This window comes from Ovis canadensis, chromosome 1 (genome assembly GCF_042477335.2).
Source record: "Ovis canadensis isolate MfBH-ARS-UI-01 breed Bighorn chromosome 1, ARS-UI_OviCan_v2, whole genome shotgun sequence".
NCBI classification, from domain to species: Eukaryota; Metazoa; Chordata; class Mammalia; order Artiodactyla; family Bovidae; genus Ovis; species Ovis canadensis.
Genome location: NC_091245.1, coordinates 159052657 through 159629372, shown reverse-complemented (window position 1 = coordinate 159629372; position 576716 = coordinate 159052657). Strand labels below are relative to the sequence as shown.

The window sequence follows — 576716 nt, the reverse complement described above, 5'->3', positions numbered from 1 at the left end:
AATACCACTTACTGACAACTTTTGTATATTTCCTGGTATTCTGGTGGAAACTTCGTCATTTTATGACATATGGGAATAGATAATATGGTTGAAGATAATGTAGTCTATTTTAAGAATTTAACATCGGTTTACTGAAAGGCTTTTATGATTCAAGAGAAGAAAAGCAAAGACTATTACAATGAAGATATGCATGCTGTTTATTCTGGGTTTTTTTTTTAGCCACATATTGATTTTTCAGAGACTTTTAAATTGTATCAGTTAAAATGAAGAAAAAATATATCTTTATTAAGCATGGATGGGCTACTATATGGGGTATCAAAGATATACCTATATGTGTCCTATTCTTTTAATATTTTTAAATAATGTTATTCAGTGTTGATTCCTAAACAAATTGACCAAGAATTTTAGGACTGATGATAATTTATTAGGATTCCTGAAAATTATTAGATGTGTTATACCATCTATTCCTTACAAATGTGAAAGGTGTATTCTTGGAACTGTTCAAAAGACATAGGCCAGTGTAAGGAGAAGGTTGGAATATTCAACGGCAGACTTGAACAATCCTGGAGAAAATGTTATATGATATCCTGTCAAGTCTTTCCAACAACAACAACAACAAAAGAGACATAATTCTTACCCAGACAAGATCATAAGATATTTGAAGGCTGTTGTACTATGAGGCAGTGGTGGCGGTTGTTTAGTCGCTAAGTCATATCCAAATCTTTTGTGACCTCATGGACTGTAGCCTGCCAGACTCTTCTGTCCACGGGATTTCCCAGACAAGAATGCTGGAGTGGGTTGCCATTTTCTTTTCCAGAAGATCTTCCCAACCCAGGGTTCAAACATGCACCTCCTGTTTGGCAGGTAGATTCTTTAATATTTAGTCACCTGGGAAGCCCCATACTTTGAGGAGAAAATAGTAAACAAGTTTATCTATTAGCCAGCTCAGATAAATAGGAAGCAACTATTTCAAGGAATGTGTTGTAAAGTGTTTTGAAGCCCCTCCCAGATCTTAGCAAGGATATGCAGTTTTCAGCTAGTACTGGCTGCTAGTGGTGGGGTAGAAGAGAATAGTATAAAAATATTTATTGTGCTGCTTGTTGTGAGATAAGGATAACAATAAAATGGTGTCTGTTGTGTGTCTCTTTCACACTTCAGAGCAGCTAGGACATTTAATGATGAAAAGCATTTTTGAATTTTTTTTTATCTCAATACTGAGTACTCCTAAAAATTTATTATAATTAAAATGGAATAAATTCTAAAGGCCCTCTATCACCAAAAGCTTATGATTCTATGATAGCAATATATACTAATGTTATTTTGAGTAAGTAAAAACATTTCTTTCATTTTTAACAATAATATTATATTGTGTAAAATTTTTTATGTTCTCAAATTCTGACTCTGGTTGTTCATATTTCAAAATGGTTTTACAAACATGATTTTTAGCTTCTTAAAAATCCCTAACTCACTAGAACTCTTAAAGAATCTATTAGTTTCTTAGTCATAAACTCTTCTAAAAATTAGAATCCCAAGAATGTTAGTTATACTCCAAAGTGCTAATTATTACTAAAATTTCTTTGGAACTTTGCAAATTCGCTATAAGAACACATGAGTATACCTACAGAGTTTAAGTTTCATTTGTTCTGTTCATAGAAAGAAATTTTACTCCTACCATCTCAGAGGGTTAATAGCCAATATTTCAAATGAAACATTTCAATTATTGCTATAAGTTTGGGAGCATTAATTTAAATGTTGAATTTCTCACTTATAAATGATTAACAATTAATGGTTTAAAATAAAATCAATTTTGTTAGAAATAAGAATATTATGAAAAGAACAGAAAAAAGATATAATCAATTAAAACCTATGCCCTTTATTATTATTTAGAACTTAAAATGATAAGCAAAATTCTAGGGCAAGAGAGAGACTTTGTCATAATTTTAAGGTCAAGAGCTTCTTAGAATTTCAGACAGGGGTATTTCACTCTAACAAAATCTGTATGATAACCCTGCAATTTCTAATTATAGAATGAAAAATTCCTTGATTGCTACTGATTGACTTACAAAAGAATAAGGTTCTCAATGAGTTTTCAGAAGAAATTCAACTCTTTTGCTTGCACACATGGTAGGTGGCAGTCTTTTCTTATTGCAATTTCTAATTAATGCTTAAAGCCATCTGAGCCAGAGGAACCCTATTCTTTGGTCATACTGTGAATATCTAAGCTCTCCAGAATCTATTCAGACAGATTTAAAGTCTTTTACTTGGTCCTTAAGCCCCTTCATGATGTATTTCCTGCATAAGACTTTCTTACTTTCAATACTTGAAGAGAAAGGGGAAGTACCAGTTAAGATATTATTTTCTGTTGATTAAAACAACTGTATCATGTATCAAGTATCATGTATCAAGTATCATGCATTATTTGGAAAATGAATCATATTTCATTTTGTATCATTTTCTAATAAAAACTTTCATTTGAAAGCGTAATATGATTACAAACTGGAAAGGGACATTGATTGGACAGAGGTTGTTAAAGTCTATAAAGTTCCGGGCTTCAAGGCAGTTGTGAACCTTCTGAAAGTGTAAGATTCTTTAAGTTGATGAACATATTTCTAACTAGAGGATTCAGAGAGGAAAGACAAGATGGAACAACGACTTAAGAGTTTGTGGTCCAAACAACAGACAGAGTGGAATATTCCATTGATTGGGAAAGTAGGATTTCAGGTGATTCTGAGGCTTTCAAGTGGAGCTGGGAAGTGTAGATCAAGTGTTTAGTTCTGTGTGGATTAACTTTGAAATGTCTGTTAGATAGGCTGAGTCAGTCGGAACTCACTGGACCCAGGAAGGTGAGAAAAGCAAGCAAACAAACAAAAAAGCAAATGCAGTGTTCAGGTAAGTAACTATGCTAAGAGGAAATGCTACAGAAATCCCGGGACACGGTTCTCCTGAGGGTTTGTCTCCAGTTCTGTGCACAGGCTAATCTAGTCTTTCTCCCAGGAACATTTAAAGGCAAAAATATCAATTTACCTTTGAGAAAGAAACCATTTTATTTCCATATATATTTTTTGTTGTTGCATCAGTGATATATAGCTATTAAAGATGGTTATAAATATTTAAACTATTAATGGTTGAGTTACACATTATAAATAGCTCTATGAGCTCACCAAGCACTGTAAGTGATATACTCTAGCTCCCCAAGGAACCGTGGATAAAGTCACTGCCATGGTGGAAGACATAATGTGCATTCATCAGTGACAGATGAGTGCTGTGTCATAACAGATCCTACACGGAGTTTATTTTAGTCAGTAAAATTGGTGGCAAAGAGCAGATATTATGTAGACTGATATCATCTAACTGACAGTACACTAGGATCAAGAAAAGAGTTTCTCATGAAATTTACACCAGAGTAACAAAATAGTGGGGTTTTCTAAATCCTGTAATTAAAGTAAAATAATGTATCAATGGCATCACTTACTCCAGAACCTTACATTTTGAGTTTCTTTTCTACTCTTACCCATTTCTTTCTTTTTTCATGCCCTCATTTTTCATACCCTCTCTTAGGGGGATTCCTCCTGCTTATATTTAGAATCAGGGCTACAGGGTAAAAGTAATAACTTATCTAGGTAGGCACCTATAGCACAAGGTTCAGAAGGGAAGATGGGCTGACTTGACAAAGGTCCAGCTCTCTGGGCACAAGCTGTGTGGCCTTCCTTGGGCTGGTTACTTGATTTCCATGAGCTTTATGTTACACATATTCATTACTCTCTCCATGTCTCTACTTTCTCATTTGTAAAATATGAGGCATCAAATAAAACACAACCTAAAATCTGTTTTGAAATTAAGTAAATGTAGAGAGTTGTTGGATATAAGATACTACATTATGTAAGATATTATTTTAATATTAGTTCCGTTCAATTCAGTCGCTCAGTCATGTCCGACTCTTTGCAACCCCATGGACTGCAGCACACCAGGCCTCCCTGTCCATCAACAACTCCCAGAGTTTACTTAAACTCATGTCCATCGAGCTGGTGATGCCACCCAACTATCTCATCCTCTGTCGTCCCCTTCTTCTCCTGCCCTCAATCTTTCCCAGCATCAGGGTCTTTTCAAATGAGTCAGCTCTTTGCATCAGGTGGCCAAAGTATTGGAGTTTAGCTTCAGTATCAGTCCTTCCAATGAATAGTCAGGACTGATTTCCTTTAGGATGGACTGGTTGGATCTCCTTACAGTCCAAGAGACTCTCAAGAGTCTTCTATAACACTACAGTTCAAAAGCATCAATTCTTCGGCACTCAGCTTTCTTTATAGTCCAAATTTCATATCCATACCTGACTAGTGGAGAACCCATAGCTTTGACTAGACAGACCTTTGTTGGCAAAGTAATGTCTCTGCTTTTGAATAAGCTGTCTGGATTGGTCATAACTTTTTTTCCAAGGAGTAAGTGTCTTTTAATTTCATGCAGTCACCATTTGCAGTAATTTTGGAGCCCCCCAAAAATAAAGTCTACCACTGTTTCCACTATTTCCCCATCTATTTGCCATGAAGTGATGGGACCAGATGCCATGATCTTAGTTTTCTGAATGTTGAGTTTTAAGCCAACTTTTCCACTCTCCTCTTTCACTTTCATCAAGAGGCTCTTTGTTAATTTATTTTAATATAATTATTATGATAATCAAGAGTTTCTAAAGGAGATAATATGTGTGAAGGAACTGTGTGTGTGCTCACTCAGCTGTGTTTGACTCTGCAACCCTTTGTGGCCTGCCAGGCTCCTCTGTCCAGGGATTCTTCAGGCAAGAATACTGGAGCAGGTTGCCATTTCCTCCTCCAGGGGATGTTCTCAACTCAGGGATCAAACCTATGTCTCTTATATTAGCCAGAAGATTCTTTACTACTGCATCACCTGGGAAGCCTGTAAAGTAAGCTAGTTGCATTATCTGGTCCTCAATTATTGAGCTCCTGACTACATGGTCAGGCTCCTCATTGGGTACTTATGGTACATTATTCATAATCTTCACAGCAACCCTACAGCATCACTTCTCTATTTTATAAGGTACTGAAACAGATACTCAGAGAAGCGACGTTCTCAAAATCACACACAGAAAGTGGCAAAGCCAGATGTTGACTTCAGGCCAAGTCTGCCTGATTCTAAAATCTGTGCCCCCTCACCCACAAAGACAGTGTCCAGGTGGTCAGGGTGAAGGCCCTTGACTGAGTAGTCCTGTGCCGCAGGCAAGTCCGGGGAATATGTTTAAGGTGAGTGTTTTCACCCATAAGATTACAGATTACACTAGATGCTCTTTAGGAACTCAGAATAATTTCCCAGCATTCGTGAAGATTCTGGGATGTGCATGTTTTTCAAAGTGTGGTTTGTTTTTGCAAAGTTGGTTATCTACTTAAATCCTTTACTGTGCTCAGATTAGTCTCACGTAAGTACTGACGTCAACAAAGGAAAGGAATTTCCTTAGGTCCATAAAAGCAAGAGAAAGCTGCCTAGACTACATAATCTTTGTGTTTGCTCTTTCATTTTGTTATATGTGTTAAACCTTCCCCTCAAAAGAATGAGATTATATGCTACAATGACAGTGCAATATATTTTCATGTACTTATGCAGTCTTTTTTAGGTATTAAGAATATTTTATTAACTATTTTTAATAGTAAGGAATTATTTTCATGCTATTTGCTCATTTCTATTTAAATAAGGACAGATAAACTTGATTTAACCCTTCATTCTTACATGAAGAGTATGAATGTCCTCTGTAATTGAAAGAAATGAAAAAGAATTTATGTTTCCTACTTTTACTATTCTGTACATCTAGTCTTAGAGTCAATAAATCTGGTCTATGTTAAGCTTTTTCAGTCACCATTAGACTACCCCCATTAGGTAGAAAAATTACCTAAAAGCCATATTACAAAATTTTTGCCAGTTTTAATAACAGAAAGCCATTTATTAGATTTTATGAAGAAAAAAAGATACATATTCAGAATTGAAGATGGCTAAGAGGACTCCAGCATAGATTATTTATAAGTATTTTAATACAAAAATTTAAGATGGAAAGTTGAGATGAGAAATTTTACTTCTTTTTGATTACAAATGAAAATTAATAATAGGTATAAATAAAACACTAAATAAATAAATCAGCATAATTCTCTGATCTCTGCTGCATCTTTATAATTCATAAAATTTCTGTTGATTTTGTGATACAGTCCTAATTTCATAAGAACTCTCACATTAACTAAATTAGTGTACTTCATTTGAAGTAACACATGAGATTCTATGCAATAAAACATTATGTTGATTGATTGTGATACTTAACAGTGCTTAACACTTATTTAGCACTTTACATCCTCAAAGCACTTTACAAACATTAACTAATTAATCATCATGTCACTGTGATGTCAGAAAGGTGGTAGAATTCCCATTTCTGAGATGAAGGAATTAAATAAAGTGGCTTATGGCAGTGAAAGACTTTAGACAGTCTAAATATTAATACCTCAGGAAAGTTTCAACTCAGTGGCTAGAGCAGGGAATTGACTGTGTTTATGAAATAAAGAAAGCAGTGCAAGTTAATATCATATTACAATCTCAGCCACTTTTCAACGATGGCACTTAGAAGAATAAATGGCCACTGCCAACAACCCGTGTTTCCTTTCTAACCTTTGCTATTCCCAAAGAGCTATTATATAATTGATTTTGCCTAGTATTTTTCACTTTTAAGTCTAATTTTTTCATAATTAAAAACTCCCTGTGAATTTAAAAAGAAAATTGTTCAGGAATTTTCCATTTTATATCATTAATCATGTTTGAGAAAAAACATCAACTACTGGAAATGCTCAAAAAATTATTTTAAAGGAATGATATTAACTAAGAAGTTTAAGTTATTTCCAGTCAGAATAATTGTTTTTCAAATATTAATTCCCCAAAATAATATCAACAACAGCTCTTCAGATTGTTAAAGAAATGCTATTCAGGAAGTGTCACTATTTAAATTTTACTGCTGCTGCTGTTAAGTCGCTTCAGTCGTGTCCAACTCTGTGCGACTCCATAGAGGGCAGCCCACCAGGCTCCTCAGTCCTTGGGATTCTCCAGGCAAGAACACTGGAGTGGGTTGCCATTTCCTTCTCCAAATTTTACAGAATTTTATGGAAGACCTTTATTTGACCTATGATACAGTACCATTTACCTGACCCTGAAATTTATACTCCATAGACTCCAAAAGTATACATATATTTGGTGGAAGTATAACATAGTTACAGAAAGGACAGCAAATCATACAGGCTAACAAATTTTACAAAGCACGACTAGGTAACCACCGAGGGATCAGGAATAGAATTCAGACAACCCTCATGTCCCTTGTTCTGGTCGCTGCTTTCTAAAGGTAATCTCTCCTAGGTAATCTCCACTAACACTTTGCATGTTTTTGAACTTTACGAAAAAGTAATTATGTACTATGTACTACTTTTTATTATTTTGGGACTGTTGTCTCTCAGTAATTTTTACAAAAATCATCCATGGCATCAGAGGCAGCAGTATTTATTCATTTTCATTGCTGTATCAGTTCAGTTCAGTTCAGTTCCTCAGTCGTGTCCAACTATCTTTGCGACCCCATGAATCGCAGCATGCCAGGCCTCCCTGTCCATCACTAACTCCTGGAGATCACTCAGACTCATGTCCATCGAGTTGGTGATGCCATCCAGCCATCTCATCTTTGATCGTCCCCTTCTCCTCCTGCCTCCAATCCCTCCCAGCATCACAGTCTTTTCCAATGAGTCAACGTTTCACATGAGGTGGCCAAAGTATTGGAGTTTCAGCTTCAGCATCATTCCCTCCAAAGAAATCCCAGGGCTGATCTCCTTCAGAATGGACTGGTTGGGTCTCTTTGCAGTCCAAGGGCCTCTCAAGAGTCTTCTCCAACACCACACAATTCAAAAGCATCAATTCTTCGGCGCTCACCTTTCTTCACAGTCCAACTCTCACATCCATATATGACCACTGGAAAAACCATAGCCTGGACTAGATGGACCTTTGCTGGCAAAGTGATGTCTCTGTTTTTGAATATGCTGTCTAGGTTGGTCATAACTTTCCTTCCAAGGAGTAAGCATCTTTTAATTTCATGGCTGCAATCACCATCTGCAGTGATTTTGGAGCCCAGAAAAATAAAGTCTGACACTGTTTCCACTGTCTCCCCATCTATTTCCCACGAAGTGATGGGACCAGATGCCATGATCTTCGTTTTCTGAATGTTGAGCTTTAAGCCAACTTTTTCACTCTCCTCTTTCACTTTCATCAAGAGGCTTTTCAGTTTTTCTTCACTTTCTGCCATAAGGGTGGTGTCATCTGCATATCTGAGGTTATTGATATTTCTCCCAGCAATCTTGATTCCAGCTTCTGCTTCATCCAGCCCAGCATTTCTCATGATGTACTCTGCATATAAGTTAAATAAGCAGGGTGACAATATACAGCCTTAGCATTACCTTAATAATGTTATTATTAATTATGTACATTAATAATGCATCAGTTAATAATGTGTATGTATGTGTGATTGTATGTGTGTTTGACTGTATGTCGATACACATGTTAGCTTGCTTACTTGACTGAGCCCACTATTGACAAACTTTTGTTTCAGTTTAAAACTGTAAAATAAGTGCTACTATGAGCATTTTTGTATGTTTTTGTTCACATGTGTGTACATTTCTATTTAAATCTAGGAGCAGAACTTTTGTTTTACAGATAGTGGCAAACAGTTTTTCAAAATTCTTCTTCCAGTTCAAATTCCCACCAGTAGTGTATGAGAATTCCCTTGCTCCACAGTCTCTTCAAATTTTTGTAAATAAAATTGTACTGGAACACAAGCATATACATTAGTTTAATATTATCCATGGCTTATTGAATGCTACCATCACAGAGATGAATAGTTATGACAGAAATCATATGGCCCATGTATTAGTTTCCTTGAGCTGCCATGACAAACTATCACAAACTTATTGGCTTAGAACAAGAAAATGTATTCTTCCATAGTTCTGGAAGCCAAGGTCTAAAATCAAAGGGTTGACAGAACAGCAATTTCTCTGGAGGCTCTAAGGCGAAGGTGGGGATTTTTCCTTCTCCCTTGTTAGCATTCCTTACCTTCCTTGGCTTGTGTCTATAACACTTCAATTTCTGTCTCAACTTCACATGAACTTCTCCTCTGTGTGTGTATGTGTTCTTTTCAGTGTGTCTCTTATAAGGATATTTATTATGTTTTAGCCCACCTGAATAATCCAGAGTGATCTCATCTTAAGCTCCTTAACTTAGTTACATCTTTAAGACCATTTTCCATATAAGCTAATATTCACAGGTTCCATAAATTTTACATGGATATCTTCTAGGGGGCATTTTTCAGCTTATCATAGCCCACAATATGTACTATCTGGTTGATCCTTTACAGCATAAATAGATCAATCCCTGCATTAAAATATCTTTTATTATGTTTACTGGCCATTTGGATTGTCTCTTTTCTGAAGCACATTTTTCTATACACACACACACAAATATAAGAAAATTTTTCTCTCATTTTGTTGCCCAAAGCTTGCCTTTTTAATCTCTAATTTGGATATTTTGATAAACTGAGGTGCTTGATTTTTATGCATTAATAGTCTGATTTATCAAACCTATATGCAGATCAGGAAGCAACAGTTAGAACTGGACATGGAACAACAGACTGGTTCCAAATAGGAAAAGGAGTACATCAAGGCTATATATGGTCACCCTGCTTTTTTAACTTATATGCAGAGTACATCATGAGAAATGCTGGGCTGGATGAAGCACAAGCTGGAATCAAGATTGCCGGGAGAAATATCAATAATCTCAGATATGCAGATGACACCACCCTTATGGCAGAAAGTGAAGAAAAACTGAAAAGCCTTTTGATGAAAGTGAAAGAGGAGAGGGAAAAGTTGGCTTAAAGCTCAAATTCAGAAAACAAAGATCATGGCATCTGGTCCCATCACTTCATGGGAAATAGATGGGGAAACAGGGGAAACAGTGTCAGAAGTTATTTTCCTGGCCTCCAAAATCACTGCAGATAGTGATTGCAGCCATGAAATTAAAAGACACTTCGTGCTTGGAAAGAAAGTTATGACCAACCTAGATAGCATATTAAAAAGCAGAGACATTTCTTTGTCAACAAAGTTCCATCTAGTCCAGGCTATGGTTTTTCCAGTGGTCATGTATGGATGTGAGAGTTGGACTGTGAAGAAAGCTGGGCGCCAAAGAATTGATGCTTTTGAACTGTGGTGCTGGAGAAGACTCTTGAGAGTCCCTTGGACTGCAAGGAGATCCAACCAGTCCATCCTAAGGGAGATGAGTCCTGGATGTCTGTTGGTGGGACTGATGTTGAAGCTGAAACTCCAATACTTTGGCCACCTCATGAGAAGAGTTGACCCATTGGAAAAGACTCTGATGCTGGGAGGGATTGGGGGCAGGAGGAGAAGGGGACGGCAGAGGATGAGATGGCTGGATGGCATCACTGACTCGATGGACATGAATTTGGGTGAACTCCAGGAGTTGGTGATGGACAGGGAAGCCTAGCGTGCTGTGATTCATGGGGTTGCAATGAGTCAGACATGACTGAGCAACTGAAATGAACTGATCTGATTTTATGTTTTGTGTGTGTGTGTATGTTAGTATTCTGTATGTCCTGTTTGCCTACCTCAAGTCAAGAAGATATTATTTTTTCCTAAAAGCTTTATTGGTTTACCTTTTATATTTAATTATAAAATCAAGAATTAATTTTGTGTGTGTGACATGATTTAAGAATCATGGAGGGGCAAGATGGTGAGTAGGAAGATGCCAGACTTGGCTCTTCCCACAGACACATCAAAACCACATATTAAGCAACATCTCTGAGAAGTACAAGAAAACAAGCAGAAAAGATTTTGCTTAACTAAGGATAAAAAGAAAAAGCCACGTGGAGGTGGGTTAGAAAACCAGAGACACAATCTGGACAGCATCCATACTCCCAGCATGGCAACCCACAGTCAGGAAGAACATCACAGTTACAGAGATCCTCCCTAAAAAATGAGGGCTCCAAACCATGACTTGGGCTCCCAACCCAGGGGACCTGCACCAGGAAGACAATCCCCTATAATGTCTGGCCTTGAAGAATAATAGAGCTTAAATATCAGAAAGCTGGAGGGCTACAGGACACTGAGGCTGTTAAAGAGCATGCACTAACTCACATACTCTAAGTCCCACCACAGAGGCAACAGTTTGAAAAGTGCCTGGGCCATACATGAAGGAGATTAGTTAACTAATTTTAGTGCATGTACCCAAAGGACAGGAATCTGTTGGAACACTGGGTATATGGAGGCTGTCAGGTCCCAGGTTTTTCTTAACTTCTACTAAGTTGCCCTGGCACTGGAAGATGCTATTCTGACTCTCCCCATCTACCTTATTAGCACCGCTTGTCCCACCCCAGGTTCAATACAGACCCACCCCAGCAAATGCTCCTCCATAGTGACATACCAACACTCTGTACTTGGAATTTGCCCTTATCTGGGATTTCCATGTTTTTGCATTCCAGTACCCTTTAATGAAAAAGACATCTATTTTGGGTGGTAATTCTGGAAGGTCTTGTAGGTATTCATAGAACCGTTCAACTACAGCTTCTTCAGTGTTACTGGTCGGGGCATAGACTTGGATTATCATAATATTGAATGGTGAGCCTTGGTAACAAATGGAGATCATTGTGTCGTTTTTGAGACTGCATCCAAGTACTGCATTTCAAACTATTTTGTTGACTATGATGGCTACTACATTACTTCTAAGGGATTCTTGCCCACAGTAGTTATAATGTATAATAGATATAATGGCATATTTACTATATACCATTATATATATACCATTATATATATATCTACTATATACACAACTGGACATGGAACAACAGGTTGGTTCCAAATAGTAAAAGGAGTATGTCAAGGCTGTATATTGTCATCCTGCTTATTTAACTTATATGCAGAGGACATCATGAGAAACGCTGGACTGGAAGAAACACAAGCTGGAATCAAGATTGCCAGGAGAAATATCAATAACCTCAGATATACAGATGACACCACCCTTATGGCAGAAAGTGAAGAGGAACTAAAAAGCCTCTTGATGAAAGTGAAAGAGGACAGTGAAAAAGTTGGCTTAAAGCTCAACATTCAGAAAATGAAGATCATGGAATCCAGTCCCATCACTCCATAGGAAATAGATGGAGAAACAGTGGAAACAGTGTCAGACTTTATTTTGGGGGGCTTCAAAATCACTGCAGATGGTGATTGCAGCCATGAAATTAAAAGATGCTTACTCCTTGGAAGAAAAGTTATGACCAACCTAGATAGCATATTCAAAACCAGAGACATTACTTTGCCAACTAAGGTCCGTCTAGTCAAGGCTATGGTTTTTCCTGTGGTCATGTATGGATGTGAGAGTTGGACTGTGAAGAAAGGTGAGCGCCGAAGAATTGATGCTTTTGAACTGTGGTGTTGGAGAAGACTCTTGAGAGTCCCTTGGATTGCAAGGAGATCCAACCAGTCCATCCTAAAGGAGATCAGTCCTGGGTGTTCTTTGAAAAAAATGATGCTAAAGCTAAAACTCCAGTACTTTGGCCACCTCATGCAAAGAGTTGACTCATTGGAAAAGACTTTGATGCTGGGAGGGATTGGGGGCAGGAGAAGAGGAGGACGACCAAGGATGAGATGGCTGGATGGCATCACTAACTCGATGATGTGAGTCTGAGTGAACTCTGGGAGTTGGTGATGGACCGGGAGGCCTGGCGTGTGGCGATTCATGGGGTCGCAAAGAGTTGCAGAGTCAGAAACGACTGAGTGACTGAACTGAACTGAACTGATAGTAGATATAATGGTCATCTCAGTTAAATTCACCCATTCCAGTCCATTTTAGTTCACTGATTCCTAAAATGTCAATGTTCACTTTTGCCATCTCCTGTTTGATCATTTCCAATTTGCCTTGAGTCATGGACCTAACATTCCAGGTACCTATGCGATATTGCTTTTTACAGCAACAGACTTTGCTTCCATCACCAGTCACATCCACAATTGGGTATTGTTTTTGCTTTGGCTCCATCTCTTCTAACTTTCTTGAGTTATTTCTCCACTGATCTCCAGTAGCATATCGGGCACCTACCAACTTGGGGAGTTCATCTTTCAGTGTCCTATCTTTTTGCCTTTTCATACTGCTCATGGGGTTCTAAAGGCAGTAATACTGAAGTGGTTTTCCATTTCCTTCTCCAGTGGACCACATTTTGTCAGATATCCAAAAAAGATGTCCTTTCATTATAGGGGAATGGATTGCAAAAGTAGGAAGTCAAGAAACACCTGGAGTAACAGGCAAATTTGGCCTTCGAGTACAGAATGAAGCAGGGCAAAGGCTAATAGAGTTCTGCCAAGAGAATGCACTGGTCATAGCAAACAGCCTCTTCCAACAACACAAGAGAGGATTCTACATGTGCACATCACCAGATGGTCAACACCGAAATCAAATTGATTATATTCTTTGCAGCCAAAGATGGAGAAGCTCTCTACAATCAGCAAAAATAAGACCAGGAGCTGACTGTGGCTCAGATGATGAACTCCTTATTGCCAAATTCAAACTTGAAGAAAGTAGGGAAAACCACTAGACCATTTAGGTATGACCTAAATCAAACCCCTAATAATTATGGAGTGGAAGTGAGAAATAGATTTAAGGGACTAGATGTGATAGAGTACCTGATGAACTATGGATGGAGGTTCATGATGTTGTACAGGAGACAGGGATCAAGACCATCCCCATGGAAAAGAAATGCAAAAAAGGAGAAAGACTCTCTGAAGAGGCCTTACAAATAGCTGTGAAAAGAGAGACAAAGAGCAAAGGAGAAAAGGAAAGATATAACCATTTGAATGCAGAGTTCCAAAGAATATCAAGGAGAGATAAGAAACCCTACATCAGTGATCAATGCAAAGAAACAGGGGAAAACAACAGAATGGGAAAGACTACAGATCTCTTCATAAAAATTAGAGATATCAAGGGAATATTTCATGCAAAGAAGAGAGAAGAGGAAGATATTAAGAAGAGGTGCCAAGAATACACAGAACTGTACAAAAAAGATCTTCATGACCCAGATAATCATGATGGTGTGATCACTCACCTAGAGCCAGACATCCTGGAATGTGAAGTCAAGTGGGCCTTAGAAAGCATCACTACAAACAAAGCTAGTGGAACTGATGAAATTCCAGTGGAGCTATTTCAAATCTTGAAATATGATGCTGTGAAAGTGCTGCACTCAATATGCCAGCAAATTTGGAAAACTCAGCAGTGGCCACAGGACTGGAAAAGGTCAGTTTTCATTCCAATCCCAAAGAAAGGCAATGCCAAAGAATGCTCAAACTACCACACAATTGCACTCATCTCTCATGCTAGCAAAGTAATGCTCAAAATTCTCCAAGCCAGGCTTCAGCAAATCATGAACTGTGAACATTCAGATGTTCAAGCTGGTTTTAGAAAAGGCAGAGGAACCAGAGATCAAATTGCCAACATCTACTGGATCATCATAAAAGCAAGAGGGGTCCAGAAAAACATCTAATTCTGCTTTATTGACTATGCCAAAGCCTTGACTGTGTGGATCACAATAAACTGTGGAAAATTCTGAAAGAGATGGGAATACCAGAGCACCTGACCTGCCTCTTGAGAAACCTGTATTCAGGTCAGGAAGCAACAATTAGAACTAGACATGAAACAACAGACTGGTTCCAAATAGGAAAAGGAGTACATCAAGGCTGTATATTGTCACTCTACTTTTTAACTTATATGCAGAGTACATCATGAGAAACACTGGGCAGGATGAAGCACAATCTGGAGCCAAAATTGCCTGGGAGAAATATCAATAACCTCAGATATGCAGATGACACCACCCTTATGGCAGAAAGTGAAGAAAAACTGAAAAGTCTCTTGATGAAAGTGAAAGAAGAGAGTGAAAATGTTGGCTTAAAGCTCAATATTCAGAAAACAAAGATCATGGCAACCATTCCCATCAATTCATGACAAATAGATGGAGTAACAGTGGAAACAGTGTCAGACTTTATTTTGAGGGGCTCTAAAATCACTGTAGATGGTGACTACGGCCATGAAATTAAAAGACACTTACTCCATGGAAGGAAAGTTATGACCAACCTAGACAGCATATTGAAAAGCAGAGACATTACTTTGTCAACAAAGGTCCATCTAGTCAAGGCTATGGTTTTTCCAGTAGTCATGTGTGGATGTGAGAGTTGGACTGTGAAGAAAGCTGAGCACCGAAGAATTGATGCTTTTGACCTGTGGTGTTGGAGAAGACTCTTGAGAGTCCCTTGGACTGCAAGGAGATCCAACTAGGCCATCCTAAGGGGGATCAGTCCTGAGTGTTCTTTGGAAGGACTGATGTTGAAGATGAAACTCCAATACTTTGACCACCTCATGCGAAGAACTGACTCATCTGAAAAGACCCTGATGCTGGGAAAGATTGAATGTGGGAGGAGAAGGGGATGACCAAGGATGAGATGGATGGATGGCATCACCAACTCAATGGCATGAGTTTGATTGAAGTCTGGGAGTCAGTGATGGATAGGGAGGCCTTGTGTGCTTCAACTCATGGGATCACAAAGAGTCGGACATGACTGAGCGACTGAACTGAACTGAACTGGTTTTTCCATCCCCCTGAAGCAGCTCCTGTCCCAAGATCAATGCCACATACCAGAGCACCTGCAACAGTCACAGTCAGGCATTACAGACAACCACAGTTTAAGCTAGCCACACACTAGCATACCCACAGAAATCACAGCCCAGCCACAATATGAGGGCACATGCAGTCCACAAGAAGAGACTCTTGGAGCATCTGGCTCCGGCAACCAAGGGGATCACACTCTGGGTCCCACAGGTCACCTTCTACATATAGTCACTCCTTCAAGACAAAGAGGCATAGCTAGTCTGCCTAATACATAGAAATAAACACAGCAAGTTTGGCAAAATAAGCAGACAAAGGACTATGTTCCAAATGAAAGAACAAGACAAAACATTAAAAAAAAAAAAAACAAGGAAATAACAAAATGGAGATAAGAAACTACCAGACCAAGAGTTCAATGCAGCGGTCATAACCAAGCTCACCAAACTCAGGAGAAGAATGCAGGGGAGAACTTCAACAATGAGATAGGAAATATTAAAAAGAACCAAACAGAGCTTTAGAACACAATAACCAAAATGGAAAATACACTAGAGAGAACTAACAGCAAATTAGAAAATTCAGAAGAACAAATCACCAATTTGAAAGATCGGGTGGTAGAAATCGCCCAATCTGAACAGAGAGAAAATAAAAAGTGAAGCTAGTTTAAGGGAATTCTGAGATAACATCAAGCTTATTAACATTCACATTATAAGGGTCCCAGAAAAAAAAGAGAGAAAGGGGCAGAAAACCCATTTGAAGAAATGATCAATGAAAACTTCCCTAACCTAGGAAAGAAAAGTGAAAGTGAAAGTTGCTCAGTTGTGTCTTGACTCTTTGTAACACCATGGACTATACAGTCCATGGAATTCTCTAGGCCAGAATACTGGAGTGGGTAGCTTTTCCCTTCTCTAGGGGATCTTCCCAACCCACACACTGAACCCAAGTCTCCCGTATTGCAGGCATATTTTTCACCAACTAAGCCACAGGGGACAGATATCCAACTTCAGGGAGCACAGAAAGTCCCAAACAAGATGAGCCCAACAAGACCCACACCATGACATATTACAATTAAAATGTCAAAAATTAAAGATAAAAGATAATCGTAAAAGCAGCAAGAGGAAGACAAACAGTTACATATAGGGGAGCCCCCATAAGACTATCAGCTGACTTTTCAGTAGAAACTTTATAGGATGGAAAAGAGTGGCATGAGATATTCAAAGTACTGAAAGGAAGAAACTTGGAATCATAAATTAATTCTCTATCTAGCAAGATTAGTATTCAGAATTGAAGAAAAGATAAAGAATTTCCCAGACATTCAAAAACTGACCTTACAAGAAAGGTTAAAGGCACTTCTTCCAGAAATACAAAAATTATGACATAGAACACCTCACTGGTAAAGGCAAACATACAGTAGAGGTAGTGGATCAAACAACTTTATAGATAGTATCCAGATGGAAAGGAAAAAGTAGTCAAATCATCTATATTTACAGTAATTACATATGTGATACACAAAATACAAAAGATTAAAAATATAACAGAAACAAAAAATAGTATGTAGAGATTTTTATATAAAATTAAGAAAAATCTTTAAAGATAAGCACCATAATGTTTACTGTAGTTATCTCTGGGTAGTAGAATTTTAAGAACCAGAGTTGGAGGCTCTTTTCTTACTACATTAATTAGTTTTAAGTCAGGACTGTGGGAAACTCTTGTTTGTTTGTTTGTTTTAATTAAATAGAAAAAAGGAAAATAAGCAATCAGATATTTCTGTAATCTACATCATGATCTTTATGTGTGTCATTTGGTCAAAATTTTTCTAAATAATAGCATTGATTAATATTGCCTTTTATAAACAGTAGAGAAAAACAATATGATTATTAATCAAGCAAGTATAATTTGCAAATCTATAGGCTAACTGATACTTAGAAGCACCTAACAGTAAAATTTGCAAAATGATTGAAAAAACAGAGCACTACTAGTATTTTCCTATACTGATCATATTTCAAAGACCTATTTGGTTTTATTTTAATTTCTCTCAGTAATAATTTTCTAATTGAATTTTAGGGGAATGTCAATATGATGATACAGTGCCAGGTTGTCATGCAGCAAATATACCCCAAAGGAGTAACTCTAAAAAGGCAGATAATGTTGACATATTCTGGCTTCTGTGAATTTCATTCCTATGTCAGCCTGAATTGTGCAAAACTGCGCTCTAAATCTAAGAGTTCTGTAAAAACATTTTTCATGGTTTATTTACTTAACAGTCACACTGAAATCTATGTCCCTTTGATTTTTCAAATATCAGATACCTTTTAAAAATCAGGCCCATTTAACTGATATTTTAAATTCCAATATTTAAATATAAGTATTTTAAATATGTATGCTATACATACATTCTTATGCATACTACATATCTAGTAGGGTGAGAGAGAGAGGAATCGCAAGAAGAATAAATTCATTAAAGCACAGTTCATCCCAAAATTTTCAGCTTCTTACTTTGTGCCCTCCATCTTAAAATATCAAATTAAGTTTCAGATTTGAAAATTTTTAACAAAAATAATAATGCATGCTCTAAATTCTGCTCAATCACTATTTTTTATTACTAGGTTCTAAGAGAAATTTTGAAATTTCAATAAATGTGTTAGGATGTACAGATTTCATAACCATAGAAAAATAAATCAATAGCTATTTTGAAAAAGAAAAATGAAAAGGGGAAGATTTTTGTTTCTCATGAAATGTCAGGAGGTTGTGTTTGTGTTAATGAGAAACATTATCTTACCAAAGAATCCTGGTATCCTCATTTCCATTTATATAGGAAATTGATTAATACTTAACTAATTGGCACATGCAAATGGGGATTAACTGAATTCACTTTTCTTCACAACTCAATGACTGTAATTTAGATCCTTACTTAGATTTAAATCTTTTATTATTTTTGAAGGTAATCATCTTCCTGTTGTTAGAAATAAAATATCAAAGCACCATGCTAATTATAGCTTATTTGTGTCTCACAAATTACCTAATTAACATTACTGAAAAGTAAGTGTACAGTGAGCAAAGTTTAAACTCCTGAACTGGAGTCAAGCCCTTTACACAATATAGTGAGGAGATATATACGCTATTGAATGCCATTGGGTCAGATAAGACTTTGGAGCTAATAACCATAGTTAGATATTCAAGTTTTACTTCAAAAGAAAAGCTTATTCTGATGTTTCAATGCAATTGCATCTCTGAACTTTCTCAATTAGCTCTCCTAGATAGGTAAGAGACACGAGGAGGTGGGAAAACAGAAAGATGCACATGGCTGGGAAAGTAAAATTAAGTAAAAATCTCAAAAGGTTTATGGCATGCATGATTTGCTTGGGGAAACTATAAAATCAACGTAGTCATGGCTTTGGAATAGCTGACTAGCGTATTTCAAAGCCTAAGATTCTGGCAATCATAATTCCTTAGGTTCAGGGCAAAAATCTTCTTAAGCAGTTTATTTAGAGGGAAATAGCTAGAAGAGTAACACTTTCTGAAATATCTAAACTCAATTCATTCACAGGCAAATTTAATATATGGCAGGATAGTTATGTAGAATTGTAGGCACATTTTTAGGAGGAGCTCTGAGTTAGCCGTGAGGTAGACTTTTCCAGAAATATTGGGACAAGGACTTCCCTTGGCCATATACATATTAAATATTTATTGAGTAGTTATTATATGTATGAGGGACTACACTACAATCTCTAGGGTTTCCCTGGTGGCTCAGATGGTAAAGAATCTGCCTGCAGTGCACGAGACTGGGGTTCAATCCCAGGGTTGGGTAGGTCCCCTGGAGAATGGCAACTGACTTGAGTATTCTTGCCTTAAGAATTCCATGGACAGAGGAGTATGGTGGGCTACAGTCCATTGGGTCGTGAAGAGTCAAACATGACTGAGCCTCTAACACTTAACACTACAATCTCAATATGTAAGAGTGAAAAAGACTGGTGAGATTGCCTTTACTGAGCAAAGGGCTCACTGCCTGATGCACACGGAAGTCAGTACTATGACTCAGGCTTTTGAGAAAACAAAAAGCTTTATTGCAAGGTCAACCATCAAGGAGACAGGAGGCATAGCTCAAATCTGTCTTCCTGATCCAGGGTTCAGTCAGACATTTATGAGTTGGAGGAGAATGTGGTGATATTCAAAAGCAGCAGAAAATACAGGGCAAAGGATGCAGGAAACCAGAAGTTTAGGAGTATCACGTGGTTCTAGCGTACCCCATCCTGAAGAACAAGGTGCCAAAGTCCTGATGTTTACTCATGTACTATAAGCCAGGCTGTATCCAAAAGGCCCACACTTCAAAGATCCATTCATCTGAAAATTTGAAGGGTATTCCCGATTTTTGATATGGAAATATTACAGTCTTGAATGATTTAGGTTATGCCAACTTTGCATGATATAGCCCTAATGCTATATTTGAACTCTCAGAATCCCTGGAGTAGCTTTCCTATAGAGCAAATGTCTTGATGAGTCACACATGGCCTCACTCTAGCTACATAAACTCCAGACAGATTCTCACTCTAATCAGAGAAAACCTAAACTTTGTTAAGTGAGCAGTTTGTTTTGGGGGTGAGGTCCTCATCTTTTAGCATCCTTCTTTTCTCACATTCAGTCTTTGTTTTCATCAGGCATCTTTTCAGTTGCCTCCAATAAACAGCCTATTTTCCATCATTCACCTAGATAATGCACCAAACACCTGATTTGCCCTTTCTGTCTCCCTTATAAAAAATGCCTTAATCCACTGTCCATCCCTTCCCAGCCTTTCTAAAGAGTCTAATAAACTAACCTGTGTTCAGGCTGATAATGGCTTAATTCAGAGAGAGTACCAGTAGAAGCATTCTGGAGAAACCTGACCTACCAAAAATGTTGAGGGCAAATGCTGGCAACAGCCATTCCCAGAGTAGAAATCAAGCCCTCTACACTCTTAAAATTAGACCAAACGGAAGACTGCTTCACAGTGCTTTATAATACATTTCAGACCTTGAGAGTTGGTTTCCCAAATGATGCAGTGCTTGTTCTAAGAAAGAAGGTTTGCCTCAAATAAAGAGAAGGATTTAAAACCATGATGTGAATACAGAAGGAAAGAAATTACTGGAAAGGGAGCAAAACCTTTCATCTTTGACCCAGTGTCCCACAGAGTGGAAAACATTCACTCTGAGATTCCATACACAGGTCAATGTACCACAGAAGCCAAGAGTGGTTTTTAAAAACAATAACACTAACCATAAGCCACCCAAGAATCACAGACTCTACAGACCAGTTTCTTCCTTCACATGCTCATTTTCAAGGCCACATGGGTTGGGGGAAAATTGTGCATCCTGCTAAACTGGTTTTCAGTGTGTATGTGAATGTGTTTTAGTCTGACATATTTTCCTATTGGCAAGGGTGGAAAGAAAAAAGAGAGAGAGAGAAAGGCAAGGGAAAGAAAATGTTTTAACTACTGCAAATTTCAGTGTATAAAGTTTCCCAGTAGATTCAAAACTGTGGATAGACTTTAAAAACAAGCTTTGTTTTCGCTATTTGCACTTTAAATTCTTTGTTATTCAGTAGTTAAGTCATGTCCAACTCTGTAACCCCATAGAACTAGCAAACCAGGCTCTTCTGTCCTCCACCATCTACCAGAGTTTGGTAAAAATTCATGTCCACAGAGTTGGTCATGCTACCTAACCATCTCATCCTCTGTGACTCCCTTCACCTTTTGCCTTTCCCAGCATTGGTCTTTTCCAATGAGTTAGCTCTTTGCATCAGATGGCCAAGTACTGGAACTTCAGCTTCAGCAACAGTCCTTCCAAGCAAGACTCAGGGTTGATTTTCTTTAGGATTGAATGGTTTGATCTCCTTGCTGTCCAGGGACTCCCAAGAGTTTTCTCTAGCACCACAGTTCGAAAGCATCAATTCTTCAGTGTTCAGCCTTCTTTATGGTCCAGCATGACTACTACAAAAACCATAGCTTTGACAATACGGACCTTTGTTGGCAAAGTGATGTCTCTGCTTTTTAATACACTGTCTAGGTTTGTCATAGCTTTCCTTGCTATTTCCTACTTAAAGAATATTTTGTTCAAAAATTTCATAAAATAGCCTCACTACAAAACATCCCGATATGAAAGATTATGTGTCCTTCCTTTAAGACCAGACTACTTCTTACCCAATGTTCTGGTTAGCCAGAAGTCTTAGGTGAGCCAAAGTCTTTCCATCTTTGACTCCAAGAAGGTGTCCCTGCCCACCACAAGTCATTCTTGTGACACTGCACTGATATCACAGCCTTATTTTCCAGGTGTCAATTCATTACATCTCCCCAAAACAACTTGTCTTCAATCTTTCTCTTGTAGATTTTAATATAGTAATAAGGAAAAAAAATGACTGAATGAACAATGTTTGAGTAAAAAAATGAATATGCAAACCAAGTTCACTTACTTCCATAAATTCAGATAAATAGTTTAGATAAAAACTAAGATCATGGCATCTGGTCCCATCATTTCATGCCAAATAGAAGGGGAAACAGTGGAAACAATACCTGCCTTTATTTTTCTGGGCTCCAAAATCACTGCAGATGGTGACCGTAGCCATGAAATTAAAAGACTCTTCCTCCATGGAAGGAAGGTCATGACCAACCTAGATAACATATTGAAAAGCAGAGATATTACTTTGCCAACAAATGTCCATCTAGTCAAGGCTATGGTTTTACCAGTGGTCATGTACGGATGTGAGAGCTGGACTGTGAAGAAAGCTGAGCACCGAAGAATTGATGCTTTTGAACTGTGGTATTGGAGAAGACTCTAGAGAGTCCCTTGGACTGCAAGGAGATCCAACCAGCCCATTCTAAAGGAGATCAGTCCTGGGTGTTCATTGGAAGGACTGATGCTGAGGCTGAAACTCCAATACTTTGGCCACCTCATGCAAAGAGTTGACTCATTGGAAAAGACCCTGATGCTGGGAGGGATTGGGGGCAGGAGGAGAAGGGGACGACAGAGGATGACATGGCTGGATGGCATCACCAACTCAACAGACATGAGTTTGGATAAACTCTGGGAGTTGGTGATGGACAGGTGCAGGGGGTGCTCCACAGAAAGAGAGGGGCAGTGGAACTTCCCTCAGCAGAGCTGAGGGGTCCCAAGGAAAAGTGAGCCTGCTGTCCACCAACCCAGCCCCTCAGCGAGCGAGAGACAATCAGACGCGCCGGGTTCTGTTTAAGCACTTCCGCTTTATTGTGGTAAGCTCCTGATTTATATAGGCAAGCGGGGAGGGGTGGGGGGTGGGGGGGTGGGGGGGTGTTGCGAGGGACTTTCCATAGTTCTACCAATCAAGTTAAAGGTCAGATTACCACGTGCTTACATCAAGACAGGGGTCTATGGTGATCACGTGTTGTCCACGTGCACGGAAATCAAGAGAGCCAATCAAAAATTTTGACAGACAACTTAAGCCACGCCCTCATCTCTTCCGCCAGGCGCCATCTTAGCTCTAAACCACAAAGCTAGCCCTTCTAAGGTTTCCCATTTAGGGCCCCACAGACAGGGAGGCCTGGCGTGCTGTGATTCATGGGGTCTCAAAGAGTCAGACAGACTGAGTGACTGAACTGAACTGAACTGAACTGAACCTTTAACAACTACCTAATATGAAAATAGAAATAAAACATAAGCAGAGTGAATGACAGAGTCAGTTTTTTGTCAAATGACTGTTTCCTCTTAGTATATATTAGGCCATTTGGAAAGTTTTTTCAGACCAGTAAAGGGCTTCCCAGCCTGCCAATGCAGGAGAAGTAAGAGACACAGATTCAATCCCTGGTTGGGAATATCTCCTGGAGGAGGACACGGCAACCCACACCAGTATTCTTGCCTAGAGAATCCCATGGACAGAGGAGCCTGGTGGGCGAGGGTCCATAGGGTCCATAGGGTCTCAAAGAGTTAGACATGACTGAAGTGACTTAGCACACAGGCACAAAGTATCGTTTGATATATTTAAGCAGTCGTTTACTACATAATACCCTGCTTATGTGAAAAATTCATGGAACTCTCAACTCTTATAGAGAGCACTTAAGGCTCTGGAGGGTTAAAACTGCCTCTTAGAACCATAGCAGTAATCAGCAAGGAATGCTTTTCCAATTTTGTAGATTCAGAAGAGAAAAGGATTATCTTTTGTAAAACTTTTAATAATGCCAAATGAACTTGTATGGTTGGTACACTCAGTGAATTTTCCCTAGCCATTGTAATTTTAATAAAATGCTATTTTAAAACAGATGGTATCAATAATATGCTAATATTTTAAGAACATTAAACTGAACTTAATAAATTTGAGATTATTATTAGTATTATCCTCATCGAAAGCATTATCTTATTTAATTCCCACAATAAATCTAAAATGAAGGTATCATAATTATCCCTAACTTACACATGGGGAAACTAGAGGAAAAGTAATTGACCCAAGCTAATTGAAGTTAGAGCTGAAATTTGAGCCCAATTATGTCCAACTTCTGAGCTCAAACTTTTAATCACTAAAATATAGTCTCCTCCATCATGTATAATCACAAGAACATTAGCTCCAAAAGGCAGATTTACTTATCTGTTTGGTATATCACAATGACTACTGAACTATTAGTCACTGAACTAATGACTAACAGTTCAATGACTATCTTACATAATGGGTACTCAGTTAAGATTTGTTGAACGGAAGAATGATAAATAATGATTATCTTATATCAACACTAGGCCAAGCCTCTCAACTCAGTTCTTGACACCATAAGGTTAGAAAGAAGATATTAACCTGAAAAAAAAAGAGTGGATAAGATGTACAAAGTTAGCAGAATTCCTCACATCACACATTTTGACAGATACCTCATCATGTGCATAAAGTGAAACTTTCTGGAACTGATGGTAGACTGTGTCACTTATGATGTCTCTCCACTATTTATGATAAAATAAAGACTAAGCTCTCTTTATTCCTGTTAAACATATAACTCTTCAGTTAAGTTCAGTCACTCAGTCGTGTCCGACTCTTTTCGACCCCCAAAACCGCAGAATGCCAGGGCTCCCTGTCCGGCACCAGCCCCCAGAATCCACCCAAACCCATGTCCATTGAGTCGGTGATGTCATTCAACCGTTCATCCTGTGTCATCCCCTTCTCCTCCTCCCCTCAATCTTTCCCAGCATCAGGGTCTTTTCAAATGAGTCAGCTTTTCACAACAGCTGGCCAAAGTATTGGAGTTTCAGCTGCAACATCAGTCCTTCCAATAAATACCCAGGACTGACCGCCTTTAGGATGGACTGGTTGGATCTCCTTGCAGTCCAAGGGACTCTCAAGTCTTCTCCAACACCACAGTTCAAAAGCATCAATTCCTCAGTGATCAGCTTTCTTGATACTCCAACACTCACATACATACATGACGAGTGGAAAAACCATAGCCTTGACTAGATGACCTTTGTTGACAAAGTAATGTCTCTGCTTTTCAATATGTTGTCTAGGTTGGCCATGACCTTCCTTCCAAGGAGTAAGCGTCTTTTAATTTCATGGGTGCAATCACCATCTGCAGTGATATTGGAGCCCCAAAAATAAAGTCAGCCACTGTTTCCAATGTTTCCCCATTATTTGCTATGAAGTGATGAAACCAGATGCCATGATCTTAGTTTTCTGAATGTTGAGCCAACTTTTTCACTCTCCTCTTTCACTTTCATCAAGAGCTCTTTAGTTCTCCTTCACTTTCTGCCATAAGAGTGGTGTCATCTGCATATCTGAGGTTATTGATATTTCTCCTGGCAATCTTGATTCCAGCTTGTGCTTCTTCCAGTCCAGCGTTTCTCATGATGTCCTCTGGATATAAGTGAAATAAGCAGGGTGACAATATACAGCCTTGACGTACTCCTTTTCCTATTTGGAACCAGTCTGTTGTTCCATGTCCAGTTCTAACTGTTGCTTTCTGATCTGCATACAGATTTCTCAATTCTCATCTCTTTCAGAATTTTCCACAGTTTATTGTGATCCACACAGTCAAAGGCTTTGGCATAGTTAATAAAGCAGAAATAGATGCTTTTCTGGAACTCTCTTGTTTTTTTGATGATCCAGCGTATGTTGGCAATTTGATCTCTGGTTCCTCTGCCTTTTTTAAAACCAGCTTGTAAGAATTAAAGATTTTAAAATTTAAAAAATAAAAAGTAAAAAAAAATAAAATAAAATAAAAAATAAATAAAATAAATAAAAATAAAAATAAAACCAGCTTGAACATCTGGATGTTCACGGTTCACATATTGCAGAAGCCTGGCTTGGAGAATTTTGAGCATTACTTTACCAACATGTGAGATGAGTGCAACTGTGCGGTAGTTTGAGCAATCTTTGGCATTGCCTTTCCTTGTGATTGGAATGAAAACTGATCTTTTCCAGTCCTGTGGCCACTGCTGAGGTTTCCAAATTTGCTGACATGTTGAGTGCAGAACTTTTACAGCATCATCTTCCAGGATTTGAAATAGCTTAGGGAAGGCTGTGTGTGTGTGTGTGTGTGTGTGTGTGTGTGTGTGTGTGTGTATATAATTAAATAATCTATTAAGCAGAGACAGTAAAATCTGTAAATAATTGCTCAACATAGAAGAAATTTAATACACTGAATCAGAAGATTCATGGACACATTCAGAGTCTTTGAGGCAGAATAATCTGCTTGGTCAGATTGTCCAAATTAGTTTTGGTGCTATATATTAAACTATTCCAGTAGTCATGTATGGATGTGAGAGTTGAACTAGAAATAAAGCTGAGCACCACAGAATTGATGCTTTTGAAGTGCGGTGTTGGAGAAGACTCTTGAGAATCCCTTGGACTGCAAGGAAATCAAACCAGTCAATTCTAAAGGAAATCAAGCCTGAATAGTCATTGGAAGGACTGATGCTGAAGCTGAAACTCCAATACTTTGGCCACCTGATGCAAAGGACTGACTATTTGAAAGACTCTGATGCTGGGAGGGATTGGGGGCAGGAGGAGAAGGGGACGACAGAGGGTGAGATGGCTGGATGGCATCACCAACACATTGGACATGAGTTGGAGTAGGCTCTGGGAGTTAGTGATGAACAGGGAAGCCTGGCATGTTGCCGTCCATGGGGTTGCAAAGAGTTGGACACAACTGAGCGACTGAACTACTACTATTATACTATGCATATTATCTCTGCTCTATTTTGATTATTTTCTAGAACCAAAGCACTCATATGAAGAATGCACTCAGAGAATAAAAGGGCTGTAAGTTACCAACAGGCCAAATGGCTTTTGGTTTTGTACACTATATTCAATCATCTGCTATTGTTGTGCAAACACCTCATTCTTTCTTGTCTTTAGAATTTTTTTCATGCTATTCCCTAACTTAAAATACTTTTATCTTTTCCTCAGGTAGATATCCAATGGAACCTGCACTCAGCTAGCTCAAATCTCAGTTACGGGAAGAATTTACCAAGAAAAATATTGAATTTCAAGTTTCAGTTCAGTTCAGTTCAGTCGCTCAGTCGCGTCCGACTCTTTGCGACCCCAAGAATCACAGCACGCCAGGCCTCCTTGTCCATTACCAACTCCCGGAGTTCACTCAGACTCAGGTCCATCTAGTCAGTGATGCATCCAGCCATGTCATCCTCTGTCGTCCCCTTCTCCTCCTGCCCCCAATCCCTCCCAGCATCAGGGTCTTTTCCAATGAGTCAACTCGTTGCATGAGGTGGCCAAAGTACTGGAGTTCCAGCCTCAGCATCAGTCCTTCCAATGAACACCAAGGACTACTTTGCTTTAGGATGGACTGGTGGGATCTCCTTTCAGTCCAAAGGACTATCAAGAGTTTTCTCCAAAACCACAATTCAAAAGCATCAATTCTTCAGTGCTCAGCCTTCTTCACAGTCCAACTCTCACATCCATACATGACTACTGGTAAAACCATAGCCTTGACTAGACAGACCTTTGTTGGCAAAGTAATGTCTCTGTTTTTTAATATGCTATCTAGGTAGATCATAACATTCCTTCCAAGGAGTAAGTATCTTTTAATTTCATGGCTGCAATCACCATCTGCAGTGATTTTGGAACCCCAAAATATAAAGTCTGACACTGTTTCTACTGTTTCCCCATCTATTTCCCATGAAGTGATGGGACCAGATGCCATGATCTTTGTTTTCTGAATGTTGAGCTTTAAGCCAACTTTTTCACTCTCCTCTTTCACTTTCATCAAGAGGCTTTTTAGTTCCTCTTCACTTTCTGCCGTGAGTGGTGTCATCTGCATATCTGAGGTTATTGATATTTCTCCTGGTAATCTTGATTCCAGCTTGTGCTTCTTCCAGCCCAGCATTTCTCATGATGTCCTCTGCATATTAGTTAAATAAGCAGGGTGACAATATACAGCCTTGACATACTCCTTTTCCTATTTGGAACCAGTCTGTTGTTCCATGTTTAGTTCTAACCGTTGCTTCCTGACTTTCATATAGGTTTCTCAAGAGGAAAGTCAGGTGGCCTGGTTTTCCCATCTGTTTCAGAATTTTCCACAGTTTATTGTGATCCACACAGTCAAAGGCTTTGGCATTGTCAATTAAGCAGAAAGAGATGTTTTTCTGGAACTCTCTTGTTTTTTGGATGATCCAGTGGATGTTGGCAATTTGATCTCTGGTTCCTCTGCCTTTTCTAAAACCAGCTTGAACATCAGGAAGTTCATGGTTCACATATTGCTGAAGCCTAGCTTGGAGAATTTTGAGCATTATTTTACGATCGTGTGAGATGAGTGCAACTGTGTGGTAATTTGAGCATTCTTCGGCATTACCTTTCTTTGGCATTGCCTTCCTTTGGCATTGGAATGAAAACTGACCTTTTCCAGTCCTGTGGCCACAGCTTAGTTTTCCAAATTTGCTGGCATATTGAGTGCAGCACTTTCACAGCATCATCTTTCAGGATTTGAAATAGGTCCACTGGAATTCCATCACCTGCACTAGCTTTGTTCGCGGTAGTGCTCTCTAAGGCTCACTTGACTTCACATTCCAGGATGTCTGGCTCTAGGTGAGTGATCACACAATTGTGATTATTTTGGTCATGAAGATCTTTTTTGTACAGTTCTTCTGTGTATTCTTGCCACCTTTTCTTAATATCTTCTGCATCTGTGAGGTCCATACCATTTCTGTCCTTTATCGAGCCCATCTTTGCATGACATATCCCCTTGGTATCTCTAATTTTCTTGAGGAGATCTCTAGTCTTTCCCATTCTGTTTTCCTCTATTTCTTTTCATTGATCGCTAAAGAAGGCTTTCTTATCTCTCCTTGCTATTCTTTGGAACTCTGCATTCAGATGCTTATATTGTTCCTTTTCTCCCTTGCTTTTCAATTCTCTTCTTTTCACAGCTATTTGTCAGGCCTTCTCAGTCAGCCATTTTGCTTTTTTTTGCATTTCTTTTCCATGCGGTTGGTCTTGATCCCTGTCTCCAGTACAGTGTCACGAACCTCAGTCCACAGTTCATCAGGCACTCTATCTATCAGATCTAATCCCTTAAATCTACTTCTTACTTCCACTGTATAATCATAAGGGATTTGATTTAGGTCATACCTAAATGGTCCAGTGGTTTTCCCTACTTTCTTCAATTTAAGTCTGAATTTGGCAATAAGGAGCTCATGATCTGAGCCACAGTCAGCTCCCGGTCTTGTTTTTGCTGATTGTATAGAGCTTCTCCATCTTTGGCTGCAAAGAATATAATCAGTCTGATTTCAGTGTTAACCATCTGGTGATGCCCATGTGTAGAGCCTTCTCTTGTGTTGTTGAAGAGGGTGTTTGCTATGACCAATGTGTTCTCTTGGCAAAACTCTATTAGCCCTCGCCCTGCTTCATTTTGTACTCCAAGGCCAAATTTGCCTATTACTCCAGCTGTTTCTTGACTTCCTACTTTTGCAATCCAGTCCCTTATAATGAAAAGGACATCTTTTCTGGGTGTTAGTTCTAAAAGGTCTTGTAGTTCTTTTTAGAACCGTTCAACTTCAGCTTCTTCAGCATTACTGTTTGGGACATAGGCTTGGATCACTGTGATATTGAATGGTTTGCCTTGGAAACAAACAGATCATTATGTAGTTTTTGAGACTGAATCCAAGTACTGCATTTCAGGCTCTTTTGTTGACCATGATGTTTACTCCATTTCTTCTAAGGGATTCCTGCCCACAGTAGTAGATATAATGGTCATCTAGATTAAATTCACCCATTCCAGTCCATTTTAGTTCCTTGATTCCTAGAATGTTGACATTCACTCTTGCCATCTCCTATTTGACCACTTCCAATTTGCCTTGATTCATGGACCTAACATTCCAGGTTCCTATGCAATATTTCTCTTTATAGAATTGGACCTTGCTTTTATCACCAGTCACATCCACAACTGGGTGTTGTTTTTGCTTTGTATCTTCTATCTTTCTGGAGTTATTTCTCCACTGATATCCAGTAGCATACTGGGCACCTATCAACCTGGGGAGTTCATCTTTCAGTGTCTTATCTTTTTGCCTTTTCTTACTGCTCATGGGGTTCTAAAGGCAGGAATACTATAGTGGTTTGCCATTCCATTCTCCAGTGGACCACATTTTGTTAGACCTCTCCACCATGACCGTCCGTGTTGGGTGGCCCCACATGTCATGGCTTAGTTTCATTGCGTTAGACAAGGCTGTAGCCCATGTGATCAGATTGGCTAGATTTTGTGATTATGGTTTCAGTGTGTCTGCCCTCTGATGCCTCTCACAACACCTACCGTCTCACTTGGGTTTCTCTTACCTTGGATGTGGGGTATCTCTTCACGGCTGCTCCAGCAAAGCGCAGCCACCACTCCTTAGCTTATCATATATATAGATAAATTACTGACAGATGATAGATAGTCAGACACATACATAGAGATAGACAGATAAATATGTAAATACACAATCACATATACATGATTAAAAGCATTTAAAGTCATGGAGATGCACAAAGAATGTACTTGGTAGAGTTTATCGTGAAACATTCATCCAAAACATCTGGTTCAAAAAGGCCTTGAAGGATATGTGAGATCTGAATGGGCAGAAAGCAGAAAAAAAAGATTTTTTAGATAGGAAAATCATGTGAAAAGATTCAGAAGGGAAGCAGATAATATTGGATAAGAATGGTAGGAGATAGATTACTGACAGCAGATGAAAAAATTGGGGTCATAAAATAAAATTAGAGTCATTGATGAAAGAACTCCAGTGTTAACTAAATAACTTAGGACTTTTTTAGATAAGCTTTGAGACATGGTATGATGAAAGTGATAGTCATTTGTCAGCAGTATTCACTTCTCATCTCTCCTCTCCAATTAGATGATACCTTTTTCCAGTGCAAAAACAACACAACTCAGAGGTTATTTTCTGGGATCATTTTGAAGACAAAAATTTCCAAGAAACCAACTCTTAACTATAAAAATCTGAATTTAATTAAATGAGGAAAAATCAAAACTTGTGTAAAACAAAAATAAATGTTACAACTGGCACACAGTAATATAAAAAAAGCTCACTAATGAAAAAACACATTTTTTTTTCAGGCAATAAAACTTAGCCAATACTTATGTGGTGGGAAATTTCAACCTACATCCACTTTGCCAGTATTAGGGGGTAGTTTTAATTATCAAGACTCCAGAGACTTCTCTCATGTAAGGAAAATATTACTTACAGAATTAGGATATCAACTTTCACCTTATATGTTATAATACATAGAAGTTATTTTCATGGGTTTTCACCATAGCAGAAAATCCTTTAAAACAAATTACTTTCCAGTTTAGAATATTTTTCTGTATACCAGTGGCCAACTTAATAATTCTGAATGCTTTGAGAAGTGAAGCGCAGGAAATTTTTTCATCTTTGAGTTGGCATGTTTCCTTTTCCACACCATAATATTGCACTTAGTATCGGCTGGGCAAGCCGAGCTGGCTGTCCCACTGCCCTCCGCAAACCACAACCATGAGTATATCTTATTTGGGAGACCAAGTTCAAATAAATGATTCTCAGATCCGGGTCAAAGGCATTAGCAGGTCGGCAAAATTGATTGTGGTAAAACAGAAATGCCCTTTGTAAAATAACATAAAAGCAAAAAATGTCCAATTACTTCGTGTTTTGGTTTAAAAATAATTCCCTAAGGGATACCAGTCCCTCACTAAATGCCAATAGCACACTGGAACTAAATTCACCAAATCAAACATTATCTGAATCCTTTGATTGCTTTCCCACATTCTTTTTCCTTACAAAGTCAATAGCCATTGATTTATTAGATAGTCTTAGAATTTAAAAGTTATGTATTTGAAATGTCTTTATGGATCTGAGGATGATTCTTATTATCAACTAATACTGAGATGGAATTATTCCTAGAGAGAATACTTCTGTGCTACCAAGAAATAAAATATTAAAATCTATTTAGAGTTGGCAAAAGAGTCCACACTAGCCTGTACAAATAGAAAATTTGGTAACTGAAGCACCAAAATGGCATTGTTAAAAGACAGTTTTACACTAAATCTTAAGGAACTTCCCCCCTTACCTTGTAGGATACAACTATTTCACAACATGATAAACATAGAATGGACTCAATAAATACTTATTCATAGATATATTGTTTGATAATGTACAAAGAGCACAGAGTCAGGAATCAATCAAATTCAGATCAACATTATTTATTTTCAGGAATACTTATACTTATTTCAGGAATTTGTTGTTATTGTTCAGTTGCTCAGTCATGTCTGATTCTGTGCAATCCCATGGACTGCAACACACCAGGCTTCCCTCTCCTTCACTGTCTCTGAGTCTGCTCAAACTCACGTCCATCGAGTTGGTGATGCCATCCAACCATCTCATCCTCCGTCGTCCCCTTCTCCTCCTACCTTCAATCTTTCCCAGCAGCAGGGTCTTTTCCAATGAGTCAGCTCTTTGCATCAAGTGGCCAAAGTATTGGAGCTTCAGCTTCAGAATTAGTCTTTCCAATGAATATTCAGGATCACTTTCCTTTAGGATTGACTGGTTTGATCTTCTTGCAGTCCAAGGGACTCTCAAGAATCTTCTCCAATACCACAATTCAAAAGCATCTGTTCTTTGGTGCTCAGCTTTCTTGATAGTCCAACTCTCACATCCATACATGACAACTGAAAAAACCATTGCTTTGACTAGACAGACATTTGTCAGCAAAGTAATGTCTCTGTTTTTTAATATGCTGTCTAGGTTCATCATAGCTTTTCTTCCAAGAAGCATATTTCAGGAATATGAATGAAAATAGAAATCTCATTGTTTCTGTGAAATGGATAAGCTATAAGTTCAGGATGTATTAGAAATAAAAATATTACACTCAAATAAACAATTTTAGCCTATGATCATTTGAGCATTTGTTTTTGTTTTTTTTTTTCTGAACCCGGTGGAAATTTATCATTATCAATTAAAGACTGCTGCTGCAAGTCGCTTCAGTCATGTCCGACTCTGTATGACCCCATAAGACCGCAGCCTACCAGGCTCCCCTGTCCCTGGGATTCTTCAGGCAGGAACACTGGAGTGGGTTGCCATTTCCTTCTCCAATGCATGAAAGTGAAGTCACTCAGTTGTGTCCGACTCTTCGTGACCCCATGGACTGCACCCTTCCAGGCTCCTCCGCCCATGGGATTTTCCAGGCAAGAGTACTGGAGTGGGGTGCCATTGCCTTCTCCACAATTAAAGACTACTGTGGAACGTATTCTAAAAATAGATTCCCCAATTCAATGGAAATAGTCAGAAGTCCTCTTCACTTTATTCTGACAAAAGTGATGACACACATATTCTTATTTCACTTTCAATTTAGCTACGCATTTTATTTTAAAGACCAACAAGTCTCTCTGGTGTTCCTTTGGAGAATCATTAAATAAACCTCAGGTGCAGCTGCTAAGTCACCTTGCCCACATTAGAGTTCCCTATCTGAGAAGCATCAGTATCTACCATTCAGAGTATTTGTATTTAGATTTTCCATATGAGGTTCCATTTGATTTCTATGTCTCTGATGTCTCAACCCAAGCATCTACTATGGTCAGTCTCTTGAGATTTTTGTGGTACCTCAGTTTTAGCTGTCCACATTGATTATAAGTACCATTCAAACTTCATAGAAGTATGCACATGAATCTTCCATTACATGCCCTTGGAAAAACCCTGGGAAAATTCTAGCGGAAACCACTGCTTTAGCATCTTCAATCAAAACCATTTGAAATAACAATGTACTGAAAGCTATGAAAGAATATTATTTTTACAAAAGGACTTCTAAACAGAGCAATTATTGGCAAAGGAAACAGAAACATAATTTGTAGTTTTTAAGAACTACCTAATACATTTAAAAAATAAATAGAGGACAAGGTTTTTTAGAGGATGGGAGTTTATAAAATATTTCAACTGACAGGAAAGGTTGAATTAGATAGAGATAAGTGAGGGGAAAGTTAAATTTGCCAAGTAGGGTAGCATTAGCAACTTGAAACAGGGACATTAATAAAGACTTTTAAAAGGTAAAAGTCATCAAGAAATGTTTGGTGATAGGATCAAAAGATCATTGCCCTGCATTCCCCTTGGAACCATCAGATACTCAGTTATTAAAGCCAGATCCTCAGAATTCATCCTAGACTCTTTTTCTTTCTCATCCCCTACATTTATAAATCATCAAATTATTTTAAGGACCTTGATTCTATCTGCCCTATCCCTCATCCTTAAAGAATTCTATCATTGTCTACATCATCAATATTTTTCTCTTACCTCATTTTCCTCACTGTCCCTCCTTATTTCTCTAAACTTATTATTTTTAATATTTTTTAAAAATTTTAAATAAGCTCACGTCACTCTGATGCATAGCATTCTTCAGAAGTCGATATTCTACAAGAGAGGGTCTAATCTCTTTGCACTGGTGTCCAGCACAGGTGGACTGCGCCCTTGCCTAAGTCAATCTCATCCTTCATTGCTTTTTGGAAGGCACTTACTCAACACACTGACTGAGCTTATGATGATTTCCCAAAGACATCATGTTTTCGTGTCTTGGGAAAAAAAATTCTGTCTTTTCCTTCTCATTGCCTAACAAACTCCTACTAACAAAAATGCAGCTCAACAGGCACTTCCTCTTTGAAGCCTCCTGACACTACCTCATGCCAAACTTCTTGCTCTCTCCTCTGTTATAGCACACCTTACCTGACTCTGTAATGACTTGTGATGTGTTCTTCCCCTCAGTAGACTCTGAGTGCCTCAAAGCAGGAATTATTTCTCATGCAACTTTTTATGTGAATATACAATGTCTTCGGGAGACCTGGTGACTCAGATAGTAAAGAATTCACCTGCAATATAGGAGATCAGGGTCTGATCCCTGAGTTGGGAAGATCCCCTGGAGGAGGGCATGGCAACCCACTCCAGTATTCTTGCCTGAAAAATCCCCATGGACAGAGGAGCCTGACAGGCTACAGTCCATGGGGTCGTGATGAGTCAGACACATCACAGCACAGCACAGACACAATGTCTGTAATAGTTGTCTACTAAATAGGATTTTAGATCTGAAGGAGTTAAGTCAATGTTGTCTCAAGTCCAGCTGCCTTGAAGCAGAGCCTGGAATTGGATTTCTACACCAGAGACTGATTAAGAAGCACTTTTAGGAGAAACCCAGGGGGCAGCAAGGAAACAGAACATGACCAAGAAAGAAGCTAAGCAAAGATGTGGTTTTCGTTCAGTCCTCAGTTCAGCCTCTGCCTGGAGGGAGCACCAGAGTGGCCTAGGGGTATGTCCCACTGAACCAAAGGGGCCAGGCTTTTGGACCGCTGTGTTAGTCAATGGGTGCACCCTGCCAAGGGTTAGAAGGCAGTGATGGTGGAAAGTACAAATTACCTCTCCATCTCCAGGTCAACAGCCAATGTCAGCTCAGGGAGGACAATTTCCTATAAAGGGAAATAACTGTGAGCCTGTATTGGCCAATGCTCACTGCAGCTGAATTGTAAGTGCGTGCACTTAGGAGGAATCTGGTAAAATACCACCAGCTTCTACAGACACCACACACATCAGCATATTCTTTCTCAAAAGTAGGTTATCTAGAGAAACTTTTCAATTTCACATTTGAATTCTCTCTTATTCCAGTGAATCCATAGCTCCACAGTTTGAGGGATTGACTTCTTAACTCGACATATTTGGGTGTCTTTTTTTATATGACATATGCGTAACTATTAACTGTGAAAAGCCACAGCAAGGACTTTAGTGAGCCGCAGTACAGTTATATTGCAGTACTGCTGCAGTAGTTCTCCCCAGGGAAATTTCTAAACAAACTGAGCCCAAGTAGAGTCCTGTGAAAAACTGTGCCTCAACATCTAGTGCTAACTACACATTAATATAATTGGCAGGCACATCACGTCTCCAGCAGATACTAAAAAATATTTCTTTGGAACATTTGTTCCTTACACGTGACATAAATTACACTCTTTTTATTGGTGTGGACAACCCTATGTGTTATATCTGACATTGCATCCTCATTAACTTCACCATACATGGGAGTCAATAAATGGTTGCTCATAGAACATGCTAAAGACCTTATAAGGCTAAGTCTGTGTGAGGCTTTATAATCTTTCCTTGACACACGGAACTAAATAAATGGTGTATCATCATATTCTAGGCATTTATCTCAGGACAGAAGCATTTTGAAGGTTTGCAGCCCATGGAAACAGCATTATGAATAAACATTTATTAGTATTCATTCAACATTTATGCGCACCCACCCACACAGAGACAGACAAACAAAACAAATAGAAATAATCTTTCTCCCATATTTCAGTATCTTTTCAGAATTAGTGCATTATAGTAAACAACCACTGGAGAAGAAAATGGCAACCCACTCCAGTATTCTTGCCTGGAGAATCCCAGGGACAGAGAAGCCCAGTAGGCTGCTGTCTATGAGGTCACACAGTTTGTGACACAACTGAAGTGACTTAGCAGCAGCAATAAACAACCACATCAAATTTTTTTTTAATGAGTAATATAGAGTGTCAAGGAACACTGGAGACAAAATTAAGTCCCAAAAGCAAAATTTATCTTCTATGTTTTAAATAGAGAAATTAAAAACAAGATAGTTCCTGCTAATACACATGCCAGTTTCAGTCACCAGCAATGCAAAAATGTGTATAGCAATAAGAAGCTGCCAATCTTTTTAAAATTCAATTTTCCCATTTTCTGTTTATTATATTAGATTCTGACCACACAATCCGATTAAGATCATCACATGTTAATAAGAGAATCCTACTTGCATAAAGCTAATTTGGAGAAGTGTTTGCAAAAGTACAGTGACATCATGTGGCACTTTAGCAATGGGTATAAAAAGGTACACAACAAATGTCAATGGCAGTCATGTGTGACTAAGGGCAGAGAAGAGTGTCTATTAATTCAGGAAAACCTGGCCCCACTCCAAGGATTTTTACAATCCCTAGACTATTTTTAAGACATTCTCAAAATTGAACCACACGTTTAAAATGGAAAAAACAACTAACTGCATCCAATTCAGGTATGAAACTAAAGATAAGGAAATTCAAGCAGCTCTTGGCTGTGTGGTTTGAGTAGATAAAAATGGAAACTGTCCAAACCCTCTGACTGTAGAAAAGTCTCAACATTTGCATTTTGTTTCATTTTATTCTTCAGGCAGTATATTAACACACAGGGGATTACTATTATAATTTTCATTAACACTGAATGCTCTACAATCCAGTTGAACACATAATGTATTATTGAAACCTTGATTTCTAATTTTTAACGGTTGAGAAGGCAAGTGATTATATCCAGTAGAAAAGAAGTAATTTAGTAATAAGAACCAAAATCAGGCCATTTCTACCTAGTTGAAATGAGGAGATGGGTGAAATGTAACAATAAAATTAGCTGGATAATTTAGACAAATAAGTTTTAATTTACTGATATTGAGACAAATACAATAGTGGAGTAGGCAGAGCTTAGAAAAAGGGTTATTTAGATAAATTAAGTTTCAGACTTTCAAATGGTGATTTGAAAGTTCTGGAACTTTCACTTTAATCATTTTATGAACACATTATTAAAACATGTTAAAATAGTCCATATTATCATATTTAAAGAAATGGAACATACTGATTTTCCTTAATGAGTTAGGATTATTTTATGAACATTTGCATATATCAAGAAAATTTTAAAATTTGTCCCTAGACTGATCAAATACCATTGTAGCATTTAAATGTGATAAAGAAACATGCTGAGAATTGTTGAAGTAAATATTAGTTTTCTCTTTTGCTGCATGTCCCCATATTTTTCTGGTCAGCGTTTCTCTCTTTTACACACAGGGAGATTTGTGATCCTTTGATGTTTTTCACAGTACCGATCATTGCTTCTAATTTCACCTTCTCTTGTCAGTTTCTTCCCTTCTTCTATCACATTATTTTTTTTCTTTCTTATTTTCCTTTGTATTACTTAAAAGTTCTCATATGTCTTCACTTTGAATTTTTAAAAACTGATTTTGAAAGCAAGCACCATATATGTGAATGCTGGTCATTTTTTCTCCTGTAACTTTTGCATTGCTAACTATTTGGTAATTTTTGTCAATGTTCATGCTCAGTAGCCTTATTTTCAAATTATTTCTGGTTTTTTTTATTACTTAAGACAGTTAAGGGTGCCAAACACCTGAGGGACTCTGTCTACAGTGACTAATTTCTTATTTTTTATAATACTGTAAATGTGTGCTTTCCTTCAAGGGCTTTAAAGTATGTCCCAACTTTTTCCCTAGATAGTTGTTTCCTCTTTTGTTTTTCTGAAAATATTACCATAATAGTGGTGTTTCATACCAAAATATAAAAATACTTATGGAAAATTCCTTTCCTTTAATTATATTGTTTCTATCAGAAAAAAGTTATTCTTTTCTAAAAGACTAGGGGTGGGGCATAAATAAGTCAGAAATATCTTTACGTTAATACAAATTTATTACATGTCAGTCACATTCTCAAACCTAAACTACATGTAGTTTAAAATCAGGAAGTGATCCAAAGCCATGTGAGAAACTTCAAGAAATGCCAAAATAAGATCGTTACTTAAAGGCAGTTTTTGTTTTAAAGAAATTATGTTTCATTGATTGATGCTAGCTGATTTATTGGTTGAACTTTCAGAATGCCTTTAAAGACAGTCTTTGCCATTAAAAAAACAAATTAGCACTATGTTCATATAACTGAGACCAAAATGGCATTCTTACTTAAGAACTGTTAAGATAAACGGCAGCAGTATCAAACTGAAAGAGGTTAGGCACGATCAGCCAACAGGAGCCTGGGGAAAGACATATAGACAAAGTGCAGAAGTCAAGAAAGGAAATTATTGGATTGGCTATTAGCTTAAAGCCTTGCTGACAGTTTATGATTAGTTGTCCTCAACATTTTGATTTTATAACCTCGGGGCCTTTAGAGGCTTAGATTTTGGTTTGCTTATGTAGGACAATCCAGGGCACTGGAGCCCTCTCAATCTAGTGATCTCCTTGTTTTTTGAGCAACACAAGGTATATTGATGGATTGTGTTACTTTGATAGCTTCTGCCATAAAGTCCAATCCTATTAGCTCATTTAAAAGTCCGTTAGAAGCTAGTTTCTGCCTATCTGTCTGGGCTGACATCTATCTCTATGTCCCAGCCTCACTGAATCACTTAGCAGTATCACCCTGACATATGTACTGTCACTTGACTTCTCTCTCCTAACCCCCATTCTCTTTGCCTAACTTTGGTTTCTTCTTGCGTTAGAAGCTGTTTCTCTAAGAAACCTTCCAAATGCCCCTCCCAAAGTTCAGGCCAAAGTACACAGTATCACCAGCATTAGGACTGCATTACTATCTTGACTTTCTGTGCAGTTTCTCCATTTCATAGCCAACACAGTCAATCAAAATTAAGACCTCTTCTGAAATGTACATTAATGAAAATTCATTTAGAATTAGATTTGGTTTTCTTAAAGAAAAAGCTAGGCTAACATTTATATTACATTTTATCTATGTTATTGTAAAACAATGAAAAAAGAAGTTAAAGATACAATTCTAAGCACAGGGCAGAAGCTAACATTTATCGGTGAAGATCTTGCAAGAAAGGGGAATCAGAAAAAAAGGAGGACAGGGATGTCAAGTGGATAAAGATGAGAAAGATACATGGGAAATATCACTAAAAAGGTAGTTTTTACCACATTCTGAGTAAATGTAGTGGGAATACATTCCATTTGCAACTGAATCATTTATATGCTAATAAGGTATCTACAGCAGTGATGTGGCTACCAATGGAATTAATCATATGTTTTCTATTTAATCCAAAGACACTATGGGATATGCAAATGTTTAAATGTAATATTAATTGAAGCAAAATAGTATGACCCCAGAAAAGTGGTCAACCAGAAATTAATGTTTATATATCCTAAAACTCCATTGTTTGGAAATAAAATAACTATGAGGGAAAAGGCAGAGACTTGATTCTACCACATGTTTATGAATTCAAATCTGAGATTCTCTGAAGAAATACCCTGAAAAATACAATAGTGTCAAAAGTACATAAGAAAGTCAGAGTTTATAAAAAGAAGAGGGAATGTGGACTGCGATTTCCTACTGATGATGTACGGAATATCTAAATGAGGCTGACGTGTATCTTACATCTGACAGAAATAAATAACATGAATGAAGAATGAAAATCTTCAGGGAAAAGGAGCCACTCGTGATTATATAGGCATAATCTGAAAAATGGACAATTAATAGATACATTTATTGATAAATCTCTCCAGTTATTTTTAAGCTTTGGCTTTGGATCAGTAAGGCTATTTAGTGGGATATCTATATATTTGTTTTTGCCTATTTATGTTTGTGAATAGATAGGTGATGATAGAAAATGATAGATATTTAGTATTTTTATATTTCCATACATGCACACATGCATATACTTTCAGGGAATTTCTATTAGATGTTATCTAAATCTCTCAAAACTCAAAGAGATCCAAAATCTACTCATAAAGTCATTATTCAGATAAATGTATGTCTGCACCATGAACTCAATTCCAGAACACCTGTCTCATTTGACGTCCACAACTCACTAGTAGCCATCAGTGTATCTCTAATTCCTTGGTCTATAGGCCTCTTGTCAATGTACTAAAGCAGTAAGAAGCACTATCACTCAAAGCTCATCTATCCACAGTAATCTTCTAGGAGTTGTTTCTAAATCTTTCTTCTAAGTTGTTCATCTACATGAACCACTTATCAGCCCTCTGAAGGCAGAAACAATGATTGAGAGTTTATTGTATGCCTACCAATCTAAGGACAGTTTTGAACTCATAACAAGTGATTCATAAATATTTACTCACAGATGCAGCTTGAAATTCCTCCTTAAGAATCTCTCAGCCATGTCCAACTCTTTGAGACCTCATGGACTATATAGTCCATGGAATTCTTCAGGCCAGAATACTGGAGTGGGTAGCCTTTCCCTTTTCCAGGGGCTCTTCCCAACCCAGGACTTGAACCCAGGTCTCTCGTATTGGAGACGGATTCTTTACCAGCTGAGCCATCAGTGTAGCCCCCAAAAGAATCTAGCCCAGGTAATAAAACACTATTAAGATGATAAAATTCAGCTATGACTTTTAATGATGAAGTTAGTCATATTATTTTCAGAATGTTATGTCAAATATGAAACCAATAAAATCTGAGCATCACGGCAGGAATACTAGGGGTTGGAGGGAAAGGAAGGCAGGGCAGTGTTTGGGGATGGGAAAGAGGAAACTGCATAATAATGCATTTTTTAGAGTCTAAATTGAACTGTATCTTTCTGACAGCTATTTAGGAAATTCCAAGATTTTCATGGTTCCCCTAAGTATGGGGTCTGGCAATAAAAAAATAATCTGGCATTTATCTTGTGGAATTCAGGCAGCTGCTGAAGCCCAAATAAACCTAATTTCTATGATTCTCGTGATTTTAATAGCCATTTGCAGTGTGGAAACTGTGTGTTTGCTATTAAATTAGAACTATAAATATCATATAATCTGTATACTAGAAATATGAATAATTCTGAAATGATCATGTGACTTCAATTGTCACAATTGTGACTTCAATTGTGACAAATAAAATCAAGGCTATGAATTCTCACTGTATTGAAGCATCAATCATTTCAGAGGCTTTAGGTCAAAGACAGCAAAGGCATTTCCATGCACCCTTCTTTCAGAGCTAACTTACATGCCTTTTTAATGTGAGGCAGAAAATATAAGAATGTGACAAAGTGTAACTTTCATTAAAAGCTTTAGGTTAAGCTTCTATCTACATCTAATGTCTTAAATTATTGGAGAGAGACATGGTCATGAAGTGAAAACATAGGGCAAAAATCATAAGATCCTGCTTCATGTAAAATTCCAGAACTTCCTTGATATTCAATAGTATATAAAACTTGCCCACCAAATTCCTTACACATAATGCAAATGCTGAATTTCTATGTCAGCAAGTATCATGCCCAGCGAGGAATCAGTATTTTTTTTATAGGAGTGTTTGTAATATTTTTGAAGGAAAAGCATAGGATGGGCACAGTAAGAACCCCTGCTCCTATCCACAGATGCTGGGACTCATGCAGAATTTTATGTGGTTTAGAAAACCCATATGCAGAAACATGAGTCACTGATGTTGAGGACCATCAAGCAAAGAGAACTTCAGCTCTCCTCATATAAGGAGTTAGATCCCTAGGTCTCTCCTCACCATGTGAGGAGGACACAGCAGTCTGCAGCCTGGAAGAGAGCCTACATCAACCACCAAATCTGTCAGTGTCAGGGCCTCAGGACTTCCAGACCTCAAACTCCGAGAAATAAATTTCTGTTATTTATAAGTTAGCCAGTCTGTGGTATTTTGTTATAGCAGCCTGAACAGACAAGACAGCTTCTGACTACAAATGAGTGGCTTTTCCACACGAAGCAATTCTCCAGTTCTTTTGGGACACCAAATAGATGTCCTAGAGTTTAATTTACTTCTGGCACTATCTGGAGTTAGCACAGACCCCCACAGGTTAAGAGGCTCCATCCACACAACTGCTCCCACTTCAGATGCCAATCACAAGTCCCAAGTGGTGGCCTGAATGTCAAATCTTCTATAAATCAGGGCTTCCCACCACCCCCTCTTTTGTTCAATAATTTGCTAGAATGACTCACAGAAGTCAGGAAAGTGCTTTACTTACTACTTTCATCACCATATTTGAGTCAATTACAGCATCTTTTAAGAAGATGGAGAAGTAAGCTGAAATCCTTGACACATAATAAATCGACTCCAGATCTGCAAAAGTAAACACAGTTGGAATGTAAATGGTTGAAGGCCCATGAGGTGTTTTGACAACAAATGCCTATTTCCTACAATTTTCTAGGATGGCTACTAAAGAAGAAAATGGTCCCCTTCCTCCTTAATTCTGCTCAGGAATTTTATTAATAATAATCATCTCTACACTATGGATTTTTCCAGTAGTCATGTATGGATGTGAGAGTTGGACTGTGAAGAAGGTTGAGTGCCAAAGAATTGATGCTTTTGAACTGTGGTGCTGGAGAAGACTCTTGAGAGTCCCTGGACTGCAAGGAGATCCAACCAGTCCATTCTGAAGAAGATCAGCCCTGGGATTTCTTTGGAAGGAATGATGCTAAAGCTGAAACTCCAGTACTTTGGCCACCTCATGCGAAGAGTGGACTCATTGGAAAAGAAATTGATGCTGGGAGGGATTGGGGGCAGGAGAAGAAGGGGATGACAGAGGATGAGATGGCTGGATGGCATCACTGACTCAATGGACGAGAGTCTGAGTGAACTCCGGGAGTTGGTGATGGACAGGGAGGCCTGGCATGCTGATTCATGGGGTCGCAAAGAGTCGGAGATGACTGAGTGACTGAACTGAACTGAACTACACTATGGATGTTAGAGCTGGACTGTGAAGCAAGCTGAGCACTGAAGAATTGATTCTTTTGAACTGTGGTGTTGGAGAAGACTCTTGAGAGTTCCTTGGACAATGAGGAGATCCAACCAGTCCATCCTAAAGGAAATCCATCTTGAATATTCATTGGAAGGACTGATGCTAAAAGGTGAAACTCCAATATTTTGGCCACCTGATGTAGAGAACTGACTCCTTGGAAAAGACCCTGATGCTGGCAAAAATTGAAGGCAGGGGGAGAAGGGGACAACATAGAATGAGATGGTTGGATGGCATCACCTACTTGATGGACATGAGTTTGAGTAAGCTCTGGGAATTGGTGATAGACAGGGAGGACTGGCATACTGAAGTAAATGGGGTCACAAAGAGTTGGACATGACTGAGTGACTGAACTGAACTACACTCTCAACTTTACTAATCTCAAATTCTTCTAATCCCAAAGAGTTTGATATAGATGGAAGGGTTAGAGTTTTATACTACAAGATACATCCAGTTATGAAATTAAGTTAATAACAACAGTTCTTCGTTATCCTTCTTCTGAACTGAAACAGCACATAGAATTTTTTTTTTTAATCATACCATAAGCTTTTAGCAGAGAAGGCAATGGCACCCCACTCCAGTACTCTTGCCTGGAAAATCCCATGGACGGAGGAGCCTGGTAGGCTGCAGTCCATGAGGTCGCTAAGAGTCAGACACGACTGAGAGACTTCACTTTCACTTTTCACTTTCATGCATTGGAGAAGGAAATGGCAACACACTCCATTGTTCTTGCCTGGAGATTCCCAGGGACAGAGGAGCCTGGTAGGAGGCCATCTATGAGGTCGCATGGAGTCGGACTCAACTGAAGTGACTTAGCAGCAGCAGCATAAGCTTTTAGAGGGAGAGAAAATAAGTAAATCCAACTCAGAAAATGATCAGGGACCCTGACATAATCTAACTTTCAAAATGAAGAAATACAAAAAGATATTAAGTATCATGCCCAAGGTCACAGTGCTAGTTAGTAATATAACAAGATCTAGAAGGCAATCTTCCTGAAATGAAAGCCCCTCTCCCAAAACAAATCATCTAAAGCTATTATATCTACAGTTCAATGATCAATTTCCCAGTTGAAATCCTGCAAAATATACATATGCATAAGAAATTAATCAAATGATTTTCTTACCTTGCCAGTGCACATAAAGCTATGAAGGACAAGGTCAGAGTTCTCTTAACCAAAGGCTAAAGCATAGTAATTTTCTGCCTGCTAATATTTATCTCTCATCTCATAACTCATATAAGAATATATTAAAGCCATGATTCATCCAGTTTTCCAGATTTCCTAAAAATTAGTTTCTGTACAACATTCCATATATCTTTATTTAATTCGCTATCAACTTACTTTACAGTGGTAACTTTGAAAGTAACTTGTCACCTTCTTCGTTCAAACACAGCCAACTGAGCGCATTCAGATTATGAAAAACGACTAGGAGACCACTCCTGCAACAGGCTGTGTTTAGTGAAGTGAGTCTAAAAACTAATACAGGCATGAAACTGAGCAGGACTCTGTGGGGCTCCTGGGCATAGAAGACTTTCAAACAGTAGCTAATCAGGGAAAGGGGGGTGGATACAGAGACAAGGGAGGGGCAGCCATGGGCAGGGTCCTGGCTCCATCTCAAGGGGTAACACGTCACAATACCTTTGAGCTCTTTACAGAACTATGTGCTTAGTCGCTCAGTCCTGTCTGACTCTTTGCAACCCCATGGACTGTAGCCCGCCAGGCTCCTCTGTCCATGGGATTCTCCAAGCAAGAATATCGGAGTGGATTACCATTTCCTTCTCCAGGAGATCTTCCCAACCCAGGGATCGAACCTGTGTCTCTGGCATCTCCTGCATTGGCAGGCAGATTCTTCACTACTGCACCTTCACCCCAAACTCTGTCTCCGAGATTCAGTTTGGCACTGGTGCACAAAGGCTGAGTTTTCAGCATCAGACATTCCTTGGAGATACTGTGGGTTCAGTTCCACACCACTGCAATAAAGCAAGTCACATGAAGCTTTTGCTTTCCCAGCACATAACAAAAGTTGTGTTTATGCTACACTGTAGTCTATTAAGTGTGCAATAGCATTATGTATAAAACAGAATATACCTTAATTTAAAATATTTCATTGCTAAAAATTAGTAACCATCAACTGGGTCTTCAGTGAGTAGTATTAGTAACATCAAAGATCATGGATCACCATAACAAATATAACATTTTAAAAGTTTGAAATATTGTGAGAATTATCAAAATGTGACACAGACAGGAAGGAGACAATGCTGTTGGAAAACTGGCACCAAAAGACTTGCTCAACAAAGAGTCACCACAGACCTTCAGTTTGTTTAAAAAAATAATAAGTGCAGTATCTGAAAAATGCCATAAAGCAAATCACAACCAAATGAGCTATGGCTGTGTATAGATAAGACACACTCATACCCACGTACGTTTGTTTGAATCTTTACCCATATTTAAAGGTCTATTTTAAGTGAGAACTATCTCCTGAACTCTTTCCCAGCAACACAACCACAGTGATTTCTTCCTCCTGGGACATTTTACAGTGCTCAGTTTCAGAACTACATGTTCAGCGTTTAGCACACCCCGCCTTTAGCTCAGGGCAACTCCAGTGCGCACTTATTTCTACCACTTCTTCCCATCTTCACACTGACCCTTTTGTTCTCCATATTTAGGTGGGAAGAAGAGAGAGACGTTTCTCATCACATGTCTTAGTTGAGAGAAACTGGAATTCTCAAAAGGGCTTCTCCTAAAATGCTAAAGGAATTAGCAACATTGAAAAAAACAAGAACAATGACATAGCAACAAGATCACAGAAACCGTCTTATTTATGGCGCACATTTTTTCACCGTCACAGAAATTTGGTCTAACCACAGACGGGTTTGGCTGGCTTAATTATATAGGCCCTTAGTTTTTGTCTTCACCAACTCTGGCCCAGATGCCATAAGTCTAATCTGAAGAATATTCATGCTGCAGCCTTCGTGCTGGTCATTTCTCTGAGTCCTGGGCCATCTCCATGCTTCCTCTGATGTTCAGACTGTTCTTTCATCTAGACAATTACCCCAGGTTAATTACCCCTGGGTTATAAAAAAACAAACAAACAAACAAACCCAGGTTTTGATTTTCTGTGCCTTGTGGAAAAGCCATGCCTCTGGCAACTCCCTCCCCACCTTCTCCCCAAATTTGAAGATACTCACTTAGCAGATTCTAGGAAAACCAAGCCTTTACACAAAGAATATTGCAGGCTCTCTCCAAGTATTCACAGACTCATGAAGCTCATGTTCAGAACCCATGTTTTTGAGTCTAGTGACCTGATGACCTCAGGCAGGGAGCCCCACTTTGCAAAAGCCTCTCTCCTTATGTAATTCTCTGCCAGATTCTCCCCCCAAAACCCCTGTTTTTCACCCAGCACCAACAATGGAAGATTTCTTAGGAAACCCATCCCCATCAGGACTCTAATTGAGTTACTTCCTGGAAAGGATATTCTTAATTTTCTGTTAATTTGTAAGCAGAGAAGATTGGTACCTGGCCCTTCTTAGAAGAGGTTGATAATTCTTCCCACCTTTCTCAGTTCCCCCAAGAAGCTTTGCGAAAGTCTACACATTATATTTAGGCAGTGTTAAAATGCACTTACAAAAAAATACACATTAGGAAGAGAAGATCATCCTACTATGCTTTCTATTATTTTTTAATCATTAATTAAGTTGAGATATTAACTTTTTCCATTGCTATATATCCCTTTTCTCTTTCCTCCATTTAAAGACAGCAGTGGCCTCTGTGATTCACTGCTTCAGGGGAGGCACACCAAGAGGTAGCTTGAAAGCCTTTTTTATTTTGGAAATTTCTAAAGCCAAAACCCAATGTAGAACATAGGGAATTCACAAACATAAACATACTATCTTTGAAGAACATAAAGGGAAGATGATTCACCCCAGACTAAAGATATATCTTATGCAGAGGCAGAGTGACAACACCTGCAATTCTTCAGAGCACACAGGTCCCTGAAGGCATCCAGCAAAACCTCATCCATCCAAAGAGCGTTGCCTGTGAGATGGGTGTCACTGCTGGGCACAGGCAGCCATGAAGAAGCTCCTCACATCCCCAACCATGGCAAGGAAATCACAGACCATCACAGGATCCAAGGATGCCATGCAGAGCGGGCCCTGACCTGAATCCCTCATTTACTTACACGGGCACGGTGGTCCACCAAAACTTAGCATTTACAAGTACCCATCATGTACAAGTATTTCATCTACAAGAACTGTGTGTGGCTGACTCTGGAGAAGGACAGGAAAGCCTCCAAAGTAACTGACATCCAATTTTTCACACTAAATTAAGTTACTTTTTGGATAATGAAAAAAGTTGTCTTATTTTTTGTACAGTTGAGTTTGTGGAGTGGGATTTCTACTTTTTAGTTTATTCCTGCACCCTGTTTTGCCAGTTACTTGTATGACACTTGAAGATAAAGATCAGTCTTAAACTCCTGTATCACTAGAATTTGTCAGAGGGCCTTGGATGACTCAGTGTTAATGAAATCTGTTTGATGATCATTATCCAATTATAAAATCTTTGAACTAGAAGCATTAGACAGTCTTTTATTCCAATCTCTTTATTTCATAGACGAGGAAACTAAAGCTCAGGGGGATACATTTTCCAGGTCACACAGAAGTCTTCACAGTTGTGTTTTCCTTTCAAACTTTATCCTCTAAAAGTTGAGGGTTCTATTGGCAGGTATCCTTTTGAAGACTGGCTCTCAGGAACTGAAACAACAGACACGTAATAGATCATGCACGTTTCGCTTGTTCTCTCAAATCCCATCTTAGTGTTCAAACTCCTTCTGAGAACTCAAAGGACATTGGCCCAGACTGTCTTCTGTACTTTCTGCTCCTATAAGGATGTTCCCTCCCTCTGAACCACTAGCGCATGAGCCATGGTGGGTGACTATCTTTAAGTTTTCTCTGCTATCTTCAGAAGAGTATCAAGCATCATTTCTGTCAGAGAGTATCCCACTCAAAGATGTTCTTACAGGACAGTGAAACTAGAAGACTGAGACAGGTCTTGCACCTTAAGGGAGAAGATGTGGCTTTGCCAGATGGTGCTAAATAAAAGCCTGCCGTGTTACACAGCTCCTTTGAAAGGGATCAAGTGCATGCACTCAGCCTGTTTTTAACCAGCATCACATTGAACTCAGAATGCTTGCTGCTTACTTGCTGCTGTCTTAACGTTTTCTTTTCTTAAGGCTGTGGTGACTTCATTTGAACCTGATTTTATGTATATCTGAACTATCTGAGGAGGTACAAGACTAAAATGCTATGAATCTGGGGCTCTATTTTCCTCTGTTTTCACTTCTCTCTTCTCTTGGGCTTATCCATAATCCATAATATAAGCAATTTCATCCAAATCATCCAGTCTTCAAGAGTTCTTCTTCTCTTTAGGAGAGGGTGGGATGAATTGAGAGAGAAGCAAGGAAACATATACATTACCACATGAAAATAGATAGCTAGTGGGGAGCTGTTATATGATATAGGGAGCTCAAGCCTGGTGCTCGATGACAACCTAGAGGGGTGGGATAGGAGCAATGGATGAGAGGAAGGGTCAAGAGGGAGGGGATATATAGATACTTATGGGTGATTCATGCTGTTGTACAGTAGAATTCAGCACAACATTGTAAAGCAATTATCCTCCAATCAAAGGTGAATATTTAAAGAACTGGAGAAAAATACTCTTCCTTCCCTTTAATATCTCCATATATCAACAAGAGCCTAGCCCAGGGGAAGCGGGCAATAGAGGTGAATAGGCAGAGCACAGAGGGTTTTTAGGGTAGTAAAGATACTGTTTGATATTATAATGTAAATATCTGTCATTACACCATTTTTAAAACTCACAGAATGTACAAACCAAGAGCCAATCTTAAGATCAACTATAAACTTGGGTGATTTTGATATATCAATGTAGGCTCCTCCTTGGTAAAATAAATAAATAGCATTCTGGTGAGTGAGTGATACTGAGAGTGGGGAAGGCTATGCATGTGTAGGGGTAGGGGTTATAGGAGAGATCTCTGTACCTTCCTCTCAATTTTCTATAAACCTAAAATTGCTTAAAAAATAAAGCCTTTTAGAAAATATTTTTTTAATTAAAAAAAAAAAACACATGAGCTCCCATGAGAGCACATTACAATGGGAAATTCAGCATCTCTTTACTATTCCTTAGACTATTGACTCTAGCTCCAAGTCTTTAGGCCGGATTTAGGTCTCAACTTCCTACCCCGCAGTCTTGCTCACTGCAGCTGCTGCCTGTTCTATTTACCCAAATGAAGATAGAGGTTGTCCTGCATTTCCCAGAGCACCACTAACCTAAGGCCAGTGGGTCTATTTTTAGTAAAGATACAGGGGTAATTATGCAAGATAATGGCACAAGACCAAATAAAAAACGACTTTAAAATAAATGTTTAGACATTTTTCTTTCTAAGCTTCACAATTAGCACCACTACTGGGAATTTCTCATTGATCACTTGTCTTTCTTGGTCTTAGTCTAGTAAAATGTCTTGGGTTCCATTATCTTCTTCTGTCCCAATACCTGTCTCCTCTCTGTTACCCACTTCCAGACCCCTACAACCTATCATCCCTTCCAGGTGCCATACTAGACTCCCCAACTTCCTCTTACTTAATCATGAATCATAATCTATCTCACATTTATTTTATTCCCTATTCAAGACAAAGTGCTAAGGTTTATTTTTATATAACAAAAAGTCCTGTAAAAGAAACTTACTAAACAACAAGGAGATGGATTATCACATTGCTGTGTAATGTGGGAGCTGCAGAATTCATTTCCTTTTTTTTAATAACTAGTTTTTCCATATGTGAAAACACTACCCATCTGAGGGTCTCAGAGAAGCAGAGTCATCTAAGGAGGATTTAAAAGTCAAACAACCTTTACTCATGCCTGCTGCTCCAGCTCAGGAGTGATCAAACCTTCCTGAACAATCTCCACAGTGCTCTGGTTACAACTGCCTTTCCTAAATCAAGTTCTGTGTCCATGGGATTTTCCAGGCAATAGTACTGGGGTGGATTGCCATTTCCTTCTCCAGAGGATCTTCCCAAACCAGGGATTGAACCCTGGTCTCCCGCATTGTAGACAGACACTTTACCATCTGAGCCACCAGGGAAGTCCCTTCAAGGTTTTATCAACCATTATTTTGATTGAACAGTTTCTTCCTTTTAAAAGTTTTGAGGTAGCTTATCCAAAGTCTACAATCAGTTCAGTTCAGTCGTTCAGTCGTGTCCAACTCTTTGTGACCCCAAGTACTGCAGCACACAGGCTTCCCTGTCCATCACAATCTCCTAGAGCTTGCTCAAACTCATGTCCATCTAGTTGGTGATGTCATCCGACAATCTCATCCTCTGTTGTCCCCTTCTCCTTCTGCCTTCAATCTTTCTCAGCAGCAGGGTCTTTTCTAATGAGTCAGCTCTTTGCATCAAGTGGCCAAAGTACTGGCCTGCAAAATACCGAAGTCTATGATAGAACCTTTAAGATAAGGTACCAAGAGGGTGGACGGTAATTGGTATGAGCCAGGCAACACTAGCTGGCCCTAGGAAGCAAGCTCCTGACATAAGGGGCATTGCTGGATGGGAGGCAGTCAATCTCTACTAAGAAGTTGCCTTAAAATATAGTTTAGTGTGATCAAACTGATGGTATTATCATATCCAAGGACAACTCCAGGCCATCCTAAATACCTGAAGCAATAATTTAAGAAAATACCCACATCAATGATAGGTAGCCAACTCCCAAGCAACTTTAATGTTATTCTGAGTGATCATAGACAATTGCATTCTGAGTGTTTTCACCACCACCATTCCTTTTGCTGCAAAGGAAATTGTCCTTTCATTCAGATTATCTCTTTTATGAAGTAACTTAGAGCATCCTATGCACCTGGAAACCAATGGTGATGTTCTCATTAATTGACACTTGTATCTGCTTCCTTATCTTTGCCCAGGTTGTTGGAGAGAGTCTGTCTTCTCATCCATCAGTACAATGCCAAGCACAGAGTTAGACTGTGTTCTCATCAAGAGAATGATCTACTAGACTGGATTGTGCTCTTAGCAAAATGATCTGATCACTGAGGAGTGATTTAATTTGAACTAGTTTATAAAGTACATGCTGATTAGTTACATAAATTATTTCAATATTTTTCTTCACAGAAAACTAATTTATAGTTTATCTAATTTTCTAAGAGCCACATTCAACATGAAAGAAAATTTCAATTAAAAAGACTAAGTTAGTGTTTGAAAGCAACTGATGACAATAAATATTTCTTAGAAGGTCTCTTCTAATAGAAAAATAAAAAGTAAAGGAGGAAGAAGAATTTACTTTTTCTTTTCATAAAAGCCAGAAATCAATTTCAGGATCTTTGCCATGATATATTGGGTACCTTTCATTTACTCATTCCACACCTTTGCTATTTATTGAGGTACTGCTACAAAGCATAACAAAGTGATTATGACAACTGGGTAGAACAACTTACTCTTGTAATGATGGTAACAAGACTGCTTCTTCCTGACGTCAAAGGAATGACTCTAATGCCCAAGTATAACTTTGAATTGAAACTGACTCTGGGTTAGTTGTTTCATCAGAGCAGTGGGAAACCAGAGGATGAAGGAAAAATTGTTGCTTGCACTGATCTTATTGATATAAAGTTAATGAAACTTATAAGCATTGAAACAATATCCTAATATTTTCACCTCACCTCTCATTGTGATTCTGAGGGTGAACTTTTTGGTGGTTATTTTTGCCTAGGCAAGTAGAAACAAATATGGTGCAAATTTACAAAGCAACATATTTGTGCAGAAATTCACAAAGCCCAGTGTTTAAAGAACATTAAAGGTCATCAGAAAGGTCCCAAAATTATAGTGACATAAGCTATGTTCTCAAATAAGAGCTTTTCATTGCTTCAGTCTATGAAACAAAATACTAATTTTTAAACATACCAAACATACTTGATATAAACAAACACATGAGCAAAACCACATGGTGTAAAAAACCCACAGCAGTTATAAACTACAACTTATCATGCATGCACTTGCATGAAAACAACTCAGTGTTACTGCTGTAGACTGCTCCACCCTAATCTATAATTGCATTTAGACAAAGATATTTGATATATGCATCAAGGCTAAGTTCTGCTTGAATTAATAGTCAGTACCTCAAGCCTGGATTGTTACAACCTCTGGATTGTCTTCTAGTCTCTCCACTACAATAGACTTCAGACCACTGCCAGATTCATCTAACTAAAAGTTTGAATGGGTCCCCATTGTCTAATACATTAAGAAGTCATCACCCTGGCGTTTGAGGTTCTCCATGAGGAGGCCTTACAAAATAGCTGTGAAAAGAAGAGAAGCGAAAAGCAAAGGAGAAAACGAATGATACAAGCATCTGAATGCAGAGTTCCAAAGAATAGCAAAAAGAGATAAGAAAGCCTTCCTCAGTGATCAATGCAAAGAAATAGAGGAAAACAACAGAATGGGAAAGACTAGAGATCTCTTCAAGAAAATTAGAGATACCAAGGGAACATTTCATGCAAAGATGGGCTCGATAAAGGACAGAAATGGTATGACCTAACAGAAGCAGAAGATTTTAAGAAGAGGTGGCAAGAACACACAGAAGAACTGTACAAAAAAGATCTTCATGACCAAGATAATCACGACAGTGTGATCACTCACCTAGAGCCAGACATCCTAGAATGTGAAGTCAAGTGGGCCTTAGAAAGCATCACTACAAACAAAGCTAGTGGAACTGATGAAATTCCAGTGGAGCTATTTCAAATCATAAAAGATGATGCTGTGAAAGTGCTGCACTCAATATGCCAGCAAATTTGGAAAATTCAGCAGTGGCCACAGGACTGGAAAAGGTCAGTTTTCATTCCAATCCCAAAGAAAGGCAATGCCAAAAAATGCTCAAACTACCACACAATTGCACTCATCTCACATGCTACTAAAGTAATGCTCAAAATTCTCCAAGCCAGGCTTCAGCAATATGTAAATTGTGAACTTCCAGAAGTTCAAGCTGGTTTTAGAAAAGGCAGAGGAACCAGAGATCAAATTGCCAACATCCGCTGGATCATCGAAAAAGCAAGAGAGTTCTGGAAAAACTATTTCTGCTTTATTGACTATGTCAACGCCTTTGACTGTGTGGATCACAAGAAACTGTGGAAAATTCTGAAAGAGATGGGAATACCAGACCACCTGACCTGCCTCTTGAGAAATCTGGATGCAGGTCAGGAAGCAACAGTTAGAACTGGACATGGAACAACAGACTGGTTCCAAATAGGAAAAGGAGTACGTCAAGGCTGTATGTTGTCACCCTGCTTATTTAACTAATATGCAGAGTACATCATGAGAAACGCTGGGCTGAAAGAAGCACAAGCTGGAATCAAGATTACCAGGAGAAATATCACTAACTTCAGATATGCAGATGACACCACCCTCATGGCAGAAAGTGAAGAGGAACTAAAAAGCCTCTTGATGAAAGGGAAAGAGAAGAGTGAAAAAGTTGGCTTAAAGCTCAACATTCAGAAAACGAAGATCATGGCATCTGGTCCCATCACTTCATGGGAAATAGATGGGGAAACAGTGGAAACAGTGTCAGACTTTATTTTGGGGGGCTCCAAAATCGCTGAAGATGGCAATTGCAGCCATGAAATTAAAAGACGCTTACTCCTTGCAAGGGAAGTTATAACCAACCTAGATAGCATATTCAAAAGCAGAGACATTACTTTGCCAACAAAGGTCCATCTAGTCAAGGCTATGGTTTTTCCAGTGGTCAAGTATGGATGTGAGAGTTGGACTGTGAAGAAAGGTTAGCACTGAAGAATTGATGCTTTTGAACTGTGGTGTTGGAGAAGACTCTTGAGAGCCCCTTGGACTGCAAGGAGATCCAACTAGTCCATTCTAAAGGAGATCAGTCCTGGGTGTTCACTGGAAAGACTGATGCTGAAGCTGAAACTCCAGTACTTTGGCCACCTCATGTGAAGAGCTGACTCATTGGAAAAGACCCTGATGCTGGGAGGGATTGGGGGCAGGAGGAAAAGGGTGCAACAGAGGATGAGATGGCTGGATGGCATCACCAACTTGATGGACGTGAGTTTGCGTGAACTCTGGGAGATGGTGATGGACAGGGAGGCCTGGCATGCTGCAGTTCATGGGGTCGCAAAGAGTCGGACACGACTGAGAGACTGAAGTGAACTGAACCGAACAATATGGTACTGATCTAACACCCTATCTGACATGTGAGCCCTCCATTCCAACTGCACGGTGTTGTTCACTCTTTCCCAAATAAACAATGCTGACTCCCTTCTCCACAATCTTGTTTACGCTGTCATTCTCCAGATGTTAGATGTTCACGGAAAAACACAGATCCTTAATGAGACTTTCCTACTCTTTCCTTCCACAGTGATTTTCCTCTGGATCTTGAGCCATTCTTTTCAGCCAGAACACTCTTTGTGCTTCGGTCCTGGTGACTCCTGTGTGGCAGGCTGTCCTGTGCACTGCAGAAGGGTTAGTAGCGTATGTGGCCTCCGTTCTACTGGTGGCTCTACCAGTAAGAGTCACCCGGTCAGCAATGACCAGCAAAAGTGTCTCCAGACATTGTGAAATATCCCTGATGGGGGCAAAAGTTTCCCTAGTTGTCCCAGTTCATTATTGCCTGTATCATTTATGTTGGCATTTAAAAATATTTCATATGTATGTATCTTACTTCTTAAGCTAGGTTGTTTTAGTATAAGTATTGTGTCTTACTTTATTTTGAATTCCTTATAGAGCACTGTAGTTAATACTCAATAAATACTTAAAACTTAAATGAGTGAGTGAAAGTCACTCAGTCGTGTCCAACTCTTTGTGAGCCCATGGACTATACAGTCCACAGAATTCTCCAGGCCAGAATGCTAGAGTGGGTAGCCTTTTCCTTTCCAGGGGATCTTCCCAATCCAGGGACTGAACGCAGGTCTCACGCATTGAATGTGGATTCTTTATCAACTGAGCCACAAGGGAAGCCCCAAACTTAAATGCTTAGTATCTAAAACTTAGAAGGAATGTGAAAGATCATTTGACCCAACCTCATTTTTTTTAACTGTGGAAACTCAAAAACAGGAAGTAAAACTAGTTGCCCAAAATGAATGTGTGTGGGCAGAATAGCTCTCTTTTACCCAATCAGGTAGTATTAATATTGTAGTATATTTCTTCTTATTGAGTTTATTATGAGACTTAGTTAATTTCACATCAGCATGAGCAAACACTAGTCTATAACTTTATTAAAGGCTTCTTCTGTGACTTTGCTTTAATAATGTGCATATGTTTTATTAATACCCTTATATTTTTATATTTTATGAAAAAAGAAAAACCCTGATATAAGAAAGAGCCCTTAACATCATGTTTGAAAGATAAGAGTTTAGCATGTATAGCCATGTAGTCTTCAGGGAGTCACTTAACTTCACTGTGTCTCCAATCTCATCTTTAAAACTCTTATTCTGCTAAAAATAAAATAAACTCCTTTACAGAGGAAAAACTGTTTTGTTGTTGCTACCATATCCCCAGTACCTGGCACAAAGTTTGACATTCACCAAATATTTTCTGAATGACTGACAAACTGGAGCTATATTAGGGGTTTATTTTAACTTATCCTGAAAGTAAAATGAGACCAAAAAAATCCTGGAGAGTGTGAAGTGTTAGACAAATTCAGGATATTTTTATGCTTTAGAAGTCTAAGCAATTCGTACATTTAAAAATAGTAAAGTAAGAAATCAAAATTAAAATTTGTGAGATGTTGCAAAGCAGTGCACTTTGGGGAAAATATCAGCATTAAATGCCTGAATTAGAAAAGAAGAATGTTCCTGTATTAATAAACTCAGCTTCCATCTTAAGAATCCAGAAAAAGAATAAGTAAAATCCAAAGAAAGGAAATAATAATGATCAGAGCATAAATCAATAAAATTTAAAAATGGAAAATCAAGTGAGAAACACTAATAAAATCAAAAGTTGGTTCTTAAAAAGACACTCCACACCATATGTTATCAAAGAAAAACAAATTAAAAGAATTAGCTACCACTAAAGTGCCCCAGTACTTTGGACACCTCATGGGAAGAGCTGACTCATTGGAAAAGACTCTGATGCTGGGAGAGATTAGGGGCAGGAGGAGAAGGGGACGACCCAGGATGAGATGGCTGGATGGCATCACGGACTCAGATGTGAGTCTGAGTGAACTCCGGGAGATGGTGATGGACAGGGAGGCCTGGCATGCTGCGATTCATGGGGTCGCAAAGAGTCGGACACGACTGAGCGACTAAACTGAACTGAAAGCAAGAGAGCTCCAGAAAAACATCTATTTCTGCTTTATTGACTATGCCAAAGCCTTTGACTGTGTGGATCACAAGAAACTGTGGAAAATTCTGAAAGAGATGGGAATACCAGACCACCTGACCTGCCTCTTGAGAAACCTATATGCAAGTCAGGAAGCAACAGTTAGAACTGGACATGGAACAACAGACGTTCCAAATAGGAAAAGGAGTACGTCAAGGCTGTATGTTGTCACCCTGCTTATTTAACTAATATGCAGAGGACATCATGAGAAATGCTGGGCTGGAAGAAGCATAAGCTAGAATCAAGATTACCAGGAGAAATATCAATAACCTCAGATATGCAGATGACACCACCCTCATGGCAGAAAGTGAAGAGGAACTAAAAAGCCTCTTGATGAAAGTGAAAGAGGAGAGTGAAAAAGTTGGCTTAAAGCTCAACATTCAGAAAACAAAGATCATGGCATCTGGTCCCATCACTTCATGGGAAATAGATGGGGAAACAGTGGAAACAGTGTCAGACTTTATTTTTCTGGGCTCCAAAATCACTGCAGATGGCGATTGCAGCCATGAAATTAAAAGACGCTTACTCCTTGGAAGGAAAGTTATGACTAACCCAGATAACATATTGAAAAGCAGAGACAGTACTTTGCCAACAAAGGTCCATCTAGTCAAGGCTATGGTTTTTCCTGTGGTCATGTATGGATGTGAGAGTTGGACTGTGAAGAAGGCTGAGCGCTGAAGAATTGATGCTTTTGAACTGTGGTGTTGGAGAAGACTCTTAAGAGTCCCTTGGACTGCAAGGAGATCCAACCAGTCCATCCTAAAGGAGATCAGTCCTGGGTGTTCATTGAAGGACTGATACTGAAGCTGAAACTCCAATACTTTGGCCACCTCATGCGAAGAGTTGACTCATTGGAAAAGACCCTGATGCTGGGAGGGATTGGGGCAGGAAGAGAAGGGGACAACAGAGGATGAGATGGCTGGATGGCATCACCGACTCAATGGACATGTGTTTGGGCGAACTCTGGGAGTTGGTGATGGACAGCGAGGCCTGGCGTGCTGTGATTCACGGGGTTGCAAAGAGTCGGACACGACTGAGCGACTGAACTGAACTGACACACCAATGGCCAAAATTCAGAAACTGACAACATTAAATGCTGTTGGGGATATGGAACAACAGAAATTCTGATTCAGTGCTGGTGGAAATGAAAAATGGTACAGTCTCTTTGGAAGTTTGACAGTTCTTTACAATACTACATCTACTCTTACCCTAGTTACAGAAATGGTACTTGGTGCATACTCAAAGGAGCTGAGTATTTATGTCCACACAAAAACTGCACCAGGGTATTTATAGCAGCTTTATTCATACTTGCCAAAATTTGGAAGCAATCAAGATGTCCTTCAATAGTTGAATGGATAAATTTTGTTATATCCAGACAATGGAATATCATTCAACACTAAAAAGGAATAAGCTTATCAATCATTAAAAGACATGGAAGAGGAATCTTAATGCATTTTACTAAGTGAAAGCAGGCAATCTGAAAAGGCTGCATACTGTATGAATCCAACTACCTGACATTCCAAAAAAGGCAAAACTACAAGGACAATAAAAGGATCAGCACTTGCCAGAGATTAGGTGGAAGGAGGAACAGATGAAGGACAAAGTATTTTTAAGGCAGTGAAAATACTATCTACTACATAATGATAGATATATGTCATTTACCTTTGTCCAAACCCACAGAATGTGCAACATCAAGATTGAAGTCAACTGTATTTTTGGGTGATTTGTACCTTCATCCTTGGTGAAAAATGAACCATTCTGGTCAGGATGTTGATAATGGGGGAGGCTATGCATGTATGGGGGCAAGAGTATATAATTTTTAAGTGTCTTAATATGAACATATGAATATGCCTTAATATGAAACTACTCTCAAATATAAAGTCAGTCAAAGATTACCTGACATTGGCGAAAAGCCTCTAACAAAAGAAAAAACTGGAGACAAAGCAGAAAACAGAAAATGTAAATAAACTATACTATCTTTGGAGACTGAAGAGATCTTTGAAACTAAAAAAGGAAAAAAAATTCAGTGAAAAAAATTAAATTAAATTTTTTAAAGCTCATTAAAAAATAGGATGAGAAATAAAATATATTTAAAATATGCCTTAAGTTTCAGGACTCTCTCAGGAAATGCAAGGGGAAATGATGGAAATAAGGAAAGGAGATACAAATAAGAGTATCAATACAGAGAATTCAACGAACAGTTAAGAGCTCCAGGAAAAAAAGAAAAAGCTGGAAAAAATGAAACTCAAAAATATGATTCAAAAAAAAATATGATTCAAAAATTTCTCAGAACTCAAGGATTTGAGTTTGAAATTGAAACCAGCACTGTGCTGTGCTTAGTTGCTCAGTTGTGTCTGACTCTTTCCAACCCCATGGGCTGTAGCCCACCAGGCTCCTCTGTCCATGGGGATTCTCCAGGCAACAATACTGAAGTAGGTTGCCATGCTCTCCTCCAGGAAATCTTCTCAACCCAGGTCTCCTGCATTGCAGGCAGATTCTTTACCACCTGAACCACCAGGGAAGCCCAAGAATACTGGAATAGGTAGCCTATCCCTTCTACAGGGGATGTTCCCAACCCAGGAATTGAACCAGGGTCTCCTGCATTGCAGGCAGATTCTTTACCAGCTGAGCTACCAGGGAAGCCTCAAAACCAGCACTAGATCAAATCAAAACCCTTAGCCACCAATGGGTGCAGGAGATGCCGTTCCCAGCACCTCTGAGGTCAGCCTTCACAACTTTTCTAGAGAGTAATCAAACGGGTAGACCTAGATCTCAGTAGGCGAGTGACCCTGGTTTCCCTTTCTAGCTGTACACTGGAGGATTAGTGCAGCCAGACAGAAGGATAACTCTGAAACAGGACCTGATAAAGTCAGAGAAGCTAGAAATGCAAACCAGACCCACAGAATATTTCATACCTGGAGCTAATGTAGACTGTATTCTTATCAAATGTGTCTCTCTTTACAATCCAACTTTTCTTTATATAAAAGAAGAGGGAAAGAGGTAGTGTCTTTATTATTATTATTATCACTATTATAAAGCGTGATAGGAAGACAGTGCTAAAGATTTTGGCAGTGGACCATTTTAATTTTTTAAACATCACTCAGTCAGCTTACAAGGACAGCACATAAAGGGAGCTTGACACTGTTGTACAGCCTTCAGTCATTTCCACAGAGGATCAGGGCTCGCTCCCCCACTTCCCCTTCCTGCCACCACCCCTCACCCCTGCATTATAGACAATACCGTGGGATCTCTCCAGCCTATGGCAAAGCCTGTGGTGTCTTCTTCCTTCCTCAATTCTCTAGATTAAGCTTTTACCCTGAGGCCCTTGTTAAAATGCACGTCTGTCACCTAGGAGATTAACACAAGAGCCCATCTGTTTGGTTCAGAAAGCTGGCCCGTAGCAGCCTGACACCTAGCTCCTGACAAGAGCTCCTGACAAGCTCTGTTCAGGGTATCCTGAACAGAGGCCCTGACTTGGTCATGAACAGAGCTGGGTCCCAGGACCACCTCAGCTACTCATTTGCTGAGGATAAGCCTCAGCTTCCCCAGATTCTTTTTTTTATCAAAGACAAACTCTACCCACAGAACTGTATTCAATATAATTGTGCTCACAGACCTCTAAGATTCTGTCCCACCTTAAAATTCAGTGGCTCTATATTCTAAATAAAATATATACTCTGACACCTCAGTCACCAAGAACAAGATTTGATTTTTTTAAAGAATAAATATTGTATTTTAAATATCCATATAATATATCAGCATATGTAATTTTTTTTAAAAAATGCAAATAATTCCAGCTGGTTAAATTTAGAATGTTTATTTTAAAACCAATTCAACAATACTCTCCAGCACAATTCCCAGAACATTTTCATTTGATTGGGAATTGTTTAACTTCTAATTCATTTTAAGCCCTTCTTTCTCCCAATTATGCTCCTCTTAGAAGGTCGCATTTGAAATATTGACTGCAATTGTACAGACTCTCTTATTAAATCATGGATCTCAGCAGTGATACTGCTACCATGTGGATGTTTTCTGGGTCACATGGAGAATGTGTAGCGGGGTAGAGAAAATACATTAATAGATTATGAATTGTTTTTGCGGATTCCCTTTTCCTTCCAAGAGCGCCTACCAGAGGCTCACTTCTGCCCTATATCAGGATCAATACTAACATGCTCTTACTCATCTGATCTTTCCCTTTCCCTTTTAAAACGTTTAAGATAACAGCAAAACTGTCTTCCCAAACACTTCTGTTAGTATAAACTCTAGAAAAGCACAGAAAACCAAATCAAACTGTGCAGGTTCCATTAAGTCAAACAGGTTCATTTCCTATAAATTCATGATCACACTGCTTTCCCTTTCCTGACTGGTGTTTTTGCTGTACTCTGAAATTTTATTCAGTCTGGATCCCAATTTTCACTGGCCTTGGGAAAAGAAAGTGGAAACAGTGGCAGCAGAGGCTGGGAGAAGGGCTGCAGACAGGGCTCCCAGTGGATAATGAAGCTCTATTTTGGATACAGAGCCTTCCTGCATCTTCATACCTGGCTTTTACCACTCTGTACAACAACCAACTTATACTTTTTCTTAACAACTCTTTCTCTCCTTCTACCCCTTTACTGGCCCAGCCACTGCTAGAAACTGAGATTTACCCTTTTATCTTAAGAGCTACAGCCCTTTATAGCTATTTACCAGGCACTGAGTTAGCCATTTCATATAAATTTTATCACTTAATCCTTAAACAGTCTTACAAGTCAGGAATGGCCTTGATTGTTCTAAAACTAGGGAAATTGAGACTGAAGAGTTTAACTAACTTGCATAATGTCCAAAGACAATACAGAGTTGAGGTGAGATGCGTACTTAGTTCTGTCCCACTGTTTAAAATATGTATTTATGTAAAATGAATAATAGCCAGGAGGTAGTATTAGATGAGCACAAAAGTGATAAAGCCAGTACTATGGCTGGATCAAAAACTACATTAACATAACATCCACATGTCTACAGAAAAAACTTAACTAATGACTTCCATGATCTCATATTCAGTGATTGTAAATGGCATATTGTCAAACTAAGGAAAGCTTTCAGCCATAAGTAACAGCCCAATTTTTACTGGCCAAAACACAGCTTTCTCACACAGAGCGACGTCTAGAGCCTGTAGCCACACTAAAAAAGTAAAATGAAACATGTAAAGTTAACTTTAATAATATATTATATTTCACCCAATATATCTAACATATTATCATTTCAACATGCAATCAACATTAAAAATATAAATGATATAATTTTCTGTATTATTTTTTATGCTGTCTTTGAAATCCAGCATGCATTTTGTGTTAACAGTATATCTCAATTCAGACTAGCCACATTTCAAGTGCTCTTAGCCAGATGTGGTTAGTGATGGCCATACTGGACCAAAGGGTAAGAGAAGTTACTGCTGGAGTCAGATTCCTAGTAGTTCTCAGAGCTTTCTCCTCATATTTAGCACCTCAGATTTACAAAATGGCTACCCAAATACCAGACACTGCATCAGTATCCAAAGCAAGAAAACGGAAGAGGCACCGCTAGTAAAATCCTTCCCAGAATACCTCTATTTACATCTGTGAACTATGTCCCAACATAACCCTTCATCACAAGAGGGGCTGGGAAAGTGGGAAAATTAAATTTTTCTTCTGATTTTCAGTGGAAGTATAAGAATATGGTAAGTCTCCTATATATAAATGAGTTTCATTCAAATAGCACATTCGTAAGTCCAATTTGTTCATAAATCCAAGAAAGTTAACTTAGGTACCCAATTTTTATAGATAACATCAGACGTGTGAACTAACTTAACATGACTGGACATGTGAATGCATGTTTGCATCTTTGAAATTCTGCAACTTGAAGGTTCATATGTAGGGTGTTTACTGTAAAGGGGTTGGAAATAGAAATATATTTACTAACTGGCTAGCTCAGACATAGATATTATTTTTTAAAAAAAACTAAGAAGACTGTATTTTAAATAAAGAGATATTCTAAGACTTACAGAAATATGCTCTGCTTCATTTCTGCAAGATTTATATAATATTTAACTAAATGACAAATGGGTCTTCCTTTCAGAGTAACACCTATATAGCTCACTCACACCATTTTCCAAATGAGAGAGAGATGGAATATCAGGAATGAAGCATCTGGAGAGGAGTGGTTCTCAGAAAATGAGGGTATTGACCTCGTTTTCCCCCACATCTTTCCATGGAGAGCCTTTTATGAATACATGAATGCACATAACTGAACACCAAATGTAACACTATTTGCTCAAATTCCTCTAGAGCTGCTGATGTCAATGTTCATTTTAATATATCACAATGTATGAAAATGAAAGTGAAAGTCATTCAGTTGTGTCCGACTCTTTGCGACCCCAAGGACTATACAGTCCATGGAATTCTCTAGGCCAGAATACTGGAGTGGGTAGCCTTTCCCTTCTCCAGGAGATCTTCCCAACCCAGGTCTCCTGCATTATAAGCGGATTCTTTACCAGCTGAGCCACAAGGGAAGCCCAAGAATCACAATGTATATGCTGCTCTTAATAGTTTATAATTCTTCCCAGTTTTCTCTTTCCAAAACAAAATAGCAATAAATAGGTTTAAAATAATAACATCTTATCAACAAAATTTTGTGGATACATTAATGAAAAAGAAAAGATCTTTAACTTCAGAAAAATGAATAATACATAGCTTTGACATAATTAACACTGGAACTTGAGTAACAGGAAATGGAAGCAAATTAATCTAATATTATATTGTAGATAGTTTGAATTCCTCTGTCTTATTGTACAGATACTAAATATTATGGCAAACCTAACTATTGTCTTCTAAAGTATTTCTGTATGTTCTCTCTTCTCACAAAGATCCTAAAAATATTCTCAGTTATTTTAAACCATGATATGACACAGCATATTCTATTTAATGGTAGAAAACTAATCTATAATAAACTCATTCCATATCATATAAATGAGATACTCTGTTTATTTAGTTTTAAATATGCACATACATGTATATGCAGGCTTTCACATAACTAATCCTCTGAATATTCAAACAGCCCACTAGGTCATCTAATGGGATTGTGTGAAGTAAAGTTGCCATGAACTGGAATATAGGGGGCACTGCATGAGCTGACAATTAACAAGGATAAAATTCCTCAGATGAAAACATGAATGAGTTTAAACCATCAGAGAAATTAGGTCAATAACATAGTCTTTAATTATAATCTCCTGAGATTTGCATTCTGAAAAGGAGTAGAAATCCTTGGATTCTATATGAGAAAGAGTAATCCCATTATAATTTCACTAGACTGTAGCAATTGAGATGAACTCTGTACAGCATATGAAGGACACGTGTTGACCTCACCACAACTAAGCCCCAGTTTTAAGAGATTCCTATGATTGTTGCTTAATACATTAAAAACCAAATAAAAGAACAATTTATGCAACCTAATATTACCACTAATACCATTAATATCACTTGAAATCTTCTGTTCTTGTTAAATGTTTGACAGCATGTCAAATGGTTGCATAACCCCTGTACACATATGGATGTTTGACTCCTATGACACAGGATAATGATAGTACACACTGCAAATCAGTGAGGGACTCCTTAGTGACATAAACTCAGAGCATAAATTGCCAGTGGGTCATACTTTCCCATCATTATGGTACTAAGTAACTATGCACTCAGGGCTATTAACACCACTGTGGGCTTTGACATATGCCACCATGCAGAGGCTGATTACCAGCTACACAAACACTGTGCAGAGATCTATATTACCAAGGCCATACATTCCTTGGAGACCTTAAAATGATGCCTGTGTCACTTGAAAATGACATATGATCACAATGTTCTATTTGAGAACACTTTCTTTTTTTATTTTTTTTATTTTTTTTTTTTTGTGGGAGGGTCATACTTCAAAGTAGTGATTATTTCAGAATTTAAGGGAGAAAAAATGAGAATACTTTCATTCTAATTAATTAAAAGGACTGAGGGAACATATTTAAAATCTAATAATAACATTGACCTCACCTCCAGCATCTCTCCTTGACTTACACATACAAGCAAGACTTTTGGTGCTGTAGACATGGATGAAAGCTTGGAGAAATTTTGAAGAATCAAAAATTTTAAATTCAATGTTAGCTTGATAGGGATTGCATTGAATTTGTAAATTGCTTTGGGTAGTATACTCATTTTCACTATATTGATTCTTCCAATCCATGAACATGGTATATTTCTCCATCTATTAGTGTCCTCTTTGATTTCTTTCATCAGTGTTTTATAGTTTTCTATATATAGGTCTTTAGTTTCTTTAGGTAGATATATTCCTAAGTATTTTATTCTTTTTGTTGCAATGGTGAATGGAATTGTTTCCTTAATTTCTTTTTCTACTTTCTCATTATTCGTGTATAGGAATGCAAGGGATTTCTGAGTGTTGATTTTATATCCTGCAACTTTACTATATTCATTGATGAGCTCTAGTATACGGATGGCTAACAAACACATGAAAAGATGCTCAACATCACTCATTATTAGAGAAATGCAAATCAAAACCACAATGAGGTACCACTTCACACCAGTCAGAATGGCTGCAATCCAAAAATCTGCAAGCAATAAATGCTGGAGAGGGTGTGGAGAAAAGGGAACCCTCCTACACTGTTGGTGGGAATGCAAACTAGTACAGCCACTATGGAGAACAGTGTGGAGATTCCTTAAAAAATTGCAAATAGAACTCCCTTATGACCCAGCAATCCCACTTCTGGGCATACACACGGAGGAAACCAGAATTGAAAGAGACACATGTACCCCAATGTTCATCGCAGCACTGTTTATAATAGCCAGGACATGGAAACAACCTAGATGTCCATCAGCAGATGAATGGATAAGAAAGCTGTGGTACATATACACAATGGAGTATTACTCAGCGGTTAAAAAGAATTCATTTGAATCAGTTCTGATGAGATGGATGAAACTGGAGCCGATTATACAGAGTGAAGTAAGCCAGAAAGAAAAACACCAATACAGTATACTAACACATATATATGGAATTTAGGAAGATGGCAATGATGACCCTGTATGCAAGACAGGGAAAGAGACACAGATGTGTATAACGGACTTTTGGACTCAGAGGGAGAGGGAGAGGGTGGGATGATTTGGGAGAATGACATTCTAACATGTATACTATCATGTGAATTGAATCGCCAGTCTATGTCTGACGCAGGATGCAGCATGCTTGGGGCTGGTGCATGGGGATGACCCAGAAAGATGTTATGGGGAGGGAGGTGGGAGGGGGGTTCATGTTTGGGAATGCAGGTAACAATTAAAGATTTTAAAATTTAAAAAATAAAAAACTAAAAAAAAAAAAAAAAAAAAAGAAAGGGCCATAAAATGTCAGCAGGCCTCAATGGCCAGAAGATGATATAAAACCCATAAGACCTTTGTATAATTTTATATGAAGCACCTGATTGTGACAAGGGTCAGGTCTACTGACCCCCGCGTGACTCTGTATTCATCCCTATGTATAACAAAAGGTATATAAACAAACCTGAAAAATAAAGAAATTGGATCAGTTTCTGGAAAAAAATAAAAAATAAAAAATAAATTCAATGTTAGATCCTTGTACATGTTAGATCCATGTACACCTCTCGTGCACCCTATTATGTGACTCAACCCACCTCTCTAATGTCTGTTTTCCCCTCCCTTTGCTCTTCTCTTTGCCCACCCTTCAGAAAGGGGGGAAAAAAAAAGCCTCCTATCTTTTTACAGAGTATTTCAGCTATAGCCAGCCCCCGTACCCAAACTCAGCAAAGCAACACCTTTTGTATATTCCAAAGTCATGTCAATGAGTCATGCTTATTCTTTCACTTCCTATGAATATTTGCTGAAATAAAGGAAAGGTATAGTGCTATGAGTTGGTGATGGACAGGGAGGCCTGTGTGCTGCAATTCATGGGGTCACCAAGACTCGGACACGACTGAGCGACTGAATTGAACTGAACTGAACTGAACTGATAGTGCTATGACTTATAACACCATACCTTAGCAGATGTTGACAAGTTTATTTTAATCAGATTCTTCTATTATAAATGGTTCAAACATTTAAATAACCTAAAATTTAACTGCTAGTAGTTTACTGTTGTGGTCTAAAATGTAAGCTAACAATTATGTAACTTAAAAAAATAAGGGTTAAAAATAAATAATTTGCAATGTCTGTAACATGATATACAAAAAAATCAAAATTAGGATAAAGCAACTGATTTTTATATATCTAGCTATAGCAAACAATCTACTCAGTTCTTTTCCTATAAATGAGATGTCAAATTGAAATAATTTGTTGTTGTTCAGTTGCTAAGTTGTCTCTGACCCCATGGACTTCAGTATACCAGGCTTCCCTGTCCTTCACTGCCCACCAGAGTTTGCTCATACTCACGTCCATTGAATTGGTGATGCCATCCAACATATAAGGATGGAGATTTATGGAAACTTCAAAACCTAAACTATGTATGACATTTTCTCAGTCTATATTAAGCTTATTATATGGAAGTAGATAATTTTATTACTAGTTTACAAGCCCAAACTCTGATAAAATCAAAACATCATTAGCCACATGAAGGTTTCAATGAATGTTTATCCCTATTGATTTCTAGCTTCCATCTGTAAATGCCTTGAGCTTCTTGATCCAAGACATACCCACAGTTTTCATACTGCTTTACGAGAAAAATGAAAATAAATATTCTGATAGAATTTCACTTTCTCTAATTTCATACTGAGAATTAGACCAGCCATTCAGGAAAAAAGTCATCTTGAGTTAGGTGGTACTTAAGATATCCACCTGCAAATTAGTCACTTTTCTGTAAAGGTAAAGAAAGTATGCATAACATTATTTTATTTAAAATGTTAATATATGTGGCAAACAGGAAAATGTTGCAATCAAAAGAGGATACAAACATATATGAGTTTGATAATCTGCAACAGATAAAATCCATTTAAATATACAATTATTATTTCTAAAAGTGGCTACATCTTAGTTTTGAAATTATAAATGAGTATTACATGCATCAGAAGGTGATAAATTATCTTGGGATTTTGGAGATTATAAGGATCATTATCAACTATTACTTCAACCAGAGCTTAAAGATCTACCTAACCTGGAGATTATTCTAATAATAATATTGACAACTTTTCAAAGACTTTTAGAAATGTCAAAACATTTGATTGCATCAAACTCTAATTTGAACTACATATTTTAAAAGACTAGCAATCAAAAAAACAATTATGCATATAAGCAATTTAATAATCATGAGTTAAATCTTTCAAGTTTCCTTACATTCGATCATCTACATTTGAAACTTGAAAGAATTTTGCATTTAATTTTCTGACTTAAAAGAAGGTAAGCTAAAATGCATCTACCAACTAATGAAACATAATAGAAACAAAAAATCCATGCATTAAGAACAGGCATTAAGCATAATCTCATAAATAATGAATTAAATGTGTTCTTTATTCATTACTAAGTTTTAGTTGATAAATTTAGCAATTACTCCACTATAGGCAGATAAATATAATTTTATTTAATTTTTTTAATAGTCTCATGATAATTATGCTTTTCTCCATGTGGTTATTGAGGCTCAGAAAATGTAGGCAACTTTCCCAGCATTCATGTAGCAAACCACAGCGGGAAGTCAGGAGATTGATTCCAACAATGATATTCTTAGTCACCCTTCTAGAATCTCTCACATAAGATTTTGAGAAACAGAAACTTAAAATAGCTGTTTGAAAGGTAACACTTTCTGAATATATATGTGTGACAACTAGCAGGTCAAGTTCCCAGTAACTTTATATCACCAAAAGAAATGCATAGTATAATTTATGAATTGATAAACTAGATATATGAGATATCCTTGATTCTACAACATATGTTTTTAAGCCCCAGCATTTTCTGTATTTTGTCTTGTGATCAAAGAAACCTCCTGTTTCCAGGCAGGGTATTTCTCTAGCTTTTGAGAACTTACCCAGTATCAGAGGCATCTGATTCTTGTCTTGGGTAGCACAACATGTGGTTACATTTTAACTAAAATTTTCACTACTAATTATGAGGAAATTATCTCAAGAATACTTAATTTTCATTAAAATGCAGCATCGAAATAAAAATCATTTTATTTATAAAAATCCATTTTCCTCATCTATAAAATGCTGAAGGGCAGTTATCATCAAATTGTTATAAAGATTAAGTGTAAAGATTTAGCATGGTGCTGGGCGTGTAATAGGTACTCAATAAATGTGTACTGTTCCATGACAATGCTAATTATGAGACAGAAAAGGAGGATGCAGAAGAGCATGGAAAACAGCTGCAAGATATAAATCTATGAAAGAGAAGAAAGAACATTTCAACAGAGCCATGACCTACTTAATTTTTGGTATGGCAATAACTAAGTGCTTTACGGGACCTAGAAATGGGTAATACTTCCACGGAAATAAAACAGTTTCATATTGTCATTGAAACATATCCAAAAATGCCACCTCAGACTCATGTAGTTTAAACTACAACTCACGTTTTCTTCCCCCAAAGATCTCCCACTTACTCCCTTTTCCCAAAGAGCATGGTACCTACACCATTCCATGTGCTGTTAGCATTTACGGTGAATTGAACAGGCCCCTCTCACCTCTAGATTCATGTTCACTTCAGAGTGTGACCTTTTTGGAAATACGGGATTGCAGATGTAATTAGTTGAGATGAGGCCATGCAGGAGTAGCATGGGCTCCAAATCCAATGACTTGTGTCCTTCAAAAAAGAGAAGAGGACCCACAAATGCACCAGAAAGAAGGCCATGTGAAGACAGAGGCTGAGTGGAATGACCCTGCTATAAGCCAAGAACATCAAAGAGAGCCAGGAGCCACCAGAAGCTGGAAGAGGCAAGGGAATATTCTTCCCCAGGGGCTTCAGAAGGAGTGTTGCCCTGCCCACACCTTAATTTCAGACTTTCAGCCTCCTGATCTGGCAAAGAATAAATTCCAGTTGTTTTAAGCTACCAAGTTTGTGGTATTTTGTTATGGCAGCCCTAGAAAAGGAACACACCACTCCGCACACTCACTCCCATTGGTATCCTGCCTAAACGCTCTCTCCTCTATCCCAGTGTTAAGTGTTAGTTGCTCAGTCCTGTCCAACTCTTTGAGACACCATGGACTGTAGCCCATCAGGCTCCCCCATCCCTGGGATTCTCCAGGCAAGAACACTGGAGTGGGTTGCCATTTCCTTCTCCAGTGCACGAAAGTGAAAAGTGAAAGTGATGTCACTCCGTCGTCTCCGACTCTTAGCGATCCCATGGACTGCAGCCCACCAGGCTCCTCTGTACATGGGATTTTCCAGGCAAGAATACTGGAGTGGGGTGCCATTGCCTTCTCCGAATGCACATGTGAGCTTCATCGAATTCGCTGAGAGGCTGAATAGAACAAAAAGGTGACTGCTGCTGCTGCTGCTGCCAAGTCGCTTCAGTCGTGTCTGACTGTGTGCAAACCCATAGATGGCAGCCCACCAGAGGAAAGCCAAATTTGCTTTCTTTGTTTAAGATGGGATATCTATCTTATCCTGCCCTTGGATATTAGCACTCCTGGTTCTTGGATCTTCAGATGGAGGCCAAGATTTACATAATTGGACCCCTGTTCTCAGGCCTTTGGACTCAGACTGAATTAAACTACTGGTTTTCCTGGTCTTTCAGCTGGCAGAAAGCACAGACAGTAGTGCCTCTTGCCCTCTATAATTGTATGAAACATTTCCTACAACAAATCTCCTCATTCATTCACAGATAGATAGATAAACAGACAGATAGACAGAATATGATAGTTTAGTTGCTAAGTCATGACTGACTCCTGAGACCCCAGGGACTGTAGCCTGTCAGGATCCTCTGTCCATGGGATTTCCCAGGAAAGAAATACTGGAATGGGTTGCTATTTCCTTCTCCAGGGGATCTTCCTGACCCAGGTACTGAACCAGCGTCTCCTAAACTGGCAGGTAGATTCTTTACCACTGAGCCACTGGGAATTTCTGATAGATAGATCCTATTGGTTTCATTTCTCTAGAGAACATGGATTAACACTTTGCCTTCTCAGAAGTATCAGCCAACATTCCAAGTATCCTTGTAGAGTTTAATAGTCCCAGGTCCCCTTGTCTCCACTCAGAAATTGCCCTTGTCTACAATATCTTCTCTTTTTTTCCTAGGCAATCCCACTCCCACTTTGAAGGCCAATCACCCCACTCCAGTACTCTTACCTGGAAAATTCCATGGACAGAGGAGCCTGGTAGGCTGCAGTCCATGGGGTCGCTAAGAGTCGGACACAACTGAGCGACTTCACTTTCACTTTTCACTTTCATGCATTGGAGAAGGAAATGGCAACCCACTCCAGTGTTCTTGCCTGGAGAATCCCAGGGACGGTGGAGCCTGGTGGGCTGCCGTCTATGAGGTCACACAGAGTCGGACACAACTGAAGCAACTTAGCAGCAGCAGCAGCAGTAGCACCTCCTACCTGTGACATAATTACTTTCCCAATTACTCAAGCCCACTTTAATTATTTCTTCCTGTGAAGATTTCTAATACACCATAACACACAATTCAATGCACAGTCAAATACTGATGATTTATCATTTTATGTACATATATTATTTTTCCACTAAACTATAAGTTTAAGAGAAGAGTCAGCAATTTTGCAACAGATTGATTCCAAAGTCCATTCTCTCTTTGTATCTATCTGTTTAAATCTGCATTTCATATAAAGTGGTAAGTGCTTTAATGCAGTAAAAACATTCTAGACATTATAATACTTTTCCTAGGTCACTTAAGTAAACATTAGCTTTTTAAAAATTGGGTATTGGCTGTATTTGGCACAAATAAAAAGTTTCTTTAGTAATATATACAAAGTCATATTTTGCTATTTGATAGTTATGTTTATAGAAAAATAATGAGAAAGAGAAAGTTATAAAAAAATTAAAAGGCCCATAAGGAAAGTTTCAGAGAAATGAAATAATTTAGACTAAAGAAAGGAAGTGAGATGGATGAAATAAATAAGGTGAGTGTTACATTTGATGAAAACTTGAACTTAACTTTCTGCAGAGAAGAGCCAGGTAACGTATAAGAAAAAATGCATAAAGATATAAATTTATAAAACATAAAACCAAGAAAGAGACAAAGATTCTCTTCTTTTAAAACTACTCAAGAGAATAATTATCTGAACAAGAGCGTTTCCTGTTGTGCCTAAAAGCCTGGGGAAGGGTAAGAAGCCTTATTCTGTAAATCCTGAAATCCACTTGAAAGAAAATATATTAAACATGTTTGGTTTTTAAAATAAAACTATCATCTGTAATTTTATTCCTGCTGCTTTTCCTCAGAGAGTGATGATTACAATCAATTCTTTAACCTTTTTAATTACAGGAAAATGGGCAGCTTAATTACACATCATGGGGTAAAGTACAGTGGGAAGCAGCTGCCGTGGTTGGAACTCAGGTGAAAGAGAAATAAAGGCATTGTAAAGAAAAACACTTCTCATCTAGTCAAATAAAAAAGCTATAAGAAAAGGCAATCAGACAAGTAGAAGGGGAAAATCTCCACCTATATTTGTTTAATTTGATATTTTAATTAATGAATGAACTTAGGGAAAGACTCAAAATAACTCAAAACCTATCAAATTTTGAATAGAATAATGCTTCACAGACTTCTTGAGAACAGAGATATTGTCATGTTTCCTTGTCTAGCCTCATTCCACAGCACAACCTTCGGATCCTCTGTTGCAACTAAAGAAAATTCAGGTGTACGGCAGTCACATCCAACCTGAACCCACACAGGAAACATGGACGCATCACTGCAGCCATAAAGAGGCCATAGAAACATCACTCTTAAAGCTCAACCTGTTGCTTAGTGGATAGCCCTTGAATCTCTGTCAACCAAGGAAAGAGTGGCTTTCATCCATTCATATAGAAGTATTTATTGCAAACCCGACACACCAAGCACAGTTTTAAGTACTGAGGACACAAAAGTGCACAAGTGAAAGGGCTGGCCTTAGGCAGGGACACAAAGTATTCATCTGTATCAACAGGAGGGACAGCAGAGTTTATACAGATGCATGAAGGCTGGTTGGTTAGGCATGTAGAGATACAGCTCTTCAGCTTGTCTTTGATTTCTCAGTGAAGAAGAGGGCAGATTTATCAGCTGAAAGAAGGCAGGGGGAGTACTGAAGGTTTAGGAGAGAGGAGAGTGTGAAATAGCTCTCTCTTAGAGAGTGAAAAAGTCAATGACTAGGAAATGAAATCCAACTCCCAGCAGTGCCAAGGACCCACAGAGGCATGAGTTAATCACTTAGCATGACTGGGTTCATTCTTCCAGCTACATTCAGTCATTCAAGAGCAGGCACAGAAAGCCAGAGTCAGATTTAACCAGAATTTTGGTTTGCCAGACAAGTACCACAAATGGAGAAAGGAATAGAGTCCATATATAAGTAAAGTGTCCTTTAAATGGAAAGGAACAGTGCTGATATTTATGTGTAAATTCACTTAATAAACATTAATTAAAATTGATTGTATTTCTAGTATATGTTTATTTATTGGCTTATAGTAACATTATTTTTGGTTGGCATTGGACACCTCTAAGTGTATGAGGGAACTTTGTCTATACCAGAAAAACAAAAAAATTAATACACCATACGAGGAAGAAGGGAAGTACAAGAAGAATTAAAATAGCTTGAAAATAAAACAGGAATTTGGGGACAAAGGAAAAAGCAAAGCTGGACTGAGTGGCAGGAAGTTGGAAAAACTATTGTTTTGTGGAAAAATTAAGAAAAATTATTTAAGTCCTGTGTGATTCAGAAGCACATATGTGAGAGAGCAAGGTGACTTCTCATCACAGTTACTATGGGGAGGAAATTGGAGCCAGAAGTGAATCTGATAATTTACGAAAACCTCAGGCATACCAGTGGTCTTCCTACAAAGAATGAAATGACAGTTATGTTAATTATATGAGCGTCATAACACCCAGGATGACTATTCTTCCCTGGAGCTGCATGGTTAACATTTATGAAACTGTTTTTTTGACCCACAAAGTGAAGGTTATTAAACTAGATATTTAGGCCCACTTTCAGCTCGTACATTCTGAAACTAAGGCTTTCTAGGAAAAAAACAGAGTTAACTAACCCTAAGACACTACACCCAACCTAAAAGTGACAAACTGAATATGACCTAACTTGAGTTCATTGCTACATCCTTAACTGCTCCCTGTTCCCACTGGGATATATGTCTTAATGGACAAAGGGCACTCTCCAGCTGTACCCATCAGCTTGTTTAAAGCGATTATCACTGAGTGAAATGGGAACAGGAGGCCATCACAATCAGGAGGCAGCTCTTCATGAGACAGGGCTCCCATAATCAAGCCACAGAGGTTTGGGGACAGTATGCTCTGGCCTTAACCAGTTATTTCTGCCTTGTACGTATAATCTTCTTGCCTTGAGTGATTAAATGACTATGAACACTGTGTCCTAAAAGGTTAATTGTATGGTCCAGGAGTAAATGTTGTATCACTAGCTCTTTGTTTATCTTAGAAGGCTAACACCACTTCTTGAAAACATAAAGCTGCATATTTTCCATAACTAATTAACAACGAACTTGATTAAAAGTTATGTACTTCATCTACTAGATTCAACATCTGGGTGAAGGATTTAAGAATTAAGATAGTTTCCAGGTGAAATGAAACAGATTCTTTAAAGGAAAGAATCTTATACAGCTACAATATTTACAACGCTTTTATCAAGACATTAAAACAGAAGCAGATGCTTCTCTATAATTCTAAAATATTAGTTACACATGGTATAATGCATTGCAGAAAACATAATAATAATAATGGATGATAGTAAGACAGAGCAGCTTTCTCCTGGAGTTGGATACAGAACAGATACCAAGGATTTTTGAAGTTAAACTTAATACAGATGCGACAATCGTAAATATGCTGCAAAGTAAATATCACACTAGAGAGAGAAGAGAAAGTATCAATTTTTTAAATAAATATCAATGCTGGGGATGATAGTGTAACACATATACTCACTCTTAGTAAGTATGAATTATTAATATTTAAAGCATTAATCATGTAACTATTCTTAAAATATTCTCAATGATGTACTTATATATGACTTAAAAGTCTATTCTAAATCTGTTCTGTGGGTTCATATGACGAAACATGGAGTAGCTATGACTGGATTGAGTAAGAGTGGGCTCCTTATTCTAAGCACTAGATCCCAGTGCTTATTATCCATACAACACAAATTGAAAAAACAGTTCTGTGCCAGCACTGTGCTAAGTAGAAGGTATATAAATACACAATAAACTTTTTTTACTCTGTGCCCTGGGTAACTCAGGAGAGAACATGCCAGAGGGCAAGGAGATCGCTTATCAGATTCAGTACAGGCAGGAAACTGGGCCTTAATGAACTTGAGAATCCACAGAAGTCTTAGGAACACCAATGGTCTTTTCACAAAGAATGAAACGGGAATTTATGGAAATAATTGTCCAGTGGAAAAGCAACTGTAGATAGGAATAAACACACAAAAGCATGATAAGGACACTGTTTCAGGTATGTATTAATATAAGGCAACATAGGGACAAGGACAAAGCAATTAGGTACTACTGGAGCTGGATAAAGCTTTACCAAGAAGGAAGCGACATTCAAAGTGTATTTAAAAGGATGAGGAAGGGGGGACATCCTAGGAAAAGCAGACAGTACCCTAAGTGAAAGCACAGCATGAAAGAGCAGGGTATCGTCTACCTCATAAAACCTTCCAAAGCTATAATTTACCTGTCTAAATCAAAGCAACAAGAGACATGGAAAAAAGACTTGACATGCCCATAACATGTCTAATACATATCAAATACTCTGCAGAATTTACAAAGAATCCAGAAGGTGATTTCATATGGCTCCAGTCTTGAAAAAAAGTGTGCAAAGCTCAGCTTCTGCATGATGAAGTTTTGTTCTAGAAACAAAATTCTTTCTGTTTTCAAAACATAAATATATTTATTTTGATTCAAGAATCAAGAGATGTTTATTGTAAAAGTATTTGCAAAAACACAGGAAAATATAAAGGAGAAAATTAAATCAACCTCTTAGAAACAAACATTACTTACGTATCAGTGTATGATGTTTTAACACTTCCAGTGTATGTGTGGATGTATGTGCATGCCAAAGTGTAGTTCCAAATTTGAACAAAAAAGTACCACTTGGAGTAACCTAATGTTGGAAAAGGCAGTCTCCTTGTGTGCAGACACTGACCCCAATGGGCCACATGAGAATGGACCTTGGATATATATGTATAACTAAATAACTTCTCTGTACACCTGAAACTAACACAACGCTGTAAATCAACTATATTTCAATAATAAAGTGAAATACAATTAAAAAAAAAGAATGGACCTTGGGCATGGAACACTTCTTCACCAAGAAACGATACACCCTTATAGCCTGTACCAGGAAGATTCTCTTAAGTGGAAATAGCTTTCCCTATTGTAAGCTCAATGTATGCTCCTTTGTTCTGCTTAAGCATTACATCTTATTGTACCCACCCAATCCATTACTGTATCTGTCCTCCACAGGGAAGGGACAGGCTCTTGCACTGGAGCTCAGGTAGGTAAACTGCCCTATGTGAACTGCTAGGAGAGAAACTCTTGCCTTGGGGGACCAATCCCCACCACTAAAGCCAACTTTGTTCTGCCTCTTCTCTCTGTAGGTAAAGCATTGCTCCATTCAGTGCTTGACTGTCATAGAGATCAAGAGCATCATTTTTAATAACTGCATAGTATTTTATGATTATTTATTCACCCAATCACTTTTTATAACTGTGTAATTTATTTTTAATCTGTCCTCACTTCAATTAATATCTTGATTGTACAAATACTGAAAATATTCTCCTAGGTTATTTGGGAAGTAGACTAAAGATTTTACTGTATAAATTCCTGTCCTAAAATAGAGTAAGCAGAGGTTGATTCCTCCAAATGAAATTATCTGATCAGTCATTTCTGCACTCTGATTTTAAAATGTACACCTCCCACTTCCTTTTCCCTATATTTAAGAATCCTTATTGGCCCTCAAGGCCAAGCAAACTACCTGTAAAGTTATGACCAGACAACAGGAGTATATACTACCAACATTTCCACTGAAACCCTGGTGGTACATATTTCTACAACTCTTCAATTAATTTTTTTTCTTTGAAAATGTGAAGCCTTAATAGTTGTACAAATATTTAAATATTAACTTAAATTTGTTCAAATGAAATGGAACCTCTTCTATTCAAAATGGTCTTCATAAATGTCAAGCATTATCAATCACTGCTTAATCTAAGCTTGGGTTTTCCAAGGTCTGAGTAGCTTTCTTTCTTTGTTTTTCTTCAAAAATGCAGAATTTTCAGGGCCAACCTTTGCATTTTTTTTTATTAAATGACCTGTTATCAGTCAAGGTTCCCCAGAGAAAAAGAACCAATAGGAGATATACATATATATTCCTATGTATTTAATAATTCTAACTTCTTCAGAGTGGGCTTCCCAGGTAGTGCTACTGGTAAAGAACCCACCAGCCAATGCAGGAGCCAAAAGAGACTCAGGCTCAATCCCTGGGTCTGGAAGACCCCCTGGAAAAGGAAATGGCAACCCACACCAGTATTCTTACCTGGAAAATTCCACAGACAGAGAGCCTGGCAGACTATGGTCCATGGGGTCACAGTCAGACATGACTGAAGTGACTTAGGATGGACAGACGGAACTTCGTCATTATAGATCCCAAATCTACTTCTCCACATTCACTTTTGTTATTTGTTTTAAAGTGTTCAATTTTCACATTCCTTTTTAAACAGAGTGCAAATTTTTGATTAGCCAAAATAATAATAGTTAATAAATACCAAGTGTATATATATTTTTTAATTCCAATACTGAAACTTTAGAGAAAACTGTTTGATAGATTTAATGTGTTTTCCTTTACTCTTCTGAATTTTAATATCAGTTGAATCTGACACAAATATCCTAGCCAGACTCCCAATTCTCTCTGATGTTGAAACATGTCTATTTCATAAAGAGGCTTTGTAGAAAAAACATGGAGTCTGTTTTAAATTGTTGCAATTTTTGTAGACCAAATGTCTCAAAGAAGTTTGCTAAAAAGTTTATACAATTATGATTTTCCTAGTTACCACACCCCAAAACTCAAAAGAAGCACCCCTTTGCCAATTACCCATAATTAGTTCCAGAATCCACAGTAATCTCAAATCCAAAATTGAATCAGTCTCACACCTCCTCATCCTTATTCCTTTCCAGTGTTCCCATTCCTGTGAAATATATCACCTCTTACATTTGACCACAACAGAAGACTGGAAATTGTTGGATACTGCCTCTCCCTTACCACCTTACTAAATCACTCGCCAATAAAGGCTGATAACACGATTTCAAGAGTCTAAATCTGTTCTCTTTCTCTAATCCCAAGGTTACTGTCTTAGTTCATGTCTTAATTGTTTCTTGACTGTATTTTAACATCAACAAGTGGCCTCCTTGCCTCAAATACTTAGGCATTTTCCTCATCCCATCCCCTATCCATTCCCCACCCAAGAGCAAAAGAAAATTTTTCAAAAAATCAAAAATGAAAGGAACAAATAAGCAATGTAGTCAGATCATGCAATTCTATTTAAAATTATTGAACTGTGTTTTCCATTTCACATGGAATCAAGTCCAAGCTCTTCAGCATAGCGAGGACTCTCTCATAACTTTGCCACTACACCATCTTCAGTCTCAATATTCATTTATTATCCATTTGTATTCTTGATCCACCATTATAGAGAAACCTGCAGACAAAGTTCAGGAATGACTCCTTTATCCTTTCAGACTATAAAATAAATTAGTGATCCTATTTATAAGCAAAATTCAAATGTGTTGTTAGTAAAGGTTTGCCAATCGAGCCCTTTATCTTTATTTATTTTGGCTGTGCAGGGTCTTTATTGCTTCATGGGCTTTTCTCTAGTTGCAGCATGCAGGAGCTACTCTCTAGTTGTGGCGTTCAGCCTTCTTGCAGTGGCTTCTTTTGTTGAAGAGTGCAGGGTCTAGGGTGCAAAGGCTCAGTAGTTGCAGTTCCCAGTCTCTAGAGCACAAGCTCAATAGCTGTGGTGCACGGGCTTAGTTGCTCTGCAGCATGTGAGATCTTCGCAGACCAGGGATCAAATTCGTATCTCCTGCATTGGCAGGTGGATTCTTTACCACTAGGCTAGTAGGGAGGCACCAAGTCCTTTATTTTACAAGCAAGAGTTGTTGTTCAGTTACTAAGTCATGTCCGACTCTTTGCAATCCAATGGACTACAGCATGCCAGGCTTTCCTTTCCTTCACCATCTCCTGGAGTTTGCTCAGACTCATGTCCATTGAGTCTGTGATGCCATCTAACCATTTCATCCTCTATCACTCCCTGCTGCTCCTCCTGCCCTCTGTCTTTTCCAGTGTCAAGGTCTTTTCCAATGAGTCGGCTCTTCACATCAGGTGGCCAGAGTACTGAAGCTTCAGCATCAGTACTTCAAATGAACATTCAGAGTTGATTTCCTTTAGGATTGACTGGTTTGATTTCCTTGCAGTCCAAGCGACTCTCAAAGAGTCTTCTCCAATGCCATAATTCAAAACATCAACTCTTCGGCACTCAATCGTCTTTATCGTCCAATGCTCACATTCGGACATGACTACTAGGAAAACCATAGCTTTAACTATTGAGACCTTCATTGGCAAAGTGATGTCTCTACTTTTTAATATGCTGTCTAGGTTTGCCACAGCTCCTTACTGCAAAATTCTGGCATAAAATGAAAAAAGTAGTGAAACCCACTAGGCCATTCAAGTACAACCTAAATCAAATCCCTTATGATTCTACAGTAGAGGTGGCGAATAGATTCAAGGATTAGATCTGGCAGAAAGATTGTCTGAAGAACTGTGGACAGAGGTTCGTAACACTGTACAGGAAGCAGTGATCAAAACCATTCCAAAGAAAAAGAAATGCCAGAAGGCAAAGGTTGTCTTGAGGAGCCTTTACAAATAGCTAAGAAAAGAAGAGAAATGAAAGCAAGGGAGAAAGGGGAAGATACCCATTGATGCAGAGTTCCAGAGAATAGCAAGAAGAGATAAGAAGGCCTTCTTAAGTGAACAATGAAATGAAATAGAGGAAAACAACAGTATGGTAAAGACTAGAAATCTCTTCAAGAAAACTAGAGAAAAGGATCATTTCATGCAAGGATGGGCATGATAAAGGACAGAAACAGTAAGGGCTAACAGAAGCAAAAGAGATTAAGAAGAGGTGGCAAGAATACACAAAAGAACTACACAAAAAAGATCTTAATGACCTGGATAACCACCATGGTGTGGTCACTAGCTTAGAGCCAGACATCCTGGACTGTGTAGTCAAGTAGGCCTTGGGAAGCATTACTATAAATAAAGCTAGTGAAAGTGATGGAATTTCAGCTGAGCTATTTCAAATCCTAAAAAATCATGCTATTAAAGTGCTGTACTCAATACATCAGCAAATTTGGAAAACTCAGCAGTGGCCACCAGACTAGAAAAAGCAAATTTTCATTCCAATCCCAAAGAAAGTCAATGCCAAAGAATGTTCCAACTACCATACAATTGTGCTCATTTCACATGCGAGACAGCCTTAAATAATAGATTTTAAATTATTGGTTTTTCAGCCTCTTTACTTAGTAAATTTTTCCTTAAACTATTTCAAAAGTCAAAAGTGAAGTTATCATTTCCTCTTCAGTTCAGTTCAGTCTCTCAGTCATGTCCAACTCTGCGACCCCATGAATCGCAGCATGCCAGGCCTCCCTGTCCATCACCAACTCCCGGAGTTCACTCAAACTCATGTCCATAGAGTTGGCGATGACATCCAGCCATCTCATCCTCTGTCGTCCCCTTCTCCTCCTGCCCCCAATCCCTCCCAGCATCAGGGTCTTTTCCAATGAGTCAACTCTTCACATAAGGTCGCCAAAGTATTGGAGTTTCGGCTTTAGCACCAGTCCTTCCAATGAACACCCAGGATTGATCTCCTTTAAGATGGATTGGTTGGATCTCCTTGCAGTCCAGGGACTCTCGAGAGTCTTCTCCAACACCATAGTTCAAAAGCATCAATTCTTTGGCACTCAGCTTTCTTCATAGTGTAACCCTCACATCCATACATGACCACTGGAAAAACCATAGCCTTGACTAGATGGACCTTTGTTGTCAAAGTAATGTCTCTGCTTTTCAATATGCTGTCTAGGTTGATCATAACTTTCCTTCCAATGAGTAAGCGTCTTTTAATTTATGGCTGCAGTCACCATCTGCAGTGATTTTGGAGCCCAGAAAAATAAAGTCAGCCACGGTTTCCAATGTTTCCCATCTATTTGCCATGAAGTGATGGGACTGGATGCCATGATCTTAGTTTTCAGAATGGTGAGCTTCAGGCCGACTTTTTCACTCTCCACTTTCACTTTCATCAAGAGGCTCTTTAGTTCCTTTTCACTTTCTGCCATAGGGTGGTGTCATCTGCATATCTGAGGTTATTGATATTTCTCCTGGCAATCTTGATTCCAGCTTGTGCTTCCTCCAGCCCAGCGTTTCTCATGATGTCCTCTGCATACAAGTTAAATAAGTAGGGTGACAATATACAGCCTTGACGTGCTCCTTTTCCTATTTGGAACCAGTCTGTTGTTCCATGTCCAGTTCTAACTGTTGCTTCCTGACCTGCATACAGATTTCTCAAGAGGCAGGTCAGGTGCTCTGGTATTCCCAACTCTTTCAGAATTTTCCACAATTTATTGTGATCCTCACAGTCAAAGGCTTTGGCATAGTCAATAAAGCAGAAATAGATGTTTTCCAGAACTCTCTTGCTTTCTTGATGATCCAGCCGATGTTGGCAATTTGATCTCTGGTTCCTCTGCCTTTTCTAAAACCAGCTTGAACATCTGGAATTTCACAGTTCATGTATTGCTGAAGCCTGGCTTGGAGAATTTTGAGCATTACTTTGCTAGTGTGTGAGATGAGTGCAACTGTGCACTCATAGTTTGAGCATTCTTTGGCATTGCCTTTCTTTTGGATTGGAGTGAAAACTGACCTTTTCCAGTCCTGTGACCACTGCTGAGTTTTCCAAATTTTCTGGCATATTGAGTGCAGCACTTTCACAGCATCATCTTTTAAGACTCGAAAGAGTTCAACTGGAATTCCATCACGTCCACTAGCTTTCTTCATCATGATGCTTCCTAAGGCATATATATATATATATATATATATGGACTGAAACTGTTGACATTTCAACACTGTTATAGCCATTTGAAAGTTTAATATAATTTCTAAGGAAAATTTGTGTTTAAATTTTCTAGTAGTTAATTTGTTTTGTACTTTATAAAAGCATCAGTACAAGACAGAATAAAAAAAAAAAGTCTGTACTTCAGGAAAGATAGTTTGAGAAGCTCTGTTCTAGCATACTTTTAAACTCTGCCAACATGTACCAAACACCTAGAGTTTGACTTTGCATCTACCCAATTACCATTAGCATTTGTTTTGATCTACTACTAAACCTCTCCAGGATGGTCTCTTCCACGTTTGAGTTTCTAACACTGATACTCCCATGTCACCCAGTGCCTACCACAAATACTGTCCAAAAGTCTTATTAGGTGCTATGCATCATGAGTCCAATCCTGGCCTCCACAGACAGCCCACCTCAGAAGGGCTGATCACTGTTGTTCAGGCTGTCCCCCACAGCTGCAGAAGAGCTTACCAAACGTGATAAATCTTGTCAGTTCCCACCAAAGGGAATGGCATTAAATCCCAAGTCTTGCATACTAGTGGCAGGGATAATTTGGTGAAATGAACTTGTAATTCTGCCCTGAAAAGCAACAGTCATCATCACAAGTACTAGTATTAGGCGATCTATTCTTAGAAAGAAAAAGAAAAAATATTTAAGGATTTTTCATTCTAAATGACTGCTGAGTCTTACTATAATTCTCACTTACCCACTCAACTACCTATGTCATACTGCCTGAGTCCTTTTCTGGTCTTCCTCCTCAGAAGTTAAACCTCTCAACTGGATTAAAGAGAATTTTTATTCACATTAAGTCTTTCTAGGGATGTCACCAAGATGACAACATAGGAGCCTCCTGAATTCCCCTCCTTCCATGGATGCACCAAGTATACAACTACACACAAATCAATTTCCTACAGAGAAATCCAGAAATTATTTTAGTGGTTCCTACACATCTGGTAACTGAGAAAATACCTCTGGCACAGTGCCTTACAGTTGGAAAAGAGCTCCCACTCCCAGATTCTCCCTGGGGAGCAGAGTTTGTACCTCATTCTAGTGTTACAACTTTTAAGTCTGCCACCGAAGGACTAGATCCCAAATCACCTAGCTCTGAAAGCCAGCAGAGTTTGCTTCACAAGGCAAATTGACTTCCATCTTCTTGCATTTTTAAAAAGTTTTATTTATACATTTATTTTTGCCTGTACTGGATCTGCCTTGCTTCGTGCGAGCTTTCTCTAGTTGCAGAGAGCGGGGGTTACTCTTGAGTGGTGCATGGGCATCTCATTGCTATGGCTTCTCTTGTTTCAGAGCAAGGGCTCTAGGGAATGTGGGCTTCAGTAGTTGCAGCACATGGCTCAGTAGTTGTGGTTCATGGGCCCAGGTGCCCTGAGGCATGTGGGATCTTCCCAGACCAGGGATTGAACCAGTGTCCCCTGCATTGCAAGGTGGATTCTTAACTATTGGATCAGCAGGGAAGCCCCTTTTTTTGTGTGTTAAAAAGTTGTTTGTTTTTTTTTTTAAGTAAGTTCCAGAATGTCTAGTGTATGTTTTTGGGGGTAACTTCATGATAGGTTGACTAAATATACCAGGATATCTGGCCCACTTATTGGTGAGATGTCACCTGTGTTGTTTTTCTATCCCATAAAACTATGTATCATGGAAGATGGTAATGCAAGAGCTAATACCATTAACTGAATTCCAATAAAACAAATCCAGATATTTATTCTGATCATAGCAACCTAGGTCCCATACCCCCAACTAAACTAGAAAGATGGAATGAATACAATGGTGAATTTAACATCAGTTTTCACCAAACATCATGGTTCTACAAATCAGTACTAAGAATTGAGTGGAGACAACTGGGTGCTGGGGGAAGGGGGCAGGAATCAAATAGTGTCTGCTACCATCAACAATATGAAAGGCAACCCATGGAATGGGAGAAAATATTTGCAAACCACATATCCAATAAGGGACTAATATCCACACTATACAAGGAATTCATACAAAGTAACAGTAAAACACCAAATGATACAATGGGCAAAGTACCATAATAGACATTCTTCCAAAGAAGACATCCAAGTGACCAAGAGGTACATGAAAAGGTGCTCAATATCACTAATTATTGAGGGAAATGCAAACCGAAACCACAATGACATATCACCTCACACATTTCCAGATCACAGTACAGAGCATGTAACACTAGGCCTTCCACAAAGGTCTTACATTATGTAGGTATGCAGGTGTTTATGGATAAATAGATGGATGATGGAATAATGAGGTTAATTATCTCTATCTCTGGTAAAATGCTTTTCAAAAACCTAGGATAAATAGATTTGGTGAATCAAGTTTCATCATTATAATTAATTGACCTTCTCAACTACTAGAGAAAATAGTGAAAATGATATATTTTCCATATGTAAGTTTCAGTTCAGTTCAGTCACTAAATTGTGTCTGACTCTTTGTGACCCCATGAATCACAGCACGCCAGGCCTCCCTGTCCATCACCAACTCCCAGAGTTTACTCAAACACATGTCCATTGAGTCAGTGATGACATCCATCCATCCCTTCTCCTCCTGCCCCTAATCCCTCCCAGGCTCAGAATCTTTTCCAATGAATCAATTCTTCACATGAGGTGGCCAAAGTATTGGAGTTTCAGCTTCAGCATCAGTCCTTCCAATGAACATCCAGGATTGATCTCCTTTCAAAGAATGGAATGGTTGGATCTCCTTGCAATCCAAGGACTCTCAAGAGTCTTCTCCAACACCACAGTTCAAAAGCATCAACTCTTTGGTGCTCAGCCTTAGACATAAGTAAATTCAGAATTAAAGCCCCAACTTGATGGTTCCTATCGGTCAGCATTAGCTGAGGTCATAGTCCATGATCCTAGTTACACCTTACCTCATATTACATTTTTTTACTTTATTATCATCAAACGTCTGATTAAACAAGAGATGTTAGCCATTCCTTAGAACAAACTGTGGTGGATTAAGAGTTTCCTTATGTGAGTACTATCAGTAGAAAATATCCTGCTTTTTTGATCAAGGAAGAGTATCTTAGAAAGACCAATGATGTATTCTGGTTAATCTGAATTAACATAAGATTATGTAATATGGAAATAGGTAATTCCATATTAACTAGAAGATCAGACTTCTGTTCAATAACTAGATATTTGGCAAAACAGATTTCTCTGGGCCACATTCAGGACTCCAGAAATCCTCAAATAACTTCAGAACATTGGGGACCAGAGAAAACGCCTATGTGGTGAACGTAACACTCTTCCCCCCTGAAGTTGTCTTTAAAACTGAGACCCTGGTGAACACTGTGGCAATCTTCATATATAACAAGAGATATGGCAGTAGATTCTCAGATAATTGGTTTAGAAACAAGTTGTCAAGCTATTGGTTTTAATGTCTTATTTAAGATTTCGGAAACTTGCTGAATAGAAACAGTTGTTGAACTAATATAAAATGGACATAGTGAAGTACCTCTCTTTAATCTTATTTTGGATATATCCTTGAAATAGAAGATTTCATATGGAAGAGAGTAAATTATAAGCTTAGTTCTGAGCTCTAACACTATGTTGAAGATCTAGCTCCCAACTGAGGCACCAGTTTGAAAAATTTCTGTGTGGGGCAAAAGTAACAGACGCAGAGATTTGAATGTGGGGGTTTCATATTCCATTAGAAGGCAATGGCACCCCACTCCAGTATTCTTGCCTGGGAAATCCCATGGACGGAGGAGCCTGGTAGGCTACACTCCACAGGAAGAGTCAGACACAACTTCACTTTCACTTTCACGCACTGGAGAAGGAAATGACAACCCACTCTAGTATTCTTGCCTGGGGAATCCCAGGGACAGAGGCGCCTGGTGGGCTGCCGTCTATGGGGTCGCACAGAGTCAGACACAACTGACATGACTTAGCAGTAGCAGCAGCATATTCCATTTAGATGGTTCTGGAACTCGCACTGTGTTAGGAATGTAGATTTATTTTATATAATCAACAGCTAAAGAATTTGTGTGATCCTAAGAATCCTAAGGTAGACAGACAGGTTACAGGGGAGTCCTGCAAGACTCCAAAGACCCTCATCACATGAGCAAACACTTCAAGGCCTCACCTAACGGGGGCACCACCTCCCACTTTCAGAGTTTAAATAGGCTGCCAATTAAATAGTTTACAGTAGGCTTGAAATTATGCTATCTTCCACTGCAAAACATTCCATATTTAAGATTCATCTTCATGAATCATCTGATAAACGCTATTATCTCTGTAGTAATCTACACATGATTAATTTAATTACACATTTAGTCTCAACCCAGGCCCCCTGTGAGGAACAGAAAATAGTTTGGGATTCTGTCTGGGTTTGGAGGCAAGGTTAACTCTCATACTTCTGCTTTGACCTCCAGGAGTAGGGAATATGTTAGCTGAGAATTAGGATTAGAAGCTCCTCCAGTTTCCTGGATCAAAGTCCTTCTGGTCAGACCCCTACCTCATTATAAAATTCAGTGCTAGTGCTGCTGCTGCTGCTGCTAAGTCGCTTCAGTCGTGTCCGACTCTCTGCGACCCCATAGATGGCAGCCCACCAGGCTCTGCTGTCCCTCGGATTCTCCAGGCAAGAACACTGGAGTGGGTTGCCATTTCCTTCTCCAGTGCTAGTGCTACTGACTCCAAAGCTGGAATAATGGCCAGATTTTACTTTTTGTCTTCCTGTTCAGTTGTTTGGTACATCTCCCTTAGTTTCTTGACCTAACTTTGTCCCTCGCATTCACTGTATTGGTGGAAATCAAACAGCCCATTCCAAGAGGAAAAGGGCAAGTGATTGTTATGGTCTTTCAACTATTAGTGCCTTCAATTTCACCATGAGCACAACTTAATATCCATTCCATCCAAGGCAGGCCAGGGGCTAAACACGACTACATGCTAATGAAATAACCTCTAAGTCATTTTTAGCTTTATAGAATTAAGTTATTATTTGTCAATAGTATGCGACACAGTACCTTACGTTTCAGAAAACTAGCATCTTTCTTGCATGTTATCTCGATGATTTCTATTTCTAAGGATAAATGAATGATTTACTTAAATGTCATTTTTAATTCATTTTTATACATGAAAACATTAAATGAGTATGTAATATAAGATTTCTACATTTAGCAGATACATAAAATGTTAAAATCTGTAATACCCATATACAACAAAACAACATCCTGTCCTAAGTTGTTGATATCTAATATTATCCCTCTAGATATTCATGACAAAAATTATTCTTGACTATGAGTCATAGCTATTAAATAGAACAGTAACTCTGTGTATAAGAAAATATATATAATCATTCATTTGGTTGGAAACACCATGAAAATGTTTCCCATGGGTACTTAATCTGAGCCTGAGGAATTATGAAGTTTCCCATTCTTATTAACATAGTTTTTAAATAGTGTGTGTGTATGTAAAAAGAAAGCATGGTCAAGAAAATGAATAAAAAATTCATGAAACCTTGGAGAAAAATCTAAAGAAATTGACCATACCTTAAAAACTGAAATAATAAAACTAACATTTATAAATGAACTGTTATAAAATAATCCCTATGTATCTTTCTTCTGCAATATAACAGAATCAATGTAGCTATGCCAAATTCATTGCTTTTGACTAAAAATAAAACAGACTTTTTAAATGAGTAGGATCAACATCTTGAAGAAGTTCCACAATGATCTGTTGTGTGCCTTAATTTTAATTAAAAAACCAGATGAATAGCATAATGGAAGCAAAGAATCAACATTAATCTTTAAATCAAAAGGATTTACAATGAGATTATAATTAATTACATGCCAAAAATATCTTATTGAATAGGGTGGTGACCTCAGTTACTTTGTTTAATCACTAGAACAATTCAATCTCCAAATAAGAATTTGGATCAATTCCAAATATATCCAATTAAGATTATCAATTCACTAAGAACAGTGACAATAAAACTCAAAAATAAACTCTTTAAAAACTTTTCTTTTTGATTAATGTATCTGCACTATTTTTTTTTTTTTTTTTTAGTACTTAGGTCCTTAAGGAAAACAGTCTTGGCAGTAGGACTCTGCTAGCCCCACAATGCCTGGGAGCAAACATTTCCATAAGTAATCATGTTGATTTTTTGTTCTATTACTGAGCACATCAGTTGCCACTCACTAAACCATTTGCAGCAGACCAAAGTAAAAAACAAACAAAAAAAAAGTGCTGTTCTTTTTATCTTGACTACATTCTGGACAGCGACAGATAAGCAGATTTTATCCTAAGGATTTGGAAAAAGGCTTTAGAATTTTGATATATTTCTATATGTGTGCTTCTGAGACTTTTGTCTCTCAAGTTCTGCAACAATACTATACAGGTTCGCTAGACAAAACCTATATTGTCAAAGGACTATAATTCATTTCTCTGGAAACCTGCAGGATTGTTACATATAGATGACTCAGAAACTGAAAACAAGAACGAATCATTTCTGGCATCTTATAAATGAAAATGTATTTTACTAATGCAAAGCAACTTTCCATTTACCATTGAGTGACCCTGGGAAGGCATTTATGAGAACACATTTCATTTTTTCAAATGTCTATTTTTTTTCCACATGAAATGACAAGTGTGTCAAGTATCCTAATTGCAAAATGTTAAATCAATTACAGAAGTTTCCAAGCAGCACTTTTCAATGAACTTCAGAGGGAAACTAAAACAAGCCTTCTCTAATTAAGACAGGGGTAAGGAAGTCAGTCTGTTTCTCTTAACTTTAGTAGTTGCTGATACAGGTTATGTATCTCTGAGACTCCATACATTCTTTTTAAACATACATACACACAATTTAAAGCTTTGTAAATAATAATTAATATCCTCAACTAGTCAAAATGTGCATATTTCTTGAGTTCCCCTCTATGCACAGCACTCTGTCAATTTCTCCCCAGAATTCTGCCAAAATCGTCTGACTCTAGCTTCAACCTTGGCATTTGGACAGTCTTAAAACTGAAGAACTGTTGGCATTCCTGAAGTCATGTGTAATCAATGACAGGTGTTTGATTAGTTACCAACATATCTAATCAGTGTAACAACGTCAATAATGTAAAGGAGACATGTCCTTCGGATTCATTGTCATTCTCTGAAAATTTACATTCAAGTACAGATGAAAGCATTCTAGATGTACCCCAAATAAAACAATCTTATGTGCTTTATATGCTGAAACTCTGTCACTCAGTTCAATAGTTCATTAATACTGTCAAAATTAATTACAAAAAGAAAAAAAAAGAAAAAATTAATTACAAAAATAATAGTCAATGATAAGAGCTGGAAAATTGGTTTCAGAAGGCTAAAAAGTTTCCTCAACATCCATTTAGGATCAAAACTATCCAAGAGGTCTTAAAAAAACAAAAATAGAGCTACCGTATGATCCAGAAATCCCAATTCTGGACACACATCTGGCTGCTGCTGCTGCTGCTGCTGAGTCGCTTCAGTCGTGTCCGACTCTGTGCGACCCCATAGATGGCAGCCCACCAGGCTCCGCCGTCCCTGGGATTCTCCAGGCAAGAACACTGGAGTGAGTTGCCATTTCCTCCTCCAATGCATGAAAGAGAAAATTGAAAGTGAAGTTGCTCAGTCTGACTCTTAGCAACCCCATGGACTGCAGCCCACCAGGCTCCTCCATCCATGGGATATTCCAGGCAAGAGTACTGGAGTGGGGTGCCATTGCCTTCTCCACACATTTGGAAAAAAAACATAATTTCAAAGATACATGCACCCCCAATGTCCATACAGCATTATTTATAATAGCCAAGACATGGAAGCAACCTAAATGTCCATCTACAGAGGAATGGATAAAGAAGATGTGGTAATATATACAATGGAATATTAGCCTTAAAAAAAGAATGTAACATGGATGTGCAGTAACATGGATGAACCTAGAGACTGTCATACTAAGTAAAGTAAAACAGACAAGCATGATACCACTTATATGTGTAATCTAAAAAAAGAAAAATAATGATACAAATGAACTTACATACAAATCATAGACCCACAGACATAGAAAAATAAACTGATGGTTACCGGAAGTGAAAGTCAAAGTCGCTTAGTCCTGTCCGATTCCTTGCGACCCCATGGACTATACTAGTCCAAGGTATTCTCCAGACCAGAATACTGAAGTGGGTAGCTGCTCCCTTCTCCAGAGGATCTTCCCAACCCAGGGATCGAACCCACGTCTCCTGCATTATTTACTAGCTGAGCCACAGAGACCAGTGGTTACTGGAGGGGAGGGTATGTTAGGAGTCTAGGATCAACATACTAAATGTTCATCAATGTATATAAAATAGATAACCAACAAGGACCTACTGTACAGCATAAGAACTATACACAAAGTTTTATAATAACCTACAAAGGAAAAGTCAAGTCTATGTCAAGGCTATGGTTTTTCCAGTAGTCATGTATGGATGTGAGAGTTGGACTGTGAAGAAAGCTGAGTGCTGAAGAATTGATGCTTTTGAACTGTGGTGTTGGAGAAGACTCTTGAGAGTCTCTTGGAATGCAAGGAGATCCAACCAATCCATTCTAAAGGAGATCAGTCCTGGGTGTTCTTTGGAAGAAATGATGCTAAAGCTGAAACTCCAGTACTTTGGCCAGCTCATGCGAAGAGCTGACTCATTGGAAAAGACTCTGATACTGGGAGGGATTGGGGGCAGGAGGAGAAGGGGACGACAGAGGATGAGATGGCTGGATGGTTTCACCGACTCGATGGACGTGACTTTGAGTAAACTCTGGGAGTTGGTGATGGACAGGGAGGCCTGGCGTGCTGCGATTCATGGGGTCACAAAGAGTTGGACACGACTGAGCGACTGAACTGAACTAATAAAGGAAAAGAAACTGAAACAAAACTATATATATATATATATATATATATATATATATATATAAGTGAATCACTTTGCAGTGCCCCTGAAATTAACACAACATTGTAAATCAACTACACTTCAATTTCTAAATATATATATATATATATATATACATATATATATATATATATAACAAACGAGCAAACCTGTCCACCAGGGACTTCTAGCCTCCCGCGTAAAGGGCGGCCATTTTACCCTCGCTGGGTCTGTTCTCACGAGGTGCCGATTCAGGCCGGGGCGATGAGTCTGAGAAAGCTCCAGTGGAGGGGCCTCTCTCCTTTCCGCGCCACAAAGACAGGACCGAGGCTGGCGACACCACTGGAGGCAACCGGACCAGGCCAGAATACGGACCCCCGTGCCCAGCGCGCAGTGGCTGGCCACGCAGTGGGACCCGCCGCAGGTAAACGCTCCGCCAGACTCCAGAGCCCGCGGTGCCCGGCGCCGCTCACGGGCCTGCAGCGCAGGCCCAGCCTCTGGGGCGGCGGGGCGGCCGTGGGTGGGGCCCTGTTTCTGACAGTGTGACGGCGGCGCGTGGGAAAGGGTTAGGGCGGAGGAGGGCCTGGCGCGTGTAAAGGTTTGGAGGTCAGACCGAGGCAGGAGGACTCAGGACATCTGGGTTCATCATGTGTACAGTCAACAGTGCGGCCGAGCGGCTCAGGATGGGCAGAAAGCGGTTCCTTCTTTCTTTGGCCCTGGAGGCTGGTGGACACGTTATATGTTAGTGTTTGTTAGTCGCTCAGTCGTGTCCAGCTCTTTGTGACCCCATGAACTGTAAGCCTGCCAGGCTTCTCTGTCCATGGCATTCTGGAGGCAAGAATCCTGGAGTGAGTTGCCATGTACTTCTTCAGGGAATCTTCATGTTCCAGGGATTGAACCCGGGTCTCCCACGCCGCAGGCAGTCTTTACTGTCTGAGCCATCAAGCAGTAAAAGATACCCAAATATGTCTGGAGGCAGAAATAGGCTAGAATGTGGGTGCTGGGGACAGTGAGGCACAGAGAGCTAGAATCCTTGTTCAAGAGCAGAGACCTGCTGTGAGGCAGCTCAGACATAAGTTAAGCAGGGGTCACCAGGTCCCAAGTGTGGGTGGGGATACAGGAAATTCCTGCATACCTGGAGCCCAGCCATAGTTACCTTGCTTTTCCAACAGGTTCCATAGGTTTTAAAAGTGCTTAGGGATCCCACACAAGGCAGGAGAGGGTGTCTCCATCCTTCAGTGGTAAGGACACTTCTGTTAAAGTGTCTGGGTGTTGTGGTGCATTGAGACTCTTCCCTTTGTATATTTTCAGTGCTTGGGTGTGGGGGTCCTGAGGATGTCCCCACGCCCTCAGTCCTAGGGGCAGGACAGGGGTAACATAGAGGTATTCCCATTCCTGACAACCAGTGTAAAACTGGTGTGGAAAGTTATCCCAGGAACAGATACCAGCATATACAGATGTTTGGAGATGTGACTAAGGGAACAGGGTTCATACAGCAGGCCTCCATCTTTATGTTAAGAACAAAGACCCAAGGATCAGTAATCAGGCCTGTGATGAGGCTACCTAAGAAGTCTGGCATCATTTCTGGAGGTAATGAGAGGTTTGGATAAAAGGAAGTAGGTGGTGCTAACCAGTTTTTAGTAGGCTCCATCACGCTGGGGAGAAAAGACTTTGGAGTTAAGGAAGGAGGCAAGGAGTCCAGGAGATTACTGCTGTTGTCCAAATGAGTGTTGAAGGACCAGAACTGTGGCCATGGAGATGGGAGACAAATTGGGGTTCTAGGTACATGTTTAATGAAGAGCCAAGTAGATTTTTGGATGTCGTAGGTGAGGGAGAAAAAGGGAAAGGTTAAGGATGACTCCATGGTTTTTGGTTGGATGTGACAATTGTCAGTAGGCTCATCAGAAGTTTTGTTTTGGTGCTGTTAAGGTTCTGAGATGTTTCAGAAAACAGTGAGTGGAGACACCAAATAGGCAGCTAGACACACACATCTGAAATTTGGGGAAAAGCTCAGGATGGAGACTTTGAAAAGTGGTAGTTATGATGAGGACTGAGTAGAGCTGTGGATGATACTTTGAATGTGAAATGTGTGTGTGTGTGTCCCACACAATTGCTTTCGAGTATATTCTAATTTTAAAATAATTCTACCATGCCAAAAAGAAGCCTGCACCCTCCAACAGATATCCCCCCTCTTCTCCCCCACAGACCTAGATAATTACTCATCTATTTTCAATCTCTTTAGTTTAGACTATTCGGCTTATTCATGGAATGGAAGTGTATCATGTGAATTCATCTGTTACTGGCTTCTTTAACTGAGCATAATGTTTTCAGGTCCACCCACACTGTATCGTATATCAGTACTTTATTACTTTATATTGCAAAATAGTATTCCATTTGTTGATAGACCACATTTTATTTATCCATTCATCACTTAACAGACAGTTGGGTCATTTCCACATTTTGACTAATATCAATAATGCTGCTATGTCCATCTGCTATGTGTACAGATTCTTGAGTGAACATAATTTCACTTCTTTTCGGAATATACTGAGGAAGAGAACAGCTAGATCATGTGGTAACTCTATATTTAACCTTTTGAGAGACTGCCAGACTGCCTTACAAAGTGGCTTCATCCCTTTATATATCTACCCCAAGGGTATGAGTGTTCCGGTTTTTCCAAAACTCACAAATTTTTGTTATTATCTGACTTTTAATTCTATCTATCCTCATATGTGTGAAGTGTTATCTTACTGTGATTTTACTTTTCACTTACCTAATCATTAATAATCTTAAGCATAATTTCTTATGCTTCAGTTCAGTTCAGTTAAGTCACTCAGTCGTGTCCGACTCTTTGCGACCCCATGAACTGCAGCACGCAGGCCTCCCTGTCCATCGCCAACTCCTAGAGTTTACCCAAACTCATGTTCATTGAGTTGGTGATGCCATCCAACCATCACATCCTCTGTCGTCCCCTTCTCCTCCTGCCCTCAATATTTCCCAGCATCAGAGTCTTTTCAAATGAATCAGCTCTTCGCATCAGGTGGCCATAGTATTGGAGTTTCAGCTTCAACATCAGTTCTTCCAATGAACAACCAGGACTGATCTCCTTTAGGATGGACTGGCTGGATCTCCTTGCAGTCCAAGGGACTCTCAAGAGTCTTCTCCAACGCCACAGTTCAAAAGCATCAATTCTTCTGTGCTCAGCTTTCTTGGTAGTCCAACTCTCACATTCATGCATGACGGCTGGAAAAACCATAGTCTTGACTAGACGACCTTTGTTGACAAAGTAATGTCTCTGCTTCTTAATATGCTGTCTAGGTTGGTCAAAACTTTCCTTCCAACAAGTAAGTGTCTTTTAATTGCATGGCACACTCACCATCTGCAGTGATTTTGGAGCCCCAAAAAATAAAGTCAGCCACTGTTTCCAGTTTTCCCATTATTTGCCATGAAGTGATGGGTCCAGATGCCATGATCTTAGTTTTCTGAATGTTGAGCTTTAAGCCAACTTTTTCAGTCTCCTCTTTCACTTTCATCAAGAGGCTCTTTAGTTCATCTTCACTTTCTGCCATAAGGGTGGTGTCATCTGCATATCTGAGGTTATTGATATTTCTCCCGGCAATCTTGATTCCAGCTTGTGCTTTATCTAGCCCAGCGTTTCTCATGATATACTCTGCATAGAAGTTAAATAAGCAGGGTGACAATATATAGCCTTGATGTGCTCCTTTTCCTATTTGGAACCAGTCTGTTGTTCCATGTCCTGTTCTAACTGTTGCTTCCTGACTTGCATATAGGTTTCTCAAGAGGCAGGTCGGGTGGTCTGGTATTCCCATCTCTTTCAGAATTTTCCAGTTTATTGTGATCCACACAGTCAAAGGCATTGACATAGTCAATAAAGCAGAAATAGATATTTTTCTGGAACTCTCTTGCTTTTTCCATGATCCAGTGGATGTTGGCAATTTGATCTCTGGTTCCTCTGCCTTTTCTAAAACCAGCTTGAACATCTGGAAGTTCACGGTTCATATATTGGTGAAGCCTGGCTTGGAGAATTTTGAGCATTACTTTACTAGTGTGTGAGATGAGTGCAATTGTGTGGTAGTTTGAGCATTCTTTGTCATTGCCTTTCTTTGGGATTGGAATGAAAACTGATCTTTTGCAGTCCTGTGGCCACTGCTGAGTTTTCCAAATTTGCTGGCATATTGAGTGCAGCACTTTCACAGCATCATCTTTCAGGATTTGAAATAGATCAACTGTAATTTCATCACCTCCGCTAGCTTTGTTTGTAATGATGCTTCCTAAGGCCCACTTGACTTCACATTCCAGGATGTCTGGCTCTAGGTGAGTGATCACACCATCATATTATCTGGGTCATGAAGATTTTTTTTGTACAGTGCTTCTGTGTATTCTTGCCACCTCTTCTTAATATCTTCTGCTTCTGTTAGGTCCATACCATTTCTGTCCTTTATGGAGCCCATCTTTTCATGAAATGTTCCTTTGGGATCTCTAATTTTCTTGAAGAGATCTCGTCTTTCCCACTCTATTGTTTTCCTCTATTTCTTTGCATTGATCACTGAGAAAGCCTTTCTTATCTCTTCTTGCTATTCTTTGGAACTCTGCATTCAGATGCTTATATCTTTCCTTGTCTCCTTTGCTTTTTGCTTCTCTTTTCACAGCTATTTGTAAGGCCTCCTCAGACAGCCATTTTTCTTTTTTGCATTTCTTTTTCTTGGGGATGGTCTTGGTTCCTCTCTCCTGTACAGTCATAAACCTCAGTCCATAGTTCATCAGGCACTCTGTCTATCAGATCTAGTCCCTTAAATCTATTTCTCACTTCCACTGGATAATCATAAGGAATTTGATTTAGGTCATATCTCAATGGTCTAGTAGTTTTCCCCACTTTCTTCAATTTAAGTTTGAATTTGGCAATAAGGAGTTCATGATCTGAGCCACAGTCAGCTCCCAGTCTTATTTTTGCTGACTCTATAGAACTTCTCCATCTTTGGCTGCAAAGAATATAATCAGTCTGATTTTGGTGTCAACCACTGGTGATGTCCATGTGTAGAGTCTTCTCTTGTGTTGTTGGAAGAGGGTGTTTTTTATGATCGGTGTGTTCTCTTGGCAAAACCCTATTAGTCTTTGCCCTGCTTCATTCCACAGTCCAAGGCCAAATTTGCCTGTTACTCCAGGTGTTTCTTGACTTCTTGCTTTTGCATTCCAGTCTCCTATAATGAAAAGGACATCTTTTGGGGATGTTAGTTCTAAAAGGTCTTGTAGGTCTTCATAGAACCAACCGTTCAACTTCAGCTTCTTCAGCATCACTGGTCAAGGCTTAGACTTGGATTACCATGATATTGAAAGGTTTGCCTTGGAAACGAACAGAGTTCATTGTGTCGTTTTTGAGATTGCAACCAAGTACTGCATTTCGGACTCTTTTGTTGACTATGATGGCTACTCCGTTTCTTCTAATGGATTCCTGCCGGCAGTAGTAGATAGAATGGTCATCTGAGTTAAATTCACCCATTCCAGTCTATTTTAGTTCACTGATTCCTATAATGTCGACTTTCAGTCTTGCCATCTCCTGTCTGACCTATTCCAGTCTGCCTTGATTCATGGACCTAACATTCCAGGTTCCTATGCAGCATTACTCTCTATAGCATCAGACCTTGCTTCCACCACCAGTCACCTCCACAACTGGGAATTGTTTTAGCTTTGGCTCCATCCCTTCATTCTTTCTGGAGTTATTTCTCCACTGATCTCCAGTAGCATATTGTGCACCTACTGACCTGGGGAGTTCCTCTTTCCGTGTCCTGTCTTTTTGCCTTTTCATACTGTTCATGGGGTTCTCAAGGCAAGAATACTGAAGTGGTTTGCCATTCCCTTCTCCAGTGGGCCACATTTTGTCCGAACTCTCCACCATGACACATCCATCCTGGGTGGCCATATATAGCATGGCTGATAGTTTTATTGACTTAGACATGGCTGTGGTCCATGTGATCAGACTGGTTAGTTTTCTGTAACCATGGTTTTCAGTCTGTCTGCCCTCTGATAGAGAAGGATAAGGGGCATATGGAAGCTTCCTGATTGGAGAGACTGACTAAGGAATCTTGTTCTGATGGGCATGGCCATGCTCAGTAATTCTTTAATCCAATTTTCTGTTGGTGGGCGGGGCTGTGTTCCCGCCCTGTTGTTTGACCAGAGGCCAAACTATGGTAGGGGTAAGGAAGATAATGGCCACTCCTTCAAAAGGTCCCATGAGGCACTGCTGCCCTCAGTGCCCCCAACCCTGCAGCAGGCCACATGCCTCTGCTGGAGACTCCTGGACACTGACAAGCAAGTGACCTCTTGTGAGGTCACTGCTCCTTTCTCCTGAATCATTGCTCAAAAACCATCAACAGGAGAATGTTGGATCCCACCAAAAAAAGATACTCTCTGTTCAAGGGACGCAAAAACAGAAGGCAAAAGAGAAGCCCCAGAAAAATGGTAGGATGGGCAAAATCACATTTAGAACTCAGCCGTAAAAAAGAATTCATTTGAATCAGTTCTGATGAGATGGATGAAACTGGAGCCGATTATACAGAGTGAAGTAAGCCAGAAAGAAAAACACCAATACAGTATACTAACACATATATATGGAATTTAGGAAGATGGCAATGATGACCCTGTATGCAAGACAGGAAAAAAGACACAGATGTGTATAACGGACTTTTGGACTCAGAGGGAGAGGGAGAGGGTGGGATGATTTGGGAGAATGGCATTCTAACATGTATACTATCATGTAAGAATTAAATCGCCAGTCTATGTCTGACGCAGGATACAGCATGCTTGGGGCTGGTGCATGGGGATGACCCAGAGAGATGTTATGGGGAGGGAGATGGGAGGGGGGTTCATGTTTGGGAACGCGTGTAAGAATTAAAGATTTTAAAATTTAAAAAATAAAAAACTAAAATAAATAAATAAATAAGCAGGGTGAAAAAAGAAAAAGAAAAAGAAAATTACTATTAAAAAAAAAAAGAATCAAACCCCATACCCACCAGAGACTCTTAGAGGGCTCAAACAAACCTTGTGTGCACCAGGACCCAGAGACCTCACAGAGGCTGAGGCAGAACTGTGTTTGAGTGTCTCCTGTGTAGGTATGGATCAGCAGTGGACTGCTGCAGGGGCAGCGGCTCTGGGTGCAGTAGACCTGGGTATGGCATAAGCCCTCTTGGAGGAGGTCACCATTAACCTCACCATACAGCTGCCAGAACTTACGCAAGACTGGGGAAACAGATCCTTGTGTGCACCAGGACCCAGGAGAGAGGAGTGGGGTTAGAGTAAAGCAAGCTATGGATAGACCAAAAGCTGTACCTATTCGAATAGTGTATTATCTTAAGTGAACAAAACTGCCAATGATTGAATCCTATTTACAAGGCCAAAAAAAATTGGGGGAAATTAAAACAATCCAGTGGTCACTGGAAAGGTTATTCTTTTTATATCTTTTTGAAAATAATGCAGAATTTTTAAGGTTTTTTTTTTTCTTTAGAAAAAGAAATCATTCCCTCCATTCCTTCCAAGTGGAATGGCCACTACTGTCTCTATTGTTAATTTAGTAAAGAGTAGACAAAAAGTGAAAAGAGCGTCCATGAGGAGGTCCATTAGAGACTGGGGAGGGCCTGGACTTGCCCAGTGGAGCTTCTCAACTGCAAAGATGCCTGAGCAAATCCAGAGCACCTGGCCCTCAGACTCTCTCAGAACAATGTCCTTCTAAAGTGGAGAGGGAGCATCTCAAAGAAACCCTGCTAAAAAGGACTTAGCTCTGGTCTCCCCAGGCTTCCTGACTTTGTGAGTGAGAAGTAAGTTCCAGGCTGAACCTCAGATTTCACCTCTAGCCACCCTCCTCTAGGGGAAGGGAAGAGGCAGATTTTTTTCTCATGCTCTGGTCCAACAAAGATGCAGTAGATGAGAGATGGACAAGATGGAGGGAAAGAGGTGAAAGATAGGACCCCATGGCAAGGAAGGTAGAAAAGCAGACCTGATGACTAGCCCTCCCACCACAGCTGATATTAGCGGGGGATCCTTGAGGGTCTACCTGTTCCCCAAGGACAAATTTTGCATGGCAGGAGCCTCAGATAACTTCTCCTGGCTGGGATTTACACCCTCTACACCAAGTCCCTGCCCTTGGTTCTACTGTTATTGTAAGGATTTAGGTAGTTAGTTACTTTTACCAAAGTATCCATCACCTGGGGTTACTCAAACACATGCTCCCAAGGAGCTTTCAATTGCTACATTTAAGGAGAAAAATATCTTTCTTTTGTCCTATCAGATTCTTTTGTCCTATTAGATCCAACCATATTGAGGTACCAGTAATGGCACCATCAGTCTGTTCCCCAAGGAGGTGCATAGGGCCAGGGTCAGGGTTGGGGTTTCGGCCCTCATCCTCTAAATACAACTTTATTTGTCAGGCTTCCTCTCCCATGACAGATAAAGAACCCTTGTGAACCCAAAGGAAAACAAGTTTTCAGGTTATGTTCAGCATCAGTATCAGTTCAGTCGCTCAGTCGTGTCCAACTCTTTGCAACCCCATGAATCGCAGCACGCCAGGCCTCCGTGTCCATCACCAACTCCCAGAGTTCACTCAAACTCACGTCCGTCGAGTTAGTGATGCCATCCAGCCATCTCATCCTCTGTTGTCCCCTTCTCCTCCTGCCCCCAATCCCTCCCAGCATCAGAGTCTTTTCCAATGAGTCAGCTCTTCACATGAGGTGGCCAAGTACTGGAGTTTCAGCTTCAGCATCATTCCCTCCAAAGAAATCCCAGGGTTGATCTCCTTCAGAATGGACGGGTTGGATCTCTTTGTAGTCCAAGGGACTCTCAAGAGTCTTCTCCAAGACCACAATTCAAATGCATCAATTCTTCAGTGCTCAGCCTTCTTCGCAGTCCAACTCTCACATCCATACATGACCACAGGAAAAACCATAGCCTTGACTAGATGGACCTTAGTCGGCAAAGTAATGTCTCTGCTTTTGAATATGCTATTTAGGTTGGTCATAACTTTTCTTCCAAGGAGTAAACGTCTTTTAATTTCATGGCTGCAGTCACCATCTGCAGTGATTTTGGAGCCCCCCAAAATAAAGTCTGACACTGTTTCCACTGTTTCCCCATCTATTTCCCATGAAGTGATGGGACCAGATGCCATGATCTTTGTTTTCTGAATGTTGAGCTTTAAGCCAACTTTTTCACTCTCCACTTTCACTTTAATCAAGAGGCTTTTTAGTTCCTCTTCACTTTCTGCCATAAGGGTAGTATCATCTGCATATCTCAGGTTATTGATATTTCTCCTGGTAATCTTGATTCCAGCTTGTGCTTCTTCCAGCCCAGCGTTTCTCATGATGTCTTCTGCATATAAGTTAAATAAGCAGGGTGACAATATACAGCCTTGACATACTCCTTTTCCTATTTGAACCCAGTCTGTTGTTCCATGTCCAGTTCTAACTGTTGCTTCCTGACCTGCATATAGGTTTCTCAAGAGGCAGGTCAGGTGGTATGGTATTCCCAACTCTTTCAGAATGTTCCACAGTTTATTGTGATCGACACAGTCAAAGGCTTTGGCATAGTGAATAAAGCAGAAATAGATGTTTTTCTGGAACTGTTTTGCTTTTTCCATGATCCAGCGGATGTTGGCAATTTGATCTCTGGTTCCTCTGCCTTTTCTAAAACCAGCTTGAACTTCTGGAAGTTCACGGTTCACATATTACTGAAGCCTGCCTTGGAGAATTTTGAGCATTACTTTACTAGTGTGTGAGATGAGTGCAATTGTGTGGTAGTTTGAGCATTCTTTGGCATTGCCTTTCTTTGGGATTGGAATGAAAACTGATCTTTTGCAGTCCTGTGGCCACTGCTGAGTTTTCCAAATTTGCTGGCATATTGAGTGCAGCACTTTCACAGCATCATCTTTCAGGATTTGAAACAGCTCCACTGGAATTCCATCACCTCCACTAGCTTTGTTCATAGTGATGCTTTCTAAGGCCCACTTGACTTCACATTCCAGGATGTCTGGCTCTAGATGAGTGATCACACCATCGAGATTATCTGGGTCATGAAGATCTTTTTTGTACAGTTCTTCTGTGTATTCTTGCCACCTCTTCTTAATATCTTCTGCTTCTGTGAGGTCCATACCATTTCTGTCCTTTATCGAGCCCATCTTTGCATGAAATGTTCCCTTGGTATCTCTAATTTTCTTGAAGAGATCTCTAGTCTTTCCCATTCTGTTGTTTTCCTCTATTTCTTTGCATTGATCGCTGAAGATGGCTTTCTTATCTCTTCTTCCTATTCTTTGGAACTCTGCATTCAGATGCTTATATCTTTCCTTTTCTCCTTTGTTTTTCGCCTCTCCTTTTCACAGCCATTTGTAAGGCCTCCCCAGACAGCGATTTTGCTTTTTTGCATTTCTTTTCCATGAGGATGGTCTTGATCCCTATCTCCTGTACAATGTCATGAACCTCAGTCCATAGTTCATCAGGCACTCTATCAGATCTAGGCTCTTAAATCTATTTCTCACTTCCACTGTATGATCATAAGGGATTTGATTTAGGTCATACTTGAATGGTCTAGTGGTTTTCCCTACTTTCTTCAATTTCAGTCTGAATTTGGTAATAAGGAGTTCATGATCTGAGCCACAGTCAGCTCCTGGTCTTGTTTTTGTTGACTGTATAGAGCTTCTCCATCTTTTGCCTCAGAGGATATAATCAATCTGATTTCGGTGTTGACCATCTGGTGATGTCCATGTGTAGAGTCTTCTCTTGTGTTGTTGAAGAAGGTGTTTGCTATGACTAGTGCATTTTCTTGGCAAAACTCTATTAGTCTTTGCCCTGCTTCATTCCACATTTGGCCAAATTTGCCTGTTACTCCAGGTGTTTCTTGACTTCCTACTTTTGCATTCCAGTCCCCTATAATGAAAAAGACATCTTTTTGGTGTGTTAGTTCTAAAAGGTCTTACAGGTCTTCATAGAACCGTTCAACTTCAGCTTCTTCAGTGTTACTGGTTGGGGCATAGACTTGGATTACTGTGATACTGAATGGTTTGCCTTGGAAATGAACAGAGATCATTCTGTCGTTTTTGAGATTGCATCCAAGTACTGCACTTTGGATTCTTTTGTTGACTATAATGGCTACTCCATTTCTTCTGAGGGATCCCTGCCCGCAGTAGTAGATATAATGGTTGCCTGAGTTAAATTCACCCATTTCGGTCCATTTTAGTTTGCTGATTCCTAGAATGTCGACATTCACTCTTTCCATCTCCTGTTTGACCACTTCCAATTTGCCTTGATTCATGGACCTGACATTCCAGGTTCCTATGAAATATTGCTCTTTACAGCATCGGATCTTGCTTCTATCACCAGTCACATTCCACAGCTGGGTATTGTTTTTGCTTTGGCTCCATCCCTTCATTCTTTCTGGAGTTATTTCTCCACTGATCTCCAGTAGCGTGTTGGGCACCTACTGACCTGAGGAGTTCCTCTTTCAGTATCCTATCAGGTGATGTTACTCTAAGTCTAAATAAAGGGAAATGATCTGCATTTAAATCATCATATATTTGGAAGGGTAATAGTTTTATGATCCCTGGCATTGATGCAGAGTTTTTTGCAATGTACCTTCAATTACTGGGTCAGGTTGTGCTGTTTTGCATCTGTCAGTTGTCTGCAAACATGCAAACAGTTGCATGGTTTCAATGTCAAAGCCGCTAGGATCTCCCCATGAACACATTAGGGGAAAGAAAGAATGAGAAGGGGGAGGAGAGGCTTGACCTGAGGCATAACTTCTTCTATGAATAAGGAAGCTCATGTGAACCATCTGGGGCTCTGTGAGGTCCTACCAAAGTACTGGTGGTTCCCAGTTGGGCACCATTGAAAACTAACTGATGCCTCTCCTCCCTGGACAGGATCAGTTTTACTATCTGACCAGAATCTGCCGGGGAGACTACACATGAAAACCGTTTTCTCAAACAAGCTACTATGGCAGTCTTCAGATTGCCTTTACTGTCCGGTTACCCAAACATGTGTTTGAAATTACTGTTTCATTCCCTGGGGATAGGACAAATTGTTCACTGTAGATTAGATACTTAAAACACATTCGTTTTACCTGAGTCACATCTTTATGGAAACTTTCCCAGGATTGAATTTGCAAGAATCCGTGACTGGCATTTATCATAGTTATTAAGCATAATGAAATCCAAACCAATATGAGTTCATCTACTATATCAGCCTCAAGGGCTCCATTTGGTACTCTGAAGGCCCAGGTTGTGAATACTGCTTGTAATTGCGGCCTGGTTACTATCGGTTAGAGATTCCAATTTGAGAGAAATCCGTTTAGTTTATTTCAAGGCCATTTTAAGTTTGATTGAGTGGTTTCTGCTTCATTTAAAATAAAATCTCCTCAAAACCAGTTAAGTTTAAATCTTTAAAGATCTTATTTTCAAGAAAAGAAAATGGTAATGATATAGTTAATAAAGTTATTGTTATTCTAAAACATATTATTAAAATATAGAAGGGGGAATTGGATGAAGACAGTCAAAAGGTATCAACTTTCAGTTACAAAACATTTACTAGGGATACAATGTACAACGTGATGATTCTAGTTAACACTGCTTGTATGGCATATTTGGAACTTGTTAAGGAAGTAGATTGTGAGTTCTCATCACAAGGAAAAAAATATTTTTTAACTTTTTTTGTATCTATATGAGATGATTCATGTTAACTAAACTTATTCGTGGTAATCATTTCACAGTTTATGTAAATCAAATCATTATACTATACACTTGAACGTACGCAGTGCTGTATGTCAGCTATGTCTCAGTAAAATTAGTGGAAGGGAAGAATTATACTTCACTCCATCAGTTCGATTCCTGGGTTGGGAAGATTCCCTGGAGGACGGCATGGCAACCCATGCCAGCATTCTTGCCTGGAGAATCACATGGGCACTGGAGCCTGGTGGGCTACAGTCCATAGGTCACAAAGAGCCAGAAACGACTGAAGTGACTGAGCACTAAGCACAGTCAGTTCAGTTGCTCATTTGTATCCAACTCTTTGTACCCTCAAGGACTGCAACATGCCAGGCTTCCCTGTCCACCACCAACTCTCAGAGTTTGCTCCAACTCAAGTCCATCAAGTCGGTGATGCCATCAAACCATCTCATCCTCTGTATCCCCTTCTCCTCCTGCCTTCAATCGTTCCCAGCATCAGGGTCTTTTCTAATCAGTCATTTCTTCACATCAGGTGGCCAAAGTATTGGAGCTTCAGCTTCAGCATCAGTCCTTCTAGTGAATATTTAGGACTGATCTCCTTTAGGATTGACTGGTTGGATCTCCTTGCAGTCCAAGGGACTCTCAAGAGTCTTCTTCAGCACCACAGTTCAAAAGCATCAGTTCTTCAGTGCTCAGTGCTCTTTATGGTTCACTTCTCTATTTAGAGTAGCATCCATCACAAAATATACTTCACTATTAAGGAGTGATCCTATAAAGGGTTGGAAACCCTCAAATCTGATCCGGACCAATACTAGATCTGCTTTAAAGCAGGGTTTCCCAACAATAGCAGCGTGGACACCTTTGTTGTGAGGGGCTGTTCTGTGTATCGCAGATGATTAGCAGCATCCCTGGCCTCTTTGCATCAGATCCATGCATGCAAAGTCACTCAGTTGTGTATGACTCTTTGCAGTTCTTTGGACTGTAGCCCACCAGCCTCCTCTGTTCATGGGATTCTCCAGGCATGAATACTGGACTGAGCTGTCATGCCCTCCTCCCAAGAACCTTCCTAACCTAGGGACTGAACCCACATTTCTTCTGTCTCCTGCATTGGCAGGTGGGTTGTTTACCACTAGCACCACCTGGGAAGCCCTGGCCTCTACGCATTCAGTTCAGTTCAGTTCAGTCGCTCAGTCATGTCCGACTCTTTGCAACCCCATGAATCGCAGCACGCCAGGCCTCCCTGTCCATCACCAACTCCCGGAGTTCACTCAGACTCACATCCATCGAGTCCGTGATGCCATCCAGCCATCTCATCCTGGGTCGTCCCCTTCTCCTCCTGCCCCCAATCTCTGCCAGCATCAGAGTCTTTTCCAATGAGTCAACTCTTCGTATGAGCTGGCCAGAGTACTGGAGTTTCAGCTTTAGCATCATTCCTTCCAAAGAAATCCCAGGGTTGATCTCCTTCAGAATGGACTGGTTGGATCTCTTTGCAGTCCAAGGGACCCTCAAGAGTCTTCTCCAACACCACAGTTCAAATGCATCAATTCTTCGGCGCTCAGCCTTCTTCACAGTCCAACTCTCACATCCATACATGACTAATGGAAAAACCATAGCCTTGACTAGGCGGACCTTAGTCAGCAAAGTGATGTCTCTGCTTTTGAATATACTATCTAGGTTGGTCATAACTTTTCTTCCAAGGAGTATGCGTCTTTTAATTTCATGGCTGCAGTCACCATCTGCAGTGATTTTGGAGCCCAAACAAATAAAGTCTGACACTGTTTCCACTGTTTCCCCATCTATTTCCCATGAAGTGATGGGATCAGATGCCATGATCTTCGTTTTCTGAATGTTGAGCTTTAAGCCAACTTTTTCACTCCTCTTTCACTTTCATCAAGAGGCTTTTTAGCTCATCTTCACTTTCTGCCATAAGGGTGGTGTCATCTGCATATCTCAGGTTATTGAATTCTACCAGCAATCTTGTTTCCAGCTTGTGTTTCTTCCAGTCCAGCGTTTCTCTTGATGTACTCTGCATATAAGTTAGATAAGCAGGGTGACAATGTACAGCCTTGACGTACTCCTTTTCCTATTTGGAACCAGTCTGTTGTTCCATGTCCAGTTCTAACTGTTGCTTCCTGACCTGCCTACAGATTTCTCAAGAGGTGGGTTAGGTGGTCTGGTATTCCCATCTCTTTCAGAATTTTCCACAGTTTATTGTGATCCTCTATGCATTAGATTGCCAGTAACATCCCCTGCGCACTGTAACAACTAGAAACACCTCCAGAGATTAGCCAATGTCCCTGAAGGGTTACAGTCACCCTCAGTCAAGAAACCTGTCTAAAGAAAGAGCTAGGAGTATTTCAGGGTAGGAATGGGATCATCTGCATGAACAGTGTCCCTGTCCTTCAGTAATCCTGGAGTAGACACTCGCATTCCCTGTCTAATCTAGATGTTTTCACCCAAGCCCAGCTTCACATACTACTGATTCTACTGGTTTGAACAAACTCTAGGAAGGTGTAGTTTGAGATCCCCTCCTCTAAGGCAAAGTTAGAGAACATTGACACTTATTTCTTCTGACAGAAGCTATTCCCCATATCAGAAATTATTCTTACACTTTGTGTTAATGGGCAGGAGAATGTACATTCATTCTGTGAGCTAAAGCTGAATACTGCATTATGAATCTTTTCATTCATCACACAGAGCAGTTCACAGTCCTTTAGGTAACTTGCACTGTACAGTCGCTAACAACAAACAAACAAAAAACAGAAAAATTGTCAGAAACTGTCCCTACCTTCAAGAAGCCAGTAATCAACTCCTGCACTATTCTGATATGGTTTCCTCTCAGCATCACTCCTGCTAACCTACACTCTCCACTGCCCTTCTCTGATAGATCCTGGCCTCACACAGGGAAACATATACACATATTCCTGTGGTAGTTGTCCATTTATTGTGAAAGACAGAGTTCATTTTTCTGGTATCTCAGTTCTACTTGAATTGACCCTACAGTTCCCTTAATCTCACCGAGCTTTCGTGATAATACACTTATTTCAATTCTTTCCACCACTAAAGAGTGATTCCCCTGCTTTGCACCAGTCTTTTGGTTTATATTTTTGTGAAACCATGAGCACAGAAAGCAAATAAAAATATATAAAAAAGGAAATGTTCATAATAGTCAGAATCCACCCTTATAGCGTAAGTTCACATTCTAAACAGTTAGATGTTAGTAGCTACCTGGAGTACTGTGTTGAAAAGGATTCTCTTGGGAATGAAATGTGGATTCGGTTTCTAGCCTGTAGAGAATGCTACAGAAGAGGGAAGTCCTTATCTCTGCAGGAGATATGCGGGGTGGTCTTTTTAAAAACATGTTTCGCAACTTTCCCATTCTCTGTGTGTTACTGGAGAACATTACAGGCAAAAGGAATTGCATTTGCAAAAAGTTTTAGCAAATTTAAGCAGCAATTCAAGGCATGTGGGTTGGGTTTGTGGGCAGGATGAGAATATTGTGGAAAACAGGGCCAGAAAGTTAGAAATTCAAAAAGAAGAACCCAGATTTTTTGTAAAAGTTTATCACTCTGGAAGCAGTATAAAGAATGAATTGAAGAGATTAATTTTTTTTTTCCTGTAATGACCTTGTTACCTTCTTGAAGAGAGTCCATCTGGAAGGATATTGCAAAGGACTCAGAAGTTGAGCATCAGAATTTCAGCAGCATCCAAATTGATAAAATTTTAAATTTACATATAAAAGAGATAACACAAAACTTGCTCTAATGGTGAGAGCTGTGGGTGAAGATGGTGCTATTTACACACTTGATGAAAGAGTGGTATAACTCTTTATATACACCATTTCTCATCCTAAGCACTTGCCTCTCAGCACTACTAACTCATCTCATCCTCATGGCAAATCACAAATTCTAGCCAGCCTTGACTATATGCTTCTTTGTGGTGTGAATTCCCACTTCTATCAAAGGATAGGGTCTGTCTCTCTACCCCTTTCATTTGGACTTGACTATGTGATTTTCTTTCATCAAAAGGCATTAGCAAATAGAGGCTTGAAAATGGGCTTGTTCTTGTTTGTTGCTCTGAGAGCATCATGTAAAGAAGCCTGGGTTAGCCTGTTGGATGATGAGACACATCTGGACATGTAAATAAAACCACCCCAAGCTAGCCATCTTCAGCTAGGCCTCTCCAGATCAGAAGGCTCTCCTAGCCGATCCTTGGAGTTGTAGAAATAATACACGTTTATTGTATTGAGCCACTAAGTTCTTGATGGTTTGTGACACGGCAGAAGCTTACTAATAAATAATAAACCTCACTGCAATCCTAGGAGATGGGTACTAATATTTTTGACATTGTAAAAAAAAATGGGACATTAAGACTAAGTAACCTATCCAAGGTTATACAGCTAACAAATGATAAAGACCAGAATTTGAACCCATACTCTAGATGGATGTAGATTTTGAAGGAGGTTGATCTGCTTAGCAAGATAAATCTGCTTAGTGTTTTCTCAATTAAAGAAATTAAGATTTTGTTAGTACTTTAAAATGGGAGTGGAGGAGACATACAAGAACAAGAAATTCTGGGATAAAATAACTTACCAGGTTTTCAATTGACGAATGCGTAAGTTAAAGAGAAGAATGATAACTGTATTGCAGCAATTGTCAAAAAGAGTAATTCATAGCCTACCAGTCAGCTACAAGACTCAGTAGCCTGCAGGGTCTTCTAGGTGGACCATTGCCAATCCACAAACCTATTAACATTAATATGTGTGATGTAACAGCGTGGCAAGGATGTATTTATTATGTACCTCCACAAAATGGTATCAAAATGCCTCACAGTTCTTCATATTCATTCTTTCTTTTCTTATTTGGTGATGGCAGGTGAGAGGGATTTATTACCATGCCACAGTCCCTGGACCCTGAGTGTTTGAAACACACCACAACCAAGCGTACAGCCAAGGATCCCTCCCAAATCTAAACCTGCCGGAACAGGAAACAAGAAGTTCCACAATAGTTAAAAAGGTAGCAGCAAGAATGCTGCAAAGCTTAGGCACCACAGTGAATACAGAGTTAGACCATAGAGGGAAAAGAGCAAACTTTGATTTATTGAGCTCTAATTCCACTGAGGGTTTCTGGTGACTCCAGCTTCACACTTGCGGTTATAGTATTCCCAGAACCCCTCCATAGAGTTATTTCCTGAAATGCACAGCTGCCTCTTATTTATTTTATTAACTTTACATAAAAACCATGGGAGCACAGCTTTTACGGTATTTGATTATGATTGGCCTTGTCTTTTCAAGTTTGGGATGGAAGGGGGGAAAAAAGCATAAAATGCAAAGAGAACACCACTTAAAAACTAAGACTCTCAAAGGAGTGATAAGTAGAAAGACTTTCTGCTTGAGGTTATAATTTAGCAGTGAAATTTCCTCAGACTAGTATATGATAATTGATTATATTTCAAAACAGATCAAAATGCAGATTTTTATATCATGCAGGACAGTTGTACAATATACAAACACCTAGTCAGAGAGAAAAATTGCTGAACTTCTTGGTTATAACCTTGTTATTAAGAAGTAAGGTAATGTAATTTGTTATAGAATCTATTGTGATCCATTCAATTTTTTTCCTCTAGAATACATCTAAAAAGATCCTTTGACGTTGTCATCATTATTCCAAAATGTCACTGCAAAGAGTATTACCTTTAAAACATAAACCATTAGAGTCTGGTCCCAGATTCTGGAACTAAAATAGTGTACTAGAACAGAAAAATCAGTTCACTGAGAAGAAAAATTTAAGTTAAAATTATATAGTTATTCATTAAACTAATGATACTTTTATAGTTTTGAGATAAATTTGCGTGTGTTAATAAATCCTAAAGAAGCTCTTTTGGGCAAGATCTCTAACTATTCAATGTCATTATAAAAATTAGTGCTAGTAAACCATGATATAGTGTTAGTGCCAAAGTATTTCGTTGCTTAACCAAACAAGGGTATAATTCGAAATTCTTCAGAAAGTCCAGCATATGGAGTTTATAGCTCTTCAATTATGTCAACATTTATTAGTTAAATAGAAATCACAAATCTTCTGTAAGGAAGTGAGCCCAGATGCCTGCAATTAATATTTCTCAGACCCACCGAAAATACTTTAACTTAATTCCCAGTGTCTTTATTTTCATGGGCTAAAAACTCACCAATTATGTTGTTAGAAAAAGCAATGGCTAACCAGAGCTTTGTTGTCATGTATTTTCATTAGCTGAAGCTAATTGGAGCCAAATGAGTAAAGCAATGTTGTAAGGGCACGAAGAGAAATCTTGGGTCTTTAGGAACTGAAATAAACGAGGGTAATCAGCGGTGTGTGCAGAATATCCTGCGTTCAATTAATATAAATAGGATGGCAGTCAGCTGGGCAGTGCCACGGATCATGATGGCTTGTGGTGGGCAGCTCACGTCTTATTACGCTATATAAACACAAACAACACACCAGACGGAACTAGATCAAGTAACAGGGAGTCAGGGAACCAGGAGCTCAAATGAAGGCTGTTGCAAATTTCTCTGCTACAGTTTTACAGAACACAGTCTGGTCTAGATTGTCAATTTGCATGTTGAGTAGTAGGAGGAAAGTAGGATGCATGGGAAGTCCTCTTTTCAAAGATGAAAAATGTAGCTCAGGTAAGATAAAGCTACTACTGTATTCCAACCATGACAATTATTTTCACCCACATACCTATATAATATTTATATTATATATAATAAGCATGAGAATGATTTTAAGCTTGTATTTGATTTTTACAACAAATTTTGATCTAAAGTATAACTTTCTAGAAGAATTTCTTGATGTACTGGCATTCATTTCTTAGAGGATAAAAATTATAGCTTGAGTTTCATTAGCATAGTATCTTTAGGAAGTGTCTCTTCTTATAATGAACATTTAGTTCCCCTTTAAAAATGAAGTAGCATTAAACTCACAATTTGGAGCTATTTTGTGCACAACATATTTTAGTTTGTCACAAGTACATTGGAGTTAAGATTTTTTCTCCCGTTTTATTTTCTCCCATTTTTTTCTCCCATTCTGATTTAGAGATACCAACCCTGTGGTCATCATTAAGTATGCATGTGTTAGGTATGTGTTTTCCATAAGCCACCGAATTAAACAGTGATATTTCAGGTAAGTTCATATTGTTATTAAAGCAATTCTGCAGTGAGAAGCTTGGATTCATCACCAACTCTGTGACTTTTCAACTGAGTGTCAGCCTCTCTGGGTTTCGGTTTACTCACCTTAAGATGAGAGACTTGGTTTAGATAACCTTACAGGCTTTTCCAGCGCTCAGAGTCTGTAAACTGAGAACCAGTCAAACCATATGAAACCACTGACATTTAAGGCAGAATGGTCTATTTTTATTGTCATCTTTATGGCTGAGACTGTTTCTGAGACTTCTGAAGTTCTAGTCATGACTTATTACAGGAAGTCATGTAGGAATCAGAGAGCAAGCCAAATTATTTATCATTATTACAGAAAAAATTACAAAATACAGCCAAGAAGAAAAAGGAAAATATAAACCAGCTATCATCTTAACTCCAAAATAGTAACATTCTTAAGATTTTAGTGAATACAAGAGTGGAAGAGAACTCAAGTATGGTGGAGATGATGGGAGAAAAAAGAGACAGATGATAAAGGCAATAAAGCTAATAAATGATATAGTTGGTGTAGATATGGATATACATATGGCACATATAGGGGCTTCCCTTTTGGCTCAGACAGTGAAGAGGCTGCCTGCAGTGTGGGATACCCAGGTTTGATCCCTGGGTCGGGAAGATCCCCTGGAGAAGGAAATGGCAACCCACTCCAGTATATGTGCCTGGAAGATTCCCTGGATGGAGGAGCATGGCAGGCGACAGTCCATGGGGTTGCAAAGAGTCCGACATGACTGAGCAACTTCACTTTCTTTTCTATGGCATGTATAGACACAAATGATGTGAGATGACAGAGCATACGATCATCATTTTTAACTTGATTTGACACTTAAAAATATTTTCTTAGGTTATTAAATGGTGTTCAAAAGCAACATGATTAAGGGCTGGTAAACATATATATGCTACACATAGATATATGCTACACATAGATATATTCCATATGTGCATAAGAGTATATACTGTTGTGTTGTACAGTTGCTAAGTCATGTCCGACTTTTTGCAATCCCAGGGACTATAGCCTGCCAGGCTCCTCTGTCCATGGGATTTCCCAGGCTAGAATACTGGACTGGGTTGCCATTTCCTTCTCCAGAGTGTATATACATGTATATATATTGACTTATGTAATTTTATAATAAATATTCTATAACTGAGTTATAATTTACGTTCTTAAATTTAGGTTAAATTCCAAGACATAAAACAATATTAGAGTGATGTGTAAAAATTTTAAAACTTGACAAGTCATAAATCAAGCATTAATGAATACCTTATTAAGGACCTGAGGCACTATTAGGATAGAATAGTTGTACCATCCCTGGCACAAAGATGAGATGATGCCATCCCTGGTGCAAAGGGAAGGGGGGATGTGAGGAAGTCTCCTGTGCTATCTTGATCTGAATGATTTTAAGATTAGAGGTTTGTTTTCCTAAAGAGAGCTTCAGGATAGGTGTGTGAGGTGTAAGAAGTTGAGATCATTTGTGAGATGTCCTGATAGAGGGCAAGAGCCGCCATCCTCGTCTAATTCATCATCCTCAGGTCTGGATGGAAGGGAGGCAGGACAAGTAGAACATGGCAACAGAGACCAGTCTACAAGTTCGTTTTAAGAGTTCATTTCTTCCAAAGACGAGAGCAACAGAGGTAACAGAAGCAAGAATTCCGCAAGAATGTAGACAGGTCTTTCAGTAAATTCACAAAAGGAAGCTACACTCTTGATATTTAATTTCCAGACTCCTTACTCCCATTGTAAAATGAGTAACTTCTCAAATTCAGCCTCAGAGTTTAGTGGAGGTTATTTTTTAGTTGCTGTTTTTGTTCTTAAAGCTGAGCCACGAGGCATGTGGAATCTTAGTTTTCCTGTCCAGGGATCAAACCCATACTCCCTGCAGTGGAAGAGTGGAATCTTAACCACTGGACCATCAGGGAGGTCCCTAGTGTTTCATCTTTGGAGACTTCCATGACTTTCAAAGGGTTACAGTCACCAATTTTTTTTTCTGATTTTTAAAAATCAAATATCAAGACATGTTCTGACCATCAGTTATAGTCATTGGTTACAACATTTGGCAATGCAGTGTTGAAAATGGAAATGGAGAGGATCCCGCTGGCCTGGAGATGGCTGGGTAAGGAGTTCTGATTTCTAGGGCTTATGACCCCATGTTGAGGAGCACCTTCCCCTCACCCCACCTCCCACTAGATATCCAAGGTTTTGCCTTCATTTTCTTAGGCTAACAGGTTTCCTTGAGTACTGGTAGGGGAGGGGCATTGAAAGTGGGTAGTAAAAGGAGGTTCAGTTTTTTCTCCTTCACTTCTGCCCCCAAACTTTATCTAAGTACTTAATCCTATTTCTTTTGGGGTAAACCCAAACAGTTAATTTTCCACATTAAGAGTCTGCATCTTCCTTTCCTGTAAGGTGGTGGCGAATTTTGGTAGCTGCCAAATTGCCTCAGTAGCTCCATGAGAAAGAATGTATGTCATCATTCACTAGAAGATGTTATGCAGGTTGGAAGTATTGATATATTTGTGCAGGTCACCAAATCTGTCTGGGAAATGGTTCAGAAATGCCAGAGCCCAGAATGGATCACTGTAGAGTGCTGTATTTCTTTATTTCTGGGTCTCCCAAAGCCCAGAATGGAAGCAGCACTCTAAAGGAGTGTGGGAGGGAGGAGTCAAAAAGAACCAGAGCATAGAGATCTTAGCATTGAGACAGAAGAGTGAGAATCAGCCATTTTATCTTATTCCTGGGTGGGGTGGAGTGGGTGAATTGTTGCAAGATCTTCGTACTTCCACAGAAAGTGTTATAATCACTGGCTCCAACTGGACAGGACTGATACCTATAGTGCTGTACATGTTTCTGGAGGAAGTTTCAAAGGAGTCACAGTAAGTGAAGGAAATTCCAGCCACCACACATGGAAAATTAAGAGCAAAATAGCCAAGTCAGGGCAGGATAATGAGTAGAACACACTTGCAGAAGCCATGTGGCCAGTTTCTTTCCTGCAGCCCACCCCTCTCTGGGAAGATTTTCTTTTAATCAAGGATAAAATTCGTAAGAACTTGTTATGGGACACAGGTGCTGTGAGACAATAGAATTTAGAGTGCTGTGTTTCTTTTTATTTCTTTTGTGTGTACATATTAATTCTAAATACAGACTTACAATAAATCATTATACCCAGATGTCTTCCTATAAAGAAGTTGGAGTTCTGCTGAAGTGTTGCCTTTCCAGGAGAAGATGATTCTAGATTTCTGAGAAAGAACTGACATTTAAGAGGGGTCTTAGCCTTCCAAAAAATAATAACACAAAGGGCCTTCATGTCATTGGCCCTTTTTTTTTTTGCCATAAAAGTTGATAGAAACAACATAATCAGAAAGGAAAGTTTAAAAAAATTAAATGCCTATATAATTTTGTGATATGAGGGACTTAAATATGTGTAGAAGTGAAAGGAAAGGACCTCACGAGTATAACTGAATTTGTTAAGCACGATGGGTAATACGACCAAATAACTAAAAGGAGTAACAGTCAATGTTATCATTTAGGATTGCCAAGAGACAATGTGACTACTTGAAAAAAAAAAAAAACCTTTAGAATAATGATGACTGTAAACAAGGGAATATTATGTATCTTTATGAACAGTTGGTTCCATAGGAGTAGGAATCTTAACCATAGTAGCTTAAATATGAGGGATTTTTTTGAGGCCACCTCTCATAAAAAGTCTATAGGTTGGTTAACTCAGTAACATGATGATGTCATCAAAAATCCAGGTTCTTACTCTGTGACAAAAATCACAGCAAGATCCTCTATGACCCACCTCCTGAAGTAATGGAAATAAAAACAAAAATAAACAAATGGGACCTAATTAAAGTTAAAAGCTTTTGAACAGCAAAGGAAAGTATAGAAGTGAAAAAACCCTCCGAATGGAGGAAAATAATAGCAAATAAAGCAATTGATAGAGGATTAATTTCCAAAATATACAAGCAGCTCTTGCAACTCAATACCAAAAGGAAAAAAAAAAATCAAAAAGTAGGCAAAAGACCCAGACATTTCTCCAAAGAAGATGTACAGATGTCTAGTAAACACATGAAAAGATGCTCAACATCACTCATTATTAGAGAAATGCAAATCAAAACTATAATGAAATATCACTTCACACAGGTTAGAATGGCCATCATCAAAAAAATCTACAAATAATAAATGCTGGAGAAGGTGTGGAGAAAGGGAACACTCTTGCACTATTGGTGGGAATGTAAATTAATACAGCCACTGTGGAAGATAGTATTGAAGATTGTTTAAAAACTATACATAAAACCCATAAAAACCATATGACCCAGCAATCCCACTACTGGGCATGTACCCTGAGATATAATTTTAAAAGACACATGTACCCCAGTGTTCATTACAGCACTATTTATAATAGCTAGGATGTGAAAGCAACTTAGATGTCCATCAACAGATGAATGGATAGAGAAGCTGAAGCTGTGGTACCTATATACAATGGAATATCACTCAGCCATAAAAAGGAATGCATTTGAATCAGTGCTAATGAGATGGATGAACCTAGAGCCTCTTACACAGAATCGAGTAAGTCAGAAAGAGAAAAACAAATACTGCACATTAATGTAAAGGCTACCAACTCCAGTATTCTGGCCTAGAGAATTCCATGGATAGTATAGTCCATGGGGTCACAAAGAGTCAGACATGACTGAGTGACTTACACTTTCACTTTCAATGTATATATATGGAATCTAGAAAGATAGTACTGATGAACCTATTTGCAGGGGAGCAATGGAGACTCAGGGCTTCCCAGGTGGCACTAGTAGTAAAGAACCCACTTGCCAGTGCAGGAGATGTAAGAGACGTGGGTTTGATCCCTGGGTTGGGAAGATCCCCTGGAGGAGGGTATGGCAACCTACTCCAGTATTCTTGCCTGGAGAATCCCATGAACAGAGGAGCCTGGCAGGCTACAGTCCATAGGGTTGCAAAGAGTTGGACATGATTGAAGTGACTCAGCACACACACAATGGAGATGCAGACATAGAGAACAGACTTATGAACATGGGAAGGGGGGAGGGAAGGAGAGGGTGAACAAATGGAGAGAGTAGCATGGGAACGTAAAAACTGCCGTATGTGAAATAGATAGCCAGTGGGAATCTGCTGTATGACCCAGGGAACTCGAACTGGGGCTCTGAGATAACCTAGACGGGTGGGATGAGGTGGGAGGTGGGAGGGAGTTTCAAGAGGGAGGGGAGATATGTATACCTGTGGCTGATTCATGTTGATATATGGCAGAAGCCAACACAATATTATAAAGCAAGTATCTGTCAACTAAAATAAACTTAAAAAAATAATTTCCAGGTTCTTTCCACTTGTTTTTTCACAGTGGCCAGAAATGAGAGCTGCAGTTCCAAGAGTTACATGTATTAACATTCAGAGACAGAAAAATGAAGCACAGATTAATTCATTGCTTTTTATGAGTAAAGATACAGTGTCTCAGAAACCCCCAGTAGCAGTCAGGGCCTACTCAAAAGAGAAATCATCCAGCAGGTTAAACATGGAAGTTTTATATAAGAATTATTAACTACAATAAAACAGTAACTATAAAATACAAAGAACCTCTCTATGGTATTTGAGACGTAATGGTGAGTCCTGGAGGAACTCCAGCCTCGTCGAAGCAGGTGCTTCAGCCATAGCCGAGCAGGGAACTTGGCCCGTGTGGAGTCTCTGATCACATCACCAGCAGCCATGCCCAGTGCAGGCCCGGGAGCAGGGTCATTTACCCGTGGTACGGGTGTCCAGTGGGAGTCTGGCTTCCTTGTGTGGGGTGGGGAGAGGGAGCTAGAGAAGACCTTTAAAGGGCAGTGCTGGCAGGGAGGGGCTTGCAGAGGGAGCTAGCTTTCTGTATGGATTCTCCCCCTCCGTACGCCAACCCCCCACTTTGGGTCCCAGGTAGCTGCACACAGATCAGCCAGGTTAAGGCCAGGCTGAGACTGCAAGATCACAGAGAGATTGAGTTCTGGGCCCCAGGCTCAGACAGGTCTCACCCAAAGTCCCCACACCCACAGTTCAGGCTGCAAATTGAAGAAGTATGTGCTTCCCAGGTGGCTCAGTGGTAAAGAATCTGCCTGCCAGTTCAGGAGACATGAGTTCAATCCCTGGGTTGGGAAGGTCCTCTGCAGAAGGAAATGGCAACCCACTCCAGTATTCTTGCCTGGAAAACCGCATGGACAGAGGAGCCTGGTGGGCTACAGTTCATAGGACCATTAAAGAGCTGGACACTACTCAAAGACTGAACAACTTCCCCCTACAATGTCTCTCCAGCACCCTCTACTGAAAATTTTCGCATCATGAGAAGTGAAAAAAGTGAAATGTAAAAGGGAAATGCTTACAGGAGTTTCATTATTTATCATAGAGTGTATGTCCAAGGGTGCATTCAGAGCTCAGAGGCAATACATTAAGAGCTGACATAGCCCTGGATGACTTTCTTTCCTATCTCCCTGGCCAGAAGTGCATGATATGCACATGCCTAAACCAATAATGGATGGAATTAATCACTATATTTGGCTTAGACTAATCAAGCTTTTTTTTTTTTCACCCAGTAGTCATGTATGGATGTGAGAGTTGGACTATAAAGAAAGCTGAGTGCTGAAGAATTGATGGTTTTGAAATGTGGTGTTGGAGATGACTCTTGAGAGTCCCGTGGACTACAAGCAGATCCATCCGATCCATCCTAAAGGAAATCAGTCCTGAATATTCATTGGAAGGACTGACGCTGAAGCTGAAACTCCAATACTTTGGCCACCTGATGCAAAGAACTGACTCATTTGAAAAGACCCTGATGCTGGGAAAGATTGAAGGCGGGAGGAGAAGGAGACAACAGAGGATGAGATGATTGGATGGCATCACCGACTCGATGGACATGAGTTTGAGTAAGCTCCGGGAGTTGGTGATGGACAGGAAAGCCTGGTGTGCTGCAGTCCATGGGGTCACAAAGAGTCAGACATGACTGAGCGACTGAATTGAACTGAACTGAATCAAGCTTTACCTTCCTAGGGCTGGAAAGGTGCTTTCTTTCCAGAGCACAAGATCCGCAAGGCCAGTCAGGGCTCTGCCCTCAGGAAGAAGCCTGAGATTGGTCATGGGCAGACAACCCACAGCACATGCTACCCAGGCTTCTGTTTCAGTGGTTTTGGATACCCCAGGTCAGAAAAATGGCAGAAACCTAGAGTCTGTTTTCTCCTAAGAAAAACTTTTTTAAGTCTCTGAAACTTTAGCAAAATGATTGGAAAGCAGATGATACCAGAGAGCAGAATCTTACAATATTTAAGTAGCTGAGTTAGAAGATTCTGTGTGTTTTTCATAATGTGAAAATTATCATTGGGCTGCCGTCTATGGGGTCACACAGAGTCGGACACGACTGAAGTGACTTAGCAGCAGCAGCAGAAACTAAAAGCTTGTTATAAGAAGGGAAAATGTTAATTTTGCTTGCTATGAAAAGAGAATGGGAGAAAACTTCAAGTATCCATCAAAAAAAGTCTCTAATCCTCACTTAGAGAAGTCTCCAGAAACTATTTCACCATTGAACCACTGTCATCCTAGCCCTCTGATGGAACCTGGCTTCTCCTTTTATTACTTGCTGATGTCTCTGCTCTTTTGCACACTCATTTGAATGACCTCATCTTCTTCTTCCTTGCCCTGCTTTTTCCATATGATAAATCTGAATTCACATTTACCACCATACACTTTATTAGCCACACCGTCTGTCTCCATTCAAAGGGAGTTGTACCAAAAGTGTGCTTGATGGTGAAGATGTTGTTGGCCAGTTCAGTTCAGTTGCTCAGTCATGTCCAACTCTTTGCATCCCCATGGACTGCAGCACACCAGGCTTCTCTGTCCATCCCAGAGCTTACTCAAACTCATGTCCATAGAGTCAGTGATGCCATCCAACAATCTCATCCTCTGTCATCCCCTTCTCCTCCTGCCTTCAATCTTTCCCAGCATCAGGGTCTTGGCCACAATGTTGATTACAATATTGGTCACAATGTTACTAATTTAGAAATTACATCTGCTCAGTCTGAAATATTATTTGGTGAATAGTTTTTCTTATCTGCAAAATATAAATATATGGAGGACAGACATTGTAGTCCATACACAATTTCATTTTTTAAAAGATATTTTAAGTTAATATGCCATCACTTTTAATGGGATAAAGTCAACCTTAACATTAAAAAAAAAAATTCAAGTTTTTCCACTAAAGAATTATCTCCTGCCAGCTCAATCAGTAGTCACCTCTAAAACATGATAGGAATCATACATTTTAGGGAGCATTACAAGAATTTACCACTAGGAGTCATATTTTGGGGTGACATGTAACAAAGCTTTGGTAGCAGGCTAGTATGTCATTTACTCACTGATGTGGGATGTTGTCACTGAGACATATTTGAAAGCTGCCAAGACCTTTCTGAAGAACAGAACGGCCTCTTTGTTTTGGTGATTTTGCCTTCTTTGGGAGAAGAGGAATTGTATTTATTCACAAATTTTAAATATTGAGTATATTCAAGACTTCAGAGCTTAATAGTGAAGTTCTATTTGGATGTGTGACTTAATCATTGAACCTCATTTAACACATAGCTAAAATGTATAGTCAACTCTAAGTAAAATTGGGCTTAGAGATTTTATACTGGGACAGCTACAAAGTTTTAAACTCATCCTATAACTAATTCAGGTTCAGCACCTCGATCTCCCAGGTGTAGGAAGAGGTTAAGGTCAGATCTAGGCTGAGATATGAGAGGGGAAGCTTCTTTGGTGCATCCCTCTGAGCAACCACCTTCTTCCTTATAGTCTCTCACTGTTACACCTGCAAAGTGCCCTCAGCTCTTTTCTTTCACTTTCCTCCCATCTTGATAGTTGAGCACTCCAACTACCCTATCCTCATTCAACCAGGGGTTAAGAAGAAAGGACTCAAACATTATGGGTGGGGTGGGGGGGATTGAAGGCAGGAGGAAAGACTGGCCCTGTTTTAAGGTAATCGGGCAGTTTTTGTCTTACAGCTGAGTAGATTCAAATTCATGTAGTTGCCTGGATTCAAATTCCATGTTTGATCCAGTATTTTCTGTACAACCTTGTTGATGTTATTTAATGTCTTTGTGCTTCAGATCGCTCTTCTGCAAAATGCAGAGAAAAATCATACCTACCTGACATGGTTGTTCTTAGATTAAATGATTTGATACAAATATAGTTCCTAAAATAATGCCTGAGACAATGTATATATATCAAGTCAATGCAAAGCATTTTTCAAAATAGAGAATAAAAATGTTACTTGATATACACATGAAGTTTAAATAATTTGAGTGTCAATAATTTATGAATATAAAAGTGTATGAATGTAAAAGTCAATAATTTTGACTAGAAGGCAAACAAGCAATTAAATGATTGAAATGCTGAATTGTATATTTATTATATTAAGAAATTTTTAACAAGTGTAATTGTGGCCAGTTTTTGACATGTGCTTCTGTTAAATTTTAAATACACTGCTTTTGCAAATCATGCTATTCGATTAAATGAGTATTTATTGAACAACTGCTGTTTGTAAAGTTATTCCAATTATTTATTATTATGGGAAAACCTTCCCCAACACTTAGTGACATAAAATTGTAACTAATTTATTATGTTCATTATATTATAGATCAGGAATTTGGGTAAAACATAGTTTCTCTCTGCTGCATGATAACTGAGGTCTCAACTGATGTTGAAGTTGAAACTCCAATACTTTGGCCTTCTGATGCGAAGAGCTGACTCATTTGGAAAGACCTGATGCTAGGAAAGATTGAAGGCAGGAGGAGAAGGGGACGACAGAGGATGAGATGGCTGGATGGCATCACTGACTCAATGGACATGAGTTTGGGTAGACTCCAGGAGTTGGTGATGGACAGGGAGGCCTGGCGTGCTGCAGTCCATGGGTCGCAAAGAGTCGGACACGACTGAGCAACTGAACTGAACTGAAGTGAACAACTGGGTTGAGATGGTTAAACAGCAAAACGGAGGCTGAATGTCTGGAGCCTCATTTCTGGGTGGCTGCTGCATGTCTTGATTCTTCTCCATACCGCATATGCTAAGTCTGGAGTGTTCAAGATGCCTTCTTCCTCAAGTCCAATTACTAGGACTGGGATGGCTAGAACAGACGGGGCAGCCCAGGTATTTCTCTCTCACCTACCCTCTCCACGTAACTAGCTTGGGCTTCCTCAGAGCATGGACTTCTCATCCTTAGACTTCTCATATGATGGTTCATGACTTCAAGAGCAAGTGTTCCAAGAAGCTAGGCCAGAAACTGCAAAGCTTTTAATGACTAATCTCAGAAGCCCCCAGACATCACTTTTGCTACATCCTATTGACCTGTAAGTCACTAAAACTAGCACAAAATCAAGGGGAAGAAAATTAGAAATGGGAAGAAAAGCAAATAATTTGTATTTTTTAATCCATCTCAAGTCAATGTCATCAACTTAATGTATATTTTTTCAAGCTACTGTCCATGACAGTTAACCTTCTCAAAAGAATTGTTTACTTGGTTGTATCTACTCTCTCTTTAATGGCCTCTAATCTTATGTTAACCCTCATTATATCACTTATACTCTTCTCAAAAAAGTTGTTAATGATCTCCATGTTCAGAAATAAACTGGAAAAATTTCAGTATCATTTATTTTGATTTCCAAAGGGTTTTTTTTTAACACAGTTGAACACTTTCTTTAAAGAGTCTCTCCTCTAGGCTTTTTGACACCTTTACTCTCTAATTTTTCTGTTTCTCTGGCTATTTCTTCTTGGCATTTCTACTTCCTCCTTTTTTTCCACCCTCTTCCTTATCACGACCATATATGCCCCCCACACCCCCATCAGTTGTCACCTCTGTTTTAACCAGTACTCAATCCATGCATTTATCTTTATCTCTACTGCTACGAATCCAGTCAAAACCCAAACTCTCTAGCACCTGACTTTTTTTTTCAGTTCCTCAACTACCATGCTCCTAACACCATAGCATCTTTCTCCACACTGATCTCTCCAGATGGAAAATGCCATTCCACATTGTAACATGTATACTATCATGTAAGAATCGAATCGCCAGTCTAGGTCCGACTCAGGATACAGCATGCTTGGGGCTGGTGCACGGTGATGACCCAGAGAGATGTTATGGGGAGGGAGGTGGGAGGGGGGTTCATGTTTGGGAACGCGTGTACACCCGTGGTGGATTCATGTCAATGTATGGCAAAACCAATACAGTATTGTAAAGTAAAATAAAGTAAAAATAAAATTTTTTTAAAAAAAACTAGCAAAAAAAAAAGGGAAAGAAAATGCCATTCCTCCCTAACTGTGTCCTGGCCAGCTCTCACCCTACTCAGAGCTGAGTTAAGTTACTAAGTCATGTCCAACTCTTGCAACCTCACAGACTGTAGCCCACCAGGCTCTTCTGTCCATGGAATCCTCCAGGCAAGAATACTGGAGTGGGTTGCCATTTCCTTATCCAGGGACCCTGCACAGAGTCTCAGCTTAAATACCATCACCTCAGAGACAACCTCATCTATCTACCTAAATTAGGTCTTCCTACAATTCTTTATCATTTCTCTTCATAAAATATATTTCTAATTACAATTGTATATTTGCTTATTTCATTTCTTTAACATTGTCTCTAGTAAGTAGGTTGTAAGTTTGATGAGGGAAGGAATACTATCTTTTAAATCACTTTTGTTGATATAATAGTGATAATTTTTGTCTCTGGAGTTAGATTACCTAATGTATATTCTGAGTACAGGACCAGCTATGACTTTGAGGAAGTTATATAATCTATTATGCTTCAGTCCTCTTATCAAAAAAATGTGGATAATAATTAAATATGTCTAATAGGGTTGTAGCAAGGACTTAATAAATAATATGTATTAGATTAGCAGAAAGTCTAGGACATGGCATTGTATGCTTATTAAATATTTTCCATTGATATTTCTATTATTATTATTTCTGGTGCAGTGCATGGAACATGGTGCTCAATAAACATTTTTTTCTTTTTTAATTTAAATTTGTTTTTAATTGGAGGATAATTATAATATTGTGTTGGCTTCTGCCATACATTAATATCAACATGAATCAGACATAGGTATATGTATGTCCCTTCCCTCTTCAAGCTCCCTCCCACCTCCCACCCCATCTCACCCCTCTAGGTTGTCACAGAGCACCAGGTTTGTGTGCCCAATAAACATTTAATTATTGGATGAATGGTGAAAATTAAACATAGCTTGAGAAAGGTACTTTATGTGATGTAATATGTAATTTTTATATACATTTTATATATTTTAAAAGATACATTTTGAAATATAAGGTAATAGTATATGAAAGAACTAAGGGAAAATTATTCTTATATCAGGCTAAACATTTCCCTTGCCTCAGTGCCTCCTCTGTATTAAACTAAAACATGTCTTAATTATCTCTTTACAGATCATATAAAGGTTAATTCCAATTAGTCCAAGTTGAATATTTACATATTTTGAATTAATGACATTCTGATTAATGAATTTTTCTGTATGTATGGTTTATTCTAAAGTAAAAGTAAATTATACATGCTGATGAATCATTAAATTTGATTCATATAAGCATTTTAATGAAATAATTGAATAAAATTTCTCATGAATAAGCATATGTTTGTGGAATTATTATTAGAAGACAAAAATTGACCTGTGAAATTAAAAGAATAATTACCTATTTAAAATGAAAAGGGAAAGAAAAGGGTTCTTTTCTCTATAACATAATTATAATATAGTTACTAATTTATAATATGGTTTGGCTTTAATATTCTAGGAAAAGATTCATAGGTGATAGTCAGACTAGATTTATAGGGGCCAGTATATAACAATATAAGTTTTGTTCTTTTCCCTTCCCACCAAATTTCCTATGAGAAAATAGAAATGAAAATTCACTCAAATTACAACTCGATATCTTACAAATTTCCAAATCAGTTATTCATCCATTTCTAAGCAGAAAAAAATATTATTTCTATTTATGGTAAAATCCAGAAACAAATTTACTCATATATATTTTAGTCAGGTTTATTCTTTTTTAGTAATTCAGTTTTATATTTTATTTCTGAATTAAATCCACTAATATTTCTGAAGGACATGTTCAGGGGATTCAATTATGTTATACATTTAAATATGTCTAAAATGAAATTTTGTTCAGTTATAATGGTTTATATAATTAACCATAATCTGCTCAAACTTTGTTGCAAAAAAATCCTTCCTATGAGAGTCTTTTAACAGCATTCATAAGAACACAAGGTGTGGGACAGGGAGGTAGGCAAGGAGCATATATTCATTTTGGTAAGGAAATCTTAGAAAAGGCCACTCATTTTATTAGGAAATGTTTTCCTAAGAAAGCAGTATTTGCCAATTCACTCCTTTTCTCTTAAACTATAGAAAATCATGGCAATCCAAGATTTTGTTCTATGCCTTTCCTTGTTTAAGAATGATAAATGATTTTATCTCACTACAGTCCTTTGGCCAACATGTATGGGGTTTATTGCAGCCATGAGAAAGTTGCATAAGATACTGGTGGCTTCTTTGTCTTCAAATTTACTGAAAATGTTTCTATAATCATTTTGTTAAATATCTTCCTATTGACTATGCCAAAGCCTTTGACAGTGTGGATCACAATAAACTGTGGAAAATTCTGAGAGAGATGGGAATAGCAGACCACCTGACCTGCCTCTTGAGAAATCTGTATGCAGGTCAGGAAGCAACAGTTAGAACCGGACATGGAACAACAGACTGGTTCCAAATAGGAAAAGGAGTATGTCAAGGCTGTATATTGTCACCCTGCTTATTTAACTTATATGCAGAGTACATTATGAGAAACGCTGGACTGGAAGAAGCACAAGCTGGAATCAAGATTGCCGGGAGAAATATCAGTAAGCTCAGATATGCAGATGACACCACCCTTATGGCAGAAAGTGAAGAGGAACTAAAAAGCCTCTTGATGAAAGTGAAAGAGGAGAGTGAAAAAGTTGGCTTAAAGCTCAACATTCAGAAAACGAAGATCATGGCATCTGGTCCCATCACTTCATGGGAAATAGATGGGGAAACAGTGGAAACGGTGTCAGACTTTATATTTTTGGGCTCCAAAATCACTGCAGATGGTGACTGCAGCCATGAAATTAAAAGACGCTTACTCCTTGGAAGAAAAGTTATGACCAACCTAGATAGCATATTCAAAAGCAGAGACATTACTTTGCCGACTAAGGTCCGTCTAGTCAAGGTTATGGTTTTTCTAGTAGTCATGTATGGATGTGAGACTTGGACTGTGAAAAAGGCTGAGCACCAAAGAATTGATGCTTTTGAACTGTGGTGTTGGAGAAGACTCTTGAGAGTCCCTTGGTCTGCAAGGAGATCCAGCCAGTCCATTCTGAAGGAGATCAACCCTGGGATTTCTTTGGAAGGAATGGTGCTAAAGCTGAAACTCCAGTACTTTGGCCACCTCATGCGAAGAGTTGACTCATTGGAAAAGACTCTGATGCTGGGAGGGATTGGGGGCAGGAGGAGAAGGGGATGACAGAAGATGAGATGGCTAGATGGCATCACTGACTCGATGGACGTGAGTCTGAGTGAACTCCAGGAGTTGGTGATGGACAGGGAGGCCTGGCGTGCTGTGATTCATGGGGTCACCAAAAATCGGACACGACTGAGCGACTGAACTGAACTGAACTGAAGTAAATTTAATTCTTTGAAAATTACTGATTCCTACATTGTTAACTCTCATTTAATCAGGGCATTCTGGTTTTGCAAACAGAATTTATTTTGTTTTTATGATGCAATTTGGTTTTTTATTTAAATCAATTAAAAGGAGATGAAAGTGTACCTGCAGATCCAATAGGAAGAAAAATCCTATCCTACCTGTCATCCTTACTGGCTTATGTCGTGACCCACCACCTCACTATGCCGTTGCTGCCATCACACAGCAAGCAAAATCTCTAAAATGCATCCGTGCCCACACCCACACCCACACCGCTGCCACAAACACACACAGCGATGTCTCCCATGACCCCAGATGAGATGTGATATGATACCATTCCTGCGCTTATGTTATGCTCTGTGAAGTTGACTTTAAAGCAGGGAGATTATCCAGGTGGGCCTGATCTGATCATGGATCTCTTAAAAGCAGAAAGCTTTCTCCAGCTGATAGCAAAAAGACAAGTCAAAGAGATCTGAAGTGTGAGAAGGACTTGCTGCTATGAGGATGGAAGGAGCCACCCTAAGAAGGATTGCAGATGGTCTTCTAGAGATAAAACCAGAAGCCCACTGATGGCAAACAAGGAAACAGAGGCCTAACATAACTGCAAGGAATTGAATTTTGCCAATAAACAGGGAAGACACCATGCTCCAGTTACTTACAAAGCCTGCAAATACCCTCTGTTCAGCGTTGTAAGACCCTCAGCAGAGAACCAGCCAGGCCATCCCAGATTTCTGATTTACAGAACTGAGTGATAAGTGGGTTTTGTTTTAAACTGCTAAACTGGGGATACTTTGTTATGCAGCAACAGAAAACCAATACAACTAGAAACAATCCTAACATTTACCAAATGACTCACTGAACTTATATGATGATTTGGATCTGTAACAAAGTACTTCAATTTGTCATATGTTGGTATCCTAACCACTGAGCGAGCATACACATGAAGACAACTATAGTTTGCCCTGGTCTTTTAAGTTCCTTTTTCAGCAACAATAAAAATTCTTATCATTATTCTTTAAAAATTGAACAAAATCTATATTCTAACAACTCACAATTTACTAATAATATGACTGAAATTTGAAGAAATATTTATTATAGCTACTTTCTTGAAGGGAGATTCCATTTTCACCCCAGATAGATCCATATTAGGAATCATTTTTAATAGTTTGATAATACTGCTTGTCAGCAGCAATATACATTCTTGTTCTAAAATATACCTCTATCATCCAAAATATTATTCACAATTGCCCACATGTGCCTGCTACACATCTGTTTTCAGCTTTTCTATCCCTATTCCTGGATTGTACTCTAACTCTTCAATGCAGTGATTTCTTAAAATTTCATCAACCGCAAATTAACCACCATTCCCCCCTCTTCCCATTTCCAAATGATTATCCACACCTGAAGACTTTACAACTTAACAGTACTTCTCTGCTTGCCTGGCATTTCTTTTAAGACTATTTTCAATAATACCAGCATCTTAAAACAATTTTAAAAATTGATATGGATGTGAATGACTTATTAGCAGTCCAGTTGAAAGAAATTAACAAGTGATTTAATCTGAATAAAGGGAGAAATAAAAAATAACACAAAAGTTTCAAGTAGATGTCCTAAAGGAAGATGCCAGTAACAGTAACAACAACAACAACAACAACAACAAAATACAGAAGAAGAAGCAAATCTGGAAGGAAACAGTGAGTAGATTTTAGATAATTTAATGTCCATTCAAATACTGAAAGGAGAGGTTTGTACTAAGATTTAAAATTTTATATGAAGATTTACAACTTTATACTAAATCCTAATCTCCTCTCCCAAATTTTGGATTCTTCAACTCTCTATTATTAAGTAAATCTGTACATTTGTTTATACCTAGAAACTTAATTTCATTTGTATGTAATAAACTATACTTAATGTGAGTATAAGCCCATACTCTCATGTAAGAAATCATCTTCTACTATATTTCTCTTGGTAATTCAGGGATTGACAATCTCCTTTAGGAAATATTTTTCCAAACTTTATAGCTAGTTTGCTATTATGACCAAGCAAGGAAATTTCACTTCCAAGTATAACCACAAACCCAGCTACTTTCCTCTGTAAACTATTGTTCCAACATATTTCAGCCTGAAATTTTCCAGCTGTGCTCAAGGGCTTCTCACAACCACATGGAAACTATTTCTTGGGGCTTATTTTTAATTATAGCCTTTACTCTTTTTTGGTTCTTCAGATATTTCTGCTCCCAAGGTTACATGATGCTCTAGAGACATAACATTTGTGACACTACCACTGTATGATATTCTACAATAAGGAATATCACAGGACAGATGGAAGCATTACCACAGAATTTGGATTTGTTTTTGTAGTTTATTCAGAAGGATGTCCATATTACCATTAATGTGTGTGCTTTGAACTCATCAGATGTTATTCATTCGGTTAGATGCCTGTGAATATGCCACACAACTAGGATCCCACAAAATGTCATGCTAAGCAAGATCCATACCCTTAATGACAGAAGTGGTAACATATATTACACACCCTTCCAGTAGGAAAATGTAGTAAAGAACATTGTGTAACATGTCTGATTTGAGAAGCAAGCTCCTATTGATTGATGTATCTTACTGCCAAAGGTTTCAAGCGAACTCTCAAGTTAAGTCCTGTTTATTTCTTATAAATCATCAAAAGTAAACCAGAAAGCTCAATAAGGTAGATATAAATGTTTTCAGTTCAGTCTGGAATAATTATAATGGATATATTCATAGTTCTTCCTCAAATTACTAGAATCTCAAAAGTTCAGGTGAATTCTAAAGTAAATCCAGAATTTGTGTATTCCAAGAAGGGGTAAAAGAGATCCAAGATGTAGTCTAGCCAATAAGAATTCAGGGCCCACCATACTGCTTAAGGACTATTCAAGAATTGGCCAAGAAGATTCAAATGATTTCTTTATGTGGGTGTCTGGAACATAGTATCCTGCAGTGGCTTTTGCCTTAATTTTTAGAGCTTTTTTTAATTAAAAGGATCCATACACTATATTCAGTATAATTTTTTTTTCAGTGAAGTGTGTATGAGGAAAGAGGTGGAGTGAAAGTAGTGTTTATTAACTGAAAATTAGCTAAAGTAAAAGTGTTACTTATACAAGGTAGCTAATCATATAGGGTAATTCCCTTTCTACAGATGACGAATCTGAGATTCAGAGACACAGAATGACTCTCCAGTAAGGGCTGAGGAGGATTTAAACTAGAGTGTCTGTTTTCATTTTGAAATTCCAGTTCCCATGCTTCTTCAACTATATAACACATGGTCCTCTCAAACTTATCACATTATTAATAAAATTTTTGTTTGAAAAATTACTATTGCCAGAGTTAAATAGCAAAAATAACTATGCCACAAGACAGTGGTTTTCAAGGTAGGGTTCCCTAACTAGCAGCAGCTGTATCATCTGGGAAATGGTTAGAAATAGTCTTACACTCTAGTCCTAATGAATCAAAGTCACAGGAAGTGAGCCTGGGCAATCTGTGTCTTAACAAGGTTTCCAGCTGATTCTGGTACACATTCAATTTTGAGCTCTAGAATAGGAATTCTCAACATTTGATGGTGCATCATTATCACCGGTACAACTTTTCAGACTTGGATGCATTCCCTACAGTTATTGCATATGTGTAATTCTCACTTGCAGAAAAGGTTGTGTGACATTGCTACAGACAGTTCATGAGAGCAGCGAAATTCAGTTAAACAAAGAGCTTCATTATTTTCACATTTGGTCAATCTAATGATAACACTAAAGCAGTGGTTTTCAAGAGGGGACAATTTTCCACAATATATTTTATAACATTTTTCAGTATTGTGAGATTGAATTGTATCTGTAAGGATTTTATGTCAGATTTTTAGTTGAATATTTGTTTTGGGACCTGTGAGTGGAAAAACAGATAGATCTTGCCTTCTAGATATATCTAGACTTGCCTTCAAGCTATCTAGACTCTACATGTGGTTATAGAGAGGTGACATCTTTGAAGAATAATATAAACATGTATAGGAAAAAACACTAAGCAGAGTGGAGAAACCTCATTGAATATACTGGTTTCATGGACTGAATTGTGTTCCGCAATATTCATATATTAAAACCTTATCCCCCAATGTGGAGGAAATATAAGTGGAGATAGGAAATATAAGTAAATGATTAATGTTAAATGAGGTCATAAGGGTAGGACCCTACTCGGATAGTACTGGTGTGCTTATGTATAAGAAGAGGAAGAGACACCAAAGAGTTCAATCTCTCTCAGAACATGGACAGAGAAAAAGCGATATGACACCACAGTGAGAAGGTGTCCATCTACAGGACAGGAAGAGAACCCTCACCAGAAACCAACCCTCCTAGCACTTTGATCTTGGACTTCTAGGCGCTAGTTCTGTGAGAAAATAAACCTATGTAGTTTAAGCTACCCAGTCTGTGGTATTCTGCTATCACAGCCCGAGAAGACTACTACACTGGATGCATGGAGTCCCCAGAAAAGACAGCTTTTTATATTGGGAATAAACTAATCCTGGAGAATAGCTACATTTACCCACCCACAAATGACTGAAAAGTACTTATCAGTAACTAATGCAACCGGCCAGAACACAGTATTGAACTTGTTAAAGGAATGCAACAAAGTCTAACACCCAACAACAAGAAATTGACCATGTCTAGCATCCAATCAAAATCTTCTAAATGTGCCAAGAAGTAGGAAAACATGAATCTTAACCAGTTTTAAAAAAAAAAAATGCATTGATATAAACAGGCCAAGAAATGATAAGGATAATTAAAAGGCCTGAAAACAACTACAATAAATATTTTAATATGCTCAGAATTTAAGAGAACATAAATATAATGAGGAAAGAATTGGAAGATGTAGAAAATACTCAAGTGAGACTTCCAGAAATGAAAACTCTATTATCTGTCATGAACATGTTACTGGATGGGTTGTCAGCAAATTAAAAAATTCAAGAGGGAAAAAGAGAAGTAAATGGAAGATACTGCAATAGAAACTATCCCACAAAAAGCACAAAGAAAATTAAAAAACAAATAGAATCTCACTGTCCTGTGGGACAGTATTGAGCAGTCTAACCTGTGTTTATGGTGTCTTGGAGTGGGAGCATGGTATGTGAAAGAAAAGAGTCGAAGAGAAAAAATACTTGAAAAAAAATAACTTTTTCCAAATTTGATAAAAATTGTAAACCCAAAGACTAAAAAAACATACACTTTTTTTTTAAAAAAAGGAAAACTATATTGAGAACATTATAGTTAAATTGTGAAAATAGGTAATAAAAACAAAACCTTAAAGGAGAGGAAAGATTTGTTATGTATAGAGGGCAGTGATTAGAATGATTTCAGACATCTCATTGTCAAAAATAGAAGGAAAACTACATTTTAACATCTTGAAAGAAAACAAAAAGTCAACCTAGAATGTTTTACGCATATAAATATCTTTTAAAACTAAAAGTGAAAGGAACTTTTAAAAAAAGCTGAGAAAAGTCATATTAATAGTTTCCAGTCAGGAATTAGGAAACATGAATAGAACAGGCAGAAGAAAAGTGATACCAGATGAAAATGAATCTGCATGAAGCGGAGAACAGCATCTCCAAAATGGTATGGGGGCAAATAAAAAATACCTTCATCACCAATTTTATTTAAAATGTCATTGTAAAAAGTACATAAATTAATCCCTCCAAACCTTTATATTTTTAAAACAAGTTTCCCATGTATTTATTTCTGTAAATTTTCCATTTTTTTACCCTGAGGGTGGATTGCAAGTAGAGTAAATGGGAAAGAACTCTGTATCTTAATTTCATCCCTATAATGATTGTTCACTCTTTATCATTTTGGTTTCTTTTCACTTTATATTCCAGCTTTGTAGCTAGTAAGTGTGGATGACATTTAACTATTTTAAGACCATTTAGTCAGTTCTGAAGCACCCTCAGTGATTTCAGCATATAACAATTGCTCTTCAGGACACACTGCTGCTGGAATTCTCAGTCTGAAAAAGAATGTAAATGGCTTATATTGAATGACATAACAAATTCTCTCAATAGGAAAGAGCCTAGTCTTTTTCACTGTCTGCCAAAAGATACTCAGCACAGTTTAAAGGATCTACATTCTTGCAAATTATGTACTGAACATAATCGTTGGGATTTTTTTTATTCTTTCTTTCCCCTGAATAATAAATTCAGTGAATATTCCTAAAACACAGTTTAGTAACTGATCCAAATGTTTTTCAAATGAAGTCCTTTCAACTAACAAATTATCAAAATCATGACTGACTGGAGAATTATGTTGCAAAAAAAAATTATGTTCTAGTGAAATATCACCAGAATCAAACATTTTTAATGGATTTCTTACCCAAAAAGCTCTATTCCTTAAATACTAAGCATATCCTGTGCAAGGTATTTTCTGCAAAAATAAATATAAAATTAAAGGAAAAAGAAAACTAATTTAAAAATTCTTAAAAGTTTTTAATGTTTACAGTTGGAATTTCATAGTATAGAAGGAAGCAAAAAACTAATCTTGTACTTTCTTATAAACCCTCCAATGGCTTCCCACAAATTCTGGAATAAAGTCTATAGTCTTTGTCATTTCACTCACCCAGCTCAATGTTACCTTGGGCTGGAAGAAGCACAAGCTGGAAGGAAGATTGCCAGGAGAAATATCAATAACCTCAGATTTGCAGATGACACCACCCTTATGGCAGAAAGTGAAGAGGAACTAAAAAGCCTCATGATGAAAGTGAAAGAGGAGAGTGAAAAACTTGGCTTAAAGCTTAGTTCAGTTAAGTTCAGTCACTCAGTCATGTCCGACTCTTTGCGACGGCATGAATCGCAGCACACCAGGCCTCCCTGTCCATCACCAACTCCCAGAGTTCACTCAGATTCACGTCCACTGAGTCAGTGATGCCATCCAGCCATCTCATCCTCTGTCGACCCCTTCTCCTCCTGCCCCCAATCCCTCCCAGCATCAAAGTCTTTTCCAATGAGTCAACTCTTTGCATGAGGTGGCCAAAGTACTGGAGTTTCAGCTTTAGCATCATTCCTTCCAAAGAAATCCCAGGGCTGATCTCCTTCAGAATGGATTGGTTGGATCTCCTTGCAGTCCAAGGGACTCTCAAGAGTCTTCTTCAACACTACAGCTCAAAAGCATCAATTCTTTGGTGCTCAGCCTTCTTCGCAGTCCAACTCTCACATCCATACATGACTACTGAAAAAACCATAGCCTTGACTAGATGGACCTTAGTTGGCAAAGTAATGTCTCTGCTTTTGAATATGCTATCTAGTTGGTCATAACTTTAAAGCTCAACATTCAGAAAAGATCATGGCATCTGGTCCAATCACTTCATGGCAAATAGATGCAGAAACAGTGGAAATAGTGTCAGACTTCATTTTTGGGGGCTCCAAAATCACCGAAGATGGTGATTGCAGCCATGAAATTAAAAGACGCTTACTTTTCCTTGGAAGGAAAGTTATGACCAACCTAGATAGCATATTAAAAAGCAGAGACATTACTTTGCCAACAAGGTCCATCTAATCAAGGCTATGGTTTTTCCAGTGGTCATGTATGGATGTGAGAGTTGGATTGTGAAAAAAGCTGAGTGCCGAAGAATTGATCCTTTTGAACTGTGGTGCTGGAGAAGACTCTTGAGAGTCCCTTGGACTGCAAGGAGATCCAACCAGTTCATCCTAAAGGAGATCAGCCCTGGGTGTTCATTAGGAGGACTGATGCTAAAGCTGAAACTCCAATACACTGGCCACCTCATGCGAAGAGTTGACTCATTGGAAAAGACCCTGATGCTGGGAGGGATTGGGGGCAGAAGGAGAAGGGGTCGACAGAGGATGAGATGGCTGGATGGCATCACTGACTCAGTGGACATGAATTTGAGTGGACTCCAGGAGTTGGTGATGGACAGGGAAGCCTGGCCTGCTGCGATTCATGGGGTCACAAGGAGTTGGACACGACTGAGCGACTGAACTGAACTGAACTGAACATGACAGAATCAACACCATCCCCAAGAAAAAGAAATGCAAAAATACAAATGGTTGTCTGAGGAGGCCTTACAAATAGCTGAGAAAAGAAGAGAAGCTAAAGGTGAAGGAGAAAAGGAAACATATACCTATCTGAATGCAGAGTTCCAAAGAATAGTAGGGAGAGATAAGAAAGCCTTCCTCAGTGATCAATTCAAAGAAATCGAGGCAAACAACAGAATGGGAAAGACTAGAGATCTCCTCAAGAAAATTAGAGATACCAAGGAAACATTTCATGCAAAGATGTGTACAATAAAGGATAGAAATAGTATGGACCTAACAAAAGCAGAAGATGTTAAGAAGAGGTGGCAAGAATACACAGAAGAACTATACAAAAAAAGAACTTTATGACCCAGATAATCACAATGGTGTGATTACTCACCTAGAGCCAGACATCCTGGAATGCAAAGTCAAGTGGGCCGTAGGAAGCATCACTGTGAAAAAAGCTAGTGGAGGTGATGAATTCCAGTTGAACAATTTCAAATCCTAAAAGATGATGCTGTGAATGTGTTGCACTCAATATGCCAGCAAATTTGGAAAACTCAGTAGTGGCCACAGGGCTGGAAAAGGTCAGTTTTCACTCCAATCCAAAAGAAAGGCAATGCCAAAGAATGCTCAAACTACTGCACAATTGTACTTATCTCACATGCTTGCAAAGTAATCCTTAAAATTCTCTTAGCTGAGCTTCAACAGTACATGAACCGACAACTTCCAGATGTTCAAGGTGGTTTTAGAAAAGGTAGAGGAACCAGAGATCAAATTGCCAACATCTGTTCGATTATCAAAAAAGCAGGAGAGTTCCAGAAAAACATCTATTTCTGCTTTATTGACCACACCAAAGCCTTTGTGTGGATCACAACAAACTGGAAAATTCTGAAAGAGATGGAAATACCATATCACCTGACCTGCCTCTTGAGAAACCTGTATGCAGGTCAAGTAGCAACAGTTAGAATTGGACATGGAAAATAGACTGGTTCCAAATAGGAAAAGGAGTACGTCAAGGCTGTACATTATCATTCTGCTTATTTAACTTATATGCACAGTACATTATGTGAAATGCCAAGACGGATGAAGCACAAGCTGGAATCAAGATTGCTGGGAGAAATATCAATAACCTCAGATACGCAGGTGATACCACTCTTACGGCAGAAAGTGAAGGAGAACTAGAGACTCTTGATGAATGTGAAAGAGGAGAGGATAAAAGCTGGCTTAAAACTCAGCATTCAGTTCTAATGAGGTGGATGAAACTGGAGCCTATTATACAGAGTGAAGGAAGCCAGAAAGAAAAACACCAATAGAGTATGCTGATGCATATATATGGAATATAGAAAGATGGTAACGATAACCCTGTATGTGAGAGAACAAAAGAGACACAGATGTACAGAACAGTCTTTTGGACTCTGTGGGAGAGGGAGAGGGTGGGATGATTTGGGACAATGGCATTGAAACATGTATAATATCATACAAAAACGAATCGCCAGTCCAGGTTCGATGCAGGATACAGGATGCTTGGGGCTGGTGCACTGGGATGACCCAGAGGGATGGTACAGGGAGGGAGGTGGGAGGGGGCTTCAGGATGGGGAACACGTGTACACCCGTGGCAGATTCATGTTGATGTATGGCAAAACCAATACAATATTGTAAAGTTAAAAAAAAAAAAGGAGGAAAGAAACCTTAATTTTAAAAAAAGAAAAGAAAGTGGGAAGAAAAAAAAAAACCCTCAGCATTCAGAAAACTAAGATCATGGCATCCGGTCCCATCACTTCATGGCAAATAGATGCAGAAACAATAGAAACAGTGACAAACTTTATTTTCTTGGGCTCCAAAGTCACCGCAGATGGTGACTGCAGCCATGAAATTAAAAGACGCTTGCTCCTTCAAAGAAAAGTTATGACCAACCTAGACAGCATATTAAAAAGTGGAGATGTTACTTTGCCAAAAAAAGGTCCATCTAGTCAAAGCTATGGTTTTTCCAGTAGTCATGTATGGATATGAGAGTTGGACTATAAAGAAAGCTGAGCACCAAAGAATTGATGCTTATAACTGGGGTCTTGGAGAAGACTCTTGAGAGTCCCTTGGACTGCAAGGAGATCAAACCAATCAATCCTAAAGGAAATCAGTCCTGAATATTCATTGGAAGGATTGATGCTGAAAATGAAACTCCAATACTTTGGCCACCTAATGCCTCATTGGAAAAGTCCCTGATGCTGGGAAAGATTGAAGGCAGGAGAAGAAGGAGACAACAGAGGATGAGATGGTTGGATGGCATCACCAACTTGATGCACGTGAGTCTGAGCAAGCTCTGGGAGTTGGTGATGGACAGGGAAGCCTGGCGTGCTGCAGTCCATGGGGTTGCAAATGGTTGGACATGACTGAGCGACTGAACTGAACTGAACTGAACTGACATGACAGGTCGTCTCCTGCCTTTCTCAGCCCACCGTAAGCAATGTGCTAAACAGTTTCAAGGCCTATTAACCTAGTAACATCATTTCACTCTGTTGACCTTGCCAAACTCCTTCCCCCTGAGGACCTCCCCAAATGCTCTTCCCTCTGCCAGGAATGTGTTCTACCTGTCTACCATCATCTCCCTCCTTCTTCTCTTCTCATCTGTATCAGTTTAAAATATTATGTTCTTTATCTTTTGTTCATTGCATTTATTTCACATAGTAATTGTATCCTTTCATATCTTTGCACTGACACTGTATTCCAGTAGGGAAATATCACATTTATTTGGCCTCTTTCCTCATGTCTAGGAAGTGCCTGGCACAGAGTAGGAACTTCATGTTTGTGGAATGAGTGAACAGCTTGATTTGCACATGAATTTATGAATGCCTTTTACCACAAGTGCCATTTCATTCTTAGATGAAACCCACAAACTGTGGTGGTATTTGCTATTATTTTATATGCTTTAATGGGTCTTTCAAGAACACTGTATACTGAAATTGATTCGTTTGGCATTACACGGATTCCTCCTTGTAATATGGAAGAGCAGTTAAAAGCATCATATGTGAACATTTAGCGGTAACAGATGCATAGAAATTCTAATGTTCCTTCCCAAAAATCCAATGCCATACACATGTATGAACTTGTACTAGAAAATGGAAGCACTTGTTTATGAGAAGATGTTATAAAATGGAAAGGAAAATCAGTGCAGGCATTGGAAATCCCTGCTTCAGTGTGAGAACTCAGCAGGCCACCAGCATGCAAGCTGAATCTGTGCTGCAACATCTCCACACTGTGGCCAAATCTAGAAACATTTGCTTTTCTTTGGGAACACAAGCTTTTCGGGTCTTAAGTAAGGGTAATGCACACAAGCATTCATTTAATATTAAATGCAACTAACTTGAATAATTTCTTGAAAATTAATCTCTCAGAATTTTATTAGTACCCCTTAATCATCATGGCTTAATGTCATGCTGGCACAGTTTACTGTGGTTGATTTTCTAACAGCTCACTCCTCTGTTTTTCATCCTACTCATATCCCAAACCAATCTTTTTAAAAACTCAAATGCATGATACAGAAAAAACGGAAACTATACTGTATCTCTCTTCCTCTATCCTAGCAGCAGTTTGCTTCATTAAGCATTGCTCCTTTCCCCAAAATTTCTCTAATACACAATAACCTGAATTCTAAACTTAAGCTTAAATTTTGCAGTTACTTCAAAATTTTGTGCCATTATATAGAATATTTAAGATCAACTGTTTTCAATATATACTCACTTCAGAGTACCTTTGTGTACACCTTTCTCTTCTAGTATTGAGTGAGAAGTAAACAGAGATTTCCTAAAAGAAGGGAAAAGGCAGAAAAATCTATCTAAATTTCCCAATTCTGCTTGGTCAAGCCTTTGTGATGACAAAAAACTGAGTTGAAGTGAACTCTCAAAGCATTTGGCACTTGATAATGAATCATACTACTTTGCTTCAAAAATATTAATCTATAAAATCTCTTGATTGACTTGTCCGTTAATACTTTTACTATGTAAGAGAAAAGGCATTTTGTTAACCTAAGATCATTCGGCATTCTTACTTCATCCAACAGTGACAACTTTCTATATTAGATTCTATAGATGGTATAGTAAAGATTTTTCCCAAGTAAGTACCTCCTCAGTTCAGTTCAGTTGCTCAGTCGTATCCAACTCGTTGCAACCTCATGAACCGCAGCACACCAGACCTCTGTGTCCATCATCAACTCCCAGAGCCCACCCAAACTCATGTCGATTCAGTTGGTGCTGCCATCCAAGCATCTCATCCTCTGTCGTCCCCTTCTCCTCCCACCCTCAATCTTTCCCATAATCAGGGTCTTTTCAAATGAGTCAGCTCTTCACATCAGGTGGCCAAAGTACTGGAGTTTCAGCTTCAGCATCAGTCCTTCCAATGAACACCCAGGACTGATCTCCTTTAAGATGGACTGGCTGGGTCTCCTTGCAGTCCAAGGGACTCTCAAGAGTCTTCTCCAACACCACAGTTCAAAAGCATCAATTCTTTGGTGCTCAGTTTTCTTGACAGTCCAACTCTCACAGCCATACATGACCACTGGAAAAACCACAGTCTTGACTAGACAAACATTTGTTGGCAAAGTAATGTCTCTGCTTTTTAATATGCTGTCTAGGTTGGTCATAACTTTCCTTCCAAGGAATAAGCTTCTTTTAATTTTATTGCTGCAATCACCATCTGCAGTGATTTTGGAGCCCAGAAAAATAAAGTCTGACATTGTTTCCACTGTTTCCCCATCTATCTGCCATGAAGTGATGAGACCGGATGCCATGATCTTAGTTTTCTGAATGTCAAGATTTAAGCCAACTTTTTCACTCTCCTCTTTCACTTTCATCAAGAGACTTCTTAGTTCCTCTTCACTTTCTGCCATAAGGGTGGTGTCATCTGCATATCTGAGCTTACTGATATTTCTCCCGGCAATCGTGATTCCAGCTTGTGCTTCCTCCAGCCCAGCATTTCTCATGATGTACTCTGCATATAAGTTAAATAAGCAGAGTGACAATATACAGCCTTGACGTACTCCTTTTCCTATTTGGAACCAGTCTGTTGTTCCATGTCCAGTTCTAACTGTTGCTTCCTGACCTGCATATAGGTTTCTCAAGAGGCAGGTCAGGTGGTCTGGTATTCCCATCTCTTTCAGAATTTTCCACAGTTTATTGTGATCTACACAGTCAAGGCTTTGGCATCGTCAATAAAGCAGGAATAGATGCTTTTCTGGAACTCTCTTGCTTTTCCGACGATCCAGCAGATGTCAGCAATTTGATCTCTGGTTCCTCTGCCTTTTCTAAAACCAGCTTGAACATCTGGAAGTTCATGGTTCATGTATTGCTGAAGCCTGGCTTGGAGAATTTTGAGCATTACTTTACTAGCGTGTGAGATGAGTGCAATTGTGCAGTAATTTGAGCATTCTTTGGCATTGCCTTTCTTTGGGATTGGAATGAAAACTGACCTTTTCCAGTCCTGTGGCCACTGCTGAATTTTCCAAATTTACTGACATATTGAGCGCAACACTTTCACAGCCTCAACTGGAATTCTATCACCTCCACTAGCTTTGTTTGTTGTGATGCTTCCTAAGGCCCACTTGACTTCACATTCCAGGATGTCTGCCTCTAGGTGAGTGATCACCCCATTGAGGTTATCTGGGTAATGAAGATCTTTTTTGTATAGTTCTTCTGTGTAGTCTTGTCATGTCTTCTTAATATCTTTAGCTTCTCTCAGGTCCATACCATTTCTGTCCTTTATTGAGCACATGTTTGCGTGAAATGTCCCCTTGGTATCTCTAATTTTCCTGAAGAGATCTCCAGTCTTTCCCATTCTATTGTTCTCCTCTATTTCTTTGCATTGATCGCTGAGGAAGGCTTCTTATCTCTCCTTGCTATTCTTTGGAACTCTGCATTCAAATGGGTATATTTTCCTTTTCTCCTTTGCTTTTTGCTTCTCTTCTTTTCTCAGCTATTTGTAAGGCCTCCTCAGACAGCCATTCTGCGTTATTGCATTTCTTTTTCTTGGGGACGGTCTTGATCCCTGTCTCCTGTACAATTTCATGAACATCCGTCCATAGTTCATCAGGCACTCTGACTATCAGATCTAGTCCCTTAAATCTATTTCTCACTTCCACTGTATAGTCATAAGGGATTTTATTTAGGTCATACCTGAATGATCTAGTGGGTTTCCCCACTTTCTTCAATTCAGTCTGAATTTGGCAATAAGGAGCTCATGATCTGTGCCACTGTCAGCTCCTGGTCTTGTTTATGCTGACTGTATAGAGCTTCTTATAAGAATATAATCAATCTGATTTCGGTGTTGCCCATCTGGTGATCTCCATGTGCAGAGTCTTCTCTTGTGTTTCTGGAAGAGAGTGTTTGCTATGACTAGTGCGTTCTCTTGGCAGAACTCTAATAGCCTTTACCCTACTTCATTCTGTACTCCAAAGCCTAATTTGCCTGTTACTCCAGGTGCTTCTTGACTTCCTACTTTTGCATCCCAGTCCCCTATAATGAAAAGGACATCTTTTGGGGGTGTTAGTTCTAAAAGGTCTTGTAGAACCATAGAACCAGTCAACTTCAGCTTCTTCAACGTTACTGGTCGGGGCATAGACTTGGATTACCATTATATTGAATGGTTTGCCTTGGAAACGAACAGAGATCATTGTGTTGTTTTTGAGATTGCATCCAAGTACTGCATTTTGGACTCTTTTGTTGACTATAATGGCTACTCCATTTCTTCAAAGAGATTCCTGTCCACAGTAGTAGATATAATGGTCATCTGAGTTACCCATTTCCTTCCATTTTAGTTCACTGATTCCTAGAATGTCAACATTCACTCTTGCCATCTCCTGTTTGACCACTTCCAATTTGCCTTGATTCATGGACCTAACATTCCAGGTTCCTATGCAATATTGCTCTTTACAGCATCGGATATTGCTTCTGTCACCAGAGTCATCCACAACTGGGTGTTGTTTTTGCTTTGGCTCCATCCCTTCATTCTTTCTGGAGTTATTTCTCCACTGATCTCCAGTAGCATATTGGGCACCTACCAACCTGGGGAGTTCATCTTTCAGTGTCCTACCTTTTTGCCTTTTCATACTGTTCATGGGGTTCTCAATGCAAGAATACTGAAGTGGTTTGCCATTCCCTTCTCCAGTGGACCACATTCTATACCTCCTAGAGGGAAAGAACAATGTTTTCCCCTCCTTTTGTTTCCACCTAAGCTCCTAACATAATTTGATGTCTATAGGAGAAATCTAATCATATTTAGAATTAGTAAACAAATAATTATTTAATCATTTTATCAAATGTTGGTCTTTGTATAGCTCTGAATCATATATGATCTGCTAATATGCCACGTGATTTTTACCTAGTTTCTTAATTTTTCTGGGATTTTCATTACTTATATGTCAAATGAAGCATGTAATTTTCTCCAAGGTCTTTTCCAGATTTAGGATGCTATGATGATTCTGCAAGTGAAAATAATAATAATTTATTACATTAACAATTACAAGTAGTAACAAATATAAATTTTTATACCACATGCCAAATATTTAGGATTTACTATGAATTTTTCTAGAGAAATACTTGAAGGAAAAATCTACTGAGAGTCTATAAAAATATGAACTAGACCATACAAATGTTATTGAGTACACAGAACACCAAAGTTATATTTGTGTATCTGAGCAACTGGGTATATCATATGCTGACAGATTAGTTAAAAAGAAGAGCAAAACTAGAAGAATGCAAACTAATCCCATTAATCTAATGGATGCAGCTAAAATAGGTAAACATAATAGGTATTATCACTAAACTTGCTGGCACAAAGTCATTTTTAAAATATTAGGACTTTAAAACCTTATCTCTGTCCATGGGAAAAGTGAAGCTAGACTGTTGGACTACACTTCATTTGTCCTGTAACTGTTTCTGGAAACTATTGTTTGGTAAATGCCCTAGAGATGAAAAAATTCCTACAACAATGATAAGTAGTAAGGTAAGAAAAAAAAAAATCAAAGACTTGAATTAAATTACATAATTAATTAAAATAGCATTAGAAATGCATTAAAACTAAGTTATAATCAATCAGAAGTTCATTAGAGCTTTTAAACATTTTTAGCCTGTCTTTTGAAACCTTTCTCGCAGTAGGCACTGGTGACCTATGAATCATTAAATTCAGTTCTATCTCCTTGACCTCGCTTTCAGTTCAGTCAGTCAGTTCAGTCACTCAGTCGTGTCCGACTCTTTGCGACCCCATGAATCGCAGCACGCCAGGCCTTTCTGTCCATCACCAACTCCCAGAGTTCACTCAGACTCACGTCCATCAAGTCGGTGATGCCATCCAGCCATCTCATCCTCTGTCGTCCCCTTCTCCTCCTGCCCCCAATCCCTCCCAGCATCAGAGTCTTTTCCAGTGAGTCAACTCTTTGCGTGAGGTAGCCAGAGTACTGGAGCTTCAGCTTTAGCATCAGTCCTTCCGATGAACACCCAGGACTGATTTCCTTTAGAATGGACTGGTTGGATCTCCTTTCAGTCCAAGGGACTCTCAAGAGTCTTCTCCAACACCACAGTTCAAAAGCATCAATTCTTCTGCGCTCAGCTTTCTTCACAGACCAACTCTCACATCCATACATGACCACTGGAAAAACCATAGCCTTGACTAGAAGGACCTTTGTTGGCAAAGTAATCTCTGCTTTTGAACATGCTATCTAGGTTAGTCATAACTTTCCTTCCAAGGAGTGTCTTAATTTCATGGCTGCAGTCACCATCTGCAGTGATTTTGGAGCCCCAAAAAATAAAGTCTGACACTGTTTCCACTGTTTCTTCATCTATTTCCCATGAAGTGATGGGACCAGATGCCATGATCTTCGTTTTCTGAATGTTGAGCTTTAAGCCACCATTTTCACTCTCCTCTTTCACTTTCCTCAAGAGGCTTTTTAGTTCCTCTTCACTTTCTGCCAGGACACTTCAATTCTAATCAGAAAAAGGAAAAATAACTCTTCTACAAATTTTTCTTTTGATTTTGAGCTTAGCAGGCCACAACTTCCTAGATCTAGGAATATGGTTTTGATTTGAAATATTCTATACAGCACTCAGATTTTGTCCTATTTTTAGTTTCAGAAAATACTACCATAATCTAAAGCACAAATGAAAGTGATTTTCCTCCCAAATATCTGAATCCATGAAATAAAAGTCAAATAGAAATGATATGAGTCCTGCCCTTCAAACTTGTTTGCCTGCATATCCCCTGAAAGAATGCTTGTAATATTCACTCCCTCACAAATTTTGAGTTGACATCTGAAATATTATAGCTGAAAAGAAGTAATTTCTATTTTTAAATAAGTGTTAATTAAAAAAAATGTGTCCAACTTAATTGTTTTTCTACCAACCAGTAACTGTTTAAACATTTACAGACTTTTATACCTAGAAATTTTACTTGCACTCCTTTAATTTGTACTTTATTTCCCCGCTTTCTTTTACTGAACATTGATTTACAATGTTTCAGGTGTCAGCATTCAGCTGTATATAAATATTCTTTTTCAGATTACTTTCCATTATAGGGTATTAAATACTGAATATAGCTCCCTCTGCTATACAGTAGGTCCTTGTTGTTTATCTGCTTTATACATAATAGTCTGTATCTCTTCATCCAGGCCTGGTGTGCTGCAGTCCATGAGTTTCAGAGTCAGGCACAACTGGGCAACTGAACATCTGTTCATTTTGAACATCTGTTCAAAATCCCTCATTTATCCCTACCTCCCTTTCACCTTTTGTAACTATAAATTTGTTTTCTATGTCTATGTCTATTTGTTTTCTATGTCTATGTCTGTTTTGTAAATAAGTTCTTTTGTATCATGTTTTCAGATTCTGCATATAAGTGATCTCACATGTTACTTATGTTTATCTGACTTAATTGACTTAGTATGATAATTTCTAGGTTCATCCATGTTGCTGCAGATGTCATTATTTCATTCTTTTTATGGCTGAGTAATATTTCATTGCATATGTATTAATTTGTATTCCAGTTGTACAGTGGAAACAGTGTCAGACTTCATTTTGGGGGGCTCCAAAATCACTGCAGATGGTGACTGCAGCCATGAAATTAAAAGACGCTTACTCCTGGGAAGAAAAGTTATGACCAACCTAGATAGCATATTCAAAGGCAGAGACATTACTTTGCCAACAAAGGTCCGTCTAGTCAAGGCTATGGTTTTTCCTGTGGTCATGTATGGATGTGAGAGTTGGACTGTGAAGAAAGCTGAGCACCAAAGAATTGATGCTTTTGAACTGTGGTGTTGGAGAAGACTCTTGAGAGTCCCTTGTCCTGCAAGGAGATCCAACCAGTCCATTCTGAAGATCAGCACTGGGCTTTCTTTGGAAGGAATGATGCTGAAGCTGAAACTCCAATACTTTGGCCACCTCATGTGAAGAGTTGACTCATTGGAAAAGACTCTGATGCTGGGAGGGATTGGGGATGGGAGGAGAAGGGGACGACACAGGATGAGATGGCTGGATGGCATCACTGACTCTAAGTGAACTCTGGGAGTTGGTGATGGACAGGGAGGCCTGGCGTGCTGCGATTCATGGGGTCGCAAAGAGTCAGACACGACTGAGAGACTGAATTGAACTGAACTGTCCCAGAGAATTTTATCTTAACATATTTTATTTTTTAAAAACTTCTTAATCACTGTATAACACTTCTATGCAGGGGAAAAAAAATCACAATTTTAAAAAATTTTACTATGTTTAAAGTGTTAAACATGTCTTCTGGTTATTATAATTTTTAGTTTTATATAATTGACCAAAACTCTGTAACTAATTCACACACTTCACTGAAAATCCGTGATTTAATGAAGTAGGTTATTTCTTATATAAATCAGTTTGTCATCAGTTTTGTCTTTTAAATAAGCATGAGAAAGTACGCTTACACTAAGAGAGAGAAATGAAATTATAATAGTTGAGACATTTTCTAAGAGTTGTTCGTTTTAGTGTATATTAACTTTTGATCAAAAGGAAAAAAACAGATGGTGATTTATTGCCAAGGTTCATTTTAATAAATGATCAGATGATAGATCATCATCTGATAATATTTTCTTTAATTTTGTTGAAACCAAATAATTTTAATGAAAGCTTAGCAAGCACCTGACTTGCAAAGCTTTTGTTGAATGATAATTATAGTGATTCCCTTTCCCTACACCAACTAATGAAAAATTTTGATTTTTAAAATTTGAGGTTTTGATACCACAGAATAATGCACTACAGTGAGGTGCAGGAGCGGTAAGAGTAACTGTAAAAGGAAGGTTGGAATAAAGGAAATGGCATAGTGCCTAGACTACAGGCCTGGTCCGGTTAGTATTGGGGGAGGGCAGGTATTGAAGTTAAGGAAACTGATTACCTTAAGACCCTTTATATCAGTTTAAATTTTTGGAGTCTTCAGGTACTCTCAGAAGTACATTTTCCTGTTGGAAGCTCACTAGCACAAAGCCCATTCTATGATAGACATAGAACACGCAGAGAAAAGCCTTGGCCACAAGATGTCACTAAAATTCCATGTTCTACTTTAAGATGTTATTAGAAGCTCCTTTACTTCAAAATAATCAACAGCAACATTTGAGTTTTAAACAAGAGGGGGATAAAGTATTCTTAATGCCTTCTTAGTTTCAAAGAAAAAAATGTGATGGGGAAAGAAAGGATGATGAAGACAAGCAAGACAACAGCAACATTTGAGTTTTAAACAAGAGGGAGTTAAAGTATTCTTGATGCCTTCTTAATTTCAAAGAAAAAAGTGTGATGGGGAAAGAAAGGATGACGAAAACAAGCAAGATAGTTTTTGCACTATTATGCTATCTGAGCCTATACTAATTTGTTTCTAGCAAAATGTAATCCAACAACATTTAAATGGAATTAAAATTTAGTAATTTAAAGTAGGGTACTCTTAAAATGGAACATCTTGTAAAAATAAGCATTTTATTAAAACTCCTAGAAAATTAATACATTTTGTGGATGAAAATAAACCTATCCATTTCATCAGATTTACCTCAGAAAATCTGTTTATTCATCTACATAGCTGCGCAGCCCTTAAAACTTTTTATAATGCAAGTCCACTCAGATTTGAAAACTTAGCGACTGCTTAGTTTCTTAAGAGTGATGTATATTTATAGTACTCACTATATACTTAGGTATTTTGAGAACTTGTTTATTGGCATGCTACATTTATTATCAGTAAAAGGTAAACTAATCACTATGCAAAGTCTAGCAATTAGGAACAGACATATTTTAAAGTTATCTGTGTCCAGTTCTTGGGACTTTCTCTAACATGCAAACCCAAGAGTTTCAGAAGACCCAGCTTTATAAGGACTAACATATAATGAAGAAAGATATCACAACAAGCCATCTGAATGTAGGGATATAAATAACATAAATTTTCCTATTTACTAATTATGATAATGAATGCTTTATTTTGGCTAGGAAATAACAAAGAATATGAAAATCATCTGATGAAAATATCCCCCCATCCATGTATCATGCAAAAACATACCCTTGCTCAACATACATCTAAAAGAATATGTACTGATTAATAACATTCTGAAAATGTTGATAATTGTAATTCATAAATGTGAATGAAAGAAAATAGGATTTTTTTAATGTCATCTCTAATTTTTATTGAAGTATAGTTGATTTACACCATTGTGTTAGTTTCAGTTTTATAGCAAAGTGATTCAGGTTTGGGATTTTTTTTTGCAGGTTATATTTCATTATAGGTATTATAAGGTATTGAGTGTAATGACCTGCGCTATATAGTAAACCCTTGTTGCTTCTCTAGTTTATGTATAGTAATTTGTGTCTGTTAAACTCATACTCCTAATTCCTTCTTTCTCCCCTCCCTTTCCCCTATGGTCACCCAAAATTTGTTTTCTAAGTCTGGAGTCTGTTTCCATTTTGTATATAGATTCATTGCCATTATTTTTTAGATCACACGTATGAGTTATATCATATAGTATTTGTCTTTTCTCCAATTTATTTCACTAAGCATATTCTTTAAGTTCATCCACATTGCTGTAAATGGGAAGAGCTCCTTTTTCTTAGCTGGGTAGTATTCCATCCTGTGTGTATAGAACCACTTCTTCCCAAGTCAGTTGTCTGTTGTGGACATTTAGGTTGTTTCCATGTGTTAGATATTGAAGTAGTGCTGCTATGAATATTAGAGTGAAAGTATCTTTTTGAATTAGAGTTTTCATATTTTCCAGATACATACGCATGAGCAGGATTTCTGGATCGTATGGAAGGTTCTATTTTTAGTTTTAAAGGAATCTCTGACAGTTTTTCACAGTGGCTGCTCCAGTTTAATTCCCACCGTGTTAAAGGGTTTCCCTCTACTCCATACCCTCACCAGCATTTATTATTTGAAGATTTTTGATGATAGTCTTCTGACTGGTGTGAGGTGATAGATACCTCATTGTGGTTTTGAGTTGTATTTCTTCAATAATTAGCAATGTTGAGCATCTCTTCATATGCCTGTTGGCAATCTGTATTTTTTTGGAAGAATGTCTATTTAGGTCTTCTGCATATTTTTGACATGGTTGTTTTTTTGATATTGATTTGTATCAGCTGTTTGTATATTCTAGATTTTAATCCCTTGTTGGTACCATCATTTGCCAATGTTTATACCCATTTCATAGGTTGTCTTTAGTTTTGTTAATGGTTTTCTTTGCTGTGAAAAAGCTTTTAAGTTGGATTAAGTCCCAGTTGTTTATTTTGCTTTTATTTCTTTAGCCTTAAGATCTAAGAAAATATTGCTATGGGTTTACATTAGAGAATGTTTTGCCTATGTTCTGTTTTATGAGTCTTACAGTGTCATGCCTTATAAAGCTCTTTAAGTCATTTTGAGCTTATTTTTGTATATAATGAAGGAGTGTTCTAATTTCATTGATTTATAGGTAGTTGTCCAGCTTTCCCAACATCAACTGCTGAAGAGACTATCTTTCCTCCATTGCCTGTTCTTTGTCACAGCCTCCTTGGTCATAGATTAACTGACCTTAGGTGTGTGGGTTTGTGTCTGAGCTCTCTATTCTGTTAAATTTATCTATATTTGTTTTGGGGTCAATATCACACTATTGTTTTAGAAACATTTTATTTTACATAAAAGTATAGCCAATTAACAATGCAATGATAGTTTCACAGCAAAGGGACTCAGCCATACATACACATGTATCCATTCTTCTCCAAACTCCCCTCCCATCCCAGGCTGCCACCTAACACTGAGCAGAGTTCCTTGTGCTATGCAGTAGGATCTAATTGGTTATCCATTTTAAATAGAGCAGTATGAACATGTGGATCCAAAACTCCCTGTCTTTTCCCCTCCTTCTCTCTCCCCTCCCCATATTTTGTTTTCTTAAGTCTGTGAGTCTGTTTCTGTTTTGTAAATATGTTCATTTTTATCATTTCTTTTTAGATTCTGCATATAAGGGATATCATATGATATTTCTCCTTCTCTGTCTTACTTCACTCAGCATGACAATCTCTAGGTCCACACATGTTGCTGCAAATGGCATTATTTCATTCTCTTTAATGGCTGAATATTAATGGAATACAATATTCCATTATATGTCAGTTCAGTTCAGTCGCTCAGTCGTGCCCGACTCTTTGCGACCCCATGAATTGCAGCATGCCCGGCCTCCCTGTCCATCACCATCTCCTGGAGTTCACTTAGACTCACGGCCATCGAGTCCGTGATGCCATCCAGCCATCTCATCCTCTGTCATCCCCTTCTCCTACTGCCCCCACTCCCTCCCAGCATCAGAGTCTTTTCCAATGAGTCAACTCTTTGCATGAGGTGGCCAAAGTACTGGAGTTTCAGCTTTAGCATCATACCTTCCAAGGAAATCCCAGGGCTGATCTCCTTTAGAATGGACTGGTTGGATCTCCTTGCAGTCCAAGGGACTCTCAAGAGTCTTCTCCAACACAACAGTTCAAAAGCATCGATTCTTCGGCACTCAGCCTTCTTCACAGTCCAACTCTCACATCCATACATGACTACTGGAAAAACCATAGCCTTGACTAGATGGACCTTAGTCGGCAAAATAATGTCTCTGCCTTTGAATATACTGTCTAGGTTGGTCATAACTTTTCTTCCAAGGAGTAAGCGTCTTTTAATTCCATGGCTGCAGTCACCATCTGCAGTGATTTTGGAGCCCAGAAAAATAAAGTCTGACACTGTTTCTACTGTTTCCCCATCTATTTCTCATGAAGTGATGGGACCTGATGCCAAGATCTTCGTTTTCTGACTGTTGAGCTTTAAGCCAACTTTTTCACTCTCCTCTTTCACTTTCATCAAGACGCTTTTTAGCTCCTCTTCACTTTCTGCCATAAGGGTGGTGTCATCTGCATATCTGAGGTTATTGATATTTCTCCCGGCAATCTTGATTCCAGCTTGTGTTTCTTCCAGTCCAGCATTTCTCATGATGTACTCTGCAGGTAAGTTAAATAAGCAGGGTGACAATATACAGCCTTGATGTACTCCTTTTCCTATTTGGAACCAGTCTGTAGTTCCATGTCCAGTTCTAACTGTTGCTTCCTGACCTGTATAGAGATTTCTCAAGAGGCAGGTTAGGTGGTCTGGTATTCCTATCTTTCAGAATTTTCCACAGTTGATTGTGATCCACACAGTCAAAGGCTTTGGCATCGTCAATAAAGCAGAAATAGATGTTTTTCCGGAACTCTCTTGCTTTTTCCATGATCCAGCGGATGTTGGCAATTTGATCTCTGGTTCCTCTGCCTTTTCTAAAACCAGCTTGAACATCGGGTATGACCTAAATCAAATCCCTTATGATTATACAGTGGAAGTGAGAAATAGATTTAAGGGCCTAGATCTGATAGATAGAGTGCCTGATGAACTATGGAATGAGGTTTGTGACATTGTACAGGAGACAGGGACCAAGACCATCCCCATGGAAAAGAAATGCAAAAAAGCAAAATGGCTGTCTGGGGAGGCCTTACAAATAGCTGTGAAAAGAAGAGAGGTGAAAAGGAAAGATATAAGCATCTGAATGCAGAGTTCCAAAGAATAGCAAGAAGAGATAAGAAAGCCTTCTTCAGCGATCAATGCAAAGAAATAGAGAAAAAGAACAGAATGGGAAAGACTAGAGATCTCTTCAAGAAAATTAGAGATACCAAGGGAACATTTCATGCAAAGATGGGCTCCATAAAGGACAGAAATGGTATGGACCTAACAGAAGCAGAAGATATTAAGAAGAGGTGGCAAGAATACATGGAAGAACTGTACAAAAAAGAGCTTCACGACCCAGATAATCGTGATGATGTGATCACTCACCTAGAGCCAGACATCCTGGAATGTGAAGTCAAGTGGGCCTAGAAAGCATCACTACGAACAAAGCTAGTGGAGGTGATGGAATTCCAGTGGAGCTGTTTCAAATCCTGAAAGATGATGCTGTGAAAGTGCTGCACTCAGTATGCCAGCAAATTTAGAAAACTCAGCAGTGGCCACAGGACGGGAAATGGTCACTTTTCATTCCAATTCCAAAGAAAGGCAATGCCAAAGAATGCTCAGACTACCGCACAATTGCACTCATCTCACATGCTAGTAAAGTAATGCTCAAAATTCTTCAAGCCAGGCTTCACCAATATGTGAACCATGAACACCATTATATATATATATACACCACACCTTCTGTATCCACTCCTCTGGGATGACATTTAGACTGCATCCATATCTTGGCTACTGTAAACAGTGCTGCAGTGAACACTGGGGTGCAGGTTTCCTTTTGGATACCTATTTTTCTCTGGGTATATGCCCACGAGTGGCATAGCAGAGTCATATGGTGACACTTATTTTAGCTTTTTAGGAACCTCCACACCATTCTCCATAGGGGCTATATCAATTGACATTTCCACCCACAGTATAGTAGGGTTCCTTTCTCTCCACACCATTTTGCCTGGTGTGAGGTGAAACCTCATTGTAGCTTTGACTTGAAAGTGAAAGTTTCTCAGTAGCGCCCAACTCTTTGTGACCTCATGGGCTATACAGTCGATGGAATTCTCCAGGCCAGAATACTGGAGTGGGTAGCCTTTCCCTTCTCTACGGGATCTTCCCAACCCCAGGACTGAACCCAGGTCTCCCGCATTGCAGGCAGATTCTTTACCAGCAGAGCCACCAGGGCAGCCCTAGAATACTGGAGTGGGTAGCCTGTCCCTTTTCCAGTGGTTCTTTCTGACCCAGGGATCGAACTGGGGTCTCCTGCATTGCAGAGAAGCAGTTTGGACTTGCATTTCCCTAATTCGCAATGTTGACCATCTTTTCATATGCCTTTTGGCCATCTGTATGTCTTCTTTGGAGAAATGTCTATTCAGGTCTTTAGCCCATTTTTCGACTGGATTGTTTTGATGACGTTAAGCCTCATTAGCTGGCTTGATTGTTTTTAATCTGAAGTCTAGAAGGGTTATGCCTCCAGCTTTGTTCCAAGGCCTTGGGATTGCTTTGGCAATTCTGGGTCCTTTGTGGTTCCACATAAATTTAGGATTACTTGTTCCAACTGTGTGAAAAATACCATGAGTGTTTTGATGAGGATTACATTAAATTTGTAGATTGCTTAGGGTAGGATGACCATTTAAACAATATTCTTCCAATCCAAAAGCATAGGATATTTTTCCATTTCTTTGAATCACCTTCAATTTTATCAATGTTTTATAATTTTCAGCATATAGCTCTTTCACATCCTTGTTTATTCCTAGGTTTACTTATTTTTTGATGCCATTTTAAACAGGATAGTTCTTTTAGTTTGTTTCTAAAACTTCATTACTACTATAAAGAAATGCAACAGATTTTTGTATCTTTGTATCCTTCAACCTTGCTAAATTCATTTGTTACTTCTAATAGATTTTGTGTGGAGATTTTAGAGTTCTCTATATATCATATCTGTATATCTCTATATATCACCAGGGCTTCCCTGTGACTCAGCTGGTAAAGAATCTGCCTGCAATGCAGGAGACCTGGGTTTGATCCCTAGGTCAGGAAGATCCCCTGGAGAAGGGCATGGCAACCCACTTGAGTTATTCTTGTCCTGAGAATTCCATACAGAAGAGCCTGATGAGCTACAGTCTGTGGGGCAGCAAAGAGTTGGGACACAACTGAGCAACTCTCTCTCTCTCTCTCTCTCTCTCTACACAACTGAGCAACTCTCTCTCTCTCTCTCTCTCTCTCTCTCTCTCTCTCTCTCTCTCTCGATCACACACACACACACACACACACACACACACACACACACGTCATCTGCAAATAGTAACAGTTTCACCCCTTTTGTTCCAATTTGGATATTTTGTATTTTTCTTATTGGATTTCTGTCACTAAGATTTCTGATACTATGAGAGTAGGCATCATGAGAAGCTATGAGAAGTTATCCTTGTCTTGTTCCTGAATTTAGTGGGAAGGCTCTTTTTTTCAGTTTAGTATTATGCTGACTGTGGGTTTGTCATATATGGCTTTTATTATGTTGAGGTATATTCCCTCTGTATCCACTTGAGTAAGAATTTTTATCAGGGATAGATGTTGAATTTTGTCAAATGCTTTTTTGACATCTTATTGAGATGATCATGTGTTTTTTGTCTTTCCTTAGTTAATATGATGTACCATACTGACTGATTTGTGTATGTTAAACCACCCTGTGACACTGGAATGACTCCAACTTGATCATGTGTATGATATTTTTTATACATTGTTGGATTGTTTGCTAATATTTTGTTGAAGATTTTTACTTCTATAGTTGTTAAAGATATTAGTTTATAATTTTTTGTTTTTATGGCATTTTGGTATCAAGGTAATTGGTGGCCTCACAGAATGAATTTGGGAATACTCCCTCTTCTTCAATTTTCTGGAGTAGTCTTCAGTGAAAACAAACTCAAATAAAATTTTCAGGATCATCACCCAAACAATGAGATCCAAATATCTGAGAACTCACCAGAACACCTGAGGAATACCAAGAAGCCAGAGCAGCACAGTGGGCCCTTACTGGTACTGAGCTCCAGTTCCAGGTAGACTCCAGGTGTCCTCTGGTGAATGTCTCTGATACCCAGGCAGCTGCACCAAGCATATGTCAACAAAAAAATTAGTCAATCTAAGAAAGAAATGGAAAATTTTGAGCCAAAATTGAGGACTATAACCCAGGAAGAATATCTCACAAAGTTCCAAGAACCATTCTACCCTTCAGAAGGCAGTTATACAAGTTTTTTTGAGACAGAAAGCTGTACACTGAATGATAGTTTATTGACAGTTTACACAATCCAGAGCTAAGTGCTCAGTAGCTCCTTACAAGATCAAGAAGGAATGTTACTTTTAAGGAGTTGTCTTGCTCTTTATGGTTAAGCAACTATTTCTGCTGATGGGGGAGGTTTGGTTGATGTATAATGTTGATACATAATGCACAGTAGAGGGGAGAGAGGAAGTCAAAGGACAGAGAAATAAATGTTCAAATCCTTGTCTTTCTATAAAATGAATTTTATTTCATAGCCAGCACTTCCACTTTCCCTGAGTCTACACATCTTGAGCCCTTCTATCTGTCCCAGTAGTTCTCCCCAGCATCCAGGGGGGCTTGTGTGCTCCGTGGAGGGCCCTAACACTGGGCTGCCCAGTCTGTGGCTCAGCCTCCCTGCTCCCGAGGGTGAGGGTCCACCCATGCAGACTGTTTCTTCCTTTCACATTCCTTTCAGGATGGGAGGTCCCAACTTTACGCTGCTTCTTCCATCCCTACCAGTATGTGATTTTTCTTAAAGCTTCCGTTGTGAACAAATTCCACAAGTTTCCAGTTAGTTTTCTATAAGAATTGTTCTGTATGTGGATGTATTTTTGATGTGTTTGTGTTGAATGTGAGCACATCCTCCTACTCCACCATCTTGATCTGAACCCTGAAAATAGGTTCTTTTAAAATTTTTTCACTCTACTACTGAAAATGTTTCAAAGTAGCTTTATTTGAGTGGAAAGTAAAAGGAGATAGTTAAACTGATCTGCCAGAATATGGGTTATAAAAGGACAGAAAATAAGAGCATTGACTAGCTGCTAAAAAATGATGATGATTCCAGTTAAGTGTTAGTGAGAGAAGGTGATTACTGTTTTTTTTAAACAGTATAGTCACGGCTGTGGATTTTCCAGTGGTCATGTATGGATGTGAGTTGGACTATAAAGAAAGCTGAGCACCGAAGAACTGATGCTTTTGAACTGCAGTTTTGGAAAAGATCCGAGACTCCCTTGGACTGCAAGGAGATCCAACCAGTCCATCCTAAAGGAGATCAGTACTGGGTCTGCAAGGAGATCCAACCAGTCCAGTCAGTCATTGGAAGGACTGATGTTGAAGCTGAAACTCCAATACTTTCACCACCTGATGCAAAGAGCTGACTCATTTGAAAAGACCCTGATGTTGGGAAAGACTGAGGGCAGGAGAAGAAGGGGACGACAGAGCATGAGATGGTTGGATGGCATCACTGACTCAATGGACATCGGTTTGGGTGGACGCCAGGAGTTGGTGATGGATAGGGAGGCCTGGCATGCTGCAGTTCATGGGGTTGCAAAGAGTTGGACACGACTGAGTGACTGAACTGAAAATCAGGTCAGCATAAGCTTTTAGTGTACAACTTGTTCTATAATGATATATAAGCAATTTTATCTTATCCCATAAATTTGTTCTGTATTACCATGTTCGTATGAAAGAGGAAGCTTGTCACTGCTTTGGTATTCTAACAGATATTGGAGGCCCCTAACCTCCTATATTTATGAATCCACATACCAAATTTCTTTTTAGTCATATACTTTCTCTCACAATAATCTTGAGTCATCATAAGAAATATCTACCTGTAGATAATGTTAAGTGGGTTTCCAACCTGTCCTTTGCATGCAGCTCAAGAAAGAACTTTTTCATGTTATGTTGCAGTACCCTAATATACCTAATGTTTCTGTATTAAGGCAAGAAAATAAGATGGAGGTTAGGTGGGGATAAAGCTCTACACAACTAAGCCATTTGCAGAAGACTTTTGTATTACAGTTAACATTATGGACCTGGAGGGATGTTTCTTCAAAAAAGTAGGTCAACGGGTTGAGTATGCCACATGAGCAAGGCACCTAAAATCAAGGAAAAGCCATTTACTGACATTAACAGTGTCTGAAAGAAATATTTTTAAACTCTGCTCTGATCTCAAAACCTCATGTGCACACCTTTCCTCTAAAAAAGGAAGTATCCAGGAAAAAGTTTTCACCTCATGCAGTGTTCATATTATAAAAATGGTGCAGACTTAGAAAATAAAACTTGGTGTTTTCTTTCCCTTTCAGCATTGGATCAACATCTAGACAGTTCATAGTTGATAATTAACTGTTCTTTTTTAACAGGATGAGTTGTTTGACTTTTTTGCGTAACACTTTACTTTACCTAGCCACACCTTCATAGCTGCCCTAATAGATGGCATTCCATCATTAAAAGATCATGCTACATACTTTCTGTGTGTCTGCTTAGTTGCTCAATCGTGTCCGACTCTTTTCTGACCCCTCTGGACTGCAGCCTGCCAGACTCCTATGTCCATGGGGATTCTCCATGCAAGAATACTGGAGTGTGTTGCCATGCCTTCCTCCAGGGGATCTTCCCAACCTGGGGATCAAACTCAGGTCTCCTGCATTGCAGGCATTCTTTACCAACTGAGCCACCAGAGAAGCCCACATCCCGTACTGAAAAATAAATTTTGGTGAAGACATCCTTTTTAGTCTTCACCAATATTTATTTTCCAGTATATTATTATTTTCTATATACACAGATTTTCAGGGATGAATTAGGACAAGCTAAGGACTTCTCCCTCAATATATGTAATACACTTATACCCAATAATGGGTCTGAAAATATCCTCTAGAACATATATGAAAGGAATTACTCTTCTGTGTTGTCACTAAATTACAGAAATTTCTGATAGAACTTTTCCAGTACCATTTTTGTCCTGATTATGTTATTAATGTTGAAACTGTTTTTAACAAGCTTTCAACAAGTCTTTTTTTTATATTATTGCTATTACTGTTACAGATTTGACATTTGAACTGAGTCTACAAGTTCAGACCCACATGTAATGGATTGTTTCATCACTGTTGAAAGGCTAGTGTCATTATATAATTTTATACATAAATAAGTTCTGAGGATTACATCTGATGGCAGGAAACACATGACAGATGGATATAATCATTAAGAGATGCTAAAATGTGCCTGAGTGTCCAACAGACTTATCTAAAGTGGGGACCCTCTTAAGGCAGGGACTTAAGTTATTAATCTTAAGTGAGATGTCTTCATACTACGAGGTGCTGAGTGAGCTGTAAGCCAGGTGGCTGGGACAGAAACTGACAACAGTCTCTTACACTTGGCCTTAAGGAATGCAATTCAGGATGATGCTTCTATAATTTTGGACTCTCCTCCATCTTGTATAACATTTTAAACTGAGATATTTTACAATTACTCAGAACAAATAAAATTACCTAACTAAATTCATTTACTAGAGAATCAATGTTTTAAAAGGATCTGAAAACTTCAGCAACATGCAAATATATGTACTACTGACCAACGGTAAATCGATTCAGTCCAAAAACGTTTTTCGGATATTTATTACTGTCCTTCCTTATATGGTTTAGCTGATGTTTTGAAGACATCACACAAAATCTCCTGCACAGAACATACAGATTCTAACTCCATTCACACTGAAGTTCTTTCTACTATTTACGTTATGGAATTTTTTTGAACAGTAGTATTCATTACTATTCAATCATTTTTCAGTTATTTTTGTGAATTGGGAATAAAGAAGTATCAACTGTAAGATGCAAGTCTAATTAATTTACATGAAAACAGAAAGTACCTTAGTGAAGATGAACACCTTGTTGACTCTATGCTGGCTAAAGTAAATTGACCAACAGTCCTTGTATACATATGTATCTAATAACTAGAAAGAACATAGTTAAAAGTGACATTTTGTATGAAAACCATATCTTACATTTAAAATTTGGAAAATATGAATTATGTGCAAAAAATTTTAAAAATACATTTGAAAAAATATTTCATTTTTTTCCTTCTGAACTATGAAACTGTTTACTATGGTCTCCATTCTTTTAGCAGCATTGTTCTAATCTGAAAATTAGGATTTTACCTATAATTCAGATTAACCACTAAGAGATGTCAATGGTTAAAATAGTAAGGGCATCAATGAGAGATCACAGAGAACCACCTTCTAATAGTAATAAAATAAACTATTAACCAGTAATCATTGCTTTATACAAGTTAAAGTGAGAAAAACATTAAGAAACTAGAATAGGCTACTTTATGTACCAACTGTCTTCTGTTAAAATACTTGCTACATAGTAAGAACTCAATAAATGTTCACCAAATTCAAAGAACATTTAAGAGAAAACACCGATGTTATTTAAAATCAACTTTTCCCCTCAGTCCTAAACTCTTGCTCTAGCATAAGGTTGCTCTCAGAATTAAAATAATGGCTTATTCTACGTTTCTGATCATTCCTAGGAGTCCACTGTTCATAAATTTCGATTGTCCTATTATTAGTTCCAGCATTAAACTCCTGACATGCTAAAATGCTCTAATGCTAGTTTCTGCACTCTAAACTCATTTTATCATAAAGCTGTACTTCTCTAATAAGTGCAATCAGTACAGCAAAACCTTCTGTCTGCTCTACAAATGTTTTCATTACACTTCCTGGAATAATTTAAGAGCAGGAGCCAGTACCCATCAGGGGCCATGCTTCCCTCAGCAAAATCCTATCCCAAATCTGCCACTTGTCTCCAATGTCACTCCTACTACTAATCTCTTAGAGTCACAAATACTTGATTATTAACATCTTTATTTTTACTGGGGATTACTGGCAGTCTCTGTGCAGGAAGCGCAGCCAAGAGGAGCTACCCCATGCCCAAGGTCAGGGGCGGCGACCCAGAGCACCAGGTTGCGACGGTGCAGGAGTGGCGGAGAGGAGCTACTCCACGTCCGAGGACAGGGGTGGCGGCTGATAGCTACTCCATGTCCGGGGTCTGGGGCGGCGGCCAAGAGGAGCAACCCCACATCCAAGGAGCGGCGGCTGCACGGGCGCAGGAGGGCTGAGAGGAGCTACTCCGCATTCAAGGTCAGGAGGGGCGACTTGTTCAAGGTAAGGAGCAGTGACTGCGCTTTGCTGGAGCAGCTGTGTAGAGACGCCCCACATCCAAGGTAAGAGAAACCCAAGTAAGATGGTAGGTGTTGCGAGAGGGCATCAGAGGGCAGACACACTGAAACCGTAATCACAGAAAACTAGTCAATCTAATCACACGGACCACACAGCCTTGTCTAACTCAATGAAACTAAGCCATGACTTGTGGGGCCACCCAAGACGACAGGTCATGATGGACAGGTCTGACAGAATGTGGTCCACTGGAGAAGGGAACGGCAAACCACTTCAGTATTCTTGCCTTGAGAACCCCATGAACAGTATGAAAAGGCAAAATGATAGGATACTGAAAGAGGAACTCTCCAGGTCGGTAGGTGCCCAATATGCTACTGGAGATCAGTGGAGAAATAACTCCAGAAAGACTGAAGGGATGGAGCCAAAGCAAAAACAACACCCAGTTGTGGATGTGACTAGTGACAGAAGCAAGGTCTGATGCTGTAAAGAGCAATATTGCATAGGAACCTGAAATGTTAGGTCCATGAATCAAGGTAAATGGAAGTGGTCAAACAGGAGATGGCAAGAGTGATGTTGACATTCTAGGAATCAGTGAACTAAAATGTACTGGAATGGGTGAATTTAACTCAGATGACCATTATATCTACTACTGTGGGCAGGAATCCCTTAGAAGAAATGGGTAGCCATCACGGTCAACAAGAGTCCGAAATGCAGTACTTGGATGTAATCTCAAAAACGACACAATGATCTCTGTTCGTTTCCAAGGCAAACCATTCAATATCACAGTAATCCAAGCCTATGCCCCAACCAGTAACGCTGAAAAAGCTGAAGTTGAACGGTTCTGTGAAGACCTACAAGACCTTTTAGAACTAACACCCAATAAAGATGTCCTTTTCATTATAGGGGACTGGAATGCAAACGTAGTCAAGAAACACCTGGAGTAACAGGCAAATTTAGCCTTGGAGTACAGAATGAATCAAGGCAAAGGCTAATAGTTTTGCCAAGAAAACACACTGGTCATAGCAAACACCCTCTTCCAACAACACAAGAGAAGACTCTACACATGGACATCACCAGATGGTCAACACCAAAATCAGATTGATTATATTCTTTGCAGCCAAAGATGGAGAAGCTCTATACAGTCAGCAAAAACAAGACCGGGAGCTGACTGTGGCTAAGATCATGAGCTCCTTATTGCCAAATTCAGACTTAAATTGAAGAAAGTGGGGAAAACCACTAGACTATTCAGGTATGACCTAAATCAAATCCCTTATGATTATACAGTGGAAGTGAGAAATAGATTTAAGGGACTAGATCTGATAGACAGAGTGCCTGATGAACTATGGACGGAGGTTTGTGACATTGTACAGGAGACAGGGACCAAGACCATCCCCATGGAAAAGAAATGCCAAAATGCAAAATGGCTGTCTGGGGAGGCCATACAAATAGCTGTGAAAAGAAGAGAAGCGAAAAGCAAAGGAGAAAAGGAAAGATAAGCATCTGAATGCAGAGTTCCAAAGAATAGCAAGTAGAGATAAGAAAGCATTCCTCAGTGATCAGTGCAAAGAAATAGAGGAAAACAATAGCGTGGGAAAGACTAGCGATCTCTTCAAGAAAAGTAGAAATACCAAGGGAACATTTCACGTGCTGAAGCGGAAACTTCAGTACGTTGGCCACCTCATGCAAAGAGTTTACTCATTTGAAAAGACCCTGATGCTGGGAAGGATTGGGGGCAGGAGGAGAATGGGACGAGAGGATGAGATGGCTGGATGGCATCACCGACTCGATGGACATGAGTTTGGGTAAACTCCGGGAATTGGTGATGGACAGGGAGGCCTGGTGTGCTGCGATTCATGGGGTCGCAAAGAGTCAGACACGACTGAGACTGAACTGAACTGAACTTGCAATCTATAATTTGGCCTTCTGTCAACCACTTTATACTTTTCTTGACTAAGACCTGGACTTATGATTTTAACCATATGCAACAAAGCAAAACGTTGTGGAGAACACCACATTTTCACATTTAAGCATTTATAGTGATTAGAAAGTAAGAGTATTTTAAAGGCTTCATACCTTTTTCCCTTTTTTATTCTAGATATGATTTGTAATGTTTTTATATATATTTCCTCTGTAAACAGAAGTACATACTGCACACACATCCTCAAAAATGTTTGGAAAAAACAAAGAATGCAAAGTGTTTTTCAATGAGCATGATTTATGAAGAAGCAAAATAATAATTTCCTTAACAATGAACTGCAAATTCACTGAAAATATTTTTAAGTTGCTGAGAAGGTATACAATCACAAAATCATGTATAACTTTAAAAAAAATTGTAGCCAACCTTAGAAATCATCTGGTTCACTTTTACATGTGAAGCAATTGAGTTGAAATTCCTTCAAAATAAGGAAGTAGCAGTAGTCAGACTGGACTTAAAGTGCAAGAAAATAGGCTTTGTAATTTAAAAAGAAAACAAACCAAAAAAATAAAAAGCCAGAGTGAAAAAAAAAAGTCTCTACAACAAAAGTATGTGAACTTTGGCACATTATTTAACTTTTGGAGCCTGTTTCTTCATCTTTACAAAAGCATGGACTTTAATAATTCTGCTGCTGCTGCTAAGTCGCTTCAGTTGTGTCTAACCTTGTGCGACCCCAGAGATGGCAGCCCACCAGGCTCCGCCATCCCTGGGATTCTCCAGGCAAAGAACACTGGAGTGGGTTGCCATTTCCTTCTCCAATGCATGAAAGTGAAAGGTGAAAGAAGTCGCTTAGTTATATCTGACTCTTTGCAACCCCATGGACTGCAGCCTACCAGGCTCCTCCGTCCATGGGATTTTCCAGGCAAGAGTACTGGAATAATTCTGTCGACCAGTTAATTTGAATTCATATTCAGGAAAATAACTTTGGTTTATTCATTAGAAATTTACTGAGTATCCAATATATGTGCTAGGCAATGTCTTTAGCAGATACACGAAGGACTAGGAACCTATAAAATTCTGAATAAAAACTAGCATTTGTTCCCTAACTTATATCTTTAATAAACATTATTGAATACCGTGTGTGCAAAGCAATGGAAATACAATGGAAAAGTAAAACAATCCCTGCTTTCAGCTTAAAATCTTAGTAAGGGAAATTCAACTAACAATAATATCTAAAGTGCTATAACTGAAACAAAGTGCTCTGATAAATACCAATATTATAAAGAGGGTCCACTTGTGAGAAAACATTTAAGGCAAATCCTCAAAGATGAAAAAGCAGCCATACAAAAAGCTGGGGAAAGATTATTTGTGATAAGACAAGGTACACAAAACTCAAGAGAAAATACAGTTTGACTTACGGAGAAATTTTCAGCTTTTAAACTCCATTTCTATTACAGTCCTTTTCTTTCTACAATAAGGCTGTCTGAAGCAACAAAAAAATTAAATTCTACAACTTTGGATACTGTCCAGTAAAAGCAAAGAGCTAAGTAAGCACAGGATAAATACAAAGACTACATAGCTACAGATGTCCGCTGGACCAAACAGCGTGTGCAAATGAATGGAATCAAGCTAGACAGTGATAAAAAAAAGACTGTGATATCCGGATTTTATTTTGTAGGTAATGTAACACCACTGAAATATCTGGAAGATATGATGAAAGCTGTAGTACTTTAAGGAAATTTTAATGTCACAAATATGCAAGAAATATTAAAGCAAAGAAATAAGAAATTACTACATAACAAGGGTTAGGTAACGAGGGTCTAATTTCAGCAGCTAAAACAGAAAACAGTACTATAGATATGCTACATCCAGACATGCCAAGAAACTGCACGTATGACACAAAGACTGTCTCTAAGGCCAAAATCTCAACAGTGTCACAAACAGGAAGGAGAGGGCACTAAAGCTTGTGACACACGGAGTTCAAGAAATCTGATACAAATTGTTACACTTTTAAATTATTTTAATTTCCCAATTATCCAATTTACCCCTTTTTCATAAGTAACACTGTCATACAGTAAGATTCTTTTATCTTTCTTCCAAGTGGTTTTATACCACCTAAAAAAGCAACTTAAGAGGTATAATATAATTACAAGAGGAAACAGTATGCATTAACACTCCCACCTAATCCAGGTGAACAATTCAAAGGCATGTTTGCTTTGGAAATGTGACAGCAAATGACAGTCAAAAAAGATTCACCAAAAACTACTTTAGGGACTTAGCTGGTGGTCCAGTGGTTAAGACCCCATGCTGACACTGCAATGAGCAGAGGTTCAATCCCTGATCGGGAACTATTAATAACATCCCACATGCTTCTCAACACAGCTGAAAACACAAAACCCACAGGCTACTGTAGATACAAGGCACTATGTATAGTAGTTACCACACACTGGCTCTCAAAATCTAAAATTTGGGTTTAACCCTAGGCTCTACCATCAGCTCTGAAAACTCGGGAAATTACTCAACCCTATTTTCCAATAAGTGATAGCTGTCCACAGGATTAATGAATTAAGACACACAATATGCACAGAAAAGTAACTGCCATATAATAAATACCCCAATTTAGCTACTATTTATATTGTGCAAGGCACAGGTGGGAATGATTGTGAAATAAGGAAGAATCATCAATTCCAGGAACTATTTAGGGAGACAAAAGTACCTTTAACAACTTGAGAACAATTAGTATAGTATAAGATCAGAAATAGAAAAGATTAATTCAAGTTTATGAAATTCTTCAAGCAAAAAGGCTTTTAAGTAGTTATGATGCTTTGTTCAGAAAATATCCCATCAGATAAGTAACACAGCTGGCAGTGAACACCAAGAGATTCCTTCAATCCTTAAACTCATTAACTCAAATACTACTAATTTCATACTTGAGATTTAAGTTGTTTTAAAACTTAAGATGAAATCTGCCAACCAAAGAACCCTCACTAAGTGACTCACTGAAAAGGTAAATGAGATTAGGCCAGGGATTCCAGTAACATTTCATGACTATACAGAAGGAATTCTGGAGATTCTGGTTTAATATTGTGGGGCACATTATGATTCACAGTAAATATCACTCAACACTTTACTGAAAGACTATAGGAAAGGTTCAAACTAGGAAAAATAAAGCTGAAAGGATTTAGTGCACTCTTGGACAATGCAGAAATATCTTCCAACTCTAGCAAAGGGCCTAATGCAGTTCTCACCTTAAGACATCTAAAATCAGAGAGTTGAATTCAAAACAAGTTTAGGTAGATCAACCTACTGATGTATTGTTTTCTCTTATGCTTGATTCACTGACTTAGATTGCAGATGTTCAATAAAGACATGCATATAAACCCATATGTAGAAGTCTTGTTTTCCAGCACCACAGCTGTGCTACATGCATTCAAACTGGCTACATACACATTTCATCCCTTTCTCCAAAGCATGGCCATTAAACCTATCTTGTCAAAATAAAATGAATTCTGCATTAATATTTTTGTTTCACTTGATACTATTTTAGTAGGTTTTGTCATAACATCTAACACCTACTGAAAAAGAAAAACTCACAAGTTAACTATCATAAACAACAGACTTTCTAGATTATTCTTAGTAAGATTTAGTCTTTTAGCTTAAGGACTTTGGTAAGAGCACAAAATCTTCTAAAAATAATTTAAGTCTGCAGGAAATAAATTATGATGGCAGGATTTGGATATCAAATATAAGGATCCCTACAGGACTCACAGATGTGCTTTAGGTAAGTCCATGAATTCCCTGAATTATGCAAAAGTTATAATATATGCAGAGGATGAGATAGTTAGATAGTATCACCAATTCCATGAACATGAATTTGAACAAACTCCAGGAGATAGCGGAGGACAGAGGAACCTGTGTGCAACAGTTCATGGGGTTGCAAAGAGTTGGACATGAATTACTGACTGAACAACATATGTAAACATTTTTTATAGAGAGAGAACATAGCTCCCTTTTTTCAAAAGGTCCCCCACAACCCAAATTTAAAAAGGGGCATTTAAATTTGTGAAAATAGATGCTGAGAAATGGTTTTCATTCATTTTTATGACTTTTTAAGCTATAAGAGCCATTTTGCTAAAAGCTGAAATACAATGTTTCTGATTATCTTTTTTATTTAGTTATACCATTATTCTTTAAATCCTTTTCTGGAGTGCTATTACACTGTCTAACTGGGCTTAACTAACTAGTCTTCCTTTGGCATAAAAATGTTGCCTTTCTGATAGCCCAAGAATGTCTTCCTGTGTTTGCCATTTTCAAGTTGATTTAATAAAACTAGAGAGGGCTTTTTCTATTACTTGATATTTTAGCAAGACACATGAAATGTTTTTTGGTATTCTAGATACTAGTAAAACATCCAAATACAACAAATACATTTTCATTTTAACAAAAAAGGATATTGATGTGTCACAGTCAGCTACAGCAAATCAGCCTCCAGTAAACAGACCAGGTATGCCCTGGTTTGACCACTGAATTGCTATGAATTAAGTGCACTTTTGGATGTTCTCAAAGGCCTGGCCAAGCTTTAAGTGTCATGAACAAATTTCAGTTCCTCTAGATCTTTCTCTGAACAGAAATACATACTTCCCCAAAACTGTTTCTAGGCCTCGTGCTGGTGGTGGTGGTTTAGCCTCTAAGTCATGTCCAACTCTCGTGACTCCATGGACTGTAGCTAGACAGGCTCCTCTGCCCATGGGATTCTCCAGGCAAGAATACTGGAGTGGGTTGCCATTTCCTTCTCCAAGGCATCTTAGGGCCCTCCAGTATATCCTACTCTGACCTTTATGTCAGTAAATTTTAATGGGAAGTTAAAATTTTATCCTAATTTGGGGCCTAAAAGTTTGTGCATCCACATATTAAATTCCAACAGATTATATAACCCCAAGACCACCACTAATGACTAGAACCAAAGACAAAACCTAGATGCAAAAAAAGTCTTTTATACAGTAGGTTAAGTGTCTTTTACTCATTCATTCACCCATTCACTTGGACATTAGGTCCCACTGTGTAGCCAGCTGTGGGGATTCAAAGGAAATAAAATATAGCTCTTAATTCTCAATTGTGCTTAGTCACTCAGTTGTGTCCAATTCTGTGTGACTCCATGAACAGTAGCCCACCACGCTCCTCTGTCCATAGGATGCTCCAGGCAAGAATACTAGAGTTGCCATTTCCTTCTCTAGGGGAATTCTCATTTAGTACATCAGAAAGATTTCACATTTTTAAAGGGTGACTGAAGGGACACGCAGATTGCAGCCTAACTTGAACATTACACATTCAAAAATTCAATACTGAACATACCTACAGGTAATTTCTGCCCATCCTGAGCATCTTCCTTTGGTATCATTTCTACAGTATTTGACAGCAATAGAGCAAAGAAAATGTGAATAATTTTAAATTTTATCCTTTACTAAGGATATCTATCAATTACATGTTAAAATGATACTGCAAACTTAAAGAACAACAACAACAACAAAAAACCTAAACAAAGCACTATTCTTACAGCAGACTAAAAGGATTTCCCTTATTAAGTTCTTATTTGGGGATGTATCAATTTGTACTCTTCATAAGAGGCATGGCACTAAAAAAATTTACAAAGATCATTCTTTTCCTCCTGTTTCCAAAATTTTGTAAGTCACCTTAGATGATCATGAGCTGAGTTAAAGTTAAAAAAAAATTAATATGTACAAGCACCTCATCACAACATTTCCCAGCTGAATTTTTTCCAAATGACATTTCCGTAAATTAAAATTATTAAATAAATTCAGATTCAGCAAGCAGCTGCTAGGTGATAAGGAATTTAAACTTTAAAGCAAGTGTGTAATCTGGCAATCTAATCTTGTAACTCAAATCTAGTAAAACAAATTAGAAGTGCAAAAATCCTAATAATTTTAATTTATGATGTGAGAATATATCTCAACATATGTTTAATTTGGGGTATTGGTCACCTAAGATCATTCAAGAGAAAAAAATTCATTTAAATTAGAAACTGGGTATACCTTTTAAAAAATTTCAATAGTATAATAAATGCTCTATAAAACTGTTAGCTGAAAGCTTAAAGAAAAACGTCTGTTTTAAAAAAAGCACTTATTACCCAAAATACTTCAAAAAACATTGCATATTATAAGATATTTTGCTTGGACAATAGATAACTCTGAAAAACATTCATTAAATATTTTAAAAAGCAAATTAAATTTTTCTCCACCAGCTAAATTTCTGTACTTTTTCTACGAGAATGTCATTCAAGTTTCTAAAAAACACCCTGACTTTAAACATCTCTAAAATATGTACTTCTTTTTAAAGCAATACTGTCATTAAGATGTACTTGTAAAATTACTTAGATTTAGACAAAAGTAACTGAAAAACTTAAAGGGGAAGCCTTGAACACTATTAATTTTTCCCCCACATGAAAAGTACAGATAGCAGCAGAATACCCACTAAGTGAAAATATTAACTGATTTCGAAGGCACATTGTCAGTTACAACATCTGAAGTGGGATTTATTTGACGAATTGCATGAAATTTTCAGAATATCTGCTGCGACTCAAGTAGAAAAGAGGGAAGTGTTCACATAATATGTTAGCTTGTAGTCAAGAAAGACATTTCAACTAAAATATGTCAACCCCCCAATATGAAATCACTTAGACATTACTGATGTAGTATTTGGATGAATTTCCGTATAGAAGATTTTTCAGACTGACATTGTACTCAGTGCTTCAAGGGTGAGGTAAAATCAGTTCTCTTTTGTTCAACAGTGCCTAACTTCCACTAGATGAATCTTGGTCTCCAATCCCACTGTCCAGTGCCTGCCTTACATGGAGTTGTACTTCACTGGACCACATAAAGTGTTTATATTATAAAAGGCTTCTAGGTCACTTGGTTCAAATGTAATAGCCGGTTTCATTAATGTTCCAGGAGCAAGGGAACTCTCTCCTATAATCCTCAGGTTGATAAATTTGATTTTCCAAGTATTCTCCACAAAAGGGCAGCGGATGAGTCCAAAAATTTGTTCAAAAATGCCCAAACAAGTGTTTCCTCGGTGGACAGTCCCAGCGACTCCAACCATAACGAGACCATGGGGAGAAGCAGCACATTTTAGTCCATGGGAATCTAGGTTGGGACTGAGAAAAAGATATTCCTCTTTCACTAGTGACAGCAGACGAAGGCTCACAATTTCTGCTCCATGGTAGTCTATCACATTTTGTTCAGATGTGTTGTAATAAAACCTAAGCTTGACATCGTGCCAGAAGTGCTGTGGCCCCCATTCATCTTGAGGTGGTCCCAGAAGAGGATTCTGAGAATTCAGAAGTTCAAAGAACCACTGACAGAATTCTTCACCTAATCGACGAAAATCAACCTTTTCGGCATTTTTTTCTTCTTTCTCCTGCTGATTAATAAAACCAAGGTTAATTCTCGTATCTATTTTCTATCTAGGCTATTTCAGAGTCAAGTTTTAATGTACTAGTTGTAGCAAAAAGGAAATGAACCACCTATGAACTCAATGATAGTACATTCTTTCTCAAAAAGGGAAGGTCATTTAAGAAGTTTAAACTTCTGACACTTCTAAGAAATTAAGATTCAACCAAGTCTCTTAAAATATAAGCATGAATTAAATCAATAATAATGATTTACATAAGCATTTTCTCTTGATTGTGGCAGTGAATCACAGGTATGTTACCTGTCAAAACTTTCAAACTGCTTTAACTGAATACACCTTACTGCAGTATATTTCATATGCAGCAAAGTTGATAATAAAACCAGTCTTTAAAAGACACTTCTAAATTTGATTGAAATAGATTATTTTCTATGATTGGGATTAATTTCATACACAGGAAATGTTTTCCAAAGGAAATATTGTAAAAATACACCTGAGAGACTACCATTCTATTCAACATGTATTCCAGAGCATAGTACTTCACATAAATGTTTAAGATCTTATATTTACTGGGCATATGCCCAGTACATTTACATACTACTAAATGTACTGGGCACTGTGCTTGGCACTTAAGTGCTATTTCCTTCTATCTTCACAAATCTTATGACACAGATTTATTGTTATGCCTGTTTTATAAAGAAAACAAGGCCCCCTAATTTGAAGTCACATCTATATGATTTCAAAGTTAACACTCTTTCCAGTACATTAAGGAAGCCCTAGAATATCCTTTCCTAATGTGAAGGCAAACATCTCTCACTTAATTTAATGTGAGTGTGTAGTTTAAAAACTTCAAGTTATCTAAAGGGTCAATAGGTATTTAAATATTCACACAGTATTTAAAATGCACAGTAGAAATACAAAGAAATACAAACAGCCAATGTCAGTGGAGGAAGTTACTAAAACAGGGACTTTTTTTTAATAGATAACAAAAATTTCTTTCATTTTTGCAATTTAATGCCAAAGAAAGTCTTCATAATAAGAAACGGCTTACAACAGTGTTCTTTTAAAGAAGGGGGAAAAAAAATTAGAGAACCAGAGGCTAAATTAAAATTAAATTGACCCTGCAGTCTATCTTGGAGAGAGGCATGGCAACCCACTCCAGTAGTGTCTGGAGACTCCTTTGGACAGAGGAGCCTGGTGGGCTACAGTCACAGGATCACGACTGAAGAGACTTGGCATGCATGCAGTCTATCTACCGTCTTTAAAACCAAGTCTCCATTTGATAAAGGGTTGCAAAACATTTTTCCCTCACAAATCAACAGAATATCATATATACATTGAAGTGAAGTCACTCAGTTGTGTCTGACACTTTGCGACCCGTGGACTGTAGCCCACCAGGCTCCTCCGTCCATGGGATTCTCCAGGCAAGAATACTGGAGTGGGTTGCCATTTCCTTCTCCAGGGGATCTTCCCGACCCAGGGATTGAACCCAGGTCTCCCACATTGCAGGCAGACGCTTTAACCTCTGTACCACCAGGGAAGCCCTTAAACACAAGAATACAGTCTCTCAGAAAACCTCCTATAGAGACACAGAACTTCAGATCTAAGTACTAACATCAAAGATTTCAAGGGAGGAAAGGAAGCCACATTGAAAGAAGGGGAAGGAGGTGGGCAAAGGGGTGGCCTTATAGACGTCTCCTGCCACCTACAGATACCCATGTGTTATGGGACTTTTCCCTGGGCCTCCAGAGAAGGGAGGACTGGAACTCGGCCCTACCAGAAATCAGACCTGAATATATTAAAAAAAAAAAAGGTTCAAAACGTAGGGGATATATGTATACCTATGGCGGATTCATGTTGAAGTTTGACAGAACACAACAAAATTCTGTAAAGCAATTATCCTTCAATAAAAACAATTAAAAAAAATACTTTGTCTTAGGTGCTTTACTGCTCCTTTAGGATGCAAAAGATATAAAGCTAAAATTATAAAAAATAAACATTAATTAACCATGTCACTCCAGATCTATGGTTATCTAAAGATTTTTACACAAACTATGGTTTAGGATTATCACTATGAAATCTGTTTTACCTGTTCAGAGGGTCTAATGTCCTCTGTCTTAACTGGCTCTGGCGTTTCCTTCAATTTTGGTTGTAACTGCTTTTTCCAGTAATCCTTTGCATGCTGAATAAGATTGTGTTTTTCAGTAGCTGGAGGTATAATAACACCCTGTGTTGCCAAGTACTTAAATATGACTTCTCGGTGGACTTTTCTTCGCCTCAAAAGTTCTTCTACACTTTGACTGTAGACTAATATTGCACGAATGGCATCTAAAAGAAAATTGTAAAGATTAGCAGAAAATCATGAGTCACCTGTAAACTTGTCCAGGGTTAGCAGAAACACTATCAAATGATATTTTATAAATTTTTCTCATGGCATTATTGCTTTTGTATGAGATGGTTATCATTTTTAAAAACCAGGAAGTGGGTTGTCAGGTTTTGGGTTTTAGAAACATTACTTTATAAATTTCCCTACCTAAAATTCCTCCTTCCTTTTACTTCTCATAAAGGATTGTGAATTTAAGCATTTTAAGGAATGGTTGTATTTTAAGAAAAAAACTGAATAAGAGGAAAAAAAAATTTCTTTCCAATAAGGTCAATAGACCTACATTTATTTACAATCTCAAAAAACAGACAAAATTACAATTCTTTTCAGTTCAATCTCCTTACTCTACAAATAATGAAAGTCAGGGATACATAAGGCATCAATAATCATACTTGTAAGAAGTGGCAGAGCCAAGACCGTCTCTTTTTTAAAAGAATTTCTGTTAAACAGACTAAACATTATTTTTATATGTATGAGGTATGAAAGTAGTGAAAGTCACTCAGTTGTGTCCAACTCTTTGTGACCCAATGGATTATACAGTCCATGGAATTCTCCAGGTCAGAATACTGGAGTGGGTAGCCTTTCCCTTCTCCACAGGATCTTCCTGACCCAGGGATGAAACCCAGGTCTCCCGCACTGCAGGCGGACTTTTTACCAGCTGAACCACAAAGGAAGTCCAAGAACACTGGAGTGGGTAGCTTATCCCTTCTCCAGGGGATCTTTCCAACCCAGAAACTGAACCGGGTCTCCTGCATTGCGGGTAGATTCTTTATTAACTGAGTTATCAGGGGAGCCCATATAAAGTATACAGAATGGCAATAAAATGAACTCCTATATACACACGACATAGCTTAAGATATGGGAATAATTAGTATCTTTGAGGTCCTCACTTTACCTTTCTCTAATGCTATTCCCTCTCTCTCTTTACCTCACATGTAGATACTCTCCTAACTGCTATTTATAATTTCCTCGATTTTCGTTCTTTTTGGCTGCCCCTTGGGGCTTGTGGGATCTTTGTTCTTCGACCAGGAATTCCAGGGATAAAACCCAGACCTCCAGCTGGGGAAGCACAGACTCCTAACCACTGAACCACCAGGGAATTCCCTCAATTTTCTTTATAGCAGTACAATGCAACCATGTAGCCCTACAGAATATAGTTTGGTATTTCTTTGAATGGTCTATAAACCTAATCCATCACTATATTACTGTAATTTTAATTTTTACTGTTTCTGAGATAAACAGAGCTGTAGTCAACTGATTTTCAGTACTGCACTAAGATAATTACAGACTATACCACAAGGTATTTACTTTTGTTTTATAGACTTATTATATGTATCCAAGTACTAATACTATTGCTTTGAACATCTCCACACTATTGGTGAATGTGACTAAAACTGTAATAGATTAAAATGCTGAATATAATTGATGGTGGATCTAAAAGCAAACAAGAAATGAAACTACCCAGTACACAAATGTCTCCCAGCCCAGAAGGGCAAGGAGAATGATCATCACCTGGAACCTGTTACAAAGACAGAATTTCTGAGCCTGCTCCAAAACTACTGAATAAAAATCTGCATTTTAATAAAATCCCCAAGAGATTCATGGGCATATTTAAGTTTGAAACACTCAGGTAAGCAATCTTCCATTTTAGGAGATGATATCAAACTTGTTTTCCAAAGTAGTTGTTCCAATTTACACGCCCCAGTAGTTGTCAAAGACTTACTTCACAAGATAAACAATACTTGAAGTTTATATGTTTAGTTTTTGGAAATTTGGTACATATAAAAGAGACCATATATTTTCGGATTTTATTTCACTGCTTTCTAAAGATGTTGACTATCTTTTCTTATGCTCTCCCCGCCCCCTCCACCACCCCAGAAATGATTCTTCACATCACCTAACATTTTTGTACAGGGTAGTTTCATTTCTTGTTTGCTTTTAGATCCACCATCAATTACATTTTAATCTATTCATCAATAGTGTTAGAAGGTGATTACCATGTAAAATATATAAATGCCAAAGAACTACATTAATCCTAAAATTATTTTCAGTCTAACTTCTTAGAAATTCATTTGGTGTTCATGGTTCACTTTCAAATGAATGATCTTAAACGGCAAAAACGTGAAAGGTCTTAAAGGGAAAGGCAGACTTTAAGAGGCAGACTCTGATACTTAAGTCATAAGCTAATACAGGAGTCAGAAATTTTCCCATTTTAAAGTAAATTTCAGCAAATTTAAAATAAAACTAGTCAGGTAATATACAAAATGATAAAGGCTTAATGCTTAAGCTACTCATTACATTACAACCAAACAATATTTGTAACCCATGAAATCTACTCTACCGAAATGTTTATTTGGCTCTGAATGTAGTCCTTGTACACAGAATCATCTCTGAAAAAATTTCGATCCAAAAAGAGACATATATTCAAACTGCTGCTCTTTCATCACAGCAGTTGTTTTAAGCTCATAAAGCAGCAGACTGATAGTGTTTATGGTATCTTCCCCAAGCTCAAGAAAATAAGCAGCAGCTGATAGTTCTCCCCTGATCGAAACTGAAAAAGGAGAACACCCGCCTTCCCGGAATTTCTTTAAAAAAAAAAAAATATTCACGTACATTGAATTTTCGAAACGAAACAAGCAGCATTTGCCCATAACATTTAAAGGATTAAAACCTGGCAAGAAGCACCATTTTCGGCCCACCATTTCCCCCAGTGCTTGGCGAGGCAGGGGTGAGCCATGGATGGCTACGAGGCAACACAGCAGCTATACTGTCCACGATTCCCGGGGTATCCACCGCGAGAGAGACCTACCACGGCCTTCACTCACACGCTCCGGCAAGCTGGGGGCCGAGTGAGGCCTGAGGAGAGAGGGCCACTCTTTGGGGGTTGGGGTCTACCCTTACCTTGGCGGTCCTCAGGCTGCACCAGACGGTTGGTGATAGTGTCGCACAGGGCCATGATCTCATCGTTGTCCAACAGGCTGAGCAGGTTACGACAGCCCTCCATCTCCGTGTAGCTGAGCCCCGTCATCTCGACCCCCAGAATGGGGGGAGAGGACGCCGCCAACAATGTCGCTTCCTTAGGCCCAGCGGGCCGGCGCCTTGGCAACAGATACCGGAAGTGCCTTTCCTGCCGTTCGCCACCAGAGAGCCTCGGGTATTCCAGACCCGTAGGCGGAAGTCGTAGTAAATGAGGGCACTCAGGAAACTCGGTGCTCCGATCGGTGGTTCCGGGCTGCTGGGAACTGAGAGAAGTATCTCGCATCTCACTTTAGGGAAGCTCCACGTTTACACCGGAACGCCGGCATTCCACAAGATAAAACGAAACCCTCAATTCCTCAGGAGTCACGCCTCCAAAAGAGCGCCTGGGAGGCCTGCGCAGTACAGGTGCGTGGAAAGCTGGCAGCGGCCCCCGTGCAAGGCGAGCTCCCGTGATGCAGCGGGGCCGGCCGATGGAGGCGTCTCCTCCCCGCCCGCGGGTCCGGCCCCTCGGCAGCGCTCGAAAGTTGTCTGTGGCTACTTCAGAGTTGGGTGGTACACCTGAAGTTTTATATTCTTAAGTTACATAGTTGTGTGTTGAAACAGTCTGGCGTTGTTTAACATTGTACTTGGAAAAGTTTAGGAAGAAAATCACCTACCCTATGCCAAGCCTGTCCGCCTTTCAGCTTCACTGGCCAACAAGCTGGGGTCCGCTATTGCTTCTCTTCTGATCCTCACCGGCTTGGCTTTAGTAGAGGCAATATCGCGAGTGGTTTAATGTTGGGGACTCTGAAAACCAGATTGCCAGAATTTTATTCCGTCACTTCTTAACTGTGACCTTGAGCAAGCTCTTTGGTCTCCCAGTTTTCTGTCTCAAAATGGATACAGTAGAGATACCTACCTGATGGGGTTGTTGGAGCGGAGGAGGGTGAAGAACCGTAGCGCCTAGAAAGAGCCCAGTATGTATTAGCTCTTGTTATCACTGTTAGTGTCAACATTTACAAGAGCAAAACTTCAGGCTTAAATGCACTGTCATTGGCTTCTGTCTCCTTCCATTGTTTTAGCCAGCGTTTAGATTTATTAACATTAATTAGGTTATTGCCAGTTAGTAGCTGAAATGTGCACACTTGCATATCCAGGTGAGCAAAATTAACCTTTATATAAATATCACAGCTAAATATCAGTCAAAATGTACTGTGAATATAGTCTTAAAGATAAGGCATTCAAAGCATATTTAAACTGACTTGCCATTGGATGTCATTTAGGGTACATTTTAGTTATCAGATACCAATTCTTAATTTTTCATTAAGTGTTGATCGCCTACCATGAGAAATGACACATACCCTTCTCCAAGAAGCTTTTGGGAGTGTTGTAAATAAAGAGATAAGTGCTCACAATACTGGTGTGGAGCCCCATGAAAGACATGCCCAAGTTGTGTATGAGTGAGTGTGTGTGTGTGTGTTTAACATATATACTGAGCACTGCTCGCTCACTTTCACTTGCTAGGCCCTGTTCTTTATGCTGGGAACAATTACAGGTCTTTTCAGTTCAGTTCAGTCACTGAGTCGTGTCTGAATCTTAGCAACCCCATGAACCGCAGCGCGCCAGGCCTCCCTGTCCATCACCAGTTCCCGGAATCCACCCCAACCCATGTCTGTCGAGTGAAAGATGCCAACCAACCATCTCATTCTCTGTTGTCCCCTTCTCCTCCTGCCCCCAATCTTTCCCAGCATAAGCATCTTTTCCAATGAGTCAGCTCTTCACATCAGGTGGCCAAAGTACTGGAGTTTCAGCTTCAATATCAGTCCTTCCAATGAACACCCAGGACTGATCTCCTTTAGGATGGACTGGTTGGATCTCCTTGCAGTCCAAGGGACTCTCAAGAGTCTTCTCCAACAGCACAGTTCAAAAGCATCAATTCTTCTGCGCTCAGCTTTCTTTTTAGTCCAATTCTCACATCCATACATGACTACTGGAAAAACCATAGTCTTGACTAGACAGACCTTTGTTGGCAAAGTAATGTCTCTGCTTTTCAATATGCTGTCTAGGTTGGTCATAACTTTCCTTCCAAGGAGTAAGCGTCTTTTAATTTCATTGCTGCAATCACCATCTGCAGTGATTTTGGAGGCCAGAAAAATAGTGTGACACTGTTTCCCAATCTATTTCCCGTGAAGTGATGGGACCAGATGCCATGATCTTTGTTTTCTGAATGCCGAGCTTTAAGCCAACTTTTTCACTCTCCTCTTTCACTTTCATCAAGAGGCTCCTTAGTTCCTCTTCACTTTCTGCCACAAGGGTGGTGTCATCTGCATATCTGAGGTTCTTAATATTTCTCCTGGCAATCTTGATTCCAGCTTGTGCTTCCTCCAGCCCAGCATTTCTCATTATGTACTCTGCATATAAGTTAAATAAGCAGAGTGACAATATACAGCCTTGACATACTCCTTTTCCTATTTGGAACCAGTCTTTTGTTCCATGTCCAGTTCTGTTGCTTCCTGACCTGCATACAGGTTTCTCAAGAGGCAGGTCAGGTGGTCTGGTATTCCCATCTCTTTCAGAATTTTCCAGTTTATTGTGATCCACACAGTCAAAGCCTTTGGTATAGTCAGAAAAGTAGCAGTAGATGTTTTTCTAGAACTCTCCTGCTTTTTTGATGATCCAGCAGATGTTGGCAATTTGATCTCTGGTTCCTCTGCCTTTTCTAAAACCCACTTGAACATCTGGAATTTCACAGTTCACGTATTGCTGAAGCCTGACTTGGAGAATTTTGAGCATTACGTTACTAGCATGTGAGATAGTGTAATTGTTTGGTAGTTTGATCATTCTTTGGCATTGCCTTTCTTTGGGATTGGAATGAAAACTGACCTTTTCCAGTCCTGTGGCCACTGCTTGGAGCTTGCATTTTAGTAGGAGACAGAAATGTAATAATGCCAGGAAATTCTATGGTGAGAAGTCAGAGGGATGGAGGAGAGGATGTTGCTATTTTATACAGGCTGTGAAGAAAGGCTTCTCTAAGTGACACTGAATGAAAATCTGAAAAAAGTAAGAGACTGAACCACAGAAGTGTTCTAGGAAAAAGCAGCAATAGAGGTTCTCAGGAAAGAACAGAGTGCTTGGCATATAGGAAGGAGGCCAGGAGGCTGGAGCAGCTTGTGCAAGAAGGCAGTAAGAAGTGAGGTTAGAGCTGTAGTCAAGATTGATCTAGAGCAGGGTTTCTCAACAGAGGTATTATTAACATTTTGGGCAGGATAATTCTTTTTTGTGAGTCTGTCCTGTGCATTACAGAATGCCCAACTGCATCCCTGACCTCTACCCATTGGATGCCAGTAGCACCTTCTCCCCTAGTTGGGCTGCCAAAATATCTCCTTCCTCAAATATTTCCTTGGGGTGCAGGGGGAGGGATGTGTGTGCAAAATTCCCTCAGTTGAGAACCACTGATACAGAACCACCTGTCCAAAAGTGCTAAGATGAAACTTTTTTACATCTGTGTTAATATAGTAACTGTCAGCCACCACACATAGCCATTGAGCTCTTGTAAGGCAGCTAGTATAGCTGAGTCAGTGAATTTTAAATTTTATTTGAATTTTAACAGTTACTTGTAGCTAGTGGCTACTGTATCAAATAGTGCAGTCTAGAGTCTTACAGTCCATTGTAAAGACTTCAGCTTTTATCTTTTACCTCAGTCTGCATTTCCTATTCTCAGTCTCTTCAGACTAGTCACAGTGGTTTTCTTGTTTTTTGTGTCTTAAACTTACCATGCAGGTACTTGCCTCAGAGCCTTTGCTCTTACCTGGCAGAGTCTTCATTCCCTCAGATGTCCGAGTGGCTGTCTTTCCCTTACTTCATTATTTCCTCTGCTCGACAGTTACCAGAAGTGCTATCATTTGCACCTCCCCCTCGTCCCCCCCCCCCCCCCACCCGCCCCGGTAGAATGTGAGTTCTGGCATTCAGAGGTTTTTATATATATATTTTTTCTTTTCTGTTGTCTATTAACAGAGGCTGGCACATAGTCAGTATGCAATAAATATTTGTTGAATAAATGAATGAACTGTAAAGCCACTGGAGGATTTTAATCAGACTGGATCATTTTGGCTGCTGCTGTCTAAAACAGACTGCCAGAAAGGCAAGGATAAGGGCAGGGAACTCAACTAGAAGATTAATACAATAGTCCAGGTGAGAGTGGAAAACATGAAAAGTCAGGTATTACTGGAAAGTTTTGGTTTGGGCAACTGGAGTTGCTGTTTACTGAGAGGAGAAAACTGGGAGAAATAGGTTTCAATAGAGACATCCAGAATTATCAAGAGAGATCTGCTTTCTGCAGAGTGTAATGATGTTCAAGAAGATTAAGCAAAGAATGAGTGAAGCAGAAAAAGTAGTACAGGTAGAAGGAGCAGCAGGGAAAAATGCATGGACCAGCATGGCTGTTTTTGGCTGGAACAAGGACAGTACAGGAGCCATAACATGAAAAGAAAGTCAGGTCAATAAAATTCTAACTGGACCGGCTCAGCCCTAGGCCCTTCAGAAACTTAATTCTTAAACTTTGAAGACTGGCTCTCCCCTTTAAACAGACATGGAAGTCTGAACTCTGTGGGATGGGCTTAGTCGCCTTAAAGCTATCATGCTAGAATTTGAATACATTTGATCTCACATCTTTGAGCTTTTCTCATTAAACTACATTCTGGTAGTTTCACTGACTACTTCATGGGGAAAAAAAAAAAGTTTTCTAGACTAGCAGATTTGGGGTATAAGATCTGGTAAAAATATTCATTCATTCAACAGCAGTTGTTTAAAACCTATTAAAGGTGACTTCCTTAAACGCCCTGGAAATTGGGTTTCTAACAGTTTACCTGCTAGGGAAATATGAAGAACCTTGTTGATTCTTTGCAACCCCATAGACTGTAGCCTACCAGGCTCCTCTGTCCATGAGATTTTCCAGGCAATAGTACTGGAGTGGATTGCCATTTCCTTCTCCAGGGGATCTTCCCAACCCAGGGCTCGAACCCAGGTCTCCCACATTGTAGACAGATGCTTTACCATCTGAGCCACCAGGGAAGTCCTTTTCAAACATTCAAAACCACCTAGATGACTTAAAGACACATTGGTCCCTCAGATGATCAAAAATTTAGCATGTCTGTTTTCTTGGGGGCAGGGGCACAACCACATCCTTGTGACTTATGGAATCCTGTGAAAGTACCAAGTCCTAACCACTGCACTGCCAGATAAGTCCCCCAAATTTAGCATTTCTAATAAGTTCTCAGATGTGCTGTTCTGGGGACCACACTTTAAAGAATCACTGCTAGTAGAAAATGAAACAGCAACCAGCCATGTCTCTACCAGACTTCATCCTTTGTCTCTGAAATCACTGATCCTCAGGCAAGTCTAACCCTCTCTGTTTGGATATTATCAGAGCCACTTGTGTCCCACATTTGTAGGGAAAACTGCATGGCAGAATGGAAATCACATGACGTGGTTTTAGGAGGAAACCAGATTTTTCAGTCCCACCTCTGCATTTATTAGCTATGACTAGCCAGGTTACTTAACCTTCCTGAGGCTTTGTCTCTAAAAAGCACTGCTGCTAACCATATTTGGGTTGTTTTAACAATTAGAGGTAACACACATAAAGTAAGCTGGTACACAGTAATTTTTCTCCATTTGCAGCACCCATAAATAAGGCATGGATCTCTCTACCATTTTTAGTTTTTATTCGAAGTAATACTGGATTGCCTCCATTCCAGGTATGGGTGGATATACAGCACAAACTTCTGGCCTCATTATCGGCTGATTCTTAAAATCAGTATGAATTTTATGCTCTGAAAGCAATCTAACTCATTTGTCTTGGAAATGTATTTAATATTCAGTTGCTTCCCAGCATTCCTCAAATTTCAGAAAAGGAAAAAATAGGAAGTCGAGATAACCCCAGTAACTTTATATCTAAATACCTCAATGCATTTATTTAATCATCTAAGATCATATGACCATGAATCATAGATGGTGAATCCTAGATCTCAGCCCTGGAATGCTTTAATAACTTTCTCATAGTGTTTTTCAAAGCATAACATTTGAATATTTGCAAATCACTGTAATAGGATATCTGTTCTTTCATTTGCAGTGCTATCATCGCATCAAAGAGCTTCTCTTTCTACTTCAGCCCTCACTTTTCCAAGTTGAAAATTATAGCAGAAAGTATAGGAGGTTTACCTTTGTTAGTGAGCCAAGAGAGAAGCCCTCATGACCAAGGACCTCACTTTTAGATACAGATTACTAACTGGCTTAAACATGTTCCCACTGAGGTGCTTCTGTAGGAAGCAATTACCATAATGTACATCTCATTTCAAAATGACTTCACAGTCTTTAAGTTCCACCACAGGCTCTTCGTCTCTGAAGAATTACCAATGTAGATCAGTCCATCCACTGTCCTGTAGAGTTCTGACTTTTGTCTTCCATGTACTAAGTCTGCAGAGGCTACTATTTCATACTGAAACTACTTACCTGAAATAACTTTAGTAAACAGTGTTCTATCAACTTATAATTCCTGCATATGGACATAGTTTAAACAATGTCTAAAAATATCTATTTTGTGTAAACTTTTTAGTTTTTGGTTTTCCATGTATTTTTAAATCACTCAATAATCTGAATATGGTAGTATTAACTGAAATACCTAATTCTCTTATGAAAGATAATTATAAATTTCTTATTTAACATCTACCTTAAGCTTAATTCCTTTTGAAGTAATGTGCTACATAAAACTGAACACTTCATTACCAACAAGGACAATGTTTTATTGAACAAATCTATGTACAGTACAAAAAGTTTCTTGAAATGAGACACTATTGTTGATTTATTGCAGTTCAATGGCTCAGTTTTAATTTGTACTCTTATAAAATGCAAAGTAAAATAATTTAATGTTCAACAAGGAAGCACAAATTTCCTTTCTTGCTGAATCTGTAATACCTTTCACATATTAACAATTCCAAAATGCATATGCAGCATTTAGTCATTCTCAAAAGGTGTTTTACAGTACCAAATAAATTAAAAAATAAACACTACCATTCTTTTAGGTTTTTCCACCCATACTACAGTTTGAACCAAATATGAAAGGAGTACGGCTGTACTTTCAAGTGCGATTTGAAGAGAATCACAAGTTTGATGTTATAAGTTATCTTTTCATTATATAATTGGTGGTTTAAAAGGAAAAAAAAAATATGGCTAAAGCCCAAAGTACCAGTGTCCTTGTCCACGAAGGGTCTCCTTTTCTATCTTCTCCATAATATCTGAGCAGCAAAATTTCAGATTTGCTATTCTTTTGACCTTACTGAAACATAGCAGAAAGCTAGTATTTAATATTTCAATGGAAACTTTTATTTGACAATGAAGGATTGAAACCTGGTCCATGTAAGATAAACACATCCTTAAAATAGAAGGAGTAGAGGGAAAAAAAAGAGAAGATTTTGAGGAATAAGAAGAAAGCTTTCTTGTCTTCTAAATCCCACATTAAAACTGTTGGAAGTTTACACACCTCATAAAAGCAAAATGATGTAAGTTTTATAAGGCATACATAAGAAAATGCACATATTCTTTCAATAGCAATTATTTGATAAGAGGTTAGAAACAGAACAATGTGGTCCAATAGAATTTTACAAAACAATCTCTTGATGTATAAACCAATTTGATCTCAGTCTTTCAGAAAGTTTTCCCTTAGCAAAACAAAAGTAGAAATAAAACCTCAAATTAAAGACAAAAAAATAACAAGTGGAATATGTTTAAAATATTTTGGTATGAACTACAGAATGAATGAAAACAATCTGCAGACATGGATTTACGTCAATAGTTACAACTTATAAAAAAACAAAAAGTTAAAAATGTGATAAAATGTTAAGCTGTGATTTTAAACTTCTGGAAAACATACAAAGCAAAAATATTTCAAAATAACTTCACTGCCCATATGAACTAGTCTCCAAACAGGCATTTGTATTACATGACTGAACTGAAATAGAACTCAAGTATTATATTTTAGTATCAGGAAGCATGGAAGATGGTTTTTTCTTTAGTTGACCTTAAAAGACATTAAAATCTGATCAAGCTGTTTATGTTATTTAAATGTAAAATCCATAGCCTAATATAGGCTACGTAACAAAACAAAAACCTGATTTGATTGAAATGGATTGATGACTATCAATTGCATAGTAGTAAATGCCTATGATAAATAAACTAATAAAATTGGGACATTATTTTAGATATCTGATTTATCATGACCTGGAAATCCTAATTTAATAAAGTCTGGATGCTGCCCACTAAGAAAAGTCTCACTTCCTTAGTAGCTTCATTTAAGAAGCTTGAATATCCAAAAATTTATAATGTAGGGTCTGATGAGATTATATACTTTGAACAAGAATGTATCAGTTGAAATAACTGGAATATTTGGTTGACATATTTGTACGTTAATAGCTCTGTCTTTAAAGTATCTACCTTTGCAGCTTTTGTTCATTTTACCCCTGCTATAGATTAATACCCTATTAGGTAAAAGGAAGTCTTTAAGCTTCTTCTTTTAAAGACTATACAAGTGGAACACATCTGAGAGGTTATTTTTAAAAACTTTTTAAACAATTTATGGGCTATTAAGTAAAAATCTTCCTTAGGAAAATTACTGGTCATCAAAGAAAATAAATGCATCAATATATCTTACTGTGTTCTTGCTGTGCAAGTTTTTGTGTAAATATTTCCTTTTATATATAAAAATCACTATTCAGGCCAAATTTATCAGCAATAAATAAGAAAGCATGAGTAATATGGCTTATTTTAGAATAAACTCTCCTAATTGAAAAAAAAACCAATGAATTCTTGACCTGATTCTTAGCTGCGTATTTTTTTTTTACAGCCAGTTATTTTCATAGGACTGTACTTAGATAACTCACATTAATGTCTAAAGGACCTTACTATGAATCATCAAGCAATGTCCTAACACTACTCTATATACAAATAGAAATATCCCAGTGTGCTTATACCATTATTCACATTGAAAAATTTGCAATTCAGTGTTTTCTTTCAACTAAGACATCTAAGACAGCCTTTAATGGTCGTACATTCCTCCCATCTCTCCTCAGAGTTACTGGTAGTATGTTTTCTATTGAGGCTGCTGCTTTACAGCTCATTGGTATTATAAAAATGGAAAGTGGAAGGTTCTGTCAAGAGCTCATTAGCAAAGCACTATTGTTTTGCCTCCTGTTAATTTTCAATGCTGGCATGTCATTCATTGAACTCTGACCTAATCAATCCTCTGGAAACAAGTTACAATCTTTTATGGCTAGGATGGTGATAAGTCAAGTTTTATTCTGTCAGTTTCTAAATAATAATAAACCAAATAGAAATGGTTCCTTAAGCATGTTTGATCCAAAAGAAGGACAAAATCTGATAACGCATGACAAGAATCCTATTTGTAGAATACTTTAAATTGTTTATTGTAAACCACTCCTTCTTTTATATATATATATATATATATAATGGGTTATTTTTCCCTTTCTGTAAGGCCATAGCTGGTTATTCTTTTTGAGTAGTTGCCTCAACGTGTTTCTCACATAAGCGAAACTGAACATGCTGCTATTGATCATCATCAACTTCTTAAAAAAACAAGTTTTTTCTGGATAACTGGTACTTTGGGAGTTTTGTAATAACCCTTTTGGAGTCTAAACCAGCACATCTCCTCTGTGGGTTCATTCTAGAAAATGTGCTTTGTCTTTATCTTTAGTAATCCAAGATCGCTCTAAAATTAAGGCCATCAGGGAAATAGCAAACTGATGATGCATTTTCTTGTAGTGCTTTTTGCACACTACTGCTTGATCGACAGATCTTTCTGAAACATTTTTATCAGGCACCTGTAAAACAGAACACGTCTGTTAATTCATATTTTATAGATGTTCATCTAGTATTCTAAGTTAGATTTCCTGTTTGTTTATACCCTTACTCATTCAAAGAATATTAATACTAGTAGAAAAGCATGTTCTTCTTTAGCTCAGTTTGCTTTTCAATTATTTTGTTTTTATTTTTTGTTTTTTAAAATTTTTGTTTTTGTAATAGAGGCTCAGCTTCACTTGTTTTATATTCTGGCATGCAGATGAAAAACACTTTCATCATAATTAGTTTGTCTTCAGATTTCTTACTACATAAAAACATGGAATGAAGAAAAGCCTCAGATAGTTAAAATGTATGATCCAAAAAGTATGAAAAAATTGTGTTTAAGTTCTGGCTTCCACAAGTTCATAGGCCTAGGCCTATGCAAATTACTTGTGAATGTCAGTTCCTTGATATATAAAACAGGAACAGAACCTTATGGTGGTTGTATGGATTACAGGAAATAATGTATGGAGTAGTGCTTTATTATCTGTGTTATACAAATGTTAATTTTTTTAACCTTATGACGATTTATGGCATTTTCTACTTCTACAGATATACCTACTGAGAAGACAGCAGACTTACTTTCATCATCTGAATCAAATCCAAAGAGGGTCTGACATTTCTTTTGTGCAAGGTGAGCCTCAAGTGCTTCTGCATTACAGTAGGTGGTCAGGCATTTGCCACATCTTAATCTTTTCACTGATTTTTTACAAACGTTATCTTGATCAGAACAGGCATCTACCCTATCAGTCAGAAATTTTCTGCGTTTTGGCATACTAAGGTACCGTTCATCAAGGTAACTGGGAGGCAATGGTCTGACATATGGCTTTGTTAAAATTAAGCCATATGAAGTGTGTTCGCTCGTCGGATTTGGTTTGGAAGGTGCCTGAGATACTGGCAGGGTATTGTGTTCTTGTGGTACAACACTGGGTAAAATGGAACCGTTTTCTGTCCTGATTCTACTTGTATCAATTTTCAAAGCAGGATCTGATGAAACTAAAGGTGTCTGCTCTATTCCACTGTGTCCATTGACTAAATCATTAATACTACAATTATTTTCAGAATTTGGCTCTATGTCAGGCATCTTTTGGTCTGTCAAGCTTGTATCAGAAACAGTGTCATCAGAATGTTCATCTCCATTCTGAATTAAACTGTCTGTTTTCTTTTCCATACTTTCTATACATGTCTTTGGTTCTGTAATCTCTTTCCTTGATTTGCTAATAGAAACTGGGAGACTAGTGGTCTGTCTCTCATTACCAGATGAGTCTTTTTCCTGATGATTAGATTTGGAGTCTGTAAGAACATCCCAAAGAATTGCTTCACTTGGCTGTGCAGATGATTCTGGTGTTTTACTTAAATAGTGCTGAGCTTCATGTTCATATAGCAGAGGAAGATCTTCAAAAAGCTCATGGCATTCTGGAAAACTACACTGAGCTTGAAATATCCTGTGACTTTTTGTGTGCTGAGCAAGTTGGAATGGCAGCTTAAATGATTCATTGCAATTAAAATGCAAACAAAAATACACATTTGGATAGCTGTGTCTATTAAGGTGATCTATAAAATGCTGAGAATCTTCAAACTGCCTTTGACAAAATTTGCATTTTCCTTTGCTCCACTTCATTACTGTTTGCCGCACATTTAAATCAGTTGGATGTACAGTCCTTGCATGCTTATTCAGAAATCCAATTCTTTTAAATATCCTGACACAGCCAAGAGCAGGGCACTTAAAATTTCCTTCTTGGTCTGTCGCATATATGTCTTTTGGATGGCACACAGCTCCATTGATTTTATGAAGTACTGAACTTTCTTGATTCAGGTCATAGTCATCTTCTTCATAGTCACCTTCCTCATCTTCTTCTTCCTCATAATCATCCACACAGATAGGTAATGGCTCTGAGACATTATTTAAAGAAGTATCAGGGCTGCCATTTTCAGTAATGTTTTCAATAACATCTTCTGATACATTTACAGGAATTTCAGTGAATTCACCCACGTGTGCAGGGATGACATCTTTGTTTCCATCACTGGAACCAGTAATAGTCTCTACTTCCAAATCCTTATTATCAGCATTCCCATTTTCAAATGAAATGAAAGTATCAGAACAATTCATTTCTTCCAAAGCAGGATTTTCTTGATCCTCTTGCTGAGCTGCAGCAATTTGCTGTCTCTGTATTTTCTTAACGTGATTCTTTAAATGCTTCTGCATAAGTCCTCTGTTTCTAAATTTCCTGCCACATATCACACATGAAAAACTGCCCTTTTTCTGATGAGCCTGGGCATGCCTTACAATGTGACCACCTAGAAATTCCTTGTTACATAACATACACCGATGCCTTGGGACATTGTGATCTACTCTGGAAGCATTAAGAGCTGTAAGGTTTTTCTTTGCATTAATAGGGCCTTTTGGTTGCACTCCAGATATATCATCAGGATCAAGCTCTCCAGGGCTCTGATCTGTAAGAGAGTCAAGCCCTTCCTCTAAACCGTGCTGATCCAATGCCTTTTTTACATTACCTGTAGAATTTTCCAGTGCACTTTCATTTAGAAATCTAACTGCTGATTTGTCACTCAGTAATGCTACACAGTTTTTCTTAATCATTATGAAGTTCCAGAATTCAGGATCAAAAAACAATCCCTTTTTCAAAATTGGAAGTAATTCAAAACGAACACGATTTTGAACACTACTTGTGCCTTCATTGTATTCTTCATCTGGACGTTTGTAAAGCTCTTCAACAGTATGATAAGCTTCCAAGGAGCGTTCAAGAAAAAATATTGAGAGTGCACAAATCCTGAGAATCTCCAAATCATTTGGTAAAAAATGTGCAATTGTTTTATAAATTAGACATTTAGTTTTAGGATCATCATGAAGATCTAGTTGTAGAGCACAACCACATATTTCAACACAAATTTGTAAGCCTTCTTCTTCAACCTGTAAAAGAAAAATATTACCACTGAATACCTTCTAAAAAATTATCAACACTTACTAGCTTATCTTTTTAAAATACAACTCTGAAACAAAAGCTGAATAAACAAACATAGTATTCTAAACATGCAGTTTTCTTCAATGGGTAGCCTTGTTTACTCTTTTTTAATATATAAATAAATTTCTTTTTTTTTACTTGAGAATAATCTGGAAAAGATAGCATTTTAGCTTCAATTTATTTAATTTTCAAGTTTATAAGCCTTACTAACCATAATACAAAATATTATAACCTTATGGTGATTAAAATATAAATGCTTCATAAACTTATGGTGATTAAAGTTTATTACAAATCTAGATTTTTTTGTTAAAAAGGATGGCTTATGGAAACTTTCATAAAGATGCACTAAATAATATTATTTTACTTATTAAGTAATATTATTTATCAAAATAAGCAGAGAAATGTAATCCATATGAAGAAGGCAATTACAAACTTTCCAAATAAGTAAGGTATCAGAATAATGAACGTACTGAAAGTTATCTGAAAAGTATTCAGACTTTGAAACTTTTACTGATGACTCAAATGTAACTGCATCAAGCTTTTAGTTGGGAATTTGTTGATTATCCACTTGAATTCCAGTTATAAATAATGCCTCTAGTGATTTGGAATATCTGTTCGTTTGAATAGAAAGAGATAAAATAGTCTGTTTTGAACAATTATGTGTGTGTATCATATCGCCTGCATATGGTAAATTACGGATGACAGGGAGGAACAGGACTTTGCCAGCTTCATGTCCTCTGAGTTCCTTACATGCTGTGTAACCCTTACTTACAGTTGCACAAAGCAGGCCTTAACTCTGCATATCACTTTACATAGCTGGTAAATTCCTACCTATCTCCTACTCATTCTTTGAGAATCCTAAATAGCAGGGACAGTATCTCATGTGGTTAGTATCGTCTGTGGTTAGCACAGGAGTTGGCAGACCTCTGAATAAGTGTTTGCAGAATGAATAAGATCAGATATATTATACCAATTTTCAGTTCAGTTCAGTCGCTCAGTTGTGTCCAACTCTTTGTGACCCCATGAACCGCAGCACGCCAGGCCTCCCTGTCCATCACCAACTCCCAGAGTTCACTCAAACTCACGTCCATCGCGTCAGTGATGCCATCCAGCCACCTGATCCTCTGTCAACCACTTCTCCTCCTGCCCCCAATCCCTCCCAGCATCAGAGACTTTTCCAATGAGTCAACTCTTCACATGAGGTGGCCAAAGTACTGGAGTTTCAGTTTCAGCATCATTCCTTCCAAAGAACACCCAGGACTGATCTCCTTTAAGATGGACTGGTTGGATCTCCTTGCAGTTCAAGGGAGTCTCAAGAGTCTTCTCAAACACCATAGTTCAAAAGCATCAATTCTTCAGCACTCAATTTCTTCACAGTCCAACTCTCACATCCATACATGACCACTGGAAAAACCATAGCCTTGACTAGATGGACCTTTGCTGGCAAAATAATGTCTCTGCTTTTTAATAATGTCTCTGCTATCTAGATTGGTCATAACCGTCTTTCCAAGGAGTAAGCGTCTTTTAATTTCATGGCTGCAGTTACCATCTGCAGTGATTTTGGAGCCCAGAAAAATAAAGTGTGACACTGTTTCCACTGTTTCTCCATCTATTTCCCACGAAGTGATGGGACCAGATGCCATGATCTTCGTTTTCTGAATGTTGAGCTTTAAGCCAACTTTTTCACTCTCCTCTTTCACGTTCATCAAGAGGCTCCTTAGTTACTCTTCACTTTCTGCCATAAGGGCGGTGTCATCTGCATATCTGAGGTTATTGATATTTCTCCCGGCAATCTTGATTCTAGCTTGTACTTCCTCCAGCCCAGCATTTCTCATGATGTACTCTGCATATAAGTTAAATAAGCAGGGTGACAATATACAGCCTTGACGTACTCCTTTTCCTGTTTGGAACCAGTCTGTTGTTCCATGTCCAGTTCTAACTGTTGCTTCCTGACCTGCATGCAGGTTTCTCAAGGCAGGTCAGGTGGTCTGGTATTCCCATCTCTCTCAGAATTTTCCAGTTTATTGTGATCCACACAGTCAAAGGCTTTGGCATAGTCAATAAAGCAGAAATAGATGTTTTTGCGGAACTCTTTTGCTTTTTAGATGATCCAGCGGATGTTGGCAATTTGATCTCTGGTTCCTCTGGCTTTTCTAAAACCAGCTTGAACATCTGGAAGTTCACGGTTCACATATTGCTGAAGCCTGGTTTGGAGAATTTTGAGCATTACTTTACTAGCGTGTGAGATGAGTGCAATTGTGCGGTAGTCTGAGCATTCTTTGGCATTGCCTTTCTTTGGCATTGGAATGAAAACTGACCTTTTCCCGTCCTGTGGCCACTGCTGAGTTTTCCAAATTTGCTGGCATATTGAGTGCAGCACTTTCACAGCATCATATTTCAGGATTTGAAATAGCTCAACTGGAATGCCATCACCTCCACTAGCTTTGTTCGTAGTGATGCTTTCTAAGGCCCACTTGACTTCACATTCTAGGATGTCTGGCTCTAGGTGAGTGATCACAAAATCGTGACTATCTTGGTCAGGAAGATCTTTTTTGCACAGTTCTTCTGTGTATTCTTGCCACCTCTTCTTCATATCTTCTGCTTCTGTTAGGTCCAGACCATTTCTGTCCTTTATGGAGCCCATCTTTGCATGAAATGTTCCCTTGGGATCTCTAATTTTCTTGAAGAGATGTTTAGTCTTTCCCATTATATTGTTTTCCTCTATTTCTTTGCATTGATCGCTGAGGAAGGCTTTCTTATCTCTACTTGCTATTCTTTGGAACTCTGCATTCAGATGCTTATACCTTTCCTTTTCTCCTTTGCTTTTCGCTTCTCTTCTTTTCACAGCTATTTGTATGGCCTCCCCAGACAGCCATTTTGCTTTTTTGCATTTCTTTTCCATGGGATGGTCTTGATCCCTGTCTCCTGTACAATGTCACGAACCTCCGTCCATAGTTCATCAGGCACTCTATCTCTCAGATCTAGTCCCTTAAATCTATTTCTCACTTCTACTGTATAATCATAAGGGATTTGATTTAGGTCATACCTGAATGGTCTAGTGGTTTTCCCTACTTTCTTCAATTTCAGTCTGAATTTGGCAATAAGGAGCTCATGATCTTAGCCACAGTCAGCTCCCGGTCTTGTTTTTGCTGATTGTATAGAGCTTCTCCATCTTTGGCTGCAAAGAATATAATCAATCTGATTTTGGTGTTGACCATCTGGTGATGTCCATGTGTAGAGTCTTCTCCTGTGTTGTTGGAAGAGGGTGTTTGCTATGACCAGTGCATTCTCTTGGCAAAACTCTATTAGCCTTTGCCCTGCTTCATTCCGTATTCCAAGGCCAAATTTGCCCATTATTCCAGGTGTTTCTTGACTTCCTACTTTTGCATTTCAGCCCCCAATAATGAAAAGGACATCTTTATTGGGTGTTAGTTATAAAAGGTCTTGTAGGTCTTCATAGAACCATTCAACTTCACCTTCTTCAGCATTACTGGTTGGGGCATAGACTTGGATTACTGTGATATTGAATGGTTTGCCTTGGAAATGAATAGAGATCATTCTGTCGTTTATGAGATTACATCCAAGTACTGCATTTTGGACTCTTTTGTTGACCATGATGGCTACTCCATTTCTTCTGAGGGATTCCTGCCCATGGTAGTAGATATAATGGTCATCTGAGTTAAATTCACCCATTCCAGTCCATTTTAGTTCGCTGATTCCTAGAATGTCGACATTCACTCTTGCCATCTCCTGTTTGACCACTTCCAATTTGCCTTGATTCATGGATCTAACATTCCAGGTTCCTATGCAATATTGCTCTTTACAGCATCAGACCTTGCTTCTATCACCAGTCACATCCACAGCTGGGTATTGTTTTTGCTTTGGTTCCATCCCTTCATTCTTTTTGGAGTTATTTCTCCACCTATCTCCAGTAGCACAATGGGCACCTACTGACCTGGGGAATTCCTCTTTCAGTATCCTATCATTTTGTCTTTTCATACTGTTCATACCAATTTTAGTCTTCTGAAAATCTACCATTTACAACTTACAATCCTTTTCTGAATTTAAATTTCTTATTTCTTATTGCTACTTATAATTTCTTATGGTCAATTACAAAACATGCATAAATTTTCCAGATACAGCAAATTCAAATCCACTACTTCAAGACAATTCATTCTCTTTTTCCAAAGTTCTCTCTGCATCCTCTACCTTTCTTCACAAATTATAATGTACTTAGTTGCTAAGGTTTAAAAAAATTTCAGGATCATCACAAAAGGGAACAGGCTAAGGCTACTTTCTAACCTGAAAGCCTTTAACAATTCCACTACATTTAGGAATTGTTTCAACTTTTAGTGTAATATTCAGTCCCTTCTGGATCTCTAGCAACCCCAACCCCACAGCAACTGAACTCTTTGATTAGTTTCCCCATCCACACTCTCCTGTTAATGTCACTGGACAGTTATGAGAACCAAATAATAAAATGAGAAAAAGAGGCTCTGTAAACTATGAGTCCTCTACAAATATTAGAATCATCCTATTCTATCATTTAACACCCAGGTGAAAGCATCCTCCTTTGTGAAGCCTGTTCAGATATGCTATCTGTAACGTCTCCTTCTGAACTCACACAGCATTACCTGTGCCTCCTTTCACAGCACTGAGGCATATGAATGATCTATTCCATTAGATAAAAATGTTTTTAGTAGAGTGGATAAGAAATTAAGCACATTTAAAATTCTTATTTCATCTTTGAATTTTTCTTATCATGTATTCTTATGTTGACCATGCATGTGAAATTGAGAAAGTTCTAAGATAATTGGCTGAACTTCACCTATATTTTAAACTTTCTATACTCTCTCAGTTTTTGGTGAAAAGTGGAAGTGTTTGTCACTCAGTCATGTCTGATTCTTTGCAACCCCATGGACTGTAGCCCTCCAGGCTCCTTTGTCCACTGGATTTTCTAGTCAAGAATACTGGAGTGGGCTGCCATTCCCTTCTCCAGGGAACTTCCCAATCTAGGTTTTGAACCCAGGTCTTCTGCACTGCAGGCAGATTCTTTACCATCTGAGATGAGAATCATTTGTTTAAAAAATATAGACAGAAATCTTTCTTTTTAGAAAAGTTTTACAGGTGATTCTGATGCACTTCAAATATTAAGTGCAAAATTTGCACTCTACAGCATAGATTTTTTTTTTCCATTTTTTGGTGGCACGAGAGGTTAACTTTGATGATGCATTTAAATGACAAATCACTATTTAATAATGAAGCTATTAGTGTAGTTAGCTAAAAAGGACCTAAAAAAGTCCTCTGATACAGTTCTTTATATCATGGGAATATGATACAAAACTTTGTACCAAGGGAATATGATCACTACATGGTCATACATCTAATGAGTAATGCAGTAATAAATATGATAAATGCATAAATGTATAAAAAATTAAAATACATTATTTAATGGATGCCTCCTTATGTAGTTAAAAGAAACCTACATAGAGATTCAGTTAAATGGAGCTATCTAAAATGTAAGGTAGCTTTATCTTTCCTATCTTTGTATTCAAAGTTGTTAATATTTGAGGAGAAAAAGTAAAAAGATCTATAGGATCTGCTTTTATGTCTATAGAACTGTACACACTTGCCAGTAGTCCATGAAAAACTTGCTTCAGAACTATTTTTAAAAACAGGTAATGGGTTTTTACTCTTATTTTAAATAAACATTTTAAAGTTTGTCCTTAGGTTTCAAAAATGCCTCAGAATTCATTGTTCCTTATCATTCTAAACATCAAACTTAAAACTATGAACTGTATTTCTCTACGACAGTGAATTAGGTATTACCTATAGTTACACAAAGATCATCTGCAAATTAGTTAAGATTATATAAACAGGATTTAGAATAATGTTAAAAGTGACAGGCTTATTTAATTTTAAGAAAAGAGATAACAGCTTCTTACAGAAGCAAGTTGTTCCCAGATAAAACTTTATGTAATACTAAATTGGCTTTTTATCTCTCTTTTTTTTTTCAGTTATTTTCATTTATGTATAAGCTTTGTGTCTTGGGAGTTTGAGGTTAGGGCGAGGGGAGTATATAATATATGGAGAACGTGGCCTTAAAATCTTTCTTTACTTCAATTACATGATCAAATAAATGTTATAAGAGATGCAAGTTTTAGTGAACTGTCATTTAAATTTAACTTAAAATGAAGGGATAAATATATACTATTTACCTCATCTTTAATGATTTTCATGAAAGGAAATATGACTCTCACATTAGTTGCTGTTCTTAAGAGCTGGTAGCACTGATCTACAAAAACTTGTTTTGAAGGATTGGACTTAAGCTGAAGTTTACTCCATATGAAAATCAACTCCCTGTAAATGAGAAAAGAGAGAAATATCAAAAATACAGTTTATTCAAATACACACATTAGCTGTCTTTCCTTTATTCTGTAGTGCCCTGACTGGGATGTATACAAAGTGGGTGCAAGTGGATATTAACTCCACTTCCAAGCTACTTCCAAAGCTACCTGTTTGGGACTAACAGAAGCTGGGAGGAAAGGAGAGATCAGAAATTACGACTTGCAATGGCACAGAATGTATCCCAATCATATGCCAACAAACCTAAGGCATCTAGTACTTGATCAAAACACATTCTAATTTCAGTGTACCAATATTAATGAGATTACTTTTAAAAAAATAACTTTGACCTTTAAATTAATATCCACTTGCAAATTTAGAAATCAATGTTGTACTTTCTGCAAAGAAGAAATGATTCATACTTTTAAATCTATTAAGATACCAAAAGTACTACACATTAAAATTATTAAGTATATTATAGCATTGATTCTGAAATTTTATGTTTTATATCATCTGCTCTTCCATTACAGTGTAGTACTTTTAAAGGAACAAGCTATGGACCATTTAAAATATTTCACAGGTAGATTCTTTTCTAAAATATGGAGGGCAGAGGAATCTGGTGTGCTGCAGTCACAAAGAGTTGTACACGACTAAGTGACTGAACAACAACAACAGGAGCGAGCAATGGGTTCTGAGACAAAGGAAATTGTAAGGTATAATTGAAATGTTTGGATATTACATTTCAGCAAGTTATAACTCCTTGAAAAGTGTCATAAAAGTTACATAAAGCATCATAGTCTAAAAAGTATTAAAATAATTGTTGAAAATATATATTTTTAAAAGCAATATACTGATTATGTACTTTGAGCCCAGCACATAAAGCTATTAAATCTAAGGACAGTTTGACTACTATCATGAAGGTGCACATACTCTATTTAGAAAGACAATATAGAGAACACAAAACAAAAACTGATGGCAAGCATCACAGAAAGTAAAACCAGAATTTCACTTCCATTTCATACTAGCTGTGTAGGTGTTCCTAAGTTTCAGTCTACCGCTAACTTTTTTTTTTTTTTTTTGCACACAGAATTCCTTTGAGAAGCTCATGAGGTTTCATACCATGCTCCCAAATCTCTACCTCTGATTTCTCCAGTTTGCATAACTGGTTATTTCAATTTAGATTGGTTTCTATCACTTTAATCCATTTTAGTTCAGTTCAGTTGCTCAGTCATGTCCAACTCTTTGCGACTCCATGGACTGCAGCACGCCAGGCCTCCTGTCCTTCACCATCTCCCGGCATTTGCCTAAGTTCATGTCCATTGAACTGATGATGCCATCTAACCATCTCATCCTCTGTTGCCCAAAGACACTAAATATTCCTCTAACCTGTTTGTTTTTCATAGTCTCTAATTTTCATTATACTTTTGCCCACAATTTTATCATTCTCAATGTTATCACCTTAGACCCTTTAATTTTCCATATGTACTTCTGTAGGGGTTGCTAAACTAATCTGCTACCAGTCTCCTAGATTATTTTATTTAGTACTTGTTCAGTATGCTTTATGGTGTTAAAAGCAACAGAAACATGGGTTTTGGAGTCAGAAGGATCAGGATCTGAATCCTGGGCATTCTTCTAGGTTGGTTTCCTCAGTGTCAGTTAATGTGCTTTATTTATTCTCTTTTTTGTTTGTTGATTGCTCTACTTGGAAAATAATTATTTCTAAGATGAGCTTATCTGTCAAAGTCCTTATCAAGTAACTCTTCATGAAAACTTTCATGAATACCCCAAACTAAAGTGATAATTATTTCAGAACAGATCTTATCTCTCTTACTGATTTCATGCCTTTCATAAACTTCCTTGTTTTGGAAGGCCTGTTTCCTGACATATTAATGCATTGTAAATCTTCTCAATGACACACTGTATAGTGGAGCTAATGGAAAAGAACAGGGATTGAGAATAAATGAGACCTACTCAAGAGGCCTGCGTCTCAATTAGGCATTATATACCAACTGGGATGGTACCACCCAGTCCACAGTGAACCATCATTCTCTAAGAAGAGACCTAATACACAGGGTTGGAACCTCAGTGGCCATGCCTTCTATATGACCCTCCTCACTGTTCCTAAAATATTAATCTAAGGATGGGAAACTGACCTCAGTTCAGTTAGAACCCCTGAAATGGTCTCAACTCTAACTATGAATCCTGGGGAGTGCTGCCATTCTTCTGGTCTACAAAGAGAAAGACTGAAGCCAACTGGCAGATCAGAGATACTTTTTAAAAACCCCAGCAATCTCAGCATCCTTGTTAGCAGTTATTTTTGAGGACCACCCATATCTCTGCCCTTGATGTGGCTTGTGTAATATCCCAGTATTCATTCAATAAATGCTACCTTTTCCCTGAACCAGTTAAGACACAGAATGATATCACTTGCAAACTGACTAGAATAAATTCCAACTCCATTTTGTTATTATTAATAGCTGTGTGGCTTTAACCTCTTTTATCCAGAATTTTCTTACACATAAAAAGCATTAAGACAGATAAGTGAAAACACCTAGGTAAAATGTCTAGTAGATACTGATGCTTAATAAATTGCTCACTGATAGTCTTTGTGAAGACCAAAGGGAAAGTTTAATGAAGCTTTTGTTTTCTTTTCGCAAAAAGGATCCGTACAAAAAACATAGCACTGGGACTTCCCTGATAGTCCAGTGGTGTAACAATCCGCCTTCCAATGCAGGAGATGCAGGTTTGATCCCTGGTTGGGAACTAAGATCCCACATGCCTCGGGGCAACTAAACCCACTCACCGCAACTAGAGAGCCTGCATGCTGCAGGTTAGAGGGCCCGCACCCTTAAGAGCCCACGCACCACAGGTAGAAAAGCCTGCATGCCACAATGAAGAGTCTGCACACCTCAATGAAGACCCAAGTGCAGCAAATAAAAAACAAACAGAAAGCCTCACAGCACTGACTTGGTGTACAAACACATTTCCCAGGTAGCTCACTGCTAATATAACCATCAAGTTATCTAATTGCAGAGAGATATAAAATGATTTATAGCCACCCTTACCACATAGATTTTTTTCATACTATACCCATTTTATAGTAAGTAATATTTAATAGTAGAGGCTGCTTAGGTTTGAATCTCGGCTTCATTTACCCCATGAGATTGCTGGAATAAATGAGATTATATATAAGCACAGACTAATGAAAGCACTCAGCCAATATAAGCAGCTGTTATTATTATATTATTATTGATGGTGACAGAACTAGATTAGTAGCTTGTTTCATTGGCTTGAAACAAGAGTAAAACTGGACTGTACATCAAGTTTTGTCCTCAGAAAGGGGAGATGAAGAACAAGCTGAAGACCAAAATGAAACAGACAAAGACCTTGTAAGCTGGAAGAATCCTGCTCTTCAAGTTACAATGAAAATCAACTTTTAGAAGAAAGAAGACCCTAGCACTCAGAAATATAAAGGAGAGAGGTAAAAGAAATAAGAGGGCAGGCAATCAGAACTCAGCCTACTCAGAAGGAAGCACAAAGAAGCAGGCTAAGGAGTCCTTTTTTGTTAGGCAGCTGGGAGGCACACACCCACCTTCTATTTTTAGAAGGTGCCTGTGGCCAGGAGCAGGAAAGATAGACTCTGTTCTATTTTTGAAGTTCCTCTCTAAAGAGTAGAAATTGGTTAGCCAAGAAAAGAAGAAAATAAAATGTTTTCCTGGTCATTTTTTGGTTTATTTATAGGTGATTCCAGCTTACTTATAAGTATGTCAAAATGAAAGACTAAAGATAGTCTTAAATAGTTTAATAAAGCCAAGGGTGGAGAACATTCCTATTACCATAGAAAAGATATATTAAATAGTAATGACTATACATTGTTTCAAAATAATTACCTATCAAGAAATGATAATACTTTGAAAACTACTTAGAAGTGTAAGTCTTAACCACTATCTCCTGATCCTCTTCTCTATTTGCAACTCCAATTTACATAGTACACTTTTGAATAAAAATTTGTACAATCTAACTTAGAGTATAGTCCCACAGAAGATAAGTCCACTAGCTTCTAGACCTAACTCTATTAACTAGCTTTTGACTCCATCTCTGAATCTAAAGATTTTAATCTATAACATCTATATTAAATAAGTTTATCTTTACACCTCCTTCAAGCTATTCTTTTAAGTATCTAAGAACTTAAAATTTAAAAGCATTCATTAAAAAATATTTATAGCCCATACCATTTCATATTATTTTGTTAGGTAAATGAGACCTAGTTTTCTCTCAAGAATTGGTGACATGTCAAATTGGTAGTAATGTGTCTGTGTGTACTAAGGTAGAGGAGGCAAAAGTTATTAGGATTTTTTTCTAATTATTCTTGATTTTCTCTAATAGTAAAATACTCTCAAATTAAATTAAATGCTCTTAAATTAAAATACTCTCAAACCACATTCTGAACTACATGATTACCTGGATCATGTAATTGGATGCTTCATATGTTCTAACAACATTTTAATGTTTTTTAAATGCTCAGAAAAACTAACAGTCACATAATAGCATTCATATTAGCACCCCCTCACCCCCTAAATGAACTACTTAGCTATGAATCTAGCAAAATATGTATGAGATCTACATGAGGAAAACTACAAAACTCTGATGAGTGAAATCAAAGGAGTAAATAAATGAAGAGATAGTCCATGTTCATGGACAAGAAGACTAAATATTACAAGTTATTAGTTCTTCTCAGCTTAATCTACAGATTCAACCCCAATCTAAATCCTGGTAGTTATTTTATGGATATGGACAAACAGATTCTAAAGTTGTTATGGAGAAACAAGAGACCCAGAATAGCGAATACAATACTGAAGAAGAACAAAGTTGAAGGACTGATACTTCCTAACTTCAGGACTTAATATAAACTAACATAATGAAGACAGTGTTGTACTGGTTTAAGAATAGACATACAGATCAATGGGAGAGAACAGAGCCTAGAAATAGATGTACATAAATATGGTCAATTGTTCTTTGACAAAGAAGCAAAGGCAATGCAATGGAGCAAATATCTTGTCAAGAAATGGTGCTCAGGCAACCAGACATTCACATTTAAAAAAAGATGAATCTAGACACAGATCTTGTGTGTTAAGTGGCTTCAGTCATATCTGATTCTCTGAAAACCTATGGACTGTAGCCTGCTAGGCTCCTCTGTCCGTGGGATTCTCCAGGCAAAGACCTTACACCCTTCACAAAAATTAACTAAAAATGGATCATGGTCTAAACAGAAAACACAGAAGACCTTGTGTATGGTGATGCCTTTTTAGATATAACACCAAAGACATGATCCATGAAAGAAATAACTGACAAGCTGGACTTCATCAAGATTGAAAACTTCTCTGTGAAAGACAGTATCAAGTCACAGACTGGAAAAAAGTATCTGTAAAAGACGCATCCAATGGACAACTGTTATCAACAATATACAAAGAACTCTTAAAACTAGACAATAAGAAATCAAATAACCCAATTAAAAAATAGACTAAAGATCTTAACAGATACCTCACCAAAGAAGGTATACAGATGGCAAATAAGCATGTGAAAGCATGCTCCACATCATATGTCATCAGGGAAACGCAAACTACAACTAAATTAAAACAACAATGAGATACCACTACACACCTATTAGAATGGCTAAAATCTGGGACACTGAAAATAACAAATGCCGGTGAGGATGTAGAGCACCATGAACTCTCATCCATTGTTGGTGGAAATGAAAAATGGTACAGCCACTTTGGAAGCCAGTTGGGCAGTTCCTTACAAAACTAAATATATACTCTTACCACAAGTTCCAGCAATCATGCTCCCTGGTATTTACCTAAAGGAGTTGAAAACTTATGTCCACATAAAAACCTATACACAGATGTTTATAGCAGCTTACTCATGATTGCCGAATCTTGGAGGCAACCAAGATGTACTTTAGTAGACCACAGATAAATAAACTGTGGTACATCCAGAAAATGGAATATTATTCAGGACTAAAAAGAAATGAGCTATCAAGCTATGAAAAGATGTGGAGGAAACTAAAATGCCTATTACTAAGTGAAAGAAGCCAATCTGAAAATGCTGTATACTGTATGCTTTTAACTATATGATACTCTGGAAAAGGCAAAACCATAGAGATAAGGGGCAGGGGTGGGAGGGAAGAGATGAATAGGTTGAGCAAAGAGGATTTTTAGGGCAGCAAAAATACTCTGTGTGATACTATACTGATATATATCATTATATGTTTGTCAAGATCCATAAAATAATTAACAGCAAAAGTGAACCCTAAACATAAACTGGACTTTGGGTGATTAATATATGTCAATGTAAGTTCGTCTTTGGTTGAAAAATATATATATACCATTGTGGTGAGTGTTTTGATAATGGGGAAGGATATGCATTTGTGGGGACAAAGAGTATGTGGAAAATGTCTGTACTTCCCTCTCGATTTTGTTGTAAACCTAAAACTTCGCTGAAAAATAATCTCTTAAAAAATTTTAAAATAACTAAGTGTAATATAAAACATAATTATTTCATTATAACACATTTCTTAAATATAACACTGTTATTACTGGCACATTTTCTTTTTTATCATTTTGTCATTTCTTTTTGATCATTTTCTTTTTTAACCCTATTGTGCATTGTTTCTTGCACAATAAATGTGTGTGTGGGAGAAAAATGGCTTAACTTAAAAAAAAATAAGGTATAAATTCTACTAACGAATTCTCCTTCTGCATCCCATCTCACCATTTCTTTGTCTGTATTATGAACACTTACCAGATACAGTACATATCCCCATTCTGGAGCTGTGAAATAAGAAAGGATTCACAGAGTTGCAAGGCTAACATAGTCTTGCCTTCTTTTTCAGTGTTACAGATGATATCAATTCCACTCTTACAATCAGTTTTCAGTAAATGCTATAAGATGAAAAGAAAACTCAGTTCATATCATTAAAAATATCTAGAAAGATAGCTGTAATAAATGTTTAAGCATTCAGAAGAATTTAGATTTCTAATTTTCTTCTACAAAGACAATGAATTATACGGAACTATTTTTGTTTTTCCATAGTTTCACTATATAGCACCTACAGTTTATAATGACTACTTTTAACCTCAATGTCCACAGCTTGTAGGTACGTAGGGTCCATATTAGGAAAAGATTAATTCTTTCATCTTAAAAAAACAGCAAAGTTAACAAACACTGCAATTTAATTTCTTAGTATTTTAATTAAGATGCAAAATCCTGATGCTTCTCAGTTTTTATTTAACCTGTCACACCAGAAACTCACTCAACATGAATAATGCTTATCAATGAAAATTTTAATTTCATCATTTGTTAATATGAGCTAATTCAATATGAGCTTAAAAATGGTGTCAAAGGGAATACATCTAGATAATGTAATCTTACGGCCTTTGATAGTACTGTAAAAGGAATTTACCAAAAATGGGCTATGTATTTTTTGGTAAGTTTAATAGGCAAACATAATCTCAAACAGTACCTCCCGGAATAGGTGATCTTCTACAGGTGACATAAACAGACAGGTGAAGAGTGCTTGATGGAAGTACAAGTCTTTACTGATTTCTGGGTGATTTATACAACATTTAATAAGAGCCATTGCTTCAGGTATGCGTTCACAAGCAATTAGGTATCTGGCACGTAGTTCAAAGAATAGTGGATTTTCAGAACTTAAATATTTGTTCACTATATTAAAAATAAAACAGACTCTTATTACTCTCAAAAAAAGACTGTCTCAAACATTTTTCTTTGACACTTCAGCACTAACATGTAGTATCTAATTAAATCAACTATTTAATTAAATAGCATTTTCCTTACTAGGAGTTTGTGAAAAGAATATATCAGTTAAATGGTTGGAAAAATAGCAATAAAAGACAACAAAACTGTGCCCAAGAAATATTTGCTGATTTTTTTCAATCTAAAGAAAGAAGCAAAATTAAAAAAAAAAAAAAACACACATGAAATACTCTTTTTCTGTGTTCTCTAATGTTAAAAAATGTTTCAGATAACACAGGATCTGGAATTTCTTGCTAGTCTAAGATTATATACCTTGTCTTCTTACCATTATTTTCATTACTGTAAAATTAGAAGGCTAAATCCTTATCTGCCATTAAAATCATATTAATTCAGATTAATTATAGTGAAATATAATTTGAATTAGTGAAAAGTTTGGTCATAAACGAAGTACATGTTATTACTTTCTAACAAAAAAGCAAGCTAAATGTAATGTCAAATAGGACTGCTTATTAATATATGTCCAAGGATAATCACTAAACTTAATACTTGGTTTTACACAATTTTAAAATATAAAAACACCTTTACCTACATAAGTTTATTCAGACCTAACAACAACGTCATGACAGATATAATACTTGTTTTACAGATCACAAAACTGAGTCTCAGAGAGGTCAAATGACTTGCCCAAGGACAAATAATTAATTAAATAAGTGGCAGAGCAGGAAATGGAACCCATATTTCATGATTTTAAATCCAAAAATGTTTTAGTTAATTATATATATTTAATCAATAGCTTCTGAAATGCCTATGAATAATGTTTTATTTGGGCTTCAACATTTGCCTTGCAACTCTGTTTATAATATCTTTACCCTAATGATCACAAGAGTCGAATCATCCACATTAATGAGCTTCTAGAGCAGCTTTTCCCAAAATGAAGTATACTAGGGTAAGTATAAAAGGAGTATGTATCAAAGAACTATACATAGTATGTGCTGAGCTGTGCTGTGTTTAGTTGCTCAGTCATGTCCGACTCTTTGCAACCCCATGGATTACAACCCACCAGGCTCCTCTGTCCATGGGGATTTTCCAGGCAAGAATACTGGAGTGGGTTGCCATGCCCTCCTCCAGGGGATCTTCCCAACCCAGGGACTGAACCAGGTCTGCAGCATTGCAGGCGGATTCTTTACCGTCTGAGCCACCAGGGAAGCCTATAAACTGTGTATATAAAGGGTATCAGCCTCACACCAACCAATAATGGTTTTGTTCTAGTTCCTACTTAGAGAAACCTAAAAGTTATCTGAAAAATCCAAACTCTCTCTCCTGTTCTCACTCCATATGAATCTGTCTTTGCTTAGCTCCTGTCCCCTCTGGCCACATTCCCCAGCTTCCTCAGAGATTCCTTCAAGGCTGTCACCCCTGCCTTCCCTATATTTGACGGTTCATACATTCCCTCAATAATCCAGCTCTTCCTCCTCAGATGTAACTACCGCCTCCGTCTTCACTTTTTTTTTTTAAATTCCTGAGACCTTCACATCAAGTGCTAGTTCTCCTTTCTGTCCCTTATATTTACACGATGACACCGCTGCCACATGTACCTTAGCCCTTTCCTTCTGGTCTTGTCCTACTTCCCATCTTATTCCACCACTCTCATTATGTCTCCTGGCCTTATCTCTTTTCATCTTCTCTCACATCTTTTCTTGTCCCCTATGCTTGTATCTGGGGGTCAGCTTGCTTGTAAGCCCTAGAATCATAGCCCCTTCCCTACTCAGTTCTACTCACAACCCACTCCCACCCCTTTACCTGGGACAAATAGAAAGATCCTACCATACTCAGGCAGTTGGTGGTATGCAATGTTTTCTCCCCAATCTCTGAATGGTTTCAGAGGTCTTGTCTTTTCCCTTTGGCCATGTTATAACTACACTCCATAGGCTCTCTCCATGCTCTCGAATGTGTCCAGACTTTTGTGCTTATTCTAAGTTTCAGTGACCCAAATGTTCTGGGGCTCAGAAATAATATGGCAAATATATATATATATATATATTTTGAAGAATTAATTAGAAATAGTTGACAGAGCTTCCTGCCTTCAAAAGGAGATTTTGGCTCATAGGAATCTAGATTAAAAAGAAAGTGATGTCAAAAAGGTATGCAGGTAGTAAGGGAATGAGGCAAAACTCCTACTGATGAAGGAAGTTTGGGAAATACTGCTCTAGAGTATTTGGAACTGAAATTTACTTCCTCATTTAATTAGTCATACATTCACTTATGCATTCATGTGGTCATTCATTCAATAAACAAGTACTGATACTGAGTACCTACTACTCCGTACCAGGTACTGGGCTAGGTGTAGCATATGTTAGTGTTTATCAAAACAAAAGCTAAAGGAACTCCATCCTTCATAGAGTTTCCTGTATAAGGGAGATTCCATGTGCTTAAGCAGAGTGTTGTTTTTTTTTAAGGGTGTTCCTACTTAAATAGATTTTAAAAACATAACTTAAGTGACAAATACAAACTCTTTGTAAATAAGTAGCATCTGGATACTAAATATGTTAACACTCTGAATTTTAATAGGGAATTACCAGAGATAGTTTTACCTAATCTTGTGTCAAATCACTCTTGGGCTGGGTTAATATAGCAAATCAAACACACTTCATGTGAAAACACACTAGTCTTATTCAGTACTATAAATAAAAGCACTAATACTGCTCTAGCTAGAAAATGAGACTGTGTTTGTTTCTCACAGATGTAGGTTTGGATTTGAGTCTCCTGTAGTACCTATCTCCTGAGATGCTGGCTGGGCTTTTAGAACAGCTTGCAACACAGGATCTTCCCATGGGCCACCATCTCTAATGATTCGAGTCACCAGTTCCAGATTCACATTTCCATATCTGCGGAGGTGATTCTGGCATTCCTAGGAGAGAAAAATCATTTTGGCTTTGTGAATTTAAAGGGGTTAAAAACTAAACTTGATCATCATTGTCAATAAAATGACTGATGGTCAGTAAGGCAGCTGTCAAACTATGAAAGAGAAAGGGTTGCTTTAGTAACCTAATTAGGGTGTCAAAAACCCATTAGTACACAAATAGGCTTTAATGCCAAAGGTTACACAGTTTATACAAAATTGGACTTAGAAAATCCCATTATAGCAGGGATAAAGTGTAACCTAAGGAAAAAACATAAGGGATGCATCATTCCTAGGAAAAGAACCGGGCTGCAAAAATATAAAACATGTATGTTCAGTTATGTGAGGGCTCATAAAGTTTCCATTAACAATGGCAGGCCTGACAATAAGAAGGGAATAAAGAGGTCCCTGTCCAATGCAGACTCTGGCTGGCAGGTAGGTATAGGTCCTTGTCCCTGATACCAGATGTAGAATCTTAGATGTGGCAGCAGCTGGAAGAGGGAAATTTTATTCCACTTTGTTGTATAAGTAGATTTATAGTCTTGAGATGAGAAAGGACAGGCTGAAGGAATGAATCTAGCCTATAATATGAAGACTTTGCATTAGATTTAAGATAAAGATACTATTGATAAGTTGGGCATGAAGTGATAATTTATCTATGCATTTGTGGGGGTTACAAAAGATATTTGAAATGTTTTTATAGACTGGTGATTAACATAATGAGTTATATATAACATAAGTTTGTAAACAATGTTAAGAGAACTTGGTTTATTGAATTTACTTATTAGACTTAGATTTACAAGATTTAATCATTTGATTATGCATCTTAGATTCATTATGTACTTTGTCAGGTGTTTTTAAAAATATTTCATGGAATTTGATAATTTAAAAAGATTAACTGAAGATCTAGTGAAGGTATAGATAGATTTATTTTTTAATGCATAAATTGAACTTAAGGCCTTAAGAAAAAACTAGATAGTGGCATTGGCAATGCTAAAAACTGGAATAAAATGCACATCACTTAAAACACAAACAATTGTCAAAATTTTTTTCTGTGCTCAAAAAATCCCTCAGACATGAAAAACTTAGTTATAAAGCGAAGCTTAGGATAAAACCATATATATTTACAAATTTTACTTAGATGAATCATTAGGCTACATATTCAAAGTGGCAATTAACATTTTGCTTTTATTAAATTGTCATGTTCTTTCATTATTTCAGTAGCCCAAAGTGGTATCTATTTGCCACTTTTCATTCATTGTTAAAGTACATGAAAGAGGCTTTGTCTTTTAAGAGAACAAGGCAGTAGAAGAAATCACGTTTCAAGACAAAGAACCATTCAAAGAAGTACCACCAAGTCAAACAGGAAAACACCTTCTAAAAGTTACTTATGGAATTCCCAAATTAAAATAAGCAGGCAAGCACACAAAAACCCTATAAACAGTGGGCAAATTACTTAACCTTTCCGCTTTTTCAGTTAACTCTTCTACAAAATGGATACTACAAACACCTACTTCATAGGATTGTTATGAAGATTAAACAACACATAGTACTGATACTTAATAAATGCAAGATACTTTTTTTCTAGTATTTTTAAAGATTCTGAATAAATATTTAATTTTAGGACACCCAACCGCTTAGCATAAAATTAATTTCTATATTTCCATGTGTTAGCATGTTATAGCACTCATAAAAATAAGGTATAAAGTTATTGATCAGCCATGATTTTTTTAACACATGGAACACAGTAATGATCTGGGCAATGACTTCATGGATAAAAATTATAATCAGTTTCAAACCTCAAGGTAAATAAATTCCTAAATTACTCTAGACATACATATCATTGCCAATACAAATTAAGCTACTGTAAGCTGGCTTTTCGGAGAAGGCAATGGCAACCCACTCCAGTACTCTTGCCTGGAAAATCCCATGGATGGAGGAGCCTGGTGGGCTGCAGTCCATGGGGTTGCTAAGAGTCGGGCACGACCGAAGCGACTTAGCAGTAGCAGCAGCAGCAGCAGCAAGCTGGCTTTTGGTCCAAAGCACAAGAAATAGGTGAGCTGGATGCCAGCCCATGAATCACTGGTGAGGCTTTCACTCTGCTGTGGAACTCTTGGTGAGGCACCAATAATATAGCACTTAGCACTGTGGGACCTAAAACAGGACTTGGGCCTAAAGTCAAAAGATGATGAAACAGATCTACTGCTAATATCTTAAACTTGGCAGAAAATAAGAAACACTTGGAGGTCTTGTTAAAAGATGATTCCCAGACCCCAATTCAAACCTAGTGTTTTAATTATTAAACCTACTGTTTAATTATTATAATTCAAAGTTTCTAAAGAAAAACCCTAATAACCTGTAGGTTTAACAATAGCTACCCTTCAGTCAGCTCTGGCATATGTTTTGATTGTACCTCTTACATTTAAAGTGTACTGTCATAAATGTTTATACTATAAAGTATATACTTGCACTCCTACCAATCCTTCTATTAAAATTAGTAAATTAGCTTAAGTTCATTTTCTACGATAAAATTATATTTAAGTGAAAGTTTTGGTTTTTGGTGCACTCCTTGAGTCAAATATAGCATATTTTGGAGACCACTTCTATGGGGAAGTAAGTCTGGATAGGAAATAGAGATAAAATAAAGATTTCACTTTGGTCTATTTTAGACACAGAATGAAAGAAAAGTTTTTAAGTATCTTTTGGCTCATTTTTCCTTAAATAGTATGGTGGCTTTTTTGAATGGTTTTCAATTTAAAAGCTCTCAAGTGAAAATGGAAATACTTAAATCACTCTAGATTTACAACTTATCTTTTCTAGAGTATATTTATATTGTATTTTTTAGGAGGTTTATTTAATTAAAAAACCTATGTATTAACTTGGACCTATATATTAACTTAATCCTTTATTTACTCACTGCACTGTGCTAAATATAATTCCCTTGGAAACTTACATTCAGCCTTGTGTCTTTGCCAAAGTAGAGAGAAAACATAACTTCCTCACTCTTCATTTATAATCTGTTTAGTTCCAGAAGACTTTTCTTTCACAAACTTGATGCCACTTTACATGTCTGTGTAGCTGCAGGTCAGTGTTCTGGCCATTACACAAACTCAATCTGAATCCTTTTGTTTATCATAGTATAGAAGTTCTTAATACTTAAACTTCATATTTAAGGACCTCTGAATTTACCAACCTAACTCATTCAACTGTTAATGAACACCAGGACTCCTCTTCTCCAGCCTGGTTTTTAATGTCTCCTAAGCTTATCTCATACTTCCTTGCCTATGCCTTTTCTCCTACCACTCTCCGCTACAACTTTCTCCTGTCTTCCCACTGAGAAGCCTCCACTAGCTACCTCAATCCATAATAATTCTCCAGCAGTATTGAAAATCTGTACAACTCTACTCTTCTGGTACTCATTATATAGGAGCAAGGCCCTGCATTACTGAGTAGGTGTTGCCATCATCTTACTTCCTAGGTAGTTAGAAGTTTCTTCGGTCAGAAAAGGAATGTATACCAGAGAAGATATATACTTAAATAATAGATAACTTTTAAAATCAAATTAGGATTTTACAGAAATCTGTGAAAGTAGAAGCACTATGAAATATGTCTTATTTTGAATGAAATCAGATTCCAGAATAAAGTATAAAATACCATGTCAAATTCATTCATAAGCAAGATATTGCAGCAGATCAAAGCAAAAATGTAAAAGGTATTCAATGTGATTGATTTATAAAAACAAAGACTTTAAAACACAGCAAACTCTTTATAATTTATAACACTTGGAAATGAGAATGATCATATCTTTTATTATTACATTTTCATTAGCTATGGTAAAGTACTTCAAAAAGGGTAAAATTCAAAGATGTTATGCACTTTTCTTTTACAAAAAGACAGTTCTCACAAATTTGCTGTTCTTTTCTGTGATAGGTTTCTGAGAAATATTTATCTGATGTTTTTGAGAAAATTAGCATTCTGAGTTTTCTAATATAGAAAGATAGTATACAGTGAGAAAGTTACTCTGAAAAAGAAAGTTCTTAGGACATGATCATTTAAAATAGATGTTTGGATGTATTTACATCATTACATGACTGTTGTTGCCCCAATTCATTACCAACTATAATGCTTGTATTTATGCCATTAAAAAAACTTAATTAGAATTTTCTGTTTAAAACATCCTTCATTTGGAGCATTTTAATGAGTTTTCAGTTTATTTGTTTAAAAATGGTTACTGTTCAAGAAAACAGTGATTTCAGAAACAACAAATTTAGTCAAATTGCAAAAAACTGAAAATTGCAAATTTTTATTAAAAATTTTTCAATAATATGAACTTAAAATTTTTTAAAAATAAAGCACATTCAGTCATACTGGTGTCATTAAATTTTACACTGTTAAAATGTTATTTTACTACATATTTTTTATGTTTTATAATAGTTGTTTAGTTGGTAAGTCATGTCCAACTCTTTTGCGACCTCATGAACAGTAGCCCATGAGGCTTCTCTGTCCATGGGATTTCCTAGGCAAGAACTTTGGGGTGCGTTGCAATTTCCTCTTCCAAGGGGTCATCCCAACCCAGGGATCAAACCCATGTTTCCTGTATTGGCAGGCAGATTTTTTACCACCGAGCCACCAGGGAGCCCATATAGTATTAGTGGAAGTGAAAGTGTCCATCACTCAATCATGTCCCACTCTTTGCAACCCCATGGATTGTAGCCCACCAGGCTCCTCTCTCCACGGGACTCCCCAGACAAGAATACTGAAATGGGTTGCCATTCCCTTCTCCAAGGGATCTTCGGGACCAGGGATCAAACCTGGGTCTTCCACATTGCAGGTAGATTCTTTACCATCTGTGCCACAGGGAATATTTCCAAATGCTATAGTATTAGTACATGTACATAAAATAACAACTATACACATATTGGGGATATATGTTCAAACTGAGAAAAAAAAGGCTGAATGGGTATGCTATCAGAAGTCTAAGGATTCCTAGTTTTAGGTATTATTTATTTATTTTTGTGTTTGGTATCAGTTATAAAACTCATCTTCTTCTATTGATCCTAATGGCTTGGGAGTTTTCTTCAACATCCCCTGGTCTGCTTCTTCCTTGCCATTACTACAGTTTGTGCTCTAGTCGATGCCTTCATCTGCTATCACTCAGACAGCCGCAGTAAAGTTTCTTATTTCTCCCTCTCCCCATTAGGGTGGTCTTGAAAAGGCTTTAAAATGTTAAGACCATGAAGCATTTAAGATAGGAGTATAAATAAAAACATTTCTTTAAACCCATTCTTTTGACCCATACATTATTGCAAACACTTGGTTGCATTATTTAGTAGATTAGGGAACACTGGAAAGAGGGCTGAGTTGAGAACAGGATTCTGTAAACCTCAACTCTTTTGAGCTTAAGTTTCTGATCTATAAAATAAGGAATTATTGGATTAAATTTCTAAGGTGATTGTCATCTTAAAATTATAAAAAATTCATTATTGCATATAAATTATCCATATTTCATTTTAAAAAAATAACTAGAAATCATGTACTTATAAGTGAACTATTAGGGCTTTTGAAAAAATAAAAATATTTATGAGTTATTATTTCCTATTTAATAAACCTGATTACATTTAAAAATTTTAGGTAACAATGTAAACGTTACTTAGTTTTTTTCTGAAGGGGAAATCAATCATAAATAAAGTAAAACCACCAACTCAGAGTATAATCAGATTTCAGAATTAATTGGTAGTTGCCATGATAATGGTCTTCCCTGGTGGCTCAGATGGTAAAGAATCCACCTGCAGTGTGGGAGACCTGGGTTTGATCCCTGGGTTGGGAAGATCCTCTGGAGGAGGGTATGGCAACCCACTCCAGTATTCTTGCCTGGTGAATCATCATGAACATAGGAACCTGGCAGGCTATAGTCCATGGGGTCACAAAGAGTAGGACGTGACTGAGCAACTAAGCACACACAGCACAGCCCTTTCAATTTAAAGACAGGAAGTTTTATTTCTGCATATCTTATTAAGAAACATTTTACTAATTTAGTTTAAAATTATTTTTACATAGAAAGTCTGAAGATTACAAAGAAATATATTTCTATGTGTGTTATCTGAGCATGAAAGTACAACCTACCCTACTATCAATAATTTAAAATAAGTAATGAAATGATATGGCCATCAGAGAAATGCTATTGTTACAGTTCTAACCTGTAAGATAGACCCTGAAGCAGAATTAAGGTAGCTACAAGATTACTTGAGCACAGGTTCCTAGGCAAACTAAATATAAAATATGACTCTGTGAGTAGGTCAGTCAAGAGAACAGGTCACAATATGGGTTATGCCACAAACTGACAAGTTACTAAAGCTCCAATAAATATTGTTGAATGAATGAATAAAATTTCTCAGGTCTTTGGTTTAATGATTTATTTAGAAATATTTTATCTGGGAACATATATATTACTTCAGGTATTAATATGTTCAGATAATATGGGAACACAATTTTGAAACTGCTTCTCACAGAAGGTCTTGCTCTTAAGCTGGTATTTGTTGTTCAGTCACTCAGTTGTGTCTGACTCTTTGCAATCCCATGGACTGCAGCATGCCAGGCTTCCCTATCCTTCACCACATCCGAGAGTTTGCTCAAACTTATGTCCATTGCGTGGAGTCAGTGATGCCATCCAAACATCTCGTCCTCCGTCATACCCTTCTCCTCCTGCATTCAATCTTTCCCTGCATCAGAGTCTTTCCCAATGAGTTGGCTCTTTGCATCAGGTGGCCAAAATATTGGAGCTTCAGCATCAAGCCTTCCAATGAATACTCAGGGTTGATTTCCTTTAGGATTGACTGGTTTGATCTCCTTGCAGTCCAAAGGACTCTCAGCGGTCTTCTCCAACACAGAAGGTTCAAGAAAGTATCAATTCTTCAGCACTTAGCCTTCTTTATGGTCCAATCTCACATCCATACATGACTACTGGAAAAACCATAGCTTTGACTAGACAGACCTTTGTCGGCAATGTCTCTGCTTTTTAATGATTGCTGTCTAGGTTTGTCATAGCTTTTCTTTCAAGAAGCAAGTGTCTTTTAATTTTATGGCTGCAGTCACTGTCCACAGTGATTTTGGAGCCCAAGAAAATAAAGTCTCTCACTGTTTCCACTGTTTCCCCATCTATTTACCATGAAGTGATAGGACTGGATGCCATAATCTTAGTTATCTGAGTGCTGAGTTTTAAGCCAGCTTTTACACTCTCCTCTTTCTCTTTCATCAAGAGGCTCTTTAGATCCTCTTCACTTTCTGCCATAAGGGTGGTGTCATCTTCACATATGAGGTTATTAATATTTCTCCCTACAATCTTGATTTCAGCTTGTGCTTCACCAGCCCAGCATTTCTCATGATGTACTCTGCATATAAGTTAAATAAGCAGGGTGACAATATACAGCCTTGACCTGCTCCTTTCCCAATTTGGAACCAGCCTGTTGTTCCATGTCTGGTTCTAACTCTAGCTTCTTGACCTGCATACAGATTTCTTAGGAGGCAGGTAAGGTGGTGTGGTATTTCCATCTCTAAGAATTTTCCAGTTTGTTGTGATACACATAGTCAAAGGCTTTAGCGTAGTCAATGAAGCATAGATGTTTTTCAGGAATTCTCTTGCTGTTTCTATGATCCAACAGATGTTAGCAATTTGATCTCTGGTTCCTCTGCCTTTTCTAAATCCAGCTTATACATATGGAATTTCTCAGTTCACATACTGTTGAAGCCTAGCTTGGAGTTATATTTAAAAACCTTTTAACCAGAGCTACAAAGGTAGTTTTGAATACCAACATGAGAAATTTGCCAAATCATTTGGGAAATTTATTCCAATTAGTCTAGGGACGGGACATGATCTAGGTTTTGAGAAGGTTTTAGTGGAATGTCAATGGTTCTCAACATATTCCTATTAGCTAAAATAATAAAATCTGGGAGACACACTGGTCTTATGAAGATGATGAATATATACTCTCACTTCTTTTTGTGTGTGTGTCAGTTGCTCAGTCGTGTCCAACTCCTTGTGACCCCATGCACTGTAGCCTGCCAGGCTCCTCTGCTCATGTAATTCTCCAGGCAAGAATACTCGAGTGGGTTGCCATTCCCTTCTCCAGGGGATCTTCCCAAGTCAGGGATCAAACCCTGGTCTCCTGCATTGCAGGCAGATGCTTTATCATCTGAGCCACCAGGGAAGCCACTCTAACTTCTCAGGGGAGATCAACACTTGCCCCAGTAAAACAGGGTGGACGTAACAAGCTATTTACACTCCTCTCTTGTGGCTGGTTCTTTTACTTCTGATTATTTTTTGCTCTTCAAGATGCTATTACAGTATAGCCTTGGGCCTCCTCCTGTTTGGGAGTTTTTGTTCTCTATTTCCTCCCACCTCCTTTCCCTACTCACACAAAGGTCAAACAGATAGAAAAATAGGGTAGAGTACCAAGAAAAAAAAAAAAGCTTAACTAAGGCCAACTTCTATGCTCAGTCACTCAATTGTGTCAGACCCTTTATAATCCTGTGGACTGTAGCCAGTGAGGATCGTCTGTCCATGTGATTCTTAACACAAGAATACTAGAGTGGGTTGCCATTTCCTCCTCCAGGAGATATTCCCTGACCGTGGGATTGAACTCTGCATCTCTACAGAGCTCTAGCAGTAATGCTTTTAGATTACAGGTTGGCATTTTGTTGACTACTTCAGGGTCAATCTCTTTCCCCGCCCCTAAATAAAACAAGTGAACAAAAATCTATGTAAGTTATTTTTCTCTTGATTAATAAAATGATACATGATCTTGACTTAAAAAGAAACAAATTAGAGAGATACACATAAAAACCCATAAATCTACCATTAATTGATCATCATTCAGTTCAGCTGAGTTCAATTGTTCAGTTGTGTCCAACTCTTTAAAACAATCCCATGGACTGCAGCATGCCAGGTGTCCATCATGACTCCCGAGCTTGCTCAAATTCATGTCCATCAAGTCGGTGACGCCATCCAACCGTCTCATCCTCTGTTGTCACCATCTCCTCCTGCCTTCAATCTTTCTCAGGATCAGGATCTTTTCCAGTGAGTTGGCCCTTGGCATCAGCTGGCCAAAGCACTGGAGCTTCAGCTTTAGCATCAGTCCTTCCAAGGAATATTCAGGACTTACTTCCTTTAGGACTGACTAGTTTGATCTCCTTGCAGTAAAAGGGACTCTCAAGAGTCTTCTTCAGTTCAAAAGCATCAATTCTTTAGCACTAGCCTTATGGTCCAACTCTCACATCCATATATGACTACTGGAAAACCACAGCTTTGACTATATGGACCTTTGTTGGTAAAGTAATGTCTCTGCTTTTGGGCATCATTAGTACTTGGATATTCCAAAGATATTTAAAACTCTTGTGTCTAGAATTGAACTTATCTTCTTTCTAGATCCTCCTCTTCCCCCTATGATCAATGCTCAGTTAGTGAATAGCACTACTCTACGTGGTTATTTCAAAGAAGGAAACAGCAAGCCACTCCATTATTCTTGCCTGGAGAATCCCATTGACAGAGAAGCCTGGTGGGCTATGGTCCATAGGGTTGCAAAGAGTTGGACAGGACTGAAGTTACTTAGCACATACATGGTTACTTCAGCTTAAATGCCCAAGAATATACTTGATTCCTCCTTATTTTCCTTAATTCAATCCAATCAGTACTATAATCTGAGATCTTAGTTGTTGATTATTGTGTGTGTACTTTTATTCAAAACTTATAGTTTCTTTTTTCAGAATCATTTCTGATATTAATAGGATTTTCATAACAACATATTAACAATAGTGTGTTTACTTTTACTTGTTTCTTCAGATCAATCCTTTTTTTTTTCCTGTAACCACCCTGTGTAAATTCTTTGCTTTGATCACTTCTAAATCAGCTGGTTTCTTTCACTTTCCTGATAAAAGATAAGCTGGTTTGTCTTCTAAGTATCTGGGCTATTTATTTATGTTGCCCTCTGTTATAAACTACAGGGCTTGGCATCGTATTATTAAATAATACTTTTTTCCTTTAAAAACTCCAGATATTATTTGTTTCGGCATTTGTTACAATGAAGAAGTTCACTGCAGACCTGATTTTATTCTTTCCTTTGTGAGAACCCTAGTTTTTCTATGTGAGTCCTGCATCTGTAGGAGTTTTTTTAATCCTAAAAATGAAGACTGTAATAAGATATGGCTGTATGTAACCATGAATTGAAAATTAATTTTTTAAATTATTTACTTCACTGATTTGGTTTTTCTTAGAGCTAGTCTGCTGCTGATAGCCTTCACTACACTTTTAATTTAGTGGTTTCCTCTCCATACACTATTTTACTTCCATACATCCTTGAGGTTGTCCTTTCTTTTAAATTTCACTTCAGTTTCATGGAAGATACTTGAGACTCAACCCCAGCAAGAACATAACTGATCCTTAAAAAAAGAAACACCTTTTATCTTACCATGTAACTGAAGGTAATTCAGGTTATTTAGTCTCTTCATTCATCTCTACCTAGACTATTTACAACAGAGAGCTGTTTTACTAATGGATAAATAGGTCTTTGTCAAATTTTTCAAGTCCAAACACAGAAGGTAAAAGTTTCTAAGTATGATTTGTTAAGAGTAATGGCCTGTGAGGCAGTAAATTATGAGGAAGCTACAGCTGGAGCTGTACAGCTGAGCTATTCAGAAAACTTTCTTACCTCTGGGTACTGGGACAGGCTGCATTTAGTTTGGGTCATACCATCATTCTCTCAATGAAAGGAATGCTCTCATGCAGAGCCATACATGCCATTTTTAATGTAGGTTTAACAGTCACATCACAATTCCTGTTCTGTTGGTTCTGCTGCACACCTAGTGTATTTTCAGGAAGCACCAACCAGAATGAGACTGGCCACATACCAAATGACCCACTATTTGCGATTTCCTCTGGCCTCTACTCTTACAAGCTGGTGGGGGGAGCCACATATTGCTGGATAGCACTGGATGGTTCTCTCTTTTATCTCTGTCTCTCATTTCCCTATTTACTCACATTCAGTCAATCAACTGCTGATTTTATAACATTCACAAGGAATTTTTTTCCAAATTTTACATTATTTTTATCACTTCATTGGGAGTCTATTTAATTAAATTAATGGAATTAAATTAATGGGTTTTAGAGACCAAGTGTAATGAATTCAATTACAAGCCTATGGAAAGCTCACCAATGAACAGATTAAAAATAACAATAATGAAGTTGGTGCATCACACAAGAAATGTGTCATCTTCTTATGCTGAGGTAAAGAAAAATTACCAGAAGCCAAGTACCAAGAAAGCAAGCTTTTAGGAGCCAGCACAGATCCTCCTCATCTTACGATGGGGTTAAGGCCTAATAAACCACTGTAAGATGAAAACACCGTAAGTCGAAAATGCATTTAATACATCTAACCTCCCAAACATCATAGCTTAGCCAAGCTTGCCTTAAAAATGCCCACTTATACTGGGCTTGTAGTTGGGAAAAGTCATCTATCACAAAGCCTATTTTATAATAAAATGTTGAACACCTCATGTAATTTATTGATTATACTGAAAGTCAAAAACAGAATGGTTGTCTGGGTACAGAATGGTTGTCTACTATCATGATAGCATGGCTAATTGGAGCCACTGGGAGCTGCTGCCACTGCCCAGCATCATGAGACAGCACCATATGGCATATCATTAGCCAGGAAGAGATCAAATTTCAAAATGTGAAGTACACTTTCTACTGAATGGTACGCTTTCACACCATCGTAAAGCTGAAAAATTCTAAGTTGAACCACTGTAAGTTGGGGACAATCTGTATATGGAACATCTGGCTCTAAGAATGACGTTTCCTCTTGGCATAAAGCACAGAGAAAATATAGTCAATGGATAAGAATAATAAGTAATTTCTACCTAAACAACTCAAGGTTTAGGAAATCTGAAATTCACAGAAGAAAAGAATAAGCTTAAGAGGTAGGTTTTGGTTTCATCGTGAAACAGAAATCCTAATAATATGACTTCATGAGTTCACATACTTCACCAGACAGGCTATAGGCCTTCCTTAGGCCTTAAACCTGATCATTTTTCTAAGAACAATGCCAAACGGAGGACCCTATACAGCAAATACAATTACTGTTCCCACTTTACAAACAATGAAACTGACACTGAAAGTATGTAACTTGCCCAAGATGACACAGTGGCAAGTCAGGAAATGGGTGGGGGAAGAGAATAAACAATTAACTCAAATCTGCCAAGAATGTTAGTCTCTTGCTGATTCCAAGTGTGATCTAGGGACCAACAGCATCACCTCATAGCTTGTTAGAAATGCAGATTCTTAGGTCCCAACCCAGAACTACTGAATTGTTAACTTGGATTTTAGCAAAATTCCCATATGATCTTTATGTACACTGAAGTATGAGCAGCTGTGTTTGTCCTACTTCTTGCAGAGAAGAAAGAGCATGATCTTAGCTGGTATGAACCTGTACGAAAGATGGATAGAAATGTACCACTTGGGAACTAGGGCTTGCACTAGTAGAAAGTATTAAAAAAAAAAATTTCAAAAGGTGACATTGGGTTTGTCACTGGATTATCAAAGGTTGGTCTAAAGCCTGGAAAATTCACAAGCTTGCAAATGTGAGGTCTGAAAGGAGTATACATGATGGACTACATGTTGGCCTTTTTTGAGTCCCTTCGGGCACCTGGCTGGGGAAGTACCAGCAGCAGCAGTTCAGTTACAAAATGAAGACTATTCTCCAGATAAAGCTAAAATGGGAACAAAAGGGGAAATTTCTCCAAGGAGATAGGAATTAGAGGCTTAGGAAAATTTAGAGTAGGAATGGGCCACAATATCACAAGTAGCAGAAATGCAAAGACTGAAAACAAACAGGAGAAGGGGTGGGTTTTAGAATTTGTTGAGGAACAGAAAACAGTGCAAACCTATTGAGGTTGAGGAACTCTCTATTGAGGAATTAATTATTTAGATAACTGAATGGAAACTCTGTTGACAAAGCAAAAAAAGGATATACACTTAACAAATACTATGATTTCACACATTTAAAACAGAAGTCAATTACTGTCTCTCATCAACTCTAAAAATACTTCAGTATTTGCCACTGAAGTCATTTGTCATTTTCAAAAATACTTGCAATTTACAAAGGTTTGACTTCTTGTCTTTTTGTCTCTAAACTAGAATTAAAGCTCACAATAGCAAGGTTTTTCTGGTTTTGCTTATTATGGTTTTTTCCCCAGAGCTTAGTGCATAGCGCACAGTGGGAACTAAATAAATATTTACTGGAGCAAAAATTCAAGAACAGATTGCTAAGGACACAAGTGTCGAAGGAAAAATGGAATGGAAAATTATTTTAAAATACCTGAATATAGATTCTAGTTAGAATGCAGTTTCCATGAGAACAGGTATTTTTACCTCTTTTGCTCAATGTAAGGATGGATACAACAGAAAGTTCAATATAATGTAACTGAGTCTAAGATGTGTTTTTTTTCCATATTTTTTAACACTGAGATCATATTGTTTTATAATACTATCTGAATCCATGTCAGCCTGGTAATGGTTATGATGTAGTTGTCATTCTGAATGCAAGGACATTAAAGACAGCATGAAACCTTGCCAAACAGTTTACTGGTAACTCAGAATAAAACCCAAAAGACTAGCAGAGCACTATTTTAACTCTTGGATATCAAATGGTATAGGTATAGATAATTAATCTAACTTAGTACCCCTGAAGCAGGAGTCAAAAGTGACTAGTTAAACAGAACTTATTGTAAGTCATTTTAAGCTTTTAAAAACCCAGTATACATGACTTTTAGTTCTTTTATTAACTATTTTAGGAAATGCTACATCACCAACACTTTTGATGCCACTGAAGACAAAATAGTGTAGAAAAACAGACACTGATGACTGGAAAGGAAAAGCAATTCTAGAGTCAGATTCTGAGTGTGAAGAAGTTTTAGATATACTTTAGCCAATTAAGTTTGCTTATAGTTTTCCTATTTTAGGACTTCCCTGATAGCTCAGTTGGTAAAGAATCTGCCTGCAATGCAGGAGACCCTGGTTCGATTCCTGGGTCGGGAAGACCTGCTGGAGAAGGGAAAGGCCACCCACTCTAGTATTCTTGGGCTTCCCTGGTGGCTCAGTCGGTAAAGAATCCACCTACAATGTGGGAGACCTGGGTTTGATCCGTGGGTTGGGAAGATCCTCTGAAGAAGGGAAAGGCTACCCACTCCAGTATTCTGGCCTGGAGAATTCCATATATGTCAATGGGGTCACAAAGAGTCAGACTGAGCGACTTTCATTTCACTTCCTATTTTATGTATGTACCAGAATAATCAATCATAAAAATCTGTTTTAATTCAACCTAAAACTCTTTCAGTAAACATGAAATGAAAGTTATAGGGGAGAGAAAGCATTGCACAACTTCTCTGTGACTCTGATGATTTCCTTCCTCAATGTAGAATGCAGTATGTTGTCTGAACAATTATACCCCTAGGGGGAGCTCAAAGTCCATCTTTCTTACGTGTGTGTGCTCAGTCATTCAGTTGTGTCCGACTCTACAACCCCATGGGCCGTAGCCCACCAGGCTTCTCTGTCCGTTGGATTTCCCAAGCAAGAATACTGGAGTGGCTTGAAATTTCCTTCTCCAGGGGATCTTCCCGACTCAGGCATCAAACCTGTGTCTCCTGCATTAGCAGGAGGATTCTTTACCACTGCGCCACCTGGGAAGCTCCACATCTTCCTTTATTCCACCCCCAAAAAGGGCAGTGAGATACTGCCAAGGACACATTAGTGAGCCACAGTACTATATACTGCTTCCCAACAAAACGGTATAAAAACAGCAAATGATCGTGTATCTACAGGTGAGGTCTTAGATCTTTAGTCATTCCCTTCTAGATTTACTCTTCATTCATAAAGTGTATGCAAAAAGAAAAAGAAAAAAAAACCCCATCTCCTCTCTTGGGAAGGCTATTAAGGAAATAGATGAGAAAATCAGAAAATAGCCAAGGGAAAAAGTGGCATGGGGACAGACAGCCTGCTTCTAGTCTAGGCAAAAAGAGTGCTTTTTCTGTGGCTAAGTTCTGCATGGGGTTTTGCAACAAAAGCCTTTAGCAATAAAAAGCATGCTAGCAATAAAAGGATGTGCTTAGGAAGCTACAGGGGGTGGTGGCAGCAGGCTCCATTCTAGCAAATAAAGAATTAAAATCTAATGTATGAACTTCTTAGAAGTACAGCTAAAAGTTACTTTTAAGAACTTTCTTTTCTGCCAATGTAACAGAATCTTAAGCATTGCCACGTTAGGAAATTTAGAAGCTTATAATCAATAAATAATCAATATACTATTTTCAGGCAGAGCAAAAGGGCCTGTTTCAAAGGTAGATTAAAATGAAATTAATAAACTGTTTTACCTGGAATGATCCAAGAATATCCTTTAAAGGCTCTTCATAAAATTCATCTCTTCCAAAGAACAGCAGCAACTCAAAGAAACTCCTAGAAAGAATAAGTGAATGGATTGATTTTTTTTGCCCCAATTTAAAGATTATCAAGAAATAACAGTTACATAATATCATATATTTAGTTTTAAAATAGTTGGCTTTGAAAAACTGTATTAATCATTTGAAGTAAAGTGAAGTTTAAGTCACTCAGTCGTGTACGACTCTTTGCAACCCCATGTACTATACGTACAGTCCATGGAATTCTCCAGGCCAGAATACTGGAGTGGGTAACTTTTCCCTTCTCTAGGGGATCTTCCCAACCCAGGGAACGAATCCAGGTCTCTCCAGCATTGCAGGCGGATTCTTTACCAGTTGAGCTACAAGGGAAGCCCATTAATCATTTAGGATTCATGTTATGTTTCTGGTAAAATTATAATAAAAAGAAATATACTGACATTCTGTATCAGTAGAATTACTTGAGTCTAGTAGTAGGAGTAGTGTTAGTCACTCAATTGTGTCCAATTCTTTCTGACCCCATGGACTGTAGCCTGCCAGGATCCTCTCCAGGCAAGAACACTGGAGTGGGTTGTCATTCCCTTCTCCAGAGGATCAAACTCAGGTCTCCTGTTTTGCAACCAGAGGGAAAAAATGCAGTGGTATACCAGGTGGCAAAAATATGGCTCCAGGTATCCAAATGATTAAAAAATCATAGTCCGACTTGAACCCAGTACAACAGACCCCAGAGAAAATGCAAAATCTAATTTTTTTTTCAGAGGGATAGAGTGGTTAGTCGCTCAGTCCTATCTGACTCTTTGCAACCCCATGGACTGTAGCCCTCCAGGCTCCTCTGTCCATGGAATTCTCCAGACAAGAATACTGGAATAGGTTGCCATGCCCTTCTCCAGGAGATATTTCCAACCCAGGGTTCAAACCCAGGTCTCCCGCACTGCAAGCAGATTCTTTACCATGTGAGCCACCAGGGAAGCCCTAGAACAAGGTAGGACTCCCAGAATATAGAGTAGTCTAGAGCAGAGCTGGCAAACTACAGTTTGTTTTTTTTTTTATTTTTCATAATACATGAGACAAGAACACTTAAATTTAAAACTTAAAATTGTTAAAAACCAAAAGGGGGGGGCGGCAAGAAAATAGTATTTCCTAACAGGAAAAATTACATGAAATTTAAATATCATTTTCAGTAACTACATTATTGTTCAAACAAAGCCACATCCATATATTTACATATTGACTATGGCTGCTTTCACACCAGATAAAAAAACTGAGTAGCTGCAACTAGATCTTACTAGTTAAGCCTAAAAATATTCGCTATCTGGCCCTTTACTCAGCCATGGTCTAGAGCCAACACTGGGTTTCAATCTCAGCTCCACTATTTCCTTTATATGTGACCCTGAGCAAGTCACTTAGTATCTCTGTGTCTCAGTTTCTTTATTTATAAAACAGGAACAATAATAATAGCTACCTCTTGTAAAGCACTTAAGACGATCCCTGGCAGTGCTATACAGGTGCTTGCTAATAATAATACAGAACTGTTTTTATTATTAATATTGCCATCAAAGTTTCCTTCAACAATCTAAGAGGAAAACTAAAGTATTCACAGATGAGTTTTTCCCAGATGTGCATATGCCAGTTTTGTTGAAATATAAGACACCAATTTTTCCTTACTTAAATTATGAAGATGTTTAAGATATCTTAAAAAATTCATCAAAATGTTTTTCTTCAAAAATGTATTACTGTGTAATGTAATACTGGAAATGTTGAATGTGTTTCATACATTGCTTAATATTTGGATAAACTATACATTTAGTATAATGCTTAATATGTAACGGTCTATACATTAGCCAATTATAATTAGTACTAGTCCTACTTATAGGTTACCTACAGTTCATTCAACTAAACTGAAATAATTATTCAAATTAGAATTACCTAAATAAAGTTATTTATATAAAAACAAATTATTTGCAGTGGCATGAGTATATTATAGATGGCATGCCTTTTTAATTAAAAAATTATACCTTTTATAGTCATTTTTACTTTTATCAAATAGTATACTCCTATTAGCTATGTAAGCTTAAATACCTAGAATACCACTAGAGTCCCCATTTATGAAACAAACTATATTCTGGCCTTAGAATTCAGATCATATTTTCACATATACTACAAGGGGTAATAAGGTACTTCCTAAAATACACAGGCACTGTTTGATAATTATGACCAGATTTACTTTTCGTTTCTGGGTCTCTGAAGCAGATTAAGTAATTTTCACAATGAAATACAAGAATGTGGATTTCTGCATTTATGTACCAAGGAAAATTCTACTAAATTATAATGCTTAACTATCCAAATACAAGAAATCCACCTACCAATTTAAGCCAAATAAAATTAGGTCTATTCTACATGAATTAAAGAAGAATAGAATAGAATGTTATAAACTCAATTTTTAACAATTTCTTCTATGATAATTCTAAATCTTTGATCAAATAGATATCTCAACTTAAATGCTACTTAAGCTTAACAAAGAGCATTTAGTCATACTCAACCATTTGAATGTATTTAACTTCAAAACAATTTCTTCAGTAATGTCTTTACTGAGGAAAGGTCTGTTATTTTATTTTTTCAAATATACAGATAAAGATACTGTACATTATTTTTTCTATATTATGAATTACCACCTTTGGTGATCCATCCTCTGAAAATAAGTAAAATGCCGGCTAAACAGCTGGCTTTTACCTTGACTAAAAATTAAAATAGTTATACTAATATGCTCCTCTGGTCAGTTTCACCACATTTCTAAGCCTGTAAGGAAAACTGCCTGCTTCCTCACTGAATTACACAGGAAAGGGAAAAAAAAAAGACTAATTTGAAAATCCTCTCATATAGGTTTTCACCTGAATTCATTTTCTGTAGATGGTCCAAAAATTCTCGGGCCAGGACTTTAGCTAAGCTTGGTCCTGTGCTAGTAGTATCTCCAGGTTTCTGGCTGAAACAAATGTAAATCCTCTCTAAATATCCACTTCAAACCCAGGCTTCAATTTTTACAAATAAATTTATTCCAATAAAATACAAATTCACAATTTGTAAATACTGTAGTATTTGTAAATATTAGTAATAATGATGATGTCAATAAAAATCATTGCCTATATAAGGACAGACAACACCACAAGCAAGAAGCAAAAGAAAATCCACAGAGACTTTATATATTTAAACCAGATCTAGAATATAAAATGAGGATAACATAGTTTAAGGACTCTTTGCAACCCCATGGACTGTAGCCCACCAGGCTCCTCTGTCCTTGGGATTATACTGGAGTGAGTTACCATTTCCTACTCCATGTTTAAGGAATAAATAAATATTAAAAATTATAAAAAAGATAATAGCAATCAAAAACTTATAGAAATAAAATCAACAAAATTAAAAGTCAATGAACACATTTAACTGCAGGTTAGACAAAGCTGAAGAAAAAAACTAGTATACTGAAAGATCTGTAAAAAAAATAAAGTGCAATACAGAGAGACAAAGACATGGAAAACACACACAAGGGTTAAAGACATTAGGAATGGAGTGTACAATTCTAACATGACTAATCATACTTCCACAAAAAAAAGAGAGAGAAAGAATGAAGCTAAGACAAAAACTAGGTAAGAATTTTTTATAACTGATAAAAGATATCAGATCTAGAAAGCCCAAGAAATTTCCATAATGATTACTCTATACCTACCTAATCACAGTATTTATAAAACGCCAAAGAACAATGTATAAACAACCAAAAAAAAATAGACTAGTTAAAAGACATGGGAAATTAAAGGAGCAAGAAGAGTCTAAGAGGCAAATTAGTAAAGTGTATGTATGCTCAGTTCTGTCCAACTCTTTTGCGCCTCCATGGAGTATAGCCCGCCAGGCTCCTCTGTCCATAGGATTTCCCAGGCAAGGACAGTGGAATGGGTTGCCATCTCCTTCTCCAGGGGATCCAGGTATCAAACTAGCAACTCACGTTTTGTGTGCCTCCTACATTGGCAGGTGGGTTCTTTGCTGCTTGAGCCATGAGGAAAGCAGATGCTAATTCACTAATGCAAATTAGTAAACATATAATGACTAAAAAATTTGACAGCATGAAGCAATAATAATAATTTCATCTGGGCTTTTAAAAATCATAGTAAAAATATATAACATCAATAGCATTAAAACTGGAATGAGAAGTTTCAGTCTTTGTGTTCTAGTGCTCTTGAGCTGAAGGAAGATAAAAAGCATAAAAAAATATATATTTCAGTACTAAGTTCTCATAATTTATATATTTGTATACCTGAACGTAGAAAGTTGATTATAAAACTGAGTATCCATGAAAACCATGAAACAGCATGAGCAATGAAAAGCAACTAGCCAATATGAAAACATTTTGAAATATTAAAACATTTGAAAGCTTTATAATTGAACCAGCATTATATTGGCATGTTAACAAACAGCCTAATGAAATTTAATGGAAAATCAAAAAACAGGACAGTTGCACGGGAGAAGTGAATATGTGACAAAAGCAGCATCTCAAATCAGGGAAAATGTTGGCTTCATATCGGATAGCCCAGTATTAAAAGACAAAACTGCTCCACTCCAACTTCCAAACATAAGAAAAAATTCAAACTGGATCAAAAAATTAATGCAAATATCAGAAATAATCACATCCAACTTGGTTATAGAGAAATTTTTCTTAATCATGATTCAGAAGTCAGGAGCAGCATAAGAATACTGAAGATTTTCTGTCTGGCATCATACTTGTGCTGCATCATTTTGTAGTTCACATCTTCTGGGAATAAAATCTTTCAGCTTTTGCTTCCCTGAACACATCTTCATTTCTCCCTCAAGAATTAACAGTTGGAAGACTTGTTCCTGCAGTACTTTAGAGATGTCACTTGACTATGTTCTGGCTTACGTAGATTCTGAAATGTCTGCTGTGGTATTCTAAATTAGGTAATGTCTTTTTTCTCTGGTGGCCTTCAAGATTTTTTCTGTGATTTTCTGAGTTTAAATGTGACACATCTAGGTGATATAGGTGGCAGGCTGAGAGAGAGTTTAAAATTATTCTGTTTGTTGTTCTTTGTTCTGAGATTTTTAGATCTATGGTTTAATGTCTTTCAGTATATTTGAAAAAATTCATGGCTACTGTCTTGTATTTCTTCTGCCTCATTTTGCTTCTCTTTCTGGGATTCTAACAAACTTATGCTATACAGGTTCATATTTTCTTAAAGTTCTTAGACCCTCTGTTCTATTTTCTTTTTTTCTGCTTGTCATTTAGTTTAGGTAATTTCTTTTGACCTACACTTGAGTTCATTTATTCTTTCCTTAACTGTATTGTGCCAACTCTATGATGAGCCCATCAGAGGCATTCTTCATCTGTTACTGTATTTTTTATTTTCAGCATTTCCATTTGAATCTTTCTTAAAGTGTCCTAGCTCTCTGTTGAAATTCTCAATATATTTCAACCATGTTATCCACTTTTACCACTAGATCTTTATATGTGAATTTGTTTCTACAACCTGCTTTGTCCCTTGATAGTGCATTATTTTTTCTTTTTCTTTTTCATGTGTCCATAATTCTTGGCTGAAAGCTAGACTTCATGATTATGAAAGTAAAGACAGATACTAATAAAACTGGTGCCTGGAAAATGACATGCCTTTTCTTCTGCTAGCCTTTATTGTGGGGCATTTAAATAAATCTAGTCATGAGTTAAGTGGGCTTGTGTTATTGCTATCATGTGGGTTGTTGCTATCATGACCTTCAGTGCACCACTGGCTTCAAATTCCTCCGCTGTCATATTGTGTTGAAGGTGGAGCCTGGGTTGTCAGATAATATATTAGGCTTTCTGAGCCACATTAAGGTCTCCCTCCCATTTTTTTTTCCTCCCCCCTTCCCCATCCCCACTGCCACCAACGTCACTTTTTTTTTTAATACCACTGCTTAAAAATATAGTATGTCTAGCTTGGGAGCCATATTAAAAAAGAAAACAGAAAGAGCTATGGACAGCATTTGACCCCATGGGCCACAGTCTGCCAACTCCTGAGGTAAAGAATAATCATGTTAAACAGAGAAACAGAACACATAAGACCCAACTGAAACTTTTATAAATAAAAAAATACAATGTCTGAGATGGAAAATACATTTTATGGGATTAATGTCAGATTGGACTGCAGAAGACAGTGTCAAAACACACACAAAGACTGAAAAAAATGAAAAGAACAGTCAGTAATATGTGAGTCAACTGTGGATTTCCTTCAAGTGGTGTCCTTCAAGAAAACATAATGGTCATTTCTAAAAAAATTCTCAAAGGAATTTTACAAATTTGGGAAAAAAGTACAAACCCAAACCTCCAAGAAGCTTAAGAGTAAGAAATGTGAGAGAAACTACTGTGTAAAATTACAATCAAATCTCTTAAAACCAGTAATAAACTTCAAAAGATCAAAAGACACCAATAAGAAAATGAAAAGGTAAGCCACAGTATAGGGAAAAGTATTTACAAATCACATATCTGATAAAGAATGTATAACTAGTATAAAGAACCCTTAAAACTCAATAAAGTAAATAATCCAATTTAAAAATGGGCAAAAGATTAGAATAGACATTTTACTAAAGAAGACAGGCACCGAAGAAAAGTACATGAAAAGATTTACCATCAACAGCACTGAGGAAATCCACCAAAACTGAGATACCATTATGCAACTACTAGAATAGCTATCATGGAAAAGATAAATAGTAAGTTTGTCAGTGAACATGTGGAGACACTGAAACCCTTATAGATAGTGGGTTAGAATTTTAAAGATACAGTCACTTTAGAAAGAGTTTGGCAGTTCTATGTTAAACATAAAGACTCTGTCTGCAATGCAGAAGACCTGGGTTCGATTCTTGAGGTGGTAAGATATCCTGGAGAAGGGAATGGCAACCCACTCCAGTATTCCTGCCTGAGAATTCCACAGACACAGGAGCCCACCAGGCTCCTCTTGCATGGAGCCGCAAAGAACTGGACGACTGAGTGACTAACACTATTACGAAAGTAAAAGTCGCTCAGTTGTGTCCGACTCTTTGCAACCCCATCGACTATACAGCCAGTGGAATTCTTTAGGCCAGAATACTGGAGTGGGTAGCCTTTCCCTTCTCCAGAGGATCTTCCCAACCCAGGGATCAAACCCAGGTCTTCCACATTGCAGGTGGATTCTTTACCAGCTGAGCCACAAGGGAAGCCCAAGAATACTGGACTGGGTAGCCTATCCCTTCTCTAGGGGATCTTCCTGACCCAGGAATAGAACCGGGGTCACCTGCATTGCAGGCAGATTCTTTATCAACTGAGCTATCAAGGAAGCCTACAACACTATCATAGGATATTGCAATTCCATCCCTAAATATCTAGTCAAAGAAAATAAAAACATTTGTCCACTTGTACACAAATGTTCATAGCCAAAAAACTGCAAACAGTCCAAATATCCATCAGTTACTAGATTTACAAATTGTACTGGATCTATAAAATGGATTACTATCCAGCACAAAAATGAATGAGCTACTGATGTGCTAAAACATGAACTTCAAAAACATTATTCTAAATGAAAGCACTCATATGTAAAAGCCTGCATGTTGTGATATATTATTTACATGGAATGTCTAGGTATAGCAGCTATTAATATTAAGATAGAAAACAGATGTTCCTTGGGCTGGGGAGAGACTAAGGATTGTTTGAAAGTATGCAAGAGGGATATTTTAGGGGTGGAGAATCGTAGTAATACTGGATTGTAGTAATGGCTGCAAAGCTTTATAAATTTACTGTAAATCATTTGCTGTTGTTGTTTAGTCATTAAATCATATCTTACTCTTTTGTGACCCCATGGACTATAGCCTGCCAGGCTCCTCTGTCCATAGGATTTCCCAGATAAGAATACTGACGTAGGTTGCCATTTCCTTCTCCAGGGGATCTTCCCTACCCAGGGATCGATTAATAATACTTAAACTGCAAGAACTTATTGGAAATTATGCCTCAATAAAGGTATAAAAGAGATAACCAGCAGTGGGTAAGAAGTGTAGCGGTAGAGATAAAAGAAGGCTAATGATATATTCATAATTATTAAAGCTGGTGATGGGCAGTTCATTATACTATTCCTTTTAATTCTGTGTAAGTTTGAATTGTCATAATCTTAAAAATTAATAAAATGCCGCATTAACAGAGAGGTAGGGAAACAGGTCCCATCTTATATTGCTGGCAATATTGTATATTGGTTCAACTTAAACAGAGGAAATTTGGCACTATCAAAATGATAAACCTAACATTCTCTGATCCAGCAATTCTACTCCCAGGATACCTGTACAATATGTAAAAATCCCTGAAGTCAGATATTTCAGATTCAGGTCCAGATCACCACAATAAGGCAAATATTGCAATAAAGCAAGACACAAAATTTATTTTTTTGGTTTTCCAGTGCATATAAAATTTATGTTTACACTATACTATGTAGTCCATTAAGTGTGCAACAATATTATCCATAAAACTGCATATACCTTAATTTAAAAATATGGCTAAAAAGTGCTAACCATCATGTGAGTCTTCAGTGAGCTGTACCAGTAACATCAAAGATCACTGATTACAGATGATAATAACAAATATAATAATAATAAAAAAGTGTGAAACACTGTGAGAATTACCAAAATAAGACAAAGACATGAAATGAGCAAATTCTGTTGAGCACTAACAGAACTGCTCAATGCAAGGTTGCCAGAAACCTTCAATTTGTAAAATAGTTACCTATGAATCAAATAAAGCAAAATGCAACAAAACAAAATATAGCTGTATATATTCCTAGGGCCATTCATACATGGCAATTAATTAAGGGGTTGTTGATAAAGGGTTCTTGATAGCAATGCTGCTGCTGCTGCTGCTAAGTCACTTCAGTTGTGTCCGACTCTGCGCGACCCCACAGATGGCAGCCCACCAGGCTCTGCTGTCCCTGAGAGTCTCCAGGCAAAAACACTGGAGTGGGTTGCCATTTCCTTCTCCAGTGCATGAAAGTGAAAAGTGAAAGTGAAGTCACTCGGTCATGTCCAACTCTTCGCAACCCCATGGACGGCAGCCTACCAGGCTCCTCCGTCCATGGGATTTTCCAGGCAAGAGTACTGGAGTGGGGTGCCATTGCCTTCTCTGCTTGATAGCAATAGACTGGAACAAAATCTAAACACTCATTAACAGAGTGCCAGTTAGTTAAAACTTTTACATATCCAAAACATTTAAATACTCTACAGTCAATTTAATGACCGATGATAGTCCTCTGTAACGGGAAAAGATATCCAAATGAAGAAAGGGTGCATACTATAGCACCTTTTAGCATTTTTGTAAAATGGAGGAAAAGCAAACGTGATTTTTTTTTTGTATATGCATAAAATATCTTTGGAAGGAAACCCAAGAAAATGATTACATTGATTGCCTATGGAAATGGAAACTTGAGGACGTTTCTACTGTAAACAAAATTGAAGGATATAAATTGAACAATATCTCTTTGTGTGTTCACCATACCTCTTGAATTTTGAACCACAAACATGTATTATACCACCTACTCAAAACTTAAAAAATTATACAAAGAAAATCTTAAAAACAGCTCCCCCAAAGGGTACATTATATACAGGGAAACAAAAATAAGGATGCCAGACTTTTCATCAGAAAAAAAAAAAAAAAGAATCACACAAGCCAGAAAACAATGGACAGACACCTTTTAAAGTACTAAGGTAAAAAATCCTGTCAACCAAATATAAAATCAGTAGAAATACCTTTCAGAAACAGAGGTCTTTCATCTCCGTGACAATCAGCACACCACACCACAGTATCATATCTGTCTGAATGCTGACAACATTGTGAGGAACCTACAGGATGAAAGCTTCACCCAGGGAAGCTTTATAAAGGGTAAGAGGAGTTTGCCGCTAGAGAAGAAAAGAGAATCTCCCCCTTTCTTGGTGTTTGAGGAGTCAGCTTGGGGTCCAGCAAACCCCACCCTGCCCCCAGTTCAAGTGATGGTCCTCTCTGCTCCAGTCTTCTCCACCCTTCTTGGATAAATGAAGGCTGACTCATTTTCAGAGGAATGACTTTCCTCCTCACTGTGCTGGCCGGAGGTGTTGGAACAGCATGTTATTTTTCAGTGACTTCCTACAGTGGAGGTTCCTCCTTCAAGGTTGGGAGGCAATAACCACCATCCCAGGACTTCTCAATACATTTTTATTACCTAAACTGAGGAGGGTAGAAACCCCAGACATCTCTGTCAAGTTATGCAGAAGGCAACTGCTTAATGATTAGGTTTGACCAAGGAGGCAGTGGTAGAAAATTGAAGGAGGAAGGGACCAGTAAGAGGTCTTTCCCTGCTGCTCTTCTTCTGGGTCCTAGTTAGAAGTAATTATATCTCTTCCAAGGTCTCCCCTCACAAAGGTCAATACATCTTCCCCTCATCAACCATCTCCAGCCCCTGAGTTCTAGCATTCCATCTTTGTTCCTCTGTCCTTCTATTTCCAGGGAAACGGCAACTTAACTACTAGCTGCTAAGTCTAGGTTCCTCTTCTCCGTGGTCTGTTCTCTCAGATCTCCCAACAACTATGAAACTGGTTCTATAAATTAAATTAAATTCCCTCTACTGAATTATCTAGCATGATTTACATTTCCCTAATTAGATCTTAATTTAAATAACCTATAAATCTTACCTGTAACTTATAAATTTATCTTCACCTACTAAACCTATCTTTGGAGAATGAAATGGCAACCCACTCCAGTATTCTTGCCTGAGAAATCCCACGGACAGAGGAATCCGGCAGGCTACAGACCATGGGATTGCAATAGAGTAGGACACGACTGAGCGACTAAACAACAATATAAACCTATCTTAATCAAAAAGAAGACAGGAGACAAAAATAAATTTACTTGTGATTATTCCCTATATCACCAGCAGGAAATTATATTGCATCCCCCCAGTTCCAAAATTAGAATGGAAAACTTTTTCAAAAGTCAATGGCTTAAGAAAAATATAACCAATAGGATACAGCCAAGATAAGTGACAAATTTATTTTCATGAAATATTTTTAAAATATGAGTGTGTCTTAGTACTTTCATTCTGGATACAGCTAACATTATATTAGTTTCAGGTATATAATGTGATAATTCAATACATGCATATATTGCAAAACGATCACAACAGTCTAGCTTAACATCCGTCACCACATATAGATAGCCACAGTGTTTTTCCCTATGGTAAGAACTTGTAAGATCCACTCTCTTAGCATCTTACAAATTTATAATGAAATATTAGTCACCAAGATATACATACATCCAATAACATGTTTATAACTGGAGTTTGTATAACCTCTTAACCATCTTCACCCATTTGGCCTACCCTCAACCCCCATCTATGGCAACCACTAAATCTGTTCTCTGAGTTCAGTTTTGTTTTAGATTCCACAACACAAATCATTATGGTGTTTGTCTGACTTATCTAACTTAGCATAATACCCTCAAAGTCTATACATATTGTCACAAATGGCAAAACTGCATTCTTTTTTATGGCTGATGAGTTAGTGTTTATAGACATATGAATACACATATACATACAAATCACATCTCTTTATCCTTTTCTGTACTGATGGACATTTAGGTTGCTTTCATATCTTGGCTACTGCAAATAATACAGCCATGAACATAGGGGTGGTGATATTTTTTGAACTAATAGTTTTGTTTCTTTCATATTAATACCCAGAAATTGAATTGCTATACCATATGGTAGTTTTTTAACTTTTTGAGGAGCTTCCATAGCAGTGCTTTCCATAGTGGTGGTACCAATTTACATTCCCCAAAACAGTGCACAATAATTCCCTTTTCTCCACATCCTTGCAATGCTTATTACTTCTTGTCTTTTTGATAATAGCCACTCTAACAAATGTGAGGTGATATCTCATTGTGGTTTTGATTTGCATTTCCCTGCTGATGAGTGATGTTGAACACATTTTCATATACCTGCTGGCCATCTTCATGTCTTCTTTGTGAAACTATCTATTCTTATCTGCCCATTTTTTAAAATCTGGTTTTTCTTTTTTGCTGTTGAGTTATATGCATTCTTTACACTTTTATATTCTGCATAACAACCCCTTCTCAGACATATAATTTTCAAATATTTTCTCTCATTCAATAAAGTTGCTTTTCATTTTATTGATGGTTACCTTTGCTGTGCAGGAACTTTTTAGTTTCATAGAGTCCTACAGGTTGATTTTTCCTTTTGTTTCATTTGCTTTTGGTGTCAAGTTAAAAAAATAATATCACTAAGAACAACATCAAAAAACTTACCACTTGTGTTTTCTTCTGGGAGTTTGATAGTTTCAGGTCTTTCATTTGATTCATTAATCCACTGTTAGTTGATTTTTGTGTATGGTCCAGTTTTATTCTTTTGCATTTTGCTGTCCAGTTTTCCCAAAACCATTTACTAAAGAGACTCTCCAATCCCCACTGTATGTTCTGGGCTCCTGTGTTATAAATTAATTGACTATATATGTGTTGGTTAATTCTGAGCTCTCTATCCTGTTCGATGACCTATATGTCTGCTTTTATGTCTGTACCATACTGTTTCGATTACTATAATTTTGTAACATACAGTTGACCCTTGAACAATCCTTGAACTGCACAGGTCCACTTATACCTGGATTTTTCTCCCCTAAATACATACTATAGTACTACACAATCTTTGGTTGGTTGAAATCCGTGGATGTGGATTTCAAATACAAGGGCTGATGGTAAAGTTACTTTTCACTACACAGTGGATGGGAGAGTTGGTGCCCCTAACTTCCACATTGTTCAAGGGTCAACTGTAATTTGAAATTAGGAAGTATGATGCCTTCAGCTTTTTCCTTCTCAAGTCGCCTTGCCTATTTAGGGTCTTTTGTGGTTCCATACAAATTTTAGGAATGGTTAGTTCTATTTCTGTCAAAATTTTAATGTACTATTGCAACAATTAATGTATAGTTGCTAATATTTGATTGAGGATTTATACATGTTTTCACTGGACATTGGTCTGTAATTTTCTTTCATGATATCCTTGTCTGGTTTTGATACTAAGGTAATGTTGGTCTCATAAAATGAGTCTGGAAGTATCCCGTTCTCTTCTATTTTTGGGTGAGTTTGAGAAAGATTTGTATTAATTGTTTGAATATTTGGAAGAGCTTCCCAGTAAGACTGTCTGGTCCTGAGTTTTTGTTTGTTGAGAGGTTCTGAATTACTGATTCAATCTTACTATAACTGTACTGTTCAGATTTTCTATTTCTTCATGATTCACTCTTAGTAGGCACTATGTTTATAGGAATTTATCAATTTCTTCAGTTTTTCAATTTATTGGGGTATAATTCTTCATAGTACATACAGGCCTCCTTATCCATAGGTACAACACACACAACACATCCATGGATTCAGTCTACCACATATGGAAAATACTGGAAGGGAAGGGAAATTCCAGAAGGTTCCAAAAAGCAAAACTTGAATTTGCTGAACACTAGCAACCCACTCCAGTGTTCTTGTCTGGAAGAATCCCAGGGATGGTGAAGCCTGGTGGGCTGCTGTTTATGGGGTCACACAGAGTCAGACATGACTGAAGTGACTTAGCAGCAGCAGCAGTGATTTACATAGTTTTTACTCTGTATTTACAGTGATCTACATAGCATTTACACTGTACTATATATTATAAATAATCTAGAGATGATTGCAGATACCATGTTATTTTATATAAAGGACTTGAGCATCTGTGGATTTTGGTATATCTGGGGAAATCCTGGAATACGCAGTGAGACAACTGTAGTCTCCGATGATCCTTTTCATTTCTGTGGAATTGGCTATAACAACTCCTCTTGTTTCTGACTTTGAGTCCTCTCTCTTTTTTTCTTGGTGAGTCTAGTTGAAAGTTTGTTAATTTTATCTTCTCCAAGACCCAGCTCTTAGTTTCATCCATCTTTTTAGTTTCTATTTCATTTAGTTCCACTCATCTTTAGTTACATGTTCCCTTCTACTGACTTCCCTGGTGGCTCAGATGATAAAGCATCTGCCTACAATGTAGGAGACGTGGGTTCGATCCCTTTGTCAGGAAGATCCTCTGGAGAAGGAAATGCCAACTCACTCCAGTACTCTTCCCTGGAAAATCCCATGGACAGAGGAGCCTGGTAGACTATAGTCTATGGGGTCACAAAGAGTTGGACACGACTGAGCGATTTCACATTCATTCATTCCCTTCTACTGACTTTGGGCTTCATTTGTTGTTCTTGTTCTGATTCCTAGGAATATAAAGTGAGGCAACACTGTTTGAGATCTTTTTTTTTCTTTGATGTAAATATTTATTGCTATGAACTTTCCCCTGAGAACTCCTGCCATATACCATAAGTTTTGATATGCTGTATTTCCATTTTCACTTTTCTCAGTACTTTTAAATTTTCTTTGATTTGTTCTTTGACTGTCAGTAGCATGTTGTTTAATCTCCATATATCTGTGAATTTTCCAATTTTCTTCTTGTAATTGATTTCCACCTTCATATCATTGTAGTTAGAAAAGATATGATTTGATATGATTTCATTTTTCTAAATGTTTTAAGACTTGTTTTACGGACTAACATATGATCTATCTATCCTATGCATTTAAGAAGAATGTGTATTCTGTTGCTTTTAGATAGAATATTCTGTATGTCTGTTAAGTATATCTGGTCTAAAGTGTCATTCAAAGCCAATGCTACCTTATTGATTTTGTCTGGATGATCCACCGATTAATTAAAGTCCTTTACTATTGTATCGCTTGCCTATTTCTCCCTTTAGATCTATTAATATGTGCTTTATGCATCTGGGTGCACCTGAGGGAGTTTACAATTTCTGTATAAGGACAATGAGCAAAATTTTGTCAAATTTTCAAAAACCAAAGATGTATTTCTTATTTGTTTTTTGTTTTTTTTTCTGACTTCATTCCACAGTGAAAGCCAACAGTATAATGATATAGTCTAGTTCTGTCAACCAAAGCTACTATGGGAAGGAAATCAAAAGAATTATCAAGCTTTCCTTCCTTTAGTTAGAAAAATATAAATACCATTTTTAAAACTACACACATTCATCCTTCTAGATTTTAATAGGTACTACAGGTGAGAATAGAGGATGTCATCTGATCACTTCACCTCTGCCAAAACAAATATACCAGTTAATAATCCCTATATCTTTTTGCCTTTAAGATGACTACAGTCTCAACAGCTTCACTCCAAAATTAACAAAAGGAGTAATAAAAACCAAAATTACAAGGAAAAAAGATACCAGTCCACATATACCACCAAATGAAATGCTGAACATTTAAACATGGTCAATGTAAGTAAATGCATATAGGTTTGTCTAATTTGACTTTAAACATGACAAATCCTGAAAGCAAAATATTCTAATGTAATAGCAAAGAAAAAACAATGTTGAGAGAATTTAATAAGGGAATTTAATTAAGACCCCCAGTGAGCTCAAAAGGGATTTCTTCCTTAGAGAAAATGAAGCAATAGAAGGCTAGACAATCTTCATTTCTCTATAAAATAAATAAAGTTCACCTGCCACAAATGATTAGTAAAGATAATGAATACAAAATTGGAGAGGGTTCAAAATAGTTGGAAAGTCAAGAAGTAATAGAAGTGTTACATGTTGTAGAGAAAGGATATACTGACTGAGGCCTACAAAACTAACAGCTTTAACAGAGCCTTTGTTGTTATTTAGTCACTCAGTCGTGTCCAATTCTTTGTGACCCAATGGACTGTAGCCCACCAGGCTCCTCTGTCCATGGGATTCTCCAGGCAAGAATACTGGATTCGGTTGCCATTCCCTTCCCCATTTGTGGGGCCTACCATCACACCCCACCACCCCCCGCAAAAAAAAAAAAAAAAAAAGTCCTTTAGAATTAGCCTTTCTTCCTTTGATTTCTAGGCTATCCCTTAAATTAGTTGAAACCTGGCCTTAAGTCATAAATACAACCAAATAAAACATGGTTTAACACAGTAGAGACTGAAGTTAGGCTCAAAGCCTATGTTTGAAGTGTGGTACAATACAGCAACATAATCAGAAATGGTCTCTGATCTCTCATTATATGTGTGGCCCATGACAGTCTAGCCACTCTTATTAAGAGGCAGGGTATACCCACTTAGTTCCATGAAAAAGAAGGCCCTTTGATCTTCTCTCCCTATGTAAATTGGCATATATACTTTTTATTTTTTTATTTTTTAAAGGCATATATACTTTTCATGTTTGCTGGTTTATATACTAAATGCTGCTAGCTGAACTAGTTCTTGCCTCCAGTAGATCATGTGGGTCCTTTTAGACCTAATGGCTGCCAAGCAAATTATTACTTCCATTACTGAACCCTGCCTAGAATGCTGAAATTATGAACATTTACTTTCTGCCCAGATAAAAGAGGCTAGAAAGGCAGCATTAAAGTTTGCTTTTATATAAAACTGATAAAGTTTACATTGTCTGAAGGCCCACTTAGTTAAAGGTGTTTGGCTTTGTTCTACTTGGAAAACTTAGAAACCAATATTTAACTGATCTAAAACAAGAAAACGATAGGAAAAAATAAACAGAATTTAATTAGCTTAGATGTGCAAAAATCCCTGAACTTCTCAGGTCTCAGTTTTCTTATCTATAACAAGGAATTAATTTGAGGTCCTTTTTACTGCCAACACACATGTACACACACAGTAAAATTTTCATTTCTTTAGAAAATACAGCTTACAAGGAAAGTCAACCCAGATAAAAATTATAATTAGTCCATTTAAGAAAATTCCCTACATGACTATTCATTTCTGTAGAATGTAAAAAAAAAAAACCACAACACTCTGGTAAGAATCCAAAAAACAGAATCCAGTTTCTTCTCTGTAAAGAATATCTTAGAAAAATTATAGATTTTAGAATCTCCCAGCCTATAGAAGGTATATCTTCACATATGTATTAATTTACAAGGTGTGTATTGGTTTTTATGAAAGTGAACACATATAGACTGGGACAATACTACCAGAGAATATAGTGACTTTAACATATTATATATAATATATATTAGCATAAGACATGTTATAGATACTACTACTTTAGCTTGCCTGTACATTTTTTAAGTGAATAAAACTAGGAAAATACATGATATATATCTTAGTAAGAATTCTACAAACAAATATGAGTTATAGTGAAATACATTAATATCCTGACATCCTGGCAAAGCACCCTGAACATTCTGTTTGCCATTCCTGGAAGTTTCTTTTGCTCTTTTATTTATTTTACTCCCATCATTCCTTTAAAATTTAGCTAAAGTATTAGTTCACCAAGCATATTTTCCCTGACCTCCAAGACCAAGTCAGGTCCCCTGTTATATTCTCTCACTATACCATGTAATTGTTTTATACTTATGCTACTGGAGTTGCTTATGTAGTAAGTCTGTAAGATCTTTAAAACTAGACTTCATCTCTTATTTTCTATTTTATCTCTTAGAATGAAGCACAGAGATTTACAGAAGGAATGAATGAATAACTATAGAATAATTGTTGGAATAGTTTTCTGGCTCAAATATTTCAATAAAATAGAACACTGTTACAGACTCACTATTCTTTTAATGGTACCACCATGTGGTTATTTGTCCATTTTTTTTTTCTGGTATTAAAAATACAATTATCTTTTCTGCTAAAGTAAATTCAAATAATGCAGAAAGTTTCCCCTATATGAAACATTACTATTTAACACACCACTAAGATAATTTACTTTCTTTTGCCTAGCACTGTCCATCTTAGATAAGATTTACTTTTGCTTAATACATTATTCTTTTCATGTGTAGTAAAAAAAAAAAAAGCTAGCAAGGAATAAAAGTCAACAAATGAGTTTAAAAATCTGTTTAAGTACTTTTGAAAACTTTAAAAGCATTTTCACATTACAATAAAAATATGAAATATTATATAGATGAAAGTGAAGTAATCCAAATTGGGAGAAATAATACAAATAAACACTGAATCAAAAATAGTACTTCTTGTTTAAAATTAATCTGTTTCTTTCAGTATTTATTTTTTTCTCTTCAGAAATCAGCAGAGAATAATTGAAAATGTTTTGGTAGCTTTCAAAGTATCATATAAAAATATTTTTTGAAATGACATCCATTATTTTTGTCTACCTACCTAGCCAGCTCTCTATCTCACTACCTCATTCACTTCTTGAATAAACTCCTTACCTTCCAATAAGTCAATGGTCCTTACGTGGTAGCCAATGTAGCATCCTCCTTTCCCCTTTTCCCCCTGGCTATGGGGTGTATTTACTATCAGACAGGCAAAACTCTTATCACACTCTCCTCAACACAGTGATTACTTCAAGCAACAGGCAAATAACCTCAGCCAGGCCTGAGTTCCCAAAATGTTTTGGGAAACAGAAGTGGGAGCAGAGGGTTTCTTTTCTTTTGGTTAAAAGTAACTTAATCCCAGAATTGTCAGAAGCCCAAGAGAATGAAGCCAAAAAAGGAGTGATGGAAAGTGACCAATTCTAGATATTTTATTCTCTGAATTCAGAAAATCCTGAAACTAGTTCTAGTCCTTGCTTTTCCATGGTTTAGTCATCTAATAAATTGCTCCACACCATTCTTATTTTGTTTAAACTAGCCTGGGTAAAGATTTGTCAATTATAGTCAAGAAGTCCTAATATTTCCCTAATAGTTTGTGGGGTCGCTACGAGTCAGACATGACTGAGCGACTTCACTTTCGCTTTTCACTTTCATGCACTGGAGAAGGAAATGGCAACCCACTCCAGTGTTCTTGCCTGGAGAATCCCAGGGACAGGGGAGCCTGGTGGGCTGCCGTCTATGGGGTCGCACAGAGTTGGACACGACTGAAGCAACTTAGCAGCAGCAGGAGCAGCAGCAGCAGGGTAAAACTGACAAATACAAATTGTATATATTTAAAGCATACAAGAGTAATCATAGTTAAGCCAGTTAATATATCCATCACTTCACATAGCTCCTATGACTTTAAATACACATAAACTTTTAAAGAAGCATAATATACATGCTCTCTTTAAAATTTATATGTATATATCATATACATAAATCAAAAAACCATAAAGTTTATATATATGAAGTCTACACATCTTCGAGATTTAAAAATTCTAAGTGTACAGAAACACTTCAACCCTGTCTCTTACTGCCGATGCTCCAGAATTAACAACTTCAGCACTTTTAATAGTTACTGACAATAAGCTTTGCTAGTATTTCTTGATTTACCAATTTTAACTATTATCTCTTTTTTTAAAATTTTTTTATTTTTTAAATTTTAAAATCTTTAATTCTTAATGCATTCCCAAACATGAACCCCTCTCCCACCTCCCTCCCCATAACATCTCTCTGGGTCATCCCCATGCACCAGCCCCAAGCATGCTGCACCCTGCGTCAGACACAGAGTGGCGATTCGATTCTTACATGATAGTATACATGTTAGAATGCCATTCTCCCAAATCATCCCACCCTCTCCCTCTGAGTCCAAAAGTCCGTTATACACATCTGTGTCTTTTTTCCTGTCTTGCATACAGGGTCGTCATTGCCATCTTCCTAAATTCCATATATACGTGTTAGTATACTGTATTGGTGTTTTTCTTTCTGGCTTACTTCACTCTGTATAATCGGCTCCAGTTTCATCCATCTCATCAGCAGTGGAATTGCTGGGTCATAAGGTAGTTCTATTTGCAATTTTTTAAGGAATCTCCACACTGTTTTTCATAGTGGCTGTACTAGTTTGCATTCCCACCAACAGTGTAGGAGGGTTCCCTTTTCTCCACACCCTCTCCAGCATTTATTGATTGCAGATTTTTGGATCGCAGCCATTCTGACTGGTGTGAAGTGGTACCTCATTGTGGTTTTGATTTGCATTTCTCTAATAATGAGTGATGTTGAGCATCTTTTCATGTGTTTGTTAGCCATCCGTATGTCTTCTTTGGAGAAATGTCTATTTAGTTCTTTGGCCCATTTTTTGATTGGGTCGTTTATTTTTCTGGAGTTGAGCTGCATAAGTTGCTTGTATATTTTTGAGATTAGTTGTTTGTCAGTTGCTTCATTTGCTATTATTTTCTCCCATCCAGAAGGCTGTCTTTTCACCTTGCTTATATTTTCCTTTGTTGTGCAGAAGCTTTTAATTTTAATTACATCCCATTTGTTTATTTTTGCTTTTATTTCCAGCATTCTGGGAGGTGGATCATAGAGGATCCTGCTGTGATTTATGTCTGAGAGTGTTATGCCTATGTTCTCCTCTAGGAGTTTTATAGTTTCTGATCTTACATGGAAAACCCTAAAGACTCCACCAGAAAATTACTAGAGCTAATCAATGAATATAGTAAAGTTGCAGGATATAAAATCAACACACAGAAATCCCTTGCATTCCTATACACGAATAATGAAAAAGTAGAAAAAGAAATTAAGGAAACAATTCCATTCACCATTGCAACAAAAAGAATAAAATACTTAGGAATATATCTACCTAAAGAAACTAAAGACCTATATATAGAAAACTATAAAACACTGATGAAAGAAATCAAAGAGGACACTAATAGATGGAGAAATATACCATGTTCATGGATCAGAAGAATCAATATAGTGAAAATGAGTATACTACCCAAAGCAATTTACAAATTCAATGCAATCCCTATCAAGCTACCAGCCACATTTTTCACAGAACTAGAACAAATAATTTCAAGATTTGTATGGAAATACAAAAAACCTCGAATAGCCAAAGCAATCTTGAGAAAGAAGAATGGAACTGGAGGAATCAACTTGCCTGACTTCAGGCTCTACTACAAAGCCACAGTCATCAAGACAGTATGGTACTGGCACAAAGATAGACATATAGATCAATGGAACAAAATAGAAAGCCCAGAGATAAATCCACACACATATGGACACCTTATCTTTGACAAAGGAGGCAAGAATATACAACGGAGTAAAGACAATCTCTTTAACAAGTGGTGCTGGGAAAACTGGTCAACCACTTGTAAAAGAATGAAACTAGATCACTTTCTAACACCGCACACAAAAATAAACTCAAAATGGATCAACTATTATCTCTTAAATTTTTGCTATGATAAAAAAGAATTTAACTCCTCACATAACCAATTTCATCCTCCCAACAGTTATTCATTATTATTCCTCTATTATTTATCTTTGTAACTTTACTTATACTTTTATTTATGGTTTCCTGTACTCCTGAAACTCCATTTTGTAAAATACAAAATAAAGGAAGGTATTAGTGCTCTTGTCCTTCATTTTCAACTCACAATTTCCACTAAATAGTCTTACACTGAAAGGCTAATAATTCTCCTCTGTTCTGTAACTATAACTATTTGTGCTTTTATAAGCTTAAAGTCAATAAGCATCGTGTGTGTGTATGTGTGTGTGTACGTGTGCACTAAGTCACTTCAGTCATATCTCTTTGTGACCCTAAGGACCATTACCCGCCAGGCTCCTCTATCCATGGCATTCTCCAGGCAAGAACACTGGAGTGGGTTACCATGCCATTCTCCAGGGGATCTTCCTAACTCAGGGATTGAACCCATGCCTGTTACGTCTCCTGCATTGGCAGGTGGGTTCCTTCCCACGAGGGCCACCTGGAAAGTACCCTAAGCATCATGTATATGAAGAATATATAAATAATATTTATATAAATAACATTCAGTGCATATTTAAGTAAGTGAGTTATCACTCTGTATCCTTTTCCTATTCAGATTATTTTTAATTTTCCTGGAGTATCTAATTGCTTTTTTATTTCCTTTACCTTGTCTGCTTATATTATTACCTTAAATGGTTCCAAAATCTCAAGGTTAGTTTCAAATCTCTTACTGAATACTTCGCTCTTGAAGTGACCTATCTGTAAGAACTACTATTCGGCAGTGACCCTGGAACTTTTCTCCTCTCTATCTTAAGTAAAAAATACTGTTTTCTAGATCCACTGTCATATGATCTTTTTATATTACAACCCATTTTTCTGGAGCACATTCTCTAATAACTTCTTAAGAAAGAAAATGTGGACAAATCAATCTCTCAGGTCCTACATGCCTGGAAATGCTGTTTCTACTCTCATACTATACTGAACAGTTTGGATGAGTATAAAATTCTACACTGAAAATAAGTCCTCATTAAAACTGTAGAGACACTGAATTATTTTCTACTACCCACTGTTGGTTGTATGAAAATTGATACCAATCTTATATTCGTTTCTTTTTAGGTGACCTAGTTTTTTCTCTCTAGAAGGTATTCAAATCTGTTTTTTCATTCTTGGTATTTTTAAGTTGCAAAATGATGTATTTATCTGAGTATTTTTTTCTAGTCAATGTACTAAGCAGTTCTCGGGCTCTTTCAGTCTGGAAGTTTAAACTTGTTTCTGGGAAATTATTTTATTGTATCTCTGAAAATTTCCTCCAACATATATTCTGTAAATTCTCTTTCTGGAACTCCAACTAGTTAAATAATGAACCTCCTACATGAGGTCACTGCATCAGTTTTTTTCTGACACATTCCTTCATTTTGGTTTTGTTTTACATTCTGGATTATTCAACTTTCCAACTCCCTAGAGAATTCTAAATTTTAACCATCATATTTTCTTAATTTCCACAAACTTATTTTTGGTATCTCATTATTCCTTTCACACAGCATGATACATTGCTGTTTTAACGTCCTACAAATCTCAACTCTCTCTGAAAAGGCAAATTATAGATTTTATATTTCCCTTCTCATTTTTTGGTTTTCAACATTAACAGTATTTCTCCCAGAATTTTTTAAGTTTGTTTTCATTGTGTTTTTTCCATGATGAAGTCATCCCTCAAATGTCTGAAAATTTTTGAATATCCATTAATATCTAAGGATTAATTGGGAACCCTATGAGCATGTTTAGAGTTTGGTGATAAGCTTTTTCTTTGGGGTAATTAAATGATGAGGTAGCTGTCTCAAAGAAAAACCTTTAAATGCCAGAATACAAAGGTCACTGCTCCAAAGTCATTTAATTTCTTTAGAGAAAAAAAGAAAGTATCAATGCTGTTTCCCCACCTGACAGGCCCTGAGGTCTGGTGAGTAACCTGAATGGAAAAACTGCAATTATTTCCTTTATCTGTATTCTCCCTAAGTATCTCATTCCCTACTCTCTATTTCATGCCTTGCATGTTCAAAGTCTATACCTCCCTAGGATTCCAAGGGGGAGGCATGACAGATAGTCTTCCTCCCATCTTACAAGGCTAGAATAATTTTGTTTTATAAGCTACCTATAAGTTTCAAAAAATGTTTTACAAATAATAAAGTATACACATACATAAAAGTAAATATACAAAACAACAAGAGTTGCACAAAATAATACTTTTTCTGTGAGACACACTCTGATATTTTCTGTTGTATTTTGCAGTGCTGATAAATGAATTCACAACCCACTAATGTGATATGAGTCTAATTTAAGGAACCAAAAATAATTTAAAAAATTAAGTGGTGACTTGCTCTGCCATGTTTCAAAGACCACTCTATTTTCTTTCCCAAACAAAACTGCTGAAATCTTTTCATTCACTGATGACTCTTCTCTATTTTCTTTTCACTGTATTTCCCTCTACTTCTTTACTACTTTAGTAGGATCTAGGAAGGCAAAAAGGATAAATACCAAGTGCTCAATTTGTGATCTTTAACTCAAAGTCCTTTACAAGTGTTTTTAAAAACCAAAGTTTCCTAACCTCTTTCTGACCTGATTTAAGTTCCCTCTGCTAACTATGATGGCCTCAACTGCTCCTGGGACTTACAATTAAAGTTTGCCAAGAGACTCTGGGGAATTAAAAAGGAAAGGTAAGTGCTAATAGTAAATCTAAAAATCTTTACAACTATTCCATTTAACTCTAAAGCTAAAAGTAAAATTATGGCTAAATGTTCAAAATTAAATCTAAACCCTTACATGAAGAAATGGAAATTTCTTTTTGAGGGAAGACTTTAAGAAAGGTTCTGTCTGCAAAAAAAAAAAAAAAATCAAAAACCAATTCTTAGATCAAAAAAAATACTTTGATGAGAAGTAAAGAGTACTTACAAAGCAAGGCTACTCAAAACATATTGTACGTGCTCACATTCATCTGGGAATGATGCACTGGCAGATGTAAAACAGCAAAGTGCCGTCTGAAGAACCTGAAGCTGTGGCAAAGGGACCTGCCATCTTCCAGCATAATCTTCAACCACCTGATAAGGAAGCAATCCAAAAAGTACATTATTAGAGAAAATGTTAAATTTGGATAAAACCTACCATATAAAACATTAGTTCAGCATGAACACAAATGATTTAGGAGGGGAAAAAGGTTCTTCATTGTTTGTTGTTGTTTAGTTGCTAAGTTATGTCCACTCTTTTGTGACTCCATAGACTGTAACCCACCAGGCTCCTATGTCCATGGGATTTCCCAAGCAAGAATACTGGAGTGGGTTGCCACCTCCCTCTCCAGGGGATCTTCGAACCCACATCTCCTGCATTGGCAGGTGGATTCTTTACTGCTGAATCACCAGTGAAGCTCCTCTTTATTGTTTAGTTTCATTGTATACATCTGAAAATAAAATGAACTATTATCTGAAAATGTGGGAAAAAATTATAATATATAAAAAACCATATGGTTCAACTGCCAAATCTTTATCAAACGTTGTAATAAATGCTTTCACATCCTATATCTAGTTTTTTCCCAAAGTACAAATTATCAAATATTAACAAAGCTAGACAGCAGAAGATAGTAATAAATAAAATTAGAAATAAGCATCCATTACTATCATTATAATTTTTATAGGACTGAACTAAACATTCTGGCAACAAATGGGTATTAAAGATATAGTGGTATGATACTCTTTCATAAACTGTACCATATTATGGGGAAAAGATTACAAAATAAAATCAGTCTTGGCTCTGTTACTTAACTAGTTTTATGAATTTGAGTATGTCATCTACCTTCTTTGTGCATTAGTTTCCTCATCATAACATGAAGATAACAATGCTTATCTTGCAGATTTACTCTGAGGCTAATCTGGGAACAATTTATGAGACAACAATTTAGAACTATCAATTGCTATAAAATGTTAATTATGATCTCTCATATGCAAGACTACCGTATTCAAACTATTATATCCTAGAAATTCATCTTATAAAACCAGCTGGCAAACTATGGCATGTGGGCCAAAGTCAGCCTACCACCATCTTTGTATGACCTACAATCTAAGAACGGGCTTTACATTTTCAAATGGTTGAAAAAAAATTTGTGGTGCATGAAAATTACATGAAATTAAAATTTCAATATCCATCAAGTCTTACTGCAACATAACCAGGTTTATCCATTTACATATTATATAATCTATGGCTGCTTTCCTGCTATAACAGGTTGAGTCGTTATGATGAAACCATACGGCTAACAAAGTCTAAAATATTTAATATCTGCCCCTTTACAAAAAAGCTTGCCAACTCCTGATTTATAGCTGGTAAAACTAGAGAAGAGTAGAACAGCCAAGAACATGTAGAGCTCAAGGACTTTTCACACTCATCACTTCCTGTTACAGGTAATTTTCCATGGGTCCTTGTATTTCCAGTTTTAAAAGAGACCCAGACTGCCTTTATCCTTTCAGAGATGTTTATAGGAAACAGCCTTGAAATACAGAGATGATGTCTGTCTTCAAAGCAATGGCTCTCTCTGGAGCAAAGGTCAGGCAGATAGGCTTGCCCACTATTATAAAATATTGCTGCTGTTTGTTGCTGTTTAGTTACTAAACACTGTGTCCCACTATTCTGTGACTCTCTGGACTGTAGCCCACTAGGCTCCTCTATCCATGGGATTTAAGATTAGGAGTTCCTAAGCTTGGGTTCCTAAGCTGTGATATAAACGAGTTCAGGATTCACTTGGACCATTCACATAACCTTTGTGATACTTGAGAAGCAAAGGGAACCACCATGAACTTGAAGCTCATATTGTTTGTTGTGCTATAAAAGTAACAGAGTCTGCTATCTCTGACCCAGGAGTTTCACTTCTTTGGCCAGCATTTGTGAAAATATGGCAATCTACCTTAGATAAAATCCCTGACTTTTCAGTTCTTTGACAATTCCAAATTTTCACACCAGGTGCTAGTATGTCTCCCATGTTTCTAGGAGCATGTATAGATAAAGAAGAAAGCTACAGAAAGCTAGAGAGCATCAGCTCTATGAACTTGTATCCCCCTTCTATTATCTAGTACTTCTTAACCTGGGAATTAAAAACTACTACTAACTATGACGATCCCAAGTAGGGCAGATTTTTCCAAACCACTATGGGCAAAAAAAAAGGAGGAGGAGGAGCATGTAAATGGTGGTTTCCTGGATTTAAATCTTCTCTTCACTGAAGTGTTTGACCAACTTTATTGCCTTTTTTTGGCCCACATAAAACCTCTCTGGTGCCACATTAAAAATAGGTACCTAACAAACTCACATTTTTCTATCTTTAGTTTGCCCTAATACATTTCTACTTAGAACCTTATTCACTTCCTATTTATGGGCTGGGTTTATCTCCTTAGAAGAGAACCTTTCTACTTTTTCAGGTTCTATAATCACTGTAGCTTCCCTTATTCACCAAGATTCAGCTATTAATATCCCACCTGATCCATCTGAACCCAAAATAGTAAAACTACTTGTGTGCAGTACTTCCAATACGCTTCCCATAATACACATAAAGGAAAAGAAATTAAACTAGTTGAAATTTACAAGCAGTTGGCCTTCAGTATCTGCAGAGGTTTGGTTATAGGATCCCCCAGTTCAGTTCAGTCGCTCAGTCATGTCAGACTCTTTGCGACCCCATGGACGGCAGCATTCAAGGCTTCCCTTTCCATCAACTCGTGTTCGTCGAGTTGGTAATGCCTTCTACCCATCTCATCCTCTGTCGTCCCCTTCTCCTCCTGACTTCAATCTTTCCCAGCATCAGATCTTTTCCAATGAGTCAGCTCTTCGCATCAGGTGGCCAAAGTAATGGAGTTTCAGCTTCAGCATCAGTCCTTCCAATGAAAATTCAGGACTGATTTCATTTAGGATGGACTGGTTTGATCTCCTTGCAGTCCAAAGGACTCTCAGTCTTCTCCAATATCATAATTCAAAAGCATCAATTCTTCATCACTCAGCTTTCTTTATAGTCCAACTCTCACATCCATATAGATTACTGGAAAAACCATAGCTTTGACTAGATGGACCTTTGTCGGCTAATTAATGGCTCTGCTGTTTACAATGCTATTTAGGTTATTCATTACTTTTCTTCCAAGGAGCAAGCATCTTTTAATTTCATGGCTGCACTCACCATCTGCACTGATTTGGGAACCCAAAATTATAGTCTCTCACTGTTTCCATTGTTTCCCCATCTATTTGCCATGTAATGATGGGAACAAATGCCATGATATTAGTTTTCCAAATGTTGAGTTTTAAGCCAATTTTTTCATTCTCCTTTTTCACTTTCATGATTCCAGCTTGTGCTTCATCCAGTCCAGCATTTCTCATGAAATGACAGTGACAATATACAGCCTTGACATACTCCTTTCCCAATTTGGAACTGGTCTGTTGTTCCATGTCCAGTTCTAACTGTTGCTTCTTGATCTGCATACAGATTTCTCAGGAGGCAGGTCAGGTGGTCTGCTATTCCCATCTCTTTCAGAGTTTTCCACCGTTTGCTGTGATTCACACAGTCAAAGGTTTTGGCGTAGTCAATAAACCAGAAATAGATGTTTTCCTGGAACTCTCTTGCTTTTTTGATGATCCATCAGGTGTTGGTAATTTGATCCCTGCTTCCTCTGCCTTTTCTAAATCCAGTTTGAACATCTGGAAGTTCATGGTTCACATACTGTTGAAGCCTGGCTTGAAGAATTTTGAGCATTACTTTACTAGCGTGTGCGATGAGTGCAGTTGTGTGGTAGTTTGAACATTTTTTGGCATTGTCTTTCTTTGGGATTGGAATGAAAAATGACCTTTTCCAGTCCTGTGGTCATTGCTGAGTTTTCCAAATTTGCTGGCATACTGAGTGCAGCACTTCCACAGCATCATATGTTAGGATTTGAAATAGCTCAACTGGAATTCCATCACCTCCATTAGCTTTGTTTGCAATGATGCTTCCTAAGGTCCACTTGACTTTGCATTCCAGGATGTCTGGCTCTAGGTTAGTGATCACACCAGTGTGATTATCTGTGTCATGAAGATTGTTTTTGTATAGTTCTGTGTATTCTTGCAATCTTTTCTTAATACCTTCTGCTTCTGTTAGGTCCATATCATTTCTGTCCTTTACTGAGCTCATCTTTGCATGAAATGTTCCCTTGGTATCTTTTAATTTTCTAGAAGAGATCTCTTGTCTTTCCCATTCTATTGTTTTCCTATTTCTTCACACTAATCATTGAGGAAGGCTTTCTTATCTCTCCTTGCTAGTCTTTGGAAATCTGTATTCAAATGGGTATGTCTTTTCTCTTCTCCTTTGCCTTTTTTTACATCTTTTTTTTCCTCAGCTATTTGTAAGGCTACCTCAGATAACCGTTTTGCGTTATTGCATTTCTTTTTCTTGGGGATGATCTTGATCACTGCCTCCTGTACAGTGTAACAAACCTCCATCCATAGTTCTTCAGGCACTCTATCAGATCTAGTCCCTTGAATAGATCTTTCACTTCCACTGAATAATCATAAGGGATTTGATTTAGATCATACCTGAATGGTCTAGTGGTTTTCACCACTTTCTTCAATTTAAGTCTGAATTTGGCAATAAGGAGTTCATGATCTGAGCCACAGTCAGCTCCTGGTCTTATTTTTGCTGACTGTATAGAGCTTCTCCATCGTTGGCTGCAAAGAATATAATCAATCTGATTTCGGTATTGACTATCTGGTAATATCCATGTGTAGAGTCCTCTTGTGTTGTTGGAAGATGGTGTTTGCTATGACCAGTGCGTTCTTTTGGCAAAACTCTGTTAGCCTTTGATCTGCTTCACTTTGTACTCCAAGGCTTTGCCTATTACTCCAGGTATCTCTGACTTCCTACTTTTTCATTCAAGTCCCCTATAATGAACTGCTGTGTAGGGCCACTCAAGATGGACGGGTCATGGTGGAGAGTTCTGACAAAACATAGTCCACTGGAGAAGAGAATGGCAAATCACTTCATTATTCTTGCCTTGAAAACCCCATAAATGGTATGAAAAGGCAAAATGATAGGATACTGAAAGATGAACTCCCCAGGTCGGTAGGTGCCCAATATGCTACTGGAGATGAGTGGAGAAGTAACTCCAGAAAGAATGAAGAGATGGAACCAAAGCAAAAACAACACCCAGGTGTGGATGCGACTGGTTAGGGAAGTAAAGTCTGATACTGTAAAGAGCAATACTGCAGAGGAACCTGGAATGTTTGGTCCATGAATCAAGGCAAATTGGATGGCAAGTATGACGTCGGCATTTTAGGAATCATCCAACTAAAATGGACTGGAATGGGTGAATTTAACTCAGATGACAGGATCGCCCACCCCAAATCAAAATTTATCGATGCTCAAGTCCTTTATATAAAAGTGTATTTGCATGTCATCTCTGAAATTACTTATAATACATAATACAGTGGAAGTACTATGTAAATAATTGCAAGCACACAGCAAATTCAAGTTTTGTGTTTTGGAACTTTCTGGGTCTTTTTCCAAGTATTTTTTAATACACAGTTGGTTGAATCCACAGATGTGGAACTCACAGATATGGAGGACTGACTGAATCTTCTTACACCATTTAATGTCATGCCAGATACTAATATTGTACTATAACATTCACTATAACACTTCTTTATATTTTCCTTAAAATACATTACATTGTCTTTTTACTCTGAAATGTTTCTCGTGCACTATAACTTATTAGTAAGCACTTAACTAATGAGAGCTGATCCCGTGACATCATAATATGAAGGTACTCTACCCAGCCACTGTGCAGCGAGGAACACACCTTATTATATTTGGCATTTTCTTTGGTATTCTATCTAATAAGTAACAGTTTTTATGGTACTCTATAACGAACTGCTGTATAGAGAATTACATACTTTATTTAAGAACATTAAAATATATCATCCAAATTACTACAGACTGAAATGTGTTCCCCTAAAGTTCATGTATTGAAAGATGTCTTAACCCCGGTGTGACTGTATTTAGAAACAGGAGATTCTGGTATAGCAGCCAGGGCTGCCTAACACACAAACACAGCAGTTTAAGAACCCCTAAAATATAAGGTGATCAACTAAAATAAGATTATGTTTCTTAACTGAGTTCTCCTTTTTTTCTAACACAACAGTGAAGACTGCCAAACACTAGTTTGTCACTAAGCAAAGAATCCTGATATCTAAATCCACGTTATAATAGACTTAAGATCATTAACACAGTATCCAGAATCCAGGATGACTACTTCTATTAGCTGGCCATTCGCACCCATGTCACTCTCCTACCTGAAACCTCCCACTGTCATCAACATTATTTCAAATATTTCACAGGTGTCAACAGAGCTGTTCACTAATGTTAATTTCATTACTTGCTTACAGTGAATCCCCCACTTTTTAAATCTAACATACCATGGCCATGATCTTTATTGGTTAGTACTCCGTCATGTGATCAAGCCACATCACAATCATTCTAAGAGCTTCAAAAAATGGTTATAATACATTCCAACCTATGCACTGAATAAATCTTAATCTTCTAAATACCTAAAATAAACATTGTAACAAATATTGTTAGTCTTTTCCCCAACCCCTTCAGTATCATTAGGTTATTCATTTATAATATAGCTTATATATACACATGTATATTTATGTGTATATATTTATTTCCTAGCTCTGTCCATTGAGAGGGCCTAGGAGCAATGACACCTCAGTAGCAGTATACACACTTAGGACCCAAATCTTTGTTTCTAAACACTATTCTCCAATATCCTTGGGTTTCCTCAGGCACAAGGAACTTGGGCTGCTCAAGCCCTCCTCCAGCAGGGATGGAACAGGGAAAATATCAAGATAAGACTCGAACACTTTGTGCTGCCAGAAAGTAATGAAATGCTGAAACAGTGATGGAATATAAGAACATGGGAGCCAACCTGAAGGCGCGCCGAGCAGTTAAAGCTAGAACAATTTGAGCAACAAAATAAATGATGGTACCCATGAGTCTCTACTGATAGAAATAATCTAAGTAATCAATAAAAGTTAGGGATGAGATTGCTTTTCCTCACAGCAGAATACCAATTAATACGTATCAATGAAAAGAGAGAAACAGAGAATCACGGTTAGGCAAATACTATATATAGCAATGAATGCTGCAGATAAGAACCACCAATCTATGCTATTATTAGTGGGTGAAAACTTTGAGATTTGCCATCTCAAAGCAATTCCCACAAGACAGTTATCAACTAAAAACAGAAAGATAGTATCTTTAAGTGGAGAAACCTCACAAACTTAACCAAGACATCAAGGTAAACAGCACCAATAACTAGTAAAGCATACTATCATAAACATCTTGATATGATGCCCCAAGAAAGACAAAAGCATTTTTGTGGTAATTTTGCCAAAATTGCAAAAACCTCATTCTAATTATGAGAAATCCTCAAACAAACCCAAACTATAGGATATTTTACAAAAATAAAAAAATTAAAAAAAAACACCCTGACCAGTACTCTTCAAACATGCAAAGGTCATGAAAGGAAAAACTGAAGAACTGCTGGAGAGTGGAAGACACTAATGACTAAACACAATGCGAGATCAGAAACAATACCCTGAAACAAAGAGAAAAAAGAGCAATGGTGGGAAAACTGGTAACTTTCTAATAAGGTTTGTAATTTACTGGATATTATACAGTGCTACTTTCCTGAGCTTGATAAGTATATTCTTTTCTACAAGTATAAAATTAGTTCAGTTTTTAGGTTTAAAAACAAAATTTTTTGTTCCAAACTTTCCCCTCAGATTTTAATGTTCTCACTTATTTTCTGGATGCTATTTTATAATACAAATACATTTACTTTCCTTACATTACCTAACTACACACCAAGATTTACCCTCACCTATGGGTTTCATTTGTAGAGTCAGACAGAAAAATAAAACAGGTATATTGCCAGCACTGTGGGGAGAATACAGGTTTTGGAATCAAGACAGACTGGGCTTTGTCATTTATTAGCTGTGTAACATTAGCAAAGTTATTAACCTTCTCAATCTAAGTTTCCAGTAAATGAACTTAATATTAATCACAGAGCTATTGAAGAACTAAGGTAATATGTCAAAATCCAGGATAATTCTGGGCACGTAACAAATAGCTATTATCAGTACACTTTGTTTCAAAAAATACCCAGCAAGCTTAAGCTTACTCTGGTGACTATTTCAATGCATCAGTATGAACTGGTTAACTGTTTCCAGATGTAAAATTACAACAAATTTTACTTGCTATTATAAGCAAGCAGATAAGTCACTCACAAGTAAAACCTATTCAAAAGCTATCGCTGAGTTTCAACTATTTTGTTCAATATTCATTGACAAATAAAGTATATCCTAGATACAGCAATACAAATAAAATAATGTCATGCCTGAATAAATATTAATAGATTTTGGTACCTGTCAATTTTTCATTTGATTCCAAACTCACTAGGGAATGCAATATACTAAATGCTACCTGTATAAGCATTAAAACTGGCATAAAACTTCCTGTGTAAACATTAAAACAAGGGAACTCCAAAGTATGTGTAAATGTATATGAATATCAAATCAACATGTGGAGTGAACAGACCTCTTCATTTGTCTGCAGCTGGTGATATCCACAGATGTGTGTGTACATGATAGTCTTAACTAGCATGGGCTAAGCAGAACTTTGCCTCTGACTTCAATTTGGTATGGCCACTAAGGCAAAAGAAATAAAAGCAAAAATAAACAAATGAGACTTGAACTTTTTAAAAAGCTTTTGCACAGCAAAGGAAACCATAAACAAAAGGAAAAAAACCTACAGAACTGGAGAAAATAAATGCAAATCATGTGACCAACAAGGGGTATGCAAGATATACAAACTGCTCACACAACTCAATTAAACAAAAGCCAGTCACAGAATGATCAGAAGACCTGAACAGACATTTTCCCTAGGATATACAGATGGCTAACGCATGAAAAGATGTTCAATAAAGATAATTATAGGAGAAATGCAAATCAAAACCATAATGAGGTATCACCTCACATGTATCAGAATGGCTATCATCAAAAAGTCTACAGGTAACAAATGTTGGAGAGGATATGGAGAAAGGGGAACTCTTCTACACTCTTGGTGGAAATGTAAATTGGTATAGCCAATGTGAAAAACAGTGTGGAGGTTTTTCGAAAAACTAAAAATAAGAATACCATATTACCCTATGATGAAGCAATTCCATTCCCGGGTATATATCTGGGAAGGAAAAAGAAAAAAACTTTACTTTGAAAAGATACATGCACTCCAATATCCAAAGCACTGTTTACAGTAACCAACATATGAAAGCAACCCAAGTGCTCATCAACAAATGACCAAATTAAGATGAGACATATATACCCAATGCAATATTAGTGAAAGTGAAGTTGCTCAGTCGTGTCCAACTCTTTGCAACCCGTGGCCTGTAGCCCACCAAGCTCCTCTGTCCATGGGATTCTCCAGGCAAGAATACTGGAGTGGGCTGCTGTTTATCCAGCCACAAAAACATTAAAAAAAATACTGCCATCTGCAGTAATGTGGATGGGCCTAGAAAATATTATGGTTAGTGAAATATGTCAGAGAAAGCCAAATACTATATGATAATATTCCAAATACTATATCTAAAAAATAATACAAATGAATGTTTATGCAAAACACAGACTCACAGATATAGAAAACCAACTTGTAGATACCAAATGGGAGAGGGAAAGCAGGAGGGGCAAATTAGGGGTATGTGATTAACATATACAAACTACTATATATAAGAGATAAGCAACAGAATATACCATAAAGCGTAAGGAATTATACCCATTATCTTGTAATAACCTATAATGGAATATAATCTGCAGAAATATTGAATCATTATGTTGCACATCTGAAACTATCACAAACTATTGTAAGTCAACTATACTACAACTTAAAAAAATTAGCATGACCTGGCATGATGGTATTGCAGGTGTTGTTGAGGCAATAATTATATTTTGAATTTTTTTAATGTCCTTTGGTTATACAGGTTTTTTAGATACCAGTAGGTGGAAATCTTTTTTTGTTCCTTCTGTCTAGTTTCTCAACAAAGTCCACAAGCCAAAGAATTAAACTGAAAAGCCAGTTAAGTTCCATATGGGTCTTAGAACATTAGTGTGTGTGAATGTCTAGACTTAAAATTATTAATATTAGTCTTAGATGAGCTGACTTATTTTGATCCCTGTTAATTTTGTTCTCAGAGAAGAGCTCTTATATTCCTGTGACTTGCGCAAAGGCTTCTAGAGTCACTGTCACATGATCTCTAGTAACTTCTGAGAATATGTGCATGAACTTAATCAAAGCTATATATATCAAGATTTTATTTGAGTTCAATGAAGATGTCCAGTGGATTTTATTAAGTGCAGAGATAAAGAAAGGTCAAACTTAATTATTATTTAGGGCATAAATCACTTTCCTAGACTGAGGCAGAAGAAAAATTAAATGGAATTACTACACATCCAAAGCAGAAACTAAAAAGGGTAACAAACACTAACTTTAGATACCAGGTATGCTTAGTCTCAAGAACTAAAAGATGACTAACTTTCAATCAAAATAACAGTGAAAGAGTTAAAATAAAACTATAAAAGGAGGTCATGTTAAGATGGAAGAAAAGCAGGACTTTCTTAAGAATGAATTCAATCTCAGAAACTAAACTAGTCAGACATAAAAAAAGAAAACAAGAATATACTGATATATACCAGAACTATGCATTCTTAAAGATGGAATTGGGGGGTGGAACGTATTTTAGCTGTTAATCATCAGAAAGGAAGAGTGACTGACTCCAAAGGTATCTAACAGAGGCATGGAGGTAAACTGAAGCATGGAAGTCGCAGTGAATCAGAATGGAAATCCAACTATGGTAAAACAGTATTTTAAAGAAACAGAAAATACATAATAAGAGTAAGTGTAAAAACCACACAGCATGAAGACTGAGACTGCTATTCAGTACCACAAAAATCTGTACAGATGTGAAAGGTTAAAAAAAAAACCCTGAGATTATCACTGAATACCTGAAGCATTTCAGATGCATTTCAAATTACTAGTTATTATAGGAGGCAATGTATGATATGGCACAGTGTCACAAAGAAAAATGCCCCAGGAACTCAAAGTTAGGCCTCAGGGAATGGACAGGAAAAGCAAAACTGAAGGAAAGCAAAATAAGAGGTTAAACCTTGGTTTGATGTTAAGCTGGCAAGATTTCTTTAAATCTTGGAGATAAGAATGGGCAAAATCTGTTTCATGGTGAATGTTTTTCAGTAAACTCCAAATTCCTTGACTTTCATCTCTGATATTACAGGAGATCTTACTGAAGAGATAACTGAAGAATAATAAAACCTAAGCCCAAAAGCAAACAGAAAGGGAAAGGAAGACAGGAGGCACCAACTTAAGAATAGGCTAAAATATAAACAAAAACAAACCAACTATGTTTATATGAAATGGCATATCCTATCATTGCTGAAGGACTTTCCTGGTAGCTCAGAAGTAAAGAATCTGCCTGCCAATGCAGGAGACGCCCCTGGATCAGGAATCCTGGAGGAAGAACTGGCAACCCACTCCAGTATCCCTGCCTGGAGAATCCCATGGACAGAGGAGCCTGGAGGGCTACAGTCCATGGGGTCACAAAAAGAGTCAGACATAACTTAGTGACCAAATAACAACAATCACTGCTGAAAGGAAAGTGACAAAAAGAAATGTTTACACTGCCAGTGAGGTAGAACAAATCATGCAAGGTCTAGAACAGTTAAAGGAGATCAAACCAGTCAATCCTAAAGGAAATCAATCTGAATATTCATTGGAAAGACTGATGCTGAAGCTGAAGCTCCAGTACTTTGGCCACCTGATGTGAAGAGCCGACTTATCAGAAAAGAGCCCAATGATGGGAAAGATTGAGGGCAGGAGGAGAAGGAGACGAGAGAGAACAAGATGGTTGGGTGGCATCCCTGACTCAATGGACATGAGTTTGAGCAAGCTCCAGGAGATGGTGATGGACAGGGAGGCCTGGCGTGCTGCAGTCCACGGGGTCAAAAGAGTCAGACATGACTGAACAACTGAACAACAACAACAAACAGTTAAAAGCAGAATAAAGAAATGATTTAGAGGAGCAAGTGGCAGAAGACATACTATCTTCAATAAGTACAGACATCAGAAATATTAAAAGTAGCTTTATTTCATATGGCTATTGTCCAAATAATACAAATATGTGGCACAAGAGGAGTGCTTTTATGATTTTAGCTCAATAGGCCTAAGAATTTCAGGGGAAGTGGCAAAAGTCATGGTAACACAAGGCTAAAAATGTCTTGGCACAGGCTGGGGACAGAGAAATCCAGAGACAAGGGCAGAACATCAGAGCTATGGTAATTGCAAGGCTTGAGTGTTGTGGAGCCTCGCAGAGATTGTACTTTGAGCTTTACACACTACAAGTGATATACTCTTTACAAAAGGCAGTAAAGAAGATATACCACTAAACAGAATCTATACTTACTGTAGCACAGGAGTTCTAGGACAATACAGAAAAAAACAGAAATTAAAAGTTTTCAATATGAAGGAAACCTTAAGGAAGAGACATCAAGTATGACCTGGTGCTTGGGGCTGTCATTCATGAAATGTATGAACTTTGAAAGACAGAAAATCAGAAACAGCTTTCAAGAAAGCAGAAATGTTCAGGTAAAGTGCTTCCACCTCTAAAAAAATTATCATAAGCATAGAGTGGCACAACTGTTTGATGAATTTTCCCAGTAAAACTTTACAAGTTATAGACACTGGCAGTTGCTGTAACTGACTAGCACCCTGGTGAGGTTGAAACCAAAACTGACTTGATACCTTGATTTCTGTGTACCCATCTTACCTCTAATATTCATCTTTAGTGATACCACTAAATCCTACAGACAAAAGTGATGTGAGTCAACTGTACTATGTACTAAGTTCAAGGAATTACTGGTGTTTCTAAGTTTAATGGGTGTTGGCAGAGCAGTGTAACGAGCCTTTGCCCTACTGACCTTCTGGATTCTTAAAAAAGTATGGTTGGAGGTTAAATGATTTTCCTTTTGAGGTACAAAAGAAGCCACTCCCAGTGAGAAGACAACCAAGCTACAGTTCCTGAAAACTCCCCGGCCCTAACCAGACAGGCACAATGGCTCTGATTAAGCAATATTCCAGGAAGGCAGAAATTTTGTATCTTAACCTCCAAGCCAGGCTTCAGCAATACGTGAACTGCGAACTTTCAGATGTTCAAGCTGGTTTTAGAAAACACAGAGGAACCAGAGATCAAATTGCCAACATCCGCTGGATCATCGAAAAAGCCAAGAGAGTTCCAGAAAGACACCTATTTCTGCTTTACTGACTATGCCAAAGCCATTGACTATGTAGATCACAATAAATTGTGGAAAATTCTGAAAGAGATGGGAATACCAGACCACCTGACCTGCCTCTTGAGAAACCTATATGCAGGTCAGGAAGCAACAGTTAGAACTGGACATGGAACAATGGACTGGTTCCAAATAGGAAAAGGAGTACGTCAAGGCTGTATATTGTCACCGTGCTTATTTAACTTATATGCAGAGTACATCATGAGAAACGCTGGGCTGGAAGAAGCATAAGCTGGAATCAAGATTGCCGGGAGAAATATCAATAACCTCAGATATGCAGATGACACCACCCTTATGGCAGAAAGTGAAGAGGAACTAAAAAGCCTCTTGATGAAAGTGAAAGAGGAGAGTGAAAATGTTGGCTTAAAGCTCACATTCAGAAAACTAAATCATATGGCATCTGGTCCCATCACTTCATGGGAAATAGATGGGGAAACAGAGGAAACAGTGTCAGACTTTATTTTGGGGGACTTCAAAATCACTGCAGATGGTGATTGCAGCCATGAAATTAAAAGACACTTACTCCTTGGAAGGAAAGTTATGACCAACCTAGATAGCATATTGAAAAGCAGAGACATTACTTTGTCAACAAAGGTCCGTCTAGTCAAGGCTATGGTTTTTCCAGTGGTCATGTATGGATGTGAGAGTTGGACTGTGAAGAAAGCTGAGCACCAAAGAATTGATGCTTTTGAACTGTGATGTTGGAGAAGACTCTGAGAGTCCCTTGGACTGCAAGGGGATCCAACCAGTCTATTCTGAAGGAGATTAGTCCTGGGTGTTCTTTGGAAGGAATGATGCTAAAGCTGAAACTCCAGTACTTTGGCCACCTCATGCGAAGAGTTGACTCATTGGAAAAGACTCTGATGCTGGGAGGGATTGGGGGCAGAAGGAGAAGGGGACGACAGAGGATAAGATCTGGATGGCATCACCGACTCGATGGACATGAGTCTGAGTCAACTATGGGAGTTGGTGATGGACAGGGAGGCCTGGCGTGCAGCAATTCATGGGGTTGCAAAGAGTCGGACACGACTGAGCAACTGAACTGAACTGAACCTGTTTGGGACTCTAGACTTTAATTTCTCTTTGTGAAATTAATCATAGGAGACCATTCGATTGTCCAAATAAAGTGTTTCTGGCAGACATAACAAGAGGGAGGAGAATATTTATTCAACTGAAGGAAGGGGCAAAAACACTAGAGTAGCTGAAGGTAAGTAGCAGAGACAAAAAGTAATAGGAGACAAGTTAAAAAGCTAGACAGAGGCTAGATCATGAAGCCTTGCAGTCCACTGCAAGAATTTTGGCTTTGACCCTAAGACAGAAAAACATGGAAGGTTTAGTTTAGAAGAGACCTCACTCTTATGTCTTTAAAAGGATCACTTGGCTATGTGGAGAAAAGAACTGAGAAAACTGGAAGCAGGGAGATAAAACTTCCCAGAGGAAGGACGACCATGGCTTGAATCCAGGTCGTGACAGTGGTTGCAGCAGTCAGATAAACTTTTTCTCCCTCACTCGATGATACAGCTTCTTGAAGGAAGGGATTGTGAACTTTTCCTCCTTTAATCTCCTATGATCATTAGGATGAAACTTTCCACATAGTACACAGCCAATGCTTTTTTTTTTTAGGAATACCTTTATGTATCTAGATCTATGCCTAAGATAATTAAGGATAATTCAATAGATTGATATTAAAAAAATAAGTTTTATATATATATCCTGTCAGACAGGCATATATGCAGCATTTTATAAATACCTATTAAGTTATGAGCACTTACTAGTTACTGAAGTTAAGTTCAAAATATAAAGAGAATGCAAAGAATCTCAAGAGTTAAAGGGCAAAACATGTGGAATCTAAAACATGGCACAAATGAACCTATCTACAAAATAGAATAAGACTCACAGACATAGAGATCAGACTTATAGTAGGGGAGAAGGACAGGGGAGAGGACTACACTAGGAATCAGGGGTTGGTAGATACAAACTATTACATATAGAATGGATAAACAAGAAGGTCTTACTGTATCGCACAGGGAACTATATCCAGTCTTCTAGGATAAACCATAATGGAAAATAATATTTTAAAAGAATGTATATATGTGTAAAATTGAATCACTCTGCTGTTCAGCAGAAATTGGTACAACACTGTACATCAACTATACTTCAATAAAAGACTAGCAATTCAAAATAATAAAATTTTAAAACAATAATAAAAAGGAGTTAAAGGACAAAATTGCTTCAGTTAATATAGAGTTTTAAAGAAACTACAAATAGAGTATTTTTTTCAAAAAAATCAAGGTAAGAAAGGACTGCATAGTAAGAGTTAAGTCCCATAAAGGGAAGCAGAAATTGCATATTTGCTCTTCACAAGCACGGGATGAAATGGAGGAAATTAAAACAATCAAAAAGGATGAATGAGTTTTAAGATTCTAACTCAGTTCTAATTTTTTTTCAACTGCCTCTCCTCTTATAAGTTATATACACTCACTGTAGTAAATCTGGATTATTAAAAAGTCATCCATCATTTTCTGCCCACATATAACCATTATTAACATCTTGGTAATTTCTCTTTTCTAGCGTGTGACTTGGGGTTGCTTAACTTCTCTGAGTCTCATCTGTCCCATTCATAAAATGAAGATTAAAAACAGTACCTATCTCACAGGATTATAGAAAAGAATCAATAAGAAAGTAGCACAGGGGCTGAGATACTTTTTTTTGAGAAGGCCAGAAAGCTGTTTACGAGCCACACATTATCCATCTCAACTACTTAACCGTGTTATATCATGAAAGCAGCCATAGAAAATACAGAAGTGAACAGGCAAAGTCCAGTAAATTTTTCTTTGCAAAAGCAGGCAGTGTTGCTTATGTCACAATGGCTTACAGCAAAGGCTCATAACTTGTTGGTGTGTTTGGATGACTGTGGTCTGTATTTGTTTAGTAAGTTTTGAAAATTCTTAGGAGAATCTGATAAAAAAACAAAAACTTAACACTTGCTCACCAAGGAAACCCAAGTACAACTTATTTTGCAAATAGTTTTAGAGTTCACAGACTTCCTGAAGTCACAAATGGCTCTTAAGGTTTATCTTCAAGAAATCCTGTCTCTAGTGAAGTAGCTCATTTGATTTTTATTTACAGCACCAACCCCCTCTAAAATACAGTGCATCTGGTGAGAATGGACCAGCCTATATTCAAACTGTATAGTCTTCCTACAAAGAAATTTTTCCACCTAATTTTTTCATCATTATATTTTATCTTCCTAGGTCATTATATAGTCATTGAGAACATTTTTTAAGGCTGAATAGTTGATGAGGTTGAAAAATGTTCAGCTGTTTTAGATGTTCTGGTTGCAATTTCATTTTAAACTCATTCCTTTAATTAGTTAATATTACAATGAATTGCTTTATATCCACATTTATATTTCTCAGAAATTAATGTTTTAAGTCAAAAAGTACAAATCATTTTTAATGTTTCTAATCTATTTTGATGAATTATGGTTGAGAAAGCTTGTGGTGATTTCTGCTCCCATCATTTGAACATGAGGTATCCATTTCACCACACCCTCATGAGCATGGAATACAACTTTACTGATGAGTTCTATAACCTGAGAGATTTCGGCAAGTTTCCAAAACATGGCAAAGGATAATAAAGTCTAAAAATGCACATCCACTGCTGTGTTAGTAAAATTTCAAGATATTAAAGATTAATCTAAATAATATGGAGAGACAAACTTTAAAATTTTAATCATTAAGAAAAACATCTGAAATATATTCCATAATCCTCCAGCCTTCAAAATACTTGGTAATAACATGAAGTAACTGGTTTTTAATCATCATTAACTCTTGCATTTTAAAAATGACCACTAAAGTGAGCCACTGCTTCAGAGAGAAGCATATCCCACTTAAGTGGGTGGGGAAAAAAATTAAAAGTTTGAAAATCACTTATTAGAGAGAACTTCTGATAGCTTAATTTTTTTTCTCTCTTTCGCATTCATGAACATCTTCAGTTTCTGCTGCCTTGAGTATTTTTAAATCACTACTTCCACTCAATAATTGCTTAAGCATAGTATATACCAATATATATGCACAGATACTATAATAGATACTGAATGCTTATTCATAGATATTTATATATACTGGAATGGTTAAGTACTCAGGCTCGTGACAGACTGGCCAAGATTCCAATCTGACTTAGGCCATTTAATCTCTCTCGGTCTAAAATTTTCTAAACTGTAAAATGAGAATAATGGCACATACCACATAGGGTAGTAAATTAAATGAGACGGAAGAGGTAAAACACTTATCACAGTATCTGACACACAGAAAACACTCAAAATATCAGATATTCATAAACTTCAATAAAATAAGTAAACCTTTCCAATAACTAAAAATATAACACACACATAGCAAATCATTGACAAGTGATTAGGTAATATTTAGAACGTTTTAACTTCACGTAACTAAAACAGATATGGGTTAATTTTAGTAAACTCCAGTTATAGAACTATGTATTAGTAAATTGTGTACATGTTTTACCAGGGTATCAAATACATACACACATATATAAGGTACAAAGAACAATGTTGTGTACCCATCTATTAATATCTACTGATACAACTACTTCTCTAATTTCTTTCTCTTTTCACTTCTCTGTTTTACCATAAATGTAGCCAGAAAAGGAGGATGTCCCCTTCTCTCTCAAAGTTAATTAACTAATCAATTATAGTGTATCACTCAACACTGAATAAATACAGCTAATCAAGTTCTCCATGCCTTTACCTACCCAGACAAGCCCTGAGGAACAAAAGTACAAACTAACGGTCACTCTGTTCTCAAAATCAGCAAACTCAAATGGTTCTGCAGGTCAATTAAATCTATCTCTTTAAGAAGCTACCATTTTAGACCTCTGTTCACTTTAAATCTCTAACCACCCCCATATACTCTCAAGAGATGAAGCTTCCACCTACCCCAAAACTCCTATACAAAGCACCTCTTCCATTTGTGCTTTGAATCTTGTCATCCTTTCCCTTTTTAGGATCTTATTTTACAGATTATCTTTTCTTTCATTATTTCTTCCTTTCAAATCAATCATTCTCATCACATTTTAAGCACAACAAATTCTCAACTATTTTAGGAAAAATAAAAAACTTCACCTTCAACCCACAAATTCTCCAGTTTCCACCCATATCTTCCCATCTCCTTTATAAATTATCTATATTACTATTTATGTCTTTGCTTCTCACTCCTCAAACTACTCCAGTCTGACTCCTGCTCCCATCATTAAATGAAAACAGAGCTTTGTTTAAGTCACCAAAGATCTCCATGTTAATTCAATGGTTGGACCGCAATAGTTTTCGATGTCAATTACCATTCACTTCATCCTTCATTCTTATCTTCTGTTTCACCAGTTACCTCGTTTTCTCCAAGCTCTTTAATTTTTCTCAGACTTCATATCAAGTCTCAGTATTTCTATCAGGCCATTTAACTGTGGAGTGTCTTCACTTCTGAGTCTTTTTCTCCGTATCATCTCTTTATGTGAGCTCATTCACATGCATGGCTTCAAATACCATCCACACAACTATGATTGACCATTCCTCACTTCTGAGCTCCAGATTATGTAAAGCCAATCACACCTTAAATTCAACATGTTCAAACTAAAGCAAAGAATCTCAGTCAGAGCCAACTTGCCCAAGAATGCCTGCCTGCATTTTATATACACTTTTTCTTCACAGACCTTATCAAAGTTATAGCTATACACTAAAACAGGGACAGTGCCTGTTTGATTTTCACTATATGACCAATGCATTATATAATCATTCATCAGGATTTGGGAGACTGGTTCCAGGATCATTCCCACAACCTCTACCCTGCCCACAGATACCAAATCTGCAGGTACTCATTTAAAATGGTATAGTATTTGTATATAACCTACACATATTCTCCCGAATACTTTAAATCATCTATGGATTACTTAAATACCTAATACAATGTAAATGCTATGTAAATAGTTGCCAGTGTGCACCAAATTCAAGTTTTGCTTTTTGGAACTTTCTGGAATTTTCCCCCCAATATTTTTTCATCTCTGGTTGGCTGAACTCGGGGCTGTAGAGCCATGGATATGGAGGGCCAATTTTATAAACACTAAGCATCAACCCTAACATCAATCACTTTTTTTCCTACTGTTTAAACACAAAGCCTTTCAACTGTTTTTCACATTCACCACTGTTTTGGGGAACTGAAGGTATTAAGTGGTTGGTATATGAGTGTCAATATACTGAACTTTAGGATCTTATGTCACACATTATACAAATTGACCTCCTCTCATATTTAGTTGCCACCAAGTCTTCCACCACAGTGCTAAACAGGTGATGCTGATTGGGTCTCATCCCAGAAAGCTAACCTATTACTGAACAGAGTATACCGCTGAAATGATGAACCAACCTGTCAGAGATAAGCTAAAAAATAAAGGTGATACATATTACATGGAAGCTGAAGACTTCCTTGTATTAGATTCCTTTGAAATTACAAACTTTAAAAATACTCTCCAAATCAGACTAGGTATTGTAAAAATATAACTAGAGTTAGTATTTTAATAAGTTATATTAGATTTCAAATGGCCTAATATCCTTTTCATTACATATTAATATACACTTTATTAAAATAACAACTTTTGGCTGCAAGTCATGTGGGCTCTTAGTTCCCTGACCAGGGATTGACCCCTTGCCCCCTGCAGTGGAAGCATGGAGTCTTAATCACTGGACTGCTAGGGAAGTCCCAATATACATTTTAAATGGCATATTAATTGACCATATTTTATTGATCGTGTTTTATTTTTCAAATGCCTCATCATATACACCTTTTACCATATCTTTCTTTAAAGTTTTCTTTTTTGCTTTTATATGTAATTGCTAAAGGTATAGTTTATCAAATTTTGGCAAGAAAATAAAGATCATTGCCAACAATAACAGTACAATTGGTGCCTTAACATCTGTTTGGCAGAACTGTAAAATAATGGTATCACTCAAAGTTTTAAAGCAATGACTTCATTTAAAAGCATTTTCTACCATTTTATCTACAAAACCTGAAATAAATTTCTTTAACCCAATGTTATGGGTGATTATTAGAAAGTAGTAATGAATATATATTTTAATGCAAGACTGTATATAAAGAAGTTATTTAAGTTTAGGCTGTCAATGGTTAACTGAAAATTATAAACCAATTCATTTTTTTAAAAAAAGCATTTCACATATTTTTGAGAAACAAAGGAGTTCAAATTTCATCATGCTCAAAATATTCTTGCATTTATTCACAGAAAATAAGCAATCTGTGAAATAGGAATAAATAAAATGTTTTTACTTTTTATTTTTCCTCTGATTATAAAGATAGAAGATTTAATATCACTAATAAATTATCCACTGTTTACAATTTGATTTTGGGGGGGGGCTCTTTTTATCTTTTTATTTACAAAAGTGATATCACCTGTCTTCTTTTTCTGTTGTTATAATACCACTAACAATTTCCCGTATGAATAAATATCCCTTAAATAATGACTCTTAGGGGCTTCCCAGGTGGCTCAGTGGTAAAGAATCTGCCTGCCAAGGCAGGACACATGGGTTTGACCCCTGCTTGGGTCAGGAAGAGCCCCTAGAAAAGAAAATTGGAACCCACTCCCATATTCTTGCCTAGGAAATCCCATGGACAGAAGAGCCTGGCAGAGATATATTCTATGGGATCACAAGGGCCTAAACAACAACACATGGCTGTTAGGAGAAAGGATTCAATTAAATGTAACATTTTCCTAACTTTTGTTATTAGCTAATTTTTAATAATTTGCTGTTACAAATAATGTCCTTATGAACAATTAGTAGTATTCAATGCATCACCGACTGGATGGACATGGGTTTGGGTAGACTCTAGGAGTTGGTGATGGACAGGGAGGCCTGGCGTGCTGCGATTTATGGGGTCACAAAGAGTTGGACACAACTGAGCGACTGAACGGAACTGAATGCTGAAAGTCAACCTTTCATAATTGAAAGAATTGAAAGTCAACCTGAAAGTCAACCAAAAAAAGCATACTGCTAAGTTGCTTCAGTCGTGTCCAACCCTATGGACTATAGTCCGCCAAACTCCTCTGTCCATTGGATTCTCTAGGCAAGAATACTGGAGTGGGTAACCATTTCCTTCTCCAGGGGGAAAGAAAAAGCATAAACAATAGCAAAATATTTAGCTCCCTAAATACAGCCAACAAGGTCTAGGATTCACTTTGTTTTGTTTTTCTTTATTACAATAATCATAATAAATAACATGGAGGTAAACATCATACTTGCTAAAAGAATTGCAAGTGATTACTTCTGGGGAATATGTGGGGAGGGAATGGGACAAAAGTATGACCACGATTTTTTTTATTATAATCAATGGCAAAATAGGAAAAAGAAAAATAAAAACACAAACAAAAAAAGGTTGCCTCTACAATATCCATTCTTATTTTCTTCCTTCCTTATTAACAGAATCATGTGAAAGTGACAGTCGCTCAGTCCTGTCAGACTCTTTGGGACCTCATGGACTTAGTCCATGGAATTCTTCAGTCCAGAATACTGGACCGGGTAGCCTTTCCCTTTTCCAGGGACCTTCCTAAGCCAGGGATCAAACCCAGGTCTCCCGCATTGCAGGCAAATTCTTTACCAGCTGATCCACAGGGGAATCACAGGCACGAGTTTATCCAGGAGAAAAATACAAAAATATATCCTAACATTCTTTTCAGATGGGGCTAGCTAACAAGACTGAAATCAAAGCTACTGAGTAAAATTTACAGCAAGATGTTTTTGGCTTACCCCAGAGAAACCCCATTCCTGATACATGGAACTGAGATTTAATGCTTGGAATGTCAGCAACTATTTTGGATCATGAGGCAAACTTGAGATAGAAGATAAAGATGACTAATCAGAAAGAACAAATGATGATAAAGCTACCATATCATTCCTAGTAACCATTCAAGACTTTTCATATGAGAAATAAATATGTACTTGTTTAAACTATTTAAGTCAGTAAACAGTGGAAACAGTGTCAGACTTTATTTTGGGGGGCTACAAAATCATTGCAGACGGTGACTGCAGCCATGAAATTAAAAGATGCTTACTCCTTGGAAGGAAAGTTATGATCAACCTAGATAGCATATTGAAAAGCAGAGATATTACTTTGCCAACAAAGGTCCATCTAGTCAAGGCTATGGTTTTTCCAGTGGTCATGTATGGATGTGAGAGTTGGACTGTGAAGAAAGCTGAGTGCCAAAGAATTGATGCTTTTGAACTATGGTGTTGGAGAAGATTCTTGAGAGTCCCTTGGACTGCAAGGAGATCCAACCAATCCATCCTAAAGGAGATCAGTCCTGGGTGTTCATTGGAAGGACTGATGTTGAAGCTGAAACTCCAATACTTTGAACACTTCATGAGAAAAGACCCTGATGCTGGGAGGGATTGGGGGCAGGAGGAGAAGGGGACGACAGAGGATGAGATGGCTGGATGGCATCACTGACTCGATAGACATGAGTTTGGGTAAACTCCAGGAGTTGGTGATGGACAGGGAGGCCTGGCATGCTGCGGTTCATGGGGTTGCAAAGAGTCGGACACGACTGAGCGACTGAACTGAACTGAACTTCTAGCAGCAAAATGCAATTCCTCAATTTTAAGTCTTATATGACTTATTAATGAACAAAGCACATACAAAAACATAAAACTAAATCAAAAAATAATTCCAGGAATAGTAAAAATGTATTATACTCTAAGTAACTGCTCAAGAAAACTATATTATATGAACTTTATACCAAGACTAAGAGATAAGGGTTGTATTTTCCTAAAACAATTAAATTTTAATTTAAAGAGGCATGAGTATGTATTTTGTAAAACTATGAAGTGAACTCTTTTTCTGTTAGATTGTTCATCTGTTTAAAGTGCTTGCTACATACTGTGCTGTGCTCAGTTGCTCAGTGGTGTCAGACTCTTTGAGACCCCAGGGACTGTAGCCCGCCAGGCTCCTCTGTCCATGGGGACTCTCCAGGCAAGAATATTGGAGTGGGTTGCCATGGCCTCTTCCAAGGGATCTTTCCAACCCAGGGATCAAACCCAGGCCTCCCGCACTGCAAGCAGATTCTTTACCATCTGAGCCACCAAGTAAGCCCAAGAATACTGGAATGGGTAGCCTATCCCTTCTCCAAGGGAACTCTCCAACCCAGGAATCAAACTGGGGTTTCCTGCATTGCAGGCAGATTCTTTACCAGCTGAGCTACCTGGGAAGCCCTTCTTGCTACCCAGGATGCACACTAGCTGCTTAAAATTATTTGATGAGATGATTAAATACTTTCTCTCAAGAGAGTATCCACTAAGAGTTCCAAAGTAAGGTTATAGCAGGGTTTCTCAACTTTGGCACCAGATAGTTCTATCGATAATTCTATTCACCACTATGAATCAGATAATTTGCTGTTAGGGCTGCCCGGTACATTGCAGGATGCTCAAAATCTCTGGCCTCTGCGCACTAGATGCCAGTAGCAAGCCCCCAAGTAAGACAATCACAAATATGTCTAGACGTTGCCCAATATCTGCTACAAGAAATAAAATCTGAAAAACAATATAGTCATTTTTGCATATCAGTGCTTCATTAGGAACATTTGGCTTTTCTAATCAACGATTTAGAATTGTAACATTTCTAAATTCTCTCTCAAGTTTACTGCAGGATACAAACTTTAAGTGACCTACAGATTAGATTATCTCTAATGTTCCTCTTAAACCTTCAGAGGATTTCACATGTGAGAAATATTAATAGCCTCTATCTATTTAAGCCTATCTATGTGCTAGGTATAGTACTAAGAACCTCATGTTCATTCTCTCATTTTATACTTATGACATCCTCATGGGATGGCTATTTAACCCCACTATAATAAGAAATGATTTTAAAGTCTATTTTAATCAACATATTGAAGTGCTTTCAGAAATGCTTATATATCATTCACTATATCCATTCTGGCACTGAACTAAGAAGGGTATCTTTAACTTAATTTATAATTTGTGATAAAAAATTTCAATGTATCTAGCAACAAAATTAAGTTGAATTACCACAACCTTCAGGTATTGGGGAAATGTTCACAGCCCCTAAGAAATCAGAGATAATTAACTGTTAACTTGGAATATTTTTTATACAGGGGCATAATGAAAGAATACTTCTAAATTTTCCACCCATTATTCCCTGAGTTCTTCAGCAAATCTTTCTTCTCTCTTGTACAACTTGACCAAAAAAAAAAATAAAAGTCACTTTATAAGTATTTGAGGATTCATTTGTAATTTCAATCTATAGTTCAGAAGAAATCGAAGGCTGGGTCCAAAAATCCCAGCTTGTTCACCTAACAAATTAAGTTGCTCAGGCCTCAATTTCAACAATGTAACTTGCATAACAAGACCTATGTGAAGGCCTTAAGAGTTAGTAGGCCCTCAATAAAAATTACATTTCTCTTCCTTTCATCCTCAAATTAAATATAAGCTAAGGGCCAATTCTATTTAAGCATTTGTTGAAGTGTACTAATAAAAGCCAAGGGAGGATATGATGGGGCAGTCAAACATTATTCAATGCAACTGGAAATGAACATTTTCAGTCTCCTAAATCCATCATCTCAAAAATCAGTTATAGGCTAAGGGATTATCCCCTTAGTTTGAGATTTATAATTACTAGTATTGTTTCTCAAATAGAAAGTTTATCATCAAATGCATTGAGTGCATGCATGATTTTTCACTTACATTATCTACAGTCTTCTGTTTTACTCTTCCCTGTGGTAAAAGACACAGAACCATTCTTGAAAAGAAGTGTTCCTTCCTCTCCCTTCACCCACACACTAACTGCCAAGAAATTTTGATTCATATTTCTAATAGGAGAAAGAAAAATTAGAGCCTTTCTTCTCAATTTTACAAGGCTGTGTGTATAATTCATATATTGAGTTAACTGTCACCAACTCAAGTATGTGTTATCCATTTTATGGATTACTCACAACTAGTAATTTACTAATGAAGGCAAGTTACCCTTAGCGAATATTAGGAAAACAAATATTTAAAAAGAAACAATCTTTAGGAATTAGATTGTATTCCTTTACTGGTAAATAAAGCATAATTATTATACTAGAATTCTATTAATCAGTCATAAAATGCAACTTAATTCAGGTAATCTTTTATTCTATTAGTTTTAACACAAAAAAACACTTCACAAAGCTCACCTGCAAGGTGGAACCAGGATAGGAACCCTAATAAGAGATCTTTTGGTAATGTAGAGTATTATAAAATATGTTATGAGATTTCAGGTAAAAGTTGGTAACATGAAAGTTATGTCAGTATAACACTCATAATTTAGTAATATAAAGTTTTACTAAGCTCTTCCTGTTTACTTTTACTTCCTTGGATATTTTAGGATGTAGTGGAGTTTTATAAAATAGTCAACTTCTTTGTTCTGAAAATAATTTACTGTCACTATTCGGACACTGTACTTCACAAGCTAAATTTATTCATTTGTTCTCAAAGTTGGTTTCATGAAATGGAAAGTAATTAAAAGTTCTCCAAAAATGTTCTGGCCCTCAAACTAAATTTTGCGTTCTACAGCAAATAAATTTACAAACCTAAATGTAACCAAAGCCAAGATACTCATTAATGATATAAAAAGCAAAATATAGATAAAGATAGACTTTCTGCCTGTGATTCTATTAAAAAGATCAATTATAACATAATTTTACAGCAGTTTAAAACTCCTACAGGTAAATAATCTACTGAAAACATGGTTTCTACATATAAAACATAGAAGATAAGCTCTGTAATGACACAACCTCTAAATTCTGAATGCCAATACAAAAAAAAAAATTTGTTTAAGAAAGTTACTAAATAGAGAGCAACGCCAAAGAAAACTCACATATCCTGTATAATAAGACAATTTCCACCACCAAACAAACTTATCTATTTTGGAGAAGAGGGGGATGAAATCTTCCTGAAGATGTCAACCCCACCCTGTTTTCCAAGCAATGTCTCAATGCTTGGAGAGACATAAAATCATATTTCAGCAAACATGATGCTCATTTCTGCTTAGCTTTATTTCTTACTTGCTACCAGAATGAAAGTAATGGCTAACTTTAAGATGTAACGGATCCAAAGGGTTTAGATCCTTTACATATTCACTCGTTTAATTACTATCCGGATTTGAAGGTAAAGAAACTAACGCACAAAGAGGTTAAGCAATCTGTTTAAGGTAACACAGCTAGAAGTAGTGGAACCAAGATTTGAATCCTATACATCCAAGATAATAAACAAAGGAATGAGTTGGAAAAGAAGCAATGAAAATTTTTCCCAAGAGTTTGCAAAATATTAGTGCTATGAAAGAGAACAAAATGTTAAACTATAAATATATGCAGATGTAAATGTATAGATTACATAAATTCTACCCCTGCACAAATATGGTACTTTAATATTTGATTATGCTTAAACGTTCTAAATACATCAAATCGTTGTGGCTGTCGACCAAGTAAGTAATTTACTGTCACTGTTCAGACACTGTTTTGTTGTTGTTTTTTTTCCACAGGCTAAATAAAATACACTATAATTTAAAGGAAGAGGGGGTGGTGGTGATGTAACCAGAGCAATAGTTTCAGGAAAGCTACTTTCTCTATTAGCAGTTTATCAGAAAAGAGCTTGTGTGTATCGGGGAAAGGAGTAAGAAAAGGAAAGATGACAATCCCATGGCCTTAACCCCACCTCCCAAAAAAGTAACTAAATCATTGTGGGTCAGCGCCTAAGCCAACTGGAGAACTGGCCCAGCGGGATCTCCTGAGGGGATGACAGGAGACCCTAGCAGAGGGGGAGGGGTGGCGATGACAGGAGAGGGGGCGGTAGAGAGATGGCACGCCTCCCATATCCGAAAAAGGGGAGAAGACGGGGTGCAAGAGGCGGAGAAGGGAAGGCAAGATATGTTTCCAGAGACTCCAAATGAGGTGACAAGAAACAGGATAGGAAACACAAGAAAGGCGGGACCCTCGGGCAGAAAGGGGTCTGTCTGGGGCAGGGGAGGTATGTCAGTACAGAGCTTTCCTGCCAGCTGACCCTCCGGTTCAACCCCTCCACCCGGGACAAACTCTCACTTTCTCCGCAACCCTCAACCTGCGCGGGTCATCCCGAACCCGCTCCCCGCCCCCCACCCCAAGCCGGATAGGTGGAGGAGGGAGCTTCATCCTCAACGCTCCTCGCTGCGCCGGTGGCGCGAGCGCCGGACACAGCCCAGATTCGGAGACGGGAAGAGCAGGAGAGGCAAAGAGGCCCAGGACCGGCTGACAAGTCCGGGCGGGCGGCCGACGGGCGCCTCACCTGACAGAAGCGTCGGCAGTAATCCCGACTGCTGATCCCGACGCCGCCACCACCGCAGCTGCCGCCGCCAGCGCCGCCTCTGCCGTCGCCCGCAGCTCTAAGCCCGGGTGGGCCTGGCGGGGACTCCACAATGGCCACGAGCTCTTCTCCGAGGCGTTCGGCCTCTTGGTCGCTCTCTTCCTCCGCCATGAGGCTCTCGCCGCCCAGCGCGTACCAACCCCTGCGCCGCCGCCGCTGTAGCTGCCTCGGTTAACCTCCTCCTCCTCCTCTAGTTCCCTCCCCCTTCTCTCCTCCCCAGCCGGACAGGGGCCTCTCGGCTGGCTCTACTTCCGGCTCCGCCCACCCACGCCCCCAGTTTTCATTGGAGAAAGCTAGCCGCCAATCATGCACATGTCCGCCCTTCTGCCACTATTGGTCAAATTTGCCGTCTGTTTGATAGACTTGCAGTCCGTTGGTCAATGTTGCTCGGCGGTTGCTGGGGGCCGCCTACGAGCTCTGCCACTGGTGGCACAGGAGGACGGGGCGCGGCGGGGGACACGGCGGCCGCCGCGGGGCTCGTTCGTGCAACAGCGGCGGCGACGGCGGCGGTGGCGGCGGCGGCTGGTCCTCCTCCCTCTCCCTATTGCTCCTCCTATTCTTCCTCCTCCTTTCCTTTCCGGCCGTGTATCGTCCACTTCCCCTAGCGACGGCTCAGATCCTACGGTACCGAGGAGCTAGGGAGGCCGAGGGTGGGCCCGGCCGTTGGTGCGGGCTTTGGGCCCGGGGCCTTCCGTCCCGAGCGGGAGCCGGGGGCGGGGCCGGGGCGCCGTTGTCGGCGGGAGGAAGAGGGAGGGGACGGGAAGCCTGACAGCGGCCGCCTCCGCCAGGCGCCTGCCGCCTCCTCCCTTGAGACTGCCGCCAACTCGGTTGTCGAGTTCCTGGGCCCACGGCCGGCAGCTGGGACTCGGCCCTGCCCAGCTAGCGGGCAGGGGCGGTGAGACGCCGGCGTGCTGGGCTCCGCGCGGGAGGAGGGAGTCTAGACGCCGGGAGCGTCGCGAGCCCCGCCTTTCCCTCCTCCCGATCCCTGGGGCTGGGGCACTCGAGGAGGCTCAGATTGGGGCGGACGACTGAGGAGGGACTGGGCTGAGGAGAGCTGGGGTAAACGTTGGGATCCGGATTTATGGACTTAACTAGGGTGATTTTAAACACACCTGCGTGGTGGCTGTTGTGGACCTTCTTCGTTTTTTTCATCCACCCTTCTTCCCCCTCCTCCATTTTTTCTTTCCGTTTGTTTTTCGTATTTTACAGTAAAGGCATGACTTCCCAGCACCTCAGGGAAAATAGGGTGCAAGCCCAGAAACTGTTTCCCCATCACCACTTGTTGAAAAACTGATTTGAAGGCATATCCGGGTTTGAACAAACGGAAAGTGCCAGGATTTAATGCGTCTTTGGTTTTGCGCTGGAGACCCTTCACTGCTAGGTATCAAGACGAAAAAACTGGAAACTCATCCGGTAAACATTTAAACTTGAAAACTTCTGATGAGTTTTATTTTTATCCAGTAAATGATTTGCTTCTTTTGTTGGCCAATTACTGGCCTTAACTTTTTAACTTCCTCGTTTAAAATATCTTTACTTCTATGGAAAACACTTTTGTTCTTCGGTTCTGTAAACTCGAGCAACCTCTACTGGGTAGATACTTGCCTCTGCAGTAACACAAATGTACTAGAAAACTTACAAGATTTTATAATGAATAGGCCTTTCATATTAACACAAGTGATTGCGTGTTTTATGCTTCAGAGAATAACGAACATGTTAATTGTTTACAGTTTGAAATCCAAAGATAGACTTTAAACATAGAATGATTTAAGCATCACTAGTCACAAATATGTAATGTTTTCCATAAAGAGGTTGGAATTATTCATTATAATTGGGACTGATTTGGTATAAGATTCTACAACACATACCATAAAGTACAAATATGTGTAATGGTAATTCACTGTTAAGTACGCAGGAATTGTCTTCTGCAATTGAAAACCTATAGCCTAAATATTTGACACATGAGAGCCTTGGTTTAATAGATTTTTATTGGAAAAAAAAATAGAATTAAACCTATTAAAGCCTAAACTTTCCAAGAATACTGGGAAATGTTGAGTTCTCTGAGGTTGTGTCCACAGGTGTCTAATACATAAATTCTTTTGAGAGAGATTTCATGTTAACCAGCTGTGAATTCTGTAGCATAGATTAATGGAATATTCCAATGTTTTTTATTATGCTTATAAAGCATAGTTCTTCAGAACACACCTGGGAATTTTTCTCTAGTGTATTTAAACGGAACAGAATTCCATCCTGAAATATATCAAATTCACTTCAGTTTCTTTTATCTGGACTAATGTAAGTTTAATCCAACAAATGGTATCATTTACAACCTTTGTTATCTCAAGTTTTCAGTGCCCATAACCTTATGATTTTGGCAATGATCAGAAAAATCTGTTGTTGGGATAAATTGAGAAATTATTAAGTTATTTCTGAGTTAAATATTTGTGAAAATAATCAATTATTATCCCATATCAAACAAATTGTGATTGAGCATCCATCATGTATGAGATACTGTGTTAAGTTCTTGGTTTTGGTCTAACTTAATAAATGAAACAAATATTAGCAAATGTAAACATTACTCTTCGATGTAAACAAAAGTGTTAGAAAAGCTACTTTGCGTATCTTGACTATCATCACGTTTTGGAAAGGTCTTAGTAGAGGTGTATATACATTAAATAAAAATGACTAATTTGAGCTCTATATTTTGACTGTAAAATTTAATGTCATTGTTGCTGCTTGTAATCACATTTGGCCTGTGTCCTTTCTTGACTTTTACTTTCTTTATTCTCAGAAGAACTTTAGAAATTATATTCATCTCCATATAGAATTATACTAGCTAAATGGCTCACCTGTTTAAATAAATTTTGTACATAATTCCTTGAAGTTGATTTCCTAAAATCGGTCATTCCAGAATTGTGACAGGAACAAAGTTCTTTTAAAATTGAACACACATCTAAATTAGATGAGATTCATACAATTGATACCATTAATATAGACCTGTGGTTAGATTTTTCTGAAGGATAGTGACATCTATGATAGTTGGAGTTCTTTTTTTAATAGTTCGAATTTGATTTCATCAAAATCAAGGAATGGACTTAGTTGTTACTAGTAATTTTCTCTGGTTTTCCCTTCCCTTAACATATTTCAGGTAAGTTAAGACTTAATAGACAAGTCTATTAATAATTTGAATTAAATTTTCTGAAGCCTTTAATCTTAAAATGTTTATACCTACCTTTTATTTTTGCTTCCTGCATGAAGTGTTATAACACTTATCTTTGTTTCTCTTGTCTTGAAAGAACCCCATTCAAAGTCAGAATGGAACGATTTGTAGTAACAGCACCACCTGCTCGAAACCGTTCTAAGACTGCTTTGTATGTGACTCCCCTGGATCGAGTCACTGAGTTTGGAGGTGAGCTGCACGAAGATGGAGGAAAGCTCTTCTGCACTTCTTGCAATGTGGTTCTGAATCATGTTCGCAAGTCTGCCATTAGTGACCACCTCAAGTCAAAGACTCATACCAAGAGGAAGGCAGAATTTGAAGAGCAGAATGTGAGAAAGAAGCAGAGGCCTCTAACTGCATCGCTTCAGTGCAACAGTACTGCGCAAACAGAGAAAGTCAGTGTTATCCAGGACTTTGTGAAAATGTGCCTGGAAGCCAATATCCCACTTGAGAAGGCTGATCACCCAGCAGTCCGTGCTTTCCTGTCTCGCCATGTGAAGAATGGAGGCTCCATACCCAAGTCAGACCAACTGAGGAGAGCATACCTGCCTGATGGATACGAGAATGAGAATCAGCTCCTTAACTCACAAGATTGTTGACAAGGAGGTTACCACCATTGTGATCAAGATAAATAATGTGGAGTATTAAAAGTTACGTGTTGATTGTGTGGTTCATTTTTATATTTATTACATTTTAATCATGTGATGCAGAATAGTTTTGCAATGTATATACAGTTGCAGGCAAAAAATTAAAAAAAAAACTCACTGCAAAATGTATTGTTAATTTTAGTCACCAATGGTGTAAAGCAAAACTTAGGGTTAGAGTGTGCTAGGATACCTGAAACCTGATGGTTATCTTTAAAATTGATGGTTTTTCTCCTGAAATGTTTGTGCATGGAAGAACTGCCCTGCTTTTTTACCCTGTTGCCATGTATAATTATTCCTTGTGAGATTACCTAATTACTTGGATTGACAACTAGCCTAGGAAATTGAAGCTGCTGCCAGGCAATACCACTCACAGTAACTTAAAGAAATTATTTCCCTGATTAGAGGATCCTCAAAAAAGGGAGGGTGGGAAACTATTCTCATATCTTCAGATTCCTAGCAGAAAAAGACTGTTTATTGCAGACTGTGCTTTACTTGTATATGATATAGTTACCTTAACTATCCTTCAGTTCCTCACTGTCTTTTTTCCTTTTTTTCTTTTTTTATTTTAAGGCTTCTTGTTGTATTTAGTAGCAGCTTCAAGTGACCAAAAGACTGAAATCTTCATGGCAGTGCCAAAGCCACTGGGAATTTTGCAGTGATACGATTTTAGTCTCTAACTATAAACAGATTTTTGAACCATAGGCTTTCATTTCAAGTGTCATTCTGAATTTCCAAACTTCTTTTTTTATGTCATGGTATTAAAAGACTTCAAGATTGGCATTTTAATTTAAACAAGTAGACATTTTATGATTGAGTTTCCTGTTTTTACAGAGAATTAGCAATTACTTTTTGGCTGACAAATCAGATAATAAGGAGATTACTTTTTATGCATTAATTTTCCATATGATATTATAAAAGTTTATTTAGATAAATAGACTAGAAATAAGTTTACTTACTTTCACTTTTACGTGCTTTGCCTCTGGTGGTACAAGGTTTTTAAACATAGATGATAAACCATTGTCTAGAAATACTGGCAAGGTTTTTTTGTAGTGGTGATCTGGCAGTATCCTGCATAACTGTTTGGGTGAGGAAATAAATCAGTTCTGTTAAAGGTCAACCATGTTCAGGAAATGAGCTCTATCTGAACTTCACTATCCTGTAAAGTTATTAAAGTAGCTTAGCCCAGTTGTCGTCTTTGTTGGATACCCAAAATATATTTTTTAAAAATTGAACAGCTGAAAACTTGGACTAGAGCTTTAAAAAAGTCTTAAATTCTTTGAAAACATTCAAGTTAAAAGTGTTTATAAAATATATTTCTATTACAAGCACTGATAATTGATGCCCTATGTGATGTAGAGGGAGCTATCCTTGAGATCATTTTACCACAAATCTTCATTTTAAAAAAGCCAAAGTAAGAAAAAGATGTTTTTCAGAAACAGCTTTCTATATCTTTTTTGGTAGATTTAAGTTCCTAGTTTGGGTTGTCAAAGTGCCCATCTGATTTTAGATTTATGTGAGGTTTTTTTGGTGATTTTCATTTTTAAATAAGCCTGCCACCAAAAAAGAAAAATCACTTGTCAAAATTTGAGCTACCCGATTTTCTCATGTTCAGTTGCGTTAAAGTAGCACAATTAATGCCCTGAATAGTGCTCTCATTGGTAAAGCACATTCAAGAGGAGACCAGCAGCAAAACATAACCAAAATGTACTTTGTTTTTACTTCCTCTAATAAAGGATTTGCAGGCAACCATGTTTGATTTGATGGTACCAGATCTACAAAGCTAGGAAAATAATTGAGTTTTATAGCATTCTTTTCAGAATACAAAGATAAGGTTAGATAAACAATCATTCTAATTTTTTCAAGACTCATGAATCAGACACCTCCCTATTTAGATACTAACTTGCAATAACAGCAAACACGTAGTGGCAGAACAGCTTTGAGTAGTCCTCAGTAAACTGGATGATGTTGCACCAGAAAAACACCAATAATTCACATTTGAATATTTAGTAGTTAAAACTAATTTGATAACCATATAGGTCCCCTATAGTTTGATGTATTTCTCCAGGCTCCTAACTTTTCACACATACACTACATCTAGAGGCATAATCTATCCTGTTAGGATTATATCATGTCCTTAGAAGCGTTTTCCATCCTGTTGTGGAGGTTTAATATGTTTCTTTACTGATTGTGAAATTTTTCATTCCCTGAAACTGGTTAACTTTACTTCATTGTTAAATAGATAAGGCAGAATGATTGTATTAGCCTGCTCAAACTGGTACAAATCTGTGAAACCATGGTTGGCATATGCTGGATAACGAACAGAATATCTAAGAGGCATATGCTGCTGTGGTGTGTAGTGGACGTGTACAGACGCTTTCAGTCTTAACTATAGTGTTAGTGTGATGCTATACTATTGGAAAAAATAGCACATTTTTTTCTATTTTATAAGTTGTATGCATAAACATAAGATTTGTTATGTTTCATTTATAAACTGCCTTCAACATGCTTACCTGTTAAAATAGCGTTTTCTCTAAGTATGGTAGTATGTCTTCCAGAATCTCACTATATGCTTACAGTAAATAGTTCCTAACTTGTTGAAATGTTAAATTCTTTGTTGGTTTCTTTTGATTCTCTGGGGCATATAGCAAGCCTGAAAGACATTTCTTACAGGGTGAAAATTTAGAAAGATTGCATATTGGAGCCTAAATAGTTATTTTATTCATTATCATCTTTGAGTAAGACTTCTTTTATTTTAAACAAATGCTACTTCCAGTTAAGGCATTTGGCCCTAATGAGTTTTCAGGGACCAAAATAAAGTTCTGATTCTTAAAATTGTAACCAATTAAGTATCGGCTTGGGATTGTTCAGAAGTATTCATTGCTTAAATACTATTGTAAGTGACAGTTGGCAAGATCTTCAAGCAGAAAGTTCCACATTCAGACCTTTTGCCTGAAAGAATCTGTATGTAAATGTTAATGGAAAATACATTTTAGAAAAATGTAAGGTGGCCCAAAACAAAAGCCACAATTTGTCATTTGGTGCTTAGTCTTTGTAAGGGCTCTCTGTAATTTGACTTGCTCCAGCTGCCTTTAAATGAGTACAGATCACTTTCAAATGTTTATTAAATAAAAAATTCATTCTATAATTTAATTGAAAATCTTAGCCTAAAATGTTTTGGCTTCTAGTCCACCCTGATTAAAATGTGAATAGTGAAGTGACTATCCTAAGCCTGGTTTATCTCAATCCATACTACCATAGATTTCTGAGGTAAATACAGTTCTTACGTAGTGGTATTCTACTTGTATCCAGAATACTGTATTCATTAAAATTTTACTATGTTCATTTGTGTATTCCCTTGCTTATTTTTTTTGCTCATGCATGTATACTTAGTATAAATTGTTGCTTTTAAAGTTTTGTCTCTGTGACTTTTAGAAATAAATTTCAAAAATTATTTCAGAATTTTTTGAAAGCATGTTTTGTTTTGTGGGTCAGTAGCATATATTTCATAATTCCAACAGATAATAAAGTTTTATGAGTATAGATTTATTTTCCTACTAGTTACATCTCTTTGAAAGATTATCAGTCTTTACCCCCAGTATCAAAGCATATATTCTGTCAAATCACATCATAGCTACAGATGGCCCCTTTCCCCTAAAATTATATAGGTAATATTTTAATACTTAATCAGTACTTTTAATTGGCAACATACTGTAATTTTCTACCTTTAGAAATACTAACAATGGAAGACAAGGGCCTAATTTGCATCTTATAAGTTTTAGTGGGATTTTGAAAGATTTGCTATATTCTTATTCAGCACTGGAGGAAAATGTATAGAAGTGGAAACTTCTATTAGTTTTACCTAGTTTTGAGGGCAAACAGTCCTTCTACTTACTGCTATTTGTAAGATATTAATGAATTTATATTTTTGGTGATTCCCTGGCGGCTCAGTTGGTAGAGTCTGCCTGCAATGCGGGAGACCTGAGTTTGATCCCTGGGTCGGGAAGATCACCTGGAGAAGGAAATGACAATTCACTCTAGTATTATTCTTGCCTGGAAAATCCCATGGACGGAGGAGCCTAACAGGCTATAGTCCATGGGGTTGCAAAGAGTCAGACACAACTGAGCGACTTCAACTTTTCAGTGAATTTATAAAGTAATTGACTTTTTTTTCTGAAGTCAAAAAGGTAGGGCCTTAAGAAATTTGTCAATACTCTTGTTTCCAGTTTAGTATCTCCAAACCATCAGAGACACATCTTCATTTTTCCCAAAGAATCTCATCATAACCTTTATTAAATGTGAACCAATTGAATGTATGTGCTTTTGAGTTTCATAATAGTTCCCTGTTTTTCTGTGTAAATTGAGTTGTATTATGCACCTATAACATGGTATCTCATATTGCAAAATGTTCCTGGGATCAGACTAGCTAACCTAGCACGATGAAGATTAAAACTAGCAAATAGAATAGGACTTGTGATGCATTTTATACGTATGGCACAGCTTCCATTATGTTACTTGATTTCACTTGCTTTATATGCATACTACTTAGGATGAATGCTTGGTGCACTCTTGTTTAAATGTTGGAATCATAATTTAAAAGTTCATGGCCTCAAGTTCTTGGTTAAACATGAGTAATATGCAATCAACTAGTACTTAGTTCTTATTGTGTGCTTGAAGCTACTCTAGCCACTGGGGATACATGAGAGAAAGTAAAGATTTGTTGCCACAACACAGCGATGGGGGCAGAAGAGTGGGAGAGCACATGTCTTTTCTAGCCAACTTCTTTAAACCAATTCCTTGTAAGACTAGTAAATTACCAACAAAACACTTATCATTGGTTTTATCTTGATTGTCCCAGTCTTATTTTGTGCAGAAGCAGCAAAAATTGAAAATTTGCAAATTAAATTGTCTGCATATCCTTGAAAATCTGGTAGTGTGTTTTATCAATAAAATATAAATTTCTATATTAAAATCTGTTAAACAGTGAAAGTGTGAGTCAGTCATGTCTAACTGTTTGTGACCCCATTGACTGTAGCTCACCAGGCTCCTCAGTCCATGGAATTCTCCAGGCCAGAATACACTAGAGTGGGTTGCCATTCCCTTCTCCAGGAGATATACCCAACCCCAGGATAGAACCAGGGTTTCCTGAATTGCAGGCAGATTCTTTACCATCTGAACCACCAAGGAAAGCCCTATTAAACGACGGGACCGACCAATATAAATGCCTGTAATATAAGAACCTGCCACATTTTACTGCAATGCCCATGATAAATCAAGTGTCAATGAATATTGGATATCACGATAGTCACTGGTGTACTTCATCGATTAGACACTAACTAATGGTGATTATGATCTAACCTCCTGGGTTGATACGTATATCAGATGACAGATTCCACAATCCTGTCTGTTTAAGCATACAAGGAATCAGTATGTAATAGAACACAGTGACTTTTTAATTTTTTTCTTCCTATGCTGATTTAGTACCTATTCAGTAGTAGTAATAATTTTATGCATTCCTCTTAATCCAACAAATTCCACTTTTATGAATCTATCAGAAAGAAAATAGCAAATGTATAAAGATATATATAAAAAGTTCATTTTAATATTATAATCATAAAAAAACTGCAAGTGCTATGAATGTCCAGCAGTACTGGCTGCTGCTGCTGCTAAGTTGCTTCAGTCATGTCCGACTCTGTGCGACCCCATAGATGGCTCCTCTGTCCCTGGGATTCTCCAGGCAAGAATACTGGAGTGAGTTGCCATTAGAATGGTCCAAAAATTATGTCACAAGCATATCATGACACTATTCAAGTGATCTAAAAGAATAGATTAAAAGAGACACAATGTTAAATTCATATATATATACACACACACATACACACACATATATAAATACAAAGTGTATTTTGGAGAAAAAATGTTATGCAAAGCACAATATGTTTTTATGTGGTTAAAAAAAAAGCATATATCATGATACAAATGATTCAGATTAAGATTACTAACAAGTGGTGGTATTGAATGGGGCTGGGGGCAATATTTACCTTGTTTTACACACTCTTGTATGTTGACTTAAAACAAGCACATGTTATCTGTGTCACACACACAGAATATATAGTAGACTTCATTGAAACATGCTACCATAACAGTTATATCCAAACTATAATGAGTAGAAATATCACATAATTCATCTACCTTGTTAATGAGATTACTAAAATATTTTAATAGATGAACAAATATTTTTAAACATCATTTTTGAATTCTTTAAAATTTACCTTCATAAAATTTAGTTGCATATTTACAAAGTAAAGTCATTTTCTTTTCCCCAAGTTATTCATTTCTAAGTATGTAATGGGGAATCAGTTTCAAAATTATGACTTTAGTATCCCTGTATTCTATATATAACCTAAATTTTCTAGTTTTTGACAGCAGTTATAAGGACTACTACACAATGTTTCAATAATAACTATGACAAACATAAATCTAATATTAAGCTGCTTAAACCCTGTAGGTATTTCCTAATCTGCCAGGTAATGATGATAAGATGAATGTCATAAAATATCATCAGGTAGTTTCTCTCTGTAACACCTTACTATCCTATTTCAGAAAACTGGCACCAGATCAGGACGGGAACTCCATGTCTGATAACCATTGGTAATTTAATTCTGTTCCTCTCCATGCAGGTTGCTATTGTGGAATGTACATTTTTCTGACTACTCTTTTTCTACTAGGGGACAACCTAACATCTCCTTGCTTACTCCCACAGAACAACAGTAGTTTCTTTACTGTTGGGTTGGTCACTATGTTTCTTCACATTTTTCCACATTCATGGAACAAACATTGTGGCCAACCCAATACTTAGTATAATAGTAACACAAAACAAATAAGATGCAGTCTTTTCCCTAAATTTTCTTTCCTATCTGATTTCCTTTTTCTCCTCTGATGCTTTTTCATCTTCCCTTGTGGATTTTTATGCTATTTAAGAATAGCACAACTATTCTTTGACTAACACAGAGTATTATCAACTTACTGTGAGATCACAAGAGTTGTTAAGTAGGAAATTCATGTCTAGATCCCATGTAGTCATTAATCCACACTTTTAGATGTATCTGGAGTGTGAAATCAAGTGGGCCTTAAGAAGCACTACCACAAAGCTACTGAAGGTGACAGAATTCCAGCTGAGCTATTTGAAATCCTAAAAGATGAGGCAGTTAGAGTGCTGCACTCATATGTCAGCAAGTTTGGAAAACTCAGCAGCGGCCACATGACTGGTAAAGGTCAGTTTTCATTCTAATCCCAAAGAAGGGCAGTGCCAAAGAATGTTCAAACTACTGTACAATTGCCCTTGTTTCACACACTAGCAAGGTAATGTTTCAAATCCTTCAAGCTAGGCTTCAGCACTATGTGAACAAGAAATTCCAGATGTACAAACTGGATTTAGAAAAGGCAGAGGAACCAGAAAAAAAAAATGGCCAACATCTGCTGGATCATAAAGAAAGCTAGGGAATTGCAGAAAAACATCTATTTATGCTTCATTGACTATACTAAAGCCTTTGTGTGGATCACAACAAACTGTGGACAATTCTTCAAGAGATGGGAATATCAAACCACCTGACCTGCCTCCTAAGAAATCTCTATGCAGGTCAAGAAGCAACAGTTATAAAGGGACACTGAAAAACAGACTGGTTCCAAATTAGAAAAGGCTGTATGTTCTCACCCAGCTTATTTAACTTATATGCAGAGTACAACATGCGAAATGATGGGCTGGATGAAGCACAAGCTGGAATCAAGATTGCCAGAAGAAATATCAATAACCTCAGATATGAAGATGCCACCACCCTTATGGCAGAAAGTGAAGAACTAAAGAGCCTTTTGATTAAAGTGAAAGAGGAGAGTGAAAAAGCTGGCTTAAAACTCAACATTCAAAAAACAAAGATCATAGCATCCAGTCTCATTACTTCATGGCAAACATGTGGGGAAACAATGGAAACAGTGAGAGACTTGATATTTTAGGGCTCCAGTATCACTACAGATGCTGACTGCAGTCATGAAATTAAAAGACACTTGTTCCTTGAAAGAAAAGCTATGATCAACCTAAACAGAATATTAAAAAGCAGAGACATTACTTTGTCAACAAAGGTCCGTGTAGTCAAATCTATGGCTTTTCCAATAGTCATGTAAGGATGTGAGAGTTGGACTATAAAGAAAGCTGAGCACAGAAGAATTGATGGTTTTAAACTGTGGTGTTAGAGAAGACTTGAGAGTCCCTTGGCCTGTAAGGAGATCCAACCAGTCCATCCTAAAGGAAATCAGTCCTGAATATTCACTGAAGCTGAAACTCCAAAACTTTGGCCACCTGATGCAAAGAACTGACTCCTTGGAAAAGACCCTGATGCTGGGAAAGATTGAAGGCAGGAGGAGAAGGGGACAACAGAGAATGATGGTTGGATGGCATCACCAACTCGGTGGACATGGTTGGAGCAAGCTCCAGGAGCTGGTGATGGAAAGGGAGGCTGGCATGCTGCAGTGACTCTTAGCAGAGTCACTAAGAGTCGAACATGACTTAGTCATAGAACAACAACAAGGAGAGTGAAAAAACATTCAAAAAACAAAGATCATGGCATCTGGTCCCATCACTTCATGCCAAATAGAAGGGGGAAAAGTGGAAGTAGTGACAGATCTTATTTTGTGGGTCTCCAAAATCACTGTGGATGGTGACAGCCGCCATGAAACTAAGACACTTGCTTCTTGGAAGGAAAGTTATGACAAACCTAGACAGCATATTAAAAATCAGAAACATCACTTTGCCAACAAAGGTCTGTATAATCAATGTTATGGTAGTCATGTACATATGTGAGAGTTGGACCATAAAGAAACACTAAAGAATTGATGCTTTTGAGTTGTGGTGCTAGAGAAGACTCTTGAAAGTCGCTTGGACTGCAAAGAGATTAAACTAGTCTATCCTCAGTTCAGTTCAGTTCAGTTCAGTCGCTCATTCGTGTCCAACTCTTTGTGACCCATGGACTGCAACATGCCAGGCTCCCTGTCCATCACTAACTCCTGGAGTTTACCCAAATTCATGCCCATTGAGTCAGTGATGCCATCCAACCATCTCATCCTGTCTTCCCCTTCTCCTCCTGCCCTCAATCTTTCCCAGCATCAGGGTGTTTTCAAATGAGTCAGGTCTTCCCATCAGGCGGCCAAAGTATTGGAATTTCAGATTCAACATCAGTCCTTCCAGTGAACACCCAAGACTGATCTCCTTTAGGATGGACTGATGGGATTTCCTTGCAGTCCAAGGGACTCTCAAGATTCTTCTCCAACACCACAGTTCAAAAGCATCAATTCATCGACACTCAAGCTTTCTTTATAGTCCAACTCTCACATCCATACATGACTACTGGAAAAACCACAGCTTTGACTAGACAGACCTTTGTTGGCAAAGTAATGTCTCTGCTTTTTAATATGCTGTCTAGCTGGTCATAACTTTCCTTCCAAGGAGTAAGCGTCTTTTAATTTCATGGCTGCAATCACCATCTGCAGTGACTTTGGAGCCCCCCAAAATAAAGTCAGCCACTGTTTCCCTATCTATTTGCTATGAAGTGATGGGCATGGCATGCCATGATGCCATGATCTTAGTTTTCTGAATGTTGAGCTTTAAGCCAGCTTTTTCATCCTCCTCTTTCACTTTCTTCATGTAGCTCTTTAGTTCTTTTTCACTTTCTGCCATAAGGGTGGTATCATCTGCATATCTGAGGTTATTGATATTTCTCCTGGCAATCTTGATTCCAGCTTGTGTTTCTTCCAGTCCAGCATTTCTCATGATGTACTCTGCATATAAGTTAAATAAGCTGAGTGACAATATACAGCCTTGACATACTCCTTTTCCTATTTGGAACCAGTGTGTTGTTTCATGACCAGTTCTAACTGTTGCTTCCTGACCTGCACACAGAGTTCTCAAAAGGCAGGTCAGGTGTCTGGTATTCCCATCTCTTTCAGCATTTTCCAGTCTATTGTGATCCACACAGTCAAAGGCTTTGGCATAGTCAATAAAGCAGAAATAGATGTTTTTCTGGAACTCTCTTGCTTTTTTGATGGTAAAGGAAATCAATCTTGAATAGTCATTGGAAGGGATGGTGCTGAAGATCCAATACTTTGGCCACTTGATGCAAAAAGCCAACTCTTTGGAAAAGACCCTGATGCTGGGAAAGACTGAAGGCAAAGGGGATGGCAGAGGATGAGAGCAAACTCTGGGAGACAGTGGAGGACAGAGGATCCTGGCATGCTATAGTCCATTGGGTGGCAAAGCATTGGACACAGCTTAGCAACTGAACAGTAACAACTGTATTGAATCTACAAAAAAACAGGTTCAGGTTGGCACAAAAGGAAAGAAGTCTAGGAAAGAAGGTCTCTAAGGAAACAAATGGAATACATATTATTTTGTATTACATTCATATTATTTCTTTGATAATTTATTCTCCTTCATTTATTCCATCCTGTTTTTTACTTCAAAGACCTCTATCTTGTTTACTGAACATTTTCTTTTCATAGCATCCCATTTTAGGTTTATGACTGCAGAATTTTCTTTTATCTTGTGACAACTAATTTTTTAAAAAGCTTTCTTCTGCTCTTGCACTGTCTTTGTTTCCTCCAGGCTCTTCTATCTTGACTGCTTAATTTTAATCTATCTCTTCCTAATTGGAAACAGTATTTAAGTATATAGTGATTCATAGATATTCATTCGTATTTGAGAACTAAATAGCTGATTGGAATCCATATGTGTATAATGGGACCTGGCAACAAGTAATCAGAAACAATTTTTGAAGAACTCAAAAATCAAATTGTTGAAAATCTCTTATCTAAGTACTTTCAGTTTCTTTAAACTCAGAGAGAAGGGTGACAAATGTAAAAATTAATAAAGAGAAAGCTCAATCAAATAGAGCCTAAAGATCAGAAGGGGGAGCTCTCAAGGCCTGTAATGATGGTAATGATGGCAGAACCCAACAGGAAAAAGAAAGACACCTATACTTTCCTAGCAAGGACTCAGCCAATGAAAAACCATGAACTCTTTAAGACAACCCTTCCAACTTCCTTTTCCCTTTTATAAAAGCATTCTCATTCCTTACCATGTGCACAAATTTTTGTTTTCAGTACATTTATTTTTATAGTTAAGTCATATTCATGGATATTTCACTTTGACTTTTCAACTATAGTTTTAATAGCTTTCTTTTTAAATAAATCTTTTGAAGTATAAAAAGGTACAGCAAAATCCTCAAAGGCACCGTGTAATGCTACACAAATACGACCAAACACAAAACATGATGTGGCACAGAATGGCTAGCTGCTCACCAAACCTGCAGACAGGGAACTGCAGATCCCAGCCTCCCTTCCCAGGTGATGGAGTTCTGGAGTGGAGTCAAATTTTAATCTCCATCATGCAATCTTCCATTCTCTTCCTCCTCTGATGACTCAACTCCAGGCTCTTGTGAAAGGACAAGTTTGGGAGTTGAACTGTGTTCCTACAGAAATAATAGCAAAAGGTAATTTTCCTGGATGACAAGGCATATTGATGTGTGCTGTTTCGTCATCTAGGAAGATTTCCCTCTAGAAAGTCTTTAGGGTAGTGAACTTTATTTCACTTAATTGGTTGATAGTATGATCGAGAGACACACACAGAAACACCCTCACTCCACACGCTTGTACCTAGTATTCTAGTGGTTATACTCCTTGCTCTGAGGTTTTTATTACATTATGTACAATAACTAGGTTTTTTCTTTTATCAGCATTTGAATAATCAACAGAATTCATCATATTATTTAAGATAATCTACTTTCTGAGGTTTTAATGAAGAATTTAATACAGGCAAGGAACGCTCAAATTACAAATTCATCTCATTTGTTCATTGTAGCAGGTACATAGTAGGCTTGAAAGGATTTGGAAGCACCTTCTTCAAATTGTTGGGTGTATGACCATAAATTAGTAAAATCACATTAAAAAATTCCAAGGTTAAAGATTTTCACTACTTAAGACTGACCTTCATCCAGTTAGTACCAAACAGGGTTCTTATAATAATGAGAGAATGAATGAATTTCTTAATATTACTTACATATGTGTGAATTGTTCTTTTGTGTGTATGTGTATTTAACAAATTTATAATCATGGGTGACATATACTCACTACCTATTATGTTTCTTGACTTACATGTTATGATGTCACTTTCATTTATTCAACACATATTACGGGGTACAAACTACTCAGGTGTTGTGAGAGCACTCTGCTCTAGACCTAAGGGGACACGAGACTAGGCTGCTATTCTCAAGAAGCAGCTCTAATAGGGGAGAATATGGAGAGAGAAGAAAACTGCAGTATAGTACAATAGAGCTTCCCAGGTCATGCAGTGTTAAAGAATCCGCCTGCCAATGCAGGAGATGCAAGAGACACAGGCTCAATCCTTGGGTCTGGAAGACTCACTGGAGTAGGAGATGGCAACCCCCTCCAGTATTCTTGCCTGAACAATTCCATGGGCAGAGAGGCCTGGCAGACTACAGTCCATGGTGTGCAAAGAGTTGGACATGACTGAGTACACGTGCACACACGCACACAGCACAAGTTCACTCTAGTGAAATAAAGGAAAATTAAAATATTAGTGAGGTACATATTTCTGGCTGGTAAAGATGATACTATTTTTTAATGTTAGTTAATGTATAGGGAGAATGACTATCTCAAATTGCTAAGACAATACAAATGACAGATTCTAGATACAATTTGGGAACAAGCTATAAAAACCTTAAAATGTGCAAACCTTTTGGTCCAGAGATTTCACTTCTTTGATTCTGTCATAAATAAATATTCATGAATGTATGCAACCAATATGCTTCTAGATTATTCACCCAGTGTTGCTATTATTAGTAAAAAAAAATTAAAATGGTTAACAATTAGTATATTTTTCTAAACCAGCCATAGGATTGAATGCTGCACAACTTTTAGAAAAATATACTGTAGAAGAGGATTTAGACATGAAAATTATTTCACATCATGTTTTTACATGAAAAAAAAAAAAAGAAATTACAATATATCCACCCTTCAGTTCAGTTCAGTTCAGTCGCTCAGTCGTGTCCGACTCTTTGCGACCCCATGAATTGCAGCACGCCAGGCCTTCCTGTCCATCACCATCTCCCGGAGTTCACTCAGACTCGCGTCCATCGAGTCAGTGACGCCATCCAGCCATCTCATCCTCGGTTGTCCCCTCCTTCTCCTGCCCCCAATCCCTCCCAGCATCAAAGTCTTTTCCAATGAGTCAACTCTTCGCATAAGCTGGCCAAAGTATTGGAGTTTCAGCTTTAGCATCATTCCTTCCAAAGAAATCCAAGGGTTGATCTCCTTCAGAATGGACAGGTTGGATCTCCTTGCAGTCCAAGGGACTCTCAAGAGTCTTCTCCAACACCACAGTTCAAAAGCATCAATTCTTTGGCACTCAGCCTTCTTCACAGTCCAACTCTCACATCCATACATGACTACTGGAAAAACCATAGCCTTGACTAGGTGGAACTTTGTTGGCAAAGTAATGTCTCTGCTTTTTAATATGCTGTCTAGGTTGGTCATAACTTTTCTTCCAAGGAGTAAGCGTCTTTTAATTTCATGGCTGCAGTCACCATCTGCAGTGATTTTGGAGCCCCCCAAAATAAAGTCTGACACTGTTTCCACTGTTTCTCCATCTATTTCCCATGGAGTAATGGGACCGGATGCCATGATCTTCGTTTTCTGAATGTTGAGCTTTAAGCCAACTTTTTCATTCTCCTCTTTCACTTTCATCAAGAGGCTTTTTAGTTCCTCTTCACTTTCTGCCATAAGGGTGGTGTCATCTGCATATCTGTTATTGATATTTCTCCCGGCAATCTTGACTCCAGCTTGTGTTTCTTCCAGTCCAGTATTTCTCATGATGTACTCTGCATATAAGTTAAATAAGCAGGGTGATCCACCCTTAGGTATTTACATTTATCTCTGGGTAATAGAGTCACAGGGATTTTTATTTTCTGGTACATGCATATGTATACTTTCTAATCTGGAAATATCCCTAGAACAAACAACTAACCATTAGGTAGTGGGAGACTACCGAACCCATTAAAAAGAGAATCTGTCATATATGTTATGCTTTTATGAGTGTGAGAGGTGCCTAAGGTATGGTGGTCATATTAATTTATAATTATAGATTGGGGGCAGGAGAAGAAGGGGACGACCGAGGATGAGATGGCTGGATGGCATCACTGACTTGATGGACGCGAGTCTGAGTGAACTCTGGGAGTTGGTGATGGACAGGGAGGCCTGGCGTGCTGTGATTCATGGGGTCGCAAAGAATAGGACACGACTGAGCAACTGAACTGAACTGATACTCTGAAGGATCTGCATAAAAGATGTCAATTGTTTCACTTTATGCTCAATACCCTGAAAATTCAAGAATCTTTGATACTTTTGATAATCTTTTTTATAAATTTGACATTGTCCTTCTTTACCCAGCTGCTTCTATGACATACTAGCATGTGTATGGTACTTAATAGCCTTTCTTTTTAAAGCATTTTGCCTCTACTTTCAGTCTTAAAACAGCTAGAGCTGATTGATAGTGAACTCATAAAGTAGGTGCTATATCCTGAGTGATGAGAATAGCCTACAGGAAAAGTACTGTCAAAAATTTTTAAACTTGTTCCTGGCATTTGAGAGAGTTGTTTGTCACCTTGACTGAATGAGATTTGTCATTTCCCTGGAGTGAGATTTCTTATAATGACTGAATTTCTCTTAGTTATTTATAAAATCAATTAAATGAATAAATGCATTAATTATAAACCTTGGTGTTATAATTTTATCTACTCAAGTGCTATTTATCACCTGTATCCTCATTACCAGGCAAGCAGCCTGAGGAAAACTAAGCTTGCCAATAAGTTAAGATGAAATCTACAGTTGATGTGTGTCTTATAGGTTCTTTAAGAGGGGTTAGTTTTCTACTAGATATCCAAGGTGGGGAGTAACCAGGCAGTATGGAAGGAAAATGCATTCTATTGGGCTGGCCAAAAATTCATTCAGATTTTCCCCAAAGATGTTATGGGAAAAATGAATGAATTTTTGGCCAACCCAATATTTTCCACAAGAAATTATCCTGTAAACAGTCAAGAGTCAGTGGTTGCATAAAGCTAAAGTGACCAGAATTGTGTTAAGAGACAGGAAGGATGTAACTGGGTAATCAGAGCAAATTTAATCATTTCTATGGCTTGGTATTCTGAATATGGTTAATTTGGCATTTAAAAATAGTTTTCCCCATATAGCACAGGCAACTCTACTCAATATTCTGTAATGACCTATAGGGAAAAGAATCTTAAAGTGGATATAGGTATATGTATAACTGATTTATTTTGTGTATCTCTGGAACTAATACAACATTATAAATAAACTATATTCCAATAATATTTTTTAAAAATAATTTTTTAGTTTTCTAATAAAATTCCATTTGAAAAATATACCAACCAAAAACACATATGCTATTTGTACAACTGAAGAGGATCAATGAACCCTCAATGTTACTTTAGGTTCATCCATAAATTATTTGCATGATTTGAACAAGCTTGTGTAGACTTCTGTGAGCCTTTGATTTCAGTCCTGTGAAATGCCAAATTTGGTCTATATGGTTCCCAAAATACTTTGGGGTTTACATTCTATCATTTAATGATAATGATAAAAAGTCTGTGCATGCTGAGATGCTTGTAATTACACACTCAATCTGTTTGAAAAGAGCAAAGAGACTGGAAGTATTTAAACAGTGGGAGGCAAAGAAGGAAAGAGTGAGGAGTAAAATGAGTGTTATGAAATTTCTGCCTTCACTTTTCATTCATATTGGTATATAAACAACTGGGCATAAATAGAAAATATCTTAGTGTAGACTTCAGAAGTGGTGATTAAACTATATTTAATATTTAAATATATTAAAATATAGACAGTAGCATAATATAAGGTACAATGTAATATAGCTATAGCAGTATTAATCTGAGAACAGAGAGGAACAAAAAGTTTCTTTCTTTTGGGTACTGAAAAAATATATTTAAGAATATCATTTATATGCAAGAATTGCTGAATGGCAATTGGGCTGTTTGGTGGATCAAAAACGACTCCTAATTCTTTGACATTCCTCCTAAAACTGTGATACTCAGATTGGGATTTGACCCTATAGTTTTATAACTGAGGTCATACCTGGTCTCAAGACTTAATGAAGCCTGGGTTCTTGATGTCTCACTGCAGAAAGAATTCAGTGAGAGACAAAGTAATAGGTAAGAAGTGGACTTACTTAGAATCACACTCCACAGACAGAGTGTAGGCCATCTCAGAATGAGAGCAGCACCAGGGTATGGGGTTGTCAGTTTTTATACAGGCGGGTAATTTTATAGGCTAATGAGTGGGAGGAGTTTTCTAGATATTTGGGGGAAGAGGTGGGGAGTTCCAGGAATTGGGCCATGGCCCACTTTTTGACCTTGATGGTCCACCTTGGAACTGTAATGGCATGGCACCTGTTCTTGTTCTTGTCATTCAGTCACTAAGTTGTGTACAGCTCTTTGCAATCCCAAGGACCAAGCTCCTCTGTCTTCCATTATCTCCTGGAGCTTGCTCAAATTCAAGTCCATTGAGTCAGTGATGCCATCCCACCATTTCATCTTCTGCCATCCACCTCTCCTTTTGACCTCAATCTTTCCCAGAATCAGGGTCTTTTCCAGTGAGTCAGCTCTTCACATCAGATGGTCAAAGTATTAGAGCATCAGCATCAACAGCAATCTTTTCAATGAATAATCAGGGTTGATTTCCTTTAGGATTGAAACTGGTTTGATCTCCTTATAGTCCAAGGGACTCACAAGTCTTCTCTAGCACCACAATTTGAAAGCATCAATTCTTCAGGGCTCAGCCTTCTTTATGGTCCAACTCTCACATCTGTACATGACTACTGGAAAAACAATAGCTTTGACGATATGAACCTTTAGGGGAAAAGTGATGTCTCTGCTTTTTAATATTCTGTCTAGGTTTGTCATAGCTTTTCTCCCAATGAGCAAGGGTCTTTAATTTCACAGCTGCAGTCACTGTCCACAGTGATTTTTGGAGCCCAAGAAAATAAAATCTGCCACTATTTCCACTTTCTCCCCTTCCATTTGCTATGAAGTGATGGGACTGGATGCCATGATCTTAGTTTTCTGAATGTTGAGTTTCACTCTCACATTTACTAAGAGGCTCTTTAGCTCCTCTTTAATTTCTGCCATTAGAATGTATCATCTTCATATCCGAGGTTATAGATAGTTCTCCTGGAAATCTTGATTCCAGCTTGTGGTTCATCCAACCTAGCATTTCGCATGATGTACTCTGCCTATAAGTTAAATAAGCAGGGTGACAATATATAGACTTGTACTCCTTTCCCAATTTGAACCAGTCAGTTGTTCCAAGTCCAGTTTTAACTGTTGCTTCTTGACTCACATACACTTTTCTCTGGAGACAGGGAAGATGTTCTGGAACTCCCATCTCTTTAAGAATTTTCCACAATTTATTGTGATCCACACAGTCAAAGGCTTTAGCATAGTCAATGAAGCAGATGTTTTTCTGGACTCCTTTGTTCATATGTCCATAGCACCACTGTTCACAATAGCCAGAACATGGAAACAACCTAAATACCAGTCAACAGATGGAATGATAAAGAAGATGTGGTACATATATATACATGGAATACTACTCAGCCAGAAAAAAGAATGAAGCAACGCCATCCGCAGCAACATGGATGCAACTAGAGATTATCACACTAAGTGAAGTCACTCAGAAGACAAACACCATATGATATCACTTACGTGTGGAATCTTAAAATACAGCACAAATGAACCTGCCTGTAAGACAGAAACTGACTCATAGACACAGAGAAGAGAAGTTGGTTTCCAAGGGGAAGAGGGGAGGAAGAGGCACGGGCTGGGAGTTCGGGGTTGGTAAATGCAAACTATTACATTTAGAATGGATAAACAAGGTCCTACGGTATAGAACAGGGAACTATATTCAAAATCATGTGACAAACCATAAACATTAAAGTCACTCAGTTGTGTCTGACTTTTTGTGACCCCATAGACTATACAGTCTATGGAATTCTCTAGGCCAGAATACTGGAGTGGGTAGCCTTTCCCTTCTCCAGGGGATCTTCCCAATCAAGGTCTCCCGCATTACAGGCAGATTCTTTACCAGCTGAGCCACAAGGGAATCCCAAGAATACTGGAATGGGGAGCCTATTCCTTCTCCAGCGGATCTTCCCAACCCAGGAATCGAACTGGTGTCTCCTGCATTGCAGGTGGATTCTTTACCAGCTGAGCTACCAGGGAAGCCCCGTGATAAACCATAATGGAAAAGGATATTTAAAAAAACACAATTTATACAAGTATATAACCAAGTCACTTTGCTGTACAGCAGAGATTGGCACAGCACTGTAAATCAACTACACTTCAATTAAGAAATATTTTTACAAAAGAGAGAGAAGCTGCCACAAGTACAGTGAGCTGACAGCCTCCAACAGCAGTACCTTCAGGTTATACTCCAGGGTTCAAATTAAGGCCAAGCTGTCTTCAAGCAGCTCCCTGGAGAGACTAAACACAGCAGGTTAGCAGAGCATGCAATTTCTTCCCAATTCGAAACTATGGACAATTTTGCACCAGCATTCCCCATTGGGCTGACTGAGACTTTCTCAGAGCTGCAGCGTGGTGTGAGGCTCTGCCTCCCGGATCTTGCTTCCCCTTTCACTTTCACATGTGTCAGACTTTCACTGTAGGTTGTAGACTTTCTTTGACCACTTTTGGTTCCTCTGCTTTTCCTCTTACACATGTGCGATCTCCACTATAGCTCTTGCATTTCTAACTCCATGTTGGTGTTTGTTTCCAGGACAACACAGATAGAAGAAAATTAGTGTGTGTGCACTTAGCACAGCACAGCACAGCACGGTATTTATTTAAGAAGAAAGCCCAGCCCAGAAGACTTGCAATCTGATTTTTCCCATACGCTGCTACAGGAAATGGACTACCGTTACCCACCATGCTCTGCTTTCCTTATTCCTTGTCCCATCAAGGCTTGCAGTGAAATGAATTTTGAGCTATCAAAAATATCTGTGTCTCTTTTGCTGTCTTGCATACAGGGTCGTCATTGCCATCTTTCTAGATTCCATATATATGTGTTAGTGTACTGTATTGGTGTTTTTCTTTCTGGCTAATATGAGGTAATTTGATGAATAAATTGACAAGTGAATAAACAATACAATTATTATTTTACCAGCAAAAAAAAAAAAGATGTATTTTTATTATACATCAATAGAGTCTTTTTATTATAGCCTTCCATGGTTTGACATAAAGTATATTAATAGTATAAAAAGAATAAAAATACTATTAGCTCTTTAACTTACTTGTAGTTAACCAAATAGTCTCATTTTGTAGATCACAACTTAAGATATTGGCTTGGCAGCACCAATTAGATCATTCTTGTTTACTTTTTTGGCTTTAAGAAATCTGTGAGTGGTTTCTGATTTATTTAGAGTTAACATTTTCCATTTTCAATCTGTTGCTACTTTATAAAACACTGAAACTGAACAATTCAGATAGGAACAATTCACAGGATCTCTGAAGACTGTATAAGCAAATTATAAAAGAACACAGAAATATAAAGAAAAGAATTGTTTTTAAAAACCTGATGAATTTTGGAAATGCAAATATAATTTCAACATTTTAATTTTTATATTAAGGCATATTGACTTAGTAAAACATAAAGGACCTCTCTAATTACACTTAGTTTAGCTGTTAAAACACCAAACTTTTTTCGTTAAACATCAAATTTGTTAAAATATCAAGAGATTTATAGGTGCTCCTCTATCTCAATCAAATCACTGGAGTTTATAGTAGACAGTTTGTATTTCTCTAGACTGTAGCCTTTCTCCAATTACAGATACTTAGCCTGACAGTTAAGTATTCAAATTGGAGACATTTTATGAAAAACATGTGGTTTGTACTGGTGTGACTATGATTATTTACATTTCAATTTTTACCGTGTATTAATCTGCATACTGACTATTTTGCTCTGTGGTTAGCATCAAATGTTTGGCACTGGGATATTTATATAAAATAGACTACTGTGGTGATACATTTCTGAGTTCACTGTTTATTTTTTGTGTCCACAAAACCCACAGAACTACTAGGTGTCACATGACAGCTGCATTGCAACAAATTTTTGCTCAAAGCCACACTTACTTTTGCCCCAGTTTAGTAGATTCTTATTGTATGTAATCCAAGGCTTGTCCTTAGAAGAAAAGTGCCTGGCTGCATATCACAGGCACTTTCCTGCGATTTTTTTCCTGAAATTGTAAATGTTCAAATTAATTCCAGTATAATAAAGACAAAAAATAGCAACTGACTTGTTACCTTGCATAGTAATTTTAATTAAACTTATCTTGCCAACATTTTCTTCATTGCACATAGCCTTAAAAAAACAGATGTCAGAAATCTTTGGGATATATTTTATAGATAAAGTAAGAATATAAACAAATTTCTGGTACAGGAGTTAATTCTGCATTAAAGGGGCTCAAGCTATTTAGTAGTAAAGTAGAAAATGTAAGAAATCACTTGATAAGACTAAGAAAATAAAGCATTTTAGTAGCTGAAAATATATTAGGGATACACTGGTATCCCATTAGCCCTTGTTTCTATTAGACATATTCTAGAGGAGGAGACAGACAATAAGTAAATATATATATATATGACTTAATGTCAAATAGTGGAAGGAGCTAATATTAATAAACCATGTACTCAGACAGCAACTATTCTAAGTAACTTTAAAAAAAAAAAAAAAAGCTGGTCCTTGAAGAAATGGCTGATTTCAGATCTTGGGCAGTAATAATAAAACTTAAGAGTATCTTCTTATACCAGAAAGTAAGAGAATTATTAAAGATTACACAATATCATATCAAAAGGACTCAGAGGCCAACTTGAAGAACCTCTTTATCAGTCTAGATTCAACTAAGGGAAGAGCCGCACAATTAATATGGGAATAAAAGGGTTTGTTTTAAGAATCTGAATTTACAGGAGTGTGTGGAAAAGCTAAGAAAGCAGCCAGAGGATCACATCTCTAATTCTTCAGCATGAAGCTGAAATCAGTTTGAAAAGAAAGAATTCTATAAGAGTTTAAGAAGCTGTCATTCCACCTACAGTGACTCTCAAGAGTGAGCTCATGGGCAGATCTGTGAAGCCAATGAATCTGGCCACAGCCAACTCCTGCAAATAATGGCTTCTGCTTCCACTTTCAACTTTCAAATTTTGCGTGCATTCCTGTCACTGACAAACTCTGACCTAAAACCACACAAGAAAGGGGAATCTGGAAAATGTGGTTTCCAGACTTAGAGAATGTGGCAGGACTTCCAAGCAAATGGTGGCTCCCACTGCCCTAATACAGACAATTTGAATGCAGTATAACTACGATTGACTAAAATACATCAAATAAGATTAAATCCATGAGTTAATAATGATCCTAAGATTGATTGCAAAAAAACCCCTCAATTATTTCCTTTCCTTATGACATGACTGTAGTTCTTCTCATCAGAAGGGAGAGTATTTTTCTCCATCCCTTGCAGCTGGACTGGCCCTCCAACTCTATTTGACCAACAGAATGCAACAGAAAGGACAGTGTGCCAGGTCTTAGGCCTCAAGAAATAAGCATGCTTCTGCCTGCTCTCTTACACAGCTGAGCTTTCTCCTTTTTGCCACCTTCCTACCATGTTGTGAAAAGGCCCAGGCTAGCCTGCTGGTCGATGAGAGATTACATGTAAAAGAATTAAGTCAGCCAGCTGCCTGCTGACCAACAAAGCTCAGCCTGGAGAAGTTGAACTGCCCAGATTACTTTTCAAGCCTATTTTTTAAACAGTTTTGTTGAAATATAACAGATATACAATAAACTGCACATATTCAACCTGTGCAACTTGGTAAGTTGTGACATATGTGTACATACATAAAACCATCACTGTGAACTATTTGACAGATATATCCATCATCCTCATTTAATTTTATTTATGATCAGAGAATATACATTGTATGACTTTAATCTTTTTGAACTGAAACTTGTTTTATGGCTCAAAATACGGTCTTTCTTGGTAGATGTACCATGTGCATTTGAAATGAATGTCTTCTGTTACTGTTGAATGGAGTAGCCTATAAACGTCCATCAGGTCAAAGTGGTGGTACTCTCCTAGTCTTCTCTGTCATGCATTAATAGACTTTTCAATAAAGAAAAAGATAGTAAAAATATTAGGCTTTGCAGGCCATAGAGTTTTTGGCACAATTATGCAACTCTTAAGGTGGAAATTAATTTATTTGAGATCTTTATTTTTTTCTTTTTTTGGCTCTTAGTGCTATAACTTTCCCTCTAAGTAATGCTTTAGTGATGTTTCAGAGTTTGATGTGTTGGTTTTTATTTTTGTTCTATAAAAAAATATAGGCACTGACTACTATTAACTTTTCCCCTAAATACTACTATTTTGGTACAGTGTGTAAACAGCCATAGACACCTTCTGTTGTGATGCAAAAGAAGCCCACAATACATACAAGTGAAAGAATGTTAACATAATAAAATATTATTTACAAAATCAGGTGGGACAGACAGAGGATGGATGTCGCTCCCAGGCCATAGATCACTGAACTCTAAGGACAATTACTGATTTTACATCTACATGTTACATTAATTATTAAGACAATGGTATTAAACTCTCTAAATATACTTGTAAACTTGCCAAGTTCTGCTTATAGCTATAAATTTTGTTTCGTGTATTTTAAAACTTTCTTATTTGGTGAATAAACATTTAGGAATGTTTTGTCCTTTTGATAAATTGCCAATTTTACCATTGTGAAATGACGTTCTTTACCCTGCTGAAATGCTATGCTCTGAAATCTATTTTGTATGATATTAATGCATGCATGCTAAGTTGCTTCAGTTGGGTCCGACTCTTTGCAACTCCATAGAATACATCCGCCAGACTTCTCTGTCCATAGGATTCTCCAGGCAGGAATACTGGAGTGGTTTGCCATTTCATCCTCCAGGGGAGCTTCCTGACCCAGGGATTGAACCAGGGTCTCTTACGTCTCCTTCACTGGCAGGTGGGTCCTTTACCATTAGCACCACCTGGGAAGCCATTCTTTCTTTGATTATTAATAGCATGGTGTATCTTTCCATTCTTATACTTTTAGCTATTTCTATCTTTATGTTTGAAGTGTGTTTTTTTGTAGGTAGCATACAGTTGGGTCTTGATTTTTTAACCCAATTTGACAATTTTATCCTTTTAGTTGGGGTGTTTAGACAATCTGCATTTAATGTAGATAGTATGGGTAGATTTAAATATTTTATTTTTCTACTTTATTTGTTTGTTTTTTCTCCCTTTTCCTTCCTTCCTTTGATTTAATTAAATATTTTATAAAATATTATTTCCATTATTTCCTTATTAGCTGTAACTGACTGCTTTGTCATTATTGTGGTTGCTTTAAGTTTTATTGTATATACCTTTATCATCCTTGCCTCGCATGCAAGCTCAGTCGTGTCCGAATCTTTGTAACCCCATGGACTGTAGTCTTCCAAACTCCCCTGTCCATGGAATTTTCCAGGCAATACTAGAGTGGATTTCCATTTCCTACTCCATTGCTTTATCATATGCATCTTCAAGTATATAAAGAGAACTTTACAATAGTACATACTTCCGTCTTCTCTCCTGACCTTTGCATTATTGTGGTCATCATATTTTTTGTTATATAGCTTGTCTGTTATAAACTCAACCCTGTACTGTTACTATTTTTGTTTAAATAATCAATTATCTCCTAAAAGATTTAGATAATAAAGAAATACTCATTTACCCATGAATTTACCATTTCCAGAATTATTCATTCCTTAGTGTTGGTCATATGTACATCATTTTCCCTCTAACTGAAGGATTTCCCTGAATATCTCTTACAGTGTGGGTATACTGGAGATCTTTCAGCTTTTGTTCGTCTAAAGATGTCTTTATTTTGCCTTCATCTTTGAGATATTTTTCACTGTATATAGATTGGACACTTTTTTCTTTTTAGCACTTCAATGTTCTTGCTTCACTATCTTCTTACTTGCACTGTTTCTGACAAGAAATCTGCTGTCACATGTATATACTGTGTATTTTGCATTTTTTCATCTAGTTGTTTTTAAGATTACCTTGGTTTTGAGCAATTTGATTATGATGTACCTTGGTGTATTTTTACTCATGATTCTTGTGCTTAATATTTGGAGATGTAGCTTTATAGTTTTCATTTAATCTGGAAAGTTTTAGCTGGTTTTCTTCAAATAATTTTTCTATCTCTTCCTTTCTCTCCTCTCTTTAGGGACTACAAATATGTGTAGATTAGTCTGCTTCAGTTGTGTTGCAGCTCACAGCTCTGTTCATTACAAAAAATTCCCTCTTTTCTGTGTGATTTATTTTGAATAGTTCTATTGTGGTATCTTCAGGTTTATTAATCCCTAAACTTTTCTTTTAGAGTCTCTAACCTGCCATTAACTACATTCAACATTTTCATTTCACACATTGCCATTTTACAGATTTAGTTTGGATCTTTTTAATGTTTCATTTCTCTCCTTAATTTGCTGAATGTATGAAATAAAGTTATAATAAATGTTTTAATGTTTTTGTTTACTGACAGGTGTGTCCATTCTGGATGGGTTTTGATTAAGTAGCTTATAGCCTCATAACAGTAAGTCTTACTCTCTTGCTTCTTTCCATACTTAATAATACTTTATTGGCTACCAGAAAATCTAAACTTTATCTTGTCGGGTATTGGGTATTTTCTACATTCCAAAAGGATTCTTGAACTTTGTTCTGGGTTACAGTTTTGTGACCTGAAAATAGTTTGACCTTTGAAACTCTTGAATTTAAGATTCTTAAGTAAGATCAGTTCAGTGCTTAGTCCATTCCCAGGTAATCTCTAATTCTGAGACAAGACCCTTCCATGGACTGTTCCTAACACTTTATAAATTATGGGTTTTCTAGTCTAGTTAGTGGGAACAAACACTATCTGTGGCCCTGTCTGAGTGCTAGGCACTGCTGCCTCTAATCTTTCCTGTTAATTCTCCTCCAACCTCAGGTAATTTCCTCACATGCATATACTGATCAGTACTCAGCTGATACTTGAGGATATACCTCTATTTATCCCCACAGTTCTACCAATGAACAGTTCTCTCTTCTCTGGTACTATCTCCTCTGAACTCTAGTTTCTCTGCACTCACTAAAATCTTGCCTGTATCTCCTCGATTTAGGGAGTATACTGGGATCTGCCTCAGCTTTCCCTTCCTTTGCTGTGGCCTCTAAATCCCTCCATGTTCGTACAGTGGGACATCCATGAGCTTACCTTGCTTGTTTCATGTCTCTCAGAGATAACTGTTCTTTGTTGTCTCATGTCCAATGTCTCACAAATTGTTGTCTCATTTATTTTATATTTTTAAATATTATTTTAGCCAGGATGATAATCTGGACCTTGTTTCTCCATCTTGGCAAGATTCATAAGTGCTTTATTGTTTTAAGCTATTGAGTTTGTAGGGGTGGGGAATGGGAGAGTTTTTTCAACAAACTGATATAAATCCCACAGAGAAGCCCAGTGAATTACAGTCCATCCGGTTGCAAAAAGTCAGACACAACTGAGCAACTTTCACAACTGGTAACTGCTACAAGATGCTGAGAAACTCATTATTTTGAAACTTCTTCTTTTTTTTTTCAAAGAGAACCAATCAAGCATTTATCCCACCTTTCCCGTATGAACTCTACTGCTGGGTAACCAAAAAAATTGATCTGGTTAAGTTTTTCTTTATAACAGTACTCTAGTTACTAAGATAGAACAACAGAATTGAAGTTTATCATTTTAAAACTTCTAGTGCATTAATGGATCAAGTCAATACCAATCAATTTCTGCCTGTGTCACTAAAGTAGATAATATAATTTCTGTTGGAAGAACACCACAACCCCTATGAAGCAGTTTCACCAAGAAAACCACATATGATCCAACCATCACTTCACAGGAAATACCAAAGAAAAGTAGCAATGAAACTCATTAGCAAAATCCAGAATGGGAAATGATACAGGACAAATGATCAATTTTTTTTTCCAATAAGTAGACTACCGAGGGAAAAGGTGGGGAGAGAGAAAAGGAACTTATCAACAAATCAGTTATATAGCTTATTTAAACATTGATTCAAACAAAGAAAACCTGATATTAATGAGTAACTTGGTCCTTTAAGCACTGACTGAATATTTGCTACATTAGATAATTATTATATTTTCCCAGTTCTTTGCTAAATGATTGACATACATCAGTGTATCAGTTTAAGGCATCAACATGATGGTTTGATTTATATATATTGTAAATGATGACCACAATAGGTTCATCTAACAACCATCTACACATACAGATGCAATAAAAGGAAAAGACAGAAAAAAAAAATTCTCCTTATGGAACTCTAACAATTTATTCTTACAATGACTTTTTATATATCATTCAACAGTATTAAATATGGCCATCACATCGTTCATTACATTGCTAGTATTTATAACCGGAAGTTTGAACTTTTGACCACCTTCTTCCAATTTACCCTCCCCGAATTTACCCTCCCCCACACTCTGTGACCACAAATCAGATCTCTTTTTCTATGAGTGGTTTTCTCCCTCTCTCTCTTTTTAGATTCCACACATACGTGAGGTCACACAGTATTTGCCTTTCTCTATATGGCTTATTTCATCTAGCATAATGACTTCACATTCCATCCATGTTGTTGTAAAAGCTATGATTTCCTTTTTTTATGACTGAATAAATATTCCATTGTGTGTGTGTGTGTATGTGTATATCAAGACTTATCTTTTTTCCAGTTATGATAATGGTATTATGGTTGCTTAATGAAAAAAAACTCCATATAAAATATTCATGGATGAAAAAATATTTCTGGAAACTACTTCAAAATAATATAGGAGGGGAAAGTTAGTGAGGAACAAGGTAAAACAAGCTTGCCCATGAATTAGGTAGCTTTTGAAGCAGTTCAGTTTACTTTCCTATGTCTGGAATTTTAAAAAAAATTAACATAAAAAAGAGGATAACATAAGGAATAGTGACTGTATGACAATGAGTGCTGTTTTATTTGGGGGATTAAGAAAGGTTTCTTTTTTAAGAGAAAGCTTTTGTTCAGGAGACTTTTGAGAAGAGGCTTGATGGAAACAAAGCTGCAAAAGGAGAATTAAAGTAAAGCGTCTGCCTACAATTCAGGAGACCCGGGTTCGATTCCTGGATCGGGAAGATCCCCTGGAGAAGGAAATGGCAATCCATTCCAGCACTCTTGCCTGGAAAATACCATGGACGGAGGAGCCTGATAGGCTACAGTCCACAGGGTCGCAAAAAGTCGGACACGACTGAGCGACTTCACTTTCACTTTCATAGGATTTTTCCGTTAGAAAGCCACTGATGACATTTATGACGGGTGAAGTGTAGGGGATGAAGTTTGAGTGCAGAGAGTTGAAAATGAGCAAGAGGAGACAGCATTATTCTTTCCAGTAGCTCACTGAGAAGGTCAGAGGACAGACAGAGACAGGGGAGGACGCATCTCTACCCAGAATTACCTTCTATTAGATCCCTTCCTGGGGCCACTTTTTCTGATCCTGTTTACTTTCGGCTTCAGGTACTTGTCTCCCACCTAGCTGTCGGTTCCAGCCCTGCATAATTCCTTTCTGGAGCTGCCTTTAAGCCCCATATCACATACCAGTTACCACAAAGGGGTGATTGCTGGAACTCGTGTGCTGATGGAGGCTTTTATTTCTTCAGCTTTTCCACAAACTGTTTTTTCAGTTGCTTCCTCCTTTTGTCTGCTCTCTCCTATCCTGACTTCTGCCTTCATTATTCGCTTTCTATTTTCAACCTTGTCTTGTTTTTTAGACTAGATTTTTAGCATTGTCTTCTTACCCATAATCTTTTTACCTGTTTATTAAGAATTAGGTCCTTTCTGTACACTGTTTGGGGCTGCATATCTCAACCCAGCCCCTGGAGATATGGGGTTTCCTGATGATATACCAGAGGAAACCACAGATTCAGTTGTTAATCTACAGTTCTGGATCACCTCCATGGCCATTTCATGCCCAAATTAAAGTCCTCCATGGAGAGCCAACCTGGCACTGAAGGTAGAACATTGCTCAGAATCCCTGGGCTCATTAACCATTAACAGGGACGAGGGCAGAACTGCTGGCTCTGTGTCAGAAGCCCAACCCCCTTCACTCTGAGAGCCCTCTGGGCTCTGTGCTGTGTTCTCCTGGAAGTTCAGTCCTGCTGCTCTCTAACTTCTGTGTGATAACATGGAAAGTGTGCACAAAAAACTTTTGCTGAATGATGATGTATTATGATGGTTATCATGACGAAAGAGCTTGGGCTCTGGTTTCCACTGCAATCTGAATTAGCTGCTGCTCGTGACTGGAAGACAACCCCGGTTATCCAGATGTAGACACCAGACACATATTTTCTCAAAAATATGACTATCACTTCAAGGAAGTTAACTGACTGTATTTGTTGCCAATGATAACTTTCAAGCAAGGGAGAGCACCTCACACATGAGGCTTGTTTTAGTACTTTCCCTACTTAACTTTTCTCCACAATTATCCAAACTGAAGCCCAGAAAACTGCTTTCAATTAAGTGACTCATCCCATATGCTACTCAGTATTTGAGACAATTCACTTGTGTAATTTTTCGTGTGTGCGTGTGATAAAAGAGCTATTTCCTATAAAATCGGATTTCAATGCCAACAACTATACTTTTAAAATGTAATTTAGCAATTTTATTATCTTACCAGTAAGGGGCAGCAAACAACAATGTTTGTTTGAAATACTAAGCTAATTTGGAACTTGTTCTCCTATTTTTTGTTTTATGAATACATCTCTGATCCCTTTTCCACTCTTTCTAGTAATATGAAGCTGCAGAGACGGATGATTAAAAGGTCACCCAGAAAATAGTAAATTGTAACATTTAAAATATAATTCTAAGAAAAGATAAAATCTGCCAGCCCTTTGTGTTGACACATGGTGAAATCTCTTATAATTTCCAAATTACATCCTAGGAACTGCCACACACCAAGTATCCATAAAACTTACTCATAGTCTATTAATGAGAAGGAAAAGGTGAAAGTAGCATTTTGCCTTAATTTTGTCTCACAAAATACTGTTTCTCATCTGAGCTTTAGTCATCTAATTAAAAAATTATTTCACTTTAATAATTATTGATTACTTTGGTCACCAGACAAGAAGAACTGACTCACTGGAAAAGACCCTGATGCTGGGAAAGATTGACGGTGGGAGGAGAAGGGGACAACAGAGTATGAGATGGTTGGATGGCATCATCAACTCAATGGACATGAGTTTGAGTAAGCTCCAGGAGTTGGTAACGGACAGGGAAGAAGCCTGGTGTGCTGCGGTCCATGGGGTCACAAAGAGTCAGATACAACTGAGCGACTGAACTAAAATGATTAAGCATGCACCATAAGCTAGCAACCATTCTAGGCAGTGGAGACAAATGATAAGCAAAACTGATATAATACCTGTCTTCCTGCTGCTGTTTTTTTTTGAGTTGGGGAAAGTTATCCAAACTAAGATAGGGGCTAAAGGTAGACAACATAAAGAGAAACGTTGGACACCGAATGTGAACAAAGACTAAGATGCTAGTGAAGGATGGACAAATGCCAAGTCCCACAGGTGCAGAGATTTATTCAAAACCTTCATTTGAATTTTTCACTCTCTTTCAGTGAATCTTTCACTTTCTTTTTTAAAAAATTTTTATTGGTGTATAGTTGACTTACAATGTCGTGTCAATGTTGGTTTCAGGTGTACAACGAAGAGAAGCAGTTACACATGTACATATATCCACTCTTTTTAAGATTCTTTCCCCATATAGGTCATTGAGTCTTTCACCCTCTTTCAGAAACTTCACTTAAATCTTTCTAATCACAAATGCTGGTGTGAAAACCCATGTTAACTTTATTTTTCTTGTATTTCGATGAGCACACTATCTTAAGAACCCATTCTTCTGAAGAATAAAGCTTAATTTCCAGTAAACTCTATTGCTCCAGGGATTTCTGAATATTTCGTGCTTTACTAAAATTCAGAATCTGCCCTTCACATCCCTCTTTCTTCCTGTTTGGGAAAGTACATCTACTTCTCTTGCTCAGTCTGTGTCAATGCCACGTTGTAATCTTTGAAATGTAACTCACATTATAAGGTACTCTGACACCCTCTTTCCATCATGGCATCAATATTAAGATGTGATTGCAGCCAAGATCTGATCTTCTGTAGTGTCTTCCTGTACCCCTAGGGCCCCTGCAGGGCGGATGCTTCTCTCTCTCACTTCTACATCTAGGGTCTTTCAAAAGAACTCTCATGCTACCAGTGGCTCTAGGATGCTCCCTGGGCCTGTGTCAGTCCCATTTCTGCCCCCATACACCTATATGTAAGAGATTGCCACTGTACTTTTCTAGAGTAGCTAATTCTGTGGGAACTCAGCTGCTCAGGGTCATACTGGAAAGTAGATGCAAAAACTTTTCACTCTCAGAGTCCCCTCAATACATTTTGGATTTTCTACCCCATAATTTGCAGTTTAATCACTGGGGACTAAATCAGACAAATATTCTCTTCTAATGCTATATGTCACATTTGCATCACCTGAAGGCCAATATTTAACATTTATTCCAGAGAAATTTCCTTGAATGAGGGAGGGTCAACTAGCAAAAGAAAATGCAGGGGAAAAAATAACATCAAGAAATATTTCATATATGGACCTCTAGGTTGAACTACACTGTGATTTAAGAATCAAACCCAAATCAACATTTAATTTCTACCTTAAGCATATTTCTCTGTTTTTTAATACTAAACTCAAAAGAGGTCTCCATTTCTCAGTCATCTAACAAGTAATAGTTCCAAGTCACATGGCATCTAGGCAGCAGAAATAGAAATACTTTGTAAGATTTCATGAGCATTCTTGGTTCAAGTTCAGGAATATACATCTGTACTGGAATATGGGGGCGGGGGGGGGCGGGGTTGCTTTTTCCAGAATTCCAATGTTACCTGTAAGTTTTAAGTCAGCCTGCAGAGGGCAGCAAATACGCTTGCAGGAGAAGTTGATTAGCAACAAAGCACGAGGGCTAGTTCACGTTGTTTGAAGTCAACACCAAACGATTTCATTTATGTAAGGGAGTTTTTGTGGCTTTTTTGTTTAAGTAAAAATTAGTGCTTCATTGCTTGTTAGTAAAAAAAGAAGCAGTCAAATCTGTTTAGCACTTATTCCTCTGGTACTTCTAGATCTTTCTTGCAGACAACCAGGACTTACTGTACCTTGGCTCTCCCTGTAGAACATCACAGATGCCAGGCACCCAGAATTATACCCCCTCCAACAAAAATAATTTTCTTGTATCTCTGCTTGTGCCTTCTTCTATGGGTAGCGATAATTTATCTAGAATGCACAATATCTTTAACAGACATATATTATTAAAACCTAAGTATCTAAAATAAAGCCATTAATAAAAAGAATAATTTGTATTGCAGGGCTCCAAAATCACTACGGACAGTGACTGCAGCCATAAAATTAAAAGATGTTTGCTCCTTGGAAGGAAAGCTACAACAAACCTAGACAGGGTATTAAAAAGCAGAGATATCACATTGCTGACAAAGGTCTGTATAGTCAAAGCTGTGGTTTTTTTCAGTAGTCATGCAGAGATGTGAGAGTTGGACCATAAGGAAGTCTGAGCACTAAATAACTGATGCTTTTGAACTGTGGTGCTGGAGAAGACTATTGACAGTCCCTTGAACAGCAAGATCAAATCAGTCACTGAAATCAACACTGAATAATCACTGGAAGGACTGAGGCTGAAGCTGAAGCTCCAATGCTTTGGCCACCTGATGCAAAGACCCAACTCATTGGAAAAGACCTTTATGCTGAGAGAGATAGAAGGCAAAAGGAGAAGCGGGTGGCAGAGGATGAGATGGCTAGATAGCATCACTGACTCAATGGACATGAATCTGAGAAAACTCTGGGAGATGGTGAGGGACAGGGGAGCTTGGCATGCTGCTGTCCATGAGGTTGCAAACAGTTGGACACAAACTTAGCAACTGAACAACAATTTTTAAAGTAAGGTTTACTTGGCTAAGGACCGTGGAATGAAGCAAGATTCCTCAATATCTAAATCAATAATCAAATAAATAACAACAACAACAAAAGAGGGGAGGATAAAACTTAACAGCAGCAATAAGACAAAGAATCACAATCTAATGCCATAAAGAAATGGGGTCAAAGAAAGACAAAGAAAATGCTGCCATGTTGTATTACACCTCTTAACCTTCCCTTCATCTCCCAGAAGAATTACCATGAAAAATGAGTTTACAGTATTTTGCAAGTTCTCATTAATGTCATTTAATTTAGAAATACATACACAGAGGAGTTAAGTAGGCATCCCTGAGAAAAATAAAGGAGAGACGCATAAAAATAAAACCTTAGTCGAACATTCGTTAGTGGTAAGAAGAGTTGATAAGCTGAATATCTTGAACGGAACTGTACGATGTTGGAATGACAGCCAACCCAAGAATTCTCTCACAACAGAATCTCTGAAAAGAACTCAGATGCCAGGTCTACAGCAAGGGTAACACTCATCCACAGCAGGGCTCCACCCCTGCCATCCACACACACACAGCCTGCACCTCTGCCATCTCTGCATGCCTTTAAGCTTGAAAGAAAGACCAATTGGGTACAGGAAAGACGGGAAGTGATTCAAGGAAAATCTACACTATGTTCATCTGGGTAGTGGTATCTGATGATAAATGTGGCCAAGATAAATCACATGGCAATTACAGAACTATGATAGAGCAAAAAAGAAGAGAAAAAATGGAACAGAGGGCTGGAGGGGAAAATAGAAGAAAGGGAGGAAAAAAGGAAGAGAGACATAGTTCATCAAAAGCAAAAGTCTGGAAGTAAGCATACTGAAAACTACAGAGTGCCCAATGCTTTATGCTATGCAATAACATAATATCAAGAAATAATCCAATAAAAGAACAGCCAAAATTCAGATGAAATTAAAAGGTTAAAAAGAGATTCAGAGATAAAACAATCTGAACACTGATGTACAATTGTAGATGTTACCAATAAATCATAATACCAGAAACACAATGTACTAAGTATCAGACTGGCCCTAAATGCTGAGCAAAACTATCTTTAAAAATCTTAAATGTATGCAAGTATTAACCAAGAAAGCTAACACTAAGGCTAAAAATGAGTTAAAGGCAGGAACTCCAAAAGGTAAGTAAAGCACTGAGATTGCTTTTTGGCTTAATGGCATTGCTGAGCTCAGATGATCTGAGGCATTAATTTTTAAGGTTTCAGGGATAAGAGACAAAGCTCACACTCCACTCAAATTAGGGATTATATTAGGAGTCTCCCTTTTAAATGACACTAGACCCCCGAAGTGTTATACTCTCAGTTTAAAAATGAACTAGAACTATACACTGATACCAATCTGGAACTTGGGGGAAAAAAAAGAAAATTGCCCATCTTGAAACATGAACATCTTAATTCTGACTGGAGGTGAAAAAAGGACTTCTCCTGAAAATTCATAACCACAGTCTGACTTCCATTTAATATTGTATTCTGAACACAGATCACATGGTATTATGAAATACACACACACACACACAAACTCCTCCAGTCAACAGGTAGTTTAGTTTAAATTGATATAGCACTGTAATGCCCACAGATGTCTCATGGAAACAAACGCTAATCCTTCCATGGAGGAATCCACCTGCGTCCCAAGCTTCAAACAATTTTCACAGATCAAGTTCAAATAAAAATGAGTGCCTGAGGTAAAAAGAAAAAATGTCAGTGAAGACATATGGAAACAAGGCACCATAAATATTAAGGTTCAAGAATCTTCAGATACAGGAATTGTCAGAAAAAATAAAAATCAATTTGTTTAAAACGTCCAAAATATAAAAGGCATGAAAGTCATGCGTAAAGAATACATATTTAAAAACCCAAGACTTCTAGAAATGAAAAATTAATAGAAATTTAAAATTCCATGGATGGTTTACAGCAAATTGTCTGTAACTGAAGTCCAGAGATACAAAGAAGTAGAAAAATATGAGAGACACGAAGGACAGAATAAGATGGCCTAATAGATATCTTACTGGAATTCCACAAGGAAGAGAATGAAGAGGAGACGGGGAGTGAGCATGAGGTAGGGACTATATTTCAAGATACTGACTGAGAACTTTTCACAATTGGTGAAAGAAAACAAGTATTAGAAGCAGGAACTCCAATGAACCGCAAAGAGGTCAACTTAAATCCGAATTTAAGATCCACTACAGTTAAATTGTAGATTCCTTAAAGAAAAAAGGGCTTCCCTGGTAGCTCTGATGGTAGAGAATCCACCTGCAATGCGGAAGACCTGGGTTCGATCCCTGGGTTGGAAAGGTCCCCTGGAGAAGGGAATGGCTTCCCACTCCAGCACTCTTGCCTGGGGAATCCCATGGACAAAGGAGCCTGGCTGGCTACAGTCCTCGGGGTGGAAAGGAGTCGGACACGACTGAGCGACTTTCGTTTAAAGAAAAAAGAAAAGATGATGGAAAAACATCTTTAAAGTTATACGGCAGTTGTTTTTTTTTTCATAGGAGGAAATTTATCCAAATCTTATTCTCTACCTTATCTCTAAGAAATAGTTTGTCTTATTCTTTCCATAAATACTTGGAAAAGTATATAGAGAAATCCAGGCTTTTTGTTGGTCAGTTGGAACGGTTCTACTTTATTTGAACGGTTCGATTTTATTTCAGTTGACACCCGCAAGATCTTTTAAGACCAGTGTCAAGATGTCATATGAGCATCTGTATCTTTAAACAGGCAAACGTGGTATTCCGATTGCGCTGTCCCCACAAAGTTAAATTCAGCTGATTCAGGCTGACAAAGTACGAGACAAAGTCTGCTCTAAAGACTCATCAAGGAGATCCACCGCTGTGGCAAAAAAATCATTACCAGCAAGCTGAGTAGTCTGAAGTAAACTCGCCAATCTTTTACAGTCAAGTTAGCTCTGCACGAACCCAGTAGCTGACACGGAGCTCAGACGTCTTGGTACTCACGAACTCGCGGGCTCCTGTGACTGCGCATGCTCCAAACTCCAAGCCCTCGAACTTCCGGAATGAGACCGAGGCCTCCGGCTAACACAAGGGGGCAGGAGTGGCTGTGGGCTTGTCTCCAGTGCTGGCTGCAGGTTTCGATTAACACTGCGGCAAGCGAGGCTCCGAGACTCTCGAAAGTTCCACCGTATAAATCGCAGCTGAGTATACTAAATTGATGGTGTAATCTAAAGAAGAAGGATGGAGAATGCGGAAGAGAGGGAGGAACGAAGAACCAAGTGTAATTAAACAACTCACATCTCTCCAGGAAGTAGTTACCTAAGTACAAAGATTTGAGAATAGGTGCAGATGTTTGTTTGTTTTTTCCTTATTATTTCCTTCTAATATAGTTTTAATAACTAGTGAATATATACCTTTCTGTATGGAATATGGGCAAACAGGTTTTATTTAATCAGCACTGTAACCTTTTCTTCCTGTCCTCATAAGTGCCAACGTTGTTTTCACTTCGTCTCTGTTAAGATTTATTTTGAGAGGGAAAAGGTGAAACAAGCTGTATCTCAAAAATCTAACACATACATACAACGTGATTACAGTCACAACTCTTCTTAGAAACTCAAAAATTAGAACTCATTGTAGGAATGAAGAAAATTCCTGTCCTTTTTCATTTGCTCTTGAATGTTGTTTAGTAACAACATATCAGTAACTACTTTTTACTGATTTCTTTTTTAATTTAAGAAAATAAAAGGAATTGTCTTTACACTAAACAGAATTTTACAAATGATAATGTGAATTCTTTGAGCTAACCGAAGGACCAGAAGTGAAGTTATTGTAGGTTATATTGTTAAAAGGAGACTCATTTTATAGCTCAGTCTTCTATAAGCACTGTGGGAAAACATTTGAACACTTAAAATCCATGTCTGCTTCATATTTTTACTCTTCCTTTGTAGTTTTTATTTTTATTTTTTTGTCATAAAACTTTATTCAAATTTGTTAAACATAAGTGATCAGCTGTATTACATTGACAGTGTCTTTAGTAACACTTTCATAAAAGATATGGGACAATTTTTGATAGAGTTAATACTAAATCTTGGTTCTAATCCAGCATTTCTTTGGGAATCTAAAGTGCTAGGGTGCAGATATGAACATTTGTTTTCATTTGATTTAATTAGGGATAAAGTTTAAACTCTTTAAAGCAATAGTTGTCAAATATCAATGTGCAAATAATTTAATAATTTTTTTTATAAAATACAGCTTAACTGTCCTTTTTTACTCCTCACTCCTAATTCTTTAAGTCTGCTGTTGCTGCTGCTAAGTCGCTTCCGTCGCTTTTAAATAGAATGCTATAGGATGTTCTGAAATGATAAAGTGAAAGTCAACACATTATTTGAACGATATGGTTTATTTCACATTTTACTATGTTTGGGGGCTAAGCAACATCAAATTCCAGAATATATGTCTTTTTATTACCCTTTTAGTAGCAACAAACTGAGCAGACTCATATTTCATAGACTTCAGAATTCATGTTTGAACATTTTCTAGAGTTTGGGCAGTTGCTACTAAAACTGTTAAATGTAAGTGGTTTTCTTTTTTTTTTAACTAAAGATAATAACCACTATATATTATTTTTCATCATGGGAAGATTTGAGAAAAACACATTTAAAGTTTTGGCTCAGATTTAACAGTATACATATACAATTCTAGTTCATTGATTATTACTCAGTGGAAAATACAAACATAAGAAGTCAATTATCCAACTTGAGCCACTAGATGTTTTGCTTATGACATAGTATAAGAACAGGGAAAAGGACAGAGGATTCCTAAAGCATGCGTGCATTTATAATTGGAGTTATTTTTGTGTAAGTATGGCAAGTAGAATCGATTGTATTTAAACTTTAAGATAGGAAGATACAACAAAAAAGAAAATCAAGTTTAAAGTTATTGCTGGGTTAGGGTTCTATACTTTGAAAGATCACCATAAATGAAAATAGACAAAAATATGAACTCACAATTCACCTTTTATTCCCTTCTTTAGGAGTATGTAACTAGAACCTGAGTTTGTGGATAAAGATGGACCCTTGGAGAAAAAGGGAAGTTCACTAGGGCATCCAGAGTTAACACACTGTGTTCCCCTCCATTGGAGTTGATTCTCAAGGACTTGTTGTAGAGCTGGGCAGTTTTAAAGAGTTGACATTTCTGTGTCTAGTCAGCCTAAAAGTGCCTGTACCATAATAATATGGGATAGTGAGGTGCATTCAGTTCAGTTCAGTTGCTCAGTCGTGTCCAACTCTTTGCGACCCCATGAATTGCAGCACGCCAGGCCTCCCTATCCATCACCAACTCCCGGAGTTCACCCAAACGCGTGTCCATTGAGTCGGTGATGCCATCCAGCCATCTCATCCTCTGTCATCCCCTTCTCCTTCTGCCCCCAATCCCTCCCAGCATCAGAGTCTTTTCCAATGAGTCAACTTTTCACATGAGGTGGCCAAAGTGAGGTGCATACAGGCCCCAATTACTTATTATCTCTTTTAAGATGCTTGGGATAAGTGAAACTGTTAAGAAATGTTTCTCTGGCTTTTAAAAATATACAGTCATTTCCAGAATTCCCCAGGAAGTAAGAACTATTCCTTTGAACCGGAGAACATATTGTATCTTCTACTTCACTGCAGAGATATTTCCTACTCTAAAATGCCATCCTCTTTTCATTCATGTACACATTTTGGAGCAGAAGGGGACTGAGGCTGGGCAAGGAGTAGAAGAGGAGATATTCATGTCAGGTGGGCAGGAAACCAATAGCTGAGTTTTAATATGACTAAGTATTTATATCTGTTTTAGAATATCAGTTAAAATACTGTCTTTAGAATAGACAGTTTAAAGCAGTTTTATATAGTGCATATATGGTTTACAATGTATAATTACCAAACAGCAAATTTTTCATAATGCATAGATATTGCCAAAATTTAATGTTCTATGCATTTCATGTCTTTCATGATCAGTAAGATACTGTCTAATCATTGAAAAACAAGAATTAGCTTTCTATTTCTAGCAAAACACATATTACTTCTCAGTTTCTTTTTTGATAATAAGTGACTGGTATTCCTTTTTAGTAAATTTAGGAATAAAGATAAATCAACTGTGAAAATTTCTAGTTACTAGGACACAGTGGAATGTACCAGGCCCACTTAGAGAAGGAGATCAGTATTCAAAAATATTTGTGATAAGTATGGAAGGAATATAAAGAAATAAACATATGTCCCTTAAGTAACTTGCATGACTCTTTCTAGTTAGTATAAATACCAAACACTAGTGATATGAAAAACAAGGAATTATTGAAGACCATATTGTGTGCTTACAGTATTGAAAAGGAGTACAAATTTAGTTTCACAGAGGAAGTGGAATTTAATCTGTGCTCTGAAATATAAATTGCATCAGCGGGGGAAGTGGAGGGCACTTCACATGGAAAGGAAAAAATACTGAGAGCAATTGAGAGGAGAATGAGCAAGACACACTGAGGGCACAGTGAAGAGAAGGACCAGGTGGAGAAGACAGCACATGTTGGGGTGAGACAAGATAGTGAGGAATAAGGTCCTCTAGAGAGTGGTTATCTTTTGTTAGTAATATTAAGGCCCTAGTACTAGGACTAAGCCAGAGAGTCTAATGCAATGTAATAAACAATAGGGAGACATTATTGAATAGTTGCTTTAAATTTAATATTTTTATATAAATTAGTAGTGTTTTTTCTTACTCAGTTAAAAAAAATTAAGCCTCCAGTCCTATTTTCATCAACTTAAAAGTTCTCATTTCAGAAGAAGAGTTCTCATGTCAAATGCTGTCTTCAAATACGAAAACCCTTTAGTAGTTAAAGGATTAAACTAAACCCCTAATCCTGAAACATATGGGAAATCACCTTGACTATATCAATAGAAGAAATCCATGCTGGAATAATTGCAGTTCTGATTTTAATAGCATAGAAGGATTATATTGTATCCTTCAAGAAAGCTAACCAGGATTCCATAGTGCCAGGCTTTAGTAATAGGGATGGCAGGATACAGCAAGGAAGAGACTGCTCAGTGCACAGCAGGGTGGCTTTCCTGTGGCTGCAGATGTGGTTGTTGAGAGTTATTGCTCTGCTAAGGACAGAGTGCCCAGGGAGAGCGAGAAGCAGGAGGCCATCAGTTACTCACTTCTCTCCAGATACAGATGAAGCAGTGCATAATCCAGAACACCAGGTTCCCTGTGGTGTGCTCTGACTCATTCCAGACCTACCATAGAGAATAATGATAATGCTAATTTACATTTTGTGGTCCATTAGTGTTTTCAAGGGTGTTTGCTTTATCTCACTCTACTTCCTTAGTCTTTCAACTCAAATTTGAGGCAAGCAGGATAGATAAAACTTGAAGTCGCTCAGTCGTGTCTTACTCTTTGCGACCCCGCGGACTGTAGTCTACCAGGCTCCTCTGTCCGTGGGATTTTCCAGGCAAGAGTACTGGAGTGAGGTGGCACTTCCTTCTCCAGGGGATCTCCCCAACCCAGGAACTGAACCCGGGTCTCCTGCATTGGAGACAGATGCTTTAACCTCTGAGCCACCAAAACTTGCTCAACATCAAGTCAATGATTAGCAGAATCAGGACTCCCTTTTAGACTTTTCTGGTTTCAAATCTGGGTGGCTCAGCGGTAAAGAATCCACCTGCAATGCAGGAGACCCAGGAGACACAGGTTCGATCTGTGGGTCAGGAAGATACCCTGGAGGAGGAAATGGCTACCCACTCCAGTATTCTTGCTAGGAAATCTAGAGACTATTTGATGCCTTTAAATTGTTATTTCCTATGTGATGAAAAGCTTCCATTCTTTGTCGTAGAAAGTTTAAATAATATATTGATAAATAATTTGTTTAATTGAGTGCTTTAGAATCCAGTTAGCAATGCTGATTTTTAGTTCTGTTCAGTTTTGCATTAGGCACTTTTCATATAGTAGCAATTCTGACTGGACCTAAAAAAATGGTGGCAAAACTTCATTTTCAGTTATAAATATGTGCGTGTGTGTGTGTGTGCGCGCGCGTGCACATGTGTGCACTCAGCCATACCTGACTCTTCGTGACCCCATGGACTGCAGCCTGCCAGACTCCTCTGTCCGTGGAATTTTCTAGGCAAGAATACTAGAGTGGGATGCCATTTCCTCCTCCAGGGTAATCTTCCTGCCCCAGGGATCAAGCCTGCCTCTCTTGTCTCCTCCACTGACAGATGGGTTCTTTACCACTGTGCCACCTGGGAAGCCCCCAGTCACTGTAACCGTGTATATGTGTGTGTGCTCAGTCGTTTCCAACTCTTTGTGACCCTGTGGACTGTAGCCTGCCAGGCTCCTCTGTCCATGGGATTCTTCAGGCAAGAATACTGTAGCGGGTTACCATGCCCTCCTCCAGGGGATCTTCCTGACCCAGAGATTGAACCCACATCTCTTATGTTTCCTGTATTGACAGGTGGGTTCTTTCCCACTAGTGCCACCAACTATATCCTATAAAATACTTAACTAGCTAGCTGGGAGCTTTCAAGCAATGGTCTCTGAAAAAGCTCCTAGCTCCATCTTCATTAGAATAGCTGGAAAACCCTGCTAAAACTCAGATTCTGGGTCTCCACTCAGAACTCACCAACTGAGAGTCTTTGGAATCTGCCTTTGTAGCCAGCATCTCAGGTGATTCTTCTGCACACTGGTTTTTAAAATCTCAAATTTAAAGACTCCTCTTGCTTTCTGCTGAAACTCGACCCTCCTTTCTCTAAGTTCAGTAGTGTGCTGTGCTAAGAAAATTATTATTTTTTTCCAGTTTAGTCCTTCTTGAAGAAGTGAAGTGAAGTGAAGTGAAAGTTGCTCAGTTGTGTCCGACTCTTTGTGACCCCATGGATTCAGTCCATGGAATTCTCCAGGCCAGAATCCTGGAGTGGGGAGCCTTTCCCTTCTCCAGGTGGTCTTCCCAACCCAGGAATCGAATCCAGGTCTTCTGCACTGTGGCTAGATTCTTTACCAACAGAGCCACAGGGGAAGCCCTCAGTCCTTCTTAACATCTGCAAAATCACACACATGCACTACTAGGGTCCCAGATCCACTCAAATCCTAGCCAGGCCAACTAACACAAAGAAGAAATTTTCAAAGTGTATGTGTATGGAGGGATGTGGATGAGTAAATTTTATTTTATTAATAAGAGTTGGGACAGGGTAAACTCAAAGGCAGCAAGACCTAGTAATATAATGCAATTATAATTATATAACAATTAATGATGCAAAATAAAATATAATGATATAGTAATTATAATTTTAGGAATGAATGTTAATTACATATGATTTAGGATCATTAACAGGATATAATGAAAAGTTTATTGGACAGCATAAGAAAAAAGACATAACAAGTTTTGCTGTATCCTCATAAACCAGTAAGATCATTTTACTGTCCTTGCAGACCTAGAAACACTCGATGATAGAAATTGGAACTATGACTAAACTTGAACTTTACTGAAAGGCTTGTTTGACAAAATTTATTTTTAATCAAAATAATATACATTTTTTTCTTCAGGATTTATCATTTCTGGACTAATCAGGGAGTGCAAATTCTTTGAAAAATTTTATCTTTCTCAGGCAGATTTCGAGCACTATCATGTTTTGTGCAGATTTATGACGATGTTGGAAAATATTTCTCTCAACAAGTTTCTCATTTGAGTGATAGAGGAAAGCATATTGATTCACGATACCATGAAATTATCACAGTGTCATAAGAAAATATTACTTTTTTCATGACAGAAATATTAACTTGCCTTTGGAACTACTTTCTGGCAAAATAAAGGTCTAAATATAATCACTTTAGATATTAGGAGGGTATTAGAAACACATTTTCTAAAACAGTTTTATGTGGACACATTTTCAATTGAGCAGGATTATTTTTGAAGGACTTTAAAATATATTAAGGAAAAATCCTTCAAGTTTCCTTTCTACTGCAATACAGTAAACTTGATTTTCTGACCACAAGTCAAAAAAGGTCTTGTGTAAATTCACGAAGAAGCTGTTCACTCCATGAGGTAGAGGAAAGCATGTCAGAAGGAAGCAAATAACCACTCCCACATTCATGATATTTGCTGGAGCAAATGTCCTAGTAACTGGTTTCCAGTTTTTCTCTATTTCTCTTTGACATGAAACTCTTGATACAGAGTTAAAGAGTTAAACTCTTAAGATTAAGATTGAGCCTGTACACGGGCACCAGCCCCAAGCATCCTGTATCCTGCATCAACCTAGACTGGTGATTCATTTCTTATATGATATTATACATGTTTCAATGCCATTCTCCCAAATCATCCCACCCTCTCCCTCTCCCACAGAGTCCAAAAGACTATTCTATGCATCTGTGTCTCTTTTGCTGTCTTGCATACAGGGTTATCGTTTCCATCTTTCTAAATTCCATATATATGCGTTAGTATCCATGGCAGGTTCATGTTGATGTATGGCAAAACCAATACAATATTGTAAAGTAAAAAATAAATAATAAAAATTTTTAAAAAGATTGAGCCTGTGAATATGGGGATTATGCTTTACAAAGGAACTTTAAAATTTGGAAAGGCTAGAATAATTTGGAAGTGAGTCCAAAAGAAGCTTTTCTTCACTTGGAAACAGGAAACTAGCATAACCTAGAGCACAGGGAGGGGTCTGAAGTAGGAATGGAGGTGAATCGAGTTCACCAGAAAAATGAAGATTGTTTTTAGAGATTCAGAATGGAAATGCATCCTATACAGGGGCTGACCCATCAACTGCCAGTACCTGGATAAACTGTTTATGCTATGGATTTGACTCTGAGTGGTGGTGGGGGGTGGGGGCATCTATTGTGAAACAAAAAAACAATTAAGGAGGAGGGACACATATTCTCATACCAACCCTCTAAAACAGACCATGTTTCATAAACAGAAGTGAATTTTCAAACATGATTTGTACATGGCTATGCATCACTGACTCAATGGACATGAATCTGGGTGAACTCCGGGAGTTGGTGATGGACAAGGAGGCCTGGCGTGCTGCGATTCATGGGGTCGCAAAGAGTCGGACACGACTAACGACTGAACAGAACTGAACTGATGCCAAATGTTTTGGTTGATTTAGTACTCTGTAGCTTGGCTTCCTATCTTTCTTTGGTGTTTTGACCTTGCCATTTACACATCTTTCATTTGCAAATATTTAGAAGATATTAGATATCTGGAAATATTAAATATTTAGAAATATTAGAACAAAAATCTTCCTCTTACTTTTCTGGTGCTGATATATTTAAAATTGTAGCAGGAACTTAACCTTCATTAGATCATATTTAACCATTTTCTGTGATATTTATTGGGCTTCCTAGGTGCACTAGTGGTAAAGAACCCACCTGTCAAGGCAGGAAACATAAAAGATGTGGTTCAATCCCTGGGTTGATACTATTTCTTCTACCTTATAGTTAAATATATGCATTATTATATCATTACATTTGTTATGGGTGTGAAACTTAATTTTCTTCAGGAGAAATCATTAGCTTTTAGTACTTTGGAAAATTTTCATTGAGAGAATAAATCCTAGGTATTCAGAGAAGCATATTATGTTATATGCAATCTGTTCTTCATACAATTTTTTAAAGGGCAAATTACAGATTATTAGCCCCTACATACCTACTGTTTACAGACATTAAAGAGAAATCACTCATATTCGTTTATGAGGAATGGTATGATCTACATCTTCATGTGGGGGAAACACGTAGATGGAATAATAATTACTGTAACGTGTTGTGATCCCCTTGGAATAAAAAAAATATTTCAAACACATAGAAATAAACTTCTAATTCCCTGTTATTTCTAATACTATTTTCCTAGATTTGAGCTTTAGTCCAACTCAGAGAAGGTAGTACGTGAATATGGGTGAGCCTCACCCTGCTTGAAAATTTGTCCTTTGGGTGGATGGGCTTTATCTCTTAGAATTCCCTAATTCAGTTCAGTTCAGTTGCTCAGTCATGTCGACTCTTTGCAACCCCATGAACTGCAGCAACCAGGCCTCCCTGTCCATCACCAACTCCCGGAGTTCACACAAACTCATGTCAATTGAGTCAGTGATGCCATCCAGCCATCTCATCCTCTGTTGTCCCCTTCTCCTCCAGCCCCCAATCCCTCCTAGCACCAGGGTCTTTTCCAATGAGTCAACTCTTTGCATGAGGTGGCCAAAGTATTGGAGTTTCAGCTTTAGCATCAGTCCTTCCAAAGAACACCCAGGACTGATCTCCTTTAGAATGGACTGGTTGGATTTCCTTGCAGTCCAAGGGACTCTCAAGAGTCTTCTCCAACACCACAATTCAAAAGCATCCATTCTTCAGCACTCAGCTTTCTTCACAGTCCAACTCTCACATCCATACACAACCACTGGAAAAACCATGGCCTTGACTAGAAGAACATTTGTTGGCAAAGTAATGTCTCTGCTTTTGAATATGCTATCTAGGTGGGTCATAACTTTCCTTCCAAGGAGTAAGTGTCTTTTAATTTCATGGCTGCAATCACCATCTGCAGTGATTTTGGAGTCCAAAAAAATAAAGTCTGATACTGTTTCCCCATCCATTTCCCATGAAGTGATGGGACCAGATGCCATGATCTTAGTTTTCTAAATGTTGAGCTTTAAGCCAACCTTTTCACTCTCCTCTTTCACTTTCATCAAATTCGGACTTAAATTGAAGAAAGTAGGGAAAATCACTATACTATTAGGTATGACCTAAATCAAATCCCTTATGATTATACAGTGGAAGTGAGAAATAGATTTAAGGGACTAGATCTGATAGATAGAGTGCCTGATGAACTATGGATGGAGGTTCGTGACATTGTACAGGAGACACGGATCAAGACCATCCCCATGGAAAAGAAACGCAAAAAAGCAAAATGGCTGTCTGGGGAGGCCTTACAAATAGCTGTGAAAAGAAGCGAAGCGAAAAGCAAAGGAGAAAAGTAAAGATATAAGCATCTGAATGCAGAGTTCCAAAGAATAGGAAGGAGAGAAAAGAAAGCCTTCTTCAGCGATCAATGCAAAGATATAGAGAAAATACAATGGGAAAGACTAGAGATCTCTTCAAGAAAATCAGAGATATCAAGGGAATATTTCATGCAAAGATGGGCTCAATAAAGGACAGAAATGGTCTGGACTTAACAGAAGAAGAAAATATTAAGAAGAGGTGGCAAGAATATACAGAAGAACTGTACAAAAAAGATCTTCACGACCAATATAATCACGATGGTGTGATCACTCACCTAGAGCCAGACATCCTAGAATGTGAAGTCAAGTGGGCCTTAGAAAGCATCACTATGAACAAAGCTAGTGGAGGTGATGGAATTCCAGTTGAGCTGTTTCAAATCCTGAAAGATGATGCTGTAAAAGTGCTGCACTCAATATGCCAGCAAATTTGGAAAACTCAGCAGTGGCCACAGGACTGGAAAAGGTCAGTTTTCATTCCAATCTGAAGGAAAGGCAATGCCAAAGAATGATCAAACTACCACACAATTGCACTCATCTCATATGCTAGTAACGTAATGCTCAAAATTCTCCAAGCCAGCCTTCAGCAATACGTGAACTGTGAAATTCCAGATGTTCAAGCAGGTTTTAGAAAAGGCAGAGGAACCATAGATCAAATTGCCAGCATCCGCTGGATCATCGAAAAAGCAAGAGAGTTCCAGAAAACCATCTATTTCTGCTGTATTGACAAGGCCAAAGCTTTTGACTGTGTGGGTCACAATAAACTGGAAAATTCTGAAAGAGATGGGAATACCAGACCACCTGACCTGCCTCTTGAGAAACCTGTATGCTGGTCAGAAGCAACAGTTGGAACTGGACATGGAACAACAGACTGGTTCCAAATAGGAAAAGGAGTACGTCAAGGCTGTACATTGTCACCCTGCTTATTTAACTTATATGCAGAGACATCATGAGAAACGCTGGGCTGGAAGAAGCACAAGCTGGAATCAAGATTGCTGGGAGAAATATCAATAACCTCAGATATGCAGATGATACCACCCTTATGGCAGAATTCTCTAATATATAAATTTCTGAGGTGGATGTAAAGAAATTAACAGATTATTTTAGCTTTAGCAAGGTCTTTGAATAAATAAATAATTAGAATCAAAGTTTGGTGAGAAGGAGAAAAAGAAATAACCAGGGGATGACAGGGTCTCAAGCAGGCTTTGACTGTCAACACAACACACTGGGAAATAAAGAGAAGAGGATAAAAGAGGCACCAAGAGCTTTAGATAAATCTCATCAGTTTTGCCTGGGCCAGACTGCTCAGAAGGCACCTGTAGGCTTTCACACATCTCTGTGTGCTTGCTGCTGCTAAGTCGCTTCAGTCGTGTCTGACTCTGTGTGACCCCATAGATGGCAGGCCACCAGTCTCCACTGTCCCTGGGATTCTCCAGGCAAGAACACTGGAGTGGGTTGCCATTTCCTTCTCCAATGCATGAAAGTGAAAAGTGAAAGTGGAGTCGCTCAGTCGTGTCTGACTCTTCACAACCCCATAGACTGCAGCCTACCAGGCTCCTCCGCCCTTGGGATTTTCCAGGCAAGAGTCCTTGTGTGCTGGTTGTACCCAAAAGAGAAGTCATCACTGCACTAATAGGCCCCTTCTCATGAGTTCCTCATTTCTGTTGAGAACAAGTTATCTCAGTGACTCTTGTCTGTCTGTCTGTCCATATTTGTTGTTAACATATTCTGCCTCCATATCTCTCTTCTGTTTCTTCCTTTATGTTCCCCAATGTCGGAATCAAGTTCAGGACGTTATCACCTCTTGTTCACATTAATGATTGCTTTCTAACAAAAAGTTATTATGTACTATCTCTGCTTAAATCATTCAGATTTTTTTAAATTGCCTTAAACTTGTAATATTTCTGCTAAAAAGCATCCATGACCACTCACTGACAGACAGCAACCAAACTGGCTGTAGATTTCTTTTTCTAACATTCAAAATCAGTCACAATAATGACCAATTTCTCTTTTAATCTCTTCTTCTGCATTCTAAATAGCTGCCAAACTCATTGTTATTTTATGAGCATGTCCCACTAAATACTTCCAGGATGCAGTCTGAAATCTTTATCTTGCCACCACTTGAAGTATGCTCTTCCATATCTTGTGCTCAATGTGGTTTCTTTGATATTCATTTTGGATAAATTCTTTATAAAACTTTCTTGATTTTTCTCAACCAGATGCAGTTTTTCCTTTGAATTATCATAAGAATATAAACAACTTCCATGCCAATCTTTGTTTTTTCTTTTCTCACTTTTTAGATTGTAAACATTTTAAAGCAAGAAATGGTGTATTATTTCTTGTATTTTCTATATAGTACATCTCAATGCCTTATACAAAATTAAAATTCTGTAAATACTTAGATTGAGAGGAACATGTCATTGATACACAAAAAAATTAGGTACTTTGAATCACATGACTGGGAAAGAATATTAACAATATACATAAAGGTGCATCTTAGAACAAAAGGGAATGTATTATTGTTTTCAAATTATTTTGCTTGATGGTAGATTAAAAGGTAGCATATAACCTTGCTTGTTCAAATGAAATGAAATCTTCTCAGAAGCATGGTTCTTTTGTTTTCAAATCCCTGTATAAATATGGTAGATAAACTTATGAAATTGTTTCGGCTCACTGAACTTGTGAAGTGGACTAATTAGGAGATGTATACATTTAATATATAATTAATATAATGTGAATCTTTGCTTGTTCATTTCTATCAACTGGAAAACTATAGAGATTTTTTTGAAGTCAGTGGAAAGTTCTAAGAATTTCTATCACATTCTCTCTAACAAAAAGGAAATATCTGCTAAAGTGCAAAGTAGCATAGACGTTTTAGTTGGCAGCTGAGCTTATTAACATAGACAGAAATGAAATATGTCATATTTTAAAAAAGACAGGCATATAATATCTATGACAAGTAACGTAGGGTTACTAAGTGCCTTCAGTCTGATTCCTAAACATGACAAACTTAGAACATCTCCCCCTTGACCCTCCCTGAGTTATTTCTACTAAAGGTAAGGCTTTGATTTCAAATGTTGATAATGTATGATTAAGAAAATATTCTTCTAGGAGTTCATATTAAACAGAATATGTTAAATATTCACAGTTCAATATCCAGAATTATTCTGCAGTACCTAACTCATTTTTTGATTACTCTTTACTATCTAAATACAAAGACAGTATCACCCTCTGACTTTCACATCTTCTCCTGTCACACTAAGTCTTTTTTAGCTCTCCCCTACCTCTTTTGCCCAGGGTAAGATGGAGAGGGGACAAGGGCTCGGTAGGAGAAATGTGTGCTTTGTGGTGAATTTAATCTTTCCTATAAAAAAATAAGATCATATAATAAAGCAATAGGATTATATAGAAATTATGGATGGAAGTATGTTGTTAATAGAAAATTCTTCTATAATTGTTATAAGACATAAACCTGAAAAATCAGTTATTAATAATATATATTTTTCCAGTTAGCTTCTTAGGGACTTTGCATAGGCAAAATATTGTTTACAAACAAAAATTATTTTCTAATTTCACATACTCTAGAATGATGGTCAAAAATGTCTTTAAATAAGTACATTGTATATGCATGTTGCTATTAAAATATATATTAATATCATCTTAGCAGCTTTAATTCCTTCTAAAATTTTAAATGTTTTATTTAACATTCATTTAGTTACTTCACCTCAATAGAATCCCAACCTTTTCATAAAAAACTTCTTTGAACTAACATCGACATCGCACAAGTTTTTGGAATGCTTTCTTGAAGTCTTCATTAAAGATTGTATAAATCAGTGGGTTTATAAGGGAATTGAGATATCCAAGCCATGTCAAAAAATTTGACATTTCTTCAGAAATCTTACACTTTTCACAGACATTAACAACCAATTCTTTTACAAAGAAAGGAAGCCAACATATTACAAATGCACCCAAAATTAATCCCAGGGTAGTGGCTGCTTTGCGTTCTCTTGTGCCTGAGATCTTTTGCCTTCTCCAAGATCTCTCATGCTTGAATTCAGACCTGGGACTTTTCACTGTGCTATGAATTTTATCAAAGTCCGTTGATGGATCAGATAAAGACTTTGCTATCATGTACGGTGTGGAGACCAGTCTAGAGCTTTTTTCACCACTCTCCAAAAGGACTTGGCCATTCATTTCCTCCTTGGCAATCCTACTTGCTTGCCTCTTGTGATATAACGTCTTTGCTGCCTTATATATTTTGTAATAGAGGATCAAAATCAGTGTTAATGGAATGTAGAAAGCTCCAAATGTTGAGTAAATCGTGGAAACGATGTGGTCGTGTTTGATGATGCACTCATCCTCTTGGCTAGTTCCTTGGTGCCTCCAGAATAGAGGAGGCATAGAGATAAAAATAGATATAATCCAAACTATGGTGATCATAATGCCAGCATGCTTGGGAGTCCTTTTCCTGGCATACTCAACAGCATCAGTGATTGCCCGGTACCGATCCAAAGCTATAGCAGAGAGATGCAAGATGGAACATGTACAGCATGTAATGTCAACGCTCAGCCAGATGTCACAGACCACTTGTCCCATAATCCAGCTCTCTCTCACAATATACACAATGCTGAAAGGCATCACCAGAACGGCTACAAGGAAATCTGTGACTGCAAGGGAGCAAATTAGGTAGTTGGCTGGGTGGTGCAGCTTTCGGGTAACAATAATTGCAGCAATCACAAGTGAGTTAATGGTGGTTGTCATCAGTGCCAGTCCAGAGAGAATGAAGGACACCAGAATTTTGGATGGCATTCTGTTTAACAGTTCTTCTGAGGTCAAGTTTTGATCAGATGAATTCAAGAAATCCATTTTTTGTTGTTTTATAAGATTAATAAAGCTGTTGATACCTGTAACAGAAGAGGGGAAAACAGTTCAGTTCAGAGGTTTCAAAGATTTTTCTCTTCCTTGCTGAATACTGCTTGTTTGTTTTTAAATATACATGTACACTTTCTCAGAATACTCTATCGATTTAAAAAATGGAGTTGAGCTTGCAATTTTCTTTTTCTTTTCATTTAATTTAGGAAATCCAAAGGCAACAGTAACAAACAATAACTTTAAAAATGTTTCTTAGAATAGGGCTCAAATAAAACAATTTTTATGAGTCAATTAATCTATTAGTAAAATCTCTATTATAAAATTGTGTTTAAAATCTTTATTAATCTTAGGGGAGGAGAGGGTGAGATGTATAGAAAGAGTAACATGGAAAATTACATTACCATATGTAAAATAGATAGCCAATGAGAATTTGTTGTATGGGTGTGTCAACCTAGAGGGGTGAGACCGGGAGGGAGATGGGAGGGAGGTTCAAAACAGAGGGGATATGTGTATACTTATGGCTGATTCATGTTGAGGTTTGACAAAAAACAACAAAATTCTGTAAAGCAATTATCCTTCAATTAAAAAATGTAAAAAAATCTTTATTAATATTAGCTATGTTTTCTCTGTCTACAGAGAAACTTTAAAAGCACATTTCATTAGTATATATTTGTGTACTATATAATGTAATACAAGAAAATATCATTTTAAAAGCAGTATTCAAAATCATAAGCAACTTTGTACTTAGCTCAAAGTTATGTTGAGAACATTATCATTGGGCTTGTGGAGAGTAAAGGAAGTTTCAGTGTATTTTATGTCAGGATATAAAGGTTATAAAAAAGTAAAATAAGCAAGAATAAAATATTTTTAGTGTATTTCTGGCATTCCATGATCATTTTATGAAATTAGGAAAATGTCCCAGTGTTTAGTAGACTTTGTGGATATAAGCAGTTAATTTGATTTAAAGGGACAAAATAAAACTGGTTGGAACCAAATAACCACACAACACTGCCCATTATTACAAGGACATATATGACCTTAAAGAAAACACTGAACAAGGTGAACTTGCCAATAAGAAAAACTCATAATGGCACGCACTCTGAAATGGAAATTATTCTTTACAAGACCTTACTTATAACCTTATTTTTGAAAAGGAACCCTCCAAACTCAGCTTATAATTTTTATTTCAGTTCATGCTGTTGCTGCTGCTGCTAAGTCGCGTCAGTCGTGTCCGACTCTGTGCGACTCCATAGACGGCAGCCCCCAAGGCTCCGCAGTCCCTGGGATTCTCCAGGAGTGGGTTGCCATTTCCTTCTCCAATGCATGAAAGTGAAAAGTGAAGTGGCTCAGTCATGTCCGACTCCCAGCGACCCCATGGACTGCATGCAGCCTACCAGGCTTTCCTGGAGTGGGTTGCCATTGCCTTCTCCAAGCTGTTATGTAATTGCAAGTCAAATAAGAACAATTAGAGTGTAATGAAATAAGATTAATCTCTTTTTTTTTTTTTTTGCATCAGCCCTTCTCTCTTTCTTTAACAATTCTTTAGTAACAAACCACATCTTTGGAAAAGACAAAGAAAAGATGGAAACCTGAAACTTTATTCTTGTAGTTATAACTATTATTGTACCTCTATCTTCCTTCTTTTTACTTTAAAATGGTTATGTTTCACTTATTGGAACTGATAGAACAATCAAAATACTTGATATTTTTACATCAAATGCTTTTATGGAGTGTGTGTATGTATATATACATACTATACAAACTTGGAGTGCATCATATTTTAATTTCCTACTTGTGTTTGAGTTACCAGTACTAAATTTAATTTCCCTTTTCTCATATTCATTGAAGGTAGGTGCTGGTGGCTTGCTCCCAAGCAAATTGAATGGCAGAAGAAATCTGAATACCTACTGCTCATAAAATAAATATTAATAGTTGTCAGTAGGTAACTGAAAAAGAGTTGTATGCATATCTAAATTACTTATATCAACACTTAACCATTTCTAAAGGGCAACTAAGACAACTCCAGATAAAAACGGGAGGCTACAACCTCCTTAGAAATGCTAAACCAGTGGTTCTGGAATTTAGTTTGCCTCAGAGTCATCCTGAGGGCTTTTCAGATAGGAGTTATTGGGTCCTTCCCTCTGAGTTTGAGACTCAGTAAGTCTGGTGACTGCAGCCATGAAATTTAAAGACGCCTGCTCCTTCGAAGAAAAGCTATGACCAACACATTAAAAAGCAGAGACATTACTTTGCCAACAAGTTCCATCTAGTCAAGGTTATGGTTTTCCAGTAGTCATGTGTGGATGTGAGAGTTGGACTATAAAGAAAGCTGAGTGCAGAAGAATTGATGGTTTTGAACTGCAGTGTTGGAGAAGGTTCTTGAGAGTCCCTTGGCCTGGAAGGAGATACAACCAGTACATCTTAAAGGAAATCAGTCCTGAATATGCATTGGAAGGACTGATGTTGAAGCTGAAATTCCAATACTTTGGCCACCTGATGCGAAGAACCGACTAATTAGAAAAGACCCTGATGCTGGGAAAGATTGAAGGCAGGAGGAGAAGGGGACAAGAGGATGAAATTGTTTGATGGCATCACGGACTAAATAGACTTAAGTTTGAGCAAGCTCCAGCAGTTGGTGACAGACAGGGAAGCGTGGTGTGCTGCAGTCCATGGGATTGCAAAGAGTTGGACATGACTGAGTAACTGAACTGAACTGAAGTCTGGGGCAGGCCCCTGAAACCTGCCTTAACAAGATCTCACAGGATGCAGATGCTATTAGTCCAAGGAGTCAGGGTTCTGGGGGATAATTCACACACTTGTTCCTCAGTGCTTTATCTGATCCTTTCACCTCTATGAGTTCCTTTCTGCTGAGAGCAGCTCTGACATTTCTGCTGTATAACTATCTTAGCATCTTTCTTACATTCTTAATTTATTTCTTAGAGTTTCTCAAATAAATGATCTTTCTCTAGCTTTTCTTTTAACTATTTTGAATCCTGACTTCCTGCAGCTCTTGGACCCTCAGCCCTAGACCTGTTAACTCCCCTTCTCTGACATCATTCCTACTCTTTTCACCCTCTTATGAGAGTTACACCATATAATCATATGTCCTATATCAGTTTTGCACTACAGGACCCGATAAGTAATGATGTGCTAATCTACACCATCAGGATGTCCCAGAAAATCCTCGATGTGTGCTTTCAATTATCAGTGGACCTCACAGTCTTTAGTTTTTTCCCTGAAAACATCTTTAAGGGGTCAGTGGTCACGAGTGAATTGCTTACTCCAAGCCCAACTAGACATTAAAAACATGGTAGATTAGGGGACTCCCTGGCGGTCCAGTTGTTAAAACTATGTTTTTAATGCAAGAGGTGCCAGTTTTATCCTTGGTCAGGGAACTAAATTCCCACATGCTGTGTGGTGCAGCCAAAACTAATAATAATTTTTTAAAAAAAAACATGGTAGGTTAATTAATTTTTACACTTTTTCCAATCTCCCCATTCTTTCATCATAAAATCTGCACTGTATAGTCAATAAAAACCTAAATATTTTCTTAATTGATTAATTCCTTTGCAAAAGTGTTATTTAGTGTTATGAGAATTGATTTAAAAGTGCTGTCATTTTTCCACATTATAGGTAAAAATAACTTTTCACCTTAATTCTCCTGATAAACAGTTTTGGCAAAAGAGCCTCTTCAGGAGATAATCCTGAAATTACATTTTGAATAGAGTATTAAAAAGAAAAACTGTTTGGAAATAGTTATGTGTGTTTTCATAATAAAAATTAATTCTGTAGGAGAATGGACAAGCTTCAAATTAGAAGGTGAATTATTTGATAATTCACCTGATTTCTCTAAGCATCACACAGTAGCATTTAAATAGGCTCAATAAAATGGTACTTAATGCTAAAGACATTTTAATGCTAAAATATGTCACATAAATTCTACTGATTAAATAAGCATATTTTCCATTATTAAATTTAGAAAGTTAATTAATCTTATGATAATTGTTTTTGTAGAAAATACAGAAAAGAGGAAAACAAATGCAGTCAGTCACAATTGGGTTTCTTTTTGTCTTATTTTCTTTGCCACTTACAATTAGAATTTCAGTAAACCACCTGGGATTTCTTTGGAGGGAATGATGCTGAAGCTGAAACTCCAGTACTTTGGCCACCTCATGCGAAGAGTTGACTCATTGGAAAAGACTCTGATGCTGGGAGGGATTGGGGACAGGAGGAGAAGGAGGCGACAGAGGATGAGATGGCTGGATGGCATCACCGACTTGATGGACGTGAGTTTGAGTGAACTCCGGGAGTTGGTGATGGACAGGGAGGCCTGGTGTGCTGCGATTCATGGGGTCGCAAAGAGTTGGACACAACTGAGCGACTGAACTGAACTGAACTGAACTGAAACCATCTACCTTCATTAATTAAGTTACAACATTTGATCAGATTATTTCTTATTCCTCCCTTAACATTTTAAGTTCCCGCTGTGAATCCTTGTGCTACTAGGAACCACCTCTGGGTTACTGCACAGAGACTATATCACACATTTATTCTCAAATTATATTCTGTATTTTGAATGTGTTCATTGGGAAATAGGATTATAAGTGGAGCCTGTAGTCTCACCATTTATGTGTAGCCTTCTTCATAATAACAAAGGAAAACTTCCCCAGGCTTTACTCTGAATGAAGATCTGCTGATGTATTGATTCAGCCATATGATACATTTTACTTTTCTTTTTCAGTTCAGTTCAGTTCAGTCCCTCAGTCGTGTCTGACTCTTTGCGACCCCATGAACCACAGCATGCCAGGCATCCCTGTCCATCACCAACACCTGGAGTTCACCCAAACCCATATCCATTGAGTCGGTGATGCCATCCAGCCATCTCATCCTCTGTTGTCCCCTTCTCCTGCCCCCAATCCTTCCCAGCATCAGGGTCTTTTCAAATAAGTCAGCTCTTCATATCAGATGGCCAAAGTATTGGAATTTCAGCTTCAACGTCAGTCCTTCCAATGAACACCCAGGATGGATCTCCTTCAGAATGGACTGGTTGGAACTCCTTGCAGCCCAACAGACACTCAAAAGTCTTCTCCAACACCACAGTTCAAAACCATCAGTTCTTCTGTGCTCAGCTTTCTTTATAGTCCAACACTTACATCCATACATGACTACTTGAAAAACCATAGCCTTGACTAGACGGACTTTTGTTGGCAAAGTAATGTCTCTGCTTTTGAATATGCTATCTAGGTTGGTCATAACTTTTCTTCCAAGGAGTAAGAGTCTTTTAATTTCATGGCTGCTTCTCTGGTAACACATAGTGTTTAAATCTAACGTTGATTTATATTCAGGTCTGCTTGATCCTGATATCCAACCGTACTGTTCTCATTCAGGTTAAACTATAAGCTCATTAGGGTGTTGCTTAATTTACTTTATATTGTTAACAAATGGTGGGACTACACACAAATAATTTTATTAATAAGATTGTATAGAGGCAAGAAAGCAAAATTTAATTCTATCAAAACCGCAAAAGAACCTACAAATTAGCTGCTCCAATTAGAATAACAGTAATATTTATATTTTCTGAGTATTTACTTCTGTAGAGACTATGCTAAATGGCTGCCAGTCCTGTGACCACTGCAGTTTACCAATTTTGCTGGCATATTGAGTGCAGCACTTCCACAGCATCATCTTTTAGGATTTGAAATAGCTCAGCTGGAATTCCAACACCTCCACTAACTTTGTCTGTAGTGATGCCTCCTAAGGCCCACTTAACTTTGCATTCCAGGATGTCTGGCTCTAGGTTGAGGGATCACACCATCATGGTTATCTGAGTCATGAAGATCTTTTTTGTATAGTTCCTCTGTGTATTCTTGCCACCTCTTCCTAATATCTTCTGCTTCTGTTAAGTCCATAACATGTCTGTCCTTTATTGTGCCCATCTTTGCATGAAATGCTCCCTTGCTATCTCTAATTTTCTCCCATTCTATTGCTTTCCTCTATTTCTTTGCATTGATCACTGAGGAAGGCTTTCTTATCTCTCCTTGTTATTATCTGGAACTCTGTATTTAGATGGGTATATCTTTCCTTTTCTCCCTTGCCTTTCACTTACTTCTCTTCTTTTCTCAGCTATCTGCAAGGCCTCCTCAGACAACCATTTGGCCTCTGAATTTTGTTTTCTTGGGGATGGTTTTGGTCAATGCCTCCTATACAAACAAACCTTTGTCCATAGTTCTTCAGGCCCCTTGTCTATTAGATCTAATCCCTTGAATCTATTTGTCACTTCCACTGTATAATCATAAGGGGTTTGATTTAGGTCATACCTGAATGGTCTAGTGGTTTTCCCTACTTTCTTCAATTTCAGTCTGAATTTTTTAATGAGCAGTTCATGATGTGAGCCACAGTCAGCTCCCAGTCTTGTTTTTGCTGACTGTATAGAGTTTCTCCATCTTTGGCTGCAAAGAATATAATCAATCTGATTTCAGTATTGACCATCTGGTGATGTCAATGTGTAGAGCCATTTCTTGTGTTGTTGGAAGAGGGTGCTTTCTATGACCAGTGTGTTCTCTTGGCAAAACTCTGATAGCCTTTGCCCTGCATCATTTTGTACTCCAAGGCCAAACTTGCCTGTTACTCCAGGTATCTCTTGACTTCTGACTTTTGCATTCCAATCCCCTATGATGAAAAGGACTTCTTCTTCTTCTTCTTTTTTTTTTTTTTGGTGTTAGTTCTAGAAGGTCTTGTAGGTCTTCATAGAACTCTTCAACTTCAGCTTCTTAGGCATTAGTGGTTGGGGCATAGACTTGGATTACTGTGATGAGAGCATTATAGAGATATGTATAAAGTGTCCTAAAAATACTGGTGAGGAGGAACTAGTCATACCATGGTGAAACAGTGGGAATCTCCCCAGGCTGAGGGAAAAGTATGAGCAAAATAAATGCAGGATGTATTCAGACATGTGAATTAGTTGAATGTGGGTACTGCAAGGGTATGTTAGAACCAAGGCTGGACGTTAGAGATGACAGTTAACTGAGGAAGACAATAAAAGGGCTTGCAAGATATGATAAGGACATTGGATTTTATTTTATATGCAATCAGAATATTTTAAAATGTTTAAGAAGGTAAGTGACAGGAGAAGATCTGCTTTGGCAGAGTGAGATGCACAGGTAGGGTGATAGGGCTTGATGAGAGTGGAGCACCTGCTCTAGGGAGGAGGCATAATCAAGATTACAGAGTACTCTTCTTTCTTGAGGCTTTCAATTTCTAAGTCAAAGATCTCTCAGTAAATGTCACATTCGAGTTGAAAATATGTGGGTTATCTTCAAATATCTTTTGATATTGATTTCTAACATAAATCCACAGATGTAAGAACACAGACTCTGTATGATTTCAATAACTTTAGACCATCAAATTTTTACACCCGGTCTTATGTCCTTGGATATTTTCCATTGTCTCCTAGTTTATAGTCTAATTGGTTCATAGTGCTTTTCAGGTCTACTATATACTTCTACTTCTCTGTATATTCCTTCTATTAATTTTGAGAGTTTGATATTGAAACTCCAAGTAAAAAATCTTAATTTATCTACTTAAAAAATAATGTACAGCAAAACTATATGTAAGTTTGTTCTATAATTTTCCAAGTCTCCTGTAAATGTGTCATCATATTTTCATAATTAAAAAAAAATTTAAGGCAAAAAATTAAAAAAAGAGTTGAGAGCCTAAAAAAAGATTACAGAACACTCTTAAGAATGTATGGTAGCTGAAATTAGGACCTTTATAAGGTCATTGGCATAAAATTATCCTAGGTTTGGTTATCCTCCAACAGTGCTCTGCAATGATGGATTATATATCTCAGAGAAAAAATAAATTGACTTAGCATTTGGATCAGGAATTGGGATGCAAACTCTGGTCAAAAGCCAAGGGAAGATGTTAGTGACAATGCTAGATCAATGCTAGTTTCAGAAAAGACAAGACCACAGAGGGCAGTTCTGCACAGAGACAGATCAGGGTCTTAATGAATTTAAAGAGTAGGTTTAATACAGGCTCAGGTAATGTGCAAGGATGAAAGAAAAGGAGAGATTTCAGTTACTTTCAAAGCCTGAGACTCAGTTCAGTTCAGTTCAGTTCAGTTGCTCAGTCGTGTCCGACTCTTTGTGACCCCATGAACTGCAGCACACCAGGCCTCCCTGTCCATCACCAACTCCCGGAGTTCACTCAGACTCACGTCCATCGAGTCAGTGATGCCATCCAGCCATCTCATCCTCTGTCGTCCCCTTCTCCTGCCCACAATCCCTCCCAGCATCAGAGTCTTTTCCAATGAGTCAGCTCTTCACATGAGGTGGCCAAAGTGCTGGAGTTTCAGCTTTAGCATCATTCCTTCCAAAGAAATCCCAGGGCTGATCTCCTTCAGAATGGATTGGTCCAGTTTCAAACGTAAGAAGTGATTCCAAGGCTAGGATATGGGAATAGTAAGACCTGCTCTAACTCCTTCAGGCCAGTAAAGATTTGCTTACACAGAGCCCTGTGGATCTGATTTTCACAAAAGCTTTACAGCACTTCTAAAGTCAGTGAAACATTACTCACATTTATGTGTATTTTCTGTTCTATATTTTTTTATCACTGCCTGCTGGACTTGATCTCTAAGTCTCTTGAATTTTGGCTCCTGATGTACTCTGCTCAGATTTGTCAGCTCAGCTTCCTTCTTGGCATGAATACTCACTCCTTCCCCACCACATCTTGCTTCAACTCAAATCTGCCCATATTCCACTTGGGTGATGTACCTGCAAATTTCCAGATGTCTGGCCTAGTCTGACTCTTGGTCGGTACATGACCTTTTCTTTGTTTGTCTGCTGGATCCAATTACTCCTGTTTCTCTCATATTCAAAATACATTCACCTTCTTTCCTGGTCTCCCCACACTCACAGTCATGGCACCAGTCTCACGGTGTGCATGAGGTCAAGAAGCAGATGAGGCTCCTTGAAGCCACAGTGCCTCTTGATTCAGAGACCTGTGAACTAAAAAGATGAAGTTATCTGTTCCCCAATCCCCAATATAATGGTAAGTCAGGGACAGGATGATGACAACAGACATTCGTTTTCAAAAAGATGAGGAAACTGGTGGCTCGCAGTGGCCACTGATTTGAAATTCACCTGGAGAAGTCAAAGTACTCTACACTGAGGGTTAGAAATGCACCTTCATTAGGGCCCACTTGGGCTCTCTAATTCAATTCCCTAATCCACTGTACTCTGTGGATTTTAAATCTCCTCTCTGAGCCCTTAACTCTATTCTTGGAAAAGCCCTTTCTTTTCTATGAGAAACAGGCTGGATTTACAGTTAAATAGACTTCTCAGCTTGCTTTCTGCCTGTAGAAAATCTTTTCATTTCTCTTTTCTCTTTGATCCAAGTTACTATTAAACTTCGTGTTTCCCTATGAATCTGCCCAGAAGTCACTACAAGCCCCAACATGCCACATAATAATTTTTCAAGACATTCTTCTCTGTACCTTGCACAGAGTGTGAGTGTTGTGGATGACACTTAAGATTCTTGAGGTCTTTCTGTCTAGTGCTACTATGGAAATCTCTCTTAAACCTTTCAGAGCCTTATTAAAGGACTTTATAGTCAGATTCTTGCTCTGCTTTACCCTTAGGCCATTTTTACTTTGAGAATCATTTGCTACCCAGAGATGTCAGTGATAGGAAATAGCTTTGATTTCTTATCTGCAAGCCTTGGCTCTTACATATTTCTTCTAATTTTGCTTGCAAACTTTAATTTCTCTTTATTTCTACACTATATTATACACAGATAAGAAACTGTCATTGCCACTTTAAACATTCTGCCTGGAAATCCTCTTGGGCAGATGGACAAGTTCATGAATCACATTTTATCTTTCCTGGAGACTACACATCTACAAATTGTTTTGTTTGTTGCCCTCTTTCTAGTCTCTAAAACAGTTTCATCACCTCCTTTCTAGCCTTCACTAAAAGTTTGTTTTAGCCTTCACTAAAAGTCTCCTCACCCTTTTTTCAATCTCTGCCTGTCAGCTGATCCCAAAGCCAATGTCATGTGTATCAATGCAGAGTTCATAAGAATGAAATGCCCTGGATTGTTGTCAATCTTGTATCCACTATGAGCTCCCAATCCCTGAAATGTAAAGAAATAGGGAACTACATTTCCCAGAATCCCCTTCTCTAAGGAGTCTGATTTTGGAGTTGGTAACAAGAGGAATTCCTGCAAGGTTTGGGAGGCCGAAGAAGAGGGGAGTTCATGATTCTCTGAAGGTGGCTGCATCCAGATGAATGTGCATATGCTGACAGAAGCTTCTGTGTGCTCTTGGAAATAGTCATTGGGAATTTTCTGATATTTTTGAGATCTAACAAGTTACCAATGAACACTTTTAGAACTACCTACTTTGCAGCTTTAGGCTAAGGTGCTTCATTGTCTGCTTCTTTAATTGTATTGAATTAAGATTTGACTTCCTTGACCTTTTCCCCTTAGCTTTCCCAACATTAATGTAAACCCCAATATCTTCATTAAATTCCTTTGTTTCAGGAATATTTTGAGTGACTCTATTTCCCTGATCAGTTCTAGACTGATGCAAGCAGTTATTTTGCTAAGTGGTTATTGAAAACTAATAACTAAAGCAGCTTTAACCAAATCTTTAAAAATATTAAGAATATTTTCATTAAAACCATTAATGAAAGCAAATTTAACCAAATCTTAAAAATATTTAGAAAGAAGAGAGGAATTCTAACATTAAATTAAATTTACACATTTCATGGTTAGAATGATTCAGGCTATTGTCTTTATAAGACACCTGCTTGTCAGTCTGCTACAATTAGGGAAATAGTTAAATTAAAATTCCGACAACGAAAATCCTGCAGTATATTCAATGGACACTGAAACTAGCTTAGAGGCACCTGCTGTAGACGAGGAAGCAAAGATGTGCACAAACTCAGTATGCTGTACTGCTTCCTTTGTCGCTGAAACCTAAAGAGGAAGGAAGCTGAGTATGTGTGGGAGTGAAGGGGAGGTGGGGGCATACAGGAAGATTCCGGTTGTGAAAGCAGTAAGAACTCATGTTTATTCCTGAGAATGACACTTCAGTTTATTGAAGTCGGTATTGTGACTAAATCCCACAAGTTCTAGAGTTAAACAGAATATCACTTAAAGACTGTCTTTCCTACTAATTTATTAGTGTGAGCTTAGGAGAACTGTTTCAACTTTCAGAAACTCAGTTTTAATATCTGCAAAATGAAGGAAGTGAAACCTTACAAAGTGTTTTTGAAGATTAAGTAGAAATCCTTTAAATGCCTGGCACCTAATAAACTCAGTGTTTATATTTGTCAGCTGTAGTGGGGGTCTAGAAACTTCTACATTTAGGATGATTAGAGAAATCATGAAATGATCTAACAGGGTAAAAAGTATTATTTTTATTTTTACCTCAGTCTACGTCTTATAGTGTCCAATATGAAGTTTTCTAATTTCGCTAAAGAAAGGTGGTGTGGGAAGGAAACAATGTACAATCACCATGAATGAGGAATGATGTACTTTTCAATATTTGAGTTAAAATTTAAAAAAAGAGTAACATGTTAGCAGGTTGGAGAAGAAGTTTTTGAAAGAACATGTTCACAATCTTTCTCTCCTTTGACCTAGCAGTTCCTCTCCTTGAGTACTCAGTATAAGGCGAAAAGTTCACTCTAAAGTGACAATGGATATAATAATATCTTATGTAAGTGGTTGTCACCAGGAACTAAATAAAGAATATGAAAATTCTGTACCCTTACTGGAGAGTTACTGAAAAATTGAGTTTTAGCTATAAGCTAGATGTGAAGAATGTTTTTTTAAAATTATTTCTCAAGTTAATTATGTTCAGTCAGTTCAGCTCAGTTCAGTCTCTCAGTCATGTCCGACTCTTTGCGACCCCATGAATCGCAGCACGCCAGGCCTCCCTGTCCATCACCAACTCCCGGAGTTCACTCAGACTCACGTCCATCGAATCCGTGATGCCATCCAGCCATCTCATCCTCTGTCATCCCCTTCTCCTCCTGCCCCCAATCCCTCCCAGCATCAAGGTCTTTTCCAATGAGTCAACTGTTAGTTATATTAGGTAGTTAGAATAGGACAAAGGAGTCCAGGATGGCAGTGGCTAAAAGACAAGGAAGGGAAAAGCCCGTGAAAATAGAACAAAGGAAGGTCTGAGGACCAGAGTGAGGGCCTCAGGTGGAACAAACAGCACTCCTGGCTAGCCCAGTTTACATAGGGCAGGCCCAGGGGAGGAGAAAGACATATAAAAAGAGGAGCCAAAGGTCCGGAGGTCTCTCTCTCTCTCTTCTCTTCACGTCTTTTGGGTCGGCATGCCCTCACGTGTCAAGGGTGTACTTTCTTTTATTTTCTAAATAAAACTGAGCTGTAACACACAGCTGTAACACTGGTCCATCCAAAAGCTGTGACAATGATCTGTCTGAGAGCTGCAACACTGGCCCCTCTGAGGGCTGTAATGCCGGTCCGTTGCTTCAAATTTTTGTTGTGACAAGACAGAACCAAGGAAATTACACACTCCCTGGCCAGTTAATTATTAACAACTTGGCAAATATTTTAATCTAGATTTTTAAATCTTGGTCTAGAATAAAATATTGGATTGGACAAATTCTATTTCAAAATTTGGGACAACAATATCTAAGTGTATCTAAACAAATAAAAATGTAATAATAAATTATTTGGAAACAAATCACATGCTTAGGATATGTTAAAACTCAAGGAAGCTATTATTATAAGGTTAAAAGAGATCTAATTTTAGTAATAATATTTGATTTAGCAATGTTCATTTTTATTGATGAATAATAACTAGTTGATCAAGCTAAGTTGGCAAGATTTAAGCAATTTCAAGCACAACAATCTCTTGTGTGCTTTTTTTTTTTACTTTTTGTTGTTGTCTTAACCAGCTTTTAAAAAGCATCAGACTGTTACTTATACTTTATGCAAATATAACTAATGGAACTAAAAAAATGTTTTTCACTTGATCATGATATATGAGCTTGCCATTTTATTTGCCTTTTGTAAATATGTTAACCTGGAAGTATTTATCTTCCTCTTCTTTCATCTTTAATCCATGTTTTCTCTTTGGGCTCCTTCACTTAAGGTTTATAAAGTACTTCTTTATATCTGCTAAGTTTAATAAGTACCAGCTAATTAACTGAATCTCATAAATAAAACAAATAATTATTATTGACATTTATTGGGCACCATTGGCTTGGTAGGATAGGTACATGAAGCAGAAATCTTGTAACATTGTGTGAGTGCTTAATTGCTGTCAGCTGATATTAGAAAGTTAATTTGTCATATTTAATTAGTGATATTATAGAATGTTCAGCATTGAAACACAAGGCAGATGTTATACACCCATGATCTGGAGTTCTGCTCAAAGGCAATCTGGTCTTCCAGTCTGCTGGTTAAACAAAGCTATCAATACCAATTAAAATATGGAAAAAAACCCTTAACTTTAAAATTTGGATAAGACAGGTGGTGATTAAGACATATTTAGCCTAAATATTCACTGGTTTTATTTAAATACAAAGGACAAAGTAGTCGCAGTTTTAAATAAGAAGGGTAACTTTTTGTATTTTTAAATTTAGTTGGATTTACTTAATGCTGTAGAATATAATATCTTTTTTTCCCACTCTTTTGCACAGTAAATCATCTTAGACTGCCAAGGTACAAACTGAAGCACAGTATGGTTTAGACAGTAATTCATCTCCAGGATAATTGTGGGAAATCTGTCTACATTGAATGACAAGAAAGAACTACTCATGTACTTTGGCTTAACATGTTTTTCCTTCTGAGATACTGGAAATCTACTATCAAATAACTTTTCTCTTCTTCAAGATTTAAAATAGACTTTTTTTTTTTCTGACTGTGCCTCGGGGCATTTGGAATCTCAGTGCCCTGATTAGAGATCCAACCTGCATCCCCTGTACTGGGAATCACATAGTCACTGCCAGGGAAATCCCTCTTCAAGATTTTTAAGCTAGATTTTTATAACTTAAAAAAAAGTTCTCATTCAGTAGTTTCAATTACTTCTACCCTTTTAAAATCTTAGTGACTACTGTATTAGTAGCTATTATAATCTCTAGATTTAAAATATTTTAATATATGTATCTGTTTGGAATACCAGATGACCTCACCTACCTCCTGAAAAATCTGTATGCAAGTCAAGAAGCAACAGTTAAAACTGGACATGGGACAACAGACTGGTTCCAAATCAGGAAAGGAGTACATCAAGGCTGTATATTGTCACCCTGCTTATTTGACTTATATGCAGAATACATCATGAGAAATGCTGGACTGGTGAAGCACAAGATGGAATCAAGATTGCTGGGAGAAATATCAATAAACTCTGATATGCAGATGACACCACCCTTATGGCAGAAAGTGAAGAAGAACTAAAGAGCCTCTTGATGAAAGTGAAAGAGGAGAGGGAAAAAGTTGGCTTAAAGCTCAACATTCAGAAAACGAAGATCATGGCATCTGGTCCCATCACTTCATGGCAAATAGATGGGGAAACAGTGAAAACAGTGTCAGACTTTATTTTTGGGGGCTCCAAAATCTCTGCAGGTGGTGACTGCAGCCATGAAATTAAAAGATGCTTGGTCCTTGGAAGAAAAGTTATGACCAATTAGGACAGAATATTAAAAAGCATAGACGTTACTTTGCCAACAAAGTTCCATCTAGTTAAAGCTACGGTTTTCCCAGTAGTCATGTATGGATGTGAGAGTTGGACTATAAAATAAAAGCTGATAGCCAAAGAATTGATGCTTTTGAACTGTGGTGTTGGAGAAGACTCTTGAGAGTTCATGGACTGCAAGAGGAGATTCAACCAGTCCATCCTAAAGGAAATCAGTTCTGAATATTCATTGGAAGGACTGATGCTGAAGTTGAAACTCCAGTACTTTGGCCACCTGATGCGAAGGACTGACTCATTTGAAAAGACCCTGATGCTGGGAAAGATTGAAGGTGGGAGGGAAAGGGGGCAATAGAGGATGAGATTGTTGGATGGCATCACCGATGTGATGGACATGAGTTTGAGTCAACTCTGGGAGTTGGTGATGGAGAGGGAAGCCGGGCGTGCTGCAGTTCATGGGGTCGCAAAGATTTGGACACGACTGAGCTACTGAACTAATATATGGGACTGATACTAATAAAGTCATGTTTTTTAAAGAAAACTATTAAAAAATTATAAATAATGTTTTGATATTTTTAAAATGACATGGTTAAATGATGATGATTTATGTTACCTATTGTGATTTGGGACTTCCGTATAGCTCAGATGGTAAAGAATCTGCCTGCAGTGCTGGAGACTCTGCATTGAGTTGTGGGTCCAATCCCTGGATCAGAAAGATCCCCTGGCAAAGGGCATGGCAACCCACTCCAGTAATCTTGCCTGGAGAACTCCATGGACAGAGGAGCCTGGCAGGCTACAGTCCATAGGATTGCAAAGAGCTGAACACAACTTAGGGACTAGTACCCACATTGTGAGTTAGCATAGAACAAATCTAAAGTGTCAACCAAATGGAATAACAAAATATCAGAGAACTCAATGGTTGAACTTCCTGACTTGTTTCCTAAGTTCTGAACATGAATCCATAAATATTTATCAAGCGACACAGCATGTGTTAAGTTCTAAAGGTGATACATATTCATAAAAGACGCAATTCATGCCATCGAGAAGTATATTGAGAATCACATGGACACAGGAGCCTGGTGGGTTATAGTCCATGCAGTCACAAAGAGTTGGACACGACTGAAGTGACTTAGCAAGTCCACCCAGAGAAAAGAGACATACACCTATTCAGCAAATGTTTATTTAGTTTCAGCACTATAGTTGGCACTGTAGATATAAAAATGAATATGTCATAAAACATTTTCTCAAAACGTTCACTCTCAGGTTATATGAATCAGTGTACTATGACAGTACATTACAGTAGTCACTAAAAAAAAATTTCCAAACCTTTTCTTTCTATAATAGTAAGGCTGTTAGCCATAATTATTGGCTAATATATAATAAAAATATTGAAATGTTTCTCTACCAGTCAGTAAATAAAATATTAAAACTATACTAAGCAGTAAATCGAATATACATTCTAAAATAATCTCATTGGTTCGAGTCAATCTAAGAATTTCCCATCTGTGAGAAGTAAATATGTACATCAATACAGATAAGTTATGTACATCCTTTAGTGAACACAGAAGCTCTTTATATTCTGATATGAAAAGATTTCCAAAACATATTTTAAAGTCACAAACCAGAGTGTAGAAAAGTAAGTATAGTATATTACTATTTCTGTGACATAAAGAACATTTATGAATACACTTGCTTATTTGTACATAGAATAACTCTGGAAGGATACACAAGCAACTGGTAACTGCTGTAATGAAAACAGAAGTATTTTCTCCCTTAACTATTGCTGCAGATTGAAATGGAAACTACAGTTGTTGATAGCCCCCAACAGTGGTCATCCACAAATTCCTTTGTGATCAGTGACACTCCCACAGTTTAGAAGAAAGCAAGAGAGAATTTATCCTTTAGTCTGTTACTTTGTTTGTTACCAAGTACTTGGGTATTGGCACTATGTAGAGACATCCCTCAGAACACATGTGCTATCTTTCTTATTCAAATACTTACATAATCTGTACACTATCGAAAATGTCTTTGCTCCAATATTTTTGAAGGAAATACAAAAACCGATAGTGACAACTGTGGTTGTCTTCTGGGAATACAAATGTGTGTCTAGTGAAACAGGGTTTGGAAAGAGATTCTAACATTTTTATTTATTCTTAAATATTTATTACCTGTTTTATAAAAGAATATGATTAAAAAAACTAAACAATCTAAAACTAAAAACAAATTTATTGAGCACATTAGCTTGTGTCAAACACTTTCCTAAGTACTTTGTCTGTGTGGTGCTACTTGAGACCAGGAGGAAGGCGATAAATGAAAGGGAAAGTCTGTAGCTAGTGAACATGTGAGCTTGTATGTATTGGAGGAGGGGGCGGAAATGGCAGAGACTTGGAGGTTTTCATGTGTTACAGACTCTGTTTTTTCTTTGAATAAGAGACTGTCATCTGTTGAGTGGGAGGAGGCAGGGATCATGAAGACTAAGATGAACATTTGGCATAGTAGCTATAGAGAATAGGAACGGAAGTGATCAAAGGCAGATAAAAGAATTTTGTGTATTGTTTAAAGTTGCATAGGCATCAATCTTTATTGCAGTGCTATTTTTCTTCAGAAATGCTCAGTGGCTCTGGGATAACAGTGGGAAATGAACACTGTTAAATTATATATCTTGTTGTGAGAGAATGAGAAAGTAGCAAGGGAGCAAGGAGTTGGGACTACTAGGTAGAAAAGTTCTTGTTTAGTTGCTTCAGTTGTGTCCCACTCCAAGGACTGAAGCCAGCAGGCTCCTCTGTCCATGGGATTTCCCAGGCAAGAATACTACAGTGGTTGCCATTTCCTTCCCCAGAGGATGTTCCCAAACCAGGAATCAAACCCGGGTCTTCTGCATTGCAAGTGGGTTCTTTACCGCTGAACTCCCGGGGAAGCCCTTAGGAGAAAAATAACTAAAATCAAATGCTAAATGAAGACACCAAAATGGAACTTCAATTCTCCCATAGCCTATGGCTTTTATTGCTCAGCACATAGTCCCAGAAGGTAGGCTTGCATAGTGAAATTTTTTCAGAAAGGCTCCAGCTAGCTCTGAGGGGCCCTCACCCACTTGGGGAAAAACACCCTGCACATCTCTAGCTTTTCCTCCAGCTCACGGATTCTCCAGTGCCACTCCAGTCCAGCAGCAGCAGCAGCAGCAGCTGGGAACCTTTTGAAATGCAAATTTTTGTTCCTTCCCTGACACTGAATCAGAAACTTTGTGAGTAGAGCCCAAGGATTTGTGCATTAATAAACCCTGGAGAGAATTCTGGTGATAACAAACCTCCGGAGGATGCTGGTACAGGTTCAAGTAAGCCCAGCTGCTTTAGCCTGAGACAAGCACTTGGTTAAATATAATAATTCTATCTCTTCCTTCAAGTCTGTGCAAAATTCCTACTACTCTACTTAATATTTCAACCCACTTTACCTCTCTTCCTCTTTATGGTACACCACTTCCCCCCCCCCCCCATCTTCCTAACCTGCTCTAATTTTTCTTTTGTTCCTTATCTATTATAATCTTCAATATTATATACTTGTTATGAAAGTTTTTGTCTATCTCTACCCACAAGGATGTAATTGAGTGTGGGCATCTTTGTTTTGTTCATTGATATAGTCCAAGTTCCCAGAACAAATGCCTGATGTCTAATAGCTCAGTTTAGTTCAGGCGTTCAGGCATGTCCTCATCTTTGCAACCCCAGGGCCTGCAGCATGCCAGGTTTCCCCTTCCCTGTCCATTACCAACTCCTGGACGTTGCTCAAACTCATGTCCATCAAGTTGGTGATGCCATCCAACCATCTCATCCTCTGTCATCTCCTTCCTCTCCTGCCTTCAATCTTTCCCAACATCAGGGTCTTTTTCCAATGAGTCAGCTCTTTGCATCAGGTGGCCAAAGTATTGGAGCTTCAGCTTCAGCATCAGTCCTTCCAATGAATATTCAGGACTGATTTCCTTTAGGATGGAATGGTTTGAACTCCTTGCAATCCAAGGACTCTCAAGAGTCTTCTCCAACACCACAGTTCAAAAGCATCAAATCTTAGGAACTCTACTTTCTTTATGGTCCAGCTCTCCATACATGACTACTGGAAAAACCATAGCTTTGATTAGACAGACCCTTATCAACAAACTAATATCTCTGCTTTTTAATATGCTGTCTAGGTTTGTCATAGCTTTTCTTCCAAAGAGCAAGCGTCTTTTAATTTCATGGCTGCAGTCACCATCTGCAATGATTTTGGAACCGAAAAAAATAAAGTCTGTCACTGTTTCCATTATTTCCCCATCTATCTGTCATGAAGTGATGAGACCAGATGCCATGATCTTAGCTTTCTGAATGTTGAGTATTAAGCCAACTTTTTCGCTCTCCTCTTTCACATCAAGAGGCTATTTCGTTCCTCTTTGCTTTCTACCATAAGGGTGTGGTCATCTGTATATCTGAGGTTAGTGATATTTCTCCCAGTAAACTTGATTCCAGCCTGTGCTTCATCCATCCTGGCATTTCACATGATGTAGTCCGGATATAAGTTAAATGAGCAGGGAGACAATTTACAGCTTTGATGTACTCCTTTCCCAATTTGGAACCAGTCTGCTGTTCCATGTCCAGTTCTAACTGTTGCTTCTTGACCTGCATACAGGTTTCCCAGGAGGCAAGCAAGGTGGTCTGATATTCCCATCTCTTTAAGAATGTTTTTGTGATCCACACAGTCAAAGGCTTTGGCATAGTCAATAAAACAAGAGTAGATGATTTTCTGGAATTCTCCTGCTTTTTCTATGATCCCATGGATGTTGGCAATTTGATCTCTGATTCCCTTGCCTTTTCCAAATCCAGCTGGAACATCTGGAAGTTGTTGGTGTATGTACAGCTGAAGCCTAGCTTGGAGAATTTTGAGCACTGTTTTGCTACCGTGTGAGATGAGTGCAACTGTGTGATACTTTGAACATTCTTTGGCATTGCCTTTCTTTGGGATTGGAATGAAAACTGACCTTTTCCAGTCCTGTGGCCACTGTGGAGTTTCCAAATTTGCTGGCATATTGAGTGCAACACTTTCACAGCATCATCTTTCAGGATTTGAAATAGCTCAGCTGGAATTCCATTACCTCCACTAGCTTTGTTCGTAGTGATGCTTTCTAAGGCACATTTGACTTTATATTACAGGATGTCTGGCTCCAGGTGAGTGATCACACCATCGTGGCCATCTGGGTCATGAAGATCTTTTCTGAATAGTCTTCTGTGTGTTTTTGCCACCTCTTCTTAATATCTTCTGCTTCTGTTAGGTTCATACCATTTTCGTCCTTTATTGAGCCCATCTTTGCCTGAAATGGTCCTTTGGTATCTCTAGTTTTCTTGAAGAGATCGCTAATCTTTCCTACTCTATTGTTTTCCTCTATTTCTTTGCACTGATCACTGAGGAAGGCTTTCTTATCTCTCCTTGCTAGTCTTTGGAACTCCGCATTCAGATGGATATATCTTGCCTTTTCTCCTTTGCCTTTCACTTCCTTTCTCAGCTATTGTAAAGCCCCCTCAGACAACCATTTAGGCTTTTAAAATTTCTTTTTCTTGGGATGGCTTTGATCACTGCCTTCTGTACAATGTTGTGAACCTCCGTCCATAGTTCTTCAGTTCTGTCTGTCAGATCTTATCCCTTGAATGTATTTGTCACTTCAACTGTATAATTGTAAGGGATTTGATTTAGGTCATACCTGAATGCCCTGTGGTTTTCCCTACTTTCTTCAATTTAAGTCTGAATTTTGCAGTAAGCAGTTCATGATCTGAGCCACAGTCAGCTCCCAGTCTTGTTTTTGCTGACTGTATAGAGCTTCTCTTTCTTTGGTGGCAAAGAATATAATTACTCTTATTTCAGTATTGACCATCTGGTGATGTTCATGTGTAGAGTTGTCTCTCATGTTGCTGGAAGAGGGTTGTTTGCTATGATCAGTGCATTCTATTGGCAAAACTCTGTTAGCCTGCACACCAGGCTTCCCTGTCCTTCATCATCTTCCAGAGCTTGCTCAAACTCATGTCCATTGAGTTTGTGATGCTACCCAACCATCTCATCCTCTTTTGTCCCCTTCTCCTGCCCTCAAGCTTTCCAAGCATCAGGGTCTTTTCCAGCGTGTCAGCTCTTCAAATCAGGTGGCCAAAGTATTGTAGCATGAATTTCAGCATGCATCCTTTCAATGAATATTCAGGGTTGATTTCCTTTAGGATTGACTGGTTTGATCTTCTTTCTATACAAGAGACTCTTAAGAGTTTTCTCCAGCACCACAATTTGAAAGCATCATTTCTTCAGCACCTAGTCTTCTTATGGCCCAACTCTCACATTCATACATGACTACTGGAAAAACCATAGCTTTCACTGCATGGACCTTTGTTGCCAAAGTGATGTCTCTGCTTTTTAATATACTGGCTAGATTTGTCATAGAAATCAGAATGTTTACTTTTTATTACATGTTACATGGTCTTCTTGCTTGGCTTTTACAGTTCTTTATGTTGAGACACAGTGAGCATTAAGCATGACTAGATAATTTTATTCTACTCTTCAGAATTCAATGACTTTTCATCATACTTACAATAAATTCCCGGAGAAGGCAAAGGCACCCCACTCCAGTACTCTTGCCTGGAAAATCCCATGGATGGAGGATCCTGGTGGGCTGCAGTCTATGGGGTCGCTAAGAGTCAGACACGACTGAGGGACTTCACTTTCACTTTTCACTTTCATGCATTGGAGAAGGAAATGGCAACCCACTCCAGTGTTCTTGCCTGGAGAATTCCAGGGACGGGGGAGCCTGGTGGGCTGCCGTCTATGGGGTCGCACAGAGTCAGACACAACTGAAGCGACTTAGCAACAGCAGCAGAATAAATAACCATACCCTTCAAGACCTTTCAAGAACTGGTCTTTGTCAATCTTTTCAGTCTTCTACGGCATTGCTGTCCTATACTCACTATTCTTGCAGCAACACAGGCCTTCTTAATTTTGCTACTTCTTAAATTCAAACTCCCTTCTAAATTAGGGCCTTTGCACTGGCTGATCCCTCTGCTTGGAGGATTCTCTCCTAGAGAACTTGCTCTTGTTTTCATTACAGTTTCAGACTCTATCATACTATTTTTCTTCACAGTATTTATCATTACTGGAAATTCTTATATTTCCTGCTTGTATGTGAACTGCTTCCCCCACTAGAATTTAAGGTTCCTAAAGTAAGGATCTAGACTTTTTGACTCAATGTGGTAACTTCAGCTCCAGGGACAATATCTAACATGTTAAGTTTTCAATAAATACTTTGACATTTTATTGCATGCTTCCCAGGTGCCAGGCTGTATATCAGTAGCACAATTTTAATCAAAAATTTAGTCTCTGCCCTTAAGAAACTTTTAGAGTATGAAAAACAAGAAAAAGAGCCAAATTTTCATAGCTGTAAGCATTATATAAGAGCAAAGTGTAAGAGCTTCTATGGACTATACAGTAGGTCCTTGTTTACCTATTTTTTATATAGTAGTTTGTATATATCAGTCCCAAACTTCATTACTTGTACTGTTCATAGGAGTGTTCAACATCAGTAAATTATATAGATAATTCTGAAAGCAAACTTCACAAAATAATAAAATGTATAGGAGTTATTGTATTTGAAAGATTTCCTAGGCCCTGTCAAATCAGAGTAATCATTTTATGAGTTTTAAAAAGCACGAACATAGTCTAATTAATCAATAACTATTTATTTTATTCTTAGTAACTAATGAAATTGTTTTCTGGCCATTTGGGTTGAGTCAGTTGAGTCATCAACTTAGAATTAAGGCATTCACCACTTTTTGTCAGACGTCACTTGTCGATACAATGATAAAATTACATTGCAAAAGATGTCCATGTGACAGACATTATTTTTCTATCAAAGCTTAAGTTGAACATGCAGTAGAAATCAAACACCATAGTTAGCAATCAACTTTCTCCTTTGGAAGCAAAGAACTCACAAAAGTGGAAGAAAGATTGATTTAGGAGTTAATTAGGCAACAGTTCTGATACTTATCTACTCTGTTTAGGAAACGGAAAGACATAATATGAATTCCCTTAAAGGTATTTTAGTAAAGAAGGTATAAGGTCATCTGAGATGCAGAGGAACTAACATGGCTTTAACCTGGGTAGGGAAAGACTTAAGTCATTAACCTTTTGGCACTAACTTTAATAACAACTCATGGACACATGGATATTCACAACTCATGGACACGTGGATATTCATTGCTTTGATCTCTCCTGGCTAATTTTCTATTGCACGTCATCTAAAATAAGTGTTTTGTCAGCATAGTCCTTGACATTTGTGTTAATTCTGTGCTTGTCATATCCTCAAAATGCTTACTTTTCTTATATTACTCATAGGGAATGTTGCCACTTATTCTCCTAAGGATAGCATTTTTATCTGGTATCCTTAGAATATGTCTATTGACTTTACTTTTAAGAAGGCAGCACATGATCAAAATGTGTTTTTATCTTATACAGAAGGTCCAGAATGAAATGGCAGCCTCTCCTAAGTCTTCCCTTGGTTTTATAAGATCCAGTTCAATCTCACCATCTTCACTCTCCTGTGTAATGATTTGACATTACCCCTTTGGGCTGAATTCATTATATATATATATACACATATATATATATATGTTCATATATATATGTTCATATATATGTTCATATATATGTTCATATATATATGTTCATATATATGTTCATATATATATGTTCATATATATATGTTCATATATATATGTTCATATATATATATATGAACAAATGAGTGAACATTTCCAAAAATAATAGGAAATATCTATTAAACAGCTTTTGGAACATGTTTTTAAAGATCATATAATGTAGCATATTATTTGCATAGAAACGATGCCACTAATTCAAAGAGTTCATGCAAATACATGTTAATTGGAGTAATCTCAATTTATGAAAGACATGTCCATTTATTAAAAAAAAAAAGAAAGAAATTGAAATAAGCCAGCTTAATGAAAGGGGACCATTAGTACAAGTGACTTTATACCACACGAGGGCTACTCAGGGGAATAGGGAGGGATATGGAAAGGAGATTCTCTTACGTTTTTTCCAGATTTAAACAGTCTGTCTCATCGGCATTTTTCTTTGCTCTGTCCTGTCTCTGCTTGCATGTCAACCAACATGAGATCCTGGCTAGAGTGCTGGATAACCTTTTCATTCAAGTCTTGCTTCACCCAGCAGGTGATGGACTCAGTATCTCCCTGCCCTATTGATAAATACTGAAGAGTTTGAATCAATTTCAGAGCAAGGTGTTTGGGTGACTAAATTGTCAGAACTGGCACCAGATCCTTGCTGAAAATCCACTAATCCCCACCTCTACTGAAAGTGAAAATGAATGTCACTCCGTTGTGTCTGACTCTTTGTGACTCCATGGACTATCAGTTCAGTTCCGTTCACTCGCTCAATCGTGTCCGACTCTTTGCAACCCCATAAATTGCAGCACACCAGGCCTCGTTGTCCATCACTACCTCCCAGCCTCTACTCAATCTCATCTCCATTGAGTCATTGATGCCATCTAACCATCTCATTCTCTGTCCTCCCCTTCTCCTCCCGCCTTCAATCTTTCCCAGGATCAGGGTCTTTTCAACTGAGTCAGGTCTTCCCATCAGGTGGCCAAAGTATTGGAGTTGCAGCTTCAACATCAGTCCTTCCAATGTACACTCAGGACTGATCTCCTTTAGGTCGGACTGGTTGGATCTCCTTGCAGTCCAAGGGACTCTCAAGAGTCTTCTCCAACACCACAGTTCAAAAGCATCAATTCTTTGGCGCTCAGCTTTCTTTATACTTCAACTTTATAGTCCATACATGACTACTGAAAAAACCATAGCCTTGACTAGACGGACCTTTGTTGGCAAAGTAATATCTCTGCTTTTGAATATGCTGTCTAGGTGGATCATAACTATCCTTCCAAGGAGTAAGTGTCTTTTAATTTCATGGCTGCAATCACCATCTGCAGTGATTATGGAACCCCCCAAAATAAAGTCAGCCACTGTTTTTACTGTTTCCCCATCTATTTGCCATGAAGTGATGGGACCAGATGCCATGATCTTCGTTTTCTGAATGTTGAGCTTTAAGCCAACTTTTTCACTCTCCTCTTTCACTTTCATCAAGAGGCTCTTTAGTTCTTCTTCACTTTCTGCTATAAGGGTGGTGTCATCTGCATATCTAAGTTCATTGTATTTCTCCCGGCAATCTTGATTCCAGCTTATGCTTCAGCATTTCTCATGATGTACTCTGCATTTAAGTTAAATAAACAGGGTGACAATATACAGCCTTGCTGTACTCCTTTTCCTATTTGAAACCAGTCTGTTGTTCAACGTCCAGTTGTTACTGTTGCTTCTTGATCTGCATACATTTCTCAAGAATTATGTCAGACAGTTTGGTATTCCCATCTCTTGAAGAATTTTCCACAGTTTATTGTGATCCACACAGTCAAAGGCTTTGGCATAGTCAATAAAGCAGAAATAGATGTTTTTCTGGAACGCTCTTGCTTTTTCTATGATCCAGCAGATGTTGGCAATTTGATCTCTGATTCCTCTGCCTTTTCTAAAACCAGCTTGAACATCTGGAAGTTCATGGTTCACGTATTGCTGAAGCCTGGCTTGGAGAAATTTGAGCATTACTTTACTAGCGTGTGAGGTGAGTGCAATTGTGCAGTAGTTTGAGCATTCTTTGGCATTGTCTTTCTTTGGGATTGGAATGAAAACTGACATTTTCCAGTCCTGTGGCCCCAGCTGAGTTTTCCAAATTTGCTGGCATATTGAGTGCAGCACTTTCACAGCATCATCTTTCAGGATTTGAAATAATTTAACTGGAATTCCATCACCTCCACTAGCTTTGTTTGTAGTGATGCTTCCTAAGGCCCACTTGACTTTAGAGTCCAGGATGTCTGGTTCTAGATGAATGATCACACCATCGTGGTTATCTGGGTCATGAAGATTTTTTTTGTACAGTGCTTCTGTGTATTCTTGCCACCTCTTCTCAATATCTTCTGCTTCTGTTAGGTCCAGACTATTTCGGTCCTTTATCGAGCCCATCTTCACATGAAATATTCCCTTGGTATCTCTGATTTTCTTGAAGAGATCTCTAGTCTATCCCACGCTATTGTTTTCCTCTATTTCTTTGCATTGATCACTGAGGAAAGCTTTCTTATCTCTCCTTACTATTCTTTGGAACTCTGCATTCAAATGGGTATATCTTTCCTTTTCTCCTTTGCTTTTCACTTCTCTTCTTTTCACAGCTATTTGTAAAGGCTCCTCAGACAGCCATTTTGCTTTTTTGCATTTCTTTTTCTTGGGGATGGTCTTGACCCCTGTCTCTCATACAAAGTCATGAACCTCCATCCACAGTTCACCAGGCACTCTGTCTATCAGATCTACTCCCTTAAATCTATTTCTCACTTTCACTGTATAATAGTAAGGGATTTGATTTAGGTCATACCTGAATGGTCTAGTGGTTTTCCTTCCTTTCTTCAATTTAAGTCTGAATTAGCCATGGACTACAGTGTATGGAATGCTCCTGGCCAGAATACTGGAGTGGGTAGCCATTCGCTTCTCCAGGGGATCTTCCCAACTCAGGGATTGAACCCATGTCTCCCACATTGCAGGTGGATTCTTTACCAGCTGAGCCACCAGGGAAGCTCTCTATTAGGAATTAACATAAATCTTTATCTAGTCCCAAAGTCCAGAGATAAGAAGGGAAGACAGAGAAAGAGAAAAATGAAAGCCAGAGAGAGCTAGATGGAAATAAATTGGTGAGAAATATAAGCTTACTCCTTGGAAGAAAACTTATGACCAACCTAGATAGCATATTCAAAATCAGAGACATTACTTTGCCAACAAAGGTCCATCTAGTCCAGTGCTGGGGTCCAGCCCTGGTGAATCCAGGGTAATTCAAAGCGGGGACGGCGTAGGCGAGGAAAAATTTATTTATTTATTTATTTATTTAGAAATATAAGATTAGATTAGGAAGAAATAGTGTAGTAGCAAAATTAAGTGGAGAAAAGAAGCTGAATAACTTGGTTTACGTGGCGAACTAATAAAACTTCAGGACAAGAAGTTTGCACCATCCACGTTAGGCCACTGGCATCCTCTTGAATATCGGAGGGTGCCCCACCTTGGACTCCCTCTCACGTGGAACTTAAAAACTGTGGCAAGTAAGTATACATGGCTAGCCTCCACGCCCCAGATGGGAATTCAGCCAGAAAATAGAGTAAGGAAAAGACACAGGGGAAACCAGTCCTTCCAATGACTGGCCTGGCCTCTATTGTCTAGAAAGGCCTTTTTGATTGTACATAGAGATCAATGGCTAATACAAAATTATGCAGGGTTAGCAGCCCAGACTCATTAAAACCAGGCTTCTCTCTCTGCACACCTAGTTGTATACACAAGTCTTAGGTGATTTACATCATCTTCCGGCCAAAAGGGCCAATTAACATTTTACAGCCTTTTTTATGATAAGGGTTTGTCAACCAGAAGACTTATTTCTGTTGTTCTTCTCAAAGTCTGGTGCCACTCTCAGAAAACACTAAATAAAGTTACATTCTTACATAGCAGAAATACAGCAATTTATAACAAGTAAAAGGAGTACAGTGATTTATAACAAAAGAAAAGTAATTAACTCAAAAGTCTAGTGTTGCTAACATCAAAACTACTATATACCTTTTTCCATATTCCAATTACATTGATTAATATCCTCCCAGGTGCCTAAAAGATAAAGAATATGGAGGCCTGGCAGCAATCATTGAGTCAACAGTAAAACCCGTCACCAATATGATTTTTAGCTCTTTAGAAAAGGCTCTGTATCTTTAAGATGCTTTAAGCTTTGTGCCTCTCCCGGCTGGGGGGCTGTAAGCAATTCACAAGCTGTAAAAAGTCCAGGGGAACCTGTTAGGCAAGCTAGAGAGTTATCAGAGGGGGTTTGAACTGAAACATCCCTTTCAAATGCCGAAGACTAAAGCCCTGAGTTAACTTTTTCCAGAGTGTGTCCGAAGAGTGGAAAAGCACAGTACAATAAGGCAGGCAGATTCTGGTTTTTGGGGTACATGCTCAGGAAATTCCAGGGGGAAACCCTGAGGTCTGACTCGCCTTGCCCATCAGACCTCTCCGCATGACCTTGTCATGGGTGGAATTCTTCACGCTGGCTCTTGGCAGTCAAGGCTATGGTTTTTCCAGTGGTCATGTATGGAAGCGTTGGACTGTGAAGAAAGCTGAGCGCCGAAGAATTGATGCTTTTGAACTGTGGTGTTGGAGAAGATTCTTGAGAGTCCCTTGGACTGCAAGGAGATCCAAGCAGTCCATTCTGAAGGAGATCAGCCCTGGGATTTCTTTGAAAGGAATGATGCTAAAGCTGAAACTCCAGTACTTTGGCCACCTCATGCGAAGAGTCGACTCATTGGAAAAGACTCTGATGCTGGGAGGGATTGGGGGCAGGAGGAGAAGGGGACGACAGAGGATGAGATGGCTGGATGGCATCACTGACTCAATGGCCGTGAGTCTGAGTGAACTCCTGGAGTTGGTGATGGACAGGGAGGCCTGGAGTGCTGCGATTCATGGGGTCGCAGAGTCGGACATGACTGAGCGACTGAACTGAACTGAACTGATAAGCTCCAAGAGACACTGGGTCTCATTATGCACTGATTTTATCACATTAGTGCTTTAATGACACACCCACAGAAGTTATGACTGGAAGTCAAGGACCAAAAACGGGTAACAAGAGAGTGCCACCCCACTCCCTTGGAAAGCCTTGGCCCTTCCCCAGTAGACTAAAGCCTATGTCTCCTATCTCCCCTTTATTAGCCCTATTCCTCCTCCCTTTGTCTTCACTCTTTAAAATCAAATTCCTCTTGCTATATGGGTCAGAAGTTGATGTGTGAACTAAGCTACGGCTTCAACACTCTTTGGCCTTTAAGTAAAGCTTGTGCTGCACTGATCTCAGCTTTGATTTTGTTATTTGGCTACAGAAACCCTAAAGTAAAAACGTCGTTTTCTTCTGAGGTGGCGGACCTTGGCTAAGGCTAGGGGCTGAGCCGAGTTCAATATAACATAGTCAATAATCCTGAAGAATTATATATTACTCCATGTTAATGACATTTGCTGATATGTTTATGTCAAGATAAAGAAATGACATCAGAACTTTAGTAGTGACTTACTTTGATCTGAGGTATACTCAGTTGAAGATGAGTGAATTGTGTATGGGTAAGAGGTATCAATATACTGCATTTTTATACTCTCATGAAAGTGAAAATTGTTAGTCACGCAGTCGTGTCCAACTCTTTGTGACCCCATGAACTGTAGCCCCTCAGGCTCCTCTCTCCATGGAATTTTCCAGGCAAGATACTGGAGTGGGTTGCCATTTGCTTCTCCAGGGGTCTTCCTGACCCAGGGATCCAACCCGGTTCTCCCACATTGCAGGCAGATTCTTTACCATCTGAGCTATCAGGGAAGCCCTTTATACTCTAATAGTTGAGGACAATTTTATGGCATATTAATTCCTACTTGTTATTAGAAGACCCTTGAAAGAGACTGAATACCTGGGCATTCTTCTTAGGCAGGGTGAAAACTAGATTAGATGAGTGTACCTGATGGCTGCATTTTGGCAAGTGGTACAGATGCTGCTCCAATCTTTTTGAAATGTAGCTAATTCTTCCTTTCTAGGTCACCTTGTATTTGTAGGACTGTATCAAGGCAGTTCCAGAGGAAATAACTTTAATTAAATGGCTTTTTTATAGTGCCTGGCTTTTTGCCTGCCCTTCCTCTTGCTTCTTTCAAAAAAATTAGTCTACTGATAAATCTTCAAGTAGAAGTGGGTAAGTTAGTAGAGGTTCTACTGTACAGTCTGTTTTAGGGGAAAAGAACCTCAAAGGGCTTGTGTGGGTTTTGGGGGGAAAGAAATTGGTTTGAGTTTTGGATCCTGCTGCAAAGAGGAAAAGGAAGGCCCAGAAACTGGCCTGGACTGGAGAAAGGTCATGTCATTAAACAGAAGAAAAATGCATTTAATTCCTTAGTATTAATCTCTGGATGTTTAAGGAGCTCCAGAAAGTGAAAGTGTTAGTCGGTCAGTCGTGTTCCTATCTTTGGGACCCCATGGACTGTAGCCCGCCAGGCTCCTCTGTCCATGGAATTCTCCAGGCAAGAATACTGCAGTAGGTTGTCATTCCATTCTGCAGGGGATCTTCCCAATCCAGGGACTGAACACAGGTCTCTTGCATTGCAGGCAGATTCTTTACCATCTGAGCCACTAAGGAAGTCCATATCAAGCCCATACATGAGCTCCTATCAAGTATGAAGTCCAGTGCTCTGGTCTATGAAAAAGAACTAACTGCTTTCAAAGAGTTTACAACTCAGCTGGAATAAAACAGCACACATATTGCTAGATAGGTTTGGATAAGATAGACCATGAGTTTATATGGAGCTAAGATCACAACAAATTGTGGAAAGTGCTTAAAGAGATGGGAATACCACATTACCTTACCTGCCTCCTGAGGAATCTATATGCACATCAAGAAGCAAACAGGCATGGAAAAATGGATTGGTTCCAAATTGGGAAAGGAGTATGACAAGACCGTATATTGTCACCCTGCTTATTTAACTTATATACAGAGCACATCATGAGAAACCCTGGGCTGGATGAAGCACAAGCTGGAATCAAGACTGCCAGGAGAAATATCAATAACCTCAGATATGCAGATGACACCACCCTTATTGCAGAAAGCAAAGAGGAACAAAAGAGCCTCTTGATGAAAGTGAAAGAGGAGAGTGAAAATGCTGACTTAAAATTTAGCATTCAAAAAACTAAGATCATGGCATCCAGTTCCATCACTTCATGGTAAATAGATGAGGAAACAATGGAAACAGTGACAGACTTTATTTTCTTGGGCTCCAAAATCACTGGAGATGGTGACTGCAGCTGTGAAATTAAAAGACACTTGCTCCTTGGAAGAAAAGCTATGACCAACCTAGACAGCATATTAAAAAGCAGACATTACTTTGCCGACAAAGGTTCATCTAGTCAAAACTATGGTGTTTCCAGTAGTCATGTATGAATGTGAGAGCTGGACCATAAAGCAGAGTGCTGAAGAATTGATGCTTTTGAACTGTGAGCTCTTGAGAGTCCCTTGGACAGCAAGGAGATCAAACCAGTCAATCCTAAAGGAAATCAGTCCTGAATATTCACTGGAAGGACTGATTCTGAAGCTGAAGCTCCAATACTCTGGCTACCTGATAAGAAGTTAACATGTATACTATCATGTAAGAATTGAATCGCCAGTCTATGTCTGACGCAGGTTGCAGCATGCTTGGGGCTGGTGCATGGGGATGACCCACAGAGATGTTATGGGGAGGGAGGTGGGAGGGGGGTTCATGTTTGGGAACGCATGTAAGAATTAAAGATATTAAAATTAAAAAAAAAATAAAAATTAACCTTTTGTGACATTGAAAAAAAATAAAATAAAAAAACAACAACAAAAAAAAGAAGAACTAACTCACTGGGAAAAGACACTGATGTTGGGAAAGATTGAAGGCAGGAGAGGAAGGGGACGACAAAAGATGAGATAGTTGGATGGCATCACAGACTCGATGGACATGAATCTGAGCAAACTCCAGGAGCTGGTGGAGGACAGGGAGGCCTGGCGTGCTGCAGTTCTCGGGGTCACAAAGAGTTGGACATGACTGAGTGGCTGAACAGAACTGAAGATCTCTGGCCCTGAGACACGAGCTTAGATACTTTCTCCTGAAACCTTTCAACATAGTGGATTTTGAGGAGTCACAAGCCAGAAATTGTTACAAAATTGAACTATAAAATTACGGATTTTCTGTACAGGAACCAATGTTGCAGGTTAACACTTTAAGGCCAACAGACATATCAAGAGAGGGAGTTGCAAGGTTTGCACCTTACAGGTGAAAGGTGAGAGTGTCGTAGTGTCACAGTGGAGTATGATACACAACCGGTGGCTCATTGTTTTCTTCTCTGTAGGTTTCATTTTAAGGACAGATAAGATCTAGTGAGCGCATCTCTGGGTTTCTTAAGTTCGTCACATTTAGGTAATTTGGAAGATCAGGACAACCCAGAACCTCCTTCCTACCTAATATTCTTGTACATTATAAGAAGCTTTCCTAGAGACAGTTGTAGCAGAAACTTTTTAAATAATGTGATACTTTTCCCTAAATGTAGTATAACTTTCTGACTATTGTCCGAGTGCAAAATTTATGAGGAGTCACTGCATGTTAGTTCTATACACATTCCAAATGTTTGAAGCAAATTAAAACTTTCTTAACTGTGGTGGATTCTTCTTTTTCTTCCTTTTTTTTAATGTCTGAGCCACCAGGGAAGCCTGCAAATTTGCCTTATCTATTGAATAATCAGGTATGAAAAGTAAATCCAGAAAACAAGGATGTTTCAAAGAATAAGAAGACCAATAATTTACACTTGGTAGATTTATTTGGTTTGAAAGTTTAAATATGTTACAACCTTTGCCAGTAGTAGTCTTACTACTATTTTTTCCTATTTGTTAAAAAGTTCAGTAAAATATCATTGTTTCAATCAGAGTATAAAATCACTGTTTTAATTAACTTTGAGGAAATTACTGAAAAAGTACGAAATAACATAATGTTTTGATCTATCAGGAATTTGTGAGGAAAGTAAAAACACAAAATAGTTTTTGGTTTTATTAAAGTGACTATTTATTGCATGCAACGTTAAACTGAAGTATTAAAGAGAGAATATTTGGTTTGATGGTGCAGTGAGGACTTACCTGCACTTGTTTAAGAACTATCTGGAAGAATCTAATTTTAATTATTTTTAAATGCTTGTTCCAAGTAAAAGCAAAGCAAAGTGTCACTTGTATTCTCTTTTTCTGTTTTTTTTCCTCATTAGTTACATACTACAGAGATATGAATCTGAGAAGTATTGAATATAATGAAATAAGATGCCAATCAATGCAATTAACATAATTGTTTTCAAAAGAATCTGATTATTTCATATATTTAAATATGAAAGAAAAAATCTAGTATGTTTGTATTGAATTAATTCATAATACAGATATTCATTTAGCTTACTTTATTTTTAGAAACAGCTCTCTGACAGTACAATTCTCCTACGTTGACTTAAGTATAATTAAGTTCATGCTTCCTCTTTGCATAAGAATTTCTCATTTGTCTTATCTTTAGTTTTATGATGAAGGAATGCTATATTTATCAAATAAAAGCTGTTTTGAAGTGTGTGAGTAAAAAAATCTGCATTTTAAAATAGTCTTTGTGGCTGTTTCTCATACCTTCAATCTCTATTTCCCAAAGCAGTTTCTGCAAAATTTAATTAAGATTTCCTTTTTTTCCATTTTATTCTCCTTAAATACTGCTGTCCTAAATACTTGCCAAACTAGCAATTCTGAATTCAGATCTAGTCTGTATTATCTGTTTGCAAAAAATTGAAATTGTCTCTTTTTTATTGTGGCGTGTCAGTATTTGAAAGCTAAAAAATGCTTTTCATCATTTGTAGTCTCTGTGTGCTTTGTTTGATGCTATTTAGATATTTAGCACATTTAGGTTGCCAGACAGATTTAACAAACAAGAAAGTAGAGAATATTCAGTTAAATTTGAATATTAAATAAACAATGAATATTTTTAGTACATCTGGAATGCTTATATTGACAAAAATATTCATTGTTTACCTGAAATTCAAATTTAACACACTTCATATTTCATAGGATTTGTGTAAACATTCAATTTCGTTTTAGATCCTATTTCTTCTCTTTTATACTATCGTCATTATTTCCCATTTTTTGGATTACAAAATGAGAAAGAGTGAATTCACTTCTATAATTGTTACATACAGAGAAGTTGTCTTGATGGGTAAGGTACTAAATACTGTTTGTAGGCAATATATTAAAATTATTAGAAAAAATCAAAAGCACAAGTAGTCATAACCCTGATGACATTTTCAACTCTAAATCTCTAGTCTAACTTTTCATTTCAGAATTTACTTTTAACCTCTCCCTCTCACCCCCACCTCCCATTTCCAAACACACACACAGCTTTTAGGCTTCCTCTCTTGATCAGAGTTGGCTGGGATGGGCTCTCTTCCAATGACAAGGAGGGATACGTTATTGAAATTAGTTTTCTGGCTTTTGGCTAGTCATCAAAAAAACCATTCAACAGTATTCTCAGCTTTGCTCCTTACAGCTGGCTCACTAAAACTACTAATGGGTATCCCTATGGGGTTCAGTTCAGTTCAGTTGCTCAGCTGTGTCCATCTCTTTGTGACCCCATGAATGGCAGCACGCCAGGCCTCCCTGTCCATCACCAACTCCCGGAGTTCACCCAAACTCACGTCCATCGAGTCAGTGACGCCATCCAGCCATCTCATCCTCTGTCATCCCTTTCTCATCCCGCCCCCAATCCCTCCCAGCATCAGAGTCTTTTCCAATGAGTCAACTCTTCACATGAGGTGGCCAAAATATTGGAGTTTCAGTCTCACCATCAGTCCTTCCAATGAACACCCAGGACTGATCTCCTTTAAGATGGACTCATTGGATCTCCTTGCAGTTCAAAGGACTCACAAGAGTCTACTCCAACACCAGAGTTCAAAAGCATCAATTCTTTGGTGCTCAGCTTTCTTCACAGTCCAACTCTCACATCCATACATGACCACTGGAAAAGTCATAGCCTTGAGTAGATGGGCCTTTGTTGGCAAAGTAATGTCTCTGCTTTTGAATATGCTATCTAGGTTGGTGATCAAATAAAATTAGGACATTCTGGATTAAAGGCATATATCTACTGTAGAACTTATCTGAAGCTTAAGTGTATGCTTCTTTTTACTACAAATCTGTAAGAGGAGGCCACAGTGAGACAGGCTGGGAACCGGGACCATTTGCCAAAGTGCTTGCACCCGAACAAACATCTCCAACAACAGAATACAAAGAAAAGATAAAGGATTAAAAATAACTGTGTACATGAGAAGTGGGGTAAATTAAGAGCAAGATACAAAAGGAGCAAAAACCCAACTGCTGCTCCTGAGGTGTTGGGAGCAAAAGAAGGGTATCACACATGCACCCTGTACATGGTACCACCTAGAGGGTGGGTAGACCACTTAAGTCACCCTTCCAGCCTGACACTTGAACTCACCCTTAACCACTTAAGAAACCAGCTTGCCCCCCTTCAGGGAGCAAACAAGGATTTGTTGTTGTTCCCTTGTGCTCTAGCATGAGTCCCAATAAAGCCTTGACTGAATTTCTCATCTGCTCTCTGATCAATTTCTATTGATTAGAGTCTAAGAAACCTGGTTGATAACGACAATATACTGTTTTCCCCTATTTTTTTCATATAGTCAAAGTTATGGTTTTTTCAGTAGTCACCTAAGGATGTGAGAGTTGGATCATTAAGAAGGCTGAGCACCAAAGAACTGATGCTTTCCAATTGTGGTGCCGGAGAAATTTGAGAGTCCCTTGGGCATAAAGAGATAAAACCAGTCAATCCTAAAGGAAATCAACCTTGAATATTCATTGAAATGACTGATGCTGAAACTGAAGCTCCAGGGCCTTGGCCACCTTGATGCGAAGAGCTGACTCATTGGAAAAGACCCTGATGCTGGGAAAGACTGAGGGCAGGAGAAGGAGATGACAGAGGATGAGCTAGTTGGATGACATTATCAAATAAATGGACATGAATCTGAGCAAATTCTGGGAGATAGTGAAGGGCAGGTAGGCCTGGAGTGCTGCAGTCTATGGGGTCGCAAAGAATCCAATATGACTGAGCAACTGAATGAAAAGAGACCTTTTTGTGTCTACGGCACCCCAAGTACTTTTTTGTGAGACACTGAGTTTTGGGAAAAACAGTTTGGGAATTCTGAATAAGGTTACAGCTCATTTTCATCTGACTTCAATATCTCAGGGCTTCCCTTGTGGCTCCTTCCTGTAATGCAGGAGACCTGGGTTCAATTCCTGGGTTGGGAAGATCCCCTCAAGAAGGGAAAGGCTACCCACTCCAGTATTCTGGCCTGGACAGTTCCACAGAATGTATTGTCCTCGGGGTTGAAAAGAGTCGAACATGACTGAGTGACTTTCATTCACTTCAATATCTCAGGTGGTTTGAGAACTAGAATAGTGTGACAATTCAGTCTGCCACAGTATCAGTCAGGTTGCATCAACAGAGAAGATTTCAAAGGGCCCACTTAGACCATTGCTGGATTAATTTAAAATAAATAAACTCATATTAATAAATAACAGGGACTAGGGAACCATTGATACAATGGACATGAACTTGGGCAAACTCCAGGAGATGGTGAGGTTAGGGACGCCTGATGTGCTGCAGGCCATGGGGTTGCAAAGAGTAGGACATGACTGGACAACTGAACAACACGGAATAGGGAAGGTACAGAGATCAGAGTGAGGGAAACCTGGAAATAACCTTTGTTGAGCATCTACATAATTCCAGAAACTCTGTAAATGTGCCGCCCTCAATATGCCAGCAAATTTGGAAAACTCAGCAGTGGCCACAGGACTGGAAAATGTCAGTTTTCATTCCAATCCCAAAGAAAGGCAATGCCAAAGAATGCTCAAACTACTGCATTCATCTTACACACTACTAAAGTAATGCTCAAAATTCTCCAAGCCAGGCTTCAACAGTACTTGAATCGTAAACTTCCAGATGTTCAAAGTGGTTTTAGAAACGGCAGAGGAACCAGAGATCAAATTGCCAACGTCTGCTAAATCATGGACACAGCGAGAGAGTTCAAGAAAAACATCTACTTCTGCTTTATTGACTATGCCAAAGCCTTTGACTGTGTGGATCACAAGAAACTGTGGAAAATTCTGAAAGAGATGAGAATACCAGACCACCTGACCTGCCTCTTGAGAAACCTATATGCGGGTCAAGAAGCAACAGTTAGAACTGGACATGGAACAACAGACTGGTTCCAAATAGGAAAAGGAGTACGTCAAGGCTGTATATTGTCACCCTACTTGTTTAACTTATATGCAGAGTACATCATGAGAAATGCTGGGCTGGAAGAAGCACAAGCTGGAATCAAGATTGCTGGGAGAAATATCAGTAACCTCAGATAACGCAGATGACACCACCCTTATGGCAGATAGTGAAGATAAAAAGCCTCTTGATGAAAGTGAAAGAGGAGAGTGAAAAAGTTGGCTTAAAGCTCAACATTCAGAAAACGAAGATCATGGTATCTGGTTCCATCACTGCGTGGGAAATAGATGGGGAAACAGTGGAAACAGTGTCAGACTTTATTTGGGGGGGCTCCAAAATCACTGCAGATGGTGATTGCAGCCATGAAATTGGAAGGAAAGTTATGACCAACCTAGACAGCATATTCAAAAGCAGAGATATTACTTTGCCAACAAAGGTCTGTCTAGTTAAGGCTATGGTTTTTCCAGTGGTCATGTATGGATGTGAGAGTTGGACTGTGAATAAAGCTGAACACTGACGAATTGATGCTTTGGAACTGTGGTGCTGGAGAAGACTCTTGCGAGTCCTTTGGACTGCAAGGAGATCCAACTAGTCCATCCTAAAGGAGATCAGTCCTGGGTGTTCATTGGAGGGACTGATGCTGAAACTGAAACTCCAATACTTTGGCCACCTCATGTGAAGAGTTGGCTCATTGGAAAAGACCCTGATGCTGAGAGGGATTGGGGGCTGGAGGAGTAGGGGATGACAGAAGATGAGATGGCTGGATGGCATCACTGACTCGATGGACATGAGTTTGGGTGAACTCCTGGAGTTGGTGATGGACAGGGAGGCCTGGCATGCTGCGATTCATGGCGTCGCCAAGAGTCAGACACGACTGAGCGACTGTACTGAAAGTTCACTGAGCAAAAAGAAAACTATCAATAATTTCCTTTTAGACTTAAAATTGTAATAGAGAGGATGAATTTATTTTTTTTTTAATGTTGTTAAAGAGAAAATTATTCTAATGTTCCCCATACAATCAATTTATCTTATATACCCAAGCCACCTTTTTTTTTTGTACTTTATTTAACTTAAAGACAATTTGAAAGTAAAATATATCTATTTTTAAGCAATATATTTTTTTCTTTCAATTTTTTTTGGCTGCACTGCACAGCATGTGGGAAATTAGTTCCAAAACAGAGATTGAACCCCTGCATTGGTAGAAGTGAGTTTTAGCCAGTGAACTGCCAGGGAAGTCCCAAGATACCTATTTTTAGCACAGTCCTTCCAGTAATGAAAATTTCAAATTACTCTGAAAAATAAGAAGACAATATTGTGGTAGCATTAATATTAGTTTGGTAACAAAAGTAATTGTATTAAATAATACAACTGCTGATATTAAATACAAGTTTTAGCTCAATCTTAGCTGTACAACTCATTGAGTTTTTACATACGTTTGGTGGGCTACAGTCCATGGGGATATAAAAGTCAGACATGACTTACTTGAGGCTTCTCTGGTGGCTCAATGGTAAAGAATCCGCCTACCAATGCAGGAGACACGAATTCAATTCCTGGGTCAGGAAGACACAGTGGAGAAGAAAATGGCAACTCACTCCAGTATTCTTGCCTGGGAAATCCCACGGACAGAGGAGGCTGGTGAGCTACAGTCCATGGGATCACAAAGAGTCAGACATGACTTAGCGACTAAACAAACAAAAAACCATATCTATGTAACCACATCCCAGGCAAGATGTACATAGAAGACTCCAGCACTCTAGAAGTGTCCTTCTCAGTCCATAATTCCTTCAAGGATAACCACTGTTTTTTGAATTCTGTCACCATTATTTGACTTTATTTGTTCTTGAACTTCATAAAAATGGAATTAAGCAGAATATACTCTTGTGTATGGTATCTATCACTTAGCATAATGTCTGTGAGACTCATCCATTCATTAGCGTATTAGTAATTCTTTTTTTAAATTGCTCTGTGGATTCCATTGTATACTGTACAACTAATTTACCCTTTTAAATGTTGAAGAACATTTGGGATATTCTAGATTTGGTTGTTGTAAATAAAGCTGTTACGAACATTCTGTCAGCTTCAATTGGCACTCTCCACCTAGTAATACCTTCAAAGATTAAGTCATGTGCTGCTGCACTGCTGATTTTCAACACCCCTTGAAAGGAGTTCAGAGTGGAGAGCAGAAATGAAGCACTCGGTGGTTGGGCAAAAGCTGGCAGGACAGGTCTTCAGACAGTTACATATTTTCAGGAGTTGATTTTATAAGCCCAATTCTGGTATCTCCTCCTATCTAGACAAGCACTAAAATTGTTCATGGTGACAGCTGTTTCTTATGACTAGCAGAGAGCTCCACCAGACTAGCAGAAACCTTCCGGGAAAATATGTGCTTGACTGCATGTAAATCACATATACACCGACCTCCCCCACTGCCTCTTTGGAGCAGTTCCTCAGAGTTATCTGAGGTGCTGTCTCCCAGGCTGCAGTCCTCATTTTGCCTCAAATAAAACTTAGCTCGCAACTCTCATGCTGTGCATTTTTTAAGTTAACAATTAAAAAAATTAGAATAAAAATAAAATACATATTTCATTTTAAAAGGGTTTTAAAGATACTCATTGAAAGAAATACTTGAAAAAAAGTCCAAAGATATCCCCAGACATCTAAAATATCTATGACCATTTAAAATACAACCATTAAATTATAAAATTAGCGAATCAGAATACTTTGGGACAGAATAATATTGTTTCTCTTTTTACTCTTTCTCCAAATTTATCAGTATACATGTGAATTATCTCTATCCTTTTATCCATATTTATCAGAAACTTTCAACTTTTAGTGTAAATAAATATTTAATTTTAGAAAAGTTAGAAAAATTTTATTCTTTTCAAAAACAATCAACTACATATGTTCAACTACTATAGTGTACAGACTCTCTTATTTGATTATATTTTTTCATAGTTTTCAAAAGTCTTAGGATTTAAACTAAGAACAAAATAAATCGATGGAGTAGGAAAAATAAATTAATGTGGGCCCTGCAGTTTTAGATTCATCTCTCTCTTTTTTTTACTTTCTATATCTATGAAAGTGAAAAAGTTAAAGTGAAAGTCTCTCAGTTGCGTCCAACTCTTTGTGACCCCATGGACTACACAGCCCATGGGATTCTCCAGGCCAGAATACGGGAGTGAGTAGCCTTTCCCTTCTCCAGGGGATCTTCCCAACCCAGGGATCAAACCCAGGTCTCCCTCATTGCAGGCATATTCTTTACCAGCTGAGCCAGAAGGGAATACTGGAATAGGTAGCCTATTCTTTCTCTAAGGGATCTTCCTGACCCAGGAATCAAAACAGGGTCTCCTGCATTGCAGGCAGATTCTTTACCAACTGAGCTATAAGGGAAGCCCTGTATCGATAGAAAAATTCAATAATAATTGACTTTTAGAATAACTTTGAGACATTTCAAAATTCTACATAGTCTGTTAGAACAGAGTATTACGGAAGTTCAAGTAAAATCCTTTTAAACCTACTGGTGCTAATGTTCAATATTTTCAAGTTGCATTTCTTTGCTTCTTACTCAAATACTATGAAGAGGCCAATATTTACATAGTTTAAATGAATGAAAAAGATATGCCAGTATTTCCCCAAATATGAATAAATTAAGATTTGTCAAATATGAATAAATTAAGATTCCATAAGTGTTTTTAACTTTGTGAATCACTTAATCATACTTCACATTTTTTAGAAGTTTTTTTTTTTTTCTGGTTATTAAAGACACATTACAAAAAGTATGAAAACTACGTATTAGGATAAAAGAAGTGGGGCTTCCCTGGTAGCTCAGCTGGTAAAGAATCCGCCTGCAATGCAGGAGACCCCACTTTGATTTTTGGGTAGAGAGGATCCCCTGGAGAAGGGATAGGCTACCCACTCCAGTATTCTTGGGCTTCCCTCGTGGCTCAGACTGTAAAGAATCTGCCCACAATGTGGGAGACCTGGGTTTGATCCCTGGGTTGGGAAGATCCCCTGGAGGAGGGCATGGCCACCCACTCCAGTATTCTTGCCTGGAGAATCTCCATGGACAGGGGAGCCTGGCGGGCTACAGTCTGTGGGGTGGAAAAGAGTCAGACATGACTGATCGACAAAGCACAGCACAGGGGAAAGGAAAAATAAATGTCCCATAATCAGTATTGATTTTCCACTTAGACTATATTAAGGATTTACTTTTTTAAAGTAATTAAGTGCATGACTTAAAAAAATTAGTAATTTTTCCTTCTTAAAACACTCTAGTTTAAGACTGACCATGGAATTGGGGGGCAAAATCTGATGATTTTAACCAAATGTTGCAGCAGAACTTCTGAAAGGCAGTAAGTTATAAAATATAAAACAAAAGATAGCTGGGGTGAACTTTGAAGCACAAAAAATACATAATTTAAAATTGATTTCATACATGGAATCATGGAACAGAAACAACTAAAAAATTTTTGCTTGGGGTTCAGAGGCACCAATGATCTTAATAACAAACCTGCTTTACATGGGGATGTATAAACATACAAATCTGTTTGATTAAGATGTTAATTTTATCTTGAAAATTCTCCATTGTGTAAAACTTGTCAGAGTATTAATACATTATTTAGAATGTGTGACAGACAGGGGAGATTGGCAAAACCTCACGAACCCTAAAGATGTGGGGAAAATGTTATTAAGCCTAAACTTCTCAAAGATATTAATTTCTTTGCCTAAATCATTTCATTTGTAGCCATTAAATGAATTTATAACATGGAGATATTTAATGAAACTCTCACAATTTTATAATTTTAGGACATTTTTCAACAAAACAAAATTAATGAAATACCAAAATGTTTTATTTCCAGATTATTTCATAGTTTCTAAATTTTAATTGGAGCACTTTTGGGAGAATATCTGGAAGCAAGCAGAACCCTCCAGTCCACCTCCCCCCAGTATAAAAAGGATCAACTAATGATTAGGACAGTAGAGTCACAGACTCAGTGTCTGATACACATTCCTGAGTTGTTTCACAGATACTATAACTGCCACCAGAGTACATGACATAGGCTGTTCCATCTTGAATAGTGCTAAATCTATAGCTAACACAATTCTAAAGACTGCCCTCAAGAGAATGGGATTAACATTACCACTCACAATAATCTATATAACTTTCTGGGTATCAAAATAATTGCAGCTTGCTCTGTCCATATATGTAAGCGGGCAACTAAAATCGTCAGCAAAGATATGCCACAGACCCATGTTGACATCTTCCACTCTGAGAATATACACAGTATGTCAGCGTGAAGACATTATAGAAGATGGACCTTCAACGCCTAATCCCATAGAAACAGAATGAGGTTTGACAGTGGGAAATTGAAAGCAGCTTTCTTGCCTCTTTCCTGTTTGCCCATTTCTGTTCCCCTCTAACCTTGAAAGAACCGAAGTAACCTGTTTTCCTTTACAAAAAGAAGAAAGAATGAAGTAGTTAAAAAATGACTAGCTCTCTACCTCCAACACCTCCCTTAGCAATTCTGCATGTAGATCATGCAGGCAAGATAACATATGAAAAGAGAGTCAGCCAGCTTGTATGTAGTGGAGAATGATGCAGAACCCAACCTCCTGCCTCAATGAATGAGTCATTGAGATTCTTCCCCACTTTTCTCCTTTAAAAACTGTCATGGCAGAACAGAATCTTCAGGATTGGTCTCTGGGCATTAGTTTACCTTCCTCCCAGACTGCAAACTTTTCTGATTACAGCACCTTTCCTTTCTATTGACACTCTCAAATAATTGGCTTTTGAGTGGTGAATGGCAGAACCTGAGTTTGGTAACATGTATAATCCAGTTTGAAATTTTCAACTTGTAAGTTTCCAATTTGGGAGTAGGCCTTATGACTGAATAAAGCAATTTGATTTAGTAAGAAAGTCTTAGTGAGTTCAGGGAAGTTGTAGGAGCCTCACACTGGTAGAATTATTTAGATGAAAATGGACAAGTTGCCTGCCCTCTTATCTTCTGGGAGAGGAAAGGGGGTGAAAGTGAAAATGTGAAAGTGAAAGTCACTTAGTCATGTACAACTCTTTGCGACCCCAGGGACTATACAGTCCATGGAATTCTCCAGGCCAGAATACTGTAGTGCATAGCTTTTCCCTTCTTCAGGGGATCTTCCCAACCCAGGGATCGAACCCAGGTCTCCTGCATTGCAGGCGGATTCTTTACCAGCTGAGCCACAAGAGAAGCCCAAGAATACTGGAGCGGGTAGCCTATCCCTTCTCCAGGGGATCTTCCCGACCCAGGAATCAAACCAGGGTCTCCTGCATTGCAGGCGGATTCTTTACCAATTGAGCTTTCAGGGAAGCCCTAAGAAGAAAGGGAAGCCCTAAGGAGAACATGTCACTGACTTAAGAACAGTCAGTGAGATGCCAGGCTACCAAGAGATGGAGCCTGGTGGCAAGGAGCTGTAACATGAGTATGGAGGAGATCAGGTGCTACCCACACTCCAGGTCTTTTTTCTTGATGGCTTTTGGCTCCTAGTCAGTATTCTTCACATTGCTTTGTTTTTTGTCTTTGTTTTGTATCTTAATTTGTGCTAGCCCTGCTAGTGTCATTCAACACAAGTGTTGATTTTTGTGGATACCAGAGATAATCACTCAAGACCCATAAAATTCAGCTCAAAATCTACCAGATGGTTTACAGACGAGCAGTCAATTTTAAGGTAGAATTATAAAGTGAAAGAACTTTTAATAAGTGTTATTAATATAGTTTTTCAGTTTACAATGATCTTTCATGTTATCCCATTTGAATTTCAGCATAGTTCTAAAAATGCTTCTCATATATGAGGGATAAACTGAAGCTCAACAGAGGTAAATAAATTGCCGAAGGTACTATTACAGTTAGTAGGAGCAACTTCCTCAGCTTGTAATGAACATATAGTAAATAGTTGTTGAAATCTTAATAAAAGTGGGGAAATATTCCTGATATTTCTGACAAGATTTCTGATTCTAAATCTTTACTATTATATTTCATTTCATTTTTAGAAAAATATTTCTCACTTTTTTTATCCCTAAGACTGAACTTTACGGTTGGTGTACCAATAAAACTTTGTAATTCTTGTGATAAGGTAGTCTCTAAAATTTTATGCTCAGATGCAACCTTAATATTATCATCTAAAGATTACGGCTTATTTTGGACTTCAGATCAGAGTCTTTAAGGTCTGTAGAGGGGACACCTACCCAGTGTCCATTAAGGATGAGCTCTCAGCAGTTCAGATCAGCTGAATTGTCCAGAGACAGAACTATGCCCAGAGCTGGACCAATCAGACACTCTTCTCCGGGACCCTTGAATATTTGAAATGAGAGATGCAGACACCAAAAGTTTGGTGGCTGAGGCCTGTTGATGGCAGTGGTCTAGGGAGCAGATTCATGAGGATCTCAGAGCTGCCTTAGTTTCTGATGTGGTCTTTTTTTCTTGGTTTTTGTGAGATATCCTAGTATCCAAATATGCTTTCTGGCCAAATTGCTATAATTAATTTCTATTGATTGAAACCCAAAGAATCTGAATCAATAGAAAAGTGCATTGAGTGTGTAGAGTATCTGGGTTGAAGTACAGAATATCATTTCATATATGAAAGATGTTAAGAGTCGGGAAAGACTAACCAAATGGCAACCAGGGAGACTCTTCCCTGCCCTCTCTGATACCACGTTGTCATTGACACGTCAAACAGGAAGTCACTCTGCCCTGATGCAGGACCACTGCATTTTCTCTACCAGTAAAGTGCCAGGTGCCACATGCTTTCTGTTCACCACCATTGTTTACTGTTGTACGCACTACGGCCACCAACACTGTATGAATGGGAACCACCTTAACCATTGAACCTGCTTCTAGACCATAGCTGATTCCTGTTAGACTTGAGTTCTCACTCATCAAATCTAAATTAATCATGCCTCACATCCCTGTTCATCTCCAGTTGACAAGACAATATAAAAAGTTAAGATGTTTAATTTCTCTGAACTCACACACCACAATCTTGCCAATAAAAATGGATGTGTTATCACATTATCACCAATAGAGATGCTCTGAGAAGCTGTTGGACTCAGGTTCTTTTTCACTCATAGCTTTCTTAGCAACAGGATTACATGGAAACTGATACGTTGCTTCACACACAAAATATATATTTCCTCTCGCTCTTTACAAAGTGAAAGTGAAGTCACTCAGTCATGTCCGACTCTGCGACCCCCATGGAGTGTATCCCACCAGACTCCTCCATCCATGGAATTTTCTAGGCAAGGGTACTGGAGTGGCTTGCCATTTCCTTCTCCAGGGGATCTTCCTAACCCAGGGATTGAATCCGGGTCTGCCGCATTGCAGGTAGATGCTTTACCGTCTCAGCTACCAGGGAATCCCTCTCCCTTTACAATTTAGTGTTATCTTTTTCTTCTCCTGTTGAGTAGTGGTCTTGCCTGGTTTCTGTGTTTATCTTTCAGGAGAGATGGTAAGCTGATAAAAGACAAAGGGCATAAACAGAAGAATAAATGGACTGAAATGGAAACAGTGAGGAGAATCAAAACCTATGGAAGACAGTTCATTTTAGCAATGCTTCTAGTCAGTAGTAAATTACATATGCACCCTGGCAAACAGCAGGAGTTGTTTCTGGTATGTGGATTGGCTCCGTACAAGTGAGTGGTACTCCTGCAAGTGAAAATATTTACTTTAGGAATACAAAAAATTCGATTTAATCATGAAATGTAAAAAAGTATATGGACAAGTGATCTTAAATCACCTAAAGTATTATTTAGAACTGCTAGAGCCATTCAAATAAAGCATATTCAATTCACAAATTTCATTATATAGCCACCCTCCCACATATGTATAATTAATTAGAAGTAAATGAGGATTATATGAACTACTTATATGTGTTCATGCTCAGTCAATCTGTCATGTCCAACTCTTTGTGACCCTTATGGACTGTAACCTGGCAAGCACCTCTGTCTGTGGGATTATCCAGGCAAGAATACTGGAGTGGGTAGCCATTTCCTCCTCCAGGGAACTACTGATATAAGTACTACTGATAGAAACACAATTTGTGGCATAAAAACTGATTTTACAAAATAATTTATTAAGAAACTAGTATAGATTATATATTTCATGATTACCTTTGATACAAAGTTTTTAAAACATGCTTTAAAATTAATGTAGTATAGAATCACCATCTGTAAAATTCTTTAACTGATATAATAATGTGTTGTCAGTTCACTGAAGACCTATTTGCGATTCACTGTTCCCTGTCTTAAATACTTGTGTATACAGTATCTAGCACTGTGCTTTATTCAGGGTAGGCATCAATGAACCTCTGTGGCATAATAAATTAGCAAATGCAGTAATCCAGTCAAAATGTTTGCAAATCCCAATTTGTATTTGTACAAATAGCACAAATGGTTGGAAAGTAGAAATCAGAAAAAAATTTGCAGAAAAAGGTTTATATTTATCTTTGCCTTTTCTTATTCAAGGAACAATTACTTTTATAAACTGTGGCATTTGGGAGCCCGATTTTTCTATGAAACATTATCTGGGTCTACTTTACACGAAATTCTTTTCACTGGTAACACTCAAAGTATAAACTGCTAAGTGGATTTTTTAAATTTCAACAAACCATTTTCACAAATAAGAGGAAGATGGATAAATATTTCCTGTTAATAGATGTGAAGGACCTTGTGTTTCCTTTCTTTCATAGTCTTTTCTTACCCATACTAAGAAATTATTAACACAGAGATGTTATGGAGAGGAGGGTGGGAGGGGGGTTCATGTTTGGGAACACATGTAAGAATTAAAGATTTTAAAATTAAAAAACTAAAAAAAAAAGAAATTATTATCTTTTTATCATTCAGCTGTATTTTAGGCACTTGCTTCAACTATTAATTTATTTCCTTTGCAGGCCCACCAGTGATAATTTGCTCTTTTAAGCATTATACCATATCCCCACGGTACCCATTTTCTGCTTGACAGGACAGAACCCTTGAATTTGGGTAAGACGTCCGACTGTCATTTCTCTCTTTTATCTTCTAGTGAAAGTAAAGACCGAATCTACTGCTGCCCTCCTGGCTGTCCCTTCACCCAGTTGTTGAATTTAACTCTAGGCCATTTAAACTAGCTGGTTTCATAGTAGATCCTGCAGGAAAATATTTAACTGAGTAATCTTCAGAATAGGAGACAGTAGTGCTAGGGAAATACATTTCTGGAAATTCCTTGGTGGTACAGTTGTTAAATTCAGCACAGGGCCTAGGTTCGATGCGGTGTGCCCCCTCCCGCCACCCCCCGCCACAAAAAAAAAAAACCCACAGAGGAAAAGTCTTTTGTTAGACAGCTATGGGTAACAACACTTTTCCTATGTGACACAAGCTTTTTCTCCATTTCATAAAAGTTAGTAATATGAACCCCAAGTGAACATGGTGACAATGCATATTACTGGAGAGGTCAATGAATCTTTTCTACTTTAAAGATCTTTCACAGTATAAAATCACCTGGAAAATATGTGAGCAATATTTAAGTTGGGAGAATAAGAGAAAATAAATTAATGTTACCTCAATAATGAATTCCCTGGTGGCTCAGACGGTAAAGCGTCTGCCTACAATGCAGAAGACCTGGGTTCAATCCCTGGGTCTGGAAGATCTCCTGGAGAAGGAAATGGCAACCCACTCCAGTCTTGCCTGGAAAATCCCATGGACAGAGGAGCGATGGGAGGCTACAGTCCATGGGGTCCCAAAGAGTCGGACACGACTAAGTGACTTCAGTTCATCTTCAATAATATATGTTCCATAATCTCTTTGAAACATAATATGTAATAGGTGTTGTTATTGCTGTTGTTTAGTTGCTAACTCGTGTCTAACTCTTTGTGACTTCATGGACTGTAGCCTACCAGGCTCCTGTGTCTATGAGATTTCCCAGGCAAGAATACTGGAGTGGATTGCAATTTCCTTCTCCAGAGGATCTTCTCGACCCAGGGATCAAACCTGCATCACCTCCACTGCAGGTAGATTCTTTACCACTGAGCCACCAGGGAAGCGGCAGTCTAAAATACAAGAGTTAATGAGAAATATTTTATCAAAGGAGGTCCATAGAATAGGGAACATGTAAATAAACTAATAATTAGAATGCTATCAGTGTTTTTCGATAAAGAGAAAAATAAAGGCTATTGCAGCATATAGGAGAGGCACCTACCTGAGGCTGTGCTGATAAGTGTGAGGCAAGAAAGATATTGTTCCCAGAAAAGTTTCGCCTATATACATATCTTAATTTTATCTGCTGGCTGAGGACAAGTATCTGGTTAATCGGAAGTTCCTGTTGAACTTGAGAGTCAGCAATGAGTCATCTGTAGGGAGGACCTTTTAAAGGAATTGTGTACATACCATCCAAGGCTCAACTGCACATAGAAGATCTATCAATGCCAATTTAATCCACTTAGATACTCTCATTTCAGTAATGTCAAAGGAGTATGAATATGAATATCTGAATGACTGTATTGTTGTATAAGGCACTCATAAAAGCTCATGCCTTAAAATATAAAATGAATGTATGTGGTTTTTGAGAAATAAAAGAATATATATTTCAAGTTAAAATTTTCACAACCTTCTGGAACTTGCCTTGCATATAAATTACATAAATATTAGTTACACATATTACATTTGCTTTGTATCAAATTACCAGCAAAAACTCAATTCTTATGATAAATTATAATCTCTTTACATGAAAGAATATAAGTTAAAACCGATCAATATATAAACACTAGGTATTCTATCATTTTCTATTTTGATAGCAGCTGTTAACATAACAAAAAGAATTATGTCCTGATATGTCATACTGACTTAAACCTAGCATTAGATATCTTCTATTGGTGGGGTACCTTCAAACATGAAAGATAAACTTTTTTCAGAATAATAAGGAAAAACTCAGTTGTGTACTTAATGTAGGATTTCCTCAAAGACCAAGTATTGAGCTATGGAAAATACTGTGTAAGATAGTAAATTAAAACCTAAGGAAATGTATAATCAGAAAACAAAGATGAGAAGCAGGAGGGAATGGTATCATTTCAATATGGCAGTTTCAAGTTGTAATAGGTGCCCAAAGGATTTGGAATCAAAAAAGGATCACTGAAGTATTGAGAAAAGAGAAAAATGGATAACATTTAAGACAATAATATTAATATGCATATGAAGGATGAGCAGGAATAGAAATTAGATTTTAAGAAGTTAAAAATATTTATATAGAAAATTATTATAGCCAACATAGACTAGAATCTTTGGCAAGGAGTGTGGCACAGATCATAGTAGCCACGAAATATTCATCTCCCTCCTAATTCTACCTAACAGATTGTACTTCCAGGCTGCATTTGCAGGTCAGTAAACTCACAGGACCAAGTTCTGGCCAATGAGGCATAACAGTGTTGTGAGGAGTTTCCTGGATAAACCATGAAGGCTGACTGAAGAAAGCTGGCTGGGCTATTCTTTTGCCATTTTCCCTTTTTCTCCAACTACAGGTCTGGGTGCCAGTGCAATGAGTAAAGTTATAGTAGCTACCCTAGGCCAACATGGTGACCTTGAAGATAAAACCTTAAACTGAGAAAGGCAGAACAGAATAGACTCGAACCGGGATTCCTGAAGACACTATGCATCTTCCATACTGGACCTAGATTTCAAGCTCAGCTTCTTTTAGATAAAAGAATAAACTTCTCCATGATTAAGGAAATCTTTTTTTTTTTTTTTTCATCTCTGTTTCATGTAGCTGAACTTAACCCTTTTGACAGAGACTGATTCTGTATCTCCAGGCCTCTTGAAGTTCCTTTTATTTTTACTTTAGAAAAAAAAAATGTGGTTATGCCATGTGACATATAGGATCTTAATTCCCTGACCAGAAATTGAACCCACAATCTCTAAAAATGGAAGTGTGGAGTATCAACTATTGGACTGCCAGGGAAATCCCCAGAGATCTTGAATTTCTATAGTGTCTACCACTAGTAGGCTTCTACAGGGAAAAAGAAAAGGAAAATATGATTCAAAGCAATGAATCCTTTAAATATATCATATCAATAAACTGTTCCACTTTTAAGTCAAGCAGATGAAGCATATCATGAATACCAATCTACTTGTTTTTTTCCCCTATTAGTGAATGTACACATGGTCTTGAAGAAAGTTCCTGTATCTATAGACTGACCAGCGGTATTCTGCAGTAAACAAGCTAGGTTGTACTGCGGCTATGCATAAATGACAAAATTTCCATGTCTAAAAATAAAATTTCTTGCTCTCTGTACATGGCAAACACGGGTTGATGATGGGCCCTTTTGCATGTAGTCACTCTATACCGTATGAAGAGTTTCGGTTTTTTGCAAGAAGGGAAGAATGAGTTGGACAGTTGGGCACCAGTATTTACTGCTGATGATACACAGCTCCCCTCATATTTAATTTGTCAGAACTAGTTATATGACCATGATTAATTTCAAAGGTAGGGAAGTATAGATTTCCTCAAACCCAGAAACAGAAGAGAACCAAATATTGGGAAACATGAATGGTATTTACAACCCTACTAAAATGTAAAAGAATCTATGTGAAAACTTTTAATGCACAATAATAATGTTTTTACCTTTTGGTCACAAAATTTCAGTATAATTAATTCAATTTCTTTAGAAAGATTTTCCACCAGAAATAAAAAATAAAAGAGTTTCAGATGACAATATCTATGAGACTAATCTCTCTTTGGCAGCTGTGAGGCAATTTGACTGAGATACAACAAGTCTCTTTGTTTGAGAAGATGAGACTAAATTTTAAAGATTAGCAAACACCCACATGTTCATTCATCCATTTATTTAGCAGACACAGATGGAGCATCTGTTAAGCACAGTTCAGATGAAACCTACTAAAACGAGGGCATAGTGAGAAAAGTTTGAGAAGGGAAATGGGCATGATTCTAAATATTTTTAGAATTCTCTCTCAAAATATAATTTTTTTCAGAATATAGCAATTACATTATAGCCTCCAAATACCTTTAAGTTTTCAGATAGCTCTTGGAAATTTATTATATCATCATGATTAAAATACTTCTGTGACATTTATTCCAATTGGGGAATTTTAAAAAAGAATACATCTGAGTAAACAAATAAGATTTCTCCACGGATAAGCTCTGAAGAAGACTTTCCTGACCAGCTGACACTAGCTAGCTGCATAAACATTTTGAAATAATATAATTATGTGGCTATTTTTCACCAGATTCAAGCATTTTAATTCAAGTCATCAATCTATTTCCTTAAAATGATATATACTGAGCTGCTCTAAATATTACTGAACCAGAATCTCTTATAAAATTTTCATAGCAATATAAGGCAACATTTTTAAATACCTTAAGAAAAAAAATCTATGATGGGAAGTATCTCAATAAGAAAGTTGCCAATTATGTGTTTATGTTCTAAATGTGTTGGTGTAACATTTTTGGATTTATTTGAAAAAGCATTTTCCCAAATTCTGGTTATTTCTTTAGGATAGATGGCTCAAAATAAAAATATTAGTTCAAAATATATAAACACAAATTTACAAGAGTAAATTCAACATAGTTTCAAACTGCTTCCAGAAACATACTAATTTACACTCCAATATACCACCAGTATATTAATAGCTCTTCATTGTAGTTTAAAAATCTTACAAAAATTATTCTATTTCTTTGTTATTTTCCCACTGCTTTTATGCTGAAAAACTCTCTTCAGAAACCACATTATCTATTTATATTATATTATAGTGATTATAATTTTGTTTACTCTATTACTTCTCATCTATTAATAATTTACTAATATTTACTTTATTCATTCCTTCTTTCCTGCACAGCTTTAAACCTAGAATAGACCTTTCTCACAGTAGATATGATATAAATGTTTCTAGTATAAATGATCAATACATTTGTTTTTACCTTCAAAACATGAATGTGGTATGGCTTAACAGGATCTTTCAAATCAATTTTGTTTTAGACAACTGATTATTTTTTATTATAAAGCACAGACATATTTTTATTTGTGTTCAAACTATCTGATTAAGAATGTCATTAACTCTTCATCCTACCAATTAAAACTGCTAACAGTCCAGTTTGTCAAGTAATATTATCAGTAGACTGTCAACAGAAAAACATTTTTATTTCAAAACTGAATGTGAGAAAACAACTTTGGCATAGCATTCCTACAATGACTTATTCAATCAATAGCTATTATTGCTAATTCCTGGAAAGTAGTTGCTTTTTACAAAGCATACAGTTTGATATCAATACAGATACCAAAGGACAGGTAACTTTCATAAGACCTATAAATAAACAGTTTCAATGAATGCTACTGCTACCCCCAAAAAGTGCTTTTATGCAAAGGCACATTTAATCCTGTGCCTCCCCTCTCTTGCAATGAAGTGTTGGTCCTCGACCCAGTTCTTGGATGTCTTTTCTCTCTATGTATATTCACCCCATGGTGATTCATTTAATGTCTTTTTTTTTTTTTCCACCATGCATGTATTCCTGATGACTTTTAAGTTTCTATCTCCAGATTTTTTCCTCAGGATTTCATACTTATACACAATATTCACTCAGTTTCTCTCCGTGGATGTCTGATAAACATCTCAAACTTCACATATCCAAGTTTAAATTCCTATTTTTCGTTCTCTCCAAACTTGCTTGTCTAGTTGCTTTCTGTGTCTTAGTTAGTGGCAACACCGTCCTTCTAGCTGCTCTATATAAAACCCTAAGGCCCTCCTCGGCTCCTTGTGCTTTGTATTTACTACATCAGCAAATTCTATCGGTTCTAACCTTAAGATACGTTCAGAAGTGAGCCCTAACTACATCCTCCATGATCTCTCCAGTCCACACCTCCATTATCTCCTTCCCAGGTTAACGTTAGAGTCTTCTCATTGCTTTCCTTGCTTCAGCCCAGTCACACTCATCAATCCAGGAGAGTGATCCTGCTGAGACATAAGTCAGATCATGCCCCTCCATCACTGCAACCTCCAATCACTCTCTACCTTAAGTAAAAGCTGAAGCCAGAACAATGTCAAAAAACCTACTTCCAGGTATCTATGTGGCCTAGTCTCTGACAACTCTCCCCACTCTCACCTACTTGGCACAAGCTACACGGGCCCCTTTGCTATTTTCTGGGCAGAGACAGGGAATGCACCGCTTGCTTGCCCTGCCTTTAAGAATCCTTTCCTATACATCTGCATAACTTAATTTCCATTGCCTCCTTCCAGTTTTGTTCAAATGGTATCCTCTAGGTGAGGCATTCCCTGACTCTGCTAAACTTAGGCTACTCTCTATCTTCCTTTTTTCTTTAGACCATTTTTATCACCACGAAAATACTACACAATGAAGTTATTTATTTTGCTTTATACATGCCTTTTTTGCACACACATGTAAGACCGATGTGGACAGGAATTTTCATTAGATTCAGTGATGGATTCCACGCATCTATAAATGACATGTGTGTGTGCTTGTGCCAAGTCGCTTCAGTCACGTCTGACTCTTTGTGATCCTTTGGACTATAGCCCACCAGGCTCCTCTGTTCAGGGGATTCTCCAGGCAAGAACACTGGAGTGGTTTGCCACGTACTCTCTTCAAGGCGACCCTCCCCACCCAGGGATGGAACCCATGTCTCTTATGTCTCCTGCATTGGCAGGCAGGTTCTTTAACACTAATGTCACCTGGGAAATTCATAAATGATATATTAATTCTTAATCCAAATATTTGTATTAGGCTATTTAAACTGTTCAAAAATTATAAAACAATTTACTTTTTCTCTATGAGCTTTAATTTTTATAAACAGTCAACCAAGTTCTTTATAAATTAATAGGTAGTCAGCTGGTTTCCATTTTATTACAAGTAAAATAAAAGTTAAGAAACTGGCTACCAACAACAGATAAGTATAAACATGTTTTAAAAGCTGTATTAATAAAAGAATTCTGGTAGTATTTGTAGTGATCAAAGAAATGTACACCTAAAATATACCATGGTATATTAATAATATTGATGACATGAAAACTTGGGGCATTTCCTCCTTTATATCTGAGACTAGAAAATAAATTGTTTTGATTTTCTTAGTACATTACTTGGCTTGGCTAGCACTGTTAAATGGCAATGTTCACTTGTGATATTTATTAATTTTGATAAATGAAAAATTTGTAAGTTTAAAGAGGACCATAGAAAATAAAAATTAATTATGTCACAGAAAACTTAATGTCAGTACTTACTTTATGGGGCATATTAAGTATATTCCATGTCTTGTTTCTTACAGCAAATCTTTTTACAATTTCAGATCAAGGGGCATAGTTCCCCTGTAAGAGACAGACCAGTTACCTTAGTAGGTAAAACAATGCAGAGTAAGCAAATATCTTATCTGAGAAATAGCTGTTAAATCAAGCTTTCAAATATCCAAATTTCATTTAAAAAAATATAATTTGAATTTCCCTGAGTTATTAGTAAGCAACATTACTTACACAAATAACTTTAACAGGCAGATAATTATAACTCAGAAGAATGAATAAAAATATTGTATTTATATAAATCAAAAGCACTTTTTAAAAAGGTAAATGGAAATAGTCTTCAAGAAAAAAAGAAGGTGATAAGCTATCATATCTTAGTAGTAATACCAGTCAACTTAGCACATGATGGGTAGTGATTTCATATTTTTAAATTAAAAATAAATTCATCTTCCATATCAGATTAATTTTTTTCTAGTAAAAACTAAAGGAGTAGGAAATGGTAACCCACTCCAGCATTCTTGCCTCGAGAATTCCATGGACAGAGAAGTCTGGCAGGCTACAGTCCATGGGGCTGCAAAGAATCAGACATGACTGAGTGACTAACACCTTCACTTTCTTCAGTGAAAACTAAAGTGTTACCAAAGAAATGAACCATGCTACAATAACATACTACCTTAATCTTACTACTAGTTATTAGTAAACTAGTGATTTAGCTTTATGACCTGTGCTAATTTATTCCTACCCATTCTCTCTGGGTCTATAGGAAAAGCACCAGTATGAGCTAAAACCTCCAAAGGCTAAGCGACTTACCCAAGGCCTCAAGAGATTTCATATATCTGGGCCTCATTTTCTATATTTTAAAATGAGAGTCTAGGACAAGAAGACGTAAGATGAATTTCAGGCTTCACCATTCCACAATTCTAACCAGTGGACAATTATCCCATCTGATAAAGATCTGTATTCATCTTTCTTGGAGTTCTTTTTGCTGTATTGTAATTTGGATTCTTTCACTTGTTTTATTTTTAGCTCATCTTGTTTGTAATTTACTTTATCTAAATTCTCCTTGCAACTGTGAGCACCTGGAAGTTAAGCACCATACCTGATATGTTTATGTCCCCAGTGCTTGACACCTTACCTAGTACATGAGAGGTATTAGTCAATGATCCACACTTATAGCAAAGTGTGTTGGTTATGCTCTTACATTCTTTATACTTTTTTTTCTGATCTTAAGTATATAAAATTCCATTAGTCAATTCTATTTCACTAGACATTTTAAGGAAGATGTCATTGCTGTCCTAACATTCAGAGTAATAAAAGGAGTATGCTAAATGCAAGGCTCTAGATATTTTAAGTCTCTGGATTGGCTAAAGATCATTACTAATTCTAAAAACCCAAGTACCCCATTAAGGAGAATGTAAGGAATATTCACCAACAATAATAATAACATAATATAATATAGTGATAACATAGTGGAAATTTTAAGTACTAGGCACACAAATATGTTGTCTTTAATTCTAGTAAATATACAAAACAGTTAATTTAACACATAATAATGATGCATATAATAAGTTTTTCATGAATGATACTTATACCCAAGTTTAAACAGTTCATATGACTATAATTAGAATAATTTTTTCTTCTTTAAAAATTTTTTTCCAGTGCATAAAATCAATATCAGTGTTGATCACTTCTCTGATATTAAATATTTGGCTGTGATGCATATTTCTGCATATTCCTCTCATTTAGAGAGCATAATCTTTGGCTCTACTTTAGAATAAACAGAGTTCCTTTTTCTCCAAGAATCCCACCCTGTCTTGCTTACATCCGTTCAACTAAGCATCCAGTCTATATTCATCAACTTTTTTCATCCATCTATTCTATCACTCATCATTCATACACTGATCTATCCATCCATTCATTCATCAGCTAATCATAGAGCACTTAGTCTGTGCAGGGCTTACAATGTTGAGGGGGACAGACAATTAATCCAATTGTAACATACCAGATAAGTATAATAAACAGGTTGCAAAAAAGTATATGCATCAGAAAGTTGATTTGGAATAGACAGCAAAAATTTCCAAGAAGAGGTACTAATAAGAGTTTTGGGATGGTGTGGGAAGATAGATTGGGAGAGAAGAAATGAGATGTGTAGGAGTTTAAAAGAATATGAAGACTGCATAAAGCAAACTTGCTTCTGTAAGAGGCTGTAAGTATGTATTTGGTGGTGAGGTGCTGGGGGTAGGGGCAAGAAACAGGAGGTGACAGGAATTGAGGCTGGAAAAATTGGGCACCATCAGATCACAAGGGGTTCTATAGGCCATATTAAGTACTACTGACTTAAGGTATCCTCATAGGGCTGGTAAGAGTGAATGAGCTCAAAAAGACTAATATTTTCATGGGGTCACTATATCCACTAAGAAATTTAAAATTGTTTTCAGTTTTTAGTTTCAAACAAAACTGAATCAACGCTTCTATCTGACAATTGAACAGATATGTGATCTCTTAATTGAAAAAGTTTTTAAAATGATGTGATCTCTTAATTGAAAAAGTTATTTAAAATGGAAGAATTATAAAAAAATCCCCAAATAGTTCACATACTAAATGAAGGGACTTAACTAGTAAAAATAAATCACCTAAACACAAAGCCAGTAAGACTAATTAACAATGGTTATTTGTCTGAGGTGGATTATAGAGGACTTTTGTATTCTTATTTATAAATCCCAGGGCTTCCTTGATGGCCCAGTGGTAAATAATCCATCTGCCAATGCAGTAGACGTGAGTTTGATTCCTGGGTCAAGAAGATCCTGTGGAGAAGGAAATGGCAACCCACTCCAATATTCTTGCCTGGGAAATCCTATAGACAGAGGAGCCTGGTGGGCTACAGTCCACATGGTTGCAAACGGTTGGACACAATTTAGTGCCTAAACAACAACAACAGTATTCATAATTTTATGTCAATAATAGTACATTGATTTATTTAATCAGAAAAAGTAAAACTATTTTCAATTTGAGGAAAAGTTTGAAAAAAATATTAATGACTTATAAAACTAAATAAAATATTAAATTTTTAAAAGTTGAAACTTCAGCTTAGTTAACTTTGAGAGAATTTAAATTTTCTTTATTGTATGAAAAAATGTAGCCTTCATCAATTTCAGCAGCACTGCAAATACAAGGTCTCCTCTTATAGCTGAGCTGTGATGAACTTAAAGTTTTAATTAAAATTCACCTTAGCAAGCATTCAATATTATTTGCTATAGAAATAAGAACTCAGAAATCTAAAGACACAAAATAAATCCTTTGCTTAATTAAAATGGTAGTAAACATTCACCAGTAATATGAACCAGTGCAGACAAACTAATTTAGATAAAACTCATTAATTTCATGGATCAATCAAAACTACTGTTAAGATTCCTTTCAGATGAAGACACTGTTTTTACACCATTTCTAAAATAAATGTATAACAGACTGGAGAACAGATCAAATTTTAAAATTATAACTTTTATGCCAAAAATATTTTTAATGTCATGTATAGAGTCTTAAAATCGAAGTTAGGTAGATGCAGTTTTAAATTTAAATCATTTAGTGTTCTTTCAGCTAATGACTGAATAAAAATACAAAGAATGGCCTATCTTGGGTAATTTAACGTAGTGATGTCTAGCACTGTGCCTGGCACATAAAAGGCAACCAGACAAAACTGTAGATGCCTGGTGATCCCCTTCCCTGAAGCCTGATTAGGTTCCAGCTGCCTTCACAAGGATATCCAGGCTGCTGCTATGACTACTAGCATAGGTATTATAGTTAACGGCTCTGGGGTGAAATACACTGGCAGGTAAAGATAGGTCCTAGTTGAGTAGCACTGGCAGAAAGCCGCATTCAGAGACCGAGAGGCCATCTGGTGTTCCCTAGCAATGTCCCAGAGTAGAGAAAACTAAAGATTTACAACAGTTTTTCTTTCCCATTTTAATTTCTTAAGTATTTATTATTTAGCAAGACAGGTGACATTTAAACCACTCTTCTAGTATATACATCTTCTGGAAGAGATTCAATTCATCACGACTATAAATCACTTACTCACCACACCACCTGACAGTGTTTCTCTCCCCCCACCTCTCTTTTCTGGTGTCAGTGTGCTATTAACCCACATCTTATCTGTACCACTTTTTATGAACTGTTAGAAAAATTTAAAAATTATCAATGTCTCAAAATCATTCTAAGAAAATTTTTAAAATGATGAGTGAGTGAGTGAAAGTCACCCAGTCGTGTCCAACTCTTTGTGACTCCATGGACTATAGAGTCCATGAAATTTTCCAGGCCAGAATACTGGAATGGGCAGCCTTCCCCCTCTCCAGGGGAATCTTCCCAACCTAGGGATCAAACCCAGGTCTCCTACATTGCAGGGAGATTCTTTACCAGCTGAGCCACCAGGGAAGCCCTTAAAATGATGAATGTTCATGAAATAAAAGCCTTTTTTATCTATATGCACAATATGATATATTCACTCACCTAGTCTGGAAAATAACAGGCAATTTGAAGATGATAGTTGAAAACTACAAAAAGCAGAAAGCACACACTGGAATTTAATTCCATTTCTCCTATAAGCTGAACTTGTTATTAAGTTGATAAAATTCAAAGATGTATTTGTATGGTAGGGAAATCAGTGCCAACAGTCAAAAAAATTTTTAACAGGAAAGGGTAGGAAATAACATTGTTGAAGTACCTACCCTCTGCTAGAGAAACAAACCTTGTTTCTGTTTTATATATAGTAGTGTGTATATATTATTTCCAATCTCCTTTTACTCAACCATAAAAAAAGAAAACATGGCATCTGTATAAACATGGATGGACCTAAACATTATCATACTAAGTGAAGTAAGTAAAACATAGAAAGACAAATATTATATGATATCACATTTATGTGAAATCTAAGAAATATAAATAAACTTATTTACAAAATGAAAACAGACTCACAGTCAGAGAAAACAAACTTATGGTTACCAGAGGGGATAATGGGGGTGGGAGAGGGTAAAAAGAGAGATAGTTGGGATATTTTTAACTTCTGGTTACCTATAAAGAAATCATTGCTAGTAAAGCCAAACCCCATATCTATTTAATATTGAGTCTGTGCCCTTTTCAGCACTGCTGCATCTGAGCAGACACACTTTGAAACAGTTTTTGAATTCTGAAAACTATTTAACTCCCTTTAATCCCTTAGACTAAATACCTAATTCATCATTTTAAACCTATAGTAGTGAATAACACATTAGTTTTATTAATTGATCCTTAATTATGAACCATGAACCAGGCAACATGCTAATAGGTGCTATTCACTCTATTCTATTCTATCCTCTCAAAAATTCGCAGTTGTTGCTGTTCAGGTGCCAAGTCATGTCCAACTCTCTGCACCAACCATGAACACTTGCGTAGCCCTTCTAATGTGTTCATGACTATTCTCAGCACTTCACACATATTCACTCAATCCCAGGTGGCAGTGATTACTTATCCTCATTTTAGGGTTGAGTAAACTGAGGTAATAACTCAGTAATATAACTGAGCAATCTTATAATTACTCAGTAATAACTGAGTAATCCCCTCTGAGATTAAATTTCTTGGTAAATGTAACCCAGCTAGCAAATGCAGAGAAGACAATCACAATCCAGAGAGTCTGATTTCAAAGTCTTTGCTCTTTATTTTCTTATTTTGAGGATGAGCAAACAACTCAGAAAATTTAAGTAACCAGAAGAAGATTATTCAGGGGTACGTGGTCAAGGAAGGCCTGTAAGATAATGTATATATGAGACTATGATTTCAAGGAACTTGACAAACCTTTGTTTATCCAACTTCATAATGAAATTAATGACACAACTTGTAATCATTTAGAACAAATATAATCTTTGTCTTGTTAGATATGATGCAGAGCATAATGTTCTCTAAATAATGTCCTGAAATGACTCAGAATTCAGGCTCTACTACAAAGCCACAGTCATCAAGACAGTATGGTACTGGCACAAAGACAGACATATAGATCAATGGAACAAAATAGAAAGCCCAGAGATAAATCCACACACATATGGACACCTTATCTTTGACGAAGGAGGCAAGAATATACAATGGAGTAAAGACAATCTCTTTCACAAGTGGTGCTGGGAAAACTGGTCAACCACTTGTAAAAGAATGAAACTAGATCACTTTCTAACACCACACACAAAAATAAACTCAAAATGGATTAAAGATCTAAATGTAAGATCAGAAACTATTAAACTCCTAGAGGAGAACATAGGCAAAACACTCTCAGACATAAATCACAGCAGGATCCTCTATGATCCACCTCCCAGAATTCTGGAAATAAAAGCAAAAATAAACAAATGGGATCTAATTAAAATTAAAAGCTTCTGCACAACAAAGGAAAATATAAGCAAGGTGAAAAGACAGCCTTCTGAATGGGAGAAAATAATAGCAAATGAAGCAACTGACAAACAACTAATCTCAAAAATATACAAGCAACTTATGCAGCTCAACTCCAGAAAAATAAACGACCCAATCAAAAAATGGGCCAAAGAACTAAATAGACATTTCTCCAAAGAAGACATACGGATGGCTAACAAACACATGAAAAGATGCTCAACATCACTCATTATTAGAGAAATGCAAATCAAAACCACAATGAGGTACCACTTCACACCAGTCAGAATGGCTGCGATCCAAAAATCTGCAAGCAATAAATGCTGGAGAGGGTGTGGAGAAAAGGGAACCCTCCTACACTGTTGGTGGGAATGCAAACTAGTACAGCCACTATGGAGAACAGTGCGGAGATTCCTTAAAAAATTGCAAATAGAACTACCTTATGACCCAGCAATCCCACTGCTGGGCATACACACCGAGGAAACCAGAATTGAAAGAGACACATGTACCCCAATGTTCATCGCAGCACTGTTTATAATAGCCAGGACATGGAAACAACCTAGATGTCCATCAGCAGATGAATGGATAAGGAAGCTGTGGTACATATACACAATGGAGTATTACTCAGCCGTTAAAAAGAATTCATTTGAATCAGTTCTGATGAGATGGATGAAACTGGAGCCAATTATACAGAGTGAAGTAAGCCAGAAAGAAAAACACCAATACAGTATACTAACACATATATATGGAATTTAGGAAGATGGCAATGACGACCCTGTATGCAAGACAGGGAAAGAGACACAGATGTGTATAACGGACTTTTGGACTCAGAGGGAGAGGGAGAGGGTGGGATGATTTGGGAGAATGACATTCTAACATGTATACTATCATGTGAATTGAATCGCCAGTCTATGTCTGACGCAGGATGCAGCATGCTTGGGGCTGGTGCATGGGGATGACCCAGAAAGATATTATGGGGAGGGAGGTGGGAGGGGGGTTCATGTTTGGGAATGCATGTAAGAATTAAAGATTTTAAAATTTAAAAAATAAAAAACTAAAAAAAAAAACAAAAGCTCAGGTGAAGACAATTTGGAGAGAAGAAAATGTAAAACTACATGCAATTATTATTATTATTATTTTTTACTTTATTTTACCTTACAATACTGTATTAGTTAAAATAATAATAATAAAAAAGGGGGTTGTGGGGCAGGAAAGTAAACTCAGGGTTGCAAAAAAAAAAAGAAAGTGTACTGGTTACTGTCATGTACTGTAAAGCACTGATCCTAAAGGGTCATTGCAAGTGTCAGTTTTTGTACTAACATACAATTTATGTTAATAGGCTAAACGGTTCCAGGTCACTGTACTTGAAAACTTCTTCCTGGTGTCAAGCATTTTATGAGCCTCTGTGTGCTGTGCTGTGCTTAGTCACACAATTGTGTCAAACTCTTTGAATCCCAAGGACTGTAGCCTGCCAGGCTTCTCTATCCATGTAATTCTCCACATAAGAATATGGAAGAGGATAGCCATTCCCTTCTCCAGGAGATCTTGACACTGTACTTAAATCTAGCAGTCTTCTAATTTGGTATGCTGGAGTGAAGTGTCAAAAAATAGACAATTGGTTGGTATTTCTCAAAGCTACAAAACTCTAGAGTCTAAGGATGTATTAGGATTCTTTGAGGATTTTTTTTTTTAAAGGAGATCTGATGGTGTGATTAATCACTGAGAGCCAGACATCCTGAAATGTGAAGTCAAGTGGGCCTTAGGAATCATCACTATGAACAAAGCCAATGGAGGTAATGGAACTCGAGTTGAGCTATTTCAAATCCTAAAAGATGATGCTGTATAAGTGCTGCACTCAATATGTCAGCAAATTTGGAAAACTCAGCAGTGACCACAGGACTGGAAAAGGTAAGTTTTCACTCCAGTCCCAAGAAAGGCAATGCCAAAGAACATTCAAACTAGTGCACAATTGCACTCATTTCACATGCTACCAAAGTAATGCTCAAAATCCTTAAAGATATGCTTCAACAGTATGTGAACTGAGAACTTCCAGATGCTAAAGCTGGATTTAGACAAGGCAGAGGAATCAGAAATCAATTGCCAATAACCACTGGATTATAGAAAAATCAAGAGAATTGCAGAAAAACATCTATTTCTGCCTCATTTACTATGTTAAAGCCTTTGTGTGGATCACAGCAAACTGTGGAAAATTCTTCAAGAGATGGGAATACCAAACCATGTTACCTGTCTCCTGAGAAATCTGTATGCAGGTCAAGAACCAACAGTTCTTGAACCAATGCCAGCCCATGGAACAATGGACTGGTTTCAAATTGGGAAAGGAGTACGTCAAGGCTGTATATTGTCACCCTGTTTATTTAACTTATATGCAGAGTACATCATGTGAAATGCTGGGCTGGATGAAGCACAAGCTGGAATCAAGATTGCCGGGAGAAATATCAATAACCTCAGATATGCAGATGACACCACCCATATAGCAAAAAGCGAAGAGGAATCAAAGAGCCTCTTGATGAGGATGAAATAGGAGAGTGAAAAAGCTGGCTTAAAACTCAACATTCATAAAACTGAGATCATGCCATTCAGTTCCATCACTTCATGACAAACATATGCTGAAACAATGAAAACAGTGACAGACTTTATTTTGGGGGCTCCAAAATCTCTGCAGTGACTGCAGCCATGAAATTAAAAGATGCTTGCTCCTTGGAAGAAAAGCTATGAGCAACCTAGACAGTGGATTAAAAAGCAGAGACATTACTTTGCCAACAAAGGTCCATCTAGTCAAAGCTATAGTTTTTTCAGTAGTCATGTATGGATGTGAGAGCTGGACTATAAAGAAAGCTGAGCACCAAAGAATTGATGCTTTTGAACTGTGGTGTTGGAGAAGACTTCTGAGAGTCCCTTGGACAGCAAGGAGATCAAATCAGTCAATTGTAAAGAAAATCAACTCTGAATATTCATCAGAAGGACTGATGCTAAAGCTGAAGCCCCAATATTTGGCTGCCTGATGCAAAGACCTATGTTTGGAAAAGACCCTGATGCTGGGAAAGATTGAAGGCAGGAGGAGAAGAGGACGACAGAGGACAAGATGGTTGGATTGTATCACCTACTCAATGGACATGAGTTTGAGCAGGTTCTGGGAGTTGGTGATGGACAGGGAAGCCTGGCGTGCTGCACTTGATGGGATCACAAAGAATCGGACACGACCAAGCAACTGAATGGACTGAACTGAACTAAGCAATTGAAAAACAACAACAAAATGAATTGCTCAAACTTATGCACTGTAATTTATGGGTATTATTATACATGAAATCTTTTTTTGACTGTGAACAGATACATGCATATACTAGGGTTAATGCTTGTGCTTCCTTGGTACCAACATTTTTGATTGTTTAGAAGTCTTTTTATCTTTCAATTATGCTTGATAGGTTTTGGGTTCCAAATAAGTGAATTCCAGGCAAAAACACTATTAATGTTATACTGATAAATACACCATGGACTCCCTAGGTACATTGTTACTGGACTAGAAATAAAAGAGCATCTGAACCAAATCCATTTATATTTTTGGCACTGTCTTTTACCAATTAAGACAATTTATCAGCTGTTTCTACAGATGTTTTTAATTCATACCATAAATATGCTTCTATATTTATAATCAATCATACTTAATATGGTCATGAATTTCTAAGCTCATCAATGCTCCTGAATGTCTGGCATTGCCTAAATATGTTTTATAAATAATCTTAGTCAACCTGCTCAATTTATTTTTATACATTTTAATGACTTACTAGAATGTTATATAAAAGAGATTTAGATAATAACCTATTCAAATATACGGACTTTTCCTAGGTGGCGTAATAAAGAATCCACCTGCCAATGCAGGGATGCAAGTAGACGTGGGTTCAATCCCTGGGTTGGGAAGATCCCTTAGAGTAGGAAATGGCAACTGACTTCAGTATTCTCATCTGGAAAATTCTATGGATAGAGGAGCCTGGTAGATTACATAGTCCATGGGGCTACAGCATCAGATATGACTGAGCCCACAGCAGACACACACACATTCAAATATACAATGCCAGGACTGAAAATGTTTTTAACATTTAGTCTTATGCCATAAAATTTTTATATCACTGACATTGATCAACTAAAGGTTAGATTACTGTTTAGACAATATGTTAGTCACAAGTTTATATAAGCAAGATGTCAATAAAACTATGTACCTCTACATTCAAGTGACTTAAGAGTAAACTATTTAAAAAAGTTTTACAACTCTTATCAGAATTCGTTATGCTTCAGTTCAGTTCAGTTCATTTCAGTCACTCAGTCATGTCCGACTCTTTGCGACCCCATGAATGGCAGCACGCCAGGACTCCCTGTCCATCACCAACTCCTGGAGTTCACTCAAACTCACGTCCATCAAGTTGGTGATCCCATCCAGCCGTCTCATCCTCTGTCACCCCTTTTCCTCCTGCCCCCAATCCCTCCCAGCATCAGAGTCTTTTCCAATGAGTCAACTCTTCGCATGAGGTGGCCAAAGTACTGGAGTTTCAGCTTTAGCACCGTTCCTTCCAAAGAACACCCAGGACTGATCTCCTTTAGAATGGACTGGTTGGATCTCCTTGCAGTCCAAGGGACTCTCAAGAGGTCCAGATGATAACTAACTGCTCTTCATTGTAAGACAAATGAAAACGAAATGAAGTCCCCAAAATGTGCACAATAATACAATTTTGCTTTATTTTTAAAATGTTACATTTGAGTATGTGTTGAGTCAGTAGCTCAACAGGAAGATGATGTTGATTTAAAATGTCTGTTTTCCCCACCTCTTGGCATTCTAGAGTAGCCAAAAAAGACGAATAACAAACAATGCTAATTGCAGTGTTGATAAATGAGTTTAAAAATTCCTTGAAATAATTACGTCCAATGAACAGAACAAAGAACTTGAGAGACATGGCATAATGATTAATTGGAGTTTGGAACAGGTAATTTTATGGGCATTCCTCCATGAAATAAAGAGCTAAATGGGTGACATATATTGAGAAGCAGCAATGGGTTAGTAAAAATGACCTTAAGTGATGATGAGTCTGACTGGTAAGCAAGTAAAACATAGAGAGGGTTCAGAAATCAACCAGGTAACAAGCAGATTATTTTCAGTTTGCATAAGGATACCAACTCTCAATCTTTTTAGACAATGAAATGCTACATTTTTATAAGAAAGGACCCTTATTAAAAATATGCTGACTAAATCATCCTGAAAGATGAACCCAGATTCCCATATGCTGGTATCTTTGCTTACTAACATCATAAATCCAGCCTGTTTTGCATTCTTCCACATAGTCAGCAAATGACTCTATGTCATTCATAGCAGTAGAAATGTTACATATTATTGAGAAAATAAGGAAGTAAGACATGTATTAATGTTAAATTTAGGAATAGATTTTATAACCTGCATGGTAACTTGTGTGTGTTTTGTTCATTAACTGTGTAGATGTTGAAGATAATTTAACATTAGAGAATCCATCATGTTGAATTTGTCATCTTAATTTAAATGTGATTGATATTAAACTTATGAGTTTTAATTCGGGATTTGCAGGATTTTTTTTTTTTGGTGTTAGAATTTTGATTTTAAGATGAAATAATAAAAAGTACACATTTTGTTCTTATTATTTTAAATTGATAACTGTAAGATAAGTTGTTTGTATACAATATTTGTTTAACTATTTGAGAGTTTAATACTCTAGAAATTTAGACTTCTTACATTTATAGAAGTGTTAGTTGCTTAGTCATGTTTAACTCTTGCGACCCGATGAATTGTAGCCCAGCAAGCTCCTCTATCCATGGGATTTTTCAGGCAAGAATACTTGAGTGAGTCACCATTTCCTTCTCCAGGGGATCTTCCCAACCCAGGAATCGAACACACAACTCTTCTGTCTCCTGCAATGGCAGGCGGGTTCTTCGCCACTAGTGCCACCTGGGAAGCCCTCATGTTTATAGACAGTGGTTAAATGTTTAAGAGGTTGTTATTTATTAGATTCATAAACCTTTCTTGTTAGGTGTTTGAAATGATGGAGGGATTTGGATGTGTTAAAACTTGTAATCACAATTTAAAATGTCTAAGGAAACTGAATTAATAAGATTTATAAGTGATGCCAAATATTTAGGGGAAATTAATCTGTCAAACTTACAAGTCAATTGAACATGGATTAAAGAATAAGGAAAAATTGCATGTTTTTCATTTTAACAAAATTATTAGAATTATAAGTGCATTTATCAGAATTTCCCTTTGCAGATTTAAGAGTTGATTCAAATTGTAATTTTAATAAGTTGAATGCAAATTAAAATATGAAGAACTACAACCGTTTTTACTATGAGTGAAGTCACTCAGTCATGGTTGACTCGTTGCGATGCTATGGACTGTAGCCCGCCAGGCTTCTCTGCCCATGGGGATTCTCCAGACAAGAATACTGGAGCAGGTTGTCACTTCCTTCTCCAAGGGATCTTCCCAACTGAGGGATCAAACCTGGGTCTCCCACTTTGGAGGCAGACTCCTTACCCCTCTGAACTACCAGGGAAGCCCCAGTGTATGTATGCACACATTTTTTTTTCCTGGGCATAAAGAAATAATTGTGTTGAGGTATAATGGGGGGAATACTTTCAGTAGGAACTCAGCTTAGTCCTAACACTGGCACTAATACATGAGAACTTTAAAAAAAAAAAAGTTCATTTTGGAGTAATTAGGAATAGTGAGAAGTGCTCTTCTCATCTCATATCATGTATTCATCTTTTCAGAGGGTATATGATGTCTATTATGGTTTTTCTACTAGTAATGTATGGATGTGAGAGTTGACCATAAAGAAGGCTGAGCATCAAAGAATTCATGCTTTTGAACTGTTGGGTTGGAGAAGACTCTTGAGAGTCCCTTGGACTGCAAGATGATCAAACTAGTCAATCCTAAAGGAAATCAATCCTGAATACTCATTGGAACGACTGATGCTGAAGCTGAAGCTCCAATACTTTGGCCACCTGATACCAAGAACAGACTCATTAGAAAATACCCTGATGCTGGGAAAGATTGAAGGCAGGAAGAGAAGGTGATGACAAAGGACAAGATGGCTGGATGGCATCACCAATTCAATGGACATGAGTTTGGGCAGTCTCCAGGAGATAGGGAGGGACAAGGAGACCTGGCATGCTGTGGTCCATGGGGTCACAAAGAGTCGGACACAACTGAGCGACTAAACAACAACATCAAATTATATTTCTGGTAATATTAATTTTAACCACTTAGTTAAAATAGTCTTTCCAAGTGTGTCCACTGTGAAGTTACTATTTTTCCCTTTTGATATTGTATTCTAAATCCAGCCCCCACTCAACAGAAGGGGTTGGAGACTAAGCTTCACCTCCTGGATGGGGTAGTTATCTACATATACAATTTGGAATCCTATTAAGATTTGTCTCTTCTCTTCCAGTTACTTATTAACTTCTGGAAAACTGCAACCTCTAAAATTATCTATACTTGTTTCTTTAAAGGATTGCTAAGAAGACCTATAAGACCTTTTAGAACTAACACCCCCAAAAGATCTCCTTTTCATTATAGGAGACTGGAATGCAAAAGTAGGAAGTCAAGAAACACCTGGAGTAACAGGCAAATTTGGCCTTGGAATACGGAATGAAGCATGGCAAAGGCTAATAGAGTTTTGCCAAGAGAACGCACTGGTCAGAGCAAACACCAGCTTCCAAAAACATAAGAGAAGACTCTACACATGGACATCACCAAATGGCCAACACCAATATCAGATGGATTATATTCTTTGCAGCCAAAGATGGAGAAGCTCTATACAGTCAGCAAAAACAAGACTGGGAGCTGACTGTGGCTCAGACCATGAACTCCTTATTGCCAAATTCAGACTTAAATTGAAGAAAGTAGGAAAAACCATTAGACCATTTAGGTATGACCTACATCAAATCCCTTATGATTATACAGTGGAAGTGAGAAATAGATTTAAGGGACTAGATCTGATAGACAGAGTGCCTGATGAACTATGGAGACAGGTTCATGACATTGTAGAGGAAACAGTGATCAAGACCATCCCCAAGAAAAAGAAATGAAAAAAGGAAAATGGCTGACTGAGGAGACCTTACAAATACCTGAGAAAAGAAGAGAAGTGAAATGCAAAGTAGAAAAGGAAAGATATAAGCATCTGAATGCAGAGTTCCAGAGAATAGCAAGAAGAGATAAGAAAGCCTTCTTCAGTGATCAATGCAAAGAAATAGAGGAAAAGAACAGAATGGGAAAGACTAGAGATCTCTTCAAGAAAATTAGAGATACCAAGGGAACATTTCATGCAAAGATGGGCTCGATAAAGGATAGAAATGGTCTGGACCTCACAGAAGCAGAAGATATTAGGAAGAGGTGGCAAGAATACACAGAAGAACTGTACAAAAAAGAGTTTCACAACCAAGATAATCACGATGGTGTGATCACTAATCTAGAGCCAGACATTTTAGAATGTGAAGTCAAGTGGGCCTTAGAAAGCATTACTACGAACAAAGCTAGTGGAGATAATGGAATTCCAGTTGAGCTGTTTCAAATCCTGAAAGATGATGCTATGAAAGTGCTGCACTCAATATGCCAGCAAATTTGGAAAACTCAGCTGGGGTCACAGGACTGGAAAAGGTCAGTTTTCATTCCAATTCCAAAGAAAGGCAATGCCAAAGAATGCTCAAACTACCACACAATTGCACTCATCTCACATGCTAGTAACGTAATGCTCAAAATTCTCCAAGCAAGGCTTCAGCAATATGTGAACGGTGAACTTCCTGATGTTCAAGCTGGTTTTAGAAAAGGCAGAGGAACCAGAGATCAAATTGCCAACATCTGCTGGATCATCAAAAAAGCAAGAGAGTTCCAGAAAACCATCTATTTCTGCTTTATTGACTATGCCAAAGGCTTTGACTGTGTGGATGACAATAAACTGTGGAAAATTCTGAAAGAGTTGGGAATACCAGACCATTTGACCTGCCTCTTGAGAAACCTATATGCAGGTCAGGAAACAACAGTTAGAACTGGACATGGAACAATGGACTGGTTCCAAATAGGGAAAGGAGTATGTCAAGGCTGTATACTGTCACCCTGCTTATTTAACTTATATGCAGAGTACATCATGAGAAACGGTGGACTGGAAGAAGTACAAGCTGGAATCAAGATTGCCAGGAGAAATATCAATAACCTCAGATATGCAGATAACACCTCCCTTATGGCAGAAAGGGAAGAGGAACTAAAAAGCCTCTTGATGAAAGTGAAAGGGGAGAGTGAAAAAGTTGGCTTAAAGCTCAACATTCAGAAAACGAAGATCATGGCATCAGGTCCCATCACCTCATAGGAAATAGATGGGGAAACAGTGAAAACAGTGTCAGACTTTATTTTTCTGGGCTCCAAAATCATTGCAGATGGTGACTGCAGCCATGAAATTAAAAGACGCTTACTCCTTGGTAGGAAAGTTATGACCAACCTAGATAGTATATTCAAAAGCAGAGACATTACTTTGCCAACTAAGGTCCGTCTAGTTAAGGCTATGGTTTTTCCAGCAGTCATGTATGGATGTGAGAGTTGGACTATGAAGAAGGCTGAGCACCAAAGAATTGATGCTTTTGAATTGTGGTGTTGGAGAAGACTCTTGAGAGTCCCTTGGACTGCAAGGAGATCCAACCAGTCCATTCTGAAGGAGATCAGCCCTGGGATTTCTTTGGAAGGAATGATGCTAAAGCTGAAACTCCAGTACTTTGGCCATCTCATGCGAAGAGTTGACTCATTGGAAAAGACTCTGATGCTGGGAGGGATTGGGGGCAGGAGGAGAAGGGGATGACAGAAGATGAGATGGCTAGATGGCATCACCAACTCGATGGACGTGAGTCTGAGTGAACTCCGGGAGTTGGTGATGGACAGGGAGTCCTGGCGTGCTGTGATTCATGGGGTCGCAAAGAGTCGGACAAGACTGAGTGACCGAACTGAACTGAACTGGTGTAAGCCATGTGATCTAAATCCAAAGCTCATAATTTCTAAATTACAGTTAAATTATTAATCTCATTTTCATATCAGAAATTCACTTATCAGACTCAGCAGGCTGGCAATTACTCAGCACAATAGGTTTCCATTTATTAAATAATGAAATGGTAATTGTCAAACATCAAACATAGGTTCATTTAAAGGAAATAAGAAAACAACCAATTTGCTGTAGTATGGATTATTAAACAGGACAGCCTCATTTTTGAAGAACTTTTAAACTAACGTTTTCCTTGTAGCATCTCAAACCCAGATATATGTGACTTTTTTCACCTTATACTCAATAAAAAGCTTGAACTACTTTGGAGGAAAAGATAATTTTCTCTACTTAAAATGATGACATTATATGTTTTATGTTTTAGAAATGCCAAAGTCTTTTTGGAACAACCTAAAACCTAAAAATGAAGTAGTCTTCCATTACAATTGGGGAATGACATATTTTAGGATGAAATATATGAATCATTTTACACTGTAAATGTAGTCATTCTATCTCCTTTAGTTCCTTCTAAAATAATAGTAACTGTAGATGCTAATATTTCCTGAGTTCTTATTTCGTACTAAGTACTGTGTTAAACACTTTAAGCTCATTATCTCATTTAATCTTTCAAACATCCTTGAAGAAACTACTTTTATTCTCCCATTTTATGTATGAAGACATTGAGTTTTAAGGAATTTAAGAAACCATGGAGGAACAGACTGCAGAGACTATGCTCATAGCTGGATAATGGCCTCCCAAGGATGTCCATACCCCAATCTTTGGAAACTATGAATATGTTTAAGCTACATGATAAAAGCGAATTAAGGTACCATACAGAAGTAAAGTTGCTAGTCATCTGACCTTAAAAAAGGAAAACTTTCCTGGATTATATGAATGGGCCCAATGTAGTCACAGGGCTCTAAAATGTGGAAGAAGGAACCAGCAGAGTCAGTTTCAGATGATGCAATATGAGAAAGACTAGACCATCCATGGCTGGGTTTGAAAACAGAAAAGGGTCATGAGCCAAAGAAAATCCGATGGTTTAAGACACGAAGAAAAAGGGGAAAAAAAGATGGGGCTGCATGTATATTTTGAGATTAATTCTTTGTCAGGCACTGGGATGAACCTGAGGGATGGGATGGGGAGGGAAGTGGGAGGGAAGTTCAGGATGGGGAACACATGTACACCCATGGCTGACTCATGTGAATGTATGGCAAAAATCACAATATTGTAAAGTAATTAGCATCCAATTAAAATAAATAAATAAAAAGATGGGAGGGGGCTCCAGAAAGGAATGCAGTTTTGCTAACACCTCTGTTTTATGTCACTGAGAACCATTTTAGACTTCTAATGTCCAGAACTGTAAGAGAAATTTGCATTGTTTAACTCACTAGGCTTGTAGTCATTTTTTACACAAGCCATAGAAATCTCATACAGATTTTGGTACTGGAAGTGCAGCGGTGCTGTAATAAATCCTTAAAATATAGAAGTGACCTTGGATTTGGGCAATGGATTAAGCCTAGTAAATTTTTCAGGAAATGTCTAGATTACCTTGACAGCTGATTAATAAAAATATGGATGTTAATCACCTTGCTAAGAAGACTCAGAAGGAAATAAGCAACATGTTATTGGAAACTGGACAAAAAGCGGATTAGTGGCAGAAAAGTAGAATTGTGTTCTGCAGTTATATAGAGAATAGAACTTGTAAGTAATGAACTCAGATATTTAGTTGAGAAGATTTCCAATCAAATGACTGAAGCTGTGGCCTGATTTCTTTTTGCTTCTTAGAGTAAAATGTGAGAGAACAGAGACACAACAACGACAAACTATTATACAAAAAGGATCAGGATTTGATGACTTGGGACATTCTCCATCCATCCAGATTGCAACAGACACTAAAATTAAGACATTCACTGTCAGGAAAATGTGTTCTAGTATAAAGAAAACAAATGGGGGTACAGCTAGACAATCTTTTGCTAATGCTTCCAAAAAGATTTAAAGGGCATGTAATTCATTCACGTAAAAGGTTCTTTAAAAAGACTGTGTATGATTCAGATCCTTTCAGCCCTTCATGTACGTGTGCATGCTTAATCATGTCCAACTCTTTGCGATTCCACCAACTGTAGCCCGTCAGGCTTCTCTGTCCATCGGATTTTTTTCAGTAAGAATACTGGAGTGGGTTGCCGTTTTCTCCTCCTGGGGATCTTCCTGACCCAGGGCTTGAACCCATGTGCCTTGTCTCCTGCACTGGCAAGCAGATTCTCTACCACTGAGCCACTTGGGAATCCCTTTAGCTATCTCAGCAGAAGATAAAGTTAGAGGAAGATGACATGTAGAGAAGTCAGAAAAAACTGACATATTATGTATGAAAGAGTAACAATTTCAATGATTCAGTTTACATCACAGATAATGAAAGCAAGAAGAGAGCAGATCACCTTTGCAGTGATGGTTTCTAGGTGAGATATGCGGAGGAGCCTCTTGTCTTATGCAGTGAATTTGTGTGACACATAGGAGATCCATAGGCATGCTAAGTTGCTTCAGTCATGTCCTACTCTTTAGTGACCCTATGGAATCTAGCCCACCAGGTTCCTTTGTCCATGGGATTCTCCAGACAAGAATACTGGAGTGGGTTGCCATGCTCTCCTCCAGGGGATCTTCTAGACCCAGGGATCCAATCTGTGTCTCTTAAGTCTCTTAAGTCTCCTGAAGGAGGGTTCTTTACCACTGCTGCTAAGTCACTTCAGTCGTGTCTGACTCTGTGAGACCCCTTGGACTGCAGCCACCCAGGTTCCTCCATCCATGGGATTTTCCAGGCAAGAGTACTGGAGTGGGTTGCCATTGCTTTCTCCACTAGCGCCAACCATAACATCCTTGAAAATTTTATACCAGCAGAAACACTATCAGTTTGAATTTTATCTTATTTTTTTTAATTTTTATTTTTACTTCATTTTACTTTACAATACTGTATTGGTTTTGCCATACATTGACATGAATCCACCACGGGTGTACATGCGATCCCTGAATTTTAAAACGACGGAGAGAATACAAAACGTAAAAAATAAAGGAAGGCTATCGGACTTCCAAAACTCTATAGGCGAGATATAGGATGGTAACACTCAGTTCAGTTCAGTTCAGTCGCTCAGTCGTGTCTGACTCTTTGCGACCCCATGAATCGCAGCATGCCAGGCCTCCCTGTCCATCACCAACTCCCGGAGTTCACTCAGACTCACGTCCATCGAGTCAGTGATGCCATCCAGCCATCTCATCCTCGGTCGTCCCCTTCTCCTCCTGCCCCCAATCCCTTCCAGCATCAGAGTCTTTTCCAATGAGTCAACTCTTCACATGAGGTGGCCAAAGTACAGGAGTTTCAGCTTTAGCATCATTCCTTCCAAAGAAATCCCAGGGTTGATCTCCTTCAGAATGGACTGGTTGGATCTCCTTGCAGTCCAAGGGACTTTCAAGAGTCTTCTCCAACACCACAGCTCAAAAGCATCAATTCTTCGGAGCTCAGCCTTCTTCACAGTACAACTCTCACATCCATACATGACCACAGGAAAAACCATAGCCTTGACTAGATGGACCTTAGTTGGCAAAGTAATGTCTCTCAGCTGCAAATACATACCTTCACAAAAGGAAGGATTACTCAGAGGATGGCACATTGATTCCAAAGGACCATCTGTATCACAAAGGACCATCCCCCAGCATTGAAAACAAATGGAGCTTGCTTGTTTGGATTTCCAAATTGCTTGTGACTGGTGGTGTGAGGACCAAGAATGTTTTATCCATTGAAAATATTCTTAAAGAACAAAGTCAAGTTAAAGACATTTTCAGATAAAAGAAAACCAATAAAATTCATTGTAAGTAAACATATACTACAGAAAAATACTATAGGACATTCTTCTGGCAAATGGTAAAGTGAAGTCGCTCAGTTGTGTCTGACTCTTTGTTGACCCCATGGACTGTAGTCTACCAGGCTCCTCCGTCCATGGGATTTTCCAGACAAGAATACTGGAGTGGGTTGCCATTTCCTTCTCCAGAGGATCTTCCCCACCCAGGGACTGAATTTGGGTCTCCCGCACTGTAGGCAGATGCTTCACCTCCTGAGCCACCAGGTAAGTCTTAATGATACCTTTAACCTCTAGGAAGGAATAAGGCATATCAGAAATGGTAAATATGCTATAAATACAAGAAGCTAGTCCTTCCCTTCCTAATTTATTTAAAATATACATAGTTGATTAAAAGAAATTATAGCAATGAAGTGTGGGTTTTATAACACATATAAATGTAATACATATGAAACACTTAAAAGATGGAGGAGTAAATGAACCAACATGGTTACATGGCTTTGATGTTTATGTTCAAAGATACTACATTAACTCCAAGAACTATGTGAAAAGTTAAGGATGTAATTCCTAAAGCAGTCGTCTAAAAATAATTCAGAGGAAAAAAAAAATTCAAAGTGTGCCTAAAAATACAGCAGACAAAAATGAAAATCAACAAAGGAAAACACAAATTTATGTAACTGGAAGAGCTATGGAAAGGAATTCACCATCTAATTTTCAGTGCAATAGGAAAGAGTTATTTTTGTATTTTCTAAAATATGTATGAGCTCTATGGCCTTAAACATTAGCAAGAGAAATTTAAACCAGGTATAATAAAGACTGTAAAGCATGTTCAATATTGTTACCCTATATAAGAGCAGAAAATGGTTTGTGTACCTATACAAGTGAAAGTCAGTAATGGCTATTGCTATATTAATGGAAAGTTAACCCTTTATAAAGGAAATGATTTTTCTTCTAACTGGAGATTAAAAACATATCATTTCTAAGCAGTAAAATTTTTCATCCTAAGTTTTTAAGCTTTACTTTAAAATGTAATTGTTTGGGCTTCATTCAAAATAGATATAGTATGCACAGTGATAAGAGTGAAAAATGTTCTTAATAAACCAATTCCTAGTAAAACAGGTGAAGACATGTTCTCAATGTTTTGCCTACAAGCAAAAGCCAAAATTTTATCCTTTCTTAGGTACAATGGGTTCTGAATTGATGATACTATTTTACATGTAAGTCAAAGTAGTCACTCTGGCACTCTCGTCTGCAGTTATTTATTCAATTTCTCACGTTTTTATGAGTCCAGAGGTTTCTGAGCACATCACTGAAATATTCCAATTATTATGCCATGTTCTTACTCAAGTAAACAACTGCTGAACTCTGATAGAGATAAACTCAATATTCTTCTCTGATTCTAAGCCTGGATCTTAACAAAACTGAAAAAAAAAACCATGGATAGTTCACTGTGTGTATTTATTACAACAGTGATGCTGAGAGGGGAAAGGTTAACATAAAATTCAATTAATAGGTTAGTTTATCAAAGTAACCAAGAATGACTTTGGATTCAAGAAATAATAATAACTGATGGGGGTGGGAAGTGAATGCCAAAGAGGGAGGCATGTCTGAATACAGATGTGGCCTGATATCAGAGTTTCATAGAGAAAGGACAGTGAAAGAATTCCTAGCGTTCTCCCAAAATTACAATCCAATGTATGTTATGCCTCAATTAAACAACAAAAACTGCCACCCAGTATTTCAATGGCATTCATATATTTACACACTATGGAAGTACCCTGGTACTTATTAACTGGTATAGTAAGTTAAAAGCTATAGTTATTGGTTTCAATCTAGACTAGACAGTTGATTTCACAACTACCTACAGTTCATAAATTTTTTTCCATTTTCACTTTAAAAAAGCATGTTACCTAAACCATTATCAACGCAGAATTACATATTCAGGTTAATTATGATACAGATTTCTAAGCAAAATTCCATATCTATACAGTGCATTTTGAAATTTTCTAAGTTGTCTTCCATGTCAAGTATAACTTTATATAAGTGGTCACGTCTGAAAGATTGCATCCTTAAGAACCATGTTTTTAGTGAAGATTAAATGTTCATACCTTTTTGTTTTTGTTATTGTTTTGTTATTGTTATTGTATTGTTATTTGTTGGGTTTGGAGTCTACAGCTTTCTAATGGATTATTAACGGGCCAAGGAATTAAAAATATTCATGATCTTGGTCTCTAGATAATAAAACACACAGCAAGGTATCTATTTTTTTCTTAGTTATATTGAGGACTAGACTTGGAATTAAAAAAATGAAAATTGAGTATATCTTAATCATAATTTAGCATTTGTTGCTTTCACCAGAATAAGGCCTAGGTTGACTGCAATAAGCTAAAGCTTGGTGGTATACGCCTACATAAATGCAACAAAAGAGAGGCAGAGTCATGGCAGGTTTCAAACATACTCTAGTTTCTAGAAACCCTGTGCTTCTCATGTGCTTGTATGTGGGATGTCACATCTTCAGCAGCTTTTTTAGTTCATCAAGCACTGCTGAACCATTTGCAGTATACCAGGTTGCTCCAAGGACATAAAAGCAATGTAAGTGCATTTCCTGAGATCATTATAGTTTTGTTAATATGCTTTCATTGTGTGATTAGAAATCAAATTCTAAAATTTGATTTGGTAAATATTGAGTGCCTTATTATGGGCAAAGCATGCAGGGTTATTCAAAGATAAAGTGATATAATCTATCTCCTAGTAGCTTATCAAACCAATGAGAACTGTTACACAAGGCAGTAATATTAAGCCACTAGTTATAAAAGAATTTTAAAATCAGGATAAATTTATATAAGGTGTGAGTGCTAAATTACTTCAGTCGTGTCCAGCTCCTTGTGACCTCATGGACTATGGCCCAGGCTCCTTTGTCCATGGGATTCTCCAGGCGAGAATACTGGAGTGGGTTTCCATGCCCTTCTCCAGGGGATCTTTCTAACCCAGGGATGGAAGCTATGTCTGTGCAACGTGGGAGATCTGGGTTTGATTCCTGGGTTGAGAAGATCCCCAGGAGAAGGGAAAGGTTACCCACTCCAGTAATCTGGCCCAGAGAATTCCATGAACTGTATAGTCCATGGGGTCACAAAGAGTTGGACAGGACTGAGTGACTTTGACTTTGACTTTCTTTATATATATATATATGGCAGCCATGTCTATTATATGTACTAATCAACCTAATCAAATATAAATATATATATATATATATGATGCTACTTTATGTAGTACCAGCACATACCAATGAAATCAGTACAAACAATAGAACAGCATATAATTTACTTACAAAATTAACTCTGCAGAAAATAATCACAGGAGTTAGAGAAACAGGGGAGTCCTTCATGTTAAAGCACTCATTGATTTGGACAGTAGTTAAACAAATATAAAGTGAAGAAGGGACTGGTTTCTCTGATAGAACTACACACATGGTAGAACTACTTTCAAGAGTACTGCTTGTTAAATTTTCTGGAGATCTTATTATAATTCAGATTCTGATTTAGCAGGACTGGGTTGGGGGCTAAGGTTCTACCTGTCTAACAACTTTCCAGGTAATCCCAATGGTGTTGGGTCCACCAAAGCAATTTACTTCAGAGCACACACTTCAGAGTAATTTATATCCCAGTCTATCTCTAGTCTACCTTAACCACAGAATAGATTCATGCAACTGTTTCATATATTAACAATGACATTTTTGAAGGCAGCAACATACACTTTAGGAGTAAATATAAGAGGAACAAATGATACAATGTACTTATATTTCGAATTAAGTTGTTATATGTAAGCCTCATGGTAACTGAAGAGCAAAAATCTATGGTCAGTTCAGTTTAGTTTAGTGGCACAGTCGTGTCTGACTCTTTGTGACCCCATGGACCGCAGTATGCCAGGCTTCCCTGTCTATCACCAACTTCCGGAGCTTGCTCAAACTCATGTCCATTGAGTTGGTGATGCCATCCAACCACCTCATCCTCTGTTGTCCCCTTCTCTTCCCACTTTCAATCATTCCCAGCATCAGGGTCTTTCCCAATCAGTCAGTTATTTGCATCAGGTATCCAAGTATTCAAAGTTTCAGCTTCAGCATCAGTCCTTCTAATGAATATTCAGGACTGACTTCCTTTAGCATGAACTGGATGAATCTCCTTGCCGTCCAAGGGACTCTCAAGAGTCTTCTCCAACACCACAGTTCAAAAGCATCAATTTTGCAGTGTTCAGCTTTCTTTATGGTCCAGCTCTCACATCCATACATGACTGGAAAAAGCATAGCTTTAACTAGACAGACCTATGTTGGCAAAGTAATGTCTCTGCTTTTTAATATGCTGTCTAGGTTGGCCATCGCTTTGCTTCCAGGGAGAAAGTGTCTTTTAATTTCATGGCTGCAGTCACCATCTGCAGTGATTTTGGAGCCCAGAAAAATAAAGTCACTCACTCTTTCCATTGTTTCCCCATCTATTTGCCATGAAGTGATGGGACCAGATGCCATGATCTTAGTTTTCTGAATGTTGAATTTTAAGCCAACTTTTTCACTCTCTTCTTTCACGAAAGAGGCTCTTTAGCTCTTCTTCACTTTCTGCCATAAGGGTGGAGTCATCTGCATATCCGAGATTGTTGACATTTCTCTCAGCAATCTTGATTCCAGCTTGTGCTTCATCCAGTCTGGCATTTCTCATGATGTATTCTGCATATGAGTTAAATAAGTAGGGTAACAACATACAGCCTTGATGTACTCCTTTCCTGATTCGGAACCAGTCTGTTTGTTGTTCCATGTCCAGGGTTCTTCACCTGCATACAGATTTCTCAGGAGGCAGGTCAGGTGGTCTGGTATTCCTATCTCTTGAAGAATTTTCCACAGTTTGTTGTGATCCACACAGTCAAAGGCTTTGACATAGTCAATAAACCAGAAGTAGATGTTTTTCTGGAACTCTCTTGCTTTTTCCATGATCCAACGGATGTTGGCAATTTGATCTCTGGTTCCTTTGCCTTTCCTAAATCCAACTTGAACATCAGGAAATTCATGGTTCACGTACTGTTGAAGCCTGGCTTGGAGAATTTTGAAAATTACTTTACTAGCATGTGAGATGAGTGCAATCATGCAGTAGTTTGAGCATTCTTTGGCATTGCCTTTCTTTGGGATTGGAATGAAAACTGACCTTTTCCAGTCCTGTGGCCACTGTTACACAAAAGGTAATGAGAAAGGATCTAAGCACACCGCTAAAACAAAGTCATCAAACCACAAAGGAAGAGAGCAAGCAAAGAAAGGAATTAGGGATCTACAAAAGAACCAGAAGACATCAAACAGCAATAAGTACTACCTATCAATAATTACTTTAAACGTAAATGGACTAATTTCTTCAATCAGAAGAATGGCTGAATGAATTTAACAAGGGCCACTGTATGCTGCCTACAACAGATTCATTTCAGGTGAGAGGACTCAAAATGGATTAAAGACCTGAAACCATAAAACTCTTAGAAGAACAGTCAGTAAGCTCCTGCATGGACTTGCCTGGTGGTTCAGATGGTAAAGAATCTGCCTGCAATGCAGGAGACCTGGGTTTGAGTCTGGGTTTGGGTAGATCCCATGGAGAAGGAAATGCTACCCACTCCAGTGTTCTTGCCTGGAAAACCCCATGGAGAGAGGAGCCTGGCAGGCTACAATTCATGAGGTCACAAAGAATCAGACATGACTAAAGTGACTGACACTTGCACTGAGCGAAACTCCTTTACGTGAATTCTGGTGATGATGATTAATATTTTTTTTTTGATTTGACACCACAAGCAATGACAACAGTAGAAATGAATATGTGGGACTACATCAAACTAAAGCTTCTACACAGCAAAAACAAAAAAACAAAAAAAAAAACCATCAACAAAATGAAAACACAAATCTACTGAAATGGGAGAAAATATTTGCAAAGTATTTATTTGACAAGTGGTTTATAGTCAACATATGATTCAAAATTGGGAAAGGAGTACATCAAGGCTGTATGTTGTCACCCTACTTATTTAACTCATACACAGAGTACATCATGTGAAATGCCTGGCTGGATGAGTTACAAGCTGGAATCAAGATTGCCAGGAGAAATACCAGCAACCTTAGATATGCAGATGATAACACCCTAATGGTAGAAAGTGAAGAGGAACTAAAGAGCCTCTTGATGAAAGTGAAAAAGGAGAGTGAAAGAGCTAGCTTAAAATCCCACATTCAAAAAAACTAAGATCATGGCATCTGGTCCATCAATTTATGGCAAATAGATGGGGAAAAAGTGGAGAGTGACAGGTTTTATTTTCTTGGGCTCTAAAATCACTGTTGGCGGTGACTGCAGCCATAAATTTAAAAGACACTTGCTCCTTAGAAGAAAATCTATGACAAATGTAGACAGCATATTAAAAAGTAGAGATATCACTTTGCTAACAAAGGTCTATATAGTCAAAGCTATGGGTTTTCCATTAGTCATTTATGGATGTGAGAGTTGGATCATAAAGAAGGCTTAGTGCCAAAGAATTGATGCTTTCAAATGGAGAAGACTCTTGAGAGTCCCAAGGAGATCAAACCAGTCAATCCTAAAGGAATCAATCCTGAATATTCACTGGAAGAACTGATGCTGAAGCTCCAATACTTTGGCCACTTGATACACAGGGCTGACCCACTGGAAAAGACCCTGATCCTGGGAAAGGTGGAGGGCAGAAGGAGAAAGGGACAGCAGAGGATGAGATGGTTAGGTAGCATCACTGACTCAATGCACATGAATCTGAGCAAACTCCTGGAGATAGGGAAGGATATGATACGGAAGGAGATAGGGAAGAGAAGCCTGGCATGCTGCATTCCACGGGGTCACAAAGAGTCAGACACAACTTAGCTACTGAAAAACGACAACAATCCCATATATGTTTAAAAACTCATACAAATCAATAGTAAAAAAAACTAAGCAATCCAATTTAAAAAGTGGGCAGAGGATATGGACATACATTTTCCAAAGAAGACATACAGATGGCCAAAATGGATATGAAAAGATGTTCAACATCACTAACACTAGAGAAATGCATATCAAAACCACAGTGAGATATCACCTAATACATATTAGATGGATAGTATAAAAAAAAAGAAATAATAAGTGTTGAAGGATGTAAAGAAAAGATAAGACTTGTGCACTCTTGGGATTGTAAACTGGTGTAACCACTATAGAAAACAGTATAAGTCTCCTCCACAATTAAAAACAGACGTGCCATATTATTCAGCAACTCTACTTCTGGGTATTTACCCAAACATAAAGTATACTAATTTGAAAACATACATATACCCCATGTTCACTGACCTCAGATTTATGATTTTTGCAGCCGGGATATCCAAAGGAACTGGAATTGGTCTGACTCATTATAAAGTGCTGACTTTTATGGTAAAGCATCTCTCTATCATTCTCACTAAACATATCATACTTGGTTTTAGTAGGAGAAAGCCAACATACAATGTCCCATTGCTGTATAAAATAAAGAATATTCATCCTTCCCAGATAAAATTAATTTTACAGGTGATTACAGGTATTTGAAAGAACTGAAACCTCATCCAAGAGTATGGTATTTCAGGGTTCCAAAATACAAAGAATAACATTCAATAAAGTAAAATACGTCTATAAGTGTGGATAGACGAAAGGTGAATTGATATGCAGCTGTTTCGTGTTGGTAGAAAGAGAAGACTAAGAAGGAGAACAACACAAAGGATACAGTTGTCTTCCTAGGCTAATCAAGGCAACATGTTGGCTTAGGGTGAAGTTTTTAGATCCAGCCACAATACAGACAGGTCAGACTGAGCAGATGTTCATAACAGATCACAAGCCACAATGAGCTGGGCCTATTCAGGCTTGGGTACAGCTTGAGGAACACACATTTTTACAGTGCCCTGTACATGATTCCACTCAGTGAAAGTTGTAAACTCACATTCTATATGTTATCAAGACTTTATTAAGCCTTAGACTCCTTTATCCACAAAAAGCGTTTTGAAAAATACTGAAAGTAATTAGACAAAGGCCTGAGTTTGAGTTGGGGGAATAGAGAATGTTATGATACTTTTTCTCTTTTTACTACTGCATTCCTAACCAAAGGGGAAACTGAATAATGGCACACTTTACCATCTTTCTTTCCTCTCTTTTATTTACTTTATGACCTTAGAAAATTTTAGTTTGATAATAAAACAATAGTGATATCATCATGTCTTATGGCAGGCAAAATAATAATCCTTAAAGATGTCCATGCTCTAATCCCCAGATCCTGCAAATATGTTACCTTATATGATACCAACAGCCTCTACAGATGTGATTAAGAATACTAAGATGGGAATAGTATGCTGGATTATCTGACTGAATCCAGTTTAATAACATGATAAATAGTCCCAACTGGGTCAGATAGAAAAGACAGAAAAAGAAGGAGAATGTTGAAATGTGAGAAGGACTCGGGCTGTTGCTGCTAGCTCTGAAGATGGACGAAGAGGAGCATGTGCTAAGGAATGCGGCTGGGCTCTAGAAGTCTTTCTAGAAAAGACTAGAAAATATCTTCTTCCCCAAAGCCTTCAGGTGGAATAGAGCTCTGCCAAAACTCCTTTTAGCCTAGTGTGGCTTGTATTGGACTTCTCACTTACCAAGGCTGTATATTGTCACCTTGTTTATTTAACTTACATGCTGAGTACATCATGGGAAATGCCAGCCAGATGAGTTACAAACACCTTTAACTTCAGTTTATTCAATGTGAGGTTTCTTCTAGCCTCAAGGTGGATGTCACTGTGTAGTGGTTAAGAGCACAGGCTTGCAATATTACAAATTCTTTAATCCTTACCACCTGTGTGACCTTGGAGAACTCACTTAACCTCCCTGATTCTCAGTTTCCTTATAGGGATGACAATGGTACCTACTATACTATACTAATAATAACAGTACACAGGGATGATTTTAGTACCTTCTTTATGTGACTGTGAAGATAATAATAATCCATTGTTTATGTAAAATTTCAAAAAGTTAACAGCATGACTCATATAAATATAAAATAAACACATCAAAGATTTTATTCAACTCATTGATTAATGACTAAATCAATCAGATGACAAGGCTAATTCACCAGGGTTTTGAGGAGCTGGGTATTTATAAGCATTTTGAAACATTATTAGAACAAGATTTTTAGGTAGGATAAAAAAACTGATCAATGTTCTATGGGATAATAAATCCTTGGATTCATTTTTCTTCTGGATAGAAATTATTTCTATGTGTGTTAGAAAATAAATCTACAAGTTAATATGTAACTTTACTAAATCTTGACTTTTCATCAGTAACAGTGAATTTAACAAAGCACATTCTCTATTAAATAATTTGGAATTGGTCTGTTTAGATATTAAAAGCACTCACTCTTGCCTTATTCACATATCTAAAATAACTTTCTTAATACCATTTAATGGATAAGGACACTATGAAAATTAGTTGTTTTTATCACTTGTGCATTTTACAGGTCAAAATGTTTGTCATCCAATTAGGTTAAAATTTTTCTGTATCACAATGCTTGTCCACCATGTTAGCAAATTCCTTTCATATATACATATGAAAGGAATATATATATATATATATATATATAAATATAAATATATAAAAGAACATCTAAAGAGTATTTTGGAGGTCACATACTGCTCTTACTACTTGCAGGAACCAGAAGGATAACTTGGATTTATAACAAATATTGATTAAGTAACTGATTGTTTCATTCATTCTCTAGTGTTTGAATGTGACTCTGAGGATACTACACTAAATACACAGTACTTTCCATGGAACTGTAGCTAATATTTATTTATATGTAATATTTATTGAAAACTCATTTCTACTTCAAATCTCAATACATATGCCATTAGCATTGACTCAAAAAGGAGCCTACAGCAAAGTATTTTTGTCAAGTCATATCACCTTTCACCGAAGAACTTCTTTTCACCACTTAAATTATCTGGAGCAAGTTTATATAGTAGCAGCTCTTCTAGTTCCACACACTTATTTTTTTAAACATTCAAAATATTTTTCTGTCTTTAAATAACCAAAATTTAGTGAGATATCACTAAATGCTCATTAAGCAGATCTTATTAAATCTATTTTGCAGCTACTAATTTTAAATTACTTACTTTTTCAATAAAAAATTTTTCTGTAAGTAAATGAGATATCATCAGACGTGAATAGATTTATGATGATAAGCCAGAGCATATATAATAAAACTGTATCATTAAAATATATATCATTTATGTTATGGCCAAGAATATTCCTGTTCTGACAATACATCTATGCGCATATACCGTTAGACTCACTGGTATCCTTCACACTGCACTTCATTGAGTATGGGTATTTGTCATTATCTAAAAACATATATATAGATAGATAGATAGATAGATACATGAATTTACACACAATGAAGGGATTTTACTTTATGCTATCGTTCTGAGGAAATCCATTGTACTTTTTCTCCCAACATGATATATACAAAGTCACGTATGCTTTTGCATATAATTTCAAGGGGCTCACAGACTCTCTAGGATTATATTTTAGTGCAACAAATCTACTACAGAAGACTATGTCTGCGTTAAAATCTGAATGCCCAGAGAGAATGTAGTTTCTTATGCTCTGCCAAACTATTTTCAAAATTAAAAATTCATTTCCTAATTTAATGATGGTTCTCAATTTATTTTGTAAATAAGACTAAAGATAAGTTTGCTTAAATGAGAGGAATACAATCGGATATGTGAGGTTAAAGGTTGTTTTTGGTTAAAATTTTTAAACAAGGAATAGTGGTTAGTTATTTCACTGAGATCATATTTGCACTTCTATGGCTGGTATTAATAATAGGTTTTAACTGAGGTTATCAGTAATCTCTGAAGCATTTATGAATCGTATACACCTTGATTAAATAGTGAGATCCAATCCTTATTTTTACAATTTAAATAAGTGATGCTTTCTGCACAGGAGGACTTGTGTATTACCTCCATGAGAATGACAGTGTATCCTGTGAGGCTGGTTTACTTGAAGCAACAGAGTAGTGATTACACGCTTCGCTGAGAAGGTAAGTGTGCAAACCTAGATGCAGCACTTCTCTGCCCCACTCAAACCAGTGTGCAAGTGGGGATGCCATCAGGACATCCCTAGGGAAACAGGAAATCCTAAGAGAATAACTGTAACAGGTACAACTATGAAGGCATATCCTCCTTCTCAGGAATGGAGTTTGCCCTGTGCCAACTTTGGAGGATTAAGATTTTAATTTATTAGGAAAGGTGACGATTTATTTTGGCACATCCAACATATCATATGCTTCATTTAACAATTTCAATGCCACATTTCAGATTCTTCATGGTATGTAAAAATACAGAACATTATTTATCCTCTAAAAATTATAAGTGAATAATGAATATCCTTTCGGAAATAATTTTCACCCAATCAAAACATCAGCATTTGGAAACAAAATCTAAGCTTTATAATGGCAGAAGTACGTGTTGTTGAGGCTATAAGGAGGCTTCCTGCTGAACTGGCCGAGTGGTGAGCCTTTGCAAAGGGAGAGACGAAACCAAAGACAGCAGCAGGCAGATCTCACTGACCTTTTAGCATTTTTTGGAATGTTGATTTTGCACAACAAATATTACTTGTCTACCTTTGAAACAAGACCACATTTGCAAATGGTTTTTCTGTTGATAAGCCTCATTTGAAAAATCCAGAATGGAAACAAAGTCGTTTTCTTGTTTGTTTTTGTTGCTGTGGTTGCTTGGGAAGAAATAGAGTTGATGATAAACTATGAAATACTTATTTGTATTGTTTGATCCAGAAAGTGGAGTCAAAGTACTAACCTATATGTTCAACGACAACTCACACACTCAAAATGTTTTGTATTTAGCTCTTAGAAAGTCTATTTCTATTAGAAATCCAAAATTAAGATTTAATTCATTTTAAATTTCAGGTATTAATATGAATCTTGTGGCTGATTCAAGTCCTTTGGTCTGTGACTTCACTCTGTTTCCCTTGCTCTGTACTTAGTGTCTAATTTACTATTGATCAATCCCTCCTCCCTGGGGAAGGTGTCAAATAAAAAAAAGAATCTACACAAATTAATTCTCAGCTCAGAGCAATACTAAGAAGCTTAGTGGGAAAAAAGGTTTATTGTGCTCCTTTAAAATAAAATTTTGGATTATCTGTAGATTTCAATTTTCCATTACTATTGTTATAGATAATTGAGTTGTATTTATACTGAAACTGAATTTGTTATAAAATTCTTCTTAAAGTAATGAAAAAGGCCTAAAAATATTCTTATCTTTCCCTAAGTATGAGATTAATATTTTTTATACTTAACTAATCAAACTTAAATGACACTCTCAGTTCATGCTATGTCAGAGAGTACAAGTTCCCCACTTTATCAGCTACTTTACAAAGAGGGTTTTTAGAATTCGCATGTACAAACTGAAGAATGTAGAGACATATGACAGCCTACTGGATTTCTTAAGGGATGAGCTGGAACTTACAGAAGGACCTGAAAATAATGTAAATACTATAAAACATCACAAATATGGAAAGGGACAGTACAGTTACCTCTCCATTCACATTCCTAGGTAGAAATCTTCACACCTTCTCATGTAGGTCTATGACAGAGTAGACTTCAGTTCAGTTCAGTTCAGTTCAGTTCAGTCACTTGGTTGTGTCCAACTCTTTGCAACCCGATGGACTGCAGCACACCAGACCTCCCTGTCCATCACCAACTCCCGGAGTTTACTCAAACTCATGTCCATCGAGTTGGTGATGCCATCCAACCATCTCATCCTCTGTCATCCCTTTCTCCTCCTGCCTTCAATCTTTTTTTTTTTTAATTTATTTATTTTTTTAATTTAAAAATCTTTAGCATCAGGGTCTTTTTCGAATGAGTCAGCTCTTCGCATCAGGAGGCCAAAGTATTGGAGTCTTAGCTTCAGCATCAGTCCTTCCAATGAATATTCAGGACTGATCTCCTTTAGGATGGACTGGTTGGATCTCCTTGCAGTCCAAGGGACTTTCAAGAGTCTTCTCCAACACCACAGTTCAAAAGCATTCTTTGGCACTCAGCTTTCTTTATAGTCCAACTCTCAAGTCCATACACAACTACTGGAAAAATCATAGCCTTGACTAGATGGACCTTTGTTGGCAAAGTAATGTCTCTGCTTTTTAATATGCTCTCTAGGTTGGTCATAATTTTTCTTCCAAGGAGTAAGCATCTTTTAATTCTATGGCTAGAATTAAAAGTCACCATCTACAGTGATTTTGGAGCCCCCCCCCCAAATAAAGTCGGCCACTGTTTCCACTGTTTCCCCATCTATTTGCTGTGAAGTGATGGGACCGGATGCCATGATCTTAGTTTTCTGAATGTTGAGCTAAAAGCCAACTTTTTCACTCTCTTTTTGCACTTTCATCAAGGGCAACTGAGGCTCTTTAGTTCTTTGTTTTCTGCCATAAGGGTGGTGTCATCTGCATATCTGAGGTTATTGATATTTCTCCCGGCAATCTTGATTCCACCTTGTACTTCATCCAGCCCAGCATTTCTCACGATGTACTCTGCATATAAGTTAAATAAGCACAGCGACAATATACATCCTTGACATACTTCTTTTCCTATCTGGGAACAGTCTGTTGTTCCATGCCCAGTTCTAACTATTGCTTCCTGACCTGCATACAGATTTTTCAAGAGGCAGATCAGGTGGTCTGGTATCTCTTTCAGAATTTTCCACAGTTTATTGTGATCCACAGTGTCAAAGGCTTTGGCATAGTCAATAAAGAGTAAACTTAACTGCTAGATATTTAAATGTTCTATCTCTGACCTTTGCACTTTATTGATTAAGATCCAGTGCACGAAACTGCAGGAGTTCATTAAGTTACCTTAGGAGAGAAGGAGATAGACCCTGGGAACATGTGATCCCTTTCGGCCTGGCTGTCTTGAGGTTAAGTATTATCTAATAACTGGATGCCAATTATTCCTACATCTCTTCATCCTTCTCAAAGTAAGGTGTTTCTCTCAGGGCTATCATGGTAGAGATGTATTGGTTTGGCCACAAAGTTTGTTCAGGTCTTTTGTAATATTGTATGGAAAAACCCAAATGAAATTTTTGGCAAACCCAATTATTTCTTGGCACCAAAAGGCAATATGAAAAAACACTGGGAATAAAAGGTGAGTTTACTTTGAAGGCTGTTGAAATTATGCTTCATTGCTTTCCAATTTATTTAATAAAATGACTAAAATGTGATCCATTTTTCTAAGCTTTCTTTTTTTTTTTAAATAGGGCTTTGACATCTCAATTGCATGCATGCTCAGTCACTCAGTCATGTCCCACCCTTTGCGACCCCATGGACTGTAGCCCACCAGGTTTCTCTGTCCATGGGATTATCCCAGCAAGAATAGTGGAGTGAGTCGCCATTCCCTGTTCCAGGGGATCTTTCCAACCCAGGGATCGAACCCGTGTCCCTGTTTGTAGGCAGATTCTTTACCACTGAGCCACCTGGGAAGCTCTGAACTCTCAACTGCAGAATGTTAGTTTCATGCAAATGAGAAGTACACATACTGGAGTAATTGATTAGGTTTTAAAATCTTTGGTGCTTAGATTATATGAAAATAGTGTTTACGTAAAAATTGTATTTGTTTATGATATAGAAAACAAAATGTATTCTATACATTTTATTCATGGTTTGACCAAGAAAATCTAAGAAAAGAAAATTCTTTAAATAGGTAAGGGCAACAATAGAAACAATGATAATAACACTTTCCATTGTCCATCAATTAGCTATGGACCTTCAAACACATTCTAGGTGCTATGTAGTGTCAGCCATTCAAGGAATTTATATAATAGTGAGTAAGAGAAACAGTATACAAATAATACAAATATGACAGGACACATGCTTATAGAGATATATCAAACCGGAATGGGAGCAAAAACCATAAACTATGAGGAATACAAGCAGCTAAAGAGCATAAGTGTCAGAGCTGAGTTTTTAAAAATATACAAGTACAGAAGGCTAAGAAATCTGTAGTTTTACTTATAACCTAGGGAGAGTCATTGATACATATTAAAATAAGCAAACTGCACAAACAGAAATAGTTTCCAGCTGTTTTAGAATGAGGATTGCAGAAACATAAAAACAGGTTTCCTGATATAGAACACTGTCTCATTCAGGTTCCCTTATCCTGGTTGAGGGAAATAAAAGAAATTCTTGCTACCCAAATGAATTCAGTATAAGAGGGCCAAGAAAACATGCAGGGTTTCTGCAGGTGTGTTCAGAGTAGCATGCGATGGGGCCTAGAAGTGGTAGGAGAATGCAAGATGAGAACTAACATATGGGGAGCATCCAACACTTGTCATGAAATATCTTTCAGCCCACAGAATCTTATTCAGTTTTCACAGAATCCTATGAAGTGTGAATTATTATCTCAAAGTTAAATATGGTTAAACTAAGTTCCAGAGAGGGGAACTTGCCCAAGATAATAGCAGTGTGCAGGCAGAGACAGGTTCTGAAACCCTGCCTATGTGGTATCACAATTTACAGTATCACAATGTACGCCCTTTTTGTAGAATCTCCCACCTCAAGTAGCATCTCTGTGATTGAATATATAATAACTGGACAACCAACCATTCCCCAATCTTACTGCCTTTCTGGATGCGATTCTGAGCTAACTGTTCTCTGCCTTTATGGCAAAGAAGTGGTGCAGTCAGAAGCCAGGTCAATACACCTCTGTGAGGCCAGAAGGCTTAATCTCTCAAAGAGGTCACAGTGCTAAAGAAAAGGGAATAGATCCAGAGATGGATCCAGAGATATTTTATAAGCAGAACTGAGAAGATAAGGCGACCCATTCAGCATACGAAGTGAAGGGGAGCTGAGCATCAAGGAATGACTCTTCTGACTTGGGAGTGAGATGAAAGAAGGTCCAATCAACCAACATATAAAACATGGGAGGAGATACAAGCTCCATGATTAAGAGATCAAATTTGGCCTGCAAACAATGAGACATACTTTAGTAATTATTCAAATGAATTCAGAAGAGAGAAACCAGGGATTTGCAATACCATATTTCATACATTTCCTGGTAATTAATTTATGGCAGGCCCAGGCAAATGAACACTATAGTGGACTATAAAATTCATTATCAGTTAGGTCAGAACAACTCTGAGGACTATTATTCAAGATCACTTAAATATATCAAATACAACTTTAAGATCTGAAACTCTTTTTTTGGTGCGAGATATGCAAATCACACTGGAAAGTTCATTTATTATGCTACAGTATGAAAAGCTATAAGGACAAATAAGACACTACGAAGAGTAGGAAAATGGATTTATTACCGTGACATATTTTTATGTACTTTGGCTATTGCATAATTTGAGGTGATTTGGCATAATAATAGTTCTTATGATCAGTATCTTCAAGTCTGAACGTTATTTTTGACTCTGAGAGGAAATACAAAATATGTTCTTAAACATAAAAATTCAGGAGTTAGGGAAGGATGTTTGAGAGATGGATAGTTCAAATAAAAACAACAAAAAAAATTTTTCCTTGTCTTGTTTTGAGAGCTTTCATCCTCACAGAATTATCTTGAGTTGAAAATAGGTAGAATTTATTTCTTTGAATCAACATGACATTTTGGGCTCTCTGTATTCAAATGCAAGAGTGTGTTTCACAGGTGAAGAATGTGTTTATGAAAGCACACCTTAACAAACTGATGGTCATGTACAGCTGTCAATCTGGTTCCCATAATTCCAAGCCTGCTTCTACTGACAGATTTATACTATGACTATGGTTTAATTCATTTATGAGTACTATTGAGTGTCTCCAATGTATCAGGCAGCATTCTAGCTATGGACCTGGGAATAAAAATGAAAATGTCCTTTCCTAGGGGGAGAGACAATAAATAGATCAATCAATAAATACAAGTTCTGTAGGCGTTTGTGCTATGATGAGCGAAAGATGAAAAAGCCCATATTACATAGATGAGTTTGAAATGGTGGCCAGGAATCCAATCATGTCGCATTTTGCAGAGTATGATAAGGAATACTTAATAGTATAGAACTGACAGGACTTGCTGATGATTTGGATAAGGGGTGAGTGAGGAAAAGAGGAGTTAAGAATGACACTCATAGTTTGGCCTTTGGTTTATAGTACCATAAGAAAGGGGCTTCCCTGGCGGCTCAGATGATAAAGAATCTGCCTGCAGTGCATGAGACCTGGGTTCGATCCCTGGGTCAGGAAGATCTGGAGGAGTGCATGGCAATCCCATCAGTATTCTTGACTGGAGAATCCCCATGGACAGCCTGGTGAGCTACAGCCCATAGGGTCACAAAGAGCTGGACACGACTAGAGTGACTTAGCATGCACACAGGCACCATAAGAAAAACAGGGAAGATATGGGAGGAACTTCGAGAACATGATTTGGGACATGGTAATTAGACACACAAAGAAGACATCTCTGTAGATAGACAGATAGTGGGATGGATATAGATCGAACATTCAAAGGAAGATGTGGCCAGAGCCATTTGAGATCTTAATTTAGAGGTCACAGACAATTCAGTGCTGGGACTGTACATCTGGAAAACTATATGTACATTTTTTTAAGCCATAAGAATAGTTGAGATAACCTGAGTATGGATAACGAAGGAAAGGGAGAGACTCCTTGAGCATTCCAAAGTCTCAAGGATGAGCTGCAAGGTTAGACTATGAATGGATCAGAGGGTCTTAAGTCAGAATACCTTTGCTTTAATTCATACTGGCAACCCATTATGGCTTATAAACTGTTGACATTTTCTATCACAACTAAGAATCAGTGCACTGGAAAAACAAATATTTTGAAAGAAATGTTATGCAGAATGGGGACCACTGAGATTTCTAAATCTAGAATTAGAAATTAGTATAAACAAAAATATTTTACACAGATGGTAACATTATGGCTATCCATTTGGGAAAAGAAAATGGCTCAGTTATTAAACAGATACTTCGAGTTGTGGTACTGTAGCATACGTGATATGGTATGCCATACTACCTGTTCAAAAATATCAAAGTCCATATACACGGTAACACAATTATCTTATGGTTGCATTAATCTTTTAAATAATAGTGTGCACTTCTATACAACCTGAAACTTTAATTTTATCTACTTAAAAATAATTGCAATATATGGTGGTGATTTAGTCACTAAGTCATGTCTGACTTTTGCAACCCCATAAACTGTTTCTCTCCAGGCTCCTCTGTCCATGGGATTTCCCAGGCAAGAATACTGAAGTGGGTTGCCATGCCTCCTCCAGATCTTCCCGATCCAGGGATCAAACCTAGGTGTACTACAGGCAGTTTCCTGCATTGCAGGCATATCCTTTACTGACTTCCCTTTACCAGGGAAGCCCACTGTAATATATAGTAGAACTATAACTTTGTTCTGTATGTTTCAAGTCTCCTGCAAATGTGTCATCATACTTTCTTAATTAAAAAAAAAAACCCTGAAATTTTATAAAACATTGTTTGATTAACTCAGATGACTGTGTAAGCCTGGAAGGTAAATATTATTTATCACCATTATGCTAATAGCACACTGGGATTCAAAGAGACTGATTAATTTGAATGATGTCATCTGGCTATTAGCTAGCACATATACGACCCGAACAAGGAACTTATAACTCCTAATCCACCACTTTTCCAAGATCACTGTTTATTATATAGTTTGATTTCTTTTTAACACTGAGAACCAGAGGCATGTCTGTTGGCTGTACAAGTGGTGTGCTGCACGGGTAGCTATGAACAGAGCCCTCACACTGGCAGTAAGCAGCCTGAGCAACACAAGCAGCAGCTATGATTAAAATAACACTTTAACACTTAACTGAAAGGAGCAGGTCTTTCAGAAGCAGACACACAAAGCTCAGAAGCTAGAAAGGAAAAGGATACATTCTGAATCCATACAGTTCATTTCAGTTCAGTTCAGTTGCTCAGTCGTGTCCGACTTTTTGTGACCCCATGAACCACAGAACGCCAGGCCTCCCTGCCCATCGCCAACTCCAAGTGGGAATAAAAAATATCTCTGTATAGATGGCAACAAAGTCCAAAGACAACAAATGGGCGTGTGGAGTAAATGCACTTGCAATCTGGAGAACATGGATTTCACAATGACTGATCAGAATCGTGGGTGGGGGTGACGGGTGTAGGCAGTAGGAGGAGAGTCAATAAAGAAAACCCAAAAATTAATAAATAAAATAAAACAATATACTTCAAATAGCCTCAGACACCTTGTGAGATAAGAGCTAAAACCAATTTGTTATTCCATCAGGGATAATTATCATTTCTCCAAATAACAAAAAAGAAAAATTGCACTTGTCAAATGATTATTATCTGTTAAATCTAAAATTCTGCTGTTTTCTTCTTATGATAGTTTGTGTTTTTCATTTTCCATAAATATTTCTCTTAATTCATGTTTACTCCCTCAAAGTTCCCTTAGTTAGTTCAGTCGCTCAGTCGTGTCCGATGCTTTGTGACCCCATGAATCGCAGCACGCCAGGCCTCCCTGTCCATCACCATCTCCCGGAGTTCACTCAGATTCACGTCCATCGAGTCAGTGATGCCATCCAGCCATCTCATCCTCTGTCGTCCCCTTCTCCTCCTGCCCCCAATCCCGCCCAGCATCAGAGTCTTTTCCAGTGAGTCAACTCTTCGCATGAGATGGCCAAAGTACTGGAGTTTCAGCTTCAGCACCATTCCTTCCAAAGAAATCCTAGGGCTGATCTCCTTTAGAATGGACTGGTTGGATCTCCTTGCAGTCCAAGGGACTCTCAAGAGTCTTCTCCAATACCACAGTTCAAAAGCGTCAATTCTTCGGTGCTCAGCTTTCTTTATAGTCCAACTCTCACATCCATATATGACCTCTGGAAAAACCATAGCCTTGACTAGACAGATCTTAGTCAGCAAAGTAATGCCTATGCTTTTGAATATGCTATCTAGGTCGGTCATAACTTTTCTTCCAAGGAGTAAGTGTCTTTTAATTTCATGGCTGCAGTCACCATCCACAGTGATTTTGCAGCCCCCCAAAAATAAAGTCTGACACTGTTTCCACTGTTACCGCATCTATTTCCCATGAAGTGATGGGACCGGATGCCATGATCTTCATTTTCTGAATGTTGAGCTTTAAGCCAACTTTTTCACTCTCCTCTTTCACTTTCATCATGAGGCTTTTTAGTTCCTCTTCACTTTCTGCCATAAGGGTGGTGTCATCTGCATATCTGAGGTTATTGATATTTCTCCCGGCAATCTTGATTCCAGCTTGTGCTTCTTCCAGGTCAGCGTTTCTCATGATGTACTCTGCATATAAGTTGAATAAGCACAGTGACAATATACAGCCTTGACGTACTCCTTTTCCTATTTGGAACCCGTCTGTTGTTCCATGTCCAGTTCTAACTGTTGCTTCCTGACCTGCATATAGGTTTCTCAAGAGGCAGGTCAGGTGGTCTGATATTCCCATCTCTTGAAGAATTTTCCACAGTTTATTAGCAACGTCTAAGTTCCTACACTATCTTCTTCCAGTAGGTTCTTGGACCTGTCCTTCCTTTCACCTTTAAACACTCCTTACAGTAAGCGAACCAAATAATCAATGGTGCTGGCCTTTCCTGGAAACAGGGCTCATAGTGACTTTCATCCCCCACCACCTTCCCCATGTGACTTCTGCTTTAGTTCCTTGATTTGCCACATTTTTTTTTCCCATTTTCTTCCCAGTTCTCAACTTCTTTTTCTTCAACATTTAAATCTGAGAATGGTCATTGTATTGTGATAGATGGAATTATAGTATTGGTTTTTGTCACCACTCTGCCTCCTTACATTCCTACTCTTGTGAGAAGTAAGGATCACAATCAATTTAATCTCACCCTCTCTTCTTAGCCCCTCCTTAAAAAAAAAAAAGAAAAGAATCATACAAATTATTCCTCTTCTATTCTTCTGAAATCTTTCCAGCCACTAGAAAACCTGGCTCTGAAGTACTGATATAACCATAGTCTCTCCTTCCTCTCCCCTACCAATAACCACTTTTTAATGAAACATCAGATTTAGAAGTCAAAGAAAATAAAAAAGCTGTGTGGGTATGTGAACATATAAATTGTAATAGGTGAGTTATAAAGTGCATACTAAATGAATATATTTGGCAAGTTATTTTTGTAGTTAACATTTATCAATCTACCAGGCATTTGATTAGAGAACCAATTAGAGAATTTGAAGTAATTTAATTCTGACACTTGGGACAGTGGTTGCATTAAGCTGCTCCTGATGACATTATTTACTCTACACAGGGGAAGAAGACGAGTGTTATCAATAATTCAAAGGCAATCATGAATGCTTTGGGATTTGAGCTTTACAGGAAGATTTTCTAGCAGGTGTGGGACATCAAGTGGCTAAGATTTTAATACAGAGTAAGCTAAATGGCATCCCATGCTTTATGGAATTAAGAGTAGAACACCATAGGATTGCTAGCTCGGGTCAATTTCTTATGAAAAAAAGAAACCCATACTATTGGTTTTATCTATTTCATACAGTTGATAAGAGGATCAAAAGAGATAATATACTTGAAAGTACTTTGAAAAATATAAATATTATATAAATGTAACTCATTATGAGTTCTTGCAATTCTTTATGATAACTTTTAAGAAAACATCATGCAGAAAACATGTGGATCTAATATTCCAATTAATGTTTTTCATAACTTTAAACACTCTCTATGCACCAAAAGCATATATCATTCATTACTTAGTATCTTTAGGAAGAATAAAATGTTGAATAAAGCACCACCAGTACAAAATGCCAAATATTACTAAAGGCATGGTATATTCATTGGCAGTCCTATTGTTCCTTGTCTTAATCAGTTAGTTAGGAAATTAGTGGACACTACCTTCAGTTGAAAAATAATTGGTTTATTTGAAGTGTTTAAGGGGATGCCAACACTGACTTTTTATTTGGTATTGTTTGAGAGAAAATTAAAATTTTATGTCCCTGTTAATATTCAAATACAAAACATAATTAGGGTAATACATACTACTGCTGGGGTTAAATATGAAAATCTTTGTCACTTAGTTTTAGGCTCATTAAGACAGAAAATTAGTAATATGAAAAATGAATTTATGAAATTGATTTTAGCCAAGTGTACCACTATTAACTCCCGAGTTTATTACTTAACATTAACCTTCTGAATTTAAAGAATGTAAAAATATGATCATTTATGAAGTGCTATTAAGTAATAACTCTAAAACCAGATATTAGTACATTTCCAAATATTTAATTGTATCTTTGATGGTATGTGGCCACTTGTATTGCATATTTCCGAACATTTGGGGGACGGTAGTATGCAACACTTTCCATTCTCTCCATATGAGCATAAATCATGTTAAAATAGTTCATAGTTCTAGGAAACCAGTGTTACTAAGATCTTTATTTGTATATTTCTTTTGCTTTAAGGATTTAGGATTTAAAGTTACTCATTATTACTACTTTTCAAAGTTGGATTAAAGTATTTCTACTGCTCAAAAAGAAACTCAAACATGCACATAAAATGTAAAAAAGCAAAATATTGAAGTGAAAAATAAAAATTATATGTCAGCAATAAAAAGAGGGTCAATACATTTGAGTTAAACTGTTCACATTCAATACTTAATTTTTTCCTTATTTTACTAAAATCTATATATAGAATGCAACAGTAAGCATGAATTTTGATTGAAATATTAATTGATATTGAATCATTTGGAGGAATTTATAAAGTATAAAATATTTTGCTTCACATTAGCTAATTATCTTTTACTATCCTATATACATTAAAAATGTATAATCTTATATGTTGGCATGATAGAGATACTGGTCAATTAAAAAGGTTTTTTTAAATAAATAATTCATATCTCCCAATTTTATTTCTTTATGCAACTTACCAAATCCCAGCATGAATATAAATGTGTAAAACAGAGCATAAGACATTTTTAAAAGGAACAGCATTATAATGATAATGTCAAGGAAAAAAAAAGAAAAATTAATAAAGGAGAGTCTAATTAACATAAGGTAATTTTCTAAACTTCTCTTATCATTTCATGAATTTAGAAGATGCATACATACAAACTAGATAAAAAATAAAACTACCCTATAATGATGAGCCAAAAGATAAAATAATTGACACTGATACATAAAAATATTCAAGGGTGAAAAAAAATCTTATGCTAATTGTATCAGCATTTAGAATACTTGACTTCCCTGGTGGCTCAGACAGTAAAGCGTCTGCCTGCAATGCAGGAAACCCAGGTTCCACCCCTGGGTCAGGAAGATCCTCTGGAGAAGGAAATGGCAACCCACTCCAGTACTCTTGCCTGGAAAATCCCATGGATGGAGGAGCCTGGTAGGCTACAGTCCATGGGGTCACAAAGAGTCGGACACGACTGAGCAACTTCACTTTACTTTCTTTTTTCTATGCATCAGTTCGTGAGTAAATGAACATAATCATACAGTTTTAGTGACAATTGATAAAAAAAAAAAAACCCTTGGCAATAAGCAACGTATACCCCAAATGTTCATATCCCCTGACTAGCAATCCTATTGGGGTTTCCCAGGTGGCACACTGGTAATTGGAGACACAGGTCTGATCAAGAAGATCCCTGGAGTAGAAAATGGCAACCCAATCCAGTATTCTTGCCTGGAAAATCCCATGGACAGAGGAGCATGGCAGGCTATGGGGTTGCGGGTCAAACATGACTGAGCACACACTTCAGCAACCTTATTGTTGAATACTTCTTTAAATTATTTCTTTAAATAATAATTATTATTTCTTTAAATTATTTCTCCAGTATTCTGGCCTGGACAATTTCATGGACTGTATAGCCCATGGGGTCGCCAAGAGTCGGACACAACTGAACAACTTTTACTTTTAGCCCCTGTGTAATGGTACTTGGAAGTGGGGTTTGGGGGAAGTTCCTGCATGAATGGCATTACTGCCTTTATAAAAGAGGCCCCAAAGAGATCCTGCCTCCTTTCCACCCTGTGAGGACACAAAACTAGGAGATGGTCATTTATGGACAGAGAAGTAGTTCTCACCAGACACTGGATTCGTCAGCATTTTGATCTCAGACCTCCCACCTCCAGAACTCTGAGATATAAATTTCTCACAGCTTGCCCATGGTATTTTATTATAGCAGTCCACATTGACTAAGACACTCCATTATACTCTCCCCTCACACCTATGTCTAGGATGAATCAAGTGATGTTCCCAGTGTGCAAAATTCAAAGGGGGTACTTGCACACCCCTGAAAGTAAATGCTTCCTTATCCAGGCTTCTTTCATATAGGCTATAAGTTTGACTTGTAGATGGTATTGTGGATCACAATAAACTGTGGAAAATTCTGAAAGAGATGGGAATACCAGACCACCTGACTTGCCTCTTGAAAAACCTGTATGCAGGTCAGGAAGCAATGGTTAAAACCGGACATGGAATAACAGAATGGTTCCAAATAGGAAAGGGAGTACGTCAAGGCTGTATATCGTCACCTAGCTTATTTAACTTAAATGCAGACGACATCATGAGAAACGCTGGGCTGGAGGAAGCAAAGCCAGAATCAAGATTGCTGGCAGAAATATCGATAAACTCAGATATGCAGATGACACTACCCTATGGCAGAAAGTGAAGAACTAAAGAGCCTCCTGATAAAAGTGAAAGAGGAGAGTGAAAAAGTTGGCTTAAAGCTCAACATTCAGAAAACGAAGATCATAGAATAGATCTATGGCAAATAGAATGGGAAACAGTAGCTGACTTTATTTTTCTGGGCTTGAAAATCACTGCAGATGGTGACTGAAATTAAAAGACGCTTACTCCTTGGAAGGAAAGTTATGACCAACCTAGACAGCATATTAAAAAGCAGACACATTACTTTGTCAACAAAGTTCTATCTAGTCAAGGCTATGGTTTTTCCAGTAGTCATGTATGGATGTGAAAGTTGGACTATAAAGAAAGCTGAGCACCAAAGAATTGATGCTTTTGACCTGTGGTGTTGGAGAAGACTCTTGAAAGTCCCTTGGACTGCAAGGAGATCCAACCAGTCCATCCTAAAGGATATCAGTTCTGGGTGTTCATTGTAAGGACTGATGTTGAAGCTGAAACTCCAGTACTTTGGCCACCTGATGCAAAGAGCTGACTCATTTGAAAAGACCCTGATGTTGGGAAAGATTGAAGGCAGGAGGAGAAGGGGACAACAGAGGATAATATGGTTAGATGGCATCACTGACACAATGGACATGAGTTTGGGTAAACTCTGGGAGTTGGTGATGGACAGGGAGGGCTGGCGTGCTGTGGTTCATGGGGTTGCAAAGAGTCAGACATGACTGAGCGACTGAACTGAACTGAACTGTAGATGGTGTGTCTGTAGGTTACATAAACGAGGACACCACCACAAGAGAGAGACAGGGATAGACAGGTAGGGAATGGGGGACTGAAAGAGGCATGCAGTGGAAGAACCTACACGTCCATTATTGGCCATGACAGGGCTGCAGGTCTCCTACGGATCAAGAGGAGGCCTGGGACAATATTTAGATCTCTGTCACTCTCTTCCACTGTTCCTCCTGCTCCCCAGGTCTTTTGGCTTCTGGATTTCCCTGAAGTGGTACTGGCAGGATGGCTCAAATACAGCATCAGCTAGATTTCCCCTTGAAACTTAGGAAATTTGCCACCTTCCTATGCTGAACTGTGGGTTTGACTCTTCACTGTCACCTTTCCACAGTCCTATCGCTTTGTTTAAGTTCCTATCAGAAACTCTCTGGTCTTTCTGACAGTTAGTATCAATACTGTCAATACTGAAAAAAAAAATCTGGAGAGTTTTGTCATGTATGTATATGTTTAGTTCAGTTCTTTACAAATTCTCTGATTCACTCAGAGGGTTGTTTTATATCTTAGCAAGGTCTCCCTGTTGAGAGCTATTTGACCACGAAGCAGACAAATATGTACAAAGTTCCCAGCTATATAATTCTATATAATTCTATGCATCTATATAATTCTTCAGTAGAGCAACCAAGAATAAATCACAAGAACTCATTTTCCTTTTTAATAAGGGTGTCTCATTGAGATCCAACAAAAGTAGAGTGCCATTTCTGATGGTTATAAGACAGTTTCCACAGAATTTCTACTTGTCAATCTCATTTCTGACAACACATATCTTTCTACTAACCCTCCTGAATTTGACAGAGCTATTCTTTATATAGCATGGCTTCATCAGTAACATGAGCAATGGTACCAACGTAGCATCTGCAAAACCATCAATGATGAACATTTTGACATATATTTAAACACCGTGGTAATCTTACCATTTGTCTTTAACTTTTAAAATTTAAACTTCTTTTATTTCACTTGGAGTACAGGCATCTGAAAAATTGTTGGAAGTAGAGGCCAAAACACATTCCAGCAGTGCATCTCATTTGTAATACTGAACAGTCTGCAGAATGCCAAAAAGCACTGCTTAGCTCATATACAGAACAATAATAAAAGGTCAGAGCTCTAAGCAATTCAACCAGTGTAGCACTCCCAACTGGTACAGTTGCAAGAAGTCATAGTGTTAGCTAGCTAAAATGCATACCATTCTCTGCAGCAATTTTGCAAGGGGGCTGGTAAGGACTTCTGTCTGACTTTTAAAAATTGTCAGGTGGGAATGCAAACTAGTACAGCCACTATGGAAAACAGTGTGGAGATTCCTTAAAAAATTGCAAATAGAACTGCCTTATGACCCAGCAATCCCACTGCTGGGCATACACACCGAGGAAACCAGAATTGAAAGAGACACATGTATCCCAATGTTCATTGCAGCACTGTTTATAATAGCCAGGACATGGAAACAACCTAGATGTCCATCAGCAGATGAATGGATAAGAAAGCTGTGGTACATATACACAATGGAGTATTAGTCAGCCGTTAAAAAGAATACATTTGAATCAGTTCTGTTGAGATGGATGAAACTGGAGCCGATTATACAGAGTGAAGTAAGCCAGAAAGAAAAACACCAATACAGTATACTAACACATATATATGGAATTTAGAAAGATGGCAATGATGACCCTGTATGCAAGATAGCCAAAAAGACACAGATGTGTATAGCAGACTTTTGGACTCAGAGGGAGAGGGAGAAGGTGGGATGATTTGGGAGAACGGCATTGAAACATGTATACTATCACGTAAGAATCGAATCACCAGTCTATGTCCGATGCAGGATACAGCATGCTTGGTGCTGGTGCACAGGGATGACCCAGAGGGATGTTGAGGGGAGGGAGGTGGGAGAGGGGTTCATGTTTGGGATCACATGTACACCCATGGTGGATTCATGTCAATGTATGGCAAAACCAATACAGTATTGTAAAGTAAAATAAAGTAAAAATAAAAATTAAAAAAAAAATTCAACAGTAAAAAAAAAAAATTGTCAGGTTTTTATTGCTTCCAATCCTGTTTACAACCATTCAGAAAATCATTATCACTATCAAAGATTCTTTATCGACTATTTGTGTATAATGATACATTATATATTACAGTTGACCCTTGAACAACTCCAGTTTGAATTACACAGGTCCACTTATACATGGATTGTTTTCAATAGTAAATACTGAATTTGAATTACAATACCACACAATCCACATTTTGTTGAATCTGCAAATCCAGGTCAGTGGATACAAAGGAATCATGGATACAAAGGAATCTTGATTGTGGAAGTCTGACTATAAGTGATACATGGATTTCTGACTGTACAGAAGGTTAATAAAAATTCATGCACTGCATAGAGTAGATGGGTTAACTTCTGCCTCAGTGAAGACTTGGATTAAAAGCCTGAAATAATTTCCTAGATCCCTGGCCTTGCATGTGTACTTAGTCATATCTGAATCTTTGCGACTCTATGGACTGCAGTCCACCAGGGTCCTTAGTCCATGAGATTTCCCAGGCAAGAATAATGAAGTGGATTTCCACTTACTTCTCCAGGGAATCTTCCTGACATAGGGATGGAACCAGCGTCTCCTACACTGGCAGGCAGATTCTTTATCAGCTGAGCTACCAGGGAAGCCCCTGAAAAAGGACAATTTGGCATCTGTAGTAAACAATAGTTTCTAATTGTACTAACACTTTTAGTGTACAGTAAGTCGCATGTACACCCATGGTGGATTCAGGTCAATGTATGTCCAAACCAATACAGTATTGTAAAGTAAAATAAAGTAAAGATAAAAATTTATTAAAAAAATTTAATCAGCAAACATTAAAGAACAGTGGGAATGTGCATGTCCTACCATGTTACCTCCCTAAACAAAAACTTTCAATGTCTCTCTGGTAATAAGCTGTATAACCTCAGATCATCCATGTATAATTGGGCAGCAGTTTCCTCTTCTATAGTATGAGATGATGCTTTATTATTAGTATTGATTTGAGAATTAATAGAAACATAAAGTAGCTAATATAGTGTTTGCATCTTCAAATATGTTAATTATATAGGAAATAAAAGACAGCTCATAGTGCTTTTTAATATGGTACCAGGGGCTTCCCTTGTAGCTTAGCTGGTAAAGAATCCACCTGCAGTGCAGGAGATCCCAGTTTGATCCCTGGATTGGGAAGATCCCCTGAAGGAGGGCATGGGCAACTCACTCCAGTCTGGAGAATCCTCACAGGCAGAGGAGCCCGGCGGGTTATAGTCCATGGGGTCTCAAAGAGTTGGACACTGTTGAGCAACTAAGCATAGCACAGCACAAGTTACTTTTGCAGGCTTTCCAAGTGGTATTAGTGGTAAAGAACCCGCCTGCCAATGCAGGAGACATAAGAGATACAGATTTGATCCCTGGTTCGAGAAGATACCCTTGAGAAGGAAATGGCAACCCACTCCAGTATTTTTGCCTGGGAAATCCCATGGACAGAGGAGCCTGGCAGGCTACAGTCCACGGGGTCTTAAAAAGTCAGACAAGACTGATGTGACTTAGCATGCCCAAAAGCTACTTTTGCAGTGCATCTTCTGATCCTACCCTAGGTTTTTGTTGCTTTGGGAATATACTAGGTTAATCATTTTTAAAGAACTAAATTCTTAAACTTTTGTGTCAGCTCATGTTTTTTGTAGATTTATCCAAAATGTCTTAAACCTATTTCTATTCATCACACTCCTGAAAACACCATTTTTGAACATTTTAAAAACTGAAGTATAGTTGATTTACAGTATTTTATTAGTTTCTAGGTTACAATACACCAAAGTGATATTTATATTTTTTTCAATTATGGCTATTACAAGATACTGAATATAGTTCCCTGTGCTACACTGTAGGACTTATTGTTTATTTTATACATAGTAGTTCATATTTGGTAATCCCAAATTGCTAACTTATACCCTCTTTCTCCTTTGGTAACCAGGGAGGCCTGGCATGCTGCGATTCATGGGGTCGCAAAGAGTCAGACACAAGTGAGCGACTGAACTGAACTGAACTGAACCATAATTTTATTTTCTATGTCTGTAAGTCTTTTTCTGTTCTGTAAATAAGCTCATTTTTATGGTATTATATTTTAGATTCCACATGTAAGTGATATCACAGTATTTGTCTTTGTTTGACTTAGTTCATTTAGTATGATCTCTAGGTCCATCTATGTTGCTGCAAATGGCATTATTTCACTCATTTTTATGGCTGAGTAATATTCCATTGTGTATATGTACCACATCTGTACCCATTCACCTGTTGATGGACATTTAGGCTGCTTTCATATCTTGACTCTTATAAACAGTGCTGCTATGAACACTGGGGTGCGTGTATCTTTTCAAATCGGTTTTCTCACATATATGCCCAGGAGTGCAATTGCTGGATCATATGGTAACTCTATTTTTTTGAATTTGGAAAACCTCTTCCATGTTGTTTTTAAATGTCAGGTTTTTAAGCCTTCTCTGTTTATTACAGCCACAAGTTATTTTCTTCCGTGAACTCTCATGACATCTTATTTCTACTATCTCTCAAACTGTATTTTTGTGGCAAATTCCACAAGCTGGCCAACTCAATACCCCTTCCATATTTCTTGTCTCTTTTTTCACCACAGAGGCCACAAAATGATAAGCAATAACAGCAACTACTGAAGATTATCTGTGTGCCACTGCCCCATAGCTTTTTCAAAGTTTTGTGCTTATTTTGACACTTCAAAGATAGAAAGGCAAACAAATGTAGTTAAGTTTCCCAAATTCTGCCTGTAGTGTCTGATTTCTCACCAACTCTTCCTCTTACAAAAGATCAATTTTCTGGTAGCTATATAGGTGTGTCAACACTAGAGGCATTGTCGTGTCCTTACTAAATGTACCGTATCAATTCTGACCTCATTTAACCCATTTCCAATGAATAACAACAGAAGGAAGGAAATGAGTTATATGAAAGATGAAGAAAAATATTATTATCTATTTCTATACCAAACACAGTCTTACTTATCGTGTCTTTTAATCATCACAATATGTATTGTGTTGTTCATTATTCAGAATTTTACAGACGAATATATTAAGGCTTAGATAAAGTACACAATTATACCAAAATCACACATTAAGTGATGTTGCTGAGAATCCAACCCATGAGTTTCTGGTCCTATGGTCTTAATCACTTTGAATCACACCACATTGCCTCATTTACTACTTTAAGTGTGAAAGTACATACCATCAGGCACAAGGTATTTTTTATTTTTACCAATTAGATCTCATATATCCCGGTAACCATTTTTTTTTAATGTTCAAAAACTATACCAGCAGCATGCTGGAGGTGGATCCCACTGGCTCCTGAGAGCCTTGGGGGCACATTTATTCCCAATTCTGTGTTCAGTGACTTCATGTTGGTAGTTTGATCACGTCAAGAGTATTTACACTATGAAAATTGGCAAGCCCTACAAATCTGAGATCTTGCTCTCCCTCCTCCAGCTGGCTGTTAAATATTTACCAGAACACCACTAACTGGAATGCTTTCATTCAAATCTTCAAAAGCATCTTTTTATAATTATAACATTAACCTTCTCCCTTTGCTTTCATATATGTTTCAGAGCTCAGTTTTTATCTGTTGACTTTTGAAATATCATTGTCATGTCCTTCATACTTCAATGACTTCCCACTATTACAAAATAAAATTCATCAAATTCCCTTTCCCCCTTATTTACTTACAGCCTTTCCTTATCCCTTTTGAAAATTTCAATTTCAATGTACAGTTGTGCCAACTATCACATTCAAGTAGTTTGAGCGCTTGTCTATAGAAATGCTTCTTTGCATGACAGAACTTTAATTGAATATCCTGAAAATAACTGAACTGCAAGGGAAGATATATAGGTAATCATTTAGAGAAGCCAATGAGCCAGAGTATTGGATAATTCCCGAGTTTATGACCATAGTTCACATAATTCAAAATATTTCCTAAGTGAAAGTCTAAGAAGTATGGAGTAGTCTTTCCAAACTATGAAAAGAAATAAGCTAAAGAATTATGTGAAATCAGGATTATATACTAGTATCTAGTCTATGGTCAACAAGTACATAAAAAAGAAAATCATATTATTTTGGAAAAAATAAGAGAAAATTTGAACATTTTCTAAGTACTAAGAGCTGATAAAAGATCTATCCCAGATAAAGAGTTCATTATACACATATCTGGCAAAGTGCTTTTTAAAATTAATAATTCTTGTGCAAAGTTACTCTCTGTCCTTCTTCACATGAAATACAAACTGAGTCAAAAGCCACAACTCAAGAAATTTATTTACCTGATTGCATATGATTCTTCACCCATTTGAGTTCATACTGAAATTATTAATAAACCAGTAAAGATGGAAATTGTCACCCTGCTTATTTAACTTTTATGCAGAGTACATCAAGAGAAACGCTGGGCTGAAAAAGCACAAGCTGAAATCAAGATTGCTGGGAGAAACATCAATAACCTCAAATATGCAGATGACACCACCCTTATGGCAGAAAGTGAAGAGGAACTAAAAAGCCTCTTGATGAAAGTGAAAGAGGAGAGTGAAAAAGTTGGCTTAAAGCTCAACATTCAGAAAAATAAGATCATGGCATCCGGTCCCATCACTTCATGGGAAATAGATGGGGAAACAATGGAAACAGTGTCAGACTTTATTTTGGGGGCCCCAAAATCACTGCAGATGATGTCTGCAGCCATGAAATTAAAAGACGCTTACTCCTTGGAAGAAAAGTTACGACCAATCTAGATAGCATATTCAAAAAAGCAGACATTACTTTGCCGACGAAGGTCCGTCTAGTCAAGGCTATGATTTTTCCAGAGGTCATGTATGGATGTGAGAGTTGGACTGTGAAGAAAGCTGAGCACCAAAGAATTGATGCTTTTGAACTGTGGTGTTGGAAAAGACTCTCGAGAGTCCCTTGGACTGCAAGGAGATCCAAACAGTCCATTCTAAAGGAGACCAATCCTGGATGTTCTTTGGAAGGACTGAAGCTGAAACTCCAATACTTTGTCCACCCCATATGAAGAGTTGACTCAATGGAAAAGACTCTGATGCTGGGAGGGATTGGGGGCGGGAGGAGAAGGGGACGACAGAGGATGAGATGGCTGGATGGCATCACTGACTCGATAGACACGAGTTTGGGTGAACTGCAGGAGTTGGTGATGGACAGGGAGGCCTGGCATGCTGCAATTCATGGGGTCGCAAAGAGTTGGACATGACTGAGCGACTGAACTGAGCTGAACTGAAAGACGGAAATGGGCTTCCCTGATAGTTCAGCTGGTATAGAATCCGCCTGCAATGCAGGAGACCCTGGTTTGATTCCTGGGTTGGGAAGACTCCCCTGGAGAACGAACAGGCTACCTGCTCCAGTATTCTTAGGCTTTCCTGGTGGCTCAGACTGTAAAGAATCTGCCTGCAGTGCAGGAGACCTGAGTTCAATCCCTGGGTTGGGAAGATCCCCTGGAGGAGGGCATGGCAACCCATTCCAGTATTCTGGCCTGGAGAACCCCCATGGACAGAGGAGCCTGGAGGGTTACAGTCCATGGGGCCACAGAGTCAGACATGACTGAGCCACTGAGCGACTAAGCTCATCATAAGGATGGAAATGACTGAGATGTTGTTAGAAACTAGTGATACCTGACATCTTCCTGGCCAAAATATCAGGAGTTTCTCTTTGAGATAGTATAACTCAATCTGATTTAAAATCATAGAGAATGGAAATTTAACTATTTTAATTTGGCCATATTAAAAAAGAAACTCTTTATGTGGGAGTAAGTAAAGATAATGTTGGCAGACACAACCAGACACACTGTAAATGTGAATAATAACAACAAAAGAAGATTTGGGCAGGAATGGAAAGTATTCCATGCTAACAACCCGAAATGTCATCTGGTTGAACCTCTAACTGGGGACTGCTGAAGTTTATTGTGGCAAGGACAGTAACACCAAATGAAATGAAAGACAGCATTTTGATGAAAGAAGTTTCTTTGGGGAGTACCTGTCCCCTCCGCTTTCTATCAGAAAACACAATCTTGGAAATGATAAGGAATTTAAAGAATGACCAATACCAATTTATAGTTGATAGATATCAACTATCTTTGGTTATAATTCTAAAAAGAGTAAATAAAACAAGAAATTACCAATCAATGTCAAAAGACAACAACAAAGTAGAGTGACAAAACAAGAAAGAAAAAACAAGAAAACACTGAAAATCGGTTCAGGTAAAATGAAACCTGATATTTATAGTAGCTATTAAAACATAACATAAATCCACCTATTAAAAAGGAAAAAGATCCAGATTGACTATCCAGAACAGGTAAAAATAAAAGCTGATAATATTTTGCTTACAGTGAAAGTTGCTCAGTTGTGTCTAACTCTTTCTGACCCCATGGATGAATTCTCCAGGACAGAATACTGGAATGGGTAGCCTTTCCCTTCTCCAAGGGATCTTCCCAACCCAGGGATCAAACCCAGGTCTCCAGCACTGCGGGAGGATTCTTTACCAACTGAGCCACAAGGGAAGCCCTTTGCTTAAAATAAAACTTCAAATGTAAAATGACTCAAGCCAACAAACATTCAGTTCAGTTCAGTTCAGTCACTCAGTCCTGTCCAACTCTTTGTGACCCCACGGGCTGCAGCACGCCAGGCTTCCCTGTTCATCACCAACTCTTGGAGTTTACTCAAACTGATGTCCATTGTGTTGGTGATGCCATCCAACCATCTCATCCTCTGTTGTCCCCTTCTCCTCCTGCCTTCAATCTTTCCCAGCATCAGGGTCTTTTCCAATCAGTCGGTTCTTCGCATCAGGTGGCCAAAGTTTTGGAGCTTCAGCTTTGGCATCAATCCTTCCAAAGAATATTCAGGACTGATTTCCTTTAGGATTGACTGGCTGGATCTCCTTGCTGTCCAAGGAACTCTCAAGAGTCTTGTCCAAACACATTAATTCTTCAGCTCTCAGCTTTATTTATAGCCTAACTCTGACATCCATCCATACATGACTACTGGAAAAACCACAGCTTTGACTAGACAGACCTTTGTGAGCAAAGCAATGTCTCTGCTTTTTAATATGCTATCTAGTTTGGTCATAACTTTTCTTCTGAGGAGCAAGTGTCTTTTAATTTCATGGCTGCAGTCACTATCTACAGTGATTTTGGAGCCCCCCAAAACAGAGTTTCTCACTGTTTCAGTTATTTCCCCATCTATATGCCATGAAGTGACGGCACCAGATGGCATGATCTTAGTTTTCTGAATGTTGAATTTTAAGCCTACTTTTTAACTCCTCTTTCACTTTCATCAAGAAGCTCTTTGGTTCTTCACTTTCTGCCATAAGGGTGATGTCATCTGCATATCTGAGGTTATTGATATTTCTCCCAGCAATCTTGATTCAAGTTTGGGCTACATCCAGCCCAGCATTTTGCATAATGTACAGTGCATATAAATTAAATAAGCAGGATGACAATATGCACTCTTGATGTACTCCTTTCCTGATTTGAAACCAGTCTGTTGTTCCATGTCAGTTCTAACTGCTGCTTCTTGACCTGCATACAGATTTCTCAGGAGGCAGGTCAGGTGGTCTGGTATTCCCATCTCTTTCAGAATTTTCCATAGTTTGTTGTGATCCATAGTCAAAGGCTTTGGAATAGTCAATAAAGCAAAAGTAGATGTTTTTTCTGGAACTCTTTTGCTTTTTCGATGATCCAGCTGATGTTGGCAATTTGATCTCTGGTTCCTCTGCCTTTTCTAAATCCAGCTTGAACATCTGAAAGTTCATGGTTCACATATTGTTGAAGCCTGGCTTGGAGAATTTTGAGCATTACTTTGCTAGTGCATGAGATGATAAAAAGAAGTATAATAAAGCTAATATAAGACAAAATGAATTCAATTTTAAAAAAGATAAAATAAATGTCACATTGGAAAATTTGATGAATATATATCGTGAAGTGACCAATAATCAAATACCACAATATACAAATTATCTTACGTTGGCTATCCAACATGGAATCAATAAATATAATTATAAAAGGTGATTTAATGGATCTCTATAAATCAATAATAGATCAATCATATAAAATAACAAAAGAATATATATATATTGAACACAAAGATAATTTTAATATTGGACACAGCAAATGTTTCACTGTTTTTCAATTATGCAGTGTATTTTACACAAATTAAACATTTGTAGACCAAAAAACAAACTTACTAAAGGATCTCAATAAAAATCATCTTGGTTACACTTTCTGGCCATAATATAGTGATAAAAATAAGCATCAAATGAAAATATTTGAATACAAAACCTCAAACCCTATCATTTATAACACCCTCTTCAAAATAACTGTTAAATCAAAGAGGAACATTTGAATTCATTGGTACACTATTTGGTTTGTACTATTGAGAATGATAAATAGTAATTCTAATGCAATAGCTCTATAAATATAATTATATTCTTTCGCTTTGCTTAGAATATGAAATAGGCAAAATTTTAGATTCACAAATGTTTTTGGCCATTTTAAACAGCCAACAGAATAAACTAAAAATACATTCATGTTAATAAGAATTAAGCAAACGAAATAAAGACAAGCAAATAAAATCAAACGAGTGCTCTAGCTATAAGCACAAGGAGAAATATCCACAACTATAATCACAAAAAAGAAATAATTTTGACTCATATTAATATTTCATATCATGAAATACCAAGTAATGACCCAAATAAGAAATGTGTGGAACCCATAAGAAGTCAATTATAAAAGCTTACTGACAAATATGAAAAAAGTCCTAAATAAATAAATATGAAAGAAGTCCTAAATAAATGGAGAGATATCATATTCCTCCATGGGAAATCCAGTCAGGCCTTTCACATTAATTTTTACTCAAAATTGTATTCCAATAAAAATCTTAACTTTTCTGATATCTCACAAAACTATCATGTTTACGGAGGGGGAACAAACAGGAAAGAATAAAGAAAATTATGGAGAAGGGTGATTTTAAAAACTCTTGCCCTACAGTTGTTAAAATGTTTATAATAACTTAAAGTAGGACAGATATACTGCAACTATCAAGAAAGAAAAAGGAAACAGCATTGATTACTGTAAACAGAAGCACCTAGTAGGTGATAAATTTTAAACTTCATACTTATGAGGACAGAACATGGTTTATGAGGTTTATGAGGACAAGACATGGTTTAGGACAATAGGCTAACTCTTTAGTAAGAAGATCAAGACAGAACTCATCACACATGATATATAAAAATAAATTACAGCTTGATCAAAGAGCTACATATAAAATAAATAAGATCATTATAATTGGCAACTATCAACAAATATCCAACTGAGCTCAGGATGGAAAGTTGTAAGCTTACTTCTGGTTTCATGAAACCAAAACCAAACCAAAGTTTAAAAAAAAAATGCTTAATCACATAAAATTTAAATGTATATGCCATCACACGTTCAAAGACTATGACATCACCAGTTCAAAGACATCAACAAAGTGGAAAATTTGCAATATATGACAGACAAAGCTTTGGAAAACATAAACATGTCTATGGCAATATGAGCAAAAAACACTGGTAGTTAACTTAAAAAGGAGAAATTCCAATGACCATAAAACTTCAAAAATTATATTCAATTTTCTGTTGTTGTTTAATTGCTCAGTCATACCTGACTCTTGTCCATGGAATTCTCCAGGCAAGAATTCAGGAGTGGGTAGCCATTCCCTTCTCCAGGGGATCTTCCCGACCAGGGAGTGAACCCAGGTCTCCTCCATTGCAGGCAGTTTCTTTCTTTATCATCTGAGACACCAGAGGTAATCAAATCAATATTTATCAACATGAATTGAGATATATAATACTGGCTATCAATTCCAGAATTTTTTTTTTAATCTGACATAATGCTTAATTTCTGTAAGAATGTTGAGGTAGAATTATGGAGAATCTTTAAATGGGGCTCCCTGATAGCTCAGTTGGTAAAGAATTCACTTGCAATGCAGGAGACTGTGGTTCTATTCATGGGTCGGGAAGATCCCCTGAAAAAGGGATAAGCTACCCACTCCAGTATTCTTGGGGTTTCCTTGTGGCTCAACTGGTAAAGAATCTGCCTGCAATGTGGGAGACCTAGGTTGGATCCCTGGCTTGGGAAGATCCTCTGGAGAAGGGAAAGGCTACCCACCCCAGTATTCTGGCCTGGAGAATTCCATGGACTGTATAATCCATGGGGTCACAAAGAGTAGGACTCCACTGAGCAACTTTCACTTTCACTTTATTATTTAAATATTATAAATACAGGTTTTCAACAATGAGGAAAATGTTATAAGAATAAAATCACATTTTTATATTTAGAAACACCTGCAAGTAACAAGAAAAATAATATTTTTAATTTTTAAATTTTGCAATTCATTTTTGTTTTAAGCTAACAATGAAAATGGTAAAATTCCTCTTAAAAATAAGTTCAGAGGGAGATGCAGTTTTTTTCTCGAATATTTTAGGGCTGAAGGCAACATATTCTACATTTGGATGATGACTGGCATGAGATTAATTGTGGATTTGTGTCCTCTAATTCTATCACTAATGAGCCCCAAGCAATAGGATAAACTATTGGGAATCACCCCCCTCTTGACAAAATGGGGATAATCATTCTTGATAAGATGTGATGGAATGTATTATACATTGGAATACAGCTGTGAAAACTATCAAAAAGTTTGTTCTTAAACTATTACGAGCATACTCATGGAATCATGCGTAGTTCAATCAGTCGATAAAGAATCCACCAGCAATGCAGGAGATACAGGAGACGTGGGTTCAATCCCTCCTTTAGAAAGATTCCCCTGGAAAAGGAAAGGGCAACCCACTCCAGTATTACTGCTTGGGAAATCCCACGGACACAGGAGTCTGGCAGGCTTCAGTTCATAAGGTCACAAAGAGTCTGCCAAAACTGAGCAACTAAGCATGCATGCACCATTTTGTTAATTATTTACTTTGTTTATATGAAGGGCAGGACATTTCTACTTTTCATTTAGTGAGGTTCAATAACACCTTTGTATTCTAATCATAATTTCATTCACTGCAAAAGCTCTTACATCCCTATTGTTTTACTATGAAGCTCACATATCTATCTGTATCTTACATCAAATCAGATGTTTTTCTGAGCAAACGTTCCAGCACGTGACACTGGATTTCATTTAACCTTCGTTAGTCATTGCATATTTACTATCCACAATTTTACATTGGTATAGTGCATTTATGTACTTTTAAAAAAGTGCAACACTCTTTACAGCTTTTCTCCACTTCAGTCCTGAAGTAGCAGTGATGTTCAGTGAAAACTTGCAAATACTTTTAGTGAAAAGGCATATTTGGGAAGACATGGATAGAAAGGAAACTTACATAGATTAGAGCTAAATCTCGGTAAACTTATTTAGGACAAAAATGAAGTCTGTCAGGATTTTAACCATTCATTTGAAAGCCCTTTCCGAGACTATGACTATGAAGGGAATAATATTAGTTTCTCTCTTCTGATACCTTCCAGGGTGACAATGGCTGATTGAATCTAATCAGGTAACAGGGAAAAAGATCTACAGATGAATGTGAAACAAGATGGTTCTTTGAGAATTAAAAATCCAAGCTCTTTTCTCAAATCCTAACTGTATGGGCTAGTCTTTAGTTATATAAGGTAAGAATAGAGAGTTCCAGTGGTTTTTTTCAACTAGAATAAAAAGACTGAAGGGTCTTTGCCTTGTCAAGCACAGCTGCCAAGTTTCTAAAGAAAAGCTAAAAGATGCTTTGAATTGTTAGCACTGAATTGTAGTGGCTGCCCTGGATAATATGCAGACAGAATGTTGAAATGACCACTTTCCAAATCTGGAACTCATTATTTCAAGCACTATTTAACAAGACACTATGAAAATATGCAACTGATCTATACATTGTTACTTGTACCACATAACTAAGTCACCCTTGCTTATAAATTGAGCCAAATTAGTCTTTTCCTGAAATGATCTCAGCCCAGAAGTAGTCAGTAATTTTGCTTGCTATAATGAAGAAAACAAAATCATACTTTATATACTTTTAAAAATAACACAAATGCCTCAAAAAGCCAAGTACTGTAAGGCATAAACAGAAACATAATTGTAAAATTAGGGCTTTTTATGGCTAGATAATTTGCATATAACCTTGAGTGACTTTAACATATATACTGGTTTCTACTTATATAAAACATCTATCTCAAACAAGATTTTATTTCATTCATTCTTATTACATGTATATTAATAAACTGATATATATTAATTTACAAGATGAATAAATAACACAGAGATGAAAGATTCCAATTTAACTGGAGACAAAGATCACTGTATCTTAGATAAGGCTGAAAGTTAAGCATTTGCAAAAGATGGATGAGTATCAATAACTCTTGACTTAATTGAGAAAATTTTATTCAATATTAGTTGACATTGTCTTAAAATAGATGAAAGAACTGAAAATGTAACCACATATTGTCCACTTAAAAAGAGAAATGACTTCAGCAATGTCAATCCATATTGCATAAAAAATTAAGGTAGTAGTATACTTAAGTGGGTTATTGAGTGAGGTTATACAATTTTCTTCCTTTCAGATTTTATTATATAAGAAAAATAGCCATCTGTTTTGGAATTTGTGGGTACAGTAGATTATGTTAAGAAGCTTCTCTGAGGTCTTTTTTTTTCCTTTTAATTTTATGAGACAGTTTGAAAGAGCAAAATGCTGTAAAGAGAACCACCACTGACTAGAGAAAAATAAGTTTTTGAAGCAATTAAAAAAAAAATCACTCCCACCTAAGAGTATTTGTGAAAAGTTGACAGCTTGTTGACAAGTGTTCTTACCCCAGGAAATAGGAGTAAAAGAAGTTTCCCTTTGACACTCTTTGTACCAAGTACTATGGTTCATTTGGTCTGGAGAAACAGATGAAAAAGACTCAACTCTTGCTTCCAAGGACTCAGTGGTCTAATGGACAGGAGATACGTGTAAATAAATAAAATACAAGCAGCATGAGGACATCCCTGGTGGTTAAGTGGTTAAGACTCCCCACTTCCACTACAAGGAGGGCAGGTTCAATTCCTGGCTTGGGAACTAAGATCACACATCCCAAATGCCATGTGGTGAGGTCAAACAATTAAAAAAGAAAAAAAAACAGCATGGTAAAGGTAGCATGGAAGCGAGCGAAAGGGCCATAACTAGTGTACAAGAGTGGGTTATATTTTTTTGGCTAAGAATAGGCTCGGGAAAGGAAAACAAATAAAGCTGCCTTTGGTCAAATGATTAAGAATTTAGTTAGACAGCATGACAAACTCATTGGACATGAACTTGAGCAAACTCTGGGAGATACCGGAGGGCAGGGAAGCCTGGCGTGCTGCAGTTCATGCAGTTGCAAAGAGTCGGACACGACTTAGTGACCGAAAGCCAACAATAACTAAGAATTTGGTAGGCAGAAGGAAGGATATTCAGAGCCAAGGGATGAACAGAGAAGAAAACCACACATGTCAGATAAGTGTGAGCCATTTCCTATTGCTGAAGCATAACAGCTGCAGGTGGACAAGGTGGAGCGGCAGGAAGTAAACAGGAGCAGAAATAAAAAAGAAGATTGAGAAAGTGAGGTACATGGCTTGGCTTGTTCCCAGAAGGAAAAGGGGGTGGTGTCACCAAAGCATGGGATAGAACTAATCTCTAAAATTAATTTTGTGAGAATGTGGGACAAATGATTCATGGAGGCAAGGCTAGGTCCAGGGAGATGAGGTTGAAGATTCTAAAAGAATCTAGGCCAGGCATATTGAGTTAAAGGAAGTTAACAGATGATCAGGAAAACAGATTCAAGAGGCCTATCAGACTGAATCTGAATGGGTATGGAGAAAAACTTTTTTTTTTTTTAACAAAAGAAACTGAATTTTTCTGACAAGACATGGAATATAACAGGCTTAGACTTGCCTCGTAGCTCAGATGATAAAGAATCTGCCTACAATGCAGGAGACCTGGGTTTGATCCCTGGGTTGGGAAGAGCCTGTGGAGAAGGAAATGGCAGCCCACTCCAGTAGCCTTGCCTGGAGAATTCCATGGACAGAGAAACCTGCTGGGCTATAGTCCTGGGGGTCACAAAGAGTCGGGCACGACTGAACAACTAATGCTTTCACTTTCAGATAAGGAAGGAAGAAGATGAATTTAACTAAGAACCTGTTGACAGGGCCTAAGGGTCATTTCTTTGTCAATACAGTGATCTCCAGTGTCTGCAGTTTAATGGGGAGCTTGGGGCTGGATATGCAGAAGAGAGGGGAATTTGCCCAAGTGCAAGTCTCACTGGCGCTGCTCAACATTGCTTTACTTGCACTAGGTCATGGCGTTAAATAACACTGTCACATAGTGAGGAACTGATTCCCCTTTCAATCTTCTTTCCCTTTGGAGTAATCCCTTGAGAGACTTTCGATTTGGTCAAAATTTGTTTTTAACTTTTGCTATTTCCCTTATGAACTTCAGGTTCAAGGCTTTTAGCTGGCAATAAGCATCTGATTAAAACAGTATCATCAGCACTTTTTGTCATTGTTCTTCTTAAAATCATTTTGAGAATGGCATTCTAACATGTATACTATCATGTAAGAATCGAATCGCCAGCCTATGTCTGACGCAGGATACAGCATGCTTGGGGCTGGTGCATGGGGATGACCCAGAGAGATGTTATGGGGAGGGAGGTGGGAGGGGGGTTCATGTTTGGGAACGCATGTAAGAATTAAAGATTTTAAAATTTAAAAAATAAAAAAATTTAAAAAAAATCATTTTGTCTCACAGATAGCAATGATATTGATTTTCCACTAAAACAGTGATAAGAATTTAATTTCTACTTATTTATAATGTTTTATTTAAAATGTGATTCAGTTTAAAGAGAAAGTATTTAAAGGAGAAATTGTGTGAAGGAATAGAAAAAATCATGACGGTAGTATGTATCGTTAGGACTTGGATACAGGAAAAGATGACTGTTAATGGGCAATACTGAAACAGATTCATCCTCACATTTGAAAAAACTAGGATCCATCATCTTATTTGGGAGTAGCTAATGGATGCAAAACAACAGAATGATCTCTGTTCATTTCCAAGGCAAACCATTCAGTATCACAGTTATCCAAGTCTATGCCCCGACCAGTAATGCCGAAGAAGCTGAAGTTGAACAGTTCTATGAAAACCTACAAGACCTGCTAGAACTAACACCCAAAAAAGATGTTCTTTTCATTATAGGGAACTGGAATGCAAATGTAGGAAGTCAAGAAACACTGGAGTAACAGGCGCATTTGGCCTTGGAGTGCAGAATGAAGCAGGCAGGGCAAAGGCTAACAGAGTTCTGCCTAGAGAACGCACTGGTCATAGCAAACACCCTCTTCCAACAACACAGGAGAAGACTCTACACATGGACATCACCAGATGGTCAACACCAAAATCAGATTGATTCTATTCTTTACAGCCAAGGATGAAGGAGCTCTAACAGTCAGCAAAAACAAGACCGGGAGCTGACTGTGGCTCAGATCATGAACTCCTTATTGCCAAATTCAGACTTAAACTGAAGAATTTGGGGGAGACCACTAGAACATTCAGGTACGACCTAAATCAAATCCCTTATGATTATGCAGTGGCAGTGAGAAATAGATTTAAGGGACTAGATCTGATAGACAGAGTGCCTGATGAACTATGGACTGAGGTTCATGACATTGTACAGGAGACAGGGATCAAGACCATCCCCAAGAAAAAGAAATGCAAAAAAGCAAAATGGCTGTCTGAGGAGGCCTTACAAATAGCTGTGAAAAGAAGAGAAACAAAAAGCAAGGAGAAAAGGAAAGATATACCTATTTGAATACAAAGTTCCAAAGAACAGCAAGGAGAGATAAGAAAGCCTTCCTGAGTGATCAATGCAAAGAAATAGAGGAAAACAATAGCGTGGGAAAGACTAGAGATCTCTTCAAGAAAATTAGAGATACCAAGGGAATATTTCATGCAAAGATGGGCTCGATAAAGGACAGAAATGGTCTGGACCTAACATAAGCAGAAGATATTAAGAAGAGGTGGCAAGAATACACAGAACAACTATACAAAAAAGATCTTCACGACCCAGATAATCACGATGGTGTGATCACTAGAGCCAGACATCCTGGAATGTGAAGTCAAGTGGGCCTTAGAAAGCATCACTATGAACAAAGCTGGTGGAGGTAATGGAATTCCAGTTGAGCTGTTTCAAATCCTAAAAGATTATGCTGTGAAAGTGCTGCACTCAATATGCCAGCAAATTTGGAAAACTCAGCTGGGGCCACAGGACTGGAAAACGTCAGTTTTCATTTCAATCCCAAAGAAAGGCAATGCCAAAAAATGCTCAAACTTCCGCACAATTGCACTCATCTCACACGCTAGTAAAGTAATGCTCAAAATTCTCCAAGCCAGGCTTCAGCAATATGTGGACCGTGAACTTCCAGATGTTCAAGCTGGTTTTAGAAAAGGCAGAGGAACCAGAGATCAAATTGCCAACATCTACTGGATCACCAAAGAAGCAAGAGAGTTCCAGAAAAACATCTATTTCTGCTTTATTGACTATGCCAAAGCCTTTGACTGTTGGATCACAATAAACTGTGGAAAATTCTTCAAGAGATGGGAATACCAGACCACCTGACCTGCCTCTTGAGAAACCTGTACACAGGTCAGGAAGCAACAATTAGAACTGAGCATGGAACAATAGACTGGTTCCAAATAGGAAAAGGAGTACGTCAAGGCCGTATATTGTCACTGTGCTTATTTACTTATATGCAGAGTACATCATGAGAAACGCTGACCTGGAAAAACACAAGCTGGAATCAAGATTGACGGGAGAAATATCAATAATCTCAGACATGCAGATGACACCACCCTTATGGCAGAAAGTGAGGAGGAACTAAAGAGCCTCTTGATGAAAGTGAAAGAGGAGAATGAAAAAGTTGACTTAAAGCTCAACATTCAGAAAATGAAGATCATGGCATCCAGTCCCATCACTTCATGGGAAATTGATGGGGAAACAGTGGAAACAGTGGCTGACTTTGTTTCTCTGGGCTCCAAAATCATTGCAGATGGTGATTGCAGCCATGAAACTAAAAGACGCTTACTGCTTAGAAGGAAAGTTATGACCAACCTAGACAGCATATTAAAAAGCAGAGACATTACTTTGCCAACAAAAGTCCATCTAGTCAAGGCTTTTCCAGTAGTCATGTATGGATGTAAGAGTTGGACTATAATGAAAGCTGAGCACAGAAGAACTGATGCTTTTGAACTGAGGTGTTGGAGAAGACTCTTGAGAGTCCCTTGGATTGCAAGGCGATCCAACCAGTCCATCCTAAAGGAGATCAGTCCTCGGTGTTCATTGGAAGGATTGATGTTCAAGCTCAGACTCCAGTACTTTGGCCACCTCATGCGAAGAGTTGACTCATTGGAAAAGACTCTGATGCTGGGAGGGATTGACGGCAGGAGGAGAAGGGGACGACAGAGGATGAGATGGCTGGATGGCATCACTGACTCGATGGATGTGAGTCTGAGTGAACTCTGGGAGTTGGTGATGGACAGGGAGGCCTGGCGTGCTGCGATTCATGGGGTCGCAAAGAGTTGGACACGACTGAGCGACTGAACTGAACTGAATGAAATTATTTAATAAGAAGGTCCAGGAAGGATTCCTTTTTCCATGGATGGGCTTCAGTGAGTCTGCTATTGAGAAAAATTATTGTTAAGGTTTATACTTATGTGAAATTTTTTTCTAGAAGGCAGTTGAGTAATGAAGCAGTGAATAGGAAACTAATATAGAAGATACTCAGGAATATTTAGAGGGCTTTCTGTTTGCTTGTTTTAAGTATGGGCATGATATGATCTCAGTAATATACTTAAATGATGAAGTCATTAAATCAAGAAGAGGATAAAGCGGCAGGTGATAGAAGGAATGGTTTATGAAGCAAGGTTCAGATTGGAATGGGGTAGCTGTGGGACCCAGAGCAGAGAGGGAGGTCAGCAGGATTACACAACTGTGAGGAAGGGAAGTAAGTAAGCAGATAAATTTGCAGGAGTTAGAAGTGGTGAGGGACCTTCACTTCTGGGAGTCTCTGAACCTCCAGGAAAGAATTATCCTAAGAGTGAAGGGGACAGAGACAGTGTTAGTTTTGAGAAGGGTGGCAAGGTGAAGTCCACCTGCTGAAAAAAACTAGAGAGGATGCCCCCTCAAAGAAACAGGTTAAAAAAAAAAAAAGATGCGATGAGAAGCTGAGTGTCCAAATTATATGAGAAGTAAGACTTTACAGTAGCATCCATTAGAATAGTTTATACCAATGTCCCAGGAAGCACTTAGCTTTAGGAATGCAGGAGACTGACCAAAGGACTGATCCAGATCTGAGGGTTTGTGCGCAAAGGTCCCTGTTCTGTTATGCTAGTTCCATCTTTGACTAGTTTCTGGAATTTCACCTCTACCAATTATTAAGGGGTTTTACTTCCACCACTGTCCTTTTTTTTTTTTTTTTTTTAAGAAATCAACATTAGACAGTAAAGAATTCTCCTGCAATGCAGGAGACTGCGATTCAATCCCTGGGTTGGGAAGATCCCTCAGAGAATGGAATGGCCACCCCCTCCAGTATTCTTGCCTGGGGAATCTCATGAACAGAAGAGCCTGGAGGGCTACAGTCCATGGAGTTGTAAAGAGCTGGACATGACTGAGCACGCAGACATATTTCTGTCTAGTTCATTCTCATTGGTCTAATTCCAACATTAAAGCTCCCATATTAAGAACAAATCTCCATGGTCTGCTCCAGCTACTTTTAATCCACTTCTTGAAGGACTTACTTTATACAGAGCATTCACTTCCTCATTTCCCATTCTTACTTCTGTACCATTATTATTTTAAAGTACAAATAATCTTTTAGATTTATGTATGGAATATGAAGAAAGCTGAGCGCCGAAGAATTGATGCTTTTGAACTGTGGTGTTAAAGAAAACTCTTGAGAGTCCCTTGGACTGCAAGGAGATCCAACCAGTCCATTCTAAAGGAGATCAGTCCTGGGTGTTCTTTGGAAGGAACGATGCTAAAGTTGAAACTCCAGTTCTTTGGCCACCTCATGCGAAGAGCTGACTCATTGGAAAAGACTCTGATGCTGGTAGGGACTGGGGACAGGAGGAAAAGCGGACAACAGAGGATGAGATGGCTAGATGGCATCACCGACTTGATGGACGTGAGTTTGGGTGAACTCCAGGAGGTGGTGATGGACAGGGAGGCCTGGCGTGCTGCGATTCATGGGGTCGCAAAGAGTCGGACATGACTGAGCGACTGAACTGAACTGAACTGATAGATTTAGTATTTTAAATAATTAACCTATGTGCACATAACTCAAAGGTATTGACGTCTATACAAGATTTAATCTTCCTTTCCTACTACCATTCACGCCCCCTGCCCCCTGTAGGTAAACACTGTAATCCATTCTGTCTACATACATTTTCAAAAAAATAGGTTCATTTTGTTCTTTAACAAATGATAACACAACATGCACATTGCATTATAACTTTTTCTTAATATACCTTGAGGATCTTTTCATATTAGTATATAGAATGCAGCCTTAATAATTCTAGCAGCTAGGTAATATTACATTGAATGGATGTACATGGCTTATTTTGCTTGTTTTCCATTTACAAGTGTTAATTGTTTTCAATTTTTTATTAATACAAGAAGCTTCAGAGGATACATTTGAACATATATTATTTGTTCAAAGTAAAAATATGTCCAAAGATATATCCTAGGATTGGAAGGTCACCAGTCTTTATTCAATCCTTATCAATCAATCTTTTGTCACCATCATTTCAACTGAAATAACTCTTATCAAGGTCATAATTCCAAGGTAATTCTTTGTCCTCATATAATTTAACTCTTCCATAGCACTGGACATAGTTAATCATCACTTCCTCCTGCTGAAATACTTTCTTTTCTCAGCTTCCAAGATCTTATAGCCTTCTAGATTTCCCTCTATTTCACTGACTGCTACAACTCAGTTTCCTTTTCTGGCTCCTATTCTTTTGAGTGTCCAAATTTTGAGCTGTTCTAGGGATCTTTTCACAGTCTGATCCTTTAAATACATTCTCTCCTTAAATCATTTTTGTAAAGCCCCGTTGTTTTAAATACCAGCTATATACTGATGCCTGCACCTGATATCTAATCAAAGCGTGAGTGTCCATCTCTCAGTCGTGTCCAACTGTTTTTGCCACCCCAGAGACTGTAACATGCCAGGCTACTTTGTCCATGGGATTCTCCAGGCCAGAATACTGGAGTGGGTGAATACAGGGGGTCTTCCTTACCCAGGGGTTGAACCCAGGTCTTCTGCATTGCAGGCAGATTCTTTACTGTCTGAGCCCCTAGGGGAAGCCCCCAGAATATCTAATAGGTTGCTCAAAACTTAACTGCTTCTCCTTCATCTTCCGAAATCAGCTGGGGACAAATGTGTTCTTCCACTTACTCTGGTCATAAATCTCAACATGAGCCTTGGTTTCTTTCCTTCTGTCAGCAACCACATCTAATCTTTCATCAAGTCTTGTCACCCTTACCTCCAAATGCATCCAGAATTCTGCCACTTCTCATCATTTCCATTGCTATCACTCTGGCTGAAGAATAGGCTAAAAAATTCTAGTAGCCTCTTAACAACCTCCTTACCTCCCCTCTTATCTTTCAAGAGATATCTTGACACAATAGTAAGAGGATCCTGGTAAAAGTTTCCCACTAGAAATTCCTTAATGATTTCCCATTATACAGAGAAGAACACAGATACTCCATACCATGGGCTAACAGACCACACACTACTTTTGAGAGACGGAAATACCACCAGGGAATGGCAGAAATTATCAGGTCAATACTGTCCTTCCTTTTTAATACCTGTATGTACTCATTGATATAATTTTTGCCTATTTATGTCCATCCCTGGGCTCTGAAACATTTCTCTTTATATTTGTCCAAGTGCAAGTACTAATTTCTGTTACAGATGCCAATTTCAGATTTCCCTATAGCACTTCAAGTGTACTTCACTTTTAAAAAAGAAATTAGTTATCTCTCACCTGTCTAATTTAAGGCTGAGGGAGTGGAAAGTGAGGTTTCTCACTTGACTGTGATACCAAGCACAGAGCTGTGGCTCTATATCAGATCAGTACAGAAGCCTCCTTAGGGCTATCAGGACTCCACCAGCTTTCAGTTTATAGCAATCAGGAAGTAACACTGCATCTCCTTTACTCTGCCTCAAACAGCATCTTCCCATCTCTTAAACTAAAATTGAAAAAAGAGAATCCTGCCATGGCTTTTCAAATATTATCATGGCCATGTTGTTTTACATCAGCCATGTATTACTATTATGCCAGAGGCTCAGCTCAGTCACTCAGATGTGTCCAACTCCTTGCAACTCCATGGACTGCAGCACACCAGGCTTCCTTGTCCATCACCAACTCCCAGAGCTTACGCAAACTCAGGTCCATTGCATCAGTGATGCCATCCAACCATCTCACCCTTTGTCATCCCCTTCTCCTCCTGCCCTCAATCTTTCACAGCAAGTACCTTTCAAAAATCTTTGAAATAATTTCAGTAACAGTTAATCAAATTCAAAAGGACCACAATGACTAGATAAGAAAAAGATAAGAAAATTCAAACTATCACTCCTCTCACTTGTAATTAAGAATTAAGTTATAAATTTACAAGTCTTTGAAAAGAGACAGGCACCCAATTTTAAATTTAAAAAATTAAATTTCTTAAGAAATATGAATATGTTGCATTATTTTTATCAGCATCTTCATGTAAGTCTTTTTAAGAACAATATGCTTAAAAACTTTATAAAGTAGCTTAGTAATATATTTATGTATTTAAAACAATGAAAACACTGCCTTTACAAATGTGCTGCCTTTACAAATGTGCTACCATTGCTTAATCCCAGTCATCTATAAAATTTGCCTGTGAGGTAAAGTGGCAAAAACTGAATTATTCTTTAAATCTCATCCCAACAGAGATCTTTATACATTAAGAGAGAACAACCCCTTGATTCACCTTAAGCTCATTAGCTCTGTAATAAGTCTTAGTGGATGAAGCTTGACAAAGGATTCACACTGACCAAAGGAGGTACAGGAAAATATACTAAAATTCCCTTGGACAAAATAAATAAACAAATAAGTTATTTTTCATATCTGGAAACTCCTCAGCTAATACAGGGACTGTAAAGAATCTGCCTGCAGTACAGGAGACACAGATTCAATCCCTGGGTCAGGAAGATCCCCTGGGGAAGGGAATGGCAACCTGCTCCAGTATTCTTGCCTGGGAAATCCCGTGGACAGAGGAGCCTGGTGGGCTACACTCTCTGGAGTGGCAAAAAGAGTGCCACATGACTTGGCGATTAAACAGCAGCACAGCTAGTACAGGTAGGTATAATATTTGTTCTACAAACATCTGAGTTTAATGAACTATCTATCCAAAGCATAGAACACAACTTCAGATTGGAAACAGCAAATAACTACTTTCCTTATCAAGCCAGACAGATCAGAAGGGGTGGAGGGGAGCAAGCACACTGTCCTGGGATACTTGAAGGAGAAAAGGAAAGTCAAGGAGGAACAGCATCTTCAAGCCCAGAGGGAAGACAGAGTCTTGCTTAGGTTTGCTTTGGCTGTTGACACTCCCACTTCTTCAGTGAAAGCCAGCTCAGAGTCTCAGAGTCTAGTCCACCTCTCTCATCTAACACATAGACACTGGGGCAACTCAGACTTAAGGGTCATTAGATTGTTGATTAACAAACAAAATTTTAAGGATCTGGATGTAAATGGAATCCGGAGAAACACATTTTGAATATGCTTCATTTTACTGGCTTTGGGTATAGCACACCAAACTGCAATCATATAACAGCACAGATATTCCAGAAAAACTGAGGGGCGGGGAGGGTGATGCTTCCTGCTTATACGTCATCTGAAATGTTCACTTAACAAATCAGCTTCACTGCTTTACAACTGTCAAGGTGCCTGGGCCGTACTTTACATGCAGCAAAAGAAGTCTTCTCAAGGTTTCTTCCAAAACGCATTTTCTGTTCCCACCTTATCAGGTCCACCTCTTTCATGCAAATGGAAATCACCCAAAACCCAAACACAGCACTGAGGCCCTCAAAATGTTAATATCTGGTTGTAGTCTTCCTCCTCGTCTCCGTCTCCTCCATTTATTCCTTAACTTTCCGGGCACACGATGCGGCTCTCCCAGCTTCCAGAGAGGCAGGAGCCTTGAGGATGAACCCTCACTCCCACCCTCGTTTCACCTTTGCTCCTAAATCAGAAGGTGCCTTCCTTCCACGCGCAGGACCCACAGCAGCCCAGTACTTTGCTAACGCGAGGTGGAAGCTCTCTCCCGCCCTTTTAGCTCGAGGGTTCCTACCCTTGGGAAATCAAGTAGAAAACTGGGGCTCCCCGCCCCACCGCCAGCCATCTACACTTCCGCCCGGCTCCTCACATCTCTCTAATTCCTTTCCCCAGAGTTCTCCCCAGATCCCCCCGAGGGATGTATTCAAGACTCTCCCGCCTGTCCTTCCAGGGCTGCATTCTGCCCCGAGCCCCGTCTCTCTCCACCACAACGCAGGAACGCTGGGAGCCTGTCCCCGAGGTGGGGTGTCGCCGGCTCGGACCGCCACCCCTCACCCCAGCGACGGCGCCGGGCCCCCGCCTCCCAGCCTGGACCACCTTCTCCGCCTTGGCCCATCCCTGCTTCCCACAACTTCAGCCCGGCGGAGCAGAGGTTGTACACCGAGTGCGAAAGGGCGATTCTGGAATTCCAGAGCTGCTGCTTTTGCCCCAGAAGAACTGAAGGAAAGGAATTCGGCTACAGCCCCGCAAGGCTTCCCGGCCCTCCCGCCCAGGGCAGCCGCTGCCCGGGGCTCCCCCGCGCCCCTTCCCCACCTGCGCTCCGGCCGCGGGCACGGCGCGCTCTCCCGGGCTGAGCGCTGAGCCGCACACTCACCCGAGCGCTCGCCGCAGCAGTCCGGAGCAGGAAAGGTGTATCCCGCGCCCCCCGGGTGGGGGTGGGGGTGGGGGAACGCGCGGGCGGGCAGGGGCTGCGGTGCCGGCCGCCGGCGGCCGCCGGGCGGAGGGCGGCGCGTCCCGGCTGCTCTCGGGCCCGCGGAGCTGGCTGCGCGCTGCGGGACTCTGGCTAAGCGCCGGGGCGGGTCCCGAGCGCGGGTGGGCGGACGCCCGGGGCTCTCTACCACCCGGAATACTCCTCTCCTGTTGCCCTCATCCCTTCCTTCCTTCAGCACCCCTTTTTCATCTATCTCCTTTCACTTTTCCGCCTCCTCTCTCTTCTATCTTCCTTTTCCTCCCTCCCTTTCCACTGATGCCTGGAGAAGGGCGGGGGAGGAACAAAAGTCCCGTCTCTTTAACTTGAGTGATAACCTTGCAGATCGTCTGTTCATGGAATCTGGAAATGACGTGAATAACCTTTCTGAAAGCATCTATAATATAACGACTTTAGTCTCCTTCCCGCCCCCCCTTCCTTTTTTTTTTTTTCTTTTTTTTCTTTTTTGTTTCTTCCCAATGGTTCTTTTTATCCTGTTGGGTGGCTAGGAAGGAGCTGAGGTCAGATACGGAAGGCGAAGAGGGAGTAATAGCGGGGGGTTCTCGGAAGTGGGACTGAAAATCATCCACCAAGAGGACCCAGAGATCTCTTTATCCACAATTTCACAAAGCAGGCATTTCCTGAATATAATTGAGATTGAGGGGGGAGAGGAGAAGGGAAATAGGCAGGGTAATGGGACCAGGGTTTAGTTAAGGCTTTATTCCATGCTGTCTGTAGTGTGGTTTACTCTCCAGAGGTATTAGCATTCATCTCTAGTCTTATGACCTGGATTTGACCTTGAGAAAATACTTGGCCTTTCCAGTTCCTGGCCTAAATCTCTTCTTTAATCCAATGCTTTTGTAGCCCAGTAGACTGACTCCCTTCAGTTGCTGGCTATCAGAACTCCAAAGACCTGTGTTGACTTTGATCCTGAGCTGGAAAGATCCTCTGGAGGAGGAAATGGCAACCCACTCCAGTATCCTTGCCTGGAAAATCCAGTGGACAGAGGAGCCTGACGGGCTACAGTCCATGGGGTTGCAAAGAGTGGGACATGACTGCGCAATGTAGCAAGCAGGGAAGCTTGAGTGCTTCTTGGTAATGTAACAGAGCAGGACCCTATGGGACCTTCCCTCCGCCTACCTCTTGTCTATAGAAAAATTTTAGCCTCCTAGGCCTTCCTCCAGTTCCAAAGAATAAATTTAATTGGAGCAGGAGAAAATGGAGAAGGAAAGGAAAACGGTTAAGCAAGACAGAATAATAATAGTTTAGCTATTAAACAAAGTCAGGGACTTTTAGTTCCTCCTCAAGGGCCATAGATAATATTCTGAGTCATATCCTTTGAGCCGTTTGGCAGATACTGAAACCTCTACCAAGTGGAAGAAGTTAATTGTATGCTGCCCATAAGCAGGTAGGCCTTGGATGAGTTGAAACCAGGTTGATGATGTTGACTCATTACCTGTCCACAAGCTGATCATACACTCCACAACCCCTGTCTTCATCTTTTTAAAAACCTCTTTTTGGGGCTTTGCTAGTAGCCCAGGGGTTAAGACTTGGAACTTTCACTGCAGTGGTCTGAGGTTCAATCCCTGGTGAGGGTACTAAGATCTGGCAAGTCATGCAGTGTGGCAAAAAAAAAAGGTGAAAAGTGTTTCCCTGAAAGCCAACTAGGAATTCAGGTCTCTTGAGACTTAGCTGCCTGGACTCTATCCTTGGTGCCCCTCAATAAATGCTACACGTTCCCTCATCACAGCCTAGTGTAGTAGACTGGCTTAACTGCATGTATGTGCATGGAACCAAGTTTGGTTCTGTATCAGGAGGTGGCAATTTTCCAGCACTCGACCAGGTCTCTAATGCTGGTACGGTGGGACAGATATTTTGTACAGAGCACAAGTGGATCCGCCCAGGACTGAGTTTACCCTGAGTCTACTGTCTTAGGTCCCTTTTTTTCCAGAAAGGAACTCCAGTCATTGAAAGCGTCTTTTTGCTCTCTCACCTCATAAAATTTTCTATCATCCAAAGATGATCTTCTGTAAATGTTTCTTATAGACTAAACATGTATTTTCCAGCCCATCTTTCTTCTGTTGGTGAGCTCATGCTTGTTCTCTGACATCATATATTTAAATCAGATCCTGTATATAAAACCCTAAAAATAATGCTTGGCATTTAGTACTCAAGAACTGTTCGCTGAACTATTATGGGTCATGACTTTGGGTTATCATTAACATTTATTTCATGTTTTTATTCGCCCATGTAATTCTTAAACCTCAGTTAACTGTGCCATGATTTGCGTGATTCCCACCGTTATCTTACAGCTTCTGACTATGTGGTTATGGCTACTCATTTAGGAAAGCATACTGAAAATAATCCAAGAGGAAATCGAGATTTATAACCTTCCTAATGAACCAACCACAGTAATTTTCATAGAAGATACAACATTGACTACCCCAATTTTACACTTGTTGCCAGAGTAATTTGTAACAAATATTTGTAGATGACAGCCATGGAGAGAGTCCAAGTTTATACCACCTCAACAAACAGATTAGGAGTGTATCTACTCGTTTTGCACTGAGGGATGTTTCCAGGTGCCATGTTAGAACTTGTGCTGGGAAAGATTGAAGGTGGAAGGAGAAGGGGATGACAGAGGATGAGATGGTTGGATGGCATCACTGACGCGATGGACATGAGTTTGAGTAGGCTCCAGGAGTGGTTGATGGATAGGGGAGCCTGGTGTGCTGCAGTCCATGGGGTCGGAAAGAGCTGGACACAACTGAATGACTGAACTGAACTGAATTGCAGCTAATAATTCTATGATACATTTGGGGGAGTAGAATATATTTAGTGAAGATATATGAAAAATCTCACCTGTGATATGAAGAGGATGTAAGGTGCTTCTACTATTGCTACTTCAGCAAACAAATTTGCTTAGGTATCAGTGATGAAAATGCACCTTGCAAGCTGCAACATGACATTGTGCTCTAAAGATACTCCATTTGCTATTCAGTACACAGATTCTTAATCCAGTAAAGACACAGTCAAAGCAGTCAACCAGGGTTACTCTGAGTAAGTAGGGGATGAATAATTAGGATGCTTCTTTAGATATCTTACTGCATTTTAAAAGCCTGATTCTCAGAGAGAAAAAGACTAGAATCTCATTTTTATACAGCTTTTAAGTCCTTTGTGTGAATTAAGTCATCACAAACAAATTCTTTCAAAAGCTTAGTTGAAAGATCCAGAAAGTGTCAATGCTTAAAGGTCTGGTTTATTTTTAATCTTAAATATGTAGGGATACTACATGTATTAATAGATAAGACACTAATAATCTATTGCTTGATCTTTGGCCAGAAAGTTTTCATTAAATGGCACTATTTTGATAATAATATCTATCCTAGTGAAGACTAAGTTGATGTTCTCTTGTTTCTTTCAATTAAACTGACTTCACTAAGATAATTATAAAACTCAGCCATAAGGTGCAAAATGAATGAAAAAGCTGGGAAATTGTAAAAGAATGTAAATAGTGTAGGACACAAGTAGTGCAGACCTAAATAATGTAACCTTGACTTAATGGCTATGTTTTCCTTGAATTATTTGGCTAAGTACAGAAGATTAACTTGACCTCATAAACCTCACAATTAAGATCCACTGACTCATTCTATGACATTAAAAGGTCACTTTTTAAAAGCATTATTTTAAGTAGCGTATTTTTTTTTTAAATTTTGGAAAAAAGACTGCAGAGTAAAATGAAAATTCATAATGCAAAGTAAATCAATAAAATAAGCAACCTCTCCCTAAGTTTATGGGAAAGCATTTTATTTTTTTGTAATAATTCAGATTGACTTCATTCATTCATTAAATTCATCAGATGATTGCTCAGTTCTTTTGGAAGGAAATCAAATACAAAGGTATGAAGAGGTTGAATAAATATAATTTAATAATTCCATAATACATGAGATAACCCCTATTACAAAATAATGATTATTTTCTTGTAGGTATAAGGTATGCCTAAACTAATCTCTAGAGAATACTATCATAACTAAACTATCAATGGGAAACTTGGGTTCATAATTTAGATTGCTTCTTGTATATAAATCATTAAAATTACCATTCTAGCTAGCTAAATCCATGAATTATTTTCAAACATGGGCAAAATGATAAGTGATCATTAGTAGTTAAGTATAGATCACTTAACTGCAAACTTCCAGGTCTGTCACTATGAAATTGTGAATTGGGCCACAGTTAGTTAATCTCTAAAACTGGATTTAGGAGTAGTGAACAAAATACATACAAACACTTAAATGATATTCTTATCTGTTGCCACGTTGTTCTTTGTTCTCACAACTGAAAGAATGGCAGCGTGGTGTTTTGCACACTATACTGTGTAATATAGCTGGGCAAAAATGTTGAAGAATATGTGATTGTAACAATGGATAGTTAGTAAGCCTATTATGATGAAAGGAAAAAACCCTGATGATCAAATTCATTTAAACAGATATAAACAACATTAAACTACTATATAATCGAACTTTAGCTAAAAACATGAGTTATCTCAAGAAATAATCCATGTCAATAAATTCATATCACTTAATACCTTTGATGATGTTTTGTTATAGTTGTGTTTTACCTACAACCATTGTTTATATGTTTGAATATTCTCAGTACCGTTTAACAATTTCTCCTTTATTCTGTATTTGGTAAGGCAACAGGAAAATTGCAGTTATCGCCGTTATCTCTGCATTCATGAGTAAACTAGCCATAAAGTTCATGAGGGAGACTTGCATTAGAACTGAACTAATTTGAGTCTTCATTTCATCTAGCCATTAGCTAGTTTGGTGACTTAAGAAGGTATCTAATTTGTTTTTCCAATTTCATCTTTCTAAAATTACATATGTAAATAATGTCAAATATTTCTTTCTCCAACAGTTACCCTGAATATACTGTGATACATATTATATGAACTTCTATTGAGAGGGTAAACAATTACACAGCATATAGTCAAACTTATGTGAAGAAACCAAGGAAATCAGAACAAAACAATTAGGTTTTGACACAATGTAGTACTGTCAAGGTTGCAAATCATTTGATCAAAATCTTGTCAACACATACAAGCTAAATTTTAAAGATATCTCATACAAATGTAATTTGCAACTAAACAGCTTCTGAACATCCAGATAGGGTGTCTTCCATGCCTTAGTACCAGTGAGTACTCAACCAATTGGAATATAAAATGGGAACATCCAAAAAATCAGTATGTACTTAAAATAAACAATCTCTGTTTCTTGCCCTATGTCCTGTGGTTATTTCTACAGAGTTGTAGTTATAGAAACAATGTCAATGAAAATAAGGATGTCTTTGAAAAAAATCACATAAACGCTACACCTGAATCTTTGCCAGTGTTTAATAATATATATCAAACAGGCTTTACTGTTATTAATGGAAATTTATTAGGACAAAAAGTAGACTCCAGGTGTTATAATGGAATAAAATTATCTCAAAACATTAATATTTAAGATTGATTAATTTGTGTCCTTGATGGAGAAAAAATTGTGATTATTTTTTAAATGACATGTTTATTATATCTTTATACTTTTGTTTCTTCTTATGAATGTGGAATGAGACTAACAACTTAGTAAAGCTTTTGATAAATTATTATTGCTTATTAAGGGCAGTCCCCACAGGATTATAATATAATTTGTCCAAAGCTCTATGTCAATTATGTAATGATTTAAAGTGTCATCATAGTCATAGTCCAAAGTTGAAAATGAGAGCCTGAAACAGAGCTTAATTAAGTGTGCTATTGTATAAGAGGAGTCCTACTAAGTACATTGGATGAGTAGTTTTTTTGAAATAGCATTCACCCATAAAGTTTTCAATTTTCAAAGATAAAACAGTTTGTCAATATTTTTTAATTATAAAGTTTTCTTTGTGTTCTAATTTAAAAACCAAACATATTATTAAGAGTAGTTACGTGGTGTTGTCTAGCACACACTTCAAAGCCTGAGTTTTTGTTTTTGTAAATCTCTAGGATCAGCCTACCAACTCCAGTTCCAGCTTGTACTTTGTTGTTCAGCCCTGTCCCTAGGACTCTTCTTTCCTTTCTACCCTTTCCCTGTTTCTTTGCTCTTTCACTCACCCTAGTTTTATAGTTTAACCTTAGTCACAGTTTCTCATACCCTAGTTATAGTTTTTTTTAACAGCTTTTTTGAGATGCAAGTATTACATGAAATAATTAATTATTATATAAAGGAGAAGTTATTTATATAAAGACCCTGGTATATGATATATAGAAAACATCAGGTATATGCAAATTCCCCATTAAATATTAGGCATTATACTTATTATTTTAAGAACCTTGACTCCAGAGAACTTCTTGTCAAACATCATTTTAGTATTGTTTTGCTTTTTGTAACATAGCACACACTCATTTATCACCAGGATTATTTGTACATATTTCACTTCTTAGAGCTCCCCAACTTTCATTTGTTGCTTTAAACCCTCTTAGAGGTTATGTCATAAACTTATGCTTGTTATTTTTGATGAACTCTTTTAAATCTGCCTATCTAAATCTGGATGATATGTAAAATCTAGCCCAGTGCATCTTAAACTTTAAAATGTAACTGAGATTTATTATGGTGATGACTTTGTAGTGTGTACAAAGATTGAATTATCATATTTAAGACCTTCAACTAATATAATGTTACTTAAATACCAATTTAGCTCAATTAAAATTGCATAGAAATCATTTAATTAGAGATTTGTTCACTCTAACTAGATATGAGACCTAGTTGAAAATAGATTTTAATTCTGTCAGTTTGTCATAGGGTCTGATATCATAACTTTCTACCAAGCATAACAAAGTTGCTGTTGGTCACAGGACCACATTTTGTGTAACAAAGTGATCCTTTGCCTTTGTGATTAACACTCACACTTGCGCTTACTCATTTATCCATAAAATATTTATTGAGGATCAGCTCTTAGTCATCTCACAAGTGACTATAATGCAATGATAAATAGAGTCTGAAGAATTGGAAATTAGTCCAAGAACCACAAAAATATGAGTAAAATTACAACCAGAGACAGTGTATCTCTTCTAGGACAGTTGGTTTCTTCAGTATTTTTTATTCTATTCTATTTTTATTTTTAATTGAAGTATAATAGAACTGCATTACTATATTAGGTTCAGGTATACAGCATATGATTTGACATTTGTATCATTACAAATTGATCACTACAGGGAAGCCTGGTGTGCTGTCTGTAGTCTATGGGGTCACAAAGAGTTGGACATGTTTACTCGTTAATGGGAAGTTTCAACTTTTTAATCCCTTTCCCTATTTTGTGAAGCCCCTATTTCCCTCCTCTTTGTTGACCACCATTTTGTTCTCTGTATCTATGAGTCTGTTTCTGTTTTGTCTTGTTTATTCATTTGTTCTGTTTTTTGGATTCCACATATAAGTGAAATCATACAATGTTTGTATTTCCCTATCTGACTTATTTCACTTAGCATAATGCCCTATAGGTCCATCCATATTGTTGAAAATGACAAGATTTCTTTTTTTTATGGCTGAGAAATGTTTCACATTTTAAATATATATTAAATATATCATTTTAAAATGTTCCACATTTTAAATATAGCAAGGGATAAATATATCCCTTTTGGCCTGTATCGTTTCTGCTGTAGCTCAGATGGTAGAGAGTCCATCTGCAATGCAGGAGACCTGGGTTTGATCCCTGGGTCGGGAAGATCCTCTGGAAAAGGGAATGGCAACCTACTCCAGTATTCTTGCCTGGAGAATCCCATGGATGGAGGAGCCTGGTGGGCTACAGTCCATGGGATCACAAAGAATCGAACACAACTGAGCAACTAACACTACTACTAGTCTTAGACGTGCTCTTCTATCTGTAACTAGTTATTTTTATCTTGCTGCTTTTAAGGTTGTCTCTTACTTTTGACATTTTTATTGCAATATGTCTGGAGTGGATCTCTTTTGATTCCTTTTATTTGGGATTCTGAATCTTAAACTTGGCTATCTATTTCCTTCATCAGATTAGTGAAGTTTTCTGCCACTATTTTTGCAAATAGCTTTCCTTTACCTTTTTCCCATTCTCCTCCCTCTGTGATCCATTAATATGAATGATAGTTTACTTGTTGTTCCAGAGGTCTCTTAAGCTAGTCTAATTTCTAAAAATTCTTTTTCCTTTTTTCTCATATGAGTGGATGATTTTTACTACTCTATCTTTTGGATCACTGATTCATTTTTCCACATCTGGAGTCTATTGATTCCCTCTAAGGCATTTTTCATTTTACTTACCATATTCCTCAGCTTTGATTGATTTTTTTGTATATCTTACATCCTTTTTTTTTTTTTTTGACATTCTGACTGAGTTCATGCCGTATTCTCCTGAATTTGGTGAGTATCCTTATGACTGTTACTTTAAATCCTTCATTTGGTAAATTGCTTCTCTATTTCATTTAGTTATTTTCCTAAGTTTTGTCTTATTCTTTCATTTGAAAAGTGCTTGCTTATCTTCTCATTTTACCTAACTCTCTGTGTTTGTCTTTATGTTTAGGTTTATCAGTTGCATCCCCAGTCTTGAAAGAATGGCCTTAAAAAGAAATTTTTCCTTGGAGTCCAGTGGCACAATGTCCCCTGGTCACCAGAGCTAGATGCTCCAGGAGTATTTCCTGTGTGGGCTGCATGCATCTTCTGACTGTGGTTGGGCCGTGATTACTGCAGGTACATAGGCAGGCAGAGTCGGTTCCCAGGCTTGCTGGCTGTGAGGATCAGTCACAGTAGCTGCCAGAATCCTAGTAAGCATCACTGACTAGCTAGACATGTCTCAGCTGTGACTGCTGCAATGACCCTAGGGGGCAGGGCTGGCCCCCCAGAGTAAGAGTCACCTTGGGGAGATATTAGTATTAGCTGGGGTGGCCTGCCAGATGCGGCAGGTGGGAGCTACTTTGGAGGGGCCAGCTGTAGTGGGCAAGTTGTGCAGGGTGGGTCCTCAGGTGATAGGTGGAATGGGTTGCTTTGTGTTAGCTAAGGTGAGGGAGAATGAAAGAATGGTATCAGCCCGCACCAGCTAGCCACGTGGAAGGAGAGTAAAAGAAAGTGGTGACACTATTGCTCCCATCCTCAGAGAAACTTCCACCAGATCCCTGTCCCTCTGCACAAGCCCCGAAGTTAGTCCATCAGTCCTTCTCATAAGGCCCAGGCACTGTATAAGCTTTTGCCTCTGATCTGGGCCTGGGGATGAGTGAGTTTGTGCACGAGTCCTTCAAGAGCCATGTTCCAGTCCCGGGTAGAAGTCCTGCTAGGTTTCCCAGGCTGGGGACCTGATGTGGGGCTCACAGTACTCGTTTCTTGGGGAGACTTCCACAGTTGGGATAGCTCTCCCACTTGTGAGTTGCCACACTGGAGGTGTGGGTTCAGGCTAGACCACGTCTCTGCCCCTCCTATGCATCTCAGATTGGTCTTTTCCTTGTCTTTGGTTGTAGAATATCTGTCTGCTAGTCTCCAGTTACTCTCAGAGACAGTTGCCCTGTGTGTCGTAGCTTTGGTGTGTCTGCAGGAGGTGGTGAGCTCAAGACCTTCCTACTCTGCCCCCTTGCTCTGGCTAGTTCCAGGACACTTGTCACTCCTTATCTCCCTGTTCTTCCCAGCACACAATGCTGAGAACTGAAATTTGTTTTCCTTTGTCATAAAACTGACCCTTGATTTTAAAAAGCTAGTCCTGTTTGCTTTGTTTGTGCCACTCTCTGCATTTACTTTGCTTCTTCCTTTCCGCATTGTATTCTGTCATTTTCCTCTCCTAATGCGTGCTCTCTCTTCTCTCCCTGCTAACAACGATCCAGGTCTGCTCAGTGCATCTCTATGCTGCGCCTTCCTCTACCAGATGCAAGCACCACGTATTTTTCTCTTTGTACAGTGAAGGCAGCTGAGTACAGAGCATATCTTCCTGTCTTCTCATTCAAAATGAATATTTAACTCATCTTTGAAACAGAAAAATGATTAAAATAAGTATATTACTATTGTTTAAGACACTAATTATTAAATTTTAGAATAGCATATACGATATTATTAGAGCTTCCCTTGGGGCTCAGCTGGTAAAGAATCCGCCTGCAACACAGGAGACCTGGGTTTGATCCCTCTGTTGGGAGGATCTCCTGGAGAAGGGAAAGGCTACCCACTCCAGTATTCTGCCTAGGGAATTCCATGGACTGAATAGTCCATGGGGTCACAAAGAGTAGGAAACATCTAAGCGACTTTCACATATGATAATATAAAAGTATTTGATGTTAAAACTAGAAAACATGATTATAACTTCACAAAAAATAGCTCTATTTTATTAGAATAAAATACATCAGTCTTTCTTTGACATTTGAATAAAATAACCTTCAGCCAACTTTCTGAATAAAACATTCAGAAATACCCTTAAAAAGAGCCAAAAACAACCCTGCTGCTGCTGCTGCTGCTAAATCGCTTCAGTTGTGTACAACTTTGTGCGACCCCATATACGGCAGCCCATCAGGCTCCCTCGTCCCTGGGATTCTCCAGGCAAGAACACTGGAGTGGGTTGCCATTTCCTTCTCCAATGCACGACAGTGAAAAGTGAAAAGTCGCTCAGTCGGGTCCGACTCTTTGCGACCCCACAGACTGCAGCCTACCAGACTCCTCCGTCCATGGGGCTTCCCAGGCAAGAGTACTGGAATGGGTTGCCATGCCTTTCCAGTAAATTGAATATTACTAATTAGGTAGAAACATGGCCATGATATTTATTGTGTAATCCTTCATCAGTTCAGTTCAGTTCAATTCAGTTCAATCACTCAGTCGTGTCAGACTCTTTGCAACCCCATGAATCGTAGCATGCCAGGCCTCCCTGTCCATCACCAACTCCCGGAGTTCACTTAGACTCACGTCCATCGAGTCAGTGATGCCATCCAGCCATCTCATCCTCTGTCGTCCCCTTTTCCTCCCGCCCCCAATCCCTCCCAGCATCAGAGTCTTTTCCAATGAGTCAACTCTTTGCATGAGGTGGCCAAAGTACTGGAGTTTCAGCTTTAGCATCATTCCTTCCAAAGAAATCTCAGGGCTGATGTCCTTCAGAATGGACTGGTTGGATCTCCTTGCTGTCCAAGGGACTCCCAAGAGTCTTCTCCAACACCACAGTTCAAAAGCATCAATTCTTCGGCACTCAGCCTTCTTCACAGTCCAGCTCTCACATCCATACATGAAAAACCATAGCCTTGACTAGACGGACCTTAGTCAGCAAAGTAATGTGCTTTTGAATATACTATCTAGGTTGGTCATAACTTTTCTTCCAAGGAGTATGCGTCTTTTAATTTCATGGATGCAGTCACCATCTGCAGTGATTTTGGAGCCCCCCCAAAATAAAGTCTGACACTGTTTCCACTGTTTTCCCATCTATTTCCCATGAAGTGATGGGACCAGATGCCATGATCTTCGTTCATAGCATTTAATTAAGAAAACCTTTGATACACAATTAGTAAAGCTGACATCATAGGACAATATATCTGTGATCAGCCCATACCATTCCAGATGGGCTAGCACACATCATTTCAATGAAAACACCAACTTTTTTTCCTAGTCCATGGCAACCACATATACAATTTCAGCTGATTTTAAGTAAACGTAAAACTGCAACAATTTTCCATTTCAGATAAAAGTTATTTGCAATTAACTTGAAGGCAAATAGTCTTATCTATGGCATTAACCAGTTGCAGCATAGCTCTGCTAGACTTCCTTCCTTGTTTAGTGTCTACCTTATGTATATTCGAATTTTATAGGCCAATATATGTAGAAGCTTCCATAATGTCATATGCATAATAATTCATGCATAATGAAAGCCAAGAACACCCATTTAATATGGGCAATTTAAAAATTCATAATGTTTTCAGCCATTGGGCAAATCAAGGTAGTCAATGAAAATCTGTCCAACTGGTTTTGGGATTAACTTGAACTATTTACATATAAATTTGCTTGCATATCTGATGATCATAATGATAACAATCATATATTAATACTTTCCAAAAGTTGGTAGCATGGGTTAATCACTTGTCATTTTATATTTGGGTTTAGTTTGACCTTTGTCATCTATTTACACAGGTTTATATGTTAGTTTATTCTTCATTAAATATGAAGTTGGATTCATTGTTTTCCAAGGTCTTATCCTGGTTTAATTTTTATGATTTCATTGAATTTGCCACTACTTGGCTGGTTTGTATTTGTGCAGAGTCATGATATTTATGATGCTGTATGTTTCCTCCTACATATTTTCCTTGCATTAACATAACCTCTCACTAGGATGGCACACTCCCCTCAGCCTAACGAATTTTTTTCATGTGTAGTTGTGTTATGGATTATTGAATAAGTTTCAATTTTTCTGTGTGTGTGTATAAAAAGTTAAAAATATCAGAAACATAACTGCAAAAATGGTAGCTTGTCATTTGAACCATCTACAAGGTTAGGCAAATTGTTTGTTTCCAGAAAGAAAATGTGCCTATAATTATTTATCAAAGGCTATCTATCATGTAGTCTGGAAAATTGTGTAAAACTTTCTCTACCTTTCCTATTGTGATTTTTTCTTCATTTGGTACTGGGCAATCTAGGAGGCTCTTCTCTATCCAACCAATGACTCTTTTTTTGCCAAAAGCAAAAAGTTGAGAAGAGGGTTAGACAATAGAGAAAGGGTTTACAGGGAAAAGAAAATTCTTGCTTTCCTCATGCTGTATAATACTATTTAAGAAGAGAGAAGCATCACTCTGAGTATTATCTGAAGAGCTTCTAAGGCCCCATTATAACTGAGTCTTTTTCATTTTATTTTTTTATCAAAGACAACTTAATCGAATCCCAGTTTTCATTTTGGACTTAGGGAAGTAAAAAGTGAATGTGAAGTCACTCAGTCATGTCTGACTCTTTGCGACCCCACGGACTGTAGCCTATCAGGTTCCTCAGTCCATGGAATTTTCCAGGCAAGAACTGGAGTGGGTTGCCATTTCCTTCTCCATGGGATCTTTCGACCCAGGGATTGAACTCAGGTCTCCCGCATTGCAGGCAGACGCTTTACCATCTAGGCCACCAGGGAAGCTCTTTGGACAGAGAGCTTTCAGACAGAGCTGAATCAACCTACACTCCATTTTACTCTTGGACCTCTAATTTCCATCCAAACCTTGACAATCACTTGATAGCTTGTTTCTTCCATTTCCTTTCCAGCCTTTTCTCTTTTTTTTCTCTTGCTTCTTCCTTGCCTCCTTCCCTTGTCCCTTCCTTCCTTCTTCCCAATTACTGTGGACATTTAATCTATTTTTTATCCTTAATATACTTAATAGGTAAATAACAACATCTCTCTTTGGAGAAAGGAAACTGTCTTTAAATTTCATAAGGCTTGGCAAAAGTTAAAAACTTAAAAGATGAACAAACTAAGCCCCAAGTTAGCAAAAGGAAGAAATGACAAAGATCAGATTAATTTATGATGAAGGAGCCAAGAACAAGCAGTGGGAGAAAAGGCAGTCTTCTCAATAAATGGTGTTGGGAAAACTGGGCAGCCGCATGCAAAACAATAACTGGACCCCTGTCCTACCTCATATAGAAAACTCAACTCAAAATGGGTTAAAGACTTGAGTGTAAAATGTGAAACCATGAAACTCCCAGAGGAAATCACAGGGAGAAAAATTCCTTAACTTTGGTCATGACAATGATTTTTAAGATTTGACACCAAAAGCAAAGGCAATAAATGCAAGTATCAGCAAGCAGGACTCCATCAAACTAAAACCTTCTACATGGCAAAGAAACTCTCAAGAAAATAAAAAGGAACTTATAGACTGGGAGAAAATGTTTGTAAATTGTATATGATAAGGGGTTGATATCCAAAGTATGGGGTTTCCCTGTGTCGAACAGTAAAGAATCTGGCTGCAGTGTGGGAGACCTGGGTTTGATCTCTGGGTTGGGATGATCCCCTGGAGGATGGCATGGCAACCCCCTCAGTATTCTTGCCTGGAGAATCCCCATGGACAGAGGAGCCTGCTGGCCTACAGCCCCTGGGGTCACAAAGATTCAGACATGACTGAGCAACTAAGCATAGCATAGCATAGCATACATATGCAAAGTATATAAAGAACTCATAAAAATCAATAGCAAAAAAACAATCTGATGAAACAGTGGGCAGGGGAACTGAATAGATATCTTTCCAAAGAAGATATACAAATGGCTAATAGGTGCATGAAAAGATGCTCAACGTCATTAATCATCAGGGAAATGTTAATCAAAACCACAATGAGATGTCACTTCACAGCTATTAGAATGGTTACCATCACAAAAGACAAGAAATAATGAGAGAATATTGGTGAGAATGTGGAGAAAAGGGAATGCGTATTGTTGGGAATGTAAGCTTGTACAGCCACTGTGGAAAACAGTTTGGAGGTTTCTCAAAAAATTAAAAATAGCATTATCATAAGATCCATTCTCACATCTGGGTGTATATATCTAAAGGAAATGAAAATAAAATCTCAACGAGATATATTGTATTCAAGCATTCATTGCAGCATTGGTCACAATACCCAAGATATAGAAACAATGTAAATGTTCATCGATAGTTGAATGGGTAAAGAAGATGTGGTATACATACACAATAGAATTTTATTCAGCCTAAAAAAATCCTGTCATTTATGACAACTTGAGTGGACTTTGAGGGCATAATGGTAAGTAAAATAAGTCAGACAGAGAAACACTATGATATTGCTTGTTTGTGGAATTGAGAAGAGCTGAACTCACATAAACAAGAGAGTAGAGTAGTGGTTAGCAGGGGTTGGGATGGGGAAAATGAGGAGACATTGGTCAAAAAACAAAAATTCCAATTATAAGTTGAATATGTTCTACAGATCTAACACACAGCCCAGTTACTATAATTAATAATACTTAGTATATACTTGGGTGTTGCTAGAAGAGTATGTCTAAATATTCTCGTGCAAAAATGAAATGATAGTTATATGATGTGATAGAGTGTGAACTAACACTATAGTGATAATCATTTTGCCATATATAAGTGTATCAAACTCCAGTGTTCTTGCCTGGAGAATCCCAGGGACGGGGGAGTCTGGTGGGCTGCTGTCTATGGAGTCACACAGAGTCGAACACGACTGAAGTCACTTAGCAGCAGCAGCAGCAAGTGTATCAAATCAACATGTTGCACCACTTATACAGTGTTTTATGTCAACTCAATAAACCTGGAAAATTAATTTTAAAAGAAAAGGACTTAAAAACACGAGAGGCTCACAACTACATGATACATCATAAAACATCTACTATTCAGTATAATTTTAGTACTGAATGAGGTTATGGCATTCACGTTTTTTGAAAATCAGTAATTTGCATATGTTTATACATCCATCCACAAATGTTTATTGGATATCTGCTATATGTCAGTTATTATATCTATGGTAACAAAGTAACAAAAACTCACAATCCCAGCTCTTGAGGAGCTTATAATAGAGCTATTAATATCTTTTTTTAAAACTAGAAAATGCAAGAAAAAGTAACATTGTATTCTGTGAATAATTTAAATAAGAGAGACTTTATTATGTACACAGGTAGACATTACTAGTTGTCTATGAAAATCTATCTCTTCCCTTTTTTGCTATAAGTGTTCTCTTGTTAGGAACAAGATGCACAGCCCTGGGCAATGCATAATGTTTGTTTAATCCAGTCCTTAGAATTCTGTCCTCTGTTTTCCTGATCTCTCTTGCATCTTAGAGTGCCAATGAGACCGAAATGATGACACATGGATGGGTTTCTGCAAAGCTTTTCCTCTCTTGAAATAGGGAACACTAGAGGTCAGAATCAATTGTTCTCATTTTTTTCTGCACAGAAAGCAGACAGGTTGTGGGCCTGTAGCAGACATATTGTGATCATAATCTGGGTTTCATGAGAAACACATTAACATGCTGAAGACGGTGCAGCAGAGAGGTAGAAAGAGCTATTCCTTGAGATGTTATTGAGCAGCTGAACTGACTATAGCCACCTTCTACCTTCCAACTTCTCATTATGTGAGAAAAATAAACCCCTATTAGTATAAGTCGTTATAAACTAGGTTAACTGTCACAGTAGAACAAATTCTTTATAGATACACATATACAAAAGAATCAATAGGGATATGACAGCCTAACATAAAGCCAGCAGTACAGGACAAATTTTGTATTCCTAACATTCATGTGAATTAAGTGAGCCATTGGTAAGAGCTCGAAAATCATTGTCATATTAATCTTTGGTTATAATTGGGTTTGAAATGTGGTACAAAATGTCAAGAATTTTAATAGAGAGTGTAATCTCTTCTGTAGAGATCAATGATGGTGGCTACACATTAACATTTTATTTCCTACTGTCCTTTCTTTCAGTACTAAAAATGAGTTTATCATCTAAGGATAAAGAAAGAACTTTGAAGGTATTGAAAGTCTCTCTGAAATAGAATTTTCAAAAGTACAGCATTTTATTCTTGTTTACTGAATCATGAAATATGGTCCTTTGTTTATAAGATTAGAGACAATTTGGGAAGGAGACAGGGCAAGCATAGTGATTGCAGATGTGTGCTTGTTGTATAAAGATAAATCTCCAATTAGTGTTTTTAATCCCATTCCTTCATAGAGAATATTGGTTATGTGAGTTATTAGGGAAAGTGAAAGCGTTAGTCTCTCAGTCATGTCCAGCTGTTTGTAACCCCATGGACTATAGCCCACCAGGCTCCTCTGTCCATGGAATTCTTCAGGTAAGAATACTGGAATAGGTAACCATTCCCTTCTCCAGGGACTCTTTCCAACACAGGAATTGAACCCAGGTCTCTTGCACTTAGGCAGATTCTCTACCACCTGAGCCAACAAGGAAACACAGGAGTTACTAGAAAACCCTCACTTAACTAAAAACCAGTTCTGATTTTATTATCAGTACAAAGAACCCTATGAAGTGTCTATATTTATTTACGCTTTAGAGAAACAGTAGTTTACAACATTAAGTAGTAGTGTTAATTCTGAGGTCCCATAACAGCAGTTTCTACATGTTTGAAAGAGTTAACTGCAAATAAGCTGTTATCATTTGGAGGGCCTTTATTCAGTGAAAATGGATGACAATTGTCCTGAGTGTAGGTTGAAGTCATATGGAGATGTTTGTATGTGTTATTTATAGCTATGATGATAACAAAATCCAAGAAGAACTCAAAAGAAAATCCCACTATAACATTGAAGTGTTTGTTACTGATGCCTGAGGCCTTGTGAAAACAAAGCGAGAGCTAATTGAAGTTATTTGGAAATTTCTTTACCTTTGGAATGCAGTCTTTGTAAGTTGAGAATTTTCAGTTCAACTCTGGAAGCATTCTGTTATTAACACATGCTTGTTAAGCATGTGATATATCCTAGGCAGTGCTCTTCTCATTGGGCAAACAAGTGGTATCACCACTGCTGATTGCATGGGACTCAGCTTATTGGGGAGAAAAGCACTTAAAAATAAGCACACCAATAATACAGATATATGTGGATTGCTCTGTAAGATCACAGAGCAGAGTCCCTCACTGCGTGGGGGAGTGAGTGGGGGCAAGGATGGCCAACCACTTTTCTGCTTTTCCATCTTCTGTCATATCCAAGGCTTACCTCTCCTGTGCTCTAGATTCAAACTCACCTCACCTCTTCTAGGACCTTTTGAGCAACATTTGTTGTTTCCTTTCTCATCTATATTCAAATGTTTCTGAGTTCTTTCTCTCACAGTCTAAACATACTCATTCTCATCTTAAAAATATTCAAGATGGCCTGTCATAGGCCACTCCCCAACCATTCCCAGGTTCATCAGCATGCTTTGCAACACTTCTGCCTGCTGTTGAAGACTTCACTTCCTTTCGTTCCACTCATTTTCCCATGCTTGTAATTCGGGTTCTGTTCTGACTGCTGCACTGAAACTGCCTTGTCTACAGTGGGAAATGACCCATGTAGATGGCAAGCTCTGTGAGATACGCACTCGTCTGCCTCCTGCACAGTGTATCGCAACCTGCACAACCTTACCTGGCACAATGTCGGAGCAGTGATAAATGTCTGTGGATTAATGAATGATATCTTTTCTTTCTTCCTGCAGTATTTTCAACATCTTTCTCCTTTTCTTTAGGCCATTCTTGCCCTCCTTAGTTTCTGGTACACCACTGTCTCTGTTCTCATATTGCTTTCCTGGACATTTTCTATACTTTCTCTACAGGATCAATATGAAATTTAGCCTTCTTTCTGAATTTTATGTTTTATTATTTTTTCTTCACAATCAATGTATTCCCCTAAAGCTGTTTGTGGTCCTCAAATTTATATTGCTATAAAAAATTACTTTGAGAATATCTGGGGCTTATTTGACACATCTGTTTTTACTTCCTATGTTTGCTCTTATCAACATAGTGAAATCTTCTTGAAAAATTATTCCCCCTCCAGAATTTCCTGTAAAATAAGAGACAGTGTATCCTAGACTCAGAAATCTAGTAATCACTATAAAATAATCTTCTTTCCTCACCCCTCTCCCCAGGCCAAAAAACACTAAGTCTTGCAGGCCCTGTCTTCTTATTATGTCTGATATCTGACTCTTGAATCTCTCATATTGAACAGCTACTTATATGGCTATGAAAGTAGATTTTTAAGAGTTCCCTGAACTCAATCATGTGCTTCTTGAATTATTTCTACACCTGTATCTTAATGGTCTTTCCAAAGTATAAAACTAGTGATATTACACTTCTAACTAAAATATTTCAATGGCTGCTTTAGGATACTGTATTAGAATATCTAATACTATGAAAAGATTCTCATCACTAATCATCAGGGAAATGCAAGTCAAAACCACAATGAGATATCGCCTCATACCTATCAGAATGGCTGTCATCAAAATGAATACAAATAACAAATGTTGGCAAGGATGTGGAGAAAAGGGAACTCGTGTACTGTCAGAGTGTATGTAAGTTGGTGCAGCCACTATGGAAGGCTGAAGGTTTCTCAAAAAACTAAAAATAGAAGTACCCTATGACCCAGAAATTCCACTCCTGAGTATACACCAGAGAAAATCCCAAAACACTAATTTTAAAAGATAAATGTACCTCAATATTCACAGCAGCATTATTTACGACTGCCAAGATATGGAACAACCTAAGTGTTGTCTGTGAGAGCGCCGAAGAATTGTTGCTTTTGAACTGTGGTGTTGAAGAAGACTCTTGAGAATCCCTTGGACTGCAGGGAGATCCAACCAGTCCATTCTAAAGGAGATTGGTCCTGGGTGTTCTTTGGAAGGACTGATGCTGACGTTGAAACTCCAATACTTTGACCACCTCATGTGAAGAGTTGACTCACTGGAAAAGACCCTGATGCTGGGAGGGGTTGGGGGCAGGAGGAGAAGGGGACAACAGAGGATGAGATGGCTGGATGGCATCACTGACTCAATGGACATGAGTTTGAGTGAACTCCGGGAGTTGGGATGGACAGGGAGGCCTAGCATAATGCGATTCATGGGGTCACAGGGTCTGACACGACTGAGCGACTGAACTGAACTGTCCATCAACAGATAAATGGATAAAGAAAAAGTGGTAAACATATACACAATAGAATATTACTCATACATAAAAAGAATGAGATTTTACTGTTAGCAAAAACATGATGCTAAGTGAAATGAGTCAGACAAAGAAAGGAAAAAAAAACTATGATATCACTTATATGTGGAATCTAAAAAACTAAAACTAACTGGTGAATATAACAAAAAAAGAAGCAGACTCACAGGTATAGGGAACAAACTAGTGGTTATCAATGGGGAGAGGGAAGGCAGGTGGACATAGGAACAGAGGACACAGAGGTGCAAACTATTAAACTACAAGGATATGTTGGAAACATGGGGAATATAGCCAATATTTTATAATAACTGTAAATAGAATATAATCTTTAGAAATTGACATGACAGAGCAGCTAAACTGAACAGATATAGTATACCTGTAACATACAGTATTATACATCAATTATACTTCAATAAAAAAAATAATAATGCTACTATTAAAAGAGAGAAAATTTAATACTATGTCTAAAAGTAAATTAACTGGATCATCCTATTAAAATACAGGATGAGCCTCATGCATTATTTTCCTGCTTTTCTTTTACTCTCCTCACCATTTCATTAGCTTCATTCTCTTTGTTCAGTTGCAAATGGGATAACTATCTTCTGTTCCCAGAAGAAGGGCACTTCCAATCAGTTTTCACAACCATTTAAAAAATGTCTTGAACTTCATGCTATTAATAACTGGGCCTTCTGTGAACAATTTCTTTTGGACAAGGAATTACAGCATGTTGATTGTGGAAAATTCTGAAAGAGATGGGAATACCAGTCCACCCGACCTGCCTCTTGAGAAACCTGTATACAGGTCAGGAAGCAACAGTTAGAACTGGACATGGAACAACAAACTGGTTCCAAATAGGAAAAGGAGTATGTTAAGGCTGAATACTGTCACCCTGCTTATTTAACTTATATGCAGAGTACATCATGAGAAACGCTGGGCTGGAAGAAGCACAAGCTGGAATCAAGATTGCCAGGAGAAATATCAATAACCTCAGATATGCAGATGACACCACTCTTATGGCAGAAAGTGAAGAAGAACTAAAGAGCCTCTTGATGAAAGTGAAAGAAGAGAGTGAAAAAGTTGGCTTAAAGCTCAATATTTAGAAAACTAAGATCATGGCATCCAGTCCCATCTCTTCATGGGAAATGGATGGGGAAGCAGTGGAAACAGTGGCTGACTTTATTTTTCTGGGCTCCAAAATCACTGCAGATGGTGACTGCAGCCATGAAATTAAAAGATGCTTACTCTTTGGAAGGAAATTTATGACCAACCTAGACAGCATATTAAAAAGCAGAGACATTACTTGGCCAACAAAGGTCTGTCTAGTCAAGGCTATGGCTTTTCCAGTGGTCATATATGGATGTGAGAGTTGGATCATAAAGAAAGCTGAGCACAGAAGAATTGATGCTTTTGAACTGTGGTGTTGGAGAAGACTCTTGAGAGTCCCTTGTACTACAAGGTAATCCAACCAGTCCATCCTAAAGGAGATCAGTCCTGGGTGTTCATTGGAGGGATTTCTGTTGAAGCTGAAACTCCAATACTTTGACCACCTGATATGAGGAGCTGACTCATTTGAAAAGACTCTGATTATGGGAGGGATTTGGGGCAAGAGATAAAGGTGATGACAGAGGATGAGATGGCTCGATGGCATCACCAACTCAATGGACATGGGTTTGGAGGAACTCTGGTAGTTGGTGATGGACAGGGAAGCATGGCATGCTGCAGTTCATGGGGTTGCAAAGAGTCAGACCTGACTGAGGGACTGAACTGAATCAATTCATTTAGGCCTTGGTTCGTGTCTCTTGCTAAAACAACCACTATGGTAAAGGAAGTGGGAATGTCATGATAGTTGAGATCAATCACGGTCCACCCCTGAGTTTGGAGTGGGGTGATCCCACACGTAGAGCAGCCACATAATGTGGATAGAGTGGGTGAGCATAAGACAGATGATCACTGTGTCCTAGAGATGACACAGTTCTTCTGTAAAGTGACCTTCTGGCCTATCCATTTTTATCTCTTTTGAAATGCTTGTCTGTATTGTGGTTTTATGCGTACAGATCTGCTTGGCATTCTCTGAGCACACCAGTTAGTTTCCTGCATCTGTGTCTATACTCATCTGCTCTCTTTGCACAAAAGGGAAACTTCTATTCCTTGTTTATAAATGGGTGAAGACCTTCATCTCTATGAAGTTATCTGTGATGCCATGTTCCCTAGGAAGAATTTTTTAATTCCCTGTGGACTTCTTCCCCACCTTTACCACACACTCTCTGAATGGTATGGCATTTATTTTTATATGTTTGAATTTTTAGCCTTTTGAATCAGGGGAGTTTTCTCAGTTGCCTTGTAATCCTTAATACTTATACAATGTCTGGCAATAGATAAGGCTCATTAGAGTCAAGGACAAGAAATGCTACTTTCTCTAATACTTTAGGCAAAGGCATATTTCAAAGGGGAATATATTTTCCAGTAAAAACTTTTCTTTTTAAAATTTTATTTACTTTAATTGGAGGATAATTACTTTACAATATTGTGATGGTTTTTGCCATACATCAACATGAATCAGCCACAGATATTCAAGTTTCAAAAGTATAGTTAGGATCTGGAAGAAAAGAACTTTCAGGTTAGGCAGTACACAGAAAAATATAAACATTTTTTGGCAAATGGAGACAAACATCAGTCTAAAATAGATGGAAACTTGAAATGGATTGTTAGGAAAGTTCTGCCTTCTCATTCTGTTTCTTGACTGTTTAGGGAAAGAAGCAGAAGCCTTGGTAAATGTCCCAGAACCCAAGCTGGCAGCAAAGTTTTTAGTAAAGGAGCAGTGCAGCAGACATTTCTCACTTGTGAGAATGAATAGATACCTTACCTCTATTTCTGTTGGTACAGTCTTCAGATTCTCTTCATCTAAATGCCTCATCTCCTTTGTCCCCAATATCAAATAAGCCATTAGATCCTACTTTTTCTTCCTTAGAAATGTCTCTCATGTTTGCACTTGACAAACAAAGCTTTACAAAGGAATAGTGAAGGTATAAAGGAGTCATTCTGCAGAGAAAGTAAATTATGAAAGGGAAGATGGATTTGGAAATGTCTTAGGAGCCACAAGTAGAGAAAGTAGCCAGGAGTCTGAGGTAGTGGTCAGACTTTAAAGGAAAGGAATGTAATAAATGCCTTATTAATAACTTTCTCAATTCACTGAAACCCTTCCCTTACTTACATAAAGAGAATACTACCTTAGAATTTTTCCTAGGGAAAGTAATATATCTATTTTCTAGGATGTTTCAGACTTTTGGAAAGCTAGGAAGTTTAGAGCACTTCATGTTCTTATTGTCTTACTCCTTATTGAAATGCAGCTTCTATGCAAAACAAATAAAACTGCCATTACCAACACAACTGGCATATATATAATCACTCTCCAAATAGCCTTTAGTGAGTGTTCATATAGAAAACAAAGAAGGTAAAACATCAATCAGTTCTTTTTAAAATGTTTTTGGTTACATGCCTTCTTTGATTTCTTAGGTGGATATCTTTCAGCAAAATGATAAGAAAATACCTTGAGCTTCCAGAATTAAATCAGGTATTCTTTGCAGATATAAGACTGAAAAAATAATTTCTATATTTGCCTGAGACAAAGAAATAGTTCTACTTCATACAGATTGGGAACTGGGAAGACATAATTATAGTTCTCAATGAAAAGTGAAAAGTAAAATGAAAGTTGCTCCGTCGTGTCTGACTTTTTGAGACCCCATGGTCTATATAGTCCATGGAATTCTCCAGGCCAGAATACTGGAGTGGGTAGCCTTTCCCTTCTTCAGGGGATCTTCCCAACCCAGGGATTAAACCCAGGACTCACACATTGCAGGGGGGTTATTGACCAGCTGAGCCACAAAGGTAGCCCAAGAATACTGGAGTGGGTAGCCTATCCTTTATCCAGCAGGTCTTCCCAACCCAGAAGTGGAACCAGGGTCTCCTGCATTGCTGGCAGATTCTTTACCAGCTGAGCTATCAGGAAAGCCCATAGTTCTCCATAATGATCAAATTTAAATTATTAAAATATAAGATTCCTTCAGTGACTCGACTTGACTATGGAGATGTGAACAACAGACTGCTTTGAGCTCTGGAAAAAAAAAAAAGACGCAACACACATGAAAAGATGCCGAACATTGCTAGTCATCAGAGAAAAGCAAATTAAAACTATAATGAAGTATCATCTCACCAGTCAGAATGGCCATATCATCAAAAAGTCTACAAATAATTAATGCTAGAGAGGATGTGGAGGAAAAGGAACCTCCTACACTGTTGGTGAGAATGTAAATTGATGCAGCCAGCATGGAGAGCAGTATTAAGGGCCCTTAGAAAACTAAAAACAGAACTACCATATGATACTGCAATCCTACCCCCGGGTATATATCCCCAGGTATATACCCTGGGTATATATCCAGAGAAAACCATACTTTGAAAAGAATCATGCACCCTAACGTTGAGAGCAGTACTATTCACAATAGCCAAGACATGGAAGCAACATAAATGCCCATTGACCGATGAACAGATGAAGAAGATGTGGTATACGTGGACAGTGAAATATTACTAAGCCATAAAAAGAATGAAATAATGCCATTTACAGCAACATGGATGGAGCTAGTGATGATCACACTAAGTAAGCCAGGAAGAGAAAAACAAATAGAGTGTGATTTCACTTACAAATGAAATCTAAAAAGTGATACAAATGAACTTATATACACAAACAGGCCCACAGACATAGAAAACAAACTGATAGTTACCAAAGGGGAAGAGAGGGAGAAGCACAAATTAGGCATTTGGAATTACTGTCTACACTTTTACTATATGTTAAATATATTACCAACAAGGACCTACTGTATAGCACAGGGACTATGCTCAATATCTGAATCACAATGGTGTGTACCTGAAACTGACCCAGCGTTGTGAATACACTACACTGCATTTTTTGGAAAGAGACACTGCTTAAGTAGAGATCATAAGCATCTATATAAGATAAGAATATTATCTTATTATTATTTCAACAATAATATTTAACATCTTGATTAATTCAACATTAACATGTTCTATCCAAACGAAGACTGTCCTGTGCTAATAGGACAATCTCCATATAGGCAGCATCAGTGATCATTTTGCCTCCTCCTTGCCAATACTATTTCCCTTTAGTATTTCAAGCTTCACTCCTCTCAACACTCCTGTCAACTATTGCTCTTGCAATAGGAATTAAAGATTTCATGTCACTGTGATCTGCAAAAGGTTTCTCCGTTCTCGATGGTCTCTCAAATGTTGCTCTCTTAGCAATTAGATGCTTTGTTTTAGGAAATATGACTATTTGCTTCTGAATGAATCTGAATAATAAAAAAGTAAACCATGAGAAAATGGGCTCATGATATAGTAGCACACAATATTCTTTTTTCCCAAAGCTCCAACACAGCCCCTAAACACTAATTTCATCCCTTGGTTGTGTATCTGAAAATAACTGCCAGAATATACTTTACACTTGAAAGAATTAATTTGTGAAAATCTGTGCATGGGGCCTGAGCTGGCAGTGAGCTGAAATAGTGCCTAGAGTACATTCACTTCACTGACAGGGACCCAACACCTTCAGAATGTCACATAGTCCTAATGTCTTAGAGCTCTGGCAACAAGAATCCCATCATTTCCTGCATATATTTAAAAATACCTAGGTTAGTGTTCAACAAAGATATGAAATGTGAACTGTTTCTATAAGAAAATTTAATAATATAGGAAATCTTATTAAAGGTATATTTAGATAGAACCTTTCACCTAGGATAAACAAATTCTCTGTCTTACTTAATTTGCACTTGAAAAGAAAAATAAAATTTGACCAATTACTTTTATAACTTTTTTAAAAAGAAATTTATGTTTCTCAGATTTTGGAAGAGCCCACATATCTGACTTTAAATCTAAAAATAATGATTTTAAGACTGTTCAGTATTTATAGCTCATAATAATATTTAATGACCATAATAGTAATCATGATTTGTCAATAAATAGCTAAGTGTATTCAGAGTACTTGTTAAAAGAAGGTAAGAATATATGTAATGCATTTTTAAAAAATGGCACTTTAAAATTCTTTAAAATAGATATCAAGACTTTTAAAAAGATACTTTAGCAATTTTACATCATGCTCAAAAGACATTTATTCTCTTGGAAATTTGTAGCACTATAATGATCATTTAGTTCAAACCCTACATTTTTCTGAGTCCATAAGTTTAAGAAACTTGGTTAAGTTTACACTGACAAAGAGTGATGGCTCTCTGACATAAATCACATCAAGATCCTCTATGACCCACCTCCCAGAGTAATAATAAAAGCAAAAATAAACAAATGGGACCAAATCAAACTTAAAAACTTTTGCACAATGAAAGAAACTATAAGCAAGGTGAAAAGGCAGCCTTCAGAATGGGAGAAAATAATAGCAAATGAAAAAAATTGACAAAGAATTAATTTCCAAAACATACAAGAAGCTTGTGCAGCTCAATACCAGAAAAATAAATGACCCAATCAAAAAATGGGCCAAAGAACTAAACAGACATTTCTCCTGCTTAGAATAAATGTCTTCTAACGAAGACGTACAGATGGCTAACAAACACATGAAAATATGCTCAACATCACCAATTATCAGAGAAATGCAAATCAAAACCACAATGAGGTACCATCTCACTCCAGTCAGAATGTCTGCTATCAAAAAGTCTTCAAACAATAAATGCTGGAGAGGGTGTGGAGAAAAAGGAACCATCTTACACTGTTGGTGGGAATGCAAACTAGTACAGCCACTATGGAGAACAGTGTGGAGATTTCTTAAAAAACTAGAAATAGAACTGCCATATAACCCAGCAATCCTACTGCTAGGCATATACACCGAGGAAACCAGAATTGAAAGAGACACATGTACCCCAGTGTTCATTGCAACACTGTTTACAATAGCTAGGACATGAAACAACCTAGAGGTCCATCAGCAGATGAATGGATAAGAAAGCTGTGGTACATATGCACAATGGAGTATTACTCAGCTATAAAAAATAACACATTTGAGTCAGTTCTAATAAGGTGGATGAAACTGGAGCCTATTATACAGAGTGAAGTAAGTCAGAAAGAAAAGCACCAATACAGTTTATTAGTGCATATATGTGGAATTTAGAAAGATGGTAACAGCGACCCTATATGAAACACATCAAAAGAGAACAGATATAAAGAACAGATTTCTGGACTCTGTGGGAGAAGGTGAGGGTGGGATGATTTGAGAGAATAACTCTGAAACATGTATATTACCATATGTGAAATAGATCACCAGTGCAAGTTTCATGCATAAAGCAGAGCACTCAAAGCTGGTGAACTGGGACAACCCAGAGGGATGGGATGGGGAGGGAGGTGAGAGAGGGGTTCAGGATGGCAGGACCCATGTACACCCTTGGCTAATTCATGTCAATGCATGGCAAAAACCACCACAATATTGTAATTAGCCTCCAATTAAAATAAATAAATGAATTTAAAAAAAAAGAGTGATGGGACCTCAATTTATAACTAGATACATTGATTGCAAAGTCGTTTTTCTTTCAGCACATCACATAGTATAGGCAAGATTTTTTTCTCTTTAGGAAAGTCAGAAGCTTAAAGTCTCAAACAATAAATGTCTAAAGAAAAATAGCAAAAAGATATTTCAATTGTATCATTAAAAGTTTTATGCGAAGCAAAGAAAAGATGGGAACCATCATTTATTTGAGCCAGTGAATGTGCCAGAAGAATTCATGACCTTGTCAGTCTGGGTAATATTTTTCACATTTTCAGAGGTAGAAAATTTTCAAAAGATTGAAGTGATCTGATTTTCTTAAGATCACTTCATTTTTAAGTGGCACATCTGGAATTATACCCATGTCTTTCAAAGAGACCATCTGATTGCCAAGCCTATACTCACAAAAGGACACAGTCAGTAGTGACTTATATTAGACTCTGCTGACTGGTTATGAGAAGATATGAACAGCCCTACATCTGGCAGTTTAATCTTACAAATCTATACCATGTTTTCTAAAGGAATGATTCTCACTGGAGGTAAAACCATCCCCTTAGTACTTGTGAAACATGAGCCAGCTATCCCTCTGGGAAGCTCCTCTAAGTATTGAGGGTAGCCATTTTGGGGAGATCGCCACAGTCTTCTGAAAGCTGTTATCAATTATAGAAGGATTCCCTTAGACACTTGAAGGAGAGAAGAGAGTTAACGGATGGCTTTTGTTTAAGAAGTGCCAAGGAGTGGGAAGTAAAACTGGAAACAAAGTGTTGTTTATAATTGTAGGAATCCCTCAATGAGACCTATGTTGGCCAGGAGACACAAGTTGACAGTGTCTCTTAGCATGTCCCCATCATATGATGTAGCTCCCAGTTCATTCTGAATGGTTGCGTCTAATTCTTGGTTTTGGAGACACTCCCTAGAGGCAGTTTGGCTGATCTGTTTGGTTCTTGCAGGCCATCAGTTGGGGGATATCTGTGCCTTATGGAACATTAGAGGAACAGCTACAAAAATGAGGGTAGGAATGATCCAGAAGACCAACAAGCATTTTATGAGGGATCTGTGGGATATGGGACCTTTCCTGCTGTTTCCAATTGACTTCATGCATGGTTAGGTGGAAGAATGATTAAAGAATCGTCAAAACCCAGGAGTCAGTTAAATTCAAGTTGCTCACAAACAGTTGGGAGACTGGTGACAGGGCACTATCTTTTTCAGAGAAGCTTTCAAGGGCAATTCTGAAATATAAACGACCATAAGATCCCTCCCTCTCTCATACCTCCCAGGTCTAAGGTATTCCTTCCTAAGGTGCCAGGTTTGTTGCATTCTTTCTGCTACTCTAAAACCTATACGTGCTGTCACAATTTTTGAAAAGTCTTTTTTTTTTTTTTTTAAACCATCCTCTGCTATCATCCAAAGGGATCTGGTACAAGAGTGACAGGGTTTTAGGATTTTTGTCAAGTCTTCAGAGACCAGGAAACTCCCTATTTTAGCCTTGTGGGTTTGTTGTCTAGTGTGTTCAACCAAAAAGTCATTATTATTACATTCTAAAACCATGGACATTCAATGAGAGAATCCAGGGGACTGGGCCAGAATTCAATTCAAATCCTCTAAGACTTCTTTTGGTTCAGTTGTAACTAGGAGAATGCACTATCTCTTCCAGTCTCAGTTTTCTGTTATGGACCACAACAGGGTGACTGGAATCAGTTGTCTGGGGTGGGAAGCAATTCTATAATCTGAAAATGTGCTGAATACACTGCTGCTGCTGCTGCTGCTGCTGCTGCTAAGTCACATCAGTCATGTCTGACTCTGTGCGACCCTGTAGATGACAGCCCATCAGGCTCTTCCATCCCTGGGATTCTCCAGGCAAGAACACTGGAGTGAGTCGCCAGTGCCTTCTCCACTGACAACACTATGACACCATCAATTTCCTGGCTAAGGGGATCTGAGAGCTAATGTAATTAGTCTGGAAGCACTAGGTGGGGACCAAGTCCCGAGGAACTTGGTTTCTCCCACCTTGAGACAACAGGGCCACCTTCAGCAAGAGTCTGGCATGTGGTGGTAGCCTCTTCATTAGAAACAGAATCCTTTCCTCTGTGTCCAGGATATGCTGGTGGGTGGATGGCCATGTCTCACACAGTGATGAATCTATGTGGTGACTCTTGACAATCTGGGCAGCGCAGGCTCTGTCAGCAGTATGAGTCCGGTTGGCTTCATCAGAGAATGAATCCTTTTTGTGGCCATCTGTACATGTGGCCCAGATAGTTTGATTTGAAGCCTCATTGTGATACTTAATGGCCCCAAAGAAAGGCGTCTTTAATCTGACAGTTTGTAGTTTTCCATGTGGCTGACCAAACCTCTAGGCTTTTTGCAACAGCTCAAAATCAGTGAAAATGTGACAGAGTTTGTCATGAGAAGTATTTGTCTGAGCTATGAGAACAGTCTGAGGTTTGCCCACAGTGGAGAATCAACCATAGTGCTTTTCAGTCTGGCCCAGCTGGTCTGGGGCTGAGCCTGCAGAAGCCCTGTCACAGCATCACATTTCAGTTTAGCAGAGCTGTCAGTAAACGGGGCCATGCATTTTGGGGAATCTCAGCAACAAGAGGACCCATTGAGCAGGCAGCTTCTCTTCAGGCAGGGGAGAGGGGAATAAAGCACCCCTCACAGGTCAGCTGCCACTTTCTCATGTAAAGCTAAGACTGCTGCTGGAGTTGGATGAATATGCTATTTCTACTTGACAAGTAAGACTTTTGAGTATGTTTTATCTTGTTGGTCGTGGACTCTGAACGGACTCCAAATAGGGATGTTATGTCAGAGGTGTATTAGGCCTTTCTGGATAAGTGCTTGGCTTCAAATCAAGGCTAATAGTATGCTAATGACTATTTATCAAAAATGCTATATTTCGTAGTTGTTTCAGGGCAACAATTCTGAAACTTTGAGAGGGAGCTCCAATGAGAGGCTACCTCCAATTGCTGGGAACTTCAATAGGCAAAGTGATATTTGTGGTTCAAAAGGGTCATTAGGATTGTCACACTCAAAGGAAGACAGCATGTTGTATAATCTTCAGGAAAGTTTCCAATGGGACTTTTAATCAGGATACAGCTCAAAATAAGCTGATTTATATTAGAGTCAGTCACTGGAATCAAGTAGGAATTTCAAGTTGGGTACAAACTGCCTCAATGCCTAAAGAGTCCAAGAATATTGTTGGGGCCTGTTTGGTGAGGGGGTGCCAAAGATAGCTGATCTGACATGCTGAAGGAATTGATGGTCGTGAACCCACACATAGCTCCAAGGCTCAGAACTGTATCTGGATTTAACTACCATCCCTTGAGTCAGAGGTATTGATACACCAGGTAAATGAACATTTATGTTTCTCCTCACTCTGTCTGTGTGCGTGCCTGTGTGTGCCTCCTTAGATTTGGGGCCGGCTGGTTGTTACTTGACCTCAGCCCCATGATGGGTTTTTAAACATTTGCGAATGTAAAGTTAGTCAACAAATTTTTATTGTGAGCATGTGAGTGGTGTTTCTTCCTGCTCTGTACATTCTAGAGTAGAAAAAAAAGGTATATGAATATCTTCTGAGGAAGAAGCTAAGGAGAAAATAACTGTTCTCTCAATCATATCACAAACTAATTTTTAAATAAATATTTAACATTTTCTTTCATCATTTTGAACATGAACTAGTGGCCCTGTGCTACTTAGTGAATTTAATTTTCCCTTTAACTCCCCCCCTTATTCTTCAGTGCCACCCTTATATCCATAAACCTGATAATTTCACAGCTGTTCTCGATCCACTTCCTCTCTCCACCTATCCTGAGTAGACATGATCTACCTTATTACTAGTTTATATTTGTAGATGATATTGCAGGTCCACTTTATTTTTTGTTAAGGTATAATTGACTTACAGTATTACATTAGTTTCAAGTGTAGCACACAGTGATTTGATATTTTTACACATTAAAAAATTATCACCACAGTAAGTCATCATCTGTCACCATACAAAGGTATTAAAATGTAAAATGTTCTTGACTATATCCCCTGTAATATATACACTGTAATGTTGTGTATTATATCCTTATGATATATTTATTTTATAACTGGCAATGTATTTCTTAATCACCAATTCTTTTTCACAAATACCCCCACCTCTGTGCTCTGGCAACCACGAGGCTATTCTCTATATCTATGAGTATGTTCCTGTTTTGTAATGTTTGTGTGTTTTGTTTTCAAATTGCAAATATTAGTAAAATCACACAGTATTTGCCTTTCTCTGTCTGATTTATTTCACTTAGCATGATACTTTCTAGGTCTATCCAGGTTTTTGCACATGACCACACATTTGTTTTTATGGCTGAATAATATTGCATTATAGTGTGTGTGTGTGCGTGTGTGTGTGTGTGTGTGTGAGAGAGAGTTCAGTTCAGTCACTCGGTTGTGTCCGACTCTATGACCTCATGGACTGCAGCATGTCAGGCTTCCCTGTTCATCACCAGCTCCTGGAGCTTGCTCAAATTCATGTCCATTGAGTCGGTGATGTCATCCAACCATCTCATCCTACTTCTTTTTTAAAAGTCAATTCATCTATCAGTGGACTCTTAGACTGCTCCCAAATCTTAACTATTGTAAATAATGCTGCAATAAACACCTAGGCACATATACATTTTCAAATTGGAGGGTTTTTTTTGTTGTTGTTTTCAGATAAATACCCAGAAGTGAAATTGCTAGTCATGTGGTAGTTTCTAATTCTAATTTTTTGAGGAATCTCCATATGGTTAAATTTCAGCTTGTAAAGAATCTACCTGTAATGCAGGACACCCCAGTTTGATTCCTGGGTGGGGAAGTTCCTCTGGAGAAGGGATAGGCTACCCACTCCAGTATTCTTGGGCTTCCCTGGTGGCTCAGATGGTAAAGAATCTGCCTGCAGTGCAGGAGACCCAGGTTCGATCCCTGGGTTGGGAAGATCCCCTGGAGGAGGGCATGGCAACTCACTACAGTACTCTTGCTTGGAGAATCCCCGTGGACAGGAGCCTGATGGGCTACAGTCCATGGCGTCACAAAGAGTCGGACACGGCTGAGTGAATAAGCGCACATGCCAAGGACGCAGGAGGGTTCCGTTTTCTCCACATCCTCGATAAAATGTATTCATTGTTTTCAAACAGTCATTTTGACAAGTGTGAGGTGATATCTCATTGTGGTTTTGATTTACATTTCTCTGATGATTAATGACGTTGAGCATCTTTTCATGTGCCTATTGACCATCTATGCTTTGGAAAAATGTCTCTTCAGATTATGCTACTAAGACAGGGTTCCCATGGTGCATTTCACCTGGGTCATCTTGGTGGAACGGCTGGAGCTTGGACAGGTACGCCAGGGATGCCTTCAAAGGACGACTGTAGCTGGCAGCCGGGGGTGCACTGGGACAACCTTAGCAGATTGGCTGGATCACCTATTTTCCTACTGGGTAATAAGATGGAGAGGGAAGAAAGTAATGGCATTCTCTGATTCTCCTAACCTCAGAGACAGTTTCAGCACTTCTCCACTCAGTTTGACAGATGCTCTAGGGTTAATAAATGGATTTTCTTTATGGATAATCTAGGTGCTTTCTAAACTGGTACTTTGATCACTGTGCCCCAGGGTGGGCAGGTCTGTACTTGGGCCTCTCAGGGTTATTCTTCCTTACTGCTGGCCACCAGATTGGGGGTGGAGTTTTCATGGATACTGTGTCTCCTTGTCTTCTCCCCATCCTTTTGTGGTCCTTTGGTAGTATGTTGTGCAGAAGCTGTTCGATCAGCTCTCAGTTCTTCCTCAGGAGGAACTGCTGGAAAGGTAGGTGTAGATTCGTGTATCTGTGGGAAGAGGTAAGTTTTCGATCTTCTTATGCGTCCATCGTGAACCCCTCCTTTCACTTTTAAATTAAGGTCTAATATAGAATTTTGTTTCTTCAGCTTGCCACTTGAATCAAAACCTGTGCTTTTAAAATTAATGTAATATCTTTAAAACATTTATTAATTTTGATCTCTTGTTTTCTTCTTTGAGTAGTTCAACAACATGTACAAATGTTTCTTATTCAACATGACTCTTGTTTCAAGTGTTCTAGTTGAATCAACTAATTTTCAATTACTTCTACTTTATTTTGGTTTCTTCTTTCTTTTTAAAACGTAATGATTTATCTCATTTAGAAATTTTCATTCTAGATAGTGATTATTTCATTATTTATATCTAATGTACATGTTTAGTCCCTCTGATATCACATTTTGAAGTCATTTTAACTATACTTAAATATTTTCTAGTGATTTCTATGAGCTTCTCTGGTGGCTTAGATGGTAAAGCGTCTGCCTACAATGCTGGAGACCCAGGTTCGATCCCTGGGTTGGGAAGATCTCCTGGAGAAGGAAATGGCAACTCACTCCAGTATTTGCATATTTGCATATTTCTTGTCTGGAGAATCCCACGGACGGAGGAGCATGGTAGGCTACAGTCCATGGGGTCACAAAGAGTCAGACACTGACACTGAGCAAGCTTCACAGTGTTTTCTATAAATATTGTATATAAAATCACTGTCACAGTTGATAAATAATGCATTTGTAATTTTATTCTTCAGATAACTTCAAGCCAATATTCTTTATTGGTATTTTCTAGTAATTGTTATACACCATGAATTGCTATTTATTTGCTTATCCTTCTTTTCGTTCTATGAGTTGCACATGTTCATTTTTTGTATGCAAGTGATATGCTTCATGTTGCTTTAATCAAGAATGATTAAACAAAATTACAGGGTTTTTATTTGACCCGTTCAACTTTTGAATTTGATGAGATAGTTTTCTTCTCATCTTCATAAGAAATTAAATCTTCATTAAATTAATCACTTGTAGTGTCTTGTATGCTTAATTTAGGTTGGTTATGCTTAGATAAAAATAATCTTCTAAGTTTTTTTTAGCTTTTAAAATATGTAAACAAACTACCTCTGTGAAGACTTTCCCCATTTTTTCCACCTCTTTTTTGAGATCTACTTTTGCATATTTTATCATGACTCTTGACTTGAACTCATGCTTAATCATCTAATAAATTTAATTGCTTTCCAAGTATAAGAAACTAAGTATATTTAAGTCAAACTTTATTAAAGTGAAAATAAAAAATAAAATTATTGTCACATTTGTTTTAAAAAGATTTTTCTTGAAACTAAAATGTAAAATATCATTTATAAATAACTAAAAAGTTAGCTCAAAATTATTTTACTAAAACTGAAATTCTTAAGTGGTTTTGGATATTGATAAATTCTATTAAATATTTTTATAAAACTTTCTGCAACTGTAGCATTCAATGCACACCTGATATTAAATGAAGTATCAAAATCACGTTGTCTATACCCACATACATATTAATTTATGAGTAAAAATTTTGTTTAACATGGTAAATTTATCCCAGCTACCTTCTTCAGCTGTTGAGGTTTTATGGACTAATGGGAAATTCTTTGCTGTGTAAGAATTTTTGCATTCATGCTGACAGGAAGGAGTCGACTAGTCTTTATATTTTCTTTTTTTCCTATATAAGTACTTCTGCTACTCACATCCTCTTCTCACTATTTCTGTGTCCACTGCGGCAGCAAGGCACACAATTTACAAACTTTACTGGCATTTGGATGTAATCACCTTTTGTTTTGGAGGACATGGGGCAAAAGATGGTTAGAAGCCATTTCCAGAGGCCTGAAGAATTGTTAGTTGTGAAAACTGATATTTAATGTTATAGGGCTTATCAGGATTGAGTGTGAAGTTATGTGAGGCAGAATCCATGTTTTCCTTAACAAATGACATGTATAATATGTGGGACTCTTAGAAGCCAGAGGACTCAAGCCAAGAATCCCTCTTGCTTCTAACTGCAGTATGGAGGAAAATATTAATTTTATTTTTTCTGATATACAGATGAATAAATGATATTTTCATTTTGCCATTCTATTTCACTAATAGTTCAGTATTAACTGTACCAAAGAACACTAATAATTTTCAAGACTTTACTTTGGAAAAATAGATTAAAATGTCATTTCAAAGAGTGAGAAGTTAAGCAGCAATACGTTGATTATCAAATCTGGTTTTTCTCTCCTCATTTACAAGATCAATTCTTAAAAATTTTGGCAGACATAAACTATTTTTAATATACTTTATTAAGTTCAATTGAACTACTATATTCAATTCAGTGGAATAAATGTTCAACAAAAATTTAGTCAGTGTTGTTCTGGGATGTGATTGTTCTTTTCTGCGTGGTAGTGGTTGTAAGACTGCAAATCAACTCTGACATGAATGGTAATAAATGAATTCTGTAAAAGTGAAATATTTTTACTTTTAATTGAAAGCACTGATTCAAATTGGTTCAAGTTGTGCATATGAAAATTAGGCTATACGGAGATATGACTGGCCAAAGTATACAGGGAAGGCTCAGATGGTAAAGAATCTGCCTTCAATGCAGGAGACCCAGGTTCAATCCTAAGTCTGGAGGATCCCCTGGAGAAGGGCATGGCAACCCACTCCAGAATTCTTGCCTAAAGAATTCCATGGACAGAGGAGCCTGGCAGGCTAGAGTCCATGGGGTTGCAAAGAGCTGGACATGACTGAGCGACTAACACTTAACCCAACTTTACTGATTACTTGAGTAAAAGAGAGTCATTATAAACTTTTCAAGAAACAAAAGGAAAGTACATAGACAAGGTATAATAAGATAATACTGCAGAAATAAAGGTTATGTTTAAGAAAACTGTGAGATGAGAGACTAGAGTCGAGGCTAGCATTGTTGTCAAAACATAAGAGTATCAAAGGATGAGACTACCATTCAACAACCAATGGAAAAACACAACGATGAAAGATGCTTACTTTCAAGTAAAACATGCTGTGGGAGTCTGGAATAATATTTTCAAGCAGAGCAAGGAACTAATCTTATATAGGGCTTTGAGAAAAGCATGGTATTCAGGAACTGATCAACTTTAGAAGTATGGAAACTTAGAAGAGAATGTTACTAATTGGCTGTTTTCAGATTCAGGTTTGCTGGAGTATGCCTGCTGCTGACTGATTATATGGATTTAAGATTTAAGATGTGTTCTGATGGTTACTTGTCATCCTAGAAAGACTGATTGTTCTGTTCCCATATTAACAAATAATTGTCAGCAACGGTCTTACACCTATTTTATTATTTTTAAGAAATAACTTATCAGTGGCTGGGGAAATTTCTGGACTAACTAATCTTTTCAGGTTAAAGACTGCTTACAGATGCATTCCAAATATTTTATAATAACAAACAACCAGAGTTTTGATTTTTTATTAGAGTAGGGTAAACACAGGAAAAGATTCACAGATCTAAGGATTTGCAACAATGAGACCAAACTAGGGAAGAAATTAATAAATTTACTGAAATGAGAGGAGAAATTGTGTGGGTTTTTTTTTCCTATGGGTGTGTTTTTTTTAAAGTCTAACATTAAATGTAATTTTATCATAAAGAAGTGAGTTCCTGAAGATATCACTGATCTTCCTTTCAGAACTAAAACTTTCAAGGCCACTCTAAGAAATAAAAAACAATTTCAAGAAGTGTAAATTGGGGACATAAATGCAAAACCCACAGAACAATGACCTTTATTGCTCTTGCAATATCTTAAAGACCTTTTAAAAGAAATCATCTGATGAAATTGTTTTGATTTGAGATTCAGTATACATACAGTGATATATCCATAATTACAAGTTTTTCTTGCTATCTGAAAGTAGAATATGAAGCCATTTGTAAGCCTAAATGACATAAAAGCCAAGAAGTGATTACCTTAGGAAACATCTTGCTAACTGATGCAAGATAAAACACAGATGCTCACAGATACAGCTTAAATTTATGGTGGTTTGATGCTGAGATGCTGCGTGTAGTTACCAGGCAAGGAACTGCCAGCAGCAGTCTTGCTGCTGGGTGCATGATGCCTCTATAAGACGCCCTACAAAACAAACGCTGAAATGTTTGCACATTTTGCCTTTTTTCTGAAAAATTAAAATACTACTTGAATTTGCTTTTTCAGTTAGCGAAAGCAAGTACTCATGTAGGTCTTTCATAAAAACTATTTGGTATCAAGCGTTCTTTCAAAAAGCAGTGGATATCTGTATTTATGGATAGAATATAATCTTTGTTCCTTCTGAACCTCTCTTCTGCTTGTTCTGTTTGCTGACGAAATTCTGTTTTATTCTATCTTCATGTTATTCGTCTCTTTATTACTATGTGCCATTCTAATTTACAGTAGTTTTAATGTATAACCCATTTCAGTGAGTCAGTTCGGTTACTCAGTCATGTCTGACTCTTTGTGAACCCATGGACCCCATGGACCCCACGACAGGCTTCCCAGTCCATCACCAACTCCCGGAGCTCACTCAAACTCACATCCATTGAGTCGGTGATGCCATCTAACCATTTCATCCTCTGTCGTCCCCGTCTCCTCCCACCTTCAATCTTTCCCAGCATCAGGGTCTTTTCCGAGTCAGTTCTTCACATCAGGTGCTATTGGAGCTTCAGCTTCATATCTCCTTTAGAACTGACTGCCTGGCTCTCCTTGCAGGCCAAGGGACTCTCAAGAGTCTTCTCCAACAGCACAGTTCAAAAGCATCAATTATTCGGCACTCAGCTTTCTTCTCAGTCCAACTCTCACATCCATACATGACCACTGGAAAAACCATAGCTTCGACTAGACAGAACTTTGTTGGCAAAGTAATGTCTCTGCTTTTTAATATGCTGTCTAGGAGGGTCACAGATTTTCTTTCAAGGAGCAAGCATCTTTTAATTTCATGACTGCAGTCACCATCTGCAGTGATTTTGGAGCCCCCCAAAATAACGTCTCTCACTGTTTCCATTGTTTCCCCATCTATTTCTCATGAAGTGATTGGACCAGATGGCATGATCTTAGTTTTCTGAATGTTGAGTTTTAAGCCAACGTTTTCACTCTCCTCTTTCACTTTCATCAAGAGACTCTTTAGTTCCTCTTCACTGTTTGCCATAAGGGTGGTGTCATCTGAATATCTGAGGTTACTGATATTTCTCCCAGCAATCTTGATTCCAGCTTGTGCTTCATCCAGCCCAGCATTTCATGTGATGTACTCTGCATGTAAGTTAAATAAGAAGGGTGACAGTATACAGCCTTGATGTACTTCTTTCCCAATTTTGAGCCAGTCTGTTGTTCCATGTCCAGTTCTAACTGTTGCTTCTTGACTTGCATACACATTTCTCAGGAGGCAGGTCAGGTTGTCTGGTATTCCCATCCCTTGAAGAATTTTCCACGGTTTGTTGTGATCCACACAGTCAGAGGGTTTGGCATTATCAATAAACCAGAAGTAGATGTTTTTCTGGAACTTTCTTGCCTTTTTGATGATCCAAGGATATTGGCAATTTGATCTCTGGTTCCTCTGCCTTTTCTAAATCCAGCTTGATCATCTGGAATTTCATGGTTCATGTGCTGTTGAAACCTCTGTTGGAGACTTTTGAACATTACTTTGCTAGCATGTGAGATGAGTGCAATTGTGTGGTAGTTTGAATATTCTTCGGCATTGCATTTCTTTGGGATTGGAATGAAAACTGACCTTTTCCAGTCTTGTGGCCAGTGCTGAGTTTTCCAAATTTGCTGGCATATTGAGTACAACACTTTCACAGCATCGTCTGTTAAGGTTTGAAATAGCTCAACTGGAATTCCATCATCTCCACTAGCTTTGTTCATAGTGATGCTTCCTCAGGCCACTTGACTTTGCATTCCTGGATGTCCGGCCTAGGTGAGTGATCACACTATTGTGGTTATCTGGGTCATGAAGATCTTTTTTGTATAGTTTCTCTATGTGTTCTTGTCACCTCTTCTTAACATTTTCTTTTAGGTCCATACTATTTCTGCCCTTTATTGTGTTTATTTAACACATTTACTATTTTATTTATATAACCTAGTGAAATAGATCAATATAGTTTTTACAAGAATCTACTTGAGGAGTTTCCTAAGAATTTACTTAGTAATTTGCTTTGATTTGAGAAATTTGAGTAGATAATTCATTTAACTTTCCTAAGTAGCAAACAAGACAGGAAAATATTTTTATTTTTATTTTTCTAAGTCTCCAATAGGTTTCGTGTATTAGATAACCTTAAAATTTGCTAGTGTACATTTGTTATATAAAGTGAATTCTCTATAAAATTACTATATATTGGACATTGATCTCTTACAGTAAAAACTTTTTTTTTTTTTTGTTAGCAATTCTTTGTGGTCCACACTTTGCACTTTAAAGGATTGGCCATTGCCCCTGGTTGCTGAAAAATATCTTCTAAGCCCTTGAAATATCCTGACTGATAAGACTGTCTTTATTTACTTGGGGTCTTGGGCCATGCCAGATTCTCCATGTTTACACGATTTTGGGGAAGGTTTTGGACCATACAGTGGTAGCTTGATCTCTGGAGGGGTTAAAGATTTAGGACAAATGTATGGGTGGTCATTGATGCCTGTGTGATAACCTCCAATAAAGTCCCTGGACACCAGTGCTCAGATGAATTTCTCTGGCTGACAGTACTTCATATGGGTTGCCACCCATCATTTCTGGGAGAGAAGTAAGCACTGTCCTGTTGACTCCACTGGGAAAGGACAATAGGAAACTCATGCATTTGAGATACTGCTCTATGTGCCTCTTTCCTTTACTGTTTTTAATTTTGATTTTTTTTCACTGTAACAAGCAACAACTATGTGTATAGTAATTTTCTCAATTCTGTGAGCTTTTCTAGCAAATAATATGTTGTATTGTCAGGTCTATATCTTTGCTCTGTTTTAGAGTTTGCTTTTAGGATATTATTTGGCTTACAGTCTCAAGTCTCAAGTGCTGTAACTAATCACATATAGTCTCTCCCAGGCTGATTGTCACATATGTACTTACCATGTGTTGTAATCCACATGATACAGGGTCATTATATTTTAAACAATTATAGTTTTAAAAGACTCAAATGATAGGGAAAAAAACTTACATATTGACTCACGTAGATACCATTTCTAGTGTTCTCTGTATTTTTCTGTAAAGAAGTATTTCCATCTTTTATCATTTTCCCATTGCCTGAAGAACTTTCTTAGATATATCTTGTAGGAAAGTTCTGCTCTCAGATTTTGTGTATCTGGAAAGTCTTTATTAAGCTTTTGTCTTAGAAAGTTATTATTATTGGAAAATTCTAGGTTGGCAATATTCTTTTTCTTTTAGTACTTTGAAGAAGGCTTCTTGCTTGCTGCTGCTGCTGCTAAGTCACTTCAGTCATGTCCAACTTTGTGTGACCCCATAGATGGCAGCCCACCAGGCTTCCCCGTCCCCGGGATTCTCCAGGCAAGAACACTGGAGTGGGTTGCCATTTCCTTCTCCAATGCATCAAAGAGAAAAGTGAAAGTGAAGTCACTCAGTTGTGTCCGACCCTCAGTGACCCCATGGACTGTAGCCTACCAGGCTCCTCCGTCCATGGGATTTTCCAGGCAAGAGTACTGGAGTGGGGTGCCATTGCTTTCTTGCTTACATTGCTTCTAATAACAAATTTTTCATCTTGTCTTTTCTTCTCTTCATGTAGTTGTCTTTATTTCTCCGACTGCTTTTGTTTTTCTCTGTCATACTGGTTTTCAGCACACTGAGTATGATATGCTTTGCTTTAGTTTTCTTCATATTTATTTTCCTTTGGAGTTTACTAAACTTCTTGGATATGTGGATTTTTAGTTTAAGTAAATTTGGAAAAAATATTGTGCATGTTTCACTTAAATTTTTTTTTCATGTCTCAGCCTTCCCTCTCCCCAGATTTATTGGGGACTTCAATTACACTCATATTAGGCTTCTTGAAGTTGTCTTACAGATCACTGATGCTCTCCATTCATTTCTTTGATTCTATTTTTTATGCTATAATTCTTATTAGAAAGCTTCTATTGCTGTGTAACCAAATTCATTAATATTTTTCCTTCTGCAAAGTCTAATCAGTCACTAAAGACTACACCGATGTGTTTTCTACCTCCAATATTATAGTTTTCATCACTGGATTATATGTCTAGATTATATATATATATATACTATACTTTGCATTTTATATTCAATATTCCTTATATCTGCTTTTTTCGGAGACAGATATATAGTTATTATAACTATTTTAATTTTCTTATGTGTTATTCTAATATCTTTAATTTCTGGATTAGTTTTGATAGGCTAGGTTTTTTTTTTCTCATTATAAATCACATCTTCCTGTATACATGGTAATTTTTTATTGTTTTCTAGACATTATAAAATTTTTTTTGACCACTAGATATGTTTGTATTTATATGAATATTCTTGAGTTATCTGGAACCCCTCCCCACAATGGATTTTAAGCTGTACTGTCCAATATGCTAGTCAAAAACCACAGATGGGAAATAAGCACTTGATATTTGACTAATCTGAATTTGAAGTGGTGTGTAAAGCATACAATGTATTTCAAAAATTAATTATGAAATATGAATTTAAAATATTTTGTTAATAATTTTCACTGGATGTTGAAATGATAAAACCATTTAGAATATATTGAGCTAATTAGAAACATTGATTAAAATGAATCTTCCCTGTTCTTTTTTTTTTCCACTTTTAAAACATGGCTACTAAAAATTGTAACCACGATGGTGTGAACAACACCTAGAGCCAGACATCCTGAAATGTGAAGTCAAGTGGGCCTTAGGAAGTGTCACTATGAACAAAGATAGTGGAGGTGATGGAATTCCAGTTGAGCTATTTCAAAACCTCAAAGATGATGCTGTGAAAGTGCTACATTCAATATGCCGGCAAATTTGGAAAACTCTGCAGTCACCACAGGACTGGAAAAGGTCAGTTTCCATTCCAATCCCAAAGAAACACAGTGCTGAAGAATGTTCAAACTACTGCACAATTGCATTCATCTCATATGCTAGTAAAGTAATGCTCAAAATTCTCTAAGTGAGGCTTCAACAGTATGTGAACCGTGAACTTCCAGATGTTCAAGCTGGATTTAGAAAAGGCAGAGGAACCAAAGATCAAATTGCCAACATAACCTTGGATCATCAAAAAAGCAACAGAGTTCCAGAAAAGCATCTACTTTTGCTTTATTGACTATGTCAAAACCTTTGACTATGTAGATTACAGCAAACTGTGGAAAATAGGGGTAGGAATACCAGACCACCTGACCTGTCTCCTGAGAAATCTGATGCAAGTCAAGAAGCAACAGTTAGAACTGGACATGGAACAACAGATTGATTCCAAATAGGAAAAGGAGTACCTCAAGGCTGTATGTTGTCACCCTGCTTATTTAACTTATATGCAGAGTACATCATGAGAAATGCTGGGCTGGATGAAGCATAAGCTGGAATCAAGATTGCTGGGAGAAATATCAGTAACCTCAGATATTCAGATGACACCACCCTTATGGCAAAAAGTGAAGAAAAACTAAAGAGTTTCTTGATGAAAGTGAAAGAGGAGAGTGAAAACTTTGGCTTAAAGCTCAACATTCAGAATACTAAGATCATGGTGTCTGGTCCCATCACTTCATGGCAAATAGATGGGGAAAGAGTGGAAACAGTCAGAGGCTATTTTCTTGGGCTCCAAAATCACTGCAGCCATGAAATTAAAATACACTTGCCCCCGGAAGCAAAGTTATGACCCACCTAGGCCGCATATTAAAAAGCAGGGACATTACTTTGTGGACAAAAGTCCGTCTAGTCATGGTTTTTCCAGTAGTCATGTATGGATGTGAAAGTTGGACTATAAAGAAAGTTGAGCACCAAAGAATTGATGCTTTTGAACTGTGGTATTGGAAAAGACTCTTGAGAGTCCCTTTGCCTCTAAGGAGATCCAACCAGTCCATCCTAAAGGAAATCAATTCTTAATATTCATTGGAAGGACTGATGCTGAAGCTGAAACTCCAATACTATGGCCACCTTATGCGAAGAACTTACTCACTTGAAAAGACCCTGATGATGGGAAAGATTGAAGGCAGGAGGAGAAGGGGATCACTGACTCAATGGACATGAGTTTGAGTAAACTCTGGGAGTTGATGATGGACAGGGAGGCCTGGCATGCTGCAGTCCATGGAGCCGCAGTTGGACGTGATTGAACAACTGAAATGAACTGAACTGAACTAGAAATTGTGAAGCATTCCATATTTGTAGGACCGCCCAGGTGGTGTTAGTGGTAAAGACTCCACCTGCCATTGCAGGAAATATGAGACACAGGTTCCTTTCTTGAGTCGAGAAAATCCCCTGGAGGAGGGCATGGCTACCACTCCAGTATTCTTGCCTGGAGAATCCCATGGACGCAGGAGTCTGGCTGGTTACAGTCCATAGAGTTGCAGAGTCAGACATGACTGCAGAGACTTAGCATACTAGAAAATTTAGAAATGCATATATGACTCATTTATGGCTTATGTCCTATTTCTATTCATAAATGTTGATTTTTAGAGCTTGACTGAAGTTTCTTGTAAAGAGTAAGATATTAGGCTTTACGGCCATTTCAGTTACTATCACTTTTTTTCTTTTATTTTTAAAAATAATTTTTCAAATACAGATGACCCTTGAACAACACAGGGATTAATTTGAGTATAACTTATAGTTGGCCCACTGTACTTGTGATTTCTCAGCATCCATGGATCCAACCAATCACAGATCATATAGTACTGTAGTATTTACTATTTTAAAATATCCACATATAGGTGGACATATGCAGCTCAAGCCTGTACTGTTCAAGGGGCAACCATACATAAAACTCATATTAGCTTGTGAGCTGAAAACAATAGACCCCGTGATATAGATGATCCATGGGCCATAGGTTTATAGTCTACTGCTTAGAATATTACATCTCTTCTTTCAAAGGCAAGACAATTGGAAAACCTAATGAGAAATAAAACTAATGAGAAAGTTTATTGTTAAATAAAACCATATTATTAAGACTTTTTTCTGAGAAAACTTGAAAGGGGTATTCAAAGGCCATTTACTGAAAGTGATTTTAACTTATAGTATGTAAGAAAAGGTCAGTTTTCATTTCAGTCCCTAAGAAAGGCAAAGCCAAAACATATTCAGACTACCACACAATTGCACACACTCCACATGCTAGCCAAGTAATGCTCAAAATTCTCCAAGTGAGGCAAGAACTCCCAGATGTTCAAGCTGGATTTAGAAAAGGCGGAGGAACCAGAGATCAAATTGCCAACATCCACTGGATCATTGAAAAAGTAAGAGAATTCCAGGAAAACATCTACATGTGTTTCATTGACTATGCTAAAGCCTTTGACTGTGTGGATCACAACAAATTGTGGAAAATTCTTAAAGAGATGGGAATACCAGACAACCTTATCTGCCTCCTGAGAAACCTGTATGCGGGTCAAGAAGCAACAGTTAGAACCAGACTTGGAACAACAGACTGGTTCAAAATTGGGAAAGGAGTACGTCAAGGCTGTATATTGTCACTCTGCTTATTTAACTTATATGCAGAGTACATCAAGTGAAAATCCAGGCTGGATGAAGCACAGGCTGGAATCAAGATTGCCAGGAGAAATATCAATAACCTCAGATATGAAGATGATACCACCCTTGTGGCAGATGGTGAAGAGCAACTAAAGAGCCTCTTGAGGAAAGTGAAAGAAGAGAGTCAAAAAGTAGTTTTATAACTCAACATTCAAAAAATGAAGATCACGGCATCTGGTCCCATCACTTCATGGCCAATAGACAGGGAAACAATAGAAACAGTGACAGATTTTATTTTCTTGGTCTCCAAAATCACTGCAGATGGTGACTGCAGCCATGAAACTAAAGATGCTTGCCCCCTGGAAACAAAGCTATTACCAACCTAGACAGTATTAAAAAGCAGAGACATAACTTTGCCGACAAAGCTCCATCTAGTCAAGGCTATGGTTTTTCCAGCAATCATGTATGGATGTAAGAATTGGACAATAAAGAAAGCTTAGCATGGAAGGATTGTTGCTTTTAAACTATGGTGTTGGAGAAGACTCTTGACAGTCCCTTGGACTGCAAGGAGATCAAACCAGTCAGGTCTAAAGGAAATCAATCCTTAATATTTATTGGAAGGACTGATGCTGAACCTCCAATACTATGGCTACCTGATGTGTAGAGCTGACTATTTAGAAAAGACCCTGATTCTGGGAAAGATTGAAGGTCAGGGGAGAAGGGGCTGACAGAAGATGAAATGGTTGGATGACATCACTGACTCAAAGGACATGGGTTTCAGCAAGCTCCAGCAGGTGGTGAAGGACTGGGAAGCCTGGCATGCTGCAGTCCATGGGGTCACAAAGAGTAGAACATGACTGAGCAACTGAACGACAATGTAATAATTATATCAGCTGTATTTCTGAGCACTTCACAGATTCTACTAGCTCAATCACCATAAAGTAGGAAAGCAATACTATTTTTCAGTTGAGAAAATTGAGGCAGAGAAAATTGTCACTTTCTTAATTCACATAGTTAGTGACTGATGGTCATGGGATTCAAAAGAGTTAATTTCTCTCTGGAGTTCATGCTTTTAACTAATACTACGTACTTTCTGTAGTGGCTTTGTAATGTGGCACAATAGCTAAATCAAATTACATTTCTCAGAATTTCGCTTCCATTTAAGAGGATTGCAAGGAAGATTCTTGGGAAATTTGGAGGACAAAAGAAAAGCAACAGTCATTTTGTGGCTAACACCCACTGCTACTGATTTACAGATTCTCTCTGGTGGCCTGAATCAGCAGCTTGGCTTGAAACTGCTCTATCATTCCCCATATCCTTGTTCAACTTCTAGACACCTAGTCAAGGTATATGAAGCTTGTGTGTTTCTGACCTTCCTCATGGAGTTCCACCTCATGTGGTATGGGTTCCAGACTGTTCTTGAACTACCTTGTTTCAGATCCACCTCTAGGACTGTCAGCTCTATGGACCAGAATCACTATTCCTCTGTTTCAAAGGAAATGCTCTTTGACTCCGAAGTTATTTTTCCAAAGCCTATAATGTTGCATGCTGCTGCTGCTAAGTCGCTTCAGTTGTGTCCGACTCTGTGTGACCCCATAGACGGCAGCCCACCAGGCTCCCCCATCCCTGGGATTCTCCAGGCGAGAACACTGGAGTGGGTTGTCATTTCCTTCTCTATAGAATGATGTAATTTATTTAATTATTCTCTAATTGATGGGCTTTCAAGATGTATATTTTTTAATGTTTATAGAAACAGCTCTGTAAATTTATTCTTAAACATTAGTTTATATTTCTGAGTTGTTGGGCTCAAGGATAATGTGTATTCTCTGAAAAAGTTGTATCAACTTGGAATCCCACCAGTAAGGCATGAGAAAATTTTTGTCCCACTCATTTGTCAGCATTAAATGCAATTGTACTTTTATTTTTCTAAATTGATAACTGAAATATGTGCATTTGTTGCTCTAATTTGCATTTCTAAAAATAATACTGAGCTTGAGCATCTTGACCTATGTTTATTCTTAGTTATTTTGTTTTTTGTTTCTTGAGTAGCCCTTTCTTTTTATAGATAAGTCAGACTATCAGTTTAAATTATTCTTTTTAATATGGGTTGTTAAGATAGCATTCCTTAATATCTAACTACTTCGTTAATATTTTTGTATTTTTTTCCACAAATTAATGAATCAAAAAACAAAAATGTGGGCCGTCTACATACAATGGAATATTATTATTTTGGTTATAAGATACATGGAATTGGGATGGCCAGATCTTGTGCAATTTTATTTTTAATTTTTGTGAGGAACCTCCACACTATTTTTCATAATGGCTGCATCATTTATACTCTCACTAATGGTATATAATGTTTCTAATTTCTCCATATTCTTACCAATACGTGAACCCTTGTTACTTTTTTGGGGGAGAGGAGATAATAGCCATTATTGGGAAACCTTTTTCTAAGGTAATTTAGGTGAGAAACTTGTTGGAAACTTTCCTTGTCTGTATTTCCAGGTCTTTTTCTCTTAGGCTAGTCAGATCTCCCAGAGAAAAAATTTTCAATATTTTGTGTGGAGACTAGTCGTTTGGCCATCAGATTTTTGGGTGTTATATTGTAGAAAGGATATGTGGTACTTGGCACTTACCATTCAGATTGCACATGTTCACTAATCCCCCTATTTTCAGTATAGAGCCAGATCCTCAACTGTATCTAGTGTATTCTACCAGAAAGTCTCTCCATTATATCCTCCTTAATGGAAATATTAAGCAGATCCTGGAGAATCCCATGGACAGAGGAACCTAGCAGGCTACAGTCTGTGGGGTGGCAAAGAGTTACACACAACTGAGCAACTTCACTTTCTTTTCTTTTATTTCTTTCTTAATGGAAATATATCTCTAGTAAAAAGTAGTAATAGGGGTAAAGGAATTGGTGGGGTAGGGCTTTATCCAGGAGTATAAAATGACAATCTAAATGTTACTCAAACAACTTTAACCCAGTCCTCCTGACATTTCTGCTTCCTTGCCACCCTGCTTATAGAGGTATCTGGTGCTGTATGTCCATAAAACACTTGAACATTCTGTGGTATAAACTGCCCTATTTCTCAAACTTCACTTGCTGAATTAAGGTTTAGTTTTCTTGATATTCTATATCCATCACCTGTTCTTTCATTAATCTTCTGTTCTATACTTTGCTGTTCTTCCATGCTTGTTGGATAATGTGTTTAAAATCCCTTTACTATAGATTTATTAGATTTTCAGGAGGAAGTGACATTATATTGCCATTTAGTATAAAAATTCAAAAAGTTCAATTTAAATGCCAGAGTTTTATCTGGGGAAATCTAGAGGACATTCATTCCTTCCAATTTACTCTGAAAAATGCCTGCTGCATGTTTCATGGAGTTGACTTTTATCTCTGTTTATGTATATACAGAGAGTGTGCTTTTTTTCATTTACTCTAAGCCCTTGGCCATCCCTAGTCACTGCCTCTGCAGTTTGCCCATACTGCGTCTTTAAATAGGACTGTGTTCTATCACCTTGCATGGAGAATATCTTCTGACTCAGCTTTGCAGGGCAAAAGAATCCCTCTTTAATCTAACATAGGACTGATAGCACTTTTCCTCTGTAAATCTTTAAAATATTCTTCCTGGTCACGTAGTTCAGGGTGCTTCTAATTAATCATTTCATGTTCAGTGTAACATGAGCTGTAAAATAAATCTAAATGCTCTGACTTCAGACATCAGTTTGAGGGAAATTGTGGAAGTCATATCAATATCTTTCAAATTATAGAATACAACTGACAACTGACCCTCTCTTTTCATAAGAACATCTGTTTTGTATGTGTGTATATGTGTATGTATGTAAATTTCTGCCTAAGTGGGATAATTTTCTTTCTTCTTGTATGAACTTTTGGATAATGATACAAATTTGTTGTTGCTTTTTAAATCTGCTAATGTTAGTCTCATGACATAGAATGTCTGATACACACAAGCACAGGGCATGTACCATATCATATTCGTTTATATAAAATCTGCCTATGCTATTGGAAAAGTGTACGGGAAATTATGAGTAATTATTAAGATCCGTCTCTCTCAACAGTAAACTGGAAATGTTATAGTTTTTATTATTTAGATTTGTCTACTGATTCAGCTCCAGTTGAGTCCTATATAGTCCAGAGGAATTGTAATAAAAGCTTTCCAAAATTTTTGATGCATAAGCATCAAAGTTTTGAGATCCTCTTAGCAAAGTGGCAAATCCAGGCCAGAAAGGAGTCCTCCCAAATTATCTATGTAATTTAGAAATAAGCAATTTGTAGTGCTTTATCTACCTAGATTCCCTGTTATCAGAAATCATACCACTCTTATTATTCTCAGAGAGAATAACAGTTCTCTTTTTGCACACAAAATCTTGTGTGGGTTCTCTGATGGTATCCGGGGAGCAGCAGCTATCCCTGCAGGTTTGTTGCACAATCTGCAGGAGCAATGGAAGCACCTAGCAGGAAACAGCTGTATTCTATATTAATTATGAGCCTTTCTGGCCATCGCAGAATAAGTGAACTCAGGGAGGGAACGTACTATGATCTCTTTTCATGTTGCTGAAATTCTCATAACATTAGGTGGAGGTAAGAACTAGTGAAATTTGAATTGCTATTAGAAATGTGCTATCATCTTTATGAATAGGTTGAGGAAGTCCAGTTACACTAAAGGAAGATATGGTTATCAGCTATGAGTACCTTTTTCCTTATGGTAGAAGCTTAGAACATTGATTTAATAATTTAATAATTATTTAATTATTATTAGGTTTAATAATTCTTTTCAGGTCTTTATATGAGAAACTATTGTTCTATAGGGTTTATAAATGTATTTTTTTCTATTAAGGGGATATCTGTTCTTTTATATAAATTTCATAATTGCCTGTGAATATTATTAGAAGATTCTTCCTAGAATTATAGCAAGAAGAATGAAATATTGGAATATGTAATCATTGAAAGTTGTTTCCCCAGCATAAAAAAGTTAAAGCATGAAGTGTTAAAAGATAGTATGATAAGAAAATTACCAACTGCTTAACAGGTAATCTAATGAAATACTTGCTAAAATTTTACAGAGAAAACATTATTGGGAGAAATTAAAGTCTAAGTCCTTATAGTAGAGAATATGAAAGATCTGAAATCAATGTTCCAAGCTTGTACCATAAAAAGTTAGAAAAAGAAGGACCAAATAATCCTAAAGTAAGTAGAAGAAAAAAACTTGCAACTAATTCTACAAAAATTTTCACTGAGCAGCTGCTTGTGCAGCTATACTATTAAATGTATATTTAAATATTGAGGCTATCTTCGTATGCACATAGGAGTCACTTCCTTCTCTCTTCTTCCAAAACAAATGTAGTTGTGACACCCTGAGGAAATCTGCTCCAAGTCTCCCAGTCTTCATGACTTCAGGTGTGTAGATCAGAGGCGAAACAGATGATAAAGACAAGAGAGAAGGTATTGAAGCATCACTTGTCTTTCTGTTCTATGTTTATCCTTTTTAACCTGTGTCAACTGCCATGGCATGCTTGATCTATTTTTCTCCAGAATGTACCTCAAGAACATTATTACACTTCTTGTGTGTGTGTACTAACACAACTGCTTAGGCTAGGTTCATATTTGGCTGTGATTTTTCTTTGAAATGGCCAATCTCTTAACTTTTATGAAATTTAGTATAATTTATAAATAAGAAATTTGTAGTGATTCATCTACCTAGAGTCACCTGTTACCAGAAATTACAAGGTCTACATCCGACTAATAATTTGTCTGGGAAATTTTATAGATATTGTCTAATGCAATATGACAATGCAAATAAGAGGACTTTATGCACTAAAGTTTGATTTTTAATAACCAGACACATTATTTGCTGTCCAACTCAGTTTTTCAGTCTAATAAACATTTTCCTTCCCAGCAGTCTCCAAGCTAATTATCAGGAAGTGCCAGGACAGAGGTGATTAAGCAATTGTTCTCTCTCTATAAGGAATTATGATTATTTTATTCATTTTTATTAAAATATTAACAGTTCATTCTTTATGCTTTGCCTCTAACTTTTCCAAGGAAGTATATACATTACTTTTGAGATAAGGATAATGTTACATATAAAAGAAACGAAATGATGAAAAATTAGACTGATAAGTTCAAAACTCAATTGCTCTGGGTAGTTAGGATTCCAGAAATTCTATTTATTTCAGGAATACTTTACCAACAATAAAGACAGTGTTATTCAAAAGGTACTGGCTTATTACTCAGTCTTGAAAGAGAAAGAGCATAAGAGGAAGCAGGAAAACTGTCAATCACTATATCACTAGAGAAGTGCACTTAATTTTACTTAGTAAATAAGTTCACTTAAATGATTTACCATGCTGTACTGCTACATTATTAGCATCAATTCTGTGGCTATTGTAAGCCCACCAGACAGATTCAGAATCTAGAATTTTCTTCTCTCTCTATCTTAGAATAGGCAAGCACTGAAGACTTTTCATAAAAGTTGTGACTTTAACATGTGAAAGAGAATGTTTTATAAAGGCAACAAAATATTAGCATTTAACACCAAGTCTCAGATGTGTTTAGTTTTCTGAGAGATGAATTTGAAGGAGTGGAAGAAAGTTATACCGGAAAGGCAGTTGCATTTTTTGTCATAGATAGGTAAACTGAAAGAAAAGTTAATGAAGAACCCCACTGAGTGTGGCTGTAGGACACAGAGCATTTGAAGTACATTGCAGACCTCATGGTTGGTGACAGTGATGAGCAAATCTTCATTTTAAAAAGTGTGGAAAGCATACATAGAATATATTGTTTTTCAGCCTCCTACATAGCTAAATGATCTATCATAGATACCACAGTGGTGGAATCTTAAGGTAATAATTAATGTCTATTATATCTTCTTACCTTATTATACCTGGCATGCTGTGTGGTTCATGAGGTCACAAAGAGTCAGACATGACTGAGTGACTGAACTGAACTGAACTGATACCTTCTTACAAAGGTATGCGAAAGTCAGGTTTATGTAGTAGACACCAGAGTACACAACAGTGTATCTTACATTTTTACCCTCTCCAGTTCAGGCCAGTACAGCCAACAAAAACAAGACCAGGAGCTGACCGTGGCTCAGATCATGAACTCATTACCAAATTCAGACTCAAATTGAAGAAAGTAGGGAAAACCACTAGACCATTCAGGTATGACCTAAATCAAATCCCTTATTATTACACAGTGGAAGTGAGAAATAGATTTAAGGGACTAGATATGATAGATAGAGTGCCTGATGAACTATGGAATGAGGTTCGTGACCTTGTACAAGAGACAGGGATCAAGACCATGCCCACGGAAATAGAAATGCAAAAAAGCAAAATGGCTGTCTGGGGAGGCCTTACAAATAGCTGTGAAAAGAAGAGAGGTGAAAAGCAAAGGAGAAAAGGAAAGATATAAGCATCTGAATGCAGAGTTCCAGAGAATAGCAAGAAGAGATAAGAAAGCCTTCTTCAGCTGTCAATGCAAAGAAATAGAGGAAAACAAAAGAATGGGAAAGACTAGAGATCTCTTCAAGAAAATTAGAGATACCAAGGGAACATTTCATGCAAAGATGGGCTCGATAAAGGATAGAAATGGTCTGGACCTCACAGAAGCAGAAGATATTAGGAAGAGGTGGCAAGAATACACAGAAAAACTGTACAAAAAAGATCTTCACGACCAAGATAATCATGATGGTGTGATCATTAATCTAGAGCCAGACATCCTGGAATGTGAAGTCAAGTGGGCCTTGGAAAGCATCGTTATGAACAAAGCTAGTGGAGGTGATGGAATTCCAGTTGAGCTATTTCAAATCCTGAAAGATGATGCTGTAAAAGTGTGCACTCAATATGCCAGCAAATTTGGAAAACGCAGCAGTGGCCACAGGACTGGAAAAGGTCAGTTTTCATTCCAATTCCAAAGAAAGGCAATGCCAAAGAATGCTCAAATTACCGCACAATTGCACTCATCTCACATGCTAGTAAAGTAATGCTCAAAATTCTCCAAGCGTGAACAGTGAACTCCTGATGTTCAAGCAGGTTTTAGAGAAGGCAGAGGAACCAGAGATCAAATTGCCAATGTCTGCTGGATCATGGAAAAAGCAAGAGAGTTCCAGAAAAACATCTATTTCTGCTTTATTGACTATGCCAAAGCCTTTGACTGTGTGGATCACCATAAACTGGAAAATTCTTAGAGTTGAGAATACCAAACCACCTGACCTGCCTCCTGAGAAATCTGTATGCAGGTCAGGAAGCAACAGTTAGAACTGGACATGGAACAACAGACTGGTTCCAAATAGGAAAAGGAGTACGTCAAGGCTGTATATTGTCACCCTGCTTATTTAACTTCTATGCAGAGTACATCATGAGAAATGCTGGGCTGGAAGAAACACAAGCTGGAATCAAGATTGCTGGGGGAAATATCAATAACCTCAGATATGCAGATGACACCACCCTTATGGCAGAAAGTGAAGAGGAACTGAAAAGCCTCTTGATGAAAGTCAAAGTGGAGAGTGAAAAAGTTGGCCTAAAGCTCAGCATTCAGAAAACGAAGATCATGGCATCCAGCCCCATCACTTCATGGGAAATAGATGGGTAAACAGCAGAAACAGTGCCAGACTTTTTTGGGGGGGGCTCCAAAATCACTGCAGATGGTGACTGCAGCCGTGAAATTAAGAGACACTTACTCCTTGGAAGAAAAGTTATGACCAACCTAGATAGCATATGGGCTTCCCTGGTGGCTCAGAGGTTAAAGCGTCTGCCTCCAATGTGAATAGACCTGGGTTCGATCCCTGGGTTGGGAAGATCACCTGGAGAAGGAAATGGTAACCCACTCCAGTATTCTTGCCTGGAGAATCCCATGGATGGAGAAGCCTGGTAGGCTACAGTCCACGGGGCCGCAAAGAGTCGGACACGATTGAGCAACTTCATCTTCACCTTAGATAGCATATTCAAAAGCAGAGACATTACTTTGCTGACTAAGGTCCGTCTAGTCAAGGCTATGGTTTTTCCTGTGGTCATGTATGGATGTGAGAGTTGGACTGTGAAGAAGGCTGAGCACTGAAGAATTGATACTTTTGAACTGTGGTGTTGGAGAAGATTCTTGAGAGTCCCTTGGACTGCAAGGAGATCCAACAAGTCCATTCTGAAGGAGATCATCCCTGGGATTTCTTTGGAAGGAATGATGCTGAAGCTGAAACTCTAGTACTTTGGCCACCTCATGTGAAGAGTTGACTCATTGGAAAAGACCCTGATGCTGGGAAGGATTGGGGGCAGGAGGAGAAGGGGACAACAGAGGATGAGATGGCTGGATGGCATCACTGACTCAATGGACGTGAGTTTGAGTGAACTCCGGGAGTTGGTGATGGACAGGGAGGCCTGGCGTGCTGCGATTCATGGGGTCGCAAAGAGTCAGACACGACTGAGCGACTGAACTGAACTGAACTGACAAGTTCAGGCCAGCATATTCTAAAGGCCTTATTTTTAAAAATTTTTCACACATCCTAGACAATGACTATGTTACCATCTCTGGTGAACTCAAATCCTCTCTTGTGAGAGTTAATCTGATCATCTTCAAACAGAATGAGAGGAAGTAGTTCTCTCCTCAAACACAGAGAGAGGAAGTCCCAGATACTTTGGATTATTTGTATTTTGTAAACCTGAACTACTATAACCACAGTCTTTTAGGAGCATATAATTTTGCCACAAGCAAGTTGACATAACAACCCGATTAAAACTAACTGTGAAACTTTAACTACCTATGTGTCCCAACTAGTTACACTGAATGAAACTTTTTCTGTCAAGTTTTGGGCTATTTTCTATGATCAATCTGAGTCTATTTCTTATAAGATCATGCATTAGAGTAGTCACTCTATTTCTAACCCCTATTTGACACTTCCAGCCTCTTATTCCCATCCCCCTAGTTATCTACCTCAGTCATGGCATCAATTTAATTTTCAATTTGCTGCTCTCCCTGGGTTTCTCTGCTAAGGAAATTCATTAGAAATGTAATTTGACAGTTGTTTATGGTTTTTTTCTAGTCAGTCTGATGTGGCTGACAGAGGTATTTCATCTGTAGTGGCAAATCAGTTGGAAAGTTGTTAAGCATCCTAAATAGACTTTTTTTTCTTTTTTTGAATAGTAAAGCCATGTTCCATTGGCAGGAAATCCTAATCAAACTTTCAATACCTGTTAGTTAAGGTCCTGAGAATGCATGTCTGATTTCTAGGTAGTGGGTTGATATTCCTGTGTTCATTAAATTCCATTTCATTTTTTCCTCATGGAACATTACAGGGTTGTTGTTCTGGCAATTTTTAGGTGAAAAAAATCAGAGACACTGCACAAATTTTCCTTGGAAAGAACTAGATAATTTATAGAGATAAATGATGTCTGTGACAATCAAATACATTAAAATGAGTTTAGTTCAACTTCTAAGTTGTGAGTCTTAGCTAATGGAGATGACTGCAGTTTGCAGAGCAATGAATACTTTTGTTTTTTTTTTTTTCTTTAATGCAGAGATTTATTATATTGACTCATAATTCCAGTACTCGAATAATCCCAGTTGACCACATTTGTGAAGGTAAAAGTGATAACATGAACTTACTTGGCATATTCAGCAGTGCACATGTTGTAACATGAGAAGGATAAGCCTTTTTCCTTCCCAGCCCCTCTCTCAAAAGGTAATCACTATTAACAGTGTCATAACATATTCTTTAAACAATAACAACAACAAATGGTACCCTTAGACAAGTGTTATGATGGCACATATGCATGAGTGTATATTTTTACATTTTCACTTTGCATGTTTATATTTGTATTCTAAGATTTTATATTTATAGTGCTAATGTTTATACAACTTGTTTTATACCCTGTACACTTTTCAGGATTTAACTTTTTTCCCATTGAAAATATTCAGAGGGATTTTTTCCCTGTTAGGATGCAAAGAGTTACTTGTGTAGACTATACTGTAGTTACTTATAGATGGTTTAATATTCTTGACAAAACCTTTCAGCTGTGATGTAAATGGATTAAATACTCCAATCAAAAGACACAGACTGGCTGAATAAACACAAAAGCAAAACCCATATATAATGCGGTCTGTCTGATGCTGTAAAGAACAATACTGCATAGGAACCTGGAATGGTAGGTCCATGACTCAAGGCAAATTGGAAGTGGTCAAACAAGAGACGGCAAGAGTGAATGTCAACATTCTAGGAATCAGTGAACTAAGATGGACGGGAATGGATTAATTTAACTCAAATAACCATTATATCTACTACTGTGGGCAGAATCCCTTAGAAGAAATGGAGTAACCATCATAGTCAAAAAAAGACTCTGAAATGCAGTACTTGGATGCAACCTCAAAAACGACAGAAAGATCTCTGTTTGTTTCCAAGGCAAACCATTCAATATCACAGTAATCAAAGTAAATGCTCTGACCAGTAACACTGAAGAAGCTGAAGTTGAACAGTTCCATGAAGACCGAAAAGACCTTTTAGAACTAACTCTCAAAAAAGATGTCCTTTTCTTTTTTTTTTTTTTAAATTTTAAAATCTTTAATTCTTACATGCATTCCCAAACATGAACCCCCCTCCCACCTCCCTCCCCATAACATCGTTCTGGGGCATCCCCATGCACCAGCCCCAAGCATGCTGCATCCTGCGTCAGACATAGACTGGCGATTCAATTCACATGATAGTATACATGTTAGAATGTCATTCTCCCAAATCATCCCACCCTCTCCCTCTCCCTCTGAGTCCAAAAGTCCGTTATACACATCTGTGTCTCTTTCCCTGTCTTGCATACAGGGTCGTCATTGCCATCTTCCTAAATTCCATATATATGTGTTAGTATACTGTATTGGTGCTTTTCTTTCTGACTTACTTCACTCTGTATAATCGGCTCCAGTTTCATCCATCTCATCAGAACTGATTCAAATGAATTCTTTTTAACCGCTGAGTAATACTCCATTGTGTATATGTACCACAGCTTTCTTATCCATTCATCTGCTGATGGACATCTAGGTTGTTTCCATGTCCTGGCTATTATAAACAGTGCTGCGATGAACATTGGGGTACATGTGTCTCTTTCAATTCTGGTTTCCTCGGTGTGTATGCCCAGCAGTGGGATTGCTGGGTCATAAGGTAGTTCTATTTGCAATTTTTTAAGGAATCTCCACACTGTTCTCCATAGTGGCTGTACTAGTTTGCATTCCCACCAACAGTGTAGGAGGGTTCCCTTTTCTCCACACCCTCTCCAGCATTTATTGCTTGCAGATTTTTGGATTGCAGCCATTCTGACTGGTGTGAAGTGGTACCTCATTGTGGTTTTGATTTGCATTTCTCTAATAATGAGTGATGTTGAGCATCTTTTCATGTGTTTGTTAGCCATCCGTATACTAGAGCTCATCAATGAATATAGTAAAGTTGCAGGATATAAAATCAACACTCAGAAATCCCTTGCATTCCTATACACGAATAATGAGAAAGTAGAAAAAGAAATTAAGGAAACAATTCCATTCACCATTGCAACAAAAAGAATAAAATACTTAGGAATATATCTACCTAAAGAAACTAAAGACCTATATATAGAAAACTATAAAACACTGATGAAAGAAATCAAAGAGGACACTAATAGATGGAGAAATATACCATGTTCATGGATTGGAAGAATCAATATAGTGAAAATGAGTATACTACCCAAAGCAATTTACAAATTCAATGCAATCCCTATCAAGCTACCAGCCACATTTTTCACAGAACTAGAACAAATAATTTCAAGATTTGTATGGAAATACAAAAAACCTCGAATAGCCAAAGCAATCTTGAGAAAGAAGAATGGAACTGGAGGAATCAACTTGCCTGACTTCAGGCTCTACTACAAAGCCACAGTCATCAAGACAGTATGGTACTGGCACAAAGACAGACATATAGATCAATGGAACAAAATAGAAAGCCCAGAGATAAATCCACACACTTATGGACACCTTATCTTTGACAAAGGAGGCAAGAATATACAATGGAGTAAAGACAATCTCTTTCACAAGTGGTGCTGGGAAAACTGGTCAACCACTTGTAAAAGAATGAAACTAGATCACTTTCTAACACCGCACACAAAAATAAACTCAAAATGGATTAAAGATCTAAATGTAAGATCAGAAACTATAAAACTCCTAGAGGAGAACATAGGCAAAACACTCTCAGACATAAATCACAGCAGGATCCTCTATGATCCACCTCCCAGAATACTGGAAATAAAAGCAAAAATAAACAAATGGGATCTAATTAAAATTAAAAGCTTCTGCACAACAAAGGAAAATATAAGCAAGGTGAAAAGACAGCCTCCTGAATGGGAGAAAATAATAGCAAATGAAGCAACTGACAAACAACTAATCTCAAAAATATACAAGCAACTTCTGCAGCTCAACTCCAGAAAAATAAACGACCCTATCAAAAAATGGGCCAAAGAACTAAATAGACATTTCTCCAAAGAAGACATACGGATGGCTAGCAATGAATACTTTTGGAGTGAAGAGAGCAGATTTGAAAAAAAGTTCCATTTAAGGATTTATCTACAGCAGACTAAATGTAGAGTAAAAGCTTGAGAATTGCTGATTTTCAAGATTGCGATGTTAACTTAATAATGACAGGATCTGAGCCCTAATTTATAGATGTGTGAATTCTGCCTTCAACAAAGTAAACAAGTAGAGTAGGTTGAGCAGAGGAAAAATTGTGAAATATATACTTTGATTGAATATTATTCATATCTGTGAAACAATATCTTTTAAGCATAATTTTATTTATATTATTCATGATCTATGTAGAACAATTTATTTTATGTGTAATTTTATCATTAGGCACTGTCCTCACAGCTAAAGCCATGGTTCTGGTTCTCATGCTTTACTTTGCAACATATCACCTGAAAGCCTTGTTAAAACATATGGAGTAGCAGTTCTCAGGTGGGGCAGATAATTTAAATTCCTAATAAGTATTTTTTTTTTTTTTTGCATGAGTTATATTCACGACTCACTGCTGCTGCTGCTAAGTCGCTTCAGTCGTGTCCGACTCTGTGCAACCCCAGAGACGGCAGCCCACCAGGCTCCACCATCTCTGGGATTTTCCAGGCAAGAACATGGAGTGGGTTGCCATTTCCCTCTCCAATGCATGAAAGTGAAAAGGGAAAGTGAAATCGCTCAGTCATGTCTGACTCTTCGCGACCCCATGGACTGCAGCCCACCAGGCTCCTGCATCCTTGGGATTTTCCAGGCATGAGTACTGAATTGGGGTGCCATCGCCTTCTCCGCCACAACTCTCTAGTCCTATAGTATTCCAGTCTCCAACTTTTGAGAATGTTTGCTAGGATTTCTCAGTCATATGGCAAATTCATAAAATAACATTTATTCATTTAACAAGTACTGTTTGTTCGGTTTCCTAACATGTACCGAACATCATTTAGGCACTAAGGTATGTTCTGGGAAAGACAGATAAAGTATCTACATTCCCTGATTATATAGATTAATAATGGTAAACAAGAAACAAACAAGTGAGTAAACAAAAAAACTTAAGTACAGAGTGTGTTGAAACAGGGTGATGGAAATCAGAGAGATGCAGTGATGGGTATGGAATGTGGTATTTTAGAAGATGATATTTTAAACTAACACTGAACTATAAGAACATAACTTTTTGTTTGGAGTTTTAAAAAACACACAAAAAAGTTCTGGTTATTCTTCTATTGGAAACATGTCTATTTAAAATTTTCTACATTTCTCAATTGTTCAGTCTTTACACTTTTCTCTTTACCCTTTCCAAATGCCTTGCTGTTGCGTTTTGTTAGGAATAAAAGACCTCCTCAGATACACAGTCTTATTGGAAGTCCTCTGTACGTTTTTCATTTGTATTTGCTACATGGAAAAGATGATTTTCATCTTTGCTTATTGACTTCTTCTTTCCTCCCATTAGAATGGGAGGATAAACTACCTTCCTTTCCATAGCTCAGCCAGCCACTGATCTTCCTGCCTCTTAAAATACTACACCTCAAATTTCTCTCTGAATTGTTTCCTTTTCATTCTCTCTCCTTTTAGAAACACACTTAATCTCCTGTATCTTCATATCTACCTATCACCTTGATCCATCTTGCCCTTGAACTTGCTATATTTAGTTACCATTTTATCACTCTTTTCCCTAAAACATTTGGAAAATGAAGGAATGGAAAGTGAAAATTTGGGAGTCAAGAAGACCAGTGTTTAGAATGCTACTTCGGGGACATTAGCTGTAGCAATTAAAGCAAGTTTCTAGATTAAATTTCCTAAAACACAGATATGATTATATTTCTATTATTTTAAAATATTATCACACCACTTACTATAATAAATGTCCAGTGCCCTTAGTTTCAACCTTCGCTCTCTGATATCTAATTTTTTGTTCTATTTCACATCTTTTTTTTTCTCATTCTCAAAAACTGTGATGATCAACTCACTATTCACTTCTATTTTATAGTCTTATATTTCTCCTAGTTTATACTCAATTTTTCTTCATCCCAAGAATGTCTTTCCCATTAAATTCTAGTAGAACAAATTCTATCCACAGTTTGTTGCAAGCAGAACATCAACTTTTCCCTAAATTCCATTTCAGTCTTTCATCTGAAATTATGTACCCTTCCATGTTTTGATACTAGTAGTACTTATTTTGTAACTCCTTTTTGACTGTCACCTTCTACCTTCCACATGTCTGTGTGGTTATTATAGTTGACCAACATGAATGTAGATTTCTAGAGGAAAGAGTGCCTAATTCATCATTATAATCTTCCAAATACCTAGTACAATGCCTATCATCTTCAAAGTGTAGGCCCTGGACTAATAGCATCAGCATCACTTGGTCCTGGTTAGAAAGGCATTGCGGAGAAGGCGATGGCACCCCACTCCAGTACTGTTGCCTGGAGAATCCCATGGACTCAGGAGCCTGGTGGGCTGCAGTCCACAGGGTCGCTAAGAGTCGGAAACGACTGAGCGACTTCACTTTCCCTTTTCACTTTCATGCATTGGAGAAGGAAATGGCAACCCACTCCAGTGTTTTTGCCTGGAGAATCCTAGGGACAGGGGCCTGGTGGGCTGCCGTCTATGGGGTCGCACAGAGTCGGACACGACAAGCGACTTAGCTGCAGAAAGGCAGAGTCAGAAACTCTGGGGGTGGGGCCTAAAACTTGCATTTTAACAAGCTGTCCAGCTGATTCCAATACTGGCAAAATTTGGGACCCAGGCTTGTACACCTTCAGCAAATACTTGTTGAATGGACGAATGGGTAAACAAAAGAATAAATGTAGTTGATTTTTAAATAAAATATGTGACTGTTATATAATGATTTCTGCTGGGAAAATGCATACTGTTGAGATTTGGACATTAAATTATGAAACATCTTTTGAGTTTAGAACAAATCTGATGTGCTGTACTTCTTAGCAACTTTTTTTTAAAATGCTGCTTTCCTCAATTCTTTCTCTTAATTCATACATTACTTATACACCTGAATGTGTGACTGCTGAAACTTTCGCAAATGTTTACAAGAAGGTCACTGATTTTAATTCGCTGGGGAAATGAAGATATCCATAATAGTCTCTTGAATTTTTTCAATAAAACAGAGCGTTGTATAGTGCTTTGTGAAGTGATTGCGCATATGACTCATGTGAGGATCTTGTTAAAATGAAAGTTTGATTCAGTGCAGATCCAGGATGGTGTCTGAGACTTACTTGTAAGTCTCATCCTGCTTCTTGGTTCAGGGACCATCTTATGTGGAGAATCATAATAGTGTCATGTGGTTTCCAATCTAACATGCTGATTAAAACCACTCTCTAAATGAGGAAGGGGCTTGAGGTTTGAGGCAGATTATTTATTCCCTGGGATCCTCACTTTATTCATCTGTGAACTAGAAATAACCTCTAGTATGATGCCTGACACACAGTAGGTACTCAATAAAAAGCAAATATTATTATTCAAATAAAAATAATGACAAAATTTAAAAGGAGTATCAAAATATTATGGCTCCATCTGGTAGTCTACAGATTGGTATTCAACTGGTTAACTCTATTCCTGATGTGCTCACTCTGGAATGTAAGGGCAATAAAATTGATTTCTGCTGTCAACAGTTTTATAGCTTCTGCAGTTTCAGCTTGAGTATCTGCCATTGACCTGCAGCAGCTGAAATCACACGTGCAACTTCCTGAAACCTGAGCCCTTCTTCTGGCACTGCCTTAGTTATCAATTATTCCTGACAAAGAAAGCTGCAACCCATTGAAAGAAAACGTTTGATATTTTTATTGTATATGTAAGAATATCTTTTATTTTATTTTTTTATTGATTTCTTTTCATACTGAGATTTATTTTGTTGCATATTAATGTCAGTAACTGAGATTTAAGCAAATCTATTGTTAGATTTTTCATTAATATCAGGCATTAGTTGACTTCGGTGAATTTGGTGTACTTATACATACCAGTTAGCATACTATTGAGAAACAAGTTATTTAAATTATGTAGCTATTACGGCAGACTTTCTTTTCAGTTTGTAAAATCAAAAGCAATAAATCCAATAGACTATTTTATTGTTCACTGCAGGAGAGTTACCACTCAAAAAGACAAATTTCTGAGTGACTGTCAAATTAGATCATATGCTAAGGAGTTCTTTTGGAACTTCTTTTGGGAATTATGGACACTTAAATATAACAGATAAATAGTTTAAACTACAGTGATTCATCAGAAAAAAAAATATGCTTCAGATCCAAGAAAAGTAGATTTATCCCCAAAGACTGCTTTGAAAGACATTGTATTAAATATTTAAGGAAAGATGCATCATCTAATGTCATTATATTTCTTTATGAAAATTGGGAAAGAACAGGAAAGCAAATATAGACCTCTGGATTTGGGGTGGGAGTAAGATTTAGAAACATGTTTAAAAAGATTTTTCAACTTGATACTTACAGTCCAAAATCTACCAATTATTGTGGAATACCTTGCTGCGTTGAATTTTCCAGATTTTTATTGTGAGATTTAAGTTTTTAATTAAAATATTATCAGTAATTAAATCCTAGTGTTAGGTTTAATTAAAACATGTTCTGATAAGCATTTGGCTGAAGTTCAGCAACATTTCATAAGTCAGTAACTACCATATCTAGATTAAATAGAGTTAATTTATCACATTGATGGCAGATGAATTATCACCTCAGATGGCAGGTCAGCAGATAATAGTTTTCAGATAGTAGGACAATTGGTCACATTAAAAAAAGTAGAGCACTTTTCAACCTTTTGCATAACTTACTGAAATGAAAAAGGGAATATCAAGTAAGATAATTTTATTTTCACTTTTAATGGTTTCACTTTAAGGACACGAGGATTAAAACAGGAGTTCAATGTTTTACTTTCATCACTGCCTCTCCTTTACACTGTCACTCATATTGAGAATATTTTTATTGTTTAGTTTTCCTATCTTCTAAACATGTTTTTAAATTAATTCTTAAGCTTTTCTGAAAGGGAATACATTTTAAAAAACAATTAAGTTTTGAATGCCAATTATGTTTCTCTAAGATAAAGGTCACTTGATTTTTACCTGTAAAAAAATTTATTCCATATTATTCTCTTGCTTTAAAAATTCTCTTTCTCTCTCACCCAATCTATCTCTCTCTCCTCAATTGGATTTCTCTGTCATATACTTCCTATTTAGTTGAAGTGTGACCAGTTTAAGCAAAAGAGTATTTGGCCTTGATGTGAAACAAATTTTAATAGTATTACAGAGTCCACTGTCATTTTATGGGACAGTATTTGAAACACTGGGACTTCTTTTAGCTCTCTGCCACCCATGAGTGAGCCCACCAGCATTTAATGGGGCAAATTTAGCTTAGCCCAGCTAGGTTCTGGACCTACATTCCCCTGAAGCTACAACCGGGAAGTTTCAAGCCCATGCTCTTGACTATGAATGTTGCTGTCAGAGACAGAGGTGGGTTCAGAAACTTATAGAATTTTGAAGGCCTCTTTTAAGGAAAAAGAATACAATTTATTTTTCCAAAAATATTACAGAAAACATTTGACTATGGGAACATACTACTAGGTCCTCTTGTAAGGGACTGATGCTAAGGAGCTTTTTTGTAGGAAGTGGGTAGGACATATAAAAATTCCTGATTCCATAGAAAAAATAATTCCTGATTCAGAGAGAAAAATCCAGATGTTTTCTGATGGTCATGGTTAGCCAGCCTGATTCCATAAATGTATTTTATGGATAGATATTTACTTATTCATGCATTAGTTCAATGTTCTGTCAATGAGCAGGCAAATGCCTCTCTAAGAGTAGATTGAATTATTTTGTAATTTCCACAAGCAGTTGCAATAGTCCCCTTTGAAAATGCTCAGCAAATGCCAGTACGAAGGCATATAACCAGTGGATTTTGCTTTTCCTTTTTTCTTATTTCATATGACCACATTTATTATTTCTCAAAATATACTTTCAGTGGTATTAAGACAAGCTAAGAGGTTTAAAGCGAGGGCAGAGGAATATCTACATTCCAACTCTTAGTTTACCAAGATTCTATCGCATTGGATTAGAGGATCAGTTTATATGGGTACATCTTAACTATTTATACCTGCAGTGATTTTATTTCCAAATAAGGTCACATTTGAGGGTACTGGAGCTTAGGACTTCAAGATATAGATTGGGGAAGGGGGGCATAACTCAAACTATAAAAGTAAGACACGCTTTTTGTAAGCTTTACTTATTTAATCTCTTTCACTTAAGCACACTGACTGATTTTGTAGATCTAATGAAAAGATTATTTAGATGGTCTATTCATAGACTAGGTGGTTTAAACAATAGGAGTTAATTGTCTCACCGTTCTGGGGGTTGGAGGTCTAGGATCAAGGTGCTGGCAGGACTGGTTTCCTCTGAGGCATCCCTGCTGGACTTATAGATAGGCCCTCCAGCTGCTTGTCCTCCCTTGTGGGCCTTCTGTGTGCACAAATCCCAGTAAGTCCTTCACTTCCAAGGACACCAGTCATATTGGGTCAGAGCCACTCCTATGGTCTCATTTAACCTAATTCCCTCTTTAAGCATTCTATCAATGAATAAAATTACATTCTAAGGTATTGAGTGTTAGGACTTCTGGGGGCACAAAATTGAGACCATAACAGATGGCCTACCATGGTTTTTTTTTTTTTGTTGTTGTTCTTATTAAAACCTGCTTCTTGACAGTGAAAATTTAATTTGGGTGTTATTTCAGTTAATATTCCACAATGTCAATTGTATTAGTTACACTAGGCATAAAACAGTCTTCTTGAGTACCTTTAGTGTACAAAGTTTACTGATTAATGTAAGGCATACAAAGATGAGACACATGATAATCCTTGACCTTAAAGAATTTTCTAATGAAGTTAGGAGAAAAAAGGGAAAAGAAAACTGAATGAGATTGTTGAGTGAATAGGATTTTTTTTTCCCTAATGGGGTAGGAATGACATTGCTACTGACAGTGGTTGAGATAGATGTTAGGGTTGGAAACACAGACAGCTTTAAGGAACATGTACCTTATAAGTGCATCTTGAAGGATATGTGGGGTTTAAATAGGTAAAAATCATGTCTGAATGAAGCCGAATATATAAATACCCTCAGTTTATGAAAAACAAAGCTAAAATTCTGTGATGACAACAGACCATGAAATAACTAAATATTTCAATAAAAAGTCTATATAGTTGCTTATTTGTGCATCATTATGTGAAAATTGGGATCTGTTGGATCAATTAATCATAAAGGATGTCAGTCCTGAATATTCATTGAAAGGACTGATGCTGAAGCTGAAACTCCAATCCTTTGGCCACCTGATGTGAAGAACTGATACACTGGAAAAGACCCTGATGCTGGGAAAGATTGAAGGCGGGAGGAGAAGGGGATGACAGAGGATGAGATGGTTGGATGGCATCACTGCCTCAATGGACATGAGTTTGAGCAAGTTCTGAGAGCTGGTTATGAACAGGGAAGCCTGGTGTGCTGCAATCCATGGGGTTCCAAAGAGTCAGACACGACTGAGCAACTGAACTGAACTGGACCAATAATAACAGCAAATGTTTATTGAAAAAAATTACAGTTTCTAACACTGTTCTGAGTACTTTATAGTTTTCACATAGTTAGCTTTTACAATTATTTTATCAAGTAGTAGTTATGATTATCCCCATTTTGCATAATGTACACACACACACACACACGCACACACACACATACAGACACACAGTTTCTCTCATGTCATAGTGAACATCTTTCTGTATATACAGTGGTGTTTGTAGCTTAACAGGTTGGATAAATAATTTTTAACTGATTTATGAAGAAAATAAATGGTTGTCTCTGGACTGCAACCAAGATATTTACACTGCTATTTTGTCATAGATTTAAGTATGATCACAATAACTTTTTTTTTCCTTGGATCTTTATTTATCTTTTCTTAAGTAGGAAGCATTATAATGTGATGTTATTACTAATTATGGTGGTAGTTAAAGTCTACTCGGGGGAAAATTCTAATCTATTGAGTGAGTAAATTTCTTCCACAGTGTGTTCTAGTTGCAACAGGATGTTCTTTGTTCCTTAACCTAAACACTTTCCTGCTTTCAAAATGTTTTCTTAGGTGTTTGCCTACATATGGAATACTCTTTCTCAAATCTGACTATTACTTTTACCACTGTTGCAAACATAATTGTCCAATAGCTGCCGTGAATATGCCAGGCACTGTCTGAAAGACCAATGGGCTAGGCAGTGAGCTAAGCATTCCACAGATCTTATTTAATCCTAAGAATAATCTATGATGTAGATATTATCTTCATTTTACAAAACTAAAGCTTTAAACACCATGCATGCTACTTACATTATCAAAACCTCCATTGAGTGCCCACTTTCCCCATGAAAGTTTCTAAATTCTTTCTTTTTTATGCTTTCATAATCCTTTGATCACAATATTTAAAACCAGATTCACATTTCACTTGTTATTCACGGAAGGCCTTGACATATGTAATTCCCCAGCAACATTTGGGAATAATCAAGAAGAATATTGGATCAAAAATTATGCCCTGCTCTTTATTAAAATGTTTGTATTTTAACTATTTTGCTTAGATATCTTGGTAACAATGTAGTACCAGAGAAGGGCAAATAAAAGGAACCGGAGTGGAAAAATTGCTATATGCTTATAGATAAATAATAAAGGACCTTAAGCTTTATTAAAAACAAAACAAAAGTCCTCTAAGAAGAATAAATCTAATCTCTAAAGAGTAGAATGAATATGCCTTTCAAAGTCAAGCCAACTAAAATGGAAACACTGATTTGTGGAATAGGTTAATTAGTTTCTGCTTTTCCTAAAAAATGAAATAAGGAGAAATAATAAACAGAATTTCAAAGAATATCAATCAAAAGAAGTTGGGATATGTGTGATCCAAAATGTTGACTTCAGAAAGGAAAACTAGCCAGTTGTCTGTTTCCAAGAGTGTTCATAATTGTAGCAAGAATATTTTCAAGTATGCCTCAGTTGTAAGAGGGAAAGATGCAAATAATGCATAATAAAAGAACACATTTTGCTTTCAAAGGAAAAAATCATACTCTAGAGGTAGATATATCTAATTACCTCTATCTCTAATTAATATGAGATCAAATCTGTGTGACAATATCTATGTTTTTACAAAGAAATTATATTTATTATTTTTCTAAAAAATACTGAAAAAATTAGAACATGTTTAGTCTGGTAGTGTTACTTTAATTGCTTATTTTTGACATCTTTTGAATGTATTCCTGCTGTTCTTCAGAATACTGGTTTTCACTCTTATAGTATTATATTTTTTATTATTCTTAAATATGTTGTTTAGCATCTCACAACTTAACTATTTAACTGTTTAAATTTTACTTTAATCTTTTTAATGATCACTTTAAATTTTGTTTTGTCTTTCTCCAAAACTAGTTAATAGTTTAGTGTTCTAACTTTTCCTCAGCAGCATAATTCTTAATTCCATAGTCATTTGTTGAAGTTCTAACTTTAGCAAGTTTTCATTAGATTGTTACTGTAGTTGTCATCAGAAAGACTTCTGTTAGCATTTTATTTGTCTTTTCTTTCTCTACAGTATTGAATATGTTTAGCCTCTCTCTTCTGTATTCTTTGCAGAATGCCATTGGGCTCCTTTTCTGTTTTATTTTGTAATATTCAGATACGTTCGTGGGAGCAGGATACAGTTGATAAATGTTTTGTAAGTACATTTTAACTTTTGGAAATGTTAGAGTTTGTCTCATTATAGTCATGTAGCAGCATATTTAGTTTAAAATACGCTATATTTACACTCTGAGGTGCAGACTACATAAAAATTTGAAGATTAAATGATTATTTAGAATGAAATAGGAATGTTATAAGCATGTCCTGGATAGAATTATTTTAACATTCTATACTTAATATTCAATATTTACTCATGGTACTTATTTTCTAGCCCATTGATTATTTTAACTGTTGTCACAAGTCACCTTATATTAGTAATTATTTGGTTATTGTAAATGTGTGCTATTTCCCCCAGTGGGTATCAACTTTCTTGAGAATAGGTATGTTTATATGTCTTTTTATTCTCCACAGGGCATAGTAAAGAACTTGCAAATAGTAGGTGTTAATAACTATCAATTATTTGATTACATTTTTGTGAAGACCATGTTCATTGTATTGATGGACATGGCTAAACAATTGGTTGTTCCCTAGCTATCTAGACAAGTAAGGCCTTCTATGTTCTTTTTTCATATGACTGGCCTCCCTGGATTTTTTCTTTGATGGGAGTGAATTAGAAGGCATGGAAAAGCAGTCAGTCTGACTTTGAGGCCAACCTATAGCCACTCTGATGAGGCAGAGAGCAAAATAAAACCTGTCCAGCCTCTTTCCTCATAGTCTGCCAACTACTCACTTCACAGTAATGACATATCGGGAAAATGAAAAGCAATTTTTTGCTTGTGGACATTGAATGACAAACTATGACATGTTTGTGTGAAGAAGATGCCACCTCTGCATTAATAGCTTTGCAACTGTTAACTTGTAAGCTACATACCCAATTTATCTGGCTTTCTTACAATAAAGAGTAGAGGCAGTGGTGGTGGTGTACTCACTAGGAGATGTCTGATTCTTGCGACCCCATGTACTGTAGCCTGCCAGGCTCCTCTGTCCATGGGATTTCCCAGGCAAGAATACTGGAGGAGTAGGCTTTTCTAAAAACATCCTGTAAAAACTCAGTGAGATTCTAGCATCCAAAACAATACATGACTCATCCTATGCCCTGCCAAGTCCTCAATGTATGGCATATCTCCATCAATAAGGTAGTCTTTTGTGTGTTATACAATGCTCTCAAGTGATTACTTCCTTTCCTGTTTAATTTTTTGGGAGTCAAGGTTTGAAAGAATTCAATCAATTATTACTTCATGCAGAAATCCTCCTTTTAATTGAAATTACTCCTGGAAAAGATAGCATGGTAACCTCATAACATCAAACATACTGAAATAGAGGGAGAGAAAACAAAAACGTAAGGAGCAAAATTCAAACACTTTTATAGAATTTTGCTTCAAGGCCAGACCCATTCAGATTAAAAGAAATCCTTCTGCTCATACGCAACTGAGAGTTCTTTTTCACTTCCAGCTTTCATCCATGCTCTTTGCATTGTTTGGATGCTTTCCCAGCCATTCCAGCCTCATTTATCAAGTTAATTTCTACATAGCCATCAGCTCGCAGCCACGGTAGTACTTCCTGAGCACCAGCCTTCCTCACCTTAGGCCTTCTGCTATTCTTTTTCACTGTGCTCTGTAACTTTCCATTGTCTTGGTGCATTCTGTAAAAACTGGAGGTCAGGATCGTGTCTGTCTTGACCATTATGGTAATTCCTGCTCTGCGCAGTAACTGACAAAGCAGGGATAACACTAGGAAGGTTATAATAATCTGGCATTGAATTCTATTTATTCTTGTGAAACCAGGTCAATCCACCCATGTAATCACATTGCCAATCACAATTGGCACAATTTCAGATTTTAGAGTCACTCTCTTGAACTTACTGCTGCTCATTTTCCCCAGGAGATATCAGGGTCATTACTTTATTCAAATGATTTACTCTCTTCAAATGATTACTTCCTTTCCTGTTTTAATTTTTTGAGAGTCTGGGTTTGAAAGAATTCAATCAATTGTTGCTTGTCACAGGTTTCTAGTTTTTCTCTGTGTGATGATAGTATAGGATGTATAGACTCTCACAGAGGATATTATAATGATGCCCAAGCAAAGTCTGATTCACTAGAGTAAAACCTTGCAAACCCCCACATCGCAGATAAACATCAAAATGGTTTTCCTAATGTTGGGCATGTACTTGAAAGTGAAAATATTAGTCGTTCAGCTGTGTTCAACTCTTCGCCGCCCCATGGTCTGTAGCCCACCAGGCTCTTCTGTCTACGGAATTCTCCAGGCAAGATTACCAGAGTGCTTGCCATCTCCAGGGGATCTTCCTGACCCAGGGCTCAAACCCAGGTCTCTTGCATTATGGACAGACTCTTTACCCTTTGAACCACCAGGAAAGTTCTGAGCAGGTACTTAAACAGATCTTTTTGTTTTGGGCAGTTTCCAGAAAGGTGCAGATGGATTGAATGTGTATCCCTGTCTTCGCTGCAGCATTTCTGTTTGAAAAAAAAAAAAAAAAAAAAGCCTGAGGAGTTTCAGATAGCTGCAGGATACAACAGGTTGCTGTCTTTTCTTTGAGATGGTCTCTCCTTCCCTATCATAGCCTCAGGGAAGGTAGCCAGCCAGATTTTCTGTGCATTTACTGATAAATATATGGATTCTTAACCTACATCATTAAACACTTCAACCTACTTCAGGATTTAGATCCAAAGATGTATGATGAGAAGACAAAGATGACCAAAAAAAAAAATGAATATCAACCACAATCAGCGAATATAGTCTGTTGTGACAGATCCTTTAGTTATTTAAGGCAGGATTTCTAATGATCTGAATAAAATTATCTCATATGTTATGTTACTTAAACCACTGTCTTCTTTTTGGCTTCTTTTTTTTTTTAAATGAAACCTCTTATGACTAGATTCACGCAGAATATGAAACAAAAGTTACAACAAAACCTATATCTTCAGTACCTGAACCAAATATTAAATCCTCAAAGAGGGAAATACTGCTCATAGAGAAACCTAACATAAATTTGAGGACAGGTTGTTGGAGCACTGCTGTCACAATTGTCTGCTCACTACTGTCCATGGAGCAACTTCTATTAAAAATAATTATCTGTTCATGGAGGTGCAACATCCAAACAGGTTATAGACACTTTTATGTGATGTGGACAGATTTTAGAATTGTTTATCTTGACTCTTTTTAGCCCCAAATACTGCTGAGCTACTTACACTGTGATAGATATTGTGTCTGGATATTTAAGACAAGTGTATTCTAAATTAGATGTCTTTCACATCCTTTTTTAATTATCTAAAAGTATAATCAATCTTCTGAAAATGTTATAGCTAGGCCCCAAAATAAAGTAACACTTCTGAGGTGGGCAAGATAGATTATTTGATTAATGTTCTGTTTTCCTTGGGTATGGGCATGCATGCTCAGTTACACAGTCGTGTCAACTCTTTGCGATCCCATGAACTGTAGCCCACCAGTCTTCTCTGTCTACGGCATTTCCCAACCACGAATGCTGGAGTGGGTGCCATTTCTTCCTCCAGAAGCGCTTTCCCCCCAGATATTGAATCTGTGTCTGCTGTGTCTCCTGCATTGTCAGGTGGATTCTTTACCACTGGGCCACCTGGGAAGCCCTTTATTTGGATAGAGCAATATTTAAATATAACAAATAGCCTGTCATATTTTCAAATGTGTGTGTGTATAGTTTGTACTTTCCTGTTTACTTGTAACTATATGATGTTATATGATGTTTCCTTATATGATACCTAAATCTTTTTGAGCATGACAGAATATCAATAAAAATTTAATTACATCATTGCAAGTGGTGCCAGTTGGCTCAAACCATCAGATGTTGAGTTTACTTCATGACAGTAGAAAAACAAAAGATACATGGTAATAATAGCTAAAAAATTCCATCCTATACATGCTTTTGTCATTTTCTCGGGGCCTACAGACTGACATATGACTTCCCAATTCCTAATGTCATGTTCAATCTTTGAACACTTAAAACTTTAATTTTCCTGCAGAAATTCACACTTGAGGCTCAACATCTCAGTTCTCCAGCCTCTATTATGTTTTACTGACAATCAAAAGACAAATCAACACAAATTATAACTTTTGGTATCAAGTGACAAGGTACACCTAGGGATATGGTGGACACAATAGGAAAAAATAGAAGTTTGCACAATTTCTTTCAGTAGAAAGTCCAAGCTAATTTTACGTACTGCTAGAAATTGAGGGGATCCTTTTTTAACGTGGATCTTATCACTAGGAGGCAGGATCTTGTATTAATGAAAACTGGTTTCTTTGCCATTTCAAGACAGTTAAAGCCAATTTCATAAGAAGTGTATTTTGTATATGGGACAATCAATCTCTAAGTGCAGAGAAAAGATAGATCTTAGATTAGTTTCAAGTACATAACTTAGAGTTTTCTAAGTTTTTAGCTAGGATAAAAAACATAAGTGAATTTTTTGTTAAGCTATTTGAAGTTTAGTTTTAAAACTCTCTCTTTGCTAAGATTGTTTTATTTACTGTTTGGTGCTAAATAATCATTTAAAAGGAATTCAAAGTGAGAGCAATGCTTCTCTTCTAGTCATAGTATAGTTATTCTTAGCATCTACCTACCACACATGTGAATTATACCCAAGAAAGAAGAGTATGACAAGGGAGATTTTGGACTTGATTTATTTCTTCATGGAACTTATCATTAACAAATAATCTGTCACATCCACACATGAACATACAACACTGTGCTAGATGCTATGAAGGAAAAGTAGTTGGTGCTATCAGAACATATCATAAAGAAAGTCTGTCTAATCTGGGCAGGGATAGCTAGGATAAATGATATTTTAACTCAATAAAAAGTAATATTTAAATAGGACTCTGGAGAATGTGGCAAAAGGTGGGAAGAATTTTCATGTGGTAGGTACAGTGAACAGACCTTGAGCAGAAATGAAGAACAAAGATGGGTGTGCATCGCTGAGATGGTCTGGGAAACCAGTGGGTGGCCAGATAGATCCTGGAGAGCCCAGGAGGCCATGTTAAGTATTTGAGACTTTACCTATAGCTGTGGATGCCAGTGAACAGGAGACTTAAAAGACAGATATGCACCCTTAAAAACAAAACACCTTACTTGGAAAAGCAGTTGATAAAAATCTATGCTTACTCTTCTTTTTATTTTTACTTATAAATTTATTTATTTGAAGCATAATTGCTTTATAGAATTGTATTAGTTTCTGACAAACATCAATTTTAAAAAAGTGTAGTTAATTTACACTGATTCAGGTGTACAGTAAAGTGATTCAGTTATATATATAAATATAAATATATATGGCTTCCCTGGTGGCTCAGATGGTAAAGAACCTGCCTGCAATGCAAGAGACCCAGGTCCAATCCCTGGGTTGAGAACATACCCTGGAGAAGGGAACAGCAACCCACTCCAGTATTCTTGCCTGGAAAATTCCATGAACAGAGGAGCCTGGCAGGCTACAGTCCATGGGGTGGCAAAGAGTGTCACACAACTGAGTGGCTAACACTTTCACTTTCATGTATATATTCTTTTTAGATTCTAGTCCATTTTAGGTTATTACAAGATATTGACTATAGTTTCCTATGATATACAGTAGGTCCTTGTTTATTTTATATATAGTAGTATGTATTTGTTAATCCCAAATTCCCAATTTATCCCTCCTCTCCTTTACCATTTGGTAATCATAACTTTGTTTTCTACGTCTGTGTGACTCTAATTCAGCCTTCTATGTGATTGATTTTATGCAAAAGCTGTTAAAAACCTGATTACTGGTACCTAGATAGGGAAACTGGAAACAGTGTCAGACTTTATTTTTTTGGGCTCCAGAATCACTGCAGATGGTGACTGCAGCCATGAAATTAAAAGACACTTATGCCTTGGAAGAAAGTTTATGATCAACCTAGATAGCATATTCAAAAGCAGAGACATTACTTTGCCGACTAAGGTCCGTCTAGTCAAGTGTATGGTTTTTCCAGTGGTCATGTATGGATGTGAGAGTTGGACTGTGAAAAAGGCTGAGCGCCAAAGAATTGATGCTTTTGAACTGTGGTGTTGGAGAAGACTCTTGAGAGTCCCTTGGATTGCAAGGAGATCCAACCAGTCCATTCTGAAGGAGATCAGCCCTGGGATTTCTTTGAAAGGAATTATGCTAAAGCTGAAACTCCAATACTTTGGCCACCTCAAGAGAAGAGTTGACTCAATGGAAAAAACTCTGATGCTGGGAGGGATTGGGGGCAGGAGGAGAAGGGGACGACAGAGAATGAGATGGCTGGATGGCATCACTGACTCGATGGACGTGAGTCTGAGTGAACTCCGGGAGTTGGTGATGGACAGGGAGGCCTGGGGTGCTGCAATTCATGGGGTCGCAAAGAGTCAGACACGACTGAGCGACTGAACTAACTAACTAACTAACTACAATCTCAGAGAGGCCAGGATCCTATTGGGCTACGGAGAGTGGTAAACTGAATTCTAAAAGCTCATGGGCCATTTGTTTGCAAACCAAACAAGTTGCAAAGATTGTGGTTATTTTTTACCCCTTATCTGGCACTATTGTGATATTAAAATCAAAGGCTGGGTGTGAATAGCTGAAAATTCCATAAACAAAGTTAAAAGGCAGACAACAGACCAGGAGAAAATATTTGCAAGATTCAGTAAAAAAGTCAACCATTTTTGCCAGCTTAAGGGAGTTTTATTCTTATATGCTTACTCTTCATGTTTCCTCCTCCCGTCAATCTCAAGTCTGTACAATCCCAAAGTCTTGAACTATTATCTAGTACCATTGGGAGTTTTCAGAAGCAAAGATTCAGTCATTGAGGGTGATCCTACTTTAATGATCTACACATTCACTGATGATAGAAAGCATTCACTGATGATAGAAAGCATTCACTGATGATAGAAAAGTCCCAGTACGAATCTAATGCTCTCAGTACGTTGCATAGATGAGAAAAAGCTAATAATTGTAAGGTGTTCTCTTAAGAATCAGTTTTATCAACCTGGTGGTGGCAGAAGCAGTGGAGTGGCTTACAGTGTTATAATCCTCAGGGTTATAACAAATGAAAAGATGGAGAGAGTCTGTTTGACTCCTTAGCTTGATGGATGATCATCAATGGATAACAAATGAGCAATTTGGCAAATAGGAAACAAAGGAATCTCAAGAAACATGTCTGAACTTGGAAATTAAAGGAATCTGGCCTAGAGTCAGGAGATATTCATGGGTCACATGTGAAGGATACTGGACTTCTTTGATGGACCAGGGTAAGAAGACCTATAGCTCCTCTTGTATCTATATACCTGCCCTAGCTTGGGTACCTGAAAGCATTATGATTTTTCTGGCAGTAGTGTTTATCTTTTTCTGCTCAAACATGGTTCTCCCTTCAAGATCCTCCACATCTATTTTTTCTCTTCCATTTCTTTTTCTCCCCCACTCTCTTTTTAATCTATCATAGTTTATTTTTAATTTAATCTCCCACTTCTCTTCCACATTATTCCTTTCCTTTCCTTTCTTTTTCTTAAATGAACATGATATGGAACAAAGGTGAGTGATTTACAATATTTGTTATATTTATGCTTTAAATTTTCATAATTGCTATATATTATTTATAATTTATCTAAAACTACAAATCACATAATTGAAATCATTGATAAATTGCTGTATCTGGGTAATATTTATTTTTATTATAAGTCAGTGTTCCTTGTTAGGAAAAAATAAGACAGAGATATTCTGCTGAAATCTAAAGAACAGAAGATGGGCTGTAATACCACTGTTGTTGTTGTTGAGTTGCTAAGTTATGTCCTACTCTTTTGCAACCCCATGAACTGTAGCTTACCAGGCTCCTCTGTCCATGGGATTTCCCAGGCAAGAAGACTGGAGTGGGTTGCCATTTCCTACTCCAGGGGATCTTCCTGAGCCAGATGGAACCTGCTTCTTCTGCATTGGCAGGCAGATTCTTTACCACTAAGCCACCAGGAAAACCCTGTGATACCATATAGCAGTAATAAAAACTCAGATTAATATTGTCTCCTATTTAGAGTGGATATTTTTAGTCATTGTCAGGTTAGTAGGTGAATGATAACATTGACTGATGAATCTTGAAAAGCAACAAGTTGACCAAGAGTTGTTAGGAAATTAATAGTACTGCATACCTAAAGAAGTGCTGGGCTTAAGGTTTTGCATGGATAATCCTCATTAAATCCTCATAATAGTCTTAGAAGAGAAGAACTCGAACGTTACAACTTTATCAGCTGTATAACTGAAGTTTAAAAAGGTCAAATTAATTGCTTTCTAAAGAAGCAATTGAAGAGCTGGCATTCAAACGCAGGTAGTGTTACTCTAGAACTAAAACTGAACTTTGCTAACCTGGCTCAACCATCTCTTATTATTCCTACATCTGTAATGTAATATCAACTCTGCAAAATAGTGACTGTTAGTAATTCACAGACAAAAATATTTCAACTTAAAAATTAAATTCCACTTTATTTGGATAACTATAGTAGTTATGACTAAACAATCTTTCTCTATTTCACTTTATTTTATTGGCAATGGATAACATCTTTGTTCACAGATAAGAATATTGTAAAACAAAAAACATACTATCATGTTGATGTATGGCAAAACCAATACAATATTGTAAAGTAATTAACCTCCAATTAAAATAAATAAATTTATATTAAAAAATTAAAGCTATAGTTTGAGGATAAATAAAATTATTGAAAGCAAAGCAATGTTAAATTTGATTTTGCATCATCATATTTCCTTGGAATTTTCTAAAAGATACAAAGTGGTTGTAAATCTTTTTTAAAAAACATATTCATAGTGAGTATAGCATATATTTCCAGTAAGCAGAATCTGGTCTTGGCAATTTATTTGCTCATTTATGTTTTATTGTTCTACTGTTAGCATAAGCTGTGCTGTTAGTTTACATGATTGGTAAATTGTCAGGAAGGAGCCAGTTCTCATTCAGAACTTGCCAAATCATCAAATTGGCAATGGGATTTTCAGGTTTCTAAAAGCTTCAGTACTTTGAGAATTGGCTGCTATCCAAAGCCCCTGCAGAGGTTGAATTAGAATAACCCATATGCCTGAGGGCTTCCTTGGTAACTCAGACAGTGAAGAATCTGCCTGCAATGCAGGAGACCTGGGTTTGATCCCTGATTTGGGAAGATCCCCTAGAGAAGAAAATAGCAACCCACTCCAGTATATTGCCTAGAGAATTCCATGGACAAAGGAGCCTGGTGGACTACAGTCCATGGAGTCACAAAGAATTGGACACAACTGAGTGACTCACACACACACACACACACACACACACACACACACATACATGTCTGAAAAGAAACATAGGTTCTCTTGTGGGACAATCTGATGAGCCTGCAGGCCAATAAAAGATAGGATGTCTTTGATCTTTTACTCCTGGTCAGCAGGTACCCTGGTCTGGGATGGCTTATGCTGCTAGAAGATTGGGAGCATTCATTGCCATTCTGTTTTGGAATTTTTCTCATCTCTAGACACCATCTTCTTTTTTGTGGTTTTCACATATCCACCATAATGTGGAAGAAGTATCAAGAGGTAAAGGGAAATCATTAGATTCTAGGTAAGGTTATTTTGATTCTGATTCCTATCAGGAATTTACTAACATTGATGAGCTGGTCCTATGGTTTCTTTGATTTCTTATTCTTGGTTACCATATTTATAAAATAGTGCTTGTAGGTAGAGCAAAAATAAATTATATATGTCTCACTATGAGTCCTTCCCATAACTTAAAAATATCTGAGACATATAATAAAAAATAAACACATAATAGTTCAGAATAGCAATTGAAAATTCATCTTACAAAAATGGAATGGTTCCTAGGATGAAGACCCATTTGAAATACAAAGTAGTGCATAGAAGTAAGTGTATCAGAAAGGGGTGCATATGGCTATAGAGTAAAAGAAAAGGAAAAGATCACAGAGGAATATTTTGCAAAATTGTGCATTTTTACAAGTGGGTGGAAAAGTGATTTGAAGTAGATGAATCATTCCCTGTTTTTCTCCCCAAATATATGGTTTGAGAAAAACAATTTGAGCTTAAAATAAAGACTGGGCATGTAGCTTTGTCCCACATTCAATAAGAGGACATTGACAGGCAATGGCAGACTTTTTGGGGTCTATCTGATTGGATTCTGTCAGTTTGCCCATCTGGAAAAAGTGGTGCTAACAGGCCTATATATGTGCTTGATCTTTTACCTCATTTCGAATTACTGATTGAAATTTGGGCTTATCCATCAATCTCCAATTATTTGGGTTAGCCCCAGTCAGCAGCTTGAAGCAAAATAATACATCACTAAATAGATGGTGAAACCCTGGAAACCATGTCAGACTTTATTTTTCTGGGCTCCAAAATCACTGCAGATGGTGATTGCAGTCATGAAATTGAAAGATGCTAACTCCTTGGAAGGAAAGTTATGACCAACCTAGATAGCATATTAAAAAGCAGAGACATTACTTCGCCAACAAAGGTCCATCTAGTCAAGGCTATGGCTTTTCCAGTGGTCATGTATGGATGTGAGAGTTGGATCATAAAGAAAGCTGAGCACAGAAGAATTGATGCTTTTGAACTGTGGTGTTGGAGAAGACTCTTGAGAGTCCCTTGGTCTGCAAGGAGATCCAACCAGTCCATTCTAAAGGAGATCAGTCCTGGGTGTTCTTTGGAAGGAATGATGCTAAAGCTGAAACTCCAATACTTTGGCCACCTCATTTGAAGAGTTGGCTCATTGGAAAAGACTCTGATGCTGGGAGGGATTGGGGGCAGGAGGAGAAGGGGACGAGAAAGGATGAGATGGCTGGATGGCATCACTGACTCAATGGATGTGAGTTTGAGTGAACTCTGGGAGTTGGTGATGGACAGCGAGGCCTGGTGTGCTGCAATTTATGGGGTCGCACAGAGTCGGACACGACTGAGCAACTGAACTGTACTGAACTGAACTGAACTGAAAGTGTTAGAGAAAAGATAATACCAGGCATATATTAGCAGATGCTTTTTAAATGTTGAATGAATAAAGGAGTTAATCTACTTCATTAGATTAAATGAAGACTACAGAATATGGCTTGTTATAAAACATCTTTCTAGCAGTGACTTTTCTTAAGATAAGACAAGGTATACTGAAAAATGCTATTCCTTCTAAAATGAACTAGCCTTTTCCCTTTCTATTATGTTAAAAAATAAACAACTGTTTATTTGCCCACTTTTCTTCCATATTTTCCCATAGAAGAAAGAAGCAAAACATGTTAACACTGAAATCTGATGCACTATTAAATAACTCTTCACATCTAAATGTGCCCCCAAGGTTTTGCACTTATATTATTGTATTTGTGCATTTATTTTTGATGCAAACATGATTTCAGAGTACAAAGCATTTTCTTAATGAGCTCAGAATGTCAATATATTAAAATTACAGAAGTAATTTCTGCCTAAATACTATGGTATTTTAGTAAGGATAAAAATCACAATCTAACCACTGAAGTATTAAAATCATAAGTTGTTTTTCATGTTTCTAGGTTTATCTAAGACTCCTTGGAATTTGCACTATTGTAGTTCACTTATGGCATGATGCAAAAGGGGATAAATAAGACTATTTCATTAGTTATTGTATTCTAACAAAAATAAATAGGTAAATGATTACATCCTGTGCTTTATGTGGCAGGTCAGAGTTTATATTTTTCTTTTCTGATTGGAGCATAACCAGGCTAGAAAAACATTATTAAGCATAATAATTTACAATAATCATGCAAGAAAGAATAATCTTAGTGAAATAGACTCTGTAGATATTAATCTTGAAGCCAGCCCGGTCAATGTGACCACTGTCACTTCCCCTTATTTCTTGGGCCACCAGCAAACTGGACACCGTGGAATTGGGGCAATGGGCTGAACAGACAGAGAAACCCATGGGAAAGGGGTGAAGAACGGGGATGTTGATCAGCTGAACCCAGCTCCCTGATGATGCTGGCAAGGGGGGAAATCTGTGTTATGAGGAATAATTATGCTACTTTAAGTAATATAACAGTTTTTATTTGATCAGTCTCATGCAAACATGGAGTAACACCACAGAGAGGCTATGAAAGTGAGAGGGATTTATTATGCTCACAGGTGCCAGAAGAGGGAGACGTAGGGTGTCACATAGGGAGACACATGGAAGGAGCTCCCAGAGAGCTGAGAGAGAGTGGGACCCCTTGGCAAGTACTGTAAAGGAGGGCTGGGTCAAGGTCGGGAGTACAAGCAAAAGCAGTGAAGGAATTTCATTGTGTGATTGGATGTCACTGGGTCATAGTCGGGAGGGCACGAAGGGGGACTTGTGGCAGGGACCAGCCTTATCACACTGGTGGACCTAGTCACCTGGATGGGTACTTATAGCCTGTTTGTGGAGACGTTGAAGCATGAGGAAAATATGAAGTTTTGAAAATTTACAATCTAGCTTCTCTAGACTTTATTCTCAGATTTTAAGAAAAAGGCCCCAGTGCCTGTGAAAAATGGATGATAATTTCCCACCAAAAGTAGTTCTGTACAGGGTGATATAGGCCATTTGAGTTTGGAGAACAGAATGTTCTGCCTGTAGCTCTGATCATCAAGTGTGACTGATGAATAAACTGTAGGATTTATTATCATAATAGAAAGACCCTCCCATATTTCTGATATTGAAGATACTGTAAGAATTAAAAATTTTGAGTGAGATAAGAATTTATTGGGAGATAATTTTCTATATAGGGGAATGGAACTTTGAACCTAGGAAGGATAACTGAGATCTAGCATAACACTACATCTCCTCCTTTTGCAAATGAGATAATTTTTTTTTTTTCCAGTAGCCATGTATGGATGTGAGAGTTGGACCATAAAGAAGGCTGAGTGCTGAAGTATTGATGCTTTCAAATTGTGGTGCTCTCAAAAGACTCTTGAGAGTCCTTTGAACAGCAAGGAGATCAATGGACAGGAGCTTGAATAGGCTCCTGGAGTTTGTGATGCGCAAGAAAGCCTGGCGTGCTGCAGTCCATGAGGTGGCAAAGAGTCAGACACGACTTAGTGACTAAACAACAACAATGTTTATAGAAAGGGGCTATGACCTATTTAGTCTCATCAGTCAGTTCAGTCACTCAGTCATGTCCTGCTCTTTGCAACCCTATGGATTGCAGCATATCAGGCCTCCCTGTCCATCACCAACTCCTGGAGTTTACTCAAACTCATATCAATCGAGTCAGTGATGCCATCCAACCATCTCATCCTCTGTGCTCCATTCTCCTCCCACCTTCAATCTTTCCCAGCATCAGGGTCTTTTCCAATGAGTCAGTCCTTTGCATCAGGTGGCCAGAGTATTGGAGTTTCAGCATCAGCATCAGTCCTTCCAGTGAATATTCAGGACTGATTTCCTTTAGGATTGACTGACTGGATCTCCTTGCAGTCCAAGGGACTCAAGAGTCTTCTCCAACACCACAATCAAAAGCATCAATTCTTTGGTGCTCAGCTTTCTTTATAGTCCAACTTTCACATCCATACGTGACTACTGGAAAAACCATACCTTTGACTAATGGACTTTGGTGACAAACTAATGTCTCTGCTATTTAATATGCTGTCTAGGTGGGTCACAGCTTTTCTTCCAAGGAAGAAGTGTCTTTTAATATCAAAGCTGCAGTCACCATCAGCAGTGGTTTTGGAGCCACCCCCAAAAAAGTCTCAGACTAATTCCATTATTTCCCCAAATATTTGTGATAAAGTGATGGGACCAGATGTCATGATCTTAGTTTTCTGAATGCTGATTTTTAAGCCAACTTTTTCACTCTCCTCTTTTACTTTCATCAAGAAGCTCTTTAGTTCTTCACTTTCTGCCATAAAGGTGGTTTCATCTGCATATGTGAAGTTATTGATATTTCTCCTGGCAATCTTGATTCCAGCTTGTGCTTCACCACTCTGGCATTTCTCATGATGTACTCTGCATATAAGTTAAATAAGCAGGATGACAGATATACAGCCTTGACTCTTTTCCCAATTTGGAATCCAAGAATACACAGAAGAACTATACAAAAAAGATCTTCATGACCCAGATAATCATGTTGGTATGATCACTTAGAGCCAGACATCCTGAAATGTAAAGTCAAGTTGGCCTTAGGGAGCATCACTATGAACAAAGCTAGTGGAGGTGATGGATTTCCTACTGAGCTATTTCAAATCCTAAAAGATGATGCTGTGAAAGATCTGCAGTCAATATGCCAGCAAATTTGGAAAACTCAGGACTGGAAAAGGTCAGTGTTCATTCCAATCCCAAAGAAACACAATGCCAAAGAATGCTCGAACTACTGCACAGTTGCTATTATCTCACATGCTAGTAAAATAGTGCTCAAAATTCTCCAAGCCAGGCTTCAACAGTACATGAATCACGAACTTCCCGATGTTCAAGCTAGATTTAGAAAAGGCAGAGGAACCAAGGATCAAATTGCCAACATCCGTTGGATCATTGAAAAAGCAAAAGAGTTCCAGAAAAACATTTACTTCTGCTTTATTGACTATGTCAAAGCCTTTGACTGTGTGGATCACAATAAACTGTGGGAAATTCTTCAAGAGATGGGAATACCAGACGACCTCACCTGCCTCTTGAGAAACCTGTGTGCAGGTCAGGAAGCTACAGTTAGAACTGGATGTAGAACCATAGACTGGTTCCAAATTGGGAAAGGAGTACGTCAAGGCTGTATATTGTCACCCTGCTTATTTAACTTATAAGCAGAGTACGTCATAAGAAATGCTGGGCTGGATGAAGCACAAGCTGGAATCAAGATTGTCGGGAGAAATATCAATAACCTCAGATATGCAGATAACGCCACCGTTAATGGCAGAAAGTGAAGAACTAAAGAGTCTCTTGGTGAAAGTGAAAGAGGAAAGTGAAAAAGTTGGCTTAAAAATCAACATTCAGAAAACTAAGATCATGGCATCCGCTCCCTTCACTTCATCACAAATATATGGGGAAATAATGGAAACAGTGTCAGACTTTATGTTTTGGGGCTCCAAAATCAGTGGAGATGGTGACTGCAGCTATGAAATTAAAAGACGCTTCCTCCTTGGAAGAAAAGTTATGACTGATCTAGACAGCGTATTAAAAAGCAGAGACATTACTTTGTCAACAAAGGTCTATCTACTCAAAGATATGGTTTTTCCAGTAGTTATGTATGGATGTGAGAGTTGGACTATAAAAAAAGTTGACCCCCGAAGAATTGATGCTTTTGGCTTCTGGTGTTGGAGAAGACTCTGCCGCATGGAGAATCAACCAGTCCATCCTAAAGGAAATCAGTCCTGCATATTCATTGGAAGGACTGATGCTGAAGCTGAAACTCCAGTACTTTGGCCACCTGATGTGAAGAAGTGACTCGTTTGAAAAGACCCTGATGCTGGGAAAGACTGAAGGTGGGAGAAGGGGAAGACAAAGGATGAGATGGTTGGATGGCATCACTGACTGGATGGACATGAGTTAGACTAAACCCCAGGAGTTGGTGATGGAAAGGGAGGCTTGCTGTGCTGCAGCCCATGGGGTCACAAAGAGTGGGACATGACTCAGTGACTGAACTGAACTGTTGTTTCATGTCGAGTTCTAACTGATGCTTCTTGACCTGCGTACAGATTCTCAGGAGGCAGTTCAGGTGGTCTGGTATTCCCATCTCTTTAAGAATTTTCCACAGTTTGTCATGATCCCCACAGTCCAAGGCTTTGGAGTAGTCAGTAAAGCAGAAGCAGATGTTTTTCTGGAACTCTTGTGCTTTTTTGATGATCCAACGGATGTTCATAGCAGGTTGTTATCCTGTCAGGACTAGAATGGAAATTTTCTAGTGGCTTTTTTTTTTTTTTAACTACTTATCCACTGTATTTTGATTTTTATTTTTAGTTTGAGCAAAATAACATGATAGTGAATTGTTCTTCTATTTAAAGTATTCTTTATGTATTTACTCTAAGATGTATACAAGTCTATGGCAAAGTTAGACACTAAAGACTGAGCTTGCATTTTTTCCCCCAAGAAATAATAAAACCTGAAGATGTATTCCCTAGAGACCCTGCCTGCCAATAAAAGGCCCACAGCAACCAAAAGTGTCTTTAATTTCTTAGAGTCCTGAATTTGACATTAGCTTAGAGAACATCAAACTTGGTAGCACTTTTAAAAAGTTTTCTCATTTTTATTTTTGGTCTTTATCCCTAAAGAAAGAACAGATGCAGGACATGTTCAGGGTGATAACAGGAGATTGGGCACTATGTCTTTTTACCACTTTAATCCTCAGATATTCTTAAATTTAACAATTTTATTTATGTAAGAATAAAAAGGGATAAGCTGCAATTTCCTTAATTTTGCTGATAAGTAATATGCCAAAAAGGAGTTAAGTTACCCTAACTAAGTAGTAGTTCTGGAGTTCAAATTCAGGTGTGTGGGCTCTAGAGACTGCACTTTCAAGTCTACACTAGGTGCTGCATAAAAGGCCAAGCCTACTGAAAGGTCAAAGCTATGTTTTTAGTGATAGTTTTCACTCTTCTGGATTTTATTCTAATTGGCATGGTTTCTGTACCCCCACATCTCTCTCTTTGCCAACTCTAAAGACCTATTTTAATAATACTTGTCTTCTAGAAATAATTCCCAGACCCAGTGTTTGTCTTGTGTAGCGCTGGTAGCTTGGCATCTGCTAAGCATACACGTTATTTCCACTATAAACTTTATATTTGGATTCCAGATACCATACTCTTAACTCCCCATTATTTTTCTCTACATTCTGTGCTCTTCTGCTGCAGGACCTCATCCTTTTATCTTAGATCATTGCTCCAAACGTCTACTTGGATAGTTTTTATCTTTAGACTTTACCAAATCCCCTTGGACATTGACTTATACTTATCTCATTGGATTTCCACTTTTAGTTGAAACCAGCCCTGAGATCTCACACATCTGTCCTCTGCCCTGTAGTGTCCACTATTTTGTCCATAACTTTCCTAATTAGTGAATTTACAGATGTAAGAGCAAATCAACCCTAGATATTTACTGGAAGGACTGATGCTGAAGCTGAAGCTCCAATACATTGGCCACCTGATGTTGAACAGCTGATTCATTAGAAAAGACCCTGATGCTGGAAAAGATTGAAGGCAGGAGAAGAAGCGGACGACAGAGGATGAGTTGGTTGGATGAGATCAACAACTCAATGGATATGAGTTTGAGCAAACTCTGGAAGATGGTGAAGGACAGGAAAGCCCAGTGTGCTGCAGTCCATGGGTTCACAGAGTGACTGGAAATCAAGAAAACAGCATCCTCTCTTACTAGTTTTGATTTCAGAAAATACTAGAAAGTATAGTAAGAAAGCTCAATGGTGAAAGGTTATGCCCCAAATGGATCTATTACATATTTTTAAAGGGATGAAATGTAAGTACTGTATAGTCAGATAAAATATTGAAAAAAGCCAAACTCATATTAGAAAAATTAAGAAAACCCTGATCTGCAGTTCCAAGTCAAAGTTTGCTTTTCTAAGAAACAAACCAATAGCAAACTAAAGAGATGTGGAGACACAATTATTCAGTTTCTAGTGCTGACTGTTGTTTGTTGCACTTAATCCATCAAGAACAAATCTCTGAGTGTGACAGGACCAGAACTGAGCTCAGGCATTCTTAAGCAGAGTTGCACTTTTGTTCCACCTTAAAAGCTTTTAAAAATACTAATGGCTGGGCCTCACTTCCAAAGATCCTGATTTAATATATCTGAGATGAGACACAGACACTGGTATTTTATTTAAAAGATTCTAAGGTGAATGTGGGACTTCCCTGATAGTTCAATTGGTAAAGAATCTGCCTGCAATGCAGGAAAGCCGGTTTTGATTCCTGGGTTGGAAAGTTCCCTTGGAGAAAGGATAGGCTACCCACTTCAGTATTCTTGGGCTTCCCTTGTGGTTCAGCTGGTAAAGAATCTGGCTGCAATGCAGGAGACTTGGGTTTGACCCCTGGGTTGGGAAGATCCCCTGGAGAAGGAATAGAAAAGCTACCCACTCCAGTATTCTGGCCTGGAGAAATTCATGAACTGTATAGTCCATAGGGTCACAAAGAGTCCGACACGACGGAGCAACTGTCACTTTATGGGGTAATATCAATAACCTCATATATGCAGATGACACCACCTTTATGGAAGAAAGTGAAGAGGAACTAAAAAGCCTCTTGATGAAAGTGAAAGAGGAGAGTGAAAAAGTTGGCTTAAAGCTCAACATCAGAAAACTAAGATCATGGTATCTGGTCCCATCACTTCATGGGAAATAGATGGGGAAAGAGTGGAAACAGTGTCAGACTTTATTTTGGGGGGCTCCAAAATCACTACCGATGATGATTGCAGCCATGAAACTAAAAGACACTTACTCCTTGGAAGAAAAGTTATGACCAACCTAGATAGCATATTAAAAAGCAGAGATATTACTTTGCCAACAAAGGTCTGTCTAGTCAAGGCTATGTTTTTTCCAGTAGTCATGTATGGATGTGAGAGTGGGACTGTGAAGAAAGCTGAGCACCAAAGAACTGATGCTTTTGAACTGTGGTGTTGGAGAAGACTCTTGAGAGTCCCTTGGACTGCAAGGAGATCCAACCAGTCCATTCTGAAGGAGATCAGCCCTGAGATTTCTTTGGAGGGAATGATGCTAAAGCTGAAACTCCAGTACTTTGGCTCCAGTACTTCATTTCCTCATGTGAAGAATTGACTCACTGGAAAAGACCCTGATGCTGGGAGGAACTGGGGGCAGGAGGAGAAGGGGACGACTGAGGATGAGATGACTGGATGGCATCACCGACTTGATGGACATGAGTCTGAGTGAACTCTGGGAGTTGGTGATGGACAGGGAGGCCTGGTGTGCTGCAGTTCATGGGGTCGCAAAGAGTCAGACATGACTGAGCGACTGAACTGAACTGAACTGAAGGTGAATGTATTATTCAACTAGGAATGAAAACTTTAAGAACCCTTGGCAAAATAACTGAAAAAGTCCAGTGTGTTTTGTTCCCCCTATCTTTTCATTCTCTCCTTTCTAAGCATGTGGCAATCTGCCTACTGGGGTCTCAGAGTGCCAAGGGCTCCTGACTCCGTTCTTTCTATGTTTGGCCACTTTTCTCTTGGAGGCTTTCTCATGTCATGGACTTGCCTCTCTGCTCTTGTAAATGGCAGGAACTGCTTGCTGAACCAAGTTTTCTCAGAGGTGAATAGATAATTGGGATTTAACATGATGAGTAGCATTATAGACTATTTTTCTCTTCACCCTAAAGTGAAAATCCTGTATCAAAATTGAGTAATTTAGAGACAAAAATGATTATCTATTCTTACATCAGAACTGGCTTCTTCTCTGTCTGTTCAAAAATCTATCTCTGAAAGCTGGGAGTGAACGGGCTTATTTTTCCCAGAGGCCTCCATTGCTTCTACTGATACTAATAGCTGTGAGATAGCAGACATGTTTCCTGTGCAGTTGGAGCTTCTGTAGTTGGATTTATTAGGAAGGCATATAAAAATAACAACAACAACAATGAAACAATTCAACTATGATTTGGAAAAATACTGAATGGAAATACACTTATTGTCCATATAAATGTTTTCCCTTTGGTCAAAGAAAGCCAGAAAATGTTTACAATGTGTAGGGCACTGAATGAATTTTCAAAGTATGTGCCACTAGATAAAAGGCTTATTTTGGAGACCTTAAAGATTGATATTTTAGGTATTGTTTTATTCTGATCACACTTGAGTACCTAACAAATTATCTTAGAATTCCATAGAGGATCTCTGTTAAGAATCAGTGCCATTGAAGCATCTAAGAGAAAATAAAACCTGTGGGGAGGGTGTTTGCTGTTTGTTTTTAAGCAAATAGAGATAATTTTGGCAAAGACTTGGTTGTCTAAGGATGAAAATGCGATAAGTAAGTGTGTGTCTATGGTTCTGGGGGAAGATATTAGCTTCGTAAAGTATCAATTATTTCAACATTAAACTCATAAGAGAGAATTATAATATTGACATTATAAGAGATACTGTTAATAAAATAGTCATTTAACTAGGAAAATTAAAACCTGGCAAAACATAACTACAAAGAATAGATGCTAAAAGAAATAAACAGATACTCTACAGTTGAATGAAAGATACAAAGACCTGGGAATGTAAAGGCTTGGCATAAGCTGGCTGTATGACCTTTAGCAAAATGACTTCTCTATTCTCTATTTCGTTAAACGTGGCACTGGAAAAAAATCATGTGTTAAAAATTTAAAGGTCTCTCAGGAAATTTAACAAAATATAAAAAATACTTTGAAGAGCATAAGAAATTTTACAGCTTTCTTGTTAAACAGAAACTCAAATCTAAAACTATAATACATGTAGAAAACTTTGATTTAGTCTAATCCATAATCAGAGATCACAGCTTTTATCTCTTTTTATAATTAAACAAAAAAAATTAAAAATAAACAAAGGATTTCAACTCAAGATTAGGAAAAGACAACAAATATAGTAAGATGTAAAGAAATAATCTTGAAGAAGAACTCATGAAATAGAATTTTAAATGCAGTGCAGTGACACAATAGCTATCTCTCTCCCTAGTGGAATTTGTAGATAGAAAAATGGATTCTTTTAGGAATATCATACAGGAAAATCCATGAAAATTTTGATCAAAGAGTAAAGGAAAAACCTTAATATTGGGAAGGAGAAAAGAGATATGACCCTAGATATGTAATAGAGTAACACAACAAAAAGATAACAAATAAGTGTAAAATATAAAAAATGGAAATAAATAAGTGCAATAACACATATCACAATTTATAAGACCTGGCCAAAACAATACTACAAGGGTAACCAGTAACTTTGATACTTATGGTAAGACTCTTCCTGAAATAAAGAAGGGAAATACAGACAAATAGCTTCAAAGAATATGCTCACAGTTAGAAAGCATGCTAAATTATACAAAAATGAATCATGTTCAGCTTTTCACACACACACACACACACACACGCACACCCTCCTGGGGCCTACAGTGCTGATTCTCTGACAAGTTCTCTGATCCCGTGGACTTCAGAAATAAATTCTGTAGTTGCATAGGTTTGATGTTTCACCGACTCTACTACTCATCAGAAGTGCTGCTTTGAAGAAAATCTCAGAAATCATAGTCACAGAAGTAGGAAATAAGATTTCAGTCTTCTGATACCCTATGTAAGAAGGCTTAAGTTATGGAATTAATGTATTAATGGATAATGTGAATTTATTAACACTGTCAGCTTTCTTCATCTCACACGTGCAACCCTCGTGAATACCATGATAAACTTTGCATACTTCCAGAATCACAGATTGAAAGATGAAGGAAAACAAGTAACAGAAAATTGATACCATTGGTGAATAGTACTTTCTTATAAAAGAATGCCCTGAAATCTTGCTGAGAGGAAGAATCTGACAAATTACTTTATTTGCTCTTTCTTTGCTTCTGTTCAAAACTGGACTCACCCTTTGAAGTAGTTTCCATTCAGATGTCAGCAGCAGCAGAATCCTTAAACTGCCATTGCCTTTGGTCACAGTCACACTTAGTTTCAAGGACACAGGGTGAGTGATGTGAAAGACAATTCCCTGGGGCCTAAGCAGAGTTAGTATGAGAGTAAGTGTTTAAGTTGTATGGGGTGTTCTATGTTGGTGTGTGTGTATTAGTTGCTCAGTGAAATCTGACTCTTTGTGACCCCATGGACTGCAGCTCACCAGTTTCCTCTGTCCATGGGATTCTCCAGCAAGAATACTGGAGTGGATTGCCATTCCCTTCTCCAGGGGGTCTTCCTGACCCAGGTATTGAACCCAGGTCTCCTCCATTGCAGGCAGATTCTTTACCATCTGAGCAACCAGGGAAGCAGCTCTGTGTGCTGGAGTGGAGTGCCAATCCTGAGTTAGAGTCATTCATGTTCTTCAGCAAATTTACTTCTAGTGTATTTTTAGTACATGGAACCCATGAAATTTCAAGGGTACAGAGAAGTGGCCCTTCATACAAGTTCTAAGAGTTGTACTTGTTTAATATATATGATTTTTAGTCACTGAAAATGTCCAGTTGGAATATCCAGGAATCAGCTCGGTAAACATACGAATCTGGAACTGAAAAGAATTAGGAGTTGTCCACATGCAAATGGTTATTGGACTAAACCATCTTTCTAGCCAGTCAGCTGTTTGAAACTCTCATTAGCAAGTTCACTGACCAGAGATTCTCACAGAGTGCGAGAAGTAGAAATTGAATGAGCCATGACAGCTTAATATCAAGGCTTTGTTTTATTGTTGACTAAAACATTTCTCTGTCATTGTGAAAATGGCAACCTAGTAGAAGAGATAGGTATTCAGCACTGAAAAGGAGGGAAGTAAAATAAAGAGATAGTTTGGAATATTTAGGGAAGTTCTTCCTGAAAGAGTAATATGAAAACTGGAACTTAAAAATTTAGTAGAAATTTATCTAGGTGAAGGGGAGGGGGTTGACAGAAGACATTAAACTTGAGTTATTCAAGGGATAGAAAACAGACATGGATAGATCGTAACAGTTAGAGTGTAAGTAGGTTTTAAATTGAATATCCTGTGAGTTCTGGTAGGGATTTTAAAAACCATATTAAAGATGTTTGGAAGTTACCAAAGTATATTTGGGAATAAACGATCAGATTTGAATTTTAAAAATTTATACTAAAACTTATGTATTGAAAAGGGGTAAGAGTTAAGAACTAAAAATGATTAGAATGTTACTGAAGTAGAGAGAATATCATGTTTTGGATAAAAGTGTTGCTAGAAGGGAGGTAAGAGAATAGAGTGAGCAAATTGTTTATAAAGTAGAATTGATAATACAATGATTGGTTTAGAGGAAGATGTCAATGTAGTGTCTGGCTTTTGGTGCAAGCTGTTCTGTGGATGGGGTTATAATCTACTAAGTAAGAGAGGAGAAGAAGGATAACTGATTTAGATGTGTTTGTGTAAGTGGAGATGCTTTTGAAACCTAAGTGAGGATGTCAGCAGGCGTTTACACAAATGTTCTGGAGATGTAGAGAGAGAGGTCTTGACTAAAGACATAAATGTACTGATCATAAAAAAACTGGTTAAGAGGAAGATGTTCAAGATGATGCCTGGTCGACCCAGTCTCTGTTATGTTCATTGTACTATGTAGTCAGAAAAGTGCTGGAATATTTTTTATATTTTGTCTAGTTCTCATACATCTAGCTAATCCATCTAACTCTGATTTATTTAATATGTTTTGTGTTTGTTAATGGTACCCATAAAACATCTTTAAAATAGAGTATCACATGCTGATGCCTCTTACAAACACACTTAGCAGTTTAACCTGATCATTTCTCTTTATTTTTACCTTGTCCTCCTGATTAGCACTGCTGCTGCTGCTGAGTCTCTTCAGTCGTGTCTGACTCTGTGCAACCCCACAGATGGCAGCCCACCAGGCTTCCCCATCCCTGGGATTCTCCAGTCAAGAACACTGGAGTGGGTTGCCATTTCCTTCTCCAATTGATTAGCACTAGCCATTATGTATTAGAAAGATAACCAAAATAATTAAAAGCCCAGTAGGAGTTAAAATGGGTTGATTTTCGTTTAGAGAAAATTAGCATTATTTAAAATTACATTTATTTGACAAGATAGGGAAAAATAATACTGAACTTGGAAGAAATAATAAGATATGCATTCATGAAACAATTAGATGACAGATTCAGCACTCAAAATCTAATGATTTGTTAAATGTCTTTTTTTTTTTTAAAAAATATGCTTAGGTCTCTTAGAAAATCCTTTTTGCTATTTCTCTGTTTCACAAAAGTAGTCATTTTGTATCTAATAAAGGGGAAAATCACATTGTTGTAAGACCCAGTGCTGTTATTATCTATTTTAAAATTACAGCCAAACTAGCTGAGAGATATTAAAAATAAATTATCAGCCTGCAATTACCACAGGTAGATATTGTGCTGTCACCAAAAAATAATGGGTGAATGGCAGATGAAATGCACAGTTGATGAGGTGCTATTTGTAACCCAGAACATGGTTCCTGATAAATCATAAACTGTATAATTAAGACAACAGAAATACGCACACTGAGAGATAGGCTTGTTTAATATTCATCACATGAGGATAGATGTTGTTTAGTTTATCATTTCTTTACTAAAAAATTAAACTATTTCAGTTTTAAATAGCACTCATATCTTTTATTGATGGCAATGGAATATATGGTTCTGGATTCCACTTGTGAAAGCGGCTACAGGATTGTGTGCAGAAAGTATTGGTTAAGGCTTTAGGCTCAGCCCAATTTCTCTGACATCCTCACCACCGCAGTTCTTACCCTCCCATCACATGCATGATTTTCCCATTTTTAGATATCAGTTCTGCACCATGTAGGAGTAAACTTGGAAGTTTTTCAGCTTTTCTTTTTTTTTTAACTCAAATTCTGATAGTATAATATCTCATTTTAGAAAAAGAAAATGGTTCCAGTTTTTAGCAAGCATTTAAACATTCCAGTTTACATGTATTCCATTGTTATTAATTCAACAAACATCAATAACGCCAAGGCCCAACTACCTTTCCTATTCCAAGGGATTCACTGACAGGAGAGGAATACCAATACGTTAATAATATGAGCACTTACAAATAATAGGTGTAAAAAGGCAGGTGAGCAAAATGATTGAGAAAGCAGAATTTAGGAGATTATCTTCACAGAGGTGGTTGATAGCCATTGAGGGTTTTTTATCAGGGAGAGGTATTTTTATGTAGAGAATACAATGATATGGAGGTGCAAAGCAGTGGTATGTGTGAGGTTTGCAAGTAGTTCAATAGGCCTAGTTGGCCAAGTTTGGGCAACTGACACAATATGAAGGAAGCGAGGATAGACTATAAAAGCAGTCTTATAAGGTGGTAAAGAATCTGCCTGTAGTGTAGGAGACCAGTGTTCAATCCCTGAGTTGGGAAGATTCCCTGGAGAAGGGAATGGCTACCCAGTCCAGTATTCTTGCCTGGAGAATTTCATAGACAGAGGAGCCTGATGGGCTATGGTCCACAGGGTCACAGAGTTGGACACGACTAAACAGCTACCGCTTTCTCTTCGACATGGAGAATGCAGAGAAGTCAATATTGCATATGTTATTTGATCATCAAAAATTAAGTTAATGTTTTGGGGAGATGTTTAAGTGAGTTTTGAGGAGGCTTTGTCACATCCAGTTAAATAAAAAGAGTCTTCTTTTTCCATTTAAATTAATCAAACTGTGTATGTGTATATGTGTGTCTTTGTGTGAATGCGTATGTATGCAAGGAGATCCAACCAGTACATCCTAAAGGAAATCAATCCTGGGTGTTCATTGGAAGGACTAATGTTGAAGCTGAAGCTCCAATATGTTGGCCACCTGATGTGAAGAGCTGACTCATTTGAAAAGACCCTGATGTTGGGAAAGATTGAAGGCAGAAGGAGAAGGGGACGACAGGGGATGAGATGGTTAGATGGCATCACCAACTCAATGGATACGAGTTTGCGTAAACTCTGGGAGTTGGTGTTGGACAGGGAGGCCTGGCGTGCTGTGGTTCATGGGGTCGCAAAGAGTCGGACACAACCGAATGACTGAACTGAACTGACTGATATCAGTTATGAAAGCCAAAATGAACTACATACCCACGTCTATTCATACTGCAACTTGAACGAAAGTATTCAAGGTAGAATTTTTCTTTGAAAAGAAAATCTTGACAATTTCCATGACCTTAAAGTGCATTTTTTCCCCCTGTTTTCTCAACTTAACTCTGAAATAGCTCTTTGCTATGGTGATTGTTTTATAATCAGTTCGGTATTGCCCATTTACTGCCACACAATCAATTGTTCCATGAATAACAAGATAAGAAGGAAATCCCTCTTAATTTACATAAATACTACCTAATACTTACTAATATCTGATATTCAGTTCAGTCCAATTCAGTTCAATCTCTCAGTCTTTGCAACCCCATGAATTGCAGCATGGCAGGCCTCCCTATCCATCACCAACTCCCGGATTTCACCCAAACTCACGTCCATCGAGTCAGTGATGCCTTCCAGCCATCTCATCCTCTGTTGTCCCTTCTCCTCCTGCCCCTAATCCCTTCCAGCATCAGTCTTTTCCAATGAGTCAGCTCTTCGCAAAAGGTGGCCAAAGTATTGGAGTTTCAGCCTCAGCATCAGTCCTTTCAATGAACACCCAGAACTGATCTCTTTTAGGATGGACTGGTTGGATCTCCTTGCAGTCCAAGGGGCTCTTGAGTGTCTTCTCCAACATCACAGTTCAAAAGCATCAATTCTTCAGCACTCAGCTTTCTTCACAGTCCAACTCTCACATCCATGCATGACCACTAGAAGAACCATAGCCTTGACTAGACGGACCTTTGTTGGCAAAGTAATGTCTCTGCTTTTGAATGTGCTATCTAGTTTGGTCATAACTTTCCTTCCAAGGAGTAAGCGTCTTTTAATTTCATGGCTGCACTCACCATCTGCAGTGATTTTGGAGCCCCCCAAAATAAAGTCTGACACTGTTTCCACAGTTTCCCCATCTATTTCCCATGAAGTGATGGGACCAGATGCCATGATCTTCATTTTCTGAATGTTGAGCTTTAAGGCAACTTTCTCACTCTCCTCTTTCATTTTCATCAACAGGCTTTTTAGTTCTTCTTCACTTTCTGCCATAAAGGTGGTGTCATCTGCATATTTGAAGTTATTGATATTTCTCCTGGCAATCTTGATTCCAGCTTGTGCTTCTTCCAGCTCAGCATTTCTCATGATGTACTCTGCATATAAGTTAAATATGCAGGGTGACAATATACAGCCTTGATGTACTCCTTTTCCTATTAGTATACAACTATTATCTTCTTTTTAAAAAAGCAAACTAAATTGAACTAAATCTCCAGAAGATGTTGCTTACTTGTTTACTTCTTTCAAAATGGTTCTGAGGATGAAGACTTTACATCTAGTCACATATTTCTAGAAATATTGTACCATTTCATCACCAGGAAAATCCATTAACAATTCTTGGAAAATAAAAACAGAATCTGGGTAATAAGCTCCAATACTCTGACCACCTGATGTGAAGAGTTGACTCATTGGAAAAGACCCTGATGTTGGGAAAGATTGAGGGCAAGAGAAGAAGCGGGCCTCCGAGGATGAGATGGTTGGATGATATCACGATTCAATGAACATGAGTCTGAGCAAACACCAGGAGACAGTGAAGGACAGGGAAGCCTGGTGTGCTTCAGTCCATGGGGTCACAAAGAGTTGCACACAACTTAGTGATTGAACAGCAATAACAATAAAATAAAGTCTAACCTTTTTCTTCTCCTGTGTGCTTAGTCTAGTTTCACTCACATTGGACCTTTCAAGCCAGAGTTCCTCTGTGAAAGAAACAGCTAACCTGACACCATAGCTGAGACCATGTGCAGAAGCTACAAGCACAACAGAGCAATTCAAGTTGGTGGTGATGGGATGGGCTGTGTGCAGAGTTGCGGCACCCGGCACAGTGATCTGGAGCATGAACAGCACAGCTGCCTGGGCTCAGCGAGAACCCCCGCACTCCCGCTGATGAGATCCTTATAAAGCAGCCCTGACCATGGCCTATTGGGAGAATGTGTGCTGTGTGTGCTCTAGAGTGTGAGCTTGCACCTCTTGACTCTCTGATTAGAGATTAAATCTGTCCTTTGCTTCTGAACCCAACTCAGTCTCCTTTTATAGATATAAGTAACACCAGGGAGAAAGATACTTGTTGCAGACCGACTTGGGAGGGTTGGCAACAATTTCATACCATAAAAAAGAAATCGAGGGCTTCCCTAGTGGCTCAGTGGTAAAGAGTCTGCCTGCCAGTGCAGGAGATGCCGGTTTGGCCCCTGGGTCAGGAAGATCCCCTGGAGAAGGAGATGGTAGTCCACTCTGCTGCTGCTGCTAAGTCACTTCAGTCGTGTCCGACTCTGTGCGACCCCATAGACAGCAGCCCACCAGGTTCTGCCGTCCCTGGGATTCTCCAGGCAAGAGCACTGGAGTGGGTTGCCATTTCCTTCTCTAATGCATGAAAGTGAAAAGTGAAAGTGAAGTTGCTCAGTCGTGTCCGACTCTTCGCGACCCCGTGGACTGCAGCCCACCAGGCTCCTCTGTCCATGGGATTTTCCAGGCAAGAGTACTGGAGTGGGGTGCCATTGCCTTCTCCACTCTAGTATTCTTTATTCTTGCCTGGGAAATTCCATGAACAGAAGAGCCAGGAGGCTTAGAGTCCAGATAGCAAAAGAGTGGGACACTGTGACTAAACAACAACAACATAGATATCTTGTTCTTTTATATGTACCACTTTATTATAACATCTATAAAGGAGCATTACATCATTAATATGTTAAGACTTTGCACTTTAGATTACTGTGGGAATAATTTTGTAATCAGTTTAGAAATTTGGTCTCTTTAGAACATTTTAGCTTTTATAAACCAACCTTAGTTTTAAAATTCAGGAAGTGAATATATGTATATCAATATATTTCACAAAATTATACAAGTAAAGACAGATAATAATATATGCCATTTTTAAGCCAAAAGTATTTTTTTCTTTCATTTTTAGTTATATCAAGTGTTAATTATTCTTTTGAATATATGCAAGATTATACAGAGAAAATTCAAATCATAACATTAAACATAAAAACCTGCTGGCTTTTGAATACATGAACATATCTTTTTCAGTATACTAGTTTCATTATTTCTTGTGTGACCACATAAGAAAAAAACTGGCTTTTTCTTTTAAGTGATACAATATTAAATTTCCAGTTTTCTAGGATCTTACCAAACTTAGATTCCTCTGGCTTCTTGTTTAAATTCTAAGTTGAAAAATGAAATATTTTCATAAAGAATTTTTTCAGTGTACTTGGTATGCTTTTGAAGTCCTCTCCAGGTCTGCAGACTACTAGTTATAACACAGCAGTTGTTTGCATTTATCTTTAACAGGTAACAGCAGGTTGGCAAGAGCTTTGAGGAAAAGAAGAAAAAAAGAACTTTTATATTTAAATAGCCAAAGAAAACAATAAAATGCACAAAGTAATTCTGTAGTGTAGATCTTGACATCAAAAGATAGCTCTTTCTCTTTCTTTTGTTTCCATAAATATTCTTGAGATGTGGGGAATAAAAGAATTTAATCTTTCTCTTTGCAGCCTTTATTCTCTCCCTCAAATCTTTTTTTGTGACATCAAATGGTCTTTTAAGTGGGGTCCATAGTTATGTGTTGAAGAAACAGTCCAATTTATGGCATGAATTCCACAAAGAATAATTTTATTTTCAATTATTTCTTATATAGATGCCATATTTGAGAACAGGAGGTTTATTTATTACATCCTGTGTATTATGGTTTTGAAGAACTCTTCCCCTGGGAAGCAAGTAATTATAGAAGTGAGTAATCTTTTGTGTTTCTAGATAAGTTTAAGAGAAGCCACTAAATTATTTCGGAGTAGATGGTAACTGCAGCCATGAAATTAAAAGACGCTTACTCCTTGAAAGGAAAGTTATGACCAACCTAGATAGCATATTCAAAAGCAGAAACATTGCTTTGAGAACTAAGGTCTGTCTAGTCAAAGCTATGGTTTTTCCTGTAGTCATGTATGGATGTGAGAGTTGGACTGTGAAGAAGGCTGAGCGCCGAAGAATTGATGCGTTTGAACTGTGGTGTTGGAGAAGACTCTTGAAGAGTCCCGTGGACTGCAAGGAGATCCAACCAGTCCATTCTGAAGGAGATCAGCCCTGGGATTTCTTTGGAAGGGATGATGCTAAAGCTGAAGCTCCAGTACTTTGGACACCTCATGCGAAGAGTTGACTCATTGGAAAAGACTCTGATGCTGGGAGAGACTGGGGGCAGGAGGAGAAGGGGACGAGAAAGGATGAGATGGCTGGATGGCATCACTGACTTGATGGACGTGAGTCTGAGTGAACTCCGGGAGATGGTGATGGACAGGGAGGCCTGGCGTACTGTGATTCATGGGGTCGCAAAGAGTCGGACACAACTGAGCGACTGAACTGAACTGAACTGAAACAGAAAATGTACTTTCATATCTACAAATTTGGTTTATCTCCTCCAAAACCAGTATCAGTGGGAGAACACAAACTTTCTTGATAAAAATTAAATAAATTATACTCTAATACAATAATATTATTAAAAAACAGATACTTCTCAAATCTTGAAACTTATTCAATTTTTTAGGGATTAAAATTTTTTCTCTGCACAAGAACAGGTCCTATTATATGGTTTCTATGGTTAAATATCTTCAATGCCTTCTTTTGGTCATTTAGGCGATGAGATGAAGAATAATGCTTATTTTAATCTTTCTTTTTCTATCTTATAGAATGTAACATTTATAAGAACCTAGTATATAGTAGTCTTGCCTGGAGAATCCCAGGGATGGGGGAGTCTGATGGGCTGCCGTCTCTGGGGTCGCACAGAGTCAGACACAACTGAAGCGACTTAGCAGCAGCAGCAGCAGTATATAGTTGATATAATTGTCTTATTAGCTCCCAAAATTTCTCAAACCAGTTATGGGTACTTTTGTGGTAAAAAGAGATTGAGAAAAGAGAGGTAACGAGAGAGACAGAAACAGAAAAAGGAAGATGCTCTGCATCTGCAATTATAATTTCCCATCTTAGTGAATTTCTTCTTGTTGATACAGGTGGATCTGCTCCCATTTGTGTTAAACTTCCATAATGTGTTTTAACCATTAATCTATTAATAGTCAATGAACAATTTTCTTTTCTGCCACAATTAAGAAATAGTGCAATGAATATTCTCCTGTTGGAATAAACACATTTCTCAGTCTCCCACTCAAAATACCTCATGCTAGCCTCCATATCTTTACCGGCTTGTTTCCCTGTTCACTTATACACACCAAATGGTCTAGTTAAACTGATTTAATCACAAAATGATTGTTCACATTTTACACTCTCAGTTCATTTCTTGCACCAAATACTCACATTGACCTGGGATGGCCTCACATTCATTTCTTCATTTACTTAATCTTGGGCACTTGTCAAGTTCTGCCTCTCTTTCGACCAGCAGTGATTGCTTCCTCTTCTGTAACACATAGTTACATGCATGGCTCAGTTATGTAAGATATCTTGTGTTAGTTTAATTGTGTAAATGTTTTATTTTTTTCTTCCTAGATATAGCCACTTAAAGACTTCCAATTATTCCTTGAGTTTCTAGCATAATTGCATATTTTCCTAATCATGGGAGACACTCTAAATAATAAAAACTTGAGACTAATGATTCCTAGCTTTCTTTCTTAGTCAGTAGCAGTGTTAACATTCTTAGAAAGTGAACAACCCACAGGTATCAACAAATCAGAACCGAGGGCTGACTATTAAAGTGGCACTGGCTCGGTCATGTTTGACTCTTTGCAACCCCATGGACTGTATCCCACCAGGCTCCTCTGTCCACAGAATTTCTCAGGCAAGAAGACTGGAGAGGATTGTCATTATCCTACTCCAGGGCATCCTTCCGACCCAGGGATCCACCCTGGTCTGTCACATTGCGGGCAGACTCCTTTTTTAAAAAAAATTTAAATTTATTTATTTTAATTGAAGGCTAATTACTTTACAATATTGTACTGGTTTTGCCATACACCAACATAAATCCGCCATGGGTATACACATGGTCTCCATCCTGAACCCCCCACCCACCTCCGTCCCTGTACCATCCCCCTGGGTCATCCCAGTGCACCTGCCCCAAGCATCCTGTATCATGCATCAAACCTGGGCTGGTGATTCATTTCTTATATGATATTATACATGTTTAAATGCCATTCTCCCAAATCATCCCACCCTCTCCCTCTCCCACAGAGTCCAAAAGTCTGCTCTACACATCTGTGTCTCTTTTGCTGTCTCGCATACAGGGTTATCGTCACCATCTTTCTAAATTCCATATATGTGCGTTAGTATACTGTATTGGTGTTTTTCTTTCTGGCTTACTTCACTCTGTATAATCGGCTCCAGTTTCATCCATCTCATTAGAACTGATTCAAATGTATTCTTTTTAATGGCTGAGTAATATTCCATTGTGTATATGTACCACAGCTTTCTTATCCATTCATCTGCTGATGGACATCTAGGTTGCTTCCATGTCCTGGCTATTATAAACAGTGCTGCGATAAACACTGGGGTACAAGTGTCTCTTTCAGTTCTGGTTTCCTTGGTGTGTATGCCCAGGAGTGGGATTGCTGGGTCATAAGACAGTTCTATTTCCAGAATCTCCACAGTGTTCTCCATAGTGGCTATATTAGTTTGCATTCCCACCAACAATGTAAGAGGGTTCCCTTTTTTCCACACCCTCTCCAGCATTTATTACTTATAGACTTTTTGATAGCAGCCATTCTGACTGGCGTGAAATGGTACCTCATTGTGGTTTTGATTTGCATTTCTCTGATAATGAGTGATGTTGAGCATCTTTTCATGTGTTTGTTAGCCATCTGTATGTCTTCTTTGGAGAAATGTCTATTTAGTTCTTTGGCCCATTTTTTGATTGGGTCATTTATTTTTCTGGAATTGAGCTGCAGGAGTTGCTTGTATATTTTTGAGATTAGTTGTTTGTCAGTTGCTTCATTTGCTATAGTTTTCTCCCATTCTGAAGGCTGTCTTTCCACCTTGCTTATAGTTTCCTTTGTTGTGCACAGGCTTTTAATTTTAATTAGGTCACATTTGTTTACATTTGCTTTTATTTCCAGAATTCTGGGAGGTGGGTCATAGCGGACCCTGCTGTGATTTATGTCAGAGAGTGTTTTGCCTATGTTCTCCTCTAGGAGTTTTTATCGTTTCTGGCCTTACGTTTAGATCTTTAATCCATTTTGAGTTTATTTTTGTGAATGGTGTTAGAAAGCGTTCTAGTTTCATTCTTTTACAAGTGGTTGACCAGTTTTCCCAGCACCACTTGTTAAAGTGGTGTTCCATCTGAGCCACCAGGGAAGCTCAAATACACAAGTGCTGGGGAAAACGCCTGCAGCTCTCCTGAAGTATCAGATGTTTCTCGTTTAGTTGCTTGATTATGGAGAGATCAGATGCTGCAAGGAAGAACCTTGGCAATTGTGGTCTTTAGGCAGATACTTGAGGACCTGTTACACTGATTACATAATTAAAAAGCCAGAATGAAACTATTTCAACATTTTAACAATAGGCCATGCAGGTGATGAGGGGGTCATCTTGAGGGCGCGTTACTGCAGGTTAACTCTGACTCAGGAATCAGTGGTTCTTCCTGCCTCCCAGTCTTTGTTGTCCATGCTCCTTTCTGTTCCTGGCTTCCCTGCTGCTGCTGCTGCTAAGTCGTTTCAGTCGTGTCAGACTGTGTGACCCCATAGAGGGCAGCCCACCAGGCTCCCCCATCCCTGGGATTTTCCAGGCAAGAACACTGGAGTGGGGTGCCATTGCCTTCTCCGCCTGGCTTTCCCAGCAGGAACCATTTCAAACAACACTGCAAGGCTTGAGAGAGGAAATAAAGTGTTACTGAGACTGTCTGGGCTGTACTGCATGTGACTGAGCCCATTAAGTCATTTTTATAAACTCCTAAGGTTCTGGGAGTGGATGCAGAGAGTCACTGTTTTGGGGCACCCAAGTAAGAAAGTTCGCTTGTGAAATCTGCCACCCACAAATCTGGATTGATTGACGTCTACCTTCTGTCTCTTCTTGCCCTCCGTACAGGGGATCTTGTTTGGGATTTCACTCATGGAACTCTCGGCATTTTGAACCAACAACAGGTTACTAATGTGGGAATGTTAGGCTTGTTAACCCAGACTTCGGAAATAGAGCATATTTGGGGTTTGTGAGGGCTACAACCCGGGAGACACAAATTCAAGAAGCACTTGAATTGTCTTCTAATGGACTACTAAATGAAGAGGCTTATGATGGCAGAAAAGTGGCAAGCCACAGTTAGTTACAAGGGTTGTTTGTGAAGACTTGTTTGGAGCTGGCAAGAAATAAGGGTGGTTGTTAAGAAAGTATTGTTTGAGGTCCAAGATGGTTGCATAGTTACAGGTTATAAGACCTATAAGACCTTGATACCATAAAGTAGCAGCTGGAAGGTGTTTTTCTGAATATAACTGGTGGTGTCCTTGGGTCTGGTATGGTTGATACAAAGTTCAAGTTTTCAATGGTCCAAGGGTATGTCTGAGACCAGATCCTCAATGGCCACTCAACTCCATTTTTGTTTGTCTGAACTTTTATTACTCCATTGCACTTTCAAGTTGTCCTCAGTTCTATTTTTGTTATGTAAAAATTCACTAAGAACTGATGGAGGCAGACATAGAGGTATGAGAGATATTTGGTTTATTGAAAGATGAATAGGACTTGACCATTAAACAGGGAAAAAGAATAGCAGATGGTGCTGTGTTTTATTCCAGTTGAAAACCCATGAGTAAGAGTCTGTGATTCTTGAGAAACAGTGTAAACTTCTGTTTACATGGAAACAATGGGAATCAGAGACTGTTGGAAATTATTGGAAGACATTATAGACAGATGTATATGTAATAAAGAATAATTTGGACTTCCACCCAAGAGTATGGAACTCTGGGAATTTTAAATGAAGTCAGGATGAAATGGGTGGATTTGTGTTTTGAAAAATGTTCAGTAAAGCAGATTTTTTTTCAATATTAAATACTACAATACTTCATAATTTGGAATTTGTTGTATCTGTGGATGTAGAACTGTAGATATGGAGGGCCAGGTATAAGTTACATATGGGTTTCCCACTGTGCAGAAGGTGGACACCCCTAACCCCAGAATTGTTCAATGGTCAACTGTAATGGAGGTGTGTGTTCCTATGTAAATTTTTATATTGGGAATCTCAGTTGCTCACAGACTCTCTGTGTAAAATAACATTGAGATAGTAACTGATATGCTGAAGGTATTTTATTTTGGGTGTGGTCTCCACTACTGATTTAATTGATAATATCTGTTTCTGACCATTTTCTAATTAGAGTTGAAAATTAAAATAGTTGTTGCTAATCGAGCATACAAAAATGATACAGGCACAAAATATTTTTGTTCAAGAAATAACATATTGGTAAAATGAATAAATATTACCAGGTCTGGCTGACAAATTAAAGAGAAATTAATGAGTAAAACTTTCGGGCTGAATGGTGACCTTCCCACAACTATGAAAAGTAAAAGAAAACTTTTGTTGCTAGGTCACGTCCTACTCTTTGCAGCCGCATGGAGTGTAGCCTGCCAGTCTCCTCTGTCCATGGAATTCTCCAGGCAAGAAAACTGGAGTGGGTAGCCATTCCCTTCTCCAGGGGATCTTTCTGACCTAGGGATTGAATCTTAGTCTCCTGTATTGATAGGTGGATTCTTTACCATCTGGGCCACCAGGGAAGCCCATATCTGTGTTCGATTTCCTGGAACCTGTGAATGAAAAAGAGATCTTTGTACATATATTTAAGGATTTTGAGTTAAGGGTGTAAGGAGATACTGTGTTATGCAGATGCCCTCAATCCAATGATATGGATTCTTATAAGAGAAGTACTCCGAGGAGGAGGCCATGTGATCGCAGAGACAAATATTGATATGATGTGGCTGCAAATCAAGGAATATGAACCGCCATTAGAAACTGAAAGAGAGGCAAGGAGAGAATTCCCCCTATATGCCCCGAGGGAGTGCAGCCCTGCCAACACCTTTATTTCGCACTTTTGGCTTCCACAGCTATGCGAGAATAAGTTTGTGGTCACTTAAAGACCAAGTTGTAGTAATTTATTGTAGCAGCCATAAAAAGTAATGCACTAAGCTTTTTAGATAAATGTTTAAATATCTGTGGCCAAGATAGCAGTTGAAAAAGTATCACATGGGCAGTAGAGAAACCAGAGTGATTTGAACAAATAAGGATCATTCACATATTATCTAAAGAATTTACTATGACACATGTGTAATTGTCTTATGATCTCACTTAAGCTGGCTGTGAGTGAAAGACAGTTTCTGCTACTGGGGATTTTCCTTTTATGTCCTAACAGTGTGGTTCCTGTGTTGCTGAGAGATGGGCTGAGGGGTCACGAGGGAATTTTCAGGAATGGGAATTCTCTAAAACAAACAAAGATTATGCTGAAGTATTTATGAAAGTTTGGCATGAAAAAGCACGTGAATAGTCAGGTTATGAAAATAGGCCTAACATTCAAAGCAAATAAAATGCATTTTACATTTGGTTTCATTTTTGTGAAATCATCCTTGCCAAGCAATAACACAGAGAATTGATCCTAATGAGTTGTTACTATTGGACTTGATCTTTTCAGTTCTAAATTCAGTATGATTTGTTTTTTTTTTTTTTTTGGATACTGTTCAGACATTATCTCATAAATCTTTCTTTTGAGACATTTTTAAAAACATTGTATTAGTTTCCTAGGGCTGCTATAACAAATGACCACAAAATGATTGGCTTAAAACAACAGAAATGTGTTCTTCCACAGTCTGGGAGCTACAGATCTGAAATTATGGTGTTGGCAGTGCTGTGTTTTTCTGAAAGTTCTGATGGAGAAATTATCCATCTCTCTCCTAGTTTCTGGTGGTTGCCAGTGATCCTTTGTGTTACTGGTATGTACCTGCATCTCGGCATACTCTGCCTCCATTGTTGCATGATGTTGTCCCTGTGTCTCTATGTTCAAATTTTCATCTTTTTTTTTTTTTTATTCAAGACATGAGTTCTTAGGTTAAGGTTTACCTTAATCCAATATGACTTCTTACTAACTTGATTATATCTGCAAAGACTCTATTTATAAATATATTGATCAGCATTCTGCAGAGAAGCAGAGCCAATGGAACTTATGTGTGTATATTTATTTTAAAGAGCTGGCCCATGTGATTATGCCTGGCAAGTCCAAAAGTTATAGGGTGAGTCAGCAGCTTGCAGACTTGGGAAGAGCTGATGCTGTAGTTATAAAGTTGAAGTTGTTTGTTGACAGAATTTCCTCTTATTTGGGAAGAGTTCAGACTCTCTTAAAAAAAAAAAAAATTCTAGCTGTCAACTGATTAGATGAGGCCCACCCTAAATCTCAAGGGTATCTACTTAAACTCTACTAATTCAAATGATACCCTCATCCAAAAATACTCTCTCAAGGAATATCCAGAATAATGTTTAACTGCATATCTAAGGCTGTCATCTAGTGAGGCTGCCATATAAAATTAACTGTTAAAACAAAGGCATATTCATAGTACCAAGAGTTGTGACTTGCCTATATCTTTTTTGGGGCCATAATTCAACCCATAATACTTTTGTACATATATATGTAATTTAATAACTTTCTTAAATATTTTCTTTTTTGTGTAATACTGCTCCTTCTTTATAGTTGGAAATATAGGATTAAGACTAAACCATGTGTAAAAGTCCTGAATTTACAAAAGACAATTTAAATGTTCTGATTATTTTAGACTGATGTACAATCAAGTTTTAGTTCTTTGCATGGGAAGAAAATATTCTCTTGCTATGTCTATGTCATCATTATAACCCTGTTGGCTTATAATTCAGTCATTTTATCCATAGTGATATCCACACTGCTTTTATTTGTGATCAGGGTTTTATTTATTTATTTATTTTGTATTTTCATTCATTGAACTAATGATTATTTGTTACTGGGGAAAGGAAAGTCATATATGGGCCTTGCTCTCGTGATAAAAATAAGCAGGAAATAAACAAATTGATAATGTTATTGGAGATAGCAATTTAGAACCAGGGAAGAATAAAAAGTGTGGGTTGATAGAGAATGAATTGAGATGGGAGTGTGTACAGCAATATTAGATTGTGATACCTGGGAAAGCTTCTCTGAAATGAAGACTGACATTTCAATTGATAAATGATTTGACAGGAAGGAACCACTGACCTGAATGTTTGGGACAGAATCTTTGGATAGAAGGACCAACAACTGGAAAAGTCCTGAAGACAGAATTAGCTTGGCAAGCACATGAGACGGAAGAACAGCAAGTGTGGCTGGGACTTAGTGAGAGAAGGGGAGAAGTCTGAGATCAAGATCCATCCAACCATCTCATCCTCTGTTGTCCCCTTCTCCTCCTGCCTTCAGTCTTTCCCAGCAACAGGGTCTTTTCAAATGAGTCAATTCTTCACATCAGGTGGCCAAAGTATTGGAGTTTCAGCCTCAGCATCAGTCCTTCCAATGAATATTCAGGACTGATTTCCTTTAGGATGGACTGGTTGGATCTCCTTGCAGTCCAAGGGACTCAGTCCAAGGGTAGGTGAAGGTAGGTCTTTTTCCCACAGTGAACTCCCCATGCACTTAATGATATGTCAACTGTAAATCTTTTGGCAGTACCATTTATAGACTTTGCTTCACCTATTGACAAGATAAAAGTATACCTGAGGCTGGGGCTGATCATTTGCATATCAGTGTCTGAAGATTAAATGTCATTTACCAATATTTTAGGTTTGACTAAAAGTATATTTTATCTATTTTTCTAATAGAAAAAAAATGTAATAAAATGTGTAATTTACCCTAAAGGACAGACTTAGAATAATGATTTTATCTTCTTAAGTGTCAGTTTGAACAAGAATCATCTAATCCAAGACATGGTCCAGTAAGTTCAATGTAAATTGTTTGAGATATGAAGGTGTTAATTAGTTCAGAAAATGTTGACCTTTCCCAAATGTCCTTTTTGTGTGTGTGTGTTTTTTTTTATCAGTTTTCTCTGAGAGAAACTGATAGAATTATTAATTTCTCAGTAGAATATAAAATTAGCTGTGAGATACTTTTCATTAATATTTTTGAGTAAGTAAATCTTTCTCCCATCCCTCCCACCAGCCAACCCATAGTAGAGGGCCATGAATATAATGGAAACGTTTGTAGCCATGTTTACTTGAGACTATTAACTTGTATAACTTTTAGTTTACTTGTTAATAGAGACTATTAATAACCTTTCTTTATGCATTGATATAATAGGATTAGTAATCTCAGTAAAAAAATGGTTAGAACTTTGAAAAGTTCTCACATGTGTTTCAGTTATCATTGTAATACAACAAACTATGATTTAATAGCTTAAAACAACATTGTTGTTATGCTCACAGATTCTGTGGTCAGAAATTTGAACAGGGCATCGCCTGAAAGACTGGTATTTGCCTCACAATGACTGGGGCTGGGGAGACCCAAAGTCTGGGGATGAATCTATGACAAAAGGTGAAATCATCCTAAGATTTGTTCAATTACAAAATTAGCACCTGAGCTGGGTGACTGGTCATCTATGACTATTGTCTAGATTGGAAGTCTAGGCAGTATTTAAGTTAAAAATGCATATATCCTATGACATAGGGATCCCATTTCAACTGTATCTTGAATAAATTTTTGAAGAATCCACATATAAGGATGCTCACTACGACATTGTTTTGATAATCCAGAGCACATGACTTCCAAGCAAGGCAAGAGCTTATATGAACCAGACTTGGAAAGCGGCACAGCATCGCCTCTTCCCAACTATATTTGTCTACGCCCTTATAAATCTTTCCAGATTCAAGGGGAAGGCAAGTAGACACTAACAGTTGATAGGGGATTTACAGGGTACTGTAAAAGGGGGCATAAGGGCATATGGGAAGGGAGATAACACGACTGCTATCTGAAAAAAAGGCAATCTGATACAACATAAAGAATATTTAGCACAGGGTTTTTAATATGTAAGAAGCACTCAATGATAATTATCATTAGTATTTCAAGATAATAGTTATAAAATATTCTTTAATATATTTTGGACTATAGTCCAACTTGAGCTTTTTAATTATTCATGTCAATTGTTATAATAAGAGCTTTTCATGTAAAAAAAAACCCCTCAGATTCCAGAAGGAAATTTAAATTGTGTTTTTAATTGGTGAGAAAATTTAATCCATTTATTGAAATGTAATAATTAGACAATTATGGATGAAGCACAAGCTGGAATCAAGATTAATGGGAGAAATATCAATAACCTCAGATATGCAATGACACCATCCTTATGGCAGGAAGTGAAGAACTAAAGAGCCTCTTGATGAAAGTGAAAGAGGAGAGTGAAAAAGTTGGCTTAAAGCTCAACATTCAGAAAACGAAGATCATGGCATCTGGTCGCATCACTTCATGGGAAATAGATGGGGAAACAGTCAAAACAGTGTCTGAACTGATTTTTGGGGGCTCTAAAATCACTGCAAATAGTGATTGCAGCTATGAAATTAAAAGATGCTTACTCCTTGGAAGGAAAGTTATGACCAACCTAGATAGCATATTCAAAAGCAGAGACATTACTTTGCCAACAAAGGTCTGTCTAGTCAAGGCTATATTTCTTCCAGCAGTCATGTATGGATACAAGAGTTGGACTATAAAGGAAGCTGAGTGCTGAAGAATTGATGCTTTTGAACTGTGGTATTGGAGAGACTCTTGAGAGTCCCATGGACTGCAAGGAGATCCAATCGGTCCATCCTAAAGGAAATCAGTCCTGAATATTCATTAGAAGGACTGATGTTGAAGCTGAAACTCCAATACTTTGGCCACCTGATGCAAAGAGCCCATTGGGGTCATTTGAAAAGACCCCAATGCTGGGAAAGATTGAAGGTGGGAGGAGAAAGGGATGACAGAGGATGAGATGGTTGGATGGCATCATGGACTCAATGGACATGAGTTTGAGTAAACTCTGGGAGTTGGTGATGGACAGGGAGGCCTGGCATGCTGCAGTCCAAGGCATAACAATGAGTCAGACATGACTGAATGACTGAACTGACTGACTGATAATCTCTACAATTATTAGAACAGCTTCACATTTTGACAAGGGAAGTTCCAAAAGCAACACGTGGCAGTTTGACCACTGGAAAAACTTTAATAAACTTAACCTGGAATTTGGGGACATAACATGCAAAATGAAGGGGGCTCTCAAATTAATCATTTATTTGTTCCTTTGATAGTGATCAGGTCTTTTTCACATGAGAACATTAAAAATAAAATGGTACAGTATTTATAAAAATGAATGTTAAATGTATGAACTGATTGAAAGAACTAAGATTAATGACTTAAAACAATTTATATTACTAGATTACACAAATAAAAGCTTAAATATTGTGAATTAATGAATTGACCTTTGACTAGGATAAATTTTAAATGGAGGTTGACTTCATAAAGCTATTTGGCAATATTTGATTAGTTTTAAAATGAATCAAGATGTATCTTAAATAAATCTTGCAAGGAACACATGTAGGGATGCTTTATACTGTATTTGTTTATAATAGAAAAGAAATGAAAATAATTTAATACCTTATCGGTGAAGGAGTATATTAAAAAATTAGTCTCTTCATTTGATGAGATCTTAACCTAGATTTTGAAATAAATACATTTAATAAATATGTGTTGAGAATTTAAAACAGGTTGAATATAAAAGGCTATTTGTAGAAAAATATTTACAGTAAATTTAATTACCTAATTTTTGCTTTATATATGATACAACAGTATTTGTTACTATGGAAGTAAACATGTAACACAGATGTACAAACCTCTTTGCATGGAGATCTAAATTTTGTTAATGTTCATATAGGAGAAAGAGAAGGAATATAGAGAAAAAAATCGAGGTTACAAGTGCACCTGTAATTGTAAAAACATTTTGATTAGTCTGACAACAGTAATCTTTATTTTGTCTGGCTAGCTCACCAATATTGTTATATTGTCTTTTATAATAGTCTGTTTTAAAAGTGAAAAGTTGTATTGACTCAGGGGGAAAATTATGCTACAATCACTGATATCTTAAAAATTAGGCATCCTTATGATTCTAACTCCAGCTGGAGAACTTTCTTTTGATATGATAAATTTTAGTCCTTTTCTAATGGTATTGATGATTTTTAAATTACTGTTTTATGTCTGTTTTTTAAAATATTGGAAAATAGGTAAACTAGCATCACTTTGTTTTCTTAATTTGCTATCTAAAGAATGTCTGTGTTAACTGTATGTCAAAGCTCTGTACATCACAGTTCTACAATAAAAGGCATATAATAAACTTGTCCCTGAAGCATCATGGTAGACAAAGGTAAGAAAAATGAATCAGGAAAATAAAGAAAGATTATATGGGATACTACGCAGCAGCTTATATTCTTTAGTTGTAATTCTTTAGTTATTAGAAGCATGAAATATGTTAACCTCTTTGGATTCTGTTTGAAAGGCACATATATATGTGAGTTTTCTGATAAAGCTATTTCTGCCTTGCAAGTTTGACAAGATTTTGGCATGTTTGGGGTCATCTCATACTCTGTGTGTGTCAGTCTTCATGCTCTGAATCAGTGCTCCTCCAAAGGTAACCCACGGACTTGACCACTTGGTATGTGTTACCAGTCCGCAGTGGGATAAGGCACGTGTATCAGTGTAAATCAATCATATCATAGACATTATTTCAGTTATTTAAAAAATATAGTATGAGTTTCTCAAAGAAGGAAGCAGTGCATTTACTTCCATTCTGATACTGAAATGGACTAACTTGGGTTAGTAGGAAAGAAAGAAGGAGAAGTTGCAGCAAGGATAAAATTTTTATACTTTGTTTGGGAAAAGGACATCCAGGGCAGTGAGGATAGAGTGAAGGGGAAGTGAGGCAAAGAAAGAAGCAATGTAAGCAATGTAACCATGAGATATCAGGCCACTTGGCACTGTTCACAAGGAGCGCTGAAGGGATGTGGTTGGTCCGCAGCACTTTCTTAGAAGAGTTACAGGAGACACATATAGCATAGTGGGAAATTAGATTTTATAAATACTTGTTGAAATAAACTTTGAATATGGAAGAATATTAGGACTCTAAAATAATGACTATTTTTAGAATTTCTTCAATGTTAATAAATGACAAAGTTTCGCATCAAGTTTATTATTCCCCCAAATTTTCCTGCAGTATGGTAGAGGACTGTGTTGGTGCCCTGTCCAGGGAACACCCGTCCACCAGCTTGTTAGGAGTAGTGTTGGTTGCTAATGACTCATAGCTGCTGCCTTCTCTGGAGAATTTCTCTTGGCAGGATGGAAGCTTCCTTGCCCAGAAGGTTATGTGCCCTTTCATACACAACCAGTGACTGGCATGGAGATCTAGATGGTAGTTCCCTTGCCTCTAGGTGGAGTCAATTCTGTGTTAGAATTTATGTGCCAGAGGCTACAGGGGATCAGCCTGAAGCTGGACACCAGCTGAAATTCGTCCTTGCTTAGCTCCTTCCCCAGCTGTGTCTGCTTCCTTTGTTCCCTTTCTCCTGAGAGCCCTGCCACCATAAATCACGTGGGCCCACCTCTCTGAGCTTCTGCTTCTAGGAACATCAGCCTAAGTCATAAAGTTGGAAGAACTGATTGAGAGAACTTCTGAAAGAGGAATCACCAGAAATGGTTTATTGACAGGATACTGAGAGGTGATTTGATTTACAAATGGGCCTAACATTATGAGAGAGTGCTTATGAGGCTTCTATGGGGAAAAACATTAGAAAAGGGAGTAGATGACAATTTTAGACATCCTGCATTTGAGATAATGAGGAGTCAAATGGAAAAAGCAGAACAGAATATTTAGCATTTAGATCTCCAAAACTGCAATTTAGATCAGTAAATAGAACTAAGACTGATTAGGAAGGAAGTGACTTTTGAAGACATAAAAACATATAAATCTCAAGGAAAAATCTTTAAGAACAGAGGGCAAATGAATGCACATTTATAAACAGAAGAGGGCAAATGTTTTTACTAAAGGAATTCTTGTGAAATTCATATCTGTTTTTCAGATAGTGAGCTTTATTTGAACTTTTGAATTGAAAGCCCATGTACTTATATAAAGTTGGGCTTCCTTGATAGCTCAGCTAGTAAAGAATCTGCCTGCAATGTAGTTTGATCCCTGAATTGGGAAGATCCCCTGGAGAAGGGAAAGACTACCTACTCCAGTATTCTGGCCTGGAGAATTCCATGGACTGTATAGTCCAGGGGGTCACAAAGTGTCAGACAAGACTGAGTGACTTTCACTTACACAAAGTCTACTTTCTATTTATAAAATAAATTTGATTTCAGCTTTTAAATCCATGTAAAACCACTGGGTTAAGCCCTTATTGATCACAGAGCCTTGAAAGTATTTTAAATGTTTAAAGTTTAAAATCCTTTATAAGTTTTTCAATTTTAGTTTCTGTTTCTGAAATACAATATTATCACTTTTGAGATTTAACTAAGTTTGGATGAAAGATTAAGTAGATGAAGCAGAGTCTCCCAGGCCTCATCCATCTTAGTCAGTGGTGCTCACAGCACAGGCTGCCTCCGCAAACATCAGAGAATTACCTCAAAATGCCCACCCTGTGCAAAATGTTCTGATCTTTTCCTCAAGATCTGTTTGAATGTTAAGTATATATATATATTTTCTTCTAAAATAAAAACTACTCTTCTGTCCCTTCTTGCTGGAAAACTTGCTTGTCATTTCTTTAGCTGCTTAAAATGGTTCCACTCAGATTTCACATTTCTATATCTAAGACATGGACAATAGTGCTTTTTAAATATAGCATGATAAAATGAACAAGTATAACTTGTTATGAGAATAATGTGAAATTATGGTATAATCATTGGATTCCTCTAAAGGAATGTCTGTCAAATCTGATAAATTATTAAATTCAATAAATAGACAAAAATTCACTGGGCACTATAATATCAAGTGGCATACCACAGTAGATAAAAGAATCATGGTAATAAAGCACTATGGTCTTTACATGAATTTCTTATTAGATTTTAAAATAAATATGAGAGGCAGTGAGTTACTAATACTATAATTTAGAGTCAAATAAGGGAAAATCTGAATTTGGGCAAGTTCAAATGAACTTTAATATTTTCCCTATTTTTTTTATTCCTATTTATTAAATAGTCTTTCAAGGAAAGCTTCCTAACAAAATAAAATCACTAGGTGAGCACATTATATGAACTCCTCTCTCCTCGTAGTAGATGAATAGAAGGAAATCAAGTTGTTGCAGGCTGTTGTTCTGATATATATGAGTTGAAGGTATGATGAACAGAAAAGTGTAGACTACAGTCTCTACTGTAGGAAGACTATGGAATCAGCTTTTAACTCCTGCTATGGAGAGAAATACATGAGTTATTAGTTCTTTTTAATTTATTTCAGCTTAATCTCCTAAATGATGATTCTAGTATACTTGTTCCTTGAAGGTTAAATTTTCCATGTCAGTATTTCCAGAGGTCAAGACACTTTCTCTCTGTGTTAAATGCCTATGCATATTATAGCACAGTTTTCAGCACTGGCCACAGGACTGGAAAAGGTCAGTTTTCATCCCAATAGCAAAGAAAGGAAATGCCAAAGAATGTTCAAACTCTTGCACAATTGCACTCATCTCACATGCTAGCAAAGTAATGCTCAAAATTCTCCAATTCAGGTTTCAAAACTACATGAATCGAGAACTTCTGATGTTCAAGCTGGTTTTAGAAAAGGCAGAGGAACCAGAGATCAAACTGCCAACATCCGCTGGATCACTGAAAAAGCAAGAGTTCCAGAAAAACATCTGCTTTATTGACTACGCCAGAGCATTTGACTCTGTGGGTCACAACAAATTGTAGAAAATTCTTAAAGAGATAGGAATACCAGAACACCTGACCTACCCACTGAGAAATCTCTATGCAGGTCAAGAAGCAACAGGTAGAATCGGACATGGAACAACAGACTGGTACCAAACCAGGAAAGGAGTACCACAAGGATGTATATTGTCACCCTGCTTATTTAACTTCTATGCAGAGTATATCATGCGAAATACTGGGCTGGATGAAACACAAGCTGGAGTCAAGATTGCCGGGAGAAATATCAATAACCTCAGATATGTAGATGACACCAGCCTTATGACAGAAAGTGAATAACTAAAGAGGATCTTGATGAAAGTGAAAGAGGAGAGTGGAAAAGTTGGCCTAAAACTCAACATTCAGAAAACTAAGATCATGGCATCTGGTCCCATCATTTCATGGCAAATAGATGGGGAAACAGTGGAAACAGTGAGAGACTTCATTATTATTATTATTATTTTTTGCTCCAAAATCACTGCAGCCATAAAATTAAAAGATGCTTGCTCCTTGGAAGAAAAGCTATGACCAACATAGAGAGCATGTTAGAAAGCAGAGACATTACTTTGCTAACAAAGGTCCATCTATTCAAGGCTATGGTTTTTCCAGTAGTCATGTATGGATGTGAGAATTGGACTATAAAGAAAGCTTCAGGTCAGTTCAGTTCAGTTGCTCAGTCGTGTCTGACTCTTTGCAACCCCACGAACTGCAGCACGCCATGCCTCCTTGTCCATCACCAACGCCCAGAGTTCACCCAAACTCATGTCCATTGAGTTGGTGACGCCATCCAGCCATCTCATCCTCTGTCATCTCCTTCTCCTCCTACCCCCAATCCCTCCCAGCATCAGAGTCTTTGCCAATTAGTCAACTCTTCACATGAGGTGGCCAAAATACTGGAGTTTCAGCCTCAGCATCAGTCCTTCCAATGAACACCCAGGACTGATCTCCTTTAGAATTGACTGGTTGGATCTCCTTGCAGTCCAAGGGACTCTCAAGAGTCTTCTCCAACACCACAGTTCAAAAGCATCAATTCTTCAGCGCTCAGCTTTCTTTACAGTCCAACTCTCACATCCATACATGACTACTGGAAAAACCATAGCCTTGACTATGGACTATGGACCTTTGTTGGCAAAGTAATGTCTCTGCTTTTGAATGTGCTGTCTAGGTTGGTCATAACTTTCCTTCCAAGGAGAAGTGTCTTTTCTTTTTTAATTTTTATTTTACGTAATAATACTGTATTGGTTTTGCCATACATTGACATGAATCCACCACCGGTGTACATGAGTTCCCAATCCTGAACCCCTCTCCCAGCTCTCTCCCCATATCATCTCTCTGGGTCTCAATCACCATCTGCTTAGTGCTGAAGAATTGATGCCTTTGAACTGTGACGTTGGAGAAGACTCTTGAGAGTCCCTCGGCCTACAATGAGATCAAACCAGTCAATCCTAAAGGAAATCAGTCCTGAATGTTCATTGGAAGGACTGATGCTGAAGCTGAAGCTCTAATACTTTTGGCCACCTGATGCAAAGAGCTGACTCATTGGAAAAGACCCTGATGTTGGGAAAGATTGAAGGCAAGAGGAGAAGGGGATGACAGAAGATGATATGGTTGGATGGTATCACTGACTCAATGGACATGAATTTGAGCAAGGTCTGAGAGTTGATGATGGACAGGGAAGCCTGGCGTGCTGCAGTCTAAGGGACAGAAAGAGTCAGACACGACTGAGCAACTCAACTGAACTGGGATAGGGTGCTCTGAGTCCAAATCCTATTTTTCTTTAATAAAATTAGTGATCCAATAAAGTATTTTATTTCTAAACAAACTTTTTTCCAGAACAAATATTGCCATATACTAGTAAGTTAAATGGATTTAGTAAGTTTAACAGTGATTCATGTGTCTGCTTTTGCCTTAAAGTTATAACTTTGTCAGTTTCCACATATAAGGCAAAAACAAATGTAAAATTTGTGGGGAAAATGAATATTTTTATTAACTTGTACTTTTAATAATATACTTATCTAAGTAGGAAGTATCCAATCACATAAGAAGACAGTACTCAAAGCAAAAAAACCTTGCTTTAGCTAGAGTTGTCAGGGGTGACAGAAATAGGGAAACCCTGACCCAGTGAGTCAGAGAGATGCATAGGAGAAATGCATAGAAACTTAGAGGCAGGTGACAATAAAAGTAACCCTTCATCAATCTAATTCTCAGCTGACTTAGTTATTAAAAAAAATGTGTTCTTTGGGTATAAGAGAATCAAAGACAAATCAAAGGCCAGGAGCTGGTTCAAGGATTTAGCTTTTGACCACCTCATTTCTTTTGAGGTTACTCTGGCCTAACCTGAAACCCAGCAGAGAACTTTTTCTGTGAGCTATAAGATCAAGACGAGCGGTATTCTTTATTTGAAAGTTTGCATGCTTTAAGGGAAAGTTCCTCCTGTACACTTATAACTTTTGATACAAATGGAAACTCATTAGCAATCTTAGAATCAACACAAATTGTTTGCTTGCTTAGAAAATGTGGTTTAATAAAGCACTGAAAAATGTCTTTGCTAACCGTAGAAGGCTGAAAAGCATTTTTATTGTCCTGGGCAGGATCCCCTATTAGGACTTCCCTAATTAGATGGTGAAATGGAATCTGAGAGGAAAGGATTTAAATGACTCACTGAAGAATTTTTAGGACAGAATTACAGGTTGACCAAGGTCATAACATATATAGTGTAATTTTTGTTCTTTTGGTTTAGATGAAGTATATAAGATTCTTTAACTCCAGGATTTTCTTTTAAAGCAATAATTATTGACAACTTTGCAATCAGGAAAGCTGAATTTTAATGTAATAAAATGTGAACCCAAATTTCATTCATCATGCCTTTTATACCCCTTAGGATGTCATGTAATGAACCAGTGGTTTAGTGTAACATATGCGAATATGAAAGTTATTCCTCTACATGGAGAGCAATATATGCACATGTTAAAGAGATTTATTATGCTCATTTTCTTTAAATTAGCATACTAGACAGTGCTACTAAGCACACGACTGATAAGCTACTGCAGTTATTTTAGCTTCGGTTTTAAAAGTAGCAAGAGCATACACAATATCTAAGCAAGTGGGATGAATATCTTTTACCTTAGATTCTATTTCAACATTTGATTAGAAAATATTATCTAAAAGGCAGCTATCAGTTTTGTGTGATACTTTCTAAAGTGAATGTTTAAGTCTTGAATAAAACTGGGGTAGTCAGGGAAAATGATAGGTGAATTCATAAGTAGCCAAGGAGGAATTCTAGAAATTTCTAAATTTAAAAAAAAATCAGTCTTTATAAGGCCATGATGACATAGCTCAGACAGGAATCGAGTCTTAAAACATCTTTTCCGCTTAAACTAAATACAAGGAAGCTATCAGGGAAAAGGCTATTTGACCATGTTGCCTTTTCCTGCTTTCCAACAGTTTCACATTTCTTATTATTTCTGCAACATTAGCTAGACTGAGGGCTCCTGTATTTCAGTTAGGAAAGCTTAGTTTCAGTAAGGACCAGAAGAATATCCAGTAATCATTTATTGTCCTATCATTTAGCATAAGCAGCTGTTTGCAGGAAGCTGCCCTCAGCAGGAAACCCCTTTGTCTTGGCACTTTCAGTTCAGTTCAGTTCAGTCGCTCAGTTGTGTCTGACTCTGTGACCCCATGGATTGCAGCACACCAAGATTCCCTGTTCATCACCAACTCCCAGACCTTGTTCAAACTCATGTACATTGAGTCAGTGATATCATCCAACCATCTCATCCCCTGTCATCCCCTTCTCCTCCCGCCTTCAATCTTTCCCAGCATCAGGGTCTTCTCTAATTAGTCAGCTCTTCACATAAGGTGGCCAAAGTATTGGAGCGTTAGCATCAATCCTTCCAATGAATATTCAAGACTGATTTCCTTTAGGATGAACCGGCTTGATCTCCTTGCAGTCCAAGGGACTCTCAAGAGTCTTCTCCAACACCACAGTCCAAAAGCATCAATTCTTCGGGGCTAAGCTGCATCTTTTAACTTCATCTTTTTAATTTCACCATCTTCAGTGATTTTGGAGCCCAGAAAAATAAAGTCTCTCACTGTTTCCACTGTTTCCCCATCTATTTGTGATGAAGTGATGGGACCTGATGCCTTGATTTTAGTTTTCTGAATGTTGAATTTTAAGCCAATGTTTCCACTCTCCTCTTTCACTTTCATCAAGAAGCTCTTTAATTCTTCACTTTCTGCCATAAGGATGTTATCATCTACATATCTGAGGTTGTTGATATTTCTCCCGGCAATCTTGACTGCAGTGTGTACTTCATCCAGCCTGGCATTTTGCATGATGTAATCTGCATATAAGTTAAATAAGCAGGGTGACAATATACAGCCTTGATGTACTCCTTTCCTAATTTGGAACCAGTCTGTTGTTCCGTGTCTGGTTCTAACTGTTGCTTCTTAATCTGCATACAGGTTTCTCAAGAGGCAGGTCAGGTGGTCTGGTATTCCCATCTCTTGAAGAATTTTCCACATTTTGTTGTGATCCACACAGTCAAAGGCTGTGGTGTAGTCAATAAAGCAAAAGTAGATGTTTTTCTGAAACTCTCTTGCTTTTTCTATCATCCCACGGATGTTGGCAATTTGATCTCTGGTTCCTTTAGCAGAGAGCTATATTGCAACTAACCTTAAACCAGGCACTCTCATGCCCTACTCATGGATCTAGCACACCTTTCACACCTTTTGATCACACAATACCTTGCTTGATTTGTTTGGTCTTTCCATAGATCAAAGAAGCAGAAATGAAGAATAAGTAATTTACAGATAACCATACCTCTTTTACTAAAGCTTCCGTTTTAATAATCTCCTGAAGAAACTGTGTGAACAAGATGGCATGTAAAGAAAGACCACAAGAAGCCCACAAGCCTGCACACGGTGAGGGGATGGTGGTGACCCTGAATTATCTCAATGATTAACTGAAGTTATTTACCATTTTTTCCTTTAAAAGATTTCATGACTGAGCAGAATCTTGGGAATTTCTATTTTTGTGGACTCTGAGTTCACAATCTCCCCAGATTTCCAGCATTCTGATAAAAAGAAACTTTCTTTTCTCCCAACAGTACATCTCATGTATTGATTTTGAGCAGCCAGATCTGAGTTTGGCAACATTAGGGGAAATGTTCTTGCACATTTTCAAAAGTACCTTTTCTATTGTAATTTATACTAACACCTAACAAAGAAACAACCGATTAAACAATTCAACAACAACAACTACTATGCAGTAGGAAACTGAGTGGCTAAAGCCTATTCCTTTCCTTTGCTTTCAAAACCTCTCTGATCCTCTGTAAGGCTTCCCCAGTGGCTCAGAGGTAAAGAATCTTCCTGAATGCAGGAGATGCAGACAATCCAGGTTTGATCCCTGGGTCAGGTAGATCCCTTGGAGGAAGGTATGGCAGCTGACTCCAGTATTCTTGCTGAGAAAATCCTATGGACAGAGGAGCCTGAAAGGCATACAGTCCATGGGGTTTCAAAGAGTTAGACGTGACTGAAGTGATGCAAGGGGATCCTCTTAACTGCAAGGGGAGCTCTTGGTTGTTTTTGTCCGAATTCTAGTTAATTTTATCTATAAATACCAATGAACCTATACAGTTCTAGCTTTGTATTAATAATTTATTAGTCCATTCTTGGAGAAGGCAATGGCACCCCACTCCAGTACTCTTGCTTGGAAAATCCCATGGACGGAGGAGCCTGGTGGGCTGCAGTCCATGGGGTCATGACTGAACGACTTCACTTTCACTTTTTACTTTCATGCATTGGAGAAGGAAATGGCAGCCCATTCCACTGTTCTTGCCTGGAGAATCCCAGGGACAGCGGAGCCTGGTGGGCTGCCATCTATGGGATCACACAGAATCAGACATGACTGAAGCAACTTAGCAGCAGCAGCAGTCCATTCTTGTATGGGACTAAAGTAATAATAGCTCAAGTATATTTTCTACTTGATGAGATAATGTTTCTAAAAGTTATGGTTGCTTCAGTTCAATTCAGTTGCTCAGTCGTGTCTGACTCTTTGCAACCCCATGAATCGCAGCATGCCAGGCCTCCCTGTCCATCACTTAGTTTAGTGTAAATATTTATTTCCTCCATCAAAATAAACAACTATATTAGATCCCAAAGTTTATAAGTTGTATAAATGAATAAGTAGTGTAGTATCGAGGAGAAAAGTAATTTTTTCCACCAAATATATTTTTGAGCAACAGATACATGCTAAGTACTATTACAGGTAGACACTGTACATGTACTGCTGATGAAGTAACAAACAAAACAGACCCCCCAAAAAATTACTATGTATTATACAGATGAAGCTTACAATCAAAGTTACTTGTAGTGTCTGGTACACATATATTACTCACAGTGGACCCTGTCCAACCTCACTTCCCCCTAAAACATGCATACTGGATTAGGGATCTTTCGTCCTTGATCCCAGGGCATCTTGGAATGTACTCAGTGCGCTTACCAAATTGGACTAAACTTGTTGATGTCTTCTACATTAGACTTTGTGGATAAGAATAATTTCTTACTCATCTCTATTTCTCCACTGCATAGTTAAGCATCTAGAATAAAGGGTTCCTTAAATTTTTAATTGAAAGAATGATCCCATATGTTTAACAGCTCATAGTTACTGCTCAATTACCTGATATTCTAAAAATCACTAAAATCCTGATGCCTCCTCTAGGAACTTTACCATCTCCAGTCATGTGAAGCAGTCTAATATTTATTCTTTTAACTTATAATTCTCATTATACAATTTTTTAATGAAATTTTCTCATAAAAATGATTTCTTAGAGAATATCAATCATAAACATTTTGTATGAATTATTAGTGTTATCTAACCTTTAGCTAGCTAGATATCTCTGAATACCATATGCATGCATGTGTTCATGTTCAGTCCTGTCTGACTCTTTGCAACCCCATGGACTGTAGCCTGCCAGGCTCCTCTGTCCATGGAATTTTCCAGGCAGAATACTGGAATGGATTATCATTTCCTCCAGGGGATCTTCCTGACTCTGAGATCAAACCTATGTCTCCTGCATTGGCAGGTAGCTTCATTACCACTGAGCCACCTCCATAAATAACAGGGTTTAGTAACTCCTTCTGATGATCCTGGGATTCTAAAATCTCTGCTGTTCCCACATTCACATTGAATACTATAGCAATTCAAATCTGCCTTATTTTGTAATATTGAACACATGGAAAATTAAGTTAATAAGTTAAGAGTATACATGCGCGCTAAGTCACTTCAGTTGTGTCCAACTCTGTGCGACCCTATGGACTATAGCCTGCTAGGCTCCTCTGTCCATGGAATTTTCCAGGCAAGAACACTGGAGTGGGTTGACGTTTCTTCCTCCAGGGGATCCTCCTGACCCATGGTTTGAACCCACATCTCTTACGTCTCCTGCATTGGCAGTCAGGCTGTTTACCACTAGCGCCACCTGGAAGCCTAATTAAGACAATAAACAAAGTGAAATATAAAATATTAAGAAACAATTGAGACTCCATCCTTGATGAAATGAGTGAAGTTAAATTGAAATGACAAAAAAAAAAAAAAAGATTTTTGTAATATTTACCTGTTCTTTTAAAATAGGAAGATCAACATGTAGTTAGTTATAGAATTCTTCTGCAAGGGCTTGCATTTTCATGTAACGAGCTTCAAATGCTCTCATAATTTTACATTAAGCACAAAAGATGTAAATAAATTAGTAAAATATTATAAAACATTAAAGAAAGTTAAGCTAAACAAACAAAGACACTCTTCCAGGCAGTAAGCCTGAGGGAAAGAAAGCTCGTTTGAACTTCAATTTTAAAAGACTCTGGTAACCTCAGATCCAGCCACAGAAGAATTATATTCTGCGTGACTCGAGGATCAACAAATGAAATCATAAAACTAACTTTAAGCATCATTGGCTTAAACTAACCAATACTAAACTAACTTAAACTAACCAACACTAAACCAATACTTAAAGAATGGTTTTGTTTGTGATCGCTTTCTGCCCTCTATCAGTCTGTCAGTCCCTTTCTCTAACTCATTTTTGACACCCACTCCTTCCCAAGGACTATTCTTTATCTTGACGCCGTTAATGTTTCCCACTTTTAACTCTTATTGCCTCATTGAAAGGCATTAACAAATAAAAGCACACCAGAAACTGACTTCCTGAAGAGTGAGGGTGAGAAACAGCTTCCAAGAGAAAAATGGGGATGACTGCTTCTAGGAAGAGAGGGTTTGAAAACTGCTGGCAAATAAACAGGAAGTTTTCACAGAAAAATTAGGGTGCCCTAAAGTGGACCCTAAAAAGAACTATTAATAGAATCAGAGTAAACAGTGGAGGAGAAAACCTCTACGTGGACTACAGGTGCTTTCATACTTGGTGTGATTTTAGAAATATCTGGTCATTTCTTGAAATTTTATTTTTAAATATTTGAATCAAAATTATTATGCTGAAGAGATTACTGTGCTCTCAGTTTTGCCTCATCTAGTCTCTGCAGTTGGGCAAGATGCTGAATCTGTAAAAATTCACGTTTTCCCCATATATGTTGTAAAATGGTGTAATCATTGTAGCTATATTATAATAAGATTGAGGAATAAAAAATTTATGTATTCTTCACGGCACAGTGCATGGTATATAGTGACTATTCCATAAGTATTTTATTTATAATTATAAACCTTATAAGAAAAAATTCTTTTATACAGCTAAACCTAATGATTCCCTGATAGCTCAGTTGGTAAAGAATCCACCTGCAATGCAGGAGACCCCAGTTCCATTCCTGGGTCAGGAAGATCTGCTGGAGAAGGGATAGGCTACCCACTCCAGTATTGCACTTCCCTGGTGGCTCAGCTAGTAAAGAAGCTGCCTGCAATGTGGGAGACCTGGGTTCAATCCCTGAGTTGGGAAGATCCCCTGGAGAAGGGAAAGGCTACCTACTCCAGTATTCTGGCCTGGGTCTCAAAGAGTGAGACATGACTGAGCGATCATTTTCACTAATGATTAAGGCACCTCATTATACTGTGCCTATTAAGCTAAACCCTCACAGTTTATTGGACCTGGAGACAAGAGCTTACAAAGATTTCAGTTAAAAACTTTGTTCTCTAGTTCCTTGTTTGCAAGGCTCAAGACATCTTTCTACACAATTTAAATTTTCTAACATCTGATTCGGTCTCAATTAAGAAGCTTATATACAAAAATGTTTACAGTATTTTGGATTTTCTATTAAAATCAAACATTAATTTTAATATTTAAATTATATGTATGAAATGTAAAAGCTAACATGCTATTTTCTTAATTAATTATGTTACATATCATATATATCAACACCAGAAAGGAAAAATTTGTGAAGTGAATTAAAATTAACTAACTATAATGATGTGAATAGGCAAAAGTTTATCCATAAGAATGGTAAAAATGTAAAAGGGGATGGTATACAAAAGTACAATATGATATACAAAGTTGTATGTGCACAAGGCAACCAAAACCGAAGAATAATTCAATATTATTATTTTCTTATTGAGATATACTTTGAACTTATCCAGCTTCTAAATCTGGATTTCTGGGGGACCAGGCCCTTCATCTTTCTCCCTGAAATATTTTATCCAACTGAAAACTTCCCTGGGGCCACCTTAAAGCAATCAGATATTGCTGACAAAAATTTTTTTCCCCTGGGTCTGTGTTTTACTTGGGATAAGTCTGAACCAGTTTTAACAGCCAAAAGCATTTCTCTGTTTTACATTTTTCTCTGACAGTAGATGAGAAACTGTCCTAATTTCAAGTCCAAATACTCAGAGTATCTGGACTTGTTATTTTTTCTTTCACGTCTACTTGATAATGGGTGATTCTGTTCTGTGTTTGTCAATTGTGAAAATAGCAATCCATACTAGTAATATTCTATTTTGAATTTCTTTGCCCAAAGTCAAAATTTCATCAAGTGCATTTTCTGCCTTCCAAACTGGGATAGGGAAGATTCATACTTTATTATAGTGAAAGTGTTAGTCACTTCAGTAATGTCTAACTCTGTGTTGACCCTATGGACTGTAGTCTACCAGGCTTCTCTGTCCATAGGATTCTCCAGGCAAGAATACTGGAGTAGGTAGCCATTCCCTTCCCCAGGGGATCTTCCTGACCCAGGGATCAAACCCAGGTCTCCTGCATTGCAGACAGATTCTTAATCTGAGCCACCAGGGAAGCCATTTTTCCAGTACACTCCAAATACAGCCTGCAACCCAGTACCAGGTGTGTGTGTATGTGTGTGTTTAATAGCAAAATCCCAATGTTAGGTATCAGTTCTATGGTTTTTGCTGTGATGAAAAGCAACTCCAAAATCTCAAGGTCTTTTAAACATTAACATTTATTTCTTGCTTTCCCTATATGAGGACTGAGGTCAGCTCCACATATCCTCTCATTCAAAAGTCCATGCTACAGCCAGCAACCTCCTATTTTGGTTAAGCTGTTGTCATGGAAGAAGACAGAAGCAAAAGAGATTGAACTGAACATGAAATTATTTGCAAAACCTCTATTCAAAAGGATACGGCATATATTTCTTGATCACATTTATTGGTCAAATCAGTTTGGCAGTGGGTAGGGGAAATTTATGCAAATACAAGATGGGGTATGATATTTGGAAACAGTAGTGTAATCTTACTCCATCATGTTAATCTTTTTGTGTCATGAGAAATGTTTTCGTAGGTCTCCAAATAGGAATGCTAGAGAGATTAATACATTGAGTGGGACGTGGGCCTATCAGATTTGTAAGTTACAGGTTGAAATACTTTAGATATCTTTGTGCTATTTTAGGTAGATTAAGCATGACAAAGACCTAGGTACTAATTCATAACCACCCTTTTTAAGATTGAGAGTAGAAAAACAACATTACAAGCAATTTTATTGGCTTCCAGAGCCTAGGTAGATTGTTTGTCTCATAAGGGAGAATGATTAGAGAATCTCTCTCTCTCTCTCTTTTTTTCTTCTGCAGTTGTCAGGTACTTAAAAATAAACCCCCCAAAACCAGAGATAAACCCAGGTATAGTCTTTCTGGAACAAGAAAAAAATTGGGAGAGAATATAATATTCTAATAACAACTTTAAATGATCTGTGAAATAAATAAAATTTTGTACTGCTGCTGTATCTAATGGCCATATGCATGTTATAATATGTGATCTTGGTTTTGTAACACAAAGTACAACTCTTCTGGATGATGTGAAGATAATTCTCTAGACTGTGCAAATATGTACAGGAAAGAGGATATACTTGCACTTCCTTTCTAGTGATTAGGCATCAAGGAAGTTCAACCGTCTCTGCAAATTTTATTGTTCCTTTCTCCTCCTAGTTAGTATTGCTTCAATTCCATTTGAAGAATTGGCATTTTCTGGATTTTATTTTAGGGACTGTTACAGTTTAATGTCCAGTTCAACATCCTCAGGATCATGGAAAAAGCAAGAGAGTTCCAGAAAAACATCTATTTCTGCTTTATTGACTATGCCAAAGCCTTTGACTGTGTGGATCACAATAAACTGTGGAAAATTCTGAAAGAGATGGGAATACCAGACCACCTGACCTGCCTCTTGAGAAAAGTATATGCAGGTCGGGAAGCAACAATAGAACCAGACATGGAACAACAGACTGGTTCCAAATAGGAAAAGGAGTCCATCAAGGCTGTATATTGTCACCCTGCTTATTTAACTTATATGCAGAGTACATCACGAGAAACTCTGGGCTGGAAGAAGCACAAGCTGGAATCAAGATTGGCAGGAGAAATATCAATAACCTCAAATATGCAGATGACACCACCCTTATGGCAGAAAGTGAAGAGGAACTAAAAAGCCTCTTGATGAAAGTGAAAGTGGAGAGTGAAAAAGTTGGCTTAAAACTCAACATTCAGAAAACTAAGATCATGGCATCTGGTGCCATCACTTCATGGGAAATAGTGGAAACAGTGTCAGACTTAATTTTTTTGGGCTCCAAAATCACTGCAGATGGTGACTACAGCCATGAAATTAAAAGACACTTACTCCTTGGAAGGAAAGTTATGACCAACCTAGATTGCACATTCAAAAGCAGAGACATTACTTTGCCAACTAAGGTCCGTCTAGTCAATGCTATGGTTTTTCCAGTGGTCATGCACGGATATGAAAGTTGGACTGTGAAGAAGGCTGAGCGCCAAAGAATTGATGCTCATGAACTGTGGTCTTGGAGAAGACTCTTGAGAGTCCCTTGTCCTGCAAGGAGATCCAGCCAGTCCATTCTAAAGGAGATCAGCCCTGGTTGTTCTTTGGAAAGACTGATGCTAAAGCTGAAACTCCAATACTCTGCAGTCAACCTCATGCAGAGTTGACTCACTGGAAAAGACTCTGATGCTGGGAGGGATTGGGGGCAGGAATAGAAGGGGACAAGAGAGGATAAGATGGCTGGATGGCATCACTGACTCAATGGACAAGACTTTGGCTGAACTCTGGGAGTTGGTGATGGACAGGGAGGCTTGGCATGCTGCAATTTATGGGGTCGCAAAGAGCCGGACATGACTGAGTGACTGAACTGAACTGAATGTTTAATGTTTTGTTTGGAAACATTATCTCTTCTCTGAAGGTTAATTAAGAAGATAGATAAATTAAATGTATACCTATAATAAATTCAGTTGTGTTAGCAGCCTTTGCCTAGGAAAACGAATAAATATGTTGCCTGCTTAATAAGATTTTGAATGAAAAACATTCTGATCACCCATTATCTCTTGAAGTAGATGAACTGACTTTTGTGTTAGTCATTAAAATGGCACTTTACCTGCCCTACAATCTTATTGTTTATACTTTCTACATTCTCTTCTTCCTGTCTATTTTAATAATCATTTTTGATGTGATTGCTTATTTTAACAAGAAAAAATAACTTTAGAAACAAATGGAAGACTTTTCACTTGTTAGTTGAGAATCAGAAATTCCTTTTCTAATTCTTACTCCTTTCTTCTTTTATTCTTGGAATAAGTCAATGAATTTTATCTGCTCTTTCCTCTGAGAAAGAGTTATAGATTTGTAATGCTTTGGAGGTACACTTTAATTTTGCATTTTTAAGTATTTCCTTTTGATAAAGTGACATAATGAGAGCATAAATGGTATAAAATTAATATTTCTTAAGATACAGTTTAGACCATAACCACATGATTCTTCTTGGTTCTGGTTCAAACTTAATTACTTTTCTGGTAATTTCTCTTTGCAGTGTGAATAAATGTTGCCCTCTAATTTTGTTGTAATTTGTTTTGATCATAAGAAAAAACTGGGGGGCGGTCCTAAGATGGTGGAGGAATAGGACGGGGAGACCACTTTCTCCCTCACAAATTTATCAAAAGAACATTTCAACACTGAGTAAACTTCACAAAACAACTTCTGAATGTTGGCAGAGGACATCAGGCACCCAGAAAAGCAGATCATTGTCTTCAAAAACAGGTAGGA

The 576716-nt window shown here is 37.8% G+C and overlaps 4 protein-coding genes and 1 long non-coding RNA gene across 17 annotated transcripts; 1 reads left to right on the top strand and 4 right to left on the bottom strand.

Moving 5' to 3' along the window:
• Positions 1-166526: 166526 nt before the first annotated feature.
• C1H3orf38 (chromosome 1 C3orf38 homolog) lies at positions 166527-175123 on the bottom strand. Of its 4 annotated transcripts, none has more exons than XM_069578865.1 (6): positions 174469-175123; positions 173690-173733; positions 173448-173577; positions 172714-173349; positions 169519-169757; positions 166527-167441 (listed from the first exon to the last, which is right to left on the bottom strand). In XM_069578865.1, the coding sequence occupies exons 4-6, from the start codon at positions 173072-173074 to the stop codon at positions 166866-166868; spliced, it is 1176 nt and encodes a 391-aa protein (XP_069434966.1). In that variant the 5' UTR covers positions 173075-173349; positions 173448-173577; positions 173690-173733; positions 174469-175123; the 3' UTR covers positions 166527-166865. The 4 variants fall into 4 exon arrangements, with proteins under 4 accessions (XP_069434966.1, XP_069434979.1, XP_069434957.1 ...); XM_069578878.1 differs by having other exon boundaries at positions 166527-167438; positions 174469-175063; XM_069578856.1 differs by having other exon boundaries at positions 172714-173577; positions 174469-174617.
• Positions 175124-179546: 4423 nt separating this feature from the next.
• On the bottom strand, positions 179547-270883 carry ZNF654 (zinc finger protein 654). Of its 2 annotated transcripts, XM_069578844.1 has the most exons (9): positions 270097-270883; positions 242220-242365; positions 218092-218173; positions 202551-202686; positions 199525-199727; positions 198804-198943; positions 191876-192017; positions 183259-185605; positions 179547-182657 (listed from the first exon to the last, which is right to left on the bottom strand). In XM_069578844.1, exons 1-9 carry the CDS (start codon positions 270283-270285, stop codon positions 182650-182652), a joined length of 3393 nt encoding a protein of 1130 aa, XP_069434945.1. In that variant the 5' UTR covers positions 270286-270883; the 3' UTR covers positions 179547-182649. The 2 variants fall into 2 exon arrangements, with proteins under 2 accessions (XP_069434945.1, XP_069434934.1); XM_069578833.1 differs by lacking the exon at positions 179547-182657 and having other exon boundaries at positions 182814-185605.
• Positions 270571-277497, top strand: CGGBP1 (CGG triplet repeat binding protein 1). 2 transcript variants are annotated; one of them, XM_069578889.1, is made up of 3 exons: positions 270571-270798; positions 271384-271587; positions 273468-277497. In XM_069578889.1, the coding sequence occupies exon 3, from the start codon at positions 273487-273489 to the stop codon at positions 273988-273990; it is 504 nt and encodes a 167-aa protein (XP_069434990.1). In that variant the 5' UTR covers positions 270571-270798; positions 271384-271587; positions 273468-273486; the 3' UTR covers positions 273991-277497. The 2 variants fall into 2 exon arrangements, with proteins under 2 accessions (XP_069434990.1, XP_069435001.1); XM_069578900.1 differs by having other exon boundaries at positions 270789-271233.
• Positions 277498-277560: 63 nt separating this feature from the next.
• On the bottom strand, positions 277561-309453 carry LOC138434356 (uncharacterized). 6 transcript variants are annotated; one of them, XR_011254756.1, is made up of 5 exons: positions 309145-309384; positions 294315-294418; positions 292607-292670; positions 285382-285551; positions 277561-279851 (listed from the first exon to the last, which is right to left on the bottom strand). It is a non-coding gene; the product is annotated as an uncharacterized lncRNA (long non-coding RNA). The 6 variants fall into 6 exon arrangements; XR_011254758.1 differs by lacking the exon at positions 309145-309384 and adding an exon at positions 301721-302139; XR_011254760.1 differs by lacking the exon at positions 309145-309384 and adding an exon at positions 301861-301944.
• Positions 309454-322922: 13469 nt separating this feature from the next.
• On the bottom strand, positions 322923-450156 carry HTR1F (5-hydroxytryptamine receptor 1F). 3 transcript variants are annotated; one of them, XM_069572624.1, is made up of 2 exons: positions 449808-450156; positions 322923-324150 (listed from the first exon to the last, which is right to left on the bottom strand). In XM_069572624.1, the coding sequence occupies exon 2, from the start codon at positions 324110-324112 to the stop codon at positions 323012-323014; it is 1101 nt and encodes a 366-aa protein (XP_069428725.1). In that variant the 5' UTR covers positions 324113-324150; positions 449808-450156; the 3' UTR covers positions 322923-323011. The 3 variants fall into 3 exon arrangements, with proteins under 3 accessions (XP_069428725.1, XP_069428709.1, XP_069428718.1); XM_069572608.1 differs by lacking the exon at positions 449808-450156 and adding an exon at positions 332893-333168; XM_069572617.1 differs by lacking the exon at positions 449808-450156 and adding an exon at positions 333008-333113.
• Positions 450157-576716: the final 126560 nt, after the last annotated feature.

What these genes read in the sequence shown, in the direction of transcription:
- C1H3orf38 (XM_069578865.1), bottom strand. Translation starts at nt 173,074, where the DNA reads ATGCGAGATACTTCTCTCAGTTCCCAGCAGCCCGGAACCACCGATCGG. An exon ending in GCAGCCTGAGGACCGCCAAG is followed by an intron (nt 169,758 to 172,713) that starts GTAAGGGTAGAC and finishes ATTTTCTTTTAG; the next exon opens with ATGCCATTCGTGCAATATTA. An exon ending in ACATTAGACCCTCTGAACAG is followed by an intron (nt 167,442 to 169,518) that starts GTAAAACAGATT and finishes TTTATTAATCAG; the next exon opens with CAGGAGAAAGAAGAAAAAAA.
- ZNF654 (XM_069578833.1), bottom strand. Translation starts at nt 270,285, where the DNA reads ATGGCGGAGGAAGAGAGCGACCAAGAGGCCGAACGCCTCGGAGAAGAG. An exon ending in ACTGCCGACGCTTCTGTCAG is followed by an intron (nt 242,366 to 270,096) that starts GTGAGGCGCCCG and finishes CTTCCTTATCAG; the next exon opens with GTGGTTGAAGATTATGCTGG. An exon ending in TGAAAATCATTAAAGATGAG is followed by an intron (nt 185,606 to 191,875) that starts GTAAATAGTATA and finishes TTTCTTTTACAG; the next exon opens with GTTGAAGAAGAAGGCTTACA.
- CGGBP1 (XM_069578889.1), top strand. Translation starts at nt 273,487, where the DNA reads ATGGAACGATTTGTAGTAACAGCACCACCTGCTCGAAACCGTTCTAAG.
- HTR1F (XM_069572624.1), bottom strand. Translation starts at nt 324,112, where the DNA reads ATGGATTTCTTGAATTCATCTGATCAAAACTTGACCTCAGAAGAACTG.